We start from the raw sequence: 576716 nt of genomic DNA on the forward strand, positions 1-576716 counted from the left end.
ACGTTTCGCTGTCCATTTGCTCTGTAGGTTTATTCAGTTATTCAACATGTTCACCGTTTCTCTTTCTTTTAGATTTGTGTCCCTTGGAACGTGTATTCATGCTCGAAGCCTGACGTATACATTCAGCCCCCCAATCATTACCATATAACGGTTTCTGTGTCAATTATGGAGGAGTTTGCCTGCCATCTCGCTCAGATTCGCGGCCACTTACCAAAAAACAAAGCCTTTCATACACTGGGGAGTCACCACAACAAGTGGCTTGCTACACCCAGTTGGAATATGCACTGGAACCACTCAAATTGAAAAAAATACTCTGGGATTTGTTTTTTGTTCTCGTTTTTCGTTTTCAGCAAATTTCTTCCTGAGCACGGCTTGATGGAATGCAATCAATGTAGAGGGATTGTCAAATGATTTTAATATTTAAGAGTCTCAAGAGTTTTCGGTGTGTTTGTTATGTTCTTTTTTTGGCTTGTTTTTTTTTTTTTTTTTTTTTTCGTTTATTTGTCTCTTTGTTTTGTTATTTTGTTTTGTTTTGGTGTATGATCTTTTCTACATTAAATTCATTGACCTATTGTAACTGATTTACCTGGAGGTTTTCTGTTGTATAGAAACATTTCCCCCCTTATTGTGCTCGTAAAAGCGCTTTGGGCCAAGTTTGTCTAGAGACATGGTTCCTTTGTCAGTTACACAAAGTTTCAAAGTTCTTATAATCTATGCGCTGCGTATTAAAGGACAAGTTCACCTTCATTAACATAAGGATTGAGAGAATGTAGCAATATTAGTAGAACACATCATTGAAAGTTTGAGGAAAATCGGACAATCCGTTCAAAAGTCATGAATTTTTGAAGATTTTGTGCAGTCACCGCTGGATGAGAAGACTACTGCAGTGTATGATGTCACATGCGTACAACAATATAAGGAAAATATAAAGAGAATTTCACAAAATTTCATCTTTTGAAAAAGTACACATTCTCTTGACTCGTTACTGACATATGTTATGGTTAATATTATTCCCATTGCCTTTAGAAAGAGACAAGGCAAGTGAATGAGAAAGGCTTTAAGTCTTCTCGAACACTATGGGTTTTGTGGTCACTTAACGCCCTTATCATTCTCAACCGACGATGGAAATAATTGTGTTGAATTTTCTTTACATTTTGTTTATGTAAAGTGAGTGTTTATGTAAAGTGAGTTGGCTCAGTCGGTAGCGCGTCTGCCTCACCATAGGCGCCGGAAGTGGGGGGGGGCAGGGGGGGCGGCCGCCCCCCAATCCAAAAAGTGGGGGGGCAAAACGCATTTTTGCCCCCCAAAAAAGCCCCCCCCCCAAAAAAAAAAAAAAAAAAAAATAACAATAACAATAAAAATAATAAAACAAAGAAAATAAAATGAATATGTATATATATGAATAAAAGGGAAAAATATGGCTACAAACGGCAGCTTTTGGACTGTAAACATGTCAAAATTTTCAAGCTCGCTCGCTTCGCTCGCTCGCAGCAGTTGAGCCCGGTGCGCCTCCCCCTTAATTTCTAAAGCGAAAAACATAGCTACGACGGCAGTTGTTGGACTCTAGAATGTCAAAATTTTCCCCTTAATTTCCAAAGCGAAAGATAGATATTAGCTATAAATAAACTGGAGTTTGGGGACTGTAAAATGTCAAAATTTTCAAGCTCGCTCGCTTCGCTCGCTCGCATTGAATCGTTATGCCACTCTCCTAATGTTGCTGCCAGTAATTGCCAGCAGTTGCGCCCGATGCCCCCCCCCCTTAATTTCCAAAGCGAAAGGTATAGTTACAAACGGGAGTTTTGGGACTGTAACATGTCAAAATTTTTCAAGCTCGCTCGCTTCGCTCGCTCGCATTGAATCGTTATGCCACTCTCCTAACGTTGCTGCCAGTAATTGCCAGCAGTTGCGCCCGATGCCCCCCCTTAATTTCCAAAGCGAAAGATATAGCTACAAGCGGGAGTTTTTTAACTGTAACATGTCAAAATTGTCAAGCTCGCTCACTTTGCTCGCTCGCATTGAATCGTTATGCCACTCTCCTAATGTTGCTGCCAGTAATTGCCAGCAGTTGCGCCCGATGCGTCGCCCCATTAATTTCCAAAGTGAAAGATATAGCTGCAAACCCCAGTTTTGGGACTGTAGAATGTCAAAATTTTCAAGCTTGCTCGCTTCGCTCGCTCGCATTTAATCGTTATGCCGTTCTCCTTATGTTGCTGCCAATAATTGCCAGCTGTTGCGCCCGATGCGCCCCCATTTATTTCCAAAGCGAAATATATAGCTATACAATTAAAACTCCAGTTTTGGAACTGTAGAATATCAAAATTTTCAAGCTCGCTCGCTTCGCTCGCTCGCATTTTTATTGTTATGCCATTCACCTTATGTTGCTGACAGTATATAATTTGTCGATCGTTTCACACCGTCATTTCATAATCCATGTAAGGAAAACTTACAATGTTCCTCAATGACTGCGTTGTTGAATGTATATCACATTCCGTAATGTATTGTAGTCCCATTATTGCTCACGCACACACGCACAAGCATACAGACCGTCAAAATTACTTTGTGGTTCCCCCCATGTTTCGACTGCCTCACGATCACGCGGCCCGGGTTCGAACCCGAGTCTGGACTGAGCAATGTTGTGTGTAAACATACCGTCCCCTCTAGCAAGAGGCAAAACACTCTGTCCCTCGGATAGGACATAAAATGGAGGTCCCGTGTATGAGATAGTCACAGCTCATGCACGTAAAAGATCCCACTTCATTCATTCATCGCAAAGAGCAGGGTGTCTAACCCGGTGAAGTGGTCCCACCCCACATCCAACTGGACCCCATGGAAGACCAGCTTAGTGTAGCTGAATATGGGCTATCCAGCCATCTTCACAGATGGAAAATGAACAACAACAACAACAACATACTGTTGTACTCATATGACATCACGAGCCTTAGTAGTCTCCTCATCCAGCGGTTCCAACACAAAAATTTTAAAAATTCATAACTTTTGTATCGATTGTCCAATTTTCCTCAAACTTTCACTGATGTGTTCTACTAATATTGCTGCATTCTCTCAATCCTTATGTTAATGAAGGTGAACTTGTCCTTTAAACTTTGAATTTTCATAGTTGTAAATTGAATATATGAATATAAGAACGACCCAAGTCCAATTTTTGGCCAAATTTAGTTTGACATGGGAAATTGTAGCTTATGCATGGACTCATCATGTGCGTAAATGATAAATCCTAATTACCCCCGCAAGTGCCTAAAATGAATGAGTTAAATCTTATATTAATGTAAGAATGAAGGACTTGGGTCATTCTTACATTCATATAATAGCGCCCTCTCTCATCCTTCTCCCATCTCTATAGCAGAATATCATGTATATGAATCAAAGAACGACCCAAGTCCATATGAATCAAAGAACGACCCAAGTCCACCACACAAAATGGCCTCTCCACAATTAATGTAAATGTTAATTGTCATAATAATATATGTTCTAATTTGTATACAAATGTTGCCTTCCCATCACAGTTAAATAGAATATTATTGGACAAATAAAAAAGATATGAAGTATATTTTAGTTTACTCGAAATGATCTTCCATGGACTTGGGTCGTTCTTATATTCATATACTCAATTGAATGTATAAAATGAGATTTTTGGATGATTTTCAGACTTTAGCATTTGAAAATCTATACAAATTGGTAAAATAATTGGTACAGAATTTCAGAATTTATAGTGATTGCGATAAGGAATAAGAATGTTTTTGAAATTCCTTGAATGGTTGTTGAAAATCACAATGAACGAGGGTGATGACATAGCAGCTTCACTCAAGAATGCATGATCGGATGCTCAAGGAAGCAGAACAGAAGTAGAAAACGTACATAAATTTTACACAGGTGAAATTGTTAAGCAAGTGGTGTTGTAATGGAATTACATGGCTACATTAATGGAATATGTGAGCCTCCTACGTCATTATCTTTAATCAGTGTAATATGCCTTGGAGTTTTCAGAGTATTGGTTTTATTTGCTCATGGACCACAATGAATTTCACAAACCTGTACATGGCGCTATTCATTTTTTCGTACTTCATGATGCGAAATAATCAAAAATCGTTTTTGGAATGCCCTTTAAAGAGAAGTGACTTGTAAATTTGTAGTGAATCATGATGGATAACTATCTTCTTTTTTTTTTAGTATTTTGGAATGTATCAAATTCAACTCGGTAAAGTTACATTTCTCACTACGTCTGATGTTGCTGAGACGGATGTCATGTATGCACAAGGCACATAACTCTCACTATCAGTGTGTGGCGTATCTGATTGTTGTTGGTTATCAACTTCACCTGTTTTCGTATGATATTTGTATAGGATAAAATACACAATAAGGCAAAAAAAGGTAATCCCATCTTAAAGAAAAATACTTATTCAACAAAATTATCTCCATAGTCAACACTTTTATAAACACATTTTTTTTTTATTCGAGACTTTTGCAAAGTCTCGAAAAAGAACTTAAGAGTTGTAAGGGGAAAATACAGACTGCTGGCATGTATCTGATATGTCATTTTGTCTTTGACTACTGCTGAATGCTATTCAAACGTCTTTGAGTTACACTCTCTTATTCTTCTTTTGTTCTCACAGGAGTCTGAATTGTAACCGAACCAAGATCCACAAGCACTTTTTTGTCTCGCTCCTCATCCGTCTCACCATCGAAATCGTGTTCGCCATCGACCACCACTACAGCATCGATTCCGACCACATGTACAAGGAGAATACCATCCGATTTACGGTAACAATCTTTGCCGCAGAGCTGCGGCCTGGGTCTCATTTCATGAAACGTGTTATCAGTATAACAACCGACACATATCTATGACAAATTTGGTCTCAGTCAATCAGATGCAAGGATTTCAGTAGCTTATATCAACTATGGTAACTTGTCATTGATAACAAGTTTGATGAAACGGGCCTGTTGCTAGCGAATGGCGGAGGAGCGGAGTAGCAACAATTTTTATCATTATGCCGGCAGACTGTTCAGTCGTGTCTTTGTATTCCAGGAAATCGAGACACAATGCGTGGAAATATAAAGACAGTTCTCTCGTTTCTGTCTCTTGTCTGTGCCATTTTAATATTAATTTTCTTCCGCCGTTGCCAGCATCAAGGAAACACCAATTATATTCGCTATACTACACGAGAGCATTAACAAATGCAAAGGCCATAGTCATAGGTTAGTGTTGAAAATCATAAATGATTGTGAGAGTTTAGGACAACACTATTAAATAAGGTTGTCTACCAAGTAGTAGTGGTAGTAGTAGTAGTAGTAGCAATATTGCTGTGGTTGCTGCTTTTTTTTGTTGTTTATGATGAGTTACAGGATATATAAAAGACATTTATATAATATACATAATATTTATAGTACATAATATGATTTACACAATATTATGTTATATTAGTACATAACATATATTTATCTGTTTGTTTGTTCGTTCATTTTCTCCACATTGACAAATGCAATCATGACGACAAATCAACAATTTTATTATCAAATATAAATAGATAAGAGTCACTTCGATATAGTTTACTTAGAGTTGCATCTCTCACGCAACTTTGTTTTTCTCCCCCTTGATTCTGTCAGCCTATCTTGTGTGAAGTTTTCGAGGTCTTCAGAGAGTACGGGCGATTCTGCGCCTTCTCCTGGATGTTCATCGAGGGCTTGTACCTGAATTCGCTGGTCTCCATCGCCGTCTTTGGAAAACCCAAGTTCCTCATCTATTATCTCATCGGTTGGGGTGAGTGAAACAGAAAGATACAGAACAAAACAAAAACACTTTCCTTTGGGTAGTTGATGTGGGAAGCAAGTCGCATACTTGTAACAGTGTGTAATGGTTTGGTCACAAAAACCATTAAGATCACTGCTACGAACGCCGTACGAACGATTTTTAGACAATTTCGTAAGATCTTCTTCTTTTTTTTCAACTTCTTTCGAAACCTTCTCTTCGTAAGGCGGCCGTATGAACTCCAGAATTCGTACGAACAGTGACATTCGTAAGAACGCATCGTTCGTACGAACCTTTGTGACCGTAGCTTAAGGTCAGGCATTTTGCCTTGTTGTGTCCACCTGTAATTTTTGTCCAATGAAATGAGAAAATTGTCTGATCGTCAGCAATGTCTATCGCCAGATTTGCTCGTATTACCACGGAATGTATCTAAAAAACAACAGATGACTGCGGTTGTTGCTGAAAAAAAGAAGAATAAAAGAAGAGACTAATACACAACGACATCATTAGTCAGCATTTTCTCAAAGATCTTGTCACAGATATGTTGTCGGGGATTTTTCGGGTAATGAATTCGAGAGCAAATCCTTCAGAGGATAATGACTGTGTGCTGCGCATTTAGTGTGACACACAAAACCTCGTTGCATGTCATGAAAGTGCCTTTCAGTGTGGGCAATGTAGAGAGTCTAGTTCACAGTCCCGAACGCATCCTCTTCTGCTTCTTCTTCTACTTCTTCTTCTTTTTCTTCTTTTCTTTTTCTTCTTCTTCTTCTTCTTCTTCTTCTTTTTTCTTCTTCTTCTTCTTCTTCCTCTTCTTCTTCTTCTCCTTCTCCTCCTCCTCCTCCTCCTCCTTTTTCTTTGCTAGGATGGGGGGGGGGGGGGGTGGTAGAGGAGAGTCGATGCCGAAGACTGACCCATATCACATCAATACAGATTTGTTTTAATAAAGACACATTGGATGGAAAACCTCTAATCTGTATTCTCATAATGTTGACATGAATAGTTCTACCACGGGCGTTTCAAAATTTAGATGTAGGCGGATATTGGGAGAACGGTTTCAACCTTGCATTTTTTTTTTATCTAGTCATTCTCATTTGTTGGGAAGAAGCCGAATCGCCGACATTGTACTAGAAATAGACACGAGGAACCGTCCAAGCAATGGAAGTAGGGTAAATAAATCATTGCGTCAGTCAACTTCTTTCCTCGGGGAAAGAAACGAAACGATTTCGAAGAAAAATAATGCTCCCTGCTTGCGAGGGGTGTCGGAAATCGTCCAAACATTTGGGCGCCACTGTTAAGATGAAAGCTGAGACTTTTGATAGCGAGATCTCGGCGACTCTTATGTCGTCTGATTGATCTTATAGATTATGCTGTTCAGCATGTTCACAAGAAAGTTGAGACTTCTACATAGCGAGAAGACTCTTTTGTTATTGATCTCTCATGCTGTATTACATCTACGGTCTTTTTTTTTTTTTTTTGGTTCCTAAAGAAACGATCGATCCTTATGTGATCGATCTCATTATGTCAGAATTGGTGATTCTACCTCTTGTAAAACTATGACAAAGTTTGGTGTACCTCAAGGTTCTGTTGGAGGCCCGCTGCTTTTTTCTCTGTATATGCAACCAATTAGTTAAGTATTTCGCAAGCATTGTATTAGTTATTATTGTTATGCGGATGATATACAACTTTATTTGTCTTTTAAACCCACTGTGTCTTCATTGTCATCCGCCATTGCAAAACTCGAAGCATGTTTGCAAGACCTGAAAATCTGGCTTACATCCAATGGCCTTAAACTAAATGATGATAAATCTGAGTTTCTGTTATTGGGATCAAAGCATATGTTAAGCAAAGTTGATTATCAGTCATGTCATGTCAACATCGGTAGCACTTGCATTACTCCGTCGAAAACAGCCCCGTAATTTAGGTGTCATATTTGATCAGGAAATGTCATTTCGAAGTCATGTAAATCATATTCAGCGGAATGTTCGATATCAGTTGCGTAATTTAAGTTTCATAAGGAAATATTTATCTAAATCTGCAGCTGAGATACTTATTCATGCTTTGATTTCTTCTCAGTTGGATTTTTCGAATTCATTGTTGTGTAATCTTTCAAAAAAAGATGTCACAAAACTTCAACGGTTGCAAAATTCTGCTGCCCGATTGTTAACTTTTACTAATAAGTTTGATTCCATGTCACCAGTTCTCCGTTCCTTACATTGGTTACCTGTAGAAAAAAGGATTATTTTCAAGATTCTGTTATTAGTACATCATTCATTTCATTCTTTTCCCCCAATATACATAAGTAATTCTGTTCAAAAATACAATCCGACACGAAGGCTACGTTCATCATCAGATGCATTCTTACTCCAAACACCCAGAGTAAAACATGGGTATGGTGATCGTGCTTTTTCCGTTATGGGACAAAAATTGTGGAATCAGTTACCTCTTCAGTTAAGGGAACTGTCATCTACAGAGTCATTCAAATCCGAACTTAAAACTTATCTGTTTCTTTCATACTGAGCACTGTAATTGCTGTATGTCATTAATATTGGATCAATATTGTATTTTTAATTGGTATATGTTGTATTCTTTATTTGGTATATATTTGTTTTTGTTTTCCATTTTCTTCTTTTTTGAAATGTTTCGATATGTATATGCATGTAAATATATGATATCTTTTCATTTTTGAAGCGCCATGAGCACTGAAAAGTGGACCTGTGCGCTATACAAGTAGCCACTGTTATTATTATTATTATTATTATTATTATTATTATTATTATTATTATTATTATTATTATTATTATTATTATCATTATTATTATTATTAAAGAAACATCCAAGAGGAAATTTCGCTATCACAGCATATGATTGAGTAATAGAATAATGATGTTGGTTTTTATCGACATCTGATTTCAAAGACGTGACTTCCAAGTTACGGCGCCGTGCATGAAGATGTGATGTTAATACATTTTCATTTCAACGAAATGCAATTGCAATAAGACACTGGAATACACATAATGACACAAAATCATTACAGCGTAAGAAGCAAGTAAAATACAGTAAAATGAAGTACAATAGATGTTGAGAATTCTGTGACAAATACTGAATCAAAATTTTTGGGAATGGATAAATCTGCTAATACGAAGAATTTGTAGTTTGCTGATCATGAAGACTGGGAATTCAGTTGGTATTAATACAGGATACCTACATTACAGGACTAGCAATCATGCAAACTTGAATATTGGTGGAACATCCCCACGTAGCGTATCATAGGCAACAATGTACTTGGCCTTTTGCTGAATAGTTGATTACTCCACCGTAATTTTATTCCTTGTATTTTGAATTAAAACTTGTGTTATAAAACTTACGGAAATGGACTTGTGTAACACGTGGGAAGCCAGTACGGCGGGGCAGAGGAGGATGCTTTTACGCGGGCAACATGTTCCGTGAACCGCATTCTGGGGCAAGGTTTTGTTTTCTGCCATAATTCGTGGAACCCAGGTGTGTGATTCGGGACCCGGCAATGAGTAGGTGATATAATGAGGGCAGACATCTTTTGGAAGCGTTTCACAAGGACGTCGCCCCTTGCAAATGTGAATGTTAGATGTTATTATGATCAACTTTATTATATCTATCATTACCGTTGTCTGTACATACCACGATTAGAAAGCTGAGATGGTTTGTTATTCCCAATTAGAATTCCAAGAATAGAAAAGGAGGGTCACAAATGCATAACGATTTGGTTTTTTGGCTTGTGTAAAATGGGATGTTTTCACGACGACTACTTTTTAAAATCTCGTTTCACCTACAAGGCTTTGTAAAATGTCTTGAGCACTCGGACAACAACTCGGAAAGAACGCTCCAAATCCTCAAGGCTATCACATGGCTATAATCGGCGGGATCACCAATTAACAGTTTTCTTTGCATTCTTTCTGCACGAGACCGTCTCCTACTGAACACATTTTGTGTGTATAAACGTGATAAAAAAGAACTCCTGCAACCTACCGCTCAATTCTGAAGCTGCAAAGATTCAAAATGTGTAAATCGATACTTCTAACAGACAAACAGACTGGGTGAACAACTACCACCACACCTCCCCCCCCCCCTTCATCCATCTTTTTGACGGTATGTGTGTGTGTGGGAGGGGGGTGGTGGAGGGGAACCAAACTCTTGCAAGTTTCATGGTCCTTTGCATATGTGGTTTGGTAACTCGACTATAATGACAAATGAATTCTTCTAATGTGAGAACATTCAAGGTACTGGTAATGAAATCGAAGCACCAGTGAATTATAACAGTCATTCCAAACTCTGCCCACACCCTCGAAGCACATCTCACCAGGAAGAAAGATACCGATACCGATACCGATACCGATACCGATACCGATACTGTGTTCCGCCTCTTATGTGATTATTGACTGATATCCAATGATTAGAGGGGAGTACGTGAGTTCATTAATGTTCTTAAACACAAGTAGATCCTGTTTTGGGAACTTGCCGCGGGCATAGTATTGTGGTTCGGCAAAGGATGCATCGGCATCTTTGGTCTAATGAAAACAAGATGTAATTGTTGCTATCTTGTTGTTGTTTTTTTCGACTTGATTGATTTGTAGCGAAACAATCAAGCAAGCATTCCATTTCTACGTCAACGTTTCACTTGGCGCAAATGATATTCCATTTCCGGCGATAAGATTCTGTTGTGAGACCATCATGGTGTCTTATCATGATTAAAGGAATCTTCACAGATTTGCAGTTTTGGTTACGGCTCTTTTGTCATTGGTCCTTTAACCACGAGTGAATTGTTTGCCTCGTGAAGGACGTCTAAAGAAAATAAAAGCAAATGCTTTCGATTGTGGCTTCAAACGTCAGGGATGATAATAATGAATTTTTTTTCGTCTGTACAATGAGCCGATCTACAGTCAACGGTAACCTGATCTCGGATATCATTTTGTCTGATCTATACTTTCATTTCTCATTTTACCCTCTTTCTCCTGTATAGGAAACCGCATGTTTGTTTGTTTGTTTTGTTTGTTTGTTTGTTTGTTTGTTTGTTTGTTTGTTTAGTTTGTTTGTTTGTTTATTTGCTTTTGGGGTTTTTTTTTTCGAAATGAAGTCCCTCCATCTATTCTCTTTAAAGGGATTTATTTCGAAGCTCTAAAGAAAGGAATAGGTGTATAGGAGTCTACCGAAAGATTACCTTGGGGTTTATACCTACTTACGTTTCCTAGTCATTTCCGCATTTTTTCTCTCCCTACAGCGTTCCCAGTACCCTTCGTGACCGCGTGGGCAATCGCCATGATGAAGACAAACCGCAACAGGTGAGGGAGAAAAGGAAATATACAGCACACTTCCAGTCGTCCGTGGATACTCGAGCTTATTAACAACAACAGCAACAACAGCGATTATAATAACTATATAAAATACACATATAGCTATATTTTCAAGGTGTGATTATATTCAAATGCATGTTTATATCATAATATTATGTGACCGTGCATCACGAAACCAACAAAAAATCGCACCCCTTGATTTTACGTGAGGACTCAAAAAAGGTGAAATGGGTCAACCGAGTCAATCCTGAGTTTTTCATATTTTCTGAAAGAGCTATCCTTCTTCTACATTATTCTTTAGTTTGGGATCATAACATGAATGGGAAAGTGTGTTTTTAGCAGTTTTTCTACAACCCTTTTGGGGGGAGAGTAGAATGATCAGGTATGTCATAGAGGCCCCTTTTCATTTCTTGAACTCCTTTGCACACTCTTCGCTTTCAAGTCTAATAACTTTTGAAAAGATAACACTACTGCTTTGAAAGTTGTCATTAATCATGAACAGAATGTGTTAATAGAGCATGCTTAATTTCAACTTACTCTGATAATCCCTTCATTGCAGTTGCTCCAGTGGTTTACATCCTCTCTTTTGTCCTTTCATCGCGTAGCTAGCCGGCTTGGTAAAGATTAAGCGCTTAAATAGACCCTGTACTTCAGAGCCTCTTTTCTCAGTTCACACTTTTCCAGAGTGTGTGCTTTCTTTCCAGTATTTATGCAGGTTATGGGAGTCCATTTCAATTGAGTTATACATCATTTTAAAGCTTAGAGTCTGCTCTTTCAGAATCTATGTCTGGCGACTTTTTGCTGGTTTTGTGATGGAGGGTCGCATATATCTTTATGTATAACGTGCATATATATATATATATATATATATATATATATATATATATACGATCATATTATGATTACATATAATATATGATATATGTTTAAATTTTTCTGCAGTCATTACTTTTTCATTTGCTAATGGAGGGTACAGTATCTTTAATGTTTGTCTGTTTTCCATCTGTAAAATGGATTTCTTGTTGTGTGCAATTTAAAGGGGCCGGTGGTAACACTTGACTATACCTTCTTTTACCATTAAGAGCTACCTGCAATAGACGCGGTGTCCCCATAAACATAGTCATTTCCAAATTATAGATTTGTCTCTTCTTTTTCTTTTTCTTTTCTTTTCTTTCTTTTTTTTTTTTTTTTTTTTTGGGGGGGGGGGGTATCCATATCAGCAGTATATGCCAGAGTTGAGGTAGTTTTGGAAATAATGGCGGAGTCGATCACGATTCGTCATTTTCGTTACCTTAGTTACGTCAACCCTGGAGCGACGATACTTCTTCGCAGATAATGGGTGACGGAAGCCAATCCGTCTTGTTCCTCCCCGCGGCACAGAAACCCCTTTTGTTAAGTAGATTTCAATTTCCTGCTCTGTCGGAGATCGTGTACAGATATAACGTAATCATATATCATGTGTGTATAATTTCGTTCTGCCGGCAGTATTATAAGCTGGGATATTCATTATTAAGGGAATGAAGGTTCTCCCTCATCAATTCACTTGTGTGCTCCGCATCGAACAGGTTTTGGTTTTAACCCGTCATCTGCCAGGTCATTCTCTCTTGTTGTTGTTGTTGTGTCAGATACAACTTGGCCTTTATTGCCCGTTGTTTTAAGAGGTCATTACCGACGCATCCCCTAATTAACCCAATACAAAATCATGGAGGGCGCCCAACACTATGCTGTTATTCTCCGGGGGCATCTACGCCCACCCTTCGCGAGTATCGTGTCTGATATTACTAGAGAGCCCACGGACATAGTATATAATGGAGTATATAATGGAGAATGGAGTATATAATGAAGTATATATTGGAGTATACAATGCATTATATAGTACAGTATATAATGGAGTATATAGTGAAGCATATAGTGGAGTATATAATGGAGGTTGACCCGTACCCCGTATTTTCTCTCAATTTTCTTCCAAGCGCCATTGGGGCCAGATAAAGAAACCTGAAACAGTTTTATTTGTTTCCTTCTACTTTTCCCATGTGTTCAGTATCTTCGTGAATCCGCGGTACTGTGTTGTATTTTCTCTCTCTTTCGACCCCCCTCTCTCTCTCTCTTATAAAAACAAAACCAAAACAAAACCGACACTTCGTGACTTTCTCTTTTTTGTAACTTTAAAGGATCAAATGCAAGAGTACAAGCAGTACTAAGTGTGTAAATTGTGTTTAAAGCATGAAGCGTGATCGATCACTCTGTTGTTGCCTTTCATATTGGTAAAGTTAAAGACCCGTTTGAATCGATCTCCATTCGCTGCCCACCAGCAGCTGACCAGGGTACATACTGAAACCACACGGATAGTGCAGGCCTGCCATTATAAAATTGCGGGTCAGCGAAATATAATGTATCGGAGCGTACGCTCATCGGTACCGTCCTACTCCAGTCGAGCTTCTTCGGCTGCAGTCGAGATTTTTCGGCTGCAGTCGAGATTTTTCTGCTCCAATCGAGATTTTTCGGCTGCAGTCGGGATTTTTCGGCTCCAGTCGAGATTTTTCGGCTCCAGTCGAGCTTCTTCGGCTTCAATCGAGATTTTTCGGCTGCCTTTACAGAGAGACCAGTGATAAAGCTGCTTTACAAATTTCGTTGCCGGGATTCCCGATTATATCCGAGTCCCATTGCATGGCTTCCCTACGCAACCGTTCTTTTACATTTTATGCATTTTCTAATCTATTACTCGTAGTACCTAAAAAAGGTACGGTAAAAAGTGGATGCGCTACATGAGTTACTTCAACCACGGATTACCGGGTCTAGTTTCAGGTTACGAAAGGCCTCGTGAAATGTTATACAAGACGAAAAAGAAAATGGTTTAGGAAATCAAAGACAAAAAAATAATTCAGAGGAAATAAGTATTCATTGTCATATAAAAAGTAGTGTGGTAAAGACATTACCTGAAGTCAGCATAACTAGGTGTTGTTCAATTGAATAAACACAGGCGAGAGCCCTGCCATTCATTATTCACCGCTGTGATTGGACGACGTCCTTATGATAACAATTTTTTGCTCAGTTTCCCTTGTAATTTTCCGTTGTAATTAGCAAAATACTATGATGGAATATTTTGGTATACTTGTTTTTCTCGTTCACAGCTTTAATTCTTCTCAGATTGACAAGAAGGGAAAACGTGCACCCTTGCAAAGAGGGGAGTGATTGATGTTTAAAAAAATGCATTTGCGTATTGTAGTGTAGTGAATTCGAAATCATGAATTTCAGTCATGCACGTTGAATCTGTATAGTGTTTCCGATTGGATTTACACCCTCAGATGTGGAGGTTCGGCCTCTGTAATCTACAATTCCATCTGCAAATTGGCTTTGTCATTATTTCATAATAAATTTGCTGCTTGCGTAGACAGTAGGCAAACATTCTAACTGCATTTGATTTCACATTCCAAAAAGAGAGGGCGATTATATTCCTCCAATTGCTTTGCCATAGCTCATGAAAATTCTCAGCCTGTGCAAAGATAGGCAAGAAAGAGAGAGAAAAAAAAAGGCGCGAAGTAAATTCTTGTCATTTTCCTGAATGAGTGATGATAACGGATCTAAAGTTGTTGTTTTTATCGTCCTTTTGTCTCCTCTAGATGTTGGTATTCCCATATGAAGTCGCCGTATTACTGGGGTCTCATCGAGGTTCCCAGAAACACACTAATTGCGGTGAGTCACGTCTGCTCATTCAATTCCAAAACTTGATTTCAAATATTGTTTTACCGTACACACACTTTCCAAATCACTGTATTTAATGAAAAGTTTAATCGCAAAGCGTATCAAGTGCCTTTTTCAAACTTTTCAATGTAAGTACATCATCAAACAGAAAAAAAAAACTTTCCGGGACACCTCATTTTTTACATAACAAGAATGTTCTTGAAATCATGATAAGAAACTATTCCATGTTTTGTTATTATTTTCTATTGTTTTAACATGCTTTAATCACAATTTGTTTTTCAAATTAACGAGAACAGAGATAAACGATCAAGCTCTCCATATCAATATTTCATTTCAATTCATTCTTTCATTCAGTTTTATTTCAATTTTCCAAACAATGTACCTTATACTGTACCCTGATACAGCTCCTAATAGAATTTGTCTATTTATTTACCTAATCTGACTTACTTAACCGTCTATTCATCTGTGCACCTACTATCTATACACCTTTTTATAAATTTGTGTAAATCTAGCCATTCATCCTATCGTTCATCTCTCGTACATGCATGCTTCTACACACCTATCAATCATTTATTTCTAAATCTTTCATCTAACTATTGCAAATCTCTTTTTCCTATTGTTTGCTCTGTGAGTATTCATCTATTCATCTTTGTTCATGATAAGGAAACATAGATTATAGTTTTCGCCGCCGAATTTTGTTAATGCTTGCAATTATGCTGATAAAATTTGGTTTCTTGATGTAGCATTTCTTGGAGTTGTACTCTCTCGATTGTAAAGGAGTGAATTCAATGAGTGAAAATGTTTATTTTCACTCGTTTTAGAGTGACCTGCTTAATTTGGTCACTTTCTTGATGTAGCATTCACTCCTTGTGAATTTTTTCAGTTGTATGTCTGAGACACAACTATTTCGTTTTGGGTGTCTTTTTTTTCTTCGGCCCCAGCTTCTTAGCAACTTACTTACCTTCACCAGTATCTGAGCAAATTCATACTGCGCTGTTTAGAACCTCTTGCGACTTTCATACTATACGCACCCTGCAGAATATTCTTCTTCGCAGCTGAAGCCATCTGATTATGAAGTAGCCATAGAATGAATGTCTCAGTGCTCGGAATACATGCTTTCACACATGAATAATACAATTATAATGTATTCTTTCTTATCATTAATCAGACTCAGTGAAAGTGACCACACCCAATTAAAATAATGGATAATTAACTTTGATGTCATGCTTTCATTCTTGCCTTGTGCTATAGCATTAATGAGCAAGCTTTAGATCTTCGGCGCTGACGCCTATTAAAGACGACGCTAATTTGATAGGCTGAAATTGGTGTTCTGCACATGCGTGAAATAGCTATCGTTCGCACATCTAAAGATCCCTGTTACCAGTATTATGGGCCATAAGTATTCCATAATAATGTGTAACGCAGTGAAAGAGAATCCTCGGCCTTGTAGTGTTCCTTTTCACGACTAATGTACATTATCTTCTTGTCATTTCACGACTAATGTACATTATCTTCATGTCATAATGTTTCGCAGTGCCAATGCGGGAAGATTGTTGCTTCCTTAAGCCTCCAGCAAAAGCACTTTGACTCAAGTTTGGCTCCAGTGGTATCTACTCAGATAGCGTCATCACTTATCGATCGTAATTCTACAGTGTTGTCTTTCAGCTGCTCGTCCGGCGAATCCACCCATAAGCATGACAAGCGCTTTATACGAAACTTAACATTCGTTTCTATATATCACCAAGAGAATTGTATTCTTCTTTGTTCGTGAAAACAAATTGCTTTTCTCTTCTGCATTCCTGACATTCTTGCCCTCAATTTCTTTTTTTTTTTTTTTTTTTTGCGGGTCATGTAATTATACCTGCAATATAACTAGCTTATGTGTTGCTGTAACATTATCCACATTGCTTCAATGTTGGCCCATTTCTTCGGTACAATAACTCAAATGGCTTTGTGAGTTACGACTCATACGCTTGCCTAATTGTCGTGCGGTGCCCCTTTGAAATTCGACCCCCTTGTCATAGTTTGGCTCGTAACATAGCTTATGATATGAATTACATCGTAATCTGCTTCAGAGTACAATTTACGATTGGGTTTCCTCTGACAATGACGCATTTGGCATCAAAGGTAAAGGGGGAAAAACAAGCATGAAGAAAGGCTTCCGGTAACAATTCAAGCGAAAAGGGGAGAGAGAGAGGAAGGGAGAGGAGAGAGAGAGAGGGAGGGGGGGGGGAGGGAGGTACGTACCTTTTCCGATGCTAGACTAAAATAAAGTATGATCTCACATTTCAAGCACGTCAGTCTATTAAACCTCGCCTGAAAGCATAGACCTCAAGAAGTCATTGGAAAAAGCTCAGCGATACCCTTACAAGTTGCTCTTAAGTTTAATAATCTTGATCAGACCCTGTCATGTCTGCGGGTATACACGGAGCCCTTGGAGTGATCCGATTACCTATGGTCATTTAATAGAATGTTGCTGATGTCATTCATCCTAACATTTTCAATATCAAATTTCCTGACCCAAACAGATCAACGCCATCTTCTTAATAAATATCGTCAGGGTGCTGGTGACGAAGTTACGCGAAAGTAACTCGGGAGAAACCCAGCAAGTCAGGTGAGAAGATTTATCTTTAATATACACTGTCAATTCAATATACACGGCTCAAAGACCAGCAGTTACGCCGCCCAACACAGAGATTTCGCTTCTTTTTAAAAGTAATAAAAGCGATAATGAATAACACATACAGATGTTTATAGCGCATATTCGGGCGTTTCTAAGCATTGTTACTTAATAGACAAGAAAAAATGAATTTGAAAGCAGAATATGATCACGAATATTAGGATAGGTGGATTGGCAAGATAGATAGAATATAAATTATCACAATTAATTGAATAGGTGAGTTTGGGTATTGATTTAAACTTGTGTAAGTATGTGAAAGGGGAGTTTGTTCCACAGAGATGGAACAATGACAGAAAATGCCCTATCACCAAAAGGGTACAAGTGTAAGGACCATAATAACTGCAGAGTGGAGGAAGAACGTAGAAATCTGGTTGAAGGGGAGGAGCAGAGAAAAATCAGGTCTTTGAAAAAAGAAGAGGCAAGATTGTTTCAAATCTTATAAACCGTGAGAAGGTGATACGTTGATGTATGGGGAGCAAATGGAGGGATCGAGATCTTATTGTTTAAAGGGTAACAAGCTTCGCTGCTTTATTTTGAATTAAATGTAGCGGAGCGTAATTACAGGAATCAAGATGAGAAGACACTCAATTTAATGCATGAATGAGACGTTGAGTGGAAGACTATTCCAGTATATAGTACAAATCAAGATAACATGTGACAAAGAAGGCGCTAGTAAAAGCATTGGGCCCAGTGATTGTTCTGCTAGCTACACATGTTTTTCCTCTAATGACGTCACAAGCACATTTGCTATTTATCTTATCATTTATCTCATCAAACTTAGCGTTCAGTCTTTGCTTCCATTGTTGTGTTGTCATTGCCAAATATTATTTTCGATGCGTGAAAATAATTTTTGAAGAAAAAAACAAGGCCAACCGGATATAACGACTTAATATTACTTGTGTTTGTTGTCATGGTAACCAGGAAAGCGGTGAAGGCGGCCATCGTGTTGCTCCCTCTGTTGGGCATCGTCAATCTCTTTTGGCTCTTACCCCTGCCGCGCCCCAACGACAGTCGAGCGACGCTCGTCATCTACTTCGTCGTGTTCCGCTTCTTCGACGAATTCCAAGGCTTCTTCGTGGCAGTGCTCTACTGCTTCCTTAATCAAGAGGTAGCAATTAAAATTCATAAAATGTATATTTACTTTGTTTAATCAACACACATATTGATAATTATTGTCCTTTGTAAATATATATATATATATATATATATATATATATATATATATATAATACATATATATATTATATAATAATGATAATGACTCTCGATATTTCGTGCGTTTGTTTGCTTTTGTTTTGGAAGAAATAAGTATATATCATTTATTTGATATCATCAGTTTGACAGAGAAATCCGAACTATCCAGATTATGGATGATGCATCAGTCAACACTGAGTCAAAATGATATTGTATTAAAATCTTAACAGAATGAAAACAACACGTAATCTGTTCCTTCAGATGCATTCGTATTCTCACTTTACCCAACAGCAGGAGGTTAATGACGTTATAAACACTTGATCGGGTCTCTTTCTGCTTGGAAATCGATTGTTTTTCTCAATCACATAGTTAATTTCTTATCGTTTTTTTTTTATTTTTTTTTTACAAAAGCAATAAAGGGAATCCGATCCGAATGCCTTCACCAGTCAAAGTGACCTGGTGTGTAGTTCTAAGTGCCGGAATGCTCTATGCATTCTCCTTGTCGGTAGACCTGGTAGACCTGATGGGTGATGTTCGTTTTACCAAAGGCTCGCTAATCCGAAAATGAATTAAGGCTCGTTATTCCAAAACACACAAATTCCCTGTAGCTAAACGATTGTAGACGTCCGTTAACAGTTTGTGGCGTTATTCCGAAGGTACGTTAATCCGAAAATAAAATAAGGATCGTTATTCCGAAGGTTCGTTTAATCGAAAATTAGATAAGGTTCGTTATGTTAGGCTTTAATACGCTGATTTCTTTTCCCCAGGTGAGGATGGTTCTGAGGAGGAAATGGTCGACGTGGCGAAACTACCGGGACCCCGCACTCCGGGGATACGACCGGCGAACCTCCGTCCTCACTTCCACTTCGGACGTAAGTCGGTTTTTTATATCGAGTCTATCGATTTGTCGAAATCAATAGATATTTATCATGGATGTACTGGTGCATTTTGATGCGCGTAATTGGAGGGGATCGGGGGGGGGGGTAATTAAGTTTATTGCGCTTTCAGTTGAATCATGACGTGTGAAAAAAAAAAGTCTAATTGTGTAGAAACCCCAATTTAACCCTGTAGACGGTTGCCTAAGCTCGCGAAAGCAGAGACATTTTTTTGATACATTAGGGTGTTTTTAATTTAGTGTACTTAATGGAATGTAAGCTCTTATTACAGTCCTTTGGGTTTGTTATTCCAAAAACCTGGGATTAGTACCTCAAGGTGTCGTTTGTGTTCAATTTGCGAATGCAGAATAAGCGATTTGAAACGCTGATCCAAAACACAGACCCAAAAACGTTCGGGGGAGGGGTGTGGTGGGAACTGTATGCTATTTTTTTTTTTTTTTTTGGAGGTCGAGAAAGAGCCGATTTCGCGAACATCACAGCGAATACCTGAAAAACAATTAACCCTTTACATTATATCGAGCTGTTCAGCATACGTGAACGGGAAAGGTGTATCCCTCCTTATTAACCCGCTTAAAGAGAATCATTGATTGTATACCCACTTTTTGAAACGCCGTTTGTATCAAAATAAGTCAAGACACAGCCGTTTTTTTCTAACTAAACGTGTTTCAAAAGCCTGATTATGCCCCTCCCCCCCCCCCCCCCCCCCCAAAAAAAAAAGTCTTCATCTAACGGCTCATTCAAATCGAAACTAAAAACGTATTTCTTTCACCGCTTACTAGTTTCAGCATGCAGATTTTCATGTACAGCAATGTTGCTTTTGCTTCAGTTATGCTCAACTGGGATTAGTTTATAAAGTAAGGCTGCATGGCTGTCTTATTATTATCAAACTCATTCACTTTATAAGATTGCTGTTGGTTTTCTGTCGTATCATAATTGTTATAACTTTTGTCACGTCTGCAGGTGTTATAGGGAAAATAATTAAATGAATGAACGAATGGAATTTGACAATTTTCGTGACAATTGTTGTACAGCTCAATCAGGACCTGATTTAGTGGTCAACAATGTTTCAATAGTGTTATGCAACTTTATAGTCTATACATTTTTTCTCTTATTCCATGAATGATATAAAGGCAAACGCGTTTACTGTCATGTGTGATATTATTAGATTCATGATGTAATGTTTGGTTATTTTCTGTTTCTGCTTTCAATTCAATTCAGGATTAAACAAGAAAATCAGTTGATTTTGAATATTATATTCAATCTTGTTTTTGAAAGCTGCAGCCCGTTTAACAATTTTCGACCTACATTTGGTATCGCCTTTCCTGTAAAGAACATCTTGCTGTTTGGTTGAGTCTTTTTATGGACGTTTTAGTGGTCATTCATGTTTAAATGCCATTTCATCAGACTTTCAACCTTGTTAAATTCTTATTTTTTATACATTCATTTGAATTGATTGGTCTGTTGTTTTTGTGGTTTGTCCTCTCTTTTATGTTACTTCCTTCTATCCGCTGTTCGTATCATCAATTGATTTGTTAGGGAAATTCTCGAGCCATGAGTTGCACAGCGTCCTTCTGGAGAATTATTAGATTTCAAAGGCCCCGACGAATTTAAGAATGCTAATCGAAAAGAGTGCGCGTCACCCCCCTTGGGACAACTGAGCCTGGAAGGGCTTGGCGCTCTGTTCTGGATCAGTTGATGAATATGCATTTGGTTGACATGAATCAGACCTTTTCATGACGTCATAATCAGCATGTTTTTGCTTTTCTACAGTTTAGTTTAGTTAGTAGTATTTTTGTTTTTGTGTTAGTCGGCTGTTTGTGGGGAGGGGAGGGGTCATCAACTGGTATTTGTATTTAGAGAACGTTTTGATGTTGTTGTTGTTGTTGTTGTTATATACTTACGATAAGGATTTCGACGATACATAAGTCTGATATTCTTCACCCTTCTGTGTGTTTTTAGAAACCCATTTGGCGTTATACACATTGTCCAAAGTAATTGGCACAGAAAGGGTTAGTGTAATTTGACATCCAGGGAGTCTCGAAAAAAGGCTTTGCTGTTATTGTGTGTTTCTTTTTTTCTTTTTTTTTTGTAAAGATATCTTGTGTCAATCTTTGTGGAGATACTTATATACTCATCTCTAGCGCACATTTAAAGCATGAATAGAGTGTGCAGCCAAAGAGACACTAGGCTCGCATAGTACTGTACCTCAAATATACAAATGAGCGGTGTGTTGTATTTTGGACGCGTGTTAAACATTTCCTTCTCTGTAATCGTTTCTCCGATAACTGGATAGAGATAGTAAGCGGTCGGAGTACTGTTGCCTTGTCGTAATATGACCGTAGGTGGGGTACTACCAGAGCGTACCAAATCGGGCTGACTAAACAGTCGAGAGCAGGACTGAGCTACAGCAATATTTTCTTGGAAACTATAATGCGCGTCTTTATTATGGCGCGCTGTGTACCGCACAAAAACTGTTTGCTTGGATGAGTAAATGGTTACATTCTAGCAAAATATTTGAATGTCTGTTGATTTAATCCCTCATGCTTAATTTTCTATTGATTCTCGATTTTCTTTCATATCCAGATTAACTCAACGCGGAGTACCAAGCAAAGAATTGGAAGCGGTGGATTCGAATACATCACAGTAACTGTTTGAGCGTTTTTTTATTCGGTAAGACGGACAGGAAGTCAGACGAGAAATCAAAAAATGCAAACATGACAGTCAGGACAGATTTGGTAACATTGTGATCCGGAAAGACTTCTCCAAGAATCCACCATTCGTGTTTTAGAACTCAGCGATGTGGGAGATTTTTTTTTTTCTTTCGTCTTTGGAGAGGGTTGACACCTGACCAGTGGAACAGACTGTTCATGGATTTTCTCATTGACGCTTTCCTGTTTTTAACATGTCAAGAGGCTTAGCTTGATTGTTGGAGATGAAAGATGATGGAAGAGGCTGCGTAGTAGTGTGTTTATTCATCTGTTTGCTTTTATAGTCTTTTCATTGTTTTCTTTTGGTGAAAGAATGATGTTGATAACACGTATAAATTTACCTATGTACTCGATAAAAGCCTAATAATTGAATCTAATATTCTTCAGGTGCGTTCAGAGGATGCAGCTTTTCCTTATTATTAGCATAGTTCATTCGGGTTTAATTTAAATGTATCTATAATATATTGAAAATTTAAAAAAAAACACACTTGCCTCACTTCACACCTTCCTCTCCAGAAAGCCGGTAAAAATTACAAATGAGTAAAACGCATTATGACGTCGCATACAAAACATACTTTAACATAAAAATTTTTAATACACTTCCAGCAGTATTATATTCGGCATGATTTCCTGAACTGATTTTTCGACAAACTTTATTCACCCTGAACTTCCTAAAAATCGTACTTTATATACAATTTTATTGTAAACACCTTTCTCTTCTGCACAGGACATAGTTTGTTGACCACTATCCAGCACTTGTCCAGACATGCATTTCCTCTTTGTTTTTTTTTTCTTTTAGTTTACATACAGTAAGAGTACTTGATACTTGAGGAATGATACATAATAGGCCTTATCAATATGCTTGATGTCATTACACAAATGTACATTATAAACCAAAAATATTTTGTTATGTTGTAGTTGCTTTTTATGGCTGATCTTGTTACTACCATTTAAAGGTACCCTGGTGTTGCACGCGCATACTTGACATGACAGAAAGCATGCAAAATCTTCCTCGGTTAGCCGATCAGACTTTCTCTGTTTCTTTGGGTTTGTTTGTTTGTTTGTTTTTCTTTTTTTTTTTTTGGGGGGGGGGGGGTTAACAGTGGGACTGATCAATTCATGTTGACAAGACCATGACAATCAGCTTTGTGTTGTTACTAACCCACGTGTTGTTGCATTGACCGACTTTGAAAAGTACTTACAGTGACGGACCACTGACTGTTTTTAAACGATTAAGCCGGTCGGAGCTAAACCGCTACTTAAATCAGGGATGTGTACCGATGGAGAAGGAATTACGGCTCTCCTTGTAGGTCATGCTCGGCACCGCCGAGCCGTTGGCGCTAAACTACAGGTGACTTGACGTAAGAGAGCATTCAGAAATCAGGACAAGCGGTTTCACAGCAGACAAGATTTCCCCCTGCTAGCTGCAGTTCGCTCTCTCTTCCAATATGCTGGCAACAGTGAATGCTTGTGCTTTGAAATGGAGTAGCTAATCAAAATGCACTGTAAAAAAGTACACCTTTAACAAAACAAATTAGAAAAACACGCTGAAGCACGTTATAGTGGCGTACTTTATTTGAAAGATCAAAATAATGATTAAAAGGTAGAAAACTGCCCGGAAAACAAACATGCGCAAACGTACGCATCATGGAGAAATGTTAACTTTTTGAGAGGACATTATCTTCATTTCATGTCGATTTGCGCATTACAACGTGTACAGAAATACATATTAATTAACTTTTCCTTCGTCGAAAAAAAAAAGTGTTATCTTAGAGTTATCGAGCGGCGCCAAGCATGGCTTCAAAGTGAAGAGGGAATGTTAGACATCCCATTTTAATGTTTTAGAATTTAGACATGTTTTTTTTTTTTCATGAATTACGAAGAGTTGCCTTTCCATCTTTGACACTTCCCTGCTTCAATCAAAGACACGCTTAAACACGTTAAAAGGTGATTTGAATTCTGTCCTGTTTCAACTTTCGACTCGTAGAGAAAGCGACTGACCCGCAAAATATCGTATTCCACCCAAGCACAGTGTCCTGTTCGGAAGCGATGTGTTTTTGACACGGTTAAAAAAATCATGTGCAAATTCTGCCATTTTTTTTTTTTGTTTGGTCTGTTTTTTTATTTGTTTGTTTTTCATCTCTTGAGAGAGTGGGACTAATGCTCATCTATATTAAAAGCAAAATTAGATTTTTATGTGACATCAACATGACGGACCTAATGCAGTAAATATTAGGTGACTTTCTAATTCTTTTTTTTTTCCTCTACGTGACCGAAAAAGGACTACCAGAGAAACGCATCAGCTGTTTGTACATCGGAAAAAAAAAACATTAAAGGGACACAACCTACTGCGAGGACTACACGCCACGGAATTCCGCGCGAATAACGCCAGGCAAACCATGCTGTGATTGAAACAGGATTCATGCCACGAAAAACAACAAGAATAATGACGACACAACACAATGACAAACAAGAGGAAAGAGAGAAAGAAGGAAGGAAAAAAACAACAGCTATTTCTTAAGCGACGCGAGAGTATAGGTACATACAACACAACCCTACCCCCCCCCCTTCGCAACTATGAAGTTCGCAGGACCTTAAGGCTTGCAGTGTGACATCATCTGCCTTATACTCCTATCGGCGGTGATAATCTATGTGACAGACAGAATAGGAATGATAATTATGATAAATGGCATTTTGTTTACATTGCGCAACCACTATATCAATGTCCTGTATGTAATATAGAGGGAAATTATTCCATATCCTTTTTTGGTCTAGCATAGACCCTAAAAGAACCCCTTCTCAACTAGAAGAGTTTTGTTTTATTTCCCCCGAAGGAAATTTCAGTAATGCTTGATCCTGAGAACTTCGGAGAGAGTAAAATGTTTGAGATGATGCTTTTAAAAAAATGGTGGACTTATTAGTCATAAGTATCAATCTCAACGTACGGCTAATACCGTGAAAGCGTCCACATGACTTCATCATTGTTTTGATGAACAAAAAGTTGTTTTATATCGCGACATGCTTATGAAATTTGCGCAATGGCTATAGGATTATCATGGTGGTGACAGTATACTTTTACCGGGACATTTGGACCAGACAGGCTGAAAGAAAAATGAAATAAATAGGAGAATGTAGAGCAAAAGTGGTTCGAAATGGATAGACGCAATGATTGTTATAGGACAACGTTCTGCCACCAGTGAAGGAAAAATTAATATTTAGCAACGAAAAAGCTTTAACAGATTGGTCCTACAGCTGTATTGTCAGTCATTCCGGATACAATATCCCCTTGATGAATTTCTCTCTGAATCGACGATGCGGCACCCACTATCTGTCGATAGGGTTACAGCTCGTTATTCGTTCCGAACTTGTACGAAGGTCCCGTATTCAGAATTTTTGTGAAGGTTCGTTAATTAAATACAAGATGAAATAAGCATCACTATTCAGAATTTTCTTCAATCAGAAAAGGAAATAAGGTTCGTAATTCCGAAGGTTCGTTAGTACGCACTTTTTTTAAGATTTCTCATTTCATTTTCGGATTAGTGAACATCTAGGCAGCCTATACGAAATTTTTGTCTTTCGGAATAACGAACATCAGCCGTCGATGGATAAGGTAACATGATAGTCGTACAGGCACACACAGACCCAAACAGACACAGACATAATTACACACACACATACTCATACCTTCACTTCACATACAAGTACACAATCGTGCAAACATGATTAAGTCGAGGTGAACCCAGTCAAGAGCTTATTGCGACTTATTGTGGTGGGTTCTTTTTTTTCTACGGTTTAATGAGGCAGGCTAATGACAGGTATTTTCGTTTGAATGATTATGTTCATGTTGTTGCATTTTATTTTCATATGATTCGTCTCAATAGCAAAATGATTCAAAATTGTAACTACTCTCGAGAATTCAAGAATGCGTTGATATATCTTTTATGTAACATCTTTCCGGATATCAACAGCAGTCTTTATTCCATGTTACAATATTATTAAGATATGAATTAATGTGGTTTTTGTACACAAAAATACGTTGTTGTTGACATGTGAGACATATTATGTACAGATTGTAAATATGATTTTGCAAAATATACTGTAATACACACAGGGCCGAACGTATGTAATATATATGAGAATATTCAAGGAATATAGAGCTACCGTTTCGATGAGATATACTTTAGAATTATCATTACTAGTGTATAAAATGCGTGTGAAAATTTAAAAAAAAAACTCGATTGAAAGAATTATGCTCGTTGAGAATGGCACAGTCGCCCTAAAAACCGCCTCAGAACTCCAACCTCTATACTGTCAGAATAGAAAATAATAATACACGGACCAACTGCTTGGTGATAATTATGTGATCTCGCAGAATGTAGAATATAAATGTGAGTTTAAGATCATGTAAACGGTGATATCAGTATGTTGTGCTAAATAATTTTCACGTGAACTGTTGCTCATATTAGTATATTATGCAGGGCTCGACAGTAACTATTTCCTCTAGTGGCACGTTCGGGGCACTAAAATCATTGAATTTCAAATGTTGGTGGCCGTAAAAAAAAAAAAAAAAAGTTTAGTGACGCTAAATAAAATGAAACATTGCAATCTATTTTGAATCTTAGTTGCTCGATCGGACCACCATGCACTAGAAGACATAACGTTTCGAAAATTTAGTTTCCCGACATCAATCTTTTGTGGGCCCTGGCAAACGGGCGACCGCCAATGTCGAGCCCTGGTACATGGCTTCACCATCATCTTTTAAAGACAACCTGCACTATATTGGTGACGCCCATCAGAGGACGAGCTCGCAGCCAAGGCTGTCTGGAATTTCAAAGTCACCTGCACCATGCTTAACTCATTCTGTACCAGGGACATTTAACAGTGCGTACAAATGTATGGGATTTTCTGTGGCAATTGGCACTCAAAATCACACAAAGGGTTAATTAGCATAATAATATGCTTCGGTCAGGAGAATTCCATGTTCTAAAGGCATGGGGAGAGTAAAGCAACAAGAAGGGATGTTGATATCTGTTTCTTATCTGACTTTTTTCCATTTTTTTTTGTTTCCTATAGATTCAATTGTTTATCATCTCATTAATTAGTGATTTCAATAAAAGAATTGATGTGTTATATTGTGACAATCAAAAACACTAACGGGGGAGTTGTGCTCAGCCAGAATATGTATTACTGAAATATGTGTTCCTTTCAAGAAAAAAAAAAAGCTTTACACGGCAACTTTGCGAAGTCTGGCAGTTTAGATTAGTGTGAGTATCATTGATATTGATTTCAAGTCAAGAACCAATCCCTGCAGCTTACGTCACGCATGAAATAAAAATGTATATGACCACGTAGGACTTCAAACACTGGGCGTTGTTTTAAAAGAGTGTTTCGTATGACCCCGACTACTTCACACCGGCTATGCCCCTATGTGGGATCCATGTTTCACGGAAAAAGAGTTCTCGTCTTTGAAATAGCCATATCCTGCAGGTGGTTTTATTAGGAAAGGTATAGAACTACTTGATATGACCAGACCCTCCGGAACTGTAGATAATGTGGAAAGACTCAGGAAAGTGTTAGTTAGTTAGTTAGTTATTGTTGTTGTTGTTATTGTTGTTCGCATTTTTAATTTATTTGTTTTTAGTTTTATTTACAGAAATATCAAAAATTCATTAGGAAATCAGCCTTAGATTACTTTCTTGGAAAGTTTAAGCTCACAATGTCGCAAAACTTATTATTCGGTTAAGCTAATTGATGGAAAGTCAGATTTTATTCAAATTTGGTATGAAGGTTTTTGGTGTGTCATTGAAAAAAAAACGTAAATAGCCGCTTAAAGCTTTTGGTGGTTGTGCCCTCGCTTGTTCCGTCTTATTGCTCATAAAGAGTTGATTTAGGGTCTGCTTGTGTCTTATATCTTATATCTTAAAGAACTTTGTTTTGGCAAGTTTTGTATATCATAGTCAAATTTGAACCCCTGTGGTTTTTGGATGATTTTGTCTCTAGAGTTCCACCTTTTACAGGGTCAACTCATTTAAGACAGCCACCATGTTATATGTTTCTTGTGTGCGTCCTACCAAGCACATATCTGGGTCAATTTTCATCAAAATTCGTATGTGGAGGTGCATCATTGTGAAACTATAACCCCTTATCTGCTTACTGTTTTGGATGATGCTGTACCTAATGTTCCGCTATTACTCCGTCTCCCTATCAGCAATCTAGTGGCTACATTTTTCGACGGATTTCGTTCAAGTTTTGTGCAGAAGTTTATCGTTGTCAAATCTTGACCTGTACTTATTTTAGCAATGCCGCCCCCAATGTTCCGCCTTCTATTGAGTTCAAGTTCAAGTTCCAGTTTGTTTTTTCTCCATCTACAACATAATCAGAGGAGCATACGCACAATCTAAATGAAAATAAAAGGAAAGGGATGTCAATTTAAGTAATAAATAACAGTGTAAACTACACTAGTGAATAATTCGTGGGTTGAGATGGGAGGAGGGACCAACTTAAAGGCGAAGCTTGTAGATTGTGGATCGAAGGCCGCCACCATTTTATTTCCATTGTGTGTGTTCTACCATCCACATTTCTTGATGGATTTTTTTCCCCAGCAACTCATATAAACCTGTATCATGTTAAAACGTTGGCCTCTATTGTCATTCGTAATGCTGCTCTCAGTTTTTCGCCTTTTTAATGTGGCAAAGGTCATATATTGGAAGATGTGGTTTTGGTTTTGTGCGGCGTGCAGGTGGCGTCTTTCATAGCGGATATTGGCGATTTTTTTTTATATTATTTTTTTTTTACTCAGATGTATGATGGTTTTAATCTTATCTAGATTCCTGATGTTTTGGTGAGCTGCCCTCAGTATTCCCCCTTTTCACATGGTGGAATGTCATATTTAGGTTACTGACTGACTTTCACTCTACAGGCCACTCTTTTTTTTTTTTGTTTTTACTGCGCCCTTCCCATTGGTATGCATGGTACAGTACTCTTAACCCTCTAAAGTTTAACGACCATTGGTACACTTCTGTTGCGTGGATTTTTCGTAGTTTACACGAAAAATGAAGCTTTCAGCTGAATGTCGCATGATTATGAGGAAGATATATTGTGTTGTTGGTTTTTTTTTTTTTTTGTCTTATGATATCCCTAAACTGGACTAACGAAAGCTGACGACAGTTTTAACAATGATATTCATTTAAATGCGAATAACTGTTGTTATGATATCGGAAGTAACGACGATAGAAGCAGACGGTGTTTAGAAAGTTTCGTTATGTCGATATTGTTATCGTTTAGAATTTACTGGCAACAGCTTAGGTCACTATAAATGATTAAAAGTAGGCTTTTCTAAAAGTTCGCATAGAAACAAGATTATAAACAAACTTATTGATACTGTATTGTCTTCAAGAAATTACTTTCACGGCCATAACTTTCTCTTCTTTTTTTAAATCGTTTTTATTACGGTTTTTTCCTTGTTTTCTTTGTTCTAGTACTCACTGAAAATTCACGTTTTGTTTTGTCCAATGTCCAATCAGTACTACCGTTAGGCTAAACCTTTCGACAAAAGTAAAGAATAAGCTAGATAAGGAATTATAACGTAGTGTCGTGTTAAGTTTAGAGAAGTAAAAAGGACCACCTATGATATGTTGTCTCTCCGCTTCAGTCCGTGGTGAATGATTTCTATTGTACTGCTTTTCGTGAATGCCTCCACTGTATATTAGAGCTCTCTTGCGTTTTACCGAGTGATAATCATATTTTGTGTAAATGTATTGTGATAGTAATGTTATAATCAGTGCTGATTTCTGCTTTTAATACTGACACTTCGCGTGGATATCTTTCGTTGTTTTTACCTAGATGTATATATATACAAGCAATCGACACACAGAATGCACTGAAATAAATTGCCAATTAGGTAAAACAGTCCAGTTCCTGTAGTACACGTGCATTGAATGCGGTAATGTTGTCTAATTTTATTTTTTGTTAGTATTCTGTGTCTTTGTTTTTATATCACATGTTAAATTGAATGGAATTTCTGTAAGCGTGGATATTCTCGCGCGATTGATTTTTTATAGCGCTGAGCGGCTCAAAAACATAATCGCGTGTTCTTGAATTCGAAGTGTGCAATTGTCAACCCATTCAAAATGTGCAGAGTAAATTTTGGAGATATTTTCGCGGGGGGGGGGGGTAGAATTCGCGCCAGCAGCGCGAAAGCAGCGCGAAAATGTACAGCGAAAATTTCTGCGTTTACAGGATCACTATTTATTGAATTTTCAGTTCAAGGAAGCAGCTAAGGAGTCAATGCGGAGGCTTAAGCCCCCTCCGAATGACTAGACATTGAAGACAAAGTGCATGCCTTGCCTAGAGGCGCAACCTCTGCCGCTGGTGCTGTCAGGGGACTCGAACCGCAGATCTTGATCATGATTGATCATATAGACGGCGGTCTTGTCAACTAAAACCACAGCAGCTCCATGTATGCACATATGAATACACACGCACTGACATCTACACAAGCATACAATCATGAATATAATTTTATGTTTATATACATATATATATCTATATATGATTGTAAAGAGTAAAGAAAAGGTTAATGCATTTTTGCCTGCGAATTTTTGCCAGGGGCCTCTACCTTCTTAAGCTTGACAGCCTTGAAGAAGGGGGAGGCTCCCGAAAATTCGGCAAAAATTCTAAACCATTTTTCTCTTGACAATCGATGTGTACATGCCAATACGTGAGTGAATCAACGTCAGCAAATATAGTGTTATATATATATAATTATATATATATATACACACACACATATAAATATCTAGAATATATGTATATATAAATATCTAGAATATATATATATACATATATATATATATATATATATACAGAGAGAGAGAGAGAGAGAGAGAGAGAGATTAATATCTCATCATACACTAAGTAAAGGTGACATAGATGAACGTGCAATGTATTTATGAAAGTGTATTTGAACATATAGAGAACTTAAGGTAAACGGGGCTAATAGCTGATAATGATTGACTTGACGTGTAGTAAGTCACCTGATAGCAAGAACAAAAACAGTGTTCCTAGTTAATGGCTTCATAATACAATTTCAAAGTATTGTAAGAGCGACCAAAGTAAAATAGAACATTACCCTTACCAGCTTCAGAAAATGACATGTGTATTGCTGTTAACCAAATATGATACTCGTGTGATTACAACTCCCGTGTTAATTGAAATTGGTCTCTTGTGATCCCCATCACTAGTATTTACATGCGAGTAATGCGGAGTATAAATGAGCAATAAAACAAAAACAAGAAACGAACAAACGTCATCCCTCTGAGTGGATGATATAGAACCCGGTGTATATTGATGATCGCAATGTAAAGGGAATTGCAGATACCAAGATGAAAGATGAGAAATTATCCTTGCCAGTGATATAATTGTTATCGCCATTGATATACATTAGTTGAAAATTATTGCCAACGTTACTTTCATTGCGCTGGTTTTATTTTGTTTTGTTTTGTTTTGTTTTTTCGGGGGGCGGTCCTTGTCATCATTAATATTTGGTAATGCTAGATAGGAACTCTAGAAAGATGAAACTCTAATGTGGGGGAGATAACGCTTTATCGAATGGATTATGAAGGTCATTGTAGGGTCACAATGTCACCAGAAGGTCACGTCTACGTCATAGGACTGTCATTGTCAAGACTACTAAAGCTGTGACAGTTCAGCACCCTCATTTTTTGTCTAATTTTACATAGATTTCAGCTGAAAAGCAAGGTCAGATAAATTATCAAGCGCATGACAAAAACAAAACAAAAACAGGCTGTCATGAAATATGCCGAAGAGGATGTAAAGTGAACCTCGTTCTTCATCTGTCTCCATCCTTTCAGACTAATCCAGTGCATCTCTTCCAGCCAATTTATCAAAGCACGCTTTATTTCAAGTAACCCAAATTATGCATAATCATGAAAATTGGCTTCTTGTGAAAATATTTACGCTGGAGGTTCTGGGTTGACGATCTTTTATCTTTATTCCATTATGCCGAAAAATAACAAGGGCAGAATTGTAAATGGACGGTATGTAAGCAGAGATACATGAAGAGGACTTTAGAAGGTTAAGAAAATGATGGTATTATGATAATGGAAGAAGAGTTTTGCTGTAGCTGTTGTTTAATTTTTTATGATGATGCTGATGTTTTGAAATATTCCACGCTCCGTGGCGTTGATGTCACGGGGTTCGTGAATTTCAGTCTTTGCATTTTCAAATTCATGGGTAAGTCCAACCCAGATGTCTTGCAACGAGATACATTGCTCATATCAGTTGTTTGGCTTTGTAAAGGGATGCATTTCTTAATGCTATGTGGATCTTGCTCAATTTGGAAAGGTTATTTTCATAATGATATATTTTTTGAAGAGCGAACGAACCAACGGAAAGAGTCTACACTTAGGAAAGACAGGAAAATCTTGATACTTTGACATGCTATCCAAGTCAGCAGGTGTTTCGAATGTAATGCGAATATGAAACTCAGGTCATAGAGGTGCGATATCAAATTGTCAAATTTCAGAGCGTAACCACGCTATAAATGTAAAGTGATATTGGATTGACAGATTCCAAGGCCGGATAAACTTACGTAGGGCGTACGCCGCGAAATATATGACATTCAAAATCAACAAAATTTCAAGCTGAAATCGACTCCGCCATCTATAATTTCATCTGAATGATGTCAGATCTTCAAAGAATAAGGAGAAATTTTGATTGTCAAGATGCCCTTGCCACAGAGAAACCAATACCCTTGTTACGGCATTCACCGTTTAATGATGAAATCTATTTTTCTGAAGTTCGTAAAATCACAATGAGACGTAGATATGAAAGATACTGTTTACTATTGTGAGCAGTGATTTAAAAAGAAATGTTCGAGTTATCAAAAGCCTGACATATAAGGAGATATCACAATTTTTCTTAATAATCCATACCTGTAGACAGTTCATTCTAGGAACATTTTTATCATAATCGTCGTTCACATATTATACATTTAACAATACTTCACACTGATTATACTGAGTAGCATTTTTACATTAGTTGTTTCAATCCCTCGGCTTACTCATATTTTAGAACTAGAATTTTTGAAAGTCTAAAGCTGGGTTTGTTTCATCTGCAAATGGTAAATAATGCCTTTACTTGGGAAGTCTCACTTGCCAAGTACAGGGAAAGAACAAATGCGTGTTTATTCGATATGTAGACACTTTATATGATGAACGAGATTTATTGGTATATGATATCTAATATACATCACGTGATATAGATATATAACGTATAATACATAATATATAATATAATATACACTCAGCAAAAAAAGAAGAAGAAAGTAAACACTTTTTCAAGTTTCAAGCTAATGTTGATGTATTACATACCATTTGAAAGGTAATTTAACTGGCTATCAACTTGGTAAGTCAATAAAAAAGGAAACTTTACGCATGAGTGAACACCTTTGTTTTTCTCTTCCAAGGCACAAAAGTAAAAATTGCACAAATGAATAAGTTGTCATTCATGCGTAAATGCTCTTCCATGTAACAGTAAGAACAAAAGACAAATGTAACACAATAAAAAACATGAATTCAGTTGCAAAAATATACCTATGATCTCTAGAATATCTTTGAAGCCCAAAAGATTAATAAAGGCTAAAAAATAATGGCGAAAAATGAAGAATTTTCTGTCAAATCCAAATTCAAATGAAATGAGAGAAGAAGCAATATATTAACAAAAATACAAGAATTTTGAATTGATTTCTCAAATTATGAAAAATTGTAAATTATATTTGGTTCTTGAATTTGTCTCATTAATTCTTAAAGGGACTGTACAGTACTGGTTGAGGTGGGGATTCATGTTTTGAACATTCTTAAGTGAAATAATGAGAAACTTCTTATAAAATATGAAAGAGCATGTAATTTTAAGAAGGACTCAACGTTCATTTGATAAAAAAATGGTTTTCAAATGGCTGAGATATCCAAAAAAAGTGATGATAATAAAAGGCGACAGGCCACAACTTTATTAGGATCTCTTTGTTTCACCTTGTTTTTGGATATCTCAGCTATTTCAAAAACGATTTTAATCAAATAAACTTTTGATGCCCCTTAGAATTGCATGCTCCTTGACATCTCATAGAGTGGTTTTTGAACATCTCGCAAAACGTTAAAAGCTAAATCCTCACCTCGACCAGAACTGTACACACCCTTTAGATTACTAAATTGAATGACTGAAATAAAGATATTCTGTTCATTTAATCATCTTTGTGCCCTTACTCCCTATATCACTAATTTTGAAGTTTGAGTTAACAGAAAATTTTATTTTCCTCCTTATGTTTCCCACTTTTATTTCGTTTGAGGTTATAAAGAGATAAAGAGAACGAAAACTTATTTCTACTATTTCATTCATGTCTCTCATTGTGTTTTAAACTTGTCTTTTGTTATCTTTGTAATCTTGAAGGGCATTTGCAAATGAAAAACAATAAGAGAGAATGTCAATTTTTGCAGTTTTTACTTTTGTGCTTTGGAGGACAAAAACAAATGTGTTCACTCATGTGTAAAGTTTCCCTTTATATTGACCTAATAGGTTGATAGCCAATCAAATCACCTTTAATATGATATATTGAGTTTCATTAAAATCTTCTATAAAATTATTAACTCGAAAAAATGTTTAGTTTCTTCCTCTTTTTTTGCTGAGTGTATATAACATATAATAATGAAATTATAAGATATACATAATATAGCATATGATATACAATTTACAACATATAATATGATTTATTATAATGTATGACGTACAATGTAAGTCATAAAACATAATCAACGATCAAAGGATATGCAAAATCTATTTGTATGCTTAGGTGCCTATTGCAAGATGTGCGTGCGTGTGTGTATGCATGCGATTGTGTGTGTGTGTGTATGAAGTACAGAACGACATGACATGGTATACACATAGACTGAAATTCTATACATTGCATGAAAGGTCTGTCAACAATAATATCGTAATCTTTCTCAGTCAATAGAGAAGAAATGAAATACAAATTATGTATTTCTGTGTTTTATTTTTTCCTCTTCCCCTCTCCTTATATGCCTTCTCCCCTCCTGTTTATCCAGTCTTCCCTTTGTCATCAGACGTCTCCATCTTCATCTTATTATCTCCCTCCGGTATAACTTTCTTCAAATTTGGGCCTCGTATTCCTCCGCGGACATTTCTGCTTTCTTCTTATGCAGTTGAAGTTATCATCATGCCCATCACATATTAGTGAGAATCGAATCAATAACGGTTCGCTTCCGGATGTGGTCAAATACATATATTTATAGTTAATCGTTATCCTCTTTTTGTAGGTGATCATACCCCGTCGGGTCTCTAATCTATCAATTAATCTAGGTGCTCCGTACTTGTTTCCCTTGGTGTTTTATTGTACACTACAGCGAAACTTCTCACGGCGGTTCGTTTAAACTTTTCTCGTCGCATACAAACGCCGATATGCCGGGTGACCTTGGTCCCGGGCTTCGTGTTGTCGTGTGTTGTCTTCGGAAATGCTCACATCCGATCTTGTTTAGCTCGCAGAGTCTTCCACCTAATTGGATCAAAAGAATCCATGCGAAAGCGACTGACGAGAAATATTTCTTCACCATCCACCCCAGGTTAACCTCCACAAGGCTCGCGGCTAAAGGTAAATCACAAAGATCTTCTGGGGAATATAATGCGATTTGGGGGAGACATCTTCTGTACCGGGACTCATTGCATAAACGCATATTGATCTACATGTAAATCAAAACCTGGTAAGAGCAAAACAAGAACATCAGAAAATGCTAAAGCAAAGAAATACAGGAAAAGGAAAACACCGACTCAGCCCGGATCGGGACTTCCACCATCTCAAATTGAAATGTCGGGGATATATCTCTTCATGTCCCAAGCCACTTCAAACTTCACAATTCTTGCGACAAAACTTTCATGAAACACAAGTAGAAGCACGTGAAGAGCTGCGCGAAACCTCCAACAAGGTCATATAGGGTCTCTGACGCAATCGAACTGAGGTGCACTTAGCATCCTTTTAAAGGTATTGTTTATCATTGGGAGCAGTGATTTAAACGAAAAAAAAATGTTCGATTTGTTACATTTGTTGCATTGTATTATGTGCAGGTCAGTTGTATTACAAAACTATACCATATAAAAAAAATTGCGTGAAAACCTACAATATATTAAAGGAGATGTTATTTTTTTTCTCAATAAACCATAATATCATTGTAGACTGCTTATTCTAGAAACGATTATTATTATATATATTGTTCACATTCTGTATATTCAACAATATTTAACATTGATTATGCTGATTAACATTACTTTTTCCATTGTTTTTTGGTATCCTTAACTCATATTTTGGTGTAAGTCATTTCAAAACTGCATTAAAGCTGGGTTTCAAATTATTTAGATAATGCCTTTAAAAGAAGTCCTGGCTCCGGATCCGGATGACAACAGAAAGCTTTCATATAAGCACCTGTTCCTTTTATCATTTATCTTTAAAGGTACTAGCCCACATTTGCAAACCCACGAAAATCAAAACTGCATAAAACAGGTCCAATATGACTTCAAGTACAAGTTATAACAGTAACATACCTCACCTGTTGCTCTTTGTCTATACCATTCGATAAAAGAGAGAAAATCATCGTTTTAAAATCAATTTTCAAACCGGGTCAACCCAACCCAAAATCGAATTACGAGCGCGGGCTAGCTACGTACTAACTGCGACCAGCCCCAACGTGCAGCGGTGGGGCTGTGCCGTTTTCGCATTCAGATCGAGGAGTTGTACAAAACGGGTGCCGTTTCGGCGCTATATTTCCTTAATTTTTCAACAAAAACTACTAGGAATACTTACATGGGTCGATTAAACCTAAATGATTAATTTCGGCGACTGTTTGATGCATTTCATTGCTTATGATGCAGAAAATGTTGTCTTATAACGCGAATATCTTCAGCTCACCGATGCTCACTGAATCACTTGCACAGGCGCACAGGCGCACAGCATACATGCAGTGCAGTGCATTGAGAGCATGCGGTCTCCGGGGCTAGCTACTAGTACGTACATGTAACTCGCGGTCTCCGGGGCTAGCTACTAGTACGTACATGTAACTTACACATGTATCGCATGCAAGTAGTACGTACGTGGACCGGAGCTAGCGAGCGTTATACGCATGCATACGGTGCATTTTCATTTATTTTTATGAAAGTAATGGACTAATTGGAACGAAATTTTGCACAGGTGTTACTGCAATCATACCCAAACTCCATGCTAACTATGAGACCAATTGCTGCAGGTTTATAAATGTGGGCTAGTACCTTTAAAAGATCCACTCAACATTCCTTCAAAAAAAGATCATAGCAAAACTGCTGGCAGACAAACAAACAAAGAAACAAAGACCATCAAAACACGTCCTCCCTGGTGATAATGTTGCATTATTTGTGGACGTATTTTCGAATCCGGTATGTCTGTCTTTAAAAGATTATGCTAATTTAGCTTCAATATTAAGTAACAGGCACGCTAAGAGCAGAACACATTACAGCATCAACAAGAGAAGGCGTATCAATTATCTCATCAATTAAATGATCAAATAATGAGTTACGAGTGAATTCAATCGTAAGTTATGGTTAGATCACAGTAAGATATATGGCAATGATATTGAATGATGAGCACATGACAAGGATACTTTTATCGATGATAACGTGCTTGCTCACATCTATCCATCCTGCAAAGTATTTTCTTTTTATTTCTGTATCATGTCTTTTGAAACTTACCGATGCTACATTAAAGTTCTCGTCACAAGCGACTAGGACACAGCGGTCACAAATACGCGTGACGTCATAGCCGTGGGACCAAGTGCCCCATTGGGGGACCTAGGAATTATAGAGCGTCTTGTCATTATGAATACAATTATTTGACTACTATCATGATTATCTTGCTGACACTTCCCTCGTGTCCTGGTGGTGACTTCAAACAGATGTTATTTAAGATATCTTTCCCCTGCGAGACATCCTCCCGAAGAGATCGGGTCATTGGCCGATACCACTTTACGGACGATGATTAAGGGCCCTGAAAATAGAGGTAAACAAATCAATGATCATAACTTTGACGGGGGAATGTCTGCGCGTCTTTACGATCATTCTCCTGCATGGTTCCTAGCTATTTTGGCTCCTATATAAATCTTTATCATGCTTTGTTGAGATGGTTTCATCAGAATCCGGAGAGTTATAACCCATGTTCAAGATTGTTTTGACTGTTACAGGAGTGATTTATGGGTGTATCCCTGCAGCGCGATACGACAGTGTAAAGATCCTTTCCGGCCAATGGCACTCCGATATGACGATATATCAATCAGTCGGTGCAACTTTCCCTTATGATTGTTCAGGTTTATCCATAACATTACAAAATGGGCGGAATTTTGTATTGTAAAACAATAATTTTTTTTTAAAAGACACACAAACATCGGGAAACGATATGTCTCCTTTCGTTTCGTTTCATTTCACTTCATTTCGTTTTTTCTTTGTGCGCATCTCTGTATCGAATTTCCAGGATTTCCCCTCTTACCTTCGGGGAAAAAGAAATTGATGAATGTTAAAGCCCCACAAATTTGTTTTTCTTTTCCAACTGGATATTCTTCCGGGTCTAGGGCAATTACCCCCTGGGCAATTACCCCGCACCCTTCCCCTGGCCCTAATCCTAATCCTAATCCTGAACCTAATCCTATCCCTAACTCAAACTCCTAACCCTAACCCTAACCCTAACCCTAATCGTTACTCTAAGCTTACCACTAACCAGTATTTAGCCGGGGGGTAATTGCCCTCTCGGGGTAATTGCCCGGATACGATTCTTCCGTGTGTACGTGATTCAGTTTTTGATAGTCGATTCATTTTTTCCTCCTTGCTTTTTCACGTTTTGTCATCCATATTTGTTTACCTTTTTACTACTCCCGAAAAATGGGTGATCAAGACCAAGATGAAAAATTAGAAAAAGAAAACACTCAATCTGAAACTTTTCCCAGTTTAACTGTGGTTGAATTGAGTTTTGCTGATATTTTGTATGCAATGGGCTGATCGCCGCAGCCAAACAAATAAACGGGATGTCGTGAAGGTTGCCCCCCGTGCCCTCTGCGTGAGCTGGTGACAGGTTACCTGCCTGTCTTCGTCACAATCCACACGTAACTCGCATACTCGTCCGTTCGACCCATTGACTCCAAATCACGTGGGTCTCTTGAATCTGTTAGATTGAACATACATATATGTTTAAAACATACACACACACATAATAGATTTTGCCTGAAGAATACATACACACAAAGGCAAACACTTGTGTGTGCGTGTGTGTGTATGTTTGTATGCGTGTATGCTTGTTTATATTGAATGCAATGTATGTTCACAGGCGAGAAAAGTGATTATTCTTCTCATTAATTTTCATCACGGTCATTGACACCAAGAACATTCGACATTGCTGTGATAGACAACTGTTTCCGGACTCCAAAGCATTCGCGTGGTAGTGTCAGTCCTTACACTGACAGAACGCGGTAGTTTTGAACATTCCCCCATGGGTGAATGCCATCATCACACGTGATCTGCGGCAGCTTTCTATAGCCATGTTTGATGATGGCGTGTATAGCAGGCTGCGCCTCCGGGAAAGGTAGATAAGTACACCCCCCCCCCCCCCCATTTTGCTTTCCCCCCACCCCTCCCCTTCGTAAACTGACTCTTCTTTTACTGGAGTATTTCTCGTGGTGAGGAGGTTTTATTCTTGGTAAAAATCATCATTTTATTCTCACAAAAGAAGTGTGGTTAAACTTTAAAGTTGAAGACATAGGGACAGCGTGGGTGGGAGTGTCCCCTCCCCCCCCCCTCCGAGCTTGTGCATATTAAGAATTGAAATTGAACGATGTGCACACTTTTTTGTGAAATATTTGCAAATTGTTCAACCCCCAATGTGTACTGACATGACTGATAAAGTCTGTAGAGGTGGACTTAGCGGGGGAGGGAGGGGGTGGATGGGGTTACATCCCCCTCCTTCCACCCGAGGGAGCTTGTTCATAGTTAGAATTCGAATTAAGCAACCTGGCGCTCATTTCTTGTGAGACATTTGAAAATGCTTCAATCAAAAGGCTATATTTGCACCTCCAACATTTTCAAGGTGGGGGATCCCCCCCCCCCCCAAGATCGACGCCGGCGGTACATATCCAATGCATTTTCGCTACTCGCCCCTTACAATATGCATTGGTTGAAGAGCTGGTATAGTATTGATGGAGATGAGAATAGGGCTTTTAACTTTTTGCGAGATATCAAGAAATCACTTGTAGTACAGACCATGCCATTCTAAGAGAAATTCAAAGTATATTTGATGGAAATCTGTTTTGGAATGGCTGAAACATCCAAACACAAAGTAAAACAAAGCGCTCATAATAAAAGGTGGGTCCCGCCTTTTATCAGGATCGCTCTGTTTTGGATATCTCAGCCATTTCAAAACCAATTTTCATCAAATGAACTTTGAATTCCTCTTTGAATTGCTTGTTCTTTCACATTTCATAAAAAGTTTCTCATCATCTCACAAAAAAAAAAAAAAAAAATGTCAGAAACCTGACGTTAGATCTGAACCAAAACTATACGATCCCTTTAACTTGTTATATGTCGAGCAAATAAGTAAAGGTAATCTCAGACAAACTTTCTGGGTATATGGCAGGACTGTACCAGAATAGTCTTTGTCACTAAAGCAGTTACGTACAATGTTAATATGTTAGGAGACTGTCTATTGGTCTGTCTCTTCTAAGATGAGACAGAATAACTTCCACCTCATCTTCCAGATAACTCCTCCTTGTCATCCCGTGTTATTCTGACGGTGTGTCATCTGGAATTGTTTCATTTGATGGAAACTGATTTTCAAAGACAACTTGGAATAACGATAAAAAACATGGTGGAGTGTACATCGGGCCTTGCAAGTGCACCTCATCCATCAAATCGTCACTACAGGAGAATAAGGTATTACCCCTCTCTAACCCTCCTCCATTCTTCTTTGGGCCTCTCTGTAGCTTTTCATACGTTTCTGCTATCTGAAGAATGAATGTTTTGAATTCCTGTTTCCCTCACGTATTTCAGATTATGTTTTTTCTTCTCTCCGTTATCCCGTCTTTTCCCTTTCTCACTCTTTCTCTGTCGGTCTGTCAGTCCGTCTGTCTCTCTCTATTTCTCTCTTTGTATTGTCTCCGTGCGGATGTGTGTGTGTGTGTGTGTGTGTGTGTGTGTGTGTGTGCTTATGTGTTTGTGGATAGCTTTCTATTTTTGACTTTTGTTTTGCTGGCATACCAGTGTGTTGATTTACATCAATTGTCAATGTTGCTGAGCCTCGCCAATACATCAACAGACGCAGTTGTTAGGCAAGTCTTTACAATTCGTGACAAGATACTGAAGCAATAGTAATGACATTGTGTTTTCCTTGTCAAGATTTGTACAGCTTTATGGATGCCTCCATGCATCGCGAGAAATAGAAAAGTCGTTATTGTCTCTACCCATTGAGGATCTTTGTCCTTTAGCTGATTTCAAGTGATTTAATAGCGCATTTAAACTTGGAATGAAATTCGCACTACCATATTTACTTCAAGCAGTAACAACTGTGTAATGTGACTTCATCAATAGGAAAAAATCCAACAAATTTGATGAAGAGAAACATGTACTTGGGAATTCAGACTGCACTGCAGGCCACTGCTCTCAGCATATCAAAACAAAATTTGTTCTGGGGTTGAATATATTTCAGGAGTATAAATGAGAAAAGAGAAAAAAACCGTTCTATTAAAAAAAGGAAACAAATATTTTACCTGAGTCAATCTGGATAACAGTGAATCCAACCAACGAAACTCCCTATGGCACGGCAATATCGTCAATGTTGGTTATTCTAGTGAAGTTAGTCGGTTTCCCAAGACTCCGAATCATAACATTTTGCCCCCGAAACATGCGCCATATTTTACATCTCCTTGAAAATCTGCACGTTCTAGACTTAAAATCTGGTAGACGCTCTTTGGGATGCTTTTGCAAAGAAGTTGACGCAACCAGATTAAAGATAACTATAGCTTGATCACATTAAAACGTGACAACTTTGAGATAAAGACAAGAAGCCATGGACAGTAACTTGAAGTGTAATGGTCTAAGCATTCTTATCATGTCTTTCTGCATTCTTTCGCTGCGTTTTTCATGAAATCAAAAGAAAAGGCGACTATGTCAAGTATGTACATCAATTTGCACGTAGGGAAAGTGTATTGCATACGCCCACAGGAGGTCACCTACTAATTTCATCTAAGAAAAAAAAAAATCAAATGCCTTCTTCACGGATGAAAAAACTACAAGGACAAATTTCTCCAGACGCTTGTTCATGCAGGCCGCAGTATCCACACCGGGCGAACAAATTGCAACATTCTTATACAATAAATTACGAGCCACACACATGTCATTACCTAATACTCAGTGCATCGCGATATGGACCAGTGCGTTGGCCTGAATCTGGTCAACTGCACTGCCATGCACACATGCACCAACCAGTTCCTTCTCCTCCCCCTGCCCCCCCCCCCCCCCCCAAAAAAAAAAAAAAGAAAAGGAAAGGAAATATATGCATGCGACAGGAGTTCGGCACTTCCCCTATAAATGCTCATGAATTTCAAATCGGACAAGTCGGCCGCGAATGTTAGGGGACCTTAAAATTAGGAGGACCCGACGAAGAAAGGGTTTTGATTCAACTCAGACCCGTACTTCAGCAACAATCGATGTAAAAAGCTTTATGCGATGCTCGAGTAATCCGATTTTGCGCGGTAGACCTGTTTTTCATCTATGTTTCTGAACGCAGAGCAAATCAATAAGATTTACAGACGGCAAGATTCCTTATTTTTTTTATTCAAAAGCTCCCTCTTGCATACTTACCAGCTTTTCTTTTGCGCGTCCCGGTGGACCAGCAAGAAGCGTACCTTTCCGGTAAAACAAAGGAGGGTAATTTGCGGAGAAGAACAAACCGCCGACAGCAGCGCTACGCCATATCATCAGCTGGTTATATCAAATATGAGGATATTCTGCTTGCTCATAACATCCTTTCTTGGCATATCTATATTCAATATCTCTCGTCTTTCTTTATCACCCTCTATCTCTATCTCTGTCTTATATATATATATATATATATATATATATATACATATATATATAATTTATATATATATATATATATATATATATCTTATTCTTCTGCATTTTGTTTGAAATTGTATACAATGTTTTAGCAATAAGGATATCTGGCTTGTTTGAACAAAGGTATCTGTTTCTTTTACTGAGCCGTTTCTGTGCAAGCAATTCGTGAATAAGTTCAGTTCAGTTCATTTTTTTTTCTTTTTTTTTCATAACAAAAATTAACAAAATACATAATTTGCATAAATTGTTCCCACAAGTCTTCAACTTCGGGATTTGTTATTATGGTTGTTATTTTCAATGTTGTCACCATTACCATCATAATCGTATTGTTATTCTTATTCTTATTATTATTATTATTATTATTATTATTGTTATTATTATTATCATCATCATTATTATTATTATTATTATTATTATTATTATTATTATTATTATTATTATTGTTCCCATTATCACCAATGATCTTTGTTATTAATCACATCATTATTATCATTGCTAATATTTCATCACTACTAGTAATAATGTATAGTAGTTGCATGACATGTTAAAGGGATGGTATAAATTAGGTTGAGATAGAGATTTAGCTTTTAACTTTGGGGGAGATAGTTAGAAACCACTTATGAAATACTATTAAAAGAGCATACAATTCTAGGAGGAATTCATGGTTTATCTGATGAAAATTGGTTTTGTAGTGGCTGAGATATCCTAAAACAAATTAAAACAAAGCGATCCCAATAAAAAGACAAGGTGGGTCCCATCTTTTATTATGATCCCTCTGTTTTGGATATCTCAGCCAAAGCCAAATAAACTTCGAATTTCTTTGGGATTTGTAGGCTCTTTCATATTTCATGAGAGGATAAGAGGTTTCTCATTATTACACAAAAGATTTTTAAGCCTAAAGCTAAATCTCAACCCAAATTATATCATCCCTTTAAGGTCTAATCACTTCAATGAAGATAGCATTTAGTCGGCATGTTGCAGATTTCATTTGCAAATCCCTTCAAATAACCATGTATATGTCTATAGGTTCGCCTGGGCTTGTGTGTGAGAGCATTGAGAAAATGTATTTATATATACTGTATACGTTAAAAGATGTTATACTCATGATTATAAAAACTATAAATACACATGGTCATATTATGATTAATCTATGTATTACATCTACATAATTATTATCGTAAAGACATGATAGATGGAGATAGAGAGAGGGAGAGAGAGAGAGAGCTCCATACCCAGTACAGTAATGAGTTTATGTAGAAATAGCACAGGAATAAAGATGATTCATATAAAACGATATGATTATTATCTTAAGATGAGTATGCTGTCAGGGAAATGTAAACTGACGCGAGAAAATCGCACTAAATCCAGCAACTTTTCCTGGCTTTCCTTCCATAAGGAGGATAATTTATTTGTTTCAAGAATATCTTTACTTACTGCATGATGCGGAATTTCATAAAAGCTGTACAGAGCATGATCATATTGGCACTGTCTCTCTGTCAGTTTGTCTGTATGTATGTCTGTCTGTCTGTCTGTCTGTTTCTATTTCTTCTTCCTCTTATTCTCTTTATTCTTCTTCCGAGGATCTAAGAACCTTAGAAGAACCTTACGTGGCTTTAATGCACCGCTTTGTAAAGCGACGGGCCATACACAAAAGAGTGAAGTAGTCGCACAACACATGGGTAAACTTAATGAATGTATGAGGATCGGGAGTGAATTTTGACTGCTTGTTATGAAGCGAAATTCGTGCTGTATTACTCTTTGCGAGTAAAAAAAAAGGATCAAATCTAGAGCTCTCGTTGTGGAGGTCACAGAGCTTACGGGAATGTAGCTCGGGGAAAAAATGACAACAAATGGCAATAGAAAAGTATGAATATTAAGAACGATTACAGGATAATTTACTGTATTGTATCCTTAGAAGATTTGATAAGTATTCGGGAAGAATCGTACCCTAATGTCATTGATTTAACTCATTATGGGGTAGTCGATTTCCGAGGTTAATGCACAATCGAAGACAGCAATGTCGTGTAGATATCATGAATAAGCGTTGACAGGAGTCATTATAGACATGTCGGCATTCGTGCATTCTACGAATATTTATCCCCTTGTGATATCTAGCTACGAAAATAGAATGTTTGCCTTCACTCATTTCGTTATTCGTCATTCGTTTAATCTGAGGTTCTTGTCAAGACAAACAACGAGGGATGAGAACCATAGTAGTAGCTGATGATGATATAGTTATCTATACTTAAATGATATATCAATGATATAGTTATGGTTGTAGTTTTAGACATAAAGGCCCGAATTCACAAAGGTGGTACAAATGAAACCATGGTTTAAATCATGGACAAAAACCATAGAGCGCCAAGTGTCGCACGGAATATTTCGTTACGAAATTGGTCATTTCGTCGACAAAATGACCGTTTCGTTAACGAAATTATCATTTCGTGGACGAAATGTTCATTTAGTTACAAAATGTCGTCATTTCGTTACAATATAATAATTTCATCCACGAAATGACTGATTTCGTAACGAAATATTCCATGCGACACTTAGCGCTCCATGGTTTTTGTCCATGGTTTAAACCATGGTTTCATTTGTACCACCTTCGTGAATTCGGGCCGAAGTGACGGTGATAGATAGTGTAATCATTTCGGAAACTAAAGAGGCATTTAGGCCTACATGCAGATGCAAATTCCAAGGGGCCTTTGCAAGGAGAAATAGATGTTATGTATAGTCTATGGAGAAGGACGTTTCTTCTCTCTAGGGATACAATCCTCTGCTTTCTTTTTGTTTTTAATTCTATTTCAATATTGAGATGGATTCAATGTAGAGCTTCAGGAGAATTTATGATTACATTTGTCACTAGTAATCTTAAATCATGTCTACATCCACAAGCGGGTGTTGATGCATTCACAATGAATATTCATATATTTCTCTTGAGGGTGCATGATGGCTCAAAACGTTCGTTAACACAAAGAAAACTATTTTCCATTGTCTTGTCCATCCTTATGACCTCATGGATTTGTTAGTGAAAATTGAAGTAAGGTGTACAGCTTTGTTATCGGGAAAAAAGGTACATTGAGTGTCCACAGTAATGGCGTAAAATGGAGCACGTATATCACTCGTTTCATATCTTCGTTAGACAGTGGCACGTGAAGCAAGTTGTAATCCGAACCCACAAGATCCAAGTTTTTTTGTTTCAGGCAAACAGACGTTATGTTCACATCCAAATGAGCACAGTATGGAATAAGATTGCTCTTAGCTAATTATCACAGCGTGACTTGTCGTATAGGCGACGCCGCTTTAACCATCTGGGTGCCACATTGATTTCTTGTTCATAAATGTAATATTGTGTGAACTTTGTGCACGTTTGAACCATTGGCACAGGAAGAGCCAATACATAAGAATGAGTATCATTGACTACTGTAACACCTTGCCCACCAAGGTGCTACTTTCTCTAACCCACTTCTACTGGGAACTGGATACTATGTCGTGTGCCAATTCTGTCAGGCTTTTAACCATCCCCTCGGAAGCACAGAGTTAAGCAGTAACGTTCGCGGGCGGGAAAGAAATCTTAATCACACACTCCCCTTCGAATCTTTCTCAGTCCACTATTATTGTTTAACTTGACTTCATAACTGTTTAAACTGGGTGAGGTTTGGAATGTGGGGGCACAACGAGCTTCAATTAGCGAGTTGACTTTAAATGGAGTGGTTTCCCGGTCGCTGGTGATTAATTTTGGTTCAACCTTTCCCGTCGTATAAACTTGTCGATGCTTCAGAGGTTGATCAGCAATTCAAAACCTTCGTGGATATTTATAAAAGAATGCTAATTTTTTCCCTTACTCTGGTACGCTCCCGTCGTGCAAATGTTTAACGTTCTATTCTACATCTCTTGCGTGCCTTATCTCCTTCTCTCTCTCTCTCTTTCTGTGTATTAGTTTGTTCTCTCTTTCTATCTCTCTAATTTTAATACTTCTCCCTCCCCCCTCCCTCTCTCTCTCTGATATTCTTGAAAGCAATACACCTCCAAGACGAATTCCTGTTCTTACCCATTACATACAAAGACGTCGGGGATGTCCACACGCGGGAATGACAGCTATTTGCAGCGTGCGGAAAAAATTCCGAGCAGACCGCCCAAGCCTCACTGAAACCAGCCGGTTTCTGATCACCCGTCTTACCTCGATGATTGGGAAACATATGGCGGATTCTCTTTTTCTCTCTATCTCTCTTTAGTCGTTAAACAGACGCCGTGAGATGGACCTTATCCGCCATAATCCTGTCCTTGATCCTACGCCTGCCGTCCTGAATGAAAACCAGGATCAATACCAGTCATTCGTGGCTGACTGATACGTGTCATCCGGAAAATGTTATTATCCTTTTTGTCATTATTAGTATTATTATCACTATTGTGATTATTGTTATTAGTTGTATTACTAGTACTATTACTACTACTACTACTAATAATAATAATGATAATAATAATATTATTATTATTATTATTATTATATTATTATTATTTGGGGCCCAAACCAAAACATTCGAATAATCGTAAACGAAATCACTATATAAAAAATATAAAGAGAGACTGTGATGCGTGAGAGAGATTGGTAGAGATTTAGTGGGAGAGGAAGAGAGAGAGAGAGAGAGAGGGAAAGAGGGGAGAAGAGAAGATCGTATCAATTTGCAGGGAACTTTCATCAGATTAGCGTATCACAGCTGCCTACACGACAACTAGCTATACCTCGCGTTTGACTTGTTTTGAACTATGAGGAATGCGTAGAGTTCGGATGTAGCAGGTAACATCCTTTATATATCCTACATATTATTATACATCCTTTGCTCTACATAATAAGGGCATTTTACACGTCTATTACAACATTTTGATTTGAAGAAACTGAACAAAACCTTTTCAAATGGGGAATATCAACTCAGGCTGCCGTACCCTTCGGTAGCCGTGAGGTATAAACCACTCCACAATACCGTGGATCTACGGGTCATTGCAATATATACTCGTAATACCATATGTCGGACGATCCGTCTGGCTTCACGGAAAGAAAGAAGGAAGAAAAAATCGCGCTATTTAAGACCAGGGAAGCTTCGATTTAATGAGGCCTGCCGCCCGAAAGTACGAACGTTTAATTTCTTGATTTTTATCGCGCTTCTCAAATGTCGCCCACTGAGGCAGTGACGTTTACTAGGGGAGTCATCGCGTCAGCTGGAGGGCCGATCGCATCCATCGCTCTTCATCCAGAAAGAAGAAAAGAAAAAAAAAAGGTCACAGAGCTCATAGATATTCCTTTAATGCATAATATACGGCTCAATATGACTATCCTTGTCTGAGGTATTAAATTCTTCGAGATCTCCATTTTAGTCTGATTTAGTTTGGCGCCCTTCTTCTTCCAAGAAAGCGAGTTCAAGCTCAGCTGCCCCTCGGGTCAAAGTATATGAAGTTTTCTTAGTTATTTTTTATACCCCGCCCCCCCCCCCCTCCCCATTTTTCTCTTGGATTTGCATCCAAATAGAGAACACCCGAGCAAGCGGATAACCCGATTTCAATTCATGTTTAATTCCATTTTAGATTTTTCACTCTGAGCGAGTTGCATGTGACATTTCAAATTTCAACAGAAAAGCCAAAGACGACTAAAGAAAAATAATGGATGAAAAAAAAAAGATGAGTGAAGACAAGACGAATAATTATGGACAGGCTCATCCATAGTAGAATGAACACTAAAGGAGACTTCCGCACGATTTTTAGACTTCAGTATATGAACATCTAGAAACTGGTCATACTGAGTACAGATTGTTAGAATAATAACGGCTTGGATGAGGAATAAGAATGTTTGCAATATTCATAACAAATCACAGTGAACAAGGATGACGACATAGCAGCTCTACACAAGAATGCATGATTGGGTGCTCGTGGAAGCCAAAAAAAAAAAAAGAAGAAGAAGAAAGCATCCATAAATTCAACACTGGTGAAGATGTTAAGCAAATGACACCAATGTATTTTGTTCCAATTCTGATTTTCAGTCGCTTTTAAGAACTCTTAATACTAAATTGCCGAAATTATCTACATGGTTTAAGAGCAATAGATTGTCACTCAACTTAAAAAAAAGACAAATTTTATTTATTTTCATAATAAGAAGTATAAAAATGAAATGCGCCATTTGAATATAATGGTGGATGGTATATTATTGGAGCAAAAAGAAAGTGTCAAATTTCTTGGAATATATATCAGTGAAAATATGAAATGGAATGCTCATGTGCAATACATCTCAGATAAAGTGTCTCGTAACGTTGGTATACTCTGTAAGCTTAAGTATTATGTCCCAAAGAATATTTTATTTATGCTTTATAATTCGTTGATATTGTCGAATATCTCATATTGTAACATTGTTTGGGCAACTGCGAAAAGTCACATTGACAGTATATTGCTTCTACAAAAGAAAGCTATACGTATATGTACCAATTCAGGTCATCGAGACCATTCAGATCCTTTGTTCGTAGAATTAAAAACACTAAAGGTAAATGATATTAATTTTTTTGCAAAATTCACTTTTCATGTTTCGTTTGTATAACGGTCAGTTGCCATCTTCTTTCTTCTCATTATTTCAGTTAAACAAGGATATACATTCTTATCCCACAAGGCAATCTGATAAATTTCATCTACAAAATCCTAAAACGGTGATGAGTCTGAAATCTATCAGACACACTGGACCTGATATTTGGAACTCTCTTCCTTCAGAAATTCGAATTTTAAAGTCTTTGTATTCTCTCAAGAAAGCTGTAAAGACAATGCTGCTCTCTGGATATCAGTGATCTTATAATGTCATTGCAATTGTATTGTATATGAAATTCCCTCGTAGAATTATCGCCGTTCAGAATTTATTGCGTAATGTTATGTAACCGATCATGACCTGTAACTGTTCACCTGTACCTCGGTGAGAAAATACTTTGCCATGCTTTACTATTCAGTGATCCAGGTGATCTAACTTTTGTATTAGCGAAAGCAGACAGACCTCTCCTCTCTCCTTTCTCCTATCCTATCTCTTTGCAAGTCATCCCTCCCCTTATTTTCCTATATGTTATGTATTATGTACGAGGGCTGCATGCAAATCAAGCAATGCTTAAGCTGTAGCCCTTCTGCGTTTCTCATTGCATCACTGATTATGTTCTGTTGTACATTGTAAAGGCAATGAAGAAACTGTATTGCTGTACATTCTAAAGGTAATGAAGAAACTTACCTTGTTAGCAATTAATGTTAATGTATATCCATTTATATGTATGGTACCATCAATGTATATGATATATGTGTATGTATCTGCATGAGCAATGATATAATGCAGGAACCAATAAAATCAAATCAAATCAAAATCAAACGGTATTGTAACGGGAATTGATTACATTGTAACATTACTGGAATATACTCCTATTCCATCATCCTTGTTCAGTGCAATGTGTTTTGAGGTTTTCAGAGTATTGGTGTTATCTGTTCTATATAAGACCACAATGAATGCACAAAAACCTATACATGGCACTCTTGATTATGTACTTCATGACCTGAAATTATAATAATTTCAAAATATGTTTCAAAAAATTGGAATGTCCCTTTAACACTGCCAGCAAGGAGTTCGTCCACCATGTCCACGTCAAAAATGTGGCTTGGCTTCGGAGGTCGGAGTTGAAAAGTTCCGTACCTTGGGCTTGGAATGAGCGAAAGAGCAATGTTCGGGAATCACCCTATTAAGCGCGACATGCTCCCTGCCCTATAACGAGTTGCAGGGCGGTAGAGTGTACAAAGAAGAGGGTAGATGGAGTGAAACTCGATGATAGCACTTTTAACTTTAAAGGGGAGGTCCAGACGATTTTCGTGATTTCACTTCATGTAATACGTTAATCGACGGCTCCATGTATAGACTTGTGGAATTTATGATGGTCCTTGAGCAGAGAAACCAATAGTCTGACAAACCCAAAAACAACCACACTGGAAAAGGATGATTGCATACAACATGACGTAAGAGGCTTACATAATCCAAAAATGTACCAACGTAATTCCAGGATGATTACAATACCGCTTGCTAGTTAAACGGTCACCTGTGTAGAATGATTGCATGCTTTCCTCTTTTTGTTCTGCTTCCTTGAGCCTCTACTCATGCATTCTCACATAGTGAAGCCGCCATGTGTATCATCCTTGTTCATTGTGATTTGTTACAAATTTTGAAAACATTGTCATCCCAATCACTATAAATTCTGCAACTCTGTACCCAGTTTAAACAACTAATAGCAGTTCAAATACAAAAGTCTGAAAATCTGGAATCATCCGGAGTGCACCTTTAAGGTCTTGTCCCTTCCAATGTGGCCGACAATAGCCGTGTTTGGACAGACAGCTGGTATTGATAGTCCTGTCACGGATTTATTCCCCGGCTGCAGCCCGGAGGAAACACTGCTGGTCGCGCTGGTCGGTGAGAGAAAGCCGGTGTGAAAACATGCCGTATCGATCTCAAGGGTGGGACAGGATCGTAGGATCATTCTCTTCTCCGTTCTATCTCTCCCTCTCTCCCTCTGTTACCCCCTATCTCTGTCTCATGCGTGTTTTTGTCACACATCTCCCCACACACTCTCTTTCCTCACTTTCATCAGTTGTCACTATCTTCTTTTCTTTTCTTTTCTTTTCTAATTCTCTTGTTTTAGTTCAGCACCCTCTGCCTAAATAAGGCTTATCCAGGTTGAGAGAGGTCAACACGACATGCTAAAAGTGAGTACTAAAATTGTAACTTTCAGCCATATAGTGATAAAGTTTGAAGTGGACGATGTCAATGATCAAGGTAATGTGCAAAGCGCGTGCTAGAAGAAGGCGCCCTGGAGAGAGACGGAAAATAAAAATAGATGGAGAGCAAGTTTTGGGGGGATGGTACTGTAACAAAAGCAATGAAGTACAAAAGTTCTGCTTTTGCTGTAACGAAATAAGGAAATCAATAAAAACAGAGAGAGGAACATGACGATAATTATGGATTGGTCTAGGTAAGACCGAGTTCCGTTTGACTGTGTTGGTTATTAGGACAAAAAAAAAATGCAGTTTGACTATATAGATCTCTTCTCTTCAAGTTATTATCATTTGGATTGAGCAGTCTTGTTGACAACGTGATATTTGTTGTTGTTGTTGTTGTTGTTGTTGTTGTTGTTTTGCTGGTGGTAATTTACTACATTCTGTAGTAGGTGCTGGCTCTTAATCTCGGCGCTCCTTCCCCCACCTATTTGGGGGGGGGGATCTCAACAATCTCGTATTGACATTATCGTTTGACCTTATCAATTCGTATCGAGTCTCCATGGTCTCATTGTTGAATGAAGGATTGCCAAAATTCCTGGCTTTAAAACAGGTTTCAGGCAGGTGTCTGCCAGTCGATATGATTTTTGAAATGCATCACTCTCATGTTTGATTTCAAATCCGTCCTATATTTTCATGTTTAACCTAGTTTCCATGACAATCACAACAGCTTGCCACGTCGTATTGCTCAACCAATCAGCAACTGCTGTTTCTGCTTTCCAGCGGTTTAAGCAAAAGCCTCGGTACACTGCAAAAAGTCCGGTGTTAAATAGTGAACACCGAGCTGGTGTTAAATTTTCGGTGCTCATTTATGTTGTTAAATTAACACCTCCGGGTGTCATTTCCAAATTTTAAACTGTTTTTGAAGAGTTTCTTAGTAACTGCACTTCTTGTTGATTTTTGATTTAAACAAGACGATCAAGAATTGTACATTAAAATACTAGATTTTTGAAAAAATGTGAAAATAAATTTACACTAAAGTAACACCAGCTGGTGTGGACTCTTATTGAAGCTGGACGGGTGTTAAACCATTGATATTAACACCAACAAATATCAGTTCAACACCATGTGGTGTCATTTTTCAATTAACACCAGTACAGTGTCAAAAAACACCAGGTACAGTGTCAAATTAACACCACGAAGTGTCAGGTGAACACTTTTCAACACCATCACAGTGCATTTTTAACACCTGTGGGTGTGGTCCTCTATTGAAGTTTGATCGGTGTTAGATTTAACACCCGTGGTGTTAAATCTAACACCGATGTTTTTACAGTGTAGCTCGGTTGCCAAAAAGAATTATGCATATCGCTTCCATGCTTTAAGAATTTCATCGTATGTCATGGTGTGAATTGATTTCTCGCTGATTAGTTGAGCTCAAGATCACAAGAAAACCCCCCAAAGTCAAAGAATATTGCGAATTTATATGAAGGAAAAAGAGTATCTAGTCTTAAACTACCCAGTAATTGTTCGTATGAATTTATACTAGCACAGAATTCCTCAGTAGCACCTATAATGAACATCTCTTGATTTGATTTGATTTGATTTCATATAATCTGATTTGATTTAATTTGATTTGATTTGATTTGATTTGATTTGATTTGATTTGATTTGATTTCATATAATCTGATTTGATTTGACAGCCTCCCAAGTATTAAAACTGTTCTTCGAAAGGTCCTTACCATTTATATTACCCTTGCATTGTCAGGTACCCATGTATACACCTGCGTCGAGAGGGACGAGGTGAGTAAAACATCTTGTTAAAGGATGTTGGCTCCTGACGGGGATTCGAACTCGGGACTTGAAGGTCAAGAGTCTCATCCACTATGCCTTAGTGTCTCTTTTCAAGAAAAATGGTAAACAAAGTGATACAGTATGCTGCCTCTTCCGTCCATTGACTTTTCTTCTTTTTGTTCCTCGTTTTAAGATGCTTGGCAAGTCGCATGAGAAAATCAAATATCTTGATTGCAAATTGTGAAATATTTTCAAAACGAATTAAAAGGAATGACTAAATCAAAACTTAACGGCTTCACTCAAGATGTTAAAAGTTTAGTTTTAATTTGCATTACAGAAGACTACTCGACGAAACACTTTTCCTCTTTAAGGGGGGGGGGGGGAGTAAATAACAATTATTTTCAAAGGTAACTAGCTCTGGCTATAATTAGTGTGCTGCCTGTTCCCCTGTCCACAACATTGGATAAAGCAGAATACAGAATAATTCGACGGGTATTTTTGTGTGATTGAAAGTGGCGCTGATATCGAGCTTTGCAAGACTGTTTAATACGTAGAAGTCACGACGCTTCGCGTCCTGGGTTCTCTCACGTACTCGTCGGCCTTGAGAAACGTGGCGCGAGATTTTAATCAGCCCAGAACTCGCCTGTCACGGACCATTTCCCGCCCACAAAGACCATCACGGAAGCATGATGAAAGGCCCGCATTACCTAACCCGACGTCAACTGTCAGCGCTTCCCCCAGAAAAATCAAAATGTTTGCGCATTCCAAAAAGCTTGGCAAACAGGACCCCCGGGCCCCGTTCTCTCCGCCACGTCTATTTCGGGGAATGTAGCGCGCTGCGCGTGTTCGCATGCACGCGACATTTTTTTTCTCCCCATTGGCACCGCTCACCGGAGGACGTATACTTCGTGATGGCGAAAGTTGATAAAGTACACGAGCGATCACGAAGGGGAAAATACATTGGCAATCGATGCAGTCGCCTGAAGGCATTTCTTTTTCTCCTCGTTTTTTAGGGTGCACTAATTTATTTCCTTCCCCCCGATATCATTTTGTTGGTGTGTGATCGATTTTTTCCCTCGCAAGTGCGACATAAAGTCACGTCTTTGCTAAGAAGGCAGGGGAAGAGAGTTCATATTGCTAGATCTAATTGATAAACCAATGACACCTAGCATGCCAAAGTTTGTAAGTGACCAGATGGAATAATATGCAACTATAGCATCGCAACCATTATCTATGCTCCAGTAAGATTTAATCGCTTATCTGTCAATTTACATCCCTTCCTCATGGGAGACGATTAGAGAACACCAGTCATTAGCTTTAAATGTGTTTCCGGACCATGCTATATACATAATAATTGAAGAGCTTGCTTCCAAAAGGCGCTAAATCCATCATTTTCAGTGGATTTTAAGTGCCTTTTGGAAACAAGCTCTTCAATTATTGTGTGAAAGGGCACAGAAAGTAATTTGAATCCCTCGGTGACCACGATCATGTATTATTACAGCAATAAAGTGTCACATTAAAGCTCAAAATTGTGAAAATTGTTTAGTATCAAAAGTTTGGTAACTTAACTAGTTTCTGTTTTGATATCTGTTAATGTCTTGGAATTCAAAATTGCTCATAAACAATGTGAAAATAGCGTTTTTAATTGACAACATTCTGTTTAAATGTTTAATTTTCCCGCAGTCGCTACTGCATCGAAACTTCAGAGTCGAATTTTTCGAGGATGTGTTTATATAAAAATATAAATGTGTATGTATGTGTGTTAGTGTGTGTGTGTGTGTGTGTGTGTGTGTGTGTGTGTGTGACAGATAGACAGACAGAAAGAGACAGACAGACATAGATTCTGTCTGTCTGTCTGTCTGTCTGTCTGTCTCTGTCTTTTTGCATGTTTATATAATATGTACATGTATATAAAGGATGGGAGTCATATAACATTACTTGAGGACCTGAAGTCTGGGATTTTCTGAGGAGCAATATCTGAGTTCAGTGCTTTCACAGTGAATGGTCACACGAGAGTATCTTTATACACAGGATAACTTACACAACTTATTTGTTTCTTAAACTGTTAGTGTGCAATTACTCTTGATTTAGGATTTTCGGAATTGAAAGCATTCCACGTTTCTTTGGTTTTCTCTACAGCTAATAAGAAAGGAATGCTCTCATAATTATTGATATCATAAATAGGGTTTCGTCTTTGCTTGCCAGAAATACGAAACAATATTTCACATGGAATTTACCCCACCCCAAATACATCAAATGTGAATTCAGGTACTGTAAATTATCATTAGGAGCATAAATCATCAAAATTTGAGGCAAGTTGGACAATTCGTTAAAAAATATTAATTTGTCAAAAAGAATGCTTCAATCATTGCGCAGTCATGTTGAACAGGAAAGCAACAGCAAGCCATAATTCAATTCGATTCAATTCAATTCAATTCAATTTTATTCAAAAACCAAACATAAATAACAAAATAATACAAACATGATATGAAGAAAATGCAAGGAATATGCAACGTATTTTCACTTTTCTAGCACATAACCAGTGTCACTAAAGTGTCACTTCAGATTGTCCGATTTTCCGCAAACTTTGCTCATGCGTTCCCTAACACTAATCCATTCATTCAATCCACCCATACGTTCTAAGCAGAGCTATTAGGAATCGAAAAGTGTATTTGAATGTATGGGACATCAAGAGTTAAGAGACTTAGTTAACAATGTAGATAATTCTTTGTTGAAAAAAAAAAGTCTTCTTGAAGAAACAATGACTGCTGTAATGTAATTTCAGTGTGAAATAACTTGCAAACTTATTTTTCTTTTCACGGGAGGGAATGAATTTGACAGTACTGTCAGTCAATCACCTCATAAAGTACTTTAGAATCGATTAGTAATATTGATTGTTGGATTCCATGTCCACTGTTTAAACTCTTGCACCTCCCAAGAACCTTTTTTTCATAAAAAGGACTTTTGACTCCCCGTCATCACCCTCACCCATGGGCCTTAGTGAAGAGCGCTCATTTCCTGGTGATACCGCCATCTTGTGGTCAGGCTTGGCATTCCAACCTATATCTGAGTACAGTGTAGTTAAAAGAGCGAATTCGCGGCATTTTAAGTAGACATTAGCTATATAACATGCCACTTCTAAGGATCTCCTAAATGTCCACGCTTTCATTCCCTGAATCCATAAAAAGAAATCATATATCTAGATGTGACAACCAGGTACTTTATCAGACATGTATAAAGTAAACGAACAAGCATCGATTGAAACGTCAGAATGTACTTCAGCGGGCATCTTGATATTCTCGCGTCTTTTCTTCCTGTTGTATTTTCCTGATTTGCTATTATAGTACCATTCGAAGTTATCACAGAAAAGACATCTTTTTTCAAAAGAAATAAAAGGAAAACATCACTTTCATTTTACTCTTAACATGTTACGTTCAAACTTTTGGTCTCTTCAAGAGCATTGATGTTTCACTCTATTTTTTTTCTCTCTCTCTCTCTTCAATGTATATATATATATATATATATATATATATATATATATATATATATAATAGGTTTTCCCGGTCAATTTCATACTTTTGTCATTCAAGTTCCTATTCGGAGCATTCAATTTCACTCATTCCACGCTCGCAGCACTGAATCAGCAATCAAATTCAAAATCCAGTCATTCGAATTCACTATTGGAGCATTCAAATTCACTATCGGAGCATTCAAATTTAAGAGAGGAGCACGCATTTCAGCAATGAGCATTCAAATCCATCTCAAGCTGGCGACGGAATCTCGTCGGTCATTCAAATTCGTGAATAGGCAACCAAGTTCCAAATAACTGCATTCAACTTAAAAGAAGTCCTGAATTTAGTTAGTTTGGGGCCGTGTACGTGTGTCGTTTTCATTAAGCTTTGAATTTATTGCTATCTTATCTTAAATGGGGATTGTTTAATACTTCTACGAATGAGTATACCAACTGGCTGACTTGAATGTATATCATCTCATCTGCTGGTCTAATTTACATGTGAAGAGTTCGTTTGCAAAAACCGATAAGTCCATATTTGCCAAGTGGAAATATTTGCGATTAAAGGTTGAGAAAAATAAAGAGAATAATAAGAAAATGTTTGCTTCTTTTGACCATAACTTCAAAAATGTACCTTTATATGTAGTGACCAATATATCATTTGAAAGGTATTATTTTGTACTTTGTGACAGAGACCGTACTTCAAAATCTTCAAAAATGGACTTATCGGTTTTTGCGAACAAACTCTTCATGTGTTTTCCTAATACATATCGCTGTTTCTCAGAAATGTTCTTGTAACCTTCCACGAGTCACTAATTTGTTTTCCCGATGTCAACGGAAACCAGAAAATCGAAGTACCAAAAAACATCTTTTCCGTAAACATAACGAGGTATGAGAGCAGTAAAACTGACTAAAAAAACACACTTATTTCACGAAAAAAAACACAACTAGCATACCTAAAACGTATGTACTGTATATGAACACTTGTTGCTTCATGAAATTACATTCGGTGAAGAACAAGCAAATATTTCCACGAAGGCAACGACTCTTGACAGAAATGCAAGCCTACATTATCTCCACCTGAAATTGGAATCAAAATGAATTCGGGAAACAAACACGATAATTACCATAAGTTCAAAGGGATGGTATAGTTTTGGCTGAGATGGGTGCTTAAAGGTTTCCATCTTCTTGTGAGATAATGAGAAACCTCTTATAAAATATGAAGGAGCAATTCTAATAGGGATTCAAACTTGATTTAATGAAAATTGATTTTGAAATGGCTGAGATATCCAAAACAAATGGATACTATTAAAAGGTGGGAGCCACCTTTTATTGGAATCGCTTTGTTTTACTTTGTTTTTGGATATCTCAGCCATTTCAAAACCGATTTTCGTCAAATAAACTTTGAATTCCTCTCAGCACTGTATGCTCTGTAACATTTCAAAATTGGTTTCTTAGAAAAAAGGATAAAAGTTCAATTCTTATCTCAACCAATTTTATATACCATCCCTTTAAGACATTAAGGCAGTGTTAAGCCCTTGACTTGCAAACTGGTAAATCACTCTAATTGTTCCAACAAACAATTAAAAAAAAGTTCCTTTTTGAGCAGGAAATGATGTGAACTATTAAAGTTCAAAGGAAACGTGATCGGAAATCATATATGTAGAAACCGGCCATGAAATTGTTTTGGGTTTGTTTTACAGATTGCGGGGATAAGGTCACAACTGGCTCAGTACCTGGACAGATGGAGATGACTGTACAACTTATCGTTCAAACACACAAATTGAATAATGTCTTCACATTCTATTATCATCGTTTTCTGAGATATTATTCTTATACTTTTTAGCAGATCTCTCTTTCTCTCTTTTTATCCTATCATCTTTTTCTCTGCCTGTCTGTATGTATGTATGTCGGTCTGACTGTCTCTCTTTCTCTCTTCCTCTTTAATTATTTGCTAACCGCTTTAAGCAAGGGCGCTTGCTATAAGGCTGCACGACCATTTCTTGGCGGACATTACTGAATTCACTGTAGCTGCAGGGGTCGTTTTTCATTCAAGTAACAATTGAATAAATGTCAAGTACACTACATTACAATGTACGTTAATCTCACTCTCTCCCTTTCTTTCTCTCTCTCTCTCTCTCTCTCTCTCTCTCTCTCTCTCTCTATGTCATTTTCACTATGAACTTTTTTTGGTATCTTTTGCTTTTATTGAAACCAAAATGCTGCATATAAAAGATCACATCAAAGCATTTCTACTCTACCACCACAATACAGTCTAGAATCACTATGAACTTGATGCAAACGATTTACAATCTGACGCAACAGACGACATTACCAGTACGTTTTATACATAATGTGCAAAGCTATCCGTTTTCACATAGCTCATAGCAAACATCAACTGTTTTGATAATCCATTACAGCTATTAAAGCAGGACAGTGTAAGGGATGATACATGTACAAGATTTGTAGGCCAGTTCCTTGTTGCGATTTTATCATTCGGTGTAATTCATTGTTGTGATAAACTAGGGTTGTTGTACTTGAGAATGTTGCAATGAGCTAGAAATAATGTTAAGATGAAATGTTGCTATTCTAATACTCTTGTTCCTCTGTATCCGTTGATGAGTGTCTTTCGAGATGGTATAATCGAGAAAAAGAGAGATCTAGAGAGGAGAAAAATGGCGAGGCGATGGTCCCCGGCCCCGGCAGCTAGAGGGGTCATGATTCCAGGACATGTTGTCCGCGGTCACGTACGGTGACTTAACGATGATATACGACAGTCATCCCCGTCTTCATTTAGATTATATCGGCGGGCATTTAACATTATTCCGCAGGAAATGAGTGAAATATGGCCGCCATACACAGCGACCGGGTGACACTTGGAATTCCTCCCCCGGCGGCGAACATTCGACAGCTGCCGCGTGCTGTGGACAGTCGGGGATTGAGTAAACAGGGAGTGGGGGGGGGGGGTGGAGGAGAACGGATGGGAGAATAGAGAAAGTATAAAATGGCAAAGAGCGCCATAGAGTTCGAGGAGAGAAGAGGATGGATTTGAGGGCGGCGAGGAGGAGGAGGAGAACGAAGTGGAGGGGAGAGACAAAAGAACAAAGGTATAGGGTGACTGACAACGAGAGATGAGCTAAAAGAAAGAGAAGAGAGAAGCGTCAAAAATGCATGAAGAATGAAAACTTTGAAATTTGGTAAAGAGAAAGAGAAGATTAAAATGAATGAAAATTCAAGAGGAGAACAAGCGAAGGAGGGCAAGGAACTTTAAAAGACAAGAAAAAAAAAAGAAGGAAGAGCAAAAGGTATGATGCCCGACAACAAGAAATTACTTAAAGGAAAAAGGCTGAGAGACGGGTGAAAAGTTCATGAAGAATGAATGAATGAATTATCATGATTATCTTTGAAAACATCGAGGAAAATGAATTGGAGATTAGAGAGACAGAAGATATAAACAGGTGAAAGAGATGAGTAATCAAAGAAAATCAAGGAACCATGAAAGACAAGAAAAGGAGAAGAAATAAAAAATACAATGAAAATATGGGAATCAGTACGAATCGCATAAGGAGAGGTATTGTACAAGGGAGTGACTATTCGGGGGTACGTGAATCGGATATACTGGAATTGTTTAAATTGCCAATGATGACAAGCTTGCTAGAGAGGAGAAGAAAAAGGTAGTAGTTGTAAAAGTACAAAGGTGAAAAAGGAGTAATCAGTCTTCACTTTGCATGCATAATGTGCTTAACGTAGTCCGACGCCAACATACGGTCATTATCTCGACTTTAGATGAAAGATGATTTCATCATAGCAAATTTTGCTGTTAAAAACGATGTGAATAACTTCTCCCTCAAATGCTTATGCTCGAATTCTATTAAATCCTCCTTTCTAATTAAAATTCTAATTTCATTTTCACATTATACTGAAATAAAGATGTATTAACGAAACACTGCAATATCATTGAACAATTCTACCTAATATTCAATTAAAATGAATACAGTAAAGGGTAGTCAGTGACATACTACTGTCGGAGTACCAATGATAGTGATAAAGGAAACATAATTAATCCCTTATCAAAACATTATATCACTGGCAAGAATACAAACACGTCATGAAAAAGAAAGGAAAACTAAATGACGCTTTAATCTACCATCCCTATCACTGTCTATTCAAAATGATATGAATGACAACATCTACAAAACTCAAGAGACAAGAATCACTTACAAAGATGTCGCAGAAAGGTCTTAAACATGTGACAGTCGGTAAATGACGAACTCCATGCTCAAAAGAAGATAAATGTCACTTGCAATCAAGTAGAACGACTCCTTTGCCAAACGTATTTCTTTAACGCCTTCGTTGTTGGAAAGAATACCATGTCATAAAGCAGGAGAGATCCAAGAAATTCGCACACTTGGTAGGATGCTTTGGGTGGAAAAAGTCCGATTTTTATGACGAACATCGCCATTACTGTATGTAAACTGGAGTGCTTAGTGACATCAATGCCCCACAGTATCTGTTTGACTTGAATGAGTGTTGATTTTATTTTTGTTTAGGAATTTGCGATGACGGGTTAGTGTTGAAAATTAATTATCTTCTGTCGCCTTTATTGCAATGTGACTTTTGCAGATGGGTTAAAGGGCTGTAGTCGCGAGGAAAAATTGAAAAATCTAAAGGACGTCTACATCATCTTCACTTTCGTATTTCACAGTTCATTTTCAAGAGCATGTTTAGCTTTATTTTTTTTTTCTTTGGACGGTGACTGCACCCCATTGAAACAGCCATGTTGTGCCACCCTACAGTGATAGTTCCACTAGCGAGGCAGTGAACCCCATGCTGTGGGGTGTGTGCGCGCTGCATAGGCCAAAAGAAATCTTGCGCTGACGCAAACGCAAGGCGGCGCGCCGTGCGTCGGGATAGGCACTCCCCCAAACCATGACCGTTTTGCGCCGCGGTGGTGGTTGTCGACATCACGAAGTGCCTCGTCAAACCTCCCCCCACTCACACACCAGACGCAAGAGGAATGAATCATACTACTGCGCGCGTTCCGCTCCGCTCTCAGCGGAACTCGCTCTGACAGGAGTCACACCATCGCATCTCACTGATTGTGTCGTCTGCTCCGCGCTTTTGACATCCGGGTTTTGGTTTGACATGCATTCTTTTCAGGACCAAAGAGCTAGAGAGGACCCAGAGACATAATTTGTTTCCTCGAAAAGCTGATCCCTCGTCAAAGGTGCAGGCAGTACCACCTGAATAGCTTATGCTTGAATTGAATAAGTGAGTACTTTTTGTCCCCTTTTCTGCACAAACCTGTACATAGAAAACGGTATTATTCTATTCATTATTTGTACATTTTGGCGAGGCTCTTCAAAATTGTGTCAAAATGTTGATTACGACGAATGCTTTTCTTTCTTGTGTTTTTGCATTAAAACGAACTGCGTAACAATGATGTCTCGCTTTCTTTTGTAAGTAATCGTGGTATCGTTATATTATGAATATGTCCGTTTCATTTACGTTGTTGTCACACACTTTAGAAATGATTTTGTCCTATAATCTTGTTGCCAGTAGACGCTGGTCTAAAGAAGACATGCATGATTAGCATATAGACGAATGTTCAAGAAAAGATCGACTTTCTTTCAAATGAAACAAAAACACTCCTCACTTCCAGATCACGTTTGTTCAATTGCTTCTTTATTATGTTCTCCGTGTTATAAAATACTAGTTTTCCGTGATGCGAACACACATAATACACGCAAACATTTTATTCTTGATAGGTTAAACTCATATTCCGTAAATAATGAAGTCTCAGCTTTTGTTGAGGTATTCTTGGATGTCTCAATAATGACTTTCAGATTCTCGGTATCCGTCCTCTGATATCATTCTTCTTATGTTGTTCTGTGTTTTCAAAAACAGCTGACAGCGTGTCCTACACTTGAAGGAGATCAAGTATCCGGAACTGTGTGACATCTTACAATCGAACGGACGAACGATCTAAGTCCAGCCCCGACGTCGCCTTTTGCTTCGTCGTGATAAGGCTGGAGTTCATAAGCCTCTTTTGTGATTTTTCGTTCTCCCAGCCAACGAAAGGGATTATAACGTATCATCTGCAGCGAACATACCGCAATTGAACCAGGAGCCATAATGGGTGTCAAATATACGTCAATGGAGGATTGTGAGAACAGCGTAAATAGACTCGGTAAGTCGAAACGATTCGCCGCCGGCGTATTTATCGTCGATTATTGTCGATTTACTGTCTCAAAAAATGAAGTGCCTATTTTGTACGTTGATGTGCTGGTATGTTGATGTGGGTATATCTTCTTTGCGTGGGAATTCATGTTTAGTTCATGTATGAGAATGTGTATGTGCATGTTCAATCATGTAATCAACGCTGATGTGTACTGAATGAGGCTTCAGCGTCACGCAAGGAAAGGTTAATGTTGCTGGTAAAAGTCCTTTGATTTGTGAACTTGTGTCCGACATCCGTCTACATTCCTTAAAGGACCTTGCGCTCATCTTATTCATTAAAGTCAAGATGTGTGTGAAAAGCGTTTCTGCGCAGACAAAGGGGGACGGAGAGAGAAAAAAGAGAGAGAGAAAGAGTCAAAGAGATAGGTTGTTTATAGTCTCTTTCTTCATATATAATGAACTATTCGACAGAATTTTATTCTATAGTTGCCTGTTTATATACCTGTACCTCATAAGAACATATTTTGCAGGATTAAGGGTTCCCGTATGCGTTGTTGTAGGGAAAACAGCTCCAGTACATTCTACTATTTATCAGAGCAGTAAATGATGTCTACATCACACAGGAAACGAAAGAGAAAATCATGAATTATTTCTGTTGAAATGTTGGGTTGAATGGCACGCTTTCTTCCAAGCACGTTGTATAGGATGTGCTAAACGGAATACGCGTTATGATTGCTTGCTGATCGAAGGCGCGAAAATGCAAGCGCATGACATGATATGCCGCATTACTCCATTCCCAATTTTGTCCGCATCAGGAATACGTTGTCATGGTGATTCACAAGGAGGTTACTACCCGATCAGCTCAAGATGTGCATGGCTGAATATATGACTGGCTGATGTTCAGTCATCTTTTTGGACCCTGCATTTACTACTCCGGTTTTATTCCAGGCTTTATTTTTGGTATATTTTTGTATACGTTGTACTCGTTATAATCACATCCAGTTTGTCTGGTATGGATAGTAGAGATAAGAAAAATTAGATTGGCATAAGTACTAGCGAAATATTAAACATATTTTGATTTATATTTTTGCTAATCTAACTGAACAACAGCACATCACACCTCAACAATGTTGAAAGAGAGAAACAGCCATTGCTTGAAATGTATTGCAGTATGAATTTGACGTTACGTTTTGTATCGATGATGATCGCTACTCAAAGGAGAAATCATACCACGTGACTTGTGATACTGATGAAGTAAAAGATCCAATACGAATTACCAGTGGACATGGTATATTCACAGATAAACAGCAGTTGTAATGCATGAATTGCAAACACATTTTCACATCTTTGTGCGGAGGGAAACAAACCTACCACGGGGACGGCAATCTATACCCACCTTGCGCTTCTCAAGCTAAAACAGGAAAGTGATATTTGGCAAACAATCTTCACATCTCGGCTTAAGGAGGGCATCGCCGATTAGGAAACCGAATCACATCTCTTTTGTGATAGAACAGAATGAGCAATCGCGGCAACCTTGCCTCGGAGAGGGTTGCCATGGAAACTGGAGGACACGAGAAGATTCTTTTTTTTTATCTCTCTTTCTCTCTCTGACATTCATGAGAAATTTGACCGTCATAGACATCTCTGTTATGATTGACGATATAACCCCACGACTCTGCTTCAGGCAATATCGGGGTGTTTCCAATTCACCGTTTGTACGTCGGTTCTGCGTTATCCCTCACTTACGTCCCTTTACTCTTCGGGCATTAAGTAGACAACCAATCCTTTCGTTGCGGAGTGACTGATACCCCCAAATTATGACGAGCAATCATCACATGGCTTCAGGTGAAGTTTAGAACCCTGGCTTATTTGAAACCTTGCCCATCGCAAAGTATCGGGATTATTGGTTCACCTTTGGCGGGCAGCGCCTGTCTAATGCTAGAGCGTAATTTCTCTTATACATATAGGCACGGCTATAGTCGCGGAATTTGTTTCTCGCGCCACAGTGTACGGATTTTCATCCATATGAAAATGTGTTTCAATAACTGACACTGATTGTCTTCCAAGGTCTCGTAAATTGATTTGATTCTATTTGCAGGCAGTGAGAGAGGTAAAATTATTAATTGAATACCTTCACCTGAAGCATGGTCGTGATTACGTATTCACAGTGCTGGGATATTACTAGGACATAATATGAAACCATCAGGCTATTTGTTTTTGTGGGGGGGGGGGGGGTTTCGCCTGTAATGTGACACAATAAAAACCTCTTGCATGGGGGAAGTGTGTTGTACTTGACTATAATCATACCTAATTTATTGTATACTGACGATGAACACGTTAAGTTGCAAATCTACTCTCTTACATTCTATTTCATTCATAGAGTTTCATTTGATGAGTCTCATTCGGCAAATCTTCAATGAGAATTTCTAATGAAAATAGACCGTAGGATGTGCGTCCGCCATGCTGCGCCAGTCAATATTTGAACACGCGCCGGTCCATCATGTCAAAAGAAGGGCTAAGTGAATGCCGCCCCGGCAGCCGGCTAATGCAGTCGCCCACTGGTCGTCCACCCGTCCCCTCCTCTCCGCTGACTGATCTATCTGCGAGTTCTCAGCTATCCGCCCGTCGTCGGCGACTTTAATTGAACTGCACTTGCTTCGTTATTTTTCCTGTCTTACATTCTTACGAGTACGAGACGTATAGGACTTACGAAGGGGTCGGAAAAGCGGGCGTGGATAGACACCCTATATACAGAACCCATGGTAAAATAATTACACGGTGGTCATGTTGTCGTTGTACATGTACTGTATTTTCTAGCTACCAGAGAACCGTGTCCGATCCTAATATCGAAAACCGTCGAAAAATCCCAACGACACTTGTCCCAAGTATTGATATGCCGAATAATTAATGGGGTGTATACATGCAGTGTAAACGCACACACACACACACGCACATCTGCGATATATTATTAGTATATAATATCATGTACTGGTATGTCGGAGTAATATTATACTCTAGCTTACTTCCTAACAAACAAGCTCTTCATATGTATCCTGACTCATTTAGCATTCAAGTTTCGAAATAGTCGTAATACCCAAACACAAAGTGCGCAGTGACAATAATCCCAGTATGCATAATGATTATGCTTTTTACGATGTCATTGTTGTAATACCGCTGTATCACTTACCTTTGACCCATGAGAATGCTCCTCTCAAAATGAAGTAAAGACAGTCCGCTTGTAATCGGTATGTCCATGAATTAAGCGTGTTCACTCCTCGGAGAAAGTTTTACAATGACAAATCCTTCAATTGGTCACTTTAATACGTCGTGACGCACCATTACCCTTCCCACCACCACTGTGTCACCTTGTCACACAGGTTTCCATTTAGGACAAGTTTTCTAGCGCGGGCGCTTGCTCTTTAGACTTCACCATCGTAATAAACGTTAACATTCCATTTTTGGCACGGTACTTTCATGTACTCTTCATGGCAGGCGTTATTGTCAGGTGCACTTCGCCACAATTTTCTCTCTCGCTGATCAGCTGTCCATCCAAACAAATTGTGTTCCATGTCAACGACTGCTATGTGGGTCGGTACAGCCATCAAATCTGTGTCGGTATTTGGCGGAGGTGTGCAAAAGCGTTTTATAGAAAAAAAAAAGAAAGGAAAGACCGCGAAGGGTCCTTGCGCTTATTGCTTTGGGCGGTTGAGCTCAAGTTGTATTTATGCGGATGAAATCCTCACCACATGGTGCGTTTATGGTATATCGCCCTTAATGTGGGCGCCAAAATATTGCGTTTTTCTTTTTCTGAGACGAGCGGGGAGGAATCGTTCTCCCCCTTTTTTAAAGAGATGCGGAAATTGCTCGCGAGTAACCGCAGATATCCTGACAAGTGGTTCTTGGTTATAATAGGTATTGTCTCCTCTTTCGGTAAATCAGGAAGGATTAAAAAGAATTTGGATTTTACTCACGCTTGTTTAGGCAACGTGTTTGAAATATCGGTGGTATGTTGTGCATTTATGATCCTCGTAGAATAGCTGTATTGGAAACATAATGCATATTTTCCATCATGTCTGAGATATGGATAAAAACAACACTACACCCTGAGTCATATATGATGCGATATCTCTTCAATCACATGATTCTTTTTTTTTACAATTTAACACGCGAGGTGAATGTAAAGTTCATTTCTTACACCATGTTTATCTTGACACGAATGAAAAAGAATAAATTCAGACGATCGAAATGATAAGGATTTCATCAAATTGAGACCTAGAAAAAAGGGATGTTATGACATTATGAATTTCTTATTCTTTTTTTGTTCGAAAAAGTATTGAATACCACAAGACAAGCAAATTGTGGGTAAGGTGGAGATGTTATAACTTTATGCGTCTTCAATGATAGACCTGTGCATACATTTTCATTCAATATCCCTTCTTTCTTGTTTTTGAAATGATATCAATGAAAATATGTTGCCGTCTTCGTATCAAATTGTTGCAGTTTTGTAATAACGAATAAGCTAAAAAAAACAAACAACAACAATGTTAGTATTGTGAAGTAATGACATCCTCATACTTCCTATTTCCGCGTGTGGTGTAACACTTCATTATTAATAAAGATGTGTTTCTATCATACATGAATGACGTTTCATAAGGTAATAAAAATTACAATGTAGTGAAATATATGCTCTATAGCAACACACACAAAAAAGAAGAAGCTAAATACAAGATGCAAATATATGTACTCCTACACACTCGTCATAATACATACAAAATTCAAAATTAAAGGTTTACAGAAAAAGACTTATGACAAACTTTGAGAACTTTACATATCCGTCATCTGTATCAGTTCGTCTTTAATGGCATCGACAAGAAAGAATTGCGTATGGATTCTTCCCACTTCCATGTTTAAAGAGTCTTATATCATCTGAGTATGGCCCCACGTCATAAATCGATGATCATTCTGGACAGCAAAACAACGATATTTATAACCCGAGAAAAAAGGGATTTTTCTGGAAATTATGCCATCTAGAGGCAAAGAAAACAAGGTGATTAATGCCCTTAGAGTTTTCACTTGGCGGGCAGGTTTATCTGCAAGGCAATATTAACACCTCGGAACGGACGCCCCCAACGGATGGCAGGAACGATTCATCACCGCGGAATAACAACTCCAAGCAAGTCATTGGTCATTACTATGAAAGACGATCCCCCACGGACTGAACAGCTACAACTTTATCCAACACTTTTCAGCATGCTTTCGAGGCGAACACAAAACTACGAACAAACATTTTGTCCAGAAGTAAAGGAATGCATGCACTTGCAAGCGATGAATACTTTAGACGGGTTAAAACAAAGTATTCCTCTGACGTTTTGACTGTTCAAAGACTCCGGGAGTGGAGTTATACTCAAACCACTCGGCGATATTTTATGAGAATGGAATTACCGAGAATTTCAGACGGGTGACCCCATATATTTGTCACCTTTTTATAATGCCTTAACCGATCTAAAGAGACAAACCTGAATAGTAACACAAGAAAAATGAAAAGCTTAAATAAAAAATCAAAAATTTTGGAAATTGCTCTCTCTCGATGCTTGTTTACGAGCCAAAACGAATCAAAATTTTCCACCAGTTGATGGCTTGTGGGTTGTCTCGTGAACCCGGATATTACTAAAACTTGGTAGATTTATACAGTGATCGAGGCTTTCTCAGAAATGTGTCTCACGAGCGTGACTCCACAAGAGAACAAAACAATCAAAATTAATTCTTACCAGGCAGGCAGTTATGACACTGCATAATAAAATATGATAATAAAACACAGAAGATACGAAACAAAAGACGTCATAAGGCATTTTAATGGCTTCCAAAAATCAGACTTCAGTAGAAACAAAGAATGTAATTGCTTTGCGACGTGAAAGGAGATGAAAAATGCACCTGACATACAGCTCTTACAATTAATCGGTCTCTGTCGAGGTAACCGCCCACTTAGACAAGAGAAAAACGACAAAAACAACAACAACAACAATAACAACGAATGGTCATACCTAACTACCACCTGTTGATTACACCCGTTTCATCAGAAAGGGGTGCAAAAGAGTGTGAGGGGTTTAAGGGGTGAAAAAATATTTTCTTTGATTAAGGAAACGGACGAAAGGGCTTCTGCGAACCACTGTTGACTCATCCGCTTCATAATCTTGATGAAGCTTGTGCCATATAACCTGAGATATAACGAGCATATTTAGCGTGCCGCATTTTTATGTTCTTGGGGTGATGATCTTCGGGGGTGATGATCTTTCCCGGAGTGACCGCAGATGCTCCGTACCATGCAGCCGGGGTCATCTGGGCAATTACAATTTTGCATAACCCGTGGATGGCCTTTCTGATTGCTTTTGTATCTTTGGAGGATCTCTTTTAAGGGGCTTCTGCTGATACAACAGCTGCTTTGTCACCGCCTTTATTCGCCGAAGTAGATGAACCTGCTCGGGGAATTTTGACATGAGCCATCCAAAACGAAAACAAACTAGCAAACAAACAAACAAACAGTGAATAAGTTTTTCCTATGCCTGTCGGTGTTGTTTCGAGGAATAAAGGACAATTATTAAATCGGGATTATTTGATAGGGAAAATTCTGCCTAGTACGAAACTAATGAAAGACACACTTCGTATACGTGGTGTTGGAATATCGAGGATTTAGTATCCATGAATAATATCACTCCAGTTGCTCTATTACACTTTACAGTTTCATCCAATACCACTATGCGAAACACCACGCGTGAAGAAAATAGAAGGCATTTATGTTCGTATGATTTTGGTCTCTCCCCCCCCCCCCCCCCCCCCCCTCGATGTGTTGGTGCCTGATCTGTCTGCGTTTGTGCGACCATTTATGTACAGAACAAAACAAGGTATTGACTTAGCAATGATAATAGCCCTTTCAGGGGCCCGTTTCATAAAACTTGTCATCAGTGACAAGTTGTCATAGATGTGACAAGCTACTGAAATCCTTGCATCTGATTGGCTGAGAGCAAATTTGTCATAGAAATGTGGCAGTTGTCACTGATGACAAGTTTTATGAAACGGGCCTCTGGCAGGTGTCCTTATGCTATTATCAGTGCACGGAGTAATCAACATCAAGCCAGGCTTCACATTATGTACAGGTATACAAGTACATAATATCAAACATTGCTATAATAAAAAATGATAGATAGATAGATACATACATACATACATACATACATACATACATACATACATAGATAGATAGATAGATAGATAGATAGATACATACATACATACATACATACATACATAGATACATAGATAGACAGAAAGACAGACAGATAGATAGATAGATAGATAGATAGATCGATAGACAGAAAGAAAGACGGACAGATAGATAGATAGATAGATAGATAGAGAGAGAGAGAGAGAGAGAGAGATAATAGACGTAGAGAGAAAGAAAGATAATACCACGAGATAATATGTCGTCGAGGTATTTATCAAACAGATACAATTAACTAAAATCGGCGTCGCTGTTGAAATTTAATGTTTTCATTCTTGTTCCATCTCTCTTCGTATTGCTTTCGCTTCGATAGGATGTATACCGGAGAGAAAGTGAAGAGGCATAGAGGCATACTGGGGGGGGGGGGGGGGGGGGGAGAGACATAGAGAGATTTATATCATTTTGTTCACTCAAAATCGTTAACCTGAACTTGATAACGATTCAAAGGCGGTTTTTGCAGCATGTTTGTATGTTACGTGCAATGCAATATTCACGACCAGCTTCTCACGTGTAGTAGGCCTATACTGTATTATGCGTCGGTCTCTGAATCATCATGGCTTAAGCTTCATACAGGCTTGTGTGATAATGCCAGCCGTTTATGTCATATATAAAGTGCCATCTTTATTCATGAAGATTTCGTCCTAAAGGACATACATACCAACTTCAACAACACTGCAGTACATTCCGATATTAAACCACTATACTTCCCCCACCCCCTCCTCGTCTCCCTCTCTTTTCGCCATGTTAGCGACATGCTCAACTGTTACAATACCCTTCCCCTCAAGGCTCGCACGTACTGTCTGACAAAAGACGTGTTATTCATCGCAAACGACTGAGAGGCGGGTATATAGCTTGGATAGTTCAAGGAAAGGATGCTTTGTGTGCATTGTGGAGCTTCCACCACTAAGGAATACCTGTACCATTGTGTTTGTAGGCATACCTGTTGTAACATTTTCTGTAGATTTAATTTTTAGGTGATCCGAGTATCCTTCGGATCACCTTCTGTATCTGTACGGATTCTTTCTTCTTCTTTGTTTCTTTATTTCTCCGCAAAAGTTGTGCAGAGGTTAGCTCAGAAAGTCCGCTGCCTATCAATTTCAAAATTATACCATGTATGCATCATGTCCCAAAGACGAAAAATCGAATGTATCATTGTGATCAGTCGACCGTGACGTCACTATGACGTCATTATATGAAAACACATTCTCAATCATATCTCATTAATGGAATGAAATTTTTCAATGAAATTTACGTCACATATATTTCAAATTATGCGCATTCTACTCATGTTCTCAAAATTCATATTTTCTCTTAAAACGTGCGCGTACGCGCGCGTTGAAATATTTGTATGCTCCAATCGAGCTCAAAATTTTTTTGCACACGTTTCAGACCATTTGGAGCATTTTTTGAAAAATTGAAAAAATCGGACGGACGCGTACGCGCGCGCGCATATACGCACGCACAGCTCATGTGCAATTGAAATTTCCAGTTTTTTCACTTTGATCGGATGTCTGTAATGTTAAGGAATATTTATACCAAGTTTCAAATCAATGCGACTCAATATGACGTCATACGGGCCCGTCAAAGTTGAAATTCTGCGCGCGCGTCAATGGCGATATACAGTGCAACTATGCCAAAAAAACTGCTAATTTTAAATTCGATTTTACTCGTCAGGATGGACGATGACCCCCCATTTTCTTTACATATTTTAAAACCTGATGAGTTGTACATGTCATTTCATGGGGTGGCAATGCTGACAAAATGATTAAAAGATAGCAAATTTCTTAATAAAGTAAAAAAAGTAAATTTTCAAAATGACGTCATCAAATTTCAAGTTCATTCGAGCGTATCTCACTAGTCCTTTTTCAATTTTCACCCAGATTTCAGTATGTTGTAGCTTATTTAATGTTCTTTCAAACATTAAATTACAAAATTTTGATTGAATAACGGTATCACCTCGTAAAAATGGATTGAAAGTAACCTTGTCAAATTTGACCAGTTTACGTGTTATCTCTATGGGAGTGCAGTTTTTCTGGAAATGAAAATTGACATGACTATCTTTATCGAGCACTAGCTCACTTACCCTTCGGTAAATTTCTCCCAGAATTTGATATGTTGTAGCTGAGACTTTACGCTACCGTGAGTGTGCCCTTCGTTTTTTCATACGATGTCGGGATCACGTCAAAAATTTGGGTTGAAATTCAGGCTTATCTTCGATGTATTGAGATATTTCTTTCTTTCTGCAACTTTCTTTGCAATAACTCAAGAAAAACACGCCCTATCACTTCTATATTTTGCACATGTTTAGTTCATGTCACGTACATTATTTCATAAAATAACAACTACTTGATCGGACACCATCTTGGGTATGTAAATTAGGGTCAAAGGTCATAAGTGTTTCATCCTGTGTCTTAGTGAATACATGTCTTATCTTTCCCATATTTTGCAAACGCAAAGACCATGTTACAAGGATCATTTCACAAAATAACCACTTTTTACTCAGATGCCATCTTGTCTGTGCAAATTGAGGTCAAAGGTCATATGTACTTCTTTTTGTATCTTCGTTATGACGTGTTATCTCTATGGGAGGGAATTTTTTTAAATGTGAAAATTGACATGATTGTCTTTATCGAGCACTAGCTCACTTACCCTTCGGTGAATTTCTCCCAGAATTTAATATGTTGTAGCTGAGACTTTGCGCTATCGTTAAATTTCATTTTGTTTTTTCATACGATGTCGGGATCACGATAAAAAACTTGGTTGAAATTAAAGCTTATCTTCTATGTATTGAGATATTTCTTTCTTTCTGCAACTTTCTTTGCAATAACTCAAGAAAAACACGCCCTATCACCCCCATATTCTGCACATGTTTAGTTCATGTCACGTACATTATTTCATGAAATAACAACTACTTGATCGGACAACATCTTGGGTATGTAAATTAGGGTCAAAGTTCACAAATGTTTCATCTTGTATCTTGGCGAATACCTGTCCTATCTTTCCCATATTTTGCACACGTATAGACGATGTCGCAAGAATCATTTCACAAAATAACCACTTTTTCCTCAGATGCCATCTTGGGAGTGTAAAGGTGGGTCAAAGGTCGTATGTATTTGTTGTTGTATCTTCGTTATCTAGTGTATACGGAATTTGGTACCAAAGATGGCAGATATGACTCCCTTTTCTAAACGAGAATTCAAACATCACACGGCCAACGTTTTTAACAACAGACGAAACCTGTATGGTCATGTCTATTGCGATCAGGACTCGAATCATTGATGAAAAAAAAAATCGGATCACCTTAATTTGTCAGTAATGACAAATTACAATCTCTAGTCTTCTTCTTTCTTTATTTCTCCCCAAAAGTTGTGCAGAGGTTAGCTCAGAAAGTACTCTGCCTATCAATTTCAAACTTATACCATGTATGTATCGTGTCCCAAAGACGGCAATCGAACTAAAATCAAAGTGATCAGTCGACCGTGACGTCACTATGACGTCATTATATGAAAACACATTTTCAGTCATATCTCATTAATGGAATGAAGTTTTTCAATGAAATTTACGTCACATATATTTCAAGTTATGCGCATTCTACTCATATTCTCAAAATTCACATTTTCTCTTGATACGTGCGCGTACGCGCGCGTTGAAATATTTGTATGCTCAAATCGAGCTCAAATTTTTTTTGCACACGTTTCAGACCATTTGGAGCATTTTTTGAAAAATTGAAAAAATCGGACGGACGCGTACGCGCGCGCGCATATACGCACGCACAGCTTATATGCAATAGAAATTTCCCGTTTTTTCACATGTATCGGCTGCCTGAAATGTCAAGGAATATTTCTACCAAGTTTCAAGTCAATCCGCCTCAATATGACGTCATACGGGCCCGTCAAAGTTGAAATTCCGCGCGCGCGTCAATGGCGATATACAGTACAACTATGCCAAAAAACTGCCAATTTTAAATCCGATTTTACTCGTCAGGATGGACGGTGACCCCCCATTTTCTATACATATTTTGAAAACTGATGAGTTGTACATGTCATTTCATGGGATGGCAACGCTGACAAAATGATTAAAAGATATCAAATTTCTTAATAAAGTAAAAAAAGTAAATTTTCAAAATGACGTCATCAAATTTCAAGTTCATTCGAGCGTATCTCACTAGTCCTTTTTCAATTTTCACCCAGATTTCAGTATGATGTAGCTTATTTAATGTTCTTTCAAACATAAAATTACAGTGTTCTGATTGGATAACGGTATCACCTCGTAAAAATGGATTAAAAGTAATCTTGTCAAATTTGACCAGTTTACGTGTTATCTCTATGGGAGTGCAGTTTTTCTGGAAATGAAAATTGACATGACTATCTTTATCGAGCACTAGCTCACTTAAGCTTCGGTAAATTTCTCCCAGATTTTAATATGTTGTAGCTGAGACTTTACGCTACCGTAAGTGTGCCCTTTGTTTTTTCATACGATGTCAAAATCACGTCAAAAAATTGGGTTGAAATTCAGGCTTATCTTCGATGTATTGAGATATTTCTTTCTTTCTGCAACTTTCTTTGCAATAACTCAAGAAAAACGGCCTCTATCACTTCTATATTTTGCACATGTTTAGTTCATGTCACGTGAATTATTTCATAAAATAACAGCTACTTGATCGGACACCATCTTGGGTATGTAAATTAGGGTCAAAGGTCATAAGTGTTTCACCCTGTATCTTAGTGAATACATGTCTTATCTTTCCCATATTTTGCACACGCAAAGACCATGTTACAAGGATCATTTCACAAAATAATCACTTTTTACTCAGATGCCATCTTGTCTGTGCAAATTGAGGTCAAAGGTCATATGTACTTCTTTTTGTATCTTCGTTATGACGTGTTATCTCTATGGGAGGGGATTTTCTTTAATGTGAAAATTGACATGATTGTCTTTATCGAGCACTAGCTCACTTACCCTTCGGTGAATTTCTCCCAGATTTTAATATATTGTAGCTGAGACTTTGCGCTATCGTTTCATTTCCTTCGTTTTTTCATACGATGTCGGAATTACGATAAAAAATTGGTTGAAATTAAAGCTTATCTTCTATGTATTGAGATATTTCTTTCTTTCTGCAACTTTCTTTGCAATAACTCAAGAAAAACACGCCCTATCACCCCCATATTTTGCACATGTTTAGTTCATGTCTCGTACATTATTTCATAAAATAACAACTACTAGATCGGACAACATCTTGGGTATGTAAATTAGGGTCAAAGGTCATAAATGTTTCATCTTGTATCTTAGTGAATACCTGTCCTATCTTTCCCATATTTTTCACACGTATAGACGATGTCGCGAAAATCATTTCACAAAATAACCACTATTTCATCAGATGCAATCTTGGGAGTGCAAAGGTGGGTCAAAGGTCATATGTATTCATTGCTGTATCTTCGTTATTCAGTGTATACAGAATTTGGTACCAAAGATGGCAGATATGACTCCCTTTTCTAAATGAGAATGCAAACATCACACGGCCAATGTCTCTAAACACAGATGAAACTTGTATGGTCATGCCTATTGCGATCAGGACTCGAATCATTGATAAAAAAAAAAATCGGATCACCTTAATTTGTCAGTGATGACAAATTACAATCTCTAGTTTCTAATTCAGATTCTCCGCACCACATTTATACCAGTGAACTATCGTCGCGAGTGACTATTCTTTAGTTTCTCTTGACCTGGCTACAATACTCTGCCGCTATAAAGCGACACCCTATTGGATTCACTCCTCTCATGGCAGTTGAGGAAACTAAAGACGTTTATTGACCTCATGCACAGGCGTTGCCGCTTGGCTGCAAAAAGTGCATTTGGTAGCAGCCAGCGGTAATGTGATCATACGAGTTCAGCTCACGTAGGTATCATGATACACACACAGACAAACTCATAAATCAAAAAAAAAAATCTACAGACACATACACACATACACATACGCACATACAAACTCATTCCACCCTTTTCTGCTAGTACTTTGCTTGTCTAGCATTTCCTTGTTTTGCCCTATTTTTCTTTTGCTTCCCTTTGTTCTGCTGTCACGTGTTGGGACGTGACATCTATGTAAACCAGTGCATGATTGCATCCTACACATCCCCTTGGCGCCAAAATGCCATTGATGCGCAAACGATGGCACGTCACAATTATCGAATAAGGCTGCGTCCTACTTGATGTCATGAGCTAATTCGCGACCGAAATATAACCATTGATTGTTTTCTTCCACTATACTCTCTCTCTCTCTGTTGCTGTTCCTTTTTCATTTTGGTCGTCGTTTTGAGATCATCGACCTGTGAAATGGCTCACCACCCTGTCCCAGGGAGGGCATTGATTTTAAAGAGAGAGATAGAAAAAAAATAGCATCTACCTTGCACGTGGCGGGTAAGACAGCTGAAGGAATACAGGAGCGCACCATTGATCTGTTTCTACATCGGCGATATTATCACCTTCGAAGACCTCTTTTATCTACTTACAGAAAAAAGAGACAGCATGAGAAAGAGAGATAGATAGAAGTAGAGATAGAGATACGAATAGAAATAGAGATAGAGAGGGAGAGGGAGAGATAGAGACAGAGATAGAGATAGAGGTGGAGACAGGGATAGATATAGAGATAGAGATAGAAATAGAGATAGAGATAGAGACAGAGACAGAGATAGAGATAGAGATAGAGATAGATAGAGAGAGAGAGATAGAGATAGAGATAGATAGAGAGATAGAGATAGAGATAGAAATAGAAATAGAGATAGAGATAGAGACAGAGATAGAGATAGAGATAGAGATAGAGACAGAGACAGAGACAGAGATAGAGATAGAGATAGAGATAGAGATAGAGACAGAGACAGAGATAGAGAGAGAGATAGAGACAGAGATAGAGATAGAGATAGAGACAGATATAGGAATAGATATAGAGATAGAGACAGAGACAGAGATAGAGACAGAGATAGAGACAGAGACAGATATAGAGATAGAGATAGAGATAGAGATAGAGATAGAGATAGAGATAGAGACAGAGATAGAGACAGAGACAGATATAGAGATAGAGATAGAGATAGAGACACAGACACAGACACAGACACAGACACAGACAGAGACAGAGATAGAGATAGAGATAGAGATAGAGATAGAGATGAAATAGAGATGGGAATAGAGATAGAGATAGAGAGGGATATAGAGAGATATAGAGAAACTAAAATGAGACAGATATGTCGCTCCATTTACTCTTCAATCGCTCCAACCATTTTTCCCCCTCAAACCTTTCTTTGGGTAGTGTCAGTAATGAGCCAGATTTTGTTGTTTCAGAATGAATATATAGGTGGTAGATCATTCGCGTTACGTGTTATGTTAGATAGGCGAGTGAACTTGCGGAATGCCAGATTTGGCTTGAAGTAACGAAGGAAAAGTTAAGAGATATACATCAGCCGTGCATTTCATTTTCTCTTCAATCTTCTAAAAATAGATAATCTCTGTTTTCAATTTCTTTCTCTCTCTCTCTCTCACTCTCTCTCTCTCTTTCTCTCTCTATCTCTGTCTGTTTCTCTCTGTCCCGCAGCCATCTTAATTCGTATCATTAAGCACACTTTTCTCTTTTAGCGATTTTATTTTTCTTTTTGGTGGCTGGATCGATATGAATCTCCTCTCAATCGTTAGGGTCATTCCGTCTGTTTGACTTAAAAGTGCAACGACAGGTGTCTCATCTCAAATGCATTGCATATAGTTGGACTAGCCTTTAGTAAGTGAGTTCACGATTAGGGGGGTTGACCCCTACACCACAGACTTTCACAAAAGGTTTTTGTCATGAATCATGAAGAGCTTTTGCTAAACGTTGTTCATGAATCATTCATTTCATTTAATTTTTATTTCATTTCCGGCCAAAGCATATAATATGACAATTTCATATAAACAAATTAAGTACAATGTAACTATTACATTTTCAAATGAAATTTAGATACACGTCATTTGTTTACATGAATCAATAAACATACTATTTGAAGAATTACATGGGCAAAATGTGACAGAATCATAAGAAAGAATAGGTCGAAGATGGAGGGGACTGCTAAAAAGCCAAGCTTGTAGAATGCAGTCCCCTCGTGAGTCGTGAAAATTATAGTACGTTGTAATAATGCAACAAGACAATTTGACATAGTCCTCGGGAAACAGAACATAAAACGAGTACGCACACAAAACGCACACACAGACAAAAACAAAGCTGCTCTCTTACATACGCGTGGAAAGAATAAATAGGAGGGTTTTTTTTCACTGTACATTCTAACAAGTGTAAAACACAATAGTAGTGGTTTAACATTCCAGATCCTCATTTGCCGGAAGATTTTATTTTTCGTTTTAAAGTCAATGGCAAATGAACAAATATTCTCATTTGACTCGTGCACATTGCACATGCGCCAATCACATCTGCGAACTCCATTATCATGCATTAAGCAAGCTTGCAAGCACACTCGCGATTTAAACGTCTGTTGGTCGATGCGCGCACCAAGCAACCTGCCGTCCTAAAACAGATCGTTTGGCGGGATTTGTCTGTTTGGTTTCTTTGAAGTTCTGTAAAGATGTTAGATTCTTTATGAAAACAATAAATGGGAAATGATTTCATCGGATGCACTCAAATATCGGCTCGTCTTAAGCATTTACAGCTTCCATGGATTTTCTATTCTGGTGACCACAATGGCATACTTTTTACTCAAAGAATCTTGATCATTATTTTGAAGATTATTTTGGAGATCGATAAGAAACACTAAAGCCAATTGAGGTGATAACTATTCCATGAAAAAACTACTTCAAGAAAATCCGCTTTCCTTTTTGAAGTTCGAATGCTTATTTCTACTGTTGAGTTTTGTCGCTTCTCTCGAGAGTAATATGAAATGACATGTCTATGAAACACTATTGCTTAAAATTAAATAGAGTGATTAGTCTTGAAAATGCTTTGAAAATACTATTTATCACAAAGAGTCAGTAAGAAATGATGTTGTCACATTCCAACGGGTACTCCCTGGGTGTATTACTCATTTACTTACATACCATGTAATTTCTGTTTGTGTTTTCTTATGCAAGTTAAACAAAATCAATATATTTTTTGTTATTACTTTTTTACCTGGAGAATTCCCAAACGAAGAATAGTCTCATGCATGTTGAAAAAAAAATGATTTTCTTATATTACCATTATCTCGTGATTCCCCAACTAACAATAGCCTAAAACTTATATTCCTGCGATTTCCTCGAATTTTAGATGGACTGAGCAGTCGTAAAATGTCATGACATCAAATCGGAAACTCTATAGATATGGACATGAAAAGGAGTTGAATAGGATGTTTTGCCTCTAAGGAAGAAACATTCGGTCATATGATTTGATTTTTTTCCCGGAAATTCTGCGCTCCGAAAATAAACTCACTGCAAAGTTTACAGCCGGGCGTTCGTTCCCAGCAGGCTATCGGCTTACACGTCCTTATACACCAGTCGCGATGTCTTCTTGCACTGGATAGCTCTCTTCCTTTGGCGTCTTGACAGTCACAGAGGCTGTCTTCTGCCCTCGAGCCCCCCTCGTTCACCTTGTTCACACCATCAGGGGGGATCTGGGTCAGTCCCCCGGAGTTCCGGGCGAGACGCCGAACGGTATCTCGTGACGTTGTGAGAAATGTTAAGTTTTAAGGAGTCAGCAGCAGCACCACTGAGTTATATAGACAGCTGCTAGATGGACGAAGCGAGGCAGTATATGCGTTGAATCATTATGCACTGTCTTACTTGGTTCGGGGTTTTTGTTGGAGTTGTTGGTGTTTATCTTATCTTATGGTGGCGCCTATTTTTTGTGTGTTTTTGTGTGTTGATATGAGTTCTTTGATCTTCGAAAGGTTTCGATATGCTTTGTTTTCTTTTAGAGAGAAGGGGGGGGGGGAGATCGAGCTATAAATTTGTTCCTTTGACAGCAATCCAAAATGGCAATTCCTTTGCGGTTCACTTCTTAAAACAAAAAAAAAAAGTTGGATAGAGACAAAACACCTAGATTACAGGCTCTAAAGAAAATAATCACTATACTCATCACACTGCTCCTGACGTATCAAGATAGTAGGAGGGGCAGTCATAATCCTCTTTCCCCGTTCCTCATATATAGGATACTTACTGAGAAAGATGGATTGACGCTTTTTGTTAATGATACGACGCGATATACTTTCGCTTGCAAATACACGGCTGCGAAAAGGCAAACTCTTTCTGGAGTACCGCGCCGCGAAGCTGTGTATATGTAGAGCTTTCTATAATACTCTGCACACGTCGGTTCCGCAAAAAACATCTTCAAGGCTGTTATCGCAAGCAGAAGAGCGCGGAGTCCTTTGAGCGAGCTCAACGATGTAGATAGGAAGCAAAATTGATATGCGGCATAGAGGATTGGAAAAAAACATAGACATAGATGAAGACTTGCTTAGACAAGAAAATAGATGAATAGAAATATGTATTAGAGAGACAGGGAGATAGGAGAGAGAGAGAGAGAGGGGGTGGGAGAGAGGGAGGGAGGGAAAGAGAGAAGAAATGAGGGAGAGGGAGAGAGAAAGCGTACATAAATCGGAAGCATTTTGTTTGATGTGGTATACACCAGCAGCGAGTCGTAGGAGGCCAAAGCCGGAGCTAATGTGATCCAATCAGGTAGGCACAGAATGGCAAAGATGAATAGAGCACTCACAGACAACTTTGTGACGTGTTGTTTTTTTTTTCTTCTGCTTCTTCTTCTTCTTCTTCTTCTTCTTTTGTGTCTTCTTCTTTATCTTTTTCATTCCATCGTTTCGGTCCTGAGTCCTTGAAGCACGAACGTTCTATGTCACTGTGAAAGGTGAGGTCGTTTTCTTCGTGGCGTGCAAGGTTGAAACTCGCCTATATTCCAACATCAGAGCCACGCGTTGTTCCTCGTTCGCAGGCTGCTCTTTGCTCGCCCTCACAAAACCACTATACATTAACCCCTCCAATACCGTCTCCAGTCTACGTGCACACTAAGTCAATTGCGTTTTAGGAGGCTAGGACCAAGAGAGTAAAGACACAATCAATGAGGGAATAGAAAGAAGGGGAACCGGGAATATTTGCAGAGTCAAATCTATCATTCTTTAGCGGATAATATTTTCTTCTTGGATTGGTTACCCTATTTGCGTTCAAAAGAATGTGTTTATGTTATGATTTACTCAAACAGCGGGATTAATCATTTCAGAGAATACTTTAGGGATGCGGGTTAACCATGGTCTGGTGACTATAAGATAATAGTAATAACAGGGTCTTATTTATCCAGGGTAACCTCTTTAGTGTTGCCACTGCTCTACCAGAGAGCCCTGCCATTATTATCACCCCCGCGTTGCCAGGTCCCATTTATACACCTGGGTCGAGAGGGACATGGTGGGTAAAAACATCTTGTCCAAGGACGTAAGCACCGAGCGAGAATCGAAATCGGGTCCTCCGATTGGGTTAGTCAGGAGTCTTACTCACTATGCCACAGCTTTATAGCTCACTGTTACAATCATGTGTCAGGCGTCTATGAAGAACAATGAATTGACTCAAAGCCTTTAAACGTTTCCTTGGGGCACGGTGGGATGACATTCATTGGCAGTACAGGGTACGCCTCCTGGAGGTCAAATAAAGTGCAGTTCTCGAATATGAAATACTCTCCTCTGACTGCAAAGTGAAAATGCAGATCTACTAACAGGTGTAAATATTTATCACGAAATCCGGCTCTTTAACCGGTAACACTGAGGCGTTTTCCGTTCATAACGACAAAACCAAACGGATGGAAGCAAGTCTGGTTTTATCATCAAACGCAAAGCTGATGTGCTGTGTTGAAATCTGAACATGTGCGATATGTAGGTTTTGTTTATTTTATGGACCCTTTAGAATATTCATAATCTCCGGATCTTAGTGAAATAAAAACCACTTGTAAAGGGAACCATGACAGAACTATACCTTGTATAGATTTTTTTTTTGCGTAATTACAAAGAGACCCATATGAAGTTCTATATCTAAAAAGGAATAAAAACATCAGTATCCTTGATGAAAGGGAAACTAGATTTAAACAACGAACGACAATAAACGCACCAAACAAACAAACAAACAAACAACAACAACACAGGTATTCATGTTAATGTCACTCTATTCTAAATCAACCGCCAGACACACACCATCGGATTCCACAAAGAACAATCTGCAGCGAAGGAGCATGCATTTGCCTAAAGGTTGGTCTAGTCTTAGCCTTGCGTGTATGATGTCCAGTAATTTGCTAAATGGTACTGCAGTCATTAGAATCGTAACCTTTCGGTTTTGCGCGGTAATTACCACATAATCGCGGGCCCTTCAGCATTAAGCAGCCGCATACAAGTCGGGCATCTAACCTGGGGTGCGTAGGAAACCAGTCACACAACACGGCGTGCGGTATTTGTGTATGTGTGTGTGTGTGTGTCTGTACACGTGTGTACATCGTCTGCGTGTCGTATGTTCCTTGCGAGCACGTCCACATTCTCAAGTTTGCTTTTGCATCAAAAAGCACACACTCAATACAAGTGTATTACTATTCAATCACTTGGGCACACTTATCTGTACACCCACGTGCAGACACATTAAATGAACACATTTGCATGTTGTTTTTGTTTTGTCAATGATAATTTGGCGAGATGACATCGCTTTAAATGATAATAATGGTGGTGCGGGGGATTTTTGAAGGGCATTTCTAATGCTGTCGACATTTAGGCATGCTATATCTGTCATTTGATAATGCCCTTATCAACATACAATAAGTGGTGAATCTTGGTAACATGAACTCGGATTTGTTCAATCAGTAAGCTATGCCATGGAATGCCAAAGACTGCATTACACTCTTTGATGAGGGATGATTTGCCACCGAGGAATTTTCTTCCACAGCAAGTTAGAAGGATAAGTCACATGATTTTTTTTCTATTCATATCACCGCTGTGGACCAAGTAAAAAATGAATTACAACAATGCAGCAATACGGAATGATTTCATTGCATTTAAAGCGAGTACAAAAAGCAACAACAACAACAACAACAACGCTTTGTGATGGAATCGCTAGCGGTGGTGAAAAGCCGTGTAAATGTCAGCTGCGTATCTTACATTTCAACAGGTGCGATAGTCGTGTGGATTTCCTCTTCATTGTCTTCCCTCCCAAAAGGCGCCCTCAAGAGAAGCGCGATTTTTTTTTTTCATCACTGTTCTATATCTGGCGTAGACAGTATCCATTTTCCCCGACAAACTGGCAGTCGTAATGGAATATTCGAAGCTTTAGCATACTATTCATGAATAAAGGAGAAAAGAAATTGGCGCGATTCTCTCCCCCCCCCCCAAAAAAAAAACAGATTTACGTGATAAGAGCAATTAAGAATGACAGATTGGCTGTTTTGTCCCTCTTTTTCTGTAGAATAGTTAGTCTGTTTCTTCCCTGCTCTCCCTCCCTCCCTCTCTCTCTCTCCCTCTCTCTCTCTCTCTCTCTGTCTTTATATCATCAAATATATATACATACTTATATTAACTAGTATCCCTAGCCTTTTGGATACCGTCTCTTGAGCTGTTTTACAATATCTTGTATTAAGTTATGAGGCACGGACTATTATAGAGCTCATGGAAATAAACACCTTCGTGCTGCTTTCATAAATTTTTTTGAATACAATGACATGATTAGCATAATTTCATATAAATCTGTATACATTCACCTTGCAAAAGATGTATAATATCTTACTAGTTCTACTCTCTCTCTCTCTCTCTTTCTAGCCCCCATCTCTCTCTATTTCTATATCTATCTATCTATCTACCTATCTATGTATCTCTATCTATCTATCTACCTATCTATCTATCTATCTATCTATCTATCTATCTATCTATCTATCTATCTATATCTATCTATATCTATCTATCTATCTATCTAAATCTATCTATATCTATCTATATCTATCTATATCGTTCTATCTATTTATCTACTTTTTTTTGCTATCTATTTTTCTATCTCACTCTTCTCTTATAAAATTTACTCCCCCCCCCCCATGTGACAGCAGTACACGGTGTGTCGAAGACGAAACAGCTGAAGAAAACTGAAAACCAAGTTTATCCTTTAATGTAGGAAACGCCTTCTTTTGTTGAAAGATTTCTTTAAAAAATGGGTCAGTTGCGCGCGTCTTCATTATGCCCATCAGCGAAAAACGGTCCTCCTAACCGTGTTTAGCTGTCGACATTTTTAAGTTAGTGGACGCACTGTGACCAACAAACTAGCGAAATCAAAATTAGCCTTCATCCATCGGAGAACTCGAGGATGAACCCGCCGCAGAAGTTACCAAATTTCGATTACATAAGTCAGAGAGATATTGTAATAAAATATGAAATATGAAATATAATACTTACAATAAGATATTTCATTGCCTTTGAAATACTTGAATATGAAATAATGAAAGTGAAAATACCGTTTCCAAAAATAGATAGAAAAACGAAAAAAGAACAAAGAGACACAGAAATAAGCATATGCTCAGAAGACAAGTGTAGAGAGAGAGAGAAAGAGAATGAAGAAAGAAAACAAAGGGAAAGTTAAGCATTTAATAACGCCTACCTGTTAGCTGCTCCTTTTTGTCGTGTAGTTAACGAATGGCATGCGGGAACCAGTGAATATGACTTAGGTATGTTTCTCGTCTAAAAAAAAGAATGCAAACTTCCTATAGGCCCTCTCCTTTTACGTCCAGGCGAACAGTTGGGTTGACGTAAATTCTAATATGATTTAATTTCTGTTGGTAGAGTTATGTAAAAAAGTTGAATTATCCTTCGGGTTTATGCCAGGTTCAAGTGTGTACGTGTGTGTCACACACAAACACACTGCTATAACTTCTGACCATTCGAGCATTGAGAATTTGGGGTTTCTGGGACGAACACTGAACTTGGGCTTTCTATAGCTCAGTCGGTAGAGCACCGGGCTAGCAATCCGGAGGCCTCGGGTTCGAATTCCGATGGAATCCCATTTTCTTTGCTCAATTTTCCACTAATAAGTATTATTCATTTCTGGTCAGTTTTTCTGTTTGCGTTTGTTACATACTCAAAAAGCTGCATCACTTCGGTGATCCCTCGCATTTATCCCCAAGTTGAATTATCCTTCGGGTTTACGCCACGTTCAAGTGTGTACGTGTGTGTCACACACAAACACACTGCTATAGCTTCTGACCATTCGAGCATTGAGAATTTGGGGTTTCTGATGGGACAAACACTGAACTGGGGCTTTCTATAGCTCATTCGGTAGAGCACCGGGCTGGCAATCCGGAGGTCTCGGGTTCGAATCCCGATGGAATCCCATTTTCTTTGCTCAATTTTCCACAAAAAGAAAGACGAAAGAATTTGTAGGAGGATAATGGAGGAGCATGCGAATTTAAGCAATGAGCCAACCTATAGTACATGTATACTTTGAAGAATCACTGGGGTTATATCCAGTCATTATACCCACTCAATAGTGTGTGGGAGAGTGTGTGTGTGTGTGTGTGTGTGTGTGTGTGTGTGTGTGTGTGTGTGTTTCATTCACATTGAATGAAACTCAAATAAAGAATATTATAAAACAAAAATAAGTGTGTGTGTGTGTGTGTGTGTGTGTGTGCGTGATTGCATGTATGTGAGAGAGAATGTGTGTGGGTGTAGGTGGTTTTGTTTATAAAATCACGTATTAACTACATCACACCCAACTATCCATTCCAGCCGTGGCCTATATATATTGTATATTGCCCTCTGGTGATCCATTTTGTAGGAGAAAGTATCCGTAAATCATACACTCTCCCTTCAAACTGGATGAGTGTCGGGGATTATGCTACAAATAAGTGAATTAGTGTAACCATAGCAACCTCTGCATCAGTTTATCATCTGAGCCTTATATGTGAAGGGCACTTCAGCGTGCCAAGATACAGTTACATGGATGCTTTCTATCGTGATACTAATTTGTACCCATTCAGGAAAACTTGTTGCTCCTTTTTTTGTGTGAAAGGGGGCGACACATTAGCGGCTTTACACTGACGACATGGAAAAGGCAGGCTGCAACAGTTATGAGGGTTGTAACGAACTCCTGTAAGAAATCAGGCAAACCAAGTTTCTGAGATTGATAAGAAAACCAATTATAGTACATGGAGTTTGGAAAGTATGTCTTAGGTGTAATTTCCGGGGGGGGGGGGTTCTAACAAATCATGTCAGCATATGACTTTTTTTTTCGTATAGATTGCTGACGAAAATGCGTATGACTTTTCGCGCCCCTGCAGCTATTTTTATAGATAGAATTGCTCGTCTATTTCTACGAGCATCCCTGGACACTGTCATTAACTCTCTGCTTACCGTGGCGAGCCGTTTGTGTTCAACGTCAGTGGCATTTCTGAGGTAGTGGTCTTAAAGGGGTAAGTCCGATATATAAACCAAACTCATGCAGTCAGTCACCCTCCAGCCCACACGTGATTGCTACCTTTAAACATCCGGGAACTTTTGGCGGAGCATCGTCAAAACAACGGCGCGATTTGCTAATCCCCGCGGGTTGCCCCATTTTATAGGACACAAAATATAGGTTACGCACTTGGACTCTCGAAACCTTAGCCCCCTCGGCGCACACTCGTGTAGTAAGACAACATATCATAGACATGGACTTACTTTCCTTCTCCCTCTCCCCCTCTCTCTTTCTCTCTCTCTCTCTCTCTCTCTCTGAGAACTTTCATGGCCAGATCCGCGACACTTGTCCCGAAAATCTGAGACATGGTCCCATATTCCCCGTCCCGCAGGTTTTTGACTCAGCCTACCGCCTGTACTAGGTAGATTTCTTCATGGCGCCGCGCTGCGCCATTTCCCCCAGTAATTATCGATCGGTCATGAGACCCGATCGGTATTCATGTTTGCTTAATGACAATGCCACCCGTGTAATCATACCGTCTGGAAAAAAAAGGACATGATAAGTGAATATATATGCTGATATCCGTGCCCCTTCTATATACACACGTCGTGATTGTGTGTTCAACGTTATATACACCACAACACGGGTATCTTGTACAAGTAATATATCAAGTACAGGGGAATCGCTTTCGCGCTTACCCTATTTCCATTCGCTGCCACGTGTCAGCTAAAATCTTTGATTGAATACGTGCACTAAATTATAGCATATTGCAAGAAACCTCTCCGATTCTATCACTCTTGGGTGCATCGTTGTATGCTTCAAGGAACTATTGAGCAAACAAAAATTAATTGGAGAGGGAAGACCACAAAGATTTAATGGTAATAGTTTTTGTGAACATGACAGGTGAAATAGAAATATAATATATGTATGATATATAAATATAGATATAAAAATGGATATAGATATACTATACAGATGTAGGTAAAGACATTATTGTAGATGTACATTTAGATATAGATATAGATATAGATATAGATATAGATATAGATATAGATATAGATATAGATATAGATATAGATATAGATATAGATATAGATATAGATGTAGATATATATAGATAATAGATATAGATATAGATACATACATAAATACATATCACAGACGTAAGAGAGAGAAATAGATACGGTTATCACAAAATGCATGAAACATTCATGCAACAGGTGGGGTAATACGCAAGGGCTGATAACATTGTTCTCCAAAAAATATTTTAGAACATGAAATATATATATATGATAAAATATCTAACAAAATATCAAATAGAATATCAGGTTAAAAATTATGTACATAGAGAGAAAGGCATGCAGAAATGGATTCGGTCATCACGAATTAAATCAAGCGTTCATGCAACAAGTGGGGTAATTGCACAAGCGATGATAACATCATTCTTACTTAAATATTTTAGAATATAATCATGAAAAAAATTAAACAAAAGGAAGCCCTGGTTAATGGGAAAGCAATCTTTAAAGTGCACTCATAAGCATTCTGCTCCATTTTTTTCAAAATCCCCAGGTAAACAAAATCCCTTTTCTGCCATTAGTCGCACGAGCTATTACTCAGGGAGGGGCGCGTCCCCCGGATAACATGATCTATCATTCCCGAAACCCACGACTTATTTAATTACCCCACCTATATTCCCTAGTACCTTGGCGGATGAAGAGTAAACCCATAGACATATATCAACTTCCTGCCCATGATCGAATGCTTAGATCGGCAGGGATCGGCTTGTTGCTGTTGTTGTTGTTGTTTTTTTTCGTTATTGAATAATCTTCATCACTGTTCAGTCAGCTCATGGATGGAATATCACACTTATCATATTCGTGTGTGTGTGTGTGTGTGTGTGTGTGTGTCTGTCTGTCTGTCTGTCTGTCTGTCTGTCTGTCTGTGTGTATGTATGTGTGTATAAATTTCTGTTACATAATTCCATGGAAATAAATGGTAGTGACGTATGAAATTGCTTCTAGCTCCTCATAATTTAAAGTGAAGCATATTTCTATTGTAAGATATAAAACTGCGGATATCTGTAGAACAATACTGTGATAATTCTTAATCGAGCTCCTGATCGCACAACACACAGTGTTTGACATTTCAGACGGTTTGCGTGATAGAAATGTACAAAATAGCAAATACCTAACAACGCGAATGATAACTAATGTCTTTAAAAAATCAACTACTATTGTGATTTCATTTTGCTGGCATTTTAAAGTTTAGAAAGTATTTTAGGAAAGAGCCACTAACGAGAAAGACCGTAACTCCATTTTACTTTGTACAGCCTGCGCCCCTGCGCTTCTCAGGTTCATCCAATGTGAACGTCTTCAGAATCAACTAATCTGAGTTTATCACTGATGTTGTTTGAGACCTTTTGGCAGAGTAAGTCCAAAAGGGAGAAGACACGTCTGTGCTACCAACCGTTTCTAATTTCACGCGCGTGTTAGTCGAAAAGGCTGTAAATGCCGCTAAAGATTACTTTCCGCCAAACACTTCGGATTTGATACCGAATCTCAGTCAATAAAACTCGGTCTACGACGCACGTTATCGAGACGTATCTATCATAGCGTTTGTTCCTTTTTGTCGTTTTTCTTCTATACTTTCTTTTTTCCAATGTGCAGTTTTATTACGACTGAGGCAAAAACCGAGATTTGTGACTGACGACCAAAGTGGATATTTGCTGTCGGAACACACAGAGGCCGATCGGGAGATTGGGACGGATTTGATGAAATGTTGACATACATCTAAGCCGGGTGGTGGTGGGGGCCATTGGAGTGGGGAATGGTGTGTATAGAGGACAAGATTGGGATAGGAGGAGTAGGGGGGAAACAGCGTAGAATTCTCATCATGGTCGACAAAAACCTGCTGATATACACACTCACACACACACACACACACACACACACACACACACACACACACATACACACACACACAAAACTCACATACATGCATATTACATAGAACAATATAATGTGTACATCTTAATTAATGTAGACTTGAAACATTATATATCTTATATACTTTATCATAATGCATAAATCATCAATGTAATTTTGAGAAATTGCAGCTGCAGTTAGGTTTCCAGAAACAAAATGTCTTCACGACACGCGATTAAATAGATATATTTGAAGGCTGGTTGTGCAAAGGGAATACATGTATTGATAATCATTCGGGGCAAATAGACGTCATTAATATATTGTATAGTAACAGGTGGTATTTCCAAAGCGTCCTGTAACACGCGGCGTCATCATTTTCCTTCGTCGCAGCAGCAAACACTAATTGACCTCTCCATTTCTAGTTAAAAGTTTCTATAGAGTTTACACAGCATCGCGTTTCATCACTTTTTCTTCCCTGTAGACCGATGGTCACGTTTAATCCCATCAACGCGGCTACGTCTGCCGGAAGTGGCAGCGTGGTTGTAATACGACGCGCATGCTGTTTTTTTTTTTCTATCTCTTTATATCCCCTTCGCTCTCCTTCCCTTCTCCCCCCCCCCCCCCCCTTCTTTCTCTCTCTAGAGAGAGAGAGGGGGAGAAACGGATCTGGAAATTGTAATCCGATAAAGATCTTAGGTAGTAACCGAGTGTCAAGGGCTACGTGATCGTAACAAGAGAACCTTGGCAAAGATTGTGTCTTTCGTGATCAAAACGCCTCTCCTGCCCAGGTTTATTGCAGCGGGCTAAAATAACATGCCGTGAATTTTTTAGTACGATGAACTCTCTGATCATATAGACCCAGTCGCGGGATTGCGGATTGGTGAAGCAGTATAATATACGGCGGAGAATGTATTTATTTCGAGCTGCATCACACTACGATTTCACAGATTTCGATGGCTCTGTTCCTTCTCCTAAGAAACAAAAGAAGGCTCACAGAGGAATTGGTCACTATTAAGTGCCAAGTACTGATTAAGGCACGACGGCCTCTAGGTCACGTGACCAGACCTAAGAATTTACGTTTTCTGCAGAAGACAGTGAAAAAGTGAACTAGTACCAGCCTTTCACTATACGCAGTCTATTTTTCAGACAATCTTTGAGTTTGTCTTCTAGTCTTGCATATCATTACATGCATATATATATATATATATATATATATATATATATAATTATGAACATCTGCAAAGACAATAACAGTTTGGCTTCCTGACAATAAAAAAACAAACATTAATTTTTAATTGATCTAACTAATGTAACACGATCTAACACTAATATTATAGATCAATCGTTTCCATAACACCTGTAATCCATGTCTTTTATTTGCTATCGGGTCGGACACGGGTATCAATCTGATTCTCTTGGTGGGGGAGAGAGAGAGAAAAAAAAAGAAGAAAACTTCTCCTTGGGTGCAACAGCACTACTGGTAAATATGCTCTTCAGCAAATTGATCTCGTTCACCACATTCCTGCTCCCGCCTTAATATATTTTAGTACTGCACTTCAGAAATTGTTTTTTCCTCGGAGGAAAAGGACAAAAGGTGGTAGGAGGCTCCTACCACCTTTGTCCTTCTCCTTTCTATTATCTCTACTTCAACAAAATGGATGTACTACTTAATTTATTTGTTATGCTCCATGTAATTCTGGTGTTAACTTCTTCCGCAGCCACTGAGAAAGAAAATGTGGTAATATCAGGACTACTTCATAATAAAGGCGTTCGAAGCAGCTGGAGTACTATCAAAGTTGTGTTAAAGAGAAAAAAAAAATCTTTCGTCGATGGCGGCGGCCTTGAAACTCTTTGTTTTCCATCGCGTAGACCGACTTTAGTTTGATATTAGACGATGATTCTATAAACGAGTTGCAGAAATGAAACAAACCGACATTCCTGGTGGATGGCGTTTAGAGATTTCTGGGAAGAATTCTGTTACGGCCAGATAAAGGCTTTCCACTTCTTCCGTAGATATGAAAATGTCAAATAGACGGGAACGACCTAGGAGGGAGGGGTGCAGTGTGGAAATGGTATTACCATGATAAATGGAAGTGTATCACCGTGATATTTCCGCTGAGTGGTCATATGTCATAATTACGTCACTGCAATAATAATAGTAATAATAATAATGATAATAATAATAATAATAATAATAATAATAATAATAATAATAATAATAATAATAAGACGATCCTAAAGAATGGATTGCTACGGTGGTCAGGCGGGGCTACGAAATTCATCATGATACTCTCGTCGATATGTGGACGTAATTGCCCAAGTCAATAACCTTATCAACAACGATTTATCCGTTGAGAGAGGACCTTTAAAGCAGAGATTCTAGACTATGTGATAGGTCCACGTCTCTTCTTTCTTTATTCTTCTTTTGCTTAGAATTCTTTTGGCTTGTCGTTCTTGTTGTTTGACTGTCTGGTATATGGTAGTTAGACATATTTACGGGCTTCGGTAAAAGAGTGATTTATTATCTCCTGCGGATTCCGACCTATGCCTCGAGAATACGGAATGATCTCATGCCCCATGTGAACCGCATTTAATGTAGAACACGCTGATGCCCACTTAACAGATTGCAGTGACATGAACCCCCCCCCCCCCCCCCGCCACCACCACCCCCCCCCCCAAATAAAAAATGATAAAAATAAAAATAGAAAATAAGATTTAAAAAATCTTTCCGAGAGGTGGGCGCTCGTCCACACACAACCTGTCTTGACACATTGCCCACGTACTTTCGCAAAAGTGACACTATAGGCCAGAGTGGATTATATTTCATTAGATATAATCTATATATATATATATGTCAGAAAAGTTGCACGGGTTTGAATATTTTGGAGTGCTGGTTTATACAGCAAAGGCAGAACTACCGTGCACAATATGTACATATATGTATATATAAATATATATATATATATATATATACATATATATATATATGATATATACATATATACCTGCAATGAAAACTTATTTGGTTAAAAGTCTTTTTTCCAGTTATTATTGTTATTTAGTACACTGAATAATAAGTGTGCGTTGCTTGGTTGTTTTTTCATTTTTGTTTTCTTTTGTGGGAACGACTTACTTATTATCTTATCAACATCAGGGATTAATATGCATGTCTGTGATAATTTACAGTTTCCAAGACCGGCAAATCAAAAATTTCACCCCTTTTTTGGGATGATGTTCCCAACGAAGGACAGAGACGTCCTACCACTGGCGGTCACCTGTCCCGCAAAAGGATCCCGCAGTGCCATCCGGGGGATCGCATTACGACTGGCATACCGAAGTGGCGCAGCCGTGGCTCTCCAATGTAGGCGGACTGTATACGAAATCGATATTGATAATACTTATACTGGCCTCCCGCGGCCAATTACCGTTCACATATCATATACGTGTAGATGCTTGTCATGTGTGACTTTCTCAGGGAATATGAGCAATTTGGTCGTTGTTGGTTTTTTTTTTCTACTTTGTTTTCCAGTCCATGTTAATTTAGACCATAAACGTCCTCATCTTTCAGACGATCCAACAACTCACCAAGGATCAGTCTTGTATGTAGTCGTATTTTTTTTTTGTTTCCTTTTTTAGCTCTATACTTTCAAATGGCGCCATGCGAGTTCTAAGGCAGAGTGGTGCGGATTAAGCTATCAGTTTTACAGCGAAAATGGTCCAAGAAAGTTTTCATGATCAGGATCAATAGTGAATTTTGGGGTATGATTCTTGATGCTAACATGACTATGTCAGCACACATTTATCACATTAATTTTTTGCCGTTAGGTGATTTTTTTCATTTGAGGAATATGCAATATCAAGGATCCATAGGACTCATTAATCAAACCGCTTGTCACCATGCTCTAAAGACACTCATTCTCCCCAGACTGGATCATTGTAATGGACTTCCTTCCTTTATTTCGAAGTCTTAAGTGAATAATCTGCAACGCCTGCAGAATTGGGCAGCGCGTCTAGGGTGTTTTAGGCTGGGAAAAGTCATTTCATTTCATTTCATTTCACACATGCATGTTCACATGCATGTTTTTTTATTTTCATTTCCAATCAAACACAGATAATACACTTTGATATGATTACATATATTGGGACATAATAATACATATTGGTTCTTAAAAGAACTTCATGGAATTGGAAATTGAGGGGCTGCTAAAAAGCGAACTTGTAGATTGCAGTCCCCTCACTTACGTTACATTACTACAATACATTAATTATATATGACTTTATAACACAATACAACGATACATGTACCGTACAAGCTAATCATTGAAAGTATACAGTTTTCATTCAATCAAATCGGATGGTTACATGAAGTACAGTGTATACGCTTTCACATGTATACACATACACATAGACATAGACATACACATACACATACACATACACATACACACACACATACACGTACACATACACACAAGCACACACACGTACCCACATACACATACGCACACACACGCACGTACACACACATGTATGCATCCACATACATTGTGCACACACAGAAGAGAGTAGGGAAAGAGAGGGCGGGAGGGGGAGAGGGGGAGTAGAGAGAGCGAAGGGCAGGTCAACATTCTCGATACAGGGTGAAGAAAAAAGAACAACAATTCCAAACAGTCAAACTAATCATGGGGTACATATGAGCTAATCAAATATTTCTTTGAATTACTAGAGAATGATTTCAAACTAATGGAATCTTTCATATTTTTCTCAAGGGAATTCGTTCTAATCAGCCTTACATCAGCCTCTGCATCATTCCGTTCGCTTGGTACCTTTTCAACATCGTATTATTTTTAAGCTGCTTTTATATGTTACGTACCTTGGGCTTATTAACAAGGCCCCAGGGTACATAACTGAACGTTTACCTATCATTATTATTATATACGCACCCCTGGCGGAAATATATAATCCTTAAATGATAACCTTCAACTAAGCTACCCTATAACTCGAAATCTAGCTGGTGACAGGTTTTTCACAGTTACTGCATCAAAGCTGCGGAATAATCTCCCAGAATCAATATTAAGCAGTCAGTATCCATAATCTCCTTTAGAAAAGCTCTGAACATATGTGTATGTACGTGCGTGCATACATTGTGCATGTGTATACATGTATGTATATAAATGAATTATATATGTAATTATATGCATATCCTGTCACCACCTAATGAGGCGTCAAAATAATGGATTGAAGATTGGTTTAACGTGTGTTGTGTTCATAATTCTGAACTCTGAATTCTGCTTATAAATATTCCATATCTGACATTTTGTAAGCGCTCTGAGCATCACGGAAAGGGCGTATTTATCATCAATTGTTTTGTATTATATTGTATTGTAGTCTATTTCCAGACATTTGTAATGACATTCGCTTAACAGAATGATGACTTACACGGTTCATCCACTGTATACCGAAGCACATGGGACATCCGCACATACACACATATGTAGTATTAAGTGCAATTGTATATCTCTTGACGGTTCTACAGAAGCAAGGCATTTAAATCTGGTTGTTCTCCGCTCATCTCTATTCAAATTTGCAAAATCTATTAAAAAAGCAAAGGAAACGACATTCCCTTTCTAATTATTTCCGTTCTCTTTACCATATCTGAACCGTCAATCGAAGATATCTTTTATGTACGGCCGTGTATTCTATTTTCCTCTATTTCCATCCAATTCACGACTGTACAACGACATTGGCATCGGACTGAAAAAATGAGAGAGAGAGAAAGATTTTCATCCCAGATACCTCACCATCCTCCTCCCCCACTTGTTGACACGATGATCTCCGTGTCTCAACGGACAGCGCGCCTCATTGTGCGAGAGGACAAGCAAATGAATTTATGTGGAGTCTTTCCCGAAAAGATGTCGTAGGAGGCGACAAGAGTTTGTTATCTCCCGCGATTTATCCCATTATATCTCTAATGTGGTTAATGGGGAACGACGCCCATCAAATTTAGTCCCCCCCCCCTTTTTTTTTTTTCTTTTTCTTTTGAAGGTCACATCAGTGTTGACTTCGGTGTAGGGGTACTCACACTGGGGCGATTGATTGAATATGCCGCGTTCAATTAATGCGGCGTTCCATACCGTTCTAGAAGACGTGTCGTTTGGTCGAAAATGCCACTTGCTATCATCTTCGAGAAGCCTGTATAATGCTGGCTAGGGAGTCTTTACTCTTACATCGAAGTTTATAGTATGAGTATCCACGATCCACCTCCTTCCTATAACCTCCTTCCAGCTCAGAGCTAGATGCATGATAGTGGTTTCACCAAAAATTCGCGATCATGATCATGATCATGATCATGATGCGTAGAATGTTGATTGTCGATCTTAGCTACATAGCGATTTGGACGGTAGATCATTTTTAACAAGACTATTGATGCATTCTCGCTGTAAAAAGATCGAAATTTGTTTCGCGATCAGGGTCGTGTCTTTCTAATTTAAAAAAAAAAAGCAAAATCAAAACTTGGGTCGCGATTTTGCGAAGAGCTGACCTGAGCATGTATACGTGAATAAGGGTATCCTTACTACGCCACAATGTGAATTTATTATGCTGCGATGTACCACAGCTGGTAAATTGCAAAGGGCGACACGCGCGATGCATTGTGGGATATAACATTTCGACAATTTTGCAGTCATCGTTTAGTGACTGTCAATCTTCGCGTCTTTTTGCAAAAAAAAAAACAAAACAAAACAAAACAAAAACCGCGCAAATTCGTGCGATTTTGATTCCGACTGAAATCTTGCGAAATAAAGCGTTATTATCAGATCTGTTCACACCGTTAACAATTTCAAAATTGCGATCCAGATCGCGGCGACCCAGATGAACGCGATTTATTATTTGGAACGCAATGAGAACGCTATTTATGTCATGATGAGCTGTCGTTGATCCTTCTACTTAATGAAGAATACTTGGACAGTTCTCTTTCTCTCTCTCTCTCTCTCTCTCTCTCATTTCCCTTTTTTACTATAAATTTCATTTTACCTCTTTCTTCTTTACCAGTCTCTTTTCTCCTACTTTGCCCCCCCCCCTTTCTTTTTTTTTGGGGGGGGGAGGAGGGGGGGGGGGGTCCAGTCTTGGTAGCACCTCTTTTCGTTACTCAAATCTGATTTTGCCACACGATCGCCGTCCTCGTGGCCTTCGCTCACCCCACACTGGGCCACTTATTGCACTTTCCCACTCTTTAATCGTGTTTCTATCAGACTCCGCTTTATATAATGTATCTCGCCCTCCCTCCTTTTTGTTTTCTTTCTTTCTATCTTTGCTCTCTCCGCATTGACCAGATATCGGCAATGATCGGCAGAATTGCGGCTGGACTGATGCGATCGAGTATAGCGGGGGAACCCGGCCTGCCCCAGCTGAAGATGATAATGTGCTTGAAGGGAAGGTAGATAGATAAAGATTCCCCAATCGCCTCAGAGATTACAGATGCGTATTCAGACTGCTATTGGCTGACGTTTACGATAATGGGCTCTGTGCGTGATACCCTTGTGAGCCGTTAAAGCAACGAAAAGGGGCTTTTTGTGAAATAGAAAATAAAAAGAACTAGAAATGAAGAAAGGGAGGGGGTGGGGTAACATCACCCAAAATTCTCGTTTAGTGGTAAACGCGTGTTTTCAGGCATATGGACCCGAGGGTCTAAGTAAGAGTTGTAGTTTTTCTTCATCCCTTTCCATAAGATCCCGGCCTGTGCTTTTAAATCTACTCGTTTCGTTGTTGTTTCTATTTCCCCTTTATTTCTTCCCCTTTCTCTCCCATTAACTGAGTAAGATGCAAAGAACCATTTTTTTTTTTACCGTGGTGATTTGGAAATAATGACCCATTGGCAAACAAAGGCATATCTGGCAGGAGGGAAATAATGGCAGCAATCAATCACCGAACACACTGGTGTGCGACAGACGACCTGTTCAAGCGCGATTCAGCAGAATTTGAACAGATTATAGGCAGACGTGATGACTTTTGGCGCGTTTCAGCGCGCGCATGAGTGCAGTAAAACTCCAGGGCCCCATTTCATAAAAAGTTGATAATATGATAGCAACTCTTGCTGGAATAGCTATTGTCATAGTAACGACAAGAATCCAGCTTTCTGATTGGCTGTTGCTATCTTTCATAAAATGGGGCCCAGGTTTAGAAAGACGATCAGCTGCGACTTCACTCCTTTGTTCAGATGTAATTTGAAAAACAACAACAACAACACTAATTCAATCTCCAGGGCCCCATTTCATAATAGATATTAGGATAACAATTACTCTTGCTGGAATGGCAACTTCCCATAGCAACAGCCAATCAGGAAGCTGGATTCCTGTCATTACCATGATTATTGCCATTTCAGCAAGAGTTACTATCATATCAACTTTTTTTATGAAATGGAACCCAGAAGGCTGTACTTCAATGTTCTTTGTTCTTGTTACAGAGGGGTTCATCTTAAGATATTGGTCGCTGCAATAATATCGCCATTTAGCTACTTCGTAAACCGGTAGGTTATCTGTCTGCGCTTTCTCATACCACCCTGCACCCCTGCTAAAATATATTGCATGGTCGTAGTAACATTGCACAATCAAAATTCGGCATGCAGTTCTTACAGGAGATCTGTGAAGACCAGGCATCCAATATATTTCTTAGCTCAGTAGATGCGTCTGTTATATTCGAATACATTGGAAAGGTCTGGTACTCTCACCTCCGCCCCCACCCCCGACCCCTGCTCGTCACCCTAGACAACTTGAACGAAGGCACAGGCACTGTTCCCTTACTATTTCTGTCGTCATCAACTCACCCGCGCTGTCTACGACGCGCTCGACTTCCGCATACATGCCGCGCTCACTTCCCTTGAACGCACGTAGTGTCCCCTGGTGCGACATGGACGCCACAGGGACCCTCCAGTGCAGCGACATGCATGATTGGTGGCGTGCAAAAAAATGCGATTCGTTAACAAGGTCTGTGTATAAACAGCTGGTTAACTATCGTAAAACTAAGTTGTGAATATAACTGGGTATCTCAAACTTATTACCTGTCAAGGTCACCTATATATTCGATTGAGGCCGTTGACTGAATAGCAACTCTTATACATTTTAAGCATATATATAAACAGAGGGGTATAGACATATGTATGTGTCACAGGTTAATTCATAACCTGGCCCAGTTCGAGTTTAGATTACTCACAGGAGATTTAATAACAGAAACTACATAAATAAAACAATCTTCACACAATTATCTTTGGTGCCAGATTCTTCTGCAAAGATATTAATTTATTTTATCTCACTCTCGACCGCAGTGTCGAGTTGAGTAAAATATAATGACACCTTGGTATGTGAATGAAAGTATGGCTCAATGTACACAACTGAGTTTACACAATCTTATCCACTGTTACTTCAATTTAACACAGTTATTAACAATTGACGTTCACAACTGAGGGTGGTTGACAATATAAACTTCTCTTCGGACAAGTCAGCTCAGTCGACCAGGGTGGAGAGCGTTGCCTTGGCGACGGGACAGAATAGTGGAGACCCACAGTGCTACACTCGAAACCAGTCAGAAATCAGGGGGGTGGCTGTTTCGGGAAGATAATACACCAGCTATGAGAGCTATTCACTGTTCAAAAATTAGGGATCTTTGACAGTATGTGAAAAGGCGTCTGCACTCGCTGGTGTCAGAATGTGCTCTCCTATTGTATAATGTCTTGGTTGACAACATTTAATGCTTTACAAACTTGCAGGATAAAAGTAACTCTGAAAAAATAAGTTATACAGCTGAAAATCATTCTACGCAACTAACATGACCAAACTCCTCTTTTTCCACAATCTCCTCTTTTTCTCAGTTTTCTCCACTTTCTCCGGCCCGAGAAGAGAGAGAGACCCAAGGCCGAACATTCCACATTATTTACAGTGGATAGCTTGACCACCACCAGGGTAAAGAGAGGAAGAGAGAGGGAGAGAGAGAGGGAGAGAATGGAAAAGCTAGGCAAGGGGGATTTTGGTTAACATCACCAGCCAGAGTCATGGCAGAGGTGCACGTTAAAGGCTCGATGTCATTAAAGGGCAGCCTGAGCATTCACACTTCAAACTGTCACAATCTACAGCGCTTGGCTTTTACAACATTCTCCGATAGGCATAACTTTATGATATCATCGTACTTGACATACATCAACTGATATATGGTATATTAACATGCACTACCGCATCATTTAACAGTCCATGTTTAATTTCTCTTCTGTTGTCCTACAAATAGTACAATGTAACAATTTACACTATAGAGTAAGTGATCATTCCTTGTGTCACTGTTCACCATAAACTACCTCAACAATTAAATAGCCATCACCGGGGTTACATATGTATCTGGCTATTTAAAACAACTGCAATTGTATAACTGCTGTAGATCATTAATTATGAAATACAATGTTATAAACTTGCGAATCTGCAAATGCTATATACATTAAAATTGGTTTGTCAGAATGACAAATTACACGTCTTGAAATGACTTGTCACAGTCCTACTTTCAGATTAACTTGTAATTATTATTCTTCTGAAAGGTGGTAAGACACATATCCCACATGAAATCATTACTTAATCACTGGAAAGATCAGTAGTGATCTGGAAATGTATACAACCTATACAAGGTGGTAATCCAATACAAAGTGGGCAACATTACCAATGAAACAAGGATAATTCAAGCTTACCTGTTTCGGGAAGATAATACACCAGCTATGAGAGCTATTCACTGTTCAAAAATTAGGGATCTTTGACAGTATGTGAAAAGGCGTCTGCACTCGCTGGTGTCAGAATGTGCTCTCAGTGAGTGAGAGCAATCTCTTCCCCAAAACGGGCAAAACCACTGGTTTATGGAAACAGCTGCTAGGCTGAGCCTCACCCTTACATTCCAACGTTTAGGGTTGGAGGTCATTCTTGGTAATGATGTAACATACTTGACGAGAGTTGAAAGCTTTATACTCATAAGGATGGAGAGGGGGAGGGGGTTCTCCTTCCATCTACAATAATAATGTGCGGGGAAACTGCACATAAACATGCGATCAAAAAGTATGTACACACAATTAATGCATTTTGTATAACATTTAAAAAAAAGGTTGGGGTAGGATGTTTAATGCTATTCCTACAATATACTCAATATCAACAAGATGAATTAAGTCAATCCATATTCCTGAACCATATTTGTCAACAGCGAGGGAACAGGACCTGACATTTTCCCCTCCTAGAATCATGTCGTCCCGACATGACGCTATGGAAGTAAGTAAGCATGAAGCAAGGCGAGACTCTGCTTTTGCAAAGCCAACTGCTCTTCAATGAGCTTGACCTTCCTACTCCCCAGAGTGCCATACCAAAGTCGGTCAGGTGGAACCCGACGCCTTGAAGACCGTCTAGGAGGTATGGGTTGTTCTTCCGCTACATCGGACTGGGTTGACGGTAATGACTCATCTTCCGATGTGTCATCCGTAGCTTCATGTTCAATGGTTTCCTCTGCCTCGCCTATATCAGTCACTTCGGGTAATTCTTCTTCAGGCTCCCTCTGTTCAGGTATGAATTCCTCGGCATGAGGATTCAAGATGGGAGTGGGCTGGTCTGGTTTACTAATGGATAGACGTCGGCGGGGAGCCGGGGTTGGACGAGTTTTAATGACAACAGGGTCCAAAGTATCATGTACTACAATGTCCGATACAATGTCCGAGTCGGTAGATGAATTATCAGGGACACGAGATGGCTGAGGGTTCTTAGCAGCTAGTCGCTTGGATGTCCTGGGCCGTGGTGTCGGTGCTGGTCTTGGGGGTGTGACAGGGATGTCTGGTTCAGATGGAAGGAAACCACATGGGAGGAGAAGGTTTCGATGGAGTGTACGTTCAGGGCCATCATCGTCCATCGGCTTAACGACGTAAACAGGCATGTCAGCACTGATTCGCCGAATGACGCGATATCGTTTACTTCTCCACCGGTCTGCCAGGTTGTGTTTGCCCTTGAGGCCAACGTTCTTCACCAATACTCTATCTCCAACAGCCAGGGCATGGTCCCGAACAGACACGTCATGACGCTTCTTTTGGTAGGCCGCATTCTTCTGGGCTTGGGTAGCAGCAAGCTTATGGGCTTGGTTTAAGCGGCGGCGCAGGTCTTGGACGTACTTGTGATGGGACTTGGCGGAGGTTTGCGGCGTGGTGATGCCAAACTGCACATCAATGGGTAGACGGGGCTCTCTCCCAAACATGAGCATGTAGGGTGATGCTCCCGTAGAGGTGTGTCTCGTGCAATTGTACGCGTGCACCAGGGGTCTAACGTAGAGCCGCCACTGCTGCTTCTTGTCGTCCTCAAGGGTGCCAAGCATGTTGATAAGGGTCTGGTTGAACCTTTCTACTTGGCCATTCCCCTGAGGATGGTAGGGAGTCGTCCTGGATTTACGGATGCCAGCCAGTTGGCACAGCTCCGAAATAAGGCTGGCTTCAAAATCTCTCCCCTGGTCGGAGTGCAGCCTCTCAGGAAACCCGTAATGGATGAAAAATTGTTCCCACAGCACTCTTGCAACAGTCTTGGCCGTCTGATCTTTGGTTGGATATGCTTGCGCATAACGGGTGAAATGATCAGTTATGACTAATATGTTGGAAGTATTCTTGTTGTCTGGCTCCAAGGACAGGAAATCCATGCATACTAGTTCCATGGGGGCAGTCGTTGTAATATTAACTAGGGGTGCTGCTCTCTGGGCTCTCTGCTTCCGTTGCACACACCTCTCGCAAGTACGACATCTGTGCTCTACTTCTGCATCCATACGCGGCCAGTAGAACCTGGATCTAAGGAGGTCGAAGGTCCTCTCTTGTCCCAGGTGGCCAACGTCATCATGGAGAAGGCGAAACGCTTCTGCTCGATGGCTACTTGGTAGAACGAGTTGTCTTGCCCGGTTGCCTCGAGGAGCGGCGCTCACCTTGTATAATACACCGTCGTCCATTTGGAGGTTTTCACGATGCCGCAGGATCACTCTGGCTTCCTCTGCCATCTCTGATCTCATCTTCGTTGTTAGAGGAGTGCCACTCTCTATGAACTCGATAACTTGGCGGATGGGGTCATCTTCTAGCTGCAGCCTTCTCCAGTCTGCAGGACTTAAGCTTGGCAATGCAGTTTCTCCTAAACCGCCTGAGGCAAAGTCATCAGGAATGGCCCCTTCTGAATCAGTAATGACATCCACTAGGGCACACCCTCCACCATCATTCTCTGCATCTTCACCCTCAGTGTCCTGGCCAGAAATGCTGAATTCATGACTCTGACAGACTGCTCGGAATGCCTTTTGTGAACAGATACCATCACTAGGGTCTCTGAGGCGTTCTTGGAGTTTGAAGATCTTCTCTTGTGTGCTCATGAATTCCTCGTCATCCCCGAGAGAAGCTTGGGGTATTCTGGATAAGGCATCTGCATCTGCGTTCGTCTTGCCAGGTCTATACTTGAGCGTGAAGTCAAAGTTAGCCAGAGCTGCCAACCAACGGTGACTCGTCGCATCAAGCTTTGCCGATGAAAGAACGTAGGTGAGAGGGTTGTTATCTGTCACTACTGTGAATGTGGCACCATGGAGATAGTCTATGAACTTCTCAGTGACGGCCCATTTCACAGCAAGAAATTCTAGCTTGTGAGCCGGGTAGTTGGCCTCACTCTTGGAGAGTCCCCTGCTGGCGTAGGCTATAGGCCGCTCCTTCCCATCCACTTGCTGATAGAGCGCAGCACCTAGCCCACTCGTGCTTGCATCCGTATGAAGGATAAAGGGTGCAGCATAATCTGCAAAAGCAAGGATGGGGGCTGAGGTGAGCATTTCCTTCAGTTTGCTGAAAGCACTCTGGCATTGTGAGTTCCAGTTCTCACCAAAGGGCGTTGTTGGTTTGGGCCTCATGGCTAGTGGTGCCTTTGTTGGCTTCCTCCCCCTCCTTCTGATAGGGTCGTAGTCTTTCATCAAGTCGTGGAGTGGTTTTGCAATTCGGCTATATTCGGGAACGAAACGCCGATAGTATCCAGTGAAGCCCAAAAAGGACTTCAACTCTCTAGCTGTTGCAGGAGTTGGCCACTGCTGGACGGCAGACACCTTGTCAGGGCTGGTGCTCACTCCCTCCTTGGAGATCACGTGTCCTAGACATTTAACTGAGGTTTGAGCGAAACAGCACTTCTCCGAGTTGAGTTTGAGGCCGAATTCTCTAAGCCTGGTGAAGACCTTTTCGAGGCGGGTGAGGTGCTCGTCAAATGTGGCGGAGAAGACCAACAAGTCGTCAAGATACACCAGCACATCTGTCATAGCCATGTCTCCCATGCATTTTTCCATCAAACGCTGGAATGTGGCTGGGGCATTCGTTATTCCTTGGGGCATCCTGTTAAACTCGTAAAAGCCAAGAGGGCACCAGAAGGCTGTCTTTGCTTTGTCCTCTTCCGCCATTTCCACTTGGTAATATCCAGATTTAAGGTCCAGTGTTGAGAACCAGACTGCTCCAGATAGGGTGTGGAGGGTATCTTCTATCTTTGGTATGTTGTATTGATCCCGTACTGTCCTGCTGTTCAACTTCCTGTAATCTATACAGAGCCTCAAGTCGCCATTCTTTTTTCTAACGAGGACAATTGGTGATGCAAATGAGCTTTGCGAATCACGGATGATCCCTTTGTCCTTGAGCTCTTGTAAATGGCGACGAGTATCTGCATAATCCGCAGGAGGAATACGCCTGGAACTCTCACGAAATGGAGCATCATCTGTCAGGCGGATTTGATGTTTGACTGCTGATGTGCGGCCAATATCCAGGTCGTCTCTGGAGAACACATCTTGATAGGACTGGAGCAGCTTGGCTAAGCGTTGTTTGTCAGCTTCGCCAATCTCAGTAGCATCACATCCTACTGGAGGAGGAAAAGGCTGGGGTTCTTGGGGAGCACTAGTTTCTAATTGGTCTATTAGAACTTCAGCAGTATGAACCGTAGCGATAATCGATCCTCCTGGAATTTCAATGTCATGCTGAGATGTATTGGTGACGATTACATCCACGTCACTGTTGGGATCTTGAGGCAAAGTAATCACGCTCCTTCTGATCAGCAATCCAGCTGGTGGAAAACATCCTTCTCCTTCTTCAATCATGACGGTTGCGGAGGATTGGAGAGGGGTTTCGACAACACCTGTAACCACTTTGGTCTCGCCAGCCTTCATGTGAACACTCACCTTGTTGGGGAGTCGTACTGCAGGTGGCTGAATATCCGGAACATCATTGGATGTTGCATCCAGCTGGTGAAATGCTGAAGTGAGGGCGTTATTCACCTTCATGGTCTGTAGGAAATTTTCTCCCATCTTCTGCTTGCAGCCTTCAAGCATCCTTCGCACTACATTGGTATTGGTGCCCATGAGGAGGGGTGCTTTCTCACTGCCGTCTCTTGTAGGGGTTACCAGTGCTAAGGTGGTTGTCTCCACCTCAACACCGGCTTTGTCTGCTGGGAAGTACAAGTGGATTTCAATGTATCCTATGTAGGGTATTTTGGTACCACCTGCACCAACCACAAGCAAGTTGTCGAGAGGCTCCAGGGGGCGATGTTTTAGATGTTTATGGTAAAACACCTCAGACACACAGGTTACCTGAGAGCCGGTATCCATCAGACACTCACAAGAAATCCCATCAACCTCCACCGTGACTATGGGTTGATCACCCACAAGTGAGGAAGGCAGAATTTGGGATCCCACTTTAGTGGGAGATTGATGAGATTGATCTTGGACTGTCTTGACTCGCCCTGTGGGACGTCTTCTTCTCCTTCTGGCCACCTGTTGTCCCACTACTGGTGGCCGCCGTCGTTTCCCGTGGACTGGGTTCGCGACACCATCTTGGATTGCACAAGGGCGGCATTCGTCTCTCCCTCGCACTGTTCCATTCGGTGCCCATCCTCGCCACAGTTGTAACAAAACATTGTCCGCCTTCTTCTTCGATTGCGTGGGGGGCCCCTTGGAAATGAGTTGGTAGTTGCTGCCAGCTGTTGTTGGAGTGACATGACTTGCTTCTGAAGCTCAGCAATGCGTTCATCAGAAGGGGAGGCTGCAATTTGTTCAGCCGAAAAAGCCTTTTTCTTGCCCATGTGTCCTCCCTTCCGGCGCTCCGCCTTGTCAAGCTGCTTCTGCTCCTCCTGTCTAACCTCCTGGAGAAGGGCAACGAAAGTGGGGGGTGTAGATCGCCGTTTGAGGTCGAGTGCCACCAGAAGAGGATCATTGTAAAGGCAACCTCTCAAAAACTGTTGCACTCTAACATTATCTCCTCGTTCTTTGGCAACTCCGCCGGCATCAAGGGCTCGTGAGAGGTGACTTTGCAGACGAAGGAGGTATTCAGCTGCCGCTTCATGCTCCTGCTGGTAGCACTCGCTAAATTTCAAATAGAGTTCATCCCCATCAGTCGTCGACCCGTATGCCTTCTCAAGACCTTCAAGACACTCGGCTGCTGTAACATCCTTCCCCAGTGCCCAAATGATGTCACTGGCAGGTGGGAGTAGCGATTCAGCAATCCTGTTGTACTTTTCGGAGTCTGACAGATCTCTATCCTCCACGAGCTGTTGGGCAGGACGCCGCCAGCTTTCGAAATCAAACTCCCCACTTGGCACAGGGGAACGTCCAGAGAAGAGTCTGAGTCTCCTTCGCTGGATGGAAGATGACGTCACGACGTGTTTGACTATGGTTTCTTGGACAGCTTTTGGTATGGTCACCTCTGGGTTTGACTGGGAGGATACAGGGGGATCTAAAGACAAATCGGCAAGGGTTTTTCCATGTTCTCCAAGTAGCTTAGCCAGGGCAGCTTGGAAATCAGATTTCTCTTCTTGCTGGGACATGATTGCAATATCTTTGTTAGCTTATCGACAGGAACGAAAATATTGCAGAGCAAAAACAAATAGAATTGAACAAGAAAGCACCAAAATTTCAAAATTCAAATATTATGGAAAAATTGTGTCAAAACTATAAAGTGTTCACAACAACTAAAATAAAGTTAACAATGTATAGAAATTGACACCTGTCAGTAGTAGGCCACTACTGCACAAATGACTTTAAATTAAGGGTGATTATTGAAATGATCACACTTAAACATAAAGATATGCTATGTCAACTTGGGGTTACATAAATTGCAGTTACCTCATAGTATCACAACAAGGAACAAATATATCAAAGTTAACCCTTCAAATCAATTCTGTGTGTGCAATTAGCATAAGGTGCAAAAAAAAAGTTAATTAACTGCTTTAAAAAGGTTATCAACAAATCTGAAAGAGTTTGAAGGTAATACAAAAATTTCTCTTCAAAATTACGATCCGGGCAGTGCCTCCATTTTTTGTCACAGGTTAATTCATAACCTGGCCCAGTTCGAGTTTAGATTACTCACAGGAGATTTAATAACAGAAACTACATAAATAAAACAATCTTCACACAATTATCTTTGGTGCCAGATTCTTCTGCAAAGATATTAATTTATTTTATCTCACTCTCGACCGCAGTGTCGAGTTGAGTAAAATATAATGACACCTTGGTATGTGAATGAAAGTATGGCTCAATGTACACAACTGAGTTTACACAATCTTATCCACTGTTACTTCAATTTAACACAGTTATTAACAATTGACGTTCACAACTGAGGGTGGTTGACAATATAAACTTCTCTTCGGACAAGTCAGCTCAGTCGACCAGGGTGGAGAGCGTTGCCTTGGCGACGGGACAGAATAGTGGAGACCCACAGTGCTACACTCGAAACCAGTCAGAAATCAGGGGGGTGGCTGTTTCGGGAAGATAATACACCAGCTATGAGAGCTATTCACTGTTCAAAAATTAGGGATCTTTGACAGTATGTGAAAAGGCGTCTGCACTCGCTGGTGTCAGAATGTGCTCTCCTATTGTATAATGTCTTGGTTGACAACATTTAATGCTTTACAAACTTGCAGGATAAAAGTAACTCTGAAAAAATAAGTTATACAGCTGAAAATCATTCTACGCAACTAACATGACCAAACTCCTCTTTTTCCACAATCTCCTCTTTTTCTCAGTTTTCTCCACTTTCTCCGGCCCGAGAAGAGAGAGAGACCCAAGGCCGAACATTCCACATTATTTACAGTGGATAGCTTGACCACCACCAGGGTAAAGAGAGGAAGAGAGAGGGAGAGAGAGAGGGAGAGAATGGAAAAGCTAGGCAAGGGGGATTTTGGTTAACATCACCAGCCAGAGTCATGGCAGAGGTGCACGTTAAAGGCTCGATGTCATTAAAGGGCAGCCTGAGCATTCACACTTCAAACTGTCACAATCTACAGCGCTTGGCTTTTACAACATTCTCCGATAGGCATAACTTTATGATATCATCGTACTTGACATACATCAACTGATATATGGTATATTAACATGCACTACCGCATCATTTAACAGTCCATGTTTAATTTCTCTTCTGTTGTCCTACAAATAGTACAATGTAACAATTTACACTATAGAGTAAGTGATCATTCCTTGTGTCACTGTTCACCATAAACTACCTCAACAATTAAATAGCCATCACCGGGGTTACATATGTATCTGGCTATTTAAAACAACTGCAATTGTATAACTGCTGTAGATCATTAATTATGAAATACAATGTTATAAACTTGCGAATCTGCAAATGCTATATACATTAAAATTGGTTTGTCAGAATGACAAATTACACGTCTTGAAATGACTTGTCACAGTCCTACTTTCAGATTAACTTGTAATTATTATTCTTCTGAAAGGTGGTAAGACACATATCCCACATGAAATCATTACTTAATCACTGGAAAGATCAGTAGTGATCTGGAAATGTATACAACCTATACAAGGTGGTAATCCAATACAAAGTGGGCAACATTACCAATGAAACAAGGATAATTCAAGCTTACCTGTTTCGGGAAGATAATACACCAGCTATGAGAGCTATTCACTGTTCAAAAATTAGGGATCTTTGACAGTATGTGAAAAGGCGTCTGCACTCGCTGGTGTCAGAATGTGCTCTCAGTGAGTGAGAGCAATCTCTTCCCCAAAACGGGCAAAACCACTGGTTTATGGAAACAGCTGCTAGGCTGAGCCTCACCCTTACATTCCAACGTTTAGGGTTGGAGGTCATTCTTGGTAATGATGTAACATACTTGACGAGAGTTGAAAGCTTTATACTCATAAGGATGGAGAGGGGGAGGGGGTTCTCCTTCCATCTACAATAATAATGTGCGGGGAAACTGCACATAAACATGCGATCAAAAAGTATGTACACACAATTAATGCATTTTGTATAACATTTAAAAAAAAGGTTGGGGTAGGATGTTTAATGCTATTCCTACAATATACTCAATATCAACAAGATGAATTAAGTCAATCCATATTCCTGAACCATATTTGTCAACAGCGAGGGAACAGGACCTGACATATGTATATATATATATATATATATATATATATATATATATATATATATATATCATTTAGATGCATTCACACTCACAAAAAATCGCCTGACCTGACTCAAAACAGATGAAAGGGAAACCCTTGTCAATTTTTGTTTGGGGGGGGGGGTACATTTTTGTTTGTAAGAGCAATTTTCCTTCAATATATTTCTGAAGCTTGGGATCATGACACGAATGGGAATTGCCTTTTTACAATTTTTTTTTTCTAGAACACTTTGCCTCGGTTTGTCGTTGGTTTTCTCAGATTTACGAATTAGGAACACTATAGAAAGCCATCAAACACTTTTCACTTTCAGCTTTAATAACTTATGTAAGAATGATGTTAATGCGTTGGAAGTTAGTACAGGTCATGAATAGATTGTACTTATAATGATGTGCAAAGTTTAAGTATAATTTGACAATCCATTCAAAGATGCCATGGAGTTTTATAAACCATTCTTTGATCCATTCATTGCGGAGAGCACAGCTTGGTGAAATTATATGCGCACTTGACTAGTCACTAAACTTCAATACCCCTTTTCTCAGTAAACACTTTTCCAGAGTAGTTGTATACTTACTTTCCCTTATTTAGGAGTTGAAAAGTCCATTTGTAGTGAATTACATACAATGTCATTTTAAAGCTTAGGACCTGCTCTTTCAGAATCCACCCTTAAACAAAAATCCGTGTCTGACGACTTTTTGGTGGTTTTGTGATGCAGGCCTTCAGATGCATAATTATATGTATGTATATATATATATATATATATATATATATATATATATATATATATATATATATATGATTGATAAATAGACAGACAGACAGATAGATAGATCAATAGATAGATCGGAGAAGAGAATAGGCCTTCGTGCTTGGAATTCATATGCAAGTTTGTCTCACCTCGTGTGGTGAGAGGAACTGGCCTAGCGTGACACGTTTCAGGTTTCGTGGGGATTTTCACCGCACGTCATTATTATGCAGGTGCCGTGACATTTCATCATCATCACCATCCCAGATACCAGTATCATTGTCACATACTCGAATGCGCACAGACCGTTCCCGGAATGAAGCTGTCAGAAATCAACACATCATATAACAGATCCGCTCAACCAAGCTATTCTTGTGCACATCACATGGGAAGTGGGGGGGGGGGGGGGGGGGAGAGAGAATAAGTGTTTGTGCTTAAATGTGCATCATCGTAAAAGGTGTCATCTGTTTTGTGTTTTTTCCCCGTCGAAAATAGCAGCCTCTAAATAGAAGGAGTTGCATGGATCTCATCACTTTGCCATTTGAATGCACTGTCATTGTGTCGTCATTTTTTAATGTAAAATTATTTTTCTGTACGTTTGTCTGAAGTGCCATCTGTTGTATAAATGGTAGGGTGTCCATTGATTTTCGTCTTCCTATTCGCCGCTCGTTCTTCCACCATTCAAGAAAAAAAGACGTAGTGAGAAAAGTGAAACGCTTTCTGAAATCGGTCAGTCATGTTAGTGGTTGCTAAAAAAAAATACGTCGGAAAAAGAGCACCCCCCCCCCCCCATGCGCGGGGTTTTTTCCCGCAGACTTAGAACTGAGGAAATATAACATTTTTCATTGACATTTCACAGTCTCCATTTGGTATACGATCCGGCTCCCTTCCAAAGGATCGCTTGAATACAATTCTAATTGGGATGGAAGATCTCTTGCCAGCTGTCACAACGCACAGCCAACCCAGACACTTTATCTATAGAATGTCATCCCTTATACAACAGAGACGTTTGATGTTCCCTGTGTGGGATCGAAGGAGAAAAAAAGTGACACATTGGCAAATGATTACGTAGGGACAAAATGCACATTAGGAGGTTTTAGACTTTCAAGAGAGCGCGCTAATATTGAGTACTTGGGTTTGTGACTTTTTGAACCTGTTTCCCTACAAGTATTGGAGAGACACGAGTGCTCAGATGGTAAAAGTGATTATTCGCTGATCAGTATTAAGCTTACGACATTCCATATCAGAGCTGTCTCAAAAGATCCGTGATCTGTCAATCAAGCAACGTTTGATACGCCAATAAATGCAAAACTACGTATGAGAGAAACCACCATGTATTCCAACCTCGAGAGAATCCAATTTTCGAATTACAAGCGAATAGGCCTACCCGCTGTCACGAAAAGTTTATTGATAATCAGGATGTTCTGTGCCTGTGTTTGTTCGAACGTGACCTTATGCCGTGTTTCGGGGGAAGTAACATATTATGCATTCAGACTTACTAAATTAGCTGGTTTAGCACGAAACGTAGAGTTAAACAAGGTTTGCAAACAAGTGTCTTGGTCATTGTGAAAGGGCTCATGGGATATTAATAGGTGTGCTCCCAGTGGTATCACGGTTCATAACCTGACAAAACACACACAACGGCGCTCGCTCCAAAGCACGTAATCATTTTAAACAGCATGATAATTCATCTCTACTCGATCGGAAGAATATGATAGATGTTGCACTATCTACGCGACAGGTGTACATTATGTTTGCAACCTGTAACAGCTTCAAATAAAATTACTATCGTACATCGACAACTGATTAATTCCACGTGCATTAAGGGTAATAGAAGATGGATCATCATCTAATGCCTTTTCAGTGGAAGTTGGAACGACGTAACATCCAGCGGGGGAGTCGTCTACAAGCCTCACTGTCATTAAAACCGCATGCTTGCATCCATAACAAATTATTGTAAATCTTCGAAAGCAAACACGATGCTGATAAAGAGATCCAACCCGGTGAATTTAATATTTCCCCTGAGATGTGAACGTATGATCTTTCACTGTACAGCTGTGTTAAAACGGTTCATTTCGGGGTATATACCAGATATGCCTATATGCAGCAAGCCGTGCGTTCCCTTGAGGTTCCCACTGTGTCAAAAGCGCATCTCATCCCGTTGTAAATTTACAAGGTTAATGAGTGCTGAGACCTCAAACAATATTTGCCTGACCTCGTTCAGAACCAACCATCCGTATCATCGCGCGGGCGTCCTTAGTCAACGTGCTCGACTATATTAGTAAGAGGGCAGTAATATTGCAAACATACGCATCAGTGCCTGGAATTGTTCTCTTGGGGAAAACACGATACAACCCACCTCAAATAAGAAATTAGTGGAGCATCCCCTTTTATTGCTAGAAAGGTGTCAATTTCTTATTTCAAGGCAGTCGCTCTCTATAAAGACATTATGCATATGTAATTATGTATACTACTATTATGTTTGTTGAAGGTTTTTTTACTCCTTTTTGAACCGTATGCTTTGAAAACATAACGAAACGTGCATATTATGTTTGTGTAATACGCGAGCGTGGGAGTCTGTTTGTTTTAATGTTACAACTCTAAGTCTTGAGAAGTGTCGTGGTTTGCCTGTTTGCCAGAAATGGGTAAGAACGTAAAACATCTGCCGTTCAGAATAGATGATAAACTTTTCTCTGGTCATGTCGGTTCATGTTTCATAATATTGAGAGGTGCCAACTCTAGTTTAGGTCACGTGACAACTCATTACAAGACTGCTGACCACTGGGTCTTCCCTGCATGCAAAACTTCCTGACTTATTGACAGAGGGCCTTGCGATATTCGGATACCATTTCGTCCATAATAAATATTCTTACACTTGACATTAAAAAAAAAGAAGATATTTGGCACGTTGACGAAGTTGTTGCTATCACTTGCGTACACACACATGACGAATAACAATAACAATTCTATTTGCATTTTCTCATGGCTTTGTCATGAAGTATAGAACTTGACTTCAACTCCAAATAATCATAACCGACAACTGCAACAGAACTTTCAAACAATATTTTTAAAAGAACATTTCAACATTCATGTATCTCTCGCGATTTATTCCACTAGAATTCATGACAATCGTACACCAACGTACACTCAGGGTCTGCCCTATTACGAAGACATGCATCCAACAATGATTTTGATTGGCCAGTGACAATCAGTTGCAAGTTGCGTTTAAACGCAAAGTTTCTAGCAACGTGGCCCAGAACTGATCACCAGTCACTCGTAAGTTGTTCGTAACTTCACGAACAGCTTTATGAAACAGGGCCCAGGACAGTATCCACTATACTGAGAGTACAGGCGCGGGAACTACTAGTATATAAAGCGGGCCAGGACAGTATCCACATACTGAGAGTTAAGGCGCGGGAACAAAGTGGGATTGATATTCCTGCCCTACGCAAGGCAGTCATTAAGCCACATATCAGAGGAAAGGAAGTGCAGCGTGTAAATTTCAGTTTCTCCGAACATAGGAAGCCTAAAATGACGAGAAGTCGGTAGTAAAATCTTTATAACAGCTTATGAATAACTCAGAGCGGTCACCCCTCGCCGGGTATAAACCGCCCTCAATCATTCTTGAATTATTCATGGCGGCGAGCGGCGAGTAAATTTGAACGAAGGACCTCACTCGCCTTACGATGTTTGTTGAGGTACGTTGATACGTTTCCACGTCGTTTTGCTCTCCAAGATTTTCTGCAGAACATTATAATATGATAGGAGAAGGATCCCGGAGTCAGGGCGAGGCTAGATTGAGTCACTGTTCGAAGAAGGTCAAAGGAGGATCGGCTGGGAAGGAACATCAAAGTCCCCGAAGCATCTTCGAGATAATCTAATACATTTCTGCGCATTAACTTACCTGGTGTAACGTTTGGACTAACCTGTTTCTGTAATCGAGCGGTGATTGGAACTACAGACATGAAGTTGCCAAAAACAAAACTATTTTGACTTCGAGGCGCTTTTTATCTTCTCTTGAGGGAGACTTTTGATTTGATGGCGCTCCTTGATTAGTTTGTTCTTTCTGTAAGCTGATCAAGTCTACCCTTTCTATGTGCCTGAAACTTTAAAATGCCCTCTGAATTTCTGATGCTGCTTAATACTAGAGGAGTGCTTTATCTGCCGGTCGATAAAAATCTAATTCGAAATGTAGGGGTCATGTGTGCACTCTCAAGCCGATTTTCTTGTAAAGTCAAAGCTGTACCTCTCCATCCTCCGTCTTTGTTAAGTCACCAGCGGTCATCAGCTGATTAGAGGGGCAGGAATAACACAGATCCCGCGGTTCTTCGTCTTAATCATGTTCTTTGATCTTCCATATGTTTTGTTGTTGTTTATGATGATGATTGTAGAGTCCGGAGAGAAAACGAATGTGAAAATGTATTTTGTTGTTGTTGTTGATAGTAATATCTAATCATCTTATACATGGCAGTCTCGTCTTCAGACGATTTTTTTTCTGCATCATGTTACAACGACGATAGGTGCTTGAGATTTTTTTTTTCTCCAAGTTGATGCATGTTTAGGCTATTATAGAGAAAAAAAGAGTGAGCGAGAGAAAAAAACAAACAACTCGGTGGTATGGCAATGATGATACATCGAATGAAATTATGCAAATTAAAAGATTGGTGACATTTACGTGGAAGGAGGGGAACATCACTGCGCATTCTCCCACGCGGAAATCACTTACTATTATCGTGTAGGGTGTACCAGGCTCCCTGGGCAGGATGTTGTGAAAGAATTTGTGTTGTTGGTGTTTTTTGTTTGATCCTCTCATCACGTATTGCTCTCTGTAGCACACGATGCCTTGAGTTCCGTTGTCATAATAATATGCTCGTCGTCATACAGCTCTCACATAGCATTCTTTAGTGTCAGTCTACTTTGCAATCATGAAATGAGAATTTCATCGTCAAGTATCTTTAGTGTTATCCTTACTCTGTACTTCCACGCATCAACACTAACATCATCATCATCTCATCCAAGCACCGTCATCACCTCATCTCATCACAACTTCCATCATTCATTTTGTTTTATCAAATCAATCTTAATTCAATTCAGTTTAGTTCAAGGAATTCAATTCAATTCAATTCAATTCAATTCAATTCAATTCAAGTCAAGTCAATTCAATTCAACGCAATTCGATTCAGTTCTAATTTACTTCCATCCAACAAGCAGCTATACTCACATAATACAAAGTATATATGTGACAAATTATAATGTTTTAACAATTTGTAAGCAGTACAAGTCATAAAGTTTGATATAGAATGAATCATGCAGGAATACATTTATAATGAGAGAAACAATGCGTACTTTGCAAGATTGACCCCCCCCCCCCCACACACACACACAAAGGTAAAGTTAGCAATGAAAAAGAATGATCTATTGAAAAGCGAAGCTTGTAAGACGTGGATTACTCGTTAAACAGTATATGCAAATAATGTATTCATGATATTTACCCAAATTGTATGTAAGTACAGCTCAGAGCTGATTATGATGCAGGTAATAAACAGTAAAAACAGGTTATGTGCATTCTTTTCCCGATATATAATTATTAGTATAGTCGTATATATTTTATTCAATATTTCATGATTTGTTTTTTTTTAATAGTTCAATAAGTTATATTGACAAATGCATGCTTTGCATTATGTATTATTTTTTTTTTGTATATGGAAATAAATCAATTTAAATGAATTTAATTGTAGACAGTACTCTCGTCATCACCATCATGCTTTTTGTCAGGTTTATCGGAAAATATTAATGTTTGTGGGTCTGTCCTCTACTGCGCTCCTAAATTCACAAAAAAAAAACACAGATCAACGTGTGAACAAATACGTCAGGACAATTTGCAAATTTGTAAGATTTTACAGTCACTCATAGGAGTATCTCCTTCGTTTTTCACTTTAATAAAGTCATTATTGTAATCGTTGTAATTACGTTTTCATAATAGTTTTTATTATTATTATTGTTATTATCATTATTATTATTATTATTATTATTATTATTATTATTATTATCGTTATTATTATTACCACTACTACTGTTGCTTTTATGATTACTGGATTGATTGCTACTATCGTTGTTATTCTTATTATCATTTTTATCATTATTATCATTATTATCATCATTATTAGTACTGCTATTATTATCATTATTATTATTGTTATTATTATCATCATTTGTATCGTTATTATCATTATTAACATTGTTATCATCATCTTTGCTATTATTGATTTGTTTTTATTACTATTAGAAGCGGCAATTAGGTATTATTCTTTACCATCAGCTTGGTCTCTTTCTCCTTCTTTTCTTTATTTCTTTCTTGTCTTCTGTTTTCTGTAAGCAGAGATGATTACAAAGCGTTTTGAGTGTTTATGTTAAGACAGAGGCTTACGATTCACTGAATAACTCGCACCGTGTTTCGATATCATTCGTGTCCGATTTCTTCATCGTTCCTCTATTTTTTTTTTCCTCTCTTCTTTTTCCGATTGAGTCTGTCGCGGGAGCAGGCAGATTTACATGGGGCTGTCATAGTAAACATTACTAAATCATTCGCCTTGCTCGTTTGGATTATGATAGCTGAGGAGCCGACGATCGAGGAATCAAAATCCGGATGAAATCCGTCTCAGACGTCGCTTCGATAGCTCCATTGCCAAGGGAAATAAACGAGCGAACAAGAGTAATCTCCCTCAATTTCCTACTCCCTCCCCCCCTCTCTCTCTATATATATATATAATAGTTCTGCCTCTCTCTTTCTTTCTCTCTTACATAGGGGAAGGGGGCATAGTTGGGATAACATGAGCGTTATTGCAAGCATATCATTATGCCAAGTCTAGTATCACAGCATACACAAACCTTGCAGCATAGACGAGTGGCACGATGTATCATGAATTTATCATAATTACCGCGAATATCACTGATCGCTTACATTCATCTGAGTGAATTATTTCTAAGGTCAACATGAAGGGAAAAAAATATATGAAGGACATCCAGCAAAACTGCAATGATTATACAGTTGTCTAAAGCATCATATCACATATATTCAGTCTCCATTATTTTACATAAGGTCATTTCAACCACACATGTACAATTTGAAGCCAGCTGGTTGATCACGAACACAGGGTTTATATAGTTCAGTTCAGTTCAGTTATTCTATTTTTCTCCGTCGCCACAACCAATAATAGTTATATATGCACAGTTTATGTGAAAGTAAAGAATTTCAACATAAGTAATCAATAAAAAGGGAGGTACATTATACTTTATAAGGGGATCATACAAGCATGCATCATACTTAGTTTAATCAGAGGATGGAGATCGTACATCCACTGAAAAGCGAAGCTTGTAGATTGTGGGCCCCCAGTTGCAATATACAATGTACTTACGAGAAAAAAAAGGAAGATATCCGTGGTCACCACCTAACCCGATTCATATTTCCTGAATAATATAACTCGTGTAAAAGGATATAATCGTGGGGACATCAATTCTAGAAAGATGCAGAGAGAGATAGATGGTTGAGGGGCTGGGGGAGGGGGGGGGGGCAGCAAAAAATAAAAAAAAAATAAACATATTCCAACATTCAAAAGTGTCCCTCCCCTCCCCTCCCCCATCCCATGTAAAAATGTTTCGCAACAATAACCTGTGTGATTTGCGCGTTCATAATGTGTATTATTTATATGAAAGAAAAAAATCAAAAGAAGAGGCAAAGGGACGTGAGCATCCCTTCTGCAGTGGTAGTACATTTCTAGAGAGTATAACACCAGTCAACTATACCAGACGTGAATGTATTGCCAATTTATAATACCTTTTAAGAAGTCGCATGAAATGAACAAATGCGTGAAGTGCGGTAATATAAACCGGTGCGATAGAACTCTTGCTTATCCAATTACCAGGCAAGTGAACATGCAGAAGTAAGATGTGCAGTGAACAAAAAGAATGTAGGCTGAATATAAAGATGAAGTTGGGGGAAGGAGAAAAGAACTTTTGACAAGGGGCCGACTTTCGGTGTTTGTTAACCGAGGCGCATGATACGCGTGTGGAAAATAAACGGACGGAGCAGGAGCCCACTGACCTTTTGTAGAGTTTAATGAAATCGAGCTGTTCCACCGACTGCCCGCCTCCTCGCCGATATTGGAAGTGTCTGGAAGATTCGGCCTGCTTGCGATGCGGATCAACCGTGCCAGATTCGATCTTATTTTGCTCTTTCTTCCCCCTCTATTTGCTCCTCTCAAAATCTTTCTGAGATTGGCTTTGGTCAGACAATCTTCCGGGGACAATTTCAAGATACCCTCCGTCTGTCACATTGTGTGTATTTCAGCTTCCATTTCCCCCTTCACGTGTTTCCTTTTGGTCCTCGCTTTCTTTAGTTTCTTTAAGTCCAGCATACACACCGGTTCCGTAATCTCCGTGAATATATCACTGTGGAATGGTTCATTTTGTGACGTCGCGCAATTTTAGTTTTTCTTTTCTAACGCCGCATCTAATGTAACATAGTGTACATCGTGGCGTTAGTCTTGTTTATATATATATATATATATATATATATATATATATATATATATATATATATATATATATATATATATATATTTTGAGGTTGCTTTGCGGAATTTTTGTTTTTCTTGAATTTGTTGAGTAGACACCAAAGCTCAAAAATACTTGAAAACTCGAGAGATTGAAGTTAACATCTAAGTGTTTTATCGCAGATAGAAATACAGGATTTCTAAAGAAACTGCATTTGAAAGATTCAATGAAGTTTCCCGCTCTTCTCAGCTGCGTAGCAAAACGAGACAAGTTTGTCCAAAAAAAAAAAAGACGTTTCACATACTGTGTCCATATGTGCACTGCCTTGGAAATATTATACTTCGAATTTGTAGCTTTGTAACTCGAGATCCATGCAATGTTCAAGTTGGTTTTATCCAACACAGTAAAATCAAATGAGCTGAATAATCTAAAGGCCACAACAGTCGGATGTAAACTATTATTATGAAGTATAGTTATGGAGCAGTAGTTTCAGGCACACGATGACGATATCACCTCACTTTTTAAAACGGAAATATCAACTAATTCCCCCTTTTGTGACATGAAGTCCATCAGAGTAATTTTAATTATTTGCAGCTGATTATTGTAGCTTTGTAGTGACCTATACAGCAAACTGTTCCAAATTGTTGCAATTTATCGACCACATCCCTATCATTGTACTAGTAGGCCTATTGTGCAAACCGATGGGGGAAATGTGATCTAACGTCATCTTTGCCTCTGCCAGGTTGCATATGGATATCACGTGGTTGTGATTAATGTTACTTTTGAATACCTTAGAAATCTAACTTGTCTAAAATCATATATTTTATAACTTTTTAATTTCTCCGATTCAAAAGAAATTTCAATATACGGTGCCGCTCATCTGAGCGTACTTTATTCACCACAGTCACCATGATTATGGTGTTGAATGGAACTTTAATTATGTTAATGATTAATCCAACGTCGAAAATAGCAAGGCGGACTAATCGGTAAGGATTTGATTTTTTTTTTCCTTTCCTATAATCATAGTCGTGATGATATCATCCCGCATCTCATGCGATGTAAATCAAGACGCCCATTTATCATTATTAAGGATACACAGGATAGCCGTCTCAAGCTGAAGTAGCGTCGTGGGATGAAGCGTAAACATTTCCTCAAATCCGGGAGGTCACCAGATCGTTACCAAGGCAACGGAGATGTTCACGGCGTTCAAGTTTTCCTCTTAAAATCCCCTATTTCTTTTGGATTCATTTTATTACTTGTCTTCTGGCTTTACAAAAAAAAAAGTTTTGTTTATTCTCCCAATCGCTTATTTTTTCTCATTTTAGAATGGCAGGAGCGAGTTTCACTGGTATCACAGTAAAATGGCATATAAAGCAGCACGAATTTATTGCCGCCAACTGTTTTAAGGTTCTGGAACGTATCTGCAAACGCGACTCAGACGCACGTTAGTAAAACATGCGCACACGTAGGCACATCACAAATTATCGAGGCCAAATCATTATTGCACGTACACATTAAATTGCATTAGACAGATTATAGACATGTTATTTTATGATGTGTTTTCGTAAAAGGACAAACATATAGCATACGAGGACATCAAAAGTACAGTAAATGTTGGAGGCGAACTCCAAAACGAGAATCAATGCGTGTTTATGTGATTCTCTCCGAGACGTGCATGCCTTAAAGCAGTATTTGGTGCAAGATTTATAATCCTCTTTTGAAATGATTGGGGTTTTTGCATTCATTTCTCGCATCTGCAACACAGGCTGTTATCAGTCCCGGGTTAATGTCCCACGATAATGAGAAGTGATACGATGTTAAAGCTTTCAACTTTCATCGAGAAAATGTTGTGTAAGCATCGCTTTGTCACTTCTGTATAGGTTCCCGTGTCGGCTTAGCAGTTTTTATTGAGTGCATGTATGGATGGATTGATAGATCTATAAAAGGACTCGTATGACACAAACACGCGTGTTATGAATATTTTCGTGATGAAACCAATCATCTTCCCGACGATATAATTATTATCTCTCCCCCTCTTACTCCCCCCCCCCCGTCTCTCACTCTCTCTCTCTCTTTCTAATATTTTTACCTTTCCTCTCTCCCTCTCTCTCTTCCTGACTCACATCCTTTTTCCTCTCTCACTCCTGTCGCTTTCTCTCTCCCTTCCAATCTTTCTCTCTCCCTTCCAATCTTTCTCTCTCCCTTCCAATCTTTCTCTCTCCCTTCCAATCTTTCTCTCCCCCTTCCAATCTTTCTCTCTCCCTTCCAATCTTTCTCTCTCCCTTCCAATCTTTCTCTCTCCCTTCCAATCTTTCTCTCTCCCTTCCAATCTTTCTCTCTCCCTTCCAATCTTTCTCTCTCCCTTCCAATCTTTCTCTCTCCCTTCCAATCTTTCTCTCTCCCTTCCAATCTTTCTCTCTCCCTTCCAATCTTTCTCTCTCCCTTCCAATCTTTCTCTCTCCCTTCCAATCTTTCTCTCTCCCTTCCAATCTTTCTCTCTCCATTCCAATCTTTCTCTCTCCCTTCCAATCTTTCTCTATCCCTTCCAATCTTTCTCTCTCCCTTCCAATCTTTCTCTATCCCTTCCAATCTTTCTCTCTCCCTTCCATTCTTTCTCTCTCCCTTCCGATCTTTCTCTCTCCCCTCCAATCTTTCTCTCTCCCTTCCAATCTTTCTCTCTCCCTTCCAATCTTTCTCTCTCCCTTCCAATCTTTCTCTCTCCCTTCCAATCTTTCTCTCTCCCTTCCAATCTTTCTCTCTCCCTTCCAATCTTTCTCTCTCCCTTCCAATCTTTCTCTCTCCCTTCCATTCTTTCTCTCTCCCTTCCGATCTTTCTCTCTCCCTTCCAATCTTTCTCTCTCCCTTCCAATCTTTCTCTCTCCCTTCCAATCTTTCTCTCTCCCTTCCAATCTTTCTCTCTCCCTTCCAATCTTTCTCTCTCCCTTCCAATCTTTCTCTCTCCCTTCCAATCTTTCTCTCTCCCTTTCAATCTTTCTCTCTCCCTTCCAATCTTTCTCTCTCCCTTCCAATCTTTCTCTCTCCCTTCCAATCTTTCTCTCTCCCTTCCAATCTTTCTCTCTCCCTTCCAATCTTTCTCTCTCCCTTCCAATCTTTCTCTCTCCCTTCCAATCTTTCTCTCTCCCTTCCAATCTTTCTCTCTCCCTTCCAATCTTTCTCTCTCCCTTCCAATCTTTCTCTCTCCCTTCCAATCTTTCTCTCTCCCTTCCAATCTTTCTCTCTCCCTTCCAATCTTTCTCTCTCCCTTCCAATCTTTCTCTCTCCCTTCCAATCTTTCTCTCTCCCTTCCAATCTTTCTCTATCCCTTCCAATCTTTCTCTCTCCCTTCCAATCTTTCTCTATCCCTTCCAATCTTTCTCTCTCCCTTCCATTCTTTCTCTCTCCCTTCCGATCTTTCTCTCTCCCTTCCAATCTTTCTCTCTCCCTTCCAATCTTTCTCTCTCCCTTCCAATCTTTCTCTCTCCCTTCCAATCTTTCTCTCTCCCTTCCAATCTTTCTCTCTCCCTTCCAATCTTTCTCTCTCCCTTCCAATCTTTCTCTCTCCCTTCCAATCTTTCTCTCTCCCTTCCAATCTTTCTCTCTCCCTTCCATTCTTTCTCTCTCCCTTCCGATCTTTCTCTCTCCCTTCCAATCTTTCTCTCTCCCTTCCGATCTTTCTCTCTCCCTTCCAATCTTTCTCTCTCCCTTCCAATCTTTCTCTCTCCCTTCCAATCTTTCTCTCTCCCTTCCAATCTTTCTCTCTCCCTTCCAATCTTTCTCTCTCCCTTCCAATCTTTCTCTCTCCCTTCCAATCTTTCTCTCTCCCTTCCAATCTTTGTTTTGTTTTGTTTTGTTTTGATTTGTTTTGTTTTGTTTTGTTTTGTTTTTTAATGGCGTTATGAATAAGCCATTACGGAGTTCGCTCATGTGCACCTTTCTATTTCTTGTCAGTTGGTCATGTCACTCGTTTGTAAAGCGACAAAATGCATACAGTAAGCTTGCCCGACGTGACAATATACGGAATTTTTCAATCATGTTCAAAGAAAGGATGGACGTGCGTAGACGAGGTGACCAGATTAGTCCGTCAATGAACACTTGAGAAACCATCCCCTTCATAATGTTGCATTGCATTGATTAACAATCTTTTTCTATTGATATTGCCAAATACCACTTTTGCTTGCCTGTGGATGTGCTGGCAGGTGCCATTGTGAATAATAATAATGATAATAATAATGATGATAATAGTAATAGTAATAATAATACTAATAATAATAATAATAATAATAATAATAATAATAACAACAATAATAATAATGATGATAATAATAATATTAATAATAATGATAATGATAATAATAACAATAATAATAATAATAATAATAATAATAATAATAATAATAATAATAATAGTCAGTTCTTTGAACGCATAATGCCAGAAGATGGTCTCTATGCGTTTACAAATGGAAACAAAATCTTTCAAATATTTCTCTATTCACTTATAACTAACAATCATCAAAGATGAGTTTGTGATACAGATTTGAATTTATCAAAATATGTAATGCATTTAATACTGAGAGGAATAATCATAAGATCCTCACATCAAAGATGCTTAAATCAGTGAATTTAAAAAAAAAAAACCCAATTAATAACACTTTTATGCTCATGCGAAGAGTAGAACCCCAAACTGGCGTATTTCTATGATTTTCCAACTCATCCATAGTATTTAGGCCTCGTGTGTCCACGTCTTACATCGATGGTGACTCAAAGCGAATATGGTGAAGTATAATGTCCAGGAAGATCATTCTTTTCTTTTCAAGAATTTAATTGAGGATAGCAGCCACCTTTGATGGCTGATAACAGAAAGGACAACTTACGTCACTCGGCAGTTTCGAAGGTTGCAATTATCGGCTCTCGACCCCGTATGCGCCAGCGAACGTCGGTTTCACACAAGGAGAGCCCCTTTGCACAAATATGGGTAAATAACCGCTATCAGTTCGCACCTGATACCATCGTGTTCATAACAAGTTTTTTGTCAGGATAACAATGTCGAATTTTTTGCAGCGGTGTAGAATAGCGGATTTTGGTAATTACTGCAGCGCTTTCATTCAGTACTTAACAAAAAAGAAAAAGTGTGATTTGGCAGTATGGGCAGAGCATTTTTCGTTCATAATTATCCGCCGAATCTCCTTGGTTGTTGCGTCTGATTTGATAGGGCTTCTTTGTCACTGCTCATACGGTTTTTTTTTATAATGAGTGATCATAGCGGGATGGGGGTAATGACCAACGCGTCATACTACTCCAAGTGACGGCCCAGCGACACAATATTGTTTAACGAGATTCACCTTACATCTGATGATTAACTTTGTCAGTAGGTGAAGAAAGGCATGGGAGTACTTGTATGATTCTACGGTTACAAACAGAAAAATATATACGGGTAACAATGGTGCCGTCTTCTAAACGTTAATGATGGTGGTTAAAGAACCACGTGTGCTGTTGTTCCGGATGAGTACTATTTTCAACGACTGCATGATAAAAAAAAAAGGAAAAATATGTAACGATTCGAATGAAGGGAAAATCAAGAAATAAACCAAAAACCATTCCTCCCACGAGATATCTTCATCATTCCCCGGAGACTTCAAGAAAATACCGGTGTGCGGGTGAACGCCCGACATCACGATAGCAATAGTGCTGACAATTAAGATCAAACACTCTCCGTGCTGGTAATATTTCCGGTTGTTCCCTATTACTTAATGCATTCATGTTCAATTCAGGGGGAAAATTTTCTGTTTCCTACGGGATTTATTTCCTTCTCCTTTCAGTAGAGGATTCGCATCGAATCGATTTGCGTTAAATATCTTGCGTCATAACGCCGAATGAGAAAGTACCCTACACACGTCTTACCGTACAGCGAACCCATTTAGAATCGAAACTCGTTTGAGGCATTGACGGAAAAAAAGAAAGAAGTACTTTCACCTGTTATGTGATAACAACTTAGTGGTGTTAAGATGGTTAAAGTTTCAAATCCAGGGCATGGCTTTGGTCTGGAAATACAGTGCTTACACCGAAGACTGCCCTGGCTAAATAAGACCACACCATTTAATCCTGTTTACTTTTCTATGAGGGGTATAGCAGCACATGGATGGCGGACTGTGTACTCGCGTTATACGCTTTGCTCTAATCTTGTCATGTTCGAAATGTCCTGCTTCTTGAAGCATTAAAATGCAATTAAAACGATGTCGGCTTGCTGTTTGTTTGTTTATTTGTTTGTTTGTTTGTTGTTGTTGTTCTTCTTCTTCTTCTTCTTGGTGTTTTCAAGTTGCAATTTTTTTTCCTTGCAATGAGCGTGGTGATCATTCCCTTGGTTCCGCATCTTTACGTAATGCAAGAACAGCAAAATCGTATAATGTTTTGTGTCGCTTGCATTGTGTCCGCGCAGTTCGTGTATCATCGTAAATTCACTGCTTCAAAAAAAAAAATTGTGCTGGAAAGTATTCAGATGTTTGTTTGTTGTTGGTCTTTTTTATTATTGAGACGTATTTCATAGAGACTGACATTCTCAAAGGGCAGAAATAGGGAAGAATCATGTTATATCGGGAAGTCATGGCAGACGATTCATTGTAGAATCGGTAGATATACCGTCGGCTTGGAGAATCACCGGGTATAGGTATTAGTTCATGCACTCCATATGACTTGGAAACCCAAATCCAAATATCGCAAACTTCTCATCCATGCGCCGTAAGCGGAAGAAACTATGATTTCGGGTATATTGAGGATATGTGTTTGTGTTTCCAGGCTGAAAGAAGCGATTTGTGCTATCGGTGCCACCAATATTTTGTGCTTATGAAAACATACGCCCACACAATGTTGATATATTGCTACTTCACTCACGGGCCTTCTTGCCTTACTGACCTAAACGCCTTGCCCCTGCACTTGCACTTTTTCATATCGATTCTGTCCATTGAAAAAGGAATAAGGGTAAACTACACAGAAACAAATCCACCCCGGCGTCTATGATAATTTCAGCGGGATACGCGTACGTAACAGAGTAAAAAAAAAAGTTGGTTATTACGGCCCATGGTAATATCTACGCCATAATGCACATCGGTATTCAAGATAAGTCAATTTTGTGCTGGATGACTCCGGCAGATTAACTGCAAAGGGACGCCTCCATTTCTCCTTTCAATCCAGCAAACTTTAGCCGCCAAGCTGTGATGTACCGCGCAGGTGGTAAAATGCAATATAGGTTTTTTATATCTTCGTGCCGGGATTTTTATACCAGCGATTTTGCCCCCTTTCGCACTCTCCACAGTCCACTCGCATACCATGAAAGACCCGTTTATCGGTCCACGCCACTCCTTAACATCGATTATGATCTCGAATGGGATCCGAGCGGGTATCTTTATTACCTACGAGGATTGTAGCACGATTATCTTTGCTTTATAAGTCAGCATAGTGAAGGGTTGTTCCACCCTTTCATTTTTAGGATGATGAACTTTTTATGAGTCTTTTCATTGAGAGGGAGGGTAGGTATTTTGGGATGTTGCAGTATGATTCTTTGAGTAAACAGCGATCCTTAGGATTTTCTGGCCCCCCCCCCTTTATCTCTCCCTCTCACTTTCTTGGTCACTCTCCTCTCTCCCTCTCTCTCTCCCTCTCTCTCTCTCTCTCTCTCTCTCTCTCTCTCTCTCCCCTCTCTCTCTCTCTCTCTATCTATCTACCTATCTATATACCGTTATATGTATATATATATATATATATATATATTTCTATATATTTCTATCCATCTACGTGTATCTACCTCTCTATCTATATATCTATCTACCTATCTATCTATCTATCTATCTATCTATCTATCTATCTATCTATCTATCTTTCTATCTATCTATCTATCTATCTACGTATCTATCTACCTATCTGTTTATCTATCTACCGATCTATACATCTATCTGTCTGGTTCGATAATGGCGTCATAACAATCTATAATGCACAAAACAATCTGCAAAGTGATATATAAATACGTAATTATATATAATGTCTTTATCATTCACAAGTGAAATGATCCGTCACGTCATCTGTCAGACGTGATGTAGTGACGTGAATGTAATGAGATAAACATGCTGTGATCACGACATATCTTACACGGTTATAATGCGATGCTCACTCCAGTAGAGGAAGGCATTGTCTGTGGTGTAGGTAATTCTGCGGTAGTTTATTTCAGCCTTAGGTCAGTGTTTTAAACTTTAAAGTTTTAATGGGATGGCCACATCAATTTTCCATGAATATGACAATTTAGGCAACTTTAAATCTTCACTCAATACCAACATTTTCACCAGACATTCAATAACTAAATTTTTTTAGAGGAGTCTACACCTTTTAGTGTTTTTTAAACATACTGTACATGTATAAGTGGGGCCACACAAATGCTGTGACTTATCATTATCATCATCATCATTATCATCATCATCATCATCACCACCGCCACCACCACCACTATCATCATCATCATCATCATCATCATCATCATCATCATCATCATCATCTTCAACATAGGTCCGAGTGATGCCTGGGACAATTCGTCATGGCCAGAACCTTACATCGTCACGTGTGATGATTAAAATAGGTACTATTGACACCTTTCGTGGAAGATTTTGCCAATAATGGTTACGACGTGCATTCAACAAGACGTCGGTACGCAACGTTCCTTGTCCTCTAAGATGTTTATAATTTGCGACCAACGAGGGCGCCAAATCGTGTAATGATATTGATCTGGGCCGGCAGTCTTGAGGGCAAATAGGGACTATTCCCGTTGGCAGGTTCACATCACTTTGCGGGCTCTTTTAGATTTATCCACTGACCTGAAAGTTGGCTCGCGATCCGCACTTCATTACGGGAATCGATTTTCTTTTCTCTCTTTCTCTCCTTCTACTGAATACAAAGAATTCAGTTCCCGTAGCTACAATGCAAGCATTGGTGGTTTATTGGCTGTTTGCCCTGCCGCTGTCATTAAATATGCAACAATTGCGAAAGTCAATAAATGATCAATTAATCGCTTGTAAGCCATTACTGTCACACGGAGTGAATTAAAGTATAATATGTTTTGATGAGTGATATTAAAAAAAGGATATAGAAGAGTGTGTGACAGCCATCGCTTCCGACCATATACATTAATTTTGTATGTGAATTATCTCGTTTCTCATAAAAATCAATAAACTATAGATATGATATCCTTGCTACTCTGCATTTCGTTAGGATAACTTTCAAGGTAACTCAAGTTGAAAAATATAGCCATTTTATCCCTTTTACCTGTGGGAGGGGGAGGTACAAATATATGATATCAAAAATATAATCATATCATATCAAGAATAAGATCTATCATTCGTGTCAAATAATTTTAGTCTTGTCATAACCTAAAGCAACAACGACTCTTCGTTGAAAAAGGGCTGCAGTTGCACGGCAATCTAGCAAAAATATGACACAGTGTTGAAAATATTGTTGACTTGTAATAAACTTGCAGCGGATACAGTTCATTATTTCCGAAAATTCGTTATTGCGAAAGTTCCTTAAATCCAAAAATGAAATAATGTTCGTAATTCCGAAGGTTTGCATATTTCGAAGGTTCGTAATCCGTCAGTTCGTCAGTACGTACCTTCTTTGGACTTTCGGATGAATGAAACTCACTTCATTCTTAGATTAATGAACCTTCGGAATAACACGACAAATATTCGGATTAGTGAACATTATTTAGTTTTCGGATTAACGAACATCTAGATATAGGGAATTTGTGTGTTTCGGAATAATGAACCTTCGGAATGTCAAGCCTTATTTCATTTTCGGATTAATGAACCTTCAGAATGCTGAACATTCATCGTATAGGAAAAAATGAAAAAGGTTTCAGTTGTTAGATAGCAAAAAAACACGGTACTGAAGATATTTTTGTGTGCAACCAGTGGGAGAGTTATGACATCACGATACCATAACCTATTCCAGTATGCCTGTATTCTATGAAACCTTTTGAAACGTTGAACTTTTCTCATATTGAATTTTTATGAAACTTTTCTTTTTTCCGACTTCACTCTATATATACTTAAATGACTAAGCAGTCAACTTAAACATGATTATGGAGTCATGCTGTAAGTGTAGGACTGAGCTAAGTCTCCATCCCCCCCCCCCTCCCACACACACACGCGTCAGCATACATTGAGGCAGATAATGGTATACTATTATAGTATCATAGTCAGTCTATGTTTGTTTGTTTTTCCTGATTTTTAGTAACGTAGGGCTTTTCACCTAGAGATTGTAGTTCCCCTAAATGTAAATAATAACACCTTCAAACGAAAGGTATGTATCGAGATGTTGAAAATCAGCCGTTGGCTGAATCTTGTTACCGTGAATAAAATGAAACGAAACGAAACGGACTGATCCCACTATGCAGTGCTTTCCCCCTCTATACCCACCACCCCCCCCCCCCCTCCAGTTTCTTTACATAACTTTAACGGTTGACAGGAAGACTGGAAAATGTCACATATAAAATTTCTCTGTCATTGAAACCACATGACAGCTGATATAGATATGTCAAATTTGCAAAGGAGGAGTGGCAAAACACACAAGGACGGACTTACATGGTATATTCTTTTGAGCTTGTCTTTGACCACGGAGGTACGGAGCTCCGTGCTCAGACCAGTATCTATTCACAGGGCACTGTGTCACGTAAATGATTGAGACACGAGTATAGGCAAGATCCTAGTCTCCGGCCCCTAAATATTGCGAGCAAATGTTATCAGCGCATTTTATCAATTCCAAATCCTTCTTCACCGTCCGCGTAATTGGACTTGAGGCGTTCGGTCAAAGGAAAGCGCTAATGTCGCCGTATACCACATTATACTTACTACAAACAACCCCGCCTGAGTTGCCGAAAGCCGTCCTCAGGTGAATCACAAATACCAGCAGGCGATATGCCAGCCCCCCGCGGCCGGGCGCTGGGTCACCAATGCGATTGGGTGTGTTCAGTTCGACAGGAGACAGTAACTCGCGAAATTATCACCTCGCAATATTGTTTGGCGTTCGGGAACAACAAAAACGTTTGCACTCTAGGCAATTGTACATCGCTATCTTAGGATGACTACAAAGAAAAACCCCATCAATCTCCTCGAGACATCCAATGATGATGTTCTTGTATGTCATTGCTATTTAAACTCTGACTCTTTTCATTTCTTTTTGGTGCAACTATGCTCCTTATCCAATGCATATATCATTTTACAGATGAAAACGTGAAGCATGTACGATAACTCACAAAAGGGGTACATTATGTAGAAACTGATCGTAGGCCGTCGAACAACTTTAACAAGGATTTATCAATAGAATTTAAGTCACAAAAATTGCCCATTGTCTGTCCTTTATTTATAAGTAACCTAGTTATGTCATCTCCACCAGTCGCCTTGCTTGCATCTCTCAGGACCAAGATAACGATTAAGAACCTAATGGTTGTGATCGTATTTTATTCAGGTCTTATTACGTATAAACGGTACAAGTTCATACAAGCAAGATAAACGTAAGCAAAGAAACCGCGTCGAAAATCTTTGCATCAGATGTAGCGTCCGATATGTGACGTTGATTTTTTGCACCGTTGCTTTGAGGGGATCGCTTCATGTAGAAGTTTGCAATTGCTGTGAGGCGTAATGATCCAACATACATGTTGGCATGTTTACAGAGTTAGATCTCCCGGCTGATTGGTCCTTGTCGAACTGCTGCCATGGTAACCTCAAGCTTGCTGCACTTGTTTGAAAGTTTGACATTTAAAGCAGCTCACTGACCTGCGTGACCTGCTGCCAGATCTGGTGGCGAGCATAAAAAAACACGCGCAATCAAACAAATAAACAAAGCAATAAACAAACAAACAAAATAATGATCAAGCATACTGTGTTGTAACTTCTTGAAAAAAAAGAAGATACGACTCTCTTTCTGCTGAGGTTGTGTCTGTTCAAGAAAATCTCTCATGGAAATCCCGCATCGACAGAGGATACACGGTCTGAACAGACTCGCCTACTCCATTCATGCAGAGAGAGAAAGATAAATATAGCAGCATAAACAAACAAAATGAATAATGAAAAGAGAGGAGAGAGAGAGTGTTTAAGGGGGGAGAAGAGAAGAGGTTATGCGGCTAGGGTAGGGGCACCAGCGGCATTATACATGATAGTTTGAGGTGCGACTGTGCAGTTTGAGGACAACCCCACTTATCCTTTCTCGCCAGCGGTCGAGATTAAGGATGATACGCGAGACAGAAGAGTTCGTAGGAGAGAGAGAATCATCTCACATTCAGGATTTCTCCGATGGCTAAATCTGCTCTTGCCCTACTCTCTCTCTCTCTCCCTCTCTCTCTCTCTCTCTCTCTCTCTCTCTCTCTCTCTTCCAGTTCTCCATGATATGCAGTCAGGCCGCAGGGAATAAGCTCTCGAATGCATTATTGACAGGAGTGAGCACTGTCCATTAACTTGCGTGCCCTCTGCTTTTATGCCTGTAGTCTCATCTGCTCCGGAGACCCAGCGGTCTTGGCGGGAAGGTCCCCTCAGTTCGTGCGTCTTACCTTAGAGTGCAAGAGCCGCAGAAGAATGACAGGATGCGTTGATTGTGAAATGTACACATCTTTTCTCCATTTCGTAAAAGCTTTTCTGAGCACCCCCTCCCAAAAGATTTAAAGATATGAAAATAGAAAAGGAAAGAAAAGAAAAGAATAAGGACAGTTTTTCTATAAGCGATGGAAGTTTTCTGTTTTTCTTTTTAGGAGAACAGAAATAAGCAAACTATGTGAAACAAACTACTGAAATTTTTCCTCCTTTTGTTGGTGGTGGATGACTTCTATCCTTATTTGGAGATTCCCTTCCCTCCATCAGATGAAAATTTCCGAGCGCTGATGAACAAGGATGATAAGTCACTATAGTTTGGACAAATTGAACAATTACGTGTTGATATCATATTGCTGGACAAACCACCTGACCACAATTCGAAATTGTTGTATCTGATTATTTTCATCACGCACAGAATACAGTACACAGGCCAGATAAAAAGAACCTAAAACGGTTACTGAGTACTACTTGAAGGTATTCGATTCATGTAATACCTACATGGGAAGTATGAATATATACAACATAATACAGGCCTATTAGATCGACGGACAGATAGATAGATAGATAGATAGATGGATAGATAGATAGATAGATAGATATAGATAGATAGATAGATAGATAGATAGGGAGAGAGAGAGAGAGAGAGAAAGAGATAAATACATAAGTGTATTATGATGAATAGTTAGTTGGGTAGATAGATGGATGGATAGATAGATATATAGATAGATACTAGTAGATAGATAGATAGATAGATAGACAAATAGATAGATAGATAGAAAGTTAGATAGGTAGGTAGATGAATAGATAGATATAGAGGGAAAAATAGGGAGAGAGATATATAAATAGAGACAGATCTAGAGATATAAACATAAAGCATGGTAAGAAAAACAAACCAATGGTTGCAGAAAGAGTATCTCTCTAGGGAGCAGAATCACGAGCTTTCTCTGAGCTTGCAATGGTCAGATTTTTGGAGACGGAGCCATCGAACCTTTTTGTTTAAAGACTGCCGCAAGGATTAACCGTAAGATGCTGGTGATCGCCGTCTTAAAGAATTCCGCTTAGGGGCTTCAAAAGTGTTCGTTCCTGACCTCGCTACTTTCCTCACTGCTTTTTATCGCTAACTCCGAAATATCAGATGTCACAAAAGCAGTCACGGCATACATCAATGCAAAAAAAAAAAAAAAATAGGATTGCGTTTCTTCATCATCTTCATCAGTAAACTTTGAGCTGCACAGTCTTCGTGGTATAAGGTTGGTCAATGCCCGTATTGCAGATTTAGATAAAACAGGAAGTAATGCGTTTCTTTCTGATGCACTCAGAGACCGATAACTATCAATGTTCCCACTCTGCCCTCTTACCTGTTGGGAGTGACGTCAGAGAAACCTTATAACCTTTTCGAGACACCCTTTTTATTACACTTCTCAGACATCTCGAAGATCTATAACGAATGAAATGTAAACGACATTAATCGAACATGGTGGGCTACTTGCGCGGTGCCGTTTTGAGGAACGTTCTCTTATAAGAGATTTCTCCTCCGACTATCACGCAACAGGTCTGTCGATGCCGCTTTCATTCTTTGTTAATGACTAATTCAGAACTACAATGTAACATCAATGGTTTCCTACCTCTCTACCGTCATTCAGTAATCAGAAATTCAGTGATCTTCCAAGCAAGAGACGACTCTGTCTCTTCTTGTTCGGTTTACCAATTGTTGAATACATTTTTAGAGACGTTATAGTAAGCTAATCTTTGTGATAGTGTAGGAGCCAAAGCTTGCTGGTGTACAATGTGTTAACAAGTCAAGATCATTCACACAGTGCTGTTGAAACAATTTTCTTATTCCAACTCTGTTCAGTCAGTCGCATGGTTCATAGATAAGACCTTTCTTTGGTTGATGTTGTAATATCAAAACTAAAATTCGTTTGTTGCTTCGTATTTATTCTGCTTCTAAAATCAAATCAAAATATTGCATGGTTGTGACAAATTTGAAACAAAACATAACGAAATGACAAAGAAGGAATACAAAAGTGCAGTCTATACTACTTGCATGAAAAAATCATTCTAAAACATGTATACTTAGGGGAAGGAAATTAGGACCTACTTGAATAACGACAGGCTAGGGAGCTGTAATATCTTAAAATAGATTGCTCCATTAAGAAAAAAGTGATCAAAGTGTCATAAGGCTAAACTGGAACTAAATCTTCCAAGAACGTATAATCTTGCGGTGGAAATGTTAATGAGATGTTGCAGATCGACGGGTATAAGATAGGGGACTTCCTACCAAACAAACACTCGGAGTCTATCGCTTCGTTCCCTGACCCACTGCAACATTAATCATCGCCGGCAGCGAGTAATCGCCGCGCCGGAGGCCCGGCCAGGTTGGGATCCACGTCACGTAAGTGTGCGGCGAGCATTACATTCTGATTTATGTTTTACTACATGGATCATTACAGCGGGACGAAGTTGGGAAGAGAGCGTGCCCTTAACTCTCTCCCCATCGCTCGCACTCTCCTCCTCTTCTTTTCTTCTTCTTCTCCTTCTTCTTCTTCTTCTTCTTCTTCTTCTTCTTCTTCTTCTTCTTCTTCTTCTTCTTCTTCTAGCAATATGTATATTTGTTTCTGTGATCTCACATGTGTTTATTTTGATGGCAGCCAGAACCTCGCATCCGTAAACTTCCCAGGGAAACGATTTCCCTCCCCTATGTTAAAGATGACGATTCAAGCAGGAACAAATAGATAGGACGAAAATCTAGACGCCTGGTTTCTGGTTATATCAATTTCCTCCCCCACATGATGTGCCATTCTATTGAGTTCGATTGTGTCAAATATTTCAATACACGGTGTTTACAAAGAGAATGTATAGTTGACGCTCCGCGTGCTGCAGCCACTATGGAACGCTGATGATTGACAGCTGGTATCAATGTATACACCTGTAATTACACGATGGTACACTGAGATGGTACGCAGAGATATTATCATTGTGTAACCGCTGGTCTGATTCTCAAATTCTTATAGATAACTAAGACACCGATTTATAGTTGGCCACCACTGAATACACAATTCAATGTTTTTTGAATCGTGTCAAAAATGTCAATTGACTTGTCAATGTTAAAGGATTCAAATATCAAGTCACCAAACGCAGTATTGAGTAAGTTACGCATTGATGTTTAAGCGTCATACCCGAACCAATCACACGATGAATGCTGTGACGGGCTCGTCTTGCCTTAAATAAACACATACAAACACACACAAACACACAGAAAACAAATGGCTTGGGGTATAAGGGTAGAACCTAGTGCCGCTTTTTACCACTTCTTGTACTTGTTTTTGTTGGAATGTGTGTGTGTGTGTGTGTGTGTGTGTGTGTGTGTGTGTGTGTGTGTGTGTGTGTTCGTTTGTTTTTGTTTTTGTTGGCCCCTCTGATATTTTTTTTCCGTGATTCTAAAACGCGTATCCTTATGCCAAATGCCCGAAAAGACCATCGGCACAAATCAAACTTTGATGAAGTGCAGTGCTTACCCTAGCGATGAGAGTCATCGTCCGTTGTGATGATAGTCTAAAACGGGTCACGTAATGTGGGAGAGCATGCGCAGAGTATTACTTCCAAACAAGTTTCTCATCACGAAAAAGAAAGAAAAAATCGTAATATAACACCGCCTGACAGGTAGGTTTTTGCTGTGTTCTTTAGACGTTGACATCGCACAATACAGAGCTCATTTGGACAGATTGACACAGTGCAAATACTGTCAGTCGGTAGATATCAGTCGTTTGACGTAATGGATCATTTCGGCGCTTTTATGGCATAATATACATCACTCTTGTCCCCACCAGAAAGAAATGAAAAAAAAAAACAGCAACAACAATAACGGATAAGATAGATACTCTTTCATTGTACTGCTATTTTATTTTATTTTCACAGGAGGCTGCACAGATGCAACTTCACATTCTTCACAGTACCTAGAAAATAAGATAAATATCATTATCACCATTGTCATACTATCATAATCATTCTAATTCTAATTCTAATTCTAACTCTAATTCTAATTCTTATTCTCATTATCATTATCATAATGATAATCACCATTACTAGAAAAGAAGTTGTATAAGCAGCATTAGCATCATGATAATCCATTGTTTTTGTTTTCATAACCTTCATATTTACTCATCCGAAACGCAACTGCAACACGAAAGAAAAAACGCCACAAGCAGTTGACAAGATGGTCCGTTGCGTGACACCGTATCTTCTGGTCGTATTGCTGTATAAACCACACCGTCACTTCTACAACACATTCATACTTTAACACTTCGTATAGTCATTCATCGCGTCCCAGGAGATGAATATTCATGACAGAAGTATCACACCCATGTAATTCTCCCGTGGTGACTTAGACCGTAATGCATCGTATTCTCTTCCTCTCAGTCTTTCAGTCTCTCTGTGAGCTGTCTTAATCCACTTTGATAAATGTGTGATGTCCTCTACCTAAACCTTGCCTCTACTTACCGGCTCATACGGACTCTTAATCGTATTTACACCTTTTCCATCTTTCTCTGTCAGTGACCGATTCTCTTGATTCCCCCCCCCCTTCTACCACTCTCTCTCCCTCATACCCCTCTTTTGCCCCCTTTAGTTCTGTCTTCCCATCGTTCAATCTTAATTACTCTCTCCCTTTCCATCTCAGCAGCATTTTCTATCTATCTATCGATCCATCTATCTATCTGTCCTATATCCCATCTAGTTATTCTTCATGTCTATTTCTAACTTTTCATCCCTCTGATTTTCTCTTTTTCACATTATCTCGCTTTATGTTCCTTTTGTCACTTCTAACTGTTTATCTATCTATCTATCTATCTATTTATCTGTGTATACTCCAAGATATTGGTCTCTATGTTTTTTTCCCTTTTCCGTCTTTCTCACTCTAACTCACTGGTCCTTATCTCTCCTTATATCCTTCTTTCCCGTTCTATTTATCTATCTATCTATCTAGCTAGCTATATATCTATCTATCTATCTATCTATCTGTCTATCTATCTATCTATCTATCTATTTATCTATCCATCCATCTATCTATCTATCTATCCATCTATCTATCTATCCATCTATCTATCTATCTATCCATCTATCTATCTATCTATCTATCTATCCATCTATCTATATCTATCTATCTATCTATCTATCTATCTATCCATCTATCTATCTATCTATCTATCCATCTATTTACCTATCTATCCATCTATCTATCTATCTATATATCCATCTATCTATCTACCTATCTATCTATCCATCTATCTATCTATCTATCTGTCTATCTATCTATCTATCTATCTATCTATCTATCTGTCTGTCTATCTATCAGTACCCCACCTTTTCAGTCTTTATTTCGCCATATCTTTCCGTCTCTCCCTCTCTCTTCCTCAATTTTTTTTCTCTCTTTCCCTCACGCTCGCAATTCTCCTTCTCGGCACATATTTGTTTGCCTGATGTCTTCCTTTGGTCAGTCAGTAATCCAATAAGGACCTTGGCACTCCGACAATCACCTTTCAGCCAATTTACTCTCGGTCCACAGTGCGTCAAATCCGCCAGTTACAATGCATTACCCGCGAAACCATCAAACCCCTTTAGTGATTCTCCCGCGTCCGTCACAAATGGAACGTGTGTTCTAAGCCGAGAGGAACGCGCTATATAAGTTTCATTTCTCATTATTGGATCTGTTTAAACGACGTTTGTTACAGGAAAAAAAAAAAACATGTTATGAAACTCATTGAAAGTGAATAAGATTTCAGCGCGCTTCTTTCAGTCCAGTTCAGTTCAGTTCAATTTCATTTCGTATTCCAATTTAATTCTAGTAAAGCGAAATAAAACAAAGTGAGGGTGTTTATGACATATGCGTCAACGTACATTTTCATTGTGTAGTAGAATCGTAGGAACTGATCATAAGGAAAGAGATATCAGGAAATGTCTTATTATCATAACGTTTGATGAAATGATTGAAAATGGAGGGAAACATCTTCATAGCAGAGCTTGACTTGAAAGACGGCCCCTTTATTCACACATAACGTAGAATAAATGAGGCCCCGTTAAAATGAAATGTTGTACCATGTTCATATCTACCGTAGTCAACACAGGCCCTTCAAACAAGCAGAACGCCAGTTTACACTAAAATCGGTCTTGCAATAAGAAAACGTATATGTACTTCTCGATTTTTTAGAGTTCCGTTTATTCTTCACAGCACTGTGATATCGGTCGCTGGCTCGTATGAAAATGTCATAATTCTATGGCGAAGATGCCATTGCCTCACAAGGCTGCGTTATTATTACAAAGCTGTAATAACTTTATTCACAAAAATATGACAGACATTCATTATTTGTCAATAGTTCAGCAAATACACCTCCATTCCCTTCAAAGCCTTTGTTGCTACGTTATTAGAAAAACTATTCGATATTTTTTGTCAACGGTTCTCTTTTTTTTTCTCCAGAAATGTACTTCTGTGAAAAATTTGTGTGCAGAGGAATGGTTCGGACCTACAATGAGATGACATCATTGCTTTCTCTAATTTGCATAACGCTCACTGTCAATATCATTGTTTCATGAAAATATGCTAAACGTTGAGGATCCCTTACGGTCCTTGTTCTATACACGACCTATTTCGGTTCATTTGATTTCTTTTTTCTCGGCCTCTAAGGCAGTTTCGACATTAAAGGACAAGTCCACCTTCATATACAAAAGGATTGAGAGAATGCAGCAATATTAGTAGAACACATCAGTGAAAGTTTGAGGAAAATCGGACAATCTATTCAAAAGTTATGAATTCTTTAAGTATCTGCCCAATCACTGCTGGATGAGAAGACTACTACAGTGTATGATGTCACATGCGTACAACGATATGAGGAAAATAAAAAGAGCATTTCACAAAACTTTTCTTTTTGAATAAAGGGCACATTCCTTCGACTTGTTACTGACGCATGTTAAGGGTAATATTATTCCCCCTGCCTTCTGAAAGAGAGAAGTCGAGTGCTCTTTTGTTATGCAAGAAAAATGGAAATATGTTGAATTTCCTTCATTCTTTCTTTATATCGTTGTACACATGTGACATCACAAGCTATAGTAGTCTTTTCATCCAGCCATGACTGAGCAGAAACTTTAAAAATTCATAACTTTTGAACGGATTGTCGGATTTTCCCCAAACTTTCGCTGATCGCTGATGTGTTCTACTAATATTGCTGCATTTACTCAACCCACATGTCTACGAAAATGAACTTGTCCTTTAAGTCGCATATTGCACTTTTGTTCGAACGACTGACTTTAAATGGAGACTGTCGAGAAATAATGTTATTGATGCCGCGCCGCGTCTCTCACTTCATACATGGACATGCTCGAGTTATGTTCGCATAGACTGTTCTTCAACTGCTACATATGCCAATACGCATCATTTCCTAGAACTTAATGTGCACCATCATTTTCTTCAGTCGGATTCCTTTAGCCTGCTGGTATTTTCAATGTCTTCAGGCAAGTTGGCCCAACTTGCCTTAAGACATTGGAAATACCAGCAGGCAAGGGAATTCGATTAAACTGATATTTTCCGGGCCCTGATTTACCGATGGGACCACTGCGACAATATCACTAATTCATCTTGTCGTACCCTCTAAGGGAATTGTATTTCACACAGGATGTAAAACATGTGAGCCAAAACTGAAATCGTGAAACAAAGGAACTTCACGAATGCGACTCATTCACAAAGTCAAGATAGCTGTAAATTTTGTACCTATAAGTGTATTTGCTCCCGCAAATGCAAGTAACATGGGCACAGTTGTTTGTATTATGTAAAAACAACGGCAGTGATAAACACCTCCGGCCGGTACGCATAATCTGTTTAGTCTGAATGCATTGCCACCACTTTATTCACTGCTGATATAAGCGGGAGACATGCTCAGAAAGTGAAATTTGTTTAAACATTCGAATTCACCCATCTGATTGCTTTTAGATATTTCCCCACGCGCGGCTCTGCAATTACTCTGAGTGCTGACACGAGCAAAAAAAAAGTGAAAAAAAAAGAGCTAGAAAGGGACGGGTATTTTTCTCAGTAGGTACCATGACACATCCGCTAAGCCTCAGATGCGACTAGCCGAAGAAAAACAAAATGTTCCTGATTTTTCTCCCTTATTTTTACCCCCCAAATTGTTCATTAGCAGATGTTATAGCAGGAGCCTGGCTGCGTCATTCTCGTTAGTTTAATGGCTTCCAGCAATTTTAACAAGACACCGTCTCGCCGAACACAAAAACAAGCACTCGCAAGCGATGCGTGTCAGTTTGGTGCAGCTCACAGCTTTCAAAAAAAAAGTTATGCGACTTTACTAAAGTTTTGATTTCCAAAGTTGACTTTCCTTGCGCTGTTGTTCAATCGTTGACTATACATTCATTTAGTTCAGTCACGCACTTCAGTTCGTGTGTATCCCATTAGCTATCACGTACCCTATTAAACTAGTGTATAAATAGCGCGTTGATAATTGATGAGATCTGAGAGCCGATTGAAACTGATTGTGATGAATTATAATTGTTTTTCCATAAAAAAAAAAAAATCACTGATGCATTTTGTGGTGTCGGGTTTTTTTTTTTTTTTTTTTTTGCTTCTTGATGGATTCAAATTCCGCCTAAAGCGCCCTCAATGATGGAATAAAGGGAGTCAATCAAGAATACCTTTGTTCAGTAAAGTCCTAATGTTAGATCCATTGTGGGGTTTTTTTCAGTTAAACTATTATGTACAATCTTAAAACATCCGAGTCAGAACTGACCCGGAACTGGGTCCGTTGGGGTCACACACCGTTCTGGGTCAGAAATGACGAGGAATGGGGACAGATATGACCCATTCAGAGTCATGAATTAGGTCAGGGTGATCCCATTCGGGGTCTTCATGACCAAATTCCAAGTCATTTTTGACCCGGGAACGGTGTATGACCCCAACGAACCCAGTTCCGGGTCAGTTCTGACTCGGATGTTTTAAGAGTGTTTGTAAGAATGATAAGAATTAAAACGATTTCTGCATGTAGTCGATAATCATTTTGAGCTGAATAAAGAGATTGTGCTTTATCATCCATTTGATATCTAGGAAATATCATGATGAAACGAGAACAGATTTGCTATCAGATTTATTTTGGGGGTGGGGCTGTTTGCTTGTTTTATCATTATTGCTTTCGTGGCCCGATGGCTGACACACTGTAATATATATATATAATATTATATATATATATTATATATACAGTCTGCACGCACCATTTGTCTACACGCAGGGAGAATATGATAAACTAAAACCTAACAAAATGGAAAAAAAATATGAGTTCATTCCCTTCACGCTGCACACGGCAGTGAGTTTGGTGACGGATCGAAAAGGAGTGATTTTCTGGTCGGACACCCAGCTGGTGTGGAGTCGCTGTCGTATGGGTTAGACAGCGAAAGTTTTGGCCCGCTCTGTCGCTCGCCTGCCTGACTTTCCCCATCAGCTGCGCGTCACATCTCTCTGCCATCTTCGTGCCACCCAGCGTGTTCATTAGACCGTGGAAAGAGGGCGTCCTGGTGTCCACATTTCGACTTGCATCAGAGCTATTAACTTTCTTGTCTCAACCAACGAGAGAACTAGTTCATGCAAACTGGTCGTGACACAAAGGTGTTAAAGGACAAAAACCTAATACAAAGGACGTGGCTTTCGTGATAATTACATTATCCTGTTATCGTGACCCAAGCTGTCTTTTCAGAGGCATTTGCCGTGTCATTTTGTTCGTTCTTCTTTTTTTTTATTTGGGGTCGTCGAGGATATATACCAGGTCAATGTTCCTCTGAGTTGGGATTACAGGATGGTGATTGCTTTACGGATAGACCAACGAGCTTTGGAAGGAAGACTTTTCGCTTTCATATTCCCACTACTACTCCATCTTCCTTAAACAACTTTATGATCGAACATGTACGCACAGTATTTCCTTTCTACCTCTTTCTCTGACATTAAACATGTTGTATGTAGACTCTTGTGACTATACAATGATGTATGATGATAACGATAATAGGGGGTATATTCATAATGCCCTTAACCACTTAGTCTGAGTGCTCAAAAGGGCATGAAAAATATGGCATTGCAGCATGCATTGTATAATAATTGTTGATCGTGTCTGCTTCCAGCTATGTATTAGACTTTATGTACACGCACACACGCAAACACACTTCAGTGGAATTAAGTGTATGTACATCATCGTGTGATAAGTCGGAGGCATCCTATATACATTCTACAAGTTGTATCTGAATAAATGCTCAACGGAACTATATCGGTAATGACGGATTCCATTCATGTTATGAGTAGAGGCTCGTGGATGCGTCTCATATTTGACTGACTTCTTACTACAGTGCATTAACCATTCTAGGGTCAGACCTGAGGCAAATTGTTATCGATTGGCACGGTACTGCTATCGATCGGAGTGGTAGTATGATATCGTAGGACCGATCACGTTATATTGACTGTGACGAGCAGGAGCGCGTCTTGCTGCCCTCGAGCGAAACATAAATAATGATGGTGATGCGTTTGTGTTGTATGCTCGCTGCTTTTTTCCCGAGTCTTCGAGACTTAGGTGTGTTTGTGCATGCTGTGTGTCTGTCTGTATGTCTGCTGTTGAGTGAATAACGGACAAACAGCATTATTATATTGTTTCCACATAATGTTTCAATATAATATATTGGGTTAGTATGTATGATCAATTAGGTTATGTTTACTCTTCGACTTTTACGATGTGCTTTCTTAAATCTTTACAAAAGAGAGAAGAGAGAGGGAGAGAGGGAGACGGCAGAGTTGCGATGTGTCATATAGAATTGTCTGCTCTGTCATAAATCAGAGTTAAAACTAACATACAAAGTGGGGGTTTTTTGTGTGTAGAGGCATGAATAGAGCCCAACCTCCTCTTGTCGATCGTTCATGTTTCATTTCAATTGCAGAATAAGAGAGAATGAGAGACATAGACGAACAGACAGACAGACGGACAGACAGACAGAGACAAAGAGGGAGAAAGAATAGAAAAAGAGAGAAAAAAGTAGACATCCTCCTTTCAAACTGAAACCTTCCACGAACAATGATAAATGAGTTGACAAGGGGTAAATAACAAAGCGCAAGTATGTCTCGGTTATTTACAACTTTTATTTACGGTTTTCTAAAGTCCGCATTTTGAATATGCAGATCCAAATTTTCCGTCACGTGTGTTTCTGCAAACTGCATGTTTTGACTGTTCGAGTCTCTTTGTAGTTTTGATAAGAACTTATGCTTCCGATGCATACAAAATCGGTACATATCAATAATCTGCTACTTCGTGGTTGCACACCTCCTCTGCCGCCGCGGTATCTCTCAAAATGATTGTTTCTACTTTGGTTACTTTCATTTTCGTTGATGAAAACTGCCGGGGGATGCTCTTATCAAAGGTAGTTCACACGTGTATCAAACTAGTTTGTTTTATGTATACGATTAGATAGTTTCGTTCTCCGAGATGTCCTCACGCAACACAACCGACACAACTAAGTGTGTGAGGACATGGCTTTGACGGTTATAGCACATTTGCTCCTGCGACATTTGCTCCAGTTTTATTTTCTCCAAGGACTTATGGTTAGGGTTGTGATAGGGATTTAGGTTTAGTTTGATGTGAGGATTAGGATTAGGGTTTGGGTTATGTGTGTGGGTACAATATATGTTTGGCTTAGCATGCAGATATTTCATAGGAGCAATTGTTGCAGGAGCGAATGCCATGAAACCGAAGTTGATGACTCGTTGCTCGTATAACTTAACTGTTGTTCCTGAAGTTGAAATTGTACGTAAGCCTATAGGCATATAGGATTGTCCAAATTTTGATCTAACAATCCGTTTCTCGGCTAGACTTCACCAGCCCACTTGTACTTTGATAAATTCTTCAAAACACTTTGAATTATTGTGTGGAAAGTGCAACGTTTGGTCACTTTATCATTTCCCCAACACCATAGGTCACATTTCTCTTTTTCCATAAGAGGGTGGTGATGAAAAAATGTCCCACATAGCCTGGGTATTCATAGCGAGTACCCATTAAGAGTGCAGTCGTGAAGTTCATGTGACAGAGATGTTACAGATAGCACATGAAGCGACCTTTTGCTTGGTCCGATCATGAACCCCAGGTGGACTTACAGGCCTAGAAATCGCAATATTTGTGACAGGGTTGCAAATCTCATGCGCCCATCCGTCCCGTGGCTAGATGGAATGTTGGCGGTGAATGTACGCCCCCGGAGCGGCCCTGGGGGAAGCCAGTGGAGATGGAACGGAGTGTTATGCGTGTCATGCGCGCTCCGATTACACTGTGTCTGATGTCGCCATCTGACAGAACGGGGCCTTTTTTTTTCTGTCCTCTCCCGCCAAAGAAGACAACTTTTCGCCTTGTCGTCTGCCGAAAAACGCCTCGAGCCGACCTTGGAGGTGGCAACAAATCGCTCCGAGTCGTATCACTCTTGTACGGTACAGCTTTCCGAGAAGTAGTTCAAAGTTTTAAGTCAAGTATTCTATGTCTACGGTCCATGTTAACCAGTAATAGGCTTTTCATCTCCTTTTCTGTTCGAGTCTGTAATTAGAGTGACATACCACAAGCGTGATATGAGTTTGCTTGAAACTGATATTCACTTCATGTATAAAGCTTATAAGCATGAGGAGGATGAGGTATATCTTACATCAGTAAGAAATGCATATTAGACCATTAGAGTGATATATCACAAGCAACATAATTATGAGTTTGCGTGAAACAGATATTTATTTCATGTTAGCTCATGAGCATGATGAGAATGAGGTATATCTACACCAGTAAGAAATATATAATTGACCACTAGAGTGACATATCACAAGTATGATATGAGTTTACGTGAAATTCATATTCATTTCATGTAAGCTCATGAGCATGTTGAGAATGAGGTATATCTACATCAGTAAGAAATATCTATCAGACCATTATAGCAAAGGATGGATATCTTCATTAAAGCTACGATATCACTTGTGCAGCATTGTATTACAACTGCACATTTAGGCGCGTGACTATGTGCAGGTATGGATGTCATACGATGTCATTCTCCGATGTAGGGTAAATCCTATGGCTCAGTTCAGCAATGTTATCAGTGATGTCGCTGCTGCAGCTCCAGCCGAAATTGGGTGCACGGTATTAGAGCGGTGTTGAGCTTAAATACACTTACGTCAATTTGAAGGGTGAACACACACATACAAAAAAAATAATAAAAACAAAACCCAAACCCCGCCGATGCTATAACGTTGCTAGCCATCTCTGGTTCCCGAAGCTGCCGCGCCAATTTCCTCGAGATGATGGATTGTCCCCTATATTCAATATCATGGTTGATGAATTTCATCCAGGTTGACTTGCATACCTGTGTACCACCGGCTCATCTTCGCCGACCCCAGTTCCCCCTCCGGTATTAGTGACAACAGGTGATCAGTCAAGCGCAATTTAAACCGGTCCCTTGACGGATATTATCGAAGCGACGCCAAAAACCCAGAAGAAGCGGATCCCCGCACATCTCGCTAGCTATAGTACGCATCCTAAGCGGGCATCGTAAGCCTGAGATTTTCTGCAGCGTGGTTCCCATGCGCCAAAACGAATCCACCGTTCGATCCGAAGGAGAGAAAAAAAAGGATCTTGTCGTGTGGCAGGTTGTAAGGAATTATCTACAACAGCAGGTGAAAAAAAAGAGAGAAAATCACAAAGTGGGAGGGAAATTCTGCAAAATGAACTCTACATTGCCAAAGTCAAATGAAATACCAAAACCACATAATACCTCACTAGGTCTTGTTCACATTTAGTCTTGCATACAGTTACACAGATATATACAGGAATTACAAAGGCTAATGTATCTGTTAAGGTGTGATGATAATGACTACATCATACCAGATTTCATCTTTCTCCGCGCAGTTTAACGATCCTGGCGACTGAGCGAGCCGTTTGCCCGAGCCCTCCTCACGTAAACATGTTTACCTCCCAGGTGCAATTCTTGTGACGTCCGCACGGGTGCTCTGTTAGAGGTCCAGATAATAACTTCCCTTTTGTTCATCAGATACAATATGATTTTTCCTGTTGTCGACATTCAAGAGACTGGATATACTACCTTTTTGCTGTGTTTATTTTGTTGGAGGATGGGATTTGACAGGGGCAAACGATAAATGGACTTTAGATAGTAATTACCTTTGTAGTATGTCTTCTGCTTGTTTTCCTTCAATTTGTTTTGCTTGGGGTCACTTCACGTACTTTGGTCGGAAATGATTAGTACACAAATCATCATCCTCAACTAGGGATCAAAATTATGAGATACCAGGAACAGCATTTAAAGCTACCAAAAACATCACATCGATTGCATCAACGTAACCATGGAAACCCCCAATAGTTTGCTTTGTCTGGAAGAGAAGGAGAGGGAAGTCTTTTTGTTTGCGTTTGGAGATTATGTATTTTGATTATTTTCTTCTCCACGGGACTTGCAATAAAAAAGAGAAGATCATGCTATTAAAAAAAATAAATACGTTTAGCAACATCCACCTTCTGTGGTCTGATTGTTTGGGTTCTTATGACATACAAAAGTATAGTACTCAAAATAATTATGTCCAAATAAACAACGATGAAATGAAGGATATCGTATGAAAACAAACGCTGCAATTTACATTCGTAGCTTCGAGCTTGGATTCCAGGGATCTGTTTCACGTGGTGGCAGATGGTCGCCCTTAAAAAGTCATGATGTCTAGAGCGTAAATCATAGCGTTGGTGTCTAAACTGTTACCAAAAGTCATCATCAGGTTATCGCGTTATATCAAATCTTTGGGATGCCATTACAGCAGATTTTCGTCTACCGGTTCAGTTTTTATAGAGCTATGTCGTTAATTATCATTGTTTATAAAAGGTAGATTGGTCATCTTTGATCTTCTTTTTTTTTCTACTGGATCGAGAGGGTCGACATTCTTTTTCAAATGTAAATATTGATAAACTGATTCCATTACCTCTATCTAAACAAAATCCGGCATTGTGTGTTGATAGGCTCGCTCAATAAAGAATTATTGGCCACAAACTTCAAACAATTCACTTCTGGATACGTAGGTTTTCTGTGTAGTTTTGCTTTGACTTGAAAGCATATATACGAGGGCGCAAAATCACCGGTATGTTTACTGGACCACAAATTGGTCCGTGTTGCATTTTACACGAGATAAAAACCGGGTGAGTGCATTGGTTCTCACAGTACTCATAACTATTATCAGCATTCAGAAGATGGTGGCATGTCGTCACTGCACAGTGTGACGTTCTAAAACTTTGCACTGTTTTCACTTATTCCTTCTTCCTATGTCGAAGATTCTTTCTCCATCACAATCTCCCCTTGTCCTTCCTTTCATCTCTTGCTACCCCACCCACCTCTCTCTCTCCCTCTTCCTTTCTGTCTGTCTCTGTCTATCTGTGTCTGTCTGTCTGTCTGTCTGACTGACTGTCTTTCTATCTTTCTATCCTTCTCTCCAGCATCCTTTCACCGCTGTCTCTCCGTCTCTCTAGCCATCTATTTCTCTTTTTAAAATTTTACATGTCCTGTATTTTTCTTCAATCAAAGTATCTGTCATAATAACATCTCACCTAACACCGGGAGTAGCAAAACAAGCAAACAATAAACCGAACTGCTCTCTTCTGCAGCTCTAACTAATGGTAACCGAGACAGCTCATCCCCACTGTGAGCTGTAAGCAAGGATGGCGCGCGAGAGAAGAAGCGCTGACGGACTCGGAAAATGTCGGATTTGAGGAAGCCTTGCTTCGCTACGGAGGAAAGGAAAATCCTGACAGATCGGCGGATCATTTCTGACCGTTCTTGCTTAGATCTCGATCCGCTGGCGGTCCACTTCGGTCAGCTTTTATAACATTTTTCGTATCACGTGTCCAGATCGTCGACCCCACGTGAACGAATCGTGCCTCCTCCAAATTGTTGACATCATAAAGTCGATAATTACTTGCGGGCTTCTTCAGAAATCACGTAAACTGGTCATCGGAATGGAATGGCAGCTGCCATAAAGTAATGCACAGAAAGATTGCTGTATTGGATTACTGTCATTTCACATTTGGGAAGTAGGGAAGTGCTTAACATATATGATATTATATATCATAACGTATAGTGTTCATATCTTAATCTCCTCCAGCAGACTTCGGTAACGCCCTTCTCTTTTGTTTGCCTCGTGAGCAGCTGCCATAGCTGCAAAGAGTCCTAAACTCCGCAGCCAGAATTATTAATTATTATTACTCTTAAATCAAACTACACCCATATCACTCCTGTACTTAAAGCACCTCACTGGTTACCTGTTCCGTACCGCATTCAATTGAAAGTGTTTGAGTGTGTGTGTGTGCGTGTGTGTGTGTGTGTGTATGTGTATGTGTATGTGTATGTGTATGTGTATGTGTGTGTGTATGTGTGTGTTTTCATTGCTTTAATAGATCTGCCCCACAGTATAATACTTCTTTATCTGAACAGTACACTCCAGCAAGATTGCTCCGTTCTCGTAACACTAGCCTTTTTATCGTTCCCGAAAGAAAAACCATCAATTACTGATGTCTTTTTTTCCTACTGGATCCTCTCTCTGGAGCAAGTTTCATTTACATACCCATGCTATCTCCTCATTGATCCTTTTAAGACATCACTGAAAACACACCTATTCCATGTAGCATAATTTTTCATCTATTTTCCTCATATAATTACGATATAGTGTATTACTTTCCAGACCAATGTTTAGTAGCAAAGATGCATGCACAGAGTTACTGAGACCAAGATCAATAAACGATAGGTTTCTCTCGGTCTGAGCGATGATTGAGATAATCTTAGGAAGATATGAAGGTATACACAATACACCTGCCTTATCATGAAATATGTCCATCCCCTCCGGGCTCTGCAGGGCCTTAATACCCCCCCCCCCCCATGACCCTCTTCCAGTGGACTTCCTTTTTCTGGGGTGCTCTCGGTCAGTAGCCCAACTGATGTAGGTCTAACTTTTATTCCGTAATTCATAACTTGAGTTATACGAGTATGTGCGTGTGACTAATGAGTGTATCTACACATTCGCCTAAATTTCTTCTTCAACAAAAACAACAACAACCAAAAAAAGACAAACAAACAAACAAACAAAACACAAAAACGGAAATAATAAGGTGTCTCTTAAGCCGACACTTCGGAGACTTTATTCGTCGTGTGCCCTCAAGAACGACGCGAATGCTAGCGAGGCCCATAAGTATAAGCGCGCCTGGCGTGCGTTTGCGTTGTTCCTCTGGGCGCACCTTCCTTCAAGCGCGTGCGTTCGCGGCGTTCCTCCGGGCACACAAAATAGTATTAGAAAGAAAAAAACTTTAAGATTATCAACAGCGATTCGATGGCTTCTGTTAAAGAGGTATTTCTTAGGAGTCCTAGTTTTTACAGGCGAGAAACAATCGGGGTTCACGGAAGCACACCTAATAGAAATTGCGCGTAGGTGTGCGTCTGCATCCAGTCAGCTGTAAGCCTCAAGGCAGATGCAGTGACGACCAAAAAGTAGTTTGAGAAAAAGAGATGTATTCTTGGTGTTTGAGGGCGTGTTTTTTTTCTCTCTCTATCTATCTATCTATATCTCTTTTTTTCTCTTTGTCTTTATATCAGTCTTGATTATTTCGATGGAACTGTTAATGTTAACACTATGTTCCGGTTTTGGGTTAATCAGCCACTAAACTATATCCTACATAAATAAAGAAAATAAAGTGCAGAACTGGGGCAGAGTATTTCGTCATGAGATTTAAAATGCATTATCTTTAGTACATTTAGTACATGTATGACACATGTACTCCTTTCGCCTTTATCATATTCTCTACGTGAGCTTAGTATCAAAACGTCGAACATTCATGACCTCACTTTACAAGCCAGGTAAGAAGTCTCTTGAGTGAGTTTGGTTTATCGATGATGCTTTCTTCGTCCTTTGCAAATGTCATTACATTCCATTTCATTTCATCATTTTGTCATTTCATTCTGTCTTTGTCATGACTGTCATATGATCATGAAAAAGATGCTGGAAATAAAGAAAGGTATTTGAGCGGAATCTAGAGAATAATGCTGTAAGAATGAAGAAAAAAATCTCGCGTGAGAGGTATTGCGGGAAATGTGGCGTTTTCCACAAAAATCTATATCACGTCAACTTGCTTAAAGCACCGGCACTCCGCAGTCCTTGTTGCACTTTAATATGTTTAACGCTAACCGTTTTTGTTACCTCTGTAAGCGCCGAGGCATCTCAAATCTTGTTATTTTCAAATCACGTGGGGCGAAATTCACAAGAACAAGGACGTGTGTGTGTGTGTTTGTGTGTGTGTGTGTGTGTGTGTGCGTGGGTGTGTGTGTGCGTGTGTGTGCGTGTGTGTGCGTGTACTGCGTGCTTTCATTGATTTCTGCTGGTGGTTGGAACTCTGACGCATTGCGGCCGGGATAATGTCGTTTAATCAGTCTCTCATATTCATCGTGCATCGTTTTCTACGAAAGCATAAGCGATTAATCGAATTAATGTATCTAAACATTGTCGCTGATATCATGACGTACATTCACTCCTAATTTTGGAGGGAAGACGGAGGGAGGAGGAAAAAGGTGAACAGACGATCACCTGCAGCCGATATACTCTCTATAAACCAATGGCGTCTACTCCCTTCCCTGAACGCGCACAAACGTCCGCACTTCTGAATTTGAGAGGGATGCTGAATGGGCCGTCTGTACTTTCTATCATCAGCACATCCAGTTATTGGTAAAAGTGGTTGGTGCGAGGTAAAAACAGTTGGTATGGATGGAACTTGTATTGCTATTGCCAGCACTTGCTTATTGTCGTGGAGCAAATGGTGGTGTTTGAGCCCTCAGTGAACGATGAAATGTGTATGATACACTTGTCATGTAGATTAAACCTTGTTGGTTTTGTTTTGTTTTATTATTTTTCCTTTCGGCATCTGTCCGCCTCTCTCTCTCTCTCTCTCTCTCTCTCTATCTATTACCAACTTTCTGGAAGAAATTTTCAGGGATTGTATCAGTCAACCAAGGAAGTCAATGTTGTTTTTATTAGCTACATGTACCTACTTAGTTATAGTTAGTGAGTTAGTTAGATTCTTGTTGGTTGGTTTCTTTGGGAATTAAAATGACGATTTATATCTATTGTCTGGTTCCATAATGTTTTGCATGGTCAATTATAAATATTGCAAATTACCATTTGGCCATGCAGCCCGCAGCTCCTCAAAAACGCCCGAACGCTTGATCACAAAAATAATAACAAAAGATTAATACATTTATAAGTTTGTACACGAATAATGTAAAGATGGATTGACAAAATTCATAAATAGACATATGACATATCAGCAATTAGATAAATGGAAACCTCATTACAACTATTATAAAATCTTTAAAAAGAAGGGAGGTATAATGATCCTGTCAATTTTTCTGGACCCGTCAACCCATGATGGTTAAATTGATATGGTTCATTGATAATTTGCCATCATGCTTGAACGATTTAATCACCGACCTTTTTTTTTCAAGGAAATGAAATGCGTAGGTGGGGTCTGTGCTGCCCCAGCATTTCCTATAGTTCTCGTTATTCAGTGGGCGCGTACGTCACTGATTTTCCCGATTGATGAATGTTCCATACACGCTTTTCTATTTTGCGCTCAGTACATCATTATTTGCGCTAATGGCAACATGAATAAATGACGTTTTAAAAGGGACAAAATAATCGGATCATATTAATTGAATTGCATTATTTAGTTTTGTTGATAAGAAGTAGTTATCGCTAACTGCAGAGACATGCGTGAGGAAGGCTGATGAATGTCAGTGAACTATAGTGCCGCGGCAGAAATCAAAAGCTTGTGCACTAAACCTAAATTACATTTTATTCAGAACATGGTATTTCTCTTCCCATAGGGGCAATTTAATCCAGACAGTTAAATCTTTTTAATTACTTGTAAAAGTGGATTGAAATGAATGGACAGGGTCTCCGAAGACCGTCTTGCACAAACTCCAGCAATCTCGTTGGTCATGGACACAAACCAAATGATATTACTGAAACATCACCACGTTCGAATGGCTCCCCATTAAATGCCCATGGCTGTGTTTCGCGCCAATCTCTTGACCCCTAAAGATCTCGGTCTCAAGCGCCGAATCTTTTGTGCAGCTACCCACGGGCGTTTCAGCGTGTCACGAAAAAGTGTAGCCGACCTTGCGAGCGATTGCCATGATGCGATCGATACATTCCGAAACAATATCCACCACGAGCGCACTTCAAGCCCATTTGGATCGTGTCGTCTGCTAATACCCCGACCCGCATTCGCACCAGATAACTGGTAGTAGTCGCAGTATAGCGCGCTTTCTTCATCGTTTGTCACCGCAAGCGTGGAAACATAAAAGCGATGATGCGGTGACGCGTAAAAGGCAATACTGTTTGGTCCATTCGGGTGTGTCGTAATTCTTTACATTGGTGGTGCAGTCACACGTGGTTTTGTACAGAGAGAAACAACAACAGCAGAAATGACTCGATAGCGAATACCACAAACGATAAGTACGACGTACATATCTATGGAAATACTCCACAGCCGTCTCTCGGCCCATTACTGTCTCAAGTCGGTTTTATTTTTTGATGTGTCATGCGACTCACTTTCTATTTTCAATCAATGACCTTTCAGAAGTGAGGTGAAGCATAAAACATAAAGTAAAATGTGTTTAGGGAAAGATTGTTAAGGAAAGAAAAAAACAAGATCAGAAAGAAGAGGCAATTAGGGAGAGAGAGAAAGTGCTATCTGATTCACACATTGTTCCAGTATATGAACGCATAAGTGTATGTGCATCAGATCTAACATCGGTTTTAATTGTGATAGTGCAGTTGTTGCAGTTTCCGTTTCTTTTAATTGTCTCGACTCACCTCTTGTCAAATTGCATTAGGATTGTGTTTATGTATGTGTGTGCGTGGGTATGTGTGTATGTTGGTGTGTTTAGTTGTGTCGACGTTTCTACGATGCGTAGATGTATTACTTTCAGTCCCGTAGTTCCGATTACTGGTGCTCTTTTGCCGGTGATGTTTCATGAATTTAGAGCTGACAACAAAGAGTGTCGTGTTTGTTTGTTTTTTCTAATCTCAACGAGACTTGTCACATATTTAGGAACAAGCGTGCGTGATTCCTTAAAGAGAGTATTTCGTTTATTCTACATGACATATCCCTACTGGAAGTGTGAACAAAAAATGTGAAACACAGTGTGAACACATTTGGTAATACAGTGTGAAACCTCTTCTCACTGTTAAATTCGAGCGTTTTCACACATAGTCGACTATGTGAACACACTGTAAAACACACTGTGGGACACTGTGTTCTTTCCAAAAGAAATATATTATGGGCACTTATCGTCTGGACTTTGAAAAGCTTGGAAAAGAAAAACATGAAAAATAGGACGGAAACTTTGGTATAGTATAGTAACATTCGTGCATTCACAGGATTGCTGTATTCTCTGTAAGATTCACATAATTGCTTATTGTAGAAAATTACAAGACTTGATTTTTAGCAATAAACCTGGTTCAAACAGAAATCTTGTTATGTCATTCTCTTTGTGATTAACCCTGATTTCGTAGTCATTGAGTTACACTAGCCGCGGGAAAAGAAAAGAGGTCTTTTCATTTTTCACTTTAAAGGGACTGTACAGTACTGGTTGAGGTGGGGATTCATGTTTTGAACATTTCTTATTGAGATAATGAGAAACCTCTTCTGAAAATATGAAAGAGCATGTTATTCTAAGAAGGAGTCAACGTTTATTTGATGAAAATCGGTTTTGAAATGGCTGAGATATCCCAAAAAAGTGATAATAATAAAGATGACAGGCCACGCCTTTTATCAGGATCTCTTTTTTTCACATTGTTTTTTGATATCTCAGCCATTTCAAAACCGATTTTCATCAAATAAACTTTTGATATCCCTTAGAATTGCATGCTCTTCGACATCCCATAGAGAGGTTTCTGAATTTCTCACAAAACGTGAAATGCTAAATCCTCACCTCGACCAGAACTGTACACACCCTTTAATCAAATCATACTAAATAAAGCAATCATGATGCATTAACTATATTCATGGAACTAGAATCGCCCACTGACAAGCATGGATTAAGTCTGTGATATATATTGCTTCATTTTGGAGGGCTAGCAAAGTCGCCAAAAGATTTACATTAATCCTCTGGTGATGAGCTACCAAGATTCTATTATTTTTCTCTTTTTTTTTACTTCTAGGGGCTTCGAGTTTGCGTTAACTCGTGCAGGGGACTCGAGATCGTCCTAACAGTAATCAAGGATAATAAGACTACAAAAGTATGCATTCAACCCCGTGGATAGAAAGAGAAAATCACGTTATTAATTTCACACTGTCGCGGTGACAGTGCAGTGTATTTAAATCTAATCATTCTTCTTCTTTCATTCTTTCTTTCTTTCTGATTCTGTCTCTCTCTTTCAAACGTGTTACCTTGTCAGTTTTTTACTCTTCAATTTCAATTCAAATCAATTCAATTTGATTAATTTTCCATCCAACGCAGAGTGAAACAAAATAAAACGCATGCATTATAGAATCACACTGTTGAATTTTTTGGAAAAAAAAATTACATAACGCAATGGGGATCGTAAAATAAGTTGTAATATGTACAGTTAAGTAAAATAAATAAGATCATTAATGCAGACTTTGAAAGGTTGACAGAAAAGTAAGTATGGAAAAGATTTGTCCTCATAAAGACAAGGCTTGTATATGCTAATATATGATATCATCATCATTAAACTTTAAATCAAGATGATATGTGCTACACATTGTGACTCAATAAAAAAATAAGTTACAAGCCATCCCCTTTAAGATTTTTCGAGCACTGATTGATCACTTTAACTCTTTCATTACCAGCATCTAACTGCTTAGTTTTAAATGTATGTTACGTAATGCATGTTACAAGCTGTTTGCTTTACGCATATCCACTCAACTGGAATCTCTCGACTTCAAATTGATTTCAATGACTCTTATGAGAAGAAAAGCACGGAAAACTATATATCAATTGGAATAGAAAATGATCTCCAACATAAGATGTAGATTAGAGTCCTCTGACGAAATGTGTGCTGTCGCATGATATAGATACTTATGAATAACGAAATAACTATAATTTTATTCAAAAGAAAAGACTTATGAAAACTGTGGATAAACCTTATATGGAAAGATAAATATCTTTTTTTTATATCTTCATAATGTAAGCTTTCTGATGGTACAGAACTCATGAGGTATAATGCTTACACATAAGGTATCGAATAGAGACTGAAAGATACTGTGGTCTACCTCATAAACCTGTGAATGGGACTAAGGTACAGCACGTAAACGTACGGCATTGCTCGATCTCAAGTAGATGTAGACATATTCCGTTAGCTGTAAACCTCAAGAGTGAACGCCACAATCCAAACAATGGTGAAAGGAAGAGAGGCAAGGGACTGTACATGGGATGTTGGATCAAAGTTTGCTGGATTTCAAAGGTCTGTAAATGACGTCAGTGTACAAGTTATTTCTGCTACGGATTTTTTTTTTTCGTACACCGCTGATTGTAGCGCTCGCTTGAACTATACGAGATACCCCGTAAATCGGGTGTGTGGGCTGAAGTCGATGCAATTCTAGGCTTTAGTCAAGGGAGGGTTAGCTTCGTGCACATTACTACCACTCTCTCCAGCCTCTTACCAAGTAATATGTAACCTATTACAATCTTTTGAAACGTCGAAACACCGATTTTTCCGACTTAAAAGTCCGTAGATGTATAGTTTGCAAACATCTAAACTTTGAAAGGATACAATTCAAAATTTCGCCATTTGATTACTTGACTTGATTGCCGAAAGTCTAGTACAAAAAAAAGACGAACAAGTTGCAAAACATATAGATATTCTAAGCGTGCGAGATATGATTAGTCATCCATATCCAATACGTGCTGAAATCATGATAAGAAACTGACGTGTCTCACCAAAAAAAAAATCGAATTTCATCATATTCTTAGTTTTTGAAATTCAGACAAGAAATTCTGAAGATATAAGACTTTTAATTCATGACCGAAATTTCACATTTCTAACTTTTCAACCAAGTCATTCAAAAGTTTGCATGTTTCACAAATTTGGCGTGTGCAACTCTATCAGGGTAACTCCTATCATCAGCAGACTGTTCACATTTTAGCAAACATCACAGGAAATTGACTATCTCAACTCACCAGTCAAACTAGCCAGTGGAAAGTGTTATCGAAAACCCTTTTCACTTCGCAGAATGAAAACATTGCCCACGATCACGATACCCTCCAGAATTACTCGAAGCTGTCGTTGTTCAAATTTCAACATGGACCTTGCTGACTCAATAACACAATGAATAAAAGAAGGAGAAACATGCATGCCCCTCCCTCACCCCACCATTACCCACCCCATCCCTCCTCTTTGTAAACCCAAACTATTGGGTTGTGGTGCGATGTATAAGCTCTTCTCAGAGGCGTATCCATATCAATTTCTGTTCTCTGTTTTTTTCGAGATAGTTTTACCAAAAGGACAAAAGAGCTTGTAGACATTATATACCAATGTTCAAGGATCTTTCCTATTACATGCAAATGCTTATGATTTATGTCAAATGCCTCTATGCCGCAAGCCACCTGTCCAATGTGGCTGATATTCTCATGTCAGGGTATAGGTAGATCATGTTTGAGTGTAATAACAGAAGGTCGTTAGTCAAACAGCACTTGGACACGTAAATAGAAGCATCCATCAAAACTTCCTTGAATAGCCTCAGAAATCTGCATCCGCTGCTATAAATTTTCAAGCTGACAGCAGCTACTATCAATATGCCTATGGACCATTTGGGGGATTTTTTTTGTTGGAATTATTACAGAGTGTAAAATTTATTGTAGCTGTAAAGTAGACAAATTGAAAATGGACTATGTGGTGATTATGATATTGATACGTACCTGTATCTGTCTGTTTGAGTACAATGTATGATTGCATTGCCAGCTAAAATTACCCGATGTAGTCTGGCTAACTCTGAACATCGTAATGTAGTACATCTATATGAATTATAGTTGCGACTAGCATTGTTGGATTTCACTGATGTTTGTCAATGTAACACATTGATTTTTTTTTTTCGAGCAATTAGTCTCTTATCAGTTTTCATCTCCACTTCCCGAGTCGGATGTCAGAAATTGTTCTACCTTCTTGATCTCTTTGCTGTGCCGATACTGTGAAAGAGTGATTTCTGTCAAATTCGACTCGTATTACATCGATAAGGTGTGTCCTGTAAGTAACTTAAGAAAGAGTTCTTTTTCCTTCTTCATATAGTCCAGGGGAGGAGATGTTGTGATTGAAAGTGTGTGTTGGAGAAGAGAGAGAGAGAGAGAAAGAGAAAGAGAGAGAGAGAGGGAGGGAGGGAGGGGTGAGGGAGGGAAACGAAGGAGACAGAGCACCGACCTTGATGTGCGATAATGTGCCATCGTTAGCGATCGATTAACTTGTTAAGATGGGCAGACGACCCAAATGATCGTAAGCACATCGGAATCACTGATTACCGCGAAACTCCCTTGTTATGAACGGTGTATCGCATTCCGAGCCGATGCGAGGCACGTGCAGCTGGGCCAATCCAATTAGCTTTCCAGCCTTAATTACAGTCTCTTCAATTAGGCCTGGAATTGATGATTCCGGTTTCCTGACTACACTTCTCTGCTCGTTGTGGTATTAGGCAAACGTCTTCCGTAATTCACGATGCTGAATGTTCTAGGATGAAATCTAATTTCGCCCCCATTTTGGATGTGGCATCTGTTGACCTCCTATGTGAAGAGCCCTTTTTCGGGACTCTCTTTCTAAACGGGAGGGAAAAGCGAACAGAAGAGTGAGTTCATCGTACCTCGTCACAGGTAGTATGGCCGACGCTGATTGCATACATACAGCACGCCTTCGTCGGCTTAAAGAAAAAGAAACCGCAAATAAACAAACACAAACACAAACACAAACACACACGCACACGCACACGCACACGCCTTAGTAATACATGAGGTCAAAAAAACCCCAAAACAACAACAAATAAAGTTCAGAAAGGGATCCTAAACCTCCGAAGAATCTAATGTGCACTGTTTTATCTTTCACAAACAGAATGTACGCCTCAACAAACAATAATTCTTTGTTGTCTTTCAATTATCTTTTATTTGATTTCTATAATTCCACATGACAAAAACATTCATCTTGTATGTATAAACACAATATAAGATCAGCAATGTTTAATCTAACTATATAACAAAAAATATTCATCCAACATCGCTCTTACACACATACGCACACACCAACCAGTCTTGTTCGCGACCTGTTAACTACACGTTGCCAATGTACACTTGTACTTTCGTCTTTTTTTCCGCCTCGATACTTAATGGAATAGTCCCATCCACATCGAAGTTTCAGAATGTGCCCACTCAGCTACTTAATGTGCCATTCATCTTTTGCTTTCAACGAGCTTATCTTGCCATCTCAATGCCCACGGTAAACATCAAAGAATGTTTGCATAGCAAGCGGCAGTGCTCACGCCATCTTCTCCTATCCCCGGCATGTTTGAGATACAAACCAGGGTGACCCAACAGAGAAGGTGTAATCGTTTCTAATGTTTGCATCTTGTTCCTTCCCTCTCGAGTTGGTAAGAGGGAATCTCGTGGGGGGAGCGCTCACCAAACATTATAATTACTGCTGGCCGAGAGGTGTGATTGAAATCAAACGCTAGGCGCTGCCGAATGTGCGAAAAAATGTCACTCTAAGAAACATAATAAGAGGAACAAAATAGAATTGAATAGTGGGTTGGTTCGAGGCGACTATATATATTATATATAATCTATGTATATATATTATATATATATATATACATATATTTGATATATATATATATATATATATATATACATACATATATATATTTGATTGTACATTCATATTTTATAAATTTATATAAATATATATGTATAAGGGGTCGGTGCAATATAGTGCTAACCTAAAACTTTTGTCAAAATTATGTTACATGCATTTTCATAATCGTTATCCTTCACTCTAACCTCCGTGAAAATATCATATTTGAATTCAATCAATAAGATGGTTAAAAATGCATGCATTCATGTTTTATTAATGTACAATGTATGGACTTTCCAAACATTCAATAGCGATTATCTCAAAATGACTATTGTGTGGGTTAGCACTATATTGCACCGACCCCTTAATATGTATATATAGATTCATAATATTGAAGGATGCCAAAGTTATTTGAAAGCAAAAAACAGAGGTTTCCTTATGTTTTTTATGGGGTGGGGGAAAGTTATATCAAACTTTTGCTTTCGACTTTTTTGAGATTTGATATGAAGATGATGGAGAAGACATCGGGAACAGTTCTCTAACCTCTTCTCCATGAATAATAAAATGATTTGTGACTGAAAGCGGTCAGGAACGAAGACGCCCGGGCTTCATTTTGGAGAAAAATCATACAATATTTCTCCTTTCAATACTCCGATTGTATGTAGTGATATACGAGCATTCATCTCACCGTACGTATGTCGACCGTATCGAGTGAAAGCGAAACGAAACAAAGGGAGAACAAGACGATGATCATATTTCTGAATGCATATGCAAACAGACAGGAGATACTGTTGTTTCGAGTGACATTTGACGTAAATCGGAATTGAAGGAAAACGAGAAATATTATGTGCTTTCTTCCCCCCCCCCCCCCCCCTCGTATTACCATCGGTTATGACTGCAGCAGTAGGCCTGCACCCCACTCAGGATACCAGTGAGATTATCCTACCCGTTTCAATTGTCTTTAACAGTCTCAATCGTCTTATGTTTCTGGCATCATCAGTTTGACTCCAAAAATTCCTCCCGCCATCTACAATGCACAGACACTCTTTCATATCTCTATTAAGATGTCTCCGTCTGATTAACCCTTAAGTACCAATAATCCTCCCACGTCGATGTCGTAAGAGGACACTTTTCCATTGAAAAAAAAGAAGCATTGTATCACGTAACTAAAGCATGCAAGGTTACCATAATGGATTGGTTGGAGATGTATTATATCCCAGCTTAACCTCGGGCCATAGGGACTTAATACTTTTTGATATGATTGTGGCAGTGCCCCAATCTTCAGTTTAGCACTGATGCGTAGTGATTTGATAAAGCAAGCAAGATCATTACATACCCAAATCACAGTATTCCTCTCAAATAAACTTATATTTCCTATGTCAAGTTTAATAAGCAAAGTCATTGAACAGGCAATATATAGACAAGTTAGTGTTCAGTGTCGTCAGCGTTTCAAATGTTAACCAGTGACATTCAGTTTAATTTGCGAACGAAATATGTTATATCAGCTCAATCCCATTTGATACCCAGCATAAGTACTATCGACCTTGTAGCTTACGTTACATCACTTGCATATTGAAAACTTTTTCTGATAGTTCCTTTCTGACTGCGATTTCATTGAATGCTCAACTTTGGTTTTCTTTTTCATAACACAATATTATATTTCCTTCCTTCTGTAATACAAGAGATAACCTTTCATTTCGCTGGTGCCCACGTATCGAAGAGTAATCCTTTCTGATCAAGCTGAATTGAAGCAACGAAAATATTTCATTCAAAAGACTGAAAGGCTTCAATATCGACGGTATACGAATCATAATAGAAGAGGAGATGAACTTTTTTGGGGAACAATATGAAATGAACATATTTTATGATGGACTCCTTTAGTGAAACAACTCAAAGGCTAAAGTGGATTCCCTAAAACCGTAAGGCATTGTTGGCATTATTTATATTATCGTAAATATTGATATTGTTATTTGTTATTGATATCATTATATATATACATATATATATATATATATATATATATATATATATAATGAAATCAATAACAACAAAAAACGATATCGATATTTACGATAATATATATATATATATATATATATATATATCATAATTACTTATGTTAATGTCATTGTTTTATCATCATAATTGCTGTTTATAATTGTTATTATAATCGTTACTATTATCATGATTATTGTTATCATCATTATAATTACATGCATTCTAATTGTTCTTCCCCATCATCTTTCCTAAAATCTCTCACCAGAAAGTCTTCGGATCATAATTGTTCCTTCCCTGCAACATTTCTCGCTCCCTCTCTCATGATTTTATATATGTATATACATATATATATATATATATATATATATATATATAGGGATATATCTTTCTCCCTTCCTTCATCTATCTCTCCCTCTCTCTCTCTCTCTCTCTCTCTCTGTCACGCACTCCAGAAAGTACATTGATAGCTACACCAAGTCATAATGTGCATATTAACACACGCTATCCCCAACATAATATGCCACCAACACACCGCACCCATAATCTATAGGAGTTATTCAAGTTCACAAGCGTGCACGCAGAAACTTCTCAAACCGCACACTTTTCTCATACGAGCACACCATTCTAGATACTGCGTGGCCACACAAGCATATCTTAAGAGCATCTGCACATACCTGCACGTACACCTGCGTACAAACTCACACAGAAACCAAACACCAAGACCACAGAAACCAAGCGCTTAAAATAACGCACACGCCTACAAAGACGAACACGCTTACGCGTATGCGGGTAGCTAGTTACCATGTCGCTCGCATACCACGCACACATCAGCTAAACTCAAAAGTTGCCACAGCTGTACACAACTCAAGTGCCAGGTTTTCAAAAAGCACCCGACTCAGCCTTCGGACCGAGATGTCATCTCCTAAAGAAAGATGGATGACCCGTAATTAGCCCGTTTGCCCTGGCCTTTCAGTGCGGGCATCTGAAGTGAATTCGTGCGCGCGCTGGCGACCTTGACTTTAAAAAAGGGTTGGTAACACCGCTAATGGCGTGCAATAAAAGGAAAAATGAATAGATAAATAAAAGAAAAGGCAAGAGCGCACCCTGCACTTTTTGCCATTACATCTTTTCTTCACCGGATGCACATACCGTTGCAAGAGTACATTAATTAATATCTTTACATTGTTAAAGTTAGCAGCCGCAGATGGACTTAAAACAAATGAATTCGTCAGACACGTATTCAATGTAATCATGATGAACATAATTTCATGATGAACCTAATTGAATAGCGTATGTATGGCCTACGTATGTATGTTATATATATATATATATATATATATATATATACATATATATATATATATATATATATATATAGCGAAAATTTTGAGCAAAGAAAATGGGTTTTATCCCGATGAAAACCCATTTTCTTTGCTCAAAGTTTTCGCTATTTATTATTACAATTGTTTCTGGTCAGTTTTTCCTTCCTTGTTTCAATATATATATATATATATATATATATATATATATATATATATATATATATATATTTATATATATATAATGGTATTATTATCCGCGTGTTGGAATAAGAGCATGAAGACGATGAAGACAAACAAGTTGACATAATGCATTAGATTCCAACTTCATTTATTTGTAAACCAAATTTTCGACCCTTGCAAAAATTTGGTTTACAAATAAAAGTTGGAATTTAATGCATTATGTCAACTTCTTTGTCTTCATTGTCTATATATATATATATATATATATATATATATATATATATACATATGTATATATATATATATAGATAGATATATTTATAAAATAGAAAAGCAATATCATTCGTCTCATACAGTGCTATAGACATGGGACAGGATTTTGATGTTCAGTTTGATAGCATGCTCTCAACGTTTGCGGACATGTAACTGTAAAGTAATCTCATTTTATCCACATTGTGCCTCCAAGCCACCACATAAGGAAATGCCCTGGTCGATATAGCAAGAACATTTTTTGGAATATTACAGCTTCATGTGTCTTCAAAACAAAGATATCGGTTCCCACCACAGCTTAATGAAATTAGATGAGACAATTACGCCATAGCCTACCAACTCTCCTACTGGTCTGTAAATTTCCGCCCAAAGTCACATTTTTTTTTTGAATCAACAAATTACTAAGTAGACTGCTGTATTCGCTATGTCTCGGGGAAAACTATTCCGAATGTTTTCTACCGAACTTCTTTGCAAAGTCATCTTGCATTGAAAGATACAGTATCCAAACTTTATTTGTCGCTACTTCACCTGGAAAAATTACTTTTCTCTTTCTTTCTCTTTAGAACGATGTTGATAGGCAGAGCGAATATGGATGAGCAAAAGCCAGCAACATACAAATGTTCTTTGCCGTGATAAATGTTTGTCTGTGAGGAAGAAGAATGTTTGAACGGTTGTTGAAAAACAAGCACTTTGCATTCACTCTCTATCGACTGGTCACCATGTGTGAATGGAAATGAAATTCAAAGCTACGCGCGGGTTGGCAATATTTTCGCGGCTGGCGAGCCCAGAAGTTTCAAAACGCATCGCAGACTCCTCTTAACTACGAAGCAATGCCCATAGTTCTGTGTATAGAATACTTTCTCCTTTTTTTTTTCTTCTTCTTCTTTTTATTTACGTAGGGTGGGGGGAGTGAATGTGAACTCGGAATTACACATCGTCGAACGATTCTAAGATACTGTTAGCTTCGGAGAAGAAAGTCCAACTAGTGTGCCGCCTGGCCCTGGGAGAGTTATGAACAGTGCGTCGCACATTGTTTGAGAGCGTGATGCGGTGGTTATGAATAAAGCATGTTGTCCTCCGACCCCTTGTCTTTGTCCGTCACACAAGCAAACAAGCATGCAAGTCCCGCACTCTTAGTGGAGGTTAAACTCCACTGGAGAATTTTTATTCTTGCAGCAAACCAGCGCATCAAGATTTTTGACAACTTTATTTCTCGATCGACTTATTTCACCCTTTAATTGACCTCTAGTACAGGTTTGGCGAACGCAAGAATAATTTCAAATTATGCCGAGTTATGACAAGACAAAGCAGTAGAGACCACTGTAGCTATAAGGTTGAGAAAAGACATCACGGTCAAAACCGTTTACGTCACACACAGTGTTATTGTTTACGCGTTTAGGCGAGTAAAATCATATAAAGGGAGGGTCACTGTTCTACTTGACACTTCACTCAAAAGTTATTTGAAATCATGTTTTCTTTTCATCTCCATGATATCCTCGTTAAAAGTTCTGTACGCAATAAGCAACCTTTAAGAGCACCATGATGACTAACTTGGCGATAATGCCTTTCTTGACATCGAGTGATATAGAGTGGCCGTGCTCCTCTTGTCGTCCGTGATTCACAGTTGAGGAAACCCGTCGCGATCGTTGAGAGCCTGTCGTCTGCCATACATCAAGTTCTGTTTTTTAATAATGTTCTCCTTCAGAACGATAGAAGCATGACTAAAACGTTTGGTGACTCTATACTTTCCAAATCGCAAGTACGAAAGCGTAGCCGCTTTGAGTCAACACACTACCCTTCTGAACAGCTGAAAATATCCCTCTTTTTTCCGTTTCGTATTCGCGTTTCAGTAACAGCACACCCGTCTGCCTATTTTCTGATTTGTTTGAGGGTTTGAGGGTTTCTTCCGCGCTCAAATTCGACACTCCCCGGAAGACTGCACACTCTAGTAGCAGCCGATGTGCGAATGCCGTCGACCAATCATCTACACCAATGCTAGCTGCTATTGCCATGCTTGCCAAGTTTATACTGCAAACGGAAAAGGGGAAAGTGGCTTCTCCGGGACGCAGCAGTTGCATAGTGGAAATGACAAGAGAAAAATATATATATATATCATGCTTAAACAAACCACATGCAAATAATCATGACCGGTAATAAAAGGATGATATTCCAAAAATCCCATTTTGATGATTTGGAATTTTGTGCATCATGTCTATCAAGGTCCCTTAAATAAAGAACACACAGTTCTAATGTTTCCCTAATGGCATTAAGGCACGTCAAAAGAAGGTATCATTATAGCAACTTTTTGTTTTCTGGTTTGCAATCCATTTAATATCGAGGGAATACAATAACAAATTTGTTCCTCATTGTTTAATGAGGTTGTTGAATCGAGAGAATATCGTTATTTTCTTTTTACATTTTCTTTCCGGGGTTCATTGATCATTCTTCGTGTGGATGTATCTGTTTTAGAGGGTGATGTTCTATTCCTAAGGTTCGTTAATCCCAAAATGATATGAGGGTCATTATTCCGAAGGTTCGTCATTCCGAAACATATAATTTCCTAAACCTAGATATTCGTTAATCAGAAAATGAAATAGGTTTCGTTAATCCAAACATTTGTTATTCCGAAGGTTTGTTAATCCGGATGTGAAATAATGTTCGTTATTCCGAAGGTTTGTTAGTCCGAAATTGAAATGAGGTGTGTTATTCTGAAGATGCCTTAATCCAAAAATGAAATAAGGTTTGTCGATATGAACAAAAAATTTGCTTATCAATCAATTGTCAGAATTGCGAAACTTTTTTCTTTATACCATTATCCTGAAGTTATGTCACAAGCTGTTGTAGTCTTCTCACGTAGCGATGGCTGCACTGAAACTTTAAAAATCCATGAAATGATAAGCGGATTGTCCCATATTCCGCAAACTTTACTGATATGTTTCACTAATATTGCTGCATTCACTTAATCCACATTATATATTTGGGTGAACTTGTCCTTTAATTCTATAAAAAAATCACCGTTGCAATTCGTTGTACACCGTTTCGAGCAGGGAGGTGCATTTCCAAGTTCCAGGTTTTGAGCAAGACTTGAAAGTCGCCACATTTATGAAGTTAGCTGTTATTATCACTGTAAGATTGTAAGACCCAACTTGAAAACGTTTTCAACAATCTTCTAGCACTCTTTGTCAGAAGGCATACTTACTTTTATACGCTTCTGTCCCTTACACTTATAACAAACAACAACAACAGGAATGGGATGTGGAATTGAAAACATTTTCCCTCCGTTCCGTTCTGAAAAGAACACTCCAGTTGTCAGAAGGCTTAGGACAGGCGGCGACCTTCTCGACACATGATAAGCAGCGTGCCGAGACGGAGTCACTGGGAGTGGGCTGTTCTCCGTTTTCTTCCCTGGCAAAATTCGTCCTCTCTGGGCGGTGTCAAGAGGAGCTGGGGGTTCGCGGTTCACAGAAACTGTGCCATCTTGTTCGCACGGAGCTCTCTCGAGCAGCCATCGACGTGATTTTGCATCACATACTCGTAAACGAATATAAGGAGAGACCGATGGAATGAGTCGGCGCGCCGGGAGGTTAAACATGATAAGTGGTATACTTGGGCATATCCGTTGTAACCTAATTTTTGCGTGGTTTTCTTTTCTCTCTCACCCTCTCTCTTACTCCCTTTGCGTGTGTGTGGGTTTTGGTGTGTGTGTGTGTGTGTGTGTGTGTGTGTGTGTGTGTGTGTGTGTGTGTGTGTGTCTATGATCCTCTATCTCCTCCTTTCTCTCCTTATCCTTTTTTTTTCTCTCTCTCTCCTTAACTCTAGTCACCATCGACTCGAATATGACATTTTAATCTTTTAAACTGTAAACACCCTTTCCCTCCTTCCCTGTTACGTATTATATTTGTACATGTAGAAATATAATTCATATATATATATATGCATTCCTTGACTACTTTTAGCATTTTTACTTCCGGATATACTGTATATGAGAGCTGTTGACTTTAGGCAATATTATTAGCGGATGAGCTCATCGAGATTCTGGCAGTCGCTTGTTCACACTTGATCAAAAAGAGATCGAGACAATCTTACTCAAGTGTATGGGACGGTTCGGACCAATCGGAGTAGCAAAATTGACTGAATAAGAGAATTTGTTTGCTTGTTTGTTTGTTTGTTTTGCTGTGACAGTGTGCCTCAGTGAAAAGTGTATAGAATATTGATGCATTATGTAGATAGTTTACGTGATAGAATCTTTGAAATCTAATTGAAATAGAAATTTTGGTTACAGTTCGTTATTCCAAAGGTTCGTTATTCCGAAAATGAAATAGGGTTCGTTATTCCAAAGGTTCGTTAATCCGAAAATGAAATAAGGCTCGTTATTCCGAAGGTTCGTTACGGACCCTATTTCATTTTCGGATCTACGAACCTTCGGAATAACGAACCCTATTTTATTTTCGGATAAACGAGCCTTCGGAATAGCGAACCCTATTTCATTTTCGGATTAACACACCTTCGGAATAATGCCACAAATGTTCGGATCAACGACCCCTTTTTCTTTTTCGGATTAACGAACCTCTAGGTTTAAGGAGTTTGCTTGTTTTGGATTAACGAACCTTCGGAATAACCAACCTTCGGAATACCGAAAAGCACCCGAAATGTGATGTGTAATTTGTCAATATGCCTATATGTGATAGGGTGTGTGTAAAATGAATAGAAATTATTGTAAAACGCATAAGGAACATCGATTCTTATGCGCTATAGAAACTCAACTATCATTATTAGCCTATTACCTAAGTGATGAGGGAATATACACATTTTGAAAGTATAGTCCGATTTACCGGCTGACGAATTCAAAAAGTGTATTGATATTTTCCGCCTGGCATAATGCATTTTGTATGCATTTTACTTACAACAAAAGAATAATCCAACATCCAAAAAGTGTGCTTGAACTCGCCTCACTTTGCAATAATATCACAGATGGGATATACGAATACTTAGTACTGCTCAATGTTTAACGTGGGAACAGGTAAATTGAATATTTCGACTCTATATCCTCGGATGCGAAATGATGGTTATTATCATACATACACGTTGATAAATCCGCCACGTTAAACGGAAATGCTAAAGAATACATAATTCTATAGGACAACGTCAATCTTGCATCTTCGCGAAAGCATTTCCTTCTTCACTCTGTTACCACGCCCGGATGAAAGAGCTCCGTGATAAAAATGGCTGAGATCCACGTGTGCTCCCGGGAAATTTTGACATTTCCTGACATGTTGGAACAGATTAGTAGCGGCCTATTTCCTCTCATTATTGCGGCAAGCAGCCGTTCGTCAATATTACCCCAGCCTTCGTTCTGCTAATCTCCGTCAATAAAATTCTCGACTTTTCTTTATTTTCTGCCCCAAAGACACCTTTAATGTTCTTCGCTCGTTCTTCGTAATATGCGCGCCGACGCGAACTTGCCAGTGGCAACCACGTTTTACTTTCTGATGGCGAACGAAACTGTGCCAACTAAGCAAACCATGTTTTCCTGCATTCATCACTACCGCGAAACTTCATTGCTCTTTCCCCTTTTTTACCCCCTACCAAAGCATGTCAATGAAATTGCCCTCGCTATAATGAAGTAACAGATTAGCACGTGACTCGATTGAGAGGCACTAAACTTAGACCCCCCACCCTTCGCGCGCCGAACACACACATACGCACACACACACACACACACACGTTGTTACTGTCTACACTGATGTTAAAGTTGACTTTATAGGTAGAGTAAAATCAGATGAACGCGAAATGGGAAAAAAAGTGTCATCGAAAATCAGGACAGGGAATGAGAAAGTTATAAAATTGACTAGATTCACGCTTTCACCGAATAGCTATATCGGTGAGCTCTGGATCTACCGACGTCAATTTTACTACGCGGTTATCATAGAAAAAAAAAACGACAAGTCACGGCGCATCTCATTTTGTCTGGAATTATAGCTGTGTAAAAATCTGATTTCAAGAGAGGGTGCAAGAAAGAACATACTTTCACGACTTGTTGAAGATAGTATAATCGAGGTTGCTTTTACGTCTATTGGCATTGTTAAATGATTGAATCATTGCACCCTTATTGTTGTGCTTTTATGAATCTAATCAATGAAATGCTGGCTGATTGTCTTCCATTTTTAATCACGGGTTTTATGTTTGTTTGTTTCCTTGGCCTTGGTGAAGGGAGGCATTAGATTAACAGCTTGTGAAATGTCGCCTTGTAACCATACGTGTGGAATGTAAAGACACGTATTCTGTTGGTTTGGTTTGATTTTTCTTGTTCTGTTTATGTGCTTGTTTGTGTAATTGTGTTTGTGAGGGTGTGTGTGTGTGTGTGTGTGTGTGTGTGCTTGTGTGTGTGTTTGTGTGGTATTGCTTGTGTTACCGTGTACTGTGATGATGTGGTTTGCCCTGGTTTATAGCAGGGAGGTGGGAAGATGTGGTGTTCAAGATCAATGTTAGTGTGTAAGGGGCGGATGTGCGTTTACGAGTGTTGTTTATCCTGATGTGTTGCATGATCTTACTTCATTGGCTGGTTAAATGGACCAAATTACCTTAAGTACATCGTTCACTCTGTTCACAAAGTATAAACTGAACACGATAACAAAGCACGTGCAAATAATAGGGAGCTTTGGATTTAAACAACGATTGGTTTAGCCGTTTCCCTCTCTGCCCAGAACGCGTAGTGAAAACTTAAGCCGAATGCCCACTGTGCCACCTGAGCCTGCGAACTGGTACGAGCTGTATGGGGCGCCAAGCGTCGCATGGCCTATTTCGTAATACGAAATCAGCCATTTCGTCGACGAAATGACCATTTCGTTAACGAAATAACAACATGTCGTTACGAAATGACTGATTTCGTAACGAAATAGCCTATGCAACACTACAAAGGCGCCCCATACAGCTCGCACCAGCTCGCAGGCTCAGGTAGCACAGTGGGCATTCGGCTTAGATGACACAAGATCGATTTTGATGATTTTGCGCATGCGCAGAACAGTTTTTTTATCCCCTCGCTGAACTTCAGCGTCGCGAAAATCTAAAGCTCCCTATTCGCTCCGTATATTCGAACGTGCTCATATACCGGGGAGGTGGGCCCACCTCCCTGGTATATACGTTCAAACATAAGCCAGCCCATTGTCTGCGGGCATATTCCACGAAAAGTCCAAATAAACATCTGATTCTCGGTGGGGAACAGGTTAATGGAGAAATCCTGCTCAGGCATCTGAGAACAGATACTGGTGGTATTGCATCACTTTCAGAGAGAAAAATCGTATTATCATCGAGATGTAAACAATCTCGTTCACATTCCTGAGTGTTTATAAAGAATGTCTATGGATGAATATGTCACACGCAGACACAGTCTGCTGCGTGATGCAACATTAATGATTAACCTTTTTGCCGCCAATTTGGCGGGTACCTCCTCCACATCGAGTGGGGAGATCGTCTGATTAGATTCAGGCAAAACGTGAGGGAGAAGAGAAATTGGAGAGTGTTCCAACGATTTATGGACTCTGATTTATTACAAATTGGGCACACTTTTCGCTGATAAGAAACAGGCACTTCATTGCTCATATCGTACAGATGCGAACAGTAGAGTTTGAAATCCGTCCAACTAACTCGCCTCCAATGCAGCAAAGTTTATGATGTTTGCTACTTTCGGTTTGATGTTATATGTATATGCGTCATATGATTCATTTTTGATAGAAAAGATAATCATTGTCTGTAAGAGCCTCTTTAAAAAAAGAAATAAACACACATATTATGTGATATCTATGTTCAAAAGTTTCGACAGTTCGACACTAACTTATTCAATGATGTGTTTTGACCTCAGAAAAATGTTGCATTGTTTTTTAGTTGATTAATGAGGGTAATCGGTTTCCTTTTTTCGTTTTAGTTAATGTTCTATTAATTAAATTGATATAATTAAATTGTGTGTTTTTATACAAATACTTTGTATATTAAGTTGTTCATCCGTTTGGAGTGTACATTCCATTACATTTTCCTTCGTTTTGACTTATATGTCATATAATATCAATAATTTGCATCACAAAAAAGACCAGTGTACCGTCATCCGCGATAGCAGCTAATGTTACGCGATTATGTGTGTCTGTGTTTTGTTTTTTTCTTTTTGTGGAGGGGGTGGCTCAATGTGCATTTATCTTAGCAAGTCGAATCTCTCTAAAAGCTTTCATTGCAGTAATCAACTACCAGCTAAGTCTTACTCTTGATTCTTTGTCTGCTTGTTTTCAAGCCAAATAAACAAGACGCCAAGATCATGATTTTCAAACACAAGCTTTACCAATATTTACCGTCTAATCTGCATGCAGTTTTCATGTTCTTTTTTTCTCCATTGAGCGACGATTTTTACTACATTTATCGTAATAATGACCAGACTGACGAAGAACGAATTTATCGAATTTGGGTGGCATGTGATACAGAAAAATCAGATGAATAATGTACTTTCATCAAATCCATATGCTTGTTCTATCTTCCCGTTATGTACATGTTGTGTGAACCTGTCCCTCTTCATATGTTTTTTTTTTCACGTTCCTGCATAACTCGCCCTTTCGCGTTCTGCTCCCCCACGTCAGCGCAACGGTATTGTCGAAATCGCTGAACAGTGAATAAAATTCTGAGTACGCGTAAGGCCGTTGAATCGATTGAATAACGGCTGAGTTATTATGAAATAAAACAAGCATGAACGTCAGAGCAACACGGAAAGGAGGAAAAAACGACCTGGGAAAGAACGTCGTTCTATCGGAGAAGTTCGTTCCTCAGCCTTTGTATAAGTATAATGCACACTATTTCCTCTGCTGCTCCCTATGGCTACCACAATAATTGTATCGACTTTTAATATCTCAATTCCGATTCCTATTGCATTTTTTTAGGGGGGGGGGGGTCGTACCAATGTAAACAACATATATAACTAGAGTTGACCGACAGAAAACAATCAATAGTAGTAGCCGGTTTGTCAATTTTCTAAAGAGATCGATATTATCGTTTGCAGTAGAGCCCTGCCAGGGTTGCCTTCGTTAGCTTAGTAATGTTGATTAAGGAGTAGCAAAGACAAACCTACCACCCGCTCAGCTTCACTGTAAAAACATCGGTGTTAGATTTAACACCACGGGTGTTGAATCTAACACCGATCAAACTTCAATAAAGGACCACACCCACAGGTGTTAAAAATGCACTGTGATGGTGTTGAAAAGTCTTCACCTGACACTTCGTGGTGTTAATTAGGTGATACGCTATCAGCGTATCACCTATTGTGATTGTCAAAATCTCTCTTTATTAGGTGATACGCTTTTAGCGTATCACCTATTGTGTTTGTCAAAATCTTCCTTTCTTTCTTTTTATTCTTCTTTCTTTCTGGCACATTTTGTGTCGTGAATATCTCAACATTGACATGACGGAATAACATGACATTTTCAGTCAACATGTCTCATGACAATATCTAGCCACAATAAGGTTTTCATGACAGTAACATATCTATGACGTCATCTAGGCGCCATTTTGTGATTTTCGGACCATGTTACATGATCGATCATAACTTCATAACTAAAGGTCATTTCTGTATCATTTTCGTTGGACATAAAGTTCAGGTCACTCTCTATCTTACTTTTTAATGCTAATTACCTAGGACATCATTACGCGCGCATTAGCGCGCGTCAAAGTTTTTAAATGCTTAAAACGACTTCCCAATGGGAAATCTCGAAGTTTCAGACAATTTTAAGCGTTCCGCGCGTTCGCGTCCGTCCGCGCATTTCCGCGCGCAGTGCGCGTAAGCAACATGAAAATGCACATTTTTTGACAGATTTGGATTCCTGATACATTAAGTAACAATATCCATTGATTTCCGATCAATTTCAACCTATAACAAAGGAATGCGCTGGCGTCAAAGTTGAAATTTCGTGTGCGCGTCTATGTGGAAATATTGCGAAAAACATGTCTTTGTTTATTTCGCCATAGCTCTTTAAAACGTCAGGTGACCCTATGTTTTTATTGCATATTACAAAAGCATATGAATTGAAAATAACGTTTCAAGTATCAATATTTCCCTAAATACATTATGACGTCATCATATCATCATCTGAAATCAAAAAAGTGGAATTAATTTTTTTGAGGTACTGTTTCTGACATTCATTTGCTCGTATCTCTGTTGTTTAAGCTCAATATTATCCCAAATTCAGATATGTTGTACTTTGAACATTTGCCTTTTAAGTGCAAGTCATGGTTTTGAAATTTGATGACGTCATTATACCTTAAATTGTGATTAAAGGTAAAGATGCAAAATCGGACAAGTTTACGTGTTATGTCTATGGGAGGTGATTTTTTTTTAAACCATGCATTGACTTGACAACGTTTAAGCACCTTTATCTCAGCTGATTTTGCTTCATTTCCTCTGAAACTTTAGTATGTTGTAGCTGAGACAATAAGCTGCAGTAATCATGCATTTTATTTTTTGAAATCTCATCATCAGGTTGACAATTTTGCAGTTTAAAACTGAAAATGAGAATGGAATGTGGACGAAACGATTCCTGATTCATCTTTCACGTACATAAGTTTACGTTCCTCTAATTTTCTCGTCGAGACGTATGGCCGAGTGGTTAGAGGTGTCGTCACAGAAACGTGAGGTTGCACACGTACGGGTTCGAACCTCACAAGAGCACGACAGAAAATAATAATTTTTTTTTTTACTTTTTTTCTTCAAGGGAGTACTACACCTTCGTCCATGTAGAAGTCACGTTCGCATGTAAACACACCTATACGCACACACTCACACAGTATACCTTTGTTTTGCGTTGGAGACTGCATTACTTCGACTGCTGCAAAATTATAGTTTTGCAGGTTGGGCTTTTCAAACTGATATAGTATACTGTCACAACATGAAATTTGTTCATATTAATTCAGTAACACAATGTAGTCGTGGTTACTTTGTGCTGATTTATACATGTAACAAGCTATACATTGTAAAAAAGGTATTCAGTCTTCTGTATTGATGATTATTTGTCAATTAGTGGTTTTTGTGGAGTTTCAGATAGTGATAAAAAGTATGGATGATAAGTGCAGCGATAATTCCTATAGTTAGTTCAAAGCTGTGTTACAGATGTTTGATACATACATTTAGCATTGTGTGTGTGTATATACGTGTGTATACAGGTTGGCCATATGACACATGCTAGACAATTACTCTTAATTGATTAGCAAACGTGATCAGCTATGGAACTGAATATGGTACTAATGTATGATGTTAATGATTCTGATTAAACTGTGACGAGTTTAAAGGGATAGCGTAACTGTGTGTAAAAATAAGGCAATTATAAGGATATTTTAGGGCAATTTGATAACCATGCCTATAATAATTTCATACAGGTACTAATGCCTGCCTCATATTCAAATGATAGATCGTCATGTCAATAGCAAACTGACAACGTACGATGAATGTGTTATATATTGAACAACTGTCTTTCAAGTCCATAACGTTCCCCATATTTTCCCGTCGAGACGTGTCGCCGAGTGGTTAAAGGCGACGTCTCAGAGACGTGAGGTTGCGGGTTCGAACCCCACAAGATCACGAAACAAAATAATTAGCTACTTTACTGTTTTTTTTTTCTTCAATTTTGTATTACATATTCGTCCATGTAGAAATCACGTTCGTATATAAACGCACCTATACACACACACAGACACACACACACGCCATATCCCTCTTTTTTGTGTGTTGGAGACCACATTGCTTCGACTGCAGCAACATTTTGCAGGTTGACTTTGTCAAACCGATCATAGTATGTAATGACGACGACTGAGGTGTTGTACTTTGAACAATTTTCTTTCAAGACCATGTCATTGTTTTGTAATTTGATGACGTCATTACACTGAAAATTGTGATTAAAGGCAAGGTATCAAAACCAGCCGATTATAGGTGGACATAAAGTTCAGGTCACGTTCTATCTTACTTCTTTTGATGCTAATTACCTAGGACATCATTAAGTGCGCGTAAGCGCGCGTCAAAATTTTAAAAGGCTCAAAACAACTTTCCAATGGGAAATCTCGAAGTTTCAGACAATTTTATGCGTTTCAAACAATTTTGCGCGTGCGCGTCCGTCCGCGCATTGTAGAAATCACATTCGTATATAAACGCACCTATACACACACACAGACACACACACACGCCATATCCCTCTTTTTTGTGTGTTGGAGACCACATTGCTTCGACTGCAGCAAAATTTTGCAGGTTGACTTTGTCAAACCGATCATAGTATGTAATGACGACGACTGAGGTGTTGTACTTTGAACAATTTTCTTTCAAGACCATGTCATTGTTTTGTAATTTGATGACGTCATTACACTGAAAATTGTGATTAAAGGCAAGGTATCAAAACCAGCCGATTATAGGTTTTATGTCTGCGGGACGTATTTTTCCCAAGTTGCCAGAAATGGCATAGCGACCTCAGTCGTTACAAGGCCGCTTTTCCGTCTAGCAATGCAATAGATGTTCACACGGCCACGTTAGTTGAGTGGGCATTGACTTTCCCCCCGTTATATCTATACATTGTTGTTGTTTTTTTGTCTTACCATTTCCGTGGATGACCCGTGGTCGAGTGGTTACAGATACGGTTTCGCATGCACGCTCAATATAACTTCAAGGTGCCTATATCACATTCTTTTCTTTGTCGATCACAGATGACTGTCATCTCATGACCACAAGCGTATCACCTAACTCGTCCTCAATGTGACGAGTTTTCATGTCTCGTTTCTTTTTATTCTTCTTTCTTTCTGGACAATTTTGTGTCATCAATATCTCAAGAATGACATTACGGAATAACATGACATTTTCAGGGAACATGTCTCATGACAATATCTAGCCACAATAAGGTTTTCATGACAGTAACATATCTATGACGTCGTCTAGGCGCCATTTTGTGATTTTTGGACCATGTTACATGATCGATCATAACTTCATAACTAAAGGTCATTTCTGTATCATTTTTTGTGGACATAAAGTTCAGGTCACGTTCTATCTTACTTCTTTTGATGCTAATTACCTAGGACATCATTAAGTGCGCGTAAGCGCGCGTCAAAATTTTAAAAGGCTCAAAACAACTTTCCAATGGGAAATCTCGAAGTTTCAGACAATTTTATGCGTTTCAAACAATTTTGCGCGTGCGCGTCCGTCCGCGCATTTTCGCGCGCACAGCGCGTCAGCAACATGAAAATACACTTTTTTTGACAGATTTGGATTCCTGATACTTTGAGCAACAATATCCATTGATTTCTAATCGATTCCTACAAATAACAAAGCAATGCACTTGCGTCAAAGTTCAAATTTCGCCTGCGCGTCTATGTGCAAATATAGTGAAAAAACATGTCTTTGTTTATTTCGCCATAGCTCTTTAAAACGTCAGGTGACCCTATGTTTTTATTGCATATTACAAAAGCATATAAATTGGACTTGACGTTTCAAGTATCATTATTTCCATAATTACATTATGACGTCATCATATCGTCATCTGAAATCAAAAAAGTGGAATTAATTTTTTTGAGGTACTGTTTCTGACATTCATTTGCTCGTATCTCTGTTGTTTAAGCTCAATATTATCCCAAATTCAGATATGTTGTACTTTGAACATTTGCCTTTCAAGTCCATGTCATGGTTTTGAAATTTGATGACGTCATCATGCTTTAAATTGTGTTTAAAGGTAAAGACGCAAAATCGGACAAGTTTACGTGTATTGTCTATGGGAGGTGATTTTTTTAGAAACCATGCATTGACTTGACAACGTTTAAGCACCTTTATCTCAGCTGATTTTGCTTCATTTCCTCTGAAACTTATTTATGTTGTAGATGTGACAATAAGCTGCAGTAATCATGCATTTTATTCTTTGAAATCTCCTCATGAGGTTGACAATTTTGCAATTTAAAACTGAAAATGAGAATGGAATGCGGACCAAACGATTCGTGATTCATCTTTCACGTACATAAGCTTACGTTCCTCTAATTTTCTCGTCGAGACGTATGGCCGAGTGGTTAGAGGCGTCGTCTTAGAAACGTGAGGTTGCACACGTACGGGTTCGATCCTCACAAGAGCACGAAAGAAAATAATAATTTTTTTTTAACTTTTTTTCTTCAATGGAGTACTACACCTTCGTCCATGTAGAAATCACGTTTGCATGTAAACACACCTATACGCACACACTCACACAGTATACCTTTGTTTTGCGTTGGAGACTGCATTACTTCGTCTGCTGCAAAATTATAGTTTTGCAGGTTGGGCTTTTCAAACTGATACAGTATACTGTAACAAAATGAAATTTGTTCATATCAATTCAGTAACACAATGTAGTCGTGGTTACTTTGTGCTGATTTATACATGTAACAAGCTATACATTGTAAAAAAGGTATTCAGTCTTCTGTATTGATGATTATTTGTCAATTAGTGGTTTTTGTGGAGTTTCAGATAGTGATAAAAAGTATGGATGATAAGTGCAGCGATAATTCCTATAGTTAGTTCAAAGCTGTGTTACAGATGTTTGATACATACATTTAGCATTGTGTGTGTGTATATACGTGTGTATACAGGTTGGCCATATGACACATTCTAGACAATTACTCTTAATTGATTAGCAAACGTGATCAGCTATATGGAACTGAATATGGTACTAATGTATGATGTTAATGATTCTAATTAAACTGTGACGAGTTTAAAGGGATAGCGTAACTGTGTGTAAAAATAAGGCAATTATAAGGATATTTTAGGGCAATTTGATAACCATGCCTATAATAATTTCATACAGGTACTAATGCCTCCCTCATATTCATGTGATAGATCGTCATGTCAATAGCAAACTGACAACGTATGATGAATGTGTTATATATTGAACAACTGTCTTTCAAGTCCATAACGTTCCCCATATTTTCCCGTCGAGACGTGTCGCCGAGTGGTTAAAGGCGACGTCTCAGAGACGTGAGGTTGCGGGTTCGAACCTCACAAGATCACGAAACAAAATACTTAGCTACTTTACTGTTTTTTTTCTTCAATTTTGTATTACATATTCGTCCATGTAGAAATCACGTTCGTATATAAACGCACCTATACACACACACAGACACACACACACGCCATATCCCTCTTTTTTGTGTGTTGGAGACCACATTGCTTCGACTGCAGCAAAATTTTGCAGGTTGACTTTGTCAAACCGATCATAGTATGTAATGACGACGACTGAGGTGTTGTACTTTGAACAATTTTCTTTCAAGACCATGTCATTGTTTTGTAATTTGATGACGTCATTACACTGAAAATTGTGATTAAAGGCAAGGTATCAAAACCAGCCGATTATAGGTTTTATGTCTGCGGGACGTATTTTTCCCAAGTTGCCAGAAATGGTATAGCGACCTCAGTCGTTACAAGGCCGCTTTTCCGTCTAGCAATGCAATAGATGTTCACACGGCCGCGTTAGTTGAGTGGGCATTGACTTTCCCCCCGTTATATCTATACATTGTTGTTGTTTTTCTGTCTTACCATTTCCGTGGATGACCCGTGGCCGAGTGGTTACAGAAACGGTTTCGCATGCACGCTCAATATAACTTCAAGGTGCCTATATCACATTCTTTTCTTTGTCGATCACAGATGACTGTCATCTGATGACCACAAGCGTATCACCTAACTCGTCCTCAATGTGACGAGTTTTCATGTCTCGTTTCTTTTTATTCTTCTTTCTTTCTGGACAATTTTGTGTCATCAATATCTCAAGAATGACATTACGGAATAACATGACATTTTCAGGGAACATGTCTCATGACAATATCTAGCCACAATAAGGTTTTCATGACAGTAACATATCTATGACGTCATCTAGGCGCCATTTTGTGATTTTCGGACCATGTTACATGATCGATCATAACTTCATAACTAAAGGTCATTTCTGTATCATTTTCGGTGAACATAAAGTTCAGGTCACGTTCTATCTTTCTTTCTCTGATCCTAATTACCTAGGACGTCATCTAGGACGCGTAAGCGCGCGTCAAACTTTTAAAAGGCTCAAAACAACTTTCCAATGGGAAATCTCGAAGTTTCAGACAATTTTAAGCGTTTCAAACGATTTTGCGTGTGCGCGTCCGTCCGCGCGTTTTCGCGCGCACAGCGCGTCAGTAACATGAAAATGCACTTTTTTTGACTGATTTGGATTCCTGATACTTTGAGTAACAATATCCATTGATTTCTGATCGATTCTGACAAATAACAAAGCATTGCACTTGCGTCAAAGTTCAAATTTCGCCTGCGCGTCTATGTGCAAATATAGTGAAAAAAACATGTCTTTGTTTATTTTGCCATAGCTCTTTAAATCGTCTGGTTACCCTATGTTTTTATTGCATATTACAAAAGCATATAAATTGGACATAACGTTTCAAGTATCATTATTTCCATAAAACATTATGACGTCATCATATCGTCATCTGAAATCAAAAAAGTGGAATTAATTTTTTTAAGGTACTGTTTCTGAGATTCATTTGCTCGTATCTCTGTTGTTTAAGCTCAATATTATCCCAAATTCAGATATGTTGTACTTTGAACATTTGCCTTTCAAGTCCAAGTCATAGTTTTGAAATTTGATGACGTCATCATGCTTTAAATTGTGTTTAAAGGTAAAGACGCAAAATCGGACAAGTTTACGTGTTATGTCTATGGGAGGTGATTTTTTTAGAAACCATGCATTGACTTGACAACGTTTAAGCACCTTTATCTCAGCTGATTTTGCTTCATTTCCTTTGAAACTTAAGTATGTTGTAGCTGTGACAATAAGCTGCAGTAATCATGCACTTTATTCTTTGAAATCTCCTCATGAGGTTGACAATTTTGCAATTTAAAACTGAAAATGAGAATGGAATGCGGACCAAACGATTCCTGATTCATCTTTCACGTACATAAGTTTACGTTCCTCTAATTATCTCGTCGAGACGTATGGCCGAGTGGTTAGAGGCGTCGTCTTAGAAACGTGAGGTTGCACACGTACGGGTTCGATCCTCACAAGAGCACGAAAGAATATAATTTTTATTTTTACTTTTTTTCTTCAATGGAGTACCACACCTTCGTCCATGTAGAAATCACGTTTGCATGTAAACACACCTATACGCACACACTCACACAGTATACCTTTGTTTTGCGTTGGAGACTGCATTACTTCGACTGCTGCAAAACTTTGCAGGCTGGGCTTTCAAACTGATATAGTATATTGTAACAAAATGAAATTTGTTCATATCAATTCAGTAACACAATGTAGTCGTGGTTACTTTGTGCTGATTTATACATGTAACAAGCTATACATTGTAAAAAAGGTATTCAGTCTTCTGTATTGATGATTATTTGTCAATTAGTGGTTTTTGTGGAGTTTCAGATAGTGATAAAAAGTATGGATGATAAGTGCAGCGATACTTCCTACAGTTAGTTCAAAGTTGTGTTACAGATGTTTGATACATACATTTAGCATTGTGTGTGTATATATACGTGTGTATACAGGTTGGCCATATGACACATTCTAGACAATTAATCTTAATTGATTAGCAAACGTTATCAGCTATGGAATTGAATATGGTACTAATGTATGATGTTAATGATTCTAATTAAACTGTGACGAGTTTAAAGGGATAGCATAACTGTGTGTAAAAATAAGGCAATTATAAGGAAATTTTAGGGCAATTTGATAACCATGCCTATAATAATTTCATACAGGTACTAATGCCTGCCTCACATTCATGTGATAGATTGTCATGTCAAGAGCAAACTGACAACGTACGATGAATGTGTTATACATTGAACAACTGTCTTTCAAGTCCATAACTTTCTCATATTTTCTCGTCGAGACGTGTGGCCGAGTAGTTAAAGGCGACGTCTCAGAGACGTGAGGTTGCGGGTTCGAACCCCACAAGATCACGAAACAAAATACTTAGCTACTTCACTGTTTTTTTCTTCAATTTTGTATTACATATTCGTCCATGTAGAAATCACGTTCGTATATAAACGCACCTATACACACACACAGACACACACACACGCCATATCCCTCTTTTTTGTGTGTTGGAGACCACATTGCTTCGACTGCAGCAAATTTTGCAGGTTGACTTTGTCAAACCGATCATAGTATGTAATGACGACGAATGAGGTGTTGTACTTTGAACAATTGTCTTTCAAGACGATGTCATTGTTTTGTAATTTGATGACGTCATTACACTGAAAATTGTGATTAAAGGCAAGGTATCAAAACCAGCCGATTATAGGTTTTATGTCTGCGGGACGTATTTTTCCCAAGTTGCCAGAAATGGCATAGCGACCTCAGTCGTTAGAAGGCCGCTTTTCCGTCTAGCAATGCAATACATGTTCACGCGGCCACGATTGTTGAGTGGGCATTGACTTTTTCCCCCTGTAATATCCATACATTTCTTTTTTGCCTTACCATTTCCGGGGATGTCCCGTGGCCGAGTGGTTAGAGAAACGGTTTTGCATGCACGCTCAATATAACTTCAAGGTGCCTATATCACATTCTTTTCTTTGTCGATCACAGATGACCGACATCTGATGACCCCAGGCGTATCACCTAACTCGTCAGTGTGACGAGTTTCATGTCTCGTTTGACATTGTACCTGGTGTTATTTTGACACTGTACTGGTGTTAATTCAAAAATGACACCACATGGTGTTGATTTGATATTTGATGGTGTTAATATCAATGGTTTAACACCCGTCCAGCTTCAATAAGGGACCACACCAGCTGGTGTTACTTTGGTGTAAATTTATTTTCACATTTTTTCAAAAATCTAGTATTTTAATGTAAAATTCTTGATCGTCTTGTTTAAATTAAAAATCAACAAGAAGTGCAGTTACTAAGAAACTCTTCAAAAAACAGTTTAAAATTTGGAAATGACACCCGTAGGTGTTAATTTAACACCATAAATGAGCACCGAAAATTTAACACCAGCTCGGTGTTCACTATTTAACACCGGACTTTTTGCAGTGTTGATATAAGACTTACAGGTGATGTGCTTTATTCCGAAGTTTCGTTTATCCGAAAACAAAATGATATTCGTTTTCCCCAAACACAGAGATTCCTTCTACTTGCATGACTTGCATGTCGTTAATCACATTTGTGGGGTTTAATAGTCTGATAATTCGTTATTCCGAATGTTTGTTTATTCGAAAATGAACTTGCAAGGTGTACTTTTTCTGAAGGTTTGATTAAACCGATAATGAAATAAGGTTCGTTATTCCGAAGGTGCATTAATCCAAAAATGACATAAAGTTCGTTAATCCGAAATTGAAAAGATGGTGCGTATTTACGAACCTTCGGAACTACGAACCTTATGTCGTTTTTGGATTACCGAACCTTTGGAAAAACGAGCCTCCTTTCGGTATAACGAACCTTCGGAATAACGAATCTTCGAAATAACGATCGAACTGTAACCACGACTTACTGTATTACAAGATTGACTCTGTTCAGTTATCTCGGTAGGGTCTGATCCAGTAGCTCCCCTGCCCTTAATGGAGCCAAGGCAGTGTCCAACGAACGGAATATGAAATTTATAATCCGCTGCTGTATAGTCTATGACAACACATCACACCATTGCCTTGTGGAAAAAAAAAAGGTCCCGAGTGAAAGCTGGTTTTATTCTCTTTTCTTTCTTTGAAAGCGCAGTTTTAGCAAAGCATTCACACAGACAATAGTAAGTTTTAGATTTTGCGACGCTGATCAGGTAAAAAAAAAGTTTTCCATATGCCCGAGACAACTGCTTCCATTGTCCAACCTGGGAGGCTGCGTCGTCGTCTTAGCGATCGAGTCCCAGATCTGAAGCTCGCTAATATCATACGCGAGCACGCGCACGAATACAGACACGCGCACAATCGTGATGTCGATTCCCGTATGTAATCTCATCAGCGACACACACACACACACACACATACACACACACACACACACACACACACACTCACACACATACACACACACACACACACACATAACACATAATAGCCCCATTCAAACGTACAAAATGATGTGATGACGATGTAAATAATACAAAATCTAAATAATGATTCTGGGACTATAAACGAAAACAACTGCATGCCGGTACAGAAGGAACTCTTTAAAAAAATCAAAGTTTTGTGAGAATGACCTAACCTTTAAGCCCGTTATAGATATATATATATATATATATATATATATATATATACATTTATATATGTATATTTATATATATATATATATACATATATATATGTATATTCATATATATATATATATATATATATACATATATATATGTATATCCATATATATATATATATATATATATATATATACATCTTTATGTTCATAATCCCTCAACCACAGAAGGACTGATCCAAGTCATTCCGAGTATGAACAACGCTCAATATTCAATTGAGCCTGTTGCTTCTTCCTTGGAAATCGCAGAGTTTTTATAACCTGACTATTTCTTACGGCTATTATAGGACAGGTCTCCATAAGTATAGGGTTCATTGTCTCTACGAATAAATCGCGAGCGAGTGCATCGTAACGACACCCAGAGGTCGAACTTTTACTACCAAGGTCAACGAACTATCCGAAGGTGTCCTCTGCCAGTGGGAGGGGAGGCCGTTGGATGGCTGCAACGTGAGCCGGAATAGATGGGAACGGTAAACGATTGAATTTGATGATTCACCTATTGATTAGTTTAAAGAAGTGGTTCGATGATCCTATCGATTTAGCTGGCGATTCATTGTTTGATGCGTTCCTTTTAATATTCCGCTTCCAAACAAGGAACCAAGATGAATACTTGCAACGGAATGCCTGGACAGGATATCATCAAATTCAAGGCGGAAACGCGCACCGCATGCACGCGCACTCATCATTTAGACATTATCGATCCTATCTCTTTTCAGACGCAGGGCATCATGGGTTTAAAAAGAAGAAGAAGAAGAAATAAATCCATTCCATCGTACTTGCCCCAGAAGGAAATGCGCATGCACTCATAGGCTAACCACGTGCTTTGAATCACGCAACCACTCGCCACAGAACGTGCCTTTGTTTCTGCTTTTGACAGAGCAGGCAAATCGGTTACTTGATTTATTTGAATCAATTAATTGCCATTAAGGTAATACCCTACCGCTATTTCCTTTGTTTGTTTGTTTTCTTTGTCGAATACATTTGCCACATTCACCAAGGATTCCCCTCAGCATTACGTTGGGTATTCTGTTTGATGCATTTATTGTTCATAATTGTGGAACGTATAAGTCGCACATCACAAGTATAACCAAGTGTGCATGAACAAGAAGATGGCATTTCACATTCTGTATCAAATGGGAGAAATATCTATCTACTCTAGCCTCACAGTAGAATTTCCATCGAAATCAAACATGGGAAAAAGTCTTGCAATCTAAAATTCCATATTATGTTCCATAAGACAACTTTAAAAAGCTTTGAATGTGCTGTTATACGCAATGTACGATTGGTGACATTAGTAATTAAAATATGTACTTGTCATCTGTCCAATCATATTAAATGCTAGACCTAACTACTTCTCTCATCTGATCATATGACAGTTTGGAAAGGAAGACACTCATTACAGATCATCATATCTATCAGCAAACAGTACCTGCCATGTAGTCAATATTCAAAGACACATAAATTATAGTTGCTCTATCAGATGGGGGGGGGGGAGCTTATAACACTACCCTGACAATATATTACGAAGGGTTAATTGCGGGTTCACACGTGAAGAAGCTGTATTCTTTGACGCTATGACAATTCTAGTGTTTGCGAACATTTTTGATAAGGAGATAGCTGCTTTCTTTAAGGGCGGGGGGAGGGGGGAGGAGGAGGGGCAAGAGCGGTGCAGTCTGAGTCGGAGCTTCTTGCCACCTGAAGTATATGAGGGGGTATTCAAGGATCATCGCCAGGTTTGCTGGCCCGTTTTGCCCTTTAACACGAGGTACAGAATAGAATGTGAGTGACAGGGATGATGGGGGTATCAGCAAAGATCGTTTCGCATCAAGACGGAGGTGAATGAAACATCAATGGTATTAGCGTCTTGGGAATTGCGCATCCCCATCAGTTTGATTCCATTTCCCCTATTACATACGTTTCCTCCCTCCCTCTCTCTCTCTCTCTCTCCCTAGCTATCTACCACTTTTTCTCTGCCACGTTTACCTTCATTGTGCTCTCTCTCCCTCTCTCTCTCTCTCTCTCTCTCTCTCTCTCTCTCTCTCTCAATGTTCTCACGCCGTCATTTCTTTCCTGCCCGGCGAGTTTCTGATGTCGCATTACTGCCCACCAAATTGATTCTACTATAATACCTTTTTTCACTTTCATTACATCTCATTTCTCTCCCCAACTTTCTCCTGTCGTTCAGCATCATCCACCGTCTCTCGTTCCTCTCTGTCTTTCTGAGTATCTATTTCTGCTTCTCATTGATCTGCCCCCCCCCCCCCCCCCATCAGCATTTTATTTCTCTCCCTTTTTTCTTGCAGTTCCAATTCCCTTTCTGTGATCTGGAAACAAAAGCTGCTCAAAGGTAGTTCCTTTTATCCCCCCTCCCCCTCCTGCATTTCGGAGAGAGGACAGGATGAGGCTTTACCCTTCGTCCCTCATATCCTTTTCTTCATATTATGCCTCAGCACCCCCACCCCTCAATAATCCGTCTCCCCTTATATCACTGATCAAATTTACTCGTAGGGAATAACATTGGATGTTTATCTTGGTAGCAGCTTTCGATTCTCTAACTATGAATCGTATGAATGAAATCTCGAGAAAGTTTGAAGCGATAAAGACATTACCATCTACTGAAGATCGTTCTTCACTTGACTTTTTTTTTTCCTTTGACGGGGGTGGGGGTTGACAATCCGATCATAATCCTCGGTAGTAAAAAAAAAAAAAACACCAACCGCCAAATAAGGTCCCGTTCCACTAAATCGCCGCAAGTTCTGTGTCGCATTAGGTAGCACTAAATTGATTTTACTATAGTAGCTCCTTTCCATTCATTCATCCCATTTCTCTTCCAACTTTCTTCTGTTGTTAAGCATTATCCTCCTCCTGTTGTTCTCTCATGTCTATCTGAGTATCTGGTTTGTTTGTTTTTTTGGTTCTCATTCATCTCTCCCTATCAATATTTTATTTCTCTCCTTTTTTTCGTGCAGTTCTCTTATCTGGAAAAAAAGTTGCTCGAAGGTCGTTCATTTTACCCCTTCCCCTCTTGCATTTCGCAGAGGGGATAATATCAAGCCGTAATTACCCTTCATTCGCCACACCCTCCTCCTCCATCACCCCCCCCCCCCCCATCATCCGTCCCCCTTTTCATCACTGATCTAGTTTATTCGTAAGGAATAACATTGGGTGTTTATCTTGCCAGCAGCTTTCGAGTTTTTAACAACGAGTCATTTGAATGAAATCTCGAGGAAGCTTGAAGTGATAAAGACATTACCATCTACTGAAGATCGCTCTCCTCTCGACTTTTTTTTTGACGGGGGGGGGGCGGCTATAATCTGATCCTCATCCTTGCTAGTCAAAAACGCCGTTCCACTGAATTGCCGCAGGTTCTGATGTCGCATTAGGTAGCACCAAATCCATTCTACTATAATACCCTTTTCACATTCATTACACCCCATTTCTGTTCTAACTTTCATCTGTCATTCAGCGTTATTCTCCTCCTCTCGCCCCCATCCTCTGTCTACCAGAGTATCTATTTACTTCTCATTCATCTGTTCCTATCAAAATTTCGGGTCTTGGCTGTTGTTTTTTTTCTCCCTCTTTCTCTCTTTTCGGGAAGTTTCATTTCCCTTTTTGTGGTCTGGAAATAAAAGTTTTTCGCATATAGGTATAATTCATTTTACCCCCTCTTTCATTTCGCAGAGGGGATAGGATCACGCCTTACCCTTCATCCTCACACCCTTCTCATGTTCATCCCCCATCCCACCCCTCCCCCCCCCTCCAATCATCCGTCCCCTTTTTTATCACTGATCTAATTTATTCGTTGGGAATAACAGTGGGTGTTTATCTCCTAGCAACACTCGAGTCTCTGACTGCCAGTGGTATGAATGAATCTCAAGAAAGTGTGGTGATAAAGACATTACCGTCTATTGATGATAGTTCTTCACTTGACTTTTTAGAGGGGGGGGGGGGGGCAATGACCCGATCAGAACCCGATCATAATCTTTAAGCCATATGACGTGCCCGTCCCACCAAATCAGTAACTTGTAATGGAAAAACATAAGAATATCCCTTAAGTACGTATACTTTGGAGAATGGGGATATCTTTGCATGAAGAATATCAGTCAGCAGAGAAAAGAAATGTAGATGACATCAACGTATCGTGTGTCTCCAACATCGAATTCGATTTTTATTGTAACGAAGCTGGTTGAAAATTACAATCTTCGTTAGTTCGAATTTTACAATGCCCCCTATACTCTGTCTTCATTATGCCATTACCACCTTACATAATTTCAATTCAATTCAATTCAATTCGATTAAATTAAATTCAATTCAATTCAATTCATTTTCATATTTCTCAAGGAAGGAATGTACATCAAATATGATAAAAAGAAGTGAATCATAATATCCGGCTTGGATGCACAGTAAATTAATGTAAACATTTGAAACATGGAGGTCAATCTTTGTAGGTTTGGCTCTATGTTTAAATGCTTAAAAAATATGGTGGAACCTACTTAGAATCAAGCTTGTTAAGCGTAGGGTCCGAAATTATGAACATAATGATGGTAGCAGTAAAGGTAGTTATAATAGTCACAGTGTTTTAATTGTAATCATCTTCAAAATCCCTTCAAAACGAATATAAATTAACATTTTGAATGAAAAATTTGATTAATATTTTTGATGATCATTGTCAATGTTATTCCCCTTTTGGGATTTTTATGACTTTGTTGACCAAAGAGTCAAAAGTTTGCGGGAAAACTAAACAAAGATGTTATGGATTTGATGAAAAACGATTTCTTTGTCTTTGATCTGAATGACCTTTTATTGATGGTAAGGCGTTTTCCCCATTAGTACAATTCTTTCATTTTCCCCATTCTGTGAAGCTGTGAATAATGATAATGAGAGACATTGATGGTTCTAATGATCCATCAGGCATCAAATACGACTCCTCGTTCATCTTCCTGAGACAGGTGTGCGTTTACCTCATTACGGTAGCCTGTAATTGTTGCAACCATGCTGAAAATTAACTTCAACGCCATAAACGCCACGGCAAAATGATTGACGGAAACGGTTCTACCCCCATCCCCATCCCCCTCCCCCCTCCCCCTTCTCTCTCTCTCAATCTCTCACTCTCTCTCTCTCTCTCTCTCTCTCTCTCTCTCCCTCTCTCCCTCTCTTTAACTCCTCTATCCTGTCCTTTCCTACTCTTTTTGATAACAGATGCCTAGAGACGTGAATTAAGAAAAATATCCATGAATTGCATTTTTGATGAATTAGGTTAATTCCCAGAACTAACCATTCTTAACATGATTCTAAAAAACCTCCATCTCGCTGTATCATATAGACCACTAAGTTGTTGTCTTCTGCATCTTAGCGTGGCTGTGTGTGGTGAGCTGAGAGCATTTTGAAGGTCGTCAACTATACTTTTAAGGCGAAACCATTTCCTGTTCTTTTTAAATTTCTTTGTCTTTCTTCGACTTCTTCTCTTGATGCATGTAGAGTGTTTCATCCCTTTGCCCCCCCCCCCTCCTTCTTCTTCCTTTTTATTATGTTTTCTGGCTTTGAATCGTCAAAGTGTCTCTTTGTTTTGACTGCTTCACGGAGAAGACAAACCCGATGTCCATGGATGAATGTGCCCTACAGCCAGCACTGATGCTACTTTTCACTCGGTCATACATGCAAGCCCTCCTAATTCATTTCTACTTCTGCTGTTTCCTGTCTTCGTATTGTATACCTTTTCCGCATTTTGTTTGTTTTGTGGGGGCTTGTTTTCTTATCCTTAATGGTATGTATTTACCTATAGTCCATTTTGCTATCTCTTTCTTCTTTTTATCGTGCGTCTCCAGTTCTTCCCGTATTTTCTTGTTTGTTTTAGCAAAGATGGCGCCAATGTTATTTCTTCCCCCGCAACTTTTAGATGGTATTATTTAAAAGGGAAACAGTAAAAGAATGCAAGATGGCGCTGTTAAACGGATTCACACTTAATACAGGGCCTACGGAGCGTTTTCAAAAGTGTGTGTGTGTGGGGGGGGGGCACTTCCGGGGTTCATGAGCTAACAAGTAAAAAAAAAAAAAGGTGTTTCAAACGTCCGAATAAAACCGTGATAAATTCGTAAAGTATGTCGAAAATGGTCGAAGTGATATGAATCTCAGTTTGTCTCTTCATTCAACCCTTGATCCTGGCTGGTTCCTCCCAATACGTCTGGTCTTTCGAAGACAAAGTGTGTTTGCTAGCTAGCCGCGGAAACTTGCATGCAAATCTGTGCGACTCGATCTTGATATACAAAAGATCGATATGATCGGTCACCTCCAACATGCACATGTAGTTACGCTACTTACAGTAAATTGTGACCGACTATTAAACCTGTACATAAGAGAGGCGCAAGCAATTTGTACGCACCGAGATCTACTTTAATTGAAAATTATAAGCTAGTTTGAAATTGCCCGTTATCGAAATAAAGATGGCAGCGTCTATCATACCGTCAAACAACGCCCGTGTGAATCCTGGCTCCGTGCTCCTTTCATATATGTCACACTTGTTATAAACTGCACTGACACGACTTTTCACACATTCTGTGTGTGTGTGTGTGTTTCCAATACACTCACTCTTCTTCTTTTTCTCTTCCGTGATCGATACATCTGCCAGTCACAAAAGGCACACAGTGGACGAAGATTTTCGTCGTTTTGCACAAACACAAATCCTATACACACGCCTGATACACACGATCACCGAACACCTCGTCTGTGTCAGTACGTGTGTTTGCTAGTCAGGGGGCGAACAATCAATCAATATCGCGGTGTGCAAAGTGTACAAATTGACGTTGCGTTTTGCCTTAATTTTTTTTTTTGTCTGCATTTTGATCCTTCCCTTTCGTTCATTGAAATCGCAAGAATGTGTACATATCGGTTACACCGCTACCATTTCGCTAGAGAGAACATCCTCGCACGAAGAATTAAGCCTCTTATTCCTTGAAATACATCTTTCTGTCCCCATCCTCTCCCATTCTCATTCTCATTCTCTCTTTCTCTTCCAATTATTTTCCATTATTCAAATTTTCTTCGTCTGGCTTGCTCGCCTTCCTACTCTCTTGACATATTTCATCCTTCTATTCAGCCGATTGAACTTTAGAACTCCTTTTAGAATCCCTTGACTGTGCGTCATATTGATTTGTTTATGTCTGTTTTATTTCAGTGTCAATAAAAGAAAGATCATCAGATACAAACGGATGCAACGTAAAACATCATACAATGACAAACACGGCGTGTAGACCATCATCACAAGCGGCAGTAATTGTTACTTCTCCTAGACCTTTTTAAAAACAGTTATGAATTACAAAAGGCATGATTACACTCATGGAAAATAGAGAGAGTAAAAGAAAAGCAGAACGTGAAATGAAAATTAACGTATAGACCGGAACAAAATGATAGCAGCGTGTGAGTACAAAATTCAAAATTAAGTTTTCATCAGCAATGAGCAGGTTAACAGGCATGGAAAGAAAAGTTTTAAAGGCGCAATTAGGTTCTATTCATATCAAATGTATTTGTACTCACGTGCATATTTATTTTGACATCAAACTTGGTATTTGAGTATATGCGCGTGTTTGTAAGTGCACGTGTTCGTGTTGTTTGGGATAGCGATGCTCGGCTGCCCAAAGGAAGTGGCTTAAAAAGGCCCCCATCGGGGGTTTGAGCCGAGTAGTGACGGAGAATGATGGCCGAACACTCTCCGTCGCTTTACCCTGTGAGGAGTCACGCAATGGAGAAAAGCGTGATCGAAAGTTCCCCTAATGGAGGTGAGAGCAGTGCGAACGGATGAGGGTGAGGGGAGGTTTGTCTTAACCTCAGCGGGCCCTCAGTATCAAGCTGAGTGCAAAGTGATGGCGAGAGCTGGGATTGTCGGAGAGTAAAAAAAGAAAAAGAAAAAAAAAGACAGAGATAGGAAGGAAAGCAGTGTAGGGGATAAAAACAGATGATAAGGCGGTAGGATATGGGTGGCTGGCGCGGGGACGTTACGGTGAAACGTGTTATCGCTAGCCCTCGAGCCGGAAAGAAATATTCAGCATCATGTGAGGCGAGAAAATTCTTCTTCTCTTTTTTTTTTTGTCGGTGCTTGTAGAAGAACTTTTCTCTTCTTCAAGAAAGCGAGCAAAGACGCAGAGTTCCTCGCGCACTGGCTGGCAACAGGTGAAAAGGAAATGCTCCATACGGCCGAATAGAATTAACGAAAACTTCTCCTCGTTCACATCCGTAGTCAGAAGAGTCAAGCGGCACTATCATTTTGTGGGACGGCTGCGATGGGCACTAACCTGAAGAGGACATCTCTATTTTGAGAACCCAAATTTCACCCTTTCCCAAGCAAGCCCTTCCTAAATATTTTTTGTCTGGGTCGTGTCTTCTGTTTGAATGAGTGACTGTATGCGAAAACAATTTAAAAGAGAACAAAGAGAGTGAATATAGGTAGATAGAAAGAGAGAAAAAAGAAAGGAGAAGAAAGAAAGAAAGAAAGAAGGGAAACTCAGGGAATACGTAAAAAGAATTCCAGTCTTGTTCCATTTGTTATATCTTTGCTTCTCAGTTATTGGTAAACAATAAACATTATACACTTTCTATGAGGAGGAGTATACTTATGATATAGTTAGGGCATTTTAGAAAATATCTGGACCATCTGTGAAAAAATTGCTTAACAACAGCTTTCTTCACCAGTGTGTTCATAAAGGTGTCTACTAACACCTCTCAATTAGTTCCAACCCAAATCCTTGTGGAAAATTCTGGGGAGCCAATCAAAGTTGGGCATCCGGAGGGGGACGGGGCAAAAATGGAAAAATATTTTTTTTCCCAATATTGGGGTGTGAGATGTCTAACTAGGGGTTTCTGGGGGTGCTGAATCGATTCCAACCATTAGTTTTGAGTAAAAACTACTATTTGACAGTAAAATAGGCCACGCCTCCTTTTTCCCCCCGCCGAAATATGTAAATATTGGTATTTTTATACATATCTCATTGGGTTGATATAGTGGTTTTTAGGGTGCACTGAAAACATTTATGTGCGATGGGAAGTAGTCGTTCCCATTTCTCTTATATCCATTACACCAAATATAATCCTATTACTGCTGTAAATACTTATTAAATGTTTGATTCTCAATGAGTTCGAACCAACATCCGTGTGGAAAAAAAAAATGGGGGGGGGGGGCAGTTAGACCTAGGCAACAAAAGGGGGGGGGTCAATCAATGGGAAAATAATTTTTTCCATTGTTAGTAAGTGAGATGTCTAATTAGGGGTTTCTGGAGGTGCAGAATGGATTCGAAACATTAGTTTTGAGTAAAAACTACTAGCTGACCACTAAAATAGGCCACGCCTACCTCTTGCACCCGCCGAATAATGTATTATTGCTATTTTTTACGTATCTCAATGAGTTTGATATTATAGTGAGTTCCTTAGAATGCTGAATGGAGGTCTATCATTGAATTTGAGCTATACCCACTCTAAAAACAATGTGAAAAACACTGCAACATAAGTGTGCAATTGGAAGTAGTCGTTCCCACTTCTCTTACTTCCATTATGCCCCATTATAATCCAACAGAAATGTATCTCAATATTAAAACCATGCTACTTTTCACCCTACTCCCCGACATCTCCCTTAACTGCTCTCATCAGCTGTTTGGTTGATGTTCTGGCAAGAGTTACCATGACATGTGCCGCAAGCAGAAAAATACTTGACTCCTTGCTTTTTACAACAGCACCTACGTGTGCTACAGTCCCCCTCACAGTTGCAGCTGACAAACTTCAGAAGATAGTCCGGTGCGATGGGGTCTGTTGAAGGGACCGGTGCGTAACCTTGGTCACCGAGCTTCCATCCGTACTCCAACACATCCAATGATGGAGTTTGCGAACATTGGCCAATCTCTGGTTTGGAGATAAGCTCGTAGAGAATGCTGCGTTGCAGCTTCTGTTGTCAAGGGCAGTTTCTCAGGTTTGATGCTCCCAGCAGCAGCCCACTTGCTGAAGATGTCAAATGTCAAGTCTCCCAAGTCTTTGGGTGGTTTTCCATGGAACATGATGTCCAGAAAAACATCCACGGCCATTTCCGCCTTGTCAGTCTCGCAGAGCTTGTTTACCAAAGTTGATTTGCTGAACCCAGAAATCGCTGACACTGTATCGCAGCCAGAGTAGCTGTGCAAGAAGATCAAATACTTTTGGTATCTCTCTGGGAGGGCCTCCCTGATCTTTGCGATATCATAAGATGTTTCTTTGGCTGTTGTGAGGAAGATGGGGTGGTTTGCAGCATGATGAATCAGCAAAACCATGATGTCGGTGTCCTCAACCATCACCTCAACAGGAGAATATTTTGCCTCATCATCTAGAGCTGCCCGAACTGTACACTGATCCCATTTCTACTAAATGTCTCAGCAAGCAGCAGAGGGAGCTGGGCCTTGTTGCTCTTGTTGTCGAGGAACCTTTCTCTTGGAACGAGGCTTTTGATGTCTGGGCGAATCAAAATGTCGCAGCATGCATTCTTTGTTCGTCTCAGGTGATCATGGTCCTCAGTGGAGCTGCCATATCCATCAAAGACCACAGTGATTTGGAAAAACTGGCTCCCCATGGACTTCACAAACTGGAGGTAGCTCTTGGCAATGTCCTTCCAGGTGAGGTTAGCCTCCCACTTGGCGTTGTGCAAGAGCCACCCGCCATCAATCACCAGACTCGTGCAGGGGGTTTATTCAATGGGTTCCACAAATGCCTTCAGAAATCTTGCTAGGGCAGCCTTGTTTGGCTTTCGCAACTTCTGGTCTTTGTTAAATAGAGACATTGGTGTTGGCGTCAACTCAAATCCAGAACCGTTCGTCCATTCATCTTGGCTAGCACTTCAGCAGCACTCCAGAGGACCCAGTCAACGCTGATCAGGCAGAGGAGGTTGGCAGAGCCATGCAGGCCAAGATGAATGGACGAACGGTTCTTGATTCAATGGAAACTTAGCACAAGGTGAAGTCATTAGAGAGCCTCAGAAGTGGAAGTCATTAGAGAGCCTCAGAAGTGGACCCAAAGTCAATTGAAAGAAGCTGGTTATTGCCTCACTCAAGCTCTTCAACAGTCTAATCATCATCAGTGAGCGTGAAGTCAAGACCAAAGAAGCTCTGTGATTTGAGTTGACGCCAACACCAATGTCTCTATTTGACAAAGACCAGAAGTTGCGAAAGCCAGACAAGGCTGTCCTAGCAAGATTTCTGAAGGCATTTGTGGAACCCGTTGAACAAACCCCCTGCACGAGTCTGGCGATTGATGGTAGGTGGCTCCGCATGCATAACTTCAAGTAGGAGGCTAACCTTACCTGGAAGGGCATTTGTCGAGAGCTACCTAAAGTTTGTGAAGTCCATGGGGAGCCAGTTTCTCCAAATCACTGTGGTCTTTGATGGATACGGCAGCTCCACTAAGGACCATCGTCACCTGAGACAAACAAAGAATGCATGATGTGACATTCTGATTCGCCCAGACATCAAAAGCCTCGTTCCAAGAGAAAAGTTCCTCGACAACAGTTTAGAGCAACAAGGCCCAGCTCATTCTGCTGCTTGCTGAGACATTCAGTAGAAGTGGGATCAGTGTACAGCAATGCCACGATGATGCAGACACTGCTATAGTCCGGGCAGCTCTAGATGAGGCAAAAGATTCTCCTATTGAGGTGAGGGTTGAGGACACCGACATCATAGTTTTGCTGATTCATCATGCTGCAGACCACCCCATCTTCCTCACAACAGCCAAAGAAACATCTTATGATATCGCAAAAATCAGGGAGGACCTCCAAGAGAGTTACCGGAAGTATTTGATCTTCTTGCACAGCTTCTCTGGCTGCGATACAGACGGTCGGCGATTTCTGAGTTCAGCAAATCAACTTTGATAAACAAGCTCTGCGAGACTGACAAGGCGGAAAGGGCCATGGATGTGTTTCTGGACATCCGAGCCAAGAAAGATGATATCATTAAAGTTGGCTGTGAATTAGTTAAGCTCATGTTCCATGGAAAACCACCCAAAGACTTGCAATGGGAGACTTGACATTTGACATCTTCAGCAAGCGGGCTGCTGCTGGGAGCATCAAGCTTGAGAAACTGCCCCTGACAACAGAAGCTGAAGCTGCAACTGTGAGGGGACTGTAGCACACTTAGGTGCTGTTGTAAAAAGCAAGGAGTCAAGTATTTTTCTGCTTGCGGCAAATGTCGTGGTAACTCTTGCCAGAATATCAACCAAACAGCTGATGAGAGTAGTGAGGGAGATGTCGGGGAGTAGGGTAAAAAGTAGCATGGTTTTAATATTGAGATACATTTCTGTTGGATTATAATGGGGCATAATGGAAGTAAGAGAAGTGGGAACGACTACTTCCAATTGCACACTTATGTTGCAGTGTTTTGCACACTGTTTTTTGAATGGGTATAGCTCAAATTCAATGATAGACCTCAATTCAGCATTCTAAGGAACTCACTATAATTTCAAACTCCTTGAGATACGTACAAAATACCAATAATACATGATTCGGCGGGTGCAAAAAGTAGGCGTGGCCTATTTTAATGGTCAGGTATTAGTTTTCGCTCAAAACTAATGTTCAGAATCCATTAAGCACCCCCAGAAACCGCTAATTAGGCATCTCAGACGTTAATACTGAAAAAAAAAAAAAAATTTCCCATTGTTTGACCCTCCCCTTTGTTGCCTATGGTTTATCTGTCCCCCCCCCCCCCCCGTTTTTTTTTTTCCACACGGATGTTGGTTCAAACTCATTGAGAATCAAACATTTTATAAGTATTTACAGCAGTAATAGGATTATATTGAGTGTAATGTAGGCCCTATGTAAGAGAAATGGGAACGACTACTTCCCATCGCACATAAATGTTTTCAGTGCACCCTAAAAACCCAATATATCAACCCAATGAGATATGTATAAAAATACCAATATTTATGTATTTCGGCGGGGGCAAAAAGGAGGTGCGGCCTATTTTACTGTCAAATAGTAGTTTTTACTCAAAACTAATGGTTGGAATCGATTCAGCACCCCCAGAAACCCCTAGTTAGACATCTCACACGCCTATATTGGGAAAAATATATATTTGTCAATTTTTGCCCCGCCCCCCTCCGGATGCCCAACTTTGATTGGCTCCCCAGAATTTTCCACAAGGATTTGGGTTGGAACTAATTGAGAGGTGTTAGTAGACACCTTTATGAACACACTGGTGAAGAAAGCTATTGGTAAGCAATTTTTTCACAGATGGTCCAGCGATTTTCTAAAATGCCCTAACTAATACCAGTTTTCCATTTTCAATTAGCAAGTAGCTTTGATTTCATAATTATCATAAAGAGCTAATTTTTATTATATCATGTACAATAACCCGGTAGATGGTAACCACCATCTATACCATAAGCACAAGGTATTTTGTTGTTTTATTGATATTGAAGTAAACTAAGCTTGGTTGCCTCCTTGACAACCTTGGACAATTATCTTTATTTGCGTAATTAGCATAATGATCTAATGAGCATAGAATGTCATACGTTGTTAAGCGTAATTCAGGAAGCCTGATAACAAGAATAGGACAATCTTTTCAAATGATGATTATTTTTGAGATAATGAGAAACCTCTTATGAAATATGAAAGAGCATATAATTCTCAAAGGAATTCAAAGTTTATTCGTTGAAAATCGGTTTTTGAAATGGTTGAGATATCAAAAAAAAGTAAAGCACATTGGTCGTAATAAAAAATGGGACCCACCTTTTATTGAGGCCATATTGTTTTGTTGGGAATACAGCAAACGATTGCCCATCAACAGAATTCAATGAGAAATTTTGACACCCAGTTTCCCACAGTGTTCTCTACAACATTAGTCTAATCTTGGAAGAAGCAGCACCAGACACAAGGTCAATAATGTATCTTTGTACGCAGCCAATACAGGACTGTGCTATACCTATGACAGCTCTAAGGAGAAAAAAATGGCAAATGCTAATAAATAGCCCACTGACTAGATTAACGATGGCAATGAAGTCCATAATTGTGTATGGTATAAATGTGAATTAGCTCATTATGATGATTGTGCAATCAGTCAAAGATGTCACATTGCCCAAAGTTGCCGATGATGGCGACAAAGCTACCCATCATCTATAACACAAATTAACTAAAAAACGTCGTAGTGTTCAGTTCATGAACATGGTACGTGTTGATGGCGCCGTCTAAAATCAAATAATGAGCTCATTTTGTTAATTGTGCTCTTTAAAACAGTAGCAGTAATAAGGAAGTAGAATCCGTAGAAATCCGTATGAGACGTAATCAATGATTTCCATCCCCTTAGATTCGTAGAATCCGATAAAGCCCATAAAATTGTTTTCTAATTTCCCGGAGTCTCTCGTTGTCAGCACATATTTTTGTATTATGATAAAGTCCGTGAATGTATGAGGTCCAACACATGTCCAAGTCGCATTGTATGTTGAGAGAACGTGAAAATCAGATGAATTAAAGGTTACAGATTCAAGACGTATACGTGCTGTATTTGGATATTAGCCCCCCCCCCCCCCTTACAGAACTCAACACAGAGACAAGCCTATTTTGTTTTTTTTTTTTTTGTTTGAATACTTCGGACATATGGCTTGTTTAAATTTGTCATGTGATTGATAGTTGGGCTTCTGGTCATATGCGTTATGCTGCATCGGGCTCTTTGATACACTAGCTCCCTTCGGCGCGCGCCTGTTTATGTGTGTGTGTGGGGGGGGGGGGGGGGTAAGGGGGAGGGGTACGAAATTAGAGGAATTTCCTTCCGCGTCATTTTCACTGCGCGCGGTAAACCAGCGGGTGACATCGGTCGAGGCGTTTGCTCCAGAACTGTCCGATAGCATCATCCCTTATAACCCGAGATAAGCCTGAACTGGATTTCTTCGCGTCTTCGTCAACCTTGCGGCGATTTTTATTGTCCATCGAAACCGTCCAAAGTTGCGCCAGAGATTAGACTGATAGCATCCCTAAGAGATTTTGACGGTGCTCGTATACTGCGGCTGTAGTTTGTCCAATTTGAAAGGGGGAATAGAATGATTTGGATAAGATGAGAAAATGGAGAGGAGAAAACACAAGATGGCGAAGAGAGTCGTTTTTGTTTTGACCTTCGTTTACGATGTTACAGAAGGATCACAATAGGATGGGAGGGGAGTCCTCTCAACATAAACTAATCAAGCATGTTTTACCAGTTTATTCCCACTTTATATTGATGGCAAGTTATCGGGAAAATACAAACTTGCAATCTTTACTGCATGGGACCGTTTCCCCCAACAAAAAAACAGAGCAACGATATCAGATGTGTCGTCAAATCAAAGGAGAGCCTTTCGGTCGATCAACCCTGAGAAAGATGGCCGCAGGCACGGATGGGCCTACGACATCTCGGAAGGTAGGATTTCAAGCCCATCATGCTCAGAATGACGGATTCATTTTCAATCATTCAGAGATGAAAGTTTTTGTTCCTGAAATCGATCCGATAATTGCTACTTGCAGAACTTTCTCCCCTCTCTCTCAACAACGCTTAAACTACCCAACATCCTCTTCTCTCCCCTCCCCCGTCCAATCCATGTCATTTCTGAGTGTTAACGCTAAAAGCTCTTAGTGACCTAATGGTAGCTTTCTGACGTTTCCTGTGACGTTTTATTTTACTGCCTGCCCTTGTCATTTCTGTAAGTGTTGTCAATTTTTTTTAAACTAGCTAGAGGTCAACGTCGAGGGCGTCATTGAAAATTGAGAGGCCCAAGGTCACATGAGTTATCTTAGCGGTAGGGGTCGCTGTATAGGAGCGCTGAAGTATCATGATCTTTTGAGGAAGTGGCACAAAAGAATAAGGGGTGGGGCAAATAAAATCCCTAAGAAGACACGTACGGCTCCCCCACCCGTTCATTGTAGTTTGGCAGGATTGAGCCGGTTGAAAGATAGAGGTAGAAATGGGAAATTTCCCACGTTCTATCTTGTAAGGTGGCCATCACTCCACATGGCATGTCTATGAAATGTGTGCTTTTTTAATCTATGAACAAGTAAAACCTGATAAACATCATTATCAAAATAATCATATTCAAACGGCCGCAGTAAGGTTTGTGGAATGAGTGAGTGTACTGGAATATTTACGATACCTTTAAAAAAACGTTAAGGCTGGCATGAATATTTTCCTTTAAAAGTGAGCTTGATTCCGGCGACTTGTGTATAAAGTATGGAAACGATCAGCTTAGCGCGGGTTATGATTATTTTTTTTTTTTCCGGGGGGTAAGCCACTGGTGATGACTACCGTGTGTGCCATGTATATAGGGCCTACATGTGCATGTGTGCGCGCGCAGATGTGTGTGTTCTTTTCTGGAGACCTACAACAATAACCTGCATGCTTTTCTGTAGGTTCCCCCAACAACACATGTCATTTCAATTCCAAATAATCATGAGCATGGCATATTGTATAGATTGATTTGCGGGTTTCCTGATACTTAACTTACTATGTAAGGTTAATTCTGTATACATCTGGGATTTTCATCGCTAGCATTTCTACTGCTTGATCTGTGCTTGTACGCCACGAATTAATTTGTGGCAACTTAGTAAATAAATGAAAATGATTAAATACAATCATCATCTACAGGCAAATTGGAATTTTCAAAGAGGCAATGCTTTAAAGAGCGCAGACAACGAAATGTGTGGCTATGAAAACAAAGCTTTTTGTATATATTGTATTCTTCGTTATCTTTCTTTTAGGGCAGATGTTACAATTATAGGTGTTAACCATGCCCAAGCTGTTTTATATCGTGAAGTATTACTCCGACATTGTTTGTAAAATTGGTGACGTAAAGAGTTGGTGTCGTGCGCAAACGCGCGTTTTGGAGGAGCTGCAGCGACGACACTGACACTGTAACGTTACTGTAAATGGAAGAATTAAAAAAGAATGGGAGTGTCGCCAGCTGACCACTCAAGATGATACTAAAAGCATGGTCAGTTTAGAAAATTTTGCACGATACATAAAGCCGATTATCCCTGTTGTGTATAATGTGAATTGCAAGCACTCTATTCAAGGATTAGTTGTAGCTATGTCAAGAGAGCAGTGTAACAGGTACTCGCCATCAGCAGTTTGGTTGTATACTAATACACTCACACACGGCAGATTCTCACGCACGCAGCGTTCACACAGGCACACACACACGGCTTCGGTGACGTATTAAGCGCAAAGACACGCACACACACACACTTACACAGGCATATACAGCCATTAGCATGCGTCGCACATCTATGGAATACATGCTCTAAATAATTCCCAGATTGTGTCAGTAAGCTTTACCATCCCTTGTCCGTAGGTTATACATCTTGTACTCTTCGACCTGCAACTACATTACGTCATGTTCGGGTCTCATCATTTCTGTATGATTACTAAGGATCACAAAATGTGTAGAGTGACATCGCTTCCCATTGTTTCTTGTCTACATCCTGAACACCGGGATTCTAATAGACGAAATAATTACGACAGGCCTACTTTCATGCAAAGGGCAATTCCTAATGCCACGTGTTCCCAAGTTCAAGTTGTCAATCGCTATGGTGAATAATCCTGCAGAACATACATGCAGGGCTCCCCTCAAAGAAGTTTGATAGACCAAATCATTCTCAGAGTAGAAGAAACACCTGGATATGAATCCTCTAATCCGCTAAAAAGGACAGAAAAAAGTGTTGTTGTCTTTATTTCTCTCTTTCTCATTTCAAATGCCGTGGGGTTCTGCCAGGGTATTGCTTAAAGTAATCTTAAGACTCGCATTCGACATTGCGCATTGCGATTATACCTCACATTCTTCCGCAAATTAATCAATATTTCATTCGGGCCATCATGGCGCCAAACGGAGAAGGGTTTTTTCAGGGAGATGAATTGACTTGCCTTCCATTTTTCTTTCGCGATATCGCGATGAAGATGTTGGTAATTCATTTGTGCGCAAAGCGGAGTATAATTGATATTCAGCCTTCACCCTCGGAGAAAAGTGCAAAGCAAGGGGTGACATCTGGCAAAGCGCGGGGTTGTTGAAGATGAATACGAGCGGTACTTTACACATGAGAAGTAGTCTCAATTATAGATGGGGGTACACTCATGGAAAAGAAAAAAAATGAAAAACAAGAAAACGTGTTGCTTTCACCTGTTTCTTTCCTTGCAGCAACTACCGAATATATGCCTCATCAACATTTATTATGTATATCACATCAATATATATATGTATATGTATATAAATAAACAAATGAATAAATATATATATACATATATATTTATATATATATACTCGTTATACACACACACACACACACACATATATATATATATATATATATATATATATATATATATATATACATATATGTATATATCTGATTATGTTGCATTGACACCATCCGATGAAAAGAGCGTAAAATAATGTACAACTCAAGCATGCTCGAATCCACGCCATCTTGAATGCAGTCTTCTCCTCATTCATCTATCCATCTTATTGTGCTTCTCATTTCTGTTGTTGTAGTTGTTGTTGTTGTTGCTGTTGTTGTTGCTGTTGTTGTTGTTGTTGTTGTTGTTGTTGTTGTTGTTGTTGTTTGAGACAATGAAGGAGGGGCGAGGGATGTTGTCACACCTGAGTGCTATAGTTAAAGGCATAATTTACCATTTGCAGATGAAACAAAAACCCAACATTAGCGCTTTAAAATATTTTTGAAATGTGAGTTAGCCACAGAAACAACCACTGTAAAAATTTGAATCCGTATAACTGATTTCAAGTATTGTTAAATATGTTAAATACATAAAATGTGAACAATAGTTATAATAAGAATACTTCCCGTCTAAACCGTCTACAGTTTGGTTTATTGGGGAAAATGCTGATATCTCCTTATATTTGAGGCTCTATTGCGAAAATTTTATGTGGTAGGATGTTTTGTGATACAACAGACCTACACATATACATCAAATGTATTGTCTTGAACATTTTTAAAATCACTGCTCCTAAAGGTAAACTGGACCTTTAATCCCGTTGGTGTTTGTACATGTGCTGCAGTGTGGGCTGATATGAAAAACAAAAATGCTTTCTTTATCACGAGCGAAGTGATTACGATAGCCTAGAAGCCATGAAAATTATATCTCGTGTGAATTCAATGACTGTCCAACACGTCTTTTGACCTACATTCATTCCTCTCATTTCATACGTGATATAAGAAATTGATAAGCAATTTCAATTTTGCTTTCATCATGATCGAATCAGTATGAATATTGCTAGTATAATAAGTACTATACTAATTAATAAAACCGATAATGATGATGACTGTACGATTGACGTTGATCGATCTGTCTTGACGTATAGGTTAAAGAAAAATAATACGCACTCGACTTTGATACAGTCGATCTACCTCCATTCTTTTTATTTATTTTTTTTTTTTGGGGGGGGAGGGGCGTCGTTGGTTTATTAGTTCTTCCTGTGTTCGCGTCTCGGGAGATTTAAAGACCAATGTCAAAAGGGTATTACATACGTGTCTGTCATCGAATGCTCGACTCGTATGATAATATTCATGGCTGTCGGTTCATTTCCATTATTAACCTTAATGCCTTATCAAGAGCCACACTTTCTGTTGCAAAGAATGGAGTAGGATAGAAACCCAAAAGAACTGGGTACGTTCTTTAGGAAAAGGTCTGGTAAACACATAAGAATAAACTATGGTATTTTAGCGAAAAGGAACGACTTTTTCATACTTTTTTAACGTTCTGTCGACCCCTTTAATAGAACTGCTTCACTTACACCTCGCTTCATTCACATAATCGACCGCGGATACTTTGTCATCACTGAAATATTAGAAAGGGACATCCTGTTCAAAAGCTGTGACTGGATTGTTTCTTTGTAGTTTCGTCAGTCTGCGTTTATTTGGCAGCTACATTTCGTGGTTTATTTGTTTGTTTTCGCCCAGACTCTAAAATTTTGTCTCTTCAGCAAGTTCTCCCGCCCTGTCTCAGAGAGTTTTGATAGCGCTCGTGGGTGCGATCGAATTGTTGTGACAAATAGCTAAAAGATTGCGTCGAGACACTTTACAGGGCGTCTGCGGGCCAGCGGTATCCTGATGCCACAGCAGTGATTGGAATAGAGAGGAGAAGGTTCGTGAACTCACTCCAATTTGGGGAAAATGTTCCGCTCCCAATTACAGTCTTGATGAATATTGCGACGTCATTGCCGTGGCCTATCTGACCCGGACGACATCTCAGCATTGAGATCTTGCATGATGTCGTTTTTATTTTTTTCGGATGCAGCTAATGGCGATGAGCAGACGATAGATGCTTTTGGAAGCTCGATTTGAAGCAAACAAACAAGACCAAAACAAAACAAAAACAGTGTCGTGTTTCTATTCTAGCGTCCATCTTGATGATATAAACACGAGGGGAATGATTTTGGTATTACAAAGGAATTGAGTGCAAATTAAAGTGGCAGAATATCGGCTCGGTGCATTGTCTGTAGAGAGTTTCATTTTCGCTGGTTGATATTTTCAAAGAATGTAGAATGTATAAATATGTTTGTATGAAAAATGCCTCACTTTGTAATGACTATTCATACTGACAAATACATGTTATTCTTTGCTATCTATATATATATATATATATCATTCCTTCAAATGCACGTCGAATTTATACTTTTTGAACATTCTGTTGAAAGAAGTGAAAATAAAACCTTTGAATTGAATTGAATTGAAAGAACCCGAGCATGCTGAGTTGAACAAGGATGGTTATCTCATTCAGAGAAGAAACTGGGTAGCAACACATCTATCGTTGTGTATTGCGCAAGGCACGGACGGTTAAAGGCCGTAATATATCGGGGCTAAAATTACAGAATGCGTAAAAGTTCAATATCTGAAAAGGTTTAACTGTTAACGTGCGACGTTAACTGTCACTTTTAAGCTATTGAGCACGGACAATATGGTAAGAATAGCTGGAGCAGAGCAACATAATGTACAATTGTACTTTGATTTCGACGTGATGTAGATTCCGTCTGTCAAGTGTCGGATGCGAAGTCAGTCGGGTCACACCGAACTTTCATCGCGCCATTATAGTGAGATCGCATGCACATTGAGGATTTTGCGGTCAACTAACCTCAATATGTGCGCCAGGCATCCACGCTGTAAACGTCTTCAACACCCGAATTATATTGGCGCGAGTCCGCCGTCGGGAGGGGGGGGGGGCTGCAGGGGTTCCAGAGGGAAGTGGAGAGGGGTCCGTAGTCATGTTAGGTTCTCATGATGCTATCTTCCATTGTCTGACCAAAGAGGATACCTCCGTGGTCTGCCATCGCATAAAAATTCGAAAAGACTCGGGCAAGGTTTGCACGCCATGGGGTAAACACGCTCCCATCCGTATTGATCTGTCTAGGCTAAGAGACTGAGTGTTGGTACACCCACACGGTGATAGGGCAGGTGGTTTTTTAAAGTTACTGACATTTACCTCAAAGCAGCAGTTGTTGTCACGACATCGAGTAATTAAATTCATAGTTTCGTAGCTGCCATATGGCATTAATTGTTTTTCTGACCGCTGGTTCATTGATTAGACACTGACAGTTGTTAGTGTTATGAAACGATATCTTTTTTGTTTCAGTCCATGGTCGTGGAATCCATTCTGATACCAAATCGGGGTCATGGTTGCTTTTGAACGTTCTGCAGCGTAGATTTAAATTGATGGGGGCGCAATTGTGTGGTGCTCATTGGAGTTTCAGCGATGAGCGCAGTACATTATGTGAAAGTGACTTTGAGCAATGATGTAGACTTTTTTTTTGGGGGGGGGATTGTCAAAATCCCCTGGGATACCTTTAAAACCTTCCACAAAATACACAACTAGGAGTAGTTATAAATCGAGAAAGAGGGGGAAAGAGGTTAAGCTAACAATGATATTGCTCGAAGCACAGACATGGTAAATGCGAGAGAGATGAGAGAGAGAATTACAGAGATATATAGAGGGAGATAAGGGGATGGATAGATAGATGGAGAGAGAGAGAATTAGAGATAAATAATATAGAGAAGGAGATAGAGGGAGAGATAGAAAGAGAGTGACAGGGAGGAAAGGGACACCTTAAAGGACAAGTCCACCTTCGCAGACATGTGGATTGAGAGAATGCAGCAATAGTAGTAAAACACATCAGTGAAAATTTGAGGAAAATTAGACAATACGTTCAAAAGTTACGAATATTTTAAGTATCTGCGCAGTCACTGCTGGAAGAGAAGACTACTACAGTGTATGATGTCACATGTGTACAACTATATAAAGAAAATAAAAAAAGAATTTCACAAAACTTTACTTTTTGAATAAAGTGCACATTTCTTCGACTTGCTACTGACGTATGTTAAGGGTAATATTATTCTCCCTGCCTTCTGAAAGAGAGAAGTCGAGTGTTCTTTTATTATGCGAGAAAAGGGGACATATGTTGAATTTTCTTCATTCTTTCTTTATATCGTTGTACTCATGTGACATCACAAGCTATAGTAGTCTTTTCATCCAGCCGTGACTGAGCAGAAACTTCAAAAATTCATAACTTTTTAACGGATTGTCCGATTTTGCTCAAACTCTCACTGATGTGTTTTACTAATATTGCTGCATTCACTCAACCCACATGTCTATGAAGGTGAACTTGTCCTTTAAGGTATATGTAACTTCATGAGAGTACGACAGGATACAAGAAGAAAGACAGTGAGAGAGAACCTCATATAGCAGCCTATATAAAGTTCTGGGAGAAAGATAAGTTCACTATCACTGAATAGATAGATAAGCAAACTTCGATAGAACGTAATGAACCGGGGTATTCTATGGTCACAAATAAAAAGTCAAACTTCATACCTGTTTGAGGAGAAGAAGTAACAAAAGCCAGCTCCTAGGAAGGTAACTTGTCCTCTCTTACCATTGATCCTGCGTTATATTGGAAAAGTATTACAATATGAAGGAATGTATATACATTTGATTTAGGAGCAGTTTTGAGTTGATCGCAGTAGCAGACATTTCGACTTTTCATCATTGTCTTAGAAGATGCATCTCTTCAGAGCAAGGTACACAGCGCAGAGAAGCTTGACTCAGAAGCTGCCAGTTTTGCGTAAGCGCCGAACATTTTGTCTGGAAAACACATAATTGCCCATTATTCCGCGCATCACTTTTGAGCCCATCAATCTCCCGTCGCCATGGCAACCGTGCTGCAGCAGTAATCAAAATGCGCTTCTTCCATTGTAATCGCGGTAGGAGAGCTGCGATGCGCGCCAAAGATGACAGCAGTAATTGTCTAGGCTCTTTCAGGTCGGCAATCGGAAAATTGTCTAGGCTCCTTCAGTTCGGGGCATCTTGCAGGGATTTTGTCACTGTCAATTTAGCCTGTATCTTTTCATTTGTTTCAAAATCTGGCTATGGGGTGGCTTTCAAAAGTTATACCATTCCTCTTGCACAAGTCTTACAAGTTTTAATCCAAGATTGTCATCCAAAACTGTTCAGCGAGTGTGGGAATAGCATATCATATCAATATTTAGCTCTCTCCCATCTCCCTAGAACTGAGAATAAGTAATACAGATTTTCCCTGTAAACTAACGCAAGTTTTGCAAAGACGTCTACGAGGGTATTAGCCACTTGAATGACTGCAATTTCATAAAATGAATAGGGTGTTGAGTGCGTACTGACATTTTTTATCATACGCTTGATGGAAGCAAAGAACACTGGTTTAGAATTGACAAACGTCCAGACGCACACATGCTCAGACGAACGATAATCCTAGCAAAGACATGATGCTTACATAGGCATCTTCGTGTTAGATCCAGATTGCTGTACTCGAAGGAGACACTAGTAGCTCAAAACAGCGTGGAAAAAAAAGAAACTGATCCTTCACACAGAAAAGGAGCACCCAAGCATTTTTTTCTCATTATCATCGTGTACAGACTTACTCTAATCACGACTGACACTGGCTTGCACGACTTTGTTTTCTCAGAAAATTTTCGGTCGATCCAAGATGACTCCATTTGACATGATAATGGCTCCCCGCCTGTATACTTTGACATTTCATATAAATCAAGTCTCGAGTCTGACAAACTTCGGGACGACGTCCGGACGGGGTCTGGATCGGCATTCGCATTTATCAATTGATTGCCGTAGGAGCAAGATACTTGCTGAACACACAAATGCAAATTCATATCAGTGATCGGTTGCGAGTATCTCGAATTTAACCCTTTCGGGGCCACATATCCACATATCCACATATCCACATATCAAAATGCAATTGATATTGTATGCTGGCAGACTCCACGGATGAGGGGAGGGTGCAATTTATTGAATACGAATCACTGATTATGGTGATAATGATGATGATGATGATGATGATGATGATGATGATGATGATGATGATGATGATGTTGATGATAACGATGATAATGAGGATGATGGTGATGGTGGTGGAGGTGGTGATGATGATGGTGATGGTGATGGTGATGGAGAAGATGATGGTGACGAATGATGAAGAAGAAGATTCTGTTGATGCTGAAGAAGAAGAGAATGAAGAAGACACTTAAGACCACGATGACGAGGAAGATGGTGAGATCATTATGGTGACGAGAGGACAACAATCATCCTCATTGTAATGATAGTGATGATGATGGTGGTGGTGGTGGTGGTAGTGATGATGATGATGATGATGATGGCGATGATGATGATGATGATGATGATATAGGAGAGATTAAGAAAGAGATGGATACAGAGAGAATGCAAGACGTGGAGAAGTTAAAAAAAGAAAGTATGATCGAAAGACATAAGGTTTCATTTACAGAACTTTCTGTTACTTATGTTTTACGTTATATACAGAGTTCACCTTGTAAACCGAACAATACTAATCAATACTTTGGGTTCCCATATGGTGGCTGTTATAGACGATTGTATAACTTGAGTTGAAGTTGAGTTTGACTGGCATTTCCACACATCTCTGAAAGCTTTCATTCCCGACATGGTGGTTAATGTGATTGTAGCGATGCGCTGAGTATTTGATCTCACGAAAGAGTTGCATTCTAAGGCATAAAAGAGGCGGAGAGAATGCTAAGTCTAGGGATTGCTTTCAGTCATCTCATTGCCAAGAAAAAAAAAAGATGATGGCCTTTGATATAAGTGACATCACTGTCACAACCTTAGATGCTGTATTACTCGAGGCGAAGAACGACTCCAATTATCTAGGCCCCTGGCACTTGCCTGGGTTGCCTCGACAGACGAAGACATCAGGATCAGACGTGGCCTCGCATGGTGTGCCTTGTCATAATTAGTATGAGGAAACTTTGGAAAATAGAAGAAAAAAATATCTAAAGATATATGTAATGTTTGTAGATATTCGTTTCAACGCAAAAGTGATGTTGAGTGTATCATGAATCAACACAAATCAACATGCATTTGTATGTCATTAAACCTTTAAACATGACAGCAAACGGCGACTTTTGGTTGTAACAGCGAGACCGTAAAAAGTACTAGATGGAGTGTACACACACATGCTTAGGATAGCTCTCAACGTGTCCTGAAGCGATCACATACAAAATGTCAACTTAAAGGAGACCTCCAGGTGGCTTTTAGACTTTTTACATTTTAACAACTATGAATTGATTATACTGGGTACAGATTTTCAGTAATAATAGTGTTTGAGATGAGGAATAAGACTGTTTTCAAAATTTGTAACAAATTACAATGAACAAAGATGATGACATGGCAGCTTCACCATAAGAATGCATGAGTGGGGGCTCAAGGAAGCAGAACAAACGAAGAAAATATGCATACATTAATTCTACACAGGTGAACTTGTTCAGCAAGCGGTATTGTTATGAAATTACATTGCTACATTTCTGAAATATGTGAGCCTCTTATATCTCCCATGTCATCATCCTTGTTCAGTGTAATTTGTTTTGGGTTTTTCAGAGCATTGGCTTCTCTGCTCAAGGACCACAATAAATACCATAAATCTCTACAATGGAGCTGTCGATTTATGTACTGCACGATGTGAAATTATGAAAATCTTCTAGACTTCCCCTTTAATATGTTGGTTTGCCAAAAGTGTCCTTCCAAGTGCGCGAGAGGAGAATGAGACGAGTGGGACATTGTGTGTAACGCCCTGAATTATCTGAAATTGTTAGAAGTATAACAGGGTCCCCTTTAGGCACATTAGGGTCACTAAAATCCTCTGAATTTGAATTTGAGTTACATAAGTAATAAAGCTGCGCGTGCACATAACAAAAGTCTAAAATATATGTGTACAAGAATAGATAGATAAATGAATAGATATATAAATTATAGCTGATAGATAGATAGATAGATAGAGAGATAGATAGATAGATGACTGGCTGTATTGGTAGAAAGAGCTCGATTGACAAATAGATAAAAAGGTAGTTGACAAAATCTCTAAGCAAGATGCTTAAAAAGGACGACAAGAATGAAAGATGTGTATCTCCGTTTCTATTCCCTTTTGTTTTGGTAGGGTGTCTATTCTGAAATTCACCAGTTCACAGAAAATATTCCTATATCGACAGAAAGACGTGCATCTAGTCAAGAGCACTCGACCAAATCAAAGTTCCGTAATGCTTGATATTATTCAGACGCATGTCAGCTGAGAACAAGAAGGTCGCTATCGCGTTCTAATATTTGAGTGTAAATAAAGACAACAACAAAAAAAAAACAATCAATTTTTCATGAAATAAAGTGGCATATTTAGTCAAAAACTAAAGTGGTAGATTTATAGGCATTCTTTCAAATATCCGATGAAATAGCACGCTTGTGGTTTAATTTTTTCTTTTTAAATTTTACTGAAAATGAAAGTACGTTGTAGTTTGAAATTGGCACGAAAATGTAGAGGAGATCAGGCTCTACAACTTGATACCAATAATTCAATACCCCCACCCCACCCCCCACCCCCACCCCCCCCCCCAAAAAAAAGAAGATGCGTAAACGCCCTTTTGGTTCTCGGTCGATGATATGAATATATAAATATCAAGACATACACACGCATTACAAGACATAGTACAGGTTCTCGTATTACTGTGTGATTCGATCCGCCCTGCCTCTTCGGTTATGCATGAATTTGCCACTGAGTGGTGATTGAAAAACCGCCTTGCTCGGCTGAGGTGAATTCTTCACCTTGACTTGAAATCTATCGCTATGCTTCATGAATCAAACATCTTAAGGAATTCCCCTTGCAAATCGGCAATTTCGTTTTCTGACATGCCACCTAAGCCCGCGAGAGAAAGAGAGAGGGACGTATTTCAAATTTTGCAATGTAGTTAGTGTGATATCGATCATCAGCAAAGGAACAATTTCTTTATTTTTGTGTGTGTGTACCTCTGGGTGTGCGTGTGTGTGTGTGCGTACGTCAGAAAGGGACGTCTCTTTCTTCTTCCTTTCGCAAGCGCACTAGTTGTCTGCCAGTGTGAACGGACGGCAAAAAATGGCGAATACTTCGCGATCTTTTGCCAGTGTGACCGCGACTAATAGGCCACAATAGCGGCGGTCTCACTGGCAAAAGATCGCGATCTTTAAGATCGCAAAAAAAGTTTTGCCAGTGTGACCGCAAACTTCCCGTGAAACTTTTCGCAAAACTTCCCACTCAAACAAGGATATTTCAACGCTTGCACATTAAACTTAAAGTTTGTCACATGACCAGGCCACCACCTGTTTGCGACATCGATCGATGGTTTTGGGGCGATGCCTCAATGGGATGCACCTATGTGCATTGGTACGTCACAATCACTAGCTGTCAAGCAGTGTACTCTTTATTCTTCCTTGCGCACGCGCACTAATGGCCAAAACGTCTCGATCCGAAGATCGAGAAGTTTGGCTGCCAGTGTGAACGGACGACGGAAGATCGCGAAGTTTTGCTATCGTGTGAACGTTAGAAACTGAAACTTCGCGGGAAGTTTGTCAATTGACCGGTGCATGCCAAGTGACAGGTCATTGTACAGGTGTACATATATTGTTACGTCACTATTTCTACCTGTAAGACGGCGTACTCTTTCTTCTTTCTTTTTTTCTTGCGCACGCGCACTGATGATTCAAACTGTGACGCAGACCCAACGATCGAGAAGTTTGGCTGCAAGTGTGGACGGATGAAAAAAAAAATCGCGAAGACTTCGAGATTTTAAACTTCGCAATTTTAAACTTCGCGATCCTTTGCCAGTGCGACAGTGGCTGCTCAGAACTTGCGAATACTTGGCAGCTAGCCAGAAAATACATCTAGAGTGAAGCAGTCGTGAAATACAATATTATGTCTAAAAGTTTTACACGAAAACATCTCTTACAATCAACTGATGAGCAGTCCTACTGGAAACAAAGGGCACGTGTTTGTTTGTTCGGGGTTTTTTGTGCTTTTGTTTTCTTGGTTCATCGTTTGTTTGTCTTGAATTACATATTATGTGGATATATCCTCACACAGGGAATCTGAGCCACTGCCGAGGACTCAGCGAAGTGTATCGATTACGGGGGCAGTTTATCTCCGGGGAAGTGGATTTTTATTCTTCCCGCGGTAAAGTCGTTATTGCATTACGCGCCGCACCGCAAAACACACAGAGCAATCGCCTGACCACGGTCTGAGGTATCCACAGATTACTAATGACGATAATTTGCTTTGCGCGAGCGCATATCAAATTGACTCTACGGTGTCAGGTGGGTGTTTCGATGCTGGGGATCGATTTCGAGTTTGAGGGTGTGAAGTGCAAACTGAAACCTTATATCCATATATTTTTCAGGCAAATTTAGGCCTAATTCTATTTGATTTAATTTGTGACAAACTTCCCGTTTCTCCTGATCGAACTGTTAATTCCGATGCACCACAGATCTGTCAGAAACCAAATGATTTATCAGAAATTTTGTGCAAGCATTACTATATCGAATTCAGTAACCTCGGGAATTATTTGGAGGTATATAATTATATTCGTCATGTTCATCTCTCTTCCCTTTTCTCTTTCTAACGCTGTAGAATGATTATGGATTAATTCAACCACCAATTTTCTCAGACTGTCTTAACAGTTACCCCGTCGTATTTTGATCTCATTTAAAAAAAACAGTTCATTGATCCTCCTAGTTGAATTATCAAATTTGCATGTTGTTCCCTGACTGTAAGCTAAATTACTTTAACACGCACACAAACACACACACACACACACACACATACACACAACAACAACAACAAACAACAACAACAACAAAAACAACAATAACATCAACGAAGTGCTGATAACCTACAATGATTTTGCCAGCGCGCTTGGCATTGCTTGGTGGAGAAAATGATAGTACAGTTTGCACATGCTTTGGGACAGTTCGTATTTTCGTGACCTCAACGGTGAGTGTCTTTTTCTCTCTCATCTTCGTGATTTTTCGGGATCTCATTCCTACGATGCCGAGAAATATCATTTGCATACATATCACTTGCAGTCCTCTGACTTTTTTCGTGTGTATTCTCAAGAAATTTCATCAGAGTTTTCATGAATAAACTCATATTGGCTGGGAGCTTAATCTACAGGATTCTAATCAAAGTTGTTGATCCTCGGGACATCACACGTGATTTAGAGGAATTCGTTGGGAGATTGAATATCAGCAAGGACAGTTTTTATGAATCTTTATTGTCCTGACAATTCAATCTAAAGATATTGTGTGTGAAACATCTTGTAGGAAATCTATCTGAACGTCTTTAATGTTATTTCAGGGTAAACTGGAAGATATATCAGTATGATACAATCGTTTACATCTGTGTTTTTAAAAAGTGAAATACTACAATGTTTGTTAAGATTCTCGTACTAACTTTCCTCTTTTTCTTACTAATAGTCCTTATGACAATTAAGCATTTTTGTGGATGTTTATAGAACATGAAACGTATGATACCGAGTTGAACTGTAAGAATATTGATATTGTCACCCTCCCCCCCCCCCCCTTCAAAGGAGGGGATCCAATGTTTGAAACTTTTTGGGCTAATGTCTTTTTTTCATCCGATTATGTCTTTCGGCCGGAGACAGGAGAGGAATGCAAACGGTTATAAAACAAGAAGAAGGAAAAGTAAGAGAGGAGGGCCCCCTCAAAGTCTGGTCACAAGTGCTTTAGTTGTCATGGTAACCTCTCACATTAAAAGCATCTGTAACGAGGGCCATTACTTACCTGCGGGCGATTGCACAGCGACTGGGTGAAATTCGACATCACCCGTCATCGAAGGATTCGCACAGGGGGTAATTTTTAAAGCATTCTCCCAATCTATCCGCCTGTCATTTTAGTCTTCATATCTTTCTCTCTTTCCCCCTTTCAGACAGGAGATTTCTCATATAGATTAACGACGTGTGGATATGACGGATTTTTATTTGTCTGAATGCTCGTATATTGCTACGTCGCGTCGTATCAATATACTATACGTCGTATATCCATACGACGGTTACTTGTGTCTGAGTGCTCTCATTTCCGTACGTCGTATGAGTAGGCAGGGCCTAATCGCGGCGTTTGCTCGGATTTAATAGCGCGAAATACAAGATAAATCCGCAGCAAAGCAAAAACTAAATGTCCGAAGTCCGCGCAAAGTTGTACTACGCAAGGGAGAGACACACCCATATTCATTACCTCGCATGTAACATGACATTCGAGAGTGCGCGATGTCTGATGCTGCCATACGATTATCGTACATTGGGACGTTGTGTCTGAATGCTGTCATATCAATACGTCGTATGAATATACGATAAGTCGGTGTGAATGGTCTGTCACCAATGCGTCGTTTTTCCATTTATACACGATCGATTACGTGATGTGTCTGAAAGCGGTCTTGTCTCCCAAACCACGTTTTCTCTCCCAACCTCGTTCATTGACACCCACTGATTCCCCACAAAAGATGGCTTTCATGATTTTTATCTCTCAGGCAGTGAGGAAAAAAAAAATCTTCTTTTTTTTTAATGAGCAGCATTTTCCACCTTCGATCACCTCTTTCCCTTGCTATTATTGTCTTAACTTCACGAAACACTTGATTATGTCACTTCACCCGAGTGGGCAGCTGATTTCCTTTTATCTTTAGATGCATTCATTAATTCTTTACATTGTTTCAGCCATATTTGAATACTAGTAGCTGCATTGAATAAAAAAAATAATAATCTACGTCTACCATTTCTCTCTTCTTCTCTCCTTTTATACTCTTTCTTCTTTTATGTTCTTCTTCTCCTTCTTCTTTTTATAAAAATTTCCATTCTTCATTTTTTTTTTCTACATCAATCAAAACCAATACCAGACGGTGTATTGACTTAGCGGTAGGAGGTAACGTGCGGGCGTGTATTCTGTGCTCGGAGGCAAATCTTTTATACGTGGTTGCTAAGTCAGTATTGATTAGTTACGTATCATTTCCATCCGGGCATTGTCAAGATTAGTCTATTCATGAAATAGACTTTACTGCCGTTTGACCGCATGTGACTGTGGCCTTGCGAGCACATAGGCGAGCGCTTAAACGGACGGTCGACGAACTTTAAAACAAATAAAAACGAACAAGAAAAGAGAAGACGAAACAGTATCGAAAGTTGTCTGTCCTTGACATGCCATCAGCATAAATGACTTACATCATTCGAACCAAACAGTATCGTTTAAAGTAGTCTTTATTTAGTCTTGTAATAACAACGATGGGTTTTTGTTATGAAAGCGACTGCAGTTGCTATTACTTGTCGACAGTAGAGTGACAATAATGACATCTTAATGTTTAAACCAATGAGATGCTCGCGTGGTGATTACGTCATCGCTTCGCTGTGATTTGCGTATGTGGCTCCAGCTAGTATTACTACTTGGCCTTGACATGTGAAATCTTAATCTTTTTTCTCTTTTTTTTAAGGGGGGGGGGCTTAGATGACGTCACAGATTGTCTGCTCAGTCAACTGATTCCATCATATCTGCCACTGTTAAAATCCTGCTCTCTGCTCCCAACTAATATGACTGTTGTAACGTGTGCTTGCCTGCAAGATGGATGGGAAGGGAGCTGTTTTCAACTAAATATTTACATATCAAACACCACTCTTTGCTTTGTTCTTTGGATACTCAAGAATGTTGGAACGTTTATGACGAAATCGAAGGGATCCTAAAGGCATAGACTTTAATTGATTGTCTAAGTATGAGGCGCCTCATAGTCATGATAATGAACAAGACATAAACGTATAGTCTATTAATTGTTTTGGAGGTTTATGGAAGAGCAAAATATGGTATGGGCCTACGCATGATTGGCGCCTTATTGAAAAACAGTTTTCCTCAGGCGAACCTGATATCAAATCAAATGATTTTGTAAACAGATCAAACGATGTTATTATTCAAATCTACGCTAATTCAATGTCTCCACGAGGGAGCTCATAACGATATCATGTTTCCATTAGGGGAGCTCATAGCAAAAATATATAGGCCTACATAAATATGATTGATATTTGAATATAGGCTTGGCTCAATGATGAATCCTTGTATTCAGTCAATCTTTAAGAAGTGATGGAGTCACAACATTCTTATTCGCTTTGAACCAACTTTAATGCCGCCACTTCAAAATATTTGAAGTATAACACAAAGCTGCCTCTGCTTCACATAATTATTGGAAGACAATTAATTCATGTCACTTTGCATGATGACCAACCACTCTATAAGAAAGATGTCTTTATAATGGTTATCAATTTTCGACACCCTTACTTAAAACAAGAGGTACTTAATGATACAGACACTAATCTGAAATGTAAATGTGCAAAGGCCCATTCTCTAAGGTTATATCATATCAGTTTTAATAGCGGAAGCTAATCAGAAAAGTGGTAAAACTTAGCTTTTGAGTTAGAGGTTCACAGTTCCAAACACTTTCACGAGATACAGCTCTGATTTACATATTTGCTCATATTTCTGAAAGGGATTGATTTTGTTATAATTGATATACATATATTTCATCACTAGGTGAAATGTCATGTCATTGAATGATGAACAAACAAAATATACCCTACGTTTTGTAGAGTTGGAAATGACTCTTCAGCTTCAGAAAGATGGCGACATCAAAACTTTGGGCATAATTTGCACCTTTGGAATTAGTTTGCGCATCCCCAGAAAACTGACAAGTGTTTGAATAACCAAAGCCAGTTGGAAATCCAGCTCTTTAACATTCTCGACCCTGGCCATATTTATACCAGGGAGGTGATTACTAGTATACACCGAATGCGTTCTGGTTGTGGGTGCATTGTCATTCCGCACAGCAAATTATCTCTTTTCCAGACGCCCCAATTGTACTAATCCCCAATCAGACGGCTGCTGGTGCGTCAACGGGGAGCTAGCTCAAATGGTAGAGCGCTCGCTTAGCATGCGAGAGGTACCGGGATCGATGCCCGGGTTCTCCATGAGCTTATTTTTTTTTTTTTTTTATTAATGAGTAATAAGTTGTTGTTTTTTATTACCCTCCGTTGTTATGGGTATGTCCTTTATATGTTTCTATGTAGAGGGTATTGTCGTAGTAGTTCTTTGAGTTAACATCATTTGTATTTCAGCTTTTATTAGGATCGCTTTGTTTTACTCTGTTTTCGGATATCTCAGTCATTTCAAAACGGTTCTCATCAAATAAACTTTGAATTCATCTTAAAATGGTACACTCTGTAACATTTCCTAAGTTTTTTCTTAGAATCTGCAAAAATGTTAATCTCATTCTCCATCTCCACCAATACTATACCATCCCTTTAAAGTTTAAATTCTTAATTTTCGTATAAATTCTTCATTGGAAGTGAATCATTTTCTATAGTCATAATTGAATAAAGTGTGTTTTTTTTTATTTCTATTTCATTTCTCGAAATGAAGAAAATTGGTCTCATATGGAGATAATGATCTGACCGAACGTCTAGGGCGGTCACTTGCCCCCTTCCACCCATCTACTTAGTATGGATGGAGCGGTGTTACCCTATAATAAATCAGATATTGAAAGAGTGCCCAGTACTGTATTGACAAGGCATCTTCGGTAGCAAAACACACCACTGCTGACAATTGCCCGTTTGGTTTCCCCCAGAGCCAGTTGGAACTCCTGCGACTTTGGCCAAAGTGTACATCGAATGCGTGCTGGTTGCACGTGCGTTGTCATTCCGCCCAGCAATTTGTCTCTTTTCTAGACGCCCCATTGATCGTGTTGGTATTAGCCCCAATACAGACCTTCGTCAGCGCGTCAACGGGGAGCTAGCTCAAATGGTAGAGCGCTCGCTTAGCATGCGAGAGGTACCGGGATCGATGCCCGGGTTCTCCATGGCGTTCATTTTTGTTTTGTTTAATTTGATGCGTAATAAGTTTTACTCTGTTTCCCTTTCTTCTTCTTCTTCTTCTTCTTCTTCTTCTTCTTCTTCTTCTTCTTCTTCTTCTTCTTCTTGTTAGTGTTGTTGTTGTTGTTGTTGTTGTTGTTGTTGTTGTGTGTGTGTGTGTGTGTGTGTGTGTGTGCTTTGGGTCCTTAGAGGGTCATTTTTTCATTTTAGATTCTCACTCTAATTTCTGATGGTTTTTCGGTTTGTAATTGGTCGGTTTTCGGAAAAGTAGGAAAAGGACAAATGTTTATTTATATTTTTTTCCCCAAGCAACCAGTGGTTAAATGGGCGCAACTGCCTTGAGCACTTGAGCAAACTATCGTGTTCCCGTTTGCGGGCACTTTGCGAGAATATGATATATACATAATATGTGTGTCAAAAAACAAATAAACAAACCGGATTTTGTTTTTGGTTAAATGAATCATAATGTAAAATTGTGTATAATGCATTTTGTCTTTGTAAAATATTTTGTTTTTGTGAAAGTGAATGTGAACTTTGTGGTATTGAACGAAATTCGAATATAGAATTAAAAAAAAAGAATGTCTGACAAGTTCTTTGAGTTTCTCCTATGCCTAAAGGCCGTAACAGCATGTCTACCCCTGAGTAAAAACACCTCTCCTCCTCCCCCTTGTCATACACTTTCGCACCAATTTTACATTTCACGCATTTATAATTGTTTAGAGTTTAAATTCCGGATATTGGTCACTTCTTCATCTATATAGTGAATCTGTTTCTATAGCAATAATTGAAGAAAGCCTGTTTTGATATTTCCATTTTATTTCTAGAAACGAACAAAATTGGTCCTAAAAAAAAGGAGGTAAGATCTGACAACGTCTAGAAAGGTCACTTGCCCCCTTCCACCCATCTACTTGGTGTGGATGGAGCGGTGTTACCCTACAATAAATCAGATATTGAAAGAGTGCCCAGTACTGTATAGACAAGGCATCTTCGGTGGCAAAACACAACACTTCTGACATTTGCCCGTATGGTTTTCCCCCCATAGGTGATGATGGTTATCTAACGATGATGCTGTTTTTTTTTTTCCGGAGAGCATTTACGCGATACGAAAGATTAACCAAGTCAAATTCCAATATATAAGCACATACCTAAGATGAACTTGATCGAACCGTTATAACAAAATATTGAAAAGCAAATCTTCTACTGCAGTTTTCGGTTAAAATTGTTTAACCAAAACGTTACGTAATCTGATTAAGCGGACGCTCGATACATTATGTCAACAAATATTATCTTAGCACCAAACCTAGTTTGTCTGATTATCTTTAGTCCGGAACGAGAAAACATATCAATATACTATATAGAGGATTTATACCCCTGATTACCCAGATAGTAAATATTTGATATCTTGTCCCCATTACCATTGCATCTCATTCTCTGTTTATCAGGTTTATTGCAGATAGTTTAGAGCAATGTCGTTCACATAAAATGCTGAAAATCAGAACAATTACAATTGTGTTGGTCAAATTCAATTCATCAATTCAACTGTCGTGAAAAAGTAAGACGTTCAAACACGTTACGTGATGATATGACAATCCAAAAAATGAATAATGTGAGTTTTGATGAACGAATGATGAGTAAGATTTTATCATCATTATCACTGTCAATATTTGCATTACCATTTCATTACACAAACAATGTCGTCACTGTTGTTCTTGTTGTTATAAGGGAAATTAATGACACTTGTGACACTAATGACAGATGAGAATGGATAGTGTCAGAGTAGGGTTTGAAAGAAGGCTCCAGGTGGTTCTGATCTAAGAAGAAATTGCAAAAACAAAAATAAATCTACCCTTAACAGAATGATTCTCATCGAAATAAAAATTCCCATCGGCACTGCAAGTGCCTCGTGTCAATCATGGGATGTCTGTCCGTCCCGATGAAACTGTGTTATACTTTCCATTGCCACAGTGGACTGGATAAGATCGATCAAGAGAGAGAAGGGGGAGAGAGAGAGAGAGAGATGGAGAGAGAGAAATATCGAGTTCCAGGTTTAATCATTTTAGTAAGGCGTACGTGACTGTTTCTCACTAACCCCAACCCCCATATCCCACAAATACAGGCACAGACACACAGACAGACAGCCTGCCAGACAGACAGACACAGGCACACACGCACACACACACACACACACACACACACACACACACACACACACTAGCACACACAGGCGCTCAAACACAGACAATCTGACCTAATTTCAGACTTAGCTGGAATTGTTTCGTATTATTGAGGTAGGAGAATGCAAGGTCCATTCTTGTTCAAGTTAACTGGACTAACCAAGTGTAACTTAATAGGCTTACGATAGGTTTACGATGTGCGGTCTGCTGCATTTTACTCGTCATGAATATTCCTTATATTTGACATTGATTTATCGTCGTTGATAACAGATTTGCAAGTTCTGCTTACATTAATAACAAACAGAGAGACATGGTATTTGTAATTTTCGATTGTTTTCATGAAATAACGATATTGGCCACAATAACAACAAAAACAATAAAATCATATGAGTTTATAATATCACGTCCTCGCAAATCTCACATTTGCAGATTTAGAGTTTCCATTAAATTGTCTATTCCACAAATCCTTAATTCAACTATATCTTGCACATATTCTTTTTTTCTAGACTATATAGTAACACCATGATTTTCTACAAGGAAATGAAGCGTCAGTTGCTGAATGGTTGACGAATGAAATAAAAAAGAAGTCCCTTAACTTTCTTACTTTTTTCTAATTAGGAACTTCACTGAACATTTGATAGATAACTTCCTTTACTTTTATTTTCTATGTCAGCGTAAACGATTTTTCACTTGAATTTTCTTCCCCATACTTGCCAAACTTGCCAAATTACTGAGGGAATATGATATATCTTACACATTAGACTCTAGCTACATCTGCTGAGACTTTTTTCAGGCTCGCGGAAATATCTTTTGTTCGTATCATGTTACCCAGAGAGCTTTGAAACATACATGTACTAATTTCACCGTTATTCATTAATTTATCGATTTCCCCTTCTGTCTGAGAATCGATACTTTGAAAACTCAGTACTAAAGTGTTGTTTCTCCTCCGATCAATCATTGAATCCCTTTGTGTACTCGCTTGGGATGTCGTCTGCTTCGCGAGCCTGCACAAAGAGACTGAACTGGATATTTTAAGAATGCATTGGCGAGCATGCAGAATTTCGATTATGCGGTATGATCGATAACATAACTAGACAAATTTCGGAAGGAGGTGGTTTAGAAAGGAGGAAGGGAGTGAGAGATGGAGGTGTTAGGGAAGTTTGGTATTGCAACGTTTCAGAGAGAAAGAAAGTTCAACTCTTTGTTACTGTGGATGAAAATGGAGGATTTTTGCAATTCGTTTATGGCACCGAAAACCATATTCAGATCTTCGTTAGATAAATCAATGTACATTCAACGCCGATGTCAAGTAAGTAGGAACCTGCCACAATGTGCTTTTCACCACTTTGTCGGCGGTGCCATATTATCACTGTCACTCACATGTTGTCAGGTCTCAGCCCCCTTACTTCTGGGGCCAGTGACAAAGACGAGCCCCAGGGAACAAGATTATATAAAATCATTGATACAACGGCAAGGTGTCACGTATTGGTCTTTAACACTACATCTAGTTCTTATTAGCTTTAATGTATCCGAAAGTTCAGTAGAGCAACAGTGTACGCTTTCCTCGGTAATCAGAACGCGTCTTTCGGGAAAGCTGTAAATAGGGCATTGAGCTCATTATTTTCTTCTCTATTTTATCTACAGAGCAACATTCTAAAGTTGCTATCAATGATATCGTCCGTTGACCCCTCGATTCAGAGATGCAAACGCATGCGGGCCAGGCGTTACCGCCAGGTCCCTCGCCACATCCCTCTCCTCCCGCGCGGATTTCACATTAATGGGGGAACAGGATCAATGCACGGGGTTGTGCCGCGCCATCTCCTGACCCTAATTGACTTCTTTACTGGCTGGTGAGGGGGGGGGGGGGGGGGGGGGAGGAGGGGAGGGGCGAGGGAGGGAAGGGGAGAGGAGTAGTATAGTAGTAATTCAATGAGATGGTCACTCTAGCGAAGCGGGGCGTAGGGAAACAGAACGCCGAGACGCCCTTGCTGAGTCTCTATGCCACTATGCTACAGTCCTCGTGATCAGCGAACTGCGCGCGACTGCTTCAAATTGGTAATGACGCCGAACGATAATTGACGCAATCGTGGTGACTATCCGATTCGTTATTCAGCCTTTCCCATTCTCTCTTTTCGATCCATCGATATTCATTTGCGTCAATCAAGCGCGTGGGGGTGGGGGAGGCAGTTGGCGATCCAGAACGTGTGTTTCATTTCCACCCCTTTCTTCGAGTAGAGAGGGAAAAATGTGAGACGAAATGGATTGGAAAGGGGTGAAAGGGAAATAAAATTATGGAGTCGACATTTATTTGCTGCTAGGCATGAGACTGTTTCCATCAATCACCCAAACAATTGGCAAATGTGGTCATTAATGGCTGTCTACCACTGACAGCGTGTGCGAGTGGATTTATTGAGTATAGTTGAATGGCAAGACTGAAATATCTATGGACTATACATGCGGAAAGAAAGAGACGTGACTGCATTTCAAATTCTTTAACTCTGGAAACTGTTCTCTGTCTCCGGCAATTTTACGGTAATGTCATCAGAAGCCGATATAACTTGTCCTTCAAATCGTAGGTGATTGCCCGCTGGCATCCTGCTGCCTGCTAGTCGGATATTATGTATTATATATCTCTTTTGATGAATCCGCGATTCTGATTGGTTGAACTCGCGGGCAAAAATTCAACATCTATCGGCGCTGTGCAGCTTCATAGTACCCAAACTGCCCCAAAATGTCTGATTTCCTTCATTCCATAAAAACTGTCCTCTTTTTGGTATGTATACGTTGGTATGAACGCGGACGTAAGTGTGGGCCTGCATGTCTTGTAAAAACTTGACTTTCTTAGCGAAAGAGGTGACCGTTGTGGGATGCGATCGCACTGCAAGCGGCCCGGCCGCTGCAGACAACTAACGTTGTTTACAATCTATAATGATAGAATACTGTGTGAATATTGCAGCAGAACGTAGCGCGTAGCGAATCACTGGAATAGTTAATTTGCAGCATGAGATCATGCTATCGATCGATGCTATCGATCGGTACATTGATATAGGCGTTATAAATAGAATGAATTTGTATATCCCTCAAAAATCATTACTCATATTATATTCGTCATTGATATTGCCTTATCTTAAATATAATGTTTTAGTTTGGGGCAACACTCACCAGAACCTACGGGATAGAGTGTTCTTTTTACAAAAGAAAGCTCTCCCTGTCATCTGTTATCCTTCCATACCCTCCCACTCAAATTTGTTATTTGCCTCTAATAAGCTGCTAAAAATGAAAGATTTGTTTTTATCTAATTTGGGGCAATTTATGTATATGTACAGCAACAACTCACTGCCGTCCATTTTCGATTCTATGTTTCCAAGAAATCAATCATTCCATGAGTATCCCACTCGACGTTCCAATGAATTTCATTTACCTCTTTTACGAACAATTTTTTGTTAAGAACACAGTTATTTATACTAGCCCAACTTATTGGAATTTTCTGAATAATTATATAAGAAATGCCCGCTCTTTATATTCATTTAAAAAGAGATTAAAGTCCTTTCTAATGCAATTTTATGATCCCACAAAATTGAATTAGCCTGTTGGCTTATTGCAATGCCTTTTCGAAGATCTTGGATTACAAATAATATACTTTCACGCACTTTCTCGTCCCTGTCGTCCTAAGACACTTACGGAGTAGATTTGATTCTATTACTTCTGCATCCGTTTCTCTCTATTTCTCTATAATTATGTATCCTTTTCACGCGACCCATTATTTTTTTGATATAACTATGTCGAGGATCGCTGGATCTGTTATGCCTTTCTGTCCGTTGTATTGTCTTCCTGTTATGTTTAGTTTTGTCTCATTCTGTCTTGTCTTTTAGTCTTCCTTTATTAGTTTCGTCATTCCAGTCTCGTTTAATGTTATTCGCGTGTGTATGTGTGTCCGTTTGTAACACTGTCTCCTTAGTGGGTTTCCAGACTTTTTTCTGACTTTTTTCTCAGCCTTTTTTTTTCCCTTTTTGCATCAGTTCATGTTTTTCTATTTGACATTCTGTACCTGAGGGGCCCACATTCTACAAGCTTTGTCTTTTAAGTGGGTCCCTCCATTTTTCGATGTTTTGCGTATATGATATATCGTCTTTTATCACTTCAGTCAGTCAATTTTCATGACAACGTATTTGTTACTCCAATGTTCCACAATTATATTTTTTCTCAATTTACTTTGTTTTGATTATGCAACCTTATTCTCTGTTACCAAAGAAAGTGAAATTTTTATGTTCTTTTCGAAAAATGAAAGAAAGTTTTAATTGAATTGAATTGAATTAAAAATTATCATTTCATTCTAGCCGATGTTTGAAACCGCTGGGCTGAACGCTTACACAGTGAACGCCATAAGAATGCCAATGTCGGCGCCTGATATGCACTGACGTGGGAACTGGTTAGGGCCATCATGATGAACGAGCAAAATTTCATTTCATTTTGTTAGGTGTACATATTTAATATAGACTTATTCCATTCTGGGCATTGTTAATATCATTGCCCCTCGGGATCGCAACTCCATGTTATATAACCCCTGGAGCAAACTCATCTGGTCATGGCATGGAGTTGAGATCCCTCGGGACAATAATATCAACCATGGTCCGAAAAGCAGTCTATGCATGTGACGTGTGGGTGATATAATATCATGTCATCACACATATTCAAATGTTTCTATCACGATGAACAAGTACTTGACTTACCTCTCTCAAAAAGCAGGGGGAATTCTATTTCCCGTGAAATAACAGCTAGTCAGAATCAAGAGGTGGGAATGTGCCCTTTCTATAGAAAATTGAATTTTGTCAAATTCTCTGTACACATTCTTCATAGTTTATCGTTGTCCATGTGTGAAGTCACAAAGTGTATTCTCCTCATCCAGCGATGGCGACACCGAAACTTTACAAATTCATAACTTTCAAAGGATTGTCCGACTTTATTCAGAATTGACTGATGTATCCCTTCTGATATTGCCGCATTCACCCAATCTATCTATATAATAATGTATACATGTATTTGGGTTTCACTCCCCCTTAAGGTCTAGTGCTATATGTGATTCATGAAGCAAGTGGGGGCATATATCACTCCATTCCAACAAAGGAAGTCCCGTGCATCGTCGAAGCGAGAAATGCTGTCGTCTGCGCCACACTGGGGTAGAAGTGAACATGGCGGGAAAACGTAATAACCCAGTTCGTAATTAGCTCATGTACACATTGGTACAAATGACCTTTCTTTTTTCTCAGTTGGTTAGGCAATTCACTCGTTTTCAAAGCGACATAATGCATAAGCTTGCCCGACGTAGCAATTTATGGAATTCATATTCAAACAAAGAATGAACTTGCGTTTAGACCAGGTGACCAGAATGGCCAATTGACATTTCAGGAGGCATCCATTTCATTGTTTGGTATTGAAGGCATTAACAACATTTTCTTTTGATAATGCCAAATACCAGGCTTGCTGCCAGGTGGATGTGCTGGCAAGCACCATCTATATCAATATAAGGATACATGAATAATCATCACATCACAGATGCTTATCTCAGTGAATTAACAAACCAAAATGCCTGTTTGTACAAATGACCTTTTCTGCTCATGCACAAAGTGGAACTAGGAACCGGTCTATTAGTACATCAGCGCAATTCGTGTTTCATACGATGACTTCATTTCGCAATGAACTAAATATCCGATAAAGCTAATGGTCATAAAGCAAACAGGAGCGTGCGTTTTTCTGCATTTTCGTCATTGTTTATGACGCAAACTGATGTCGACTAATTTCCCAATTTGACTGATATCAGTGTCTGGGTTTTTTTTTCTTCCATTTTCACTACACTATTCACCGCGTGATTTCAAGGCATTTCCATAGATGCCAAGTTCAAAAAAAAATTATGAGTGAGATTTTCATGACTCAGCATCTCGGCGCGCGCGCATGTGCATAAGCGAGGGAGCGAAGCGACTGAACGAGTGGAGGTGATTGGGAGGGGGGGGGGGTGTCCGCCCTCCCACGGTATAGGGAGCTTGTTCAATCTTTAGCTCTTAATGGTGCAAGCTGGTGCATACTTAAGTGACTATTTTTTACTTATTTTGAAAGACAAAAGGGAAATATGCCTTCAGTTGCAACTCTCACTTTAATCCTTTAAGCTATGCTCCCAAAGCGTGAGAAAAATGGGTGTCGTGCGTGAGATCGTGAGACAGACCCTAAATGTTTGAGTCTCACTCACAATGCGTGAGACTTGGTAGCTCTGCATTTCACATCCGCTTAACGCATCGTCTTCAGGAATCTGATCGGTCCAACTGATTTTCAGTACGGATTTCAGAATGTGACAGGAATCGGGTTAGCAGATTTACAAAGCAAGAAGGTTGTGAGTTTCTTTCTCCATTAAAGACCCGTTGACATGGTTGGTGGATGATCCCTGAGCGTCCTTGTGGCATTGACAAGATGCATATGTTTGTGTCTTTTAATTTGATAAGATGACACTGATAACGATGATATTAAATGATTATGACACAAACACTGGTTTCTATACTCCTACTAATATTGTAAACATGAACCTGGTATGTGGTTGTTGCATATGCACAGTCACATACTTGCAAGCATATTTTATAATCTTTTGTTAATCTGTCAATTTGACACTCGAGGTGCAGGACATGCTAAAGCGAAATATGAAGCAGGAGATTTTTGTCTAAATGTGGCACTCTCAATCATCATTGTTCTTCATTTCCTGACAGATATTTTGAGACAAGGGCTGCGCGGATGGAGTTGAGGGCGTGTTGGGCCACCAAACAAATTCAAGATGTGAATATATGAATGTGTCCCTCTGTGTCATTCGAAACCTCGTCCTCAATAGGTCTGCCCAGACACTTATCGACCCAGATGCGTGCAAGTCGCCTCACTTGACTCCGATGCGGTGCTTGAGAAGCATCTATTTACCTTCAGAGTAGGAGAGGCTCAGTTTCCTAGACAAAAAAGTAAAAATGAAGCAACAAAGACGGAGAAATATGAGGAGAGAGAGAGAGTACGGAAGGGAGTTATCAAATAATGCATGCAGAGACCACACGCTAAAACAACAAGGAGAAACGATTGGTATTTTCGTACACAGGACATACTGTTTGGCAATGCAAATCCTTTTTCCCTCCGTCGTGTCGGACTGCAAAGTTAGCCAGACAAAGTTGATTAAATCTATGAAATTTGACTGAGCTCTTTTTACAGATTCTTCAACTCGAAAACAGTTGATATGTCAGTCGCTGTGCTCTATGCACCTTTGCACTTTCACATGCATTTCCAATTTCTACATTTTGTTGTCGTTATGTTATACCCCGACCTATAGATGGATATACAAAACATATTACATGAGTTAACTACAGGTACAGGTGTGGTATTACAAATGGAGGTCGGGCAAATAGTGGCGTCAAGTCACGTTCACTGACCTTTATGTCGTGATGAATATTACAGGACTCTGCTATTAGCACTTACCGTATGCCGCACCCAGCGGTAAAGTAAATTTATTGGAAACGGAATAAAGGGATCACAAAATGTAATCCGTCTAGAGATTGAAAGCAAAGCTGCTTAATAATTGCAAACATTTCCCGCGCTTACTCGGCATTGGAGTCACCTACTCACGATTTTAGGAATGTATGTCGTGTATCCATAGGTTGTTAGAACGGAACTCAATATAAAAACTAAAAATCCTCTACCCTGGAGTTCATGCATTTTTCTTTTTAGGTCACTAAAGGTTTGTCGACAAACATCTAGAATTTATGAGATTGCATTTTATACCTTAGAGTTACTAAAATCCCGATGAAAAGATATTGAATGATTGCTCCTGATAGAGAAACTAACTATATTCGTTCTCGAGATGTGATGATATTAAAGTGCGTGTAAGGAATCTCATCTTCATCATGAAATTGTCATAGTCACATTCATTTCTTACACAATTTTCAGCAACGCTTGTCTTAATAGTTTGCCTTTAAATCTTCTTCATCCTTCGTCTGTCTTGTCATTTTATTTTAGGATTTCAGACGTACAGCTGTTTCTATCACTTAAAAAGACGACAAAAAAGATTGATTTTCCTTTTCGCTATCTAATTCAATATTTACTTATTCTTGTAGTACAACGATGCCCCCACTCCCTCCTTATTACAATGAAATTTACATATCGGTGGTAGAAAACTGGAATGAATGGGCGTACATTTAAGTGTTTTTCGATCGATTTTTCGGATAAAATTCTCATTTCCCATGTTTTGCATTTCAAGATGCCATTACCTTGGCATTTACATCACGATTCCTGCTAGTTTAGCCGATTAAAGAAAAAAAAAATCGAGAAGGACCTTCTTCGGGGACGTTTCCGTGTTATCTCAAGCTCTTACCTCAGCGATGCTTTTAAATTCTGCAGTGTGTGTAGATGTCTTTAAATGCGAAGAGGAGATGCGATATGGGTTATTGAATCACGAACGACATATCTCTACCGGGAACTAATTTAAATTCAACACCTTGCCATTTGCAGGGGAGGCAAGAAGCAAAAGACAAAAACAAAAACAAAGGGGAAAGAGAAAAGCAAAAGATCATCATGGATAAATTGCTGTCGAGTAAGAGAGGGGGAATGAACAGGGACTGTGGGTATGGTGGGAGGCAGAAAATGACAGATATGAATAGATAGATAGATAGATAGATAGATAGATAGACTGATTGATTGATTTTGATTGATTGATTGATTGATTGATTGATTGATTGATTGATTGATTGATTGATTGATTGATTGATTGATTGATTGATTGACGTAGTTAGATAGAGACATATGAATATAGAAAGAGAAAGAGAAAGAGATAGAGATAGAGATAACAAGGGAGAGAATGAGAGATAAGAAAGAGATAGTGGTAGACAGATTTGTCATTATATCAACAGGGAAAAGGGACCATACAGAGAGTGAAGAAAGATAGAGGAGGAGGCAGAGGGAGAGAGAGATAGATGCGAAACAGAATATGACTTGACGAAGAAGAAGATGAGGTGGGATGGATAAGGAAGAAGAATGGATCATCATCGTTGAGGGAGGAACACAAGCAGGTAAATGGTTTCCAACGGAGAGAGAAGAAAAAGTAGAAAGGTTCTAGAGGTGCTTTAACGAGGCTAGCAAACCGTGTGCCGAGGTAATTCAACATCCCCTTGACGATACTTCCCCATATCATAGATCGTTTTGAGATGATAAGTGGAGGAGCTGAAAAGAACTGCTGGAGGGGAGGGGGAGGAGAGGGGGTGGGGAGGTAGACGTGGAAGTCTACTGCCGAATCGGAAAATGCTAGCAGGAGAGCTGGAAATGGCAGAATATAGCAGGGGAAAGTACTTAAAACCAAAAACGGAGAGGAGACACACGTACATTGTAGGTGTACTAAGACACTGTTCAGTGATGGGGAAGATGATGTGAAGGAGCATTATTATGACAGGGAAAGTTAGGGGGGAAAGAATATGTATTATGTTGATCGATTCAGGAAAGAAAGCTACAACGAGATAGATTTTGACAGGTAATATTTCTGAAATGAAAATAGGCCACAACTGAATAAGGTCAAGAGATGATAATGGAGTTAGAATCGTCAGAGCAGCATAGTGCGTAGAATTATTAATAGTGTAAAACATGCCGGCACCGGAGATCTGTGCTTTAGCGTCGGTTTACTCAGTGGAGACTACCACGACTGTGGCTACTTACGTTTTCTGTCAGTGATCCGACAGCAGGTGATAGTACTTTGCGGTGCCGATTTTGGAAGCCCGCTCAAGGTATCAACTGATGTCACAAATGGACACACTAAACTGCCATGTTGGGTCAGACAGCCGGCTTTACTCTACCCGACTGACGGCCTCTCTACACGCATGGCAATGCCGTACAACTTAAATGCTTTGTATTGCTGGTTTGTTACAGGAGCAAAACTGTATACATAATGTGTATATCATCGTTTTAGATGAACAATCATCAATGCTATAAAAATGGAATTAAAAGAAACTAGATATATCGCTACGGCGACTGATATGCCTCCGCCATAATGCATGGTTCTCCTAATAGGTCTATAGTACAATGTCTTGACAATGTGTGATGACAGTTTCACACAATTGGCAAAATATTAAAATGACAGGTTTGACACAAATGTGCTGAATGTTCACTTTCCTAGAACTAGGTTCAATTGGATGAATGATTAAAATGTCAGAGTGCAGGTATTTGGGGAACTGATGATTTCTACTTGACATTTGACCCTTTTATAAGTTTATGCATTGAGTAATTTTCAAGGCATTGAGAAAAAGTATAATTTCAGTATCAAATGGGAAAATAGCATTATCTAAACCTGGCCTTTGACCTTTGACCTCACAGTTCCAAAGAGAATCACTGTTAGGTTGAACATGCATAAATATGTAAGTTTCATGATGATACCTTGAGTTACTTTTGAGATATGGAGGAAAAGGTGCAATTCAGCACTTTCACTTGACCTTTGACCTTTTGACCTTTGACTTTTTGGCAAGAAACTTCCCACAGAATATATATTGGGTAATACATGTATACATCAAGTTTAAAAAAAAAGACCTTCAGGCATTGCATAAATATAAGGAAAGTAGTGATATTTTGAGGAGTTGACCTTGACCTTTGACCCCTGACCTTTGAACCATGACCCCCAACTTCCCTAGATAATCACTGCCCATTGGAACAAGCATATATACTAAGTTCCTTGAAGATATCTTGAACCACTTGCGAGATATGGAGAAAAACATGAATTTTCAACCTTTTTTTCACAAAATAACCTGTAACCTTTGACCTTTAACCCCGTGACCCTAAAATCCAAACAAAGTATTCCCCCCCCCCAGGATATACCCTCATACCAAGTTTGATGTAAAACCTCCACATGGTTCTTGAGATATCGACAAAAACAAAACGGGACGGACGGACGTACGGACGGACGGACGACCCGAAAACATAATGCCTCCGGCCACTTCGTCGGCGGAGGCATAAAAATAAATTAAAACAAATAGGGAAACTATAGTATGTTATAACTCATGTGCAGCAGTGATACAACAGACTGGTGACGTTCGTTAATCCGAGAATGAAAAAAAGTTGCGTATTGACGAATATTCAAATTATCTTTAAAGGTGCAACTTTGCACCTTTCTGGTCTGAAAGGTGCAAAGTTTAACCCATTTTTCTTAGAGTGTAGTTGCCTGTCTAGTAGATTGAAAATGAGAAAGATGGGCAGATGGTTATAGGTAGATAGAGAGAGTGATGATTAGATACTTGCATACATGCATTCATACACACACATACATAGACACATACATGTATAACACGTGACTTATACCCATCACTGTATGAGTAAAGTTTTCTTAGGGTTTTCACAAAGAGTGCCATAACTGTACTTGTATATATCAATACTTAACTATATCTGTATTCAGACCAGGAACCTGTTTTATGAAGAGTTATAATTGATTACATAGTTGATTTCTATCATAAGTCTATGGCAGCCTGTGTGGTAAGAAAATTATAATCGATTATATCTGTAGATAAAATGGGGCCCAGGTTAGTAGGCAAATGGCTAATTCTACAAGTTCTTTTTAATCTGTCATATATTTGATGAGGACAGTTCATTTGTAACCAGAACAAAATCCACGTATCCTGTATTTGAGGGTACTCACCAGAGCCAAAGTGAAATAATTGACCGATATCTGTCTATTCGTCGTCCCAGGTAAATACTATTAAACTGCACCTATTGCTTTTGTATTCCCGTTCTTGCTTTTTCATACGTCATCACTTCTTCCCTTTTAATTTGACGTCCTTGTAATTTTACGTGCCAATATCTTTGATAATTTTCCAGGCAGGCGCAATACATTCAAATCTATATGAGAAGGTCTCTCCAGTTTTATTTTCGTTCTCTACCGATTCTTCACCATCCTCTTGCTCTCTCAGGGAATAGAGCTTTTCCCTACAATCAACCCTCTCTAAACTCACTATTTTGGGAGTATTTTTTCTTATGATCTCTTTCAACTAGCTGATTTGAGGCTTTCAACCGGTCCACTAGCTGTCAGGTATTGACACTGAGTCTTTACAGGATGGTCTCTCCTTTTAGTTGCCATACTTTTATTTCTTTCATGTGAACAATTTTAAACTGTAGTAAAATCTCATTATGTACTCATAGAATTCAGTCGAAGAAGAAGTTGTATAGTATCAGTAATGGCTGTAGTTGTAGTAGTAGTAGTAGTAGTAGTAGTAGTAGTAGTAGTAGTAGTAGTAGTAGTAGCAGTAGTAGTAGTAGTAGTAGCAGTAGTAGTAGTAGTAGTAGTAGCGGTGGGGGTGGTGGTAGTGGTAGAAGTAGGCGTAGCAGTATTAGCAGTAGTAGTAGCAGTGGTAGTAGTAGCTATCATTATCATTATTTTCCCTCCGTCTTTCTCCCACACTATAATCCTATCATCAACAGTCTACACACTGTCTCCATACCATGTCTTCACTCTCATATTTCAGCTCCGAATTTTGACCAAACCGAAGTATCTACCACATGCAAACCTTTCGTGGTTAGTATTATCCATACTTCTTGGAAAACGGTCAGAGTCCACTACCAAAAGTATGTTTGCCCATCGTCACGTAACGCCATTAATATTAACTCCGAGAACGTGAACGATGTTGTGTTTCCGGTTGATTGGCTTCCCATAAGGCTGTGCGAGTTTATTCGATTATCTTCAATCGATGAATCGAGCGAATCTAATTTGGAAGTGCCCACTTTTCCTCGATGTATCGCCATGTCTGACTTTGAATTGAATGCTGGATTCGTGCTCGTCTAAAACGCAGCAAGAATTACGCTGGGGGAAACACAGCCATCTCTTTTGAAATGGATCGCTCGTTCGAAATGCAAACAAAGAAAATTAGATATTTTAGCAAATTGTTACTCCTGAGATGAAATAGAATACGTGCAGCTGTCACACATACCACGCTGGGGAGGCAAGACTCAGATGGAATGTCGCCTGTACCACCCACATTTTGATTAAAGGAGCAGTCAAAGCAACGTGGGCTTCCTAGAAGGGAAATCTAAGACGAAAAGTATATAGAAATTGAATAGCTTTAGAGTTGATATTTGTATACATCATGTTATTCGAAATGGACAGGGTTCGCAGGTGATGTCACAGTAACATGAACAGAGGATATCAAATATAGAATAGATGAGAATTTGACACGATGTGGTGCTGGAATTCTAAGAATGATAAGCTCGAAATCAAACATCGCTGGTATTTTCGCCAGTGAGCGTGACATTATACGAAGGTGGCATAAGTGTACTTAAAAGTTTTATGATCCATTTTGAAGTAGCTTTCTGCACAACTGAATGATTGATTGTATGTCGGTATTGATCGCAGAGTTGCTTTTTATTCGCTAATCAGCGCAGGCCCCCATGGGTACCACACTAATGCATTCGGTGGGTGGGTGGAATCCATGAATTACTTACTAAAGCACAGTACTTGTGCCCCCACAATCACAAAACGCCGAGATGGATAGCTGCTGCTGAACACCACTGCATTTTGAATTTGCTGCCCCCTATCGGTCACTGTCAATCATTATTGGATAGCTACGCAACAGTAGCTTTGTGTCCTTCAAATATGTGCAAACCATTGAACGTGACATTCAGAGCATCGTGACAGATGCACGTGTTCTCTCATGTTTTGCTTTGTTTTTCTCTACGGAAATACCCTTACAGTCACACAAGCGCCACCCAATTAGGTCTGACTATACCCGACAAACATTCATTACCCGAAGAGGATCTACAGTCCAATGATTGCAATTTTTTTCAGTGTTTACCAAAGTTGTCAACACCAGAGTCCAGCTACGTTCTCGGTATGTGGTGTTCGTGTTCCGGTATAGATAACTTGCATTCAAGAGCTTGAAAGATAGGCTCAAAACTATAGAAAAACAGAGACGGGGAAAGGGAGCTAAAAAAAAAAGACAACAAGAGAGGGGGTGCAGGAAGGGGTGGAGGATACGGAAGAGGAGGGAGAAGGAGGAGGAAGACTTTTGACGTAGTATTGCGCTGGCATCATCCCAATTACGATTTTTGACGTCGACAAACTTTGCCGTACTGCTAATGCGTCATAGTAAAACTACAGCAAACGTGTGTGCATGAGACAAAATGATATTATATAGAAATAGACTTTCACGGTTCGTCGAGTACGTAGTTCCAATAGAAAATCAGTCAAATCCCCCGGACGAATCATTTCTATGACGCTACCTTTGTAAACTGGCAGTTTTGAGATGGACGAGCGTTGAAAACGGCATCCATTCGTTTTGTTAGGATTTTCTCCTTTTTTTATACAGCAAGAACAAATAACATTAAAGGGATCGTATAGTTTCGGTTGAGACCTCAAGCTTCAAGCTTCTAATATTTTTGGGTTAGATGATGATGAGAAACCTCTTATGAAATATGAAGGAGCATGTAATTCCAAGAGAAATTCAACGTTTATTTGATGAAAATTGGTTTTGAAATGGCCAAGATACCTAAACAGAGCAGTACTAATAAAAGGTGGGGTCCACCTTTTATTCCGACCGCTTTGTTTTACTTTGTTTTTGGATGTCTTAGCCATTCCAAAACAAATAAATTTTTAATTCTTCTTAGAATGATATGCTCTGTACTATTTCACAAATGGTTTCTTGATATCTCGCAAAAAGTTAAAAGCCCATTTCTCATCTCCACCAATACTATACCATCCCTTTAAACGCATGCGCAGTTAAACCTCCAGCTGATTGTAAACGCAGGTAACTGCCTGTTCCAGGTGTAGGACGCTTTAGTGGTACGAGAACATACTTTACAGGAGGGGAGGGGAGAGGGGTGCGCTGTCTCCGAGGGATCGATCGATAGCGCCCTTGTAGGGTGTTGTGAGTCTGATTGGAAGATTCCCGCCAATGATTGCGTGATTGTCTGCAAATAAATGTCACATGACACCCCTTGCCTGAGGATCAACACGCCCCGGGTGTTGGGCAGAGTTTAATCAAGTTGTAGGCCGACAACAAACAACGCAGACGATGACAAATGGCGTGCCGATGAAATGGGAGTGATGGAGAGCGAGAAGTAGCGTGTATAAGACCTAGGTCTGCTACATCTGATATCTTTTAAGTGTAAATTCGAAGGAAGAGATACGATAAGTCTTACAAGCAACCGCCACACCCACAAAAAGTCTAGCGACCTACGTGGTGCGTAGTAGAATGTTCAGAAGCACGCAAACATCAAATGGGAGGAAATGAGGCGTTTAGGAAGCTTTATCGTACACGGTGAATTTTCAAGTGACTGGCAGGGCCAGAAATGCACAGTGTTTTCGAGGTCTTTCTGATTTCGTCAACAGAAGGTCATCGTTTCGAGTTCTGTTTTGTGTGTATACGTCCTTGAACCAATAATTCTTGCTCTTATTGGCTCAGGTACATGGGTTTTCGGAGAACGCCGAAGTAATGTGTGATGGGTGGGTCCTCTGGGGACGCACTGCAGACACGAAGGAATCCATACCCTTGGTGTAAAAGATCGTAATTGGGAGAGGGGTGGCGCTGTGGCATGGCGGATAAGACTCGACTTTTAACGGCTGGTCCCGCGTTTAAGTCCCGTTAAGTGCCTACGTCCTTGAACAAGATATTCCCACCGGGTGCCTCCCGATCCAGGTGCAAATGGGTACCTGGCAGCGTAAAAGAAATAATAATCACGATCATGGCAGGGCCCTTTAGTAGAGCAGTGACACACTGAAGATGTAACCCTGGAATAAGAAGACCATATAACCATTATCGTCATCATTATTATCACCATCGTCATTATTTTATTTTCATTTCATTTATTTCATTTGAAACTATGCAATTGCAAATACAAAATAAAAAATTTAATCGAGGAAAACATTGAATTGAAATGCAATGAATGTTATGTCTTTTAATGAGCCATACAAATTAAAATTGATTGGAAATGGAGGGGACTGCTGTTAAACTGATAAATGAATATAAAAAATACCGTTACTCATGAACAGTAACTAATAACTTATAGCTGAACTATATCAAAGCTAGGCAAAATGCCATAAAAAGACAAAAAGACAAAAAGAAATCCACACACACAAACGCAGGTCAGATCTCTTGTAAAAAGAAAAGAGAAATAAAGAAAATAACGACTGAAGAGGACAGGGAAAGGGGGCGAGGGAAGAGGAGTTGGAGGTTTAAAAGCCAACGCACGCGGGCACGATATGAAAGTTCACCGAGGTTCAAGAAGAAGAACGATTATGATAACAAAAAGAACTGAATTAGGGCTTAAAAGAGTATACAGTAACCCATTCTTTTATAGAAGGATAACCGCATATAAAAATAACCACAATTCCGTCATGTGGGTTGCTAAGAGGTCATTATGTGTTGTCTCCGAACGTTTGTGATTATAGGATGATCTCAGTGCCAATATATCTTGCAACTTACTGTCAAGTATTTGATTTGGCGCCTTTGAAGTAAATTTCAGTGAGGGTGAATAGGATAGTAGATAGTAGACGTGGTATTAACCATCTCCGAATCAAATCAAGGAGCTTCTGGGTCAAATGAAAGGTTCACGAAGGACCTTCATGAAAAGCAACAAAAGAAAAAGAAAAAGAAAAGGCCAAGCAAAGAACACATTGTGCATTCTAGATTGTAGCTATATATTTTGTTTTTTGAACAAGTCGAATGGAACAACCTGTTTCATACGGGGCATTGCATGTTGACGCTTATATTTCTTCCAAAAATTTGTCCGGTCAATCGTAGAAAAAGAAAACAAAGAAAAAAAATCTTATGTACGGCGGAGAAAATAAGTCTGAGAATTAAGATCAAAGAAAAAAGAAATCCTAGAAACCGATGTGTACTGCCAAAGGTTTTCCAGGAAACCAACTAATTGCTTATGATGGGAGCGAATGACCTCGCAAAGTTTTAGCGTACGTATTAGAATGAACAAAATCACGGACGATTTTTTTTCTCTCTCCCTTTTTTTTTTCTCTCGGGCCAGTCCATTTGAGTGCGAAGGTAAACAGAAGTGAGTTTACTCGCCCCCGGGAATTGGCCGTGACTGATGCCGGGTATACGCGGGAGGAAGGACGTGAATCTGCCTTACATTTCCTGCTACTGGTTGACGGTAACAGTGTGTGTTGTCTGCACGGGCCACTTAAACTTCTGCGCGAGATATGTAATTACGTCATTGTCCAGGCTTCCTAGAACCATCCATCAGAGTTTGATGAGAGTTTATGTTTCAGAAAGCAGGCGTAACGACGCTTGGCGGACACTCTGTTCGGCGGTGTAATCCTAAAAATGTGTGTGTGTGTGTGTGTGTGTTTGTGTGTGTGTGTTTTCTCAAATGTCTTTCTCAAAAGTTTCTTCACTTTTCCGAATCGAAGTGTATGCAAAAGCTAACCTCGTGTTCCCATCAGTACATGTACCTCATTTTGTTTTAAGACGAAATATTGTGTACCGCTCATATAACTAGAAACTGAACCTCTGACGTAAGAGAGCCGACATAAATTTGAATTTTACGTAGCGTGTGTAATCATCATCGCCGTTAAATGTTTATGATAGCTCACTAGCCATTGCTTTTTTATGACAGATTGCATGTATTCTTACTTTTATCCTTTCCAATCAAAACGGTGAACTAAGCTATCACTTTCCAATCCTTACATCCATTCCTTCCCTCCCTTTACATAAAAAAGTTCAATCAATGATTATGCGGTTTATTACCTTCGCAAACCATTCGTTGCTAGGCAACCAGAACAGATTTCTCTCTTCTGGACGCTTTTCCTCCTCTTTATTATGGTCACCTGAGGCGTTCTTGGTGATGTAGTGCGGTTAATAGCTCCCTCACGCCGGTGGAGATTGATGGAAAACTGCTTGGCGCCAGCATACCAACACGCTGCTTTCTTCCGTAGATATTAACCTAGCCATCAGATCTGTCACCGTGACTCGCGCGTGTTGCATTATTTTGATTAATGGATGAGAAAAATGCGCGGTGACCACTGAGTTAAAGACTGTCTTCCACAGTATACATAACGATGTGCACAAATTCAAAGCATGATGAGTGTGTGTGTGTGTGTATGTGTGTGTATGTGTGTGTGTGTGGAGGAGGCGTTCGTGCGTTTATCCTTATGTTTTGAAGTAACAATGAATTCCCGAGGGAAACGCAGGATTGAAGCATTAAGGGCAAGTCACCATTTACTCCTTCGAGGAATAAAAGTAGTCCCTCTCAAGGAGTTTTGATTTCAGTGTGTTATTTCTCTGCATTTTTCACAATTCTGCCGAATTTTTCAAGATCTAGAAATTACATTGCTACGTCGGCACTTGAATTGCTTTATTCTTTCATGTTCATTTGTTCAGATTTTTTGTTTGTTTGATTGGTGAAACGTTATACCATTATAAACATTTACCGTTATAATGTTATAAACGTTATAATGTTCTCCACTCTTCTTTGTCACTCTGTCCCTCTGGTTCGTTTCCCATGATGCATTGCACCACTTTTTTATCCAGTTGATATATCAGATCACGTCATATCATCACTGCAATATGCGATTCGATCACCAATCTGTTTGAAAATCATGTTCCGACTTTTAATTGTTTCTTTTCACTCAAACATAATACGTACTTCAGTCTCGTTAGTCTATGCGTTTCTAGTGCATTTATTTTGATATTGTTTAGTATGAAAATATGATGTAAATGCATAAGATAGTTATAGAAGGGTTATATAAGGGTAATAATTATACACAAGTATGCGTATTGTCTTTGTATATAGTATAAATATATATGCATCATGTATATAGTATAATACATAGCATTATGTATACATTATGAGTGTGTCCTATAATTTCTATTCTTTATTCTCTTTCTTTCGCGCTCTCTCTCGAATTCTCTCGCTTTCTCGCTCCCTCTCTCTCCTTTCCATTTGTGTAACCATTCCTCTACATCTGATTTGTTTTTGATTTATCCCTTATTTGCTTTAATGCACGCCCGATTACTCCTGTCCGAAATAGGAAAGCTTTAGAAAGCTCTTGGGTCATTACTCACGCGAAGATTTGGTGTTGTTACTTCGAGCCCCTGTTCGTCACCTACCCATTAATGTGTTTTGGTCGCCGAGTCCCTCGCGACGGCTTTTCGGTCAACCTGTCCTGGGGAGTGTTTTAAGTGCCCGCTCACCCGTTGTAGCCCAATAATTCGGCTGCTCCGAGAGCCCCGTTAAAGGTAGAGCGTGGGCGATTAGAATGATTGCTTAACCCTTTCTCGTTCACAAGACAATCAAAATTTGCCAGCGCCTTGTTTCGATCCCGAGTTTTTGTTTGTTCCTCACGAGAATAGGGAGAAAATAAACTTCTGTTTCTTCGTTGTGTCAAGTTCAGCAGGTTCCTCGATATTCACCCGTTGTTTTCGATGTGTCGTAAGTTTCCATGCACTTGCTACACTGCACATCCGGGTTCTAGTGATGTAAGCAATGAGTTAGATGACTGTCCCATGGTGAGATATGAGATGTTCTTTAAGACGTACTTTAAGTTCAAAATGTAGCTTATTGCTTATGGGTCTTTCACCTGGGCATTCTGTATTCATCGCGTGCTTTTTGTACTCGACAAGCTATGATCATTATCATTTGTTGTTGTTTTTGTTGGAAGATTTGTGTTATTAAAATTGTCTATTTTGGATGTTTTCGGTGAAGGGTTTGCAAAGTTTCACTACTACAATATGCCCATTTGTAAACTAGTCATCCTGAATACCTAATATATTTATCATTACTGACACATATGGTGACTTTGACCTTTGACCTATACACTGTGTTGCGATGCATTATATATTCACTGTGCAAATCTTCTTGTCTTCTTCGTCTATTCAAGGAAGTTGAGGGTTATCATTTTATGATATCTAAACAAAGCAAAGCGGTTTTCCCCATTTTGAATCATAGATATTGATTTGTTTTGATGGTTCCATGTCGTTATTCTGATTCATGTTATTGTTATTTTTTTATTTAGGTATTGATGTCAGGAGTTACTGCCTGCCTGAGTGGGACAACACTGTCTGCTGGCCATTAACAGCAGTGAACGAATCGGCCACACTGCAATGTCCTCGTATCTTCAAGCAATTCGACCACAAAAGTAAGTGATCTTTTACATATTAAGTCATCCGCAATGAAAGTGTCTCTAGTAAATTGGATTATGGTGTATGAGCGGTAAAGTGTATTAAAAGTTTTAACGTTCACAAACAAGTTTATTCGCGAATCTGCAAGATTTTGGTTTCTTTTTTTTTGGGGTGGGGGGGGGGGGGGTGGGCGGGTGATCCACTGAATGGTTATCATCATTATCTTACACTTCGTGATGAGCTTGATTTAAAGAAAAATGTCTTGAAATAGTTTGATGATTGACAAGGGAGAACTGTTAATTTAAGATTCACAAAGGTGGTAAGATATTCAAAAGGTCAAACTTACTGCGCAGCATGTTATCCTGCCTTACGCTTGGTTAATCATCTTCTATGTCTAATCCTATTTGAAATGATTTCACATTCTTTAAAAAAGGGACATTGAATGTGTAGAGGGTATAAGGGATCGCAGATTTTTTTTTCCAAGGGGGGGGGGGGGGGCATTTTTCTCCAAACTCTGGCTTATCCAAAAATTGCAGAAAATATGTTTGTAGAACAGACAGATGAAGAAATAGATTGGTTCAAATGGACACGTATACCAAATCCTAACTTTATAATGTAATATTACAGATGCCATTGATTCGTCGGCTCTACTATTCTTTTTTCATATTTATTCAACTTTTCATTCAGATTTTCTTCTCTCTCTCTTCTTCTTCTTCTTCTTCTTCTTCCTCTTCTTCTTTCCTACTTTCCGTTTTGTATGACACGTCTTTAGTGCTTGGATCTGTCTTGGTGTTTGTTTGGGGATAGTTGATTTTTTCCCTCTCTCTTTGGGGGATCTTTCTTTGTTTTGTTTCTTTTTCTTGCTGGAAATTAAAATGAGTTAAATGAAAAAAAATAAAGAAAAACTGAATGAAAAAGTGGGAATTGTATCAACAACTGGAATTTTATGTCGGACTGAAGCATGTAGAGATGCTTTTGTCTTTGCATTTGACGATTTACTTTGAATTTAGCGGAATGGATAAACGTAATTGGAAAAAAAAGAAGAGGAAAAGATTGCATTTCAACACTGCTGCGTGTGGCGTCACTAGGAAGATTCTCACGTTTCCTCCTTTGAGCACTTGTGCTTAGTAGCTTACACTTATTTATCGCTTATTTCTCTGAAGAATCACCAATGATCAATGGGGAAGAGTGTAGATCGTAAATCCAGATGGTGTAACTTTAGAATATGATGATCTGCTTGCATTCTCAATCTCAAAGAGATATGATGGACAGGAAATCCGTGGAGATTGAAAGGGAGGATATACGGTTTCAAGGAAGTGTCTCTATATATCATCCTAACTATCGTGCATTTCAATTATTTGTTTGTACTTAAAACAAACAAAAGACGAACATTTCAGAAAGATAGACCTCAGCGAGTGACTGATGTAACGATGAACAACACCGCACCCCACTCCATCCCCATCCCCATCCCCGATAAGCAATCACCCGGGTAACGATTGATTGTCTCCATATCAGTATAGTACTTGGGTGTCTTAGCTGTGAATATGAGGACCGATTCACATCCAAAAGATAACACCTAGAGAAATACCCACCTTAACCCATTGTATGATTTGGGTGCCAATTGACACAGACATACCCACAGTGTTATACATACCAACATACTGCCGGAAGTTCTTACGCGACACCATAATTTCGAGATGCATTACTCCAATCTTTAGCAGCAGACACATTATAAGAGTAAGGTATCAATCACCCCAGCCTACTTTCATACAACTGGTTAACATTGTTAGCATAACCTTTCCCCACCATGTCCCTGTACAATCTGGTATTTAAATGGGTACCTGCATGGCAAAGCTAGGGTGAACATAATGACAGGGCACTCTGGTAGAGCAGTGGCAACGATGGAAAGGCTATACCCTTGATAAAGAAGACCATATCGTTGTTATTGTCGTTATCGTAGTTGTTACTATCATTGTTATTATCATTGTCATTGTTATTATCATTGTTGTTGTTATTATTATTATTATTATTATCATTATTATTATTATCATTATTATTATTATTATTATTATTATTATTACTATTACTATTATTGTTCTACTGTCGTAGACAAATTTCAGAGAGAGAGAGAGAGACAGAGGCTGAGGTAGAAGTTTAATGAAGTATAACAAAGTATTCCACATATCTTTCTTTCTCATTAAAATATACACAGTCATTCCATTGACCTCTCATATGTGATGCAAGGTGTGCCTATATCGACTTGATGCTCGATGCAATAATCCCTTGTTGTAGCTCTTATTTGAAACTATACGGGGATGATGAACTTAGGCTGTGTGTCATAAGGAGGTGCCATTTGGTGTGTACACTCTCTAAAAATCCTTAGTTTTGAAATCAATCTATGAGATTGTGGTTTCTCAGGGACAAGTCCATTATTAGACTTAAAAATTAGATTGACTTCTCAATCTATCATATATGTGGGATCAGATAAAACCACATATCATAGAGTAAAATGTGAGTAAAATGTGAGCAAGTGCTCAAGTGCAAGTAAAAACAGCTTGGATATGCCACTACATCGTGGCGGATTCAACAGCGGACAAATATTATTCCCCATGATCATGATGATTACTTGAGTGGCTAGGTCGACTGCTCTTTCAATGACCTGAAGAAAAAAAAAACCCGATTCTCTTCTGAACTTTCACTAATTATATCACATACTAATCTTTCTGCACTGGTTTAATCCTCATGTTTAATGAAACTTCCCCATACAAACATTGAAATATCAAATCGTCATTATAGAGTAATCACAAATCATGCTTCCCCTGTATGGGATGAGTTTTATTTTTCGATGTTAACGTGTCCCTCTTCCACGATAGATCTCAGTTAATCTGTAATAAATCGCCACTTCGCCGTGAACTCCCCTCCCTCTCTCTCTCCCTCTCTCTCTCTCACTTTACTCTCTTCTCCCACTCTCTCCCTCTCTGTCCACGTGGAGTGTTTTAAAGGATCGCATAGTTGTGGTTGAGATGGGGATTCAGCTTGAAACTTTTTGCGAGATAATTAGAAACCACTTTTATGACATACTATATTGAAGAGCATACAGTTATTCTAAGAGGAATTCAAAGTTTATTCAATGGAAATCAGTTTTGAAATGGCTGTGATATGAAAAAAATGAGAAAAACAAAGAGACCTTGATAAAAGGTGCGTTCCACCTTTTACTGGAATCGCTTTCTTTTTGGGTGTCTCAGCCATTTCAATTAAAAAAACGATTTTCATAAGTAAACTTTTATTTCCTCTTGATATGCATGCTTTTTTAACATTTCATAAGATGTTTCTCACTACCTCACAAAAAAGTTGGAAACCTGAAGCCTCCATCTCATCCAAAACTGTATTATCCCTTTAAGGTGTTCTTGATGGCTTCCATTTCTGCCACAGATGGTCCATTATAGTTTACGGCTTTGTTTGCTGGATGATGATAGTCGTGGTTTTGTAATTTATGGGTTCTAAAAAGTACAGGCAGAGTTTCGTTTCTACCAAAGGGCCGCCTCTATCATTCAGATTATCTGGCTTTTATTTCTTTGCTGTGTAAGTACACACCAAAAGAAAAAAGAAAAAACAAGCAAAACAAGAACAGACAAACAATAACGAAACAAAACAAACTAAAGCAAAAACAGAAAAACACAAGAAGCAAATCATTTCCAGGAATCAACAACATCAAGGAGTGTATTAAAACTCTGAGTCACCCTCCACTTTACGAATCTCACCTTAGATTTCACACCCTTTTTGGAAAAAGTGCACATCTTGATAGTACTATCAAGAATTAAAAGGAAAAATGACCTCAGATTGACTGAAATTTTCGTTTCACAACCGAAATTGTCCTTGTATCTTAAGGGTGTGTATGACAACCTAAGCGTTATTTCGTGCTTTTAGAAAGAGAAATGATGAAAAGCTACTCTCTACTAGTCATGATCCATTTCCATGAATACTGAGAATTATTGATTAAAATGGCTTCCTCGACACGTATGGATTACACCGACAGAAAATTTGCGTGTGCATGTGTTTTAATTTGTTTCCGCTTTGAAAACCACCAATATAGCACTCAAGTATATCTTTAATTGATCAGGGTAGGCCGTTGCCACGTTTACTCTTGAGAGACATTATATCAACGTCCCCGATGATTGGAAAAAGAAGAATATACGAAGTGATGTTCCATCAAGATCATTATGGAGGCAAGTGATCATACCAAATCAAAAAACTCTTCAGTCGTTCTCAAGTGCACCAAAGATGTAATATTCATTAATTCATCAATATCCCCACAGCGCACTGGCCGAGTGTAACCCTTTCTAAGCATGCTAAGAGTGCGTCAGCTCAATATGCCCAAGACTCTTGATTGGAAGGCGTCATAAAACATTCATGCCCTCCCACAGAGCGAGTAAAGAAAAGAAAAAAGATGTTGTAGTAAACTGTCTTTTGATTAATGACTGCATGTGTGGACTGTCCGATGTCCCTATGAGAACGTCTGGAAGGAATGAAGTGTGAAATCTGTGCTCATGTTTCCTCATCATGAAGAACCAAATGGAGATTGTTTTGCAGTTAACTTTGACAACAACAAACTGAAGCATTGATTGCGATTTTCAGAGTTAACGTCAAACAAACAGGAATGGATAGAATTTACAGTTTCAATCCGACCAAAAAATAATGCCAGACTAAAGTTAAACAGAGTATTCAGTGCAGATGGTCACGATAGCTAATCAATGACGCTCCCTCTATTTCTTTTTAATAATTGACTTTCAAGCAATAAAACAAGGATTGTTTGAACTTCTTTGTGAGAGAGAGGAAAAAAGCATTGCTAAATCACAACTGAAGAATGATTACATGAGTGTTGTTTGGTAAGTGATTTATGCAGTTGTTATGAATATTGCTTTCACGAGATGAAGTTTAGTGGTGAGAATCAATCATAAGTTATGATTTTATAACACATCTGCTTCAAAAACAAAGTGTGTGTTTTCATCATACAACAGTGTTTAATGGTTTGAGAAAAGTTTGTGCAGGAACTCAGTTTCTTAGATTTTAAGCGGGTTTTTTTTCCGCATATTTCCAAAAATTAAATGCTTGCTTTTGTGCAAAAAAAAAAAAGGAAATAAAAGAACATCCCAACTGTCGAACTTGTCTTTGCAGGTAATCTCTCTTAGATAATTCCGAACTGGTTCGGTTGCCTCTTTGCTCTATTTGTTGTTGCTGTTGCTGTTTCTGTTTTTGGTGTTTTTATGTACCGTGTTCAATTAATTTCTGTATTTTGTGTTTTTTAAGCGCATTCTATCTCAGGGCATTTTTTTTTTAAGATTTGAACGACATTTTTGCTTTGTTGTGATTTCGAGATCCCTGCCTATACCTCTTAGAGATTAATGCAAGAGTAAAAGGCCCTGATATCATACAGAGAGAAAAAAAGACACGGAGAGCGAAAGAGTCAACGGAACGGCCGCTCTTGGACTAGACGATCAATCTGATAGCAAATAATCCGTGGAAAGGAGATGAATTTGTCATTCATAATAAATGCGCGAGCGATGATGACAAACTACTGCTTGAAAGGCCAGTGACGAGACAGAGGCGAAAAATCACACGATTTCGCTACAGATTGAAGACCAATGTCTACTAACAACCAAAACAACATGCAGAACTCTCACCCTAAAGAGGCTGCCATCTTCCGTTTCTTTGGTCAAAAGTTGTCAGCATCCAAATGTCTCTACGCTCGTACATGCCTTCCTTCTAATATATAAAGTCTTTTGGCTATACGATTTAGTTGTGAAGATCTAAAATAGCGCGGGATACTTAAAATTCCAAGTATCCCACATCATATTAGTTCTTCACCAATGTACATTTAATAGGCATTGGTTTCTCATTGTCGTTGTTGCTATTATTAGTCTCGTTACTTCGGTTATAGTTTGTTATTCTGAAGGTTCGTAATTCCGAAAATGAAATAAGGTTCATCATGAACGAGCTTTTTTTTCGGACTAGCAAACCGTTGTATTGATGAACTTTTGGATTAAGGAACTGTAGTTTTCATTATCAGATTAACAAACTTTCAGAATAATTAACGCACCTTATTTCATTTTCGGGATTAACCAACCGTATTTCATCTTCGGACTAACGAACCTTTGGGATAATGAACCTTTGAAAACTCCACCTTTGAAACTCCACAAATGTTTTGAGGATCCTGTCACTTGAGATTCTAGGATCAGAATAGTAATAGCCATTATATATGTTATAAGAATCATGGTCACACACACTCAGGTCGGATACGAACCAACGACCCGGCTGCTAGGCAAGCGTCATAATATCTACTTTATAGACTATACCTTGTACACCGAGCTTTCGCCCGATAGTCATTGTTGGTTCTAATCCCTATATGGCAGCGAGTACTTCATTGAATATTTTTTTTTGCATCCAGTTATGGTTATGTTCAAGGCAACTGATATCAAAACCGAGCATGTATGACCCATGATTTCTTTTTCTTTTTAATCCTGGCTACTTTTCAAACACTGAAAAAGCGGTGCTCACTTACGTCGATGAAGGGCAATAAGTCTTTCAGTCATTGCAATAAAATCAACTCAAGACAAGAATCATTAATTTCAGTTCAAATTATTCTCTTTATTATATTTGTTGCCGTCTAAAATGTCATCATCATCATCATCACCGTCGTCACCATTTTCTTTTATGTTTTGTTTTGTTTTCACTATGCTGCTGCCACTGTAGAAACCTTCAGCCGCTTCTGTCAGAGCGACGGGACGTGGGAGGCGGAGTTGCCGTACTCTCAGTGCTTCAGAACCACCATACCCATCGACACCTTCACGGACAATTCCACTAAGGCACAACTCGAAGTAAGAGTCCCCCTCCCCTCCCTCCCTTTACCCCTCCTCGTGAAATGCCGCTCCATTCTCTGCTAGACTTTTAATCAACAGAAGGAGATGAAACAAGGGGAATAGAAAGATAGTAATCAATCAAGTTCAGGGTAATTGATTAAGTTCAGGAAACTTTGATTTCAACTTTTGGAACATGGCTGTGTTCGATTGGAAGTTTCTTAGGAAGATTCATTCTGCGGCGGGGAGAGAGGTATATATCTTTGCCATAATTGGCCCATACTCGCATGGCATACATTCTTATTGTTTTTTGCCCAAACGCCATAAAAGTTTTGAGTGTATTTCACGGGGGGGGGGGGGGGGGGAGTAGGGAGGTAATTTTTTGTGTTAAAGAAAGCCTTTAAACCGTAATCACATATTATTCCATAGGACTCCCCGCGGGAATATGACCTTATTTGGCAAGGCGTGCTAATCAAATCCTGCGCTCCTCACCCCCCCCCCCCCCCAGTCTTCAGCCGATGTTATGCAATTACGCAATTACGCAATTATGAATTTATATTCAACCTGAGGTAAGTTTTCTCCATCCAGCTTATTACGCTGTTTTCCCCCACACCCGCACTACATCTTTCTTAAATAGGTGGTAGCGATTATAAAAGGCAAAGAAATAATCGTAAGGAGCCGAGATTGCAGGGGAGAGGGACAAACGACTTTTTTTTTTCTCCAAAAGTAGGTTAATTGATGTTGTTTACCCGGTGGCGCTGCAGAACACCAATCCTGTTATGACACACGTGTATCGCTCATCTTCGTTTCTTTTCTTTTTTTTTTCTCCCTCGCCATCGACGCAGTTTTACAAGAGCGTCATCAGCGGGGCGAAGCTCATGGAGCTGGTGGGGTTATTTCTGTCCTGGACGAGTCTCGTGGCGGCGCTGTTTATATTCTATTTTTTCAGGTGAGTTAATGATTTTGGTCAATTAATAACGAACTATAATGGCAGCAGCTAAAAGCAGACCCAGCAGCACCTTGAATTGATAGAAGTTGTAATAGCAGCATTAGAAGTGAATACATGAAAAGTGCAATGTACCTCGAGAATTACTAATAAAGTAGAAGTACTTGAAGTAGTTGAAGATGTTAATGATAGTAGGCCTAGTACTAATAGTTAAAAAAATACAACGTCGAAGTCTTAGAACGATGGCTAAGTTACGTTCTTACAAACATATGATAGGAGGTTAAGGTTTCTACCAAACTTTAGTGATTTTCCTGTCTAGCTTTTGTCCACTCCTGTGGACAACCTCACGCCAAGCTTAGTGGTCTCTCGGTCTGTCTGCTCACCAACTTATATTCTTACAAGCAGTATTTCGCTGTAGAAGCAGTCAGATTAGAATTTCGAAATGTTGGCCCAAAAGGAAACTTGTACCTATATACGCTATACTAAGGTATGATTATAATTTTCACGTCTTATCTCGTCAAAATTGTATCAGATTTGATAACGACGCGGTCATTCGATTTCGCGCGAATTTGTATGATCACCGCGATCAACATTCAAAAGGCTAGATAGTTCATTCAGTCAAATTTAATTAGAATGTCATTACTTCACATTACTGGAATGAAGTAGGAATATAAGTTAAACCAAATTCAACACTACCAATTGTACGATGCCCCCTCCTCCTCCCCCCAAAAAGGGGAGAGTAACTATCGTCTAACTCATACATGTACTGGATATATACAAGCTCGCAAACTTATTGCGTCTTGTTCATCGAAAGGCAGAGAAAATAGAGGTGGTTGAGTATTAAAAGTGAAATATGATTATCATTATACCTCGGCTCCACAGAAATAGTATTTATAGCGCTATCACATATTAATGGACTCATTATGTAGGCTTATGTGAGACACTTATTGTGACGCAGCAGTTAAGGCTCCGCACACGTAAACCTGAGATTTCGGGTCACCCAATTGCATGCATTCCTGTAACTTTGTCATAATGGCATGAGCCCCTCAAAAAAAAAGTGCTAGCACCAAGGTTAGTTAAACTTTTCATTTTGTTTGTTTGTTTGTTTTCAATTTTGGATTAACGAACTTTATTTCAATTTCAAATTCATGAACCTTCGGAATAACGAACCTTTCTTTTTTTCATTTTCGGATTAGCGAACCTTTTGAATAACGAACATCCCCTTGGAAGCCTGGGTAAATGACACCATATTTATGAATGCATAATGTAACCCTCCTCTCCCTTCATAAGACAGTACGAACTGTACTCTCGACATTCTTTACTCGGAGATTAGAAATACGTGGCTTAAAAGATCAAAGAAGAATAGACATTTTTGTAGATTTCTGTTACAATGAAATCATCTCCAATACCTAGGGTATCTATCGTAAAGTGGCGGCTCTAATCAACCTGTTATTAAAACTCAGTTGCTATAAGATAAAACATTATTCTTATCCTCAATAAAATTATTCTTAAAAGCATGCCGCCATGCACAGTCGGGCGCATTAGACTTCGAAGTCTCGTGAACAATTACCTTTCTCCATTCTCCTGTTGTTGTGTGCATGTGTGCGTGTATAAGTCCAGAGCATGATCGGTTTTTCCCCTTTTACACATTCACAGTTATATCTCGTTTCGTTTCCCTCACATTTCTTGCGCCGTGTCTTCACATTGTTACTGAGTGAGTTTTTGTTCATCAAAGAAAGCCGAAAAACATGACAAGATTGCCGCGTTTTTGTTCTTTTGTGTTTGCTTTTCTTTCTAGTACTCACGATTATTTTATCTTCTTCTTTTTTTCCTGCCCATGTTCTACTAAAATGATTGATTCATCGAACGGCGTCCACGGGCGTTTGATGTTGTATCGAATACAGTTATTTGACAGGTGGAAGTGATATGAATGCCAGTGCGTAATTTGCCATGGCAGTATGTAATTCAGCCACGCCTCGGCCGGGTTATGTTGCATGACCTGAATACATGTAATGGACACTCAACTTTGTTTGCTCGTTGTGGTTGTTTTTTCTCACTCCTCCCTTCAGCACAAGCAGTATAATTTCCTGAAGTTCTAACACAACTAAATGTATCCAGGTCGCACAAACGTTGCCTGAAGATTGTTTGTTTGTTTAGTTTGTAAAGTCTATATACCTTCTATAATCCGACGAACGCTGACCCTCTTATACGTCTGGTACATGAATTATGAACACGGTATTGAAAAGGCACCAGGGCAGCTCAAGAGGCTAATCTCGGAAGTTCTGGGAATAAAATCCGATTGCAAATCTTTCGAAGTTTTCTTTCATTTTTCCTGGATAATATATCAGCCCGTTACCATGGCAACATAGCACGAGGGTAGATTATGATCGTGAGATAGCGACACGGTTCAACACGTGTTTCTCTCGGTGAGGGAGACGGGATGGCGTCTCCGTGACATTCTGGCTCGGAAGTGCCAACTCTTGAGCCCAGGTGCGGGGTATAATGGAACAAGGGCCGTCAGGTATCATAACGCAAAACTTCTAGGGTTGTAGATCTTTTCGTCTGTCTTTTTTTTCTCTCTTTCTCTTCCCTATCAAACGCTCTATCTTTCCTATCTTCTTCCTTTCTCTCCTATGGCTACCGGTCACACACACCCACGCACGCACACGACGTCCATGCACTATACACAAATCTAATGCATCAAAGATAGTAATAACTATTGGTAGAAATACATGCTTATTGCGTATGAGCGGAAAATTAAGTTCATTCGTATGAGCCTAGCCTGTACATGATGAATAAAAGGGTTGCCGCACTGTGTTATCTACAAATGAATGGAATATTCCATTCGACATGCACCATGCAGTTACTAAAATGCAATGAGCATGGTGGCTGGTATCCGTGTAATGGTTACAGTTCGTTATTCCGAAGGTTCGTTATTCCGAAGGTTCTTTAGTCCGAAGGTTCATTATTCCGGAGGTTCGTTATTCCCAAGGTTCGTTAATCCGAAAATGTGATAAGGTTTGTTATTCCGAAGGTTCATTTATCCGAAAATGAATGAAGGTTCGTTATTCCGAAGGTTCGTTAATCCGAAAATGAAACAAAGCTCGTTATTTCGAAGGTTCGTTACGGACCCTATTTCATTCACGATTGATAATGTCAAAGGTACGCACCGATTTCTCCTTCTTTCTCATATCTCATATATATTACATATATATATATATATATATATATATATATATATATATAGTAAACGAATCAGTAGAAAAAGAACGCCGTAAAAAATAATAATAAATCCTAGATCTTGAAGATCTTAAAAACGGAGCATAGCTCTCAAATACTGAAAGGCAAGGTCACACTCTTCATCAGTGCCCATGGTGTGACAAAAGATCTTAATCAAACCCGTTTCTGAAACAGACATGAACACACGTCTGATCATGGGCAGACGGATTTTGAAACTCACCTTTCAAAGAAGTCACTGCGCTAAACAGATGGAGGTAGCGCACAGTGTCCATAGTGACGCATCCAATGACGCGTAGTCATGACTGCAAGATGACATGGCAAATCTCCGGCTCCAAAACAGTGAATCTGAAAAGGGCCTCATCGCCAACAGTCGGAAGAGTAGCAGAAAATGTACACAGTACAGAAACGTAATAAGAAAATTGGTCTGCTCGGCATCTTGATGATAATAAGTAAACGAATCAGTAGAAAAAGAACGCCGTAAAAAATAATAATAAATCCTAGATCTTGAAGATCTTAAAAACGGAGCATAGCTCTCAAATACTGAAAGGCAAGGTCACACTCTTCATCAGTGCCCATGGTGTGACAAAAGATCTTAATCAAACCCGTTTCTGAAACAGACATGAAAACACGTCTGATCATGGGCAGACGGATTTTGAAACTCACCTTTCAAAGAAGTCACTGCGCTAAACAGATGGAGGTAGCGCACAGTGTCCATAGTGACGCATCCAATGACGCGTAGTCATGACTGCAAGATGACATGGCAAATCTCCGGCTCCAAAACAGTGAATCTGAAAAGGGCCTCATCGCCAACAGTCGGAAGAGTAGCAGAAAATGTACACAGTACAGAAACGTAATAAGAAAATTGGTCTGCTCGGCATCTTGATGATAATAAGTAAACGAATCAGTAGAAAAAGAACGCCGTAAAAAATAATAATAAATCCTAGATCTTGAAGATCTTAAAAACGGAGCATAGCTCTCAAATACTGAAAGGCAAGGTCACACTCTTCATCAGTGCCCATGGTGTGACAAAAGATCTTAATCAAACCCGTTTCTGAAACAGACATGAAAACACGTCTGATCATGGGCAGACGGATTTTGAAACTCACCTTTCAAAGAAGTCACTGCGCTAAACAGATGGAGGTAGCGCACAGTGTCCATAGTGACGCATCCAATGACGCGTAGTCATGACTGCAAGATGACATGGCAAATCTCCGGCTCCAAAACAGTGAATCTGAAAAGGGCCTCATCGCCAACAGTCGGAAGAGTAGCAGAAAATGTACACAGTACAGAAACGTAATAAGAAAATTGGTCTGCTCGGCATCTTGATGACAATAAGTAAACGAATCAGTAGAAAAAGAACGCCGTAAAAAATAATAATAAATCCTAGATCTTGAAGATCTTAAAAACGGAGCATAGCTCTCAAATACTGAAAGGCAAGGTCACACTCTTCATCAGTGCCCATGGTGTGACAAAAGATCTTAATCAAACCCGTTTCTGAAACAGACATGAAAACACGTCTGATCATGGGCAGACGGATTTTGAAACTCACCTTTCAAAGAAGTCACTGCGCTAAACAGATGGAGGTAGCGCACAGTGTCCATAGTGACGCATCCAATGACGCGTAGTCATGACTGCAAGATGACATGGCAAATCTCCGGCTCCAAAACAGTGAATCTGAAAAGGGCCTCATCGCCAACAGTCGGAAGAGTAGCAGAAAATGTACACAGTACAGAAACGTAATAAGAAAATTGGTCTGCTCGGCATCTTGATGATAATAAGTAAACGAATCAGTAGAAAAAGAACGCCGTAAAAAATAATAATAAATCCTAGATCTTGAAGATCTTAAAAACGGAGCATAGCTCTCAAATACTGAAAGGCAAGGTCACACTCTTCATCAGTGCCCATGGTGTGACAAAAGATCTTAATCAAACCCGTTTCTGAAACAGACATGAAAACACGTCTGATCATGGGCAGACGGATTTTGAAACTCACCTTTCAAAGAAGTCACTGCGCTAAACAGATGGAGGTAGCGCACAGTGTCCATAGTGACGCATCCAATGACGCGTAGTCATGACTGCAAGATGACATGGCAAATCTCCGGCTCCAAAACAGTGAATCTGAAAAGGGCCTCATCGCCAACAGTCGGAAGAGTAGCAGAAAATGTACACAGTACAGAAACGTAATAAGAAAATTGGTCTGCTCGGCATCTTGATGACAATAAGTAAACGAATCAGTAGAAAAAGAACGCCGTAAAAAATAATAATAAATCCTAGATCTTGAAGATCTTAAAAACGGAGCATAGCTCTCAAATACTGAAAGGCAAGGTCACACTCTTCATCAGTGCCCATGGTGTGACAAAAGATCTTAATCAAACCCGTTTCTGAAACAGACATGAAAACACGTCTGATCATGGGCAGACGGATTTTGAAACTCACCTTTCAAAGAAGTCACTGCGCTAAACAGATGGAGGTAGCGCACAGTGTCCATAGTGACGCATCCAATGACGCGTAGTCATGACTGCAAGATGACATGGCAAATCTCCGGCTCCAAAACAGTGAATCTGAAAAGGGCCTCATCGCCAACAGTCGGAAGAGTAGCAGAAAATGTACACAGTACAGAAACGTAATAAGAAAATTGGTCTGCTCGGCATCTTGATGATAATAAGTAAACGAATCAGTAGAAAAAGAACGCCGTAAAAAATAATAATAAATCCTAGATCTTGAAGATCTTAAAAACGGAGCATAGCTCTCAAATACTGAAAGGCAAGGTCACACTCTTCATCAGTGCCCATGGTGTGACAAAAGATCTTAATCAAACCCGTTTCTGAAACAGACATGAAAACACGTCTGATCATGGGCATATATATATCATATATATATATATATATATATATATATTTCTTGACTTTCTTCATGAACTCACGATGAGAGCCCGCTCAACGCGCGCACAGCCACATCGCTTCTTCCAAAGAAATGTAAGAGTTAGGACCTGCCAAATCAGTTTGTTATAAGAGGATTTATCCGTTTGTTATAAGAGGATTTATCCAACCTCTTTACATCGAGGTCCCTTTGTAGTTTATAATCTAGAGTTTATCCGCTAAGCAAATTTTTACAAAGTCAACCTGACAGGTTGTTTGACAACGTCTGCGTTGGTATAACCATGGACCTACAACGTAGGTCCATGGTATATCGCCATCTGCTGCAACAAATCGCGATTAAAGTCCAGATGACCTCGAAATAAGCATCAGGTTTTAGAATCTTTATTTAGGACCTGACTTCCGGTTTCATGACGCTTGTTTAACCACCACTCAAAGGTCCGATAACATTCAGAGCAGGTCCTTTAGCCAGATGCATCCATCATTTATCCAGATCTGGGTCGACAATTAATCCTCAATGAGTTCGGGGTCTCTGGTTTCCTGCCCTTTTTAACCCTCAACCCGTATCTATTCTTCGCGATGTATAATATGCGCTTCGGTCAGGGTTTCGAGATAGATTTAATTTACTGGACGTCCATGCCTGTCCGTTTCCATTCCACCACTGCAGTGAAAGTCTATACACAAGCACAGAGCTGTCCCCGGTTGAAACGAGATGCATGCAGTACCAACATATTGCAGAATTTTGCTGTTCTGACTACATTGTATATGATATTGCTTTTGTTGTTGGTGGTGGTGTGTAACTTTCCGCCGCCACTTTAAGTTTGTAAGATTAAAAGAGACAACACAATGTATAGCTCTACTCTTTCGGTTCATGATAAGGATTATGTGAGACAATGCTTGTACGTCTTCAAACTGATTCTGAATACGCTCCGAATCATATTTTCATCTACTATAGATATGAACTCTGTACTACAGTCAGTGACAATACCAATACTCACACGGTCACGTATTCATGGCAGTTAATTGAAAATAAGGGCAGCTTCTACGTAAGCTTCATACATATTATTTGACAAGGCCGCTGGGTTGAACACCATTATCTTGTCTGGATTGTTGTGAAAGAAAGCCTATGCATACCAGAGTAAAACGACCAGTCTTTATTAATATCCTAAAAATCACGATGCGTGGATTAAGCTAGTCAGGAAGAACCTGTATTACAGTCCTCATGACCAGGTTTTTTTTTTTTTTTTTTTTTATCAGGAATCTGCGATGCCATAGAACTAAGATCCATCAACACCTGTTCATCGCCTTCGTCTTCCGTCTCACCCTCAAGATCATCCTCGATGTCGACCGGTACGTCAGCAAGTCACCCAGCGGGCAAGGTTTTGGAGACTCACACAGCATACAACACGTGGTACGTGTACAGTATGTCCCCCCCCCCAAAAAAAAAAAAAAAAAAAAAAATACAGTCGGACTTTTGCATTGATGAATCATAAAATATAACATCTTAGCTACATTTTGTGTGAGCACAATGGACAGGACTTGGAAGGAAGGGATTCCTGGCATTGCTCTACAAAGATCCTCATTTCTCTTTGACCACTTAAGCAAAGCGGGTGAGGTTTTCTGTAACATGTGGGTATTATGTTATAGTTTCATACCCTGAAATTCTATTTGGATTAATTCACTTTTGTTTAAGTTATTGTAGCGGAGGGTCCCGTTGTATTTTTTTTTTTGGGGGGGGGCACGGTATAAGTGTAATGAGTGTGTTGGAGAGGCTACGAGAGGGGAAGGGGTGTGGGATGATGATGATGATGATGATGATGATGATGATGATGATGATGATGATGATGAAAAAGAAGAAGAAGAAGAAGAAGAAAGAAAGAACAAGAGGAAAAGTAAGAGCAAGACGAAGAAGCCGACGACTAAGTCTTGAAGGAGATAGAAAAAAAAGTAAGAGAGAATTGAGCAGAGAGAGAGGAGCAGAAGGATACGAAGAAAGAGGCAAAGACGCGTGAATTAGGAGAGGAGGAAGAAAGATTGATAAAGAATACAGCAAAAACACAACGAGGAAAATACATAATGAAAAGAAGCAAAAGTAGTTGGACAGACAGAAGAGAACGATGCTCAATGAAGCATGAAAGTTGATTAGGATTGTGCATAGTTTGTGTTCAGCAGTACAATTTACTGTTTTCATTCTGGTGTATAGAAAGTGAGGAATGCTTCTTCGTTAAACCGAAAATGTGTTTAGTTTTCTGAATTTAGTTTTATATCGCCAAAAGCAGAAGGGATGGAGACATCACACGTTGTATCCTGTCTATCTATCTATCTATCTACATATAAATTCATATCAACCATATCAATCATACATGTGTTTATCAATGTCTTTGTTCATCTCAAGCCTCCCCTGTGCAAAACGTTCGAGGTCCTGCGAGAATACACGAGACTATGCACATTTGCCTGGATGTTCATTGAGGGGGTGTATCTCAACACCTTACTGTCTTCAGCGGTTTTCGGCAGTCCAAAGTTTGTCTTATTCTACGTCATTGGATGGGGTAAGCATCTCACAAACTTTGTTTATCAGTCGATTATCCCTAAGTCTGTTTTACTGTCACATTCTTTCGGAAATCTTCTAATTCTAGATGAGAAAATGTTTGAATATTTGACAGTTTAATCTCGCCACCCTATCACATCAAGAAATTACCTGTTACATTTTTTTTCGGCTCCTATATACAGAAAGATGTTAGTATTTCATGCTTTTCATGACCTGCATGTATTTTCTAATTGCAGTACAACGATAAGGTTCATTCGTTCATTAGTTCATTTTTCCATTTCCTACAGAAACATATAAATATTTAACCGAAATTGAATACATAAATTTTATCATAATACATAACAAAGGATAAGGTTACAAAATATTGTAAGTATACGGAAATGCTGGAAATGGGGAGGAATGCTAAAATAGGTTGTTGCTCTTATTCTTGTTCACTGAGATGTACTAGGTAACGAAAAAAAAAAAACAAAAAAAAAAAACAAAGGGCAACATCCGGGTCTTTTCAGCCGCGATGTACAAGAATACATCTTGGGTGTTATGTCAATGGAGACAACTGGCTCCAAGAGAGTGGGTTCATCGGCAACTCCTTATGCCAGTGTCGGGTTGCGCAGTGGTTAATAGTATCGCAGATCTTTCCTTGCAGCCTGGGGAGGCATAAGGCGTCGTTGATACTCGACCTCGTCTCGTCCCCGATTCTTCTCTTCTAAAACTCGAGCGCGACACCGAGTCACCTGCTCATCCAACCGATCGGTTGCCGCTCCTATAATCTCGAATGCGAACTGCTCCGTCGACATACGGAGACGATATTCTCAAAAAAAAAGAACAACTTGATCTAGCGAACAGAAAGATATTGACATTTGGGAAGTGCAAAGGAAAGCCAGAAACAATTTAGACTCCCCAAAAAAGAAAATTTGAGAAAGGAAAGGTAATAAAGGGAAGGAAAGCGGAAGGTGTGAAGAAGGGGAGGCCGGAGAATGAATATGTTTGTGAATATCTGTGAATATAAAATGAATATTATTCATCCGGGGAGTCACAGTCAAACAAGACAAATAAAAAAAAAAGTTCCGTGCTACAATTAACTTAACAGTGTTTAATTCTTTTAGTGATGGTAATCGCTTGATTTTTTCAATACATAACGTGAAAGCTGCAGGCCTGTAGAATTTATTATTTTTTTCACTATGTACTAATTTTCTTTGTGTCATTCCCGTGTACGCGCGCTGTACAGTATATGTTATGCCCTAAATCATTAACTCGTTTGGGAATACATTGTAATTCGCGGCTACTAATACCAGTATTCTTGTTCAAACGGATGACTTATTTCATGAACGCTTGATTTAACTTATCAAGTTTGGGAGGAATATTTGAATACAGATTTTACCATCTTGTCATTTATACATCTACTGGCACATCGGAATTTAGATTTTTTTTTCAGTTATAATGAGGACAGATTGGATGGCACTTGTTACATTCATTTAAGTCTACACAAAATCAGAATGATATTAATACAAATTTGCCAAAGCTGAGAGAGAAATAGGAATTTCAATCTTCTAAAATATGTCGGTAACTTCAGAATCAGTTACAAATTTAGCAATTAAGAAGCTTTTGACAATTCTACAAAGAAACAAGCAGTTGTCACTGGTTATATGAACAACACAGGACTAATTTTGGTTCACTTTAAGAGCTGTTCTATAGGATGGCTTCGAAAAAGAGAGCGGAAAGGTTTCAAGAAAAGTTTTGGACATGCTGGAGAATGAAGTTTTGCTTAATTTCACCAAACTGTTACACCGATGGTAACCAAACATACAAATCTGGGAGGGGCAATGGTGCCGTTGCTCATGAGAGACGCATGAATATATAGATAAAGTGGTACTGTCGTGCTGAATATTTATTAACTTGATTTTCTTTTGTTCTCTCATAATTATCAGCATTTCCGATACCCCTGGTGATAGCATGGGCCATCGCCATGGACCTGACGAAGGGCAAAGAGGGGTGAGTGTATGCACCTGCTGAAATACGCCTCCAAGATTTCTTGTCCTTCACGGGGATACGTAGAGAGTTTCACTATAAAAGTTTCCTTCCTCGCCTTCCCGTAATGACAAAGGCATGGAAGGCATGTTTCTAGAAAATTCATTCATTCATTCATTCATTCATTCATTCATTCATTCATTTGCCATTTCCAACAGAAACATATAAATATTTCACAGAGGTTGAATACATAAATTACATTAAAAAAAATACTAAAAGATAGGTTTCGCGTTCTGATCCGGAACAAGGTGCCATGGCGGGTTTTGAGCAAGTCGTCCTCATTTCACGCATACGTAAAGAGGGAATCATTGAGTGCTGCAACATCCCCTTAGATACGACACCTTGATTGGATTCCCTTCATCCCTGGAAATGTTAACATTTATTTAAAAAATCATACAAGGAAATTGTTGGGTAGATTTACGCAAAATGAAAGTTTTCCGCGACAGTAATAATTTAGCTGTGCAAAATCTTACTTTTTTTCATCAATTGTTTGATTTTTTAAAGGTGCTGGTTGGGAGATGTGGTATCTATGTGGTACTGGATCTTCATCGAAATTCCCAGAAACCTCATGATACTGGTAAGAATGTGCACTAGATCATGCTGATGAAAGTTTCAATTTAGGTTTCCACGTGATGATTCTATACCTTCTTTATTTGTATAATGTCAATGCATCCATTCTCAACACCTTATACTAAAGCTCTGTTTTCTTCCCCTCGTTCATGTGATGTGAGTTTTGAGAGTATTGCTTAAAGTATTAGAGGGATCGAACGGATGTTAATTTGTTTGTTTGTTTCTTTGTTTCTTTGTGTCTTTGTTTTTCGTGACTATAGGGATTGCTTATTTGGTAGACACATTGACAAATCTCAACCCTTAAATTAATGGTCAGTTTCTCATGTTCCCTCACTTTTGATAACAATGTTGTCTCGCGGCAGCCATATGTCACCTTATGTTAGGTATTAAAGGAACATGAATTAAAATTCAATTTGTACTTCTTTTCCGAAAGGGAAAAACTCAGGCGTAAATTCATCTTAAATTAAGAAATGTTTTATAATGCCGCGCAACTATGAAGATATACATATAACATCAAGAACAAGTACTGCTTTTGAATTGCATCTTTCTTGGAAATCATCAAGGAATCTATATTTCTTTTCTGTCGTTCCAATTCTTTCCTAGGCAAATGTCTTATTTCTCTTCAATATCATCCGAGTGCTGGTGACGAAACTTCGAGAAAGTAACACGAGCGAGACTCAGCAAGTCAGGTAATAACTTTTCGCAATTATTATTCTATTTTGAGCCACGAGAGACTTCAAAAAACATTCACTTCCAAACGTGCATGTTCAAATTTCATGCAAACTTTTCGTCTGTACAAAACTAGGGCTAGACATAATCATGTACAATCAATTAAGATGAGGCTCAGATAGTAATAGCAAAAAAAAAAATGTTTCCAGTTCAGTTCAGTTCAGTTCAAATTTATTTCATATTTCCATTTTCTCTATGATGACATTACAAAATTATTGACAACAAAACAAGAGTACAAAATATATACTATCATGTCTTTTGATTGTAGAAGAAAAAGAAAAAGAAAATATACTTGACACAAATTTACATGGTCATATCGTATGAAAATGTCACTAGTAAGTATAAGAAATATGATGGGGCCTACATAAAAGCTTTAAAGCTTGTAAAACTGTAGGTTCCCGAGTTCATAGGCATATAATTTTACACGGAGAACGGATATGTTTGTCTTGACCAACTAAAATTACACCAGTACAAAAAAGCGATGAGTAATAAACTAATGAACCACATAGATATCGCACAAACCAGACTGCATACAAATCTCGCAGTGTTTGAATAACAAAAATGCTATATTATTAAAAGATGTATCGGTACCATGAAATCATGGTACCGATCATGGTTCCTCGTCAAAGGTAACCTAATAAAGTAGGCCTTTCAGCCCTGTTTTATCCAAACTTATAATTGATTATAAGTCCCTGAAATCAATGAAAACCCTCCCAAATCAGTCATACGTCCATTAGGCAATCAAAACCTCACAATCAATCATAGGTGGTACAGAGTTATAATTGACTTCCGATCAATCATAACTCTCGCTTAGTGAAACAGGGCTCTGCGTAGAGGGCGTTGCTCTCTGACTCTTTTTCCAGCATTCACAAACCTGGATCAAGAAAGGTGTTATATTGTGTAAAACGTCCAAGCCTACCAGCTGTCGAACCGGGAAACTTCCGATAGAAATCCGACCACGTCACCGGTGCGCCTCATCTTATATGTCAAAATGTTATATACCAAACGCAAACTATCACCTCGCCAGCTGCGTAGTTGTTGGATGCACTTATACAAGTATCATATCATATATCGTCCAGTTGACGATGTTCGTAACTCTTACTGGGATGGCGGGCTTGATTTGTAGAAGACAAATATACTATGCATTGTGAGGCTACTTGTTGAAATTTTGAGGTGACAAAACTGGCACAGTTACTAGAGGGAGGGGGTCGTAAGACTCAAGGAGAGCTTCTTGTCGGTCAGGAACGAGCTGAGAATGTATTCTATCAAGGTTTTCATGATTGATCCGATCAGGAAAGCCCTGAAAGCGGCGATCGTCCTTCTCCCACTCCTGGGCATCGCCAACCTCGTTTGGCTCATCCCGATACCGACCCCGACAAACGACCGCGCCTTCATCCTCGTCTACAACTACCTGTTCCTCTTTCTCGACGCCTACCAGGGCTTCTTCGTCGCCGTCCTCTACTGCTTCGTCAACTCGGAGGTAAGAATGACGTGCGGGCGAGGCTGCGTTGGGGCGCCACTGCTCGGTTGCCCGCATCGCGTGGGTGATAGCATTGATTAAATGGTTAGAGTGACGATCCCAGACCACGTGAATGACAACACGTGGTTTCTATCACGTGGGTATAAATTCACGTGAAGAACTGACGAGAAACATGTCATTGTTGTTCATTGGCAACGAGGAATAACGACCAGTCTTAGCATGCTTAGGAAGGGTGGTATGCTTTCAATCATAGGTACATCAGTAATGTAACTAGTAACACATCCTCAGCGATAGTTCCCTCCCTCTAACTCCCTCATAAAAATTCATTGTCAAATGACATCTCAGTATTAGACAACCTACAATGGCATTCAGACAAAGGATGCCTCGTCTTAAGCAAATTGCAAAGTCATGGACATATTAAACGGCCTGTCTGTACACGAGAGCACTCCGACAAAAAAAAGAAAGAAAAAGATGATCACCCCTACGCCAGTCAGCGGGCCTCAGTGTAAAGTGGGCCTATGCCACCTATTACCATTTCATGACAGGATTGCTCGCATACATGGGCAAAGGCGCTGTTATTGAGATCAGTGACCGCAGTAGAGGTTTTGGGCGTATGAATATTCCATAACAAACAAATCACGCGCAAGACTCTACGCCCGAAGCGTCACGGCCGACCGCGAAGTTTCCCCGCAATGTGGCTGTCCGCGACCCTCCTCGTTCCGCAACCTCAACTTCTGCCCTGAAGTTAAATTGGGGTGGGATGGTCACTGGAAAACCTGGAAAACCTTTAAAAACTGGATGGTTGCCGAGGGAGTGTCGGTTTTTTTCCATTTTCTGTAGATTCTGTTTTGCTTCGGTTTTGGTGACAAAAAGCATCTTGGTTGAAATGCAGCAAAATAACTCTGAATATTGGTAAAACAGACTTCTTTCATTTTCAAATTGCACACTCCAATGCTAATCCGCAAATTGTTTATGATATAAAGAGTGATGGTACATAGTTACACAAAAGGATCATACTTACTTTCTAGGAGTAACTATTGGATATGATTTCAGCTGGAATCATCATATAGCTGGAGTATGGGGGAGTTGATGTCGTTCATTATTTATAGTAATTGTAATTATAATTACCATTCTAAAGTTTATTCATTCATTGCGGCTAATGATTTCAGGAGTATTATGCCCCATCAATTTTATTCTGACTATGGGAAAGACAAAGAAAAAGAGAAAAAAATGAAAAAGAAAAGAATAGATGATTAATCACATCATTATCTCGTTCCCTTTAAATCGATACCATCAATCAATTCTTTTCCATAAAATGTACGTGAATAAACATAAATAGGTGGTAATGCTGAGAGTCATTAGAGGTTCGATTCCCACGGGTTTCCTTTGTCCGACACGTTTGTTGAAAATATTGTGGATCAGTAGTTTCCACCTTAAAAATTCAGAGGGTGACAAAATGATAACGATTTCTCGCACCACGGCCATGCTTGTTCGTTGGCAAATTTAGAATGATTATCTACATACTTTCAAGATTTAGCAATAACTATACCAAACCGCAAAAATACATATGTACCTGAAAGTTTGTTGTGTTGTTGTTGTTGATGTTGTTGTTGTTGTTGTTGTTGTTGTTGTTGTTGTTTTCTCGTTAAAACAGAAAAAAAAATGTATTTAAGTGAATGATAGAAAGATGATATTGGTTATTAATTGCAGCTTACATCCATTCGAAGCTGAGATTTGAATTTTAAAGTGATATATCACCGACCGTGCTGGTCTCGGATGAGAACCAATTAGTTTGCTCGCTACCTGACCCGTGATGAATTACCCTCACTAAGCCCTTGCGCAGGGACTCAGTCTCTTCAAATGTATAAGACCGTCAGAACATGCATATATATATATATATATATATATATATATATATATACATTATATTATATAATATATACATCATATATATATATAAAGATATGAATATGTCCATGCCAACTCAAAAAGAACAACATTGGAGCTACTGGCTTCTTAAAGGACAAGTCCACCTTCATATACACAAGGATTGAGAGAATGCAGCAATATTAGTAGAACACATCAGTGGAAGTTTGAGGAAAATCGGACAATCCATTCAAAAGTTATAATTTTTTTAAGTATCTGCGCAGTCACTGCTGGATAAGAAGACTACTACAGTGCATGATGTCACATGCGTACAACGATATAAGGGAGATAAAAAGAGAATTTCACATAACTTTACTTTTTGAATAAAGTGCACATTTCTTCGACATGTTCAAGTTCAAGTTCAAGTTCGAATTTATTCGTTTTTCCACAATAAAATCATACAGACATAAATCTCACTTTCTTGAGTGACAGAAACAATGTATGTAAATTCATACAAAGAAACCAACAATAATGAGAAAAACTAATAGTATCAATACATTGCAATTGTTGCAGAATTAACGAAAATGAAAGAATTGTCAATATGCACTGTGTGAAAAAACGGAGGGACCCACTAAAAAGACAATGCTTGTAGAGTGTGGGCCCCTCTTGTATTAAAAACTCGATGCAAAATTTGACTAAATGTTAACTGATCAATGTTAAGGGTAATATTATTGCCCCTGTCTTCTGAAAGAGAGAAGTCGCGTGTTCTTTTGTTATGCGAGAAAAATGGAAATATGTTGAATCTTCTTTATTCTTTCTTTATATCGTTGTACACATGTGACATCACAAACTATAGTAGTCTTTTCATCCAGCCGTAACTGAGCAGAAACTTAAAAAATTCTTAACTTTTGAACGGATTGTCCGATTTTCCTTAAACTCTCACTGATGTGTTCTACTAATATTGCTGCATTCACTCAACCCATCTGTCTATGAAGGTGAACTTGTCCTTTAATATGGCATAGTCCCTGGATAAACTTTTTATCTCTCTTATGCTGATGGCTACGATTAACTCCGATCTCTTCCAAATCGGCTTTGAAAGTGCTGACGTAAACATTGACTTTGTGTTATATTTTTTTTTTTGATTTCATATGAGTTTATGGTTTGTTTTTGTTGTGTGTTTTTTCTTCTACCTTTCTCATTTTGACATGCCCTTCAGGTCAGAGCCACTCTGAAGAGGAAGTGGGCGGCGTGGAGGAACAGCAGACGACCGCATCATCACAGAGGCCATTCCGTGGTTACCACGGCAACAGATGTACGTAAGCCGATCACTGTATTATAGTCACAGAAAGGATGGAATTTGAAACACAAAACGGGAAGTCGCATCCATTCAAATGAAGATGCTTTGATGCTTTGAAATTTGAGAAAGAAGAAGCATTTTTAGCACAGCACAGCATTCTTGCTTACCCTCCTAAAAAGAAAAGAAAAAACCCAAACTGATTGTGTGGTCAATAACTCCTGTCTTCTTTTTCTTCTTCTTTTTCTTCTTGAGTGGAATAAACGAACTCCTGGGCTCCTTTAATTGATGTTTCAATTCCAAATCGTTTACATCATACTTTTTAATACTTGCTGAAGTCATTGCACCTGAGGTAAATCTGAACATCTTTGGCATCAGGCAGAAATTAACAGCGAAAGACCAATATCATGAATATGTACGAACAAAGGGGACACTTTCGTTGTTTATGAGCCGACATAAGAGACTATTATTATTTTCAATAGTAGCTGCATTCCTCATTCATTTTTTGTTCAGACTGTCTTTGAAGAGAGGGGAAAAGTACAAAATCCTGTCTCTGATACCATGTGAACAATAAAGCCACATGCATGATTTATGAAATCAGAAAATACTACAGACTTCCTTATATTAACAAATAGTATGGAAGTGAAATGAACTATTTTGTAATGACACTTTTCAATTAAATCTTAACTGTTTGACTTTTACTCTATCTTTCCTTATCATGCTTGTAAAAGAAATTAGTCTTCGCATTGTAAGTGCTATACGCCACCAACATTTTTTTTTTTTATAAACATGATCGAGGGTTGCGTTTCGCATTAAATGTTGATTTCGATATGAATTTATTTCTGCAGAACACTTTTATTAGGTAAGACCCATTCATTTCAAGGCGATCATGTTTATAGTCTCTGAGTGTGATATCATCCTGGATTGTTCAATTTCTTTTATTAAGTTCAATTTGTCATCTCCAGCGAGCCGTCGCTCTCACGAATAGTAGCTTCTTACCAAGACATGCGTGCATGGGTCTATTTTTTTATTCACCGCCATATTGGATTGTAGATGGACTCTTCAGTTGAAACATTTCGTCCCACACAACGTAAAAGTTTTTTTTTTTTCTCGCAGAACTGAGCTTCACCGTAAAAAACAAAATGTGATGCAATAATCCAGATGCATGAGATACAATGATGAGTTTCCCTTGTTTCCTTTTTCTCGTCATGTAACGTACCTTGTGACGTAATATGCTTCTCCAATGTTAGTTATCCTGTCGTTTTTGGCTTTTCATTAACAATGGTGGTTGGCCGATGCTAGTTTCATCAACGTTTCACAAAATCCATCGTATACTTTTAAGTTTTGAACAGAAAGTTCTGCAAGTATTTATATATATATTTTTCATTATCTATATTACACTGCACTTTTATTCATCACTGTTGAACTAACGTGAAGTCAATGTTTCCATGACATATTGTTTCTATTGCTGTTGAGTTCACATCCGTATGCCAACGTTTTTATATTTGTCACTCGTGCGTCATATGTTTTGACGCATTAATTTTCATAAACAAGAAGAAGAAACGGTATGTTTTGAGCCGGGAGGAGGAGGGAGCATGGAAGGATAAGATATACTTTAATCCGATTTCTTACGATCTGTTGCAAAGCAATCTATTCAAATAGTACCGCTGTTGTCGTGCTGAAAGAAAAGAACTAAATGAATCCGGTGCTATTTCATTTCTGCTTATTTTCAGAAATAAAAAGTATTTTTTTAAAATCTATCCTAAACTGTATATATGAAGAGTTTGTTCGCAAAAACCGATAAGTCCATATTTGCCAAATGGAAATATTTGCGATTAAAGGTCAAGAAAAATAAAGAGAATAATACGAAAATGTTTGCTTCTTTTGATCATAACTTCAAAAATGTACCTTTATATGTAGTGACCAATATATCGGTATTATTTTGTACTTTATGACAGAGACCGTACTTCAAAATCTTCAAAAATGGACTTATCGGTTTTTGCAAACAAACTCTTCATATGCAAACCAATGCATTGTACGAAAATCATTCCATTTTCGGCAAACACCGCAGGAATTTAGCATGGCAATGAAGTTAATACTTAAAACAGAACTGATCATCCTACTCTGGAGTCTGAATTGTTTGGTTGTTTTAAAAGATCTAATGAATAGCTTTGGGAAATAAAACCGTATAGTGATTATGACAAAATTAATAACATAAATTACGTTACTGCATAGCAGGATTGCCAAATTTACTTTCAAATCGCTGTCAAAATTGATGAACTAAAAGTTTCCTCGGCCACAACTTTAAAAGGGGATCATCCCACAAGACCGGCGCCCACGGGTCATACAGCCCACGAGTTCGACATTGAAAAAAAAAGAAGGTCCATGAGTCATACAGCCTATGAGTTCGACACTAGGTAAAAACTGCCAACGCGTTCGACATTACAACACTGGGCTTAATGTGTCAGTCTCGTGGGTCTTGTTTGCTTAGTGTCGAACTCGTGGGCTGTATGGCTCTTGAGCTGTATAAGTCGTGGGCTGTGTTACTCGTGGGCTGTATGACTCGTGGGTGTCTGTCTCGTGACGTGCAACCCTTTTAAAGATGATTACTGATGAAACCTGATAAACAGTTATGGAACTTTGCAATGCCATTATTATAATTATTGTCATGACGACTACTTATTGCTCTATAAATAATTACACGAATATTTGATTAGCGTCTGCCATATTAGTAGGGAATATGCAATAATATGCAACATATTTTTTTCTCTCTTCTTTCTTTAAAACACAACAACAATATACAAAAGGCATCAATCATTGCAGGAAACCTGCCAACTTGACGAAAAGAAACAATTGTTAATCTTGTCTTAATAAAGCTTGTCTTAACGAATTATGCTCAGTTAAAGCCATTTGGAAGCCATCTGCCGAAGGTGTAACGTGCAGAAGTAAGTTGTGCCAAATCAGACATGTTTTCATTAAAACAAGGGAGGCACACCTTTTTTTAGAACCACATTTTCCCTGTCTTTCAACCAGTAGAATTACAATTTTCAGATATTATTATGGTAGTGCATAGCAATCGCAAGTCCAAACGGGTTAAATGGTTATATGTTTGTCGTTCATGAGGTTTTGTCAGTGACATAACGAGAGAGCAAAGTGAAGGAATAATCTCTGGCAAGAAATTTTATCTAGCCGAGCCTCAGGCGAAGACTACACTCTAAGGTCAGATGCAATTCACTTTCAAAATGGTGGTAACGACAAATTTAAAAACACTGCAAGCGAATACTCTTTAAAGAAGATACGCGTCAATAACAATTTATCTATAAAAAATGCTAAAAATGGAATTCTTTTTATTGGTTCAGTATTCTGTGAATGATTTCCACAGAGTATCTACATTGTACAAGTCTTTTTATTCAGTCGTTTCTACTTCACGAATGCCTCATTCATTTCGTTTTCTTTATTTTTCCATTTCCAACAAAAATAATATTGTCCACAATCACAAGCACAGCGTAATTTTTTGAACACAAAATGTCTATTCAAATAATAGTGTACATAGCTCATTCATTGGTTAAGGTTAATGAACGAATTTTCTCTAAAGTCTGTTTCTACTAATGGTTGCGTCCGCAGATTCGCATGTCTCTGTTTGACAATGGTCACGTGCCGACGGAAACCTGACGTCACAACCGACTCCGATGCCGTCATTACCAAGAAATCTACCAGAAGCGACATAGCGGAGTTATGATGACCTGCCGATCGAGGAGGGCGCTTGTGAGAGGACGCGTACATGCAGTCTACGAGAGCATTATCACTACCGTTCTTTGAAAGGTCTAGATATGAGATGGACAGGCTTTGATGATGGGAATACTGCGTCTGTAGCAATTGTCCCAGACACTGCTGACTTTTGACCTCCGCCGGCATGGACCAGGGAGGTGACTCAGTAGACCCAGTCATCCTTGCAATGAGAAAATTGCGAAAGTGGACAAACGCGTTGAGACCGGGGCTTTTTGCCAAGCTAGGCTCTTTATTGATCCACAACTACAGTGTACTACAAAATAAAGTACTACTCTAGTAGTAGGCCCTACGTTTAATACTCGTTGAGTGTCGAGCACGTAGAATATGTGAGAAGAGCGTGGTGTCCATCGTAAATGGGGATTTACTTTGTTTCCTAAAGAAAGATCTTTAGAGGCAATGATACCCAAAATAGAGAGTCCAAACACTATAGGCAGATCATACAGCATCTTTACTGCATGCAACTGTAAATTATTTTATTTCACGAGGAAAACTTTGTGGTAGCAACGGTCAGCTGCTGTATAGTTGACGTCCCGACAACGCGAAGATAAGGATGAGCTGCGCAAATCTGTCTTTTAACTCCACGACCCTCCGACCAAGGGATGGCGTCTTTCTAACCTTGGTGAAGATTGAGGGAATGAAATGAAATAATCACTGGAAGCATGATGGCCCCTTTTCGCTGCAGGAGTGACTCCAGAGATTAATAGCCAAACACGTGTGGTAAACAGAACAAAAAAGTTCCCCTCAGCAGACACGTGAAAAGAAGTCATGTAATATACAATATACATTGTCAACATTAGTCAGAGCCTTGCATTATACCCATTCAACGTTCCATTGTACTATGACCAATGCACGGTGGTATTAATTGGAGGGAATAAAATGGGAGAACATAATGAACGGCATTGTGAATGTATACCCTTAGCACATAACAGGCTTGGGCTGTACATTACGAGTCACTGTGACTTTGTCCCTATAAGAGACATATCATAATATATCAACTGGCATTTTCGTTATAAAAAGATACTTTCCTACAGAATATGTTACTATTTTACGTATTTCCAATCTCAGTATCCTTTGTGACGGTCTTAAAGTCATCGAAAACTCCTCCCTATCGTACCTCAATAATATAGAAGATTGATATTTTTTGTGCTGAAATGGTTTGTTAAAACAAACGTTGCGACAGAATGCCAACAGTATTCGTGCGTCCTGGTTCTTATCTGAGAACTGCCTTGTGTAAGATTGATGCCCTGTATTGATATCTTTAAATTGGCGTTTTACAAGAGTACTCAACTCCTTGTACATGTACCGCTGCCGCTCAAATGTGATCTCCATTGCGCGTGCGCTGATCTTGACAAATTGTGACGTATGTATAATTATCTTGCCAGGACAAAGTATATAGAGACGTGACTGACTTTACTGCTTGATTTATGGGATGTATGGCAATACCGTCTCTGTCTTTGCTGCATCCAGCCATATCGTAGACTTGACAAATGTATTGCCCAACTGTTTCTCCTGACTATATCCCTCCTGGTTAAAGTCCTTCGCAATTTCGTGTGATGTCACTGCTCTTTGATCAATGTCCCCTTTTTGTCTTAATCATCAGCAAGGACAATTTCAGTAAACATTAACCTAATCAAAACGTAAACATGGCAAGGCAAACGCCAATCCATATCCATTTCTCCATACTCAAACTCAAACCCTTACCCTAATCCCAGTCATTGACAAACGGAGTAGTACTTACGTAAATCAAGCCAAGATTGCTATTACAACCAACCAGCGACGAGAGGTGAATGAACACGAAGTCGCAACGAAGTAGCCACTGTTAAATTACAAAAGAGAGATCCAGAGACTATACATGAATGCATTGACATGTCTTCTCTGTCATCTTCGCTGCTTTTTCACCAAAATGCATGTCTGCCAGATAAACCTGCACACTAACAAAAGTTTCGCATTTCTCTCGCTCTATAAACAGGCCCTCTTCAAATCTTGTAAACTACCTTTACACGTGAATGTTTTCTGCTGCTAATTTTCACTAGAAAGTACTTGCCTTATTCAAAACACAATGATCATTATTGTGAAAGCTTTGTCATATCAAATTGATCCGCTGTGCTGCAAATACGGTCATAGAGACTAGAGTGTACAGCAATAACTCGCTCAAGACCGCAGAAAACAAAACCAAGAAAAATGTACTTGTCTCAGTTCACATGATATTGTCGAAGTGCACTAACAGGTGTATTATTAACAAATGCTGCTTTATAGCTAACTGAGGTCATAGAGTTTGTTCATGACGCGATCTGACATTGTGTGGTTTGTGTCTCTACTGGTGAACTTGGAAAGATTTCTTGAAGTTTATGCCTCGAGAGATTTTCTTTTTCTTTCTTTTTTTTCTCTCTCTCTGACATACATTGTCGTTTGCTATGTTTTCATATTGTCCGTCCGTCTCCTTGTGTGATTCTTTGTTTGTTTGTTTGTTTGTTTGTGTGCAGTTTTGGATTGTTTTCCTTTGTTCGGTTGTTTAATGTTTAATTGATGTTGTTTAACTCTTAGGAGTGTACATTAATCAGAATGTCGAAAACTTTGTATGAAATATTTCTTTCTTTTTTATATAATATTTGCAAGAGTCACTGATCAAAATAGAACCGGAGAAATATGAATAAAGGTTCATTCCTTTAAAGATTCCTGACATAGCTAGAAATTGCGCACCTCCTTCTTCTTTTAATCTTTTATCATTTCCATTTATAAAAAAAGAAATCTTCCTGTTCTTAACAAGCGGTTATTGTATAACATTATTACTCCTCAATATTGTAAAACGTACGCGTATTCAATGTTTGCATGATCGAATACAAATACGCCGTTTTGGTCTTGTCCAGGCGCATTTCATTCATTTAATTTTGCACTTATTCAATATGTATAATTTTTCATTTTGTATTTTACTTACAATTTGTTTAGGTGTCTTACCACATAGAGTGCGAAGGATGTGGAATTAGTATACTGTTGTGCTATCTTACACTTTAATTCTAAATCTCGCATCCGACCTTTGTTCCTCATTCTGACTGTAATGCGTATCCTATCTTCTTCTTCCTCCTCCTCCTCCTCCTCCTTGTCTCCTTCTGCATTATCATTATCATCATCATCATCATCATCATCATCATCATCATCATCGTCATGATCATCGTCATCATCATCATCATCCCCTGTTCTCTTTTCACCTCATTTTCATACGAGGAGTCAATATTGTACAAGCTATTGCACACACAAATAGACTTTGTCTTGTCCTTTGAAAAGCAGATTTTACATTATTCTCTTTTTCCCCATTTCTTCCGAGGTTTATGATAATTACGTAGCATTATTGGACATGGTTTATTCACGACTTTCGTAGCTAATCCCTTTGAGTAACGCGATATCTCATCTACGATGAATTACTTTGGATTTCCCAGGGATCCTAATTTGATCATGTATCAAATTTTGCATATCTTTTGGTAGAGATATTGTAAATATTTCCGATTATATTGCCCTGTTCTTCCTAAGCACTTACTCGAACTATCAAGTAACATCGTGAATTAAGTCTGGCTCTTATAGATGATCAAGCTGTTGCTATTGATACGTGAAAAACAACGATTGTACAGAGGTCTACTAATGCAGTATACCGAATGCCATTGACTTGATTTGTGTGCTTATATGTACATGTATCAATAAACCATATTAATTATTCATAGATCCTGATGTTCGATGTATTTCCTTATATCTACGCTCCTGCTTCCTGCAGTTTTTGGCTGTAATCGTTACATACATGACTGTGTACAGGCACACACACAATTCAGTACATATTTACGCCCAGGGAATTACAGTATCTATGTGAGATTTAGAATTTCTTTCTTTCTTTCTTTCTTTCTTTCTTTCTTTCTTTTTTTCAGCAATGATATGTGTAGTGTGTGGGGATTCATTACCTTCTGATATGAGGAAAAATATATACGACACATTACACAATAGGACAATACCGCTCTACGAAGTAATACTTCAGATGTACAAAGCACTGTACAGGTAATTTATACGTTTTTTTATAGTTAGTTTTAGACTAAGAAAGAAAGAAAAAAAAGCAAACAAACAAATTCATAACAGTATGTAGGCCTACACAAACGTTCATATCTCAGAGTTGTTCATGTTCTTGCTTCTTCTTTTCTTTTCTTTTTTTTTTCTTTTTTTTGGGGGGAGGGTCAATTTTGTTAATAGACCAATTCGCAGTGTTTCAAATGACCCCAATTTCAAACCATCGAAACAGAACAAGTGTAGAGCTAGACATCCCCCATGCACTCACATTATCTCACTTGTTTTTTATGTTAACAAGGTCTCTTGGTTGTGTAAAATATAATATTTTCTTTTACTATCAAACGTAAAGAAAACCATTCAGGCTCTGCGCACGACGTAGCTCATGACAGCTCAGCGTCTAATTTTCTCAGATGACCTGTATCTGCTCATGCGTAGATTGGACTCAAAGATCTTTGTCTATGGACAAGAGAGCTGTTTACCTCAAATACCACTTGAGAATGTAATATCTATCTATATATATATATATATATATATATATATATATATATATATACATATACATATACATATATATGTAATACATGGATAGATAGAAAGATAGATAGATAAATAGAAGTCTACATGAGAGCCAACATTTCAAATGTAAGTTCTTGTCCATTTTGTCTAATATCAATGTAAATGCCATATTACCTCCAATATTTGGTCTAATACATGATGCCATGAAACTTATAACGGAACTTTGTGTAAACTCTTGCTCCTCAAACGAAAAAACAAACAAAAATCCTGTTACATCTACATATATATTATATATGTAATATATATATATATATATTTTCATATATACATATATGTTTATATATATATATACACACATACATGTATTATTCATATATATATATATACACATATATATATATATATATATATATATATATATATATATATATATACGTATACATGTAGATATATATATATATATATCAAATCCAGATCCAAAACATACAAACATTGTGAGTAGTGAGTAAAATCAACAATAAACCTGTGAAATGCCATCTTCTTAAAGATTAAAAAATTAAAAAAAAAAAGAAGGTAAAGGACAGAAATAGAATTGATTACAGCATACAGGTATGACAGTCACCACAGTGGTGAAGTTGCATTTATTTGTGAAAAAGAAAAAACAAATATCCGGTGTATAATATATTCATATAGTATCTTTCCAACGTCATGGTAATGCAGACATGCATTTTAAACTCTTTAAACTCTCTTAAACTCAGCAATATGTGCCACATAAGTTCAAAGTCCATATGGTACACACAAATACACAAATAAAAAAGAAAAACACCAAAGAAATGAAAATACATTGTAGAGCAGTAAATGGAGGCACAATAACTCATCAACACAAGCTGAACTGGAATACAGGATACAAGAAACACAACTGCATGGCTTGCAGCTACAGGTGAACCCCATTACAATGTATAACAAGATACTTGAGACTGTATGAAATTTCTCCTCGTAATGAAATTTCGCTTGAAAGGGATGCCAAAACGTTGCTACATAGATACGCAAAGGACTACGGATGGTTGCTACACATTAAGTGCAACTTGCACGTAAAGAAGACTTTCTTGTTAAAAAAAACTAATAAAGAGCGTTGTTGTTGTTGTTGTTGTTGTTGTTGTTGTTGTTGTTGTTGTTGTTGTTGTTGTTGTTGTTGTTGTTGTTGTTGTTGTTGTTGTTGTTGTTGTTGTTGTTGTTGTTGTTGTTGTAAAAATAACTCATGTTGAAACCACCTGACTACTGTAGTATGAATATGAAAACAAAACAAGTAGAGAGAGAAGAGATAGGGCAGGAGAAAGAGAACATTCTCCTCTTAGCAATGACAAGCTTTAATAAATTCTGTAAAAGAGTGGAAGCATCCGCTTGTCTCAGCCAAAGAATCAAACACACTCTCTTCTACCCACAAGCACATAATTTGGGTGATAGTAACGCCTTACAGCGCATGCTATAGACGCGGAACCACAGCAGTGAGTAATGAACAATGCAAGGGAAACGATAAGTACTACTTTACCTGTAAAATCTTCTCCAGTTTGAAAAGTCTCGTTATGTTTTCGAAATTAGCAAGTTATACCTTGAGTGAGTTGAGCCATACACATGCATGGTTAAAATAAAGAAAAAGAAAATTTGTACCGAAAAGTGAAAAGCATCCGGGCTTATTATAACAGGATTCGCTTGCATGTGATTAGCCATCAGATATGAAAAATGACACAAATGCTCTGTTAATACACCTGAAACAAAATGGGATCAAAGCTGTGGAAGAAAGACATATCATACAGAAACTGCTGATTTTGATTAAAGGGATGGTACAGTATTGGTGGAGATGAGAATTGGGCTTTTAACTTTTTGCAAGATACCAAGAAAACAATTATGAAATAGTACAGAGCATACCATTTTAAGAGGAATTCAAAGTTTATTTGGTGAAAATCGGGTTTGGAATGACTGAAACATCCAAAAACGAAGTAAAACAAAGCGATTGTAACAAAGTGTGGGTCCCACACTTATTAGAATCGCTCTGTTTTGGATATCTCAGCCATTTTAAAACCAATTTTCATCAAATAAACGTTAAATTCCTCATGGAATTACATGCTCTTTCATATTTCATAAGAGGTTTCTCATTATCTCACCAAAAATGTTAGAAACCTGAAGTTAGGTCTCTACCAGAACTATAGGATCCCTTTAAATTCCTGGTATAAAACAAAATGGTACTGCATTGAAGATATAAAAAATAAAATCTCTTTTAAGTTGCAGTTTAACAACAAGGGTTGGAAACCAGTATGAGTCGATCTGCAATAACAATTTCAAGCATTATTTGTGTTTGTTTTCTTATTCGCTTTTTCTGAACTCTAATGGCAAAGTAATCATGTAATCTTGGTTTTCTCTTTCCTGATGTATTACGTGAAATATGATATGATGGCACACGGGAGAAACAGGGAGAGTATCAGCGTGGTCCCCGATATGTTGCCAAGGAGACGCCGCACCAGAGATGCAAACTGCTCGAGAATATTTGGCTCTGTCTTCTTACTGCTTTTGTGTCTGCTGGTCTTTTTCTGCAAAATGGAAGAAAAGAGGGCAAAACAAGGACACACTGACACTGCTGCAACCTCACATCAGATACATGTACGAGAGCTACATATGTAAAAGTACACTGAATGTGGTTACTTCCAATGCATGCCATTCGGTAGCAAACATACAGACAAGTTAATTTTAAAGACTATCACGTGTTCACTGCCATACAGAACAAGATCTCATTATGTCAACACATCAGGTCATTTGGTTCAACGCAGTGCATGATTTAGTTCGATTTCAATTTGTTTCTCTTTGCACATATACACACACAAATCCTGCTCGGTGGTCTAGTGGAGATGACACCTGTCCGGAGATGAGGAGCTTGTAGGTTCAAATCCTGCTCCAGTACGTACGCCAATGATTTTTTATCATGGCTACTACAAAAACACTGATCAATTCAGTGCTTATTTACGTCAATATAGGGCAATTCTGATTCCGAAAAACTGACATCCAAAGGAGACACGCCCACACACAAGTAATATATTCATAACAACTTCAATGTAAGCCAAAGCCCCTGTGGAGTACAACATCGATCAGGAGGTCAGCAATACAAAGGCACGAATGACACATGTACACACACAAGTGCTATAAACTTTGTACACCACAAGATTAAAGAGAGCAAGGCACGTCCGAACAGCAGAGCTGCCTTGACCGTGGCATGGATAAATTATGCAGGCAACGTAATTTATGCACGCTGTGTTGGTGGCCGTGTCTCCCAGACTACAGTTTCACCAGCACCTGTCACTTCTTTACAAGTCTTCAAACCAGATTATAAATCTTTCATTTATATAATTATATACATATATGTTTGTTTATATATTTATACATACATTTATACATGCACCTATCATCAAAGTCAACCACATATTACAGACCGACCTCTCCTATCCGGACATGTCGTGACCGGCGCTAATCCGGATAATGCATTTGGCCGGATTTAATACACGCAGCTGATGAAGAACCATCGCCTGTACCGTGCCCTCATGTAAAAGATGTACACATATTCATTCATAGCATGATGAACTTTTAGTAGAGTGAACAGATGTGAGCTGCAAGTTGTTCTTGCACCTCCTTTGCTTTAATAATGTCCATGACTTATGCATTGCAGAGAGTGGTTAGCAAGCCACTGCTCTTCAGTCCTTGAAAGGGTCACTACCTAGTGGTCAAGTCAGGTCTGCGGTCTCGGATGAAAACTCTAACCCAGACATCAATAAAATATTATGCCCTCGTGAAATATTATAGTAACAGTTTTTACCACATTACTTGTGCACCTCTCATTACTATAACCAGTATTCTATCAATTTATCATATCCCTTCCATATTTCACTGTATCACTTCTGGCACAAATAGTAATTAAATGGTAAGACTTACAATTTTGATACCATTCTTGTGTATAATGTCCAGAAACTGCTGGTTTTTCAAGTGGACTGGCGGCAGATATTCGGTGACCTCATTCCTTGACCACCAGTCAACTGGCCGCGACCTACAGCGGGAGGAAAGGAGAGAATATTGTGGACAGAAGGGAAATGAAAGTACAATGACACAATGTAGGAACTATTAGAATGTGTCCTCTTCTTTTCTTCATTTTCTTGACAATACATGAAAAGGAATAGGGTCAATCACAAAGATTTCAAGGCAAACTTTTTTTCACTCAAAATATAAAAAAAAGAGGAGAGAAAAAATACTCTGGTAATGAATGAGAACAAAAAATCTTCTACCAAATATTCACATCAAAATTTGCTAATAACAGCAAACTTTCATACACATTTGAAATAGTAGTGTGCTACATATTTATATACATATGCTGGAATGCTGGAATGAGTTACCAACTTTTATTAAAGAGAGTCCAACACTGTCATCTTTTAAATGTAAATACAAAATGCTTTTAATCCAAAGTGCAATTGAGTAATTATTGCAATAATTTTGCCACTTTTTCCCCTTTTTTATTGTTGTGATGTTTCTTTGTTGTTTTTGTTCGTTAATGTATATTTGATGGAAATTGCGTCCTATTTATTGTTTGTAAGGGAGTCGGCCTCGATAGGCTTCATACGGCCTTTACTGATCCCTCACGTGCTATGTTTGTATATACTTTTCTCTTCTGTTTCATTGTGAACATGATGTTTTCTTTTTAGCATGTGAAATAAATTTGAATTTGAATTTGAATATACAAGGCAGTATGCAAGAAATATTCTGGGGGAGAGGTGCAGAATATTTCCCATGCCCAAATAAGCCAAGATTTTAGCAATATCAAGGCTCCTTATCTAAGGCATAATACAACTGTATGCATAATACACATATATGGATTATTTTTAGATTATATAGATTATTTTAGAGTACCCTCTGTGAAAATTCTATTTCTGTATAAAAGTGTAAGGTAGTGTCCCCATTAAAGGTTCAATACGTACTATAAAAGTATCTGGCCGAGGAACTCCATATTTTTGTTCAATGCTGCACGTGGACCTGGTTATAATCATACAGTGGAAACTCGATATAACGAGATGGTCGGGACCGAGTCATTTTCCTCGTTATAGCCGATATCTCGTTATATCAGTAGGCATAAAAGAAGGCATAAAATAAAGACATTAATTTGCACATGTGGGACTACCCATTATATTTCAATCAATACTGATAACTTGATATTGTGTGTGAGGGAATTACTCACCTTTATTGGTAAGAAGATGTTTTTCGCCAAGGAAATCCAATATCAAGAATGTGTTTCTTATTAATTGTAGATGTTTGAATTTGTAAATTTATATAGCTTGCGATTGTATCAAGATCGTCTGTGGATTGGTATGTGGTTATCGTATGGATGTGTGTTGTGTGGAAAGCTTGAATATGGTCTGCACAATGCTGTGTGTGTATGTGACACATTCTGTATGTACATTATGACTGTTGAGTGCGTGTGTGTGAAGACGGGGAATTCCCTAAGTAGAAGGCCAATCACAGCATCAGATTGCCTCACACCTACTAAACGTCATGATGATGTCATGTATACATATGGCCGTCCCACCACATTTTCTGCATGTATCAGTGTGCGTGCACACACACACTTCACACGTACAACATGCAGAGCTAGCTGGAGAGCACTGAAGAAAATGATTATGTGTGTACAAGACAGTTTTTGGCGCATCAAGCTTTACAATCTCGGAAGATGATAGCACAGGCGAAGTAAAGCTTTACCGAAGGCATTTTGCTTTACCTCGCTATAGCAGGTTTGATTTACTATGTTTTTCTTTGTTTGGAAGTCACAAAATTTATCTCGTTATAGCAGTTATTTCGTTATAGCCGATCTCGCTATAAGAGTAGCATTTTACATAGACTTGTGTGGAAGGAAATTTGGGACCGAGAAAATTTCCTCGTTATAACCGATATCTCATTATAGCAGTGTTCGTTATACCGAGTTTCCCCTGTACACACAACTATAGCACCAACAGCCTGAGTAAACTTAAAACTAGTTTTGCCAAGGTGTGATTGCATCATACATGACGAGAATACTTTATATCTTCATTTTTCCTGGCTTAGCATCAGGCCAAGGAGGACACTTGGCTAACTCACCCATAATCTGTAAAGTGATAATGGTATAACGTGGCTCGGATGTACTTTGGCGGCTTTTCGGGAAAAGGGTTGTGCTTGATGAGATCCAAAACTATGGAATTGGAAGACAAAAAAAAAGCTGTCAAATATTCAGAAAAAAAGAAGTAAACCAACAACAAGATCTGCTTCAATCTCACATCATACTTCGGTGCTTTCAATAATTCATAATTCTGACACAATCATACTGCTGATTCCATTGTTATTATTAAAGTAAGTTCAAATGAAAACATGAAGAGGTTAAACAGCTAACATTTAACCATGGTCATATATTACAAATTCACGTTACCCAATCTTGATATCAACAGCAGAAGCCATCTTGAATATCAGTTTACATCTTACAGGTATATGCCATTACACAACAAAAGCCGATCATGACTATTAGATCGGGGCTGACATATTACTTCCCACTCTAAATTGGTGAGATACTTGCATGTTACATGCATCTCAATGGGCAAAAATAATTCAGATTATCCGAGATGTATAATATGATAGCTCTTCTTTCTACTTCCTTTTTTTCAAAATTTGTTTGAAAGCTAGGGATACAAACAAAATGTGACAATGAGAGACGAGAGACTGGAACGTACCAGTGGGTTCATCATTCAGGAGCCTGAAGACGAGATTGAGGAACCAAGGGTTGCGCTGGTAGGAGCCGAGGGCAGCAAACCACATCTGCCAGTCCAGGCGTGGCTGGTGAGGGGCTGAAATCAAACACATGGTGGAATACTTGTTAACCCTCTAAGTGCTTTGAGTGCTGGTTGTCACAGAGAACCCAATAGAATTGCACACACTGTACAAAGTCCCTGGCACAGAAGGGGATTATCATGTAGTAAGGAACTAAACTTTTAGTATTTTTTTCCTCTAGTCATACAATTATGTTCATGTCTTGATTTCTTCAAAACAGAGAGACAATTGGCTTGTTTCTACAGAACCCCAAATTCCGGGTCTATAAGTATCTATCTAACAGAAGAGCCTGTGGAAACGCACCAGTATTGCATTTTCCAGATTCCAATAGCCACAAAAAAAAAATCTGATTATCGAAACTGTCGCCTGAGGTAGTTCTTTCTGGGTTAGTTCCCCATTTCAGCACTGTGGAAGCATGTCAGGTTCAATAATCTAATATACAGCTGATGTGAGGTCGCGGTATGACCCGGAAGTATTATCTGAAGCCAATGACCAGTGACATGATCATATGTTGTGGTGCTCCATCAGACAGTGCCAAACGAGACTGCAAAAACACCATCTAAAATGCAACTGAACAGAGACTCCAACCCCAAGCACCTTCTGATCTGGAGATTCTCCCGCCCGAAACCCCTAGCAAACGGGAGACTCCAAGTTGATGTGTGCGAAGCGCGAAGTTCCTAGGGTTCTAGATGTTCTCTGGTGCTATCTAAGGCTTATTTTTTTCACCTGATACGATAGCAATAAGTAAGAAATCCTTTCCAACGGGAGACACAGAGCCAGGGCGGGAGAAATCAAATCTCAAATGGGAGAACGGGAGATTTTGCAAAAATGGGCTTTCGGCGGGAGATCTCCCGTCGAAAACGGGAGAGTTGGAGTCTCTGACTGAATGCATCGACCCAGCAAATTGTACCAGCTGCCATGATGGATGTTTATTTTTCCACGATGCACTAAGTCAACTTTCCAGATATCCGGTCACCAGTGCATACAGGCGTAGAATTGGACACTAACCGACTACATGCTTTCTGTGGAAACAAGCTGGGTCTGCATTAGCGCAGTATTTAATTCGAGGTTTACAGAATTCTGGGTCTATCGGATTCTCTGTGAAAACATGCCGATAGAATTCAGTTAGTTTGTATAAAGGTGTTATTATGAATACAAACATTACCTTGGAAGTGAGTAATATAATGCAAAAAAGTATTGACAGTGTAGTGTTCATATATCATAACAGACAGATCGTTTAAAAAAAGGATGCATAGTCCAGAAAATAGATGGATAGATGGATTGAATGATATATAGATTGAATGGATAGAGTAACACATAGATTCATAGAAAGATAAATGGATGGATAGAGTGATATATGAATTGATAGAAAGATGGATGAATTGTGATATAAAGACTGATAGAAAGATCGATGAATAGTGATACATAGTCTGACAGAAAGATCGATGGATGGAAAAAGTAATATACATATTGACAGACAGATACATAGATTGATAGAAAGATAGACATATGGATAGAGCAACATTTACATGTAGATTGATAGAAATATAGAGAGTTAAACAGATAGAGTGATAGACAGATTGATAGACAGATATAGATAGATATATAGATAGATAGATAGAGATAGATAGATAGGTAGATAGATGGATAGATAGATAGATAGGCAGATAGATAAATGGATCGATAGATATATAGGTAGATAGATAGATAGATAGATAGATAGACAGATAGAGATAGATTGATAGATAGACAGATAGATAGATAGATAGATAGATAGATAGACAGATAGATGGAGATAGATAGAGATAGATAAATAGATACAACGTTGTATATAGAGATAGATAGATAGATAGATAGATAGATAGACAGATAGAGATAGATAGACAGATAGACAGATAGAGATAGATAGACAGACAGACAGATAGACAGATAGAGATAGAGATAGAGATAGAGATAGATAGATAGATAGATAGATAGATAGATAGATAGATAGATAGATGGATAGATAGATGGATTTACTTCTTAAGAAGTGTTCTGCACAATAAGGGAGACTCGGCAGCTGTCTGTGAGTGCACACAAAGTACCCACTGACCAGGGTGTGTACAATTAAACAGCTGGCATTACACAGCACTTATGTAGAAATCAATGACACTGTTACTGGGAGACGATTGTCATTATTACTATTAGATTCACAACTCATAGTACCACAGTAGGGTGTAGTCATTCATGGGTCATTCGGTGTACTCACCTACCCACGATGGGGGCTCAGATATGTTTCCCGGCTTGTACAGAAATTCATAGGGCTGAAATCAGAACAGAGCCCAAAATAAAGGAACATCTTCATTAGGATGACTCACTAAAGGGGCATTCCAGACGATTTTCATAATTTCACATCATGTAGTACATAAATCGACAACTCCATGTATCGATTTGTGGAATTTATTGTGGTCCTTGAGCAGAGAAACCAATAAACTGAAAATCTTAAACAAATTACACTGAACAGTGTTGATGACATCAGAGCCTCACATATTTCAGAAATGTAGCAGTGCAATTCCATTACAATACCGCTTGATCAACGAGTTCACCTGTTGAGAATCTATGCATGCCTTCTTCTTTTGTTCTGCTTCCTTGAGTCCCAAGTCATGAATTCTTATGGTGACTCTGCCATGTCATCATCCTTGTTCATTGTAATTTGTTATAAATTTTGAAAACATTCTCATTCCTCATCCCAATCACTATAAATTCTGAAACTCTGTGCCCAGTTTAACTAGTTTATAGTTGTTCAAATGTAAAAGTCTGAAAAATCATCCGGAGGTCCCCTTTAATGTTATCTACGATTTCTTTAAACATCCTCATCAAAATGCGAAATTTTACTTGCAATACTTGCAAAAGATTTAATCACATCAAAGGCATTGACCTTTTTTTTTTCCTTTTTTTTTAAAGACATGTATTTGCATTAGAGTTTCATGGTTCTTGTCCAAATGGGCTAAGATTGAGAACAGCAACATAAATTTGTTATTTGTGTGTTTTTTCCCCCTCTTTACATGACAAGACAGCAGTTTATTCCATTTGAAGGCACTATCACAGTGATGTTGGTCTTTCATGGGGTCCAGTTGTACCCACATGGGGGCTGACACTTCACTGGGTCAAGCACCCTGCTCTTTTCAATGAATAAATGAAGCAGGATCTTTCACGCGCGTGGGCTGTGACTCTCTCTCACACAAAGGAACTCCATTTTATGTCCTGTATGCAGGATAGAGTGATTTGATTTTACAAGAGGGGACGGTATGACAACACACAACATAAATTTCAGATCTGTAAGAATCCCGTTGGTTAGAAACCCACGCCCAAACCTGACTCATTCGACTGAAAGGCAGACACACTCCACCAACTAAGCCACATCACTGCCCTAAAATTTGATACCAGTATAATGTTCAATGAGATAGAAAAAGGTGGATGCATAAATAGAGAAATTATACAGATAGATGGATGGGTGGATAGAGTGATATTATATAGACTGATAGAAAGAAAAATGGATGGATAGAGAAATACAGTATGTCCAAACTAGAAATATCGCTACGGCGACTGGTATGCCTCCGCCATAATGCATGGTTCTCCTAATAGGTCTATAGTACAATGTCTTGACAATGTGTGATGACAGTTTCACACAATTGGCAAAATATTAAAATGACAGGTTTGCCACAAATGTGCTGAATGTTCACTTTCCTAGCACTAGGTTCAATTGGATGAATGATTAAAATGTCAGAGTGCAGGTATTTGGGGAACTGATGATTTTTCCTTGACTTTTGACCCTTTTATAAGTTTATGCATTAAGTAATTTTCAAGGTATTGAGAAAAAGTATAATTTCAGAATCAAATGGTAAAATAGTATTATCTAAACCTGGCCTTTGACCTTTGACCTCACAGTTCCAAAGAGAATCACCGTTAGGTAGAACATGCATAAATATGTAAGTTTCATGATGATACCTTGAGTTACTTTCGAGATATGGAGGAAAAAGTGCAATTGAGCACTTTCACTTGACCTTTGACCTTTGACCTTTTGGCAAGAAACTTCCCACAGAATATATATTGGGTAATACATGCATACATCAAGTTTTAAAAAAAATCCTTCAGGCATTGCATAAATATAAGGAAAGTAGTGATATTTTGAGGAGTTGACCTTGACCTTTGACCCCTGACCTTTGACCCATGACCCCCAACTTCCCTAGATAATCACTGCCCATCGGTACATACATATATACTAAGTTCCATGAAGATACCTTGAACCATCTGCGAGATACGCAGAAAAACATGAAATTTCAACCTCACCTTTCACAAAATAACCTGTGACCTTTGACCCCGTGACCCTAAAATCCAAACAAAGTATTATCCCCCCAGGATATACCCTCATACCAAGTTTGATGTAAAACCACCACACCGTTCTTGAGATATCGACAAAAAAACCAAACAGGACGTACGGACGGATGGACGGACAGACGGGCAGACGGACGGACGGACGGACGGACGGACGGACGGACGGACGTACAGACGGACGGACGACCTGAAAACATAATGCCTTAGGCCACTTCGTTGGCGGAGGCATAAAAAAATTACAATCAGATTTTTGCATTGATAACACCCAATATGATTAAACTGTCTAAATGCTACTTCAGGGTCTTAAAATACAACATCTTAGCTCTAATTTGCAGAAAACCCCATTCAACTTGGTTAAGTGGTCACAGAGAAATGTGGATTGTTGTAAAGCATGTCATGAGTCTGATTCTTCTAAGTTTAGCACTTGAATGCTCTTGTGTGTGAACACAATAGACAGAACTTGGAGGGAAGAGATTCCTGACACGCTCTACAAAATTCCTCATTTCTCTTTGACCACTGAAGCAAATCGAATGGGGATTTCTGTAAGATGTGGGCAATGAGTTATAGTTCCGTACCCTGAAATTGTATTTGGATTGATTCACTATTTTTAAAGTTATCATTGCCGAGGGTCCCGTTGTAATTTTTTGGGGGCATATGGTATGTATACAGCTGTATAGATTGATAGAAAGGCAGATGGATGGATAGAGTGAGAGATTGACAGAACAAAAGATGGATGGAGAGAATGAAATAATGACAGAAAGATATATATGAAAGAGACACAGGCCACTCCTCCTTACATAGAGACAAGATAAAGAAACCTGAGGCATTCCTCACCTGCCAGCCACTGTCTACGAAATCGCTGCCCTCGATGATGACCTCCGGACGACCTCCCACCCCAGTCATCCTGCGAAACAGGCCGTAGGAATGGACGACCTCGAAGCGATCGACATTCTTGTTCCACTCGTGTAGTACAGGAGGGAGGCCGTTGTAGGCCTGCCTGTCAACCATACAGTGTGGAACCTGGATACGGCCAAAAGAGACAAGTGTCGATCATCCACAGTTAACATTTGTGATTCCTGATATCCGTTTCCACTATAACTTCAAAGAGCTACTATTTCAAATACCAGTTGTGGTACACCCCTGTAATCATATTGAAGCTTGCAGAATAACAAATTGGAGCCTTCTGAAATTCACCACCCTATTATCAACAAACATGCCTTTGCATGTCTGTCTACATATGTTTCAACCCGATTATGTTGACCTGTGTTGTTGGTCTGTGTATAGCTGTGTCCAGCAAACCAGTTAACATCTGTCAAATGTTTCAATTTACCCACTATTTCTTTTTCCCGCCTTTAAGACTCCAACCTGTATTTAAATTGACTCTGATAAAAACAAAGTCAAATGAAAAGAGTAGAAATTATTGTCATTAAACTCAGATGAGGGAATAAGAAATTAATTGAATCTCAAAAAAAGTAGTTGTGAAATAATAGTATGGCCACTTTCACATTTGCACACAAGACAAAGCTATAGTGAATTTGTCATATTGGTTTGCACATTACGATTTGAAAATCATTCTCTATGTCAATTATTCTACAACCATAATCCCAACAACAACAACAACAACAACAACAACACAACAACAACAACAACAATGGTATGATTCCAGAAAAAATGTATGGGATATACATTTTTTGTTTTGAATACATTCAATTACAAAAAAAAAAATGAAGCTCAGCTAAGATTTCTGTGCAAACAATTGGGAGACATGTGAGGCAATGAGATCATCAACAAATCTAATTTACACAGTACAGTATGTAACCATGACCAGGATCACCTCTCCAAGAAAATATGAAACTGTTGAAATTTGAAGACCCTCATCATGTAACATTTGAGATCAGTGAAAAATATAGCCATTATCATACTCATGTTACTCTATTCATCAAAGTCAACTTCTTCCTTTGGGGAAGAATTTCACTTGAAAATGTTGTAAGTGTCTTCCAATTACCTGGCAACAACACTATTTTCATACTTTGCTGTGACAGTGAGTGACATGTTAGGCTTATATGAATCCTGCGTCTATGAATTATAACATAAAGCTACTGTAAATGCAAAATTTTTGCGATACATTATTTTTCGCGTATTTCGCGCCTTTTCTGGCTAGCGCGAATTCTAAAACCTGAAAAAAAAATCTGCACAATTTTCTCTGCACATTGTGAATGGATTGATAATTGCGCAGCGCGAATTCAACAACCTGCAAATGTGTTTTTGAGTCGCTCATTGCAAAAAATTATTCATGCAAAAATATTGATGTTTACAGTGCTCTAAGTTTAAGACTCATCCCAACTTCCTGCTTGACTCATTCAATTAAACTCTTTTGTTTTCAAAGAGTGAGAGAGTGGTGGACAAGAATTTTACTTACCAGGCTTATAGAAAACACAAACATTGCTATGAATGTGAACACACAGCATTGGAAGACAGACCAGAACTTCTGAACAACCGAAGAATCTTGGGTCACTGACCTGTACACAAACATAGAGAAGGCAAAAACGAATGCGATGAAATTGAGACCAGGATAAGGATTTACAAGCCATTTAAAAAATACAATTACCAAAGACAGTAAAATTCCTGAATTCCAATGCCTTTATCAATGAAATCTCACAGACAGCCACAAGGAAAAATAAAACATTGCCTCTGCAAAATAGCAAATACCAGTAACTTTAATGCAGAGACATTGATTTTACATACTACTGACTGTCTAAACTTTCACATTCACACCACAGCATGGCCTCTCTGCTACACACCAATCAAATTTTCAGAGTGGTGACCATCTAAAATCTCACTCCCAAAGCACCAAATAACGTTTCTCATCTCTCATGAAAGTCATTGCGGGTTCCCAGTCCAGGTTTTCACATCCATGTGCAGATTCGTTGTATCACCACACACCCTCATCAATCCCAGTTCCAAAAAGAATGGGTTATGCCTTCCTTCAGCTCCCCCCCCCCCCCCCCCTTCGTGATCTGCATAAATTGCATTTTGATTTGCTCTTGCATTTCAACATTTTTGCAGTTGAATACACTTATTGAAAATCCGGCCAAAAGAATGATACTCACAATAATCCTCTTCATCATTCATCATCACCACGAGTTATTTGAATGACCACCATATACTTGCCAAAGCTGAATTTGTAATAAATGAAAGATAATTAGATCGTTTATGCCTTGATTATTGGTCCGTTCTAAAACATTCTGCTCATTTCTTGCATCCCCAATATCATCTTTCCTGTCTTGCTGCTTCTCATTCCAAATTTTGTTCCCTGAAATCACATACGTTGCACCTACAATTTTTTTCCCTGGTAGTTTATGACTGATGATGCGTACGACTGGGTAACCTTTAATGTTTGTCTCTCGAGTAAATTAATGCTTAATCCATTGAGGACGGGCTGAGTTTGCTACAACATGCATTTCCCATGCACACTTGCCTGAGTATATTCAGGACTCGTCCTCAAAAGGTGAATGTTACATCATGACAGACCCTTTTATCTGTCAAAATTGTCTGAGGTGAGCTCATCCCATGGCTCTTTACGGGGTATAATGATATGAAGATCACAGAGAACATAAAAATAAAGACCGCATGATTCCAATCATCTGGACACCATTTTACCTCCACAAGGCAGTGACTATGACGGCAGCCAGTGAAATCATCCCCAGCCAGATGGTGTAAGGCATCACATTGGTTAATGCTGTGAGGAACTCATGTTCTGTAAAACCTGCAGTGACAGCCAAACATACCAAGTACTGTAAAACGAGGAATTTTCGCGTGCATTTTAATTTCGCAAATTTCGCTAGCGCCAAGATTCGCGAAATTAAAATGCATGCGAAAGTCCTTGTGCACACTATACGCCTTGAACGCCAGTGGCATTTCGCGAAAATTTCATGCCACGAAAACGGCTGTCAGCTCCAATTCACGAAAAATTCATGCTGCAAATATATCATGTTTTACAGTACTTTAATACTGGAATAGATGTACATGAAGCTATGTACACACTGGTGTTTTCCATCTGTACTGCTCTAAGGCATATTTACGCTACAAATATCAGGTAAACACACAAAAGAACAAAACAAGCCCATTTTCAATTCACCCAAGTCAACCATAACGCAAAAATGATGGATACCATTGCACCATCAATGTATTTCATTCTATATTGTACGCTGTTTGGTGTGTACATGAGTAAAACACTACTGCATACATGACATTTTTTTTTAATACTCAACAAGCTCTTGCAAAATGTCATCAACAGGACAAGCTTTGTGGAGGACTTGTGAGTGTTGTTCAATTAATTCCTTCTACATTACATATATATGGTCAACTACATTTCCTCTGCCTCAAAAATCAAAGAATTTATGGACATTCATAAGATGGTGCATGCACAGGAACAAAATGATACATAACAAAATGCAGAAATTCAGTAACTTATAGATCCAGACTCACCTACTTGGGAGTCTACCCTCATGTTTTGGAAGTCAACCCGAAGTTTGAAGTAGTGGATGAGGTTGTAGAACAGGTACGCATAGACACTGACACAGATGGCGCTCCTGCCGAACCTTGAGTATGATGTACCTGTCACAGTAAAAGCAGAGACAATACTGTAAAATCAGAAATTTTCGCTTGCATGAAACTTTCACGAGTTTCTGGAGGAGCCAATATTTGCAAGAATAAAATGCTTGCGAGAATCTTTCTCCACACAATGCATATTGCATTGAATGCTAGTGGCAATGCGAGAAAGTTTCGTGCCGCGGAAAAGGCCGCCAGCTCCAATTCGCGAAAGTTTCATGCTGTGACTGCTTCTGGTTTTACAATATATCATTACTATGTCACATGTGCATTCACTGATGGAAAAATGTTGCATTTGCATGACAGAGACACCAACAAATACTACACTGCCACCAACCATTACACTGAATGCAAAGAAAACAGCAATATGCAATTTACTTGGACGAAAATAAACAACAAATAAATAATTTCCTTCATTGATATATTAATCACATTATTATTAAAACTATTTGATAATCATTCAAATAACTTAGAGTAAGTAAACCACCTACTGCAAGTCAATGTATTTCATGTATACATTAGTGATGACAGAGAAGAACCAGTTAACATATCACAAATATTGATGATTTTGAACTGAAATGCTTGTGAAATATTACCTAATACAGTAATCTTGGGGCAAACAGTTAGCACAGCACAGGAGTAAAATAAATTGCTCACAATAAAATAAGGTAAAGAACCAAAAATGCTAGAAAGTTAAAGGTATGATAAAAAGGTCACTCAAAGGGTTCTATTTCAAGATAACTGGATTTATGCTGTCAAGCGACATTGCACAGATCAACTTTATGCTTTGTGGAGTGGCATAAACAGGTCTGGAATATCTTGTTTATCTCATTAAGAATAAAAGGTCTTTGCAAGTAGCTAGCGAGGCTGTTACCTAACATTCCAAATCCACCATCATAATTGTAAAATGGTGAAGAAAGGAGAGAAGGGTGGGGGATACAAATAGGAGAATGCCATTTGAATGTCCCCCCCCAAAAAAAAAAAAAAAAAAAAAAAAAAACATCACAACAACAACCCCAAAACATAATGCCGCCTGTTGCAAAACTTCTCGGGCATGTATGATCAACAAACGACAAGCTTACAATCATTGAATGAACAGTCTTTACTATAAGCTACTGGTCACCTGTATATTTGGAGCTGTCCTTCCCCAGGAATCTGTCGTCTAGCAGTGAGATGCAAAGAACAATGGTGAGGAGGTTGAAGAAATTGTAGTTTCCGCTCAAAATGATCATCTCCTGGAGAAGCAACTGGTTTCCATAAAAAACAAAAACAAACAAGATTTACTTGACATCAAATAAATTATGGTAGCCTGAAAGTAATGTCCTTTTTTTCAAGCTCATATCATTTTCAACAAAATTTGTACATATTATTATGAAAATATGCATAAATCAAATTTCACAAAATATTAACCATGCTTTATTAAGGTGAGCAGTGTCGAATCCTCAAATCAACTTTTACATTCCTTCAATGAATTGGTGAGGAAAATAAAGATCTACTTTAGCAGATGTATATTGGATATGCAAAATTAAATAAATGTCAAAATATTGTGAAGCACATATTAAAAAAAAAAACAAAATCAGCTTTCTTTCAGTGTCAGAATGAGCTACTCCCTCTTGAGTTGCTCTCTAACAGTTTGCTAATAACAGTAACTACTCTTACACCAGGGCCCCATTTCATAAAAAAATGTTAGGATGGCAATTCTTGCTGGAATGGGAACTTCCCACAGCAACAGCCAATCAGGAAGCAGGATTCTTGTCATTACCATGACAATTGCCATTCGAGCAAGAGTTGCTATCATATCAACTTTTTATGAAATGGGGCCCTGGTGTCACCTCATGCTACAATGTGAATGATTTTACCACAATGTAAACTCTACATCTCATACTAAATTCACTGTTCAAATTATGATTCTTTTGATCTGTGGTCACCTCTCGTGCCAAGTGTATAAGAGAGGTTACTACCTTTAAATGTCCATCAGCATCATTATTAAAGGGAACGCAAACCCAAAGAGCAATGTGGATTGAGTAAAAGCATTAACATTAGTAGAACACATCAGTGAAAGTTCGAGGAAAATCGGACAATTGATGCAAAAGTTATGAATTTTTAATGTTTTGGTGTTGGAACCGCTGGATGAGGAGACTACTAGAGGTTATGACGTATGAGTAGACAACAATATAAAGAAAATATAAAAGGAATTCCACAAAAAGTCACTTTTCTAGCAAAATGAAAGAGTACTTGACTAACCGCTTTCAGAAAGCAGGGGGAACAAGTGCTACCCCAAACATATGTCAGTATCAAGTTGATGGAATGTGTAATTCTCATGAAAAATGAATTTGTATTGAATTCCCTTTATATTTTCTTTATATTGTAGTCCACTCGTACGTCATAACCTCAAGTAATCTCCTTACCCAGCAGTTCCAACACCAAAACTTTAAAAATTCATAACTTGTGCACCCATTGTCCAATCTTCCTCAAACTTTCACTGATGTGTTCTACTAATGTTACTGCTTTCACTCAATCCACATTGCTCTTTGGGTTTGCGTTCCCTTTAATATTGCTATCAGAAGACTCTTACCTGTCCATAGAAGGCAAATAGTTTGAGTCGTCTGAAGGGAGCAAAGAAGAGGAATGGCATAGCAATCTCTATGAAGTAAGTGACCACCACACTCAGTTTCTGGAACCACTCTGGAAGTTGGTGGGCATACCAGGCTAGTGGAGTAGGAATGCACTGGATAAGGAAACAAAATAACAATTCTAAATGAGCAAAACTAAGCACGAAAGCCATTATTGTGAACATCATTGCAAACAAACAAACAAACAAACAAAAAAGACTCTTAACTGTACAATATCATCTATAAGAGCCTGTCCTAGCAAGAACCTTCGGAAGAGGCAAAATGACAAAGATACAGGGTAAGCAGACACCTATGGACTTCACACAACATGCCTGTCCGGGAAAGTCTATGGACACAGAACACAGAAAATGATTGGGGGTAGGTTAGGTGTCACAGGCAAGAGGCCCAACAGGGAAGGAGAGGGACTTGTACCAAAGGGGTGAGCAAACAAAAGGCAGAGGTGGGCCAGTGATGATCCTAAGGATCATTAAGGGCAACCTGTGAAGGATAAAGAGGAATAGGGAGGCAACATCAAACAAGATCAGGAACAGAAGGATAAGGAATAGGCAAAGGAGTAAAATAACCATAGCATGAGTGAAAGGGGAAGGGGTTTTTAAAGCAGAAAGCCTTAAAATTGGTGCACATAAGTGTTGCAAAAGAAAGGCTGCACAAGTTAACATCACACATCACTAGCAACTGATTTGCCTTACATGACTGCATCCCACTATGGGATCTCCTCACCTGCGATTCGTAGTGGTAGTTGAGGGCGGTCAGTCCCCACCAGGTCGGGCAGCGGCTGGTGAGCTTGACCACGCCCGAGGCAAACATGAGGCGGAAGAGGAGCCATCGGACCAGCCAGAAGGAGATGGCGTCGTGGTGCCGGTGGTGATTGGTCGCCCGCCTCCACTTGAAGAGCTGGAGGGGGGCAACCAGGATGGTGAGGAACCCCGCCTCGAGGAGGAGGATATCCCACTGGAACCATAGGAAGGTCTGGCCCACCTGGTGTGGTAGAATCAATACCAATGAGGAAGCAATTACATCTCAGCTATTGATAGGTTTACAGTTTCTTACAACCATCATGTCACAAAGCAAAATTAAACGTAATAGCCAGAATCCTTTTCCATTGGTTCTCAGAAAATTCATTTTTTTAAAATACTCAGAATGGAAAAAAAAGGCACTTAAATCACATTTCTCTTACTCTTAAGTAATGGCTGAAACCTCAAACTGCCATATAAACATGTACTGTCTTACAAGGTTGATTCATGTACTAAATTGTTATCATTGTGCTTGTTAATTGTATCTTGTTTATATTTTTCAAAAATCATTTCTGGTCAAGAATTGTCCCCCAACTTTTTTCCATGAGACTCTGAAATCTCCACAGACTTTGCACAGATCCCCCTAGAGCAGGAAGCAAAAGGTTAATCCTTTCTGTGCCAGGGACTTTAGACAGTGTGTACACATGTTTAACCCTAACTAGGCCGGGGGGGGGGGGGGGGGGGGGGGGGGGGGCCTCCGAGGCCACCCCCTCGACGTTTCGCACTATGTATCGCTATCGCGAGAAGCTATCGCCGCGACGTTTCATGACTTTTTTCTTTCGACTCTCCCGCATCTTTTGACTCCAAATTTGCGATGCCCGGGCGCACGGTTACGAAGTTGCGCATAAATATGCACGTGCATGTCAGACCAAAAATTGCTCCAAAATGTGAATTCGTGTACAATTTCAATGCAAACTGTGTTTACTGGCAAATTTCATAAAAGCATGAGTATTTGGGGGTTTTATTGATTAAAATCAATCAATAACATATTTTCTCGTTCGGAACGATGTCACAGACAAATTTCATCGAAAAAACAATGAAAAACATAAAGTCGAAAAAACAAGGAAATACATAAGAAATTCAAAAAACAATAAAATACTTAGGAAATTTTTTCTGATTGCGCAATTTTTTTCTCTTACATTTGCTAAGGACACTAAAAAGAATATTTACACAAAAAATGTGCCTGTTTTGAGCTTTATTTAGGGATTTATACCAAATTGTCTGATTTCATGCATCATTATGCGTAAATTAGCATAATTTAGTGTAAATGATAATTTTTGAAAAATTTAACTTCGTGGTACTTTAGATTACATCATAGGCAATGTGTGTGCCAATTTTCGTCGCGATAAATAGCCCGGCCTAGTTAGGGTTAAGGCTACTGGGGTTTTCTGTGCTAATTCACACTCAAAGGGTTAAATTTGGGACTCCTACATCAATTACTGAGCAAAGCACATATGTGAATGTCCCAAGCAAGAAGAAACAAATTAAAAAGTAAAGAAAGGTGGTGGGGGATATGTGACCCGGCATCAAAAAAACTAACAAAAAGTCACCAGACATGTATTTGTAGTTAAGAACAGATTCTGAAAGAACAGATTCTGAAAGAGCAGACTTTAAGCTAAAAAATGATGTATTTTATAACTCAATTTAAAAAAATAGACTCTCCTAACCTATCCTGACACTGGAAAGAAAGCACAAACTCTGGAAAGTGTGAACTGAGAAAAGAGGCTGTGAAGTACAGGGTCTATTCAAGCGCTTAATCTTTACCAAGCCATGGTAGCTGTGCAATGAATGGAACAAAAAACAGGATGTTAACCACCAGAGCATCAACAATGAAAGGATTATCAGATTAAGCTATGCCTCATCAACACATTCTGTAGATGATTAACCCATTGAGGACGGTTTTATTTTGCTACAACACGCATTTCCCATAGACACCTGCCCAAGTATACTTGGGGACTCGTCCTCAACGGGTTAATGCCCACTTTCAAAGCAATAGCAGCATTCTTTCAAAAGTTCCTGGAGTTGAAAGTGAAGAGTATGGACAGGGTTTTTACAGAAATGAAAAGAGGACTCAACGAGAAACACCAAATCACACTATTCTACCAAAAAGTGTTCGAGACAAACTGCCAAGAACACAATTTCCTGTTCGTTTTATGATCCCAAACTTATAGGATGATGTAGTTCAGAAGACTTGCTCTTTCAGAAAATATGAAAAACTCAAGATTGGCTAGGTTTACCCATGTCACCTATTTTCAGTCCTAGCACAAAATCAGTGTGTGGGACTTTTTGTTGGTTTTGTCATACAGGGTCACATATAAAAACTCACATGATACACAGAGAGGTAGAGGAACCAGAGGCAGCCAAAGGAGATGCAATCCCGCATCCGTTTCGAGACCAGGCACACCACCGCCAGAGCACATCCCAGGATGCACAGGAGCTCCATGGCCACCTCCGAGGAGACGCCAAAGTCCCCGGCAAACCACAGGAGCGTGGGCTTATCCTGGAAGCAAGCCACTGGGTGGCGGCCATTGAGTTTCAGCTGGGTGTTGACGGGAAGTAAGCCAGTCTCTCCGTACAGTCCTACATTTTGGTAAGACAAGAAAAAGAAAATAATAATAATAATATTAAAAATAAAAATAAATCATCATTAGTTTATCAACAACAGTAGCGGCTTGAACCCTATATTCTCTAGGACTAAAACAGGGCTAGACCCTAGTTTATTTTCTGTGTTCACATTTGGAGATCTCCTCCCACTCGCAAGATTAATAATATTCCCTATTTATACATGCTTAAGCTAAACAAGATCAGGGAAGGGTAGTGTAGAATGATGTAGGCCCCTATGGCAAAATTATCTTCACTTTTGTCAAGTTGTAATGATGATATCGATGGTGATGTGTTGATGATGATGATAATGAACATCTTAAAATCTACTATAATAATTCTAGACTCTGTCTCAGGGTCTACCTGCCAGAGCTGATAATAAAAAGACTCAATAGAATAGGAGAAAATTTGTTGGTGGTGGTGGTACGTGTGTTCCCCCCCCCCCCCCCCCAATCTGTTGTTGTTCTTATTTTCGTTTTTAATCTATGTAATAATAATTATAATACTAATAGATCCAGAACTTTACAAACACATGCAAGCAAGCGAGGCGAAGCCGCCGCAACCCCAGCCTTTACTAGGCCGGGCCTAGCCGCCCGCATCTGGCCGGCCCGCCCGACCCTCCCTCGCTCGGGCTGGCCATGGCCTGAGCCCGGCTCGAGTGGAACTCGAGTCTGAGATACGACGTGCATACGTGTACGTGGCCTGACGGTCGTGGACAGCTGAAACTGTTTAGTGTATGGCATCAGAGAGCCGCTTTATACCAACAATGAACAGCTTTTTAATTGAGCGCCATATAAAGACGCCACTCAAACTGTACTAATTATAATCAGTCACCATTACAAACAGAAAGGCAGGAAAATTGATAGCACTCTCATCAACAATCAATCAGTCTCACCTGGGATTTGCACGTAGAGCGATGCAAAAGCACACAGGTAAATGGCAGACATACTCCACAAAAACAGGTCCTTGGTAGCATCTATTCTCGCCATAGTAGATGAAAGTGAAGAGCTCAAAGGATAAATACTTCTCCACTTGGAAAATCTTTAGATCTACAGTGAGTTGGAGATCCTCGAATGAAAACAAATTGCTTGATTGACAGTCTTGTTTGAGCTATATTTCTCTCCGCAAACTCAGTCTTTCTATATTCCGTTCAATGGAAAACCCACGCGTGTACTGTCCGCATCCAGTTGATAGTGGGTATGGAGCGCTAAGTGTAGATCAGCACTCCATAGATAACAAACGCGAGAAGAATATAGCAGATAAAAAGTGATAATCTTCTACTGAGTACAGTTGTACTAGTATAAATAAAGGCAGGACGAAGATAATTCCCTCAACCACTTGATTACACTGTACTACATATATCCAGCCAAAAGTTAGTACACGTGTCCTTTGATGTGCATGAAATTCTATGCCTATATTGATGTAGAACCAAGCAAACTGAGTTCAGTCATGGCAGTGCGAATAACTACTTTTTCGTCATGTACTCAGAGTATAATATTATTCAAATAATATCTGTTGATATGATTTTGTTGTCATCATTGGTAATATTATGCTGACGTATGTTAGGGCCTAACCAATTAGGCCTACTTTGTTGATGGTCAAATACAAGAATAACATAGCAGAAACTTACAGGGTCAGTGCAATCATCTTTTTTTTTTAATTACTGCACCATCATTACATTATTTTTTCAATGATAATCTGGAAACTATCATGACACTCATGTGTTTATGTTGATAATCCATTATCCTACAGGACCTCATTATACTCTTATAATTGTTATGATTATCAATACAAATTAGCTATATAAAGAGAAATATCAATTTCGTATAAAAGATAATAGGGGAATATTTTCAACATCACTTTCCATAGATTAAATCTATTTTGTGGTAAGATATCTCTATTCAATTTCGTACCAGTTGAGTTAATAGGGTATTATGAAAAAGTCATTAAAACAATTAGTTCAAGTTTGTTTTTAAAAATACAAGTTTGGATTTCCAGTAATTATTTCGAGCAACATTGAGAAGAAACATGCAGTCCGTCTTTTTACTTCTTGGTTTTTATTTTTATTTTTTTAGTTTTAAAGGGATTTAAAGGGATGATAGAGTATTGGTTGAGGTGAGGATTGAGCTTTTAACTTGTGAACATTATATAGTACAGAGCATACTATTCCAAGAGGATTTCAAAGTTTATTCGATGAAAATCTATTTTGAAATGGCTGAGACATCCAAAAACAAAATAAAACAAAGCGATCGTAATAAAAGGTGGGTCCCACCTTTTATTAGGACTGCCCTGTTTTAGATATCTCCATGGCCGGCGGAACGGGGGGGGGGGGGGGCGCAGGGGGGCTCGCCCCCCCCCCCCCCACACTTTTTTTTTAAATCGGAAGTGCGTAGGTGCCACTAGAAAGAAATAGATAGAGAGCGCGGTAAGGTTTTTGTTTCGGTTTTGTGTGTGTGTGTGTGTGTGTGTGTGTGTGCTGGTTGTCAGCTGAAGAAACCCGGAAGTGGAAAGAGAAAGATGAGCTGAAGATCTTTTCTTTGGTTTGCTTGTCAGCTAAAGAAACCCGGAAGTGGCACCAGAAGTTGCACCAAAAGTTGCGCTGAAGGCCTTTTTTCTTATTTTGCTTGTTAGCTAATGAAACCCGGAAGTGCCCCCCACACTTTTGCGCTCCGCCGGCCCTGATCTCTGCCATTTCAAAACCAATTTTCATCAAATAAACGTTGAATTCCTCTTGGAATTACATGCTCTGCCACATTTTAAAAGAGGTTTCTCATTATCTCACAAAAGGGGCACTTGCCCCCCCGCCATAAAATTTTGGGGGGCAAAACGAGTTTTTGTCCCCCAAAGTGCCCCTGTAACAAATAATTGATGAATTATTTAAAGACCAAAATGAACAATAGAGGCACTTTTCTTGTCTACAAGTTGTCAAATTCATAACTGAAAATGCGAAATTCTCGCCCCTGACCTGGCGAAAATCATAATACGCTATTAATATGCATTATCTATACACTAATATTTACTTATGAGTAAATTTAGTGTATATGGTATAACCTCGCGTCCTCGAGTGTGCCCCTAAAACATATACCTTTAGTAAACCTTATTTTCCCTTTCTTGTATGCTTTTGAGCAATATAAGAATAATTCTTATTGCTCGAACAATGCGATCACGTTTAAGCTTTTAATAAGTATGTTTAATTTCCTAGAATTTTCCCTTATAAAATGTCTATAAACGCGACTTCTGTACTCTGTTTTTACAAAAAGTCCCTATAACCATACGTGGGAGGGGGTATCCCCCCTCCCACACCCTATACCCCCGCTCGGTCGCTTCGCTCCCTCGCCGAGGATCTCACACCGTCACATAATGTGCCCCCGTCGAGATTTTGCCCCCCCCCCCAAAAAAAAAAAAAACCACAACAACAACAAACAAACAAATAAACAAAACAAAACAGAAGTGTTCCGGCGCGCTTGATGTGTATAACAACTGCATATTTAAGCTTATTATTGAACCATTCAATGGACAAAATCTTGACTGCCTGTTTCAGATCTTATTCATGCATTGATATGTCGTTTATTCGAATTAGCCCCAAAGTAACTGACGTGTTTACAATTTGTTTGAAATAAGTTTGGAGTTCGCCTGAGGTTCAAGTTTTTCCTATTTATTTTCATAGGAGCCTTTGGTATATTGATGAATAGATTTCAGGTTCAAACTCTCTGCTCAATGTATATGGAAAGAAATCCATTCAGTACATAACCATTCAGTAACGTGCTATAGCTTTTTATGTCGTCCTTCATTTTCGCCCCAAATCATGCAAATAGGGCCTATACCTTATTGAATTTCAATTTATTTATTTTTCATAGGCACACACGTATACCTTCGCTCTTTGTAGGTTTTGAATTAGCATCAGTGACAAACTTTATGAAGTTCATGTAATTTTTGCTCAATTTTTTCAAGTCATATTCACCTTTCACTGGTTTTAATTATTCAAATTTTGTTTCAACGTTTATGTCATATCTCGTATATTTGAGTTCTTTCTAATGAATGTCTAATTTTCTTCCAGTTCACTTCTTTCACTAACACCATGGATATTTAAAGCATCCTGTTCCTATATACATGTAAAGTGCCATTCACTTGAACGGTGCCGTGAGTCCTTGTTGGATGTGTCAAAATGTATTGTTTTACTATCACAACCCATAGCTCTGCGGTTACAATTCGTTTTATAGACTTCGTTTGCAGTCTGAAATTGAAAATAAATAAGTTTCATTATTTCAAGGGTTCGTTATCCCCAAAATGAAAAAAAAAAAAGTGATTTGTTATTCGTTCGTTGGTGTATATAGGCTATATATACGCGCTTTTTCGGATAAACGAACCTATTATATTCATTTTTCGGACTTAAAACCCAATAATTTCAAGAACAGAACTGATGATTATGTAATTATGTGAATTTGATTTTGTATATTAGTAGTTGATCTATAGGGCCCTATATTGTTCTCTTTTGTCAATATTTTTGAAAATATCATATACTATGTTTTGTGTTCCATATCATGATATTTTTCCGACGTATATGTACCGTCGGAAACAAAAGAAAATTGTCAAAAAGGAGAAATTACATCATACAATTTATGAAATTATCATGAATGATAGGAAGGATAATAGGCTACTCCACTATTTAGTAGAATATCAATTTTATACCTTTAAATTGATACCTTATCCTGCTGTATACATAACACGGGATTTCAGTGGATTTTTAATTGGAATGTACATTGTCTAATGTATTTCACACAAATTCCCTTGAAATATTTCAATAAATAAAGAATATAATATGAAGAGTTTGTTCGCAAAAACAGATAAGTCCATTTTTGAAGATTTTGAAGTACGGTCTCTGTCATAAAGTACAAAATAATTCCTTTTAAATGATATATTGGTCACTACACAAAAAGGTACATTTTTGAAGTTATAGTCAAAAGAAGCAACAATTTTCTTATTATTCTCTTTATTTTTCTTGATCTTTAATCGCAAATATCTCCATTTGGCAAATATGGACTTATCGGTTTTTGCAAACAAACTCTTCATATGCTGTATAAGAGAAACAGTTCAGGAATGTAACATTATAATTTCTTGACAAGAGTGAATTATATATCTCCTAATCCCGCACAGAAATATCTGCGAAAGTGCAAATCAGAGGTGAAGGCCCTATGTTATGAAAGTGAAACTGGTATCCTCCTGGAAAGTCGATTTTATCACTTTTCCACTTCACTGCGTCAATTAAAACTGAGTGTAGCAAAAAAAGCTGCTGAAAACCAGTCCAATAGTGGCAAGCCAATGGAGTAAAATGGAGTCAAAAGGGGCCTGAGCTTTCGATCCTAGCAGAATCTTCGTCAGAGGCAAAATGACACACAGACAGGGAAAGCAATCACATATTATAATACACTGAACAGTCAGGGACAGGCTAGAGACACGGAACAAAGAAAACAAAAGGAGAGGGTAGGAGGACATGGGCAAGGAGCCTAACAAGTAAAGGGAGGCTGGGTTAGGGCAGCTATGGGAACAGACAAAAGGCAGAGGAGGGTCAGTAATGATCCTGAGGACCATGGGGGCAACCATTGAGGGAAAAGGATGAATAGGGAGGCAACATCGAACAAGATAAGGAACAACAGAGGGATAAAGAAAGGAAAAGAGTGAAATAGCAACAGCAAGGGGAGGGGGGGGGGGGGGGGGGCTGAGCAAACAGCGAGCCCTAATAAGGTGTACCAAGAAGAGGCAACAAAATGAAAGTGAGAGTCAACCAACAAATGCAAGTAATGAAACATATCAAAGTATATATACACAATTATGATGATAATAATAATAATAATAATAATAACAGTAATGATAATGATATTGATAAAAAGAAATTAGAATAATAATAATTATAAAAAAGCATATGAAAAAGGGAGGGACACAAAATCCAAGGGAGAGAAAATGTATATGTAGTAGGCAAGCATAAATGGGCATAGTAAGCACAAATACGTATAAACACAAACAAAAACAAGTGTGTGCATGTGTAGGTGGAAAAAGGCTGTATAAAAGAGACTCTGACAAGAGGAAGGAATCAATTATCGGGAATAAAAGGGTCTGCAATTCGAAAAAGTGCAAAGAAAGAACAAATAGAATTAAAATTAAAAAGAAAAAAGAAAAGAAAATAATAAAAAACATGTGTAATATAGAGCTTCTCTCTGCTGGTTCGGACTGTGTCTGGACGAGTGCCTAAAGATTCAATCCCTGTAGAGTCATATCAGTGATGGAATGATTGGGAAGATTGAAATGGTGGCCCCCTTCCTGTTTGTCATTTTGCCTCTGACGAAGATTCTGCTAGGATCGAAAGCTCGAACCCCTTTTGACTTCAATTAATAAACTGATACGATATCTTTATAGTACCCGGTATAGTTCTTTATCAATCAATATGTGATATTAGTGCACGGACATGCCCAGTCGAGTACTTTTGATTTTTATTTCATCATGATAATAATTTTAATATTCCTGTGTGTGTGGAGTGTATTGTGGAAGAATCTTGGCCGTGGCGAGGACCTGGGTCACATGATCCCCTCCTGTTGAACAAGGGCAAGGAGTAAAATCCACCGAGCTTCTAGCTAGCTACATTTACAGCTGCAGCAATATACAAAACCGTGGACGTAGGGGCCGATCCTTCGTATGAATATGACGTCAGCGAGTGTATTTCGACGACCATCTAGACAGCGCAGTGGCTCAAAAAAGAGTGCACTCTATGATGCTGAAGGAAACGAAGTAGAGGTTGGTACAACGGGTGTAGTTTTGTGAACAATTTTCGAGAGAGTGCCGTAATATTCGGAAATTGGACAGAATACAGTGGGTCTGCTCAATTGCTATAGTCCCAAGTGTTCATATTTGTGTTTGGGCGTACTAATGCATGGGTCCTTGTGACAATGCAGCCACACCTCCCCATACAGGCCCAGGATCTTTAATATTTACAATTCCTACGGATTCCTAGTGACCATTGCAACTACTGGTTTTTGTCAGGTTATAGCTATGTAATTTCCCATACGTTGTGTCTTTAGAAGTAGAGGTACCATATATCCTGGGTATCTGGGATTTCTTTCTTTTTTGGGGGGGAGGGGGGGAGGGCCATGGGGGAGGGGAGACCGAAGGGAGGTGTCTCTAGCCTTACTGTAGGGCCGCAGGTTCTACACCATTTTGTGGACATTAGATTTCTCCGATTTCACGATGTAAAATTTGATTTATTTTTTTTTTTAGCTACACCAATTAAACTCAATATAGATCTAACGATAACGAAACTGGAACTGTGGAAGAACTAGATCCTTAGCCTCTCCGGCTCTGTGTTTTCCGCAACTAACAAGGCATACTATGTCTATAGGCCTACAGGACGATTGATAATTGTAAATTTACATCATGCCATCGATAGGCCTACCTGTTGAAGTAACCAGATTTATATACACAGCCCATGCTTTGCATGGCATCTTTTTTGGCTACTAGCTGTTTAAGTTAAACTTGTCAGTTTTTCGTAGGAAAAAAATTTACTTTGGCAAATGGAAAAAGAAAGAATAAAAGAAAAAGTTCGTAGAAAGGCTAAAAATTGATTGAGAAGTGATGCACCTGTAATGTCATGTTACTGTAAAACGAGGAATGTTCACATGCATTTTAATTTCGCGAGCACCAAGATTTGCGAATTTAGAATGCACTCAAAAGCTCTTGTCTACAGTGACTACACCAGCCAGGGTCTATATGCATTGAATGCCAGTGGCAATTCGCGAAAATTTCATGCCATATGTTTACAGCTCCTGATGATGATGGTGAGGATAATAATAATAATAATGATAATAATAATAATAATAACAATAATAATAATAATAATAATAATAATAATAATAATGATAATAATGATAATAGTAGTAGTAATAATAATAATAATAATAATGATATTTGTGAAAGCTTCCCTCGTGAGAAGGTCGGTCAGTTCTATTGAATGGTACATTGTGTTTATCTATTTTTGTTTTTAATGGTTGTTTGATTTGGTTTTGACAGGTTGAGACTAGGGAGGATGAGGAGCAGAATGTCAAACTTGGTGAGACCATTGAGCTGCTGCTGGCAGCGGGATACTTCAGGGCTAGAATCAAGGGACTCTCACCATTTGACAAGGTAAGGTGCTCCAATATCCAAACCGTGGATTATATTAATCACCAAAGCTGCATCATAAATTTATAATGACAAAAGATGTTACGTGAAATACAGATTTCAAGACTGAAAGATTAGATTACAATAACAACCCTCAGATTGAAATAAGGTGTAGGATCTGTAGGGGAAATTAATATCTATGTGTAGTCGTGACACACAAAATACCAAGGTTAGGTACAATGTATATTACATGCTCATCATAAAAACAATAATGATAATATTTACACATTCATTTGTAATCATACATGTCTCATCAAGGATATCTTTACATTTTGTATCAATTTTCATCAGCCATATGATCAATAGACTTGGAATGATTAGCATGATCAAGTTTTTGAAAATGTTTTTATTCAAAATATGTTCATAATACTTGAACCATGATTAGGAAGGAAGATCTGGACAATTTCTACCCACGAGCTTTCTTTCAAACTTCAAGGCACACATAGGCGATATGTTTGTTACTTTTCACATTCTGTTATCAGGTTGTTGGTGGAATGACTTGGTGCATCACCACATGTAACTTTGACATCGATGTGGATCTCCTCTTCCAAGAAAACTCAACGATTGGTCAGAAAATGTAAGAGTCTCAAAGTTTGTTGAAGAATTGCTGCAATGAATTTCTTGAGATGAAATTAATTTCAGATGAGAAGCATGAAAGCAATGTAGGTTTAATAGGTGTTGGACTGTTCCTTACTACACCTCAGATCCTGAAAGTACACATTTTGTGAGGTCTTACAAGGAGTTTGTGACATCAGTTCATATGAAGAGGGCACAGGTTAACTATACACAGCCCATTCACTGTAAAAACGCGCACAGCGACTGGGCTGTGTATAGTTAGACACAGGTCTGCGTATTCAATTTACCACCTCTAGATTCACATACCTGGTAGATGTAAATGATAAAAAGCTTGGGAAGTGATACATTGATGGTAGTGGTACCTTAGATATTTCTAGCTGTTGAAATATTGAAAACAGAGCTTTTAATTTTGTTTACATTCAGTTTAGGGGGACTCTTTTGATGTGAACCCCTTAAAGTAAATATCTCAGAGTACATGTAGTTGTCCAATAGTTGTTTAATTTAAACAAGAATGTGCAGACATGTTGTAAAAGATATTTTCAAATTTATCAGACCTAGATGCTATTTACCCATTAACCATTCTTTCAACTATTCTGCAGTGCTCTGACAGAAAAGATTGTGGCAGTCCTGCCAAGAATGAAATGTCCCCATCGCATTGAGCCCCATCAGATCCAAGGGTTGGATTTCATCCACATCTACCCAGTTGTACAGGTATGGTTTTTGCTTTGTTTGATGTTCTGCTTGCACTTACCACAGGTGTTTGTACTTACTTGGATTTACATGGATGAAGAGACAAAAAGGAGTGTTTATTTGTCCCTTGAGGTATTGCTATTCCTTTGATATTGGCAGTACTTCTTTAATGATGACAACAACAACAACAACAAATATCTGTTGTTGTTGTTGTTGTTGTTGTTTGGTGCACATGGCGGCATTGAAGTTTTGTGATATGAAAGCTTAAATCAGTGTGTGCATAAGTTTAGAATGTGGAAAAAAAAATCTCCCTGTATTAGAGTGAATCTCTATTTCTATGTAGAACTTACTGGTACACTGTATTTGTAACAGAAATGGAAAGTGAATATACTCTCAAATCTAGTTGAGGTTTCAATTAAAAAGAAAAAAATGCTACCCATCAAAAGGCATGTCAAATTTATGTGCATTTACATGTAACTTTCTTTCTCTCTCTTTTTTTAATGAGGCATTACCACCTAGTCTATGTATATAAATCAAATGAGCTGAAAGGCTGCCTGCATCAGTCATTTGAATAATCCCGCATATTCGATACATTCTAACCTTTTTTATGTACTCTCCTCTGATATGATTAGATGTAATTAAAATGTAGAATTTCTTTATAAACTTATTTCTCTGTGTTTGTGATCGGTTTGTGAAGGTATATGATAGAAGGATTATTTCCTATTTGTCTGATATACACTTGTAGCTCTACTGAGTGTGACTCTGGTTGATGAATCAATATCTCATTTAGGTGCTTTCCTCACGGATGTATTTTTATGTAATGATGAGTGTTGAAAAGATGCCTTGTATTTGTGCTTTTTTGTGCAATAATCATATCTCTCTTCTTTTCGTGAAAGTGGTTTATAGTATGAAGAGAGACTTTAAGTCTTTGTGTTTTTCCCCCCAGTCGTATTTCTCTTCTGTATATGGCAGTGGTTAGTGAAGTACAGATGTGTGAAATATACCTTCCTCATACAAATCTTTTTCATCTATTTTTGACAGTGGTTAGTGGAAACATGTGAAATATACCCTCCTCCTATACAACTTTCTCATCTGTTTGTGACAGTGGGTAGTGAAAAGATGCATGTGAGATATATCTTCCTCATACAAAACTTTTCCATAATCTGTTTGTGATAGTGGTTAGTAAAAATATAACATGTGAAATATAACTTCCTTCTATAAAACTTTTCCATCTCTGTGACAGTGGTTGGTGAAAACATATATCATGTTTAATATGCCCTTCTCCTGTACAACTTGCTCATCATTCTGTTTGTGACAGTGGTTGGTGAAGAGGGCCATTGAAACCAGGGAGGAGATGGGAGACCAGATCAGAGCCTTCTCCATCTCACAGTTCAGCAAGAACCACAAGACGCCAGAGGTCAGTCTTTCAACTTTGACCTCTTTGGCCATCAGCATATCTGTTTGCCATAGGATTCTTGAGCCTCGAAGCATAGTAGACATAAATGTAATTTCGATATCATCCTCACCTGTCATATTCCATGAACACTTTCCATAGTAACATTTTTTAGATGCAAGCAAGTTTTACCAAATCGTAGTGAGTTTTCAAGTTTTCATTTTCTGTGAATTAGTTATCTTTGTGTCAAGTTGGTTTTACTGCAACTGATTAACAAATTGCCCTTCATTGACATAAATACCCACCAATTATTCAGTGTTTTTTTAGTAATAGCCATGATGAAAATCATGGGCATGCTTGCTCAAGTGGAATTAGAACCCACAACCTCCTGGTTGCTAGGCAGCTGTCATATTAGTTGCAATATATTTTCTTGTTGACCAATGACTCTTCTCATAGCTTATTCCTAATAATCATCCTGCTATGATGTTGCCATATTTTGGGGGTAGAATTTTGTAAAATCTAATGATAAAGGTGATCCACCCCACAAAGAAGTGGCCAAGAATATCTGCAGTCACCATTGATTTTATTTCCAGTGTTTCATTCACTTTTCATTCCCCATCTTCGCAATGGTTGCTTCCCCAGGACATGAACTTTGAAGAGAGGAAGGACAGCTCCATTTCAGCAGTAGGGGAGGTTAAAAACTCCTACAAGGCCCAGAGAAGATACAAGCGAGCTGATGCGTACAAGCTGAAGGAGGAAGAACTGCGAGTCCAGTCAACTCTCTTGGAGTATGGCCGGTAAGCCTCTATTCTGTCCTACACCTTGATTTGAACTTGTTGTGTTAGGCGAGGTGCATAATGATGCTGGATCATTTTATTGTAGTTTTTATCATTAATTGTTAGCATTTCATAAGGTAGAATAAAACTTTCCTTCATTTGCACCCTGTTTGTTTATATACACTGTACCATTGCATAATTCTGTTGAAAGATTTTAAAAAGCCTGTCAATCACTGCATTTTTAACTGATCCTTTTTAAAGTTAGTCTATATTAAAGGGATGATATAGTTTTGGTTTAGAAGAGGCTTCAGGTTTCCAACTTTTTGTACAATAACATGAAGAAACCTCTTATAAAATATTAAAGAGTGTACAATTCGAAGAGGAATTCATAGTTTTTCGATGAAAATTGGTATTAAAGTGGCTGAGATATCCAAAACAAAGGGATCCTAATGAAAGGTGGGAGCCAGCTTTTATTAGGATCGTTTTGTTTTACTTTGTTTATGGATATCTCTTTGAAAAATGTGTTTATGATAAATTGATTTCTTTTATTGGTATTCACTAATGCTTTGTCTGATGAACAATTCGATTTAAAAAAGGTCACGATATTGCTGATGCACTCATTGCATTTACACATAGACTACTAAGGGATGTTGAATAAATCTGAATTGAATTGAATTGAAACTGAATTTGCAAAGAACCTAAACTATTACCAGGCGCACTTTGTATCCAGAAACATAAGGTTAAATGTTTTGTTATTACAATCTCTCTTTTTTAACCGAACAGGCGATACGGCATGGGGGGCAGCAGTCAGAATGAGAAGGAGGCAGAGAAGGACCCGAAGAGAAAGGCGGTTGCCGCGGGACTCTCGCCCGCCTCTCAGCCGGACAAGGCCAAGGATGCGGAGGAGGAGAGGCTGCAGGAGGAGAGGAGGATCCAGGCCCTGATGAAAGGCATGGCTGCCATGCAGGTGGAAGAGGTGGGGCATCACTGGGAATAAACCTCATTATTCCCTTGATTCCAAATAATCACATTTCATGGGTGTTAGAATATAACATTTTACTCTAATTTTTACCACTCATGGTGAGAGTTTCATGTGGTGGTGTAAAAAAACACAAAAAAAAAAACCCTTTGTTCATTTATTACATTTGTTTGTTTCAGTTGTGAAATTTAAAAATTTGTTATTGCTAGATCTACATCTAATTATCAAATTAAAAGCATTATTTAGATGGTTTATAGATTTCTTATTCCTCTCTGAAAGTGGCAAATTTTCATAATTTCTTTGTATAGATCTCATTAAGTTAATCAGTTTCATCTGGATTTTCATGATATGAGATGTGCAGTGAAATTCAGTTTTGCCAATTTCTGAAGATAGTTTCTGCAGCAGCATTTGCAAGGACTTAAGGGATTCACATAATTTTAATACGGTGGCTATCATCTTAACCAAATTATTCCACAGTTTCAGTAATAGTAGTGAAGCATAATTAGCAGACGGTAGTATTAACCAGTTGAGGATGGTTTGATTTTGCTACAACACGCATTTCCCATAGACACCTGCCCAAGTATACTCGGGACTCGTCCTCAACGGGTTAAAAATGGTTTTCTCAGGTTGAGTCAGATTTTATCATCCAGTTCATCAATGCACCATCTTCTATGTAAACTGTTTCCTTTTTGTGAAATGATACTGTAAGATGTCTTTCCCATTCTCAAGTAAATGAGAGGAAATGTGAGCGGTACTTTGATATCTCACTCAGATTTGTATGATGATTTGCTGAGTGGTATTTGTTAACATGCAATGCCAAATTTTCCACTTTCATTTCATAAGAAGAGGCTGGCAAGTTATGATTACTTCTATTGAAGGAACTATTTTATCACCAATGTAATTTTCAGACAGTACCAGTACTTCATCATCACGCTGTATATTCTGAAAGGTAGTGATAGCATCGTGTTACCCTTTGTATGCAGAATGTACTGTAATTTGGTTGTGATACCAGAAAAATAATCAGTGGACATCATCACTAACCAATGTATTGTACATGACAGCAAAGGGGGTAAAGTTTTTTGCTTGCAGATTATAAAAGATTATGCTTGAGATATGAAGGGCATGTGATAACTTTAAAAAGAGAAGAAGAAGAATTTAGCTGTTGACTTTGTGACTCTTTCCAGGGTAAAGTGACAGCCAGCATGGTGGGAAGCATTGTCGGCTTGCAGTCAGACGTGATTGGACAGCTGGCATCGGAGTACGCAGACAAGGTAAGCTGGAAAGTGTCGGACGTAGTGTCCAAGTCGTCTGTTTTAGGGAAGCAGGCAGTGATATCATTCTGCAAACTTTGTCTTTTCATAACAAAGACAGATGTTATGTGTTGCTACTGTAAAGCTGTAACATCTAGTATTATTGCCATCTATCAGATGTGAAGATTAAGAATTTGGATGAGATGGGAATGGTGAGGATGGGCATCGGGGATATTTTTCATCCATGAATATAGTTGTAGAAAAGTATATTTGTGTCTGTAAATTGATCATGAAACGTTGACAAAAAGAGACACTTTGAGCGTGTTTCTACTGAGAGCACCTCACATCCCTGGCATCGCCACGAATTTTGTCCAACGCAGCACCTCGTATTTTATGACCACTCGAGCTGTTTCTACTGAGCGATAAAATACGAGGTGATGCAAAGGTGACGTGCAAATGCGGCGATTCCGGAAGTCAGGTATTTTTAAGTCACAGATTTGGGTCACGCGCGCACTGCCTGTTAATACGATCCGACCCCTGCCTGCTTTGCTATGCTACAACTGCGTCGGCTATTTTTTGATTAGCCATTTCTCTTCGTCTTCCCATCCAATATACCCCGAACTAACATACTAGTATCCTGCCACTGACTGATGAGAAATCTTTGGAGATCGAGGGTCCAGTTGAGATTTTCTCAAGGCTACGACATACTAATGTGGTACTCTCGCGATTCGAGACAATATAGAATTAAATAACGCGGTGTAAAATCAAGTAAGTGATGAGGGCTTAGTAATGCAATAAGTTAGGCTGTTAATCACGCGAACAAGACGATGAATGCCACAATTCACATTTAACGTAACGTATAGGGCCTATAACACATACACAAGCGAGTTGGTACAAACAAAGCATGATGCCAACACGGTCGCTGTGTGTACACATGTATTTTGTACACATGTGTCGAGTGCGTGCGATGAACCGATTGAAAAGCGTGGGGAGAAATTCTAGACGTCTGATACACCACAAATTCGCTACCCGGTGTGTTTCTACTGAGAATCGTCCTTCGCGTCACCACGCATCGACCACCTCAATAGATGGACGACGGAGCACCTCGCATCAGCCGGCATCGGCCACTACCCGATCTGTTTCTACTGAGGAAAAATTTGAGGTGTCACCACGCATCGGCCGGTATCGGCCGGCATCGGCCGGTATCACCACACATCGGCTGGCATCACCTCGAATTTTCGTCGCTCAGTAGAAACACGCTCTTTGTGTACTGGCGACTACAATCTTCTGAAAGTGAATATCCATGTGGCATGCAATGTCACGATTATGTGTTTGGAGTAGACACACAAAATACAATCTACCCCACACAGTTTCATCTCCCCATCATTAAATCATCACACACACACACACACACACACACACACACACACACACACACACACACACACACACACACACACACAAACCCAACAACAACAGCAACAACAATCAAAAACAGTATGTTTCTTCTTCTGTTCCTGGCAAAGCCCACTTGAGAGAGCCCGACTCTTAGCTATCTAGGGTTTGATGTCTGGGTTTTTCATCTCTGTACCTCAGAAATCAGAGCTGCAACAGCTGGAGGAGAAACCAGAAAGAATGAGCGGGGCCCAGCAGCACCAGAGAATTATCGGCTCACTCCAGAAACAGATAACCACCGTTCAGAAGAAAGTGGAAGAGGTAGACTTGAAAAAGTTATAATGTACTTTAAAAGTGCCTCACTAATTCCTTTTTCTAGTTACAGGCAATTGCCAACCAGTTAAAAGTTAGTCTGTACAAAAATAGAATATAATCTAGTAAACACGACAGTGAAAAATTTGATCAAAAAGGGAAAGAAAATTAAAGAAGTTACAAGATTGTGAAGTTATGCTAATTTTCACCAAATGCTTTTCGAACAGTTGATTGAATCTGCAATATGAATGGGCTGATGGTGGCATCACCTCACAATTTCCCATCGATTTCATTAAAAAAAAGTGATGAATTTTTTTTTTTTTTTTGCTATAAAAGTGTCAACCATAATGTTATTACTAGCAGAATAACTTCAAAAAAATGGTCAATCAAATATATTGGGATTTGCGACTGTGGCGTAATTGCGTTTGAAAAAAAAAAAACTGGATATTTTAAGATTTTGTGTATGCACTTTGTAGTAAGTTTGAGGTGATTTTGATCAAATTTTTGATGCTATTTGTAATACATATGATTCTTTTTTCTTTTTAGACTTACTTTTAACTGGTCCAGAATTTCCCTTTAAAGTAGAAGCTTCTTATTTCTCAAACTATTTAGAGAGCCTCGACAAATTGTTCGCTCTGTATCTTTAGAAGTTGGTTTGGGAATGATGTGTTTATAGTGCCTTCTATACCTTCTATATTGAACAACTGAAAGATGCCCAAAGAGAAATAGCCCTTCTTTTCCCAACAATTGACTTTCAGTTTCACTTTGAAAATATTATGTCTCAGAACAAAAAAGCCCATGGAAAAGCTTCAAACGTTTTATTGGTATGCCTTCAATTAGTGGCTCAAAGGTTAACACTTCACAACATAGAAGTCATGTAATCAAAAAGAAACAGCATATTTAGAGCAGAGTAAGTTTTGCTTTGACGCCGCAGACACTTGAATAAAGCAAACAAATTACAAAGAAAACAAGGCAATCCCAGAGTATCCTAATTTCTCACTGCCAGAAGCTACTGCACTTTGATCTTAAGTTTTGAATCTATTTTTTGTACCCATACCAAATCTTAAGCTCACAAAAAGTGAATGGAAAATATCAAATTTCATTAGTACCTATAGCAGATATTAGTATGTGTGATTTGTATGTGTATATATGTTTGGTTTGTATGGTTGTTTTATTTTTCTCTCTGACAGTCTCGGGTTACCGTGGAGACACAGCAGCAGGAATACAACACATCTCAGCAGAGGCTTCAGGAGGTTGAGGAGTACTCAGCGCAAATAGACCAAGAGATGGCAAAGCTGGATGAACTCGGTGGAGAAAACAAAACGTGAGATTGATAGGGAAAAAAGAAGGAAATTATGTCTTTCTATATTTTACCAAGCCTAACAAGCATATCCTTACTCTTCCCTTGTGGCACTCATAGAGAAATTAAATGACAAATCAAAACTGGTATACCATTACATATTAACAGGTAGCAATTTAATTTTCGAGCCCTATACTCATCTTACCTAGGACAAGCTTGCTTATTCCTGAGGAACAATGCAAATCAGTGTGACATAGCTTATTATGAGATTAGTATTTTATGAATTGCAGTTGTACCATTACATCAGGTGAAAGTTTAAGTTTCGTGAGCTTTAACTCTTTATGTGCCATGTTTGCACCTCCAACTCAGTCGACGGCGTGCCAACTTCGCATATTCTGCTCAAACGCACTAATCCGCCTAATCCTGATCGATAAATCGCCAAATGCCGCGGTACAATGAAAGCGTTTCTCGCTCTTCCGTTCCTTTCACATATAGCTTGCATTTCATGTAGTGATTGACTATCAAGAGGTGTTCTCTACTGGATTTGAGAGTAATTTCTAAGTTTCTGTCCCTGTTTTGTATGCAAAAGTCATACCTTTGCAGTAATGTAGCTACTGGTCATGTGAAAGAAAAACAATCATAGATTTGTCATACAATAATACATCAAAGCAAAGCTTGGCATTTTCTCTACAACTTTACTCACTATTTGCCTCAGCTCAACAGAAATCTAAAGAAGTTAAAGAGACTTGAAAACAGAATGTTTTCTCAAAGCATAAAACCGTCAGTGTCTCGGAATAATGTGACACAAAGGGGGTTTCCACCATGGCACATGAAGAGTTAACGAGCTGTGCAACACACCTTTGCATAATAAGTTTTACCAGTACACTACCATACGTTTGATAACGATAGAATTGCACTTAAATTTTACTAGCTAATAGAAATTTGGGTAAGTTAATAAAAAAGATTGTGTGTCAGGAGCTTTTGTAAGCTATTTGTAGGAAATTACTATTGCTGGGAAACAATTCCATGGTTTTAGGGGCAAAATTTGAAGATGAACGATCACCAGTGAAGTAACAATAAAAGCAAACATAAACGTTGTGAAGTTATCAAAGTTTTGTTCTCAGAAATTAATCATCTCTGTTATGATCAAAAGTCAGAATTGTGTGCATTGTACATGTATATTCACAAGTGAAATGATGGTATGAAGTTACTCATACAAAATTTTTATGTTTGATACTTTTTGTTTGTGTGTATGCAGAGTACTGGCAGAGCTACGTGGTCTGGTTGCAATGAATGAAAGTTTGAAGAAACAAGAACAAGAATTCAGAGCACACTGTAAGGTGAGGGAAGGAAATTTTGTTTCAATAAATGAAAAAGGGTGAAAGTGGTATGGTAAAGATCTTTTTTCTTTTTTCTTTTTCATGAGTGTATGTTTATCCATTAAAAAAAAAAAAAAAAAATCACATTTGTAATCTTCCCTTTGTATAATCACTGTTGCATTACTGTCTTATGTACCCAAAGATCATACTGGTTGTATACAAAAAGATTGGTGTTAGATTAGTCTTATGTCATTTGATTCATGAATAAATCTGTTCAACCAGAGGTATGGTAACTTTGCACTACCTTTGTAACTATACCGTTTGTCCCCCCCCCCCCCCCCCCCCAAAAAAAAAAAAAAAAAAAAGAAAAAAGAAAAAAAAAAGAAGAAGAAAATAAAGATAAATGAATAAATAAAATAAAATGAAATAAAATAATAATAATAAATAAATAAATAAATAAATAAAAAAAAAATAAAATAAATAAATAAATAAAAAATTACAATGGTACCCTCAGCAGCAGTAACTTTCAAAATAGTGAATCAATCCAAATACAATTTCAGGGTATGAAACTATAACTCATTGTCCACATCTTACAGAAAACCCCATTTTGATTTGTTTCAGTGGTCAAAGAGAAGTGAGGAGTTTTGTAGAGCATGTCAGGAATCTCTTCCCTCCAAGTTCTATTGTGTTCACACATTGATATGCACTTCCAAGAGCATCCAAGTACTAAACTTGGAAGAATCAGGCTCATGACATGGTTAACAACAATCCACATTTCTCTGTGACAGCTAAAATAGAATGGGGTTTTCTGCAGAATAGAGATATGATGTTATATTTTATGATACTGAAGTAGCATTTAGATGGTTTAATCATATTAGGTGTCATCAGTGCGAAAATCTGATTGTAATTTTTTGGGAGGACATGCTCTATAGGTACTTGAAAGAGTTCTTTGAGAAGTTCATGCATATAGGCTCACACTATGTTAAAATGTGACCGTGCACCTCAAAACGAACATAAAGTCGCACACACTGATTTTGCATGAGGACTGAAAATAAGTAAAATGGGTCAACCTAGCCGAACTTGACTTTCTCATATTTTCTGAAAGAGCATATCTTCTTTTACATTACGCTAAAATTTGGTACCATAAAACGGACAGGAAAGTGTGTTTTTTAGCAGTTTATCTCGAACATTTTTGGTAGAATAGTGTGATTAGGTGTGTCTTTAGAATCCCCTTTTCATTTCTGAAAAACCTTGTCCACACTCTTTACTTTCAACTCTAATATCTGTTGACAGGATAGTGCTACTGCTTTGAAAGTTAGCATTAATTATGGACAGAATGTGTTAATGAGGTATGCTTAATTTCAGTTTAATCTGATAATCCCTTCATTGTTGTTACTCTGGTGGTTTACTTCCTGTTTTTTGTCCCATTCATCGCACAGCCAGCACGATTTGGTAAAGATTAAGCGCTTGAATAGACATTGTACTTCAGAGCCTCTTTTCTCAGTTCACGCTTTTCCTGAGTTTGTGCTTTCTTTCCAATATTTAGATGGGTTAGGAGAGTCCATTTGATTTGAGTTATGCATCATTTTAAAGCTTGAAGTCTGCTCTTTCAGAATATGGTCTTAACTAAAAATTCATGTCTGGCGACTTTTTGTTTGTTTTGAGGTGCAGGGTCACAAATATAAAAATCATCCATTGGCAACACACCTCTTAAATATATTTGGTTTTAATCATAATTGAAACAAATCTTGAAGTGTGGATGCCTGATTTTGTGCTCCCACTCCGCAGGAAGAGATGCAGAGATTGAAGCAGAGCATAGCGGAGCTCCAGGAGGCTGGAGGCGGGGAGACACAGCTCTCAGAGAGAGACCAACTCATCGCTAAGCAATATGAGGCCGACAAGGAGAAACTTCAGAAGATTCGGCTTCTCCTTGTAAGTGTCCCTGAGCCTATGCATACCTTTCTATGGACTTGAGTCAGAGTCAAATTCACAATTCTAGTGCCACTAGTGGAATTCCCTCTCTCCCAGTATTTGGCTGTATAGTAAGTTATTAAAGCAAACCCACATCATTCATGTCATTATTTTGCTGTGACTAGTGAACCGACTCAACCAGGGGAATCTCTAGCATGGATGTACACTGTATTCACAAAATCATAATTTGGAAAATGCATCAAACAAGGGGGCAAGTGGGCAAGTTCTATCATGTTTTACAAATGATCTTCAACACTTGTTGGTATTCATGTACATTATTTTGAACTGATGGGGCAATGTCCATTGTTGCTATCCGCACAGAACTTGATTGGTAGTGTTAGTGATGACATCTTATAGCTGTGTCTAACACTCATTCAAAGTGAGTCATGAAACAGGTTTTCAATCTACACCTGCTCTTCAATACAGTTTTGGGTTTTTGTTGTTGTTGTCATGTTTTTGCACAGTCAAAAACTGATAGTTCAAGTAAGTATATGTTGATGAAGCTCTCTTCTCTCTCCTTCTTTATCTCTGTCAGGCCCGTAAAAACAGAGAGATCTCACAGCTCCAGAGGAAAATTGACGAGGTTCCAACAAGGGCGGAGCTGACACAGTACCAGAAGAGATTTGTTGAGCTGTATAATCAAGGTATTGGTGAAGCCTCATAACATTTCTCTCATCAAAGACTGCACATCATGAATTGATTATTTGAAAATGAATAACTTTACAGCAAAGAAAATCAAAATGAATCATATCAATATGATGCATTTGAATGCGATGGGATTATTACATGTTATCATTAAATCATATTTTGATTAATTGTAACCTGATAACATTTTTTGAGGTACAACTGTACATATTTTTCATGGTAAAAGACACTGATGACTACGATTATTGATTTTATGATGATTATCATGATAGATATTGATGATATGAAACGAGACAGAGTGAGTGACATTCCTGTGTAAAAAAAAGAAAGAAAAGAAAATTAAGAAACAATTATCAAAAAAAAAAAGAGAAAGCAAAGGGTGTAGAGTCCACATGATGTGTTTGTTCATACTGTGTGTGTAGATGTTTTACCTTGGTTTGGGTTGGAAAATGAGTGAAGTAAAATGTCAGAAAGTGAACATCCCAGAACATTATGTCCATCAACATTGAGAGTACAGTACCTCCCAGACTGGTCTTGTGTCTCTTGGATGTCACTGAATGTGCATTGTTCTCTTTTTAATTCTGCTAAATTCTTTTGCTAGTCGTTAGACACAGTTGACTCATTTCTCATGGCAACATGATGGGTTGTGCGCAAAGTCTACGCAAGTTCAATAATCTTGTATGGAATGGGTTAAGCAGGTAACCACATGCATGATCACATGCGGGAGACATTACATTTGCATCATTGTAAATTTTGAATTTTTCAATGTGTCCAGTTGCCAGCACCCACCGAGAGACCAAGCAGTTCTACACCTTGTACAACACCCTGGATGACACCAAGCTGTACCTGGAGAAGGAGGTCTCACTCCTCAACTCCATCTATGATAACTTTGAGAAGTGAGTCCCTTAACTCTCTGTGTGCACTTTGAGTGCAGATTGACACAGAAAACCCCATAGTATTGTAAACACTGTCCAAAGTCCGTGGTACAGAAAGGGTTAACTTGGTTTGTTCCCTGATTGGCACATACACCAAAGTGCTTTCTGTGCTGATTGGAGAAGATGATTGTCTGAAGGCTAATTATCACAGCATAGAGATTACCTAATCCTCTTTATGTTAATCCCTATTGGTTCACCATGGCCTTCCTATTGTACTGAGGCACATGGCTACTTTTGAATGGCTTGCTAAATCTATAAGTAGGTCAAGTTTGGATGGATGGGTACTGAATGCTTATGAACACCCTTGCAAGTTAAGCTGAATTTATCGCCTCATATAGAGTAAACAGCTTGTTTCTTTATGTTTTAGGCTCCATAATTATGAGGCTCCTTATGTTTTGTTTTGTTTTTTCTCCCCCCATTTTACAGAGCCATGTCTTCCTCGGCCGGAAAAGATCAGTTCTTGAAGCAGTTTGAGCAGATCGTCGCGGGTGTCAAGCAGAACTTTGCCAAGGTAAGGCTGGACAGTGACAAGCCCCAACACAAGGGTTGTGCCACATATTTCTCACAATGCGTCGGTGGTGTACACCACGAAAACTCATTTACATTCCTCATTTGTTCAGTTATTTTAATCTCCAATTCTGCCGATTAAAAGTCACAGAATTCTCAAGGAATAGAAAGTGATGGATAGCTAGTTTAAAACAAGACCAATGTACATGTTAATCTGCATTCTAGTCTACTCAACACCACAAAAAGATTTTGCAAATCCATTTGAAGTGCGTGACCTCAAGTTATGTAGGGCATCATTTGCAATACTCAAATGTTTGCTAGTGTTCCATACCCATTCAGAGAATGAAAGTAAAACGCATATGTGAGCAGTTTGTGGTTTACTCATTAATGTGAAATTTCTGTATGATGTGAATTTTTGTAATTATTATGTGGGCACACTTGGCATTCCCTCACATCTCATGCAAGAAAATGAAAGAAAAGATGAGTCAATGTTTGATAGATGTATACAGGGGAACTTTGTTGTAACGAGGACACTTTGAGTACAGTGTACCTTCTTATATCAGGACCCCGTTTTATCAAAAGATATAATCAATTACAAATTTCCTTACCACACAGGCTGCCATATAGACTTATGATAGAAATCAACTATATAATCAATTATATATGTAACTCTTCGTAAGACAGGGCCCTGGTTCCTCATTATCCTCAAGGAACCATACAGTTAGGACGTACAAAATCACCTTTCTATAAGAGGATTTTGTTATATGCAGCCACTTTATGACAAGATTCCAATGTACAGTCAAACCTGTCTATAGCGGCCACCCAAGGGAGTTGGAAAAAGTGGCCGTTATAGACAGGTGGCCGCTATAGACAGGTAATCCAACTTTGTGTGCATTGCTTACATGTACATGTATCATCGTTGTATCCTTACAGGTACATGTATGTGTGTAGGTATGCACACACCGTGTGTTTCATGTATTTAACCATCGGTGTATTGAATTGTTGCACAGTAGTACAGTTGAACCTCTCGTATCTGGACAAGTCGGGACCGGGGCTCATCCGGATAAGGGATTTGGCTGGATACGGGAGACTCAATGCTTTATACATGTACATATAAATACACATGTACTGATGTAGCCCATGAGTACCACATGTAGTAATGTGTATACTGCAACCTTTTCATTGTTACACTCAGTAACAGACCCCAAAATAGAGGTTCGTGTTTGCAAGAATGAAATCATTTTCTTTTATAAATTCTTGGGATGATTTACCTAAATAATTATTAAGAAATGTAACAAGTATAGGTAATTCATGTACGTTTGTGTAGGAGTTCTCAAGGAGTTGGGAATCCCCCTTTCCTTCTGTAATCATTAAAAAAAAAATCACGGCAAGATTGCGTCCGTATAATAGAGAGATCCGGATAAAGGGAGGCCGGATAAGAGAGGTTCAACTGTATGTGTATTGTCGTGAAGAAAGCTTAACATTAGTGCATTATTACGACTGAATGAGAAATGAATGCAGTGGTGGCGATCACTGAATGTTGCCCTTACGGCTACGAAACAGAAAAACACGCTGAATTATCGGTTCGGCTACGGCTCCATTGGGTTTTTGGCCGCTATAGACAGGTTAAAATCTACCGCGGGAAACAAAATTTGTGGCAGCTGGCCGCGTTAGACAGGTGGCCGCTATACACTGGGTCTTTAACAGGGCTTTTCTCTCGGGGGGATTTTTCAGCGGCCGCTATAGACAGGTGGCCGCTATAGACAGGTGACCGCTAAGGCAGCTTTGACTGTATCTCCTTCTTGTGAATATCCACCATCTGTCTCTGTCAGGTTGAGAAGAAGAAGCAGGAGGAGAAGATGAAGAGAGACCAACACAACGACACCTTCCTTGACCTGGTGGAGAAACAGAGATTGTACTTCAAGACGGTCAAGGAGTTTCAGGAGGTAAAGTGGCCCTACGTAGACCGTTGACAATAGCAGACTACCCCAGAGAATACACATGCACTTTGACAAGTGAAATTACGTGGTTACATCAAAATGTCACTACATACGTTTTTGAAGAGTAATTCATGAACCCTTTCTGTGATGGGGACTTTGGACAGTGAGTACAACAACACTGTGTTTTCTGTACCAATCTGCACTCAAAGCACAAAAAGGGTGAGATGGGTTGCAGAATCCCTTTCTGATTGGTTAACTGCCATGTAAGAGTATTTGGGCTAATTGACAGAAGTGTCCACATTCATTAACGTTACTGCTCTTCCCATGGACGTAGGCATTTTCAAAATTCTTCCAGTGACTGTGTGTATGACCATGCTTTATAGGTGAATATTTGCATGGGATGCATGAAGTAATGTTACTGGAGAAGTGATAAGGAGAAAAAGTTTTTTGATTTTGCTTCCTTGCTTCTTTCATGAACCCATTTGACGCAAGACATGATACACAGGCATATTTTGTGCGTCGGTGATGCATCCACTGGATTTGGAAGGGTCTAAAACTAAAAAAAAAAATGAAGTTCAGATATATTTGTGTTTTGTGTGTACATAGACTGTATGTACTTGATCTTGCTCTTCTCACGTGGGGTTTCCCCAACACCTCTCTTGGAAGAGAAAGATGAAAGCGATTTGTTGTATATAATAGCCCTTGATTCATACGATCATTTGAATTCCCTATTTTTTAGCATGCTTTTCCTTTTCCTCCTTGTTTTACAGGAATGCAGGAAAAACGAGATTCTTCTCTCCAAGCTGTCCGCGGCAGACTGAAGACATTCCCACTCCGTCGGCCAAGAAATTTTGTCCTCCGCATTTTATCTCTGCCGCATTATTGCCAGACGTTTACTCCAGACAGTCGAACCAGGACCTTCTCTCCCTGTATTTGTTTCTTCTTCTTCAGATTTTCACAACATATAATATGCCACCAAGATTGTGGTGACCTGTAACAGAGCAATATCAAGTTGTAGATACACACAGTGACCTCTGTGCAAATAAAATGCACTTCCCTGACTGCAAGCCTTCCGAAGGTGTAGGTGTAGGGATGATATGTGTTGCATCCTGCCAAAAAATGATATACTTTCCAATCAGGAATATCCATGGCAACAATATCGAGCTGTTATTTACCACTGTCTGCAAGCAAAATTGAACACTCTGTGTAAAATGTACTTCATCTGGATTTCCAGACATGCAAGCAATTTCATGGTCAAAAGGAGGATTGCAAGTAAATTCTCTTCTGTTAGAGAGTAGTAAATTGGCTTGTAATGACTCGTGGGGACAGAAGAAATATGTAATTTTGAGGTAGACACATTATGCCTTTAGAGTCTCCAGCATGTCAATGATAGTCACACAGATTAGATTTCACTCAGATTTAGTCTTGTGATCACACTGACTGCAACATTATGTTTTATTTGGCTGGTTTTGGCTCTCTATATTAGGAATCTCTACACATTATGCAAGTATGGAATAGCTATGTTAAACCAGATCACTGTCTATTTCTTTCTCATATCATATCATATCATATCATATCATAGAAACCTATTTGTTCCACGATAGAAATCTATTGTAGGCACCTTCTACTCTAGCAAGACGTAGATTGACCGTGTAATTTATTTACCAGTAGTATTTTTTCCCAAGCTTCTGTTGAGTATTTATGAGATATCTGTCACAATATGTGGTATTAGCTAAAATGTAATAGAGTTCACAGCTTATTCTACTTACAGCATACAAATACTGATAAAAAGATTGAATGAATGATAAAACTTCCCAATAGCCCTCATTTATTTGTAAAATTTATGTTATGTAATCTAGGTTTTAACCTTTGAAAATGTTCAAATTGAGCCAAGGCATACTAGAGGTTGCCAGTCCCACTTCTGCAAAACAGTGTATGGTTTGATCTTGGCATCAACCCAAAAATCCGTGCAAGTTTCACATAATTGAGTTAAAACTTAGCTGTGATACAGCTAGGAGTCAAGTGACACCAAAATCATTTGGAAGGGAATACATGATGAACATGCAAGCCATAACAGTGAATCATACCAAAGATATATTTAATCATGCTGACATAATAGCAAATTTTTCCTTTGCAAATGAGTCTGTTAACTTGCATGCACCAATCTTAACTTCGTGCTCATTTAGGGCTAATGTCAGCACGGCCTTGAGATGGCAAAACAACGTATCTACATCCAACATCATTTCCAGTAAATCGAGTTTGAACTTTCGCAAACCTACAGCTCTTTTTCTGATTTTGTTAAACACTTTATATCTTACCCTAGAATGACCAACAGTATCAGTAATACAGTGAATGTAAATTGCTTTCACTAGACCCTTTATTTTTAGAAAAGTTTGCATTTGATCAAAACATATGTTGTTTTGCCGTCTCAACATAACCATGCTATTGCCATTGCTGCGGCAAGACAATGTAAGTCTCGATCCCTGGCGTGCCTATAATGTCCAACAACATCAATATGCGTGCCCTTCTGCAGTCCGCAGCCTATTACTGCGTAAACATGTAGATGGCAAAACAACGTACCAGTATCGCATGTAGATAAGTTGTTTTGCCAAGTCCATGCCCGACGTGTGTTGAGCAAGAGCAAGGGTATCGCCACTTACCTTGTTTTGCCAACAAAATTTGAACAATTCCCACTGGGAGGAGGCATCATATCTCAGTAATGGAATGGGTTCTGATTTCAAGATTTGGTGGAGTTAGACTATACTAAAATAAGTTGAAATATGTGACTATCAAGTTTCATGAATTTTCGACATATGTTATTTTGCCATCTCACGTCCGAGCATACTTGCTACAGTAATTGGACAGCCATGTCAGCACTGCAATTGACGGTGTTTTTGCACGTATACACATCTTGCACTAAGATTGCCCTTCATCATCATTTTGTGTTGCACCGACATAAATTCTCCAAACATCAATATCATCTGTGTGAAATTTTTAAGAGATACACTTAACTGGAATATTTCATTTTGGATGCCTTGTTTGACCGTAGCATGATTGTGTGGTATAGCATCACATGTTGCTGCCCTTAAGCACAATTCTGTTTTTTAGTAGAGGTTCATAAACAGCAAAAAGGAAAGTCCTGTTCAGTATAAAAAAGAAAGTTGTACTTTTCATGGTACAAAAGAATACTATAGGCAGTTCTGGTTAAATCATATTTTCAAGGTTTTATTAATTAGATAAGATGACGTATATCAAATAGCTCTTTGGAAATACTCTACCATCAAACAGTCATCAAGATGTCATACTCATTCGTGTTTGGAAGGAACGGCAGATCACCTTGCAGTGTAAAACAAGCTTAAAGCTAAGTGACCTGCAGAACATTCCACTATAGCAGTCACAAATATATTAATCATGACTTAACAAAACGTAGGTGGTACTGCATAGATTATACTCATGACTAAAAAAACAAAACAAAAAACTTAGCTGTTTTTATGTAGGAAATAGCCTTACACTGTATGTGTGTCTTGGCAACAAACTCGGCATGTTATTACATAATGTAACAATGAAAGCTCAGTCTCATTATTGACTTGATTTGAATTTTATATCTACGTACTATGTTTTCTACTCGTAGTTTGGAGAGATTATTGGCAAGTTTGATATACACTTTTGATATATCCTGTTGATTCCATTAGTTCATGGTCCATTAGAGATTTTTTCAGTGGATGCAGTTTTCAAGACTCGGCCTTTGTTTAAAGGGAAATTTACCAAAAATAACAATGACGACAATTCAATAAAATTTGTCCTCTTTATGAACAAAGGATTCTAAGTTAAACTGCAGATAATTGATTCAATTTCTTTTAATACCAACAGTAATTCAATGAAAAGATTTTCATAACTTGTATGAATAACAAACAAAGGATTCTGAGTTGAACTACACAGGACTGATTCCATTTATATTATAAAAAACAATAATTTAACAACAAGATTATAATATGAATTGTATTTATTATTCATGTACTTTGTACAAGGTTAACACTACATGTATATTAAAATCGGTGCACATGAGTGAATGCCATGAGTGGTGAAACTCTATCTCACTGGTATCTGATAGCATTTCTCTATCTCATAAACCAACTGCATGTATTGGTTTCGGCCACTCTGCCCAATACATCCCCTCTCCGACCATCCACCACTATCTTAGCCCCACTTTTAGCAGGGGGTGTTGCCAAGTGCTCCGAGGTCTCAAGTTGTAGATAAAGAGAGAGAGATCAAATCCTTTACAAATAACTTTTGAGAGGATAGGCCATTACCACAGGTTATCAAATCCAACCCTAATATACCGATACTTTATTTGATTACATCCTGATTACACGTTTTGTTGTAAGCTGCCATGGTTTGAAAATAGAGTGTCTTCCTTGTATATTGCCAGCCTACCATACGCTGACAAATATTTGAAGTCCAGATGCAATCCTCATCTGCTTCAGAGTACAGCTGTACTCTAATGTAGTAAGGTAATGTTTAATAAAGTTGTATCAAAGTAGGTACTGTATATGTATGAAGATGAATACAAGATTAACAAATTTCCCTATCATTATGAAGACTTAAATTATTGTGTTTAAAAGTTTTTAGGCAAACATTTGGTACACAGTGTACCTGCTCATTTTTTTTTTTTTTAACACCTGAATTCTGTTATGAAATGTGTGGCAGAGAACAGTTAATATAATCAAACCAGAAATCACTGTCTTAATATGCTTTGCAATGAATATACTTACTGTCCCTATAAGAATTAATGGAGTAGGCCATATTACCATAAGTTTCAGTGCTATGAGTGCTCTAATGTCAGCAGCTCATTTCTAATTTTGGCATCATGATCAGAATGCATGCAGATGTATTTGCCTTACTGTGTGCTGTAAAATCATTTGCTATGTCAAGCCATGTTAAAGAAGAGTAGTATTATTGTATTACAAGACTTTATGCTTGGTCGAGAATGAAAAATATTTTTGTATTTACTCATGTGATTATGAATCTTTCAAAATTAAATCTATCTCGAGTAACAGAAAGCTGATATCACAATGGTTCCATTTTGTCCAGTGTATTTTGATCAAAAGGTATTTCCATGTCATTGCCTACTGCCTTTGCAATAAAGTGGAACCTTGTTATAACGTGGTCGGACATAATGAGATACCTGGGGGCCCGTTGCATAAAAGTTACTATTATGGTAACTTTGCCATCCAGTGGTAACTTCCATGGAATTCTTGATTTTGATTGGCTGTTGAGTATTGTTGCCATAATAGTTACCACTGGATGGCAAAGTTACCACAATAGTAACTTTTATGCAACAGGCCCCAGATATAACAAGGTTCATTTTGCAGGTCTATTCCTTATATTTTATGTTTCTTTTATCCCTGATATAAGGAGATACTAGATAATATCAAGGACATTCAGTGGACCCAAGCAGCTTGTTATAACAAGGTTCCTGTACATGTATACTACACCGGGGCCCTGTTTTATGAAGAGTTAAAATCGATTGTATAGTTGATTTCGACTGTAAGTCTATGGCAGCCTGTGTGGTAAGGAAATTTAAAATCAATTTTATCTTTTGATAAAACAAGGCCCTGATCTCACACTCAAACTCCCACAGAGCTGTGTGGCTCTCAAAAGGATAAATGTTATAGATTATACAAATACATGTGCGTCCATTATACACTGAAATGTGGCATTATGAAGTTGATGACCAGGGCAGGACATAAGCTAGCTTGATTCAGTGAGCAAGACTTAAGAATTCATTTGTTTTATATGACCACTTAAAGAAAGCATTGAATGCTTTTTAAGCTAGCAACCACAGGAGTAATGGCATTAAGTGACTTATGAGAGGCTAATTTTTTAGAGTTGAGTAAATTGTCATATTTAACATAACAAATGTATTGCACCCATGGCATAACTACAGTTTTCTTGTCTTTTTTTTTTCTTTTCTAGGACTGTCCTACTACTTATTTCAGATATATTCGTATCACAAACTCTTTATGCACAATTGTACATCTTATTCATCAACGAGGTAAAAACAGAGGCCAGGCTGTAACAGCAGTTCACCAATCTCTGCAATTCTCACCAATCATAACATAATTTGAGCAGACATAATACTACACAATAGATGGCGCCCTGTTTGTAACAGAGTAAACGGTTGCATATTAAATACTCAATACGCCTCAAACATACAAATAATGAATGCCCATTACAAAATGCTGATATTTTCATGCAGCACTACAATACAATCAACCTTGATTACATGGAATGCACAAGGACTAAAGAAAATCCTTCAATTTGCACATTAATTTTGACTTTTATGCACAATGATTATAGCACATGTTTATATCCTTCCTGAGCAGAATTTTTCTTCAACTTAGCCCATTTTTTTTTTTGACTTGGCGAGGTGGACTAGAGCGAGGTTGACTGTACCTCACCTCTCTAGCTCTCACTCCGTCAATTTATTACCTTATTTTCACAAAGGCTAATCACCGATCAACCAGAATATGGTTTGGATCTCACCAGAATGCTGCGTCATACTTGCAAACCACTTTTGCAATCTCCTACAACCTGAATACATAAGTAATAAATCACATTAACCCATCTACGACTATAGTCCCGAGAATACTCGAGGCAGGTGTCTTTGGGAAATGCGTGTTATCGCAAAATCATATCATCCTCAATTGGTTGATACTTTCTGATTCACAAGGAATTGGTTGATTGAGGGATTTGAAAATGAGATCCCTGAAGGGCTACTGATTCATCACTCAACCATCGAAGGCACATTACCACTTTTATCTCTCACACTATGTCTCTCTTCATCTCATCCCGCCTTCCCGTCTCTTTATCTATCCCTTTACGTAGGCCTCTATTTCTCCTGATGATGTGGTGCTTTCATCTGTGTGGAGGATGGAATGCTGTGATTTGCATATAATGTACAGAGGAAGTATCGTCCAATCAGCTTACAGCTTGCTCGATCTGGTCAACCAATCAAAGTCCTGCAAAGATACAGTGTACAAGTAAATGAATGTCAAAGAACAAGTCAGCATTAAAATATTGCGAGTTTTGGTAAGCTACATTTCAAAACAGAAATTGTGTGGTACAGCTGTAGCTATTTAAGGAAGAAGGCCTACTTCAGAAAAAATTGCAATAATTGTTATATGTGATAATTTGTATTTTAAAAAGATACTGTATTTCTGTCACAGTGCAGGCATGTGCTAAAAAGATTCATGATAATATTCTATCACAACACATCTAACCGAATGATAGCTACAAATTTAGAAAAGCTCAAATACAAAATGCATACACGTCTAGCAAAATTTCATCTACTACAGCCACAAGTGCAGTGAAGGTATTTTCTATGAAGGAGGCTCCCACACATGATTCATAATTCAGTAATACTACAAAATTATCTACATGTATGTGATAAATAGTTATATTACAGACATGAAACAAATATTACAGACATGAAACATTACATAATTTCCAGTTCGGCCATGATTTTGGACTAGGTTGATATTTTCAATACAAAAATCACTGTGAGTATTAAAGCAATCACAAACAAACAAACAAAAGCAGAAAGCGTACCTGCTGCTTTCGTTGGGCGTGTGGGCTGACCATGACATTAATGAGCACCGGCTGGTGGGCGTGTTTGGACAGGCTGAGACGTAGGGCATCCTCCAGCTCTGAGGGCGTGGTCACTCGGAAGCCGACGCCCCCAAAGGCGGTCATCACTTGGTCGTAGCGCGCATCAGGCATGAGAGCCGTCGGCATGAGTCTGGGCGAGATTGAGACAAGTGAACGTTAAAAGATGGTAAGTTCTGTTTCATAGGAATGTTTTATTCATGCACAGAGTGCGACAGTACTCAGACGACATGTTTAGCGATGTTTATGGTAAATTTTACATTATGTTCGTGGCAGCCACAGTAAGCATGTTTCATGCCATTATGGATAAAATGGGATGGACGTATTAGCCACAATGCGGGGGAAGGGGGTGCGGATAGGCAAATGTGACAGGCTGTGATTGGTAAACATTTAAACTGTCTACAAATTTGCCATGGCAGTCATGCTGTGAATGAGGAACCTAAGGTGAACAACACATTACTGCACTTACAATATGAAGAGAGAAGACAAGAGTATGAAGAATTAAAGAAGGTAAAAACTTGAATATGGACGAAAAATAAAGCATACCACATTTTGGGCAAACCAGATAGCTGTGATTGTTAGGAAACTTTTGAAAACCTAGCGTTATAATCATCCTAGTAATAATAGAATGCATATTATAACAATGATAACTATGATCACGAGGGTGATGGTAGATGTAGTGCTGTTGAATGAAAAAAAAAAAAAACCAAACAAAATTATGATACCAGTAATGAAGGTAACCTGTGAAAATATTAATCAATGGAGTACCATTGTAAAGTGATGATGACAATAGCATTGAAAGTAAGTTGTTGGTTTTTTTTCCGATGAACATTGTAAGATGATAAATAGATTTGCATCAAACTTCATTAGGGATTTCTTTTGAACCAAACACGAAGTAATGCGCTGCTAGCCATGTGGAAACACCATACCACACATGTAAACATTTAAATGATTCTGAAATATATACTACCCCAAGAGGTATATTGTACTCTTTGATTGACAGATTATGTGGGATATGTTAAAATTGCTAAAATGTTTTTAAAGCATACAGCTCGCATCTTTAAATAGATGCGTATCTGCTACATAAATGAAGAAAAGTGTATGTAGAAACAAAAATACTAAAAAATGCCACAAAAGGAGGGGTTCAAGGCCGCACCTGGAGAAATGTGGACATAACTGAAAAATATGAATGGCACAATGACAACAATTCCCTGTTGGCAATGAGTCATATTGCCAACACCTAAGATGAACGCAAATAACCTTTGGCCCAGTGTGAGTGGCTACCATCTACCATCATATCACATCATGTTCACACAGCCAATCATCACACATCAGGTGGTGCCATTCTCTGTCACATGCGAGTGACATCATTAAATAACTAGATATATCGCTACGGCTACTGATATGCCTCCGCCATAATGCATGGTTCTCCTAATAGGTCTATAGTACAATGTCTTGACAATGTGTGATGACAGTTTCACACAATTGGCAAAATATTAAATGACATTATCTAAACCTGGCCTTTGACCTTTGACCTCACAGTTCCAAAGAGAATCACTGTTAGGTTGAACATGCATAAATATGTAAGTTTCATGATGATACCTTGAGTTACTTTCGAGATATGGAGGAAAAAGTGCTATTTAGCACTTTCACTTGACCTTTGACCTTTTGACCTTTGACCTTTTGGCAAGAAACTTCCCCAAAAATATATATTGGGTAATACATGCCATACATCAAGTTTAAAAAAAAAAAACCTTCAGGCATACTGCATTTTAAGGAAAGTAGTGATATTTTGAGGAGTTGACCTTGACCTTTGACCCCCTGACCTTTGACCCATGACCCCCAACTTCCCTAGATAATCACTGCCCATCGGTACAAGCATATATACTAAGTTTCATGAAGATACCTTGAACCATTTGCGAGATATGGAGAAAAACATGAAATTTCAATTTTTTTCACAAAATAACCCGTGACCTTTGACCTTTGACCCTGTGACCCTAAAATCCACACAAAGTATTATCCCCCAAGGATATACCCTCATACCAAGTTTGATGTAAAACCACCACACGGTTCTTGAGATATCGACAAAAACAAAACGGGACGTACGGACGTACGGACGGACGGACGGACGGACGACCCGAAAACATAATGCCTCCGGCCACTTCGTTGCGGAGGCATAAAAATGCTGGTCTCTTTCAAGGCTGCCCTTTCAAAAAAAAAAAAAAGGTCATTGTTGAGAGAGCAACTAAATAAATTTTTTCCACTGCTTTCTGAAATTCATACCCTTCACCATGCCAACAATACATAGAATTTGTACAGTCATATCTGTATTTTTGAAACTTGTTAAAGCTTCTGTAAAAGGTGAAATTTCTAGATCTAGAATGACTTATGACTTATGTGGTAAATTTTGACCAGGTCTGATTCAGTGATGTATCTAAATAATCGTCAAAGGCACATAGATTATCTGTAATGGAAATGTAATGCCCTGCAATTCATGACATTTTATAAGGTATAATTGAATGCTTCCCTGCACAGCCACACTTGTTATTTTCATGGTCTGGAAAACACACTGTGGGTGTATAAAAGTCTCTTTGGAATAATGTGTAGCTCCTCCTAAAACCTTGTCAAGATGAAGTGGTTCTAACAAGGAAATTAGCATACTGTACAACACTAAACAGTGTGACTAGGTCTCACCTGTTGGGGCGATCTGCGACTGGAATAAGGTCCCAAATCTCCCTGTCCAATCCCATGGCAATACCATTGTTGTTGATGACTACAATCAGGATTGGTAGCTTGTATCTGGAAAGTCCAAAAGAAATATACATTATTTCATGGATCATTTCATGCAAACAATATCTGCAAAGCAAAGCAAGTTTATAATCTTTTGATTCAACTGGTACAGATTCTTATTAGAGATAGTAGCGAATAGTTATGATTTCTTGAATTGAAAGAAGATAGGAGTATGTTGTTGGCGGTTTTTAGTCTTAGTTTCAAGTGAATTAGCAATGGCATTAAAGAGGAACATCACAATGCATAATCTTCTTTGAATAGCTTTTAATGTGTTGATATACTGTGTATAAGGGTTTGCTGGTTGCTACTGTAGTAAATTCAAATTGAAGATACATGCTCCTCTCCCAGTACTACACATAACCCATTATGACGAAACAGATAATGACTTTTGTTGTTCGGACTATGCAGGATATCGCAACATAAGAGCTTGAAATTTTTTTCTGGAGAGGTTTATTGATTTTGCAGTACTATTTCAGACTCTTTGGATGGCTCATTTATATAAGTGCCCCTGTATCACAAAACCACCAAAAAGTCGCCAGACATGGATTTTTTTATGTAAGGGCAGATTCTGAAAGAGAAGACTCTAAGCTTTGAAATGATATATAACTCAATACAAATAGAGTTTCGTAACCTTTCTAAATAAAGGAAAGAATGCACACTCCCTGGAAGTGTTTACTGAGAAAAGAGGCTTTGATGGTTTGGGTCTATTCAAGTGCTCAATCTCAACAAGCTGTGGAATGAATGGGACAAAAACAGAATGTAAAACTCCCCCCCCCCCCCCCCCCCCCCCCCCCCCCCCCCCCCCCCGGGCAGCCATAATGAAGAGATTATCAGATTAAGCTGTACTTTTTTTTTACACTCATCGAAAAGTTTTACTCATGACGGATAGCAACTTTCAATGCAGTAGCACAAACCTTACAAAAGTTTTCAAGGTTGAGAGTGAGGAGTGTGTTAGAGGGTCTAAAAGAATGAAAGGGGACCTACAGCTGTGACACACCTTATCGCACTAATCTTCAATTAAGTGTTTTAGAAACCTGCCAAAAAACAAACAAACAAACACAATTTCCCATTCATTGTGTCGTCCAAAACTTAAGAATTATGTAAAAGAAGAATTGCTAGCTGTAAGAATTATATAAAAAATTGAAGATTGACTATGTTGGCCCAATTTATCAATCATTTTGAGTCCTCACATAAAATCAGGGTGTGTGTATTGGTGACGCACAGTCACATATGACACATAGGAAGTTGAAATTTCATGAAAACAATTTCTGGCAATGGTGCACTGACCTGCAGATGGTCTCAACTTCCATACCAGAGAAGCCGAACGCACTGTCCCCCTCGAGGCACACCACACGTTTGCCGGGCCAGCGGTCCTGGGCCACCAAGGCAGCTGCTATACCAAAGCCCATCCCAACTCCCATGGTCCCAAATGTCCCTGCATCCATTCTGTGGCACAAGGAAAGGCAGAAATTATACAAACAAATGAGCAAATGTGGTTGGAAAATACAAAGTATTTGCTTATCAAAAGAGTTATGTGTGGTACATTTGGCTCTCAGAATATTACATTGTATTCTTGAACAAATGCAGTTTGGAAAAAAAGAAGAAGAAATATTTGAAATTCTTGAAGGGAAAATCACTCACCCCCATATATATATATATATATATATACATGTATGTATGCATGTGTGTGTGTATATATATACATATATATATTTTTTTTTTTCTTTTTTAATATATATATATATGTTTGTTTGTTTCTTTTTTTAACATATCCATCCATTTACCATACAGTATGTACATGGAAATATTTACATAAATGTATATGTACATACTACAGGTACCACATGCCAATCTCATTTTATACATCTGCATTTGGTTGAAGATTAATAAATGAATAATAGATAGATAGATCCAGATAATTGTTTATGGATATTATTTCCAATAATTCATTCTTAAACCTCACATTCATTCATGCAATGCTTATGGTTAAAAGGATGGTACAGTATTGGTGGAGATGAGAATTGGGTTTTTATCTTTTTGCGAGATACCAAGAAAACACATATGATATAGTACAGAGCATACAATTTTAAGAGGAATTCAAAGTTTATTTGATGAAAATCGGGTTTGGAATGACTGAAACATCCAAAAACAAAGTAAAACAAAGCGATCGTAATAAAGTGTGGGTCCCACACTTTCTTAGAATCGCTCTTTTGTGGATATCTCAGCCATTTCAAAACCAATTTTCATCAAATAAACATTGAATTCCTCATAGAATTACATGCTCTTTCATATTTCATACGAGTTTTCTCATTACCTCACAAAAAAAATTTTAGAAACCTGAAATTAGGTCTCAACCAAAACTCAACCAAAAAGTATTCTGTAGCTGTTCATCTCAGCAGACAGGCTTATGTCCACAAATGATACAGCTCTTTCATAACACTACTGGCAGGGGCGGATCCAGGAATTCCATATGGGGGGGGGGGGGGGGGGGGGGGGAGGGGCACAAAAAAAATTCTTGTACCTCTTCCAGGTTTAATCAGTTGACAAGCAACTAAAATATTTTAAAAGAGAGAGAGAGAGAGAGAGAGAGAGAGAGAGAGAGAAAGGCCTCCCATGCCCATTTCACTTTCTTTTCTTTTAATTTCTTTTGTTTTAAGAAAAATTAAAGGGGGGCATGCACCAATTGTGCTTGCCCTCCCACCCCCCCCCCCCCCCCCCATCCCCTGGATCCACCACTGACTGGGATGCCAATATCCTTACCGGTGTCTGGGAGAGTGATTGAGCAGGATGGTCCTTCCGATGTCCATGGTGTTGGCGCCCTCGCTGACGATCAAGCTGTCCCTAGGAATCATGGCCTGGACCTTTCAAGGTCAGAGGACAAACGCCTTACGATGACATCACATGAACATAAATTTTTTTAATCAGACGTTAACAATGATGTCAACAACACCTGACAATGAAATTCCACTCTGGCCCTTGTTCACAAATGGGGTTTAAATTTAGTCCATGGTTTATGCACATTTCTTCTGCATAAATGCACATGACAGATTGTGTATAGCAACAGATGTCCAAAAATGACCCAGCTCTCATACCTGTGTATGTAAAGTACTCTTATTTCACTCTTGCTTCAGTCCATGAACTGAATCTAAACCACTTTCGTGAATACAGGCTTTTAAGCTCAATTGCAGAGAATAAAGAAAAATCTGAACACTAGAACTGAAGAAGCTTCTCAGGACATCAAGTAAGAAACTTGCTGCACTTGCAAAATGATATATGAATTTCTACAAAATAATGGACTCGAGCACAATTACACATTCAGTTTGTGCATGCATCAATATCATGTATGGTCATAATGCTTCCTTCTCAAACCTACCAACTCCAACCCTCCCCCCCCCCCCTTAGCAATGATCATATGAAAGTTAGTCACCTGGATCATGATAAAATTCATTCCTTTTTATTTCATTTGGAAAAAGAAAAAAGAAAAAAAAAAGTAATTGTGTAGATCATCAACTTATTTCATTTTTTCTCTAATCTTTACAACAAATTTCTACGAAGAAACAATCTATAGATGCTATGCCTGTGAATTACATAGTAGGCCTACTGAATTTTTCCTTTAATTACCTTAGAGATGGCTGTATAGTAATTCATGGGCACCTCTGTGCTCTGAGCCAGGGCTGCACTCTTGGCTTCATTGTCCTTGACCTTTGACCTCAAAGACTGCCACCACGGGGTGCTAGATGAGTAAGGCCATTGCCCTCTACCTGAGGATCTTGCAGCATCCAGGAACTATTGTTAAGGCAAATACAAGGGATGTAATGTAAAACAACAGAATGTAAAACATTGAAAAGTCCATTGTTCATATTGACAGTGGAAGATGTCTTACCGATTAAGTGGGTTTGAAAATGTTTAAAATGGAGATAAATTTTGATGGCAATTTTCTTTCATGTAAACTGAGAAAGCATTTTTTTTTTCATATGCTCAGACACGCAAATGCAAACTTGAAACAATTCTCACAAGCGACCTCATGATCAAGTACATAATAAAACAATTTCTTCACAAGCCTCGAATTGAGACTATACCTGCTGCGTCACAACCTGAAGGTCGCCCGCTAGGCCGATCACCCGATCACTGCCGATGTTGTTACTCAGCTCCTCTTGGCAAATATCAACCTGTTTATGGTGACAAAACATTACCGAATATGAGTAAACATTAATTCCTGCAAAGTAAATGATACCTCCCTTTAAAGTAATGACTTTATAAAATCTAACTCAGAAGGGTCTATATCGAGTATTCTGCGCAAATATTGATCAAACTATAAATTGCCATGTGAGCAAAATTACAGCTCGAAGTTATAAAGATAGACATGACACATAGCAAACATAATATTATACATGCAAATGGATGGTAATTTAAACATTCCTTTCATTGCTATCGTTTTATTAGATACCTATGAGTTATATTATGATTTCTTATTTTTTGGGGAGGGGGGTAACAAAAAAACAGTATACTGGTGAGATATGAGGATTGGAAATTCTGACATTATGGAATATTTCAGTCAGCAAGACAGATGGCTTTTTGTCTTATATCTTTTTATAATTTATATAATTAAAAAAACACACAAACTTCAATTATTTCTACAAGAAAAAATAATTTGCGGTTGTATTGGTATGTCTTTATCAAATGCATGCTCATTGCAATTAAACAGGCTAAGATAATGCACAGGGCAAACGTTTCATGAACTACATTGCTTGAAGTAAATAATATTCCGTGTATGCACGACTGTATTAAAAAAAAAAAGAGAGAGAAAATGAAATAAAAACTGGCATGCATACATCATAATTACATACTCTCATACACACCCTTTCACCCACACACATACACATACACCTCCCCCCCCCCCCCCGAACAGTATAGCGTATGTATCACCTGACTTAACTCATTGCGGTAGCTGCTGATACATTGTTACTATGTAAAGATATAGGTCCGCTTACCGCGTCATGATTATATTATACCCAACACTCGATAAGCAGTCATTTCCTTATCATGATTATCATACTAAAAACTCCTTGCTGCTGTGCATAAGATAAATCAATACGATAAGCAGCTGTGTAAGGTAAATATCCAACGTGTTAATGACCTCAAGAAGTAGAGAAGGGGAGAGAAAAACAGGTATATTACAGTCATGTATTTTAAGATATCGCTACCGATTCTCGACGTTGAGGCGGTAATCCATTCATGTAACCTAGAAAAACAAAGTGTCATGCGCTTTTATTGTTTTTGTTCGTTTGTGTTTTGGTTTGGTTTTGGGTTGTTTTTTTCAATGGTTATCGCCACGATCGGGGATTGTCATGGCTACAGATCTACTTTATATACAGTCAGTATCAGTGATTTTTTTTTTTTATAAACATTAACAGGACGTACTCAGTATTCTACGTGTAGCATTGGCAATACAGCAAGCGATTTCTGAAAACTAAAAACTTTTCAAGACGCAAGTAATATATACCTGCCGTAAAATCATCATTTTTTTTTTTATTATGATAGAAACTTTAAAAATTCAAAATTTTTGAACAGATCGTCCGATTTTCCTCAAACTTTCACTGATGTGTTTTGCTAATATTGCTGCTTAACTCAATCCAAAGTTTACGCACGACGGGCGACGCACGCCGGACGCCGGACGATGATTGATCGCAAGATATAGCTCATCACTTTGGCATTTGGCTCAGGTGAGAAAAAAAAAGTTTGATGCAGATTGCATTAAAAGAGGATACATAATGTGTATATGATACGTCAGTAAACTAAGAAAAATAGGTTCAACTCTGCATCTAAAAAGTGTAACATATACACATAATATTGTAGCACCTTTCAAGGCGTTCACGAGTCTGACAGGTGCAAAGTTGCGCCAGTGTAAAAAGTGCTATGCCTATAGCAATCCAGTACTTGTGTCACACGCAAAGGTACCAAGTTGAACCTATTCTTCACAGGAGAGTGCGTCATGACGTGCTTTTACCGGAAGACAATATTGCGCGGATCACGGGTCGTTTTGATATGTAAGAACATGGAAACACGGGAAAGAATGAGGGGTTCTATACTTTAAGCAATATAGGATGCATATACGAGATAACATGATATAACGTTATATTATACATAATATATCATATAACACTTATAAAAATCTATGCAGCAAACAAATACAGAAAGATACTGGCAAAGTAATGGTTCATTATAGCCGTTTTTACCTGAATGAATTTCGCTGTGGGGGCGTATCTCGGCGGCTTACCGAAGTGGAGGATCCAGTTGAGCCGTGCACCAAGGAGGAGGATGACGTCGGCTTGGAGGAGGGCCCTGGTGAGACGGAGGGAAAATATCAATGCAGTGGCGGATCCGGGGGGGGGGGGGCGACTCTTGCTGGAATGGCAATTGTCATGGTAACGACAAGAATCCCACTTCCTGATTGGCTGTTGCTATATGGGAAGTTGCCATTCTAGCAAGAGTTGCTATATCGTAACATCTTTTATGAAATTGGACACAGAAGATTGCGCTGAAGCATTTTTATTATTATTTTTTTTGGGGGGGGGGGGCTTGTCAGCCGATGAAACCCGGAAGTGGCATGAGAAACGAAAAAAAGTCCCTTTTTTTTCTTTGCTTCTTTTTTACCCTGTCAGCTGATTTGTGCCTGGAAGTGGCACCAGATTTTTTTTTGCGCCCCCCCCCCCCTTACGGAATTACTGGATCTGCTATACTGCAATGTGAAAGAAAAAAAAAATCTGGAAAAGACAATCTCCAAAACGAAATAAAATGGACGCGTACACTCATCACATCTTCTAAGCATGTGTGGGCAGAGATGATAATGTACACTGATAGGAAAATCAAGAGACAACATTCGGGAAGGGTGATGAGAAAATAGGCTAAATATAAATGCAACGTTCCTCTTTGTCCATTTGAAGCATAGCTGATGATCATGTAACAACTTTCTAAAAGATACTGATACGATTGTAATAACGGTAGTATCAGAAATAAAAAATAAAGTATTAGGATATTGACCTGTTATGATAATCACAAAATTATAAAAAGATATTGCATACCACGGTCGAGTAACGATGAATAATGTGATGACAATGGCGTTTATAATAAAATTATATCAATAAATAGTTTCAAAAATTGACAAGCATAGGCCTAATAATTGTAACACGCCTACGAGACTAAGGAATATTGCTTCATCTCTTCTGCTCGTGAGTGAACGAATTTTTCTTTTCTTTTTTCCTTTTCAAGTATAGAAACGCAAGGAGAAAAGGAAAGAAAGTATAAGGTAAGAATGGAAGAAACAGGATTTATATGATGGACAGGATACTTTCATGTCTATTGTTTGTTTTTCCCCTAATCCTGAATGCTGGCGACTGGGTCATGTTGCAAAGTTTGTTTGTTCCTACATGCCCGAGCTACATGCCACACATGAAGCTAGGATTCTATATATCCAGCAAAAGTAAAATGATATGTTTGCGATTCTTGGGTTTGATTCAAATTTTATCAGTTCAAAGAGGTTCTATAGAACCTCTTTGTATCCAACAGAGCCCTGCTCTGTCTAGACATGAAGCTTATATTTTATCACAGTGTGAAATATTTTGGACGGGATATTCCGCATGTGAATTTCTGAAAACCCGGTTTAACGGCATAGTAACGCTAAATTTCCGCTCATGTTTTGGTAGCTGTCAGCGAGAAGAGTCATCCTCATGCGCAACGCCTTATTACGGACATGACGGATGCGTACTCAAGATGACCTTTACGAGCACACGGTTGATACTCGTGCGATCAGCTGGTCTTCCCAAGCCACATACATTATAACGAGGGTGAGCTGGGTTACATAAATTGCGCCGAGGAAACTACAGCATTTCGTTTGACATTAAAAGCAGGAACATCCTTTAACTAAAGCAGTACAATCAAGCAGTGCAAGGCCTTTACACCAAATACTTGAACAGGTACATCATATTATCTCTTCATTGTGTTGTACTTTGAACCGATAAGAACGTTGATATCAGTGTCCATACAATACACCCCTTTTCGTATATTGGTAGATTCTGAAAGGCCGGTATGAAAGTTGCGTAATCGTACGATACGGCGACCGGCGTATCGTGCGATCTAGGGTCGCCGTGTTGTTCGCATATCGAGGGTTTGCTTTCTAATCGGTTTTACATACCGGTACATGTACATGTACAGTGTACCAGGGAATTCGTATAGCGGAACTATGTGCGACGTTGCCCCCGGAATCTAGCGCACAACTTCTGTTGAATTCTGCTCCGCTGCACCCGTCAGTCGGAGTACGTGTGGTTTGAGACGGCTACGAAGTTAATGATTGATCATACCACCCGAAGGTTGTCTGCAGATGATATAATTATCTGGTTTAGAATAACTCTACACATTTGATCAGTCGTCTGCTAGAGCTGCGCTGACAAGCCTGTGAATTCAGAAAATGGCGGAGAGTGTACTCAGTGCCGTTCCCATCGTGGAAAATGCTACGGCAGCAGCTGGAATAAATGCTTTTGAGCAAGCATGGCGACACATGACGGCCAATTACACACGGTTTCAGATTGCGACTTACTTCTCGGCTATTCTTCATTTTGTGAGTCATTGAATGTCCCCATCTATAGTAGAGTTCTAATGATTTAATGATGATGATGATGGCGATGTCTATGATGATACTGTCTCATACTGGCGTTTCTAAGCGCATTAATATGAGACGAAGAAATTTGCTAAGTTAGAAATAAGCAAATACAGAATATGTTTACCAATAAACTACCAACAATGAACCATTGCATAAGAAAAGTAAACTAGAATAAGACTCAAAATATAGTTCCCTCCTAGTCCTAGGTCTCATCTGATGTGAAAGCTGATAAAACTTGATTCATGCCATGCCTTGTTGCTGTTCATTATTTCATAGTTCATCATGTTTTTAATGACACATTTATTCACCCATACCCTCATCCAGTTGCTGAACAAGCTTTGATGAGAAGCACCGTTGACGTAGAAGTAGACGTTAACCAAAAGTTTGCCATGCTTAATTGTTACGTAAGTAGAGATCTAGATAAAGAATAGCCCGTCCAAGCACGGCGTCGCCATACAGACAGGAATGCTTTTTTCACAGGTGGCCACAGCTCCTTTATAATATTCTCTTAAAGGCTGCCACATCACACACATAGATTATTAAAGTTCAATGAATGTCATCAGTGAAGATTGGTCAATAATATGATATCTCTCTCCCCCTTTATCTTCCAGATTTCGTACTTCCTCATCTGCACACCCTCATTCCTTTTCCAGTTCTTGCCATTCATGGAAAAGTACAAGATCCAGCGTGTAAGTCACATTATTTCTCTCTGTAAGCCTTTAATGTAGACTACAATGTTTCAGGATTGTATTATATATTGATCAGCATTATTTCTTTGCCAAAGTCATACTATAGCAAACAATTATATGACCAAATGTTCTGTTGGGCAGTACAGTGTACTGCCCAACAAAATGCAATTTTACCTCCTGGCATAATTTAACATCACAGTGATATTTATGGTGACTTTTCATGATATAACTCACTAAATCTTCCTGAGTGATACAATTCTGATTGTCATTTCTCTCTTCCTCTTGACAGAAAATACTTGATTTCTTTCTTCTTCTCTCCTTGTTTAATAGGAAAAGCCAGTGACAGCTGCCAATGAGTGGAAATGTCTGCGACTGATTCTTGCCAGTCAGATTTTCATTCAGGCTCCCTTCTTCGTCGGTGCTTACTACTTCTGTGAACTCACCAACATGCCATTCAACTATGAGGCCATACCTCGCTGGTAGGTAGCTTCTAGAGTCCATGGCCCAAATTCACGAAGGTGGTACAAATTAAACCATGGTTTAAACCATGGACAAAAACCATGGAACGCCAATTGTCGCACGGAATATTTCATTACGAAATTGGGTATGTTGTCCACAAAATGTCGGTTTCGTTTACGAACTTATCATTCCGTGGACGAAATGTTCACTTAGTTACAAAATTTTGTCATTTCGTTACAAAATTATCATTTCAGCGACGAAATGACTGATTTCGTAAATAAATATTCCATGCGACACTTGGCGCTCAATGGTTTTTGTCCATGGTTTAAACCATGGTTTCACTTGTACCACCTCCGTGAATTCGGGCCCATATGTCAACTTTCAAATTACATTCCTCAAAAATGAGGCAAAATGAAATCACATTGGAAAAAAAAACCAACAACAGACATCTAGGCCTAACCTCCTTGGGGGAGGTAGGTCCTAATCATAAGTGTAAATACACAAGACTTTATTTAAGGGGGAAATATCAATAAAGGTGAAGTGGATAACAATTTCATGATTTACAAGTCACTTCTTAGGACTTTTCTGTCCCATCATTGGCCAAACAGTGGTAATGGTGGTGCATACTGTTGGAACCCAATATCAATAATTGATTTAAATAAGTACATGTATTGTGCAATTTAATCTGTAATTGTGACTTCATTCATGGAACGTTGGTGTAATAATGTGAGGCTAGTAATAGGAATAATTGTGATTTTTATATATTTTTTTTTCCGAAGGTACACACTTTTGGCTCAGTGCTTCGGATGTCTTGTCGTGGAGGATACATGGCATTACTTCATGCACCGTGCCCTACACCACAGGAGTATCTACAAGTACATCCACAAGATTCATCACAACTTCCAGGTAAGTGAAACTTTAACTGCTATTACATGCAACAAAGTTTTTGACATGGCAGCTGCAACATGACTTTGTTTGCATTTCAATGCTGTAAGTCATCGACGGTTTGGTAATCGAGTATACAGAGTATGGTGTGACAGAACAGAACAGATTAATGCATATTACAAAGTTATGCGATGTATGTGAAAGTTTGCAGATTATCAGAAATATGTAAAGGATTTGGAGTCCTCACAAAACATGATTTTCTTTGATTCATTTGCTCATTTTAATTCCACGAGAATATGACATGAGCACAAAGGACAAAACTTAGCAATAGCATTATATTTCCTCATAGATCAAAACACTGGCTGTCAAAAATAAATTATTCAAGATTGAACCTACAAACTTAGATTACTGGAGTACTGTGGATACCATATCCTCTACTCATTGAGACTTCCAAAAGAAGACTGAAGTAGTCTACAAACCTATTTGTGTACTAAAATACACGTAAGTATAAATTGAGTTGTGTACTTTTCACAAGCGAGAGTTAGGTTGAAACAGTAGTGGGTCACATACATTATATATGCTGTTTTTTGTTTGTTTGTTTGTTTGTTTTTTCCTCCAAATGAAATCACACCCTTATTTCTATTCACCCCCCCCCCCCCCCTTTTACCACAGTCTCCATTTGGAATGGTTGCAGAGTATGCTCATCCTTTGGAAACAATGAGTAAGTGCATGGTTGGTTTTCTTTCCCTTTTAATTGCAGATCAAACATACCAAATTCAGATAACATTTCAGATAAATTCATTTAAGACAGATATAACAATACAGATAAATTAATCGAGTAGAAGAAATGTACATCTGTGATACATAATTGGACTTTGTCATGCTGTGTTTGTGTAAAGTTGATCAGTCCATTATCTACCTGTCACTTATTTACACACTCTAAGAATGATACGTCCCTCTTGTCCCAGCAGAAAATGCGCTTTAAGCTACACACTGTAGTTCATACCATACGTACTACCACAATGTATCTTACAGTGAAGTAACATGTGTGTTGTGGCTTCGTGTACATTGTATCATGATGTTCTAAGAAACATGAAAAAAAAGGCAGAATGATATGAAAAGATTGAAGCATTCAATTTTGCAATTGCTGTTCTGCAGTAGTCTTGACTGCATTCTGTGTCAATGTTTACTTAGAATCAATGATGTTTGATTTTCTGATTCAAAGCAATGCCTTGGCCAACCTCATTAAATCTGTTTGATTAAAGAAAAAAAAAGTGAAAAGTAGTCAGCAAAGAACATGTTGTGCATGTCTACAGAATAACAAGGGAGAGTCAAGATATTAAAGGAGTTGAGGAAAATTGAGATTGTTGAAAAGTTGAGATAACTATTAAGTGCATACATGTACATGTAGTTGGTTACATATTTGTGGAACACATTTATGCCTAAATAATTCCACTACAGTGTATTATATGAGGTTCAGTTAGGAAATCTGAGGATTATAAGTAAGGTAGGCTGTACTTGTTCAATGATTAACAGACCAATGATTTCTCTTTGTTATTTCAGTCCTTGGCATGGGCACAATGTGGGGCATGCTGATATTTGCCAACCATCTCATCTTCCTGTGGGTCTGGATGTGTGTCCGTCTCATGGAGACCATCGATGTCCACTCTGGCTACGACATCCCCCTCAACCCAATGCACCTTATCCCATTCTATGGAGGTATGCACACATTCGTAATAGATCAAAATTGATAGCCTCAAGTGTGATGTCCCTACATTGTCACCTGCCTGGCAGGAGGGCCCTAACATGAAAATTGACCCCAAAATCGAATGTCGAAAGCTCACTCATATGATGTGAACAATGATAACATCACTTTTGTAGTAATTTTTTGAGTACGCAAGCCTTAGGGCCATTTTGCCGGGCAGACGACGACATTATGAAGGAACAATGATATCCAGATATAGAGTGTATGAATTTCCCAAAGATGCCTTGGTGAATGATATACAATGTATCAATGTTTATAAACTACCTGGTATTATAACTTTACTGCTACCTGACTGAGATTTCAGACAGTAGTTCCATAGCAATTGATTTTATTTGTGATGGAAACAGCTGTTATTGGATGACAGAGGTCTTTTCTTCTGTTAATGAGCAAATGTTCTTGTCATAATGTTCTCTTTCATACAGGCAAACCCTATTATAAGGAGGTTGCTAGGGCTGCTGATTTTATTTCATATACCCAGTTCCTTGTACGCTAAATGTACTAAAAAAAGAGAGAGAGAGACTAGCTAAACACAGTACAAATGGAAAATTGGGAAGAACGAATTCATCTCATTGAAAGTGCTTGGTACAGTGGAAACTCGATATAACGAGATGGTCGGGACCGAGTCATTTTCCTCGTTATAGCCGATATCTCGTTATATCAGTAGGCATAAAAGAAGGCATAACATAAAGACATTAATTTGCACATGTGGGACTACCCATCATATTTCAATCAATACTGATAACTTGATATTGTGTGTGAGGGAATTACTCACCTTTATGGGTAAGAAGATGTTTTTCGCCAAGGAAATCCAATATCAAGTCATGAATGTGTTTCTTATTAATTGTAGATGTTTGAATTTGTAAATTTATAAAGCTTGCGATTGTAACAAGATCGTATGTGGATTGGTATGTGGTTATCGTATGGGTGTGTGTTGTATGGAAGCTTGAATATGGGCTGCACAATGTTGTGTGTGTATGTGACACATTCTGTATGTACATTATGACTGCGTGTGTGTGAAGATGGGGAATTCCCTATGTAGAAAGCCAATCACAGCATCAGATTGTCTCATTCCTGCTAAACGTCATGATGATGTCATGCATACATTATGGCCGTCCCACCACATTTTCTGCATGTATCAGTGTGCGCGCACACACACACTTACACGTACAACATGCAGTGCTAGCTGGAGTGCACTGACTAGTGTACAAGACTGTTTTTGGCGCATCAAGCTTTACAATCTCGGAAGATGATAGCACAGGCGAAGTAAAGCTTTACCGAAGGCATTTTGCTTTACCTCGCTATAGCAGGTTTGATTGGCTATGTTTTTCTTTGTTTGGAAGTCACAAAATTTATCTCGTTATAGCAGTTATTTCGTTATAGCCGATCTCGCTATAAGAGTAGCATTTTACATAGACTTGTGTGGAAGGAAATTTGGGACCGGGAAAATTTCCTCGTTATAACCGATATCTCGTTATAGCAGTGTTCGTTATACCGAGTTTCCCCTGTACCTCATAAAAAAGCTTGTTAAAGCAGGGTTTCCCTGTACAGGTTTCCCTGGCAAGAGAAATAAAATAATGAGTTCTGTTTTGGGACTTCTTTTATTTTTCCATAGAATAGTCTCAAATAGGCAACTTTTGTGTGTTCAATTTAGATGTCATAGCATTGGCACTACAGTATCTCTAAAAGCCATGATCTTCTTGTCTAATTATATGTGCTGATGTCAGTGTTTACGCTCATGCTAGTTCTGCATCACAATGGGTGATTCTCCTCTGTCTCTTTTTAACACTAGGTGCCAAGTTCCATGACTTCCACCACATGAACTTCACAGGGAATTACTCCTCCACTTTCACCTGGTGGGACAAGATCTTTGGCACCGACTCCCAGTTCAACGACTACTACAAGAAGAAGGAGGAGGAAGAACTGAAGAAGGAGAAGTAAAGTGTGAATGGATTCCAAGATTACGAGGAAAAAAAAACTCTTTAACATACACCATGTGAGGTTGATTATTGTAGGGATTTTCCGACATCAGTTTGCAGCTGACTGCAACCAGGGTTGCGCATCTAGCATGCCATGTCAGATAATCGCTGAGAACAATTACAATGACCTTAATCCTTTTTCTGACTGGCACTGTTTGCAGTAAGGTGATATAACTTGATATGGGCAAGACAGCTGATAGCAGTGTTCAGTTGATTACCTGGCATGTAGGAATTCTTAGGCTCAATGCAATTGTAGTCATGGTCCAGATGTGGCAAGTACATGCTAGTATGCATACACATGTACTTTGCTTTTTCAGTACAGTGTTGTTTGTACACAAATTGTAGCAGGAGGAATGAAGATTTTGTTGACAGGAAATCTGAGGAATCATGGGACAACTTGTATTGTGCTGTGTGGGAACTTGCAAAAGTGTAAAGTGGAAAAACATACAGTGTTTTCAAACTGAAGACAAGCTGGCATAGTCTGAATTTCTTCAGGGAAAACTGACATTCTGTGTTACTGTGATTTGTTTTATTTCCATGGGTGCGCACTGTATGTGACTTTGAAATCTCAGTTGAATTGTGTATTGACCCCAGAATCTCAATGTCTGATAAAATGCAAGCACAAAATGACTGAACCACTGTTTTGAATTGTTGTCCTGGGCTGTGGTGCAGCTTGTACTCTTCTAAAGAGGTGATCTGTCATTCTGTATGTGTCATGCTTGCATGTGCTACCTGTTAAAGTGTGTGACATTCAACAAGCTTACAGTTACAATCAATGTAATCAGAATCTGAATGATGCATAAAACCAATCAGGGTACATTTATGGTGTATACTTGGCTGTTGCCTCACTGTGCTACGTGGAAGTCTGTGTGCACAGTACATGAAGTTTGCCATACTGTAAAAGCTTGCAATGTAGCAAGAAACTACCATGTGCTCATAATAATTTCTTAAACCTTCTTGATATTTACATCAGAATGTACACTTGTATCCCTAAAGAGCCACACTAAACTGGGCTAACGTCATGACATCATGGAACGACAGAAACTTGGATCAAATGATGCTGAAAACATGCTAGTAACTGTTTGTTTGAATTTTTTTTTTCATCATAGGTTTTCTCTGATACATTGTATTTTTATATGTTCTTATTTTGTCTTCTGCTCTTTGGTGATTTGATGAATGACAAATAATACTCCATGGTAGGATTTTCTCCAGCCTGTTAAAAACAGCTGGCATGTATCAAAGCAAGGGAAAGAAAAATAGAGCAGCACTAGCCCTTTGGGAAAAGTATATTGTTTCTATGGCAGTAGTGTACAATCAGTGCATGTGTATTCTATATTCATGAGGGTGAAAGTACACCATTATCCTCTCTGAACAGGACTGTCTTTATTCACCAAACTGTGGGAATAAGAGAACATTGATACATTGTACTGTATATAGATAAGTATTGTTGGTACAGTGTACAGGGTATCATGGGAACCTTAGTGCTACTTGTATTGACTTTCAGCTGTACATATTCATTTGAATACTTTGAAATTGTATATTTGGATGCTAACAAGTGGAATATCATTATGTGAGTGTGCACATGTGGTGCCCCATAAAAGCCCTCTTTGATACTCAAGTCCATTAACCTTTCTACTCTTAACTAACCCCTGTGGTACCACCTATCACCACACAGCAAATGAGGTCATAGTATTGTTTGGAGCATGCGAATGACATTACACAATGATGCAATTTTCTCAAGATTTGAGATGATAGGGAGAGTGTCACTTCTATGTGGAAGTCCCAGTGTTATTTTCCGTTTTTTAACAATTTACAGGACATTGTGATAATACACAGTTTCATTGAGTGCGTAGCACCAGTCTGTAGCCACCACACACAACCCGTACAAGTATACATGTAGTCTATTTCATTTCCATCCCAAATTTTGTGTCTCCCTTGGTGCACTGCCTATCACTACCAGTACCGGTAGTTTGTACTGCTCACTCTTATGATGCTATTTAGTATGTTCAGTTATAGTTTCAAATGTGTTATGCAAGCATATGGTCTTTGTCAAGCAGTAAGTGATGTAAGAACACAAGCTCTCTTAAATGTAAACTGTCAGACCTACTGTAATGTTATAGATGTGTAACTTGTCCAGTGGCAGCTTTGAATGATTTAAAGTTGAAAACCTTACAAAGGAGTCTTAATTTTAGTATAATATGTAGGTAAAAATTGCCCTTACTGATATTTATTTACTTTTGATTGTACAAATAATATGCAATTAAAATACCTAAAAACTCAGCTAAATTATTACCGGTAAGCATTCTTTTCTTGGTTGTTTCTGTTTTTCCTTATCTGCTGGGGAAATTTGGAATACATGTTGTAAACTGTATCATACTACACGTATAATCTTCTTTCAGAAGCCACATTAATTCCTAACAAGAGAAACACATTGCAACTGATTGACAAATTGCCCTACATCAACGTAAATTATTTGTCAATCAGTTGCGATGAAAAACACCTGGACAGAAGAATTTCATATTAAAATTTGAAGATAAACACATACATGTACTTGTATAGACAAGTATACATATAATAGGAAATGACAGCAAACATTGAATAAGAGTGAGATACAGTGGCCGGGTAATTTTTTTTTTTGTTATTATTTTTTTATGTAATTGTCGTAGGAGTGTGTGTGCGCCGTGCGTGTGTGTGTGTGTATGTGTGTGTATGTGTGTGTTTGAGTGTGCACTGCGTGTGTGTGTCAGGGGAATCCCCTTGACAGGTAAAATCTTCGTGCGGAAGCCTTGGAAAGTCACGTCAGGATGGTTGTGATTTTGTTTGCTTTTTAGATTTTTTTTTAAAGTGGAACAATCAACGTGTGAGTGTGCACGTGTGTGTGTGTGTGGGTGGGTGTATGTGTGTGTGCGTGCACGCGTGGGATGGGGGGGGGTGGGACTGCCGAATCCAATTCCTGGTTTTGCGGCCCCTGAAAATACGCTGTACCATTGAAAAGCCTCTAATGATTAAAAAAAAACAAGGCAAGTGCCAAATTGTGTCTCGCCCATTCGCATACAAGAAATTAATATTTTTCTAACTCCCAGTAGTTCACTGACCCGCCTATGACCTTTGACCTTGTGATGACCTTCAACTCCCCAAGGGACATTTACCATCCAAGTTTGGTCACAAACGGACAAAGGGATCAAAAGTTATGAGTCATAATCGAAACGCGCCATAAAAACTTTACAATGGGCCCTAAAAAATTTGTTGACCCATTTCTGTGACCTTTGACCTTGTGATGACCTTTAATTCCCCAAGGGACATCTACCGTCCAAGTTTGGTCACAAACGGACGAAGGGATCAAAAGTTATGAGCCATAATCAAAACGTGCCGTAAAAACTTAACATTGGGCCCTCAAAGTTCGTTGACCCTTGTCTATGACCTTTGACCTTGCGGTAACCTTCAACTTCCCAAGGGACATCTACCATCTAAGTTTGGTCACAAACAGACAGATACATCAAAAGTTACGAGCCATAAACGAAACATGCCCTAAAAACTTAACATTGGGCCCTAAAGTTCATTGACCTCTGCCTGTGACCTTTGACCTTGAGGTGCCCTTCATGTTTGGTAAAATGTGTAACTTAGGATAACCGCTCTTCCCTCCAAGTTGGATTGAAATTGAAGTCCTCAGTAGAGAGTTATTCAAGTTTTTGGAGCGTTATACGGACAGACGACGGACGGACGGACGACGGACAGACGCCGCAGGCGATCCTTGCTTAGTCTCCCTACACCTCCGATGGGCTCGACAAAAAGCGACAAGGGGAGGGGATAAATGAGCTTTTGCCTATTTATTTTTTTTTTTTGATCCGAAAATGCTGACTTCAGATTTTTTGTTCTGTTTTAAAGAACAATTATTTATTCTGCATCAATAAAAACAAATGCACTGTTTTCAGATGCACTATTTTCACGATCATTTGGGCATCCATATTGCACTCTAATTAGTGTTTGGACTTTAAGAGCATCATATTTCATTTTGATCAAATTTGAAACTCAATTCATTGTACATAAGCCCCTAAGGATTGAAATTTCGTACAATTAATAGGCCTATATGTATTCTTTCTGACAGTATATACACACGAGAAGTACACGCCCGCGGGTCATCGTATGAATATAGGCCTACATGTACGTTTAACCATGGACCTAGGTAGGTCCATGGTTTAACTGACCAGTATCGCTTTACGGCACTTTCACCTCCGCTTTTCAAAACGTGTAATTCCCGGCGTAATTTTGGACATCGATCAATGTGAGATCGCTAGCTGATAGCCTACTTGAGATCGCACGAGATTATTTTCCAAGAGTACAGAAGATACCGACAATTTGACTTATAAAATATGCATGTTCTGCAAATTCATGTAATGGAAATTTAAGCCTGCAAATTGTGATTGAATAGAATAATACTAAATCATAATATCATAAATATACTTTCTTTAATTGTTTTATTTGGTTTTGAAATCTGCTTTATTAATTACCTCCGCCAAGGGAGGAGGTTATGTTTTCGTTACCGTTGGTTTGTTCGTTTGTATGTTTGTCCGCGTGTGCAAAATAACTCAAAAAGTTGTGCACTGATTTAGATGAAACTTGCAGGAAAGGGCGAGAATGACACAAGTAACAAACGATTAACTTTTGGTAGTGATCCGAGCAATTTAGGGGAATTTACTAAGGATTTTTTAAAATTCTCTTTGGGTATTTTAGTTTCCTTTAAAGTCGAAATTCTACGACATTGGTACCGTTCTTCTCCTCATCTTCTGTTTCCTCTTCATTATTTTATCCTCTTCGATCTTATATCTCCCCCCCCCCCCCGCCCCCTGCAATAAAGTCTATACACGTGGACTGCGGTATATATCGATTTTGACTAAATTCACAAGCATAATAAACGCAGGTTCATCTATAATATTTGATAAAAGTGGCATCATTATTCGGGGAAAACGTTGGAATAATCTCGTGGGCTAATGTATATTTCCGGTTCATAAGTACCAGATGCAATCTAACCGTCCATTTGTTCTTTTTATATCTTTTTTTTTTCCTGGCAACGAAACCGCCGCAGATCGTTCGATATCCCATGACCAGGCACCACACTAAACTCGGCGATGCAATATACATTCGTGTACATGTAATTTAAGCGTACATTTACGTTCACTTCCTGCCCGTCCGCTGCGAAGCGATGACCTGCGGTTACCCGTTTCAACTATGCATACACGGTAGATACAGCGATGTGTGACCGCCCGCACTACAATACAGTAAACTGCGGGTATAAACGACCGACATGCATAGGATTGTGAGCGTACCGTTTTTGTACAGTGCCTGATTGAGGCATATAATGCTCTACCGGAATATACTGTCTGTACCTGAATACTGCGTTTTACAAGCTCATTTGCGGGATATATTCGTGGATCGACCCGGCACAATTCATATTATCATTTGTAGGTTTCATGTATAGCCGCCTGGGTGAGGTTTGGTGTACCAAACGCGGATAACGGTGAGACATTTATACATGATTTTGCTTTCAGCTTTATGATTCCGTTCTGTCGTACCGCGTTGTAGCAAGGCGAAGTGCCTGCACAGTTTCCGAGCTTTTCATTCAGCCGCGGTTGGTAGACTCGTACAAGAGAGAGTAGAACAGCATTTTGATAGGGTACAGTGTACTCAGGCGACCTCTAATTTGATGAAACTGTGTGCGTCCGAGTTTGTGTGTATATAGGATATCACTAAATTTATATATTACAGTATGTGTGTTTATTGAAAAACAAGCAAAAAGTATGCGAGTCATTATTCAAAACTCTTTCCAAAAGCTGTAATCCACAATGATTATGAGCGATATTTTATCATGCATGTATATTTAACGGAATTTTATGTTTCTTGTTTTTTGTCTCTGGAATCGGGGACTCCCACTCACAGCACGTGTTTGACTTACCGCAGGGAAGCGGACACGGCCTACGACTCTACGAGTCGGTACGACTGCGACTACCACTGTAGAATTGATCTATAAAATTTCACTACCACCTCTATTCCCCTGTATAAGATTGCATATTTTTACAAAACTTATAACTTTGCATATATGAATGTGAACTAATGTATGTTTGTGCGATCGAGGTTTTGAATTCTTCGCTTAGTATCCTAGTCAGCGAGTCAGCGAGAGATTGAAAATATCAGAGGCGCGAAATACATTTGGTAACCTCCATTATTATTCAGACCAAGGAGGTTCAAGAGAATGGAGTCACAAACCATCTTCTTTCCTTTGCTAGATTTTCGAAGCCGCCGCTCAAAAATATTTGAAGCATGTGCCAAACAAGATCTGCCACGCAGATAGGAAGACAATTGACTCGTGTCTCATTGCATAATCACCAGCCACTTTCAAAGGAAGATATGTCTTTGTGATGGTAATTACTTTTCGCTATCCCTTCTTATAAAAGGTAGGTGGTGCAGACACGAGGATGCGCGAATAGAAATTGAGCAAAAAATGCTGAAATAAAGATGAAAATTACTCGACTGGGCATACCCGGGCACTAATCTGATACATCAATAAAAAATTACACTTGAAGATTATTCCATCTATATTAGTTTCATTTGTGGAAATTAAGCGGAGAAGTGATAAAACCAGCTTTCCAGGATGGTACAGTTATAAACATTTTCACATGATACAGCTCTGATTTATACTTTTGCACAGATTGTTTGTTCTGGACGGGATTGACTTTTGTTTTACATGCTTTATCATTAAGTGAAATTTCATTTCATTTGATAAATAAGCAAAATATGGCCAACATTATGATAACGTTCAAAATGAATCTTCAGATTGCTCAGCAAGACGGCGGCGTCGAACATCGATCATCAAAGGCACAAGTGGAATTCTTTTGTGCATCAATAGAAATCTGACAACTGTTTGAATAATTATAGCCAGGTGAAACTCCAGGTATAAAACCTCCTTGTTCAGACTAAAAACCATGGTACATCAATGCAAGGCGTAGGGCCGTAGGGTGTATGTGTTTGACTGCAGGTAGGAGAGTGTTAAAAATAGAACTAGATATCTGTACAACGAAGCTGTTACAGGCAATTTAGGTCTTTATAAATGACCTCAGGAGTGTACTTAAGCTGTACCGCCATTAAAGAAAAGAGAGAGAGAGAGAGAGAGAGAGAGAATATGACACTTTTATTCAGGTTTTTACCAATTTGATGTAAATGCTAACTCCCGGCTTGGAATCGTGCCCGGCGGGGAATCAAACAGGGCACTCACCCGCGAATTTTTTTATTTCTTTCACCCTTGACTAGCGAATGAGCTCTCGGTTTGTCTCATCCGCGCTTCTAAACAAAAGAGTGCAAGTGTATAAATGGCGCATGCGCGAAACGACCAGCAAGACGTTGCCAGTGATGAGCATTGACTATGAACGGAGGTCTTTCTTTGATCCGACCTACATCGCCGCCACCTGATTATGTGTGATGAGTAGAAAGCCTACATTCAGATGTTTGGACAATGACGATTATGTAATATCGTTCATCGTCACTGACAAAAGAACTGTTTCCCTCGTTTCGGTTTTATTTCGCTGAGGTGCCTTTTCAGACTCAACTACTTTTGGAAAATCGACCATGATGGAGAGCAGTAAACCTCTAATCATGACAAACTTCGTGTAAAAACAAAATTAATTACTGAAGTGGACGCTTGTGGACGGGCAAGTGACGTTGCTTAATGGTAAGACATTCAAGTCGTCTACCAATACAATCGATGTCCATGTTCACTCTGAAACAATATGCGAAAATGGGAAAAACAGATTATAACAAATTACAACCAACCTGCCGAAATACTTGCTTTCTCTCGTAAAGTACGTATTTTTTTATTTTATTTAATTTTTTTGCAAATGAAATTAATTGGGCGATGATTTCCCAATGTATACTACAACTGCACATGCATTTTTTTTTCTTGATTTTAGAGAGTTATTATCTCCTGCGCATGTAATTTTTAGATAGCATCTCAAAACGCCGTCTTGTTGCTACCCCAAGGCTGACTGTCGGTGACGCACGATGAGATCAAATCAAGAAAGAATCTTTATTTTGACGCTTTTCACAGAAACGGGTGTTTGAATTGATTAAACGAGCGGTGTATGTTCATGTCTATAGTAGGTCCACGGTTTGAGCGTGACATTCGCTTTTAATTCGCTCGGGAGTTTCGATGTACACCTGTGCGATGCCTTTCACTATGACATCACCCGTGAGTTCGCGCGGAGACACTCGGAAGTTTAACCGGGGACAGTTCGAGAGTATACAAGATTTCAGAAAAGTCACCCAACATTTTACCCGGGAGTTTACTCGTGATTCCTTTATCCTTAGATGCTATATCGTTATATGACGTCGCAAGCCAGTTACCGGGAGATATTGGTGAAATTTTTTAATCACGAAAGGAGTATAAGACTCATATAGTGGCCTCCCCATCAAAGACAGACAGCGCATGTTCCGCCTGCGAACTGAACTTACTGACAAACCCGAATATACTCACGGTTTAGTGGAGCATGCTATTTCTCGGGGAAAAAAAATCGGAAAGAATCTGTTTTGTTGCTGTTGTGTGTGTTGTGTGTGTGTTGTGTGTGTGTGTGTGTGTGTGTGTGTGTGTTTGTTTGTTTGTTGTTTTTTTGGCAGTGCTATCGGTACATCGGAAAATCAGGGTTTTACCGACTTTGGGTGTTTCAGAGTATTAAACGGGATTGGGTCATCTTTTGTGACGTGCATACTAGAACTGAAAATCAAGGCCCAATTAAAACCAAACAAAATATATGCTAGTAGTGACTTCAGAAAGAGAGCGGTATCCCACCAAGTTTTACAGCCTGAGCATCATGGATATTGCAATGTCAGACCAGCGAATTTATTGCTAATGTTAAACTGTATAACAATAACGTAGTGCATGTTCTATTGATGCACCAGTACTGGACTATAGAACTCCAAATACTAAATTATCCCGAGTGCAGTTCTATTCACCTCGGCCTGCGGCCTCGGTGAAACAAAACAGCACTCGGGATAATTTAGTACATGGTACTGTGATTTCCATATAGCGGGAGGTATATAATAAATTTGATTTGCGGTGCAGTAAATCGAAGAAAGATTTCTAATGTAAGCATGCATCACTGTAGCAGGAGGCAAAGTTCATATTGACACAGCCAAACTTCACATTTGGAATGACCTTCATAGTGACATGAAAGAGTTGATACCTCCATTTCATGGACATCATCCATTACAATATGTTGACTCAACCCGGTAGACTAACCCAAATCCATTGTTATTAGAGTATTCGTGTCCGTAACTTTGTCCAGGTACAGGTGTTTAAAGACGAGCGTGTGATCGTGCAGAGTGTATAAATACTCAATAACGATATTACACAGCATCCTATTGTGATAACAATTCAAATGAGTTGTTATGCACGCGGTACAATCAGGTTTTTTTTTTTGGGGGGGGGGGATATACGGTGCCTGTTACATTCAGTCTATATCTAATAACACTTAATTGTATCTCCCTTATTGTATATAAGAGCAATGAACGCTTTTGGATATAGGCATTTATTTATTACTTCAGTGCACAGGAAGTATACCGGTATATCAATTTGGCACTCTGCGCTCGGCACTGCACTTTGTCTAATATATCCCGACATTACAGCAAGGCCAAGTGTAAACCATGTGTCAATGTTGTGTTTAAAAATAGTGACCAAATTTCGGACAGGCAGTTCCTATTTAAAGCCACGTTTCTAATATTATTTGTGGAAACATCATGATCATCTTGATCACTAGTCACTGTACTCATGTGTGCTCAAAAATAGCAGGGAGGTGCTGGAGAAGGAGAGACAACTACTGCTCTCCTTTGAAGTCATGCGCGGCACCGCCGAGAAGTTATGCGTTCAACTACAGGTGTTACCCATGTGCTTTGACAAAAGAGAGCATCAATCATGATCAATAATCGGGACTAGCGCTCTCACATCTAGAAATACTTGACCCAACTGCAATTCGCTCTCTCTTTCAACGTGATGGCAACAATGAATTTGTGTACCTTGAATTGGAGCAGCGAATCAAAATGCAGCGTAAAACTGACAATTTTAACAGCAAATAGTTTAAAAGCACGCTGGAACACGCTTTAGCGGAGTACTTCATTTGAAAGATCAAAATATCCCAGAATAAAAGATAGAAAACTAACATGCGGAAATGTGCGCATTATAGAAAAATATCAGGTTTTTAAGAGGGCCTAATTTTCATTTCATATCGATTTGCGCATTACGAAGAAACTAGAAATACATGTTTATAATATTGAATTCTTTCCTAAACTATTCTAAATCAATTCGATTATTTCATTTAAAATTTTACGGTGAAATAAAGCGTGTAATTCAACGAAAGGTGAAATGCGTTCTTCGTCTCCGAACTTCGTCTTGCAACTAGAGAGCGGTGCCGAGCATGACTTCAAAGCGTAGTGGAATACGCCTTGAACCCAAACATGTGTTTGCATGAATTATGAAGAGTTGCCACTCCATCTCTGTAACACCTCCCTGGTTACTGTTCCATCTGTTTTCTTTGCTCGATCTACAGTTCCGGGCACTTAGTAAAGCTAACAAAACCAATACACTACCAAGCGACACGACACATCTGACAATGTCCTCAACTGGATTCCAACCAGTGTGCGTCCTCTACCAAGGGAACAACTCTCCATTCGACGGAACATGTCAGCTAGTTTGCAGACACCAAATTCAGGAGGAAGAATTCAACCAAGGGGATGTTGTTCAGGTAGCTGGCAGACCACTTGTCCTGGGGGTGTTTCATCAACGTTTGTCAGCGCTGACAACTTGAATCACCATAGTAACAGTCAGTGACCAGAGCATCTCAGCCAATCGAAACCAAGGATTTTGCTGAAATTGTCAGCGATGACAAACGTTGATGAAACACGTCCAAGGGTGTGAGTGTGAGTGTGTATGTGCGTGTATCTACAGGTTGGTTGGATTATTGTTATACTGTCATTGTGCTCATTCTGAACTCGCGTTATATTTAATGTCGGATCACGATTTCCATGACAATTCACATGCCAATTCTTTATGCGAGACTATGTCAATACATGCACTTTTTGGCGCCAATTCTAAAAGACACGAAATGGCGGCTGCTGTGTCGGCAGCACGTATCCGAAGTATCTGCTACATTCACAACTTAATTATAAAAAGAGAAAGAGAGTCAGAGAAGAATAGAAAAATCACATTGCGTTCGTTACTGTCCGAAATTCAGTGAAAAACTTGTATGTAATAGTATCTATGACATGTACATCAGAAGCAGAACGCACATCGTGCATTAATTAAAACAGGCGCCACAGCAAAAATACTTGTTTGGAACTATTGCATTTTCGAAGGTTTCCCGCGGATTCCGTAGTGTAGGGAGCTTTATGATTTGCGCCCCGGACGTAAGGGGGGGAAATGTTTTGCACATGGGCAAGATCGCTCGAGAAAATCGATCTCGCGTCGGCTGAGTTTTCATGACGGTTCTGGGCCATTCGAGCTTCCGCTAAAATTCACGACGCAGAGAGCTACTTAATGTCATGACGAACAACATTACTGGTACATAATTATGGGGGCGTCATTTTGCTTTGTATATGGCTGTGTCCTCGTAAAATCGGGGAACTTTGCTACACGACGGGAAGACTTAGAGGACGCATTCAGGCAATCGGCTGTGACCGTCCCCGCACTCGGACCCCCGTCCCCACTTCTAAGACATTTTCGCTTTCCTGTGTGGAGCCGTACTGACAAACTGCTCAATCGGGCCGGGAATTGGGAATGGGAGCTATTTTTGCCGAGAACCGTTCTAGCGTTTAACCCAGGACGGAAGGTTTTTCAGATTTAAGCTAGCTTGCGCAGGAGCAAATTTTGCATACGCCACGCTCAACTAACGGCCGCGTCGTGCTTGGGAAAATTCTCTATCTAAAGCTAAACTTTGCAACACGACACAGCTACAGGGATACATGTAGATGCTAACGGTTAACGCAACCGTCTGCGTCGCAAATCTGAAACTTTCTAATGTCGGGAAAATCACTATAATATGCAAGGGGCCGGGGATCGAGTTTTTCCCCTTAGTATGGTATGACAACACACTCGATATGATTAATGTGAGTTTTCTTCTTCGTAGTTATCATGATAATTCATTGATTTGGTAACTCGATGAAATCATGTCGACAAAGAAAGTCACATATTTGAGTCCCCACTTTTTATTGGACTCTTTAGCATGTATGGACATTACATAATTTCAGATATCATACACTGTATTTTTCCCTCTGAAATAAAAAAATAAGTAAATAAACCTGTAGATGAGTTTCAACTAAGGTCTCAAAACACTACCTGGTTTTATCTTTGCCCGGCCACTACATTAGCTACCTTCATCTCCATAAAGTGGCCCAAAAAAATGACTGAAAAAAGATAAATAACCACTTTTATATTCTTACCAGCACATAGCTCGACACATATTTTCATACTCACTGTTGCCTCTCTGTTAGACTACAATATCTCCCTTTGAGGAATATCTCATTTCAATATTGCCACGGGAACTATTATTATGTTTTTTATGTTTTTGTTGTTTTTTGTGTTTGTGTTTGTGATGTAATGTATTTTGTAAGGCAGCTCATCACAAGCTCTGCTTTTTTGAGGTTCTGCTTTCCTGTACAAAAATTTCATGCATGTGATTTCCTACATGAAAAAGATGGAAAATAAATGTTTCACAAACTTGAACTTGAACTTGAACATAGGATTTGTGTAAAGTAGTCAGAAAATTTTACCATCTAATTGTGATATTGGCAGGTGTCTAATTTGCCAGCTGGAGGAAACGATGGCAACCAGCAAAGCAGTGAGGTGAGACAGGCCATCATCATGGGACGGGACATGGTCTCCAGCTTGGTGGGCACTCTCTTCGGAGCCACAATAAAGGTAAAGGGGGATAGCAGTTTATGTTCAGGCGGACAGTCGTAATAGAGTTTTGACCAGAAATGGAGCCTATATGTACAGGGGGACAGTCCTGGAATATTGACAAGGACAGGAGCCTATAATATGTACAGGGGGACAGTCATAGAATATTGACCAGGGCCCTGTTTCATAAAAAGTTGATATGATAGCAACTCTTGATGGAATATCAATTTTCATGGCAATGACAAGAATCCAGCTTCCTGATTGACTGTTGCCATTGGAAGTTGCCATTCCAGCAAGAGCTGCCATCCTAACATCTTTTCTGAAATCGGGCCCAGGACAAGAGCCTATATGTACAGGGGACAGTCATAGAACATTGTCCAGGACAGGAGCATTATGTAAAGGGGGTCAGTCATAAGATATTGATCAAGATAGGAGCCTATATACAGGTTAATAGGCATAGAATATTGACCAGGACTGAAGCCTATATGCCGGGCTTATATACAGTGGGCTACCGTTATAACAAAGTCCGAAGGACTGGCAGTTTTCTTTTGTTATATCGACATCTCATTGTAACCAAACAAATAAACAATAAAAAACAAAGGGTGGCTAATTTTGCAACCTAGATTTTCTCTTTGTTGTAATGGGAATTTCGTTATAAATGTGTTTGTTATAACGAGAGTGCATTGTATAGGGTGGTAGTGATAAAACATTGACTAGGATACAAACCTTATGTAAAGGGGGACAGTCAACGGATACTGATCTGGATAGGAGTCTACAAAACAGGTTCATAGTCATAGATTATTGACCAGGACCAGGAGCCTATGTGGGGACTTGCAAACAAGTAAAAGTCCAGAGATGTATATAATCTTGTCGAATCCCACTCTACTTTCAAATTGACGATGATCACAATCTGCAGTAAAGACTAAAATTGTCAGCACCACTACGTTAGCCTATCTTCACTCTGATCAGCATGTTGTTTCTGAGCATCTGTTGATATTACGTAACAATTATTTTGCAACAAATATCTTCTTGGCCTTTCACCCCTGGTGTTTTAAGGCAATGATACAAGAATTCAATCATTGCTTCTCTTCTGAAAGATTTCTGACTGAAACTGTTTGTTTATTTGTTGTCGTTTTTTCCAGTTCATGAAACAAACTAACACCCTGATGGCTAATGATTGTTTCCTTCAAAATGTTGGGTCAAGGTTGGTTGACCAATACCTTTTTGATGCAGATAACAGAATTTCTCAATCATGTAGCGTCATCAATATTGTGATGGTTTGCATAAGACAAAGTTGAATAAGAGGAAAAAAGTTATAAACTTGTTTTTGTGTCCTTTTGGAGATTTTTCCATTCCATGCAAAAGAGTTAATTCCATAATTTGCTCTCTCTTTACATTTTCTTAACTGAAAAAACAAAACAAAAACATGTATATGCACAATATTAGTGGTTTCACCCAACAGTCTCGTCTCGACAGTCTTGTCAACAATATGAAGCAAGACTTCTTTGTATGACTACTATTATGATTTTCACTCTTATTCTTTGCAGAAGAAATCCAACAAACGCCCTCACTCAGAAGTCGATGAAGCTGGCCATACAAATGAGGTAATATTACAGTTGCTAGACTTTCACCTCATTACTACAAGGCTACTCGAACTACCTGACATCCTTCCAATATAGGAAGACATTTTTTTTTTTCAATTCTAATTTTATCATTCTGCTCTAACCTTATATGCAGATGGCTGCTTAAAAATATAGAGAAGAAATATCCTTACAGGTATATTCCAAAATCTGAAATTATTTTTCTTTGCAAACAAGCTGGATATATATATATTTATATGTATGTTCTTTGAAAAATATAATAAACCAAAGTTGCTTGAAATGTGATTGCTCAAGTTGAAGATTGTTGAATTTTAGACCAAGTACAGCCATCTGACTTGCTAGTATGTATGTTATAAAGCCGTTTCTGTGCCAGCAGGGCCCTTGGAAAGTGTGTAACGCTGTGAGGTTTTTTGTACCAATTGGCACTCAAAGCACACGAAGTGTTAATGACCAAATATGACAACTACAACAACAATACCACAGTGTCATTGTTTCTTTCAGCAGCTGCCCCCTACAATTTGATTTTCCGTCCCTTGTTTTGTTTTCCTTTGCTTTTGTTGTGACTACAGGAAAACGAAACACTTCTGCAAGAAATCCTTGCGGCCGTGAAAGACATAAAAAGCGAGGTAGCGAAACAAGGGCTGGAGCTAGCAAACATCAAAAAACACCAGAAGCTGCTTGATGCCAAGATGACTCTCCTCACTAACAGCTTTCCAGGCAATTCAGGTTGGGAGGAATTTGCGGAGAGTGCCATGTTGGTACCAACAAAAGCCGTGGGAAAGGGCACCAATTCAAGCTCTAGCGAGGCTGCCGCCACTGTCCTATCAGAAGGACAAGGGGAGTTGGTTGAAACCGAGAATGGGGAAATAGTGACTGTGAAAGCAGAGCCATGCTGGTCTGATTTGTCTGACGAGAACATGGACGGAGAGTCAAGCACTTGCGAAGTCAGCAGAGTGTCCGAGATTGCTTCGGGTGATGAGGAAGGGGTCAGTAGCGCCAAGCACGCATCTTTTGCTGCGCCATTGTCTAATCATCAGTCCTACTTGACAGATACTCTTGCGCGTGCGACACAAAACAAAACCATAGAGCTCGGTACGCCCCACTACAAGGTGGTGATGACAGTCAGCGAGTTTGAAGATATTGTCTACAAAGCAAACAATGCTTCGAGCTTTGCATACCGCCTCGCCAACAAGTGCTTCACGGTGAAGGAAATGATTGAAGGAAACACGCGCGGTGGCGGCATGCGATCGAACGGACGGATATTCAAGCAGCTCAATCCTGATGCTATTGACATGATTATAGCCGAGGTGAAGAAAATATTTCCAAACAGCGCTTCTGACAGAGTGCTGGCACGGTGTGTGAAAAATGCAATCAATGAGCGGTGCAGAAATGTCCGGAAGAAACTAAACCGTACCATGCTTGTCAATCCCGGTGTTTCTTCAGAACTATGGGAATGAGTATCGTGTTTATCCACTTGCCACTTTATGAATTCCACCCAACCCCCAAACTCCTCTGCACGCACCATTTTCACTTCCACTTAGTTTAATACAAAGGGTAAATTTGTCTTAACCTTGAAAGAAATGGCTCTTTTTCAACTACAGTGGAACTTGATTGTGAAGAGGTCAGATATTACAAACCCTCTTATAGCATGGTGATTTTGCAGGCCCCAACTCTTTATATTTCTTTGGTTCTGTACATTGATACAGTTAGAAACAGGGAAATTGTCATCTTTTGTTAGTCTTAATAATCTACATTCAAAGAGATGAAAGGGGTGTGAATTTAGCAATATACTTAATCAAAAGAAGTTTTTACTACAATGCACCTCTGCAAGCACACTAGAGAAATACAACTGCATAATGATTTTATAGGTCTCCTATGATCATACTTCTCTCTTCTCCCTCAGTCGCGTCAGCATGATCTTTGCATATCTATGCAATATCAATCTTGATTTGTTTCCTAATCTCTTTTTAAATCCATCACTTTAAGGAATCCCATTATATAAACCAATTTCAATGGCAAGATCAAAGTCAAAAGCTCCATAGTTCCAAGAGAATTCATTTATGATTGATCTTTCATTTCTTAACTTCCACAAAACATCAAAAAAGAGCAGAACCTTGCTGTAACAATTACCTAAAAACCATGACAACTACCTTCACAGGTTTCTCACTTCATCAGAGCACAAAAACAAAGAAATACAAAGAATTGATACCTACAAAATCATCTTGTTGTAAGAGGGTTTTGCTTATATCTGACCACTCTATATCGAGGTTCCACTACATGTATAATTTACATGATGGCAAGATCTTGGCAAAATCACTCGGAAACAAATAATACTGCAAACTGAATGCAGTGGAGGGTTTTGGAATCTCAAAGTAAAGCTGGAATTTAAGAGATCGAGTGATACAAGCTGAGCACTGCTCTATGTTTTCATGCCGCTCTCTCTTTCAAGAGACAAGACTTCCTGTTGGTTGGATGAGGCAAAAAGGAAAAAGGTAGTCATGTGCGTGTGGGAGAAAGTCGCACCTCTCGCAGACCAAACTTCATATCTTGCCAAGAGCTATGGTTCAAGCGTGCTGTTCAGTGGTCTACCCCATACACTTTCAGCTGGCAAATAGGTGGAAAATGGTGATTGGATGCAGACCCAACTTCATATTATCTTGTCAAATGTAGGGTGCAAATGTGCTGAAGGGGTCACTCCCATGCACTCTCAACTGAGAAAAAAAAATGGTGAGTGGATGCCAACCCATGCAGGTCCACCATGGATGGTGACTGGGCACAGTCAGCCGGTGGTTTTAGCCAGGTACACTGTGTCATCCAAGAAAAGAAGGACTTGGCTGAGATAAACATGAATAAGACTGATTTAAGTGTACTTGCACAATGTTCATTGAGCATTTTAATATCTTATTAACCCTTAATGTACTTAATACACTAATTGGCATGTCCACTGTCATGCTTACTTTGCCGATTGGCACAGATTTCAGCAAACTATTTGCATATAAACAAGATTAGCTAATGCCTTTAATTCGTGCTGTAGGTATCACCATGCCCTTCCTGTTGGGTTGAGGTACATAGTTTGTCTGAGTGGGCTGGCTAATATGCAGGCACGCCACTTGCTTTAACATTTTCATCTTTATCCCTCGCTGAGGTTCATTTCCTTATCAGTAAATTGCAAAATTTTACTTTCTCTCACTCTCAACATGGGTGTCCTGTAATTGCTCTTAGTGAATAGGGATTATTCAATTCAATCATCTTAACCCGTTGAGGATGGGCTGATTTTGCTACAACAGGCATTTCCCATAGACACGTGCCCAAGCATACTTAGGACTCGTCCTCAACAGGTTAATCTCTGCTGTGTCAAAAAGTCTTCATGTTAGACTGTAGCATGGCAACATCCGAGAGTGCAGTAACAGTCAAGTTTTTGTTTTGTTTCTTTCCCCCCCCCCCCCCCTTTTTTTTTTTTTTTTGCTTTGGGGGACTATCAAAGTGCTATTGACCCTATTATGTGGTTCAGAGACTCCACTTAACTTGCCAAGCTTTTTGATCAACAGTCAGTAATCCATCCAAACCTTGACCTTTAATTGTTGTAAAGTTAGCAAGCTCACTCAGGTGTAGCAATGTGCTTCAGTCCAACAGGAAGACCATTAATAACACAACAGGGATTAGAGGTAATCTTTCAATACTCATTGACACAGCAGTTTCTAGACATCTAACCACTTGGCAAAGAAAGCACTCCAGTGTGCATGCCAATCAGGAAACAAATCACAGTAAGGGTTAATGGCTGGATAATGACAGCCAAGTACATAGATGCATGACTGGTTATACTGTGTGTCATCCTCCCCCCCACCCTCCCCCCCCCCAAAAAAAAGAATTACAATCAACTTTCCACAACGATAACTTTAAAAACAGTGAATCAATCCACATGCAATTTCAAAGTACACTGTACATTGTATGAAACTATCACATATAGACATTTTACAGAAAACCCCGTCTGATTTTTTTCAGTGGTCAAAGAGAAACGATAATCTTTGTAGAACATATCAGGAATCCCTTCCCTCCCAAGTTTTGTCTATTGTGTTCACAGTTCCAAGAGCATCCAAGTGCTGAACTTGGAAGAAAGGAACCCATGAGAAGCTTTACAATGATCCACATTGCTCTGTGATCACTTAACCAAAATTAATTGAATGAGGCTTTCTGCAAAATGTAGGTATTTTAAAGAAGTTATAGTTTCCTTCCCTGAAATAGCATTCAGATTGGGTAATCATTTTGAAAGTCGTCAATGCGGAAATATGATTATAATTTCTGGGGGGACATACTGTATAGGAGCCGTGAATTCTAAACTTACCGTGATCGGGCAGCAATGACACACTGAGGATGGTCATCGGGCATCACCCCCTTTCCCATCGGGGTGGGGAGGAATGGAAGACCGGTCAATTCCAGGAACTGGCGCACCTCTTTCTCTGCATGGGCATAGGCAGCTCCTGGGGATCCAAATTTTGGAGTCCAAAATCAATCAATTAGCATAGAGAGATACAGGGGAACCTTACTAGAATGAATGGTTTGGAACCACTGAAAAATTCTCATTTTATCAGGGAATAAAACACAAGAATACAAAAGGAATGGGACCTGCAAAATCTCACCATATCAGATCTCATTTATGGGAGGTTTCAGTGTACCATGCTAAAAAGATGCCAGTATCTATTCAAAACTTTATTGAGTATTTGAAGTTGGCAGGAAGCACAGATATTCATCCCCAATCACAGCATCAATGTGACTCACAAACTTATTTTCTGTGTGGGTTTGACATTGTCATTCTTTATCAAGGTCATCCGTGAGCACACCAGTATTACAGACAAGGAGAGGCCTAAATTATGCATGGCAAGTCTTGCCGTGTATTTCGCAATTGTCTGGAACGTTTTATCATGCATTATGAGTGCATGTTAGAGTCAGTCAAGAAAACTGCACAAAGACCATTAGTCCCACCTTCCTTCTAATACTTGTACTACCAGTTCTCTGGTTATTAGTCCCAGGTATTCATATCTATTGTGACAATTTTTGCTAAACATGGTCTGAGCAATCTGTCTTCACTAGTGCAGTTCAGACTTACGTATTTGTAATACTACATTCATAATACATTGTGCACACTAAATGATTGATGGTAGTGGGTTTCAGTTTCAGCCAGGGCCTAGGTGTGACTTCAGCATATTGTCGCTGTAGCGACAAGACCTCGTATCTACAAAATGTCAAATGTTCAGGAGACCAGAAAAACATGGCAGCCAAAGCACTGTATCAAATGGGAAAGCCTTCCCTTTGACATGCCGTGGTGGCTTCAATATTAGGGTAAGACAGTTAGGATTTGGACAGGACATCACTTACCTGATTATCTGACCATTAAGCAAAAAAAGTCATTTTCACCAAAATTTCAGATACGAGGTCTTGTTGCCCCAGCAACCATATGGCTCTCGCAAAATGGACAAAGAAGTATGACGCTGGGTTCATTGGGTAATCCCCACACAATGGAATCAGTCATGCATACAATACAATCCGCCAGGATCATTCCCCACAAGCAATGATTGTGTGTGTGAATTATGAGAACACACAAACATAGAACTCTACTGTGTGATGGCAAACATGAATGCAGCACCCTGTTAGGAATGGGGTACATTATGCAAAAATGTTGAGATTGTCATGATTTTGTGAGTTTCATTTCCATCATTTTTGACAAATAAAGGACATAAATACCTTTTCCTACAATCACAAGTGGACGTTCAGCATGGGCAAGAACTTCCAGGGCCTTTTGAACCTGAGATGTTTCTGCTAATGTCTTGGGTGGTGGACCTACTTTGGGGAAGAATCTGTGGCAAAAAAAAAGAACAAAATGAACAGTAAGAACATAAATATTGAGCAAGTTCAAGATGTGTAGAAGATATTCTTCGCACAAATTGACACACTGTATAGTTGGTCGAACTATGTTGCATGATTTCAAACCTTCAATCAAGAAATCAATATACAGTGATATTGATTTCATCCGTAGGTCCTGTTTTTGCATGTTTAACTCATTCTTTGGCCTTCCTAGGTTTGTTTGCTCAAATATTAACTTCTTACATTAAACAATAAAAAAGATTTGTGCTAAACAGTAAAAAAATATTTGAAATTGTGGTGTGCTCAGACATTCTTAATTCATAGATCAATGTATCTAATATGGTACTAAAATTAGCAAAACTTCCTTACTCATGCATTGTATTCTGGTATTAAATGTTATACAAAAGGGCTCTCTTCCAAACATAAAGAGTTTAATAGCAAAACCAATCAATCCCACTTATATAGCATATTTGCAATTTAACCCTCTGCATGTGTATTTGACACTCCTGTTTTAGAGACACATACAAAAAGAAGGAATAATAAAATACTACATTGTTGCTGAAACTCTGTAAGGGGCATATTCATACTTTGACCTTACTTTCACAATTCAATTCCACAAGAAGGGTCATCACAACAGAGGCCATGAGACTAGTGGTTGGACCTATGATCCAGCTTCATCCTGTTTTGACAGTACAGTGCACTCCCGTTATAACGAAATGCTCGGGACCGGCAGTTTTCTTTCCTTATAACGAAATTTCGTTATAATCGAACAAATACAATGTATAAAGAAAACCATGCATATATCATATTCTGTTTGCTGAATACTCATCATACACTGGAAAGCTATGTGAAATGGGATGGGATTATTCTTATTACAATATTAAACGCAAGTTCCCCTCGGAAACTGTGCGTGACACAGGGAGCAAACACACAGTGATGTGAAGCGTTCGCCCGTGCAGAAACGCTATAAATGCTTGTTCCGCTGCATATTTTCGAAAGCAATTCGCATTTCGCTTTAACGGAGCACATTTCTTTTGTTTTTCTTTGTCAGTGGCACTAAGAAAAGACTTCATCATAACGAACATTTCGCTATAACCGTGTTCGTTATGAACGAATTTTATACCATAGACTTTAACAGTGTTAATTTTGGGACCAGAAGTTTTACTTCGTTATAACAAAATTTCGTTATAACTGTGTTTGTTGTAATGGGAGTGCACTGTATGTGACTTATTTTTGGCATACTCAAACTATCTTATTCACTTATCTTTTATCACAGCTTTTCAAGGATAAAATTTTGTAGAGCTGTAAACATTAGATTTATTGTTGAAGTTTTTGACCGTTACAATTTACTCTTAACTGAGCAAGAAATAAATTGTGTTGGTCTATCACAAGATGTATACTGTGTGACTCATGCTGTATTGTGTTTGTCTATATGGCTGTATCAAGAGTTCTGAGAATGGAATTGTACCAAGGAGACTAACGTGGTGAAAGAACTTCTTTTGACATCCAATCAGTAAGCCTTGGTTTAGTTGACAAATTATGTAATTTGACATATTGAAATAAAGGAGACATTTTCATGTTTGTTATTACTGTAAATGCAGATATTTTTACATAATTTTTTTGGTCTCGACCAGGTTGTGAAATTGAGCAAGCACTTCAAACAGTTCATCGCTGCCATGGCAGTTACAAGCTTTGGTAACACGTATACTACAGTTAAAGGTAACTGGTCTATATTGCAGCTCCAGGACTAGCAAATATGAGAAAACTACTTATAAAAAAATGCAGAATAATTAGCCAAAAATTGAGCACTTCCATCAGTGCAACAGGTTCATGTTGCATGAAAATGCCCACACTGTGTAAATGTCCACATTAAAGGAGAAGTTCACCTTCATAAACATAAGGATTGAGAGAATGTAGCAATATTAGTAGAACACATCATTGAAAGTTTGAGGAAAATCGGACAATCCGTTCAAAAGTTATGAATTTTTGAAGTTTTTGTGCAGTAACCGCTGGATGAGAAGACTACTGCAGTGTGTGAAAAACTTAGATGTCACATGCGTACAACAATATAAGGAAAATATAAAGAGAATTTCACAAAATTTCATCTTATGAAAAAAGTACACATTCCCCCGACTCGTTACCGACAAATGTTATGGGTAATATTATTCCCCCTGCCTTTAGAAAGAGGCAAGTCAAGTGCTCTTTTATTATGCGAAAAAAGTGAAAATATGTTGAATTTCCTTTATATTTTCTTTATACTGTTGTACGCATATGACTCACAAGCTGTAGTAGTCTCCTCATCCAGCGGTTCCAAAACAGAAATTTTAAAAATTCATAACTTTTGCATCGATTGTCCAATTTTCCTCAAACTTTCACTGATGTGTTCTACTAATATTGTTGCATTCTCTCAATCCTTATGTTTATGAAGGTGAACTTGTCCTTTAACAGTACTCAGTACTCCTTTCGAAATATTCCAGGTAAGATAACATTTCAAGCTTTAAAATATATCTATTTTGATGTAATACATGGGTTCAAGACTGTGGCTCAAGACCATGGACTAACAATTGCAAGGTCCCCAGTTCAAGTCCCCTAGCTGCAGTGGTTGTGCCCGCAGGCAAGGCACTTTTTAATATCCTTATTGCCTAGTCTTTTGGAGGGGATTTAAAGCCATCAGTCCTACAGAGACTCCAACTCTCCCGTTTTCGACGGGAGATCTCCCGCCGAAAACCCATTTTTGCAAACTCTCCCGTTCTCCCGTTTGAGATTTAATTTCTCCCGCCCTGGCTCTGTGTCTCCCGTTGGAAAGGATTTCTTACTTATTGCTATCGTATGTTGAAAAAAATAAGCCTTAGATCGCACCAGAGAGCAGCTAGGAACTTCGCGCTTCGCACACATCAACTTGGAGTCTCCCGTTTGGTAGGGGTTTCAGGCGGGAGAATCTCCAGATCAGAAGGTGCTTGGGGTTGGAGTCTCTGGTCCTATAGTTGTTTCCTTATTTAAAGCATTCAGTACATCCTTAGTGGTCACAAATTCAAAAATAAAAAATCAAGAAGACAGTTTTACCTCATTGAGCTCTCGTCCACTGTAGTATTGACCAAGTCTCCGGCAATGTCCAGATAGCATGCCCCAGGTCGTCCATGGGTGCTGATACGTACCGCCTTGTCATGTGGGAAAGTAAAAATCTAATTCATCAAACTGCTGTACAGAAATCAAGTAGAATAATCTATTCTTGCATTCATACTATATACTTAAACGCTATATACCTATATTGTACATATCATAAGAATATTAACATACTCCATCATCATAGGCATAAGAGTCAATCATTGTTTGTCTTTCAAGCAGTCTGAAAGTAGCAACAAATTGAAGATTAACAATGAAGATTAAGACCTAGCTTTGAGTACTGAATATCACTTCTGTTACATCTACAAAATGTATGTATAATAATATGATTATCATGCCATTTTTTTTGACAAACAGATAAAGAGGCATCATTACCTTTTCTGTTATTTGTCTTAACGTTGATTCTCTACCATGCAGCTTTTGCAGTGTGTTATATCAAACAAAACAAAAGATTAGTAGTATACACATGTACTGCATAAAATTTGTGAACATTCCATACAAGTTGCAGTTGATTTGATTTTAAGGTTTCTACATTACATCGCACATGTTGCTTTCATTATGGCATTACCATTTTCACCATCATTATCACAACTGGGGATAGTAGCATTTTAAGTATTATAATACCTTTTCAACAAAGAATGGTATATGCTGTATGGTTGGTGGTCGGGCAGAGAACTTGGTGTAGAGTCTGGCACTCTCAACCTGCAGGAAGAGACACAAATTATACAACATGGGACTACAGAAGCTTGATTTGTACGCAGAGAAGCCACACATTCTTCATAGCTGCCTGATTGCATAAAAGTCATATTACTTACCTGAATACAATCTCATTCTCAAATCAAATTGAAGTGCAGTTTCTCCATATCCACTGACCATCAGACAAGCTACAAGGCTTTGCAACGGAATATGTGTAGTTGTAATTTTTTGATATGGGAGTTTATAAATACACGATGATAGGTTTAATAGACAGATTTGACAGCAAGCAAAGAAAGTTGTGCTCCTTCCAACTGAGAAACAATTTTAAATCAGTAGACTCCAAGCCTGCTTCAATAAGCATAGTGATGGACTGAGTGCTTGATCTATCATACATCTTCAACTTCATTCTGGACTGAAAAATCCTAAACACATCTTTCAAAAAATCACATGAAACCGTGATGTGCATTTTTACCTGTGGCCATTCCTGGAATGCCCCCATCCCTTCTTGGTCCTCATCACTGGATCCTCCAATGACCAGTAGGGGCCTGGGGGAAAGGAGAGCAGTTGAAGAAGAACTACTTGACATAAAAAGTAAGGATATGCCACTTCAAGCAAATAAAAGAAACATTTTTATCATCTCAACCCACAGAAGTGTCAACACCAAAAATTGTTTGTGATGATTTTCATTTTTAGCAAATTTGACTGACCTTGGCAGCATGAACAAAATGCTGAAGTATTCCCCTCCCATAACACAATGTGGAAGGTCAAAATATGCAAAATTTGCTTCTTCCAAAGGAATCACTCTTATTTCTCATTGCATCACCATGGTTCTCAATCTCCAATTCAATCTTCTACGTAATTTTCTTACAAGTCAACATTTGCAATATATTGCTTGCAAAACATACAGTGTATGTTGTATGTGGTAGGCCAAGAGAGTTGATATACAAGTAAAAACTACTGTGATTCTAACCCCCCTCCCACTAAATCACCCAAGCAATTTTTTTACATGAAATATACACATCATTTTTGTTTGTTTGTTTGTTTGTCTGTAGTAGATGAGGAGAGACACATTGATCAATTTAGCAGAAACTAAATAACCATACAACAGGCAGATACCACAACAACAGGCAGCATATCTGACAAAATGCTGATAATGTGGGGGGGGGGGGGGGGGTACATCTGGAGATGATAATGTAAAAATCGCTTTAAGTAAGTACACGTAGACCTCATCAAATTTACATTGACCTTACCAAGCATTAACAGTTGCATTAGCAAGACCACCTAGAGTATGGAGAAGGCCAGGCCCAGACACCACCAACACCACTCCTGGCCTGCAGAGGGCAGCAAACAAAATAAGCAGTTATATCACATGACTGACAGCTGAAGAGGGGAAAAAATGATCGCACAATTAAAAATACAAAACACTGATAGGTACATATGAAAACAGCCAGATATTCCATTGTGGCTGATTGATGAAAGTTCACTCTCAATGTGGGTTGAGGATGGACTGATTTTGTTACAATACACATTTTACATAGACAATTGCCCAAGTATACTCGGGACTTGTCCTGAAGGAGTTGAAAACACACACACACACACACACACACACACACAAAACAAACAAACAAACAAAGGCATTTTCCACACAAGCTCAGTGGTTTTGGCTGGATTAAAATATAAAGTAAGAAACACTACGGTTTAATACAGGTTGCATGAAAATCAGAAGATCAACTTTTAAGAAAGTTAAAATAATTATCAATATCCATTCATGATGATGATTAACATCCAGTTGACATTTGGTATAATTGTACTTCAGGTCTGTAAAGTTTATGTAGCAAAGTTTAAAAGAAAGTGAATACAAGAACTGCCCATCAATTAGTCCTCTGGAGATGAAAATGTAAATGTACAAAAATTTTATTCTATGAAATTAAAACAAAAAATCATGACTTTATAACTCTACTTTTTTTGTACATTTTGTTGTTGTTGTTGTTGTTGCTTGGAGGGAATAACTGACACTGACCTAAAATAAATTAATTTGAAAAAGCAATCATATCACATTTCTCTTTTGTATTTGACATCCTTGTCATGATGTTGTAATTGTTGTTTTGCTAAACATTCCTCCTTCATCGGAAAATGAAACTAACTGCTGTCAGTTTCACACTTACTTTCCAGTCAAATACCCAACAGCCTGAGCAGCATAGCATGCCTGAAAGACAGAAAGAGATGCCATGGTAATAACATGCATCATATCCCTCATTTATGCAATCCTGTTTAATGATTGGTCTACAAAGTACCATGTGACCATACAAAACATTGCTATTCTATACTGATGTTGTTGAAAACAAAATGCCAATGGAAAAAAATGTGATGTACTGTTATGACACTATACCATGAATTTCATCAAGCATATTATGTGATTGATGAACGTCTTCACATCGAAAGCATATGGAAAGTGCCATTGGCATCAGCCTTATATACCACCATGTAAATTCATATCCATCCAATACACTGTTAATCTGCAGAGAAATATACCGGTATACAAATTTTCATTCTAACACTTTTACTATTTCCTTCAAGATTGATTGGAGGGATATACATTGTAACAATTTATATATCATGAACTGTTTTGAACCACTAACGAAATTGTGGATTCCAAAGTAGCACCTTGCTATTTCTGCTGCCTCAGAATCGATACAATTTGTAATTTCACCGAGACCTATACAGCTTCTCAGTGCATGGCATCTTTGTTTTAAATACAAATGCATCTTACTCAGTTAGCCTGTTGCCTACAAAATGTGGCAATATTCCCAATGAGATAATGCACTATATACACTCAGTTCCCACTACAAAAGGCTTAATTAAACTTAAAACTCATCTATTTTCTGGATTATTCCTATTGACACTTAGTCGAAATTCAACTGAAATTCAGAGATTTAGTCATTCAAATTTAGTACATAGGAAAAGGGTCAAGCTGTCTTCATGAAAACTGCTGGAATATGTACTTCACACCTGCTTGACCTAGTTTGCAGGCACAAACCCTTGTTGGTCGTAAAGGAGTCTGCGTGTGCCAAAACTACTACATGCACCACTGCACTGCTGCTGCTCGAGAAGCTATAACAGGGCTTAGGCTGCATTCACATAGAAGTATTCGCTATTCGCTATTCGCTATTCGCTATTCGCTATTCGCTATTCGCTATTCGCTATTCGCTATTCGCTATTCGCTATTCGCTATTCGCTATTCGCTATTCGCTATTCGCTATTCGCTATTCGCTATTCGCTATTCGCTATTCGCTATTCGCTATTCGCTATTCGCTATTCGCTATTCGCTATTCGCTATTCGCTATTCGCTATTCGCTATTCGCTATTCGCTATTCGCTATTCGCTATTCGCTATTCGCTATTCGCTATTCGCTATTCGCTATTCGCTATTCGCTATTCGCTATTCGCTATTCGCTATTCGCTATTCGCTATTCGGGCACCGAGTACACCATCACCCGCACCATCAACTCACCATCCCATGCAGTGAGGATTTCTTCCTCCTACATCCCAGCAAATCTTATTAACAATTTCTAAACTGCATCAGAATGTCAGTCTACATGCTTATTTTTGCTAAAGGGCAAATCCAGACCAAAATTGTCATTATTTCATAAACGAGAGACGGTATACGCTGCAAGAAAATTGAACAAGCTCGATTCCCACTTTGCTATACTATTCGCAGCTATTCGGTACTTTCGAATAGTGCCCTCTTATGTGAACCAGTGTGAGGAAATCCTATCGTTCGATTCAAGCTATTCGCGTGCCCTCGAAAACGAGCCCCGAATACCCGAACAGTTTACTTCTATGTGAACGCAGCCTTATGGGACAGTGCCAGAGTGGTGCATGTAGTAGTCTTGGCACAGACTCCTTTACGACCAACAAGGGTTTGTGCCTGCAAACTATGCTTGACCCCCCCCCCCCCTTCACTCATACTGTTGTTATTCACTCTTTTGTTATCCTTCACCATTGTGTTGTTCCTGATCTTGTTTGATGTTGCCGCCCTATTCATCTTTTCCTTCACAGGTTGTCCTCAGGGTTGCCCTCAATGATGGGTGCCATCATCACTGGTCCTACCTTTCCCTTTTGTTAACTCACCCCTTTGCCTTAATCCCCCCCCCCCCCCCCCCCCCCCGCCTTTGACACCTACATAAACGTACTGCTATTGTTTCATTGTGTCACTAGCCCCTCCCAGACAGTGCATGCTGCATGTCATCTATACTATACAATTGTATGTGTCTGCATACCCTGTACTTATGTTCATCATTTTGCTTCTTTCCTGGAGGATTATCAGCTCAGATGCATTTTTTTTACTCTAATATACTCCACTGGCTCACCGCTATTGAATAAGTTTCAGCTGTTTTGTTTTAGTTTTTGTTTTTTGTCTTTGCTACTTTATACTATCTAATGCTTCCCACTTGACATGAAATGATCATAACTTACTGCCTGCTCATTCCTCATTGCGATGAACTTCAGTCCTGCAACCTGCATCGCCACACCAACCTCGATGACTGGATAGCCCACGATCCCAAACACATACTCCAAGCCCTACAAGTAATGCATTACATGAATGATGTGAAATAAAATGCATCACGTTAACATTTCAGTGATTTACATTCAAATTTCACTCAGTACATTATCAGTCATAGCACTGCATACAAGATTTCGGCAACTGAATTGCATTCAAAATTTCATTCACTGCGTTTTATTCAAAAAATTTACTCACTAAATTGAATTCAAAGTTTTAGTTATTGCATTGCATTAAGAAATCAAAAGCAAAGTTAAATTTAAAAGCATCACTCCTTCTCTCTCTGTTCAGTGTAACTAGTTTGTTAATGTGAGATTCCACACATATTCGCGTGACTGTGTAGCAAAAGTCAGACATATAGGAATGCCATAGTTGCATCAAACCAGAATTGAAATGAGAAAGTTATCAAAATTTATGTTACATGCTCTCATCTTTATAATAGGGAACTTTAGATTTGTGGCGCGGACGTTTAAGATGACGATTGCGTTGGACGTTCTCTCTCCCTGCGTCATGCTGAAAAGTAGCTTTAGAATAGATTACGCAGAGACTCAACCTATAAAAAAAAATAAAATGGCACCCACCAAATGATCGATGCATGAAGTAGCTCTCTACATTGTGAATTGAACGGACGTAAAAATAGCCCAGAACGTGAAGTGAAAACTCAGATGACCCAAGCTATAAATAGATTGACTTTGATACATGTTTTTGCGCATGCTCAGGACAGGTTTTTTTCCTTTGAACATCCCTGTCGTGAAAATCTAAAGCTCCCTAATGGCAATGGTCCAAGCCTGGCTTGAGATGCAAATGAACTGAAGCGGAATGTTACCACATGAGCTTGTTAACACAAGGTTTGTCGGGGTATTAATTGTTGGGGTAATGTCAGGATAATTAGCCTAGCTGGCAAGGGTAAAATTTTTTGGAAAAGTGACCGAGACAACATGATCTGAGCAACATTTTGTGGACACTGTTTTAACAGGAAAGATTTTAAAAAAGATTGCCCGGACCTGGTCGCAGTAATTCAATTAAAAAGGCTCTGTTAAAATGGGGATTTACTATTTTATGAATATTAATTTTGACATAGCATGATAGCAATGACTGACATCAACTCTCAAATATTTCATTAGTTATGTTTTTAATGTCATAGAGCAAAAGGATCAAACGCAGCACCAGTGACAGCTGTTTTAAGTGACTCACATAGATGACTTTGATTTTTCAGTTAATGAAGAAAATACATTGGTGTTTTTTTTTCCTACACTATTACAGAAGCATTACATCAACCTACAAATAATGTAGCATGCATTGCAGTACGATACACAACCCTGTCAAGTGTGAAGCACGGCGTCTGGCTGATCGAGCTCGCAGTAGGTCCTACCTAAAGTATGTGTGCAGTGCAGTGTTTGTTTCCTGATTTTGCTAACGTAAAATGCAATGCATCGGACTGAACTCGACAGTCTTGACGCTCATAACTGACAGATTCTACGTCAAGACATGTAATGGAATACCTGATCTACAAGGGCCCTCGAGAGTACAGCAGCACCATCAATTAAATTTTCTTCAGTCATTCTGGGCAATGTGGATGCTCTCTAACAATCTGAAACTGGGAAGTCCGTTCTCCTACCGACTGGCCGACAAGACGTAAGACCTTGACGGATCAACACTGAGTAACATCGACAATCAGCTGATCGAATATAATTGTAGCTCAATTTAATACTCTGGCGTTCCATAGATAATACATACACGTGCTACCGGTACACGCCCCTTTTCCCGTTGATCTCTAGGCAAAAATCATACAGGAATTACAATCGTAGGATAGAGAACACTCACCTCTCCGCCCTTTTCCCAACTGACATTGCTATTGACATTGACATTGACATTGACCTTTATTTGCAATCATGCCTTGTCATTCAGCTGTATCCGTGCTCCTTATCTGTTCTTTTTTTTTAATCCTCAGTGTCTATGGGATCTACGCTTATAACAAGCTTCTTTTTTTTTTTTTTGGTGGGTTTCATCTTATTTAATTTCTAGAGCATTTTTACCTGTTTTTTTACCAAATTTTCACCGCTATGTTCTATATGTTTGCACTGTATTCATTTGTGAATCCAAGCTGGACTGGCCAGCATTCATCATTCTATTTTGTTATATCTAATGTAATTTACATTGAGATATTATGAAAATAAACTTAGGTAAACTGAAATCAAGGCCATGCATTAGATATCCCTTAGATATGCATGCCGACGAATCAATTTCATACCAACTTTTGCAGGAGAAATTATGATTCAATATTTACACAATATTTACAGAATTTATATTTCAAACAAAATAAAACAGATTAATCACACATCTAGGATCAATAATGACCACTCCTGATAACAAAACTAAGTGTCTGGGGTAAATTTAACACACATAAAGATGGAAGATTATATTACTCGAGTATAAGAAAAAGATGCATCCAAACAACACCAGCTATATAAAAATGAGAGCAATGATTGAATGAAATTATCAGACAGAAATGCATGAAATGATTTTTTAAATCTATAAAGAAATCTATTCATAAAGGAAGCATCTCTTGTTGACAAACATGTGAAAATTCTTGCGTGTTTGCATTATAGATAAATTGAACATGTAAAAGCCCCTCCAAGATACGAACACTGTACTGTGTCGCTATAATAATTCGACATAGACTGAATATGGCGTATGAAGATTTTTTTTTTCTTTCTGGGGCGGAGAGGGGGGGGGGGGCAAGAATCTGCCTCACACTCCGGGGAAAACGCATAGGTGCAAAGGAAGCAGTGATAGAATGATGGAGTGTGTGCACGGGGGAGGGGGGCATCCCCCTTCCACACGAGTGAGCTTTGCATCTCCGAATGAAATTTAACGATCTGACGTACATTTGGCCTGGTGAAACATTTGGAAAATGCGATAATAATGGTTATTACGAAATAATATTTCGTCATTCTGTTGTCGCCCTTTTTCGTCATTGTAGTCGCCCTTTTCAAATGTGCAAGATATATTATGTTTCGCACATTTTCAAATCATATTGGTCACATGTGCCAAATTTCAAGTCATATGCTAAAAGAAACTGACAAACTAAGCCTATTATGATTTCTATTCTGATTCATTTTAAAAGACACTTACAAAGGAAGCGCACTGCCCGTCATCAATAAAAATATGTCTTGCACACCGCCACGGACATGTAAGCCAAAGTTCAAATCAATCGCTCAACATTTTCAATAGCATATTGATCCACAACATTCGCATCCGAAAGATTGACAGACGCCAACACTGATTTCTGCGATTATATATACCCCCTTCGAAGGGGATAAAAAGACATATTCAGGGAAGTGTGAATGGTTAGATCGTGATATCTGTCAACCGTCCTCTTGCTCTCTCTGTGTGTCTTTACTACGATAGTCGCAGCATACCTTCTCATCACAAAGCTCATCATGTGCATACATAATGGTTCCATGACATTTGCTCCCGCGACAATAATTGCTCCCATGAAATAACTGCACGCTAAACCAAACATAAATTCTACCAACAATTAAGCATAACCTTAACCCTGTATAATCGTAATCCTCAAATCAAACTAAACGTAGAAACCCTATCACAGCCCCAACACCTAACCAACCCACGTCCTTTGAGAAAATAAGACCAGAGCAAAATTGTCGCAGGAACAAACGTGTCACCATTCATAATACAACGCAATATTACAAAGCATGTGAAGGGGAAAAGACTTAATCCTCTGATAAACTTATCACTATAATGCTTATGATCCCCTTTTAAAGTATAATGTACCCGGGCCTTTTATCGATTGCTTTATTCTTAACTTTCACGTTTGAATTTATATACTTCGCGCATAATTATGTTGCGATGAAGAAAAAATATGAACTGAACAATCTCGTCAACATTCCAGGAAAAGAAAAGGAAAATCAGCAAGGAATATTATTATTGTAAAGGTTTGCCGGTTCGATTCGTTCGCTTGCTTGTTCTTATCAATAGGCTACATTGTTTTATCTGACCACATATTCATTGTCTATCTGTCTGACCTGGGGGCCGATTTTGTTGAGTTTCTTTCCATAGTACTCTTTTTCACAGTTGTAGATAGATGCGAAAAAAACAATTCCACTATATTCCTAACACAGCAAGAGGACGAAGAGGTTCTTTATCATAGAGAGTATATTCTCCCAAACGCCACAAGCAGACGTCTGAATCACAGGCTTCCGAAAACCGAGTTGGCCAAACTCTCTTTGTACGGCACTGTTTGGTGGATAGCAACAGAGCCCTCTAGCGTTGACTGTATGAACGAAATGAGAGCGGGGATGTCCCCTGGTCTGCGTATTTTTTATTTACACGCAAGCCTGCGGCTTTTCGCAATTAAATTCAATGAAACCGCTAGTAATACGTCTATGCTTACTCCGCTCGGGTTCGTTGCGAAGAGTTGTGTGAGTGCCTCTGCTCGCGACGATTCGATTCGTACACGTTCGTCATTGAGTGTGTGCACGGGCTGTGAAAGTTTTGCCTGCAGTGGTAGACCCTCATCGAATAGTACATGTGTAAATTAATAAGTATGTAAACGAGTGCGAAAAACAAAACAATGCAAAAAAAAAAAAATCTGACAAGGAGGAAAGGGGGAAGAGAGAGAATCATATTCACAGGAAAGAGATGAAAAAGCAATGAATATTCTGTGACATCTCATCAGTCATGCGCAACAGTGATCAATGTTATTGCGGGTTCCATATGGAACACCGGATGCACAACTGTATTGGTGTAGGCTACCTATATAAAATGATGGGGATGTATTTATTTCTCAGCTCCCAACCCCCTCTGTTATATTTGTTGCTATTAAAGGCCCCTAAATTTATCTTCAGACTGATGGTATATTATTTTGTTTCTCAAACCTGCCCCTCTTTTCTTCATGCTAGTTTCAAAGACTCACTGTGCATATGCATTTTCCGACCTCTCTCGACCCCTTCCTTTTTTCAAATGCATGACTCGTGTATTTCTTCCCTTCCTCGATCACTGCTTGAATTATCATACAATTTATTTGTTTCTTACGACTTTCTCTGCCTCTCCCCTCCTCTCTTTCTCATTTCAAAACTTTACAATGTTTGTTAACAAGATTGCTTTCTATACTTTCTACATTGATCAGTTTGTCTAGAAACACTGTACAGTCACGTGCAAATTAGTATGAAGGAAAATTACACCACTATTGCATGAATTTATTATCACTTTATTCACTTCTTTTTCTTCAAACACTTTTTTTCATGAAGGTTTATACAGAGATAATCTGATCCTCCAATATCCAAGAAGTATTGTAATACAAACTAGAACTATCACTCAATGTGATTTATACCCCCTACTAACAAAGTAACTGACATTTGCCATATCTCACGTCAAGTGCTCAAAACCTGAGTGAGTAAAGTAAATAAATCAACAATTTCTATGATTTTCATTAGAAATACTGTTACCATAGCAATACAATGTTTGACATTAAGAAAAAAATAAAGTTTGCCCAGCTAAATATCATAACTGTCACCGCGATGTGCCAAATCTCAAGTCAAATGCTCAAAACTGCGGGAGTTAAGTGAATTCATGATGTCATTGTATTATGATTTTCATTCAAAATAAAATTAGGCTGTCACCATATTGTGTCGAGCCCACTAAAGTCAATAATATTCGACCACTAATGTGGCTGTCGTATCTTTAAGCATTTACACTCCCAATACAATGTGCCATAATTCAGTCAGATCATTTGATTGTCTTTATTCCGAGTGGTTCCCAATCGACGTGTTCTCTTACTCTTTTCTTTAATCTGTATAACACGTAATCTCAGTTTTATATTCGAATGTACACACTATATGTTCCATTCTCTTGCAAAACAAAAAAGAAATGACTGTATTTCATTTTTGTAACATATGATAGATGCAGAAAATTCCGGATAAATTCATTTGAATTTTGATCGTGTAATGTCATAACAACCACTAACAGGAAGCTTTAGATTTTAGACGCGCGGAAGGGGAAAAAAAAACATGGTCTGAGCGTGCGCAGAAGCGCACGTCAACTTGACGTACGCTTCTGCGCACGCTCAGAACATTTTTTTTTCCCCCTTTGAACGTCCGCGCGTCTAAAATCTAAAGCTCCCTAATGTCATAAGATGACGACGACAAATGTCATAACGACCACTAATGTCATGACACGTCGACGACAATGTCATAATGACCACTGTAATGTCATGACACGTCTACGATAAATGTCAAGATCGGATTAACACGTCGACGACAAATGTCAAAATCGGATTAACCACAAATGTCATAACACGTCAACGACAAATATCAAAATTTCCATTTTTACTGCAAATGTCATCACGTTGACGACAAATTTCATAACGACTACTAATGTCATAACACGTCGACGACAAAAGTAACATCGGACAAATATCAAAGTCTGATTATCCGCAAATGTTATAACACGTCGATGACAAATGTTAAAATCGAACTAACCACAAATTTCATAACGCGTCGACCATGAATGTCAAATTTTCCAAATTTATCACAAATTTCAGAATGCGTCACAGGGCGGATCACGGAATTCCGTAAAGGGGAGGCGCCTTTACAAAAGTAAAGACTGCAGCACCCCTCCATTTTCTTTTTTTTTTCGTTTAAACAAATTTAATAAGAAGAACATAATTAGGGGGATGGAGTTGCGCCAGCCTTTCATTTTGAAAAAGTGTCTCCCCTTTACGGAATTCCTTGATCCGCCCATGAAATGCAAGCAATGAGTTTTGACATTTGTGGATGACGCAGTAGCGGATCGAGACGGGTGCATCTCCCTCTGATGCCCCCTTTCTGTTTTTGTTAAAACAACAGAAATAAAAAGAAAAAAATAGGGGGTTGCGCCAGCTTGTAGTTTTTAAAAGTCGCCTCCCTGTAATGCAAGCGTCGGGTTTTACCATTAACCTGTGGCTGAAGCAGTCGCGGATCTAGAGGAGGCGCGGCCCCCTCCCCGTCTCTATTTTTGTTAAAATAAAAGAAATACAATTCAAAAAGGGAGGAGGTTGCATCAACCTTTGATTTTGTTAAGGTGCCTCCCCTTTACAGAATTCCTGGATCCTCCCCTGTGATGCATTAGGTCCTATGACATTTGTGGTCGACGCGTTATGAAATTTGTGGTTAATTCGATTTTAACATTATGTCATTGACGTGTTGTGACATTTGCAGTAAAAACAGAAATTTTGACATTATGTCGCCGACGTGTTATGAGATTAGTGGTTATGACATTTGTCGTCGACGTCTTATGACATTATTGGTCATTATGAAATTTGTCGTCGACGTGTTATGACATTAGTGGTCGTTATGGCATTTACCGTAAAAAAGAAATTTTCACATTTATTTTGTCGTCGACGTGTTATGAGATGAGTGGTTATGACATTTGTCGTCGACGTCTTATGACATTATCGGTCATTATGAAATTTGTCGTCGACGTGTTATGACATTAGTGGTCGTTATGACATTTGTCGTCGACATGTTATGATATTTGCAGTAAAAACTGAAATTTTGACATTTGCCGTCGACGTGTTATGACATTTGTGGTTAATTCGATTTTGATATTTGTCGTCGACGTGTTATGACATTTGTAGTAAAAATGGAAATTGCGACATTTGTCGTCGACATTATTGGTCGTTATGACATTTCTCGTCGACGTGTTATGACATTAGTGGTCATTATGAAATTTGTCGTCGACGTGTTATGACATTAGTCGTGTTAGTGGTCGTTATGACATTTGTCGTCGACGTGTTATGAGATTATGGTTATGACATTGTCGTCGACGTCTTATGACATTTGCAGCAAAAATGGAAATTTTGACATTTGTCGTCGACGTTATGACATTATTGGTCGCTATGACATTTGTCGTCGACGTGTTATGACATTAGTGGTCATCATGAGATTTGTCGTCGACGTATTATGACATTAAAGTGGTCATTGTGACATTTGTCGTTGACGTGCCATGGCATTAGTAGTCGTTATAACATTGTCGTCGTCTTATGACATTAGTGGTTGTTATGACATTACACGATCAAAATTCAAATGAATTTATCCGGAATTTTCTGCATCGATCATATGTTACAAAAATGAAATACAGTCATTTCTTTTTGTTTTGCAAGAGAATGGTACATACAGTGTGTCTTTTCGAATATAAAACTGAGATTGTTGGGCGTGTATACAGATTAAAGAAAAGAGTAAGAGAACACGTCGATTGGGAACCACTCGGAATAAAGACAATCAAATGATCTGACTGAATTATGGCACATTGTAGTGGGAGTGTTAATGCTTAAAGATACGACAGCCACATTAGCGGTCGAATATTATTGACATTAGTGGGCTCGACACAATATGGTGACAGCATAATTTTATTTTGAATGAAAATCATACAATGACATCGTGAATTCCCCTATTCCCTCAGTTTTGAGCGTTTGACTTGAGATTTGGCACATGTGACAGTTATGATATAGCTGGGCAAACTTCATTTTTTTCTTAATGTCAAACATTGTGTTGCTATGGTAACAGTATTTCTAATGAAAATCATAGAAATTGTTGATTTATTTACTTTACTCACTCAGGTTTTGAGCACTTGACGTGAGATATGGCAAATGTCAGTTACTTTGTTAGTAGGGGGTATAAATCACATTGAGTGATAGTTCTAGTTTGTATTACAATACTTCTTGGATATTGGAGGATCAGATTATCTCTGTATAAACCTTCATGAAAAAGAGTGTTTGAAGAAAAAGAAGTGAATAAAGTGATAATAAATTCATGCAATAGTGGTGTAATTTTCCTTCATACTAATTTGCACGTGACTGTACAGTGTTTCTAGACAAACTGATCAATGTAGAAAGTATAGAAAGCAATCTTGTTAACAAACATTGTAAAGTTTTGAAATGAGAAAGAGAGGAGGGGAGAGGCAGAGAAAGTCGTAAGAAACAAATAAATATGATAATTCAAGCAGTGATCGAGGAAGGGAAGAAATACACGAGTCATGCATTTGAAAAAGGAAGGGGTCGAGAGAGGTCGGAAAATGCATATGCACAGTGAGTCTTTGAAACTAGTATGAAGAAAAGAGGGACAGGTTTGAGAAACCAGAAGAACGAGAAATTTTCGCGTGCATTTTAATTTCGCGAATTTCGCGAGCGCCAAAATTCGCGAAATTAAATTGCACGCGAAAGTTTTTGTCTACACTACATGCATTGAACACCAGTGGCAATTCGCGAAAATTTCATGCCACGAAAAGGGCTGTCGGCTCCAATTCGCGAAAATTTCATGCCGCGAATATATCATGTTTTACAGTATACCATCAGTCTGAAGATAAATTTAGGGGCCTTTAATAGCAACAAAATTAATATAACAGAGGGGGTTGGGGGCTGAGAAATAAATACATCCCCATCATTTTATATAGGTATATAGCCTACACCAATACAGTTGTGCATCCGGTGTTCCATATGGAACCCGCAATAACATTGATCACTGTTGCGCATGACTGATGAGATATCACAGAATATTCATTGCTTTTTTATCGCTTTCCTGTGAATATGATTCTCTCTCTTCCCCTCTCCTCCTTGTCAGATTTTTTGTTTTGTATTGTTTTGTTTTTCGCACTCGTTTACATACTTATTAATTTACACATGTACTATTCGATGAGGGTCTACCACTACAGGCAAAACTTTCACAGCCCGTGCACACACTCAATGACGAACGTGTACGAATCAAATCGTCGCGAGCGGAGGCACGAGCGGAGTAAGCATAGACGCATTACTAGCGGTTTCATTGAATTTAATTGCGAAAAGCCACAGGCTTGCGTGTAAACAAAAAGTACGCGGCCCGCTTCATGATGACAATAACTTACCGACAATAAATCGGAGAAGCACTTCCTATAAGTAATTTGCATAAAATGTTGCAATCCAAAGTTTCTATTCGAGTCAGAAAGAATTTAATGACATGCATTTCAGCTATGAGCTATGGACATTGACGCTTAGCCACAGCCATTGAGCTATGACAGTTACGATTCCATGTGTTCAGAAGGTAAATCATGCAGAATGGGGATGGTTGAGTTTCCATCAAAACCTAAAGTAAACTTATAAAATAAGGTCAATAGGAGCTAAATCAAATGCTTTTCACCAAACAGTGACATTAGTAGCATAAACGCACATGCAAATCACTATCACTTCACTTGGGTGAAGGAATCAAAATGAACCAAAATAGAAGGGCAATCTTTGGAAAATACTGTTGTTTTCAATCATCTCTATCATCTCTGTTGTTTTATGCCTTTGTCACATAAAACAAAGGAAATGATAAGAAAACATTTGAGGATCATAATTACTTCACATTTTGCTTCTTAACCAAATTTCAACCAAGAAACACCCACTTCACACACTGTAATATTGTTAATTGAAATTGGAAAAGAAAAAAAAAGATGCAAAATCTGACTTACATGGTTGTCAGTTTATGGTTGCCATGGCAACCAGCAATATCAAATTTAGCTAAATTACATATCAAAATGTTCGCAATAAGATTTTAGGAAAAGTCACCAAATTTGGTTGAAATTGGATTAAGGGCGAAGGAGTGGCAAATGAAAATCTGGTGGAGGGAGGGGGCACAATGTGCCCCCTTGGGCTTTTCAACAGGGTTAAGCGTTCTATATTCAGCCTGCTTTAGGAGATTATTATAATTTTCTTTCAAAGACACACCCAAAGTCTGAACAGTTTTCCACCCCAAAAAGTGCGTTGAACACAATAGCCATTACAAGTTGGTATACTATAAGTGATTTCTAGAATCTGCGCATACTGACACGCCCCTTGGCTCTGCTTATTGTAAATGCGTCGTCGATTTTACTAAAGTGTCTTTTTCAGAGAGAGATGGGCATATCAAATGTGTGTGTATACTTCCTGTGTGTGTGAAAAAAAATGTAAACAGTGTTTTTATTGTCAAAGTTGGAAAATCAGCTTACTTCACTTTACAACAAACTTGGGATTTTTTCTTCTTTCTTTGAAAATGCGCATTCCGCTATGCGTCCGTACGAATGGATGAAGATGCGGAAGAAGAGCGCTGGTGGCTGCAAAAGATCCTCATGCACCCATATCCGCCTCACGCACGCATACGAGTATTCATTGTGTGGTGGTGGCCGTGTGGCAGCAAAGCACTGAAGAGATTCATCCATACGGACGGTCAATCTCATCACCACTGTATTGCCATACATACACTCGCTGTGCTTGTATATGTGACGGACTGATCGCGATCGTGGTGTGTATGTACAGCGTACAGGTGAATACGGTAACCCCCGAAATAACATGGTAAGCTCCCGATATTTTTTCTTATATTATTGCCAGTCTGGTATATATTTTCGTATATTTCATGTGTAGGCACTGCATTGATGTGGTATTCTGTTTTCATTCACCGGACATGTTCACCTTTTAGAATCACGTCTGTAACGTAGCGCTACGTCAACCCGGTATTGCATTGATGGCATGATGCATTGCAGTGGTGGCGTATTGAATGACACCGCTTACTGGCACCACTACACTGGCACTGCACTGAAAATCTGTAGATACTGGAAAGTGGAGTAAACTCGGGACCTTTTACACTCACGACACGAACTGACATGTCAGCCGTGCTTTGCAGGGTCCCTTCACGTTTGAAGATGTAAAAATCTGGTTGTAGCAGACGTTTTAGTTTATGGTTTAGGGCAAATTAGGCTTTGTCACCTCTGGCCTGTGGCTCTAAAATCACCACAGCAAAAGTATTTACCGACGAGTACCTGTACCTGGTAGGCCGTAGCCACGTAGGCCTATGTCTAATTCCGTGAAAAACTTCTCATTTATAATTTTGCTGGGTCAGTTTTTTGCTTCTTGTAATAGACAGACACCATTGATACATACGCTATTGTGACGGTTTTCAACCGTTTTGGTCTGACGCAACTTCTTCTTGTCAGTAGTCTGCTTCCTTCAACCTTGAAGATTCTTGCAGAACTTGGTGATAGTGTGTGTCATAGGGGTAAGGTGCATGTGCCAATAATTTACAGGGTGCAAGTAAAAACTGCCTCGAATCTAGCTGTTGCTGCCTTCCGTCAGCAGGAGAAGATAGGCGTTAACTGAAGAGGCCGTCACAACATCGTCAGGGAGGGCATTCCAGGATCTAACAGTTCTAGGAAAGAACGAGCTTTGTTGCTGTTGTGTCCGGGATTGAGGGATGAGGTAGCCTTGAGTGTTCACACCTTTGGATGGTCTGGTGGATTTGGTGATGAAAGCCTCACAGTTGAATAGTACAAGCTGGATGTGGATCTTGTAGAACATCACAAGACGGAGATGTTCACGTCTCTGTTGTAGTGATGTCCATCCCAGCTCCTGCAGCATTGATGATACACTTGATGTATTCCGGTATCAGTTTAGAGTGTGTCTGGCTGCTCTCCGCTGGATCATCTCAATCTTGCTGATATTCCTTGCAGTTGATGGATCCCACACGGAGGAGGCATATTCAACTATTGATCAGGATAGAGGAACTTCGACCCAGTTCCCCTCGCTTAAAAATGGTTATAATTATTTTTTCCAGCTTGATTTTCAAACCAATCTTGAAAAGATATATAGTATACAGGATTAATCAGTAAACATTTTGACTCACCTCTTCCACTGTTTCCTAAATTTAACTTCGTAATATTGTGAATGAGCATTTGGCTTGCCATAGACGTTCGTGCGATCATTTTTCAAACAATGGCGGCGATGAATTGGGGAGCGCTGGAAAGAAGTGGAGGAAACAACCAGAAAACAGGAGGAAACAGTGGAAGAGGTGAGTAGAAATGTTGACTGATTAATCCTGTATATATTTTTTCCAGATTGGTTTGAGAACCAAGCTGGAAAAAATAATGATAACCATTTTTATGCGGAGGGAACTGGGTAGAAGTTGCGTCAGACCAAAACGGTTGAAAACCATCGCAATAGCGTATGTATCAATGGTGTCTGTCTAAGAAGCGAAAAACTGACCCAGCAAATGTCATTTTTATAAATGAGAAGTTTTTCGCGGAACTTGTCGGTCAAAGCAAAGTGATGATGTGTTGCCTAGCAGTAGTCTAAACCTTGTCTATTGGTACGATGGGTAGGTCCTACGTGGAAAATATGACAAGTGACAATCTGAGTGACATTGTGTCGTCCTTGCTGAAATAGAAACCGATTTGGTTCTTGGATTAATTAGATAATCTCTACTAGTCTAGTCAAGAGAGGAAATATAAACAGGGAAGTTTAGATATCTAGATCTTTATAAAATGTACTGTATTGACTATTGTGGATATTTTCGCGCGACTAATTTTTCGCGCTTGGCCGGGTAGGCCTAAGAAGAGTTTCGCATGTTTTTAATTCAGTGGAATCAAGACATCATGCACAGGAACATATGTCTAGCAAAAATATTCGCATGCTTTTATTTTCGCGGTAGTTTCTGGTAACCACTGGTTGCGCGAAATCGCAAAAATTTCAACAACGCGAAAATTTCCACTTTTACAGTATCGTTAACAACAACTTACTACTCACTTAGGCTCTGCTACTTGATACCTTGAATTCGTTGATGCAGTATTTCCCTTGAAGCAGCTCTTATATGAAGCTATAGGCCTAAAGTAACTGGGATGAACTCGAGCTGTGTGTCATGAGGGGGTGCAATTCAGTGTATGTCCAACAACTAATTGTTAGTAGTCACTGCTTGCTAGATTGCAAGCTGCCTGTAAAATGACCACAACACTGTCCAAAATTTGACAGCCAGGCTACATGTAGTCATAGAAACATGCTCTTGCACACGGTCGAACCTTGGCACCCTTCGTGTGTGTGTGGTAGATCTAGCTTGCACAATTGAAGAATGAACTTCAAGTTTCCTAAAAATTGTTTGTTTAAATTAATTGCAACAATAGTAGAATAGTCTTTATCTGGCCCATTAGGAGTCATCATCAGATGCTACTAAACTGCTTGTTTTCTGATAAGCTGCTGAGCTGGGCTGCTTCAGTGGTAAGCTTGGTTTATGTTTTGGTCACGTTTCTTGACTTGTTTATGCCCACTTTAGTTTCAGTATCACACCACTTTGAGTACGACATTGCTAGATAGCTTGCCCTACTTTCCTACGTGATGACAATTGCTGATCCTTTGTGGCAAAAGAATGTCTTTCTTTGTGATGTAATCCCACTGAAAGAAACTTTTTCCTATGAGAAAGGGACTGTCTGCTCCATTCTGGAACCTCATGGCTTCATGTTATTGTCAGCTAACGTTCATTTTCTACTGAGTCTAGAAATTCTGTAATATTTTGATGATGCTTAGACTTTGCAAGTACTTACTAGAAAACAATGTGAATAGTTGAATCCTTGTAGTGATGCACAAGCGAAAACTGTAAGATATGCTTCTAAATACACACGCGAAGATCTACTTTGTATGCGCTTCCTTGCACAACAAAAAAGGACAAGAAAAGGGAAATGATACTACGTGGCATCAAGGATACGACAGTACATCTACTGACTATGTAATATATAATTTGTATACCCATCTTGACTATGATGTTTTAGAAATTGAGGCTTGTTAGACAAAAAAATGCATGATCAAGAACAACAGTGATGGAATGAGATCTACTATATATATTTGTGTTCCTCAGAAGAAAACTTTGTGTCATTAGCTGTCAAGGAAGAAAATAAAGAGATAACATAACTCATACAATGTACAAGTCCTCTTCACCTGTGAAAGAAGAGGTGGTTGAGGAGAGAATGAACCATGGTTGAAACAAGTTTGCAACTGTGAATGCATATTACATCATATGGCTTGGCCTGCAATGTATTGTTGTGAGTGTTTTGCCTGTTAAATCAAGGAAGGGCAACAGACAGAACATCATCAATTCTAGGATAGAGTTAAAGCACAATTTGTAGGCCTACAGTTGTATTATGTGCAGCATACAAGTACATAATTTGCAGGGTACTGGATGCCATTAGCACATCATTTGTATAGTCTGAATGGTCCTTTTGTTTTGTCTGTGGATTTGTTGTGGAATTTATAGGGATGTAATGTGGAAATTTTATCTTGAAATTCTGCACAAAGACCTTATGCAGGTGCATAAAGGTGAAAACATAAATGATTTTTTTTTTATTCTTGTATTTTTTTTTAAGTTAGCAAAAGTGTGTAACTGTAAAAGTTTATATTTTTGCTTTAAAGTAATATTTTGTGCTCAACCGGGTAAACACTAAAGACATTATCAGCCACTGGAACATATAATGGCAAGCAAAAATATTTGTGTGCTTTTATTTTTGCGCTAGATTCTGGTTGCATATAAAACATTTAACAAACAACAAATTTCACTTTTATAGTAATATAGGGCCAATAAAAGTAAATTTAGATTTGAACACTTTTGAGATTTCTGAACAAAGGCATTTTATTGGGATTGGTAGACCTGTAAATTTGTTGTCATGGATACAGTGTGCAGTAGTAGATAATGTGTGTATGTGCGTTCTTCTGTGCTACATTTGAACAAAACAAATCTGCGACCTTTGTCCCAGGATGTACGTTCCCCCCCCCCCCAAAAAAAAAAACCCAACAACAACAACAACAACAACAACAACAACAACAACAACAACAACAACAACAGATTTCTGCATTGATAACTTTCAATATGATGCTATTTCAGGGTCTAAAAATATAACATGTACCTATATATTTTTCAGAAAACCCCATTCTATATGGTTAAGTGGTCACAGAGAAATGTGGATCATTGTAAAACATGTCATGGGTCTGTTTCATCCAAGTTTAGCACTGTGATGTTCTCCGAACCAATATTCATACAAGCGTACACCGTACGTATGAATACATTCAATATACAATGGACAGAACTTGGAGGGAAGGGATTCCTGACATGCTCTACAACTAGATCCTCATTTCTCTTTGACCACTGAAGCGAGTCGGATGGAGTTTTCTGTAAGATTTGGGTAATAAGTTATACTGTAGTTTCATACCCTGAAATTGTATTTGGATTGATTCACTATTTTTAAAGTTATCGTTACGGAGGGTCCAGTTGTTGTTGTTTTTGTTTTTGTTGTTGCTTTGGACATACAGTACAATGCAGCAATGATAGCAAGGCATTCAATTTGGTATAAAATTGGTGGCAGAGATTGCCTATGAAAAAGGCATGCAGCAAACCCATTTGTTTCCATTGCTTTCTCATAGTAATCCATAGCTACAATTTGTATCTATGATATGTCCAGTTATATTGGTAGTCAATGTTGTTCAGGATTTGCATTGAGCTACCTCTATGTGACTTGCTTGATTTATTGTTTGTTTGTTTGTTTGTTTTAATGCCCACTAAACAATTCATAACTGGTACATGTAGATCATTATGTGAGGATCTTAAAATTTGCTATAAAGAACAACTCCCAACAATTCCAGGGTTGTATGGTCTTTACCAACCACACTATTGAAAAAATATTCTATTAAAAGCCTGCATACATTCCAACTTCCTTGTCCCAAAGTTTGTTTGTAATTGTATGGTGCTTTGTTCAAGGAAGTTTGAGCAAGTTTTACAACCTACGTCGTACAAAGACTCCATAAGTTTAGAATGCGCCATATAATTTTTAGCTGTTTAGTAGGATGAACTCATACTAGTTGTTAGCATGCAGTCACAAACACCAATGTTTATCAGCTGACAGTGGTCGGTACATTGGAAAAAACCCTACATGTTCATGTGTGTTGAAATGTCAATGTATGTACAATGTAATGCATGAACCATATTGAGTTTGCTTATCAAAGGGGTGTCCATATACCGGTAGATCTGTTGAGCTTGGGTGCTGTTTTCAAATGTACTGTTTATTTCACACATAAAGGAAGAGGGGAAGCTTCAGTACATGCCTAATGATAGTTGATTTATGCACTGACATAGCAATGTATCTGCCTCATTGCATTATAATCTTTTCTTCTCATTCTGGAAACCCCTCATATAAATGGCTGTCACAAGTCACAAGCAATACAGGTGTAGGTCTTTATTCATCACACACTATTTTTCAATTGAAAACTTTTCAAGGACAATTGAGATTTAATAGCCTCATCGAATATACAAAGATAGATGTCCATAGGGCTTACAATTGACGTCATGCTCAGTAGGGCTTACAAATCGTATAGCCAGTTCTCTATTATACCTGATATTGCGTGCAAAGTGCTTTCACAGAGTGGTGGGAAATGTAGGTCAGCAGATATGTAGGTCATGATTACGATGCAATGCAAAATTTCTTTTCATCTATGAATCATATCACAATGTATGTTTTTTTTTTTTTTCACGTCACAATCTGAGTGCTGGCAATTGTGAGTTAACCGCAGATACTATCATCACATAGAATGATGTCTACCTATTAGAAACATGAGTCGCCCAATTTGCACTTGGCACGGTGGCAAACTAAGTGATTTCATCTGTGAAGCCACAAGAGGGCATAAACCCGGAGCTATGTTATACGTCATCGTCCATTCTATAACAACATGCTCTGATGGGTATTGCTGGAAAGGAATTTTGTCTTTCACTACCTGGGAATATAACCTATAGTCCCGTTTGCGCACAGTGTTGCATCCAAAACTAACAACATTTCTTTCAGGAATTGATTCTCGTGTCGAGACGCAAAAAAAGAAAAAAAAAAAAAAAAAGAAAAATAACGATAACTCTGGAATTTGAATGAGCCTTCTGCTGATGTACAGCTCCACAGCCCAGTTCTACAGCCATTCCATCCATCTAATAATAATCATATTGCACTACAGTAATGGTAACAGCCAGACAGCAGGCAGGTAGCAGCAAGCATTTCTGTTGTTGCTATAGTAACTGTCACGATAATAAATTACTTTAATTGCATGCCTCTTCTGAATGAAATGGGGCCCTGTGTGTACAGTTCACTTTTAACTATTTGAGTAATTTGCTGAAAAATGGAAGAACGATATGTCCCTAGTGATATTATGTTTGTTTGTTTTTTGTCCATGTATACATGTAGTAAGGTGTATGAGTTTGCTTTTGTTACATTGGCACATGAACTACTGTATACGCTATAATTTTCGCGTACATAAATTTTCATGAATTGTCGCTGTCACACATTTTCGCGAGTGGTTAAATTCGCGAGTGGGGGACCAGAAAAAATATGAAGTGGCAAAGAAAGTGTGAATTTTCAACTTACTAGCAAATAAGAATGATACTAGTTATACACTGCATGAAAAAAACTTACCAAACTCTGCGAACTAGTAAGTTAGAATTCAACATTTTTGAAGTGGTTAAGTCCATTGCATTAGACTTCTGACAAGTGGTCCCCTTGCGATAATGGATTGGCTCTCTAGTACAGTATTCGTAAGTAGACGTGGACGTGTGCGTGCTATATGTACGTAAACAAGCATAGCCAGTACACTGTATGGTCTGTTCGGTAAGCCATGACATGATATACTAGGACTGAAAATGTACATATAATCAAGGCAAGGGATTCATTTTGGAAGGTAATATTTTCGCGTGTTGTTAATTTCGCGAATAGCTCCTGACTCGCGAAATTCGCGAAAATAAAACCCCCGCGAAATATATAGCGTATACAGTACATGTATTTGAATGTGGTGATATTGAAATGTTTCAAGCCTTGTGTAAATTTGTACTGCAGTGAGAATCATTATGAGGTTTGCCCTCATAATGGATGCACAATTTGACACAAGAGTCTGGTATGGATAGCTACAGGTCTTTTCTTTGAGAACATCAATTGGGAGCCTCTTGAGAATGACATTAAAAGATATTAGAACTACATGTAGCATTTGAAAAATCTAATTCCAGTCTGTAGTTTTTCGGCAATGTTTCAAACAATATGGCTGTAGGCACAGTTGCTCAGCAGCTTGCACCTGTTGCAAATGTTGCAGTTTGCCTGGCAGTGTGAATGGTCTAAAATGTGTAATGAATTAGGCGTTGACTTCGTGTAATTATTTAAAGATTCGTCAGCACTACCTCTCAAGCTAAAAACAGAATTTGACACAGAGAGATTACTCAACATTATAGCTTTGACTTGCAAGATTGTTGATCAGTCATGCAAGTGGACTTGTTAAAAAACATAGCCAAAAACACACAAAGCTGTTTACCAGTATTCACATTCTTCCAAGCAACATTCAGATAAACTGTGTCTTGCAAATCGAAAATCTATGTTCTGTCACAGGCTACTGGATTTCTTTTGTGGTCTGAAAATTGCTTTTCCATCACACAAAGAAAGAAGTTTTTTATGTCAAAAGATTGTACCTTTATTGATTTTTTTTTTTTTTGGGGGGGGGGGGGGGGAGGGGAGGATTTAGCCAAGTTGTGAGACCCTTTGCATCTCAGAAAACAAACTCAAATTGATTCACGACATGTAAAAGATTCTTGCTTTCAAGTAATTAACAAAGAGAGGATGCATTACATATATTTGCTGTGATACATGCAATAAACAGCAGAATCAACTTATACAATGTACAGTACAGCTGACATTGTTCCCCACAAGTGATAGTCAAATTTCAATAAACTAAGTCATAATCTGCCTGCTTTAGTTTGCATTTAGACTAAACAAGGAAATCCTGTTTGGTGAAAGAGAAATATAATGTGATAATGGCCATGTGCTAGCACAGATACAACTTGTAGGATACCAGTTCACAGGCGTACTGCTACTCCGTGTAGGCATGTTGACTGTAAACATACATCAATTCATTCATGCAGGGTTGTAAAACACAGAACTGCGGAGAAGAAGAAGTTTTGTCTCCCGTGAATAAAGCACAATTTCGTGCAAGCAGTTGTTCAGGCAGTCTTGTTTTTCTTCACAGCATACAAAGTGTAGTCCATGATATTTTACCAATTGGGACATGTGAAACGCAGTTTTGTGCATGGTTTCATTTGTGATTGAGAAGTATATTGACAGTGTAAGAAAGAAGGATGTATCCCTTTTCAAGAGAAAAGTTACAAGTCTTCCACTTTTATAGATGATAGAGAATTGCATTTATAAATTATGTTTGTTTTGGGAGGGAATATTATTTGCAGCGAATATTGGTTGACCTGCAAAATTCAAGAAAATTAAAACACAGCAAAATAATATACCATTTGTCAATGTGAGAAACGCAGTGAGTGAGCACTTTTTATTCACTCCATATTGTACAAAGCTGAAAGCTGATGGTGTTCTCTTGGTAATTTTTTTTTTTTTTTTTAAACAGCATTATGTACTGTTGTAACCAGAAATTTTTGCATGCTTTTTAATTTTACGAATTTCATGAGAGCCAAGATGTGCGAGATTAAAATGTACGCGAAAGTTCTTGTATACGCTGTAACGCATTGGATGCCAACCGGTGGCACTTCTTGGAAATTTCACACTGCGAAAAAGGCTGTCCGCTGCAATTGGCAAAAATTTCATGCCAGGAATATACTGTATCTTGCCTTACATAGTTACAGTACTACTATCTTTTATGGACATTGTGAAAGAAAATAAAATTTATAGCAGGATGTGGCGTCAATTTCAATACAGACATCTTTCAGTTATTGTACAGTTGTGGTATCTTCTCAATATCTCTTAAAAAAAAAAAAAAAAACATGTAAAGAGGCAGGATCATTTCGTGATATCTACCAAGGCACTTTCGGTCATGGACGAAAAAGGAAACTGTAGAGAGTCCTAGAGAGAGAAGAATAGTTCAACAAACAACAAACACCAGACCATAACACAAATGTTGGTCTCGTTGCGAAGATATACCATCTGAGACCTGTCAGAACTTAGACTTTCGCTCCACTGACATGTTTATTGTACAATGGGTTTTTCTCCTTGTCATGACTAGGAAACTCTTTTGTTTTGTCCAGAGTCACTATTTTGTTTTTATTTTTTTCTTTGTCACCACAATGTTCGAGACTGCCTGGTATGCTAAAACCAGTCCCCACATCTGGGAGTATATCAGACGCAGAATATCGAAACTCGCTCTTTGCCGGGGCCTGGGCGTGCAGGAATGTACGGAGCGTGATAGGGCAAGAGTGACAAAGAAGGTACTAGTTAGGAAAAGCACAGAATGTCCTATTCACTGCATTTTTTCTCACTTTTTCAGGTGTAGCAGCCGCAGAAGAATTTTGACCAAGATTCGTGTCTGAAGGAGAGAAGAGGAATCACGAGGGAAGACGAAGAAAGGAAACAAAGAGAGGGGTGGGGCTGCCTTGCCCAGACCCTCTGGATGAGACATACATTGTATGTGCTGCACCTCAAGAGGATCCTCCAAGATCATGTGATCACTACTTGGCCAATGAGATCAGCTGACCCTAGCCCACCTCGATCTGTGGAAGAGTGAAGAGTCGACATCTGACAAGAACGTGGACTGGGACTCTCTGTCATCTCAAGTTCATTGCCTCTGTCAGTGTTCCAGTCGGAGCTGGCAAAGGGGGAGGGGTCTCTTCTGAGAAAGGGAGAGAGAGAGAGACAGCACGGGAGAGGCAAAGGAAGGGAGGGATAGAGAAGGAGAGATAGGCAGAGGGAGAGGGGAGAAGAGAAGGTGAGACTGAGAGGAGACGAGCGAGAGGCGGGGAAGGCAACACGAGGAGCGGGCTCGGCCGGGATTAGCCAAAGGTATGCCTCACTCCACCGTGACTCACGTGAATGTGGATTTCCTCACCCGCTCATCTGACGGCAGCCTAGAAGAAGTTTGAGGGATGTTGTCATTCGCTACAGAACCTGATGTGAATATGTCGTTGGAGGAAAAAACTGTGCTCATGAGGGAATTGTAATAGTACTAGATACCATTTTAAAAAAAAAAGGTCTTAGTCATTCCAACTTTTTCTACTGTATTAAAAAAAAATCCATCCTTCCAATCTTGGCACAGTTCTATTATCTCTTCAGGAACACCTTGGATCATATATCTGTATTGTACTATTTTGGGTAAATTTGGGAGAAACTGAAACTGAAATTATACCAGTAAATGAAGTGGCTATAACAAGTGTGACGCGGAACTAGCAAGATTTTTTTTTTTTTCCAGCGTGAATCCGTAACGGAGGGATATAGTTTATGGAATACCCTGTATCATCCAGTGGTGCTGTAGAAATTCTCAGAGGAACTCCATGTGTCTGAGTGCCTGTGCTGTTTGGACCACCACAAACCCCTCTGAGGCACAAGTGCTTGCACCGCCGGCGGCTGCTGCGGTGGATTTGTCCCCGAGGGCGGCAGACGACTGTTGGAGATGGCGCGGCGCCTGGTCTACTGCAAGGTGGTCCTGGCCACCTCCATGGTGTGGTTCCTACTCGACGTCATGCTCATCATGTTCTACAGCGAGTGCAACAACGACTCGCGCTGTGGCAACCAGCCCCTCGATCACGGCATCCCGAGGGAGGAAGGTGAGTGGAGTCCATGTTTGGCAGCGCCCCAAGAATCCATCATAGCCATTCGTCCCGATCTATCACTGTCCGGGGGTGGGGGGGATGCAGACAGGGTACTCCTTTGTTTTATATAACTTGCCATCTTTACTTCCTTCCTGCTGTTTACTCTTCCTCTTCCTCCTTCAGCCTGTATGTAGCATGCTTCCTCCTTTCTAACCTCTATTTACTCTATCTCTAAAAGTTCTGTTAACCCGTTCCATACGGGTACCTGGTGGCCTGTGTATTAAACCTATGGGGATTTCAGAATTTAGTATGGAACGGGTTAAGAAAAACAGAAAGAAAGAAATGTCAAGATAGATTGCAGTTTTGTCCATAGTTGCCAATAGTTACTTTTATGCAGTTTCTTTTTTTTTCGGGGGGGGGGGGGGGGGGGGAGCGGGGGGCTAAATATACCGAAGTTTTTACGGAAATTGTGTTTTTCCAAAATTGTATTGCTTGTCTGACACATTCATCATCTTTCCTTCCTACATGTATGTTACTACTGGTACCAGGTTTTGCTGTTGTGGCGGTGATGCGAACAGCTAGTGTATACAGTTTGTACATTAATATTATGTACTTAGTATAATGATGAACTTTACGTTTGGAACCATGTGAAAATTCTGAACAGGCTGTTTGAAAAAGGAAAGGAAAAAAAAAATCAAAATTGCATTTTGAATCTTAAACTGCTGATCAGGCAGGTACATGTAATAATTGTGGAGTATACTGTATATCGTACGGCAAATATTTTGAGAGGGTTTTATTTTGTGAGTCGGGTGCTATTTGTAAATTTGAAATCATTAAAAAATATTAACTCTGATCTCGACATTAATGTGACGTGCACACAGTCATATTTACATTTCTTGGCTCAGTACTGTACTCTACAATTACTCGCTACCAAATTGTCGGGAAGTCCTGATTCATGAAACATCAGACTTTCTATTACAATATATGGTTTATTGCATAATGTATACAATAATTTGTACATGAGTGTATTGGCATCAAGGAAGTAAAATTATTGTAGTCTGTAGTTAGCAACATGTTTGGCCATCAAACCTCTGTACAAACCCTCACACTGAATACTGTATTGCTGGACATAATACTTAACAGCATTATGCAGGATATGAAGTATGCATCAAAATTCCCCTGTAATTCAGGGAAGAGGAAGTGGAATAGATGAGACAGGAAGAAAGGTACAATTGTACTTTGTATGCAGAGTGATTCTGTATACATGTACATTTGTAGTGAAAAGCTATCGATTTCGTTTTAAAGCACTGTATAACTTCTGTCAGCCGTAAAGGGGGCTTCCAAAAGAAGAAGAAATGATGATTCGATAGGTTAAAGGACAAGTTCACCTTCATAAACATAAGGATTGAGAAAATGCAACAATGTTAGTAGAACACACCAGTGAAAGTTTGAGGAAAATTGGACAATCGATGCAAAAGTTATGAATTTTTAAAATTTTTGTGTTGGAACCGCTGGATGAGGAGACTACTACAGCTTGTGAGTCATATGCGTACAACAGTATAAAGAAAATATAAAGAAAATTCAACATATTTTCACTTTTTTCGCATAATAAAAGAGCACTTGACTTGCCTCTTTCTAAAGGCAGGGGGAATAATATTACCCATAACATTTGTCGGTAATGAGTCGGGGGAATGTGTACTTTTTTCATAAGATGAAATTTTGTGAAATTCTCTTTATATTTTCCTTATATTGTTGTACGCATGTGACATCTAAGTTTTTCACACACTGCAGTAGTCTTCTCATCCAGCGGTTACTGCACAAAAACTTCAAAATTCATAACTTTTGAACGGATTGTCCGATTTTCCTCAAACTTTCAATGATGTGTTCTACTAATATTGCTACATTCTCTCAATCCTTATGTTTATGAAGGTGAACTTGTCCTTTAATTATGCAGGTTAGGTGCATTGCTACATGTATGCCAGTGCGTATTCTAAAGGGTCTGATCAAAAAATCAAGGGACCACGACGGGACGGAATTTGATAGAGTTTTTTGCTCACAAACAGAATGTTAACATGATAACAGTGATATGTATATATCCCTACATATGTATCAAGCTTACATGAAGCATGAAAGTGCACTATAGACAAGGTGGACACTCGTTTTGTTTCCATGGCAACAACAAATTTTACTGGCGGGGATGGGACGGAATGAAAACATCACTGGTTTTTGTATCAAAGAAGATTCAAAGGAGAATTATATCAAAGTTGATGAGCCAGACTCGCCATGCCATATATACATTGTAACTGAATCCTCTCAGTCATGGCTGAAGTAGACATCAACACAGCAACCAAAACAAGCAGGTCTATAATACAGAAGCTGTAGTTATTCATACAGATTGACCTACATTGTACACTGTACACAACCAACTGCGATTCATAGTCATTCACTTTCAGGGGAAAACACACTTAAGGAGTACTTTTTTACCAAAGAGATTCGTCCATCACAGATACTGGTATTTACAAACTGTAGACGCCACAATTCTATCGTTTGGAAGTTTTGTTACTGCACTTTTACATGTAGGTCCTACATGTACCCTCACATAAAAAGTTATGTCAATGCCTGCCAAAGGAGATACAGCTGTATATAAAATGATATTTGCCCTAACATCACTAACCGCAACTGACCTTTGTACAATGACAAGGTCTTGTTGAGATACAGTAGTTGTTATTTTATACATTATAAATTCACATGATAGAGCTCTTTCACTGTAGCTTTTGGAAGAGGATTAGCAACCGAAAGCGGGGGAATCCCATGGTAGGGACTTTTTGTAAAAATGGAGTACAAAAGTCACGTTTTTAGAGCATTTAAAAGCAAATTTCTAGGGAATTAAACAGTGGAAAGAATCATTGCGAAGGACTATGATTATAACATACGGTGGTACATTATTTTATGTGACAGTGTGAGATCCTCGGCAAGGGAGCGAAGCGACCGAGCAGGGGAGGGTGTGGGAGGGGGATACCCCTTTCCACAGTAGGGACTTTTTGTAAAAACAGAGTATAAAAATCACGTTTATAGAGCATTTAATCAAATTTCTAGGGAATTAAACATAGTAAAAAAATAAACATTGTAAAAAAATCACTGCGAAGGACTATGATCATAACTTATGCAAACTATTCATTTTACTATTGTACGGACAGAGCGAGCGAGCCACTCTCACTTTGCTATTCGTCTAAAATGTATTCATTAAAAGCTAAACTGTAATCGCATTGTTCAAGCAATAAAAATTATTCTTACTAGAAAGTATAGAATAAAAGGAAAAATGTAGGGTTTACTAAAAGTATGTTCCACGGGGCACACTCAAGGACGCGAGGCTACCATCTGTATACACTAAATTTACGCATTTAAAGGGATGGTACAGTATTGGTGGAGATGAAAATTGGGCTTTAACTTTTTTGCAAGATACCAATAAATCACTTGTGAAATAGTACAGAGCATGCCATTTTAAGAGGAATTCAAAGTTTGTTTGATAAAAATTGGGTTTGGAATAGCTGAAACATCCAAAAGCAAAGTAAAACAAAACAATCGTAATAAAATGTGGGTCCCACACTTATTAGGATCGCTCTGTTTAGGATATCTCAGCCATTCCAAAACCAATTTTCAACAAATAAACATTGAACCCCTCTTGGAATTACATGCTCTTTCATATTTCATAAGAGGTTTCTCACAATCCCACCAAAAATGATAAAAACCTGAAGTTAAGGCTCAACCAAAACTATAGGATACCTTTAAGTAAATATTAGTGTATAATAATGTATATTGTAATAGTGTGTTATTTAGCATTTTCAGTTATAAAATTTACAACTTTTAGACAAGAAAAGTGCCTTTATTGTTTATTTTGGTCCTAAAATAATTGATTGATTATTTGTTGTTTGTGTGTTCTTTCCTTTTTTCTTTTTCAGAGCTTTATAACTTGATATATTCTTTTCCCAACACGTAGTACAAGTAATTGCTTAGAAAGTCTACAAAACTATGGCAGTTTGGAGGTATGATTGTACACTGGTAGAGAGAGAGCTCAGAACGTTTTTCATGTATGATCAAATAGGCCTACTGAACTGACTTGCCTTCTGTTGTATGCACAGCATTGTTGACACATGGTTACAGAAATTTAATAGCGCTGCCTTTTAGTTAAATTTACATGAGATCGTAAGGGAGAATTTGTGATCAGTCACAAATGTTGGATGCCTGTCCCAAACAGTGCTCTTCACTCCCCTCAACCCCCCCCCCATCCATATAAAAGAAAAACAAAACAAAACAACAGCAACACAATACACCCAAAACAGCAGTAACAAAAAGAAAACTTTGGAAAAAAAGAGTCACGCCCTTTATTATACAAAATCATGCATGAGGCACCATGAATTGTGTATGTCGGTAACCTCCTACGGGTACAACCACACAAGATAATCACGCCCCACCCTCCATTTTCTTGTGCTTACTGACCATGAACTTAACATTTTGTAGAATCCATTGATGGTCCCAGGAATTTCATTGTGTGTTTTTGGGCGTGTTGCTTTGATTCAATTAAAAAAAAAAAAGTACAAATATTGGTTTTTGCATGGATGGTGCTGTATTGTTTCCTACAGAATTCAAACTAGTTGCACCAAAATATTGAATCAGTGATACAATGTATGTTACATTGCAGCTTGACTTCCATGTTGAGTAATGCAGCACAACTATTGAAGCTATACAGTATGTTTTGCTCAAAGAATCTATAATACCCCATTGAGAATGACTTTACCAGTTAGATATATGCAACAAAACATATATTGTACCATTGTTTCAATTGAGAAAATTCCAGTCCTTGTCAGTGTCACCAATGAATGTCTTATCCTGTCTGCCTTGAAAAGCGATGAAACTCATAAATGTGTGTGAATTAAAGGCATAATTTACTATTTGCAAATGAAACAAAAACCCAGCTTTAGTACTTCAAAATAATTGAAGTGAAATAGTTGAAACTGACCTACACATACAATTGTATGCATCAAATGTGATATAATCTCAGAACATTTTTGAAATCACTGCTCCCAAAGGTAAACTGTACCTTTAAGAGCCCCACCAACTTCAGTTTTCTGTGTGCATTCAGATACTTCTTGGTACAGAGTGCGGAGTAGTGTGTGCCTTGCTTCTGTGTAGTGCCTTTATGCTTATAGTGGTTAAACACTTGAGACTCTGCTCTCGTTTAATGTTGGTTTACCATTGAATAACCAGTGTATCAGGAGCTATCCTAGGGGTCATAGGGTGTTAAACTTTTTCCTTTAGGTGTCAACACTGAATCTAGTCTGTACTTACAGGAAAATCATATTGTGTCAATTACACATTTCAGATGGTTTTAATAATCCATACAAAGGATCTTGTGTTAGTATAACTATACACAGCCCAGTCGCTGTACATAGGTACGTCGCGACAGGGCTGTACCGGCGGGACCACCAACCACTAAGAGAGCGATGCAATCGGATTCTGATAGCTTTGAATTTTGATACACTGTACTTACTATCATTTTTGTCACCTCAAACTCATCTAATACAATCTTCAGTAATAAGACTCCTAGATCTATGCTATCAGTATTCAAATTTACGTTATGAAACTTACAGAAATTGATGATTATATCCAGCATGTCCAAACGGTACATTGTTTCACGGCAGGCCAATTTGAATGTACACATTATGGACTTTTCGATTTGCACGTATACGTACAACGTACGTGATGTGAATGCCCCATAGAGCTGTATGCTATCGACCGTGCTGCTACACTCAAGCAGCGCGCTTCCATACTACATGTACTTGCGCTATTATTATTGAAGGTTGTATTAGATGAGTTTGAGGTGACAAAAATGATCTTAAGTATCAAAATTCAAAGCTATCGGAATCTGATTGCATCGCTCTCTTAGTGGTTGGTGGTCCCGCCGGTACAGCCCTGTCGCGACGTACCATGTACAGCGACTGGGCTGTGTATAGTTAGTGTACAATAGTACAATATGTAGATTGTACAAAAATATCTCCTACCCAAGGCTTTTAAGAGACAAGAGTTGAGCATTAATCAGAGATAAACTGTTTGCTCTACAGAAACAATGCTTTGCCATTACAGGTAACAACTGATGTCAGCCATATACTGTACATTACTAAGAGACAAAAGTCCAGGCAACATAAACTCCCCAACACGTGCAATACATTGATTGTATGATAATGTGTTGACTTCATAATGTGCTGGGGAAAACAAGGCATAGACGGATGGATGTGATCTGAATATAACGCTAATGTGCATTATGACCAGTAATTACCATGAACAGATAATGTGATTAGGGAATGTATGTTGGACCAATGCACTTTAAATGTTCTAGTTTCATTTCTTCTTGTTTCTTTCTTTATAGATAATGACAATTGTTCACTTTTTAAGATACAGTACATTTCATCCAAGGGTATACTGCAAGGTGTTTCATACTTCTGTCAACTGTGATGTACATACATGTACAATTATACGGTGTACAAGTAGCTGAAATTTTATCTCCATGGAAACATCGCATGCATTATTGTACGATGATGAGGGTCTGCAAATTAAAAATTATTGCTGGCCATGATATAATGTATTTTCCCCATGGGACACTCCCTGGCAGTGGAGGTAATAGTAATTAGGGGGTCTCCTTGTCTAAAGGTAGTATAGTGTCTCTTATGAATACTTCTCCAGAGAAGCTTGTGTGTGCTGTGTGCATAATACACATTGTAGATCAGTGTATAAAATGTGTATACACAAGTTCTTAAGCGGTCATTTATACCTAAGGGGCTATAGGGTGTTGGCTTTGTCAACACGAAAGCTCAAGGCAGTCTTTCAAGTTCAGTGCACTGTGCATATTTCTGTTTCCTTGTATAAACGTAGGATGCACACTACAAATGCATACGTAGGCAGGCGTAGTCAATGCGAGATACTCAAAATCACTGTACCCGACATATCTTGGTGTACATCTACACATCGGCGATCAATATTGCATGTGAAATGTTGCACTATGGTCACAACAACACGCTTGACTGTTTAATAACTAGTGCAGTTGTAGGGGAAGGGGGGGGGGGTGGGGTAATGGAGGGGAAGGGAAAGGGAGGGGGAAGGGAAAGGGGAGGGGAGAGGGAGGGGGTCATTCTAGCAAAGTGCATGAATGTATAACAAAGTGACACTGAAAAAAAAAAATCCAAAATCCAGAACAGTATGAGATGGTGGAAAACTCAGCCAGGCAGAGAATCTCCGTGTTGAAGTAATGGCTGTGCGGTCGTCGTGTCTTCAATACCGTGAAGAGAGCAGACATGCGTTTGTCTTGGCGGCCTTGTCTCTCGACAACAGATAAGTTGTGTTGGGCTATTTTCCCCCCCATCTGGAGGGATGGATACCATGCTGTGTTACCAATGGCTGTAGCAGACCAGACTAATTAGGATGGGGGGGGGGGGGGGGGGTGGGGGGGGGGAGATCCTGTCTGATTTGGTCCATTCACAGATGGATGCCCATACATACATGTACAATGTATCACCACATGCATGGACAAATAACAAGGAGACAGCTTGTCATACAAGGCAGGATATAAGGCCAAGTAAAAAAAGAAAGCAGTTTCTCGTCCGGGTTTTTTGAGCAAGGCGATGAGGGAGGTCCTTACTATTTGATATCTTACTATTTTTTCGAGGATTGTCAAAATGAAAGTAATATGTGTTTCTCGTCCGGTAATTCTGAGAAAGGTAATGAGAGAGGGCTTTACTATTTTCTATATCCAATTTATGAAATGAAATATCACTCTGTTAGCTGTGTTATGAGAGACCAGGTCCAAAGTGTATGTCTTGCCTGCACTCTGTGCATTTTTAAACCATTATGTACCATACTTGAAATGAAACTTCATGCATGCAGAAATACATTTGGATGGATGTAAAAATGATACTGATATGGCATTATAGCATTAAACATTTAAAGATGTTTCTTCATATTCTAAAAAAACATTTGATAATCACTCATCATTAGGATGATGAATGATTGTATACCACACTATGACAGGTGATACGACTCACGGCCGTGTCCGTGAATTTACATTGTAAAGAAAAGTATCCCGCAGAAATACGAGACAAACCAGAATCCGTGGAAAAGTTATTTATTTTGTAGATACACCCATTTAATAATTCTACATTTGCTGGAAAAGCGCATTCATTTTCTCTTCAAAATAGAACAATACATCGCCGGCAGATGCAACGTTACAGAGCAGAGTGTACGGGCCTCTACACATTTGTGTTCACGCGTGCGTACAGACAGCTGACAGACCAGGGGATGGGCCCTATGGACCCTGACAGCTACAGACACGCATACGCGGCCGGCACGGCCACTGCACTGGCACCGTACCTTCCGACACTGCACACACATGCACATAGTCACAATGACATGAAAATCTATACAAACTCGATACAATCCTCACAAGCATTTGTACAGTACAATTCATCCGCCTAAAATATGAGAAACGGGGAAAAATACGAACAATGCGCGAAATATGCGTGGAATATGATATCAGCGATTGTTCGCAAAACTGTTGCCGCTATCGCGTTCACGACGTACCGAGTACACTGTACGTATCACAGCCCACACTCGCCCGCGCGCGCCTAACCAACTACAGTTCGACTGCTTTTATCGGTCATTCCTTCTTGCCGAGCTCGCAGTGTGACATGCATGCGTTATTACATACGCACTACGGAAGCTACAGCTATACTACAGCTAAGTAGAGGACGCAAGGCGTAATGAGAAATGAGACATCACGATTGGTAGGTGAATTGTCGAAAAATAGTAAATATCAAAAAAGTCGATGCGGCAACTGAAAATCGATGCGGGCGGGGAGCGGGCTGGGACGAGAATTATGAATTTCTTGGTATTTTCAGCGCCATTTTGAAAATAGTAAATAGTAAAAAAATCGATGCGGCGGCCAAAATCGATGCGCGCGAGGACGAGAAACTGATTTCTTTTTTTACTTGGCCTAATTGCCACAGACGAGCAAACAGACAGACAATGATTTGTGTGCTAGATGCATTTTGAATTTCACAGATGGGCAGATGCAGTATGATTTTTGAAGACCAATACATGTCCATTGCATGGGATCATTTTGTCTAGTAGATTTGTGAACAGACAGTATTATTTTCATTGTGCACTTTAATATACACAGACTCTATCATGCAGTTTAAAAGTACTATTCAACAATACGTACTGTATACCGGTACCTACAAACATACTTGTACATGATATGTATGTTTTTTACATTTGCCTTAGTCCCATTTATAGTAAATGCTGTTACCCAAGCATGTGTACATCATGTACATGTGTATCATGCAATGCAAACACAGGTACTCAAACATCTGTAAACAGTGGTAGAGAGGATTTTTTTCCCCCTTCCGGATGCATGCAAGTTCTACTGTCAGGAAGCCAGAGATTGTGTACAATGTAGGCCTCTATATCCTTACACAATGGATGCCTCCAGCGTGCAAAGTCAACTTTGACTTTTCCAGCCTAAGAATAGGCAGTAATAAAGACGTACTGTACATGATATCATGTATGTTGCAAGCAGCTGCTTGTTGTATCGTGCAGTATGCCACATTATTGCTTCCAAGAAGACTGAAAGGGTATCCACTGCTGTAGGCCAAATTCTTTGCAACGTGTTGCTCTTCTGATACCAATGTGGAACAAAATCATTTGTTGAGAGACTGGCCACAATTACAAGACACCTTTTCATATCTTCACAATGTTGTCTATCTTGTCCATTCCAAAACTCTCATGAATGACCTGTAACTTCTTCTTTGTTGTTGAGATTACTCGGAATTTTGCATCAGCCATGACAGCTGACATTCTTGTTGTAAATGGGAGGAATTGTCGGTGTCTTGAGATGAGCTCAGAGCTCTGATGTCAGCCGTTATTGCCGGTGGGGTATTGTTACGAGTTTGGACACGCACCCATGCGATGTGATTGTGGAGTAGCCTTGAGGTTCATTTGTGCCGTCATGCTCTGTGCTATTGATGCAGAACTCTTGTCTGTCTTCACTCAGTGGGAGAAAAAAATGGCACAAGAATGGGTACCATGGTGACGTATCCGTCAGAAAAAAACGCAAAAAAACCCAATACCAAGGAGTAGTTTCAGACGTACAGAAGAGCCTGTTTGTAGTAAATCTTGCTGCTGAAATTGATTCTTTATTAGTGTGTTTAGAGATCTCATACATTTTGTACAGTGTTCAGACTGTGAAACATGTCTCTGCACAGATTGCAAACTGCAGACATTCCAAACAACCGTTGTGTGACAGAACCCATCGCCTGTAAATCAGTTATTACATGCGCAGCTCCTGGTTAAATACAGGCACATTTTTACATGTACAGTTGAACCTCTCGTATCCGGACAAGTCGGGACCGGGGCTCATCCGGATAAGGGATTTGGCTGGATACGGGAGACTCAATGCTTTATACATGTACATCATACACATGTACTGATATAGCCCATTGTTATACCACATGTAGTTAATGTGTATACTGCAACCTTTTCATTGTTACACTCAGTAACAAACCCCAAAATAGAGGTTCGTGTTTGCAAGAATGAAATCATTTTCTTTTATAAATTCTTCCAAGGGATGATTTACCTAAATAATCATTAAGAAATGTATCAATTATATGTAATTCATGTGTGTTTGTGTAGGAGTTTTCAAGGAGTTGGGAATCCCCCTTTCCTCCCGTATAAAAAAAAAAAAAAAAAAAAAATCACGGCGAGATTGCGTCCGTATAATAGAGAGATCCGGATAAAGGGAGGCCGGATAAGAGAGGTTCAACTGTACTTAGAAAGGGGCAAATTATTTGTTGTATAGGGCCCCATTTTTTCTCTCTTTCTTCTTTCTTTGAAACACAACAACAACATACAAAGGGGATGCATGCAACATACACATCTGGAGAGCACTTTAATAGTTTATGAGGGGAATGAAGGTGCAGCCAAGCTCTTAATTCAATACAGATTTCAAGTGCACACCCAAAACTGAGCAAAACTTCACTGAAAAAAACAACAACATTGTGAGCCATGATTACCTGGACAAGAATTGAAAAAACAAAAACAAAAACAGAAAATGTTTGGTATATTAGTATGTCTATCAAATTTGCATTTGGACTTTGCACAAAAATTACTTGGTTGACATTATTACAAATGTTTGAAATGTGTTTTCAAACAAGTTCTTTTCCCAATCTGCAAGGGCCCAGTGGTGTTGATGCAGAACCCTTGGAAAATAGTAGTGGGAATGATACTGTACATTCTATCATACAACATGTAGTTACCTGCACTAGACAAGCAAAAAATTCATTCAATGCACAATGTATACATTTATTCTTAAGATGAAATTGTTCCCTAATCTTGCACTGGAGGAAAAAAGAATGCTTACACACTTACAACACAGACCCTTTACAAGGCACTTGTACTCACTCGGTACAACATCTTAAATGTACATCAGAGCCATTGCATACAAATAAAAGTGACAATGTCACAGTTTATATAATTTGGGTTACACATTTAGAGATGCATCTGAGTGCACAAATTACTAAAATACCAGATTAATTCAAGTTTGACCTGGAAGTCCTTATAAAATACATTTCAAATGCTTTTGTTTGATTTGTTATTCTCTAATATATGCTGGGATTTTATTTGCAAGAGAAGTTTCTAGACTTTGTTCATGTTAACTAGCAAATATCCTGTCACATTATGCAAAATTAACAATGCTATCTTAATGATACTTTGGGAGATCAATTTCAAGAATTGACTGCAATATTGAAGCACATAGACATAGAAAATTGTGCTACAGACACGGCTTGCAAGACATCTTAACCCGTTGAGGACGAGTCCCGAGTATACTCGGGCAGGTGTCTATGGGAAATGCGTGTTGTAGCAAAATCAGTCCGTCCTCAATGGGTTAATACTGTATGACCAAAATTGCCACACTAGTAAACTATTCTATCCATATTGCTCACCTTTCCAAATGGTTCGGAAAAGTGACTATTATGTATGGTAATTTACAGAACCGTAATGTCAAAATGTATTTTATTACTTTTTCTACTCCCTTGTAAAGCCTTTTGAATATCAGCCTGTGGATCAAGTGGTCAGTGTTTATATTGAAAACTTTTTGACATAATATGCTTTAATCAAAGGCAATGTTTCAAGACTATTTCCTGTGTGAAAATCTAGCTGCATGGTTCCTTGTAGTAGCAGCCAGAGTCTTGGATAATGGTATAAATGTGAAGCACTGAGGTTGAAAGTATGGGCTAAATGTTTTATAAACATGGAAATCTGTGAGTGACTAGATTTACCATTATCAGATCCTATGAACTACAGTGTTAGAATATTGTACCAAATGTTTTAATCAGCATGGTAAATTATTTGCTCAGAACTGTGTTTATAGTAATGGCATGAGTCACAAAAATGCTATTTTGTTAAAGTGTTATATTTATGCAGTTGAGCTAGTGTATGCCTGTCATAATACTTTTATATCAAGAATGTTGAACAATTTCTGATGTTGTATGTGGCAACCGCAAACAGCGTCCTTTTTATTCCCCATTAAAAGTGACAAGCGAAAGTAATGTCGTCTAGAATCTGAAAGATTTGAAGTGCAATTACTGGCCTGAATGCTCGTATAAGAGTACCCATCAATGTTCATACCATTCAGTATGCAGCGTTAAATGCTTTGGCAAAGGACTTGTATGTATGTAGAAAGCAGCATGCTGTTTATAGGCCTACATTGTACAAAGTATGTGTTATAGGGTTTGTTCAAACTTGCTCAGTTAAATGTTTCTTCAAAGGCAGGTTTTATAGTGCTGCTTAAAATGCGGATTTTGTACACTGTATAAAATATCAAGCTTCCAGAAGGTGTAACATGCAATCAATGGTTGCAGATAACACAAGACACTGTGCTATAAAGTAAAACAGGACATGTCTCAAAATGGAAACACACTGACAAGATACTGTACTTTGTACTGTGCAAAAATTACTTTATATATCATTCAAAAAGGCAAAGTTTTATTCAATGTAGTCATTACATTTGTATGTCAATGCCCCATCCAAGAGTCAATCTCATTGAAATAACACTGTTGATTTGATTGCTGCTTTGGATGATATCTCCTGAAATTGGATCCAGATGAATTTGTTAGAAAGATTTTTATGATAGCATTTTGTATTGGAAAGGTGAGCCCGTTTTAGGTTGAGGCACCATAGCCTGGGATATAGCTATTGTGGCAGTACAGTGCACTCCCGTTATAACGAACACGGTTATAACGAAATTCCGGTTATAACGAAGTAAAAATTTGGGCTGCAATGTCATCCACTCTATGTATTTTTATTGTTAATTTGTTCGGTTATAACGAAATTCCGATATAACGAAAGAAAACTGCCGGTCCCGAGGACTTCGTTATAACGGGAGTCCACTGTACTGTAGTTTGCATGGATTGGTTTTACCTACGATAGATTGTACATCAATCATCTGGGGGGTGTTTCATAAGCTGTTCGTAAAGTTACGAATGACTTACGAGCGACTGGTAAATATGTTCTTGTGCTGAATTATGGAAATTCTGATAGGTACTGTATAGCACATCAGAACTGATCACCAGTCGCTCGTAAGTTGTTCGTAAAGTTACGAACAGCTTTATGAGACAGGGCCCAGTATACTGTATGAAACCAGCCCATGAAGGATAGAAAGGAAATAAGCAAGATGATTCATGGCGTCAGAATGACAATGATATCAGAGCTATCAGGAGAAAACTTTCCAGATGGTATACCAGTATATATGCAGCTGATACCAGTATACTACATGTAGTATGCGGCTAATAAACCAAATCAAAGCTGCTTCACTTTATGCTCATATTGTTTCATGTAATGTACACTTTTTGTAGTGTATGATACAGTGAATATACAGTATTCCATTACATTCAATCGAACATACATTTTAGAAACCCAATCCTTGAAAGCAAAACAGATTTATTATAATACAGCAGTACAGGTCTTACAACAGAGAAGAACATGCATTAGGATACAATGTAGGTCAGTACATAGTTGTATTCACTAAAAGATTTATACACCTACGACAGTAGTCAGTGAATGTACAGACACTTCAATGTCAAAACAGGAATTATTTTCAAGCAAAACAAATGGGACTTTGTTCAACATTCCTGAATGCTGGTTGCATTCTATCAACATGGAGCAGCATAGTGTTTGATTGTTTTCATTGTGTCTTTTATTGACTTAAATTCTTTATTTCTTCCAACAGTATCATGTACAGTTAGCTCTCGAAGAAAGTACAGTATATTTGTATGCATGCTGTTATATCTTGACAAAGACGATGGTTTTGAAAGAAAGAGATCAGGGGGACATTTCATGAAGCATTTTGTCCGACAAAGTTGTCGGACAAATTTGTTCTCATCCAATCAGATGCAAGGATTTCAGTAGCTTGTAACAGTTTGTCAGAAAAATATCCGACCGAAGCGCTTCATGAAATGCCCCCCTGATGTCATAATTTGCCATTCATTTCTTGCTTATCAGGTGGGCATGAACACGCACCCCCAAAACACATCCGTCCCAAGCCAGTGCACAACCCCAACGGGCCAGGGGAGATGGGCAAGGCAGTGGTCATTCCGCCGGAGAAGGAGGCACTCAAGAACGAGATGTTTAGGATTAACCAGTTCAACCTGCTGGCCAGCGACATGATATCGGTCAACCGGTCACTGCCGGACGTCAGGATGGATGGGTGAGTGTTCTCAAAATAGAAAAGTGAGGGTACAATATGTTTTGATCCCACTCGAGTTGATCATCTGTTAGTTTCACTAACACTATTTTTTGTAGTATAGACACAGTTGTTACACAATGTATGTCAAAAGTGCAATGCACTATTGCTTTTATAGGACGTACACTGTAAATCACAACCACACAACCAATCAAGACTTGTACTGTATGGAGTTTGAATAGAATTGTATCATCAAGGTCATTTTGGTTGACCTGTGGTATTTGAATTTACACTGTATTCTTTTTACTACTGTATCATCTCACTTCCACTTCTCTCCCTTTTTTCTTTCCCTTTCTCCTCTTCTTACTCATCCTCCAGTGCTAATTGTACTTTCACTTCATCCTCTCTCTTCTGGTGCATACATTCCTTTTATTCCTTACAACAGCAGTTTGACTTTCATTGTTTCTTAATTTCAAGTCGTTTTGAAAACATCCGTGTTGAGAGTACTGATCAAAACAAAATTTGTTCGTCCTTTTTGGTAGTTATAATATTTTTTTTGTGTGTGGGGGCATGATTGGTAATATCTTATTAGGTGATCCGAGTATCCTCTCGGATCACCTTCTGTATCTGTACTGATTCTTTGTTCTTCTTTTTCTTCTTCTTCTTTATTTCTCCTCAAAAGTTGTGCAGAGGTTAGCTCAGAAAGTGCATTGCCTCTCAATGTCAGACTTATACCATATATGTATCATGTCGCAAAGACGACAGCGCAAGTAAAATCATAGTGATCAGTCGACCGTGACGTCACTATGACGTCATTATATGAAAACACATTTTCATGCATATCTCATTAATGGAATGGAATATTTCAATGAAATTTACGTCACATATATTTCAAGTCAAGCGCATTCTACTCATATTCTCAAAATTCATTTTTATCTCAAAACGCGCGCGTACGCGCGCGTTGAAATATTTGTATGCTCAAATCCAGCTCAAATTTTTTTTGCACACGTTTCAGACCATTTGGAGCATTTTTTGAAAAATTGAAAAAATTGGACGGACGCGTACGCGCGCGCACATATACGCACGCACAGCTAATATGAAATAGAAATTTTCAATTTTTTCACACGGATCGGATGTCCGAAATTTCAAGGAATATTTCTACCAAGTTTCAAGTCGATCCGATTCAATATGACGTCATACGGGCCCGTCAAATTCAAAATTCCGCGCGTGCGTCAATGGGGATACACAGTGCAACTATGCCAAAAAACCGCCAATTTTAAATCGGATTTTACTCGTCAGGATGGACGGTGACCCCCCATTTTCTTTACATATTCTGAAAGGTGATGAGTTGTACATGTCATTTCATGGGCTGGCTATGCTGATAAAATGATTAAAAGATATCAAATTTCTTAAAGTAAAAAAAGTAAATTTTCAAAATGACGTCATCAAATTTCAAGTTTACTCGAGCGTATCTCACTAATCCTTTGCCAATTTTCACCCAAATTTCAATATGTTGTAGCTTATGAAATGTTCTTTCATAAATGTAATTAAACAATTTTGATTTGATGACGACATCACCTCGAAAAAATGGATTGAAGGTAACCTTGTCAAATTTGACCAGTTTACGTGTAATCTCTATGGGAGTGCAATTTTTATGGAAATGAAAATTGACATGACTATCTTTATCGAGCACTAGCTCACTTATGCTTCGGTGAATTTCTCTAAGATTTTAATATGTTGTAGCTGAGATGTAGGGCTATCGTAAGTGTGCCCTTCGTTTTTTCATACGTTGTCGGGATCACGTGAAAAAACTTGGTTGAAATTAAAATTTATCTTCGATGTATTGAAATATTTCTTTCTTTTTGCAACTTTCTTTGCAATAACTCAAGAAAAACAGCCCCTATCACCTTCATATTTTGCACATGTTTAGTTCATGTCACGAAAATTATTTCATAAAATTACAACTACTTGATCAGACGCCATCTTGGGTATGTAAATTAGGGTCAAAGGTCATAGATGTTTCATCCTGTATCTTGGTGAATACATGTCCTATCTTTCCCATATTTTGCACACGTAAAGACCATGTTACAGGGATCATTTCATAAAATAATCACTTTTTGCTCAGATGCCATCTTGTCTGTGCAAAGTGGGGTCAAAGGTCATATGTACTTCTTTTTCTATCTTTGCTATGACGTGTTATCTCTATGGGAGGGAATTTTTTAGATGTGAAAATTGACATGACTCTCTTTATCGAGCACTATCTTACTTATGCTTCGGTGAATTTCTCTCAGATTTTAATATGTTGTAGCTGAGACTTTGCAGTATCAGGACTCGAATCATTGATTAAAAAAAAGATCGGATCACCTTAATTTGTCAGTGATGACAAATTACAATCTCTAGTTTCTGTATGCTCTTGAAATTGTAAAATGAAATTATTTTAGTTTTTCAATCTGTATGTTTGGCTGTCCTTGTTCAGTAGGTTAATATCAAGTGACATGAATAAATTCAATTAACCTAAATAACTTGGTAACCATCACACATATAGTACAGAGAGTCAGTAGGCAGTGGAAGTTTCCTTGAACAGTCCATGAGAGGCAATTCCATTATCACCAATGTCAATTTCACAATCAGCTGGAACCCTGTGCAATTTCCTGTACAGTCATATGCCATGTATGCTTACATTGTATTTTGTGACTGCAAGACACTGTCAATTTGGACTAGCACGACATTTTTTATTTATTTATTTATTTTTTTTTGAGTGGTTGAATTCTTGATCGAGAACCACAGAAGCAATATGAGAAGAATCCCTCGGAGATGATATACAGCAGTTGTAGAATGTAAAACAGGAGGAAACATTGCCTTATCATACCAGTCGACTTGTGAAAGAACAAAAAACAAACAAACAAACGAACAAACTCGGCAAAATATACAATGTATGCAGTATATAAAGAGAGACAAATATAATCAGTTATATGATCGTTTATTCTTGTCAGTGAACAACTACAGTACTGTGTATGCCTTGTGGCATTGCAGTATCATTATCACATTGCAGGTGAAAAAAGTTCAGAGTTATCATCTGTGTTTGTGACAGGGTGCCCATATGTGGCAGGAACCATTTCATTTCATGAAAATAAAAAAACTCCATTCAATTATTTTCTCTCTGAGGGCATGACAACACATGATTTTACGAATTCTAAATTGCTTAGTTTTACACCCATGCACTAGCATGATGGAGATGCGATTAAAACAATCCCAAATGTAACCAAGCACAATTTACCACAAGATGAATGAAATCTGCAGAATCGTGAGATTATTTTGGCTCTATGACATAACCCTTGAAATTGCTGTCTGGTGAGTGTGGGATGTTTGACAGAGGGAAAAAAAAAACACCCAGGAAGAATAGAAAGTGAAATTGCATTTATGAAGAGAAGCAGAAGTGATATATATCCTATTTTTATAGTCTATTTCAACCAAATATAAATGCAGTCTCCTTTTTTATAGTGCCTTCATTTTATGAGATAAGTGCAACTGATGATGTTAACAAATTTAGGAGATGATTTATTCTTTATTGTACACAGCAGAATGTGTGTCAGGGTCATTTGCTGTGGTATGCATTTTGCTACACTGTATTTTTATAAAAATGACAAGTATTTGTATTAGATGTGGACCAGGCATGGTTTTTGATGGTGTCAGTGAGGAATTCTTCTTCCAAAGCACCAAAAAATTGTGCCTGGTATAGATCTGTAAGAGCCCTATCATGTTTGGGGGAAAAATCCTGCTCTTTCCCAGAGCCAAAAGTCACGTACGATAGGGTAGGTGATAGAGGCATGCATATCAATTCCAAGAAAGCAATAAAGTGGCCCAAAATAGCATCGCCTACATTGGATGTCTGACATGTTCAGTATGGATTAACCAATCAAGGCCCAAAACCCTTTTTTTTTTTTTTTAACATCTCTCCTTTTTTTGGGGGGGGGGGGGGTGTTGTACAGTACTACGTGGTTTGATGATAACTTGACGCTGGACAATAAACCACAGTACACGTATTTTGTGATAATAACGGGGGAACGCAAAAGTTGAAGTCTTTATTCTTTGACCGCCGGAACCAGTGTGTCGAATTAAGTCAAATCACACAGTGATGACAATTGGTATACGTGCGCATTGTACAAATGTAGTTCATGCCCATTGGGCCAATACCACAACAGGGGGGGGGGGGGGGGGGGAGGTGGTTGTTTTGTGCTTTTTCTTTTATCATAGTTTTTATCATTCGTTGTCATCAATACTTGTATTGCAGAGCAAAAAGAGAAAAACTCTGCTCAGTTGAGGTCTGTGTTGTTTGTGTTTTATACATAATTGTTTGCTTGAATGAATTACTAGTGAACAACCTGTTTTGTGTTCTATTGGAGGATACTAAACCAGTTGTTTGTTCTAGTGTACTGGGAAGTAGAATACAATGTTGCCAATCTACACTGTAATATGGAAAAGATTATCAAAATGAATTCATCAGGAAAACTCTCCCACAAATTAATGGTTTAACCATGTTTTCAACCTCATGATCGTGATCTTAGTGCAATCAGAACAGGTGAAAGGATGAGGATACATGGTACTGCAAAGTTCAAGACATTCTATCAATTGGCATAAAATAATACGGCTGCCACAATAGGGTAAGCTTAACAGATGAAAAAAATTCTTTGTTGCACTGTGCTGATTCCAAACATGATTTTTGTTCTCTTTTTTTTTTCCAATGGAGAGAGTACAAAATCTCAGCTCTAGCCCTATGAAAATTTATGTGACTGACAGACTTACTGTAGAGGCAACATCCAGTATTGGAAATATACGACATTATGCTGAGAGAGAGCATAGATCTGCAGAACGTATTTTATTAATTGATGACACTATCCCCTTTTTGCCATATTTTCTAGATGATTCCAAATGAATGAGTACTTGCAGACGTCCCTTTATTGCTCATGACAAACTTTTCAAGAAATGTTCTATGTTCAATGTGATCGTACGTGCTTTTCATCTGACTATAAGTATGAGTATAAAAACTGAGCCATCCTTTTCAACCTGTGCAATGAGCTGCACATGATGTGTTTCATAAGCCTGGGGAGTCATGTGTTCAGTGACTAGACAAACATATTTTTCTGCTACTTAGGAGTGAGAGCTCACATGCACCAGCATTATGACCTGAACAAGTTTACCATCCCATTCGTAAACCCTTTTAAGACCAAACTCTGATTTGTCATGAACATTAGAAGTGATGTGGTTTTGGTGAAATTGACCTTGAAAGTATTAACATTCATTTCCAGTGGAAAATCGCATGAGTGAAGGCACTGAACTTGATCGGTGATATATCCTTGCAAGCTAGAAAATGGGAAATAAATGAACTGTTGTTCAAAGACAAATTGGATGTGGATGCCCGAACAGAATGGTGTGTGTTATTTGTTTTATGAAATGGGGAAGCAGAGTCATGTCATTTCATAAATCACCCTCATCTGAAAGTCCATGTGTTTAAGATCTACGAATTCTGACGGATCATTATACTTTATTAATGACCAGTCATGATTATATGTAGAAGGCAAAATAAATGCCTGGTCACAACATGTGTGCTGTCAACTATTAATCTGCTTCATCATTTTGTAATGCTGGATATATTGACAAGTCTCGTGGATGCATTTAGAGCACTGTCAAAGTGATAAGAGACAGTTTGATAGGAAACATAATAATGAAAGTCTACCAGCATGGAGTTGCTGGAGAAGAGAGGGGTATTTGATCCTCTGTTTGATTTAACCCGTTGAAGACTAGTTCAGAGTATACTCGGGCAGGTGTCTATGGGAAATGCATGTTATAGCAAAGTCAGCCTGTCCTCAATGGGTTAATAGAGATTTCTGGAGTTTATGCCACTTTCTTTACAAAATCAACTCTATTTTGTGTACATGTTTGTTTCTTTGTTTTGCTTTGTTTGTTTGTTTCTTTCTTTAAGTGAGGCAGGAACTCTGAGGGAGGGCTAGTTGGCTCAGGAAGACTAATGCAGTTTTAAGACTCTTAGTGATGATCATGGGGTTTGTTGTTGGCTATACGGAGTATAGACCACATGATCCAGCCTGCATGAGAATAATTATTGGTTGACCAGAGATTAGTGGTGGCATAAGTCTGAACTGGCATAACACAATGTCCTGTGATGCAGCCTTTAAATATTCCTTAGTTCCCCCATTAATTTCCCTCCTGCCCTCACCTGAGCTCATCTGTCTGCTGGACTTGTGGTTACATTTGCCCCTGCCCCCCCCCCCCTACACACAACCAGCATCAAAAGGCCTGCAGAAGATGCCGCAACAGGGGAAGTTTTTGCCGTGTAGAAATTTTTGCGCATGTCTTGCTTTCAGAAACTAGCGCAAAAAATAAAAGCACACAAATAATTTTGCTTGCTATATCTACCACTATGTGATGTCTTGATTCCGCAGAATTACTGTAAAAGCATGCAAAATTCATCTTTAGACTCGGCTGAGCGTGAAAAATTACTTGCGTGAAAATAACCACTTTTACAGTACCATTGATGTATGCAATGAAATAAAAAAATTACACAAAGACAATTGTTTTGCGAACTGAGGTATTCATATATTTGGTTATCAAAGGGAGCATTTTTTTTTTTTTTAAGTCAGAAGAGTCTACATGTAAACCCCTTTTCAGTCTGACCCAAAGTAATGTGGAATCCTGACAGAGAGGGAGTGATCGAGGGGTGGTACCAAAAAACCCATGTGCACCATGCGGTCCATCAATTAGATTTGTTTGGATATTCTATTCCTGCGTGAGGCTATTAAAGCAGGTTTACCGCCTACGTGTTACTAAATTTAGTGTTGCTAGGTGTAATGTAGTGAGATGTGATCAGTGTAAACCACCACCTATTACCCACTCCCATTCCAGCCGAGAGGTAATGTGAGTGAGTCACTTAAAGGGGCATAGTCCCGGTAGTGTAGATGGCGCTGTTGATGATACTGCCGAAGATTACCGAAGTAGAGCTGTCATCAAGAGTAAAGTGCGTAGGTGTTGCTAAGTAACGTTGCCTTTGTTGTCTTCTCTGTGCATCGCGCAGTCTGTAGTAATGCCAGGGTGCGTGCATATGTGCTTGTTATTATGACATCACAAAAGAAGTTTGCGAAAGCTGTCATCCCCCTCAGCCGAATCATGAGCCGAACTGTGATCGGACCACTGACTACAGTGAATCAGACTTCTTCGGACTCGGGAAAGTGGGCCAAAGCGTAAGCGCCAAAAGAAGTCGATAGCGTAGGTCTCTATAGGAAACTTGCGCCGTGCGCCCGCGTACGCATTTGACTAAAACACGGGGACCATGCACCTTTAAAAGCCATGTGAATGAATATGTTGGTTAGGGCATCAAAAACAAGAGAGGGTCGGAGGGAAAGCATTTTAATGCAAAGTATTATTGGAGTAGTATTCACAAAAAACAACAACAACAAAACAGTAACCTTGCAATAACGGAGAGAAAATTAATGATTGCATTATCATTATTTTTTTTTTTAATTTTACTCAACGAGATTATCAACCATAGGATGATGACTACCTCAAATCTGCGAGGGGGAAAGAATTTTGCAATGACAAATTTCCAGTTTTTTACAACGTGATCTTGTTGGATGAACCTACAGACACATTGTTGGAGTGGCACCGTACTGCCGGCATTTAATCGCATCTTGTGGATATATTACCAATGATTGATAAACATATGAGCAGCGATGTGACAGTGCTATGAAAGTATGGTTGCAGTTTAAACCAGTGTGGCATCAGGTGCCAATATTGTATGACAGTCCCCCTGTTCAGACGCAAGCCAGTTTCCAAATACCAAAACTTGATAAAGAAACGATGTATAAAGAATCATCGTATAGCTGACAGACCGTTCAGACGCTAATTTCGACCATTCCAGAAAACGTCGTGTAGATGTGCAATTTCTCACTACGAATGTTGTTATGGTCATGAGTGACAGGTATAAGGTCACCTTTTGTGCACGCTGCCATTAAGCTCCGCCCAGTTATACCGTTCTATGGTCGCCATACGTTCTGACGCACAATGGACACAGTGGAATGCTGATTCGTTATTGAGTTCTAGTTCAAAACGATGCTCTGACCGTTGTTTCGCTATTATGTCGTTTCATTAGTCAGCATTCAGATGTATAAATTCATGGTATGGACCCTAATTTCGTTAGTGTTTCATTAGTCAGCGTTCAGACATATAAATTCATTGTAAAGCTAAACCGTTTTGGTATAGCTATACTGTTTTAGATCTAGTATAGATTTTTTGCGTCTGAACACCCTGTATGTCAGTGGAAGAGATTGGTGTTATTCAAAGAGAAACTCCACTCTGGGATCAAGTCGGTATGAGTCAAATTGTAAGTATTCAAAAAAAAAAAAAGGGAATGTTTTCCTGCTGATATTATATACTGTACATAACAAGGAAATAACTGAGTTTTAGATTTCACATGCTTCTTTCACAAAACTAATACTTCACAAAATCAGTCCGATCAACATCACACTAGCAGATTGTACACAATACCATCACTGTGCTAGTTTCCCACTGTCTTGCACTGAGATCTGCAGGACTTGATGTTTCTCCTTTGTATCAAAACAGATCAAACAGAAATCTGAACTTCACGTCAAATCATTGGAGAATCTAAATTATCGTACAACATCAGTTATTTTTTTTTTTTAAAGTCTGAATTATGGCTGCTGAATTGCTGACCCTATTGAAATTACTTGCAATATCCTACTATGTACATATGTGAATCTTTGGGAGAGTTGTGAACATTAATTACACATGTTTCTTGAAGCTTTACGATCCCGCCCCTTGTACTTTATTCTTTTGTCAATATCTCCTACAACTCTCAGCCACAACACACTCTATCTGTTCTGTATTCACTGTGGACTGACCAGTTCAAACACTGACTGGCGGGGCCCCCTTTAACCTCAAGATATTACAGTGTACTTGAATAGATGCCAGAAGTTGACATACAGTATACATTGTAGGTTTTTAAATGTGGTTTCATTGTTTATCACTCTGTCTGTACGTGATGTGTTTATCATCTTTTTTTTTTTCCCCCACTGCATCCTGTAGAGGAAGTTTGAGGAGGCCACATGTGTGGCAATCTGGAGCTTGTAATATATTTATCATTTAGTGGGGAAAAATGGGTCTAGAGGCTTTGGTCAAGGAAATGCCAATCGATGCCTTTTTATATGCTAGAGCCACAAAGGAGGTGAGAGTTGGTTCCAAAACCACATATCCAGTTCCTGTAAATACCAATGATGTACAGACTGTCACTTGTTTGTTTTCAGAGGTGCTGGAATGTGAATGGTAGGAGCTTCTTGAAGTCAATAGTTGCAGTTGCCAAACTTGAAGTTTAGGTCGAAAACCTAACTGTCGATGATTAGTTCCACTCGTGAATTCATGCGGGTTCACACACACACACCTAAACTTTAAAGATAATATAAAGTTTTGGTACCTCAAAAGTTTCCCTGAATTTCCTTGTCTTAGTTTGTGTTTCAGGTTAAAGTACCTTTCATATAACTAACACTGTGAGACTTACTCGCCCCAAAGTGCTCTCATGTCTTAGTAATCATGCGATAATGGTTTCGTACCAGAGCCGCCGCCGTACGGCGGCGAGGTAGTACACGTATTGTACGAAACCATTATTGTATGATAACTGCAACCAGCAGCATGCAGCCCCATACGCATACAGTAGCTGACTGCGACTAGCAGCGGCTTCGCATTGTAGCACTCAGGATCATGACAGATTTAGTATCGCGGGTAAATATCAACTTAAAATCCAAAAATTTCTTCAATTTGAAGACTTACCAATTAAGTTGAAGTATTGAAAACAGGCTTCGGGCAACATTTGGTTCTGCCAATAGTCCCTTTCTGTTCGAATTGATGACTGAATGTGACTCGGTTGAGAGGACCTTGGGAGAGCTACATACACTGAATACTACGGCCAGCGCATGCGCACACAAACATCTTATCCGTTCATGGATTTGAAATTTGTGCGAATGTGATGTGTGGGCATGCGCTGGCCGTAGTATTCAGTGTAGCTCTCCCAAGGTCCTCTCGACCGAGTCACATTCAGTCATCAATTCGAACAGAAAGGGACTATTGGCAGAACCAAATGTTGCCCGAAGCCTGTTTTCAATACTTCAACTTAATTGGTAAGTCTTCAAATTGAAGAAATTTTTGGATTTTAAGTTGATATTTACCCGCGATACTAAATCTGTCATGATCCTGAATGCTACAATGCGAAGCCCCATTACGCTATGCGTATGGGGCTGCTGGTCGCAGTTAATTGCATGATTACTAAGACATGAAAGCACTTTGGGGCGAGTAAGTCTCACAGTGTTAGTTATGTGAAAGGTACTTTAACCTGAAACACAAACTAAGACAAGGAAATTCAGGGCAACTTTTGAGGTACCAAAACTTTATATTATCTTTAAGTTACAACTTACGAGCGAATCACACTTGATGATTACCATGAAGTGCAGAGTCTTTGCTAGATGACCTTATGCCCATACAAAATAGCGCAGCGAACGAGACGCGAGGTTCACACTAACTCACAAACTCGTTGATTATTGTGTCCCCACGGAGCGAAGCTACGAGTGGGGACCCCCCCGTGGCTCGTGGAGAGAGCGTAAACCCTAAGATGTCTCATGGTTCTATAATAAATCATCGACTAAACTTGCTAAACTAAATTGCTAACTTTCGAGTGCGTCCACATGGTGCTAAACTGCAAGCTAGCCATCGAGAGTTAAGTTTTCGACATAAACTTAAAGTTTAGGAACAGCATGTGAACCTAAACGTGGTGTTTCTGGGTGCGTTAATGCTTACATTTTTAAGGCCATAACCAGGTTTTAGGAACACGTTTAGTTCCAAACACTGTTCAGTCCCGACTCATCTTGATATAGGGGCCTACTGTGAAATGGCATTTCAAAATGCACTAAAAGGTGTGTTTACAATCAGCGACTCTCAACCATTGAAAGGGGAAACATAAACACAAGTCATGTTTATGATTGGCTATTCTCTCTAACAATAATGGGGAAGCATAATTCAAAGGCAAAATCACTTAAATAGATATTTATTCAAATGTCATCTCAACACCTTTCTGGTTCCCATGAAGTACACTAAGGCCGTGCTTATGCTTACCTTTTTCGGGCCAGAATCAGCGTTTTGAAACGTGATTAGTGCAAAACGCTGCTGCGTTCATGCTCACTTCGACAGAAACGCTGATTCAAAATGCTGATCCAAAACGCACAAAAAGGTGCGTTTACGATCGGCGTTTCTGACCAATCACGTTTGACGAGGAAGCATAAACGCAACAGCGTTTCTAAACGCGTTTAGAGTGACGTCATCTAAACGCCTTTCCGGTTCACGTGAAAAAACGCGCGCGCCTGGCCTGTGCAATTTTCCCATGTACTGTGAACGCATGTCTTTCCCAGCTGCTCTCTCAGGCCAGGCCACCGATCGCAGCGCGCGCCCCAATTTGACCTGCCTCTGCTGAGGTCAGCAAAGCAATCGCAAACGCTCTTTCCAAGGCTCGAAGAAAGTGAGCATAAACAGTGCTCCCGTGAACGGCATTTTGAATCACCGTTTTGAATCAGCGTTTCAAAACGCTGATTCTGCCTTCGCAAATTGAGCATAAACACACCCTAAGTAGATACATATGCTGAACAGCTCGCTACCAAATAAGGGTTTACAGTATTTCACCGGTGCACATTGCATGTTTGCTTGAGCCTGAAAAGAAGAAAAAAATGAGCATGAACAGAACCCTTGGTGAACCCCATTTGGATCAGCATTTTGAATCAGTGTTTCAGAATGCAGATTCTGTCATCGCAAATTGTGCATGAATGCATCCTTGGCCTTTTAGATACTAGAAAAAGAGTTCATCTATGAAGGGCTTAGACTGTACAGATGCTTTTTCTTTGTAATTACATTTCTGAAACACATTCCTGATCATGTTTTTTATACATTGACAAGCTGTTTGGACCCTGAAATATGTTTCCTTACTGACCACCGATTGCCCAAAACATTCCATACAATTATTGTGTCACATACATGTACTTTAAATACTACCCGTCAATCAAGTACCCAAATCTCAATATATAGGTTTAATACATGATAGAATATGCAACATATCGTATTATAATGTTGATGCATCATGACACAAGTGCATACATGATGTAGCCAATAAAAACTCCACTTCGTCAATGGTGCATTGTAGATATTAAACCATTTCGACCGCAAATGGGCTCAGAATTGAGAGCAAAATCTTGACTGGATAACTCCCAAAACAGAATCCCCAGATCCTACCCCACCCCCCACCCCCCCCCCCCCAAAAAAAAAAAAAAAAACCAAAACACCTCATCTCTGTTGGATGTATCCCTTCAAGTTTGAATTCATGTACAATCAAATGCATATCAACCAAGGGGAGAGATCATTGCTCAATTCAGGTGCAATGATCAATACCAAGAGAGTTCTGAAATTTGAATAATATTTGTGACTCATGTCATCCAGTGGTGGTGGTTTGGGGATACTGTGCTCATGTGACGATGACTGGCGCTATGCACAATATTCATCCCATGTGCATGAAATGTCACCACTTTCACATTCTCTCAATGGGCATTTTGTTTTGTTTTTGTTCATGATGTTGTTGGGTGTATTAAGGGCATATGCACAAAGTTGTATTATCATCATCAACATCAACAACAACAACAACAACAGCAGCAACAACAACAACAACAACAGCAACAATCCAACCAACCAAAAAGCAAAGTTTTACAACTGAAGTGAGAAAAAAAAAAGATCTTTCAGGAAATAAACAAGTTGATAATACAAGTACCATGAAAAGCAGAATCTTCCCTATGTAGGACATAAGTCTCAATGAGAAAATGATTGCATTTGATGAGTGAAGATGAAGTTCAATGACCTCACCCCTTCCCCTAGAAAAAAAGAGGGAGAAAGAGATAGCCTTGGCTGGTAAAATTTCTAGCAGAAGGCACTAATAATATTTTGATTTATTGCATCATGGTTTTCAGAGTACAACACAGTAGTTCAGATTTCTGCCACAGTCAACCTTAGTTTGACTATACTCAGGGTGACAATCACAATTAGTTTTGACTGCTAGGTTTTTGTAGAGGTCACAGAGAGGACAGGTACTGAACTACTTGTTTCTGAAGTGAAAGTAGTGAAATTATGTCATCTACGTGTACACACGTACAATGTATGCTCTTCAACAGTATTGAAATATAATGACCTTGTTTTGTTTTTGTTTTTGCCATCTCACAGCAGAGTTGGTACAGTTGTGGCATATATCGTCTATAAAGTTGACAATAACCTTGGCTCTCTATTTTCAGCCCTCTGCAAAAATAGAGATGATAGAAACCAGCCTCTATATCATAGAAATTGTATACCATGCTGGTTTTCTGTGAAAAAGAAACAATAACAATGCAGCAATTATAGCAGGCACTGTTTGTATCATACATCATGTCGTGTATAAATATTCAAATATGATTTGATGATATGTACAGTTTGTCAATAATTCATACAGGAAATTTGTCACACTTCTGCCTTTATCATCCAGATATTTTATCACGGATTAAAAATTGATGATTACATTCTGAGGCTTTTTATACTGATACAGTAGGAGACAGTTTGGATATAAAAAAAGCCAAACAACAAAGGATGAATGTAGGCTTTCCAAATGGCAAGGACTGTCATCATGGACATGCCTTGGTATCATTTACATGTACTGATAGGGATGAATTATGAGTATTATTATAAAGAGGGCTTGCTAATTACCTTTATTTCTAGGAATATATGGTAATGGCGGTAGCGAAAGCAGCAATGTCATAGTTTGTCGTTTAATTAGGGTAGCGATGAACTAGTTGATTGCGCCCTATATACAGGAGTCTTCTGGTGGAGCTTGCATTGCAGGGCCAGGTGTTATGGCCAAATAACCACTTGGCCAAAGAGCACTCCAATATTGATGTATTCAATTTTAATAAGAGAGAAGATAACTTCACCTATCAAAGAGAAGAGACATGTAACTCCCAGTGGCTACAACTTTCATTATTTTCTCTCAGTTAATTGCTATTCCACACGTTGCCAAGCTTGTACTTAACCCAGGACGTGTCGTATCCGTTCACACATGATAACCTTTTCTTCATACGGAGACTGCTTGGAATTCATGCCACGCTGGCATGCACAAGGCACAGAAGGAGGCCCAACTCTGTCTTTGTACTGTAATATTTTCCCTATTTGCCCATTATGATACCTTGTTTAATGATAAGCCTAATTGTACCCAATCCTGCAATTGTATTGTTTGTAACCTCTTCCCCTCCATCATCCCCAGAAAACAACAACAACAACAACAACAACAAAGAAACAAACAATACTACATTATAGTCTGTCTGTGCATTTATCAACTCGCTTGTATTGCAGAATTAAGGTTTCCAAACAACTTTCAGGGAGATTTGGGCAGTTGATAAACGCAAATCTGTTTGAATTCCTTTCTGAAATGCTGAAAAAAGTGTGATCACAACTCTATGCATTTGAACCAGAAATGTGTTTCTGTGGAGATGATAAAAGCAAAGTCGTTTTGAGATGCGTTCATAGCTTGGACCTGCCCGCTCCAACCACTGCCAACTACACATCTCCGCACCTTGGGTCAAACTGTGCAATGGAGCTGTGCAGTGACAAGGCCTCACTCTTGAGTCACGACTGAGGTGATAAACAAAACGACTCAAGAAATGTGATCTGAAAGGCCTTTGCAATCATGCTTTGATAGTGGATATTGAAACCTGTTTCAAACATTGAAAAGATGATAAATGCCGCCTGTGTTTGAATCCCCCTGTTTAGACGCAAACCAGTTTAATACCAAAACTCGATAAAGCAACGACACTAAGAATCACCGTTCAGACGCTAATCTCGACTGTTGTGGAATACGCCATGTAGATGTGCAGTTTCCCACTGCGCACGTTGTTATGGTCATGACGTTGCCACTAGTGAGAGGTATAGGGTCACTTTTCGTGCTCGCTCATGTTAAAGGCTAACCCTGCCCATACAGTTTAATATAGGAACATGTACTGTTCTATGGTCACCATACACTCAGGTGCATATGCACGTGATGGAATGCTATTAAATTCGTTATCAAGTTCTAGTTCGAATGATGCTTTGACCATCGTTTTGTTATACGTCATTTCATCATACATTGTTTTTTTAGCATTTAGACGTATAAATAAATTCATCACATACCACTGTTTTGGTATAGCTACATTGTATGTACCGTTTTACCATAAATTGTTTGTGTCTGAACACACTGTTAGTATTGCAATCACTTTTTATCCACAACCCTTCTGCTTCCAATCTATTGGCATAAGTGGTGAAATCATCCTTTAGATTTGTTTTATTACCTCTAAGTGCTTCCTGCTATTTTATCCCAGTCCACTGTCCTTTACAGGAGATGGGGATGTTGAATTGTGCTCATAAATGTTTCATTATGGCTGCAAATTGAATGGGACAGCCAGCAGTTCCTGATCTCAGTCATTATTTCTTCTCACCGCAAGTGGGCAGTGAGACCAGTGAGACCCGCCAAATCTGTGAACTACATGTATCCAGACCCTTCCCATGATGCAATTGCAGAATGTCTTCATCTCTATAAGATTCAAAAGTACAGTAAGGCCCATGAATGATGCATGGCTACAATGTACATTGATTTGTCCTTTGAAAAATGTCTTTTTCCTTCGCTTTCATGGGACAAGGAGTAGGACAGAAAGTTTTTCATGGGGGTGTGGTTGTTTCTTGAAGATTACCACACTGCAATAGATTTTAAAAGATTGTGAAGATTTGCTCAACCTAACGCATAGATTATATTCTATGTGGAGACATGATGTATAAACCTCTGCAAGACCATTGTTTGTTGTACATTGTATGTATTGCATTGTTTTGGTTTTCCAGGTCGCAGCGCACTTTATAATCTTAGATTGAAGTCACAAATCTGGAAGTAGATTCAGGATTTCATCGGGAGAGATCAAACATTCGGAGGAAGTGGATTTTTATGACCCAAATACTGCCTGAAACTGGCAAAGACACGTACACGCAATAAAAGAGACAAGACTGGGAATGTGATTGCACCATATGGAATGGCATCTCAACTTATGGCGCTTAATGTAGATTTTGTGCAGATTACCGTCTCTTGGTAATGGGTCATTTCCATACCCACAGAGCCAGACATCATGGCTATTGACCTTTCGAGATGGCCGTTGACTCGCTTGACTCCAGGGAAGACACATTACTCATCATCAAGTGCGCGCATTTTTACATGGATGCACTCTTTTGCTGGGATGTGTTTCAGTGCATTAAAGCCTCTCATCTCCTGAGCATGTGAAAAGTGTGTCATGCTGGTGTCTCCTTATGCATTTAAAATAAAGGTGGGTGTGAGGATAGGGGTTACAGCATCCGACATATGTGACTCCTGGATGAAGTTGAGAGTTTTCTCGATGAGAGATGCCTTTTCCTATGTGTTATGAGTCTTTGTTTACCCTCCGAGACATAGGCAAAGTACATGCACCGGTAACCGCATGTTTTGTTTCAACATGTGTTGCATTTTAATACCTCGGTACTTGGGGATAGTGACAGTGGCATAATTTTACTTAACTCATTGAGGACTAGTTACAGTGACAGTGGCATAGAGGACGAGTCCCGAGTATACTTGGGCAAGTGTCTATGGGAAATGCGTGTTGTAGCAAAATCAGCCTGTCCTCAACGGGTTAAAGTCATGTCAGAAAGTTACAATGATCACATCTGCCAAGGATAGTGTACACTGGTATGCACTTGTGATTTGAATAACATTTTTGATGTGTTGTCAGATGACACTACTTGCTTCAACCAGACACTTTGAGATGACAATGCTTTGACGTGTCATAACTGAAGGCTCAGAAGCAGAATGAGGGAGCTGAGCATTTTTACACATGCATGCACACCCGCACACACTTACACAAACACCTGCACATGCACACAAACACATGCACATACACACAGACACACATTTATTTGTATGTATTTGAGAAATCTTTCAAAGTGCCTTTTGTTTTAGATTCATCATTGAACCCCACATTGATACATCCTCACCCTCTTTTCTGACACACACACTCAATTGTGTGACGCTCCTATCTCTCCAGAACCCCCCCCCCCCATCCATCATGGATCATAAAACATGCTTTATGTGCTTGACTTTTTAAAAAGATGAGTACCGCCGAGCGATTCTCCAACAGACTATATCCCCGAGACAAGACCCAAATTGACCTGCACATGGTTCCCCCACCAGCTCAGCTCATCTCATCTCGTTCACCCGACGACGATTGATGACAACAAATGGAGTGAGCAAATTTCATCTCTGAAAACCTGACAACCTTTCCCTCGCTCGCTCTCCCTTCCCTTTCAACCAGCCAGGAGTTGTAATGTTGGGGGGGGGGGGGGGGGGAATAAGGACCAAAACAATACATCATACTTTATATTTGTGTCTGGCCACAAGGCAGAGGACAGGTGATTGTTTGGTGTTCTTTTTTTCTGGTGAAGCAGAGTACCTCAGATGATTGGTCTGGTCGTCTCTGTGAAGTGTACAATGTATTTGCGGATCCAGATCTTCCAGCCCGAATCAATCGAGACGTGATTGGGTTACAGCATAATGGGTGTGCATGCCCGTGGAGACACTTCCATAATGTATCCAGCCCGTACTGACAAGACCCCGGTCTCCTCTCAGCTCCGTGACTCCCGATTCCCAAGTGGTATCACGGTCGGGCCGTGCTCCCCATTAAACCTGCGAGAGACCCGTGGCATGGACGTTCGTGATGAAAAGTGGCTTGCATCTGTCCTGTTGCTATGGTTACCCTCGGCACACATGTTTGCAATCACTCGACATTCTGTGAAACATACAGTACATGAACATTTAGGCCTACAGCATCAGGAAACCTGTATCTTGAAGTATAAAAGAAATTGCTGTTTACCTATGCATATTTACTGTCTGTACAATGCAAGGTACTGAAACTTACAAGTTCATCCAACTAGTAGCTTAAAAACTACAATTTTCCATTCCATGTTTACGATGGCTCTGGTAAATGAATTAAAATCAGACAAGTAGAGTGGACGGAATTTCATCAGAATCAGATGTAAAATGATAAGTTATGGGAGTCAAAGTTTCATGTGGAGAGTGGTGACCTCGCCACTTCATTTAATACTGTATATACGGAATCTTTTGCAAGGTTTTTATTTGCACAAATGTCATGAGTTGGGAGCTGTTTGCAAATTCAAGAATACGCGTAAATATTAAAGGACAAGTTCACCTTCATATACATGTGGATTGAGTGAAGGCAACAATATTAGTAGAACACATCAGTGAAAGTTTGGGGAAAGTCCGACAATCCGTTCAAAGGTTATGATTTTTTAAAATATCTGTGCAATCACTGCTGGAGGAGAAGACTACTACAGTGTACGATGTCACATGCGTACAACGATATGGAAAATAAAAAGAGAATTTCACAAAACTTAACTTTTTGAATAAACTGGACATTTCTCCGACTTGTTACTGACTTATGTTAGGGGTAATATTATTCCCCCTGACTTCTGAAAGAGAGAAGTCGAGTGTTCTTTTATTATGTGAGAAAAGTGAGAATATCTTGAATTTTCTTTATACTTTCTTTATATAGTTGTACTCATATGACATCACAAGCCATAGTAGTCTTCTCATCCAGCCGTCACAGAGCAGAAACTTAAAAAATTCATAACTTTTGAATGGATCGTCGGATTTTCCTCAAACTCTCATTGATATGTTCTACTAATATTGCTGCATTCACGCAACCCACATGTCTATGAAGGTGAACTTGTCCTTTAACTCTGATCCTAACATGAATGTAATGTGCAAACATACACATCTCCATTTAGTACTGGTAGTCCACAATCACAAATTTAACCACTCGCAAAATGGTTGGGAAGTCCCAATTCGCGAAAAGTTTGACACGCAAAATATACGGCATATATACACTATTCACATTTGGATGTCATGGTTTGTGAGCAATATCAGGATGGACATTTGGAAATGACATGAAATTGTGAAATCTGTTCACTTTATTTTGTGTCCAATCTGAAAGTGTATCCTCTAGATCATTCTGTTAGTTCCATTCTACTTTGAGCTAATTCGGATGGGGGTGGCACTGCACTTTAAGATGCTCTCCTCGTAACCATGGCTACATTGTAATTTTACATGGATGCTTTTCCCATTTCCCATCTACATGTATGTCTGCACAGCTGACACCGTCATAAGTAGGTCAAACCAGAGCGGGAAATCAGTGATGTGCATTTTGTCGTTACACCACGGGCAATTAGCTTAATTAGCTGGTAAAGTGAAAGTGACATATTTTCCCAGAATATGATATATGAATCTACTCTACCTGCCTCTATTAAACATAAACTGGCATGTGGCAAAAAGCAGAATATTTCCACATTTCTGATTGGTGTTCCCTCTGTGCGTTGGCGAGGATTGACAGGTTTTGCGTGGTTTGTTCGCTTCATGTCAGCCGAGCCGGGTAATGTCAGAGGCAGCTTCTCGACAAACCTTGCTCTGTCTGCTTATCAGACTTGATGTCTTCTGCAGCTTGCAAGGAAGCAATGATACAAGAATTTGATTGATTGAATCCAGTTCATTGTGGAATTCCCTTCCCACGTGAAAGTACCGTGCAGGAATTTATGTGAAAACACTTTAATGTATTACATAAAGCGGATATTTTCATGTGAGTAATTTTTCACATAGCTGGGTAAGATGAATTTCATGTGTTTTTGAATTCCACAGAATCAAAACATAAAGTAGTGTAGCATAAAGCCTTTATTGTGCCTTTATTTTCATGCTAGTTTTGTGTTGTATAAAATGCATGAAAATTTCCACTTTTACAGTATACCCACTTGATCACAAAATTTTAATGATGTCACTTTTTCTACACAACTCTACTTGTGATAAGTCTATACTGAAGTGAAGAATCACACATGGTGAAGAGACTAGCTGAGAGTGCTCAACAGAATGCCAATATTTCAGACATGCATATTAGCCTCATCTTTTGGAAGGGACTCAAAGCCACAGGTCTTAGGGTGGCTTACTCACAAGACTTACATGTACACTGTAGTCAGTTAGTACTTTCATGCTTTTAGTGGCCATATGAAATAATTCCACAAACATACGCACCCACAAACTGTCACTGTAAGTAAAACATTTGTACTGGGCATGTCTGGCTTTGTTTTAAAAAGTGATAGAACTTTCACTAATGAGATAAAAGAAACAGATATATCACTACAGCCATGATGACTCCCCTGAGACCGACCAGTTTTCAGTCCAGGTGTCGAGCGCTAGTCATCGCCAGTTTCATCTCGACACGTCGGCGCTCCCACCACGCACCTGATTGGAAACGAGTTTCACGGACACGTTCGGCCATTTTCCGCCTGTGAAAGTCATTAATCTATAGGCGCATTTGTTTGAATTCACTCTCCCTCTTCCTCCCCTCCGACCCCACATATATCATGTTGTAGCTTTTTATTTGATGGCTCGTATCTTGATAGGCCAGATGGATAGTGTTGTTGCGGTTAGAGTCTGCCGAAATGAAATTTTCTGGAGAATGCAAGACCCGAAGGGCACCTATGTGCTTGCTGGATGACCAACTTTGCTATTAAATATGACATGGTTTTGATGATAAAGGTCGCTGTAAATGTGCCTTCGCAAATCTCCCGCTGATTTGCAGGTCTCATGTTTCATAGATTTCTACTCGTATAATAATGAAATGGAAAGGAAGGAATGAAAGCCTTCGCTCTTCGGAAGACAATTGCAGAGTTGTAATAAACTAGTATTAGTAGCTTTCAAAGTGGACGTAGCATATTCAAATGAATGATTCTTGCATTGAGTGGTTTTGTTTTTATTACAACTGATGAACATATTGTCCTTCATTAATGTACTAACCACCAATTATTCAGTGTTTGAGTTATAGCCATGATAACAAAAAATCATAGGCATACACATATCAGAGTACATACAGTTTACTATGGCTATAATAATAGACGAACACAATAATCGGTGTTTACAAGGTATTAATGTCGATGAAGGGCAATTTTTTTGTCAATCAGACGTTGTAGTTGATGAATAATAGACTGTTCCTGCAATGTATTCCAAGTTCTGTGCGTGCTTTTGTCCACAACCACAAAGTTTGCAGGAGGCTTTCCCTACATAGCAGCAACTTATGAATGCTCCATGAATACCTGCCTAAAAAAGTCAGTGGAAGGGAGCTTGTAAATAGAGTGGTTCCTTACTAGATTATTATGTAGAAAATCAAACATCCATTTAAAAAAAAAAGATATTTTAATGCAGTAATTTATGAAAATGATAATTTGATGAAAAAAGAAATGTGTCCTTTGTTCTTTTTTGCAAAAAAGCAGTGAAAATTTTGTGAGGCCATAACATGTTCGCCTCATTTACGACGTCATGTATAGTGCGTTTTACTATCAAGATGGGATGCAACTGCATCACCCACCAGGATAGGTGTACCGTGCCGGGAGGGGAAAGGGGGAAACAAACAAAGAGATCTCTACACAGTCAGTGTTTTACCAATGGCACAGGTGCGTTTACCCAAGCATGTTGGTGTCGGTGGAAAGTCGAGTGGAGGTGAAATTTCCTTCCTGTGTCCGTTGAACTTGTACTCTTGTACATATGTACATCCACACGCATTTATTCTGTGTAGTTTGGTTTCAGCAAATACTGACATTGCACAGTATTCTGGGCAGAGTTTTTTTGGTTTTTTTTTTACAGTGAAAGTTGGTAGAGAATCGTTTGATTTGATGCAAGACTTTTTTTGTGCTATTGTTTCACAATTCCAAAGAAAAGGAGGTTCACATTTTAAATGAAAGTGCTTCGCTTCCACGGTGTTTCAGATTGAAACAATGAGGTTCTTGTCAACTGATGTCAAAGGTACATTTGATAGCAGGTTGATATTAAACCTGAGTGTGCAATAAAAGTTGATACAGTCTGAATAACAACTCTTGTTTGCAAGCATCTCAATGTTCGTTTTTCCTGTTTTTCCCCAATATGATATATCCAGATGTATAATTATAATGTGTATAATGTCTCTAAAATGGATAGTAATTATGATGACAATGATAGTTATAATGATGATGAAAAAGATAATGATTGATAATAGAGATAATGGTAATGATAATAGTAGTACTAGTAGTAATGCTAATAATAATGGTAGTACTAGTACAGTGTAGTAATGCTAATTTGCATTTTTTCCCATGCCAAGGCAGTTTAAATTTTGAATCGTGTGAGCATTGGAAGAAATATGAAAATTATTTTCCATTTTCCATCATCAGAAGATGGAGAGCTTAATTCATCACTTGGTGTTTGTTTCTGCAGCTCTTTCCATTAGGGAAGAAAAGTTTGATTATTGCTAGTAGGTGAGCACTTACGACTCCTGTTGAAGGCAGATATCGCATTTCCTGAAACTATTTTCACAAGAGAAGGAAGTTTGTACTGGTACACTTAGTGGGTCTGAAACTCTCACCTTACATTGAAAAAACACAAGTAAACAACAAACAAGAGGCCCACTTATGCTCAATTCTAATAGCAACTGGATATGTAGCTCTGATTAGGAGGAAGCGAAAACTGATATCAGTGTATCAAAAACACATACACACTTGTACAACTCATATTTTCATTTCCTACACATCCGTCTTCTATCCAGAGTTTTTTTAAATCTGTGATAGATATTGTGAAACAGAGAAGATACTGTTTTTGGTGTGGGGCGACACACTTAAAAGTGCCTTGTTTCTAATTTAGTAGCTCCCGCAGCTTTGCATTGTATGTTGTTTTAAGAGTTTTGAGACATTTGTGCTACGTACTGAAACAGTCCTGAATTTTCCTCTCCCCCCTTTCTGTTGCCTCTTTCTCTCCCCGCGCGCTCCTCCTGCTCTGTAGGTGCAAGAGGAAAACGTACCCGCCACTTGACCAGCTGCCGAGAACCAGCATTGTTATCGTCTTTCACAACGAGGCGTGGAGCACGCTGCTACGCAGCATCCACAGCATCATCAACCGGTCGCCAAGGGAACTCCTCGTCGAAATAATACTCGTCGATGACGCCAGCGAGAGAGGTGCGTGTGGGAGACCGGGTGTGTGTGTGTGGGGGGGGGGGGAGGGGTCGTTTAAGCACAAATCGTCACAGAGGAGGCTTGGCAAGAAGCTGCAGTTGATGCTTGGAAAATAGCTAATCAACAGTGATGTAGGAGCAGTCGTGTGGGGGGGGGGGAAGGGAGAGGGGAAGGGAAAAGAGTGGGGAGAAGATGAACATATTCACTTCATTCGCTCCTTGTGGAAAAGAAACGTTTGCGATACCTCTTGATAACAGTGCTGTGCCTATGGAGTCTTTTTCAAGCTATGCGATAATGTCAGAAAAGCTCAGAACAACATAGGTAATGGCATCACAACAAGAAAGCCTCCATGAGTATTGGAAAAGTCATACAGTATATCAAAACAACTGGGGTTTCTCATTAGACTTTTGACCTTCAACAGGATGCACTTTCACATCCAGTGTTCGTATATTGCAAAAAGAGAACTAGAATTCACTCAGAACCTTAATACAAAATGTCATATGCCAGTGGTTGGCTTGATGTGCCCAGGCGCCTAGCATAGCTTGCTATTGGAAAAAGCTGTAATTTTTCTTTTATCACCGTAATATAATCCAAACTTTACCTACATGTAGCTGTAGATTAGCAAGCCTACTCTGGAATACTGTAAAAGTAGAAATTCTTGCAGTGTGGTAATTTTTGCACATTTCGCGCAACCAGAAGCTTGTGCGAAAATAAAAGCACTCGAATATTTTTGCATGATGTATGTTCCAGTAATTAATGTCTGATTCTGCGTAATTAAAAACAGGCGAAATTCATCTGATCCGGTCAAGCACGAAAAATCACTCACGGGAAAATATCCACTTTTACAGTGTAGCAATGTGACTCAGTCCATCTGGAAGGCCAGGGTGACAAAACAGGGATCAAAGAGATTAGATAATCTCAATCCATCGACACTATTCAATTTTCCAGACATCTGTGCCGATAAGTTGAGAAAGCTCTCCAGCGTGCGTGCCCATTAGCAATTAAAGCACAGTAAGGGTTATTGGGACTTTCTATGTCTGGATGATAAATATTGAATTCCGCAAAGTCAGGATACACCCATGTTTGGTTCAAGCTGCCTCCCCGATTTCTCCCATCTTCAGATTTCCTCGGCACGCAACTGGAGGACTACATCCGCCAGCTGCCGGTGCCCGTGCGGGTGGAGAGAATGGGAACGAGGAGCGGTCTGATCCGGGCGCGGCTCAGGGGGGCGTCGGTGGCCAAGGGCCAGGTGCTGACCTTCCTGGACGCCCACATAGAGTGCACAGAGGGGTGGCTAGAACCCCTCCTGTCACGCATCGCTGATGACAGGTGAGACCCCACCCTGCGATGATTGGTGTCGTGGGAATAGAGGTGATGAAGGTGGAGGTGATGCTGATGCTGATGATGGTGATGATGATGATTGTAGTGGTGATGATGATGATGGTGATGTTGACGGTGGCTATGATGATGATAATGGTGGTGATGATGATAATGGTGATGATATGATGATGATGATGATGATGATGATGATGATGATGATGATGATGATGATGATAATGACTTCGGAGATAATGGTAATGATGAAAAATGATAGAGATGATGATTTTTAGAGGTATTGATGGAGATAGAGCTGAGGATAAATAGGGTGGTGGTGTTGCTGATGGTGATGGTGACAGTGATAGTTAATGAGGTGGTGGTTATACTGACAAAGATAGGTGTGATGATGACAGGCATCTGATAAAGATGATGTAGTGATGATGATTTTTTACATCACAATCACTAGCCATTGGATGATGCACTCTTTCTTCTTCCTTACGCACATGCACCAATGACACAAACTTCTCAATCCAAAGATCAAATAAGTTTGGCTGCCAGTGTGACCGTACGACAAAAGATCGCGAAGGCTTTGTGATCTTAAACTTCTTGATCTTTTGTCAGTCTGACTGTGCCTATTGAGAAGAATGGTATTTTCAGGATAAAGTCTGTGTGGATGAATTTCAATCTATGGCAACATATGGTTCCTTTTGTGCTCTCATAAACTCCACTTGTTCTCCGTAACTGCGTCATTGGCAACATCCCGACGAAGTGTTGTACGAAAAGTTTGTAGTGAATTTGAGTCAGCTCCAGAAGTGATCATTCTATAATGCTCTCACACTACTTTCAGTGAAATGTGCACTGCAGCAGCTTTATGTAGACAAACCCAAAATGATATTACCCAGATAGGTCAATGACCATCAAAAGCTGTAACATGATGAGCCTTGCACCTGACTCTGGTAGAAATGCCAAAGACTGATTAGATTCCTCAAGTTAATACTAAAGTACGGCAACTGGATATATCATGTCATCCTACTAGTAGTAAGAGAGAAAGCGTTATATGTTTTTAAAGTGAAGGGAAAGAAGATGATTAAATGCTATTCAAATCATTGCCTACTTACACTTTAGCTGACTCTTCTTTGAAATTTGGCTCGCAGATTGCACTGAAATTCTTCCTACCAGCAAAATTTGGGCAAGAGAGAGAGAGTTTGTGTATGCTCTGAAAGTGATGAACGGAAAGGAGAAAGGTGAATGCTTTTGACGACATATTGTCCTGCTCACACTTTGGCTCACTCCTCTTTGGACTTTGGCTTGCAAATTTTCGTACAGTACTTCCTACTAGCAAAAAAAGACAAAAACAAAAACAAAAATGTAAAGGGGGGTAATAGAGAGAGAGAGAGAGAGAGAGAGAAAGAGATAGAAAGTTTGTGTATCTTTTGAAATTGATGAACAGAAAGGAAAAGGTTGAATACTCTTGAGATATTTTCCTACTCGTACTTTAGCTCACACCTCTCTGAAGTTTGGCTCGCATATTTTGTCCCATAAAAGTGGTTCCTACCAGCAGAAATTTCGACATTCCCACAGAGAGACGTACATGTACCCATCGGCAGGTTGTTCTAAAAGGAAGATGTGAGAGTGTCTCATACCGTACAGCCCCCTTCCTGCTTTTTTCCTTGTCCCCCTTTTGGCGCGTTCCGCTCCATTAGCCACCAAATTGCGCCAATAAAGTGTCGCTTAGTACCGCTTTAAGTCGATTTTTACGGCGTTATTGGATGCTGCCGTGTGTCAAGGATGATACCCCCCCCCCCCCCCCCCCCCCAACCACCGGCAGAACTACCTTGTGTCTATATTTGTCGCCATGTCTCCACCTCGTGTGCTGGTTTTCAAACTAGACAGAAACTGGGGGTTGGAAATTAGGCTCCTTTTTTTCCTCACTCTTTTTTTTTTTGTCACTCTTCCAGTTGTGTTTACTGACCAGGCTGGGACATTTAGAAACAGTAATTAAAGTCAGCATATGAAGCATTGTTTTTCGTAACAGAACACCCAATGTACTTCAGTCAAATTACACTCAAGATTGCAATGTATATTCTGCATTGTCATATTTTGGAAAAAAATATCTCCAGATCAAGTTCATGTTCCTACATGAATCATTACGCAGTGAATTCAACATTTAAACCCAAGCTGATTAAAGAAATGTTAAAGATTCAAAATTCCACTGTCATTCAAAAAAAAAAGGATAGTCAAACAGATTTTTGTGTATCCTTGCAAATGTGTTGGGATTACATGTACTTTATTAACCCGTTAAAGGACGGACTGATTTTGGTGCAACGCGCATTTCCCATAGACACATGCCTGAGTACACTTGGGACTCGTCCTCGATGGGTCAATGTCAAGGTTCTAAGGGAGGAGATTTTGAAGAAATTAGGGCAGTTTAAAATGGTGTACATTGCAAGAGAGGGGCTTTGACCATGAAATGACAAGTAGGGTGTAGTTACTTTTTTTTTTTACCTCCAGATATCATTGTGTGTTTATACATTAGCATACGCAAAACTGCCGCTTTGTCTTCCAGCGAAGCAGCGCATCATATCTTGAAAATACATTATGAACCCATGTGCAAGGTTCCATGTTGGGTTGACTTACCTAGCTTTTAATATTGTGGGCACCAAGTCAGTGAAACATGGCGTTCGAATAGAATTGAGAGTCTGGGTCCAGATTAAAGAGGGGCGACCGTGCAGTTTTTTGTAGTGGAAGTCATCGCTGGGCTACGTAAAGTAGCACTGGGATCTCTTTAGGAGTGCTTAGAACTTTTAAACTTCATTTTTGCACAGATGTGATGTTCGTTTGAACTGGAAAAGAGAATATGCCTTGCTGTATAGCATCCTCCCTGTGGCCTTGGTAGGTATTAGAAAATAATGTGCAGTACTTAGCTAGCCATTACATAATCTGTGACAAATTACTCAGTATGCACCCACATGTGTGCTCTTTGCTGAACGAAAACAATGTGAAGGGACTGAAGCAAATCAATCTAAAAGTGTTTATTTCAAGGTGAACCCTATTAAACTCCTGTGCCTTATGGATTTTGTATCCTGTCAATTGTGCTGAAAGACAACTTACCCAAAGCGTCACTGGATGCTGCGTGCATAACTTAACTCTGGGGTTGCAAACCGGCATACTTTCAGATGCCCCTTAGAGTGGTTTTGAAGTCCAATTTTGTGATTATGTAACCTTTAATCACAGACACTAATTTTCTGTCTCTTTGTTTATTTCGGTATTTCTTCTTACAAGCAAATGAACCAGAGTTTAGATATTATACACCTCGTGCACTTTATGAAAAGAGATCAATTATTCATGAGATGAGCTAATGAGGTGTGAGTTGTGAGTTTTCGACCATGCCTTTTCTGGTGGCCACATTTATTCAATGCCTGAGAGGACCAGCAGAATTCTTGTCATAAAATTCATGTCATGAATAATTAAGGGGACGAAATGACACCAAGTAAAGACGACCCTGTACTCTATTACACGGTATTTGAGTGACTAATTGTGTGTGAACAAGAACACAAAAAGATACATTGCAGCATTTCAAGGCTTTGCCTGCATATTTTGAAAGGAATCGTCATGGTGATGCAGTCACATGGCGTTCACATGGGTCACATGACAGGTGAATGGTGTGTCCTGTGGCGTGACCACCGCAGACATTTGGTAGAATATGAAACGTTTGTTGCATGCCAACATATTTATCGGTGTATTTAAACATTTCTTTGAATACACACAAATGTGTCAACTCTTTAAGACCCTGCATCATCTCTTTTCTAGACATCTAGACATCCAGTAGTTTAATGGGAAACATGGTGAATATGTTTCTCTCTGAAGAGAGAAAGAGGGGGGGGGATACAACTTTAGGCAAAGGGATGGTATGGTTTTGGTTGAGGTGAGGATTCAGCTTTGAACTTTTTGCGAGATTCTTAGAAACTGCTCAATGGAATGTTAAAGAGCATGCGATTCCAAGAAAAACTCAAAAGTTTTTTTGATGAAAATTGGTTTTGAAATGACTGTGATATCCAAAACCAGACTAACACAATCCAAAAAGAGGTGGGTACCACCTTTTATTAGCATGACTTTGTTTTGGATACCTCAGCCATTTCAAAACAAATTTTCATTAAATAGACTTTGAATGCCTCTTTGAATTGTATGCTCTTTCATATTTCATGAGTGGTTTCTAATCATCTGGCAAAAAGTTAAAATCTAAATCTCTCATCACAACCAAAACTATACCATACCTTTAAGAGGGAAAAAACAGTGTATACATGTGTGGGAAAAATTAAGTAATGAGCTTTTTATAAACAGCCAAATTAACTCTGCTGTCAAAGGTCAATACGTAAGCTTTACATTCCATGGTGTGTGCCATAAGTTATGCAGAGCTGGATGTATGATGTCATGACCCCTCTACTTTCCAGAGGGTTGCGGCAGTAATTAGGAAGAATTTGCTGGTGAAGGGGGAGATGATTTTTTTTTTCACCCAATAGAAGAGGAAGTCTTTGGGCCAATTATTTCTTGTTAAGTGTTAGTATGGTGTTATGGACCACGCATCCGCACACTCTTGAGATTACGAGGGCATTAGTCATCCTGTCTGCGTAATTAGTTAATCGCTAGCCATGTTCTGGGATTTGTGAAGGTCCCCGAAGAAATTACTCCTGGCGTCGTCCGCATGACTCCAATATCCCGCTCGCATAGGGGCCAGTCCCGACAGTAGATGCACGGTGTGCGAAGTCGATCAAGTGCCTTGGTGTTTTTACAGCCTTCCTCTTGAGACAATATGAAGGAGATTATCGCCTTTGTCACAAAAGGAAAATAAATCCGATCCATATCTCTGTAACGTCTGGTATTTGTCTTTATGAGTCAAGCTATCAAAACTGTATTAAGTATTTCTGGTATTTTGATTTTGTGTTCTTTTTGATTCCTCTCATTTAACAGCAAACGTCTGTAATACAGTGCGCTCCCATTATAACCAACACGGATATGAAGAAATTTCCTTGTGAATAAAGTAAAGATTCGGTTCCCAAAATTATTATCTATAAAGCTTCATATACTTTACTTGTTTGATTATAACGAATGAAAGAAAACTGCCCGTCCAGAGGCTTTCCTTATAATGAGTGTCTCCTGTATCACTTTTATACCAGGATGTTATGTCCCATAGTTAAGATTCTCTTGTCTGAAGCCAACCATGTTTTTCACAGCAGACCAAACTATCCCTCAAGGGGAAAGGCTTTCCGTTGGCTACCAAACTGTTGTGGGAAGGAGGTTGGCACATGCACCTGATGATGCTTGGAAATAAAGAGTAAGCTTTGTGCGCTTATAGGGTAATTTGAGCATGTCTTTTTGTTAGCTGTGAGCATGCGAGTTAAGGGAGAACTACGGGAGTGTAATTTGACAATGGTGTCTGTTTTATGTGATCTTTTTTCCCCTCATAATCATAAATTTGGCAGCTGTGGATGAGGTGCATCACATGATCACTCTCCCTCTGTAATTGTTCAGAGCCATTTCACGGTATCAGATTATACTGAAAGACATCATCCCTTCATACAGGCTGATACCGCTGCTATACCTGTATTTCATTGGAATGAGAATATTTGTTGGTAAACATACTACATAGTGTAGTGATGGCAGTGAGTTTTTGGAAGTCAGCAGCAGGACAAGAAAGAAAGAAGTCAGCCTAATTTGAACTAGCACAGGCACATTTTATCTTTCCTCAAGCAAAGAGCCTTGGCAAGTTTCGAGAAGTTTCTTTCTACTCCTTTTTGTCTTTAGTAAGGTACCTAGATAAATTTAAACAAGTTGCCATCTCACCTTCTCGCCTTGAACAAGGTACCAAAGTGAGTTTTAACAAGTCGTCATCTTGTCTATTTATCCCAAACAAGGCACTTGTAAAAGACAAGTCTTTAGCAAGTCGCCTTTTGGCCTTGTCATTCCAAATAAGGCACATCTATCTAGGCGAATTTTGATATATGTCGTCTTCTTGCCTTCCCGTCCCAAACAAGCCGTTTAGACAAGTTATAACAGGTCATGTTTTTTTTTTTTTTTTTGCCTTCTCGTCCCAGACAAGGCACTTTATTGAGCTTAAACAAGTCGCTTTCTTGCCCTTCCTTCCCAAACAAGGTGTTTTTCTTAAATAGACAAGGCAAGTTTTAACCAATTGCCTCACTAGACTTCTCTTCCCAAACAAGATGCCTAGGGGAGTTTTAGAAGTTGCCTTCTTGCCCTCAACACGTGGGTGAATTGAACCAGCCTCTTTTTCACCTTCTTGTCCCAAACAAAGCACCTGGGCCACTTTCAAAATGCTACAGTTTCTCACCTTCTCATCCTAATTGAAGGCACCTGTATGTATCACAGACAATATGTGTATTTTGAATATCAAAAGGTCATTTATAACAACCAGTAACTTTGCCTGAGACTTATATCTGATATACCAAGGACTCACGCAAGTGAGACTAGATTCCAATTATGTGCATATATATATATCCCACAGGGAGAGGTTGATTAAGAAGTTGGTACTATATGCTCCGAAAAGCTGAATTATTCCTTTGTTTTGAAAACATCAGCTTAATACCAGCGGGTTAACATGAATGTATTTTTTCCCTCTTTTTTACTGCTGACAATTCTGGTCTGCAGTTTAGTAAGAGGCACTTGCTAACAAACTAGGACTTCATCTGGTTTCAAGGTGAAAAGAGATTTGTCCAGAGTATTGTAGGACAGATCTAGTTGTTTGAATTGTGTTTTCAAGTCTGACTCTGTCCCCGGTTTGATGCATGATATCCAGTCTATACTTGGAACTGATTGTATTGATTCGAGCAAGGTATCAAACTGGAACTGAAACCGATACTCTTGGTATCACTGATTCATGGACAGGTGATAGATTTGGTTTTATTTTTTTGTCAACCAGAGATTTATCAGCTCTCCCTGACAGGGACAATTTGATTCAGGTGAATGATCACTTGCTTTGTGCCTTGACATTTCTGTGTCTAATTGACTTGAAATTTTGCCAATATAGAGTTATTTAGGTCTCTGGAGCCAAGAATATGGACAATTACTCCAGGGATCTGCAAAGATTTGTCAGACTGAATCATTACAATCAGACAAATCTGTGTCCGTAATCGCATGTCGTGAAAGAAGTGAAAAATGGAGAATAAGGTTGAGAAATCTTGAAGAATGCCTTTGTGTAGAGTTCCCCAGTTTTCCTGTGTTTTCGCATGAAATTTGAATATGATAGAGGAGCTGATGGCATGTTCATGAATGTGCGTCCTTTTCTCCGTAAGCAAAACATCACCAAACTCCTGCATGAGCTTTAAGTCATGTATAAACAGGATCACGCCCACCTTGGAATGTCTCCCGGAATCAGAAGAAAGAGGGCTTTGCATGGCTACTCTTTTCTCCCTTCCTATGCCATCTCCTACTGCCCCACCCCTTCCTCTATCCATCCCCCCCCCCACCACCAAAGCTCCCCCCATCCTTTTTGCTGACCACATTTTCCTATACCAGGAACATTTTTCTTTTTCTCGCTCTCTGGCGCGGGGGCAAAGACAGCGGTAATTAAAGCTCATCGGCAGCCGTCTGGCAATCACATGCGTGGTTAACTTGATTGCCTCCAACAGCCCAAAGTGGCAAATTGGATCTGTTCGCCACCCTCCAAAGGATGCTCTCCGCACCTTCGCCAGATGCTCCCCGTCTTCCCACACTGTAGTGTCACTGATGTCGCAGCCAGTGGAGAAAGGAGGAGAAGAGAGAGAGAGAAAGAAATTGTGAGACAGAGAGAGGGAGAGATGGAGAATAAAAGAAAGGGGAGAAAAACAAGCTATTAGTAATGATGAAGAAAATAAGGAAGAGAGAAGAGTGAAATATTGAAGAAAAAAGAAGAAAACATAGAGAAAGAGAGGGAAAAGAGATAGAATTGGAAAAGTAGGAAAACAGGTGCATATTATATATATCCACACAAGGGAAAGATATGGATTGAGGAAGGAAATAGTGAAGCAAACATGAACTCAAGAGCTAAAATTCTATCAGTTCACAAGGGATAGATCTTGTGTTACACTGTGTGTGGGACATTATTTTTCTGCATGGAAGGTGTGTGGCTTTTTGAAAGCTGACCTTATAGATAGATTACTAGTAACCAATTGCATGCTAGTGATATTTGCTGGTACTTGCTGAGTTCTGTGTTTGTAATCTTTATTGTTAACCCATTGAGGACGGTTTGATTTTGCTACAACACACATTTCCCATAGATGCCTGCCCGAGTATACTTGAGACTTGTCCTCAACAGGTTAAAGTTGATAGTGTTTCAGACAAATTAACTTTGTGGATTTAGGTTTAACTATAGACTGTCTCACCCCGATGCAGTAGTCATTCTTAATACAATTAGAATTAGGGTATTACTCAATCTGTCTTCATTCACAGTATATTTTCAGAACATATGCACAGAATTGGTAAAATGACAAAAGAAGGGTTAAGTTAAGTATGTCCTTGAACTTGTAGAGAAGGGAGAACCATACAAAAATAGAAATAAATGCACTTACAACACAGTGGTATGGTCATTTCCTGTTCATTTGGCTGCAATGGGGAAAATCACCATGTGCATGGGAATACAAATGTTTTACCACATTTCCTCTGAGACCAAAAAAACCCATCAGCTCCATTTTCTATTTGAGAAGTAGGTGTGGACAGGCTTTGACGTAACATTAAAGGGATATATCAAATCTGTGGTCTGTTTATTTTTGATAGGTATATTTTCATTGGCATGATTTATATTTATATTTGAAATTATGACATAAAACCGACTTAAATTGGCATATAGCAAACAGTCCAGGGCCCTGTTTCATAAAGCTGTTCGTAAAGTTATGAACAACTTACGAGCGACTGGTGATCAGTTCTGATGTGCTATCCAAGGGTGCCTACTTATCAGAATTTCCATAATTCAGCTTAAGAACTGATCACCAGTCGCTCGTAAGTTGTTCAAGTTGTTCGTAACTTTACGAACAGCTTTATGAAACAGGGCCCTGAAATGCCGCAATCACCTCATCTTATATAAATGTGTAGCTGCAATAGATATGTATGAAATATGAGCAGTGAAATCAAGTAAATTGTTAAAATTCCTTCACATCTGTACTTTCAAACCAATATTTATAAAACTTTTGCTTTTAGTTTTATATTTGTCAGATTTTTGCTCTGCATGGTTTACTTTAATGGTCTGTTTGAAACCAGAGTGCTTTTTTGCCTTGACTCTTTGTCTGGATTTCAAGGGAATGCAATACAGGATTTTTTTTGGAAAGGTTCTCCTACAACTTGAAAGTTCTTTTTCTTTTTTTTTATGTCACATACTTGGCTGAAGTGATGAGAGGGACGGAGAATATCTTGGAGTGGATGGGAGAAGTTTTCAGCTGCAAGTTTCAAAAGAAGATTTCCCATCAAACACCCCGTGGGAGATAGTCCTTCGAGACCCCGATGCATCTGTACACACCGGTAGCAAGTGACCAAAATTTGATGTAGAGGCACGGCGCATTGTTTTGTCGTAGCAGAGGATCTCTGAATTCATTGTTGGAGGAATGAAGTAGTTTAGAGTAGTTTGAGGGCACTGCAAGCAATTTCGGGATGAAATCTTGATTTTTGGAGAAATCGCCCCAAACATCTACTTTTGTATCATTTTTGCAGTAGGGATGAGAATGAGCTGGGGGAATGCTTTATCTTCTTCTTCAATGGTGTAAGAGGATGATGGAGCTGTGGTGTTAGGAGAATAGGGACTCAATTCTTAGTAGATTTAAAAAGAGGAACCCCTCTTTTATATATTTCTTGCAGACTGCATGGTATTAGGGTATAGAAAGAAGAAGCCACTGGGACTAGACATGCAAGATTTATGTCCCCATGCAGCGATGCTTACCTTCATTCACTGATCCCTCTGTGAGCTTGAAATATTGCTCCTGGTGCAACTTTTGCCATGGACGTCTTCCCCTCGTAGGATGTTAATATTGATGATTTATCAGGCAGTATCTCTTTTTTTTCTTCTCTTTGTTAGAGCATCTTGCCACCAGCACACCTCTTCATGAACTGTTTTGAAAAAAAGAAGAAAGATAGATAACACCCACACATTAAGAATTTTTTTCCTTTTTTTTTGTTTTTCTTTTAACCCGTGGAGCACGGACTGATTTTGCTACAACACGCATTTCCCATAGACACCTGCCTGAGTATATTTGGGACTTGTCCTCAACGGGTTAAACAAAAATCTTCTCAGAGTTTGATGCATTGGTTATAAAGGCCTGCTCTCTGCAATATTTATGTGTAGCTGTAGATTGAACATGTTCTTCTCCAGAACCCAGGCAGAGTGTTATACAATTTGGTATAAACCAGAAAATACAGACCTCACATTTATTACCAACACTGGAAAACTCACAAGGGAAAATTTGTTACACAGATAGAATTATAGTGGTCATATTTTATTGTAATTAGTATTGAATGAAAATGTCGCAATCAAATTATGTGTATACTTGTCCACCATCCCTCAGTCCTCCTAGTCCCACATATCCAAATTTCTGTCAGTGCATTGAGACATGCAAGGTTTCCAGAATGGTACTTCCTTCAACATGGCTTCAGATCCACTTTCTCTTGAAATGATCACATTATTGTCCATGAAGTTTTACTTTAGACCTGATAAGGGCTAGTGTCAAAAGCTTTTCAAGAAAGATGGAGTTCAAAGTTATATCCGTTTTAAATGAAAATGGATATTTAAGGGGAATTGTGGTTGGTCTGTTATTTTGAGAAAATTCTCAGTTGCAAAACTTATGAAATGTGTTTGGTAGGTATGCAGTTTGTGAAAGAAAAAGAGAAATATCATGGAGTAAATCTTTTGCTCTGATTCCAAATAGAAACGAAAAAAACATTCGCAGTGCAGTAACTTGATGTTCCGTTAAGTGTTAAGTGTGTGTTTTTTTATGTAGCATTCAGGCAAACTAGGAAAGACTTTTGCTATTCTGAATAACCTGAAATACTTTGTGTGCTTGTGTTGTGCCCGATATCCCTTGATTGTCAATGATTTAGTTGACTTTTTTGGTGTCAAGTCACAAAAATGCCTCGCAAAGTGAACTTCTCGGTGTGCTCAACCTTCTAGAGAGCAAGTGAAGTTGGCTTGAGGGAGTAGTAAAATAGCACTAGTGGCTCAGCCCATAGAAGAGCAGTGTGGTTAAGGAATGATATGTGGTGTAGGATGGGCTCTTCCCGCAGCAAAGACGACAAGATGTTGTTATGGAAAAAGAGTAAAATTCCCCTCCTCCAGAACCTTCTTAACTCTTTATGTGCCATGGTGGAAACCCGCTGTGTGCCACGTTATTCTGAGACAAGAAGGTAGTCATGCTTTGAGAAAGAATTCTGTTTTTCCAATTTGTTTAACTTCTGCAAATTTCTGTTAAGCTGGACATAATAGTGAGCAAAGTTAGAGGAATGCCAAACTTTGCTTCCATATACAATGTAAAACAATTCTATTTTCAATTTTTCTTTTGAATTACCAATTGCTAAATTACTGTAAAGTCATGACTTTTGCACATAAAATAGTGACAGAAACTTAGAATGTACTCGCAAATCTAGTTGGGAACACCGCTTGATAGTCAATCACCACATAGAATGCAAGCCGTATGTGAGAGGAACAAAAGCGCGAGAAACGCTTTGATTGTACCGTGGGATTAGCGATTTATCGATCGGTTTTGGCGGCTTTGTTTGTTGAGCAGAATAAGAGTTGGCACGCCGTCGACTGAGCCGGACGTGCGAACGTAGCACATAAAGAGTTAAAAAATGTATATATATATCTTGTTGACAAAATGGACAGCTTCCTATCTTGAGTAGATTGTGGCAAAAGGGGGTGGGGGAGGGAGATTTCGGTAGCCATTTTTGCCAGAAGTTTGTTTACAGATTGCTGTATATTCAGTTTATATTTGACAGCAAATTAAGCGACTATTTTCAACATGGCCCTTCTCCCCTCTACTGACGCAGTACTTGCAACACTGGCCTTGTAATTTTTTTCTCTTGTGCTAGGTTCAATACAGCCTTTTAGGGGATTTGTCAATGCACTTCATTTGCTGCGACAACAGCGTGATCACAGAAAAAAAAAGAAGAAGAAAAAAAGCTGAAATGTCACAAATGATGCGTTTTCTCAACATGTACGATATCAGGAAGGTAATGTTAAAATAAAGGCAAAAATCTTTCAGTGAAGTGAAAAAATGATGCATTGCAGTGGTATTTGATAGGGAATGAAACAATTAACGATGTAGAGCTCACAAAGGCAAATGACGATGGTAGATATCTTAACGTTGGGAAGGAAGAGAGGGGGAAAATTAAAGCAAATGGGAAAATGAGATGTTAATTAAGCCATAATGGGTGTGAATAGCATCCAAGGTTAGAACTCTTATCGTGGCAGATAGCTGGGGTATAGGTACAGCAAGAGCGAAAGATGAATTCAGTGTTTCTGCTCATTCCGTTCCATCACAGCCTGCCGCGCTCACATCAGTGTCATAACTCAGGGACACTTTTATGGCCGATTTATTGTCTCCTAGCAACCAGCGAGGCATCAGCATCTGATTGATATCTGGATGCGGTCCTCCTGATGTTGAGCATCCAGTGTGGGTGGTTTCCTTTCTTTCTTCTTGTTTTTTTTTCTTTTTCAGCTTCTCCAACATCCATCCAGTCAGCTACACAACCTCCTCCTCCTCCATGACTCCTAGATGGTTCTTTTTTTTTTTTTGACGGGGGATGAGGGATGAAAAATTGGGAGTATTTTTACGAGGTGCTGACAAGTGGAATCATAGGCTCCATAATTTCTTCTTCCAGTTGGCAGTGCTATCAATAACAAAGTAGCAGTAATCTGGGTGCATTTGAACACAGAAGGGCCCAGCTGTAAACAAAATGTCAGAGTCTGTCATGCTACAGCTGTAGCTGTGGCAAAATACTCCTAAAACAAGCTGTGATCTTTCTTTTCATATTTTCTTCAGATAAACCTTTTGTTTTTTGCCCTTTGCCCTTCCAGAACTTTTAATGGCAGTGGCATTTATCTATATTCTTCGAAAGGCATAGATATGTGTTTGGCTGTAAAATTGTGCTTTTTATGGTAGGTCTGACACACTGTAGTCATAGCCTCTTCCAAGATGTGCTTATAAGATAAATCACAGGTTTATTCCTTGAGGGACAGAGAATAAAAGTGCTCATAATTGACAGGTGACAACTGTGGTGAAGTTGAAGGCTTCTAAACATAAGGTCTAAATTTTCTGCTTTTCAAACTTTGAATGACCAGTATGTGTGTCACTCGTATTTCGTAGTAGGGAAGGAAGTGGTAACTCCCTCAATTTAGATAAATTTGACGGAGAGTTTTGTTTGAAAGCTTTTGAATGTGTAAATCACAGTAAAGTCCATACTTGCTCAGCTAAATGGCCATGGCATGATTAAAGGAGCGAGTGAAAGTGCACAATGCATGCATAGGACTATTTCTCTATCAACCCAAATGCATTCTCATTCTATGCATGCTTGATTCATGATGGATTGCTGTAACAACCACAAAGCTTGTTGAAGGCTTGCTCTACTTCACCAAAAGTTAGAAATGTTTGGTGATTCCTGCCTTTAATAAGAAACTTAATTTGAGGGAACAGGTGAATAGAATGGTTTGTTACTGGGCTGTAGCAGAGCTGCCAACTAGTACTGATTTTCAGTAATTTCTACTGAAATTGGACAAGAATACTGAAGGGTACAAGCAAATTACTGATTTTAGAAATCATTGTCTGTAATAAATTCTATAACACTGTTAAGGATTACTGATTTTCACTCAAAAAAGGTGCAAATTACTGATTTTCAGCCATCAGAGTACTGAAAGGCTTTTACAGAAGTTGGCAGCTCTGCTGTAGGTATAAGAAACTTCTCCATAAATCTTCATACAGGGTACATTACAGAAACAGACCTAAAATTAAGGAAAGGTAGCACATTATCGGGAGTATAGCAGTCAATTTCCATCACACTTGGTTTAATTCTCTCCAGGCAAGTGCGATTGGCAGGCATGTTAAATTGGATGGAAATTTGAGATTGACAATTGATGTAGATATTTCACAAGCTTGGTGCTCATGCTTCGCTGAGTTGCAAATTCCCTTTGACAACGAGCTCTGGAGTACTTAAAGGGACATTCCAGATGATTTTCATAATTTCACATTATGTAGTACATAAATCAACAGCTCCATGTATAGATTTGTGGAATTTATTGTGGTTCTTGAGCAGAGAAACAATACTTTGAAAAACCTTAAACAAATTACACTGAACAAGGATGATGACATAGGAGGTTCACATATTTCAGAAATGTAGCAGTGTAATTCCATTACAATACTGCTTGCTTGCGAGTTCACCTGTGTATAATCTGCTTCCTTGAGCCCCAACTCATGCATTCTTACGGTGACTCTGCCATGTTATCATCCTTTTTCATTGCAGTTTGTTCTAAATTTTGAAAATATTCTTATTCTTCATCCCAATTATCACAAATTCTGAAACTCTGTCCTCAGTATAAGTAATTTATAGTTGTTCAAATGTAAAAATCTGAAATTCATCCGGAAGTCTCCTTTAAGTTCAGCAGCTTCAGCTCAGCGTTTGATTGGCAGTGTGTGTTATAGATGAGATATTGACTAGAAAATTGCAAAAAAAAAAAAAATCATAAGTTAGTGACAGCTGGCCATATTTGACAGATGGCTGCTGTACTGCACATGTGGAATGACATTTGCAGTATTATACATATTTTACAAGCTCTAGAAATCGCCACATAGGAGAAAGGCTATTCTGACAAGTCGATTGTATTGATTCATACATATCAATATTGATACAAGACGTCCATGGCAAATACTTTCCCCCCCTCCCCCCTTCCACAGGGTTTTTTTTATTCATACACATATTCAGAAAGTGACATTTACAAATATTTTTTAAAATACAAAACAGAATAATAATTAGGTTAATGACAAACAGTGGCCTACTGCACTTGTACATATAACAAAATGGCAAATACTTGTAAGATATGTAAAGGATAAAAGATGCCAGTGATTTTCTTTTTTGTGTTGTAATATAATGCCAGTGTTACAGCAAAAATGTGTTACAGTCAAAAGGAGGAAATGGTTCTTTTCCAGCCAGTGTCAGGAAACTTTCTGGGAAAAGTGGAATTGGGGCTTCTGGAAAATTAGGCCTTCCAGCCAAATATATTTTAATATTAGCATACTTTGTTCTTGGATAATGGATTGGCCAAACTGGGACATGACAATGATAAGGGACATGGCAATGATTGAGGATTTTGATTTGTTAGTTTGTTTGTTTTTATTTTGTTTTTTCCCCCGATTATAGATGGAATGATGGATAGGGGAGGGAAACAGGTGAAATTTTAATGCGTGTTCTATCATTTCCTCAGAGAGATGACCCATGGTGAGGATTTGGTGATATACAATGTACCACCTTAAAGGGATCATATAGGTTTGGTTGAGACCTAACTTCAGGTTTCTTAACATGTTTTGGTGAGATAATGACAAACCTCTTATGAAATGTGAAAGAGCTTGTAATTCCAAGAGGGATTCACTGTTTATTCTATGAAAATTGGTTTTGAAATGGCTGGGATATCCAAAACAGAGCAATTGGAATAAAAGGTGGGACCCACCTTTTAGGATCGCTTTGTTTTTACTTTGTTTTCAATGTCTCAGCCATTCCACAAACCGTTTTCATCTAGTAAACTCTGAATCCTCTTAGCATGGTATGCTCTGTACTATTTCAGAAGTGATTTCTTGGTATCTCACAAAAAGTTAAAAGCCCAACCCTCATCTCCGCCAATACTATACCATCTCTTTATTAGGTGCAGAATTATGGAGCAACTGTCTGTGGTTTTGTGAAGAATGCATCTATCTGTAAAGATACCCTCAGTGGGAGAGAATGAGAGATTACATCCTGGGTTTACGTGACATGAATAAGATACGATGTATGACTTACTTTCGGTGTGTGAAGAGTACTGTGAAGAGTGCTGTTGTCAGGGTACAGAATAAATTAAATGTCTTTGGCTGAAAAATATACATGTACTGCCACTGGGGTCTCTCTCTCTCTATTTTTTATTCCTGTCTAGGTGAAATGTAGTTCTTGTCACATTAACTGTCACATATTGTACACTCTGGGAACAGATACATGGACAAGAAATTGGATGTGTTCATTAAAAAAAAAATAATAATTCTGAGGTATTATCACCATTTCACATATAATATGTTCAATACATTTATTTATTCATTTATTTTAGTGAGAGGATGACTAAAAAACTGTGTTTTTATTGGTGGTCAGAGATGCTGATTTAAGGAGCCAATAACAGGACAATTGGAAATGCCTTTGAGCCACAGGCACCTCTCTGCGAAGTATATAGATAAACCCAAAGCCATTGTAAAACATGTCACTTGTATATTATTTGACCTCTATTTCCTGTGTAGAACGACGCAAAGCAGCTGCACAGTGGCAACTCCTGAATTGCGATTACAGTCACTCTGTATATAAAGAAGGCATCATGAGAAGAGCGTTTCAAACGGCTTTTGTACGCGCCTTTTGAAATGCGTTTTGAAGCATGTATCTATCTTTCAAATTAGGCAGATGCTGCCGTGGATTACTACTTCTATGGGAATGCATTTACTTGTGGGGTCAAGAAGAAGAAAAAATATGCATGTAACCATGCATAGTACATTTGAGATGCCCTCGTGTGAAACCTCACCAACTCAAGGAGAACACAAAAGGGTGCTGTAGTGACAAACTTGATTGGACATGCAGCACGATCCAAGGAAGGCGTGTCGGGGTCTACACAGTGGGGCAGAAATTATCAGCCATGGTAATTACTAGGGCCTGTGAATGTGGGTTGGGTTATCATGGAATATATAAATCATCCTTGTCTTGATTGATTCGAGGTTTAGAAGAACGTGACTTGTAATGAGAGTGTGTGTGTATGTATGTGTGTGTGTGTGCAAGCTGTGCTCACCATGGGAAATATACCATCATTGAACAGGTGTTTTAATCAAAACACAACAGGTTGGTTTGCAAAGTAACGCAATAACCGGCCCCATTGAACAGAGCACACAAAAAAACCCACACATTGTCCGGAATTGCTTTGCTGTAATTACTGGTTCGGTGTTACATTTCATTGATTAGGTAGACTTGCAATCGATAGTTATTGACACATGAGTGAAAGAAATGCTGTCATATTGTAAAGCAAAGCAAATTTACCTTTCAAATTGCATATTTAGTGGTACACACTATTCTGATGAAAAGTATAAGGTTTTGTTTCTTTCATTATAATTGCTTATTTTTTAATTAAGTGTCTGGGAAGTATGATTTTTGTTTTTGTTTTGCTTCTTCTGTTACATTGGGAGCAGCAATTTTCATGCAAAATTCAAAAGATCCTTCTATTGCTAATTGCATATACAAAACAAATAATAAAGGGTATAAAGCACAAAAGACATGCCAGTGGCACCTATACTGAGCGGTCTGTTGAGTGACTGACACAAAGTTGTGATGGTATATTAACATATTAGTGGTCATTTACCTGTTGTTATATTTTCCCGATGTTCTCCTGTGTTTCTTTCACTTGGTGCTTTGAATAGCTGTGGAAAGTTTTCATTTGAGAGACCTGTCTCTTTAAAGTTAATTCATTTTGATTACAAGCTGGAATTGCTGGGACCGCCTTTGTACCGGTCTCTGGAGGGAAACAAGAGACGCCGCATCAATGAAAAGGGGTTGATCTGATCAAGGGGATCGCATCACTTCTCTTTCACCGTCTCCGGTGTGAAGGAGATTGGTATTTCTCAGGAGAATCCCCCAGGAGTAGTTTTGTGCATTCCCCTCTCCCTCCTCCCCCCCCCCCCATACAAAAAATGAAAGGAATCGGCTCTTCTTGCTAGCAGCCAAGATGGAAGAAGGGGGGGGGGGGATACCAAGAGTGTTTGTACAAAACATGCATTTATTGCAGGCATTCCTCAATGTTCTGGTTACAGCGCTGTGAGTGTTACTTTACAATGAATAGAGTGTTTCTTTCTATGCGTGCATTCCTCTTCTTGTGTACATTGCTGAAACCAGACATGCATGGGTGTGTGTGTGAAACATACATGAATATTGCCCTTGAGACCCACAAAATGGAGGAATTCCACATGCCATACAAATGACTCTTTGACTCCATTTCTCTTTCCAGTTTATGCATTGCCAATTTGATGCAGTGCACATTAAAGAGACATTGACTCAGAGGGATATATTCCGGTACTCAAGACCCCTTTTTTTTATCGTCGTAGGTCACATTACTCTTCTGTTTAAGTATTCTGCCGACTCCTCGTTGTGAGAGATATTTGAGTAAAAGATGGAGATGTTCATTCGGGATCCAAAAGGCTTCTTGATGCTCAGTTTATGTCGCTGCTCTGATCATTGCTGCACATTCCTCTCACGGCTTTCTGAAAGAAGACAGGGAGGAGCAAAAAAAGGTGTGGACTGTCACCTCGTGGGATCTGAGACACCGACTGACACCTCACTCTGTTTTGAAACATCGATGTGACTCTTTTCAATTGGCTTGGCTTTCTTTTGTCTTCTGCTGATGTTGGCTGAATGCGTGCCAAGCAAACAATATTTGTGCTGTAGCCTTGTGTTATTAGCATCTCTAGTAATGCCATTCACACTCCAAGTGTCTTCATTAGCGTTGCCAATGATTAGTCATTGATAAGTCACCTTTGTATCCGAGTTAGATAAGTCTCAGAAGTCGCACTTACATGTATATTGTCGGTTGTGTTGATGTTTTACCTTTTCAAGACTGTACCAGAATATGTGGCATAAAGGAGTATGCTTCTGACCCAAAAATGAAGGGAGACTGGATTTGTAGAATGCTTGTATCATGTTTTAGAGGAAAGAAAAAAATAAAGATAATCATTGGATATTGCCCTAGTTTTTATTGTGTGACATCAAGCTACGCATCTTTTATCTATTTAGTTAGGTTTTTCAACATTGAGTGATAGTCTTCACATGATTATCTCATGCATGGATTTTACAGGCTATCAAGTCTGATTTTTTTTTTTTAAAGGATAAAAGAAATCCTGGGTGATTTTAGTTGTTGTTGTAATTCAAACGAGAAATGTAGCAGTCACAAGGGAGAGAGAAAAGAGGGTTGTGATAGGTTTGGTGACAGAACATGATACACCGAGAGCCCATTTCTGGCGTGAAATGTCAGTCATGAAAGTTTCAGCATGGCTCAGCTTGTTCCCGCAGAGCAGACGACATGTGACAAGACTCCCATAATATTGAGCCCCCGAGGGGAATTTTAGTTACACACGGGCGACAAAGAATCACTTCCAGTATTTATCAGGTCATGTCGTCTGCCCGTGAATCTGCTATCTGAACGAACGTGCCCCGACTATACATTCGTCGCCCGACTGTCCACGTGGGATGCTCAAAGAATTGTCGCATTGAGCTCTCATGAAAGGTGACATGAAAACTGTGCTATCAAGGACAATCCTAGAATGTCGATGCTAAAATGGATAGTGATTGAAAATTAAATGTAATGTGCAAAAGACAAATAAGAGCCTATTTATGCTCATGTGATGATCTACACCTGATATATTTTCTTTTTTGTGTTAGACCCTGCAACAGATTTTTCAAAATGTCTGTCATTGCTTCCCAGCCATCTCTTTTATTTCTAAAAAAAAAAAAAAAAAATGCCACAAATACTGAATGTGTGAGTAGTTATTCAGGTTGTACTTCTTTCTACAGATTAATATCTCTAGTAAAGTCAAGTTTATTTGAATAAAGAATTGAAACATTAATACAATCAGCCCAGGAATATTTAGGATGAGATAAATTGGTATTGCTTCAGAGAAAAAAAAAACTGCAAATACTAAGTTTTGTTTTGTTTTTTGCTTTTAATGATAACTGTACAATGATTTTAAAAAATGAAAACAGTACATATTTGGAGCAGTCTGCTACAGTGGAAAAAAAAAGACCCTTAATAAAGATACCTTTTATGTCGGTGGACAATGTTTTTTTTTTTTAATTTGGGGGGGGGGGAGGAGGGGTGACCAATCCTAGAAAAATCATGATGGTAACCTTGGAAGAGCAGAGCCACCATTGAAGCTAGGCTTCTCCTCAAAGTCAATTAAGGCCAATTATGGTATATCAATATATTTAGGTCATATTTCATATGTCTGCATGTGATATATGACATACAGCTATACCATAGCTGCAGTTATGAATTCTATGCTATCGCACATGAAGCTTGTAAACTTTCAGCCATGGAAAATGTAATTGTGAAGCTTTGACCATCAGGAGTTTGTCAAATACTCTATTTCAGTTGCACCTGTCACCTTGAGCAGCATAAAGGGTTTAATCCTTTGAGAGCTAGCATCTCAATATGTCACTGACATTGCACACAACATACAGCTGTCCCTGGTAGTGACTGAGTTAATATGTTCACTCTGCTCAGACTATGAGAAGATTTTATACACAGGGAGCGGCGGGGAAATGTTAGAGTTGACAGAGGACGAAAGTGATGCCATCTCAGACAATGGTTGCCACGGTTACTCAGACTTCCAAACAAAAGAGGCCCAGGCATGAGGTGGCATCGAAGTCACTCTCACCATACAAAGGAGGAGGAGGAGGCGGAGGAGGAGGATGGATACTGATGAGAAACAATGCTGTAACCATGGCAGCAACATCACACTTGTTGCTCTCAGTTTACAGATGAATGCTGTTCCCTGCAAGTGAGATTACTTTCAAGCAGAGTCTATTCCAGCTTTGAGGAATCCGTAGGTAGAAAAAAAAAAGAGAGATGGGTGATGGGCTTGAATGCTCGATCCCATGCTCTTGAAGTGACAGATTGCCGGTATCAAACATTTCTTGGTAGAAACGGGATAAATACAAGTTCTGTATTTTGTAGACTGATTAATTTTTGAGATGAGAGCAAGGTCTGCTCCTTGTCAGTCAAAAGAAATTTGGCAGTCAGAGAGATTATACATGTATCTTTGAATAATTGCTCTCAGAGACAACGTTGCTTTCAAGGATGCTAACATTTACGTCTCCTCTACCTTAGATGTGAACCTCTTAAATGTGCAGATATTTGTTCATTTTAAAGTATGGACTCTATTCCTCACTAATTTCCTTAGTGCTTATATCAATTGTGGATAATTTACACCCACACACATACAAACACACACACACACACCATACACACATAAGCACACATAGTCTTGAGTTCAGTATTGGCATCTTCATTACCTGGAACCTTTTTTTGAAGGTTTATCTATTGTTTCAAGTTATATATATCTTATGCGTACCTGTAATGGTAGTGTCACTTATTTAGTACATTGCAGTGTCAAAGAAGTAAGGAATTGTGACCAAACATTCTCCTTGCATTCAGTTTTCAAGCTTTTTCAAGATGAAGGAATAAATGATTGTAATCATGTTTTTCTTCCATCCTCACAAGACTTTTTGCAACATTTCTCTCTTTTTACTTTCTCATGGAAAATTCCTCTTTTTAATGCCAGACATATTCCTAGATGATGGGGGGGGGGGGGGGGGGGGGTGATGTAAGGTTATAGCAGAGACAACCCATAATGAAACAATGGCCATTGACAACTTATTTTGTAAAGGGAAAAACACTTTCCAGCAAATTTCTTGCTTTGTACAAAAGATGGTAAGAGAGGTCTATAGAAAGAGAGAGAGATGTTCTCTATGTCTAGCTTAAGCGTCAGAGCCCATCGTTGCCATGGAGCTCATTTCGAGAGTATTTTTGTTGTTGTTGTGTGTTACACCCTCTGTGATGGTGTAACGTGATGCAGGAATGAAAAGCTTGGATAAATGTCTAGCTCAAGTCTTGCTGAAAAGCTGTAAAGCAAGTCAATTTTGTCAACAAGTCTTTTCTTCCCTTTACTCCTGTTTTTTTTTTTCTTTTGAGATATGAATTTCGTGAATACATACTATTTCCACACTTATGGATGGGAGTCTTGCATGTCTATATTATCAGTATTCTAATGACATCATCAAAAATGTGTGATGTTTGCCAGACTGTTTGTGTGGGTGGGAGATGATGATTGCTCAGCAAAGGCTCCAAAGGGCTTTTTACACTTGTAAATTTTTGCTTAGCCCCGGACCAACGGTGGGGCTAAGGGGGGGGGGGGGGGGGGGCCTTAGCCCCACCGTTGGTACGGGACTATCCTTAGCCCACTTTCTGTTTACACTCGTTTTTGCCAAAGTGGGCTAGCCCCACCGATAGTACGGTACTATCTGGCCCTGCAAAATAGCAGGGGTTAGCACCGCAATTGCGGTGCCAAGCAAGTGAGTGTAAACAGAACGAAAAAATAATCCTGGGCTAAGCGACGGAGACGAAGTCTGACCCTCACTGACCAATCAGAAACGAGGTAATCAAGTGCTGCCGGTGCGTGCGTGTACGTGTACAGTACACAGCGTAATTATGAATATTCATGTGGTTTGGAAAGTCCGGGGCTAAGAAATACGAGTGTAAAAAGGTCAGTTTTCTCCTTAGCCCCGGACAAGAGATAGTACGGGACTAATTGGCGAGTGTAAAAAGCTGAAAAAATTAACGATAGTCCTGGGTCAGAGAAAGTCCGGGGTTAAGAAACGCAAGTGTAAAAAGCCCTTAAGTGATGTGTTTGAGGTTCCTGTTTATTACAGAACACATTAAAGGGGTAAGACATTGTATGGCTAATAATTGATGATTCAGAGCGATGTCCGTCTAAACGTGCAGACTTGCCTTGCAGCGGTTGTGCAAAAGTCTGGCATACAATATATTTGCAGTAGATGCTTTCTTGCACGGATATGCATCATTATGATATAAAAATACCCATTTTGAAGCTGAAATGTTTTACAGCATGCAAATTATAAAGTGTATGCTAAATAGAATTATATTCATTGATTACATTTTACTTAAATATTTCATTTTACCATGATTCCTGACTGTAGAATTTTTTAGTTAAAATCATGGCATTTTATGATGGTTTATCTAGTATGAGTTTGATTTGCAGTACAATGCAAAATAGACAGCAATTACATAGATGTGACAGAGCTAGAGAAGTGATATTCTGATAAAGTACACCGTATTACAGTAAGAATATTGTGCTATTCAAAGAAAAAAAAATGTATGCTGTATCATCTTATGCTTATGACAAGGTGTCTGTTGATACCTGTGAACATGTGCTGCAGCAACTTCACAAGCTGTTTACCTATTTATTCAATACATTCTTTAAAGGACAACATACATTTTTGTAAGTGTAAGTAGTTATTACAAATCTTGTTTCTCAGCTGTTTTGACAACACGCAAGTGTGTGTGTGTGTTTTGTACTTGTTTTGAAGTTTTCTGGGGCTCAGATCACTGAATACCTCCTTAAGTTTTCTTTCGAGAATTATGCATCTTCCGATCTTTTTCCTGAAGTGTTCATCAGGTTCATAAGCGATCTCGCAGCTGCTTGTAGTGGATAGCACTGTCTCCCAGATTTTAAAGGGACTGTACAGTTCTGGTTGAGGTGAGGATTTAGCTTTTAATGTTTTGCGAGATATTCAGAAACCACTCTATGAGATGTCAAAGAGCATGCAATTCTAAGGGGAATCAAAAGTTTATTTGATGAAAATCGGTTTTGAAATGGCTGAGATATCCAAAAACAAGGTGAAACGAAGAGATCCTAATAAAAGGCGTGGCCTGTCGCCTTTTATTATTATCACTCTTTTGGATATCTCGGCCATTTGAAAACCAATTTTCATCAAATAAACGTTGAATCCTTTTTAAAATTACTTGCTCTTTCATATTTCATAAGAGGTTTCTCATTATCTCACTTAGAAATGTTATAAACCTGAATCCTCACCTCAACCAGTACTGTACAGTCCCTTTAAGTCACTGTTTAACCATGCCCAGCAGAAAGGTTCCTCCCACTTTTGCTGTTATACAAAAGATGAGGCAGAGATGTAGTCTGTAATAAGCAACTCGCTCATGAGTTGTTTTCTGCGATGTTAAATGCGACAATGAAGAGTGTATGCAAGGGAACGTGGCACTCTGTCATAAACTTATGTGAGAAAGCTATAGCAACTAGGATGTATAAGTGATATTGACTAGCTGGTGTTACAAGGGCACCAAGCACAGAAAGCGTGTTCGCTGGGGGGGGGGGGGGGGGGGTGAGTAGAGGGAGAGTTAAATATGACCCTATTGTTGGGCAGCTGCTGCTGTATCATTTCGTGCAGATGGCATTGATGCTCTGTGCAACACAAAGAAGAGTTATCTGGCTGAATATTTCCCCCCAGCTAAAGGAGAAAACATCTGAATTTTTCATGCTGATAGTCTTGTTTGAGAGGCAGAAGGGCATTAGTGCAGAAGGGCATTAGGTTTTATGGCTGCATTGAACACTGAATACTGCAAACAACAACTCGTGGTTTCACCATGGTGCTGTAGTACTTCCATCTACTGTAAAAGTGGAAATTTTCATGGTGTTGAAATTCGGTGGATAAGATGCAGAGGGGTTCCTAAGTCCATGTGGTCTCAATGATCTTCTGCTTCTAATTTGCTTGGTAAATGAAACTTGAGTACTTCTAATTACCGTTACTTTGAACAGAAGAATTGAATTAGAAAGGCCCTACCACATTGTGACCAAGTGTACAATATATTATATGCATGTAATGTATAATGCGTTTTAATTGCAGAGCCACCTGTGTGCGCAATACAAATTTAGCTGGGAGAGGCCAGTTGTGTGTGAGTTCCCCTGTAATGTGGCTTGCAAGTAGCATAACTACACCTGTACAGCATACACTGTAAAGAAGGCAAATATATATTATATGTGTATACTATACAAACACATTAAATCTCTTTGTGGATTTGACTGACATTGCTTTTTTTAAAGCCATAAATCCACTGCATTCACTATACTGTATGAGCTGTTATTTTCGCATGCAGATATTTTCGCGAACGAGGAGGTCAGGGACATTTTCGCGGGATGTTGTTTTCGCTGATGTACACGGAGGACTTTATAGGCGCACTTTTACCTTAATAGCGCATGGTGACAGTTTCATGTGTTGTTAAATTCGCAGTCCAAGTGTGATTCGCAAAATTCACAAAAATAACAGCTTATACAATATACTCTGGTAGATTTGAATACAGTTTACTGAGTACTTGAGATGAGGGAAAATGGTACGATGTGCTGGGTAAAATATCGGTTCTGATGTATGTCATCCAAGCTTTAATTTTGCGGAGCTTTGGGAAGTGATCCTGATAAATAATGGGTTTGTGCATCTGAAACTCATATTAATTATATCTTTATTTAGGGGGCAGAGAGATAGATAGATAGAGAGGGAGAAAATTCAGTCTCTGTGAGTGGGTGGGAAATTCTGATATCATATATTCTAATATAGTCTTGAAAACAAATTGTGTACCCACAGTTACAGAAGTAATTCCATTATGATTGGACTACTGAAATGAGATCTGCTAGTCTAGTGTTATATTTGATTTAAAATATGAACAAAAGAATAGTTGAAATTAATATGGATTGGAAGAGAGAGCAGTGGAAAAAGCATAATATTTCTATTTCCTGTTATGACTGGAAGTATAAAATGAAGCTTCATATAAAAGAAGCCTAAAACTCAAACTTTGGTGTGAGATAATCCAGTATATGATATCATTGTATAATGATTTGGATTAATTTGGAGAAAATGCACAATTTGATTCCAATGAATATAATGGAGATTGTGAAATATTAAAATAGTGTAGTGTGAAATACTCTTAAAATGTTTTCAGTGTAAAGATATGTGATGAAGAACTCAGTGAAGATTTCTCTTCATTATTTTGAAAAATGGAGTCCACACAAAGCTCACTTTCTAGAACTTGTGATGAACATCCACCTCCATATATAAATATGTTTTTGCCAGTTAGTTTTAATCATTCCTCAGCATGTAGGCAGTGTTTCTTTTTTTTTTGTTAAATATCTATACATATATGATGAGAAGTAATTTGCTGGGTGAGATGCACCATACCGTGGGCTTGATCACCTCGGAACCAATGTCCGCACTTTCCATGAACCTTTTACAAGTTGATGACTCCCAGCATTATTGGGATGCTCTCAAAATTATGCATCTGTTCTCTCTTTCTCTTTTTTTCCCCTCCATTTTACTGAAAACTGCAATTTGTATTCTATGATGGAATTGAAGCCATTTTCAGATGATGATGCCCGTTCATTTTTTATGAGATCATACGCATCATGCCTGTGTGTAGCATGCAAACGGGAACTTGTCATGATGCTGTGTAGCATCATACTATCATTTGAGTTTCTGGAAATGTTTCAATATTTCAGACTTTTTGCACTGAAAATGCTTTTGTTGCTTCTTAACTACAACTTAACGTGTTCAGATGTCTCCTAAAAAATTTTTCATAATCATTTTGTCAATTACTATCATCATTATCATTACTATTGTCTTTACTGTTATTATTAATTCTAATTAGTACTCATATTTTCTACAATTAACACACAGCTTATGTGAGGCTTACCTGTACCACCTAGACTTTTTGTGTGAGCAAGCGATGTCTCCTGTACAAATAATCAGGGAAAAACTTTGTCTACGACAAATGATTATAGATTTACCTTTCTATTCATAAGATGGAAGCAAAGCCAGAGGGAGAGCCATATATCAATATATTGAACAATGAATAAATGTTTGAGTTCCTGAATTTAATTTGTATTCTATATTGTACAACATATTTGATAATTGCCTGCTGTTATTAAAACATCAAGCACAATGTCAATGCCACGTTGTTGCTACAACCTGAATTTATGTTCAACAACAGCCTTAACACAGTTTGACTTTATAGTTAGATATGCTGTTTGTTGCTGTATGATTTTTGTTTTCCTTTTTTCTTTGGCATTGCTGTATGATTTTTTGTGTTCCTTTTTTCTTTGGCAAATACATTCAGCTGCTGCAAAAGAGGCAAGTGAAAAGAATGCAAACATGACGTAACGTGGACTCGTTTGTGATTATTCGCTGGGTCCCTATCTAGCTGATATACATATTGACATTCATAACAGATGGTGCAGTATTCCTGATTCATTACAGCCTTTCTTGTGCACCTGCTCTGGCAAAGAAAAATATTCAGCAGAAATCAAAATGGTGTGGACAACATGGCCCGAATTCACGAAGGTGGTACAAATGAAACCATGGTTTAAACCATGGACAAAAACCATTGAGCCCCAAGTGTCGCGTGTAATATTTCGTTACGAAATCAGTCATTTCATTGATGAAATGATTATTTTGTAACGAAATAACAACATTTTGTAACTAAATGAACATTTCGTCCACGAAATGATAATTTTGTTAATGAAATGGTCATTTTGTCGACAAAATGACCAATTTCGTAACGAAATATTGTGTGCGACACTTGGCGCTCCATGGTTTTTGTCCATGGTTTAAACCATGGTTTCATTTGTACCACCTTCGTGAATTCGGGCCCATGTGTGCGACTGAGTTGTCAAACTCAAGTGCAATTATCAATTCTCCCCTCCTGCTTCTCTGTTCATACAGAACTGGAGAGGACAACCACACACAGGCAGACATGTTCATGCACACTGTACAGTGCTTAAACCACTGTTTATCATTTGCAGATGACAACAACAAAAAAGCAAAAAGCAAAAAACAAAACAAAATCCCAAAACAGCTTGAGTGCTTCAAAATAGTTCTAAAATGTGAGCTAGGGTTAGAAACAGCTAATGTAAAAATGTTAATCATTCTAATCTATGTAAAGTATTGCTGGATATATACAAAATGTGAACAATAGTTTTATTATAATTGTTTCTAGAAAAAAAATGTCTACCTTTATGGTTTATTTAGGAAAATTAGTGATATCTCCTGATATTTGCGGGTTTACTGCCAAATTTGTATATCGTAAGATGTTTTCTCATACAATTGAGCTATACATATGCTTCTAGTCAGTGATACAGATTTGTTTGTTTTGCTTTATTTCATGAAACAATAGTTTTCATGTTCAACATTTGTTAATTAAGAATGTTGACTGAATTATGCAGTAGATGTGAACAATGCCTTACGGAGGTATGATACTTATCTTCTGTTGTCTGTGAGGTTAATTGATCTAAATTGACAGCGATGTGACACGTGTACGCATCGTGGTTATCTCTCATAACATCTTTCTCTGATAACCTGCAACACATTAACTGCGGGCAATGAAACAAACTCATTCATTGTGCCAAGATCAGACAATGTCATTACAAGTAGTGTTTACCCTGCAACGAAAGGTTTTTGACACCGTGTAAATAGACTTAGCTTTCAACAAGTTGCCAATTACTGACTCATCTCTAGCTGTATCTAAGTTGAACAGCAATCTTATAAAACATGCAATTTACATGACATCAACTTTAGTTTATACAGATGCTATCATGCCATATGAAATATCTATAAGTCAAATATCCCCTCCTCCTCCCCCCCCCAAAAAAAATAGGAACAGTTTGCATTGATTTTGCCAATACACACTTGTAAAGACAGAATCTAATATGTTCTGTGACACATGTTGTCCGAGCATATTTTCATATCAAGACAATTTTTAAGGTGGTTGACACATTTGATGCAAAACCACATACAGCAGACTTCATAAAACAAAATCTCAGTAATTTTTTCAAATGGCTAAGGGAAACAAGTGTGCTGCTCAGAGATGATACATAGGTTTTGTGTCATGGGAGGCAATGTAGAGGCATGTTAAATGATAGAAATTAAGAAGCTGAAAAGTGTGAACATGCATGTCTGCCTTTGGGGTCCCATCATCGTATTGGTACCAGTAGTGCTTGGCTGTAATACTACTAAGTAGCACGAGATTTGTAGGTGTTTGACATTGACACAAAGCTCTTCAAAGTTGAATCTTTTGTTGAAACTCCATTGGACAATTACACACTGACTGCGGAGTAGCGGAACATAACTTTTGCTAAACTTTTCATTGACTTTTAGTCAATACTTCATGAGAAGTTAAAGAAAGAAAGAATCAGTAAGGCCTTTCAGACAGCAGAAATTCAGCGGGTGCATCCATTATCCGTGAAAAATTGCCTAATGTGAAAAGGGACTTTTTGTACATCCTGGCAAGGCAGTGGACGTTCTATGACAAGATCACACATCGTGTGTCAATCAAGCGATGTTTTATTATTCTTTAGCATGTGGTAACAAGGTAAAATGGACTTGGACTAGAAATGTCATGCCAGAAGAAGAAGTAGAGAAGGAAGAAGGGAAGGGGAGGGGGTGGGGATGTAGAGAGAGGGTCTCCATGTAAACCACCCCTCCTGGCCCCATTGGAGTCGGCTGTAGCTTTGCTGTAAGATTGAATGTAAAAACCAATCATTGATTTCCGCCGGGGCGTGCACACACGTTTCTCCCCCTCGCCAGTCATGAAACATGATTCTATCGATCGTGCCGTTATTCTGCTGGGGTAAATGCCGACGGGTGTGCCTTTGGAATACAGATGGTATTGATTCCACCGGAACCTTGTTGGTTTTACTAACATAAATCTGGAACTAGGAGAGTTTCCTGGTGGTACTTCCAAGATGCTGCCTCCTCGCAAAGTTTTACTTTCATTTTGATTTCACTTTCTTGGAAATTAAACCTTCTCTCTGTAGCTTTAAAATATCTTTGAATTCCTTTCATCAGTCAGGTGGTGGTAATCATGCAAGTTAGAAATCATTATATCTTGTGTCTTTGTTCTCTTCAGAGCTTACAAATGTGCAAGGCGAACAGTGTAATCAAAATGTCCTGCATGCAATAACAACAACAACAACAACAACAACAACAAATATTTGAGCTCTCAGACAAGCCTGCATGTGACTTAAAAAATGCACATTAGACTTACATCAATAGAATAAATGATTGTGATATAATTGATAATGTAATTAATCAATAATTAAGATAATTTTGATCCCTCTTTCAGAAAAAAAAAAACTTTGACACTTTCTACCTTAAAGACTATGCATCGCATACATTTGTGTCACAGCAGGTTGGTGTTATCAATTTTGCGAGCATAAATTGCCCTGCAAAATTGTAAGAAATTATATATCATCATGAACTACAGTATCTGAGATGCACAGTATTTATTGCAAAGAAAATGAAAGTTAATTGATATGTAGGCCACAAATATCTCTGACTAAGTGAAGGTGAATGAGAAAGAGAAAGAACAGTTCATTCAAGGTTGATGAGAATGTGTTCATGTTCTCCAGAGTTAAAGGCCTTGATTTCAAAGAGGCAAATGAAGATGCATCCATGGCATTGTAACTTCAAGAAAGTGTACAAGGCAGCCATTTTAGATTTGACCAGGCTCTACAGGTGCATTGTGTATGAGAGGTACAGTACTGCAGAATCTGGAGTGTGAAATCTATAGTAGATTTGAAGGAAGCAAAGAGCTAGTGGCAAGCAGAGAGAGAGAGAGAGTTGTCATGGCAACAAGAGTGTCTGAAACCAAGCTTGCTGAACTTTTCATATCACATTTATGCAGTACCAGTATATTGATATATTGTTGAGTTTATCTGATGACATTAGCGTCCTCACCATATGGAATGATGCATGAATAAAAATTGATTCATAGAATGCTATTTATGATGCCAGTATGATTCCTAATGGTTTGATGACATTGACTTTTTAGTGCTGGTATTTTATTTTATGGGGAAATTACCACATAATCATCCATGATAATGTTGTTGGTTTTTTTTTTTTAAGTTTCTAGACTCCCTCAATAATCAGTCTTGAATGTTTACCATTTTATAACTCTGAAAGTCAAATGTTGCACATTATCTTACTCATTCAACATCAAAAGGGCAATGTACTTCTTGCAAGTGATGTTAGGGTTTGTAATTGAATAATTTGTCATCAAAATTGCAGTTCTTTTAAGTATGTTAAGGTACAAATGTTGGTATTTGATAATACTTCTCAAAAGGAATTCTGAAAACTCTTGTTTGGTGATGCCAGGTTTACTGGGATCATTCACAAAAGTGTCATTTCTGAGGTGCTTTTGAATGAAAGATGTTGAATTTAATGTTACTTAGTGAAAGGGAATCTATTTAAATATACATAAATGTAGATTTAAAGCTTTAAAAAAACAACCAAACATTGAAAGACAAGAAAGTATTCTTTGATTAGAGCTTAAATTTTTAAATTCACCAAAAAGCCATGCAATCCAGTTTACATCAGTGAAATCTAAAAGCTATGTAACTCAAAGATGGAAAAGAAAGTGTGTGTGTGTGTGTGTGTGTGTGTGTGTTTGTATGTATGAGAGATTGAGAGATGGAGAGAGAGGCATTGACCTTTAAAAGTGGAAAACAAGTTTAATACTCACCACGATATTTTCTTTTCTAAGAATATCACTCCATGAAAGTGATTTTGTGTTGTAATGACCTTCTGAGTTTTATGGTTCATCCCAAGGTGAGCTCTGAGCGAGGTTTTGTTGTTGATTATGACTGTTATATTTTAAGAACCTATATCATTGGGTCTTTTGTTTGTGTGACACACTGGGTGGTGAACTGGAAAAAGAAAAACAGCAGAATTTGCGCTAATTTTCAATTGTGTTATTTAAAGAAGCATCAGCAGAGATTTGGATGCCATGCAGTTTTATTTTTAAAGTTAGTTGTAGAGGCATATCTAGCCATATTGGAAGAACCAAAGACTGCTAAAAACAGAGCAGAGCAAAAAATCCTCTTAATTCAGGGATTTGTGATTCGGGAGAATTATGGTTATTTAAAGGCTGGCACCCCAAAAAACACCACTGACCAAAGAAACTCCATGATTAGTAAAGCCCCAGATTAGCTTTCAGGAGGATGTGCTCATTCTCTCTCTCCTTTCTTTCTTTTTCTTGCTAACTCTCTTTCTTTCTCATGCTTTTACCGTACTGTCTCCTATATATAGACATCAGTCGGCAATCAAAAGGATTATCAATGATGACACCCAAGCGGTGCAGAAACAAACAAACCAAATTGTCGTACTTACCTTGTTTGTCATGGCATGGTGCAGTTCTTCCCTACCTCTTTAATTCTGGCGTTATTTAACTCCTTTTTTTCCCTTTAACTGTCGCTGAAAAACAACTATAATGACAGGGAGAGTATATTTCAAAACAGGTTGTCTCTAAATGTAAATGTTGCTTATTCTTTGTTTGTTTAAATTTGAATATGGAAACTGGAATATCTAGTCAGTCTGGTTTACTGTCAAACAAAATAGGATATGTTGAATAAAACCTGAGTTTTTTTCGTTGTTGTTGTTGCTTGTTTGTTTGATATTGGGCGATATCTCGTTTGGCAAAGAGCATAATCTTGTTTTGGTTGAAAGAAATGTGTACGATACAATGGCAACACATTTTTAAGAAAGCATGGATATATCATTTGACATTTTGTTATTTGTTCACCCCCATTGGCAAAGGGCATTATCTTGGTTATGGTTGAAAGAAGCATTTACAAATTGGCAAAACATGTTCAAGTAAGAATATATTTGATGTTTTGTTTTTTGTTCATCTCTCATCCCATTAAGCAGAATTTGTAGATCTCTTTGAATGCATCTCGATTGCCCATGTTTCAATTCCGTGTGTAGGATAATAATCAGTCATTTCTTGTTGTTTTAACCCTGTGTTCACACGGAAACTGTTTATCAGTCTTTCATTTAAATTCTCCCCTCTCGTTACCATTTGCTGCAGGATGAACGTCGTGTGCCCCATCATCGACGTGATCAGCGACGACAACTTTGCCTTCCACACGGGCTCCGACATGACGTACGGAGGGTTCAATTGGAAGCTCCAGTTCCGCTGGTACCCAGTCCCGCAGCGAGAGGTGGATCGCCGTGGTGGCGACAGAACGCTGCCTCTCAGGTGAACATTTTTTTCTTCTCTGGGTGATTTCTCCATCAGTGACTCCGGCGAACCTTAAGCCCACTGCACACTATATGATCAGACTGGTCGCACGATTCTAGGGCATACGTCGAGTTGCATGACTGGACACCGCACACTGTACGATCAGACTACACAACTAGGCTTACGACAGTTCTGGCTTCAGTGCATCCATACCAGAGAGTATAGAAGCGCACAGTTGCATTTCACTGCATCTTATTGGCTGAAAGCCCATGACTGGTCGTGAAAATTCAATATCTCAAATCTCTACGACTGGCACTAAGACCAAGTTGCACGACTGGAAACTGGAAAGGCTGGCGATGTTGTATGTAATTTCCGGTCTTAAGGTCGTATGACCGGTCTGATCGTATAGTGTGCGGTGGGCTTGACACTCACAAGGCCCATTCACACATGCTAGAATCACAGTTTAGGATTTTGGGACCCCTTCATTCCACCATGTATCCACTGGTCCTGAAAACTACATAATTTACTGAAAGTTTAATGTATGCATCATCAGGTTCTTAGCTGTGGTGTTGTAAGTCAAATTGCTTTGCTGGAGTGTACATGCTCAGTCTTGGGGATCTATGTTGCAAAATTTGTCTCAATCTACGGTCTACCTTCTGTGGTAGCCTGACTGCCATAGAAATGGGGAGGATGACTATAAGCTAGTGTTTGATGGAAAACGGATGGGAATGCATCTTTACTCCGCTGGGTGCTGTTGGTCTCTTCCATATTTCGATGTCAGACTACAAGGTAATTACTAAGTAGTTGAAGCGACATACGAACACGGTAGTAGTAAATACACAACAATGCTATAGGCCAATACTACATGCACTACAGTTTATTACACCAAAACTAGACCTTGAGTAACCTAGACCCCATTGACAGTGAGCGAAAAGGCCGGGCTCGGCCGCGGCGGAGCCCGGCCTTCATTTCAGTGTAAACGCGCAAAAGGCCAAATGCGGGGCCAAAATTGGCCGCGCATTTGGCCATGCTCTGGAGGTGGTCTCAGCCCGGCCGAGCCCGGCCTTTTCTCAATGTAAACGCAAACTGGGCCAAATGCGGTACCAAATTTAGTCTGGCTTCCAGACTCTCTGTCCGTACTATTTCGCTATTCATGATATTGACGCCCTCAACATCAAAAACTAGTATAGTTTAAGGTGGTTTTGTCCTGCAAAAGATTTTTCCTTCGGCAAAGGAGTCCAGTTGGCAAAGGGTGTGGAAACCAGACTATACCAAATTGCGTTTGTTTACAAGCAGAGCGCCACTATGACAAAATATTGAAAGGTTTGAATTAAAAGCCCGGCAGTGTAAACGGACAAAATTGCGGGGCTCGGCCCAGCCCCGCACTGTAAACGGGTTCTAAGAGCAGGGTTAAAAAGCATGCAGTTAAACAGCCCACGTCCACTAGCAAGTTGTAATCTGGCAGTGAACAAGGTAACATGACTAAAATTGTGAAATTCCTATGGTTTTCATTTGCTCACACTAACTTTGCAAAGTTTCAAGTAGGTTTTTTTTTCTCTTTTTTTCAGCTGTGGAGAGGTTGCCTAGCACCCTAGCAACTAAGTTCACAATTTTTCCAAGGGAGAATAAATGGGCTTGCTGCATTTTGAAGAATCATAATAAAGTGAGGAAAAATATGAATTTCACTGTCTTTCCATGCTATCTCCACATCTGTCTCTTTCTGTTACTCCCCCTTGCCCTCTTTTCTTTAAATGGGACCGCAGTCCCATCCTTGAGCCGGCTTATATTTTTGTGGAAGAGCTGTCTGAGCTGTAAAATCATCCACATTTGATAGAACTTTAAGAGACAACCTATCTCAGTATGCGTAGGTATGCATTCAGTCCTACAAGCATTCCACAGCTTTGTTCTGAAATATAGTGCTATATGTCTAATTGCATTCACGTGACATTGCCAGTAATGCTGCCATGTACACATGCCAAGAATATTTCAGGCAGATTGAATAGACCCATTTTCACAGCAGTAGATGAATCAAATGTTTTATGAACATGTCTAATATAAACATACAATATTTAATGATTCCGCCTTTATGACATTGGCTTATTAATGGACAGACATGGAGATAAAGAGCTCAAAAAAGGGACAGCTGCGGAAGCGTAGAATAAAGTAGACAAGCACATTTATTTCTCGTTTGGAAACAGAGGTTCAAAAAGAGTTCATGTGATCTCTCAATGAAGAGTTTCAGAATTGCAAAAAAATTCATTTGAATGCTTGTTTAGGAACATGGTAATTGAAGTATTTTATGCAAGTATGAAAACGAACCTGAATCATGTGTCTCCAAAACGTGTTCATCGATTGACATTTGGCCAGTTATGGTTCAGAGGCATTTTTTCTAATCAACTTTTACTTGACTCTTGCTGAAACTTGCAGTAGAGTTTTTTTTTTTTTTGTAATCTGAAACCCTTCTCTGAGTCAGCGAGAAAAGGGTTAATGGATTGCCCGTGTCTGATTGTCTGCGTTCATTTGGATTTTAAGCGAACAGGGGTATTCGTATCACTGAGGAGGCACTCCAGACGCCGGCAGATTAGCCTAATTTCTGAGTAATCCCTATAGACCTCAAGTAGGGCGGCAGTGTGTGTGTGTGTGTGTGTGTATGTGCGTGCGAACGTACAAATGTGTGTAAAGTGCATGTGTGCATGTGTACATGTGAAGGCAAGTGTTTGCGTGTGACTGTGTGTGTGTATACATGTGTTTGCGTGTAAATGCATAGCTATGTGTAGCAGCCTTTTCCAGATGTGTAATTAACCCATTGAGAATGGGCTGATTTTGCTTCAGCATGCATTTTTCATAGACACCTGCCTGAGAATACTCGGGACTCATCTTTACCGGGTTAAAAACTGCCTTGTTTTTCATTTTGAAAAAAGTGGGCATGAAGTCAAAGTTTTTCATTATGGGGGGAGGGGGGAATCAACATAGACCTTTGGTCTTTCTACGGCTGAATGCGAGATTTTTAGCTAATTGGCAACATAATTATGCTAACGTTGATATAACATGAGATATGGATACTACAAAGGGACAAAAGATATGCAAGAAGAAAATATGAATGTAGTGATGTACATATACACTGAACGCAGCTAAGAATTATAAAATGCATAGTTACATATTTATACAATATTCAATATTCATATATTGATATATTCGTGTATAATCAGATATTTATATGATAATCATACATATTTATACTGTAAAATCAGAAATTTTTATGAATTTTTCACAAATTTCATGAGGAATAAACAATGGCGAAATTGAAATGCGCGCAAAAGTTCTTGTGCCACACTCACTTATGCATTGATTCACAAAAATTCATGCCGCGAAAAAGGCCGTCAGCTACAATTTGCTACAAATTTCATGCTGCGAATATTTCTTGTGTTACAGTACATGTTTTAATGTACTATTTGAGAGTTTACAACTTCTCATCCCCATGGCAACACATAAACCCATCCATGGGTCTCTTTCACCTCAGTTGTAATCTGTTTTGAGAGACTGGCCGAGTTAATTATGAGGTGTGCAAACCGTTTAGCTTTTCCCCAGGACAGTGCAGCCTCAAGGCGGAATTCTGAGCCAGGCCATCGGTAAATTTGCAGTCCCCCAACGAGCTGGGTAAATTTGCTCTCACTTAGAAACTGGCTGTGTCCGCATAAATGTAAAGTTCATTGATGAGGATGTTCAAATGGCGTTACCATGCCCACTGGCGATTAAATGTTGACTGTTCTGAAGGGTTTCATTGTAGCAGAGTCCAACCCATTATTGTGATGAATTTGGTCAGGAAAGAAGGGTAAACTCGGTGATCAGTCATGCTGTATGTGTTTTCATTGTAAAATCCTGTCAAAAAAACCCCCAAAAAAAAACTCATCTCACCATAAGATGTGAATTAAGTATGGCATGATGTAGTTAGCAGAACTGAAAAGAAATCTGTATTGTGATGTTTTTGTGCATAAATGATACGTGATGCTCTAAGGTGATTGCATGATGTCCTTTTTCAGTGATCTTTAAGTAATGTTTAACCAGGGAGGTGTTAGAAAAGGATAGACAACTCTTCGTAATTCATGCAAACACATATTTTGGTTCAAAGCGTTACAATGGGATGTCTAGCATTCCACTATGCGCTTTGAAGTCATATAGTCTGCACCGCTCTAGTTGCAAAGCGAAGATCGGAGACGAAGAACGCATTTCACCTTTCGTTGAATTTCAAGCTTTATTTCCCCGTAAAATTTTAAATGAAATACTCGAATTGATTAAGAGTAGTTTAGGAAAGAATTCAATATTATAAACATGTATTTCTAGTTTCTTCGTAATGCACAAATTGAAATGAAATGAAAAATAGGCCATCTTAAAAACCTAATATTTTTCTATAATGCGCACATTTCCGCTTGTTAGTTTTCTATCCTTTAATCAGGGATATTTTGATCTTTCAAATAAAGTACTCCGCTAAAGTGTGCACCAGCATGCTTTTAAACTATAAATTTGCTGTTAAAATTGTCAGTTTTACACTGCATTTTGATTCGCTGCTCCAATTCAAGGTACACAAATTCATTGTTGCCATCACATTGAAAGAGAGAGAGCGAAATGCAGTAGGGGCAAGTATTTCTAGATGTGAGAGCGCTAGTCCCGATTACTGATGCTCTCTTTTGTCAAAGCACCTGATTTTTACCTGTAGTTAAGCGCATAACTTCTCGGCGGTGCTGCGCATGACTTCAAAGGAGAGCAGGAGTTGTCTCTCCTTTTCTAACACCTCCCTGGTTTAACGTAAATGAACCCTTGAATTGTAATCAACTGCGTTCCCAATAAGCCAGTTCGGGGTTAGCTCATGTGCACTTGAGTACAAATGACCTTTCATATTTCTCAGTTGGTTAGGCACTTCATTTGTTTTCAAAGTGACAAAATGCATAAGCTTGCCAGACGTAACAATTTATGGAATTCATCAGTCGTGTTCAAACAAAAAATTAATTTGTGTAGACCAGGGTACTGTTTCATGAAAGTTGTCAGCCCTGACAAGTTGTCAGTCTCAATTTTGGTAAAATCCTTGGTTTTGATTGGCTGAGAAGCTCTGGTGTCTGACTGTTACTATGGTGATTGTCAGAGACTGACAACTTGTCAGGGCTGACAGCTTTCATGAAACGGTGCCCAGGTGACGAGAATGGCCCATCAATTAACACTTCGGAAAGCATCCATTTCCTTATTCTGCATTGAATGTATTAACAATCTTTTTTGTATTGATATTTCCAAATACAATTTCTGTTGTCAGTTGGATGTGCTGGCAAGCACCGTGTTTATGAAGACTACATGAATGATCATTACACCGCAGCTGCTTATCTTAGTGAATCTAAATACCAATGTGCCCCATTGGTACAAATGACCTTGTTCTGTTCATGCTCAAAGTGGAACCCCCGAACTGGCTTATTGAATGCTTGTGCACAAACCACAACTCTTCCCCTGTAATCCATGAGAATTCATTACAGTATGTTGTTCACTTTCCTATGAGTAAAGTGCATTCTACAGGCAAGTCATTTGTGATTCTATAGGGAACTGAGACTAATCTTTCATCTCATGCCAAATTGCATGTGAAAGTGAATGTGGCTGATTTACTGTCGTCTAATGACTGAGTGGTTGCCATGGCTACTAGTACTTACACTATATACCCGGAGATTAGGCCTTGAACTTTAACCAATAGAAAATATCAATGTGAAGGAAGTTAGAATAACAAACAGCATCAAATGAGACAACACAATGAGAGAGATTGGGAGATAGGTATACAGATAGAGTGGTAGATGACTCTATTCATCTCTAGACAGATAGTCAAGTGATGAATGAGTAGATGGATAAATGAAGTGAATAGAGGAGACAGATGGAAAGATAGAAAAATGGAAGGATGGAGAGAGAGACAGATAATGGATGAATAGATAAAGAGATGCATATATATGGATGGATAGAACATTAGAAGGATAGATATGGACATATAGATGGAGAGAGATATATGGATGTAAGAATATAAAGGTAGATAAATGGAGATAGATATATGGATGTAAAAATATAAAGGTAGATAGATGGAGAGAGTTATATGGATATAAAAATATAAAGGTAAATAGATGGAGAGAGTTATATGGATGTAAAAATATAAAGGTAGATAGATGGAGAGAGATACATGGATGTAAAAATATAAAGGTAGATAGATGGAGAGAGTTATATGGATATAAAAATATAGAGGTAGATAGATGGAGAGAGTTATATGGATATAAAAATATTTAGGTAGATAGATGGAGAGAGTCATATGGATATGAAAATATTTAGGTAGATAGATGGAGAGAGATATATGGATGTAAGAATATAAAGGTAGATAGATGGAGAGAGATATATGGATGTAAGAATAGAAAGGTAGATAGATTTATAGATAAAGCGATAGATAAAGAGATATGGAGATCAAGTTAGAAAGATAGATATATAGATAGAAAGAAGATAAAAAGATAGATAGATAGATGGAGAGAGATATATTATGGTAAAATAGAAAGGGAGACACAAAAGATGGATAGATGAAGAAATGTATAGATAAAAAGGGATATACATGTATATGCAAACATAGAAAGATAGATGGAAAGAAGATAAAAAGAGATAGATGGAGAAAGATGGATGGATGAGGATAAAGAAATACACTATGAATTAATACATTAAGGTAAAAGGAGTTACAAAGAGAAAAAGGAAGTAGCATTCAGACAAATTTAGAAATTTAGAAATTTCTTTTATATTTTATATATGCATTTTTATGTATTTTTAAAAGATTTCGTGGAGTATTAATTATTCATTATTACCTGTACTGGAATGCACATAGTGCACAAATTTCTCCCTGATTGCTCTTTTCAACCTCCCTGTTTCGATGTGTGCATGTTGCCAGCCCCTGGATAATGTGTTGCTGTTGGTCTATATCTGTTGGACCAAGAATGAACCCCTTGTTTGCCCTGTGTGCAGATTGTCACACAAAACCTCATAGCGTTGTACACACTTTCCAAAGTCCCTGGCATGGAAAGGGTTAGCGGAAGTTGATAAGGTGAAGAACAAAGAGAATTGAACCAGCATTTTCTTTGGGATGCCCTTTCTCTTCACAGGGATGCAATGAAAACTCCCCCCTCCCCCACCTCTTCCTGCTACCTCCCCATCCTATCCATATTTGTTAAATGTTTTGAAACTAAAGCTGCTCTCTGGCTTTTATATAATTAGTCGACAAATGTAATGGACAACACTTTCTTTGTTTCATCTTACAATCATGTATTGAGGATGTGTGCTGTACATTATGTATGTCACTCTCTATAAAGGATCTGTTAACTAAGAGTATTCATCATTTCTCATCCAAAAGAATGTTATGTTTGCATGTCTCTTTGATGTTTTCACATCATTCAAACCAGTGGAAGAACTGGGTGGCCTTTACTGAAAAAAAAAAACTAACTAGTAATCCAGAGCTCAACTTTCAGATGCAGAGAGTTTTTGGTTTGTTTCTTTTTTCATTTACCTATGATATGTTAAACACTTATGAAACAGCCGTTCATTTCAGTCTTTACAGTATGCATTTTTTTGGGGTTACAGTTTAATATAAAATGTGATACCTTCACATGCTTCTGTTTTTAACCCAAATGAATGTTCAGAAGAGACCTGATGAAAATTCAGTTTATGAGCACTGCAGCTTTTTTGTGGCACACCGCCAAGAGATCTTACCGTGGCATCTCATCAGGGGTAAATGGTCCGGGACGAATGGCTTCCTCGCGGGGTCGAGAAAATTTCCATTTCATGAGCAGGTTGTCGGCTTTTGAGATTGACCTAGAAAGAAAGTCACCTTGCCGGCTGTGGAAGTGTGCAGCAGCATTTTTTTAATTGATGTTTTCCCCTGTGTAGGCTTTCTGTAACTTCTGATCACTAGCAGGATGTTCAGACACAAAAAAATTATACTAGAACGGTATAGATATACCAAAACTTTGTAGCCATACGATGAATTTATACGTCTGAACGCTGACTAAGGAAACGACGTATAACGAAATGTCAGTCAGAGCATGGTTTTGAACTAGAACTCGATAACGAATCAGCATTCCATTGTGTCCATTGTTTAGCGACCATAGAACGATATAACTGGGCGGGGCTTAATGGGAGCAAGTACAAAAGGTGACCTTGTACCTGTCACTCATGACCATAACAACATGCTTAGTGAGAAACTGCACACCTATACGATGTTTTTCCGGAATGGTCAAAATTAGCGTCTGAACAGTCTGTCGGCTATACGATGATTCTTTGTGCATTGTTTCTTTACCAAGTTTTGGTATAACCTGGCTTGCGTCTGAACAGGGGGTTGTATTTGAGTAGCAGCAGTAGCAGCAGCAACAACAACAACAAAATGTACAAAAGTGTGGTCAATGTTCAATGGACAGTGTATCCTGGAAGGTAGATGGTAGAGGCTTGCCTTGTCTCAAATGACACTTTAGATAGATTCGTACAGTTGTCTACTACAGGATACTTTAAGGTACACATTAGATTTAAGCCACTTTCAACAGCATGAAGGAATAGGAGAAAAAGCTACCAGTTTTGAAGCCAGCTTGGTGTTCCAAAGAGTGTTCGAAGCAGTGAAAACTCTTCCCCCTATGCTCAACATTCTACTTTCTATTATTTTTTAAATTCCTGTTTTTTGTTTTTGATTTTTATAATTTTGCTGTGATGTCTGTGAATGCGGGGAACAGAGATCTACGTACATGTTTATGTGGGACTTGCCAGTTTTGCACAATTGCAAGATGTACAATGTAAACATGTGGCCTTTGTAAACCGATACAACCAGCACATATTGTGAGCAGGGATTTATATCTGGCAATCACAGTTCTAAATATAGAAAACATTTTGCTTGCTATTACATTAATGTGATATTTCTACATTTCATTATTTTAATAGCCCTGAGTAAAACGTGATTAGGTCTGCCTCCATATTCACTGCATTCTGTGGGATAGTGTGAGTTTGTTCCGCTTGGTTACTAGTAGTTTGCCAACTAGATTGTTTGTTGTTGTTGTTTTTTGTCCCCGCCGAACGAGTTCGAGCAGGGGACTATGAAACGAGCTCCGTACGTGTGTGTGTCCGTGTGTCCGTCCGTGCGTCCGTCCGTGCGTCCGTCCGTGCGTCCGTCCGTGTGTGTGTCCGTGTGTGATCAAAATCTTCAATTTGCTACTTCTCTGTCATTTACGAGCCAATTTTGATTCTGTTTGCTTTATATGATAGCACTACATGGGAGCTTTGAAACTTCTACACAGAATTTCAGTCGTGACCTTTGACCTTGACCTTTGACCTATATTGTACATTTTGCTACAAAATGCTACTCCTTCGCCATTTCTAACCCGATTTCGATTCCGTTTGCTTTATGTGATGGCACTAGATGAGGGCTTCAAAACTTGTACACAGAATTTTGACCTTTGACTTCTTTGACCTTTGACCTTGATTTTTGACCTGTATTGTACATTTTGCTACAAAATGCTACTCCTTCGCCATTTCTTACCCGATTTCAATTCCGTTTGCTTTATGTGATGGCACTAGGTGAGGGCTTCAAAACTTCTACACAGAATTTTGACCTTTGACTTCTTTGACCTTTGACCTTGATTTTTGACCTGTATTGTACATTTTGCTACAAAATGCTACTCCTTCGCCATTTCTTACCCGATTTCGATTCTGTTTGCTTTATGTGATGGCACTAGGTGAGGGCTTCAAAACTTCTACACAGAATTTTGACCTTTGACTTCTTTGACCTTTGACCTTGATTTTTGACCTACCTGTTTTGTACATTTTGCTACAAAATGCTACTCCTTCGCCATTTCTTACCCGATTTCGATTCTGTTTGCTTTATGTGATGGCACTAGGTGAGCACTTCAAAACTTCTACACAGAATTTTGACCTTTGACTTCTTTGACCTTTGACCTTGATTTTTGACCTGTATTGTACATTTTGCTACAAAATGCTACTCCTTCGCCATTCCTTACCCGATTTCGATTCCGTTTGCTTTATGTGATGGCACTAGGTGAGGGCTTCAAAACTTCTACACAGAATTTGACCCTTGACTTCTTTGACCTTTGACCTTGATTTTTGACCTGTTTTGTACATTTTGCTACAAAATGCTACTCCTTCGCCATTTCTTACCCGATTTCGATTCTGTTTGCTTTATGTGATGGCACTAGGTGAGGGCTTCAAAACTTCTACACAGAATTTTGACCTTTGACTTCTTTGACCTTTGACCTTAATTTTTGACCTACATTTTTTGTAAATTTTGCTACAAAATGCTACTCCCTCGCCATTTCTTACCCGATTTTGATTCCGTTTGCTTTATGTGATGGCACTAGGTGAGCGCTTCAAAACTTCTACACAGAATTTTGACCTTTGACTTCTTTGACCTTTGACCTTGATTTTTGACCTATATTGTACATTTTGCTACGAAATGCTACTTCCGGCGGGGACATTATTACGCACCGCGTAATTTCTACTTTTCCTTGTTTTTTTTGGGGGGGGGGAGAAACGGTCCAAAAGAGGCGGTACAAGGATGGAAGAGTTGAAAAAGGTTAGAAATGATGCCGCAATGTTAAACCCTACTCCCACCTGCCAATATTATTGTGGAGTATTTGGTAGTGTATGTGGTCTTTACCAAGTTTTTGAGTTTTGATTTGTGCGAATTTGCAATTTCATCTGCTCAGAGCAACTGTATGCAGTTTTCTGCCTTTCAACAACTTCTTTTCCTGTGAAGAGCTGGTGAATGCTGCCAGGGCTGTTAGATCATTGCTGTGCCTTCAGAATACCGCAAATTGTCACACCGATCCTGCTGTGGTGCTTGAAGCGCCCACGTATTGGGGGAGTATTTACTCAGGTTCAGAAAGTGGCCCCCGGACTACTACCACTTAGCCCCCTTTACCACCGATCCATCGCCATGTTGTCTCCCATCCCTTAGTTCCCCCTTGACTGTCTTCTAATTCCCTCCCTCATCAGTCCTTATCCCTCAACCCCTCCCTTTCCTCTTCCTCCTTATCCATCTACCATCTACTCCTCAATCATCCACTCTTCTTCCTCATTCTTCTACTCCCCTTCCTTATTCCTCCACTTTCCTTCTTCAATCCTCATTCGTCTGCATCTCCACATGTATCTACTCTTCCTCATTCATCTTCTTTTTATGCCTCCGCCACGAAGTGGTGCCGGAGGCATTATGTTTTCGGGTTGTCCGTCCGTCCGTCCGTCCGTCCGTCTTTCCGTCCGTCCGTCCGTCCTTCCGTCCGTCCGTCCGTCCGTCCTTCCGTCCGTCCGTAATGAATTTTGTGGACAGGGTAACTACCAAAACCTTTTGAGGTATCCTAATGAAACTTGGCATGTGTGTGTATTAGGGGGTGAAGTTATGCCTATCAACTTTTGGGTGCACATGCTCAAGGTCAAAGGTCAAAAGGTCAAGGTCAAATGCTTGAAATTTTACTATTTCCCCCATATCTATGCAATGCCTGAAGATATTTTCCTGAAACTGAGTGTATACATGTACTACCCAATTAAGATTCTCTGGTGAAAGTTTGGGGTCATGAGGTCAAATGGTCAAAGGTCAAAAGGTCAAGTAAAATGTTAACATTTCACTTTTTTCTCTGTATCTTGGAAATTGTTCAAGGTATCTTCATGGAACATAGTATATATATGCATCTACTGACTGGCAGTGGTTATTAGGGAATTTAGGGTTCATGGGGTCAAAGGTCAGGGGTCAAAGGTCAAGGGCAATACTTCAAAATTTTACTATTTTCCTTATATTTATGCAATGCCAGCAGGACTTTTTAAAAAAAAAACTTGATGTATGCATGTATAACCCAATAGAGATTCTCTGGGATTTTTTTTTGCCAAGAAGGTAAAAGGTCAAAAGGTCAAAGATCAAGTGAAAGTGCTGAACTTAATTCTTTCTCCATATCTCGGAAGTGGCTCAAGTTATCTTGAAACTTAGTACATGCTGAATTTATGTATGTTCTGCCTGACAGTGATTCTCTTATAAATCAAAGGCCAGATGAAAATGATAACAATTTACTTTTCAATACAGAAATTGCGCTTTTTCTCCATACCTTGAGAATTACTTAGTGCATAAACTTATGAAATGGTCAAAGTCAAGTTAAAGTTCTTAAATCCCCAAATACATGCTCTGCTATTCATCCACGGAATTAAACATAGGTCAAGGAAGGTAAACATTCAATACATTTGTGACAAACATGTCATTTTAATATTTTGCCAATTTTGTGAAAATGTAATCACACATTGTCCACATGTACTATAGACCTATTAGGAGAATCATGCATTATGGCGGAGGCATACCAGTCGCCATAGCGACATTTCTAGTTTATCCTACAACTTTCTCATCATCCCCCCTTGTCCCACACCCCTTTTTCTCCCCTCCCCTTCCTTACTTCTCATCATCCTCCACCCATTCCTTATTCCTCCACACTCATTCCAATCCTTATTTCTCTTCATCCATCATCCTTCCTCATTTCTCAACTCCCAATCTTCATTCGTGCTCATCCTTAAACCCTTCCTCATTCTTCCATTCCTCTTCCTCGTTCATTCTTATCCCTCTACCCCTCGACATTCATCTACTCTCCTCCCGTATTCCTCCCCTTTCTCATCACATGCCTTTCATATTCCTTCCCCTTATCTTCCAAACCTTCCTCAATTTTCAACCCCTCCTAATCCTCCGACCCCTTATTTCTCACCCATCCTCATCCTGCATCCTCTCTTCATTCCTCACCCCATCCTCATCTCTCCCCCTTCCCATCTCCCATCTCCTCATCCCTCCCTCCCTCCCTCATTCCTCAACCCCTTTCTTGGTCCTCACCAGCCCCCACTCCTAAAAGCATTATCCCCTTCTCATGCCTCATCCCCCTTCTCATTATGTCCTCTACACCAACAAGGTCACTCCTTTGCTGACAATCAATTACTTCAGAATAGTGAGGCCCTCAGTGGAGGTAAGGTAAAGAACGTAATGAGTTTCCATGTACAATGTAGTGCTGTTGTTGAACTGCAAACTGCATAATTGCTTTCTGACAGGGAGTATAGATCATTCTTAAACTCCCAGTGAAGGCTATTGCATACTTACTGTAGATAAGGGATGAGTAGATTGTGTTAAGCTAAAGTCATCTCAAATAGGTTAAATATGAACTTAACACACAACAAAGTCCACACTCGAGGAAACCAAGGAAAAGAGGCATTATATAGTATGATTGCAATTTTGTGAAATAGAACAATTGATATTGCATCCCTTGTTAGGTTTTGACCTCTAAAACATGATCTCGGAGGCAGAGCTTGCGTGACCTTCCAACCACTTCCTGTGATAAACCGTTGCTACATTTGTATAGATAGTTTGTACTTTGGGTTGATGCATACAATGTAGCTGCCACTGCACTCTGCTATACATCGTATGTATGTTTGATCGACATGGCACACAGGATTAGGCCTTCCTTCCTCTCGAGCATGAGGCTCAAATATCTATGACATTGACACTGGTGTGCATTCTCATTTTAGAATAAAAAAAAAGTTGCTATCAATGGTAATTTGCAAATTCTCAGAATTTTGCATCCCAACAAATCACCTTCAAAAAGACCCTCGAGGATTGTGTTGCCGTCTTGCTGAGATTGTGCGGCAGCTGAAAAGTCAGCGGTAAATACTTTGAACGTGACTCATAGTCACAATGACAGCTTAAGAATGAAATATAATGTCTGATTTCCTTGCCTTCTTTCACTTTTATTTATTCTTCCTCTGTTTCACGTTGGGACGAAACAAGGTACGGTGCATATAACAGAGCATTCTGAGACATGACATTTGTATTATGTAAAACCAAAGTTTAAAACAAAAAAGAAGAAAAATGACACCTAGTAGTACATGTGTAGCACGCAATGGTGTGGTATACTGTAAAAGTGGAAAGTTTAGCGGTGTTGAAATGTTTGCGCATTTCGCGCCACAAGGGGCTAGCGCGAAAATAAAAGCATGCGAATATTTTTGCTTGCGGTATGTTCGCGTGGTTGATGTCTTAATTCTGCGGAATTAAGAACATGGGAAACTCATCTTAACCGGCCGAGCGCGAAAAATTACTTGCACAGAGATATCCACTTTTATAGTACACACACACACACACACACACACACACACAGAAGAAAGGGAAAGGCAGTGTGACCTCTCGTTGAACTATGAGGCCTTGTAAAAGGCAAAGTTTCTTTGGAATCAACTCGTAGAGGCAAATCAAACTATCTTACACCTGGGAGAAATTCTCATGGAATACCGGTTGCTTTAATTGTTCCTGTGGCAAAAAGTAAAACGATAAAAGAAAATGCCACAGGGACACCACATTCATGATCCTAACATGAGGCTTGATTTCTGTGGAAATCGCAGCGATGTGCTTCTGTAATGGGATACGGGTGCCTGCACATTTAGAACTAATGATGGTAAGAAACTTACAGAATGAATCATCTGATAAATCTTAGAGTAACAAAGATTTGCTGGGGCATAAAATTTAGTGGGGGAACCCCCGAAACATTTATTGTACCTTACATTGTATATTCCTTTTTTATTTCGTTTGTTTGTTTGGTTGGACTTACTATGCCTGGCTGTATGCAATGGTGATTGAATTTACTGCTGTATTTATGAGCAGAGATGTTTACAATTTTTTATGCTTTGTTTTCTTCTCTTTTTTTTTAAATAAATGCCATCTGTTACATAGTTTGATGACTATCACATTGTATGAGTAAAAAGTATGGATCCTTATGAGCAAGATGGGGCAACATGTCTGTATTTAGACCATTTCTTAAATATTACCATGCTGAAACTTGTCATGGTCTTCTATTCAAGTTGACTTATCTAATAAAAAAAAGTAAAATTAGAGAAACAGAAAGATGGAAGTATCTGCAAAATCAAACAAAGAATGAGAAAGCTGTGAATTTGTACATTTTTCCTTTTGTTTTTCATGAATACATGCAAGTTTGCAAACAGGGCAGAACTTCTAAATTTCAGAATTTTCTCAATTGGGGTTCAATTTTGATTTATTTAAAAAAAAAAGGGATTCTGTTTTGCATTATTTCCTTCTGTCTGTAAGTGCCTGTATAAACACACTGTGGAATCGTACTTCGACTTTTTTAATTCTGTCCCTCAACCCACTACAGATCCCCTACCATGGCTGGAGGGCTCTTCTCAATAGACAAGAGCTACTTTGAAGAAATCGGAACGTACGACGCCGGTATGGACGTCTGGGGCGGCGAAAACCTCGAAATCTCATTCAGGGTGAGTCGCGAGTCGCCGTTTCTCCATTATTCTTTTTGAAAGTTTGTTTTCCCTGTCTATCCATGTAATTGCCTGTGTTTGAGTTGAATCATGTTGCATTTTGTTTTGCTTCTTTTTTTTTGCTCGGCATGGATGAAGGGGAGTCATCATACCGTATGGGTCGTGGATGAATCTTTGTCCTTTGTCCTTTTATGCTTCTGAACGTACAGTGTGTACTTTGTTTCTGCTGATGCGTAAACTGGTGTATTCGATTCAGTGACCGTTCCCCTCAAACGTGCATTGCTTGTACCAGCAAGTTCGTGCCTTGCCAGGCATTCCTGAGGCTCTGAGCTGCATTTTGCTTCAAAAGCTGCATAAAAAAGAAGGTTTTTCAACAAAAAAAAATGTTCACACAACGTTTTCCTTGCGTCCATTTCCATTTTGCAGAGCAACAGGCTCCTTTCCTTACCATCTGTTGTAGAAGGGTAAAGTTCAACTCCTGATGACCTTTGGGTCAAAAGGTCAATGTACTGTACATAACAACAACAACAACAACAAACATTCATGGCATGAAGCTTTCTTGAGTTGTAGCTGATGGCCATTTTCATGGTATGAAACTTTTATAAATTGCCACTGGTATTCAAGGCATTGTGTAGGCAAAAACTTTTGCTTGCATTTTTACTTTCGCGAATCGTGGCTCCACGTGAAATTCATGAAAGTTTCATGCACGCTAAAATTTCTGGTTTTACAGTATGCTGCCTCAAAAGTCGAATGTGAAACAGAATGAGGAAAGGATGTCCCTTAAGTCTCCCTCGAGAAGCGAGTGATTGATAACTCCCGAGGAGGTCACTTCATGGCTCATTGATCGAGCTTCGATCATCCACACTCTATAGGCTAGGGAGACATTCAGCACTCGTTTTATAGTTTCAAAAAGCAGATGAATACCTGATGGCTGATCAGGAACCCTGCAAGATAAAAGAAAAGAGATGATAATCTCCATTATATTGGTGAGAGTGGTGACTGCTCTCATGAAGAAAGAGACAGAACCAATGAGAGACGGAATGATTCTTCATCTTCTAGCGGGGCGATGCCTGAGGCAAAAGTTTTGGTCTTCATTTTTCATGCCTCTGTCCGTAAGGGGTGCAGGAGATATTATGTTTTCAGGCCAACATTCTGTCCATCCCAGATTTCTTCATCACCTTTTCAGTGAATAGATGAAGAATTTATGTTAACCCATTGAGGACGAGTCCCGAGTATGCTCGGGCAGGTGTCTATGGGAAAAATCTGTGTTGTAGCAAAATCAGCCCATCCTCAATGGGTAAACAGTGAAAGCAACCTTGAGTTGGTCTCCTTTAGTAACTGGCACAGGTACATTGTATGCTACAGGGTACATGAAGTGTAAGTGCATAGTGTTAGAATCTGGGCTAATCTAATGTCAAAGGCCAAAGATCAGAGGTCACAGATCATGAAATGGGAATTTAAGAAACATAGAATACATTTTGTATAGTGAAGATTGATAAAACTTGGACGATCTGTTCAGAAGCTGTGAACATGAAAGTTTGGTGAAACCGTGTGCCGTCATCTTGGGGTAAAATTGCTATGAAGATACAAATGTGTCATGTGATCTCATGGTAAGGGAATGATAAAACAAGAATGTAAAGAGAAATCCACATAATTTCATTTTCCTGGAAGGGAAATTTACCCTGAATATATATATTTGTTCAGTGAAAGCAAAAATAAAGTAGAACACATTGGTGAAGTTTGAGGAAAATTCATTCAGAAATTAAGAGTTCAAAAGGAGTAGATTGTGTGTGTTCATTGCTGGATGAATTGGCTACAAAGATATGTGATCTCACGGAAGGGGAATAATAAAACAAAATCTAAAGGGCAATCAACAAGTTTTCATTTTCTGGCAGAATAATGGAGCTTACTTCTTACAACCTCCTTCAGAAGCAGGGAGAATTATATTATCCATGTCATAGTATGTCTGAAACAAGTCAAGGGAATGGAATGAAGAGGGGCCTGAGCCTGAAATTTTTGCTACATCAAGCCAATGAAATGTGTACTTTTCATAAATAATGATACTTTATTAGAATCGCAGGTATGTTTTTCTTTTTATGAATCCCCCATTGTGACATCATTGCAAGCTTCTTCTCCAGAGAAGACAGCACATGGATAAAACCAAAATTTTAAAAATCATAACTTACTAATGCATCATCCAATCTCCAGCAAACTTTACCAATGTGCTATTTTTATGCAGCTGCATTCTGTGAATCTATTTATCTATCTCTCTATATTTTTTTGATTTTTTTTTAAAGGTACTCCTCACTTTAAAGACATATATTTTGAGCAACTTGGGGATGGCAAGTATATCATGATCGAAGATGCAGAGAATAAAGAGAAAACCAGAGTGAATGAGATATGGAGAGAGAGATAGAAGAGAAAAAGAAATGGGGAGAAAGAAAGCTGAAGGAATACAGAGAGGAAGATAGAGAGGAAGAAATACAAAAATCAAGGAAGGAAGGACGGAAGGTAATAGAAAATCAGGGAAAAATAAAATTACTGAAGAGTATTAAAGGAAAGAGAGGACTGTAGGAGAAAGTCTAGACAACCTATGCACCTGTTAGTTGCTGTTTGTGTGATTAGCAAGCTGGTAATCCAACCTGGGCAAACAGCGGCTGAGAGCCGCGGCTCTCGCTAGGAATACACGCCATCGAGACTCCTGTTGATGCGCATGAAAGCTAATTGCATTGATTTATCGTCTCACCATTGCCAGGTATTGATTTCGGCCGTTTTTTGTTTTTTTTTCCGCGCATTCCCGTACTTGCGGCGTGGTATCCGTGCTGAGCAAACTGCAAGGGGATTAAGTCACTCAGCCCCATAAGGGGGTATCACGAAATGAGAGTGTTCCCGTTGATAACGGGATATGTGGTTTAGGGTGGTCATGGACCCTTTTCCGCAGAAGTGTAACGTGGTAATGATGATGATACTTCAAATAGTTTCCACAGTTTGCAGCAGATCACTGCTTTTATCCTAATCCTTTACATTATTGTTGTTGCCATTTCTACTTTTGATCAATAAGAAAACCTTGCTAACATACACGTAGAAGAGTGGATGTGTTTCCCTAGTGAAGATTAGGTGCTTTAACAGCTGTTGATCAGTAGCTTATCCTTGGAGAATATCATTGCATGCATGTGGGAAAGACATTGGGTAATTTCTGCATCCAGTCAAGTTTGGCCATTGTGTAAAACTAGCTTCTTTTCTGTAAAGATGTATACTGTGCATTGCTTGTTAGTGCATGTGAAGTCATTGCCGTGCTAAATTGTGCCGTATTATCATATATGACACAGTGTATATACAGTAGTTGTGTCACTTGTCTTATGTTACTTTATGCAGTTTAGCTATCTTGACTTGATATGAAATTACTTCCCATCTCAGACTTCTAAGCTGAAACTTTGTTCCATTTTTTAAAGTACAAAAGTACGAGTGTAGTACATGTAAAGAATATATGTATGTATTGAATAAAAGTGTATGGTTATATATTGGTGCATTCTTATGTAGGGCCATTGATGTAGATACTGTAAACAAGTTAAGTCTTGTTAGTAACACCAAAATATCAAGAAAAGTTGTGTGATGACATTACTCTTGCATCATGTGTTTTATCTACTTAAAAAAAAAGAAGAAGATATACCCAATTGATACTTTTTTTAAAGAGGAAATATGTTTTGTGCAAAGGCGTGCCTAAAACACTCATTCAATTTGGTTAGCATGTTTGCATCTTGAAAATTGTTTGACTATAATTGGTTGTGGTGTGATTCTATTTTATCACAGAACCAATATTTACGCTGTTTGAAACCGAGAAGTACTTCACACACATGGAGGGGAAGAAGCTGATAAAAAAAAACAAAATTCCAGCCATATATCTTTTGATACGTGGCATCAGCATGGCTAGAACTTGTTTTCAGTGGAACGTAATAAAAGTGTGTGTGTAGACTTGCCTAGCACCTTGCTGCACACAATTTTGAATGATCTCTTTGCCCAGAGTACTGGGGTAATTTCCATAGAAATGATGCTTTTAGGATGGGGATAAAGCATGGGATGAGTGATATAGATAATGAATTATGCATGGAAGTTTGTCTCTGCATAAGGTCAGGGGAAATGAAATGTACCAAAAGTAGGCGTACAGATGAACGATTCCCTTTGCTCTTGATTTATATCATGATCAGTTATTTACGCAGGTATTGGGATGAAAAGTGATTTTCTTAAGCACGTTTTCACTTTTGATCGGACACTCCCTGTACTTCATATCAACCTGCCTCTAATACCTAACCATTTATCATATGTCATGGTGATGCCAGTACTTCTGATTGAGTATCAGAATGGCAAATTTTTAAATGGATCTAGGTGTAAAGTAAAGCTCACTTGTAGGTATTTTGTTTGATACCGAAAAAACATTTTCAATGCCGTAAGGCTTGCTACAATAGGTGGACTAAAGCTGAAACTTGTTTAACAGTGGAGAAAATGAAATTTAACACATACATTGTAGTTCCCACAATGCATATTCATTTCCCATTAGCGAAGGTGTTAAGCGATGAAATTATGCATAGTGTCCATATATTCATCATATATATTCCACATCTTCCATATATTCCATATATTCCATATATTTCATATATTGTAGATTTAGCATATGTAAGCAATGGCATTGCTGTCTGTATGTGAAGTAATAAAAGACATCAGCCATGAAAATGAAACAGAAAAATGAGAGAAATATTACCATATTCTTGTTGGCATCACATGTTCCGAAGCACTGTGGGGGGGGGGGGGGGGGGGGGGGAGATCGGGAACATTGTGGAGATTGATAGAGCAAGGTGCATATAATGTACATGTATGTACCAAGTGTTCATATATAAGTAGAATATTCTTATTTCTTCAGTGAAGAGGAAGCTTCTTATTGAATTTCTGTCAAAAAAAAAACAACAACAAACAAAAAAATTTGACATGATTGATTTCTCATTCATGGATTATGCCCAATTTCTCTACAGAGTTCGTCGTTGCTAATCAAAATTTTGATTTACCCAACAACTCAGACATTTTCCTCATCAGCCTGTGTGGTAATAATTTCTTTTTTTGCAACATTTCGCGGAAAACTGTTTTTTCTCTTTCTCTTGTAGATATGGATGTGCGGGGGCACGTTAGAAATTGTCACCTGTTCCCATGTAGGGCACGTCTTCAGAAAATCTACGCCGTACACGTTTCCCGGAGGGACGGGCAGAATCATCAATCGCAATAATCAAAGGCTAGCTGAGGTGTGGATGGACGAATTCAAGAATTTCTACTACAGAATATCACCAGGTAAGTTTTGACTTGATCCTCAAGTCATGCTTTTTTTCCCAAAAATATTTGTAATTTCCTTCAAAGAATTCAAAAACAAGATAATCATAGTAGCATGATATTACAATTGCATTTTCTACAGTGTAAAGTTATAACAGAAAAAAATAATTGCATGTAATAAGTAGCTTGTATGAGAATATTAATATGTACCTAGTATGAGAAAATGGCTACAGTTCCTCAACACAAACTCACATTATACACACACATGCATAAACACATTCTCATAAGAGGCTTCAACTGGGAATATGACAGTTTGCTCAAGATAACCAGGCATAATCCATTATTTGTTTTTGAAAAAAAAAAACATATTCTTTATTCCAATTATTAATTGACTAATTGAAATAAAAAACCATCAAATATTACATTTTAATTCAGTTAATTAAATAATAAATTAGGCTTCATGTTGTGTGAAGATACACAACAGTCGAGGATCTGTGTAGAAATTTCAGAATTCCCCTTTCTGAGCATTGTGAATTTCTATTCGCCAACATGCAGGCACTAAATACGCATAACGAGCAGGTGCATTATATACCCCTGAAGCACTTTTTCAGTTGTTTTGAATACTCTGAACAAACTGGCATATTTCCGCTGTGAAATGTTTTCCCTGTTGCTTGGAGTGAAACACTACAACAATATCCCCAGTTAAGAAGCCTCCCAGGAGAATACACACACATGCACATACTCCCATACACACAGACACATGCACACCATTTCTGTATGTAAAAGGAAATATCATCTTTATTTCATGGTTTTCATAATAGACTTTTATGTGGTAGGGTACTCTCTTCAGGTCTCATTTATAGCTTTAATCACTTTCAGTACTTGACTTGAAATATAAGTGTGACAGCCAAGTACTTGTTTTGTAGAATTAATTAGTTGTCATCACAATGTTAAATCTTGTCAGCTCTGGATCGATGTCCTTGAATTTGATTCTTCTGCTTGTTTACGTCCTAATGCAAGCTCAGTTCTCATCATTTTTTTCATGTACTACACAGTGTCTTTTTTTTTTCAAACCATAGAATGGTGTGTTGAAAGTTCTAATTGGTTTATGAGGTAAATTTTTCATGAATGTATTTCTTTTGCAGTCCCATCTTTTCTCTCCTCAGGAAGTTCAGTTAATCCCCCAGTGATAATCTGTGTGTATTTTGATCCCTAAAAATTCTACTTTTGCTTTTAGGAAGGCAGACAGTCATGAACACTTCCATTTGCTTACAGCCATCTGGAATACGGCAAACGATCTTCAGTTATTAACTTTTGAAGTATTGTCGTGTGATCAGAGGGTGTATTATTGAAAACTTATTTGGTTTATAAATACAATCCAAGAAGACAGCATGCATTTTCCATCTAAGGCACATCTCTCTTGAGCTTTACGTGTGTGTGTGTGTGTGTGTGTGTGTGTGTGTGTGTGTGTGTGTGTGCATGTATGTTTAGCTACACTTAAAGTGAACTTCTTTGATGCTGAAAAAGCATCTTACATGTTTATTACATATCGCAATGCTTTCAATACCCAGGGGTATGACCCAGTAATGCTACAAGGTTTTATAACATTACTGATTGCACTGAAGTCTTTTATGTTGTTTAGAAGGCGCAGGTCACTGCCAGTATCGAAGGTCGGAGAGAGTCCAAGCGGTCAGTGCTTGCATCGAGGCTGAGGCGTGAAGCGGGGCAGAACTGAAACCGGCATTTGAGATGAGATTCCCATTTTCTCCGGCCGGGAGAATGAAATTTGATCACCAGCGATCATCTTCGCATGCCTTTAGTGTTTGTTTCTACTGTGGGATTTCCCCTTCTTGTGTCTTTAATACCAGATAGGGGTTTCCCCTCCCCCTAAGTAACCTTTTCCTTCAGCAATTTTTGTTTTTTTATCAATCTTTTTGTTCTCTTAATTTGTTAGTTATTAGCTTGTCTAGGATATTAGTGTTTTTCTAATGTCTGCATTTTGGATAATATTCACAGTTTTTTTTCTTTGCCTTTTATGTGCATTTCACAAGAACACAAATTGCTCAAAGTAGGTGTGATTTTCTCGTCAATAACAAAAATGTTGCTCATGGGGAAAAGGACAAATTGAAGGAGTAGGAAAAGAAGCTTGAAAGTCTCAAGAAGAAAAGAAAAATTTGTCAACTCCCACTGATAATGCATTTATTATTCCTGATATGTTTTTTATATCGGCCTTTTTCACTACTTTTAAAACAAGTTCATTCTCTAGACACAAAAAAGAGTTCAATTTGTGTGCCGTTATCTTGAAGTGTGCCTTGCAACAAAGGCAATTTTTTTTTTAAAGTGGAGTGAATGTCTGCCTTTGCTTTTGCTCTAGGAAGTTTGATTAGGAGTGTAACATTGTGATCTACTTTAGTTTAAAAAAAAACCTTTCATGAGTTATTTGTTAGTTTTGTAAACTTTTAAAAATGTGATGACCTGAGATAAAGTAAAAAGTAGGATAACTCCTGGTGAAGCTTTTATGTGAGAAAGGAGTTTTGATCAACGTGTATCCAGTACTTGAAAGTATTTGGAACATTTAGCCAATCAGTAGCAGGAACTTTATAATAGTCATTTAGTCATATATTCAAGGAATCTGATTATTATTCATTGCACTGTCAATCAAAGAAAAAAAAATATATATGTATACCACCTTTATTGGGTAGTTGTATGAATATTCAAGTTGCCAGTGATTAAAATGATATGCAAAACAAAATGGTATTGATGAAGATATAGGCATGCGGGGCTAAAACTTTTTGTCCTGATATTCTTTACCATGTAGAATGAGCTTGGTACCGTCCTGGCTTTCAATGAAATTTTGTTGTTTATGTTACAGGTTTAAAAGTGATGTGATTTCTTATATCATGTGTGCAGGAAAGAAATTGAAAATTTGCAATAATTTTTCTGGTTGCATCTCAGACTTCACTCAGACTCTTTACAAGGAAATTCATGAACAACTGATTTTAGCGGTATCCATCTTGAACTCCACTTAACCTAATTTTAACCTGAAATTTGCAATATCGATGTGTCCTTGAGTTGACGAGTACATTGAAAAAAAAAAAGACGTTGCAAGGTGGCAAGACATTTTATCAATTTGATACCACTTTTGCCAAATGAGGGCTCTTGAGCGTGTTATCAGATATTTTGTTTACCTGGCACAACTCACTTGATACTCTGCAGGTGTATGCTTGTGGTTTGACCCAGTCAACATATATGTAGGCACTATAAATTGGAACGAGTTACCTTTTTCGTTGTTCATTCTTCTTCTCCATAAAGCGTCAAGGAAAATAAAATTTTCCTTTCCTCGATTTCTCTCTCTCTCTCTCTCTCTCTCTCTCTCTCTCTCTCTCTCTCTCTTTCTGTCCAAGTCTGCCTGGTGAATACCCCCCCCCCCCAAAAAAAAAAGAAGACATTTCATCGGATATGCCTTCTACAACAAGCACATGATCGGTCCAGTCCGTGATCTTTAATACACTGGACTTGTGCAATTTTTGCCCACAAGCCATGCCTATGAAGTACGTAGTTCATTGATGTTTCTGTTCCTTGCAAGCTTGGAACGACATAGGGACTTTTTTTTTCCCTCACGCGCGGTCCCAGATATTTGAGATATTATCACGGGAGAGTTTCCAAGCCGGTAGTGGCGGAAATGCACTCTAAACCTGGTTTACGATGCTCTTGTGGTGTCAGTAATATGACTCCATGACACACTTTTCTTGAACAGTGCCAGTTTCATTATATTGTCTTTCGTTTGGGGGCGAGATTTCGAGTAGTCAAACTCTTCTGTTCTGAGAAAATGCCCTACTGTTTAAATTGATGCCGATTAAATATCTTTCCGTGTTATCATAATTCATAAAATTGTCCCAATTAAATCAGTGCAGAACCATGTAAATGGGAGAGCCATTGAAATCTAATTTCCATGCGATTGCATGGGTAAAGTACTCTTGATTCCTGGATTCTCATCCTTAAAATATTATGGGCTGGAATGTCTCGATCGTGAAAATAATAGTTCCCTGTTGAATCCACAGAGGAGTAAATTTCAGTTTAAAGCCTTTTTTTTTTTTTCCTGTAACAGGGATTTTGGACAGCAGTGTACAATGCTACAGGATTTTCTGTGTTATTTGGCATTCAAAGCACAAATAGGGTTAAAACTTTTCATGCTTAAAGGTCCTGTTTACCTTTGGGAGCAATGATTGGAAAATGTTTGAGATATCACATTTGATGCATATGTGTAGGTCAGTTGTTTCACAAAACATCCTACCATATAAAAATTTTGCAATAAATCCTAAAATGTAAGGAGATATCACTGTTTATCTCAATAAACCATAACTGTAGACGGTTTAGTCTGGAAACATTTTGATATAACTATTGTTCACATTTTGTATATTTAACAATACGTAACATCCATTATACTGACTCAAATTTTTACATTGGTTGTTTCTATCCCTAATTAACATTTTAGAACTATTTTTAAGCACAAATGCTAGGTTTTTGTTTCATCTGCAAATGGTAAATTATGCCTTTAAGAGTGTACTGTTGTCTGTTTTCAACCAATGACTTGCCTGTGGATGGGAAGCCCAACTTTTTTTTTCCCTACAATACCGTAGAATTTTTCCGAGAACTGAAAATCCCCACATTTCTGGGAGACTTTTGTTTGTTCTCTGCCCTTACCAAAGAGATGCAGTGCAATGTAAAGATATATGGGCACAGTGAAAGCACAAATATGAATATGGCAATGACAGTGGGCTGATTGTGATTTGCTTCATTCAGATAATGAAGCTTGCATTCGAAATAAATAGCCACCAGTGGGTAGGGTTTTTGTGTAGAGAGGGAGGAATACAGTTACATGTAGGACAGTATTACTGTCATTCACTGGACTACTGTATGAGCTGTCACTTTTGCAAGAGTTTAATTTTCACAAATTTTGTGAACTGCTGTTGGACCGCGAATCCACTTTCATATACATTAGGATTGAGAGCATGCAGCAATACTAGTAGAACACATCAGTGAAAGTTTGAAGAAAATCCGACAATCCGTTCAAAAGTTATGAATATTTTAAGTATCTGCGCAGTCACTGCCGGATGAGAAGACTACTACAGTGTATGATGTCACATGCGTACAACTATATAAGGAAAATAAAAAGAGAATTTCACAAAACTTTACTTTTTGAATAAAGTGCTCATTTCTTCGACTTGTTACTGACGTATGTGAAGGGTAATATTATTCCCCCTGCCTTCTGAAAGAGAGAAGTCGAGTATTCTTTTGTTATGCGAGAAAAATTGAAATATGTTGAATTTTCTTTATTCTTTCTTTATATCGTTGTACTCATGTGACATCACAAGCTATAGTAGTCTTTTCATCCAGCCGTGACTGAACAGAAACTTCTAAAATTCATAACTTTTGAACAGATTGTCCGATTTTCCTCAAACTCTCACTGATGTGTTCTACTAATATTGCTGCATTCACTCAACCCACATGTCTATGAAGGTGAACTTGTCCTCTAATAGTGCACTTAAAATAGCCTTGGTGTCAATTCACGAAAAACTACATCTCGCAAATATGTCTGTGACTTGCTCATTTGTTAAAATATCTGTATGAGAAAATAACAGGTTATATACAGAAAATAGAGAGCAAGTATGGTTCAAAGCTGCTTTTAGATAATAGTTTGGGATGGATTCTCTTTCAAAAGCACATGAAGCACAATTTGCTCTTTAACATTGTCACCGTCAAACAAATTTTTTTGCAGTCCAAGAAGTAGAGTATGCAAATATCACGTTAGCTCTCTCACGATGTCCCTGAGGCCCAATCGCCGCCACTTTGAGAGCTCTAGAACCAACCCCCTTGTAAACCCTCTCCTCTCTCTCTCTGTCTCCTTTTAGACTTGAACCCTTGTATCTCAGAGAGCCCTTTCATATTAGCAACAGACCTTGTTTGTAAACATGTTTAGAAACAAGTGTAATGCTAATTGAGTAATTTGTGTAGGTCTAATGGCAAACTTGAATCATAGTCCTCAGAAATGTGCTTATAAAAGTATGTTAAGCCACTCTTGATTTAAAGGCATTTGGCAGCTAAATCTTACCCCCATTCCTGGTGAGCTTTTGAAATTTGGACAGTTTTAATGAAAAATACATCTATTGATGATTTACACTAGAGCTCAGTTTGACCTTTAATGCACTTTTGCCATGGTGCATTGTATTACGGCTATTTATGTACGTGCATCGACAGGTGCGTGACCCATGTTCAATTGACATTCCATCGAGATGGTGACATACACATAAATACTTCACAGAATGTTCACTGATGTATACTGGTTTGCTGCTGGGAGATGCATTCAGCTACTAAGCACTTCATATTAAACTCTGAACATGATACAGTCGGAAGTGTGTTTTAAGAAACCTGCATCATGAAGAAACAAGATTAGAAATTTGTTATGGAAGTGTCACAACAATCAAATAATAGTTGGCAATGTGAACGTGGACAGGCATTGCAGACAATCGCCTGTGTGCCAGCATCTCCCAGGGCCTGCAAATGGCATGACCCTCAGGGAGCCTCTAGCCGCTGAGATGGAGAAGAACCAGACACCAGTGGTCATTGCACTCTCCCACGCACCACCAGCCTTCCCTACCCCACCCCCAACCCACCCTTTTTACCTCTAACCCCCTTCCACCAGCTCCCCCCCCCCCCCTCCCCATTCCTGTGGGGGCTGATGATCGCCTCACTAGGAGTGTGCAGGCGAATACTAATGAGCTGTATATCTCGGGATGGGCCATGACCGTCTAGAGTCGCTGTGTCCATTTGCTGTCCTCATTCGTCGTGACTGCTCCACCCCCAGGACACGAAGACAATGACACCTCATCAAGGTCAGAAGTTGTATGAATAAACTTGAACTACTGTAAAACACGATATATTTGCAGCAGAAAAATTTCGTGAATTGGAGCCGATGGCCTTTCTCGCAGCATGAAATTCTCGCGACTTACCACTAGCATCCAATATATATTGTGTAGGCAAGAACTTTCGCGTTCATTTTCGCGAGCGGCAACATTCGCGAAATTTGCAAAATTAAAATGCACATGAAATTGCCTCGTTTTACAATAAATGGCGTAAAGAATGATTTCAGAATGGAAAGATTGAACGTTAGACAAGCTGTGTGTAGTTTGTGAGCTAGGTTGGATTAAGTTCTGCCTTCGTAGTTTGTTCTATTACTACATTTAGCTTTTTGTAGAAATACTCATTGATTAAAAAAGAAAATAGGAGGAAATGATAAATGGTGGAGTTTGCAAGAAACATGAAGAAATTTCTCCGTTGTGCAATATTTCATAGGCGTGCTAAGGTATATGAGAGAAAAACAGGGTTAGTTCTGTATTCCTGTTTTGTACTTTTACCTTTATTAACTCCTTTATGGTACCCCATTTCCAGTAGCTGCATGATTCGACTTATTTCTTGAGGCATAAACTGTGAAAATGTCAGTAAAGGACCGGAAGCCCTTTACGTCCTCATATTCTAGGCGTCCATGCCGGTATGTTTCTCAACCGCTGATCATTTATATGTTTCCTCTTGGCTGCAGTGTGGAATGGCCAGCGCAAGCTGCCAGAAGTCATTCCGCACATTAGCTGCGAAAGATGGATTGCGCAAGATGTAGAAGCAAATTGATTGAATCGACTAAAAGCCATTTTAGCCAATATAGGGAGGGACCCTGCAGTGCTCAACGCTAACCTTTAAAAGTTGGAGAAAGTTCGTCATTTTCCTCGCGACAAATCAAAGAGTGTGATCGCTTTCAATTTGAAGTGGGCAAGAGTCGTCAATCTTGCACTCCAGTACGATGACAGTCACCCAAAGAGAGAGAAAGAGAGATTTATAAGCATCACCCGCCAGTCAGCAACCATTTATCACTCTTCCTGCAGTCAGTGTCGTAAACTCTCGTTGCCATGGCGACAGGCGTACCCGCTCTTTCGATTCGCATTCCAGCGTTGAAGTACGATGCACGCATTCTCCTTTCGCAGAGCGCGCATCACCACTCTCCCTGCACTTTCTGCTGGGCGGTCTGTGTGATGGAACCCCAAAAGATAGCATCCATATGAGATGGATTCACTGTCATTGTCCCACTGAGCTCTGCATTCCCCATGTCCAACAGCTTAACCCGTTGAAGACGAGTCTCATGTATACTTGGGCAGGTGTCTATAGGAAATAAGTGTTGTAGCAGAATCAGCTCATCCTTAAGTTAGCAACCAACTGGAACGTCATTGTGATCTCTGAGGTCCCACATTTAGGTTTTGATATTGAACATTGCGTGCTGGTTGTATCAGGGCAATAACCCCCCCCCCCCCCCTCCCCGCCCTCCTCCAGCTAAATACTGGTTAGTGATAAGGTTGGTGTAAAGATTAGGATTAAAGTTAGGTTTAGGGTTAGAGTTTGGGTTAGAGTTAGGGTTAGGGTTAGGGTCAGGGGAGGTTCTGGGGTAATTTCCAAGGGGGTGATTGCCCTAGACCCATGCCAGTGCATACCAGTATTAATTCTCATCGCCTGTCTCCGACTCTGAAGCCTGTCTGTCTGTCTGTCTGTCTGTCTGTCTGTCTGTCTGTCTGACTGATTGTCTGTAAGTCTATTTAACGGTACCTGCATCATCAGCAAATGCCGGCGCCTACAAAAGAAGCATGTAGTGGTGGCAGCTCTCAGTCTATAAGAGATGAATTTTGTGGTGAGGTTTAAATAACATTTGGAATATCTACAAAATAATATGCATTTTAAATATGCATTTTAGTGTGGGGAGACAAGGTTGATGTGATTGCATCCATTCTCCATTCGCTCCTCACCAGAGTAAAAAGAAGCCATAACTAGCACAGACCTGCTGGATTAGAATTGCTCATCAGCGAATAAGTGCATTGAAACATAAGCTCATTGGTTAAATATGTCTCCAGTTGAGATTTTTCGGCTGTGTGTGTACTTACGTAGAGATGAGTGATAAAGCTGTATACAAAAGGTTACAGGGATTCCAGTATATATGTCCAACTCCGTGACAAGACATTTGCTCCTGTGACAGTTTGCTCCGGTCTTTAAATATTTTTTCCAAGGACTTGGGGTTAGGGTTAAGGTTGTGATAGAGGGTTTTAGGTTTAGTTTGGTGTGAGGATTAGGATAAGGGTAGGGGTCATATTTGTAAGGTAGAATCTATGTTTGGCTCAGCGTGCAGATATTTCATGGGAGCAGTCGTTTCAGGAGCAAATGTCATGGAACCATCCTAGTCAGGCTCTTCCCAATTGCATGGTATCCCCAAACTATTTGTACCACTTGGGGTCTTTAAAGCACTCGTTCTGTTTGCACCTAGAAGTACCCTTTGAAGTCAGTCGATCGCATGTCAAGTTTTTATGGACGCATTAATCATCGATTGAAAACAACAATGGAGTCGGCGGGTTGCAATTTATTAGGCTGTTCCCGAAATATTGATGGTTGAAAAAATTATTGTTTGTAGATGGCACAAATTGTAAATTTTGTTGGTATTGTTGTGATTTTCTCTGACAATGAATTGTATAATCAGGTTCATGTGGCACACAGGGGGATATTGAATTCAGCAGAGAAAACAAATTAACCTTTCGAGCAGAAGTCGGGGATTTTGTCAGCACGCAATGTGGATTGGCTATGCTGAAAATTAAATAAAGGGGATTACGTACGCTGTAATTCGTATCGATTTCCATTTCCTGTGTGATGATACCAAGAGAGCCATCTCGGAGATGCCAATAATAACGTCTAATTTCACAATCACTCAACCTCTGATCTTGGTACCTACAATGTTGTATCAATTTCTACTATTCCTGTCGTCCTTGCCCGTTACCACTCATGACTCATGATGATAGAATTTTAGTAAGGCGAGCTTGACGGCGCCCTAGAACCAGGTTGAGCATAGGACAGTAGCAGATTATTTGGCTGCATGTCATTTCTGGCTGGCGTTCCATGCCCCACCCTTTGCCAATGGGGCCCATAATGTCAGACAGGAATTTTTATAGCCATTTTGTGGCCGATCCACCTGTAAGATCATTCAGGACAGGTGAAGAAGTTTAAGCTGCGGAGTTGCTCTCTGTTACTTTTTCTCCTTTTTTTTTTCACATTCCTTGCATATATATTTAAAAGCTTGTCTGCATGTATGTGTGTGTATTCAGTTGTGCAAAATCTTTGCAAGGAAGGATTCGGAAAGTACATTGCACTTGTGTTGTAGCTGACACTCGTGGTTGCCGACGCTCGTGGTTGCCATGGCGACGGGTTAGTTTTGCACTTGCATGTCAATCTTGATGTCAGCGGTTGAATCGGTATACCGTAAAAGTGGTTTCTTTCGCGATCATTTTATTTTCACGCTCATTTTATTTTCACGCTTTGAGGTTGAACCGCGAATTTAACATCACGCGAAAATGTTTTGAACTCGCCGCTTGTTACAACGCTATTGTGCACATGCACACATGGAGATTCCGCGCATTGAGTGTATTGATGCTCAACACACACACAGCGTTACAGCGCAAAGTAGGTACAAGCATGTGTACTCGAGAGACGGGATTTCAGGTAAGCCTGCCTTTAATTCTAATTTCTATTTAATAGATAAAAGAATAATTGGATTATAGTTTGGGTTTTATGTGCAAAATAAAACAGTTTTTGCCGACTGTGAATGCAGAGATTTTGCCGACTGCGATTTTAAACACACGCGAAAAAGTCGGCATTGATGGAAACCGCAAAAGTATCTGTACGCGAAAGAAACCACCTTTACAGTACTCCTACTCAGAGACAGTATTAATATCCTTGTAAGCTTTCAGTTTCTATGAGGGACAATGTGCATCATGAAAGTGAAATGATGTGTGATGCATTGATGCAGATACAAGAAATCATTCATGCGGAATAAAATGTTTATCTTAGTTCATTAAAAGTAAGAAATTTTATGGAATTTCAAAGTTTCCCCCATGTTTTCAGCAAGCACTGATATTGGTTGTCACCATATGTACAAAACAGAATGTCACTTGTTTGAAATCATATGTGAAAATGAAACATTTCTGGAATTCTAAAGTTTACCATATTGTTACCATATTGATATTGGTTGTAGCCACATGATGCACAGTGCAAGTGATAATTTTCATTAATATCATTTCAGTAGAGGAAATGTAGCTGGATAATTAATGAGCAAGCCAGTAAGAGGTGTGTGGGGGAAATAAAGGGGGGGGGGGATAGGCTGAGAAGAATTCACAGATTTGTGCGTTTCCTAGAACAAGATCAGCATATATGTATTTAATCTCGATTAAATTTTTTTGTTCTTTTTTCCACAAGCATCGTACTGTTTTTCAACCAATGAAGTCATGATGTACATTGGACAATGCATACATTCCCTAGTTGGAAAGAGAAATCCAGAACTTAACCTTTGACCCTGCCAGAGTGCATTCCTTTGATGTTAGAAATGAAACCATGTGGGCCAAGCGATTTGCCGGGAGTGCATTTTCTGCATACTTTCATGTATTTTTTTGGTAACATGTCTCTACTCTTTACATAGTTGGGAGGTGAGGAATGACGTGGAATCACATCAATCTTAACCCTCTTCCATGGAACTATGGTGATTACAGTGAACTGCGTGCATGTGCGTGGGGGCGATGTAATGAATTCCCGTGCCTTCCTCCCCATATCCATATACCTTGGTCGTGACAGTCAAAAATTACGATAGATTTTTTTTTTTCCCATTCTTTTTTGATGTGTCAAATGGGTGGGAATCATGACTGATTTGCAGGAAAATTGGAGCCAAGTACATTTACAGCAATTTATTTCAGAACATTATTGTGGATTTCTCCATGATTGGACTGTAGCTGTGCAGCTGAGCTCCAAATTTGCCGAGAACAGCTGGTGAAATGGTGATGTCTACGTTCTGCACCAATTGCATTTGTCATTCTAGAGCTTTCCCCCCTCTCTCCCTCTCCCTCTCTCTCTCTTTTCTGTCTCTCACGTGAAGATCTCCCTTTCAGAATCAAGATGCCTGCTGCCATCCATGTCGAAAGCAAGGTCAATTTTACTGAACATTCTCCCATAGGTGCAGTGGGTGTTCTGACAATGATGCACCACCCACATAAACAGATACCTGGTTTGACATTTGTCTGCTGTAAAACGATGTTGAATCAAAAAGAGAAGAAAGCAAAGGTATACACACCTGGGCCCCATTTCCTAAAAAAGTTGATACAATGACAACTTTTGCTGGAATGGCAATTGTCATGGTAACGGCGATAATCCAGCTTCCTGAGAATTGCCATTCCAGCAAGAGTTGCTATCCTAACATCTTATATGCACATGGGCCCTGGTTCTTTAAACACTAACATTAAGGCATTCTTGAAATTACAATGATAGGGACTTTATCATTATGTTATCATCTCCCTAAGTACTGAAATCAATAATCATTCATAAGAGCATCTCAGACAAGGCCATTGACTGAGCTTGTGTGGCAAATGGGGGAACGTGCTTAGAAGTTGAAAATGAAGGAAACCGCAACGTTGGGTCAGAATCAAAAGTGTGAGTGAACGTGGGAGTTGGAAAGTCGAGGACTCTTCATTCCGAGTGGAACGATGGTTTGCACCGTCCACTTCATCTGAAAGTGAGCCCTCGCTTGCCTCTTCAGCTACATGCAACAGTGACAACTTTGAGAGTTGTGTTTACTGCTTTATTCCTCATCAACCTCTTCTCCTTGACATCTATTCCTTTGGTTTGATTTCTGTATTTTTGTATTCAAGCTCTCTGTTCCCCTCTCCCTCTTCACCCCCCCCCCCAACCTTCAAAAACCCTCTGCTCAGAAGACCTCGGTTTGGGAATTTGAGAGTCTCGTGGAAAATTGACTTGCCGAAGTGACAAGATGTTGAGATTTCTGCGAGGATATCGAGCATGAAACACCTGATACAGTAGTAATAACACTCCTACTATTGGGACTGGGTAGATACTGTACAGATCTACGCTAGGGTCACACACTGTAGCTGTGTGTGATGAAAGTACAATTTCAAACTGCACAGTATATCACCTGAAAAATAGACGTTGCTCAGGTTATAAACCTGACTTCAAGATTTAGTTCCTATTTTGAAGTATTGCCTCTGATAAAATGATTTTGGTGTGCCATTTATGTTTGCATCTTGCCCATAAATATCCCTGTATGCCTAATCCTGCAGTTTTCTTGGATGTCATAAACACACCCACCTCCACATCGCTGATGGGAAAGGTCTTCCATGAACACTTTGACAGATTTCTTACCTTATTATGTAAATTTTTTATTGTAGGCAGGAGTCCCACTTTTGTCAGTAAATGTTCAAGAAACATGCATACTATTGCCATTGAGCTTGAGCTGGATTTGGAGCTCTCTCACACATACACACTCATTCTTAGGTTGTGTTTATCTAACTTGAGAGACAGAATCACGTTTCAAAACACATTTGGAATGATGTTTGCAAACATGGTTTGAAACGCTGTTCTGGGGGTGCCACGTTTATCTACCCCCCCCCCCCCCCCCCACAATCGGTGATTCAAGTGTTGTCACTGCGCAGCTACTTTGCGACCCGGGAAGTAAAGGTCAACTGCGTACCAGCAAACATGCCTCATCAGTCACAAACAAATAATGAGTAGAGAGCACAACCGGAAGCAGCTGGGATTTAACCTTGAGATATAAACATGTTTCAAGACGGCATTGCATTTATCTACTCACAGAATGGCGATCATGGTCTCAAACGTGTTTCAAAACGCCCTTTGAGAGGCGTTTCAAAATGCTGTTTCTAAATGCATTTGAAAACACTGTTGCGTTTATCTAACCCCTGAAAATGCCTCAAATGCGTTTAAGATCGTGATTCTGCCTCAGAACATTTTTAAAAGCGCAGCCTTAGTCTAGCAATGCGTAGATACGATTTGTCTTAGTCATTAGTGACCATTGTCACAGTTTTATAGTAAAGTTGCTTTGTGTTTTTGTCATTGAATAGCCTTCAATAATGAAAAAATAGACCAAGAGTTTGTTGCTTTCTTTTTCTTGAAACAAAAGTTCTCTTAAAAATGGACAAGGTTTCGTTTGTCTGAGTGTGTGCACTTGCTGTTCATGACAAAGACTGACGTACACATAAACATACACTTTCTCGTTCTCTCCATCTCTGTCTGTCTTTCTGTCTTAATCTCTCTTTCTTTAGCATCTTAATTTTTTTTCTCTTGTCAGTGATGAACTATTCTCCTTATCTGCCCTGCAGACCCCGTGCCTTCGTCAATATGTGACGTCGGGTCCAGATGTATTGTAGCCATGTCAGTTTTGACGAGGCGGCACAGCCCGAACCTGCCACGATGTTGATTTGGATTCTCCAGGAACATGGGAAGGCAAATGTTTCCCGCTCACTTTCTTTACCTCCGAGGAGAGCCTTTTTTTTTTTTGTGCTGATGAGGGCAGATCAGCTTTGGGCTTGACAAGCAGAAAGAATTGGCAGTCGTCCATTCTTAAAATTGAATGCACTCCATCACTCTTTCGTCAAATTATGGGTTCTACTTTTTTTTTTCTCTCTCTCTCTCTCGCTCTCTCTCTTTCCTCTCTTATCCCACTAGAGACTGATGCATTTCACTCGGCTTCAAGAATTTGATATGAATATCATGTTTCTGATTAATCTTCTCTTCTTACTCTCCATTCGAGCGTGAGTACAATGTAACTTGTGTGTGTATGCCTATATACTGGTATACAGTGAAAGATAAAAAATATTCAATTTTCCCAGACTGTCTTGTAATCAGTTAAGTTAAGTCATTGCATCCTGAAGTTTGATATTTTTTTCTGAATATTGAATTTCTTTTTTTTTTTCTAGGCAGTATTCCTCTCTCTCTTTCTCTCCCTTCGTCTCTCTCTGTCTCTCCCCCATTCAACTGCATTTGTCCTTCACAGGTGTGCTGGTATCAATCCAGTTGTTTTTATAGTCTATACATACATCTAATCAGTACTAGTAGTGGTATTATCTGTGTCATTGATATTGTTCTCAGTTTTATTTTTTTTTTCATGTATCATATTACTGTCACCATTATCGTTATTACTCATACAGTATTTATATCGCATTATCTGTTATTGAGACCATTCACTTTGAATCTATTTGCATGTCTGAGTATTCTGTTCCAGATAAAAGACATGCTGATTCTGCCTTTCACACATACATTGTATTTCATTGTAATTAAAAACATCATGATTTCTTTGTAATGCCAGGACATGGACATGCAAAAGGCCAGCCGGCAGCCGTGGATTGTGCCAAACCAAGTGTGCAATATACTGAATATACATGTACTGCCCCCTTGCCTCTGTATATGTCACATATCCCTCAATGATTTCCCCCCTCAATTAACTCCTTCAGTCCCGTCTATGATATGTATAATGTATGATGTGAATAGCATGTTAAGATGTTGGTCCTGTCAGACTTAACAGCAATATCTGTCCTCCTCTGTTCCTTCCCACCACTCCTCTACCCCTCCCACACTCCACCCCTCCCCCACTCCACCCCTACCCCACTCTGTGCATACAGGTGTAAGAAAAACGGAGTACGGTGACGTCAGTCAGCGCAAGAAGCTACGAGATCGGCTAAACTGCCATAGCTTCGAGTGGTACCTAGACAATATCTATCCCGAGTCGCAGTTTAGACTAGACTTTAAGGCTATAGGAGAGGTGAGTACCAGTGTCTGGCCACTGAGGGCAGCAGACACATTCCCTTGTATTTTTCTGTCATGTTCTCACATCACACATTCCAAACTGACATTGTATGAACAGCTAGGTGTTATATGACTTTCTAGTGTTTGTTTGAGTGTTTAGAAAAAAGAAATGGAGATCCAATAAACTTGATCTTTATATCAAACCCACAATTTTCTCCTCGATATTTTAAATCTTGACATTCTGCATTGCCAGCACTGCTCACCCATCATATGTTTCCTCGGCAACAAAAAAAAAAAAAAAAGCACACATAACTCTCAGCAACTTGCTCCTCCCCTCTTTCCTTATTAAACTCAGTTACATGACATTTGCTCCTGCCACAATTGTTGCGATCTTATTTTCTCCAAGGACTTAGGGTTAGGGTTGTTGGAGGGTTTTAGGTTTTGTTTGATGTGAGGATTAGGAGTAGCGTTAAGGTTTATGTTTGAGGGTAGAATTTATGTTTGGCCTAGTGTGCAAAAACAAAAAAAAATAAATAAAATTAAAAAAAAAGATCATAGGGGCAAATGTCATGGAACCCATATTGTACCAGATTTTAAAATCCCCCCATAATACATGTACAATTTTGTATGTACAGGACCTGACCAAGTTTATGTACACAAAGTGTTCATGAAGAAAACTTGAGCGGAATGATTTTTTAGGTGGGGCATGTTCGGAACAAGTGAAAATGTACTTTGTGTATTAAAACCCTTGTACACACATTTTCCAGAATTCTGTTTGTTTGTGGTATCAGGAGCATCTATTATTTGTCACAATATTTCCGAGAGGGATTGGCCATTATAGAAAGACAAAACTTTGTTTCCATGTTAAGCTTGACTTGCCTCGCATTCCCGAGTATTTGTGGTTATTTTTCTGTGTATCATAACAAGTGTTTCCTGTGCTAAAACATCATACCTCCAGCCTTCATATTATTTGTATGTCCTTACTTCCTTAGCATTCCATATCCTCTTTACTTCTGTTTTCATTCACAACCATGTTCTTCTTCTTGATATTCTTGTTCTTCTTCCTTGTTTTCTTTGATTCCCTGCTGTTTCATCCCGAGCTCCTTCTTTCCTTGTGCTACGAGTCCCCTTGTCCGTGATTATTTTCTTTAGACAGCACTTTGGCACAATACTATATCGTTTGTCGAGACGGTATTTATTTTTCCTGTGTCACACAAATATTCATTTCCATGATCAAAACGATTAGACCCTTTTATGTGCTTTGATTTTTTTTTCACACACTGCATAAAAGCATAAGTAATTCTGTTGCATTGGTATTATGACACTTTATGATACAGAACCATGTTGAATTTCTTTTTTGGAAGATTCAGATTCATTATATTCAAATTCTATCTAACAGGTACTGTATTTCTATGTGCACTATATTCCAGACAATACTCATGATATTTGATGGGATTTCTAAGTCAGCTATTGATGTTAGTAGTGACCGTCTTTCCAGTCACTTAATTACAAATTCCCGGAAATCAGTTGCTTCGAGGAATATTTACAGAAGACGTTCATTCAAACACTGACACAGGCTTAGCGTTGCACTTACTCCTACTGCACATTGCTGCATCCTGTTCTCCTGGTCACCTGATGTTTTGTTGGTGTCTTGTCACATGATCTACTCATCAACTCTCCACAATTACAAAATAGGCTGTAAGCAATCAGTCATGGAGAATTCATTAAAAACATCCTCCATCACCAGGACAACCCATCAGAATTAGCATCAACCTCTCCTGCCCTTCACCACTTACTCCTTCTTTGCCCCATCCCCTGCTCAACCTCCCCCACCTACTCAACCCCCCACCCCCACCTACTCAACCCCCTACCCCCACCCCTCAAAACCCCCACCCACACACAGAAAATGTACGAAAGAAAACCTGTGCAATTATAAATTGGGCAAATTGGCAACACCTTTAACTCTGCTATAGGAGGTGTTCCCTTTCACTGCTTGCTAAAGGGAGGCCAGTTATAGAGTTACTGAGCTGTGGTGCCGAGCAGCGCTAGTGGCAAATTCACCGGTCAGTTTAATGGTCACCTTTCAATTGTGGGTTAGCTGCCCTGAATTTATGGTATTCCCCCACCCCACTTTTTGTTCTTTTATGTGCAGGAGAAAACACTTGATCTACAATAGGAATTGTTTTCACCTCTCATCATGATATACAAAGGCATGATGAGTCTATATATTTTCCTCTTATATCTTAATTTTGATTTGACTGTTATACTTGTAAATGCCATTTTGTTTTCTTCAAGACATGGCAGAAAAATGTTCCTTGTGTCATGCAGTGTGCACGCTCGTCTAGAATGTTAATGAAGAATATTGATTGAAATAAGCAGGATTAGGACAAGACCAGCCTTGACTATTGCTGTCATGAATCATGGGGAACAAGAAAGACATTAAGTAAGATAAATAAAAGAAATGAAGGCATTAACAAAATGAAAGCAACCTTCTTTTAATGGATTATCAAACAAGCACTGATGTGTAAGGAAAACATGGTCCAATTTCATTATGTCTCCATTTCTTTTTTTCCCCCTCCTAATGCCATCTCATAACCCCGTCTGCAGATCCGCAACGTAGAGTCGCACAAGTGCCTTGACAACATGGGGAGGAAGGAGAACGAGAAGGTGGGAATCTTCTCCTGCCACGGACAGGGAGGAAACCAGGTAAGGACCGCATCCTTTCCCCGCATCCTTACATTCTCCCGTCTCTTCCAGGAGGAGGAGGAGGAGGAGGAGGATCGACTGATGCACAGAGCTGCCAAGTCACCCTGATTCTAACATACTGGAAAAGTGGACATTTTTTTGTGGTGTTGAAATTTTCGCGCATTTCACGCAACCAGAAACTAGCGCGAAAATAAGAGCACAGGAATATTTTTGCTTATTGTATGTTCCAGCAAGCTCACATCTTGATTTCATTAGAATTAAAAACATGTGAAACTAATCTCACCTGGCCCAGCGCGAAAAATTACTCGCGCGAAAAATTACTTGCGCGAAAAATACCCACTTTTACAGTATTCTCCCAGAAAGCTGAAATTTCTCCTCCTGTCCTGGCAACAACTGTAATTTTCAGTGTATTAACTGCAGGGTTTTGTCAAGAAAAGAGACTGCAGAATCTTGGTGTGGCCTGTATGTGAAGATAGTGAAAGTCATGAGAGGATTCAAAATCTGTGAATCGCCCAATAAACTTTACACACATATACATGCATGGGACTACACTCCTTGAGAGTGGAAAAAGAAACACTGTAAGGATGAATAGCGATGCAAGGAGACACTATTTCATATCAACACTCAGAAGGGGAAATAATTTTGTAGACTTTTAACCACATTTCTCTTCAACACAAGATAAGTTACATTTGTGTGTAAACATAACTTTTAAAGCGTGATGCACTTCATTACTGTAAAGGCATCAATTCTTTCTGCTTGCACTATTTGTTGTCATGTTGCTGCAGGTGCTGCTGCTGCTGCTGCTGTTGCTGCTGTTGCTGCTGTTGTCGTTGCTGTTGCTGCTGTTACTGCTGTTGCTGTTGTTCTCGTTGTTGCTGCTGCTGTTGGTTGCTGCTGCTGCTGCTGTTGTTGTTGTTGCTGCTGCTGCTGCTGTTGCTGTTGTTGTTGTTGCTGCTGCTGCTACTGTTGTTGTTGTTGTTGTTGTTGTTGTTGTTTTTGTTGTTGTTGTTAAATTGGGTGCTGAAGTCTAGTGGTTTTTGATGGTACACAAGCCTCCTTGATATAGGTTTTACTTTGGCCCGTTGAGTTGGAAATGATAGACAAATATCTTCCAGATTGCTCTTTGGAATATCCTTGATTTTGATTTGAGAAAGTTGGTAGCCAGAGGACAAACAAACACACACACACACAGACACACAAAACCTTATTAGGAGAATACTTGCCACCACCAAACTTTGTTTTTGTGTTTGTTTGTTTGTTTGTTTGTTTGTTTGTTTGTTTGTTTGTTTGTGAGTAGCAGTCCTGAACAAGACAACCACAAATCATTCTACCTTTGAAATAGATAAGAGGCAAAACAGTTCTGTACAAAGACAGAGTCAGAACATGCTTACATTATCTTGATGGGGCACTTAATTTTAGTTCAAACAATCAACTTTACAGAACAAGGTGGTGAGTGCAGTTTATTGTCTATTCACACTACCATAGTGTTCATGTCGTAGTGTTAGTCATGAGATTTTTGGCAAAATATTTTTGTATAATTATATATGTATATGTGTTCCTATATATACATGTATACATAAGATATATATAGACACTGTGTTAAGTACGGTAGCTATAGTTTGAAGTGAACTTTTTTGCCAGGTTTTGAAATGAGGCAAAACGATCATTTTTTGTTGTTGTTGAAAAGGGGTGCTGAATTATTTTGGTTTACCATACTTTGCATGGTGTGTGCATTTCAGCTGGAATCAAACTCCTTGGGATGCTACTCCACTGGCTTTGTGTATTCCAGTGTGTCACAATGTCTGTATCTCATGTTGTTCTCTGTCTATTACAGTCCATTGGACAAGCTCGCTTCACTAACACTGCGGTAATGAGCGTTTTAGAGTGTCGGGGACGCAAGCATGAATTTTACAGAGCATGGAAAATGCATGTTGGCATGGTAGCGGCGTAGCTTGAATGAAAATTCGGAGTGGTGTCTCTCATTGAACTCAAACTGAGCACATCTTAACGTTTGGAGCACAGGATATGAGAAACGAGAGAATGCTGATACATGATTGAAGTAGACAAATGAGAGAATGCTGATACGTGTTTGTTTACGTTATGTGATTGTTTAATATAAAAATATGAAAACCTAAATTTCATGACTTTCCTATTTCATGTTAAATTTCATTGGAAATTCTCCTCTCTGTATGTTTTTTTTCCTACTTAATTCATGAATGTTGGACATAAAGTAGCATTTCATTGTATCAGAAGTTTGCAAAAAGTGTTGTCATTTGTAGCGATACATGCATGGGAAAGTGCATGGAAAATGACATGCAATACCCTCACTGTTCCGATTCTCGGGTTGCGTTCACACTGGGATAAACAGCATTCTGTGATGTAGAATTACTGTGGAGCTCTCGTATGGATGATGCCAACCTCCTTCGGTTGGTGAACTTGCGATTGTGCTGAATGTCTAAGGGCGCCATCTTATGGCAAATATATTACAGGTTGCTGAATGAGATTCCTCCTGCTGAAGTGCTCATGCGTACACATCTGATTGCTGTCTCATTAAAAGTGCAAGCAAAACACACACAAAAAAACAATTAACATAGAATTAAAGGATTGTGAGCTGTTAGAGTTCTCATTCTCTTTTTCAAAATTTTTCCATTTTTTGTCTCTTTTTCTTTCTTTTTTTGTATTTGCTACATGTATGTCTTTGCTTTATTCAGAGAAAACTTTGGATTACATTTTTTTTGTTTTCATTTCTACTCAAATGCCCTACTGAAACAGCAAAATCAGAATGCATTCAATTTGAATCTCCCTTCATATTTTTTTCTCTTTTATGAGACAGCAAAGAATCTCATTTTCCTAGGCTTACCATTGTATCATTGCTGAGGTGTAGTGATGCCTGAAATATGCGAGAATAGACCCACATGTTAGGGAAAAAACAACAACAAGAAAATAAAGGTTTTTTTCCCTCTGTTTCTGTGATATTTGCATGTTTTACTTCCGTCCATTTCTTCAGGATCTGCTCCTTGTTCACCTGGTTTCCCTTCTATTTTTCTTAAATCTTTTTGTACTTATTTAACCTGTTTTTCCCCTATTCTACTTCGTTTTGTCTTTCCCTCCTTCATTGTGCCTGATGTTACATGAACTGATGGTGATGTCTAGCAGCCACTGGTGTAAAAGGTCTTCATTTAATTAATTTGCATGGCATGACATTTTGCAAGGAGGCTAATATTCTATTTCCTTCTTGTGGCCAGCCGCCCATGACAGTCATCCAAAATAGCTCAAACTTGACTTGATGACTGTATGAATAATATGACACTACATGGCTAGTAAATGCTAGCAAGATAATAATCGGAAGGATGTTAACTCCGCAAATGCCATGGGTCGTCAGCAGCACACCAGGGATCACCAGTGTTTCGGCCATTTAAGTGCTGTACACCTCCCCCTGGCTGGCCGGTGCTGCGTTAGGATCCCCTTGACAGCACCCCCATGGCATTTCAAAGAAGAACAAAACAAAACAAAACAAAACAAAACAAAACAAAGCAAAACATCACAAAACAAGACAAAAAAAAAAATCACCTCTCCTCACTCCAGACACACTCTCTCTACACCCCCCCTATTCCCACCACCCCCCAGGCCTTCCCTACTATCCATGCAGATCCTGTCTCTGCTGCCCCACAAATTCTCCTGATCCACCTTTCCCCGTCCCTACCACCTATTCCCATCCCTCTGACCCACCTCCTTACCGATCGTCCAGCATATCCCCTGCACCCCACCTCCACAGTATGCACCTCTGCTCTCCACCCCCTTTTCTCACACTCCTCCCTCAACTCAGCATACCTATCCAGCTTTCTTTCCCTTGCCTCATCCATCCTTGTCTCCCATGGCACAGTCAGCTCCACCATTGCTAACCTGTGCACAGACCTAGCCACCAGCACCATGTCCAGCCGAAGGGCAGTTACTACCACCTCCTCTGGCACTGTACGGTTTCCCTCATCCACCCGCACCTCCCAATCATCCCCCGCTGCTAAGATCCCACCACCATCATCCCTCTGACCCTTCCTTCTCACACTGCATCTCACCCCCTCCTTCACAAACCGGATTCCCCTCACCCTAGGAGGCCCACTCTTCTTCCTTGCCTCCACTGCCACCCTCGCCACCTCCGCCATCTCCTTCAACACCTGGTTATGCCTCCATGTATAGGCCTGTAATAGACCTCCACATGCTGACAAAATGTGCTCTAGTGAGCCCTTCGCCTTGTTGCAAACCCTGCATCCACCATCCTCAACTTGACTTGATGACTGTATGAATAATATGACACTACATGGCTCGTAAATGCTATATTATTAAAGGAGACATGAGGCCTAAAGGAGACAAAGTTGTGTCTCCTTAATGTTCCCAACAATATTCTATCCCATTCAATCTATGCTTTACTGCTGACAATGCTCAATACACATTTTCCATACAGTGCTCCCTTATTATAGCTGAATTCAGCATTTTATAATATGATATATTTGTCTCTCCAATATATCATCCTGCAGATATTTGCCATCACCAAACAGAATGAGATTAAACACGATGATCTTTGCCTGGATGCCTCGGCGAACTCACACTACAAGGATGTGACGATGATCAAGTGCCACGGCAAACACGGCAACCAGGAGTGGATTTACAAGGAAGAGGTGAGACGGGATGGGCCAACGATCTACCGATGGTTCTTCTGTGATGTTACATGATTCCCATAATATATGAGTGCGTCCCACAAAGATGGAAGCACACATCATTTTCTGGGCACTGCAGTTTATAATAACATTTAATTTTTTTTTTTTGGTAAATCTCAATGCCTCCCGCTCATTCGCTCACTAAGGGCATCATTTAGCTCTCCAAAATCGTGTAGTGCTGCACAAGATGCCACATACCTATCACACTTTGTAACAGTCCTGTGTACAGTAACGATGTGTCAAATACCCCATCTACATTGTATACACAAACTTGGGCACAGGAGTACTCCTGAAGCACTTTTGACTTAAGCCTCTTTAAGTTTGTTCATACAGAACGTCGCCACTCGGTCGAGACAAGACACAAAGTGGTTGAGAGGGAGGCATAACAGTAGTTAAAAAAAACAAAAAAAAAACAACCAAACAAACAAAAAACTTTGCACTTGCGGGAAATTGAAACAAATTAATTCTATGTTCAGCATGCACTGCATTCCATTTCTGGAGTTCTCAAAACATTGGTGACCATTTACAGACTTTGGAGCACTTGAGGGGCCTGTTACATACATCATTTAACCTGATAAAACTCTGGTAAGAACGGAAAACTGAGGTTGGTATGATGCTGCCATAGACTTTAACACAGGAAAAACTCTGCTGAAAATCAAACTCTGTTTGAAATCAACCTGAGCTTTCCTAGTCTCAACAGGGGGAATAATGTTAGAGTGCTTCAGAGCCTCTTTGTCTGTTCAAACAGAGATTCTAGCAGTAATGCTGTGTATAAATGGGGTAAAAGACTGTGTGTCTTCCTGTTTGTATGGATAAAAAAATGCAAAGATCTTGTCAAATCAAAATCATATCAAAGCTTTGTATGATTGCTGATGTCATAGTAGCCACAATGTCAAACATGGTTCTTTCTCTTCTTTTCCTTGCTTACTCAGACCAAGACCTTCGTCCACAGCCCCAGCGGCTACTGCCTCGAGAAGGCCAACCCAGGAAAGGACGTCCCCACGCTGGGCAAGTGCAATGGGTCGGCGGGGCAACAGTGGGAACTACTGGACATCTCCATGACCGCCGGCGGCCGGTAGCCACGCCTCTCGGAGACGCGTCGATTTCTCCGAACACTCTTCAGTGTCGTTGAAAAACATGTGCCAAGTATGTGGCGTGGCATGCTACAGGTTGCAGCTAGTGAGCGGGAGTCCTTCGACAATAAGATGCACGTCTCACCTGAAGTTTTAAAAGGGGGATACAAAAGCTGGATAGTCACTGGAATCATCAATGAATCAGAGGGAGAGAGCATGTGAAGCTAAGATACAGGGCTGACAAGTGCAAGAAGCGACGGTGACAGTGAAAATGAATGTCTGATTTTGTTTCATGTCCCACGAACTGCTGACACTTGACATGACAAATTCAACACAAGTAGAGAAAAGACTGATGGATGCCTGATATAGCTAAATACAGATCTTACATGGCTTAAAACGTTTAAATACACATTAGAGAATTGTTCTCAAAAGAACAGGTATAACAAGATGTGAAGGAGCCCTTCCTCCTGAAGATAGCTCAACTAGGTTCATTTTATATCAGATAAGAAAGATCTAGAATTGTTCGTCTTTGCTAATTATCAGAGGAGGGGGGATAGCAAAGGGATAGCATTGGATGTAACTGCTCAGGTATAGGTGCATTCAAACCTGTCTATAGCAGCCACCCAAGGGAGACGAAAAAAAGTGGCCATTATAGACGAGGCCTTTAACATGGCTTTTCTCTCGGGGTAATTGCTTTTAGTGACCAGATGCGGCAGGTGGCCACTCTAGACAGGTGGCCTCTAAGGCAGGTTTGACTGTAGTTGCAGATGTTGCCAAGGATTAGTCCATAAGCTCAACTCATTAAAAAAAAAGGAAACACACACACATACAAAAGAAGCAGCACTTTGTGACTTGTAGGAGTATCGTGCTAGTGACTCAAGCCTCATAATGTGGATACAAATGTGATGACATGGAGAAGAGGTAAAGGTAGAAGGCATCACGTTACCATGGAAACGTCGTACTGGAAGATGGAGAAGGATGAACTTTCAGGAGCTCTTAACAGCATCTCGGTAATAGTTAATCCTCGGGGGATGATCATCATCCTTTTTTTCTGTACTCCTTGCACAATTTCGTCTGTTTGTGTCCAGAATGAATGAGTCCTGCCTCGACCAGAGATTTGAGGGGTAATAATAATGATCCCTCAGAGTTGATGATGTAACATTATGTGTAGATGAATGTTGAATGCTTTACTGAGAGCAGCAGTGTGTGTGTGTGAGATTTTTTGATGATGATAACTTACTGAGATACCAATCTCACTATGCAGCAGTTCTATCTTTGTTTTACCGTGAATCATCTTGAGTCATTGTCTTACAATACTAGCCGAGGGTCTTGTGTATTTAATAGGTATTGCGCGATGCCCCTCAGTTCTCGATCCAAAGTCGAGCGTTTGATGACGCCTGTGCCGTATGATGTACAGTGTATGTTCAACCTTGTCCATTCCATGGGGTTTTTCTTGGCAGTTGCCAACCGTTGAAGCCACCCATCAACATATTTTTCAAAGGTAGATGGTGTTATCAAAAGCATGTGAAGCTTTTTTTAGGTATCCCTGAAGAGATTATCAACATCTTTAGAGCAGCAACGACCAAGACACAAGAGCAAACACATGCCAAAAGCTGAAAAACAGTGTGAGTTCTCGAGCAAGACTCCACATAATCATCCATTGATAATCAGAGCATGAATAAGCGTCAGAAATGTATTGCGTGCGTATACTTTCATCTAGTCTACGTTCGGAAGGAAGAAGTCAATAATTTCAGGGAAATGACTGTCACTGTAGGGTGGATGACGTAGTGAGGTGCATTAATCGTGTGTGCCCTTTTAGTTTGTTCAGTTTCTGGCAAGATCGCACACAAACTGAGGATGAAATCCATCACATGCTCGTACCCTTGGTAATTTTCACACAGACGCTTGTTGGAGTGAATGAAAAATTGCCTGCTCATCAAATCGCCAACCCGCCTTGCTGAGATGTGCCATCTCGTTGTGTTTCACATGCACTGTCTTCAAGTAGTGCAGCTCATGACTGTGGTATGCACAAACTGTACCGCCTATTGTCAGTTGCTGTCCTTTTTAGATAAGTCTGCCGGTTTTTCTTTTTAACTGTTTTTTCGGTTTTTCGCGAGCATGTTGAGGTAGATTCTTTGTGTCCGTCCAGATGACCCTCGCCACTCTTCGCAGAATCATACGTGAACGATTTCTTGTTGGCTCCCATCTCACTGCCTTTGTGTGGTCTGTCGTGTGTGATTGGGAAGCGTGCGGAGATTTGCAGCATGTCGTTTGCTTGCTCCCCTTGTCACACGAGGGCGTCCCACCAGCCTCGGACGCCAGAGTGAGAAGATACCCCAGAGAAAATTTAAGGCATAGCAGGATATTCAATGTCTCCAAAGAATAAGAACAGAGAGCCGTCCTGATCCCACAGGCACCAATGCTGTCAACAAGTTCTAGATGTGTATGTTCTTTAGGACTCGTCACCCTTACCCCCCCCCCCTTTTGAATAAGGGATGGTCAGATTTGTAGAAATATGAAATAAAGTAAAAGGTTTATCATATTCAGCAACAGTACCTATATATACATATATGACGTTGACTATCAACCTTTCATTTTGGCAAACTTGATACTTGTTTGATTAAAAAGAAATTGCAATTAGATTTTTTGAATTGGAAATGGTAAAATTGTTATTCAATTCGTTCCCCTCATAGAGGGTCATGTTCAACTTGCATTACCCCTTTTAAAGGCTATTAGCATTTTATACTCAAAAAGTGAATTGGATTTTCTGCAGCAGGAAGTGATTTTACACATCAATCATGGTGGTTCAACACTTACAGTATATCAGGTCATTTGTTTGTGCTATGTATAAATTGAATTCCATGTTGATATTATCGTCACATTTCCTGGAAGTTTGAGACGGGTAAACATGAGGAAAGAGGGATTTACATTCCTTTGTTAGATTGTCTTTTATGATACTTGAAGTTAATATCTGTACACATCCAGAGAAAAAGGGAAGAAGTATTAATTTGTCAGATACACCTATTAGATCTACCTATTCTCAGCTAACTAAATTGACTTAAGAAGATCCTGCATCCATATCAAGTCAGGCGAAAACAAATAAAGTCCTCAAAAATAAGTAGGGCTTGTTTATTGTCCATTTCCTCTCATCATTGACTTGAATTGTCCGTAGTGCAACAATCTTTGCAAAGCCCTCCCACTGCTTGATATAAACTACTAAAGTCAAAATGATATTTGGCTTCGATGAGAAGCAAAGGTGCCGAACCTATGTTGAAAATATTTTCCAAGTCATTCAGTGCAAAAAGTGGCAGGAATATTTTGAACCCTGGAATGCAACACATGAAATAGGCAGCTCAAATGTCAGCATGGGGACCCAGAGAAGGATTTGGCGGGGTTTTCTTTGAAAAAGGAAGCCAAGCAAACTTTGAAAAATCATTTATGATTAAAAGCGTGATGCTGCGTGGTATTGTATATTTGTGTTTAAAGTGTGTGTTCAAACGTATGATGGAAATGAGCTGAGGGTTTGGAGAAGAGCTAGTTTTTGGTTAAAAAAAAAAATCATACAAGTTTCTTACATCTGTGCCTTTCTTGTTGATATCATATATACTTGTTTTATTCCAATACTTTGTGAATGTATGTGGTGTATTACTTTTGCGTTGTTTGTTTGTTTGTTTTTTTGTCCTGTAATGAAGCAGATAGGACGTAATGCTGATTTATATTGATGAGCATGATGCAATATGGCCAATATTGCTAGGTAAAATTAAAAATATACAATGCATAATTGCCCATTGTACTTGAAAGGGCTGTAAATTTCAAGTACCCTCGAGTCTTTGGCCAGAAATGAATTTAATTGCTAGTTTCGATGTGATAATCAAGTGTAGAGCGCTTTGATCAGTACTAATATATTGTGAAAGCGTAATATGACCTCATGCGTTATCTTAAGAATGTAGACAATTCATGTCGTTTTCATTCTTTTAGTTAAACTTGTTTGGTTGTTATTGTTTTAATGCTTAGACCTCAAAAGTTTTGTATTACACTTTATAGATTATGGTGCTGCAGGTCAGGGGTGAAGACAAAAAAAAGAGGAAAATGTTGTGAATGCAAGTCATCTGCCTGTGGAGAAGGGAAACCTGTTCAGTTGATACCAGCAATTATAAATGTCGTCAGCTTCTATTGCTGAGAAGCATGAGTAGACTTAGCATCACTGTAAAAACAATGAATGGCTGATTTGATTTGCATTATATTCTTTACATTTTCTGTTAACATGCTGTGAATATGAAGATTTTGGTTTTGAAGAAGAGGTGACCATTTAACCTCGGAACCGTCAGGCACTTTGCTCTTCTTCTTTATTTTTCGATCCTAGATGAAGTATCTTTTAGAATAGTGTTATTAAAAAATGAATAATTATGTTTTTATTTGGAAACAAGTTTTTCTCATGCACGTTTGGTGGTGGATTAATGATAGTCAGATATAACAATATGGAGAGAAAAATGAAGTAGAAATAGGTTATATCTCAGGTATGATTGTACCTTTGAAACTAGACAGCCCAGGCCAAGAATTGTATTGTTTAAATGGTCATTGTTCAAGCATTACAGCATTTCGTTGTTGTTTTTTTGTTTTCTGTATTATTGTGGAAGTTTGCTTGGGTTCAGAGATTTTGTTAACAGATAGAACTGTCGGTAGTCTTTCAAAGTTATTTCATTTTCTTATCTTTTGTGCTGGTATTCCCAGGATGGATAGACAGAAAGTTACGAAGTTATGCAAAAAGGGAACATGTGTTATACACAGAGAGGTGCTTGGTCTATCTTGTAGTAGAACCGATTCAATTCAGAACAATCCACCGATAGTCCACTATCCCTTTTGCATTTACTTGTGATTCTATCATGAGCATTGGCTATGGAGTTTTGAGACTGTGGTGCAGAAAGGGTTAGAGGCAAAGTGGAAAGGAATTATTTGCCACACACATGGAGATATGCAGTATATCATTGGCTGAGAGCCAGAAGGGCACTGTAGCGTTGTTAGATTTGAGCCTAAGTAAACATGAAATAATCAATCTTCATGAAATAAAAATTTTATTTGATAAAAAATGGCTAGATTTATTCAAAGCATTACTCCAAATGTCAGGTAAAATAGTGTCCTTGTGATTTTGATTTGTAACATTTTACTGAAAATGAAAATGAATTAAAATTGAAACCATAATGTAGACGAGATGGAGCTCTACGATGTGATACCAATAATTCAATACCCCCCAAAATTGCACTAAACACCCTTCTGGCTCTCAGCCAAGAATATATTATGTTAGATGCAAGCGTGTTGCCCAACTGTTCTCCTATTTGTACGCATACTTGCCGTTAATGGTGTCATAACTTTGTATCACTTTACGCACCAAATATTTTTATTGATGGACTCCTCTTTTCTCTGATATTGGGGGAAAGACAAACGAGATAAATAATGGTACTGTTAAAATAAGATAGCGAAGATAGTACCGGTAAGATATGATGATCATAGCATAGCATTAAGATTTATGCTGAGCATGATCTGAAATTGAATGTTTTATGACGGCGTTGGTGTGGATTTAAATGCCTCCTTTATGATATTTCTACCAGTACTCTCATTGAAAATGTACTAATGTTGCTTGTAGCAAACAAGAAGAAATTATAAAAGAAAAATATCTATGTGATGAGAATGGAATTAGCACATGAAATTATTGTATTTACAGTGGCAAAATCTTTTTTCTTTTGTATATGAATAAGATTTAAATGTGTATTATTTTGTGTTTTGAACAATTTTGGGAATCTATTTAAGGCTAAATGACTTAAGACTGATTCTTTTGTCTTGTCGCATCATTTCTTGAAAGCACAGGAGGTGAAAAAGAAAATGTCAAATTTGTATCATGTTATTTAAGGAAGGGAAAACGGATTAGCTGACTGATCCAGTTGTAGCACAGTAACACAAGATGCAAGAACGTTAAGGGGTGTTGACCCACTTCAAGTGATACAATAATTTTACTGAAATATGTCACGGTGTGGAAACGTATCCTCATTCCTCGGGTTGGGTATAAGCTAGAGTAATACTGCATACGCCGAAATTTTGTGAGGTTTTAATTTTTGCAAATTTTGCGAGTGGGATGCTATTCGCAAATTTAAAATGTGTGAAAATATTAACTCTCATTTCGAGATAAATGTGACGTGCATGCACACATTTCTCCTTTTGGTACTGTAGTCCACGATCACAAATTTAACTACTCGCAAATTTGATGCAGAACCCCGATTTGTGAAAAATAAGACTTGCTAAATATATGGTGGATACATCTGTCCACCAACCGTGTTTGTAACATTTGCTCGTCCACTCCTCAGACAGTTGAATTTCAAAAATTGTTTGCTTGTTTGTTTTCGTTTTTTTATACCTCCACCCCAAAGGGTGCTCAATGCATGTTGTTCTTGGAGGTTGTCCATCCGTCCGTCCCACCCAGCACTCGTAGTTGCGATGTAAGAAAAAGCAAGCAGTTGATTAACTTTGCACTTGGCCCTCATATACGTACTACATGAGGTGTAGATGCAATAGGTGGATTTGAGGCAAAATCCTTCAGGGTCTGTCGTCAATATTCACTGTAAATTAGTTACGACTTGTATTTTCTTGTCATAACTAGGGCTGGGAATCTCCAATGGTAATTATTAGTTAACCGGGATGGCTAGTAACTGAACAGTGGGAATCAGTGGGAATGCTGGGGGATAATTGTTCCAATCCTTTAAGAGTACATAATATATCTGTTGTTGTGTGAAAATGTATTTGCTTCAGAAACACTATACTGCACATTCAAGTACTGTGCAGTTTAGTGTTTCCAGTTTAGGATGCCTGTACAATGACGGGGTGATCGTTAAGAATTTTGTTGTCAGTCAATAATGCGAAGAAATTCCTTTAGTCTTCTACTACTTGTGCAGGTGAATTTTAGTCCGACAAAGTTACACAAATCAAAAGTCTCAATGTGCATCCCACAAAATCATACTGCAGAAATTTCAGAGTTGTTTTCACCCTTTTTTTACTGTACAAAGGCTATAAAAACAGATTGACATTCTTGTTTTCTTACCACAGCAATATAGTGCTTTGTTTGTTTTCCCCATGAAATGTCAAAGGACTGAAGAAATACTGCATTTGCTTCTTGTTTCACAGTGTGTATGTCAAGGTTTGAACCAGTAAGACTAAAGTGTAATGGGGGTTATTTCGTGAAAGTGAGCAGGGGGCAGGAGAAATAATATCATATTTAAAGGGAGAGCGTAAGTTACAATCCTCCATCTTGTATTCCTCTCTGTTAGATTAAAGTTTGATAACTTTACTCTTGCATTAGTCAGCCAATACTTCTGGTGATATTACTTGTATTTCTCAGTTGCTTTTGAGTTGTTTCATCATTCTCTTGTATGGTTAAAAGTTACACTTTTTTTGTGTGTGTCTATTTTGAAGAAATGGTGACTATTGTCTGCTGAAGAGCAGGAAAAAGAGAAATTATGAAATTTTTTGATTTGCATTTGCATTTTGTTTTCTTCTTTCTTTGTCCTTGAGAATCTCTTTTTGGTATATATTGGTATTGATATGGATATTCCGTGTATATTTACTCCTAGAAATTTTGTGTGATGTTCAAATTTTATGACATTTTAAATGAAGGTTTTCACTCGTTTTGTTTTTTCTCTTTTAATTGCTACCCACACTTCTTGGCAGTGACCTGTGCATTTGTCAGAGTTGATTTCACATTTTTGACAAAATGTAAAAGACATTAATGTACAACTGTTATGAGAAAAAAAAATGATTACATTTTCTTGCAGATAATTATTTCAATGGATATGTGTACTTATTTTGTCCATCTTGTTACAAGTGTTGTGCTAATTGTAATGATGCCTGCTGAGTATATGAAAGTCCTTGTCCTTGTATGAATGTCGAATACATGAGGTGCGCTAGGCATAGGAGAGGGGTAAGGGGAGGGGGCACCAGCAAAAAACAGCAACTTTTTTTTTTGAATGAATGAATATAGGGATGGTATTCTGTTCGAGATCTATGAAGTTTTTTTTTTCCATATTTTGAAAATACATTGTAGCTCAAAGTATTGTCATGAAAATGGCTGTTATTGTTACCAGCTAGTAATTATTTGAAAGATTGTGGGCCAATGGAAAGTAAAGCACATTTCTGAAAACTATTAAGGCCCATAGCCAATCTAAAGAGAACGCAACAATGATAATGATTTGATTCATGCTGTGCAGTGCCTTGCAGGCGTTAGAGTGTATGTTACGCACGCACGGACCACCGTGTTTGCAGGTGTACACGTTAAAATTCCAACAACATGATTTGATTGATTGATTAGTTGATTGATTGATTGTTGATTGATTGTTGATTGATTGATGGATGGATGGATGGATGGATGGATGGATGGATGGATGGACGGACGGACAGATGGATGGATGGAAGGTCACAGGCAGGGGTCAATGAACTTTAGGGCCCAATGTTAAGTTTTTACGGCGCGTTTTGATTATGGCTCAGAACTTTGTTGGGGAGTTGAAGGTCACCACAAGGTCAAACGTCACAGACAGGGGTTAATGAACTTTTAGGGCCCAATGTTAGTTTTTACGGCGCGTTTTGATTAGGGCTCATAACTTTTGATCCCTATGTCCGTTTGTGACCAAACTTGGATGGTAGATGTCCCTTGGGGAGATGAGGTTCATCACAAGTTCAAAGGTCACATACAGGGGTCAACGAACTTGTAGGGCCAATGTTAAGTTTTGATAGCGCGTTTCGATTATGGCTCATAACTTTTGCTCGATAGGACTGTTTGCGACCAAAGTTTGGTGGTAGATGTCTTTTGGGGAGTTGAAGGTCACCACAAGGTCAAAGGTCATAGGCGGGGTCAATGAACTTCCAGGAGTTAGAAAAACATAAATTTCTTCTACGCGAATGGGTGAGACACATTTTGGCTCTTGCCTTGTTGTACTATTATCCAGCGTATAACTTACAGCATTCTTTTCTGAAATATAACAAATAAAAAGATTAATCATAAGTTTATATCCCACCTTACAAAAAAAAATCAAACAACCATACTATCGACTGATATAATCTGACCGCCTAACCCCCCCCCCCCAGCTACACACACACACACACACACACACACACGCACACACACACACTCATATATATATATATATATATATATATATATATGTATATAGTTTGTCATTACTGAGCAGATATGAATGAAATGCGGGACAAAATCTGGGAAAAATTGTAAAACAAATACGCTGTGTGCGAGGACAGAATAAGATTCATATATCTGTTCAAATTGTGAACTAATGACCGCACAAAGGGTGTGAAGAGCTGCCATGAATAAAGCGAGGCATTCTTCCTAATATTTATGTGCGAGGCTGTCGTGAATTAAAAATAACTCATTTAAAAAAATGTTCCTGAAATCTATCGCTTCTTTCATTCTGTTCCCATTCAAAATGAAAATAATGCGGAACCCACCACTTGACTAATCGGTCAATTTCGGAATCATGACTATCCACATTGTTAGAATGTAGAATCCCCTGAAATCACTGCGTCATCCGTATTATTATAATCAAACACTCGCCTCTTCCACAGATTCACAAGAATAATACGAAAATAAAACGGGTATAACGTAAAAGCACATCCCTGGGGCATGCTAAGTATCACAGTGCGAGCATCAAAGGATGTTCGACCAACCTTGATTCTATATGGCCTGTTCAGTGAAAAGAAATGAAAAATAATGGTAAATGAATGAATGAATGAATAAATGAATAAATAAATAAATAAATAAATAAATAAATAAATTGATTAGTTGATTGATAATATCATATAAATCAGCAATGTGATGTGAGGATGAACACAATTAGATTAAATTAATTGATTAATTAATTGATTAATTAATTAATAACATCATAAAATCAGCAATGTGATGCGAGGATGAACACAATTATTAACCAATTCTGGATTAACACATACAAAAGATTTAGTATTGTACTAAACGCACTAGAAATATAAAAAAAAAAGTTGATATTTCGTGTAAAGGTGAATCCCTTTGCCGGAAGACATTATGCAAATACAACATAAATGAGACAAAAAAGTACATATAAACTTATTTCATCATTCTGTTATCATCAATCTGTTACAAAAGAAAGTCTAAAATGAACATACCCTGTGTGCGAGGACAGCGTCAGATTCCTAATCTGTTCAAATTGTATAGTATCGACACACATTGTTATCATTTATGCTCAAATACATGGAGGACACATTTATCGTGGACAGCCTTTGAATTCACTGCACAAACATTGGCCACTAATTATTTGTTTCGATATAAAATGATTCGTTTCTAAGATAATAATACTCCGTCTGAGCAGAGGATGTACACAGGTTGGGCAGAATACGCTCTGTAATCCATGTTGTTTGAATGGATTGTTGGCAAAATATCATTGTAGTATATATAGGTCTTAATCACGTTAACGTACTCTTGTTGGGCAGACGCTGTTGTGGAGCCGGGAAAGGTACAAACGTGGGTGCACACGTTACAAGTATTATAGCGCAAATCAAAATAGCAAAATGGGCAAATTGCTGATACATATACAAAAATAAACACAACGCATAACCTTACAAAAGACAGACTTCACTTTAAATGTAGAGGGAGAGGATGAAGTGACATCAAATGAAAGAAATTATACTAGAAAGATGTGTATATAGAAAAGAGTACATTGTATATCTATTGTTGCGTGGAAATTATTTGTGTTATTAATGTTTCCAGGTAAGCATGCCTGGTCAGTGACGGGGCATTAAACTGCACATTACTTGAATATGAGACCATTCTGAAGCAAATAATTTTCACACAACAATAGATATATAATGTACTCTTGAATGAATCCCATAAGGATTGGAACAATCATCTCCCAGCATTTCCACTGATTCCCACTGATCAGTTACTAGCCTTCCCCTTTAAGTAAAAGTCATAAAAGTATCTATTAGATCAAGAATATGTTACATGCGAAAATGTTCAATCTTTCAAGGCATAATGAAGAACAGTGCAGAAACTGTCCTACGCATTGTCTTGGTTGTACAGTGAGTCAAGGCAAAGTCAAGTAGTGGGTGCGCATGCCCGAGGGAAAGTTCATCGACCTTCTTCATAATCTGATGGTAGTTATGTTGACCGTTAAAGCTCATAATAATGCGGGGGAGTGTTTTTGTAATTCACTCGACACATGACATAGCCCTATACGTAATAGTGGAGTTGATCTTGGTGTGTCACTACTGAGAAAATGACGGACTATTTTCAGCTTTGTTTCATGTCTGACATTATTCACTGATTCTTGAACTTGATGATCTACGTTTCTTAATCGTTGCAACATGGATGGCTTTATCTCGGATAATCAACCTGGGATCCAGAAACTGGACAAGCTGAAGTGCGCATTCCTACGGGCAGCGCGAAGCGGCCGTGTGGAGGAGATGAAGACGCTAATGACCGACCCACGTCACGGCAGCGTCTCGGCAGCCCTGTGGAGCCGGGGACTTTTGGCAGCTATCTATACCTACCAATTCGGTAAAGTTTTGTGTGGGTTTTTTTCGTAACAACTATTCAACTTGATACCCAGGCATCTCGAAAGATGTAACGGAAACAAAACGAAACAAAAACCCGACAACAATGCGATTATTTTCTGTGTAAGAATGAGGATTTGTAATGCCATAATATCAGAATGAAAAATCAGGTCACAGCAGAAAAAAGTGGCTCTTAATTCTGCAGCAAATGAGATTTTACTGGAATACAAATTGTCTGGATTTATTCATTGCTGCTTGTTATAGCAATGTCCATCAGTGCGTAAGACAAGCCACAGGTGGATTCGGGGACTTTCTTTTGTTGTATTATGGTAGCACTATACATTACCTTTGTTATTATTATATTCCCATCATCTTAATTTTAGTCATGTTATTTTTGCGTCAAGCTAGTACACAACTATCGCTACCGTGTGATTGCTTTTACAAATACATTACAATTTGTCAGGGTTCCACCTTGTGGCACATTGGAGCCACTAAAATCATTAAATTTGAAATTTTGATTCCCCGAAAGAGACATGTAGTCGGCCGACATGAAATAAAGGAAATATGGAAAACGAAAATAGAAAAAGAATAGTTTGTGTGTATATAAAGCAATATTTCAACTATTATTGTGAAAACATTTTTCAGTTTTTTTTTATTTGCTTCTTCTTAATTCCTTTTAGGTCACGACAGTGTTTACTATAGACCAGTAAGTATACTGGCCTATAGTAAACACTAAAATCATTATTAAATCATTCATATATCTTGTTACCATTTCACTTTCATAATCATTTATGTGATTACTAGACTAATAAAGAATTGATATTGATTTGATACAGATTTGATAAATCAAATAATTATCATTGAGACTAGGAATAAGAACATCATGGAGCTATGTAAACTTCATGTTTTAAGCAGATACCACCGCTATCAATGACTATTGTTGAGCCACGCATTGGATACTACATTGTACTATCACAAGTGTTACTTATACTTCCACTCTTCTGAACATTATTAAGTGGAAGTGCCGACAAAAGTTAAATGCATGCTCTATATTTTGTATATTGATGCAAACTTTTGGTATGAAAGAGACTAACTTAAAATTTGCCAAATATGCTATAATATCCATCACGCTATACAGAGTATTTGTGGCAATAACGATGATGCTTTACGTGTTTATAAGATCTGTCACACGCGGCTTTGCCTGTTTTGGATGATGCTGTTTTAAACACTCGAGATAGGTGAGATGTGTGCCAGATAGTTCGTCTTCCCTGTTGAAAGTGTCTACTTTGCGTATTATGAGGAGAATAGCAGTCTTTTGGACGAGCAGACATGTTGGATTTTAAATTCACTGAGATAACGCACTTGCGATGTAGGCAAAAGTTATTCATGTCTTCCTTACTGATGACGCTTGCCTGCAAATCTGCCTGGCAGCAATAATTAAAAGCTTTCATTAAAGGTAGGGGATACCTTTTACAGACCTCCCAAAATGCAGCAAAACATTAAATATGAACCTCAGGGGACTTGCTTAGGCCACTGCTTAGAAATTTGGAAGTCAACAGTTATCTCAAATTTGAATAATGCACAAAACTCAACTACTCAGTAGTTCTGTGTGTCAGCCACACTTAAGCCTTTTTGTTGCATTCTTCTGTATTTGTGATCTATAAACACAAATCCAAAAGTACAAGAGCTGATGTAATAACATATAGAGTGTGTGGTAAGAATGTATATAGAAATGTTTGTAAGTGTTGATGAACTTCCTTCACAAAATATACATGATGGACACACATGCAGTACATGGGTCTGCAAAGGTAGCCTAGTAATGTACTGGAATTTACGGTGAGCCCCGAAAACAATTCAATTCAAAATCTAACCGTCAAAAAAATGTACTAAATGTTACCTTCCACTTTCAATACTTTATGGGAGTTTCTAAAATGATATTCTCTTCAACATACCACTGTATTTATACAACTCTTCATTTAAGGCATGCAAATGGGATTCCCTACCTTTAAAGCACTGTAACTGGCAATATATATTTGAGAAAGTTTGGTAATGCATTCAATGTATGAATTTGATAATTTCCAATTGTTGATTAATGATGGTCTACGCAAGCTCATTCTTTGTTTGAACATAAATTGCTGCGTCCATAATTGTTTCGTCGGATAAGTTTACGCATATTATATCATTTTTAACCAACTAAGAAAACAGAAAGGTAATTTTTGCCAATGCGCGCTTGAGTTGATTACGAAAAGGCGTACTGTATGTGTTTTTAACCACATGTGACCTACAACAACATGTAGCCCGCATTTCTTCAGATAATAAGCATGGTAAAGACAAATGAAATAGGGTCAATTTTTTCTAGACATGACAAAATGTTACCTTTCAGCTCGAGTTGGTCCCCGAAACAATACTACCAGCATAGATTGCAATACTCGACTACCACGTAGAAACACTACCACCACCACCGCCGCCATCGTCATCATGTTACGTAACACTTTAACGTACTTCCAAGGACGGGATGAGAAAAGATGATTGCACTCACCTCTATAGAATATTATTGTAACAGATATGGAGAAGGCTTATGCAGCTAGAATAAAAGCCGGCTAATGATAGCAGGATTATGTCTGTGATTGCCCTGCTGGTAAGAACACAGTGTCCCACAGTGTGTTCACATATTCGACTATTTGAAAACGCTCGAATTTAACAGTGTGAAGATGATTTCACACTGTAGTGTGGTTTTCACAGTGTTCACGTAGTAATGCTTTGTTTCACACTGTGAATTGATGACTCACATTGTGTTCTCACTGTTAAAACGCTCAAATTTAACAATGTGAAGAGATTTCACACTGTGTTCACACTGTGTTCACTCTGTGTTCATACTGTGTTTCACACTGTTTTTTTTCACACTGTGGGACACTGTGTTCTTTCCAACAGGGTAGCCTGTAAAGGAAACTCGCAAGCCAGATACATAACTATACCCTATTCCGAGTCCACTGAAGCATGGTGGTGTGCTGTGTTGGACAATATTCTGAAAAGCCGACTTTAAAGGGATAGTATAGTTTCCAGCGGGATGAAACTTTAGATTTCTAATGTTTTTTAATGATCTCTTGTTTTGATGACACTAAACCTCTTCTGAAATATGATCACAAATCAATTATAAGGGGAATTCAAAGTTTATTTGATGAAAATTTGTTTTTAAATGACTGAGATATCCCCCCAAAAGCGATCCTAATAGAATGTGGGACGAACCTTTTATTAGGATTGCTCTTTTTTACTTTGATTTTGAATATCTAAATCATTTCAAAACCAATCTATTTTCATCAAATAGAATTAGAATTCCTCTTAGAATTGTACGCTCTTTAACCTTTCATAAAGTGGTTTCTAAGTATCTCACAAAAGAAATTAAAATCTGAATCTTCATCTCAAACAATTCTATACCATCCCTTTAAAAATGGCAGGCATGTTTGGCCGTATAGGCCTTAATGACTGATGAGGTGAACCGGAATAAAAGAAGGGTACACATGATACTCATGATGTAATGGGGGGGGGGTAGTGAAGGGTATTTAAGATCAGAAAAACTCGATGATAGAAGCAGGGATATTGCAGACATATTGAAGATGCGTTGCCCTTACAAGAGAAGATACAACGTGAAATAGAGAGTTTGATCGTAAAACGAGTTAACTTCTTTCTTGTCAATTTTACATATTTGCGATTAAACCTTTTAAAAACAAAGGGAAAACTATTAATGAAAATATTGCATGTTTTAATCACAACTTCCAAAATAGTTCTTGTAATGCCACAAGACAGTGAGGTACCATTGGAAAGGATTTATTTTGCTCTACCTGATTTTGGACTTACGCTTTTAAGATGTTTGAAAATCACCTGAAAATGACGTTTAAATCGTTTTGCCATCAAACACTTCAGTTGGAGACAGTTCTCGCTAGAGCCGCGCATATCGATATTATGTGATAGTGAGGGGGGGGGGGGAGAGAAAGGGGGAGAACTTTTTCGATGTTTCTCGTCGAATGTACCACTCGTCTTCGGGAAAAAAAAAATCCGAGTAATGTTCCTATTCACAACTGTGATTGTATTCATATTGTATTTATATTGTATGTATGCATATATATATATATATATATATATATATATATACATATACATATATACATATGTATATTTCAATTGCATTTACAACTTCCTACTGCTTTGAGCTTCGCTTTAAAAAGTGCATGGCCATCTGTCTGTTTAGTTGTTCCCATATTTCAGTGCTTTTTAAAGTACAAGGATCCTGCGAAGAACTTTTAGATCAATGATATTATATTGAATGATAAGCAATTTCTAAAAACAAACAAACAAACAAACAAGTATTAATATTATAGCAAGCATTGAAAAGTAAAACAATTAATTAAAAATGATGTCATTCTAAAATGAAATACTTGAAATGTTTGTAATGTAATGGTGAAAATGATAAATCAAAATGTCTCAATTTCCATAAAGACACTGTATAAAACACCATCCCATGCAGAAAGTACACAAACTAGATCCGAATAAATATTTTTTTTTTAATGAATTGCCTCTTTCGTCATGCATATTTCAAATCAGAACTTCAATTTCTCAGCAAAAAGTCACAGATTTTTAAAACGGCTCAAACATGTAGGCCTATATGGGCCCTTTATAAAAAACTGAACGCCTTTTGCAAACTCATCGGCGGCAGGATTTCAAAAATAAAGTTGTTCAAATCTTCAGCTTGTCATTTGGAAAATTCTCGATATACAGCATCATAGTTTCAATCATAATTATTGCTTTTCTTTTTGTTTACACACGCATTTCAAACGCAGAAGCTGCATTACATCCATCAATGATGATCCTTTTAAAAAGAATTTTTGGATAATCGTATATAGGAATACTTTATAATCAGCCCACATATAGTTTTGTGTTTTTTTTTTCCTTTGTAAAGGGCAGATCAACATCAAAGAATTTCACATCTACTTTTGATGAAGTACCCAAGAGCAAAATAGCAAAGTAAAAAACTAACAATTACAACTCACGCTTGTTACCAACAAACATACCAACAAACAAAGAGAAACGAAAAACATTGCATCCAATCAATTTTCCCGAAACAGAGTCCCTGAAATTTCTGTTAGACATGGATGTACCTTTGGAGGATGCCCTGCTGCACGCTCTTGAGTGTCAAAACTTGGAAGCAGTGGAGGAGATCCTGATTCGCACCCAAATCCCGGGCGAAGACCTGGTAAGAAAACCACATCTATGTGAAACTTTGGTCCATATCAATTTTTATCCTGACTTTGCTCTTAACCGAGACCTGTTTAGTGCTTTCGCCTGCAATTAAACTTTAAGAACAAGTTTATCCAAGTATATGTTTGAGTTGAGTGTTTGCAGAAATGTAAGCAGAACACATCGGTAAAAGTTTGAGGAAAATCATATTATCGGTTTAAAGGTTATGGATTTTTAACGTGTTTCTTTTTGTGTGTGTGTGTGTATGTGCAGCCATCGCTGGTTGCGAGGACTACTACAGTTTGCGATATGAAATACGGAGAACGATATAAAGAAAATATTAAGAAAATTCAACAAAATGTTCACTTTTCTTACCTGATGAAAAAGCACATTACTTGCCTCTTTTAGAAAGCGGTGGATGGGGGAAAATATTACCCTTACATAATTTTGTCAGTAACAAGTCTACATGAAATGTACTTTTCATTGAAAAAAAAATAAAAATTGTAGAATTTTCTTTTTATTCTCTGTATATCATAATGTATAACACTCTACCATGATATACATGTGTAGGCCTACATAATCTTATAATGCATCACAAATTCGAAGGGGCCTCTCGTTCAGGGATAGTGGCACTAAAACTTTAGAAATGTAGGCCTATAACTTGTAAAGAATTGTCCGATTTTCCTCACACTTTCTCTGATGTGTTCTACTAAGATTGCTACAATTACTCAATCAAAAATAATATTTGGATGATACTATCCTTTAAGGCAATATCTCTCTCGTCCAACTCTCTTTATATAACTATTCAAAACAATTTCAGCAAATGAACAGATAAATGTCAATTGAGCTACGTGTGTGACTGATTCCAGGGAGGTGAGTTTTGTCTCACCTCCCTGCTGATTCAAAGTGCTCTATTCATGAAAGAAATATATTATTCAGAGGGGTGAAGGTTCAGGTGCGAGTTTCTTCACTTTGTCTCCCTCTACAAATTAAAGTTGTAAAATGAATATCTTTCTTTTATTTGATATGCCTTGTCCGCCTTGGACTACTTAACATTATTAATGTCGGAATTTCGGAGCTTGGATATTATTTTGTTCCTTGTTCATCGTGTCACTGCCGGCAACCAGGGACAGCCTGGTGGTAGTGTCGCTGCCCGGAAAGCAGTAGATGACAGGTTCGAGTCCCACTCGTTCCTTTTTTTCCGACATGTTTTTTTAATTTACAAATCGGCAGTCGCGATCTAAACAAATTTAAGTTGTAGAGGGAGACAAAGTGAAGCAACTCGCACCTGCTCCATTCTATTCATATTCTAACTTTGAGATGAGTGGAATTGTGAACCAATTCTGTTATTGTATAATTACACACACAATCATGTCAGCTGCCATTCTTTCCAATCTTCTTTTTTTTTAATCTTTCTACCGTTGTCATGCCAACATGAAAGAAGTCAAGCGTTGTGAATCAGTTCGCAGTGACGCAAGAATTCCCAGCATGCACCACGCCACTCAAACTCGCCACACGGATGGATGACTTAAAGGCGATAAAGGTGAGGTGGTCCTGCGACACATTCCATCTCGCGATTTTCCACAGTTTCGGCCCTTTTTCATAAATCCCCTTGAAAGGGGCTGGTCATGAACACAATAATGGGCACTTATTAGGATATTTTGTGTATTGAACACTACCCTTGTCTTACCCTTTTTGGTCTGTATATTCATCATGAATTAGCGGCGAACGGATCCGGTATCAATATATTTGGAGGCTAATTGTACCTCTTTCTTGTGAACACAATTTACCTTGAACTTCTACTGCTGCAGTAATGATTCCCTTGCAATCTGTCGCCTAGTGTTGACCCCCCCCCCCCCAAAAAAAAAAAAAGAATAATGATAATAATGACACAGTAAATCCTGTATCGATGGAAAACGTCTCGAGTAATGGCCATTTTCATTGAAACCTTATTGCGCATACGTTTCCAGTCGTCTCCATGTAGCTGTTCCAACATTATCACCTTCACCGTGGTCAATATTGTTTCATGTTGCCCTATGCCGCTGCAGGCGCAATGACCATTGAATCTATATTTTCCACCCCCCCCCCCACACACATGTATATATATATTATATATATATACATATATACACCCTTCCGTCCTTATTTCCAAAGATGTTGTTGAACCATGGGGCTACCATGCCTACGGAAGAAGAAGTTCTCGCTAAAGTATCAGATGACCACTTTGAGAGGTCTCTGGCCAAACTCAAGTTGCATCAGGCGCTGACCAGCGAGGTTTACATCCTCCTCACCGCTGACGACCCCATCGAGACGGCTCTCACCTGGGGCGAGAAGCTGGCCGACGGACCGGACCCCGATCACAGAGTGTTCGATCGCAGCTACGCAGAGATTCGACAGCGGCTGGAACTCTTTCTAACCAAACTGCTCGACTGCGCGAGTTGTAAAGACGAGATCTGGGAGGCCCTCAACGAGCGAATGGCACCAGACGGCACGCGGCGCAGTGTGCTCAAACGCGGAGGCGTGAAGGCGGATCCGTTGGGTCGGCTGAAGCGCGTAGTCAAACTCCGATACAAGAAGGTGAGAATTCAGTAGCAAGTGATGGGTGGGAAAGTCTTCAAGTGGAATTCCACCCCCAAACAAATAAACTTCAAAAGAAAGAGAAAAATATTCCCTACAAAACATTACGAAAATAACACAAATCAGATAAGAAATAAGGTAGATATGGCATTCCAAAAAATATATATCAGATAACACTGACATTGATAGGAGCAATAGCTGAATAGTGTACAATTTTATTACAGGTAATTTTGAAATGACTGCATAATTCAATTTCATGAAATTAAGCATTAATTTTTCAGTTAGGTTTCAGATTTTGCCCTATTTTTAACCCTCTGTACAAAACTTTTACTTTGCACAGAAGTCAATTGGTGTGTATGGGAGTGTGTATTTGACACCCAGACAATGATCCTGGACAATGGCTAGGATTTGAATGCTCCATTTTTTATTCATGACGAATTGCACTATAACAGATAGTCTTTATTCATTCTGAAATGTGGTGTATGCAAGCACATGGAAACATGTGTTACCTTTTTCATGTGCATGCATTGCACCCTTTACTAGGAATTCAGACTAGCAGTGCAGCCAGGGCAATCCATCATGAATGATTAATAAACATTCATGTGCCTTGGAGCAGAGCTCTGAACAGGTGGTATCCAGGTCCATTGTTTAGGGTCATTGTAAGTACACACTCACATACACATCATTATAGTTCCTGTGTAATGTTCAGGTTTAGTACACAGGGTTCAAATTTGATCAATATCTGGAACCTATAACTTTGAAATTAATCATGGATTTCATGACACTGATATAGGTTTTCGTATTCGAATCTCCTCCAACTAAATTGTACACTATTCAGCTATTACTCATATAAATGACAGTTTTATCTGATACATAGTTTTCGAGCCCTTAAGCATCAAAAGTGGGAAGTGTTTTTGTAACACCTAGTATAACTACAATAATGATGATGATGGTAATAACTATCAAATAATAGGAAAGTAATGATGGCTATATGATAATAATGAAAATAGCATCGATAAAATTAATACATATCATTCGCTGCTTTCGTCGACTTTCAGTTCATCTCTCACAGCTACTGCCAGGAATACCTGCTGAAGTGGTGGTACGGTAAAGGCCCCATTCCCTGGGCCCGCTACCGCACCTCGGTCAGGTACGTGATGGCCTTAATCACCGCCGTGTTCTTCTCCCCGCTCATCTGCATCCTCAACGCCATGCTCCCGGAGAACGTGAAGTGCGTGCGCTGGTTCGACAAGCTTATGGATACTCCGTACGTCTCTATTTTTTCAGTGGTTACAGCTCGTTATTCCGAAGGTTCGTTATTCCGAAGGTTCGTTATTCCGAAGGCTCTTCTGTCCGAAGATTCGTTATTCCGAAGGTTCGTTTTTCCGAATTTCATTTTCGGTTGAACAAATCTTTGGAATAACGAACCTTCGGAATAACGCCACAAATGTTCGGACTAACGAACCCTTTTTCATTTTCGGATTAACGAACCTCTAGGTATAGGGAATTTGTGTGTTTCGGATTAACGAACCTTCGGAATAACGAACAGCACCCGTTTTCAGTTGGTGTTTGTGTTCTTAAGGCTTTCATAGTTCGAGTTTGACTTTGACTTTGAAGAGGAGGTATAACAGTGGAGATGAGGATTGATTGGGCTTTTAACTTTTTGCAAGATATCAAGAAACCACTTATATGAAATACTGAATATACCATTCGACATGTTCTAAGAGAAATTACAAGTTTATTCGATGAAAGTCGGTTTTAGAATGGGAGAGACATCCAAAGTAAAACGAAAGCAAAACAAAGCGATCGCAATAAAAGGTGCATGGGTCCCATCTTGTCCTAGGATCGTTCTGTTTTGGACATCTCAGCCATTTAGAAACCAGTTTTCATCAAATAAACGTTGAATTCCTTCTGAAATTTCATGATCTAAAACATTTCATTGTAGGTTTTGATTTCATTGGATTTGATTTATTGGTTTCTGTATCATCATTGTACATACACATTGATATACAAACATAAATATAAGTCGCATTTTCTTCTTCATTGCCTTTGTACAATGTACAGCAAGAGTACAACAAAACATACAACAATGAATAATACAGAGGGGCTACAGCATAAGCGTGGCTTGATTTGCGTGCAGCCCCCGTAGCATTACATAATATTATAATATACATCGGAAGGAGAATAGGAGGGAGGGATGACTTGCATAGAGATAGGATAGTTGAAGGGAGAAAGGGAAAGGAGAGGTTTGTCTGCTTTCACTAAAGGTTTATACAAAATAAAATCACCTGTATCACTGATTAGCAAGGCATGACAACATATTTTCTCACCGAGGTACAGGTGAACAGTTGATACAGGTCATGGTCAGTTACATAATTATCGTTACATAATAAATCAAATGCGTCGATATTTCTGCGAAAGAATTTCGTTTATAATACGTTAACAATGACAATAGAATTACTGATATCCAGAAAGCAACATTGTTTTTACAGCGTTCCTGAAAGAATACATTGACTTTAAACTTCGAAATTCAGAAGGAAGAGAATTCCAAACATCGGGTCCGGTGTGTCTGACAGATTTCAGAGCCATCACTGTTTTGGGATTATATAAATGAAACTTTTCAGATTGTCTTGTTGGATAAGAATGTATGTCCTTGTTTAATTGATATAGTGAGTAAAAAGATGGCAACTGACCATTATGTAAGCGGAACATAAAGAGTGAGTTTTACAAAAAATTAATGTCATTTACCTTAAAGGTACTAGCCCACATTTGTAAACCTGCAGCAATTGGTCTCATAGTTAGCATGGAGTTTGGGTATGATTGCAGTAACACCTGTGCAAAATTTCGTTCCATACTTTCATAAAAATAAATGAAAATGCACCGTATGCATGCGTATAACGCTCGCTAGCTCCGGTCCACGTACGTACTACTTGCATGCGATACATGTGTAAGTTACATGTACGTACTAGTAGCTAGCCCCGGAGACCGCGCCGCGCGCAAGGCGCGGTCCTGGCGGCTACCTCGCAGCTGAGCGAGAGCAAAAAATCACTGCCACATTCACGGCGACTTCACAAATAAAGCACGGCTAAATTTCTTTCATAAACACAGTGACAATTAATACATTACCTTTTCGACTTGGTTGTTCTCACCCATTTATGTAGAAACTGCAAAATTTTCTACATTTTTTTAGGAGTAATAAGCGGCCTGCCCTAGTGCAACAGTGGAGAGACTTGCTGCTATATCCATTAGTACGCATTACGCATGCTCTCAATGCACTGCACTGCATGCATGCTGTGCGCCTGTGCAAGTGATAGTGAGTTTCAGTGAGCATCGGTGAGCTGAAGATATTCGCGTTATAAGACAACATTTTCTGCATCATAAGCAATGAAATGCATCAAACAGTCGCCGAAATTAATCATTTAGGTTTAATCGACCCATGTAAGTATTCCTAGTAGTTTTTGTTGAAAAATTAAGGAAATATAGCGCCGAAACGGCACCCGTTTTGTACAACTCCTCGATCTGAATGCGAAAACGGCACAGCCCCAACGCTGCACGTTGGGGCTGGTCGCAGTTAGTACGCAGCTAGCCCGCGCTCGTAATTCGATTTTGGGTCGGGTTGACCCGGTTTGAAAATTGAATTTTAAAACGATGATTTTCTCTCTTTTATCGAATGGTATAGACAAAGAGCAACAGGTGAGGTATGTTACTGTTATAACTTGTACTTGAAGTCATATTGTACCTGTTTTATGCAGTTTTGATTTTCGTGGTTTTGCAAATGTGGGCTAGTACCTTTAAGTGTTTTTAATTCTGCGAATAAAGGATCTGAATGGTCTCGATAACCTGAGTTGGTGCATATACGTATAGCTTTCTTTTGTAAAAGTAATATACTATCAATGTGGCTTTTTGAAGTTGCCCATACAATGTTGCAATAAGAAATATGCGATAATATCAACGAATTATATAACATAAATAAAATATTCTGAGGGACATAATACTTTAACTTCTGGAGTATACCAACATTACGAGACACTTTATCAGAGATATATTGTACATGAACGTTCCATTTCATATTTTCATTTATATGTATTCCGAGGAATTTGGTACTTTCTTTTTGTTCCAATAATATACCATCCACCATAATATTTAAATGTTGCATTTCACTGTTATGCTTCTTATTATAGAAATACATAAAATTTGTCTTTTTCAGATTGAGTGATAATCTATTACTCTTAAACCACATATATAATTTCGGTGATTCAGTATTGAGAGTTCTTAGGAGCGAATGAATATCAGGATTGGAACAGAATACTTTGGTGTCATCAGCAAACATAATATATTGCAGTGACTTAGATTCATTATCTCACCTAAAAGTGTTAGGAACCTGAAGTTAGACGGCGACCAAAACTATACATTCTCTTTAAAACAACAACCAACAAATGAATAAATAAATGAATAAAGAAGCGAACTTACGAGACGTCTTCAAGCATCATGTCAAGTATAGAGGTTGACGATCTCTCACAGGTACGTCCTTCACATTATCGAAACCACTTCCCTCATCCACTTCGTCGTGATCCTCACGTGCATGACCCTGGGCGAGGGCATCAGTCAGGTGGAGTGCCCCCACGACGGATTCTACCGCTACGACCCCCGCGACCACAACTTGACGTGCAATGAGTACAAGTACGCCATCTTTCCACCAGGTTCCCTCTTCGTGGTAGTCTGTCTGTGGGTTGTTGGTGAGTTCATTGTATAGGAATCGTTCACATATAAGAATCGTTAATACATGTCTTTCCTTTTCCGACACTTCCAGTGTATTTTCGATGGAAAACGGAATGTTCAAACCATTAAATTATGTCCCATTCACATTACCACTCCTCTGTCAAAATTGCTATTATAGAGCAACTGCTATAATAGTGTGTACCATGTGGTTACTTGTTGTCATTCTATTACATTTTAGAAGATTCTTCTGTACCCCCAAGTATTAATAGTCATTCCTCTTTGTTTATTCTTTAGTTTGGTTTTTAGTTGTACCCGTGTTCCTCATCCTGTTCTTCACACTAGGCTTTTGTTGAGACCTACACTCAACAAGCTTTGCTTTTTAGTATATTATGTTCCATCGTATTTCTCTAGATTTTTTTTTTTTTACTTTGATTGAAAATTACACATGGACGCGATGTTCTGACACAGTTTAACTCTCAGTTTTAAGTGTTTGTGAGGTGATTAGAAATCACTTAGGTAAAATGTCAAAGAGCATACAATAAGAGGAATTAAGAGTTTATTTGATTGAAAATCGGTCTCGAAATGGCTGAGATAGCCCAAAATAAAGAGATCCTGTTAAAAGGTGGGACCTTTTATTAGGAGCACTTTGTTTAGTTTTGTTTTTGATATCTTAGCCATTTCAAAACTGATTCTTAATCAGTAAAATCATTGTTAATATACAAAATGTGAACAGTAGTTATAAACTGTTTCTAGAATAAATCGTCTATACTCTATATTTATGGCTTATTAAGAAAAACAGTAATATATCGTTATATTTTAGTCTTTATTGCGATTTCTTTTTGTGGTAGTATGTTTTGTGATACAACTATAACCCACACACATGCATCAAATGTGATAACTCGAACATTTTTAAATCACCGCTCCCAATGGTAAACAATACCTTTAAGCTGTTGTTATTGTAAATACTTTGTATTTCATCAGGACTGACCTGGCACCATGTCAATAAGATATATCACAAGGGATTCAAGAAATACGTCTTCTTCAAGTGGCATTTACTGGACGTAGCGTCTATCGCCCTCTATTGGATTTACATCCTCACCACTTTCAGCATCTACTGCGTATGTATTAGTTCAGCATTCGACGTATTTTCAGTCAAAATAATATCTTACCCTGTGGTGGCCGTCGATGGATTGCACAATTCTAAGGATCTGCTCAAAGGGAAAATACAGTCCAAATATAAGTTATAATAGTTTGATAAGATAGAGTAAAATATTACGAGTTCAACGGCAAAGTGGAAAATGAGGAGGTTATGACATTAAATTTTGAAGATTCGCTAATTTTTCATGAAACATACAGTTCTTGAAAGGTCAATATGAATATGAAAATGGCAAAGTGAGCATGTCATCCCCTCGCAACTCACCATATAGTTTGTACATAAAATTTTGAAGTTTCCAGTTTTTCAAACAAAAAAAAAAACGCAATTTTTTATTGTACCCAAGGCTCAAATCCTGGTATATCTAACTGCTCACTATTCTGAAGTCGAATGTAGTCGAATACCAAACCGGCAAGCTTCAGATTCTTAGAGAATCGCGCTATTTCCGGGCAATTAAGAAAACATGAAACGGTTTAATCTGTTAACTCTTTTCGTATTTGTCTGTATGTTTTCACCAATAGAAAACTAGAGCATTTCAGGAGTATTAGAGCGTGATCATCATGTCTGCGAGAGAGTAAAAATTATTAACGTCCATATTATCATGAAATGTTACGTCTTAACCCTAACTAGGCCGGGGGGGGGGGCCTCCGAGGCCCCCCCCCCCCCCCCCACGTTTCGCGCGATGTATCGCTATCGCGAGAAGCTATCACCGCGACGTTTCATGACTTTTTTCTTTCGAGTCTCCCGCATCTTTTCACACCAAATTTGCGATGCCCGGGCGCGCGGTTCCAAAGTTGCGCATAAATATGCACGTGCATGTCAGACCAAAAATTGCTCAAAAACGTGAATTCGTGTACAATTTCAATGCAAACTGTGTTTACAGGCAAATTTCATAAAAGCATGATTATTTGGGGGTTTTATTGATTAAAATCAATTAATAACATATCTTCTTGTTCGGAACAATGTTGCGGACAAATTTCTTCGAAAAAACAATGAAAAACATAAAGTCGAAAAAATAGAGAAATACATAAGAAATTCAAAAAACAATAAAATACTTAGGAAATTTTTTCTGATTGTGCAATTTTTTTCGCTTACATTTGCTAAGGACACTAAAAAGAATATTTACACAAAAAATGTGCCTGTTTTGAACTTTATTTAGTGATTTATACCAAATTGTTTGATTTCATGCATCATTATGCAGAAATTAGCATAATTTAGTGTAAATGATAATTTTTGAAAAAATTAACTTCATGGTACTTTAGATTACACCATAGGCAATGTGTGTGCCAATTTTCGTCGCGATCGCGCTGTCGACGGCCGAGATCTGGAGGGGGGGGGGGGGGGGGGGGGGGGCCTGGGAGGCCGCCTCCCCCCCCCCCCCCCCCCGGCTCTATCATCTACCTAAATAGCCCGGCCTAGTTAGGGTTAAGTTTAAGACGTAACATTAAGAGGGGACTGTATTCTACAAGCTCTGCTTTTTAGCAGTCCCCTCCATTTCCAGCAATATTGTTTATGCATTTACCACAGTGATGTAACAGTTATTTGTATCTCTGTTGATAATTTACCTGTATCTCTTTTACAATGTTATTCTATTCATCGCATTGTGGTACTGATTTCATGACGTCTGTGTATATGAGCGTTTCTTTGTATTTCTAATTATTTGTTTGTTGGAAGTGAAATAAATCAACTTGAACTTGAACTTGAACTTGAAGTTTAATGTTGAAAGTTATGGTATATCAAGCTTACAATAGTCGAAACGAATACCGTCATCATTTCCCCCCTACTAGCACTAATCGACGAACTTTAGCGGATTGCCACGGAAAGGTTATCAAGATTTTTTTGATTTTTTATTCATTTAAACCAAAGAAGAAAAAAATCTGAAGTATTTTCTCACTTAGAAGTGTCCATGATCTCACAATCATGATAAAACTCTCCCGTAATCTAATTTCACCATTTTCCCCATTATCTTTCAGTCCACCAACATGATATGGTACACGTGAGTATTATTAGAGGCATCCAGAAAAGTTTCCATTGCATAGTCACTGTGACAGGTTTAATTACACTCTGGTATTATGTCGTCACAAAGACGTGATCAAAAGCACATGTACCGTATAGATTTATCCACGAGTGAAATAAAGGCGCATACATGTACATACGCATACTTCAAATATCAAATGTTTCACGTTTTGAAGCCACAGAGTGTATGTGACTGTCCCGTACAATGTCATGTTTCTTATTTCTAAAGCCGATTAATCTTACTCCCCTCATTCCTGCCCGTGAGGACTGTGGTACATGTTAGAATAGTAACAATGGTTCTAAGACAGTATTATGTCATGTTTTGATAAATATCAGAACCTTGTTACCATTATTTTGGAATGATATGTGATGCAATTAAGGAAGTTGAGCAGTTCATACACTTTCTTATAGATACAGAAGTGACGTCACAACACTGATGATGTACTTTTGTAGGCCTATATCATACAGTCGAATTTGCTGTGACGGTCATGCATGCATGCATGGCGAACAGTTTGATGATCGCTACAGCTGTATTCACCCGCCATGTAGGCAGTAAAATACTCGTGAAAAGCTTGTTTGCTGCATTTAGGCACTACATTATGTATGTATGTATGTGTGTATGTATGTATATGATATATAAAGACATATTACTCTCTCACTCTCTCTCTCTCTCTTATATATATATATATATATATATATATATATATATATACATATATCTTTATAATATCTCTCTCTTTTTTTTTTTACATCTATCGTAGCTTCCAGAACGACACGGTGGTCTCCATGCAGACAAGCCGTGTCTCTCTGCCGGTGAAGCTCACTTACACCAAGTATGAAGTCAGCCGCATAGCCTGGCGCACGTTTGACCCACAGCTGGTCGCCGAGATCTGCTTCGCCGGTGAGCACGATGTCAACTTCGTGCTGCTGCAGTTTGCGTTATTCTACAAAGATCAATATATTAATTTGTATATTTGTTTGTATTTCTGTGTAATTATGTGCATGTGATATGTGCAGGTGTGTATATACGTTCATTATGTTCATAATATACAGAGATCGACAATAACCTTTTTGTCTGAAGTACATGAAGTACATGTGCATGTACTTCATTGTACTGTCCCAACTTGCCATTTCACTTGCTTGTACAAATCGTCGCTGTTACTTTGTGGTAATTCATGTATTAGTAAATGGATATGGAAATGCAATGAAATACGAAATGAAAAAAAAAGAATGGTTTGAAAGCGGTAGTGAACCCAGGATTTATACGACCAATTTCTCTCTGTAATTAACTTAAAGACAAATTCCAGACCAGTTCAGAGGTAGTATAAAAACACACGGAGGAAGATATCTAGGCACGACGACAAACATTTTATTTTGATCAAGGTCGGATGAAAGTTAAGGAAGTTATAAAATTGGGAAGATTCGCTAATATTACTTAATCGTTCTCATTCAGTAAATATGAATATGCAAAAAGTGAATTGATGATGTCATCCAAACGTGACGTCAGCCCCACTCAACTTGCAATATAGTGTGTGCACAAATTTTGAAATTTCCAATTATTCGTTCAAATGCATTTTATAGTCAAGTCTAAAAATACTGGTTACGACTGATCATTATCTTAGTTACTTAATCAGGAAAACACAATGCTTTACACTTTTGTAGCAGTTAAAAAAATCCTGAATTTTCGTCATTTACTGTTCTTTTGTGTGTGTGCGTGTGTGTGTATATCCACGATCAATGGAAAGTTGTGAGGTGATGCATCATCAGCTCACGCATTTAAATAATTCATATCAACTGTTCAAGTACTTTTTTTTTTGCAAAATTTAGCGAAATTTATAATATCATAATTTCCTTACTTTTAATCTATTTGACAAAATTTGAACTTATGTACTTTCTTTAATGTAACATTTTTAATTTGAATATGTATGATGTCACCAGCCGCGGCTACAATCGTGGTGCATATATGGGCAAGCTTGGAAGTCTAGTGGATACGACGCCTGTCTAGCAATGAGGAGGTCATGGGTTCGAATCCCATTCGATTATGTATGGCCCGTGATTTGTTTTATGGCTATACGCAAACACTCAATAATCAGCGTGCATGTATGTCAATGAATTGTAATTTGTCAATCAGTATAGCAATACAAATATCTCGACGCAAGAATCGTTAATTTGCGTTAATGATAATGGTTTCAGAGGTAAACTAGAAGCGTCAACTGTGTAATAAGGAATTGAAATAAACAGTCAGTCCAGTTTCAAATAAAAGCACTAGAAATGATGATTACAATGAAAATAAGCGATAAACGGCTATTTATTCAGTCACAAATTTGCCACATCGAAGCTAATGATTGGGAACTAGAGACCTGATGGTTTTTCTTTTTCTTTGAAGTAAACTTGTGCTGTCGAGCAAATCATAGAACTATTTTGTTTTCTTTTCTTTTTTCTTGAAGTGGCCAACATCTTCTCATGCCTTCGCCTCCTCCACCCAATCGTCTCCTTCGAGTTCGTTGGTCCGGTCCTGATCTCGTTTGCAGCCATCATGTCGGACATGCTTCGCTTCAGCTGTCTCTTCGCCATCGTGCTGGGGGCGTTTGGCCTGGGTTTCACCCAGCTTTACGCCGCCGTGGCCACGGAGTATTGGTCGATGTGCGAGCTCAACAAAATCTCGTCGGGGTGCGAGACGTCCTCATTTGACAAGTGAGCACGCAGGTTCTTTGGTTTCTTTCTCTGTTTTACTCTTTTCTCTCCTCGCGGCATTGTGGTACTGTGGTTTAGGCTCGGAGGGTCCTATTGTAGGAATCTTGGGTTCGAATCCTCCGAGGCTTCAGCATCCTTGGAGGTGATGGTTCACCTAAAACGTCCCCCGTGATCCAGGTTTTGCAATTTCTCTCTTGGACTGTAAGGGTATAGACCAATAAAGTAACAATAGATATAAATTCAATTCATTCGATAAGACACCGTTATTATCATTGTAAGTACAACAAACAATATTACAGGGGCCCACGGTGACCAGAAGTGACAATCATTGTCACTACTTGAAATTTTGCTACTCTCCGAATGTGTTTTTTTTTTCATAACCTTTACATTAAATGTACATAAAGAATTACATAAAATGTAAAACATTTTTCTTACTCTATGGGATATGCTGATTATTTTTGATACGGAAATAAAACAAACGAACAAACAATCAAACATTGTTGTGATAATTTATGACAGGTTTTTCTTGGTTGTCTCCCACTGTAGAAATATATTTGTAAGATCGCAAATGCTGATCTATATTTCAACAAACATGTCGGGAAAAGGGAACCAATGGGATTCAAACCTGTCATTTACTGCTTTCCAGACAATACTGTTTTCGAAAGAAACCAAGAAATTGTTAAAGCAGATGGGTGACATCGTGCTATGATCAATGTTTATCTCTATCTCTTTATTACCACAATGCTCTTTCATATTTTCCTTTTTTTCTGCATTATCATTCACATCATTATCATTACCTTTTTTATCACTATTGCTTTTACTGATATTGTAATCATTATAATAATTTTTATTTCTTCCATTTCGAGCACACTCAACTGACCGTGAGAAATTCCCGAAAATACGTCTACCGCAGATAACTATGCATTTTGACAAATTTGCAATTTTGTATGGGTTTCAAAATGTGTTCTGGTATCATTACTATAAAATGTTTTTGCGACTTGGATATACTTGTAAATATTTAAGCATTGTGAGTGAGTGTGTGTGTGTGTGTGTGTGTTTTGTGATTATAGTGCGTGTTTACTTTTGTGTGCATTTTGTTAGAATTTATTATGTGTGTTAAAAAGACAGATTTCGTTTTTGATCAAATGAGTCATAATGAAAGATTTGTAAGATTAATATATCATATTATCATTGTACAATGTTTGTGTATAACGTTGTTTATCTTCGTATAATGCTTTGTTCTGCTTTTGGGAATGTGAACTTTGTGGTTGTGAACGAAATTCGAATAAGAAGTCATTTAAAAAAATGGCCAATACGATTTTGACAAACAAATAATGAATTCTTGTTCGAACTGTGTTATTATGACTCCAAAACTTCTTTGAAATGGAAAGTGACGTCACTTCAGGTTCTCGTAGCTGCATGATAACAGCTCTTTTTCATGAATAGATGAATATATATATATATATATATATATATGCTCAAAGTTTTCGCTATTCATTATTACAATTGTTTCTGGTCAGTTTTTCCTTCCTTGTTTCAAAATACATTACAAAAAGCTGCATCGCTTCGGCGATCTCTCACATTTATTCCAAAGTTGATTTACATCATTTGGGTTTATGTCAGGTTAATGTGTGTGTGTGTGTGTGTGTGGCACACATACACACACTATAGCTTCTGACCACACGAGCAAAGAGAGTTAAGGGTTTGGACGAACACCGATCTAGGGCTTTCAATAGCTCAGTCGGTAGAGCACCGGTCTACCGATGTAGTAATCAGGAGGTCTCGGGTTGAATCCCGATGAAAACCCATTTTCTTTGCTCAAAGTTTTCGCTATAGGTATATATATATATATATGTATATATATATATATATATATATATATATATATATATATATATATATATTTATATATATATAAAGAGAGAGACAGAGAGAGAGACAGAGAGAGAGAAATAATAGATGTAATTAAAGGACAAGTCCACCGTCATGTACATGTGGATTGAGTGAAAGCAGCAATATTGATAGAAGACGTCAGTGAAAGCTTGTGGAAAATCGGACAATCCGTTCAAAAGTTATGAACTTTTAAAGTATCTGCCCAGTCACTGCTTGATGAGAAGACTACTGCAGTGTGTGATGTCACATGCGTACAAGGATATAAAGAAAATATAAAGAGAACTTGAAAGTGCACATTTCATCGACTTGTCACTGACGTATGTTCAGGGTAATATTATTCCCCCTGCCTTTTGAAAGAGGCAAGTCAAGTGTTCTTTTATTATGTGAGATGAGTGAAAATATGTTGATTTTTCTTTATATTTTTTATATCGTTGTACACATGTGACATCACAAGCTATAGCATAGTCTTCTCATCCAGCAGTGACTAAGCAGAAACTTAAAAAAAAAAATCATAACTTTTAAACGGATTGACCAATTTTCCTCAAACTCTCACTGATGTGTTATACCAATAATGCTGCATTCACTCGATCCACATGTCTATAAAGGTAGACTTGTCCTTTGAAGGGATAGTACAGTATTGGTGGAGATGAGAATTGGGCTTTTAACTTTTTGCGAGATACCAAGAAAACACTTATGATATAGTACAGAACATACCACTTTAAGAGGAATTCAGAGTTTATTTGATGAAAATCGGGTTTAGAATGACTGAAACATCCAAGAACAAAGTAAAACAAAGCGACCGAATAAAGTGTGGGTCCCACACTTTACTAGAATCCCTCTTTTTTGGATATCTCAGCCATTTCAAAACCAATTTTCATCAAATAAACGTTGAATTCCTCATAGAATTACATGCTCTTTCATATTTCATGAGCGGTTTCTCATTATCTCACCAAAAAATGTTAGAAACCTGAAATTAGGTCTCAACCAAAACTGTATGATCCCTTTAAGTGTAGTAATAGTATAGTAGTAGTAGTAGTAGTGGTAGTAGTAGTATAACAATACTTTTTTCTAACTCATTCTTAACTGTCGTATCCTGGCTTATTTCAGTATAGGCCACTCGATTGTCGTCTTCTTCTGGGCCCTCTACGGCGAAAGCAATGTGTCCAATTTCGCGCTCCCGCCAAACCTGTGGTTAACACGTGACGTGGGTTTGTTTCTCTTCGGCGTTTACTTGCTGCTGTCCATTACCATAATGATGAACGCCCTCATCGCCATGTTGAGCAACACTTATTCTCGAGTTGAGGTAAGCGAAATTCCTTTGGTGTGCTAACAGTGTCACCATTGGAACAAAAAAAAAGGAAGAAAAAATTATTTGTTTTGGGCAGTTTCTGAGAAAACCTTAAACGTATCACAGTGCTAAATAGAAGTTGGAATGAGAATCATTACAAATTTTTGTAACAAATTAGAATCTATATTAGTAATGATTCCTTGCATTAAAGTCTTTTAGTGATGTCAGTACGTGTTCGGGTAAGTTATGAGAATTCCTCTATCTTTGGACTGGGTTACTGCTTCAATCATTGTCGCATTATGGACGTACTCAGTAGTCAAAATTTGAGCAGAGTTTTGTCCGAGTCAAGTATTCGAGCTAGTGGAACTGAGAAAACGTGTCAAAGGAAGAGGTGTAGGAAAAGGGGTCATTTCACGAGCCCGAAAACCACGAGTCACACGGCCCACGAGCTCAACATTGAAAATGGTCCATGAGACATACAGCCCACGAGTCATACAGCCCACAAGTCACACAGTCCATGAGCTCGATATACTATGCAAAAAAGGCCCGCGAGATCGACAGTAGGCAAATAAGGACCATGTGCTCAACAATAGGCAAATAAATCACATGAGTCCGACGCTAGGCACATAATGCCCACAAGTTGGAAACTAGGCAAATACAAATGAAAGGGGGCTTGCTTGTCAGCCGATGAAACCCGAAAGTGGGGCGAGAAACGAATACAAATTGCACGGGAAAGCCTGTTTTTGTCTTGTCAGTTGATTAAGCCCGGAAATGGTCCACTTTTTCTAATTCTGAACCCCCCCCCCCCTAAAAATCCTAGTTACGGGCCTGATAAGGCCCACGAGTCCGACACTACGCAAAAAGGCCTACACGATCGATACTGGCTAATGTCCGACTCGTGATGATTTCCTACTGCTGTAATTTCCGAAGGCACAATTTCATCTAGCTCAGAAATGATCTAATAATTTGAGAGAGAAAAAAGAACCAATAGACTGAATGTGCTTCGTATAGAAAAAAAAAATAGTTTGCGAAGCTGTTGAACTGTGAATATGCAACATGTGTAAAAAAATGGTGGCAGAGATTGATAGAAAGGGGGGGGGGGAGAAAGTGTGTTGTTATCACTTGAACAATAACTTTTCTCATGAAAATACGATGGGTTTTCCCAGAGATAAGATTAACTGATATAAAAAATGCAAAATGATACTCCAATCGTATAATGCACAGCGACTTTTATGATACATACAGTGATTGCTCCTCGAAGAAGAATGAGATTGAAGTCATATACTAAAGTATATGTGAGCAGCTTCCTGTGCAGTAATCTAAAAAAAGCAATGGTCGATGTAGGCCTACAAAATGTACTAAGAAAAAGAGTATTCTGAATTTGACATCATGTCCTTGAAGCCGATATACACGTAAGAATTGCCCCTCAAAAATGAAGGAGAAATAGTTATGGCAGGAAGTTCTTAAACCGTAATCAATAGTTTACGAAGGATCGGTAAACCTTACGCGCGATTGTGCGCCGATCGTCTCTTTTGGTGAAAAAGTAAATCTGGACTTTCCACGGAGAAACAGGGCGACGCGGTCGATCCTGTCAGTTCGCTTTTTCATAATGGAGCCACTGATTTACAGGGTAACAATATAATAATCATGTTTTACAAGACAAACGATTAGAACACATCCAAAAATAAAACAACAACAAAAAAAACCAACAACTGAAACTAAACTCTCTTTTGTCAATATGGCATTTAGGGAATCACACGAGAAATACGAGCATTATCAATGTCAACTCTCGAGATTAACTTTAATGGCTCCGGTGACGTTCGTGTTTGTTTGTTCATTTCCATCTGGTAAGATGGCTGGATAGCCCATATTCAGCTACGTTAAGCTGGTCTTTCATGGGGTCCAGTTGGATCAGTGAGGTGGGACCACTTCACCGGGTTGAACATCCTGCTCTTTGCGACGAATGAATAAAGCGGGATATTTTACGTGCATGAGTTGTGACTCTATCACACACGGGACCTCCATTTTATGTTCTATCCGAGGGACAGAGTGTTTTGCCTCGTGTCACCTCGTTGAAAGCCAAAGAATATGTGTATTTACTAATACTCCTATTTTTTAGCCTTTTCTGAAATCATCTGACCTACACATCTTTCATATGCTGTCTTGCATATATCTTAACCTTTCCATTGAAGTGGCACATGTATTATTCTTGGTGAATATCTGATGGCTTTCATATTCCCATAGGCCTAGTTCTCAGTCATATTGATGCTCTGAGTATAGAATTGCGACTTATGTTCTTCTCTGAACGTCATTATATTATTTGCTCATTTTTTCATTTCATTTCATTTATTTGGCAAAATACACAGTTGTAGAACAATATACAAGTCATTACAAAGAAACAAATAGCTGCCGGGATTCCTAAGAAACAGTTATATGCTTGTAGCTGATGGAGCCCTCAAAACCAAAATGAAGTAAAATACATTCAACCAACACTTGCTGTGACATGATGGACCAAAGCATACACAAGATCAGTCCAATTGAAATAACACATATAGGTATACATAATTCATCACTTAACAAAAACAAAGATATAAACTTGGCTTAATTTGTTGGCACACACACACACACACACACACACACACACACACACACACACACATCCGTCTTAAAGTGTACAGAGAATAAGATGTGAGAGAAAGAAAGGTAGAGGAAGAAAGGAAGTCTATATCAGTCATGGATACCATCTGTCTAAATACACTCTGTTTATATAAAGCTGTAAATCTAGAAAATGCATTACTGTCATTTCTCATGTTTATGCGTGTGTCTTTGTAACACTATATGTCTGGTATGTATAGGGTTCCATAATAGATCATTATTAGAACATGTATCAGTGAGTATACCGTGAATGATGAGTTACCCTGAATATACATCATACGTAGATGAACACATACAGAGTGTACATTGTGTGGACAGAAAGAGTAAAATATGTAAGTGACAAAATTTAATGAATAATACATTAGGATTAGATACATTTGAATGAATGAACATATTAAGAAATAGATAAGGAACTAAATAAATGAATAAGCTAATTCAAATGAATAAATGTAATGATTTACTGGGCTGACATTTGGCACTTATCCAAAAAAAAGTGTATAGATTCATAAAATTGGATTGCCGCGCGAATACTTGGAAATGCATTTATAGCGGACATGATGATTTATTCGAATTTCACTTGATCGGTTAGAAAATGTGATGGAGCATCCTGGACAAAATAATGAAATGAATCATTGGTAATACATTGTATGTGTACTGCGTGAGGAAATGTACGATGATTAATTAATTTTGTATAATTGTTGTTAACCTCACAATCTGATGCGAATACAGCTATATTGTTATCTATTCACTGTGTAAGTATTTGTTAGTGTGTCATTACCTGCCATGTGTCCAGAATAGGACCATGGACCTGGTATATATGTCAACATGTCCTTTGTTTTACTTATCAATAAAGACATGATTACAACAACATGAATAAAAAGAAAGGGATTAGGAAATTGGGTGTACGGTGTCAATGGCCTTCTCAATTTTGTTTCCGTTGCAGGAGCAAGCTCGAATGGAGTGGCATTTTGCACGGACCCGTATGATGCTCGAGTTCGACCAGCGCATGACCGACGGGGGGCTGCCGCCACCGTTCAACATTACGCCGCGGATCGGCCTCTGGGTGCAAAAGGGTGTGCGCGCCTTGAAAGGACTGCGCAAGCGCAAAGCCAAAACATGGACGCCGGTAAGTGTATGGCAAGGATTATGTAAATTTGGATAAAAATTCCGAGTAATATTTATCGACTGAGGGAAGGGAGTGATCATTACAATCACAGTCAAGAAAAGAAAAAGACTATTTTCATATTATATTTTTCATCGCGTTCATGCACTACGCAAGGCCGGTCCCGCGTTTTTAAAAACTGGGGGGGGGGGGGCCATGCAGGCAGTGCAGTATATTGAAAAATGCGAGCGCGCGCGCATACACACACACGCTTCAAACTTACATTAGCCATGTCTACACCTATCCCAAAACTTCAAGTTATACTAACTACGATCGTAAAAATTCCTTCCCTTACCCACGACAAAACTTCGATGCCGTTCACACCTACATGCAGTTAGCAAAACTTCAAGTTAATGCTAACTACGATAGAAAATAAAGGGCGCCCGTAAAAGGTCACTCAAAACTACAAGCGAGAGCGTCGTGGTTAACAAAACTCCGTTCACATTTGCAACTGATTGACAAATTGCCCTACATCGACGTAAATAAGCACTGAATTGATCAGTGTTTTAGTAGTAGCCATGATAAAAAATCATGGGCGTACATACTCGAGCAGGATTCGAACCTACGACCTCCTGATCACCGGACAGGCGTCATCTCCACTAGACCACCGAGCTTTCGCCCGACAGCAAGTGTTGGTTCTAATCCTTATTGCTTGCAACGGGTACTGCATTGTTATTCAAATTCATGAAATTCTTCCGTCGAGATGTTTTCATTGCAACTGAAGCAACATCTACTACTAAAACATTGATCAATTCAGTGCTTATTTACATCCGTTCACATTTGTCGTAGTTTTAGCGCTCTGTGGGGGGGGGGGGGGGCATTCCCAAAACCACGACGAAACTACGACAAAACCCTAAATGGTGTTCTCGTGGTGTCTTCGCCTTAAGGTTTTATTGTAGTTTTCAAAACTACGTGCGTCTACATCTACACTAACTTGGAGTTTAGTTCCCTAGGGGACTATCGTAGTTTACAAAACTTCAAGTTTTGAAAACCTTAAGGTAAAGGGATCTAGATGTGAACCTCACTATTATAAGAGAATTCACACAGAGACAAGGAGGGTCTTATATTCATAATCACATATTCATAACATATAAACACATACAGATAATTTCTGTGCTGATGGCACGAACACATGCATCCTCACACAAAATCTCACATAATGATTCTGATAATTTTATGTCTCATTAAAAGTGGAAACTAACTCGCCCATACGTCACTCTTGTGTTTTCAAGATGTGGTTTCAAAAGTGTTAAGGATCGGCCTCTTAAATAAATCTGTCATGTTTGAAGGATCGTCGCGACATCACAAGAAATAAAATTCCCTTGATGGTCACGGCAATTCAGACAAAGGACATTATAAATAAGTGGGTCTTCACAGCTCTCAACATACACTTCAAAATCCTCATTTCCGTCTGCATACGGGAGATGTATCATGAAGAGTTTATGTAGTAAGATAGTACGTGCCAAACATTGACACCAACTTGATTTGATTTGATTTGATATGATTTGATTGGTTCCTGTATTATCATTGTACATGTACATGTATATGTACATATCAAACGTTGTTCGTACCATTCATATGCATAAACATATACATAAACTCACGTATATTTTCAGAAAATGACGACAGAAAAATGTGCTACTTTTCAACAAAACTTGTGCCTTTTATTGATAGATCTGCAGTGATTTGCTAGGAAGGAAAACCGACAACTATACTCTTAACGCAAACACGTATGTACAGTATACGCGTGCACACATGTATGAGCATTTTATACAGTGCGTATCACAAATACACTGATGGACAGCAAAAGAAAGCACCCACTTCTGTCAAAGGTCGCACACAAAAATTTACCCCCTAGAAATAAACAATTTTTGTACACAGGTGTGCTACAATGCCCCTTACTAATCACATGCACATAAGCAAGTGAATGTCTTCATAACAAAGAAGAACTTGACATGATCAGCATCTTAGTCACTGTATCAAAAGTCCAACACAAAAGCACTTTCCATCATGCAAAAATGGCCCCTGAATGGACAAAATTTTTAAACAATTTGTCAAAATGATGTTAATGAGTGTATTCTATATTTAGGGATGCTATCCTTCCTGATTATGCTAATTCTCAGAATAAAATCAGTTAGCTCTTTAGACTGGACGCTACTTTACTCTGGTCTAAGCAAGCTTCCATCAGAAAAATTATGCCACGTCTGACAAATGAACAGCGATTAAGGGAACAGCCTCCTGTCAATCGGCAAACATTGATCCAAGCTCTGCAGGAGGAATGGACGGAACTCCCCCAGGACTACGCCAGACAGCTTGTCCAGAGCATGCATGAGAGATGCCTGGATTGTGTTCAGGCACGAGGAGGACATAATACACATTATTGAAAAATTGATGCTTGTGACTGCTTTTCTTTTTCGTCCTGTGACATTGACTTTTGCGTAAAACTTGTAAGGCTCATTCTGTTACATTTTGTGACTTTTGATTCAGTGACCAAGATGCTGTGCATGTCATTTTTAATGAAGATAATCGCTTGCTATTGGGTATGTGATTACTAATGGATATTGCAGCATACCTGTGTACAAAAATTGTTTATTTCTAGGGGGTGAATTTTTGTGTGCGGCCTTCGACAGAAGTGGGTGCTTTCTTTTGCTGTCCAGTTTAGGTAATCCAACTTTTGAGGGCTATTATTTTATAGATAGCAGGTATTGAGAGCGCAACGAGGGTTGTAAGGAAAGGAAAACTCTCCTTATTTTCAATAATACCTAATTATGTTGACAAAGTGGAAAAAGTGCCATTTGTCATTGTCTTCTTTAAAGTTCGTGTGCTTAGTCATGCTGGACATTTGTCAACATAATATTAGGTATCATCAGAAAGAAAACGAGTTCCCCTTTCCTCACAACCTTCGTTGCGCTCTCAATAGCTGATATTCATATAATGTAATAGTAGCCCCCAAAGTTGGATTACCTTTTTTTTTTGATACGCACTGTACTTTGATATGAAACTTACACTCTTATGCTAACCTTTTTTATTGCAAGTTTTGCGTTAAAGCTGCACCTTGAAACTACAGATGATTTGGAAAGCACGGATATGTTATTCTTATCAAGAAAATGACAAAAAAAAGTTCAGACAGCATGTATAAGATACAAGAGAAAATGAATTACTTGACAATCTTTATCTTGCAATAACACTTGCGGTGCAGAGTTGGGAAGAATTCTTTGCCGAAACATTTTTTTTTCGTTCTGTGTGAAACATTATTCCATAACTTTTCTGAAGTGATTTTCCCTGCAACTTACAACATGTTAAGATATTCTACCATCTATACTCGTAGAAATTATCAAAATTTCGACTACATTAACTCGAACCTTTCGAATACATTTCGAATCTAATACTTGCATTCTCTTACACTGATTCATTGTTTTTCATGTACACAATCTTATGGTGCATTATTTGAACGGCGTGGGAAATGCATCATTATGCTTTACATCCACAGTGAAACGAGATGAAAGTTCATTGTGATTGCATGCATTCATTCCGCATATTTGATAGGCGTGGGAAATGCATTATCGTCCTGTGTATAGACAGGGTGAAACACACACTTGAAAAAAAAAAAACCCTACCATTACTATTGAGCTACCCTTTAGAGATCAACGGTTTCGTTTTCTTCTGTCAATGTCATTTACTTTATAGTCTTGCCCTGGTTATTCCCATAACATATACCACAGGAGATTAATTCGGGTTAAAGGGATAGCATGATTTTGGTTGAGATGGGCTTCGGGTTTCCAACTTCTTGTAAGATAATGATAAACCTCTTATGAAATATGAAGGAGCATACAATTTTAAGAGGAATTCAAAGTTTATTTGATTGAAATTGGTTTTGAAATAGATGAGATATCCAAAAACAAAGATCCTAATAAAAAGTGGGGCCCAGCTTTTGTTAGGACCACTTTGCTTCACTCTGTTTTGGGATATCCCAGTCATTTCAATTTTCATCATATAAACTTTAAATTCATCTCCATGTGATATTTCATAAATGGTTCCTAATTATATAGCAAAAATTGAAAATCTGAATCCCCTTCTCAACCAAAATTATACTATTCCTTTAAGCAGTGACAAAGACCTAAAGCGCATTCAGTTTTCTGGACAGTCAATATCAAATGTTTCAAAGTCAATATTACTTATAATTCAATACATTTCATCACGTTAAAACGTCTTACAATAGTATTGATATTACTTTACTTAATTGTCCACTCTGGAAAGTCTTTGTACATTGGATATGACAGCAAAATGGGTATCACATACATCACAGTTACACCACACATATAGCAGAATGCGACTGAAATAAACTCATATTCACATACAATATAGCATACACCACAACAACATGATACATTGTCCCAAAGTTTACAACTATTCAAAAATTATCAACTTATAAATAATTTTAATACAATTATTAAACTCATAGATAAAGTCATTTATATCCTTTCCTGCATCATCACTGTCCATCAAACAAGACTGAACCTGCATATCCTAATTTATAATGATATTTTTCAATATGATATTATAAAATTGATCAACATCTTAACTTTGAACCTTATCTAACTTCACGAAATGCCTACACTTATCCGGTATCTTTTAATAAAAACACCACAATTGTTATAAATACAATTTTATAACAATACGTCAACCCCGTAAAAATCCTTTGATATACCAAACAGCACTGTCCATCCATGTCAATCGAATACATGTCAACTTCCCCCCCCCCAAAAAAAAAAACCAACAACAACAACAACTGATGTTATATGTATAAATACAGATTCAGATTATTCCACAAGTATACTGACAAACGTAATGTGAATATAACCTAAATACAACAACAAAAAGAAGTCATTTTATCGAAAGGAAAGAAAAAATCTAATGCAATGTTCTGAAAATGGATGGCAAAGAAAAAAAGTGCCGATTATGCAATGAAATGACAGATAAATTCCAAATTCATTATGGTACAATCATTAACATATCCAAGAGTCCACTGAGATACTTCGCTGTCGCAAACATTGCATAGTATAATTATGCGACAAGTTATAATTATATTGCATGGTGGTTACTTTAATATGTATGTATATTTACATCTAATATTACGTCACAAAACAAGAAACTGTCAAACATTATCGAGACGTGCTCAAAACACCTTTAACATCATACTAACAGCTTTAATAAAAACGCGTTTTAAGTCATATCCTATTAAAGAATAAATAAATGCGATAAGTCTATGCTACCCATTCAAACGTCTTTTTGCATGTACCGGTACATATATTACAGCTACGCATGATCTTATTTACATATTATTCACTTCTTTGTGAATCTATCTTGCTGTATTATGGTACATGTAGTTTGTTTCGTTTCCTCGCGTATATTTCGGCTTTGAAGGCAAAAAGTTTAAACTAATTTACAATTCACTAGGAGCAGAATATCACAAAATGATGGCATTACATTCTCATTAGCCATATCTATTGTCAGCCCTTATACGCCTCCTGAAAATTCACAATGAAACTAGTAGGTCAGTTTCTTGTGTTCACAGACACACACAAAAAGAACTTTAGTATTTCATATTCATTTTTTTTTTGTTCACCCCAAACATCCATCTAATGACGTGTCTTTAGAATAGAAAACGTATTGAAACCAAATCTTTTAATTTCTACAAAGGCGTGGATGTTCTTTCTATACTCGTAGTCGTATTATTTCAATTGCTGTTTCAGTCCTGCTCTTTTATCTCGTGTTTTTTCCAGTGGAGATGCATTGATTTTACGCAAAAAGTACCACACGATTGAATAAATATAGTGACCATATACATAAAATGATTAAGTACAGGGTAATGTTGGGTACCGAAGGAAGCGAGAAATGCAAACACAACAGCAAGCTTGTCTTTTCTTATCTTGTCTTGTCTTGTATTGTTCATTGTTGATGCTTCAAGATTTTGGACTTTGAAAAGACACGGAGTGACCCACTAATTGCTTTTCCCACACATCACTCTGTTCACAAGCTGGGATTGCAAAACAAGGAAGTAAATCCTTCTTGCATACATCTTCAATAATCATTTAATATCTAATATTCGATGTTTATTCGCATTCTGTTTTTCTCGTAATTGAGGTGTGTCACGTAAGTTTTTTTATTTTTTCCAGTATTCCAGTCTTCCCCCGGAATATGCTGACAGAGATGAGTCAGTTTCGTCGTACAGTTTATTCTCTGACGTCATATTTTTCTCCTAGGGTATACTGATAATACAGAATAAAGAAACACAGGAACTCTGTCGTTCATCGTTTCCAATTATAATGTGTGTGAAACAGGAGAAATTCTACAGCATACATGCTTAAAATAACAAATTTATATGTGGTTGTGTCTGAAACATCATTTCATTTCGTCTTTTGATACTATCAACAAGGAAATGACTGACATTGCTTTCAAAGAGAATTTAGCGATAAACAACTACATAGAAGAAACGAGTGCAATGAACCAGTGTTCATATAGTCTTAATCTAGTACAATATGCTACTTTTTTACTCCGTTCAAAGTCTTAACAAAATACGTTGAACCTGCGTAACTGTTTCATCGCGTAACAATTGTATGTATGTATGTATGTATGTATGTGTGTGTATGTATGTACATCACGTGTCCTATAATAGATTCATGCTGCACTATTTTTTCATTAACTTTATTTCTTTTTGCGCTTTGGGTGTCGATTGGAACAAAAAACAAATCCTATATGATTTGACACACTCTCCAAGTACCTGGTTCCTTTCGGTTGAGACACAGCTAATCTTAGTTGTGTTTGCAGCATCAGAAAGAGAACCTTATTTTTATGAATCTGTGTATTCAAGCTTTGTCTTAGCAGAAAAGTGATTTCCAATGCCTTGTACTAGAAAAGACGGAAATTCGAGTAAGTTAACATAGTAGAGGAAACTGGTTTTGCTTACCATCTAGACCATAATATGCTTTATAAACTTAAGGTTATAATGGCACTTCATTTCTACTGAACATACAGGGCAACATTGGCAACATTGACAATGGAATAGTAAGCCACATAAAACTTCATAAAAGTATAGTATACTTGCCTACGTGTTCGGAAAAACAAAAACAACGAGTTTCATTTACATCATAACTATCATGACGACAACGACGAGAAATATAGCTATGAAATACCTGTTCAAGTATTGATGATTGTATATACATGTTATGTCATGATCTATATTGCATATTATGTTATGTCAATCGCATAGAGAATTTTGTTAAATATTATGCGTTTTATAAATGTGAATTATTAATATTGCTATCATTATTATAAAATTTTACATTTGATAGGAAGAATGATGGTTGCTACAGTTGACTATACTACACCTCAAACTTGAAAAAAAAAACACAGTACGACCATCATGCATTCTTGTTCATGTAGACCAATTTACAGAGACTGCTTGCGGGGTCAGCACACGGCGCTGCCAGTATCATCGTCTGAATATAAAGGCCGCTCTCAAAACTTTGAAGGTTTACGCCAACCCTTATTGAGGCTACTCGTGTTCACATAGATTTGCTCTGGCTCGTGGTCAACTGCATTTCCCGATTTCTGTCTGACCCGCGAGGAACAGTCCTCCGATGGACCTCGTCTGCTCGAGTAATCCTTGCTCTCGTGAGATGCACTTTCCGTTAAGGTCTTAAGGCCGGCCGGACTCTTTAAAGACTGGAAGTGGGCCAGAGCCGAGTCGTGTGAGGGTCTGGGCTTGTTTCTGGTTACGTAATCGTAGCATGGATTGCCCTCCTGGACTGAATCACCTGGGGAGCGGTCTCCCGTATGACGAACTTTCAATGCCGTTTCAGAATAAACTTTCCTCACACAGTTAGAGTAGTGGCTACAACTTGGATCTGGGGAGAAGTCTTGAGGCAAGTTAGTAGAAGGCATCTTTTTCCCGCTCCTTACGTTAACGTATATTGACTCGTTTTCGGACGACTGACCCGTAGACGTTTTACTTTTACTGGTTTTACTGGTAGAGAAGTGGCTACAACTTGATGCATTCTGGAAGGAGGGTAGATTCATGGGCATGGAAGGCGTCGTCTTATCGACCCTTACGTTAGCGTAGGGTGACTCGTCTTTAGACGACAGACCCGTTGATCTTGTCTTTAGAGAGCCAACATTTACGGGACTAAACTTTGCCCTAAAGTCGTCTTCAAATGCACAGGTCTGGAGAGACTCCAGTGGAATGTTACCATGGCCAGAGTCAACCCCATCCAACGAGACCTGCTCCGTTTGAGTGGTCGGTGAAGACATCAGAGGTGGGAAGGAGGACAGAGGCATATCGTCAGAGGTTCTGAACTTTCTAAGTTTAACGTAGTCATAATGTGAGCCGTCCTGTAGCGAATCTCCGCCGGAATTATCAGCGTCACCGGAATGACCCTGACCCTCCATCATGGGCCGGAATGTTTGCTTCATCGGCTTGACGTCTCCATCAGCATTGAAAACACACTTTGAATAGACGTTGTCCTCGATTGAAACTATTCTTGATGTCAGGTCTAAACCGGGTTCGCTTCGATTAATGTAACATTGCTTCCGCCGCTTCCGTCGACGATGCAGAATGAGCACAATGAAAACAAGAGCTGACGTAATCAAAACAACGCCAAAGCACACACCGACAACAGTAGCTGTTGTCTTTGACCCTCTTGTCGGCGATTCACTCAATGTAGTCTGATTGGCACCGGAAGAGGGAGTTGATACCGGAGTTTGGTCCTCGGGGTCCTTCTGAGAACTAACCAGGAGCGATGCATCATTTGAACGCATCTGCGTTGTTCCCGGGCTGGTAAGATTATGAAGACTTGCCGTTTGCCGTTTTACATCTGTGGTGCTGACAAGCGTTGATGCAATTGGTATGATGGGTTCAGATACATTCAAATCCGTTTCTTGTTGTTCTGTGTTGCCAACGATTGTTGGGGCAGTTCTTTCATCGGCTTCAGATACACTCACACCCTTTCCTTGTGTGTTTGTGACACCAAAATCCGTTCTCAGTGTAGTTCCCGCTGTTTGGTCAGGCACATCTGAATCCGTTTTTTCCGTCGCAATTGTTGCAATGGAATCAACGCTGCTCAGTGTGCTACTTCCAATTATTTCTATTGTGACGTTTTTAGACTCTTCTAAAGTTGTCGCTTGTCCCCCTTTAGTACCGGAGGAAAGGAAATTCTCTGTTGATGATAAAGGCGACTTTGGTGTGTAAATCGCGGTATGCGGGGACAGATCTTCGGGTAAGTTAGTAATGGTTAGGAGAGAGGTGATAAAGCTTTGATCACTTGTCTCCCCCGATGATTCACGGGGACCGAATGTTCTCCCGGAAGTCTGACTTGATGTTATCTCTGCTGACCGCGTAATGCTCTCCTCAGATATCACAGCTGTTGTCATATCTTTTGGCGAGAGCGAGACGGACTGAGTTACATTTGCCACAGTATCCCGGAACGAAAAGAGACTGACAAGTCCTACCAACAGAAACGTACATGTTCGTCTATAGCTGGCAAATCCTGGCTCACTAAGAATCAAGGTCCTCTTTGCCATTTTTCAGAAAGAATTTCTCCGAGCTAACGTAAAGCGTAAACGACGATGTCCCAGTGTCTGACACGACTGCCAGGTTTAGCCGAGCCGGCCTGGACTGGCAAATGCATAATTGCATTGTCGCATTATTCACTCCCTCTAGTTCTTAAGTGGCACGGAAGTAGAAGTACTTGTTTGAATGCTATTGGGAATACATGCGAAACAGTTTCCAATCACGTGTGAAGATTTATACAGGCCTCGTTAAGCATTTGAGATTATTGAGGAAGTAGAGATATTCACGTTAAATTACACACTGAAATGTACTTAGCTAGAATTACGCCACAGCATGACATTCTATTCCTGGACACACGCAAGTTGGAGTAATTGTTTATATAATAACTTGTGTTACAGTTCTTATTTATATAAGCATCTATCAAACGGATGTTGGTCGTGCATATAAATTACATCATACATTTACATGTGTACTTACATGATTAACATAAAACGTAAATACATAAACACAGAAACGTGACTTGTATATGCGCGTTTAACAGTGCTTTATGATATAAATGGATCGTTTGTGCCACCTACCTAGGGATCAACGATTCGTCAATCATAAAAAAAGCAGAATTAAATCATTTTTTGTTCTATGAGTCACTGGAATAAATGCGTTTACAAAATGTATCGAGAGTATTACAATACTGTGATTTCGAGTCAGTTTCGCACAGAAAAGCATAATGGACTTATTTAGACACCTAGAGAAACGGTGTGCTATTTTGTGTTTTTTTTTTTCAAAATTCGCTTTGAAAGAAAACGTTTCGAAATTGTCTCATCATTTGCCACCTCGATACACTTGAGATACTACCAGTCGCCAAATGATGTGAAATAAATGACCATAGATAACGCTTTTGTTATCTATGTCTTTGATAAATAAAGAATGCATTGACATAAACTAAACGTTGTAAATCACTTTAGATGGATGAGGAAACGGGGACATACTTGTCAAAGTTTATGTACTTATCTCGATAGGTTAAAAGGCAATATGAGTTCAACATAATTTATGTCCTTGAAATAGATATCGCAACACACACTCACACACGTACACACATCCCCACACTCATTAAAGTTATTGTGTTATGACATGGATGTTCAATCACTGACTTCAAGTGGCATCACGCGACATTCATAGGTAACTGTTCAGCTGTAGTGCAGAGACAGGCAAAATAAACGAAATCTTGCATTGTGGACAATTTTACAGATAAACTTCATGTGCAGAAATAATAATGCTGACTGTTTGATTTGCCCATAAACACCTCTAATTGATTCAATTTGTAAGTCAGTTAATACACGTGCAATGCTCATCAAGCAATATCTGTAATATAGTACATTCTGGAAGATGCGCAGAGTAATTTCGGTAGAAATATCTATCTATACATATAGATAGATATATACAGATACAAACATGTACATGAAAATATATAACACTTTTGTTAATAATCAAATGTTTTAGGCTCTTATTATTTCTCGCATAATATTTTAAAATGCAGGATTTTTTTATTTATTTTGGCCAATTGCATTTATCTGCAATCACTGCCCACCGAGGAACATTCGAAAATCACGAATAGCACCAGCCGGCGCGGTCAGAGAAGAGGGAACCTTCGCAAGCACGACGCGGCCACTAGTTGAGCGTGCCGCGTGCAAAATTTGCTTTTGCGCATGCTCAGATCCGAAAAACCTCCTGTATTGGGGAATATGAGAACAGTTCTCAGCCAAAATCGCGTCCGGTCTTGATGTTTGGCACGACTGAGAGGCCAGCCATTCAGATATCCTGTCGCTACGACTGCTTCCACATAGCTGTACATGTGTCTGTGTAAATTTTTTAATGAAGTACCACAGGATATAAAGTAAAGCTCAATTTTCAGAGAATGTGCGAAAATAGGCAAACCCCGTTAAAACGAGACAATCAAGACTGCGAGATTTTTTCCGTTATCACTAATTAATTTCGTTAAATCGGACTAGGCTACTACATGAATGAATCCATGTAGGACTACAGCCGGGAGCAACACAAAGCAACACTTTCAAGTAAAGCGGGTTCCCACTATCACGATTGGCGCCACGATTGAAATCGTGGTCCTGATCGTGAAGGGATCGTGGTGATCTTATCAAATCTTATCAGATCTTGAGGTCAGTCGTGGCAATAGCGCTAATCGTAAAAAATTTTTGGACGGTTCAAAAATTGTCTACGATTAACACGATTAATTGTTGATCGTGATCATCGCATCAGGTTGTATTGGATCGTATCAAAACGCAGCAAATCTCATCTGATCGTACCTCTTAATCGTGTTGATCGGGATCGACTTTTTCACTTCCCTTCTACTTTTCACTTCCCTTCTTCTGTATTCCGCGAGTATTAGATATTTTTATACATATCATTATTATAATACATTGTATTACCATAACGCAGACTCACAAAAACGGAATTCCCCGTAATCAATTTGGGGTAATTCTTTAACGAAAAAAAAAAAGAATAGCAAAAATAAAATGGCAGTGGTATGTCTGCACGTATTGACTAACGTCAATATAAAAATGAGAATGATTTCCTGAATCGTGCATTAGTGAGCACACATCAAAGGCAAATTTGGTTGCTTTTTTTGAACTACACTACAGTATTTGTTGTTGTTGGGTTGTTGTTGTTCTTGTTGTTCTTGTTCTTGTTTTTAGGGGGGCTAAAAAAGTATTGTTTCTTGTGTCAATCGCTGATGTTGTTTCATCATCCATCATTTGACCCCTTCACATCTTTTGTGACACTTTTCACGTTTTGTTTTTGTGGTTTGGTTTTTAGAGGAAAATAGCTGTGTCTACTCTGATAAAACTGCAAAATCCATTTAGTTTAGAATTGTTGTCAGATAATGCAGCCAAGATCTAGCAGCCCGTGTCGAGTGAGCATAAGAAAGAGTAGTTGTGTCCTCATTGAGTAATGTATGTACACTTTAAAGATGAAGCAAAAACTGCAAAAAATGTACTGTTGATATTGAATAAGGGAGGGGTGGCACAATGAATCCTAAAGTAACAACACCACTGAAACATTCACCGGAAGCAGAATGTTTCTCTACCCCACAAAAATAACTTTTGTGACTTTTGAAAAGTGACCGCTGTCACTCTACATGACTATAGAGATCACTGTCATTTTTCACATAGAAGTTAGTTAATAAGTGTAGCAATACCCCTGCGAAATAATTTTGCTTCAAACTTATTTTTTTAAGTGACATTATTTTAGGGGATTTACTTTTCTGTTGTGTGTATATCGGTTTGTGTTAAACACTGTTAAATAAAACAATTAATCAAGCCAAACCCACCAAACTTTTAATACCTCAGGAGATAACGACATTTTGAGATAAAAAGGCATATGATACATACTATGCGAATATGAAATCAAACACATAAGCAATACTATCAGTTCGGTCAAGTGTCTTATATTGAGCCTATAACACATACTAATGTTAGCATTCAAAAAGATCCAATTCTCTTTTCTTGGCTTCCATTTCATCATATTTTCTTCATGTGTTTCAAAGGAAGGCGAAAACATTTGTCTTGTTTTTTTTTCCTGGGGAAGAGGGGGCAATGATTTGATCTTGCGTATGCATTGTTTCTTTTTTTTGGGAGGGGGGGGGGTGCTGAGGCCGAGCATGTCGATTCAATAATCTTTAGGTTGAATTAGAAGAGGGATTTTCTGACTTGTTGGCTGGCCTACCAGCGCTGCTTTCTCTCTGATGATAACGTAATCGTCATTCGCAATATTGCAAAGGTCAAGTTGTCATCATCCTCAATCAGTCAACCCTTGCCATCATCAAATGTTGTGGATAAATAGGCCTAATCACTCTTCAGAAGTTATAGAAATAATGAAAGTCATTGTCAGCCGGACTATAATATTCCCATTCGGGTCCAATCGTGCCTTAAATGGAAGTCACTTTTGATCCCGATCGTGAAAGATATCGTATCTTATCTCAACAGCCCGCATTTGTTCGCGGTATTCGTATTGGAACGTATCAGAACGTAGCTGCACGCACCAGATCGGGGATCCCGATCGTAATGATCGTGTTAGATCGAAACCAAGCGTAGATTTAATCGGGACAATCCTATCGGGTCATATTTGAATCGGAGACCACATCGTGACAGATCGTATTGCTTGAAACAGACCAATCGTGACCATATAGCATCCAAGCGAACCAGCACGTATTGACTCGCATAACCTCGTATCCACACGTGAAATGTCAGACGAGTTCAACAAATTTTCCACGATCAGTTACGAATGTCCAATCGTGGCGTTCGCAATGGATCGCACGATAGTGGGAACCCCGCTTTAGACAGAGAGTCATCTCGTTCACGTGTGTTTGCTTTAACTACTGGGTATTTTCGATTGTTATAATAAATAATGAAGACCTGAGTATAAGAACGACCCAAGTCCAATTTTTGGCCAAATTTAGTTTGACATGGGAAATTGTAGCTTATGCATTGACTCATCTTGTGTATAAATTATAAATTCTAATTAACCCCGAAAGTGCCTGAAATGAATGAATTAAATCTTATATAAATGTAAGAATGAAGGACTTGGGTCATTCTTACATTCATATCATAGCGCCCTCTCTCATCCTTCTCTCATCTCTATAGCAGAATATATAGCAGAACATGATTCAGAGAACGACCTAAGTCCATATGATTCAAAGAACGACCCAAGTCCATCACACAAAATGGCATCTCCACAATTAATGTAAATGTTAATTGTCATAATGATATATGTTCTAATTTGTATATTCGATGTTGCCTTCCCATCACAGTTAAATAGAATATTATTGGACAAACAAAAAAGATATGAAGTTTTTTTACGTTTACTCGAAATGGTCTTCCATGGACTTGGGTCGTTCTTATATCCAGATACTCGTATGTGTATTCTTAAACAGATCACACCATCCGATCTTTACATATCGATATTCAGTTTAAACGATGTGTAGCGACAGATGGAAGAAAACTTCATGGTAAATTTTCGTAAAACTGTCGTAGAACCTTTAAACAGAAAGTTAACATGCCAATGAGATATGTTTATCCTATGTAAATACTGTGTATTTTTGTTAGAAGTAGACATCGAACACGACATACTTTATTACAATTCTCAGTATATTCATAATGTAATGAATTGATCATTCAATCATATTTTTATTAGCACTAAAATATCTTATTGATAACTATCTAACAGCAAGCAGGTAACACATTAATGTATATAGTTAAAAGAAAAAAAATGTAACTGCCAGGGCTTTAAGGGGCCAAACTCGACCAGCATTCATGCTATTTTCTGGTTTGTTATTATCCTTATTTTTTTTTCCACGTGAGTGCATATTTGCATACATATACAAATGATTATGAAAGTGCACTGGATGATAAATTCAAATTCATTCATTCAAATAGAGAAGACAGAATAATACGTTCATCCCTGATGATAACGTTTAGGGGCCTATATGATTTTTGTTTCCATCCATACGAAAATGAGAGCGTTCGCTCTTCATCGCCAAATGATAATCTGCCACACCCTCTTTCACGACCACGGAAATGACATAAAGCGAAAATATTGTACAATCTCGTTTTAGGTTTCTAGAATTATTATTATTATTATGTTATTATTATTATCATTATTGTCATTATTATTACTAGCATCATCATCATCATCATCATCACCATCATCATTATATCAAGTAAGTTGTGTCATATAAAGTGCATGTTAAAATCTAATAAAGATAAATTAAAGCGTACCAGAAAAATTTTCTCGAATTCATCAAATCTCGTTGTATCAGTGTTTGTTATAATTGGGTCAACCTGTACCAAAAGGCTCTGTGACATTACTATGTTTACCTTGAGAAGGAACGCATACACAACACATACACACACACAACAAACACACAGCACACACATACAACACACAACACACACACACACGCACACACACACACACACACACACACAAAGACAAACTTTGGCTTGGGGTTCCAAGGGAACCTATGTACCTATACCTCGGTTTCTTTCACAAGAAAATGCTGGTTGTTAGATCCGCATCTTGTGCTGCGATCAGGTCGTTGATTTGTCACTCCACTAAATTCGTACAGTTCGTTGACGACCACTATGTCGTCCTTTCCGAAGAAATCGTAGTCATACACGCACAGGGAGTCGGCGTCTTGTGGCTTTGTGACGTCCTCCGGTGGTGCTGTCCCGGGTACCTGATCTGGGATCGTTTCGTAGACCTGACCCGCTGGGTGACATTCGTCTTCCCCTGCGCCACGTGACGAGTTCACCTGACACCTCCCTCGTCTGATTTTGAATGTTTCTTCCAAGTTCTTATGCCTGCCAAACAAATAAGCAATGATCCCTGTGACAAAAATCACGCTAACGATGAGGATTCCGATGACAATGCAGATGCCAGTGGTGAGCAAACTTGGTTGAGTTTTAGCTTTCCCGCTGGTGGGTGCAATTGATGAGGTTTCCTCATTGCCGATGGTGAATCCGGAGAGAGGGATTACTTTGTCTACTCCGATTCCGGTTGATGGCGTTGCCTTATTGCCAATGACGACTGTGACTTTTGTTGTTGCCTTATTGCCAGTAGAGACTTTCTTTTTTGTTACTGCCTTATTGGGTTTGCAGTCTGCAGATGATGGGATTGCCTTATTGCCAGTGGAGACTGCAGTTTTTGTTGTTACTTTATTGCTAGTGAATACTCGGGTTGCCGGGGTTATCTTGTTGCCAGTGAAGGTTCCCGTTGATGAAGTTGATGAAGTTTTTATTATCGTATTGTTTTTGGAGAAGACTGCAGTAGGTAGGGTTGCTTTCTTGCCAGTGAAGACTGCAGTTTTTGTTGTTACTTTATTGCCAGTAAAGACTCCAGTTGATGGGGTTGCCTCATTACCAGTGGAGACTCCGGTTGATGAGGTTGCCTCACTGTCAGAGAAGACTTCAGTTGATGAGGTTGCTTCATTGTCAGTGGAAACTGCAGCTGATGAGGTTGCCGTATTGCCAGTGAAGACTGCAGTTTTTGTTGTTACTTTATTGCTAGTGAAGACTCTAGTTGCAGGGGTCATCTTGTTGCCAGTGAAGGTTCCAATTGGTGAAGTTGCATCAATGCCATCGGAGACTCCAGTTGAAGAAGTTTCGTAATCGTACATGATCATGCCTGTAGTAGCTTGAAATATCTCGCTCCCGGTAGCGACTCTAGTTGATGGGATGTCCTCATCGCAGCCGTTAGCCTTTGTAGTAGCAGGAAATGGGGTTGGCGTTGATGATGACGGATAAAATGAGATAAAAATCAGAGAAAAAAACAGCAGATGACGGCAAATACTCCATTGCAAACTGCAAACACCATAGGACTTCATCATGCACTTGGCATTACAAAACCGAATCACTGCCATTGAATCTTGTCTCTCACGTAATCATTTAAGTACGTCGTATCTAGGCCGAACGGACGTAAGATTCATCAATTCACTACCACCGCTCACATTAGATGACTCCAACAGATCTGTAAATGAGCACTTGAATTCTGTAATTTTGAGTAATTCGTTGAGACGAACTTCGTGAAAAAAAAGTTCAGTGGCACACTTCTACTAAACAATGAATAGTTCGCTTCTCAATGAGCAGGAAATGTGAACACGGAGTTCAGGTGGAGTAGCAAAAATAGTACGTCCCAATCCTCAGTGCTGTTCTTCTGCTTTACAACTATCAGTCATGGAAGTATGTATGAATGCACGATGAAATGCACGACAGCATGATATGAAAAGCAATTGATGAAGATGTCTGAAGTAACAATGTGAGAGTAAGACTGTCAGAGGTTATAATGTCAGAGGTAAGTCAGATTTAAACATGTTGTAGGTAAAGTGTGTGCAAGAAATAAAGAATTGAATGAAAAAGGTCGATCTAATATAAAAAGTGAAATCGTGTTGTTCTTTCTTAGTACGTGAGTGTAGATTTATTTGGAAAATGAAAAAGCCTATCATTTTAGGCGTTATGGGTGTCTGTCATGTTTCATGGTGCTTTGCTTTTCTTCTTTATAAGGCTTGATTTTATTTAATCTGTTTAATCATATTCTCCCATCATAGCACAAGCTTTAAGATGTGAACGATTTAACGATTTCTAGGAGTCCATCAAATCAAATTCTAGCAGTGCGAAACAGGATCGCATAACAGCCTCCGAAACTAATTTCTTTTAGCTATTATATGCTCGATACGTATCATCTAATCCATTACTCCAGCATTGTTAATTCAGTTGTGCGGCAACCAAGAAAGTGTTTATATCTACTGTTCATTTATACATAAAGTAAAGAATCGACAGCCAACAAAAAGACTTCCGCTTTGCGCCGCCTGTTTGTTTCTGCGCGCTGGTCTCCGGAACAGTCATGTGCATCAGATCAGCTTATTTGGTAGTGAGCGGGCATATACATGGAGCAAAATGGTGATTTTTCCCCTAAGTACTATTAGAGAACGAGGGGGGGTCGAGGGGGAGGAGAGCACTGTCATTGAAACGGGTATATATACACATAAAAATAAACTCTGTAAAAGTGGATGTGTATTTTAGGTTACGGCTCGTTATTCCGAAGGTTCGTTATTCCGAAGGTTCGTTTTTCCGAATTCCATTTTCGGATGAACAAATCTTCGGAATAACGAACCTTAGGAATAACGCCACAAATGTTCGGATTAACGAACCCCATTTTCGGATTAACGAACTTCTAGGTATAGGGAATTTGTGTGTTTCGGATTAACGAACCTTCGGAATAACGAGCCGTAACCTAAAATACACATCCACTTTTACAGAGTTTATTTTTATGTGTATATATACCCGTTTCAATGACAGTGCTCTCCTCCCCCTTCGGAATATCGAACCTTCGGAATAACGAACAGCACCCGTATTTTAGGGTTATGGAGGAGGAAAGCGCGTATGGCGAAAAGGGTGCCAAAACCATAATATTTGCTTCGTAGCATAGCAATGATTACGACTGTATAGAGACATTAGTGCCTCTGACATTGCCTAAGCTCTGGTTTTAAGCTCTGATATATTTACCCCCTGACATTCTACCTCTGACATTTTTAACCTTGATATTCTTGAGAATTCTATAATTATTCAGCCATTGATTTACGTCACAGCCAACCAAAAAGGGCCAACATTCAATATCTCACACCTGTAAGTTTTAAGAAAAGAGCTCAATAAGGACTCTCAGATACTACATTGTATATAGATCTGGGAAAAATGAAAATAAGCCATTCATATACCCATGATACCAATCTACAAAGAGCTAATAAAGGATGGTAGGGGTGTTGGGGGATGCAGTCACCGCAACAAACAAATGACTACATGGCATTGTCATTCATTCTGCTTCTAACCCTCCCCGTTTCCCTTCCCCATTCCTTATGGGATGGGGGGGGGGGGGTGGGGCAGGTAAACGCTCCTCACCAATCCACTATCCTAGCTTTCCAAACCAGCCACTTGTGTACCGTTTCTATCAAGGGATCCCTACTATCAATACAGAAGGGAAAACGTCCGCTAATCACAGCCAAAGAATCCGCAACACCCTCTCCTACTATCATAATTGTGAGTGAAATTACAAATAGTACGATGTATACTGCAAGTTACAATGAAGCATTTATTTGTTTTAAGCTGAAGCAAAGTTGTACTCGGCAAAACTGAAAATTCATCTTCCACCATTTGAGATGTGCTTGCAATGTATCGGAAAGCTCTACCAAGAAACTTGTCTGGCTGGAGCAATTTTCTGGGTATATGTATCGAGTTGCTTTGTAGTATTTTGAGATCGAAGGTGTCAAACAATAATGATGAAAAAATCGGTATACCGACTTTTATTCCGGAAGCATCCTCCCCCATCCAGTAGTGGGTGTGTAGATCGAATCGTGTCCATGCAGTTTAAATCTCATGTAGCACAAGCTGCATCCAATTCACTCTCTCGCGCGATGGATACCGCACTGGCCCATCAAGAAACATCAAGTTACAAACATGATAGGGTAGGCGCTGAGACTGAGTACTTCCGGTGAAGCTCTTTGGTTAATATTTCGCATTTTGCGTCATTACCCATCGATAATCTTGTTACAATGGTGTTCTTCCTCACATTTCTCACATAACTGTACATAATAGAACAAAAGTCGATAGATCTGCTGGCACACGAAAACTACGTTTTCATTTTAATTGCAAGATGCATCATTGCCAATGGCGACTCCAGCTGCTGGGGCTACGTGACCCATGCTTCTGCAGACGCGCACCCTACGTTCATTGCACAGCTTGTATGATGATGAGGTGCGACGTACTCTACATGTGTGTGTGTGTGCGTAGGCCTACAAGATGTGCGCCTGCCCCCTTTTTTGACAGTGTGACACAACATAAAGAAAATTCGACACATTGCACTTTTCCAGCATTACTGCAAGAGCATTTTTTTTTATATACGGTTGCACACGTCACAGTGTGTTGTAATCCTCTTACCCAGCGATGACTACACCAAAACTTTTACAAATTCATAACGTTTGCACGTATTGTCCGATTTTCCACAAAGTCACCTTTGTGTTCTACCAATATTGCTGTGTTCAGTCAAACCATATGTTTATTTCGGTTTCTTTCCCCTCTAAGTATGTGGGAGAAGGTTCTGGCCCGGGGGGGTTCAAGGGTATTGCTCCTGGTTGGCTGTCTAAGTCCTCCTGATTTTTGGCGGCCCGTATAACGGACAAAGCATAATATATGATGGAAATAGTGATAATTGTTCAGGTAAAATCTTATACAGTGTTTCCGCAATTATCCCGCTTTATTACAGCAGTTGTGCCATACAAAAATACGTGTTTTAAAGAAAAAAATGCTTGCCGGGACAGCCTTCTCGAATTCATGAAATTTTCTTGTATCATTGTCCGTTAGAACTTAGTTAACCTGTACCACAATAAAAACGTCAATGTTCGGCAAGATTATCAAAATATGCTACGCACGTGTACAAACTCCCCCTCCTTCTCTCTCATACACCCCCCCCCCCCCCACACACACACACACATTGGCTGGAGACCTATAAGGGCCGTGCTACAGCTATTATACCTTGCTTACTTACACATGAAAACGCATGCTGTAAGATTCACATCATTTTGTTCAGGTCAGGGGTTGCTCAGGTCTAGGGTTGACTACTGTGAATTTCTGTGATATCCTCTACCAGTGTTGTTCCTGGAAGTTCCTCTGGGATCGTTTCGTAGACCTGACCCTCTGGGAGATGTTCACCTTGCCCTGGGCCACGCGGCGACTTCACCTCATACCTTCCTCGTCTGATTTTACATGTCTGTTCAAAGTTCAAATGCCTGCGAACTACGCAAGCAATGATCGCTACGACAAAAATCACGCTGACGATGAGGATCACGATGAGGACTCCAATCACGATGCAAATAACGACTCTGGGTACTGGGATTAAGTCTTCGGTGTCAGTTTCACTTAATGGGGTTGCCTCATTGCCAGTGGAGAGGCCAGTTGATGGAGTTGCCTCATTGCCATGGATGACTCCAGTTGATAAGGTTGCCTCATCGTCAATGAAAATTCCACTTGATGAGGTTTCTTTTTTGCCAGTGAAGACTCCAGTTGATGGAGTTACCTCATTGCTAGTGGAGACTCCAGTTAATTGAGTTACCTCACTGCCAGTGGAGCCTCCACTTGATAAGGTTGCCTCACTGCCGGTGGAGCCTCCACTTGCATGGTTGCCTCACTGCTGGTGGAGCCTCCACTAGATAAGGTTTCCTCACTGCTGGTGGAGCCTCTACTTGATGAGGTTGCCTCATCGTCAGTGAAGACTCCAGTTGATAGAGTTGCCTCATTGCCAGGGATGACTCCGGTTGCTGCCGTAACACCATTGCGCTTGGAAACTCCACTTGAAGAAGTCTTGTCATCGCTGATCATGCCTGCCGTCGATGGGAATTTCTCGCTCCCGCTGGTGACTTTAGTTGACGGGATGTACTCGTCGCATCCGTTTAATCATCGTAGTAGCAGGAAATGGTGATTGTGTCGATGATGACGGAAGTACGCACCGAATCGATGTGCGATTCGAAAAGCGGTCACGTCGAATGTTGTACGATCCCGACTGTTGTCTCGGACAGTTTCGTTTTTTCTCATACGTGCATGAGCCACCAGATAAATTCACATCGATTTGCTGTCCTAAGTCACGGGTGAACGGTGTAAATGAACAGGTGTACTCTTCATTTCCTATTCCTGTGACGTTACATCTTACAGTATTCGATTGGTTTCTTTTGATTTCGTCTGGGAAACACGTGCATCGAAAAACACGAACGTTGAACATTGTCTTCACGATATAACTCCCCTCACTCTCTGCTACTGAACATGTATAGTTACCGGAGTCACTGTAGGAAATATTGGTGAAAGAAAGCTCTAAAGAACTCATTCCGTTCACATTGTTAACATACGTGCTGAAGATATATTCACTTCGCATGATTCCGAGCCAGTGTCGAGTAAAATGCAAAGAAATCGAAGTCTTGAGTGGCCTCGTTACTTTGGTACCCTTTCTTCGAAAGCCGAAAGCTGCCGTTTTGTACAGAGCCATTGCATTCCAGCGTTAAATTATCGCCCACGTTGACATGTTTTATGAGAAAGTTTAATCCATTAGAAGACATGCAGACCAGCGAGAATATTAGAGAAAACAGTAAACGACGGCAAATATTCCATTGCAACCTGCAAACACTATGGGACTTCATCATGCACTTGGCTATTTGTTCGAAAAATAGCAAATCACTCTCGTTGTCTTGTCATGCGTGACCGTAATCATTCAAATATGTCAACTGCAGCAGCTTTGAGTTTCAACATCTTTTTGGCATTCTTCACATTTAAAGGTGAATTTGATATAATAACATATTATGAGCAGATGACCACAGTTTGGCAATTTTTAGTAAAGCACGAACAATTCACCAGCGAAACTTCGTTGAGACGAAGCTCGTAATAGAAGGTCTCTGTTGTTGTGTTTTTGAAACTTAAAATCATGTATTGTATAAATGCACACTCAGGCAATAGATGAAGGCGACAGCTACCACATACACTCATGTCAATCTATCTTCCCGAAACATTGTTTTGTTTGTTCCGTCATAGTTTCTAACCATGAGAATTTTCACTAAGCTTGATGCTGAAGTTGTTATTATGATCAGTAGAGTGTTTATGTATGCGTGTTTGTACGTGTGTGTGTGTGTGTGTGTGTGTTTTGTTTGAACAATAGGGCTCAGTATCGTCGGTCTTTCAGTGCTTGCAAGGCCATACAATAAAGTTAAGAGATATTTGGTTGTGATATAGATTCTCCTTCACAAACATGGTAAGCGGTACTCTTGGCGAGAACAAATGGGATCCTCTGAACGAAACCGTAAATTAATGGTCGATGGCAACAAAGAGTTCATTGTGTGAAATGTTTGTTTGTTTCATTTCCATCTGAGAAGATGGCTGAATATCCCGTAATGATATTCAGCTGCACTAACTTGTCTTCCATGGGGTTCTCCTACACGTAAGGCGGGAGCTTTTTCGTACATGAGTTGTGATTTTCTCACAAACGGGGCCTCCATTTTATGTCCTTTCCGAGGAACAGAGTGTTTTTGCCAGGAAAAAAAAAGGTCATCACTTTTCGGTCCAAATAAGCGTCGCAATGAAGACAATCTCACTTCATGGTCCATTTGAGAACTGAAGTATTTTTTCACCTTGTTAGAGCTATAATAGGTATGTCAGCGGGGATATCGATAAGGCACATGAACTCGACACCGGGCAAACAAGATGCAAGGGGGTATACCACATAACGTATAACGTCCCTAAGGGCCGTGTCACACCTTTCCGGGCAAGCCTTGCGTGCGACTTGCGAAGAACAATTCTTACTACCCGGAGGTCCCCGCAGATGACCAGCACATGACAGCACCTAGCAGGTATCTCACCCGTTGTCGCCCGGAGGTGCGCACGCAATTCCTTTTTAACCGCAACCCATGTTTAGACCCTGTCATCCCTTTCCGGGCAAGCTACGCAAGCTTGCTGCGTGTGGGGATTTTCCAGCATACCGTACAATTTCTGAGGACGGACATGGAATTGGCCGAGTTTTGCATGTGACTTATTTGCTGGATGTGTTCTACTTAAAAACTACTTGCGAGTATTCTGTGTGACCTGCGTGCCAGGCGCGTGGGAGATGACAACTCAGTGGAGGAATTCCTCTGATGGAATGGCAGAAGTCCCAAGGAATGTCATTATCTTGGCCGCATACGGGGACTGCGAAGTACCTGTGTGCCTGCGAGGTACTGCTGTTAAGGGCCTCCTACTGGCATTCTGCGCGGACCTCTGAGGGCAATCCCCGCGACACTCTCGAAAAAGTTTTGGTCATACTGAAAACTTGCCTGCGGCCGAATCGGACTTGCGCGCGCATCTTGGGCAACTTCGGGTGAGATATGCGCTAGGTATTGACAGGTGCGAACCAATTGCGGAGAGCTCCGGGTAGCAAATTTGTTTCCCGCAAGTCAACCCGCAAACTTCCCCAAATACGGTGTGACAAGACCTTGAGCATGTTCAAACTTGTTCCGAGTGACTCGCGGGGGATTTGCCTGCAGAGGTACACGCAGGACATCAGTAGGATACCCTTACCGGCAGCATCTCGCAGGCAACTCCAACGCAGATACTTTGCAGTACACGTAAGTGTCTCGTAATAGAAAACGGATCGATTTTAAAGCTCTCACGCAGGTCACACGGAATATGCGCAAGTAGAAAGTAAGACACAAGTGCGAAACTCGCAAACATTCTTGTCCGCCCGCAGAAAAATTCTCCTGCGTGCTGGAAAAGCCCTTCTCGCAACAAGCCCGCGTAGCTTACCCGGAAAGGTGTGACATGGCCTGTAATTATTACTCTCGTCCAAGCTTTTCAAACCAGACGCCTGTGCCTCAGTAGAGTAGGGCCTAATAAAAAACGATGTGTATCGTTGACTTGATTCTTGTCTGAAGAAAGGAAAGTTGCATCTGTTTCTAGAGCAAGGTTTTTTAATGTATTCCTGCCATTAAAGACTATTGTGACTTTGACTATTGTGATGTTATATGGTCAAATGTTAATCAGAGTTATATTCAGCGTCTTCAAATTCTTCAGAATCGTTCTCTAAGAGCAGTGTTGCAGGTGAATTCGAGATACCCAACTAATTTGTTATACTCACAAATTAATGTTGACACACTTGAGATGAGAAGGAAAAAACATATGTTGTGCACAATGTATAAAGTCGCTAATAATTTAACCCCTAAATATATAAGTGAAATGTTTGAGTTGAAAATTTTTGATTATGATTTAAGGAATACAACGCTGATATTCAAGTTACCATATATCAAAACCTGCTTTAGGCAAAGGAGTTTTAGTTATCAAGGTCCAAAATTATGGAATACATTGCCAACATGCGTAAAACAGCAAACAATTTTTAGCGGTTATAGACGGAGTTTGAATTTGTATCTGACACCACAGTGATATTGTACCCATTCCCCATCTTCTTCTTTTTTCAAGTAAACCAAGCATGTATTTTTTTTTTATGTAAATATTTTTTTTTCTAATTTTGTTCTGATTTGTTTCATCTAATTGTATTTTGTATATATGTTTCATGTACATGTGTATATGTTTTGAAAAAAAAAAGTATGTCATTTTTACCTCATGATGCACGGACATGAGGAAGAACAGCCGTCTGGCTGAATCATGTGCCGTGTTGAAATAAATAAATGAAATGAAATGAAATTAATGAGGGAGTTTAAAGACCCGATAGCGTGGCGTTTCATGGGCCATTCGATTAATTCGCTGCCCATTGGGGTACATAAGAAAACGACGAGCACTGCCTGTCAGCGAATACGTGCATCGAAGCGTACGCTCATCGGTAACAGTCGACTGCAGTAGAGATTCTCTGTGTGTACTTACATAGAGATCAGTGATAAAGCTGTATACGGACCAGAGATTCTCGAATATATCCGAACCGGGTCAGTCTCCCTTGTCCGTGACTCCCCAAATTGCGTCCGCCAATCAAAGCTAAAAAGTCACCCGTACCCTCTCCTATTGCCATGCAGGGAAATTTGCCGAGAAGTATGCTGTACAGGCTTGCTGCATGATAAAATGAAACATTTATTCGTTAAAATCACTGCTAAATACAGTCGTATCATCCATTGCCAGTGACGACTCCAGCAGCTGGAATTATCCCATGTTACAGACTTCGGTCAGCACCCTACTTTTACTGCACAACTAATATATCCTCTCCGCTTAAAAAAGTAAGACAGAGCTCTCCAGAAGGGTTCAAAATTATTCATTCACAATTTCGAATTTGCTTGTTACATATCGAAAGATTCTTCCTGAAAAACTTGCCTAGCTTACTCAATATATTAGGATAATGATTTGTTTTGGAGTATTTCAAGATCAAATGTGTAAAATAAATAAAACTCAGTATACCCTACTTTAACTCCTGAAGGGCCTCTCTGTTCTTTAGTGAATAAATGTAAAACATTACTTGATGATCAGAAACTCTTATTTTTTTTCAAAAATATTTGTTTTCCTGAAAGACAGAGTATAGCATTGGCAATCCGTTCATGTAGATTTGAGTTACAGGACGCTTACAAGACACAGGACACTCAGTCAAGATTGCTTGGTCATGTGAATATAAGGCTACGGTCACTGTCATTTAGCTGTTATCTTCCACATCCCGTGTCCTTATACCCTTTGATGGCACTCCCTTGTGCATGTCTTTGTCGTTTTGTGATTAAGAAACGGTGAATGATTTAATGTGGAGTGCACCAAGCACTTACAGTTTCCAGCACGTGGACGCAGACATTCTAGAAAAAAATATCGTAATTGATATAATCTGGTCGGTGACCACTTGGCAAATGGTCGGCAATCACTCTTAAATTGTCGGCAAATGATCGACAACTGGTGCCGACCAAGAATCCTCACGCCAAAGGCCAGTAACTACTGAGAAACAGTTCTAAATAGACGAAGAAATCGCAGTCATACACGTGCCCGGAGTCGTCTTGTGACTCTGTGACGTCCTCCGCGGGTGCGGTTCCTGGAAGTCGATCTGGGATCGTTTCGTAGACCTGACCCTCTGGGTGAGATTCACCTTCCCCTCCGCCACACGATGACTTTCTCGGATGTCTACTCCATCTGATTTGGCAAGTCTAATCAAAGTTCTTGACCTGCCTGCTGATCACGCGAGTAATGACCACTGTGACGAAGAGACGCTACCAATGAGAATTCCGATGACGATTCCGATGACGATGCCAGTGCCGAATCCAGTTGCTTGTTCTCCGTTGAAGTTTTCGACTGCAGTTGATGTGGTAACATCACTGTCTGCATTGGTCACGATTCTAGTTAATGGGGTTGCCTTATTCCCAATGGAGTCAATGTCTGGGATGACTCCAGTTATTGTGGTTACCCCATTGCGGGTGATAACTCTATTTGAAGAAGCCTTATCATCGCTGATCATGCCTGCAGTCAGTGGGAATTTCTCGCTTCCGATGGTGACTCCAGTTGTTAGGGTGTCCTCATCGCAGCCGTTAACCTTTGTAGTAGCAGGAAATGGCGATGGTGTTGATGATGATGGAAGTACGCACCGGATCGACGTGATATTTGAGAAGAAGTCAAGTCGGATGTTGACTGAGTGATTTCTCATACATTTTTGTCTCATCGTGTACGTGCATGAGTGACCAGACAAAACAATATCCACTTTCTGTCCCATGAGATCATGTACAAGTAGCACAAATGAACAGGCAAATTTCGATTAATAAATCTGGAAAAAAAATTGAATCCAATACCCCGTTTTAGTACAGTGAGTAAGAAGGCCGGGCTCGGCCGCGGCTCAGCCCGGCCTTCATTTCACTGTAAAAACGCAAAAGGCCAAATGCGGTACCAAAATCGGCCTCGCATTTGGCTAAGCTTTGGAGGTAGTCTCGGCAGCGGCTCGGTCGCGGCCGAGCCCGGCCTTTTTTCACTGTAAAGGCAAACTGGGCCAAATGTGGTACCAAATTTAGTCTGGCTTCCAGACCCTCTGCCGTACTATTTCGCTATTCAGGATATTAACGCCCTCAACGTCGAAAACTAGTATAGTTTACGGTGGTTTTGTCCTGCAGAGGCCTTTGCCTTCGGCAAAGGTGGCGACTTCGTCACGGGCGGTGACTTCGTCGCCTCGGTGTCTATTTGGCAAATGGTCTGGAAACCAGACCCATACCACACTATTGCGACTGGCGCCCTCCCAATAATAGTGTTTGTTTACAAGCAGAGCTCCACTACGACAAAATATTGAAAGGTTTGAATTAAAAACCTGGGCCGAGCCTGATGGCACTGCATGTAAACGGACAGAATTGCGGAGCGCTGCCCCGCAATTGAGGCCGGGCTCGGACGCGGTTCAGCCGCGGCTCGGCCCAGCCCCGCGCTGGAAACGGGGTCCAAGTCATGCTTTCGTTCACAATCAAAACAGTATTAAGCAGCACAGTCAGCAATGCTTAAGTGGTGACCTTATGTCCTTACTTTTCAAACCAGACACTTGTGTACGAGTACAATAATGTACACCAATCATGCATCTTAAAATGAGGTAGACGGATGTGCATAATTGCCAGTTACGACTCCACTTGTTAGGACTACCGAATATTACAGACGCGCTCCATAGTAATATAATAATATTCCTGGAATGGTTATAATGATCATTAGAGTATTTTTTTTGTGTGTGTGAGTGTGTCTGTCTGTCTGTCTGTCTGTGTTTGTGAGTGTTAATTTGAGTCTGAATACTGGGGGTCTCATGACCGCCCTTTCAGCGCTTAGAAGACGATACATCCTGAGAGATATTTGGTTATGGTGTCGACTCTCCTTCATAAACATGGTAAGTGGTGCTAGTAATCTTGGTGAAACAAAAAAGATTCTCTGAACGAAACCGAAAATTTATGATTGATGTCAGCGAAAACTTCATTGCCGTGAATCAAAGAGTCAATTTCGAAACACTCCAGTGCTCACTGCTTTTGCATGTACATGTAGCTATGTTGTATGAAGTAATCATGTCTATAGTTATTATCTTTCCACAAATATCACTTTTCTGTTCAAATAAACGGTATCTCACAATGGCCCATTTGTAGTACCAAAGTATTTAATTTTTAG

General features: G+C 38.9%; 11 protein-coding genes across 11 annotated transcripts in view; 7 read left to right on the top strand and 4 right to left on the bottom strand.

The window, feature by feature from the left end:
• Positions 1-22221, top strand: part of LOC139709633 (PDF receptor-like) — a 119543-nt gene extending 97322 nt beyond the window's left edge. Inside the window, exons 6-13 of the mRNA XM_071621592.1 lie at positions 4629-4776; positions 5620-5773; positions 11013-11073; positions 14706-14778; positions 17316-17401; positions 18389-18575; positions 19429-19533; positions 22141-22221. Coding sequence (XP_071477693.1) covers positions 4629-4776; positions 5620-5773; positions 11013-11073; positions 14706-14778; positions 17316-17401; positions 18389-18575; positions 19429-19533; positions 22141-22212 — 886 coding nt within the window. The 3' untranslated portion in view covers positions 22213-22221. The remainder of the gene's footprint in view (positions 1-4628; positions 4777-5619; positions 5774-11012; positions 11074-14705; positions 14779-17315; positions 17402-18388; positions 18576-19428; positions 19534-22140) is intronic.
• Positions 22222-63445: 41224 nt separating this feature from the next.
• On the top strand, positions 63446-268050 carry LOC139709634 (PDF receptor-like). Its single transcript, XM_071621593.1, has 12 exons — positions 63446-63727; positions 239040-239162; positions 245896-246020; positions 246845-246948; positions 254318-254471; positions 255456-255609; positions 257534-257597; positions 258138-258210; positions 258807-258892; positions 260226-260412; positions 263495-263590; positions 267197-268050. The coding sequence occupies exons 1-12, from the start codon at positions 63673-63675 to the stop codon at positions 267242-267244; spliced, it is 1269 nt and encodes a 422-aa protein (XP_071477694.1). The 5' UTR covers positions 63446-63672; the 3' UTR covers positions 267245-268050.
• LOC139709644 (paraneoplastic antigen Ma3 homolog) lies at positions 105324-107476 on the bottom strand. The gene has a single exon (XM_071621606.1). It carries the CDS (start codon positions 107175-107177, stop codon positions 106140-106142), a length of 1038 nt encoding a protein of 345 aa, XP_071477707.1. The 5' UTR covers positions 107178-107476; the 3' UTR covers positions 105324-106139.
• A 6111-nt stretch (positions 268051-274161) lies between the features above and the next one.
• On the bottom strand, positions 274162-294889 carry LOC139709645 (lipase maturation factor 2-like). Its single transcript, XM_071621607.1, has 14 exons — positions 294709-294889; positions 293539-293792; positions 291139-291396; positions 290361-290513; positions 288909-289032; positions 287663-287791; positions 286835-286940; positions 285594-285693; positions 284009-284194; positions 281049-281103; positions 278704-278817; positions 278081-278171; positions 275897-276008; positions 274162-274506 (listed from the first exon to the last, which is right to left on the bottom strand). Exons 1-14 carry the CDS (start codon positions 294800-294802, stop codon positions 274351-274353), a joined length of 1932 nt encoding a protein of 643 aa, XP_071477708.1. The 5' UTR covers positions 294803-294889; the 3' UTR covers positions 274162-274350.
• A 5605-nt stretch (positions 294890-300494) lies between these two features.
• LOC139709646 (coiled-coil domain-containing protein 93-like) lies at positions 300495-320324 on the top strand. The gene is made up of 17 exons (XM_071621608.1): positions 300495-300599; positions 301869-301982; positions 302501-302595; positions 303194-303305; positions 304603-304701; positions 305320-305474; positions 306237-306429; positions 307617-307703; positions 309279-309398; positions 310580-310713; positions 311948-312029; positions 313797-313940; positions 314515-314623; positions 315400-315520; positions 315986-316070; positions 317899-318012; positions 318777-320324. The coding sequence occupies exons 1-17, from the start codon at positions 300501-300503 to the stop codon at positions 318825-318827; spliced, it is 1914 nt and encodes a 637-aa protein (XP_071477709.1). The 5' UTR covers positions 300495-300500; the 3' UTR covers positions 318828-320324.
• Positions 320325-324871: 4547 nt separating this feature from the next.
• Positions 324872-373236, bottom strand: LOC139709635 (2-hydroxyacyl-CoA lyase 1-like). Its single transcript, XM_071621594.1, has 17 exons — positions 373167-373236; positions 371580-371684; positions 369270-369310; positions 368355-368435; positions 367577-367649; positions 367033-367110; positions 366349-366443; positions 363166-363278; positions 361769-361904; positions 334701-334806; positions 332544-332633; positions 332086-332250; positions 331225-331325; positions 329752-329910; positions 328369-328473; positions 325618-325807; positions 324872-325028 (listed from the first exon to the last, which is right to left on the bottom strand). Exons 1-17 carry the CDS (start codon positions 373224-373226, stop codon positions 324993-324995), a joined length of 1734 nt encoding a protein of 577 aa, XP_071477695.1. The 5' UTR covers positions 373227-373236; the 3' UTR covers positions 324872-324992.
• On the top strand, positions 336912-343959 carry LOC139709648 (methylsterol monooxygenase 1-like). Its single transcript, XM_071621609.1, has 7 exons — positions 336912-337078; positions 337732-337809; positions 338140-338288; positions 339048-339174; positions 339826-339874; positions 340717-340872; positions 342708-343959. Exons 1-7 carry the CDS (start codon positions 336929-336931, stop codon positions 342854-342856), a joined length of 858 nt encoding a protein of 285 aa, XP_071477710.1. The 5' UTR covers positions 336912-336928; the 3' UTR covers positions 342857-343959.
• LOC139709618 (uncharacterized) lies at positions 353544-358883 on the top strand. Its single transcript, XM_071621576.1, has 4 exons — positions 353544-353675; positions 355721-355846; positions 357373-357429; positions 357996-358883. The coding sequence occupies exons 1-4, from the start codon at positions 353544-353546 to the stop codon at positions 358881-358883; spliced, it is 1203 nt and encodes a 400-aa protein (XP_071477677.1).
• Positions 373237-382865: 9629 nt separating the features above from the next.
• LOC139709621 (polypeptide N-acetylgalactosaminyltransferase 13-like) lies at positions 382866-511031 on the top strand. The gene is made up of 12 exons (XM_071621580.1): positions 382866-383005; positions 392759-394031; positions 408621-408825; positions 431843-432015; positions 433134-433341; positions 466058-466228; positions 481429-481546; positions 486700-486880; positions 502411-502550; positions 505142-505240; positions 509773-509913; positions 510885-511031. Exons 2-12 carry the CDS (start codon positions 393878-393880, stop codon positions 511029-511031), a joined length of 1737 nt encoding a protein of 578 aa, XP_071477681.1. The 5' UTR covers positions 382866-383005; positions 392759-393877.
• An 11382-nt stretch (positions 511032-522413) lies between these two features.
• On the top strand, positions 522414-550375 carry LOC139709622 (transient-receptor-potential-like protein). The gene is made up of 13 exons (XM_071621581.1): positions 522414-522606; positions 527723-527880; positions 529276-529377; positions 529989-530411; positions 531470-531678; positions 534933-535147; positions 536112-536248; positions 538257-538279; positions 539061-539200; positions 540747-540993; positions 543994-544189; positions 547773-547955; positions 550211-550375. Exons 1-13 carry the CDS (start codon positions 522414-522416, stop codon positions 550373-550375), a joined length of 2391 nt encoding a protein of 796 aa, XP_071477682.1.
• A 12930-nt stretch (positions 550376-563305) lies between these two features.
• Positions 563306-565131, bottom strand: LOC139709649 (uncharacterized). Its single transcript, XM_071621610.1, has one exon. It carries the CDS (start codon positions 564989-564991, stop codon positions 563600-563602), a length of 1392 nt encoding a protein of 463 aa, XP_071477711.1. The 5' UTR covers positions 564992-565131; the 3' UTR covers positions 563306-563599.
• Positions 565132-576716: the final 11585 nt, after the last annotated feature.

Source organism: Diadema antillarum, unplaced genomic scaffold (genome assembly GCF_040938485.1).
Source record: "Diadema antillarum isolate AM-2024a unplaced genomic scaffold, OU_Dant_1.0 seq00001455_RagTag, whole genome shotgun sequence".
NCBI classification, from domain to species: domain Eukaryota; kingdom Metazoa; phylum Echinodermata; class Echinoidea; order Diadematoida; family Diadematidae; genus Diadema; species Diadema antillarum.

Excerpts from the sequence above, each read along its gene's own strand:
- LOC139709634 (XM_071621593.1), top strand. The coding sequence starts at position 63,673 with ATGGGTGTCAAATATACGTCAATGGAGGATTGTGAGAACAGCGTAAAT. Across the intron at positions 246,021-246,844 it reads CCACTAAGGCACAACTCGAA|TTTTACAAGAGCGTCATCAG; the intron begins GTAAGAGTCCCC and ends CCATCGACGCAG. Across the intron at positions 255,610-257,533 it reads ATTCTACGTCATTGGATGGG|CATTTCCGATACCCCTGGTG; the intron begins GTAAGCATCTCA and ends CATAATTATCAG.
- LOC139709644 (XM_071621606.1), bottom strand. The coding sequence starts at position 107,177 with ATGTCCCAGCAAGAAGAGAAATCTGATTTCCAAGCTGCCCTGGCTAAG.
- LOC139709645 (XM_071621607.1), bottom strand. The coding sequence starts at position 294,802 with ATGGCGAGAATAGATGCTACCAAGGACCTGTTTTTGTGGAGTATGTCT. Across the intron at positions 291,397-293,538 it reads TCTACCTCTCTGTGTATCAT|GTGGGCCAGACCTTCCTATG; the intron begins GTGAGTTTTTAT and ends CTACCACACCAG. Across the intron at positions 287,792-288,908 it reads GGACAGCTCCAAATATACAG|GTACATCATACTCAAGGTTC; the intron begins GTGACCAGTAGC and ends TTACTGTGACAG.
- LOC139709646 (XM_071621608.1), top strand. The coding sequence starts at position 300,501 with ATGAATATGACGTCAGCGAGTGTATTTCGACGACCATCTAGACAGCGC. Across the intron at positions 304,702-305,319 it reads AGAACCACAAGACGCCAGAG|GACATGAACTTTGAAGAGAG; the intron begins GTCAGTCTTTCA and ends TTGCTTCCCCAG. Across the intron at positions 305,475-306,236 it reads ACTCTCTTGGAGTATGGCCG|GCGATACGGCATGGGGGGCA; the intron begins GTAAGCCTCTAT and ends TTAACCGAACAG.
- LOC139709648 (XM_071621609.1), top strand. The coding sequence starts at position 336,929 with ATGGCGGAGAGTGTACTCAGTGCCGTTCCCATCGTGGAAAATGCTACG. Across the intron at positions 337,810-338,139 it reads AAAAGTACAAGATCCAGCGT|GAAAAGCCAGTGACAGCTGC; the intron begins GTAAGTCACATT and ends CTTGTTTAATAG. Across the intron at positions 339,875-340,716 it reads TCATCCTTTGGAAACAATGA|TCCTTGGCATGGGCACAATG; the intron begins GTAAGTGCATGG and ends TTGTTATTTCAG.
- LOC139709618 (XM_071621576.1), top strand. The coding sequence starts at position 353,544 with ATGTCCTCAACTGGATTCCAACCAGTGTGCGTCCTCTACCAAGGGAAC. Across the intron at positions 353,676-355,720 it reads ACCAAGGGGATGTTGTTCAG|GTGTCTAATTTGCCAGCTGG; the intron begins GTAGCTGGCAGA and ends TGATATTGGCAG. Across the intron at positions 357,430-357,995 it reads AAGCTGGCCATACAAATGAG|GAAAACGAAACACTTCTGCA; the intron begins GTAATATTACAG and ends TTGTGACTACAG.
- LOC139709635 (XM_071621594.1), bottom strand. The coding sequence starts at position 373,226 with ATGACTGAAGAAAATTTAATTGATGGTGCTGCTGTACTCTCGAGGGCC. Across the intron at positions 368,436-369,269 it reads GTTGGGTATTTGACTGGAAA|GCCAGGAGTGGTGTTGGTGG; the intron begins GTAAGTGTGAAA and ends TGCCCTCTGCAG. Across the intron at positions 329,911-331,224 it reads AATCACTCTCCCAGACACCG|AATGGATGCAGGGACATTTG; the intron begins GTAAGGATATTG and ends CTTGTGCCACAG.
- LOC139709621 (XM_071621580.1), top strand. The coding sequence starts at position 393,878 with ATGGCGCGGCGCCTGGTCTACTGCAAGGTGGTCCTGGCCACCTCCATG. Across the intron at positions 432,016-433,133 it reads CGATGACGCCAGCGAGAGAG|ATTTCCTCGGCACGCAACTG; the intron begins GTGCGTGTGGGA and ends TCCCATCTTCAG. Across the intron at positions 502,551-505,141 it reads ACTTTAAGGCTATAGGAGAG|ATCCGCAACGTAGAGTCGCA; the intron begins GTGAGTACCAGT and ends CCCCGTCTGCAG.
- LOC139709622 (XM_071621581.1), top strand. The coding sequence starts at position 522,414 with ATGGATGGCTTTATCTCGGATAATCAACCTGGGATCCAGAAACTGGAC. Across the intron at positions 531,679-534,932 it reads GACAAGCTTATGGATACTCC|GTACGTCCTTCACATTATCG; the intron begins GTACGTCTCTAT and ends GATCTCTCACAG. Across the intron at positions 539,201-540,746 it reads CGCCGAGATCTGCTTCGCCG|TGGCCAACATCTTCTCATGC; the intron begins GTGAGCACGATG and ends TTTTTCTTGAAG.
- LOC139709649 (XM_071621610.1), bottom strand. The coding sequence starts at position 564,991 with ATGGCAGTGATTCGGTTTTGTAATGCCAAGTGCATGATGAAGTCCTAT.